General features: G+C 43.5%; 1 protein-coding gene across 6 annotated transcripts; it reads left to right on the top strand.

The window, feature by feature from the left end:
* Positions 1-99,342: 99,342 nt before the first annotated feature.
* Positions 99,343-566,380, top strand: DPF1 (double PHD fingers 1). Of its 6 annotated transcripts, none has more exons than XM_069208083.1 (11): positions 99,343-99,458; positions 230,753-230,913; positions 256,611-256,703; positions 347,070-347,197; positions 349,788-349,877; positions 358,362-358,440; positions 381,832-381,963; positions 455,625-455,744; positions 548,046-548,158; positions 552,722-552,803; positions 561,593-566,380. In XM_069208083.1, the coding sequence occupies exons 1-11, from the start codon at positions 99,427-99,429 to the stop codon at positions 561,661-561,663; spliced, it is 1,101 nt and encodes a 366-aa protein (XP_069064184.1). In that variant the 5' UTR covers positions 99,343-99,426; the 3' UTR covers positions 561,664-566,380. The 6 variants fall into 6 exon arrangements, with proteins under 6 accessions (XP_069064184.1, XP_069064183.1, XP_069064188.1 ...); XM_069208082.1 differs by having other exon boundaries at positions 256,611-256,718; XM_069208086.1 differs by lacking the exon at positions 99,343-99,458 and adding an exon at positions 214,043-214,572.
* Positions 566,381-576,716: the final 10,336 nt, after the last annotated feature.

Genomic DNA, 576,716 nt, shown 5'->3' with positions numbered 1-576,716 from the left:
CAACCAGGGACTGGTCAAGGTATCCATTCCCATAGCTCGCTAACAAAAACAGTGGAAGTTGCAAACAGATTTATAAAGGGAACTCCCAATCTCCTGCATATTTCCTGAATGATTAAGGGACTGTGGACAAAGTCCTGAGAGCTTGAAAAGATCATGCTGAGAGCCCGCCCAAGCTTTTAGGAACCGCTTGATGTAAGTTACTCAGAGATCTAGTAGATTGTGCTCAGCCCAGGTGCACATCTGCTGAACTATCTAATTCGGGGAAGTAGAGTCCACCCCAAAATGACGGTTCACATGGAAGTCACTTTATTGTTGCTTCAGACCACCAGAGCCCTCGAACTCATTAGATGTGTAAAAGCTTGTATTGCTCTCCAGACAGTAATTAATCCCTCCAGTTAGAGGACCTCTCCAGTTCTGATCCCTCCCAGAGAATCTGAGTTGTATGATTTGCCAGCACTGCTCCCCAATCCCTGGTGCTGGCGTCTGTTGTCAGGACCACCGGATTGGAGCAAGCAAAGGGCGTCCCTTTATTGAAGGCTGGGGGCCTTAACCACTATGCAAGACTCTTCACGTTTTAGGTTGTTATTGGAATTAAGTCCTCGTAATTCTTGTGTAGAGATAGCCAGTGATTCAGAATATGAAGCACCAATGGAGCCAAGTGTAGTCATGCCCATGAAATGATGCTCTGATTTGCTGCCAGTAAAGAAAGAAAAAGGAATGTGTATATCTCCTTATTTGGCAAACCTCTGGTCAGGTAATATTTCAGCAATAAAGAGAAATTACCATATTTCCCTGAACTCAAAGTTTCACTGCCTCTCTCTTGCTGAAGAACAACTGCTGTAAAAGGCTCCCAAGCTTGATCTTACTGAGCTCTGGAAGTAAGATCATCCCCTGGATTGTTCCAAATATTGCCCTATATATTTATTCCAACCTCTGCGTTGGGTTAAGGTGTGAGTTCTGCCAGTTTACCAGAAACCCAAAGTTCTGTAGAGTCTTGACTGGTAATGTTGTATCTCTCAATGACTGGCTCTGATGGGAGGATTGGAATAGAAGATCATCCAGATATGGATGGACTAATATACTGAGTATGGATAAGGCCCAAGACCAGAGCCAGGAATTTGGTAAAAATCCAGACAGCGGTTATTAGCCCAAAAGACGACACCTGAAAGTGCCATGGTGCCTCCTGACAGCACACCTGAGGAATCTCTGCTGGAACAGAACCATCGGGATATGCACATAGGCTTGCTGAAGGTCGATCTTTGTAAGAATATCCTCACGGGAGAACAGAGAAATGGCTTGATGTAAAGTGTTTATTTAAGAGGTGAACAGGGGAAATGTACTGGTTAAAAAATCTCAAATCTATAAACATTCTAAAATTGCCGAAGGCTAACTGCACAAGGAACACTCTGGAGTAGCATCCAAGACCTTGTCCACTCGGAGGACAGGAATGATGGCTTCAATGGCCAGTGGGAGAGAAATCCTGTCCCTCAGTGCCTTTTCCTTAATCTTGTCCTCGGGCCAAGGAGTCTGGACCAAATGTTTTTCAGGGAAATCTGAAAGAACCTTTATGATATGTTTTTGATAAGCAATCTGTTGAACCCACCTGTCTGTAACTGAGTCTTTCAATTTGTGATGAAACAACCAGAGACGACCTACTACTCTCTGGGCCTGGTCAGGAATTCTGTTTTAAGTTGCCTTCCTCACCTGGCTCCTGACAGGAGGAGCCAGATTAATTACAATTGGGTTTAAAACAACTTTTAATCTGTCAGAAGTTAGAAGTCAACTTTTAATCTGTGGTCGTCTTACTGGTCCAACCTCTTCCTGCTTCCTTCCCAGGCCTTCTGTTTGTGGCGGAATGGCTGAGTACACTTTTGGCTTTTACAGGATTTCCGCAAAATGTCTTAAAGCTTTTTGCCAAAGAGTTTGTTGCGTAAGAAGAGCATTCAGGCAGAAGGTTCTTTTGGGCTGCTTCCACAAACTACTTTCTGAGGTATAAATGGCATCTGGCAGCAATGGACGCTGCAGACGCCATCACTGAGGCTCTCAGTTTATCCATCATGGCATTCAAAGAGAATCAGGCTTCAATCTCCATTCTCCCCAACAGCTGAATGAAATGCTCGCCCACTTGAATACAACAGGATAGAGACTGAAAATCCTTGACAACAGACTAAGAGGCATATACTCCATAAATCTCTGCCCTTAATGCTAATTTTGAATTGCATGTGCTCTCTTCAGGGCACCTTCTTATCCACTGGATCTCATAAGACAAAATCCACAGTGAAAGGTAAGGCTTGCACACCAGATTTGCAAGAAGAGGGTTCACTACCAAAGACTGAGAGTTCAATATCTCCTCTGGTCAAAGGATAAAGCTGCTCATGAATCTAGGAACTGAGACTCGCTTCAGATCCTTCAGTTCATTTTTTAACAGACTCAGGTAGAATCCAAGCAACTAAAAAAAGAACAACTGAAAGAGTTGGTCTGTGAGGATGGCTGTTTTTTGCATAGAGCCAGTATGGAACACACCAATACTCTAGAGTAACATTTCTTTAGGGATCAGACTGGTCCTGAAAAAACTGAGTGACCAAGGGGCAATTTAAAAAAGCCATCTAAAACTTGTTGACCTTCACAGTAGCGGGGGAAATAATATTCTCCAGGCACACCATCTTCTGTTTTTAACGTAGCCCTAAGCCATCAAACGATTTAAAAAAGGGTCTTGGGGGATTTAGAAAAGGGCCTTAGAGGCTACTTTAAACTATAGAGCAGGATCCCAATACAAAAATAAAAATAATCCCTAATCACAAAAGGGTTAGGGTCGAGCCCATCAGGGGTATTTAAAAACCAGATGAGAACTCAATGATGAAACATGCCACATATATTTAATTTTCTATATGTGAGAGTCCTGTTCTAATAACAAAGCTTATATGCCCTGGGGGACAAAGTGTTGTGAGTACAGACCAAAAACATGCTGCATAGGGTGGTCGTTCTTCTTTCTTTCTTGTGGTTTACATTAATTGTCTGGGGAAGGCGGGACAACTTTCCATTACAGATACTTACATCTCTCTCTCTGATTAATTGCAAACAATTGATAAAGCCTGCATATGAATCTGGGAAATTAAACTCTATCTGGGCCCTTCCATTCTCTCATTAACAGACGCTAGATAGCAGGTATGGTTGGCACCTTAGGAAAAGAGGGCTTCTGAAATTCTCCGAACCACTCTCCATCCGTGCTAGGTTAGCCTTCATCGATAGGCAGTTGGAGATTCAAATATAGGTACAAAACAAGGGGCTTAAAATCCATCTTCAAGTTATATTGCCATCTGGATGTAGAATGGTCATCAGGAAACCCTGCCTCCTCTTCATCATTTTCTGGAGAAGCCCAGGAGGAGCAGGAGGATGGGGAAATATGTATAGGACAGACTAGTCTGAGGAGCAGGGAGAACTGTGGAGAAATGAAATGCTCTTGCACTGCCTATGCTTCAGACAGGGACTGCACCATTGCTTGTAAATCTTTATCAGAAATTGGAGGAGACCTAGAACTCTGCCTTCTGTTCCTGTAGTATCTATCAAAAGACGGAGAAACAGTACGCAACTTCTTAGTATATTTCCTCATGATAGCAGCAAGCAATCATCATTGAAAACAATAATAGTGAATGTGTTCTCTAAAATATCCCCCTGGTTCCATATGTTGTGGTTTCAAACCAATGCTTGTCCTAAAACCAAGAATCAGGCAAAAAACAGTCACCTAAAATCTCTTACTAAAGTGCGAACTCCTAGAGCCTCTGTAAGGTTAATGGGGAGGGACCTGCCCTAGAGAGTGACCACACCAATCCCACTCACTCTACTTGTGACTGCCAAGAGATGCCCTCCTCTAGGTAAGCTGCTGAGGTTTTTCGTAATAAAAATAGGGCTCTACTTTAAGGAAAATATGGCACCCATTGCAGGCGTCCATCTATCACCACGCAAGGGGCGCAAGGGCAACGCAAAACCTGTCAGATTTATCAAGCCAAGCAAGACCACCTTACTTGGTCCTGAGTGGCCTGATAAATCTGGAGAAATGCATGGCAGCATAAATCGCTGCCTTGTGTTACACTACCCTGAGGGAGGCGTTCCATGGGTGGAGCATGGGTGTTCCCACACATCCATCCATGGATTGTGGCACAATCCCAGATTTACCAGCACTAGTAAACCTGGGACTGCATGAAAAAAAATTACACCTTCCCATGGAGGCGCAACGAGGAGGAATAACTTTATTTCTCCTTGTTGTTTCCTCTTTCTGTGCATGCTGCATTCTACACTGCACTTAGGCCCTTATTTATACTTCTTTTGCTCTGCATTTGCGTCATTTTTTTAATGCAAACATTGTGCAAACTTACAAAATATAATTGTATTTTGTAAGTTTGCGCAGCTTTTGCGTCACAAAATGACGCAAATGCGGTGCTAAAAAGTATAAATATGGGCCTTGGAAAGAGGAAAATACCTCTGAGGATTGTTTCTGTGCAGGAAGGTGCCTCTTCCTGCACAAAAACAATCCTGCCTGCAACACAGGCACCCTTGCATATGCAAGGGTGCCTGCGTTGGCCCAAGGCAGCACATTCTGTGGAAAGGAAAGGACAGGAATGTGCTGTATCATGTTAAATACAGCGCAATCCGGCCCTTTTCATTTCACACAGCACAGCAAGGTGACTTGCTGTGCTACATGAAATAGTGATACATCTGCCACTTAATCTCTCTACTGACAAAAAGCATGAACCTGGCCGTGTGTGATGTAATCTGCTGCTCATGTAAAGCCCTTCCACACGCTTGGGTCTCGTTTGGACTATATGAAACTTTAAAAATAAGTTAGAGCTTTCAATCAACAGTTACTGCCCAGCTTAGAGTAGTGGTTCTTCCTGCTTTTCCAATAAAAGGGAGTGCATGCACTTTTAGGGAGAACGGCCATTATTTTAAACAGACATTAATGAACATTGCAGAAATAAACCAATTACTGCTTAACACATTTCTGGCACATGTTTGGGAACATTTCTAAGCTTGAGAAAATGGAAACGGCCACCCAGATCATTAAATAAGTGGGTGATCATACTAGGAAAAAAGATTGAGCGAGATTTGTAATCATACATCATGTTTAATCGTAAAATATGATGTTGAGTGGGACTGTAACAGCAGTCTGTACACTTAAGGGAAATCAATCAAGGAAATGTGTTTTTTCGAAAACAGTCTGCTGCACAGAGTGCTGTATAAGTAATCACACTCAAGAGCAATGACTCAGAAGTAGGAGGCAGTAGTTATAATTTGGACAAAAAATAAATTCAGGTGCAATGTAAAGAGAAGCCCTCTAACCACTATAAAAAGGGAGAGCTCCATGGGTTACCCATACACAAACAAAAGCAATTCAAACTCCTCAAGCACACTTTCAAAACACTTTATAGCAAAGGCCCAGAATACCTTAACAATCGCATCTGCTTTCACAAACCTTCCAGACATCTCTGCTCCTCGGGACTCCTACTTGCACACATCCCATGCATACGAAAAACCTGATGAAGCAGTCAAGCCTTCTACATCGCTCTTAAAGCACAGAACGACCTGCGGCTACATGTAAGAACCTCCTCCTCACTTCTTGAATTCCACAAGAAGCAAAGACCTGGCTTTTCGAGTAGTCCCACTCAGGGCCGGCTTTAGCGCTGGCGGCAACCTGTGCAACAGTCTTTTTTGGCGGCACCCCACCCCATGACCACCTCTTTGGATTCACTCACTACCACCCAGCAAATGTGCCTCTCATCTCTCCATAGCACCCTTTCACATACAATCATTTGTTTTAAAGCACTCCTAAAGGCTGGCTTTACTAATCCACTCAGCTATCCACATAAAATATATTTCTGTTTTTGCAGCAGACATATTAACCCTCTATGCTACTTTATGGTACGTCAAAGCTGCCTCTAGGCAAAACTCCCATCTCTCTCCCTAGCAGGAACACTAGTTACGAGAGGTTTCTTGACATTTTAATTGTGTCCTGAAGGCCGGACGCACAAGGAGCTTTTCAGCAGGTGCTTTTAAATCGCAAGTTTCGTAAGTCATTGATAAACACGGTGCCCCCTCAGGGCAGCACCCCCTAATCCAGGTGAGCACCTGGTGCGGCCGCACTGCTGGCACCACCCTAAAGCGGCTCTGGTCCCACTAGGCCCTAGGTTTGTCTAGGTTCACACCTACTAAGCACTAGTATACCAGGTAATAGGGCACTCTACAAATGTGCATAACATAACAGGAAGTGACATAATGGCCCACACTCCTCAAGCATATTTGGGCACCAGCTCTGAATCTATGAGTCAGGCCAACAGCCATTGATTCTGGGAAAATTGCGTAATCTCCCCGTGCTTGCAAATAAAATGGAATGTGCCCTGTGTAATGTAACTGGTACTCATTTACAACGCTCCAATACCTTCGGGTCGAGTTCACATTATATAGAACTTTAATAAAAAGTCAAAGCAGTTTACATATTTATGTGATCACATTTTTAGGAACTTTAATTTGCAGCTCCTCTTGTGGTATCGTTGTAGGTTAAAAGATTTTTAATAGACATGTGATCCTTTCCAGCCAATCCCATTATTCCATATGTCTGTAATCAAAAATATTTCTAACATCAAATGGCGAGCCAGCCTGTTTCCGCACTTCAAGACATACCTATCCGCAAATAATAGAGTAATTCTGAAACGAAAGTAAATGCAGAATGGTTATCACACAGCGGTGCACTCACGCTTGAAAATAGGTTGGCCCTAACCAGTGACCCAGAATATATAAATTCCCTGTGGAGCTTGGCCGAGTGGGCCGGCCCTATTCGGGGAAGCCTATGTGCTTCCGCCGGAGCCTGGAAACCCTTAAAGGGTGTCTAAAAATATCTCCTCAGCAAATCCCAAATGAGCACATCCATCACACGAAGCAAGACCCGCCATTGGAGAGTATCTGTTTGACGGATGGGAAATGCTCGGGGGCTCCCAGCCTCCTCCCCCAGCACCCTCTTACTGCAGCTCAAATCAAAGGAAGGGGGGCACACAGAGCACGTTGTCTATCCCATAGACACAAGTGTGTGAACAGGTGTAATGTCGCTGCGGTGCGATTCCATAACGTCTTATTCAATAGCACCCTATCTTTTCTGGAAGCGCCTGAGGACATCACTGGCACGGAATCACAAACTTCTAAACTAGAGTAAAATGAATACGAATGGTCCCTATTATGTCATTCACGGCACTCCGGGTATCGCCTCGTGGGCCCTTACACCACTTCACGGGTGGCCTTTGGTCGCATGCAGTCATAGACACTCAAGGTGTACTGGAATGGCGGGAGACGCGCTCCCTGATGGGCCTTAATGTCTAATTGAAGCCTGCTCGAGAGTGATAAAAAGCCATTTCTTCGGTGGAGTAATGCAGGATTGATATAGTGCAATTCTTAGGGACGCTCTTACTCACGCAGCACTTACTAGGATGGAGCCGCCACAGCGACTGATGAGCACACTTTTTTTTACACTTTTCAATTTATTCTGGGGATGCAGCTAGTTTGAGAATCAGGGTATTCAAAGTCTGCCAGCAGCCCAAAAGCACTTACTTTCTGCAGAGCTTGTCTCTAGAACAGGATCGCCAACCCTCACAGCAACTGATCTCCTGCTCCCCCACCCCCAAGGGAATATGTGGGCCTAGAACAAAAACTTACGAGGACTCTTCAGACTAAAGAAATAGCACCCGTATAGCTCATCCACTATGCCACTTTCTATGCAAAGAGACTATTCGCCAATATGCTTCCTCAATGTGTTTCATTTGTAAGTGCTGGTTTTACTTAGGAGCTAGCAGCTGGGTCTAACAACTCCTTTGCCTCGCTTCTCCTCATGCCTCCTTCACCCAACATTCTGCAATTCCTGTGCCTATCGCACTCGTGCAGATCAGTTGTCACCACTTTCCCCCTATCATGTGGTTTCCTACCTTTTTCTTCACAGTTTTGCTTCATTTTCTGCCTTTCTCTCTCTTGCTTGGGTCAAATTCTGATGATAAAAAATTTGTCCCAGGCGCCAAAAAAGGAAAGCCAGAAATTGCACAAATTAAGCAATAATCTAGTCAAGCCTTCAATAGATATTCCCCTTCAAACAACCGATATAGCCACATAGGCGTTAAATGTTCCATCCTCCAATGTTTCACCTCAGGACACCGAAGGAACACACCTCTTCCAGCATAACTATTAAAACACAAAAGAAACAAGCTTTGGCAAAGCCAGTAGGTTTCACCTATGACACAATTACTTGCTTTCTCAATGTTTGCTTTTTTTGGCATTGCATATACTTTATTATTAGCATATATTTATTGGCCAGTGGTCATCTAGGAATGGTGAATTTATAAGTATATAAAAAACTCAATATTCCCGCAGATGCTGCATACTTAAGAATTCAGAGGCTGACATAAGCATTCCAAGGTGCCCAGTAGGTAACATTACATGGCAGCTTTGCATAGCGTGATCGAGAGAAATCTAAACGTAACCGATTTCCGCAGAGTCCCAGAACGCCTTAAAAACTTCCAAAAGAAATACTTGACACAATTCAGGAAATGGCAGAAAACAATCGTGTTTTAAAAATAAATCATGATCTAATATTCGCAAACGAACTGCAAGAACAAACAAGCATTTGCAATGCAACGGGTCTCGCGTTTGCTCATGATGGAGCTGATAGCGTTGTAAACTCCTAACCCGACTTTTCACCTATCGGCAAAAGTGTATTTATGTACGTAACCCGAAAAAGTGCAATTAACTGTGTAAAGCGCTCGACTTCTGCCAAGCGAAACCACGCTAGTAAAACAGAGAAAAAGTAGTCCACGAGCCGGACAGAAAACAGCGAGCCTCGCATGTTTTCTGTACTTGGTCGCTGCGCTCGAGGAGGGCTAGCCACCGGAAAAGGCATGACGTGTACATGCCTTCGACTAATGAAAGCAAGCGGATTTTAATAGGCAAGCCCACGAACCAATGAAAAACACTCGCGTGATGTTGACAGGGCTCCGAACCCTTTTCTAATAACTAAAGCGTCTCGCTGCGATACGCATGCGCGAGCGCATGCACCGCAGGATCGACCCTAAAAAAACAACTGCCATGAATTAAAAAAGAAAGTCTCAAGAAGCAGCCTTCCTTTACACTGTGCATATTTTTGCTGATGTAATAACAATAGTGGCTGAACTGAAAAGTACAACTGACATGAGGAGTGTTATGCTGATATGAACAGTGAGAAGGGACTGCAATTTTAACCTGAAATCAAGGCTACGCTGGGCCTAACGGCCACAAGGGTCTTTCACTGTGTGATTTTGCCTATTAAACCACTTCACAGTGCCACCGAGTACTGGTCATTTGTTGTTTTTGAGAAAGCAATAGTTTGGTAAAGTGATACAAAAGCGCATGGCCTGCCGTTCACCCGAGCCCCCAGTAAGAGTGCCACACCCCGGATCTACATACACACACACACACACGCACACATAAATAATCTTAGAATGTACATATAATCATTAAACTACTTTATTACTTAAAAATGTAATCTTAAATTTACTTTAAAATGAAATAAAATTGAACATTTCAACTTTAATTAAAAAATAAACAATTTAAATTAATTAAACTAATTATACCAAAATGTAACACATATTAAAAAATCTAAAATATTGCTGTAGCTTGGATTATTTTAACTTATTCTTTAAAAAATATTATGCATAAATTAAATACAGGTATTTACATTTTTTAATACACATTTAATTTGCTGCAACGCTTTATCTTATTAGTTCTATGTGAATGATACATATTTTCAATTATTTAATATTTATATTTCATTTTAAAGTATTTGTAATTTTTTTTTAAAGAATAACAAACATAATTCATTTTTTTTTATTTCCCATATGGAGATAACCACCACGTTAGTAGAGCTCTCCTCCTACTTATGAGATGTTAGTAGTAGTAACTTTACACCCTCTTAGATGTCTCCATTCCCTGGTTCGTGGAGTTGGAGATATATAAGTCTACACTTAAGTGTAAATCTATACTGAGGAATGGTGAATAACACAAACATGTAGATTTGCACTGCAGTGCAAAAGGAAATTTTCACTTGTAAATTTCCCTTTGAGAATGGAGCCCTAAGTTGCTACAGCTAGATTCATGTGACCAGTACTGGAAAACAAATGCTACACCTGAAGTTATCAAAGACTTTCATATTCTCAAAACATTATGTGAAAGCATTCCATTCAAGGATTTAGGGCCCCATTACAAGTTTGGCGGTCATGTGTCTACAATGTTAGCGGTCAACCGCCAATAGGCTGGCAGAACAGACCGCCAAATTATGAGTTTGACGGTGGTGCACACAGAAGACCGCTAGCAGTTCGCTGGCACCGCCAGCCAGCACAGACCGCGGCGGTCATCTGGAGACAAAAACAGTCCGGTGGAGACCAAGTTTCTGCAGGACCTATTAGGAGGTTGCACACCGCCAATGTGACTGCCGCAGTCCAACCACCACGAAGCACCAGGCGGAAATGAACAGTATAAAAGAAGACACTCACCTACAGGAAGTCATATACATCCGGAGCCGCCATGGAACCAGAACCATCACGCTGCTCCTGCTCACCGAAAAACAACAGAATCATCGCTGACGAAGGCGACAACACACTCACCTGTTATATTGGTAAAATGTATAAGTTTGTACAGTTACATAACGTACCATAGGGAGGGCAGTGCAAATCGCTGCACTCGTACGTAACACCATAGTGACACACACACTCACATACTGCATCAAGGACACCCACATATACACATCACACACACTTCAGCCAGCACACACACACCACACATCAATACCACACATTTACGCACGGCAAACACAGCACAGGCCCAGGCGCACAGATTCCCACACAACATACAAACTCGTAACAACAACACAACAACTGCACAAATACAATAGCATGTCACACACTCACACCCAATACTGGCCAGGGACCGGACACACATACAACACACATGTACATCCATGTGCATTGGAACACACACAACACCATCGTTCACCCCAGCAAACGACACACACACTCAGCACATCAAACCTATTATGGCAAGCACAATACACGCAGACACAAACAGACAAAACACACAAAGCAACACATCACAACAACACCGGCACAGAAGCGATGGGAGCAGCAAAACCATATTTGGAAAGAGGCCATGCTGGGACACATCTCATGTGGAACAAGGCCCACAAAAATATGCCCACACGAACTGGCCCCATTCAGACTTCATGGACAACCAGAATACCAACAACAGACTTAATGCACAGGCACACATGGCACACATATGGGTGAAGGGCAAGGCTAAAAAGCATACATTACTCCAAACACCATACAAGACACCAGTCAGCTCTGAGGGACACACACCTAAATAGTCACAAGTGCACAAAAGTCAAGCACACTTGAACAACTCAGCACACTCCAGGTCTGCACTGAAATAACTCCATAACACACACCACATGTACACAAAAGCCACATCAGGGGACAAGGCATACACCATACAGGACCACATCACACATCACTACAACAAACACATATCACTACAAACACAACACAATACCATGACACCAACATGTCAGCTACATAGACATATTATCCCACAACACACACCATATCCCTGGGGGACAACAGCACTGCATACAACCTCGCATACTGCTAATAAATATATGAAGTAGCAAGCAGCACACACAACAAATCACTGGCACACAACCAATGTCAAACCTAGGAAAGGAAATGCAGTACAAAGATGTAATAAAAAAACAACTGATTGGATTTAATAAATAGCTTTAGAAAAATATATGAACGTTCAAGGCCTTTGGCTAGTCCATCATTATAAAACTAGTGTCACAAGGGCAGTAAATGGTGCCCCAACTTGGCTCCTCTAATATCTAACTAGTGTCACATGCCATGTAACCTCCATAGGTAGGGGCATCAAGGAGCAGGCAGGCATCTCAGGGAGCATTGGGGGTGAACGGGGGGGTGTTGGGCTTGGGAGGAGTGGTTTTTGGCTTTGGTTTGGGAGGGGGGACCTTCTTGGGAGGGATGGACCTCTTCTTGGCGGGGTGAGGGGAATGGGTGCTGTAAAGGGGGGTAGAGAAGGCCTTGGATGTGGAAGGGATAGCCTTGGGGAGGGATACAGATTTTTTGGGGGTTTCACCGGGGCGAGTAGGGAACGAAAAATGTTTTAGACACATGGGGAAGGTCATCAGAAGGGGCTTTGGGTGTGGAGGGTGAGGGAGTAGTTGTCTGACGTTTAGGTGTGGATGTCTTGCGTGCATGTGCCTTGGGCTGAGGGGGGGGTAAGTGCTGGGGGTTGCTGTGGTGAATGGATGGCTGTCTGTTGGGGTGGTGACTGCAACCACGGTGGATGCACTGCATGTAGGCGTGTCAGTGGTTGTGGTGTCTGCGGGTGTGGTGACTGGGATGGATGTCTGAGGGTCTGCTGGGGTGGTGTCTGTGGGTAGGATAGGTGTGGTAGCTGGATCACTGAAGTTTGGTGTGGTGTCTGCAGGTGTGTCAGTTGTTGTGTCTACGATGCTGGGAGTGGTGGTGGTGTCAGGGCAAGCCATGACTGTTGCTGTGTCTGCAGGTGGATGTTGTTTGTGTGCATGCTGGTGGTGTGTCTTGTGGTGCTTATGTTTGTCTCCACTTCCCTTGGATTTTGAGGTGGATGCATGCCAGTCTGTTTGTGTGCTTTGGCTGGGTCGGGGAAGGAGGGATTTGGACTAGGACAGGAACGTGGACGGGGGACCATAGACAAGGAGTGACTGGCTGCTGTCAGTGTGGAGGCCAGAGCCTGAAATTATCTCTGTAGGCCAGAGATTGCACCATGAATGCCCTCCAGGAACGCATTGCTCTGTTGGATCTGGCTTGCCAGTCCCTGGATGGCATTCACGATGGCCATCTGACCCACAGCTGTAGACCTCAGGAGGTCAATAGCCTCCTCACTGAGGGCAGCAGGGGGAGCAGGGGCTGGGGCAGAGGTGCCTGTGGCAAAGGAGACGCTCACCCTCTTGGATGAGTGGGTACGGCCAACTGGGTTGGGAGCTAGAGGGAGGGCGGGAATAGAACTGGGGGTGGAGGACAGAGATGGTACAGGAGTGGTTCCTGATGGGTCTGCCACCAGTAGGGAGAGGACTCTGGAGGAGTACTCAGATGAAGATGTTGCAGATCCGGACTCCCCTGAGACACTCCCCTCACCCTCCGGGCCACTGGGTCCCTCGTAGTCTGTTGTGTCGTGACTGGAGGTCTAGTGGCCAGAAGCTTCCCCACAGGGCTGTGCCCTGTCTCCTTCGCCCGCCTGTGCTGATGCTGAAAATAGATAGCGAAGTAGGGTCATAACATACACATGATAACATTTCCAACACAAATCAGTAAGAAATCACACACAATCATGTCAACTGACCCCCCGCAGGAAGTGCCAGCAAAATGCCAACATCATGTAACAACACTAAACAATGCATGTCCCTCAATTTTACAAGTGAAGCACACCAGCAAAGCAAGCTAACTCAAAAGTACAATACCAGGAATGAAGTTGACCTTTCAGACTGACCATACCATGACTAGGTGACTATTCCACAAAATATAGTTGCATACAGAATTTCTGGTGCATCTCTGGAATCGCACGCCATGGTGCGTTGTATCATAAATACAGTGCTACCATTTTAAGGGGTCTTGAACTGGTGCTAGAAATAGAAATCTGATGCACCAATGTTGATGAGCCAGTTTTTAGTAAATGAGGCCCTTAGTCCGTGTCAACCAGACTGGTTTTTGGCAAGGCTTTGGGACCACCACAAACATTTTAAGATTAGCAACAATTGCCGACAATTGCCATCCCTGGCTGACCTTCCTACATGAAAGTATACTGGTTTAATATCATGCAGGCTTTGCAGCGCCTTCATAGAAGATAGTGTTCATCTTGTCTGCATATGTTATCTTTTAAAGAACATACGCATAGCCCTGCTCTGCTACAGTGTTTGGGAGGCCTCGGTCAAAGTTTTTACCTTCTGACTTAGTTTTTTTCTTGATGATTTTCTTCACAGGGATGAAGTTATAAGTTGGATCTGACCCCCCTGGAGCCCTCTTCGGATAAGCATTGCAGGAGTTATTGATAGTTAATGATGCAATGGGTGTGGCAGGCTGCATACTAGGATGTGTGAAGTTACCTTCACTTTCACTTACTCTCTGCTAATCTGTGCAGGGTGAAAGAGGTGTTTTTGCAAAGTGGCTAGTGGTTAAGTTCCAATATTGTCTTTGTTGGTGTAGTCTGTCCCTGTAGAGTGCAATTTGTGTGTCGTTTGTGCCCTGCTTGCTGTTCATTTTATTAGTTTTGCCATTATACTGTTGGGTGTCTATAAAGTTTGGGGTTTAACATTTTAGGGATAGGTGAAGTGATTGTTAGGGAACGTATGTATGCCTGATTGTCAATGAGAACCAAAGTGTAATAAGTCAAACAAATGTCCTGTGGGACATATTTACCAACATTTATACTTGTTTGAAACTGTGCAAACTAAATTTGTAGCTTCACTTTTAAAGAAAAAGTAGAAGTGCTGGTGAATGAGTCCCACAGGATATTTGTTTGCCTTTTTTACGTCAGAGACCTTAGGTAGTATTTACCATCATGTCTGACTTAGTTTCAATGGTAGATATGCTCACTCAGTTTTAGGAATGTTTGATGGCTCTTCTTAGCTCCTTTTTCAGCACTAGGCACCCAGATTTAAGACCTTGTGGCCGGATAGGTAGTTGCCTCTTGGTGGCTTTTATAAAGTTGGAATTGATAGCAAACTTGATAAGAAGGAAGGGCAGGCTGCTAAATTGGTATCTTTGGAAAGCTTGTGTGGCTGCCAATGTTTCTTTTCAGATGCCAGCCAATCTCGGTAATGAGTGGTAAGACTATCTCAAGCACTTCAGTTTGGTAATACACATGAGGCCAGTTTCAGACGGGGCAGACACATGCATTTGAGGGTATAAACATAACTTCAAGTGCTGGTATGATTGCTGCTAATAGTGTGTAGTAGCAGTATTAGTGAGACTGTGTATTTCATTACATGCTGTAGAAGTATTAGTGAGAGAATAGTGTAATCTATTATTGATATTATTGATCTTCAGTTTGCTCTGAAATAGGCGTACCTGGGTGGTTGATCTTCCTGGATTCTTCTATTAATCATTCCCAAACCCAAGTACTTCTAAGTGATGACTAGTTCTTGACCTTTGTGATCCTTATGTTTTTTGGGATGTTCTGCCTGAGGCACTACTGCTAATATGTCATTTTCAACTGCCAGGAACTCATCCTCTTCGGGAGTAAAAAGCAAATTGGAGTTTAAATCACCAGTATCAATTATTTCCCATGTAGGATTTGTGAATTTTATTTCTCTCATCTTAGAGATTAATGTTTTGAATGTCGCTGATTTATTTTTATGGGCATATACAGAAATACTGGTCGCGAGAACTGCTTGTGACTCATAAGGAGCTTGATAATTTGTAGATTGGGTTGCAAAAGAGTTAATTGCTCTGAACTGACAGGCACCCCATTCTCGTGGAGAGGACAGCCCCAGCTGGGCCTCTGCGATCCTCCTAGCCCAGCGCCTCAGGTCCTCCCATCTCTTCCAACAGTGAGTGCTCCACCGGCTATGGATCCCCAAGTCTGCACCTTCTTTGCAATGGTATTCCAAATCCCCTTCTTCTGAAGGGTGTTGAGATCCATGGAGGCCAAAGACAAGATAGAAAATCATGTCCACAAGTCCCACACAAGAACAGGCAGAGTTAATTACAAGTCAGTCCAACAAGCCAATAACAACCTGTCTTGACCATCTTGTCCACCTATGGCATATAGCAGACATTGGATAGTGGGGCATTACTCCCAAAAAGGGTATCCATCGCAATCACCAGTTCACCAGCTCAGCCACTGCACTGACCAGTTCGTAGAGCAGTGTATTTTGTGTGACATGAGCAATCCACATTACATTGATCATGAACACCAGATAACATATCACACAAAATGGCAAGTGACAGCTACACCAAAGGCAAATATTGCATACATACATCTACAACCCCTGATGATCACAAGATGCATATGGTCTCCACAGGTCACAGCCAGGCTACAGACATGCCCATATTGCCATGACAAGATACAAGCTTAGTAGTGTGGCATGATCTTTTACGCTTCACATTCTGTTTATGGATACAGGGTGTGGCTACAGGCTCACACTGGCAGTGCAAAAACCATTCAATAACAGCCCAGATGGCAATCTTTACAGAAAGTGGCAATTGAAAAGGCAACTTTCTCTGCAGGCAAACCACACGAATCCACACATAATACTATGTCCCAAAAGGTTAGACGCACTACAATACTTCATGTATCCCATAGCCAATTGGCAAGGCCTGTCATTGTGCAGAGCTTAGAGCCATAGAGTGTCATTAGATAATTTCAGTACAAAATTACAACAATGCCAGATGTGGGCACAAATGTATGTGCAGATACATAAAGTACACAAGTATGGTGAGAAACCGGCAAACAACATGCATCAACACCTCCTGCTATCATGTTGGCACATACGACCACACATCAAGCACATCAGATGATGGGATCTACCTGATGATGGCTGTCATGACACCTCAGCTAACCAAGTGAAACAATCACAAGGTGGATTAGGGAACACTTATTGCACACTCTCCACAATGCCTCAGGACTAAACCTGTCATTTCACATGCCCACGGACTCAAACATTTAAGCACACAGATGGCACATACACGGCTTTATGGACACATTCTGACATATTGCCCATACAACTAGGCTAATTAAATCATAGCTCAGTAGAGATACAGAATCATATGTGCACATGGTGCTCTTACCTGCTCTTCTGGTGCATCACAGAGCTGTTCATACAGGGGTAGGACCTCCTCCACAAGCTTTTCCAGGTGAGAAGGCAGGGGCCCGATCACCTGTAGGACGTGGCATGATTGCTCCCAGAGCCAGTACTCAGCAGCTCAGGTCGAGAAGGTTTTGCTGGCAGCAATGTCAGGAGTCAAGTGAGAGAAGTAGCAGGAGATGGCAGTCACATACGCCACATACATGACCGTCACCACTGACAGACACTGCCGCTGGCCCAAGACTGCCACAGGCAGCAATGTAATCCAATGGCAATGTCTGTCACGGTACCATCCGCCTACCACCACGACGACTTCCGCCACACGTCGTTTCCTATTGCCAATGTTTTAGGTCAGGCACTAGCCATTTTAAAGCCTTTCAATGATCGTAAAAGTCAATGTTTGATGCCTCACAATGTGGGAAACATTTCTATGGCATAAACTGTGCTGGCATTGTCTGAAGATGTATACTTGTCCTGATTGAAGAATGATGTGGTCATGTTGTCCTATTAAGTTTCAGTAATCATTGGTGGCATAGTCACCACCCTCTTGGCCATCTGCAAATTTGTATTTTGGCCTTTCAATCACAGATATTGTTTGATGTTAGTATCACATAGCCTCGCTGACGTATCAGTTAATACATACATAGCTTAATTGAGGCAAGGGAGATGACATGTTACTAGTGTGCCACTCTTACCAATGGTGTGTGCTGTGTACCATGTTTTCCTTGTATCAAAAGTGACATATGTCACAGTTTTTATGTGACGTATGTCATGTCACTTACAAGGGCCACAATGAGTGATAGACATACCTTCTTATTTTCTCTTCCATAGTTACCCTGGAATAAGAAGGGTCAGACAACCTCTTGGGTACTGTCCACTAGTAGACCTGCTGACCTTAGAGAATAGACGTCATACAAATTTACCATCTGGATAGGTAGACAATCCAGGATCTCTGTCATCAGTTCTAGCCAGATCTGTTGTCTGCCATCAGTCATCCAAAAAGCATACCATCCATTTTTCAAGTCATGTCAGTACTGCACTTCCTGGCCATCGGATCCTTCCAAAATACAGTGGCCCTAAATGTTCAGTCTGGTACCAAAGGATGTACTCTCTGCAATGTTGAAAAACCTGGACAGCTACATCCGATTTCCACAACATGAAGATTTTGATCATCTGAAAGCAGTGTTCTATAGTTTGGCACACCTCCCACATGAAGTGGGAGCCATTGATGGTACACAGGTGGCCTTGGTTTCCCTACATTTCAGTGAGCAAGTCTATCAGACCAGGAAGAACTACCACTCCATAAATGTCCAAGTAGTTTGTTTGGGGGACCTCTACATTTCTCAAGTATGTGCATGGTACCCAGGTTCAGTCCATGATGCCTTCATCATGCGGAACAGCACTATCCCACAGCTGATGACACAACAGTACCCAGAGATGGCCTGGCTGGTTGGTTCGTTACATATGTCATGTGTGTTTGTATGATATGTCTCCTGACAAACGTGATGATGCCCTGGACTCATGTTTGCACACATGTCACAATTCCTTACAGGGGACTCTGCCTACCCAAACAGTACCTGTTTGTTGACACCAGTGAGGAACCCAACCACGCCAGGGGAATTCTGCTTCAAAGAGGCCCATGGAAGGGCAAGAAGTGTTGTGGAGCGGGATTTTGGGCTCCTAAAGTCAAGATTCTGCAGCATTGATAAGTCTGGTGGAGCCTTCCTCTACTCACCAGCTAAAGTGTGTCATATCATTGTGGCCTGCTGCATGCTCCACAACTTTGCCCTGGGATGACAGATCCCATACATCCCAGATGAGGGAGAGCTAGCAGTTCCACTGGGTGAGAATGCAGAAATGACAAGTGAGAATGACAGTGATGAGGATGAAGGTGGAGACATGCGGGCAGATCTCATCAATCAGAACTTCACTTGAGTGTAAGTATGTGATGTTCTGTAATTTCACTGACTGTGGGGTACTGTGGGGGTCTGGATTGGTTGAGAAAGGCCTCTGTGTGACCATCAGACAGGTCAATTGATGCTTTCCAGTATACATCTCAGATTGTCTGGCAAGTTTATACTTGGAATTGTGACTCTCATGAAGTTCTCCTTCGTTTGGGGCAGGCAAAATGGACAATCTGAGAAAGAACAATATGTGGGTCAGATTAGTCTAGCTCATGTAAGCCTTTACATGCCTAAACTCCTTATTTATCACTTTTTCCATCCAGGTCTCTTCACAATGCCATCCTCATGTGGAAATTTCTGGGTTGTGTCAATGGCAGGTGGCTGTAGCTGGTCAGACATTTGAAGTGGACATGGATTGATCCAGGTACTGTGTTACATATTGTTGGGCTGTATGAGTCCCATTCCAAGGCTGTCAGCACAGTGGGATGGTGGAGTTCTGTGCTACACAATAGACATGTTTGCCATTGATATGTGAGTCCAATGGTGTCATGTATGTGATTATGTGTCTTTGGCACATGTCAACCTGTGCAATCCATTCACTCAACCTTCACTTGTATTGACAATGATCCTGTTTGACCTGTATGTAGCAGTCATTGTGTTTCCTCATTGCAAGCCACTGTACATGTGTGTCAAGAGTGGCATAGGCGAGAGACATGCCTACAAATGTCTGACCATTGTAATTGGTAGGTTCTCTGACTAGGGACTGTTTTACTGTCCTCTGTCTGTATTATGGAGTATGATGACTTGGTAGGCATGGTATAGGTATGTGATAAGGGTTTAGCTGATGACAATTTCCACCCATAGGTTAGGCTATTCGGATAACACAGTCTGACATGTGCCTAACTTCAGTGGTCAGCGGGATGTTACTTACTGACAGCTAGGCGGATGCAAGAAATGTTCAGACATACTTGACTATGACAGTCCTGACATTTTGTCAGCCTAAGTGCTGCACATTGTAATAAATATAGATTGGTGATGGTCCACTTGTGTCATTGTGTTGGTAGTGAGCCCCTGCATGACACTACTGGTGACATGTCCCTCCTCACATTTCCTTCTTATGAGCTAATCATGAGCATGAAATATATACTTGTTTCTACTTCTCTCAAGGTGAAAAATGACTATCATACATAGTGTATTAGTTGTGTTTATTTTCATTTGCACAGGGGAATGTGATGAATGTGAGCAGAGAAATGATGTTCAAATAGTGAAGGGATCAGTCATGATGAATGTTATCATTTGAGTAGCAGCCACAACATTAGAAGTCCCAAGTCCAGTGTCCTATTATCCTGGAAAATAGGAAAGTTGGTAGAAAAGCCAACAAGGTGCATCTGAGGCACAAAAAAGGGATTCAATCATTTGGGGGTTACTTCCTGGCAGTGGTTGTTGTCTTGCCATCTGCACCTCCTGGTTGTTTGGGTGGACCTCCATGCATGCATGGGGGTTCTTCAGCTCTAGAGGCAGGGGTGTTTGAGGCATGTCCTTCCCCTGACAGGGGCCCCAATATTTTGAAGGAGCTGGTGTTACTTGGCCAATGGAAGGGGTCTGGTGTTGTGGACGTTTCCTGCTCAAGGCGGCGTTGATGTCTCTCAGCACCCCTGTTAGGGAGACCATGTGGGCATGTTGGGCCTCCCCCTGTTGCATGACTTCCTGGTGGTTGCTACTCTGCAGCTGCTTGATCTCCCCTAGTATGGCAGGTACCAGACCCATCATGCTTTGGGATTGTTGGTAGGCTCCCAAGACTTGGGAGGTGGTGTCCTGGCTAGAACTACCCCTAGCAGCCTCATGCCACTGGCCCACACCATCCTTCCCACGTACCCTACCCCCAAGTGCCTGCACCCTTGGCAAAGTTTGCCTACTGCCACTGGTGCCAGGTCCATCATTGTCCAGGTTTTCGAGTTGTGACTCTGGTACCTAGACCAGGGGAGGGTACATGATGGTTGTTACTGTCCTTTGAACACAGGTTGAGGGGGCAACTGGTTGCCTCAGATGTAGCAGCAGCAGGGCTGGGAGGAATGGATGTGGACAGGGTGAGGCTGAAAGTTGTCATCTGTTGTCATCTGATCAGGTTGCCCAGATGGGCCAGAGCCATCCCCAATGTCCGAACATCCAGGAGTGCTCTCCTCACTGAGTGCTTCAACTGGGGGGAACTGTCTGTCTCAGGAGTGTTTCCATGGTCTCAGTGGCAAGCAGACCCGTTGAAGATGAGAAAAGACATTTACAGTTTCTAATGTGACATGTAGAACCAATTTTAACTGGTATAAATGCTTTGAGCCATATACAGATTGACTTTATTTGATCCCCTTCTGTGACAGTGACACCTGCTTTCAATTATGAAGAGCTGACATTTGGGATACAGACAATTCCTTTTTAAGTCTCCTTGCTACAGGATGTCAGAATATCTTGGCACTTGGCTGTCTGTTCATTGACTCATATCTTGGCAGCAGTGTAGTATAATATGTTTCATGGTACCTTCCAATTGGCAACACCTCATTTTTGAGTTTACAGAGAGCTGAACAATATCAGATGCACACTGACCTGCCCATCAGATTTGGAGTAACCATTGTACCTGGCCATATGGGACAGGTTACACCAAGTACAGCACAATGCATATATGTGAGATCCCTCCCAGGTGAGTGGAGACCAATAGGTGATGGGAGGTAGGAGGGACAGAGTAGCAGAGGACACTGTTGTAGCTGTGTATAAGGGGTATGTCAGTGGCAGCTGTCCTTGGTATTCTTGTCAATAGGTGTCCTATGCCAACAGATTATACAATTGTTATCCCCCTAGGTGAGTATAGTTCTGTAGGTGATGGGAGGTGTTATGAACAGAGTAGCAGAAGACACAGTTGTAGCTGTGTGTTAGTTGTATTTTACTTACAGATGTCCATAACATTGTGTCATTTCACAAACTATACAGCGTGGCCCATTCAGGTGAGTATACTCTATTATATAGTTTACATGCAAGGCATTTTTCATTTTGGTACACTGATCTGATTTACTTAATGGTTGAACAGTGCCTGCTGGGTGTTCTAGTGCTGTAAGTCCCTGTACTACCCACACCATACGTGGATATTGTGCCCCCAGGTGAGCTTACTTCATATGTGTGTTTCTAGAAATGGGTATTCAGACAGTTAGACACAGGAATGGTGAGTTGGTAGGCTGTTGGTGGCAAAATGCGATCAGTGAACATGCATGACACTACATTTTGGTGGCATTATTGGTGTAGTGACTTACCTGACTCTACTCCACCAGGTATTCCTGTCAAGCCCTCAGGATGCAGAATGGCCACGACCTTCTCCTCCCATGATGTGAACTGTGGGGGAGGAAGTGGGGGACCACCGTGGGTTTTGAGAACCGCCAGCTGGTGTCTGGATGCCACGGATCACGCCTTCCGCCCCAAGGTCGTTCCACCTGTTCCTGATGTCGTCCCTTGTGCATGGATAGCTGCCTACAGAATTCACCATGTCGACTATTCTTTGCCACATTTCCATTTTCCTTGCAATTGTAGTCCGCTGGACTTCAGCTCCAAATAAGTGTGGCCCTATTCTCATAATTTCATCCACCCAGACTCTTAACTCGTCGTCTGTAAAACAGGGATTTTTTTTTGTGGTGACATGGTGGTGTTAGTCAATACAAAAATAGGGTGCTGTGGTGTAGGTGCTGTGTGGTGAGGGGATGACGGTTAGTAGATGATGTGGGGAGGTGTTATTTTATGTGGTGTGCGTGTTGTGCGGGTGTGGGATGCGTGCTATGTGAAAGATGGAAGGGGGCCTAAACTATAGTACTGTGACTCTGAATTTGGGCTCTGGCTTCTATGTGTGATGTTGTAGATGCAAAGGATTGTGGTGTGTGAAGGGATGTGTTTTATAGTGCAGTTTGTAAGTGTGTCGGGTATGTGGATGTGTATCAGCAGTGTGGAATTTGATTCATCCAATGGGGTGCTGTGTATTACTGTGGTCACTGACGACTACCACACTTCGTGCCGCCATTGGAAAAGCACCATGGAAGATCCACGATTCTGATTTGTGAGTCGCAATAGGTTCAGTGCTTGGTTGACAGGCTGGAGGAGCCGTGGTCAGACCGCCTCTTTCCCACCCTCCAGAGTCCTGGCTGTGTTACAATATCAACTGTCTTTTGGCAGTCTAGGCTGTGTAACTCGTAATAAGGTGGTCTGTATGACCACCAACATGGCAGTCTTTTGGCGGCCACCACCGCAGCGATCTGACAGTCAGACCGCCAAACTCGTATGATGCCTTTAGACTTTGATATTATGAATACTGTTTTTTTTATGAGTCATCCTTTTCCTAGGACATGAATTCTAACCTGCACACATTTTATAAAGAGTGGAGCTAAAAGGATACTTTGTATATTTAAAAAAAAAGTTCCTTAGTCACATTGGTACTAAAGAATTGACAAGGGTTGGAAAATGATTGCTGTTACAAGGAGAGAATCAATACTAATGTGTATTCCTTATGTTACAGCTTGGGGACTTGTTAAAATAACCTTTCACTGCAGGGGTGTTTGCAAAGCTCTATGTCTGATCTTTTTTTAAAATGTGGCATTAGTTTTTCAAGCATATGTACCTCTTTGGTCTCTGAGTTCACACATACAAATTACGCTGTTTTTGGCACATTCAAGGCTTTGTATTTATATCGGCCTGCATCGATATCTCATTGCCCCCCTGAAGATATATGAAAAATGTGAAGATATTTTTGTTGGTTTCAATTTATAAAACACTTGTGAATATTTTATTGCATTTTTCAAATGGACAAATATAAACCCCAGAATTCTATCAAATGAATTGATGTCCTCGATGTCCAAAGTCTCACAATACCAAATATGTGTGAGTTTCCTAGGGAATGTAGTCCGCACAATTATGTAATATTAATCTAGATCACAAAATTGTACCCGAATCACTGTTTATGGTGCATTGTTCACTTGATGACTGAAAACAAACTAATAACTACATGTAGGGTATTAAAACTACACATTTTATAATTGTGTGATACCTCAGTAATCCATAGTGGCAAACCAGACTTGCCTTGCCCTAAAAAGCAGGCAAGTACAACAAACTGAATATGGTGTTTGTTTGATTTTTAGCATTTTTTCCAAAAATATGGTAATTACCTCAAGTCTTCCTCGCACAGGAACATATCACTGCATAGCTTGTTGCTTACAATTGTAAAAATGGTTCCTCTGGGTCTCTTGAACACAAACGTGCCTGACACGTATGCATTTTCTATGGGAAACAGCCATATCAACACAGTCGTTGACAGGCATTGCTTTTACAACACAGCCGTTACAACGCTAGTGCCGTTACCACGCATAACTTTTACCACGCAGGAATTTACAGTGCATATGCCTTTACCATGCCTGCCTGTATAATGAATGGGATTTTTGTTGTAAAATGTAAATATTAAATAAATACATATATATTAGGGAAATTATTTTTATAAAGGGTTTATGGTGTGTCTTTGAGTTTGAAGAGTAATTTTATGGTTTAGGGTGGGAATAGGTTTATGTGTAGCAAGGGTAATTTTAGGGACTAGGGTGGGTATAGATTTTTGGGTGGAAAGGGTAATTTTAAGGTTTAGGGTGGATATGGGTTTTTGGGTGGCAAGGATATATATACATGAGGATATATATATATATATATGAGGATTTAGGGTGGGTATGGATTTTGAGTGGCAACGGTAATTTTAGGGTTTAGGGTGGGTATGGGTGTTTGGGTTGCAAGGGTGATTTTTGGTTTTAGGGTGGGTATGGGTGTTTGGGTGGCAAGGATAATTTTAGGATTTAGGGTGGGTATGGGTTGTTGGGTGGCAAGGGTAATTTTAGGCTTTAGGTTGGGTATGGGTTGTGGGGCTTCAAGGAGATATATATATATATATATATATATATATATATATAGACAGACACATGCACATTCCTATGTATTTATGCTTGTGTAAGTACATAAAAAAAACATTTATATACATATGTATTTTGTGTCCAAAAAGTAATTTACCGCACTCCAAAGTTCCTTTAGGCAGATTTATTGATAAGAATAGCAACCACCAACGCGTTTCAACTCCACTTGAGTCTTGCTCACGGTAAATTAGTTTTTTTCATACCACCCTTAAATAGTGTGATGTCATTGTTACCACCCCATTGCATTCTGGTTATGGTAGTTTGATATTATACAAAAGCATATATGAAAGTGAAATTTAAAAAATAAAATGAAAAATATCACTCAAATTAGAATCCTAAAGTTGAAAGAATGTATAATAAAAAATCAAATTACATTACAATAATTATTACTTCTATATAAATGAGACTTATAACCAGTGTTATTTTCTGTATTTTAAATATGTTGCCTCCATTTTTGCAATCGCAAAATTTTCATCATGAGAATGTTATACATATACCTACTTGCATATTTTTATGTATATGTATTTCTTTTTATATTCTTATCATTTTTCATTTTTTGAGGATAGGATTATCTCTGATCTTGTCTTACTCTATTATCAAACCATATATTGCTTATGATGTTATCTCATATCAATAGAAAAATATAAATCATTTCAGATCTTTCATTGCTGCTTATCACGTATTACAACAATTATTAATCATTAAATGTCGGCTAAGTGCCTTTACAGAATAAATTTCAACATCACCTCAACAAGGAAACTGATTATTTAGACATAATAACTATCAATCCTTCACATCAGATTCAATCATATCTGTTCTTACATTAAATTAAGTGTTATATTATCCATATCCCCCCAATTCAAACAATAATTTTATGCCATAATTATTATTTTCCAATTGATAGAAAACTTAGCAATTGCTCACAAATGATCCAATAATTTTTGATAATCATTCAGTTCAATATTGTTCTAATCCCCTCAATTATTCATTGTTGGTATAGTTGGTTCATTATAAATGTACAAAAAGTTCTTCACCCACGTTTAACCCAAATGGGATTTTTGTACGGAGTCGAATGATATACTTGCTTTCAAGTTGTCTCAACAATAATGTTCTATTTCCTCCACGTTCATTATTATTTACTTGTGCTAAACCAAAAAATTATATACTTTTTGGATATATATATATATATATATATATACACACAAATATATATGTATTCAAAAAAATTGTTTTTACCTACCTGTACATGTTTTTCAAAGCATACGCCTTTAAAATGTATGCCTTTACCCTTAAAATGTAACTATTTTACAGGTAAATCTCTTGCATATACATAGAAAGTGTTTATACTTACCTGTAAAATACTTATATTTACTGGTGAAACATTTACCACGCATACTCTGTACCATTCATGCTTTTACAATTACAATTAAATTTGTGTGTAAAGGTATGTGTGGTAAAGGTATAATTGTTGTTAAAACATGCTTGGTAAAGGTTATGCATGGTAATGGCATTCGCATTGTAACTGCTGCGATGTAAAGGAATGCTTTACAATGGAATGCATGGTTCCATCATACATTAATGGGGTTCAAGGGGCCTACAGGCAACAGGGTGGGTGAAGTGCATTTTGGAAACTTAGAAAGGAGCTACCAACAAAATCCTGGTGTATGGTATCTAGCTTTGGGTCACAGATATCACCCCCAGCTGTACGGAAACTCACTACAACTATGTATTTGAAATATCTACACATCCTAAGTTTTGGAACGATGAGTGCCAGCCCTTCTCACCCTGCTCTTCATACCAGGAAACCACACTGAACATGACATCTGTCCGAGTGTAACACTTTTTTCTGAAACACAGTAATTCCCATCGGTCTCATCGCTGAGGAACTATTCTCTGCAGAGACATGACCCCCAGCATTGTTGGCCTGGGCCTCCTGAGCATGAGGCTACCAGATATGTATGGTTTTTCCCAAGGGGTCACCCTAATTGACTGGCTGGAAATAGTATTGAACATTATGTTTTCAGATATTTCACTTTTTCACCAAAACATGGTAGATTTTTTCCTTCAGTCTCCATAACGTGGGTTCATCAGTCTTTCAAGGCTTAACACAAATCCATGTTCCCCTAGATCTGATGAGTGTGGTGTCATCAGATATAGTTAGGTTTTCCATGAAGTTGAAAGAGATCCTCATTCTAGACACCAGGGAATATTTTTGATATGGAAATATAATTATGGATGTCTTCAGTATTTGGCTGTAAGGGCACTGTAGCACCCAGGAGAACTTACCAACCCCAGAAATTTCCAAAAACTAGACAAACAGGGAAATCCAACCTGATGCGTTTTAAATGAATCCCTACATGTCTTATTACTCTGAATTCTCCCCAATCGTCAAAGTATGGTAAAAATAATCACAATCTCTTCCCTTTTCTGTGTCAAAATGCTCCAGAACTTCAAGCAACTGGCATAAGCCCTACCATCCAATGTTCCCAAACTTGACCCATTAAAAATGGTACGTGCCCTGTTTGGGGGCCATACTGCACAGGAAAGGAATATGTTAAAAACATTTTAAACACTGTTTGGCCTGTGCAGGGAATTGTGGGTCAGAAAAAGTGGCAGCACCCTCGCAAACTTCCAGAAATCCCCACAAGCAACATGACTCAGGATAACTCCAGCTATCTAGTGTTCAGAAACGTCTGGGGTTGATATGATTCCTTAGGTGCAGAATGACCCCATGGCCAGATGTGTGCTTTTGTGCAGAAGTGAGAGCATGGCGTTGTTTGGAGATTAAGGAAACATCCCAAAAGAGTCTGGGTTGCTGGCTGGGACACAGATATGTGTGTTTGTCTCTGCTCCAACAAGGGGATGGGAGCTGTTTGGATTTTTTTTAGGCTAAGAAAAAATCCGAACAGGAACCAGGCTCCTTACTGGAGTGCAGAAATGAATGTATCTGCAACTCAGTGAGGAGCAGGGTGCTGTTTGGATTTATTTTCTAAGGTTAAGAAAAAATCCAAACAGCACCTGGGCTCCTTTATCGGATGCAAGCATGTGTGTGCATCTCTGTCCCTGAACGAAGCCAGGCATATCTATTATTTCTGCGGCCTAGAAATAATCCATACTGTGTACAAATGCCTTGCTGACATGCAAACGTGTGTGTGTCTACACCCCAGCGAGGAGCCATGTACTGCTTGGATATTTACTGACACTAAGACAATACAATTTAAACAGAGGTGAGGCTCTTTGTTGGGGTGCAGACATTTGTGTATGCCTGCGCCACAGTGAGGAACAAGGCAAAGTTTAGACTTTCTTGTGAAGTGCAAAAAAATCCATGCAGGGTCGGAGCTTCTTACTGGCGTGCAGGCATGTGTTTATGCACCCCAGTGAAGAACAATCTCCTGTTTTTTTTTCTGAGGTTTGGAAAAAAATCCAAACAACAGCCAAGAACCTCAATGGGGCACAAATATATGTGTGTTTGTGTGTGTGTGTGTGCATGTGCGGGCGCCTGTGTTAAAGCAGGTGTCTTAATTAGAAATTATTAATGAATGTTTATGTATTTTAAATAACGAATTATGTAGAAAATGAATAACGCCGAGAAAAATAATGTACACGTTTGAAATTGTGACCACGGAGAATGACCACCATTGTTCACGAAATGTACTAATTGATGATACTAAATGGAATATTGAAAATGTATTAGATTAATGTGGTAATATGTCATATTAAGAGATATGAAGTATGTTCTAGCTATTAATTGTAGGCCTTGACTTAGCGAGTGTCTTGGCCTAGTTGCCAGGCCTCATACAGAAGCTGTATTTCTTAGCGGTTAAATGAAAATGCTGACAGAGTAAACTAACTGTGAAAAGTTCATTGTTTTATTAAAAATGCTTAGCAGAAGCTTTCCATGAGAACCAATTAACAGGAGACAATGTCCTTAAAATTGTAACAAGCGATGGGTAATGTGTGTGAGATGTATTTTCCCAGGACGTTAACAATGAAGACACTGACTGGAGACGAAGATGCAACAATTTGTTACCTGACGAGCCGGATGATGAGGACATCGTGAAGTGGACCAATCAACTTCGTGTGAAGAGCGAAATATTAGAATTCATAGAGTTGGTATAGAAATATTATTGGGTAGTGTATAAACATACAATTAATTGACCAATAGGAAATTAGAGGATAGTTTGGGTGACTTTGATATAACAACGCGACAGAGGGAAAAGCTTTCAGACTAGAGAGAGATTTTAGGCAGACCTTACCCCTTAGACTTTTGAGATGCGATATTTGAGAAGGAGAAGAGACTCAAGATTCTTTCATTGAGCTCATACTCTCTGACTGAGAGCCTGATCTGTTTCTGATCGATTGATGACCTGAGGACGAAGACTGATTCTGATTGCTGACCCATCCTGTGGATAGGTAGGTATGACAATGTGATTATAATGCATTTTTATGCCTTTTCTTTCTAAGTACCAACTTTGCTGTCTTGATAGTTCCTTAGCTAGATGTATTCCAAAAACTGTGTTCTAAATTGTTTGCATTAAGCCCCACATGCTGATGCTAATCTGGGTTAGTCTAGGCTATTCACAGGACGACTGACGATCTGCAGGGACAAATGGTTGACTATCTTGCTGAATTCTATGTATCATATATCACTATTGCAGTTGACTTTGCTATTGATCTGCACTGTTGCCTTAGAACGTGTTGTTATTCAAGCCTTGATTAGATTGCGTTTCTTTCATCGGTTTGGACAACCAGTATTGTTCTTATATGTGTTTTCATCTGATTTTGAGATTAATCTACATGACTTAAGCATTGTTATTATAAGGGAAATAAACTTACTAAACTTTACCAAAGGTGTGGTTATTAATGGCTGAAAGGTCATGGTGTGTGATAGTTACTGACTCCATTGATTATTGATTTGACTAATGATTATCAATTATTGTATATTGATTATTGTTTCTGTTCCGGAGCTATGGTAAGAACATCTTAAACGAGTCAAAAGGTTAATCGACCTATACGCGTCCCCTTGTAAGTTTACTTATTCAGGACTGACGCGCTAACAGTTATGGTAGCAGACTGATGGTTTGGTCTCTTTGGGAGCTTGCCATAGGTGTCTAGAACGGAGTGACAGGTATTAATAGTTGTGGTAAAAGACTGATGGACAGGTGTCCCTAGTTATGGTAATAGTTTGAGATTGATCTGTTTGAGAGTTCACTATTATTGAGATTTGGTTTTTGTTTTTCAAAGATGACATTTGTGGAGCAAATGATGTTCCCTTAAGACCAGAAATGACTTTCCCAGATCCTGGATCCTACTAGTGGTGTTGGGTATGTTCCTGTCGTTCTAGTGATAGAGTGAGAGAGATAGGTTGCGCTTGCACGGCTTATGTAAATTGCAGGTGAATTGTGACGTATGTGAGGATTTAGGGAGTTTGCATACTCCAGATGAAGTTTTAGTAGGAGTGTGCGTACTCCACAGTATGAGAGTAGGGAAGTCGTCGAACTTCACAGGTGTGTGGCGCTTGGTGCTCAAAAATTGTCCATATGGTTGTTGATGTACAGACCATGCGTGGTCTAAGACTCCGGAGTATATTGAAAAGTGTATGAGACACTTGGTTATATGTTGTAATCTGTCTGGTTTAGTAGGTTGAGCGGGCGTGGTCAACAAGTCAGTGTGTGAGTTAAAGTGGGCAAGAGAACATTTTGACTGAGATTTGGCGAGTCCTATGTGCACCAGGACAGAACCATTGATCAGATGAGAGTAAAATTTGCGGGTCGAATTTTGCTTGCGAATCTGGGAGACCGAGAAAGAGGAATAGCTGCATGCGCGAAAGGGCCATCAGTGAAAATCCGTAAGGTTTCTGAAGTGATTGTTTTACCTGTCCTGTAGTAAACCAGCAGATTTGTTCTTGTTTTTTGTTTTTTTATTAGTGCTTGCAATATTTTGCATTAGTTTTGTGTGAATTGGAGTTTAGGAGGACGAGCTGCAAAACTTTGTCAGCCTCAGTACGTGTGAGTGTGACGTCATTGGAGCCGCGCTGGGATAGTCCGGTAAGTGAGAAGGGTCGCGCACGGATTGGCAGCCGTCTGTGAGAGGCGATTGGTTGAAAACGTGGGTGAAAGGAATCTTTGGAGTAAAAGTAATTTCCTGATTTGGTTTTAAATAAACAAAAGTAGAAAAGATGAAGATTTTCAAGGCATTGAAGAGTGCCCTAAAGGGAGATACATACATTAGAGCGAGTGTAGGGGAGCCTACACCACCGGTGGGTACATCGGCTTACATTGTAATGGAGGAGAGAGGTGTCGCAGGGGTCTTTGGTTAAAACAATGGTGCAAGTTGACAGAGAAAAATGGGAGCTTAGCGTTTCCCGAGAATGGGATGTTTAATTTGAGATTTTTGGAGCAATTGCGGATGGTGCTATATGAATCGAAGCCTCTTCAGAGACCAGCACAGTCTGAGGCATTAGCAGTTTGGGAGCTGGTAGCTAGACAGCAACAGCAGTTGAAATTTGAGAAAAGAATGAGGATAGTAGAAAAGTCTTTAGCGAAGCGAGATAGGATTGGGAACAGAAGAAACGGAGAGCAGAGACTTTTCAGGGAGTTAAGTGGTTTCCAGCTATTACACAGGAGGATGAGGCGGAAGGTAAGAAAGCGACTAGAAAAACAAATAAAAGTCTGTCTGAGAGTAAGGAAGTTAGAAGTTCTTCCATAGTAGAGGAGGAATCAAATGCTGAGGATCTTGTTACGCAGATATTGAGAGACCGACCACCACTGTATGCAGTGCATGAGAATGGTCCGAGTACTAGTGTTGATCCAACGGCCCTGGCACAGGCGACTGGTACAGGGAGTCCGGTACACGTTAATACTAACCTGACACAAGGTGCGGTGCAAGGTAGTCCTAATGTGCTGACTACTCCAGTAGTTCAGACACAGATGCAGCCGCCACTGATACAGAGAATTTATCCTGATGTGCCTATTCTAGAGACAACTTTGAACTTAGTGGTGCCTACGGAGCAAGTAGTTCCAAGACCAATGCTGATCCAGACTGAGCTGAGTCCGATATTGTTGCCCCAGGTGCAGCCGCAGGGGATGCTGAGATTTACACCAATGACGGGGACGCAGTCAGACTTGACTCCGGTAATGAATCAGAGTATGGGAATTACTCTCCCGCAGAGTACAGGTGCCAGAGCAGCCCCAGATGCAATATCGCTGCTGACTACTGGTGGTCCAGCCGTACCATTATTTGCGCAAAAGAAACCAATCATGAGCGAACAAGGAGCAATGTCTCAAAGTTTAATGAGGAGGGGGCCAGGTGAACAAGTTCAGCTAGTCTCTTCCATGGGTCAGACCTTTGATGGATCAAGATCATTGTTAGACCTCAGTCCACTTGTTGCAGTTCTAGAAGCTATGAATGGACCAAATGCAGGTCAGAGCCCGAAGCTATTGACACCGCAAACTCCGAGTGCGGTGGTACAGCAGGTGCCACCGGTTCAAGCGAGTAACATTTTGTTACAGGGACTGACAGCTCAGCAGCTGACTGAATGGTTAGACAAGCTGAATACCTCACAGAATGCCTCTAAGGGTGAGTAGCAAATAAATTGTGTCAGGCTAAGCATGGAAGCGGGTGAATTAGTTGAAGGAACAATGGGGGTGAATAGATTAGAGTCCTACACAGAAGCAGAATTGAGGTACTTATGCCCAAGGATTACAAGAGCAGTGGGCAAGGTGCATCAGAGATTGGCAGATTTGGCAGAAAAACATGGCATAGAAATTGAGAAAACTAAGCATTTGAAGAGAAGTTACAGGTTAGATTTTGAGGCAAAGGATTTTGAACACATGAGGTCGGCTGGAATGAAAGTGCACCTTAAAGAATCACTGCAGATTGCTCAGGTTTGGGGAGCTTTAGACAAGTGGGAAGGCAGATGGGTAAAGAAAAGAGACAAGAAGAAAAGAGACTCTCTAGAAGTGGCTGAGAATGACAGGTTTGTGAAGCTCGTGAAGTGTTTGTGGAAGGGCTTGAACACCTTACTGGAGATAGTGGTTCAAGCTAACTTGTGGGTTGAGTATAAGATAGCGGTAGATTGGCTAACAAGTGAACCGGAGAGAGATAAGAGTACAGGTGCACCATCTCCCGAGGTAGTGAAATATTACTAAAAGGTGATTGAGTTTCTGAAGACAAGGATTTCGCCCAAAAAATATTGATTGGCAGAGGATTGATAGGACAGTGTAGGAAGTAAAGGAGTTGATACATGTGTACTATGAGAGATTGTTGAAGGTGTTCAAAGAGTACAGTAGCAAAGAAGCAATTGAGCTGAAGGACATGCTGCATTTTGTGTTCAGATTTGTGGAAGGATTGAGACCTGATATAGGTCAGATGATTAAGAGTCATTTGATTTGCGGGCAAACAAAGCCGATTGATGAGGTGTTGCAGTATGCGAAATACTGTAGTGATGAGAGTGAGTTGAAGCAGAAAAAGTTGAAAGAGAAGGCAATGGTGATACAGATTAAGGCAGCTCAAACGGGAGTGCAAGGAAATGTTGTGCAGCAGATACCACAGCAGCAAGGAAATGTCATGTTTCAGCCTCAGATGAGAGGTAGGGGTCATGGAGGCAATATGAATCGCGGTCCAGATTTGAATACTGTAGTGGTTCAGAATGATGTGTAGGGAATGAAGAAGAAGAAGCTATTGCCGTGTTATATTTGCGGAGCATGGGACACTGGGAGCAGAAGTGTCCGATGATGGTGCAGGAGGGTGTTGTTCAGCAAAGTAACAACATCAGTACATTTCAGAATGTGAGAGGACCAAGACTAAGGAGTCCTAATCCAAATTTCCAGAATAATGTGAATCAAGTGCAGCATTTTCAGCCCATGCAACAGGTGCAAATGCCCCGTGCACAAGTGTCACGGTTGCAGCCAATGCAGCAGCAGGTTCCCATGGTATCTAGACAGCCAATGCAGATACCTCAGGCCCCGAAGGAGCAGCAACAGATGATGCTTTCTCAACAGGTCACAGGTCAGAGACAAGACAGAAACAGTAACACAGTGCATCAATTCCCGTTACACAGTGAGGATTAAATAAATGGTGACTGGATGGGTGACAGTTCAGATGAGAAGCCATGCGTGCTTGCGACTTCTTTAGAGGTAGATCAGAGAGGACCCTATGTGAGGGGAAAGGTGATGGTCACAGAGTTTCATTCTTGGTGGACACAGGAGCTATACGGTCTACAGTGAGAAGTGCAGAGGTTACGAATTTTCCCCTTTCAGGAAGAACAGTTCAGGTTGTGGGGGTAGCGAATCAGTATTTGACAAATCCGATTACAGACCCAGTGCAAGTTGAGATTGGCAATTTCCATGGACTGCCCATGTTTGTGGTCTGTGATTCCAGTCTGGTGTCCTTACTGGGAAGGGACTTGTTGTGTAAGACAAAGTGTTTGATTACATGCTCAAATGATGGAATTGAGATTCAGACAAATAGCGATGATGAGGAGGACCCGGCTCCAGAAACTGAGTGCGAAACTACAAATGAGGAGTACCCCTTGATAGGGTTGTTCCTGATGCTCACAGTGAAAGAGCTCCATTCTGAATTGCAGGGAACAGTACAAGAGAACATGTGGGATTTGACAGGAAAAGAAGTGGATTTGATTAAGGGAGTAGAACCGATTAAGGTTACCTTAAAGCTGAATGCAGTTTTCCCTCAGCTTCTGCAGTAAAACATGACACAAGATGTCCTGATGAAAGTGGCTCAGATAATTGCAGATTTTGTGAAGCAGGGAGTATTAAAGGAAGTGTTGAGCAGCCCATGTAATTCTCCGATAATGGGTTTGAAGAAGCCATGTGGGAAAGTTCGAATTGTTCAGGATTTGAGAAAAATAAATGAGATTGTGGTCAAGTGTTGTCCCGTAGTGCCAATCCAGCTGTGATAATGTTTCAGATTCCATGTGATGCAGAGTGGTTCACAGTTGTTAATTTGTCACAAGCATTCTTTTCTGTGCCTCTTCATGAGGATAGTCAATTTCTCTTTTGTTTCAAATTCCTGGATCAAGTCTACTGCTGGTGTAGACTTCCTCAAGGGTACACGGAATCACATTCCTTGTTCAACCAGATCTTGAAAAATAATCTGGAGTCATTAGAGTTACCTTTTCAATCGACCTTGGTACAGTACATTGATGACTTATTGATTGCAACTAAGACAAGGGACGAGTGTAAGTATGACTCGATTGCCCTGTTGAACCATTTGGAAAAGTATGGTCATAAAGGCCCTCATTACAACCCTGGCGGTTGGTGTTAAAGCGGCGGTAATACCGCCAACAGGACGGCGCTAAAAAAAAAAGTCATCACGACCACGGTGGAAACCGCCAACACAGACAGCCACTTCAACACTCTGACTGCCACGGCGGTAGCAATAAATATTGCGGCAGTAACCGCCAACAGACAGGCGGAAGACAATGTACCGCCCACCCCATCACAACCCGCCAATCCACCAGCTTTTCCGGGGCGGTACCAATGCCATCAAAAGCACAGTGGAAAAAGGACTTGGAAGGGTAACCACTCACCGCTCGACACAAATGAAGAACCAGGACGCCATGGAGCCCGAGCTGCAGGTCCTGCCCATGCTGATCTACCTCCTCATCTACCAGGAATACGAAAGGCAGCGGCAACGACCATGGTGAGTACGGCACCTAGTGCACAGGGGAGGGGGGAGAAAAAGAGAGTGACACACACACGCAACACGCAACACCCACACCCCCACCCTCACCCACAACAACATACACACAAAAACATGCATCAACATTACATTTAGGCCCCACACATTGTCCATTCAAAATGTCTGTGGGCCACTGGGCCAAAAATCATGGGCCAAGCCCACACTTGACTCCTGCCTCAATACGAAGAGAACACTGCAGAGGCATCAGTTCGAAAACACACAGGCACCTCAGGGTGATGCGGAAGGGGAGGGCACCTCAGCCGGAAGATGGAATAACGCCACTGCTCCTCGAGGGGGCTCCATGCCCAGTGCTTGGTCCTGGGGAAAGCAAAGCCACAGTCTCTCACGTCTCTCAAGTGGATGGTTTGCCCACTGCTTGGTCCTCGGGAGTGCAAAGCCACAGTCTCTCAAGTGGGTGGTTTGCCCACTGCTTGGTTCTGGGGAGTGCAAAGCCAGTCTCTCTAGTGGGTGCCTTTCTCCACTGGTTCTGGAGGGGACTTTGTGCCCAGTGTGCTTCATCCTGCCAAGGATTGGGTGAGTGGATGCAGCCCCCAGTGTGCTTTATCCTGCCAAGGATTGGGTGAGTGGATGCATATCTCCACTGGTTCTGGAGGGGGCTTTTTGCCCAGTGTGCTTCATCCTGCCAAGGATTGTGTGAGTGGATGCCCTTCTCCACTGGTTCTGGAGGGGGCTTTGTGGCCAGTGTGCTTCATCCTGCCAAGGATTGGGTGAGTGGATGCATATCTCCAATGGTTCTGGAGGGGGCCTTGTGCTCAGTGATGCAACACTTGGGGTGTGGCAGTTCACAGTCCCTCACCTGGGTGTCTGAGGTCACGAAATTTGCAGGGACCAGGTTGCATGATAGTCCATGGAGACAGGGCTAGACTCCATCCTGCGGCGGGTAAGGCTGCATACTGGTTGTAGTGCCGGTTCTGGTGGGGGTGCTGCCAGTGGTGGTGGGATGCTCCAGCCCTTCTCCTGCAGCCTTGGACGGCTGCCCACTGTGGCTGCTGCTGCTGGTAGGGGTGCTACTGTCAGCGGTGCAGGTGGCAGTGCTTGCGGTGGTGATAGTGGCAGTGCAGGTGGCGGTGCTGGCCGTGGTGCAGGTGCCGGTGCTGCCAGTGGTGGGTGGAGGCCCCAGCCCTTCTCCTGCAGCCTCGGACAGCTGCCCACTGGGGCTGCTGCTGCTGACAGTAGTGGTGCTTGTGGCGATGCAGGTGGCGGTGCTTGTGGCGATGCGAGCAGCAGGGCTGCTGGCGGTGTTGGCCGCGGGGCAAGTTAACGGTGCTGCCTGTTGTGCTGGTAGCCACCAGTCCTTCACCTGCAGCCTCCAACGGCTGAAGTGCCTTGCCTAGTGTTTTCTGCCCCTTCCTCACCTTGGCAGATGGTGGTGTCACCTTGGGTCTGGCAGCTGGAATCTTTGAGGTGGCCGTGCTGGGTGGTTGGTGCTCCTTCCCCTTGCTGCATGCTGTCCCCCTCTTCACCTTGGCAGGTGGCGGAATGGTTTTGTCCTTGGGAGGTGTTGGTGGCACAGTGGCTGGGCTGACGGGTGCCCCCTTTGAGCGACTTGGTGGCTGAGGTGCTAGGCTGCATTCTGGACACCCAGGCCCAAGGGGAAGGACGGGGGGAGGGGTAGGGAAGAGGTCAATGCATGCCAGGAAAAGCTTCTTAGAGACACTGGGGCGGGGAGAGGGAGATGGTTTGGGAGTGGAGGAAGAGGGAGTGGTTGTAGGTGGTGTCTGTCTGCTGTGTTTAAGTGCATGTGCATGTGCTGGTTGCTGTTGTGAGGTGGATGGCTGTTGGGTGGGTGGGTGCTTGCGTTTGTGTACTTTGGGAGGAGGGGTCACAGACACACTGGGAGAGGACACAGGGGACATGTGCATGGATGTGGGGGGTGGTGACTGCCAGTGAGGGGTGTGTTGTGATGGGTGTGCTGGTGATGGAGGTAGTGGATGAGGATGTAGTGCATGCAGGTGTGAGTGGAGACGCTACTCGGAGGGAGGTGGACGACGAGGGGCAGAGGGACACAGCAGAGGCTGTGGATGTTGGTGTGTCTGCATGGGGATGGTGCTTGTGTGAGTGCCTGTGAGATGAAGTGTGGTGCTTGTGTTTGCCTCCTCCACTTTTGTGTGGTGATTTGGGTGAATGCTGGTCTGAAGGTGTGCTTGGGATAGACTGGGATTGAGGGGATTGGGACTGGGTAGAGGAAGTTGGAGGGGGAGGCTAGAGACAGGGACAAGGGCTGCCATCAGGGAGGAGGCCGGAGCCTGAAATGCTCTCTGTTGGGCAGCCACGCCAGAGTGAATGCCCTCCAGGTATGCATTTGTTTGTTGCAAATGCCTCTCGACACCCTGGATGGCATTCAGAATGGTTGACTGCCCAACAGTGAGGGATCTTAGGAGGTCAATAGCCTCCCCACTGAGGGCAGCCGGGCTGACTGGGGCAGCGCCTGAGGTGCCTGGGGCAAAGGAGATGCCCACCCTCCTGGCTGAGTGGGCATGGGAAACACACTGAGGGGCTGCTGGGAGGGTGGTGCTGGTAGGGGGGTGACGGCTGAACCTGTTGTTGTGGTGGGCACAGAGGTTTCTGCCAGGGAGCATCCATCGGAGGAGGAGTCGCTGTCTGTGGTGTCCCCTCCTGTCCCCCTCGTGGTGCTCCCCTCGCCCTCCATCCCACTGGTGCCCTCACTGTCGGTGGATTTGGCCTCCAGGCCCATGTGGAATGGAGCTCCCTCCGTTGCCGGTGCCTCTGCTCCTCCGCCAGATGATGCTAATGCACACAAGGACAGGGTGACAAAACAAAAAGGGGGGAGAGAGACAGAGGATACACTTGGTCAATACCAGCAACACCACCACCGTTGGCGTACACAACATACAGGGAGCAGCCCTATGCACTAGGCCATCCATCTAACAGGTGGATCCCTGTACTACTCACCCAAGAAGGTGTGCCAGGTTATCGTTGCATGTTGCATGTTGCACAACCTGGCCTTGAGATGCCAGGTGCCTTTTCTGCAGGGGGATGAGCCTGGAGATGGTCTTGTGGCAGTGGTGGAGCCTGTGGACAGTGAGGAAGAGGAGGCAGAGGAAGAAGAAGTAATATAATACAGCAGTACTTCCAGTGACACTTCCAGTGACACACAGGTAAGACACTGTAACTTCACTTTACATTTCAGTTTTCTGTTGGACATTGTACATGACAGCCTGATTTCCCTATGTCTATTGCCACTTACTGTACCCTTTGGCATCTCCATTTTCAGATCTCTGTGGCCCATTCTGGCTCCTGGTGTGTTTACTGCTGCCCACTAAAGGTCATTCCAATGAAAAGTTAACTGTATATATAACTTGCTATACTTTGAGAATGTTGTACTAATACATATTTGAATCATTTGCCAGACTCCAGATTTGTGTTTGTTCCAAGGATGTTTATTTAAGTGCTCATAAGTAGAGGGGGATGTGCAATGGGCTGGGGTGATGGTGGAGGAAAGTTCAGGGTAGAGTCCAGTCTATTTGTATTACAGGTGCATTGTCCAAGGGGGCATAGGAAGTGGAGAAATGGCAGATCAAGGAGGACAGGGTGACAGAGTGGGACATAAGGGTGACAATCAGGAGAGTCTTATTTCCTGGCAGGGGTCTTGGCTTCTGCCTGGATTGCAGGGACCGTTTGCAGGGTGGTTCTCCTTCTGCAGGGGGTGGGGTGCTGGTGGCCTGTTGGTCCTGTGGTGGGGCCTCCTGTCCACTAGCACCAGCGGAGGTGGAGGGCTGTTCTTCGTGTGGCTAGTGTCAGGGGCCCGTTGTTGTGTCACTGCCTCCCTCATGGTCTTGCCCATGTCAGCCAGGACCACTGCAATGGTGACCAGGATGGTGTAGATTTTTTTAGGTCATCCCTGATCCCCAGGTACTGTCCCTCCTGCAGCCGCTGGGTCTCCTGCAACTTGTACAGTATCTGGCCCATGGTCTCCTGGGAATGGTGGTATGCTCCCAGGATGTTGGTGAGCGCCTCCTGGAGTGTCGGTTCCCTGGGCCTGTCCTCCCCCTGTCGCACAGCAGTCCTCCCAGCTTCCATGTTGTCCTGTGCCTCTGTCCCCTGAACCGTGTGCCCACTGCCACTGACCCCAGGTCCCTGATTGTCCTGGGTTTGTGGTGTTGCTTGGGGTCCCTGTAGTTGTAGACACACTGTTGATTGACGTGTCCTGGGGACAGTGGCATGGGCCCGCTGGGTGGGTGCTGTGATGGTGTTTCCTGAGGGGGGAGGCTCTGTGGTGGGTTGGGACTGTGGCAGGGTAACCAACTGTCCGGAGGTCCCTGATGGGCCAGGTTGGTCATCCTGATCCACTCGTGCAGAGCTTCTGTCATCACTGTGGGCCTTTTCTGGGGGGGGACGGGATGTTGCTGGCAACTCCTCTCCAGTGACGTTGAGTAGGGGTCCTGTGGGGATGCAAATGCAGTGTTAATTTTTCTGCATGTGTCATCTTGTGCATTGGTATGTTTCCCACTATGGTTGTTTATTCCCAAGGCAGCTTTGGCTTGTGTGAGTTGTGCTTGGTTTGGCTAAGTGATTCTCCCTAGTGTGGATGCTGTGGTAATGGGTGTCCATGCAGGTCTGTGATGGGGGTCCATGGATTGGTGTTGCATGCAGGGCTTAGTATTGGGATGGGTGGGTTGTGATAGTGGGGTATATGTGAGGTGGTGGAGTGATGGGGTGAGTGTAGGGGTAGGAGTTTGTGATGGCATGCAGGTAGGGTGGGGGATATAGTAGTAAAGATTTGACTTACCAGAGTCCAGTTCTCCTGCTACTCCTGCAAAGCACCCAGGATGCGTCACTGCCAAGACTTGTTCCTCCCATGTTGTTAGTTGTGGGGGAGGAGATGGGGGTCCACCGCCAGCCCTCAGTACTGCTACCTGGTGTCTTGCAACCACGGAACGCACCTTCCCCCGTAGGTTGTTCCACCTCTTCTTGATGTCATCCCTTGTTCTTGGATGCTGTCCCACGGCATTGACCCTGTCCACGATTCTCCGCCATAGCTCCATCTTCCTAGCAATGGACGTCTGCTGCACCTGTGATCCGAATAGCTGTGGCTCTACCTGGATGATTTCATCCACCATGACCCTTAGCTCCTCCTCTGAAAACCTGGGGTGTCTTTGGGGTGCCATGGATGTGGTGTGAGTGATATGTGTGTGGGTGTGAGGGGTGCTGTGTTGGGGTGTGTGGTGTGAGGTGCATGGATGTTGTATGGGTGAGGGTGTTTCTTGGCTCTGTTTGAGTGGGTGCTCCTGGCTTCTCTCTCTCTCACTTGCCAACATTTTTGGGTCGTAAAGGGTTGTGGGTAATGTGGGTTTGTGCTTTATAGTGGTGTGTTAGTGTGTGGTGTGTGTCTGTGTGTCAGGTGTGTGTAGTTTGAATTGTCCAATGTGGTGTAGTTTTGTTAATGTGTGTGTATTTTGAGAGCGGCGGTGTGTACCGCCAATGGTTTACCGCTGTTGAAAGACCACTGCGGTGATTCGTGGGTCATGAATCTGTGGGAGTATTCCTGTTGGCGTAATGGTGTGGGTTTTGGTACCGCCAGTTTATCACTGACCTTTGATCTGGCAGTCTTGTGTGGGTGTCTGTATAGTGGTGGATTTTTCTGTGTGGGTCATAATACCCGTAGCGGAATACCACCGTGGTCACAGCGGCCATCAGGACGGCAGTAGGCGGCATTTAACGACAAGGTTGTAAAGAGGGCCAAAGTGTCTTCACTGAAAAGTGTCTTCACTGAAATTGCAGTACTGTCAGAAGTTAGTGAAGTATTTGGGTCACCAAATTGAGAAACACAGGGACACTAAGAGCAGCATATGTTGTATGCACAATTACCAGTACCTTAGAAGCTTCCTGGCTTTGGGGGGTTTATTCTGCTCAGGTAGCGGAACTGGTTGCCTTACTTGATCGTGCCATGTTTCTGCTCGATTGAGAGACACTATCTATACGAAATAGTCAATAGGGATTCAGAATAGTTCATGATTTTGGTCAATTGTGGTCGCCGAGGGGTTATCTGACCTCTACTGGATCACAAGTGAGAAATGGTGAGAGAATAAAGGAATTGTTATATGTAATTCAACTGCCTGAAGAAATTGCCGTGGTAAAATGCAGTGCACATCTAAAGTCGCAGGACTATGTGTCACTGGGAAATGGATATGCGGATCAAGTCACAAGGTTTTGCGCATTGAACTGTATCTTCTTCAAGGACAAGTGGGAATTGTTACCTGAAGAAGACACAACATGTACGAGTTTTGCATTAAGAGTGATTGACACCTTGGAGGAGTTAAAAGTCTTTACAGAGCAACGTTGACAAAGAGGAGAAACGTTCATGGAGTAAAATGAAATGTGTTAAAAAACAAGATGAATTGTGAGTATCTGAGGAGGGTCAATTGGTTTTGCCAAATAGCTTGTTCTCCCAAATGGCGAGGTACTATCATGGTCAGGCACACATTGGAATGGATGCCATGGTTAATCTGTTCAAAATTGATTGGTTTAACCCCAAGTTTAGACAAGCATCTTAAGCAGTTTGCCATTGCTGTGTCATTTGTCAGCAATTTAACGCGGGAAAAGGGACAGTGGTTAATTTGAGCCACTTTGGAAGAGCGGGATGTCCATTCAGCAGAATGCAATTGGTTTTTATTGAGATGCCTGCGTGTGGTGGTTTGAGATATGTGTTGGTGATTGTGTGCATCGTTAGTCACTAGATTGAGGCATACCCTACACGGAGAAATGATAGTCTCACAGTCGCGAAACGGCTGCTTAGGGAACTGATACCGCGCTTCGGATTTCCGATCTCTTTAGAATCAGATAGGGGAAGTCACTTCAATAATGAGGTGATTAAACTACTGTGTGCAGCATTGAACATCGAGCAGAAGTTCCATTGTAGTTATTGCCCTGAAGCATCAGGACTAGTGGAGCAGATGAATGGTACTTTGAAGTCAAGAATTGCCAAAATGTGTGCAGTTACGAATTTGAAATTGATGCATTGCCTTTGGTGTTGATGTCAATGAGAAACACACATGACAGGAAGACAGGATTGTCGCCCCATGAGATTCTCATGGGCAGAGCAATGAGGTTGCCAGCAGTTCAAGCAAATGCACTTGTTACCATTACCGATGATATGGTGTTGGATTACTGCAAGGGTCTGGTTGATGTAGTCCGCTCTTTCTCTCAGCAGGTGGAGGCCACCACACTGCCACCGATCCACGATACAACCTAAGAGCCGGAGACTGGGTTGTTGTCCGAAAGCATGTACGAAAGACGTGTTTGGAGACTCGTTGGAAGGGACCATATCAGGTGGCCCTAACGACTATGACAGCTCTGAAGTGTGCTGGGATCCCGAACTGGATTCACGCAAGTCATACAAAAAAAGTGGCAAATTCACTGGCTCATGTAGAAGTGTTGTTGAGAGTACCAACAACTGTGAGACAAATTACAGCATCGGAAAAGGAGCAAGGAGGAACTGAGGCTGAATCTGAGATTGTTGAAGACGGTTCAATCACTCCTGTGAGAGACGAGGGTGGAGACCTCCAGGAGGGTGCTGGGGAACCTATCTCAACTGAAACAGCAGGAGAGCCTAATGCAGAGGGGGCTCTCCCAGAGGCAGATGATTCCGAGAGACAAACAGAGCAATTGCCAGACCCAGAAGGGGAAGGAGTTGAGCTGGATCAAAATCAAGGTGGTCCGACTCCTCCTGAACTGGTTGCAGGTCTGTCAAGAGAAAACACCACAGAGAAAGAAAAGGATTTGAGTTCAGGTTCATTGAAAGGAGATAAGTGGCCGAAATTGCAAGTGGAGAAAAGGAAAGAGGTGGTTGTCGAACCAACGATAGAGGAAGAAGTAGATACTACGAGAAAAGAACTACTAAGTGAAGGAGAGATGAATGGTGATTGAAAGTTGAAAAGAAAGAGAATAGCAAGTCGAAGATACGCAGGTCCTGAATGGGCGTATGCAACTACAAACAAATGGCAACAAGAGTTTATGTCTTTTTGTTTTGATGGGTACGTTCCAAGTCTATATTTTGAGGTGAAATGAAAGAGATCAAGGAGCTGAACTTTTGAAACAATCTGAGAAACATTTTTGAGAAATAGACTGTCGAAAGTAACCAGAGAAGACATTGATAACCTGATTTGACTTTTTGAAACCTGATTTGACAAGCTGCTAACCAATGTTTGACAAGGAAGAACGGTTCCTGGAAGTGAAACTGAACTGTTGAAAGAAGAGTTGATTGTTTTTGAGTTTTGATTTTCGCTGCAAGTTTTTTTTCTAAAGTTACTTCTGCTTTCTGATGCTTTACAGATCATGGCTGATTTTGATAAGCAGGTTAGAGATGCTAGTTGCTGTAAATGTATGAGCATTGGTTTGGAAATTATGTGTGGGATTTTGTTTATAGTATTGATTGTAGGAATGTCTGTTCTTGATGCGAAAGGAGCCAACCATACTTCTGCTTATCAGACTACTACACTAATGGCTTTAGAGAGGTTTAACTTAGATGAGAAGTATTTGCATGATTATATTAATGCGCAAGGAGAACTTTCTTCTAACGTTTTCTATTGCTTGTTGAAAGAGAATGTTGAGACGATGGATGCGAAGGACTGTCTAGTGTGTACACAGATTCCTTCATCAGTCAAGGAAGGAGTCACCTATCATAGTCTTCCACTAACCTAGAGGATAAGTTGTAGTCTGTTACTAACAAGGTTCTATAACCAGGAGTATATTCTGTACTTCTACTCTAATCATGACCTCGTGTTTTCATTTGTTTCTATTATTAGGTACTTGAGTAGAGTAGCTAAGGATAATTACATAGTATTAGTTGGAGAATTCTTAGAACCTAAATTGACGTTTGGTACAGCCTATTTGCACAAGAACAACCTAACATGCTTGCTCACACCTTTAGAGAAGAGCTTATTAGATCACACTGATGACAGAAGAAAGGCACTAAAAGAGAAATTAGAGAAAGGCTTAGAGAAAAGGATTTACAAGAATGATTATGCTAATAGTTCAATTAAAACACAAGGGAAATTAGATTTAGATGGATTACACGTAGGGAAGCTTTGTATATATATAGTCCAAAGTCGCGCACTAACACTTTATTTGTGGTACGAATGAATGTAGGCATGTGTTTTTGTTTCAAGGGGAGTCGACCTGAATTCGATCAAGATTGGAAAGTTGTCTACTATTGTGGATAACATGCTGACAAATTTTTCAGGGGCTATACTCCTGATAGATCTTGAATTGGCTGCGGATAAAGCTATGACTATTCAAAATCGTCTTGCTTTAGACATTCTTTTAGCGAAGGATGGCGGAGGCTGTAAAATGATTAACTCTAGGCATTGTTGCTCATACATTATTAACAATAGTAAGGAGATAAGAGACTTACTTACTAATCTGACTACTGCAAGTAGTGATTTGAAGGAATTAAAAGAACCAGGTGTTTGGGAAAAGGTTGGCAAGGGGTTTGCTTCATGGGAAATTGGCTTAGTAGTATTTGGAATGAGGTACTATTGATAATATTACAGGGAATATTAATTGTAATGGGCTGTCTATTAGGAATATGGGGATTTTGCAAATTATGCAAAATAATAAACCTGAAGAGGTCTAAGAAGAATCAGAGGAGGGAAGAAAAGAAAAGAGAAATAATTTATAGGGAAAATCCAAGGTGAAGACAACATTTTGAATAAATAGAATTATAAAGTTGTGGTTGGTAATTAGTGTGATGACAAGTTTAGTCATCAGAGGAGGGATTGCTGAAGCAGGTGTCTTAATTAGAAATTATCAATGAATGTTTGTGTGTTTTGAATAATGAATTATGTAGAAAATGAATAACATAGAGAAAAATAATGTAAACGTTTGAAACGGTGACCTCGGAGAATGGCCACCAGTGTTTACGAAATGTACTAATTGATGATCAATACCAAATGGAATATTGAAAATGTACTAGATTAATGTGGTAATATGTCATAGTAAGAGATATGAAGTATGTTCTAGCTATTAATTTTAGGCCTTAACTTAGCGAGTGTCTTGGCCTAGTTGCCAGGCCTCATACAGAACCTGTATTTCTTAGCGGGTAAATGAAAATGCTGACATAGTAAACTAACTGTGAATTGTTCATTGTTTTATTAAAAATGCTTAGCAGAAGCTTTCCATGAGAACCAACTAACAGGAGACAATGTCCCTAAAATTGCAACAAGTGATGTGTAATGTGTGTGAGATGTATTTTCCCAGGACACGAACAATGAAGACACTGACTGGAGACGAAGATGCAACAATTTGTTACCTGATGAGCCGGATGATGAGGGCATAAAGTGGACCAATCAACTTCGTGTGAAGAACAAAATATTAGAATTCATAGATTTGGTATAGAAATATTATTGGGTAGTGTGTAAACGTACGATTAATTGACCAATAGGAAATTAGGGGATAGTTTGGGTGACTTTGATATAACAACACGACAGAGGGAAAAGATTTCTGACTAGAGAGAGATTATAGGTAGACCTTTCCCCGTTTTGAGATGCGATATTTGAGGAGAAGAGACTCGAGATTCTGTCATTGGGCTCATACTTTCTGACTCTGACTGAGAGCCTGATGTGTTGCTGATCGATTGATGACCTGAGGACGAAGACTGATTCTGCTTGCTGACTGATACTGTGAACAGGTAGATGAAAATGTGACTGTAATGCATTTTTATGCCTTTTCTTTCTAAGTACCAACTGCGCTGTCTTGATAGTTCCTTAGCTAGATGTTTTCCAGAAATTGTGTTCTAAATTGTTTTCATGAAGCCCCAGATGCTGATGCTAATCTGGGTTAGTTAAGGCTATTCACAGGACGACTGACGATCTGCAGGGACAAATGGTTGACGAGCTATCTTGCTGAATTCTATGTATCATATATCACTATTGCAGTTGACTTTGCACCGTTGCCTTAGCATGTGTTGTGATTCAAGCCTTGATTAGATTGTGTTTCTTTCGTTGTTTTGGACAACCAGTATTGTTCTTATATGTGTTTCATCTGATTTTGAGATTAATCTACATGAGTTTAGCATTATTAATATAAGGGAAATAAACTTACTAAACTTTACTAAAGGTGTGGTTATTAATGGTTGAAAGGTCACAGTGTGTGATAATTGCTGACTCCTTTGATTATTGATTTGACTAATGATTATCGAATATTGTGTATTGATTATTGTTTCTGTTCTGGAGCTGTGGTAAGAATGTCGTAAATGAGTCAAAAGGTTCATCAATCCTATAGGCGTCCCCTTGTAAGTTTACTTATTAAGGACCGACGCGCTAACACCTGCGTCCCACGAAGGAACCAGGCGCATGTTTATTTTTCTGAGGCCTAGAAAAAATCTGCACAGTTTTGGCTCCTGGCTGGCTGGTACACAGATGTCTGTGTCTGCACCCCAACAGGGATCAAGGTGCCATTTGGATTTTTACAGAAGCTAAGAAAAAAAATCCAGAAGCTCCTCACTGGGGTGCAGATAGATGCATGTCTTTGTTCCAGCAAGGAGCAAGACAAGAGCATGATTTTTCATGAGGCTAACAGAAAATTCAATCAGGGTGTGGGCTCCTTCCTTTGGCATATACATGTGTCCACACCTCAGCAAGGAACCAGCCACTGCTTGGGTTTTTTTCTGAGGCTCAGAAAAAAATCCAAACAGCATTCTGACTTCTCGATGGGGCATTAACGTATATCACTGAGTCCCAGCAAGGAGCAAGACTGTTTGGATTTTTATTATGGATAAAAAAGTCCAAATAGCATCCGGCTCGTTTCTGGGGCTCATCACTGTGTGACTGTGATGCCAAAAAAGTTGTCCGGCATTGTTTGAATTTTTTCCTACACTAACGAAAATCCAAATAGTGCTTGGCACCATGCCGGGGTACAGGCACACAGCTCCTCCATAGGCCAATTTTTCTCTTAGGGAGGGAAAGACAGTGAGATGAAGGAGAAGTCTGAAGCTGAATAATGACTAGGGGTTGAAATGGAAAGAACTGGGAACGATCCTAGCGCCTCCCATTCCAATCCTCACCTCTTAGTTTGTTTCTTCTGTTGGTGGGATGGTCGAGGTGGTGATGCAAGGAATAATAAATGATTCAAGACAGAAAAAATAGAGACTGCCAATGACTTCAAACTGATAAGAGTATTCTTTATGCCATCAGCGTAATATATTACAGAGCATCAAAGGGCTCTTGCGGGATGCCTTCCGTTATCGAGAGACATAATTTTTGATTCCTTGGGTGGAGGGTTCTAGTACTTTTTCTTCTATTCCTGATGAAGACCCTGTTTTAAGTCGTGTACATAGGCAGTCAAAACTCCGACAATAATTGAGATTTAGACGCCTTATAATATATTGCACAATGAGTATTATGAATAATCAGAACCTAGTGCTGACTAACATTTGAACATAACAGCTGAAACTCCTATTTTTTATGTTTCTGTGCATTGGTCTGTATTGGTTTTCACCCGTTCTTTCACAATACACTTGCAATGCATTGTTTTCTCACCTAGAGCACCTCAGTGATTGAATACATTGCATTTGAAGACATTATTACAATACACTGTTCTGTGAACGCTATTACAAAGTACAGAATGTTTTATTTTGACTATAGTGTGGTATAGTCATTTCCTTTTATTTAAGTTATTTACATATAATAAAAATGTCGACGCCCCTCCCCTCCCCACCCCTATTGCTACAAGTATCTAAGAACGCTGCGGCAATAATAATTGTTTTCAATATTGCAGTGGACCGACAATCAGGAAGCTGAGTTCAGAAAAGCAGGCAGTGCAGCTGAGTGATTGAGTTGAATTCAGCATTATTGCTTACTATGCACAAATCCAGCTGCCAGTGGAGGCTTGCCTGAGCCTCACCGTTATTATCATGGTGCTTCTGATAGGGGACCTCAAGATGTTCAACATTAATAGTTGATGCTGTCCTACTTTTCTTGGCTTTCTACAATTAATACTTTATAAGGTAAGCAAAACTACATATACCAGGATGCAAAGAATAATAGAAATGGGCGAGCTACTCATGCATTACGTAGAGAAACATGGGAGTTATGGTGAAGGAAAGCCACTGCTCTTCAGTGGTGGCTGGAAACTCAGAGAGGCTGGATGGGCAAATGGGTGGGGGTGGGAGCATTCACAGATGCAAGGCCACTAAGAAATAAAATAAAAAATAACTTACCTTCCTTGCTGCAGCCTGCACGACGACGCATACTCCTGCTACGGTCCTCTTCTGCTCTGCTCGAGGCTCCCGTCAATTCCCTTAACCAATCCTGGAGCTGCTCTCATGCTGCTTGGAGCAGGCTCTGGCAGCGCCCCTAAGAGCACTGGAGGCTTGTGCTTTCTCTAACCCAGTTGTCTAAGACAGCTGGGTTAAAGAGGTTTAAAATGCGCATGCCGTCGCAAGATAGCCTGCCAGAGAGACATGGGCACATTAACTTAAAATGTTCTGCCCATCAGTGTACTCTGCTGCTGGCAGTCAGCAGAGGCCCCGTCCTGACGCTCCGCTTGAGACGGGGTTATTGAAAAATAAAATAGTAATAAATGAACTTTATTACCATTTTATTTTTCATCTCTGTGGGAGATTTAGGTAGTGGGGCGAGGCTCCTCCGCCTTTAAGAACTTGGATAATCAGCCGTTTTGTGTTTTTTTGCAGTTGTTTAGTCCAAAAGTGTTAAAGCGGTTTACAACTGAAACATACTATATTACACATATTTTAGGCACAGCGAGATTAAGGCCCAGATTTACAAGGTGTCATACAACACAGCACGGCAACTCTGTGTGTCGTGAGAGAATGCAGAAAATGCCATATTTACTAAGATATTGTACTGTCCTGCTCTTGCCCTAGCACTGGTGCACAATCAGCTGCCTAGAACCACGCATACACCTTTGCACCGTAGTGTAAATGTGTCTGTATCATGTCTAGCATAGGTTTTATACTGGAAGGGAACCAGTACAAAATACTATGTTTAGACTAACTTTAAAACGTTTGCTATTTCGGATATGTACTGTACAGTGCAGCACAACTACAAAGTGGGAAAAGATAGGAGAAATAAAAACACATTTACTTTTAAATGCCATCTTCAATGCGGGGTATTTGTTGGCGCAAAACCCTGTATTCTTTAGTTAGTAGATACAGATTTGCGTTAAAAACCATGGATTGGTGCATGGGAGTGCCCATGCACCGTGCATGGAGCTTCCGCATGATGTAGAGTAACACAAAGCAGTACTCTGGTTGTGCAACTCTTCATTGGTTAACAGTGACTTCTATGGGAAACTGGGGTCAATGACGATCATCGCCGGCGGTGACGGTCATAACCACGGAGGACATGAAATCCATTTTGTTTAGCCCAGCTCACTTGACTCCCGGCACTCGGGCAAGAAAGACCTCCACTTTGTGTGCTGCTGTGTCCTGTATTTTGGAGCCACAATGGCGCGCACTGCAGGGGATAGGGCCCCAGCCTTCACTGCTGAGGAGCTGGATAAACTGGTGGAAGGGGTGTTACCCCTGTAAGGGCGGTTGTATGGGGCTTCAGAGAAACAGGTCAGTACAACGTTCATTACCTTGCATTTCAGGTGGTGTTTGATGGTGAAAGTGTGTGCACATTGTATTCCACACATACCTGCCATATCATTTGTGTACACAGTACCTCTGAAGTCAGATTTGTTTCATCCTGTCATGATTGACATGTAGGTGAGTATGTTTGTGGATTAAATTGATAGATATGTGAGTTAGACAGTTGAGAGGCATGGCAGGATGTTCAATCATGTGCCTAGGCTGAAGAGGTGAGGTAATAGGTGATGAGTTTGCTCATGGCTTCCAGGACTCTATTGTTCATAACTGTATTATGGGCTCTTGTTGTCACGACAGGAGCAATTAGGTATCTCGTTAGTATGTGTACTAGATGGGTAGATAATTAGCCTTTCCTCCCTTTCTTTCTCTCCCATCCTCCTTCTCTCTCCACCTTTGTCTATGTGCTTTAGCATCATCTGGCGAAGGAGGAAGGGCACTGGCAAGTGGGGAAGCTGCAGCCCACAGGACCCAAGAGGCTGGCACCAGCGGAGCGAGGGGAGCACCACGGGGAGACTGGAGCTACTATGACATCTTCTTCAGATTCCTCCTCTGATGGCGGCTCCCTGGTGGTGGCAGACCCATCTGGGACCACCCCAGCAACATCCTTGTCCGCCACTCCCCTTACCAGCACCACCCTCCCTTTAGCTTCCCACCCAGCTGCTCGTGCCCGCTCACCCAGGAGGGTGGGCATCTACATAGCCACAAGCACCTCTGCCCCTGCCCCAGTCAGCCCTGCTGCCCTCACTGAGGAGGCTATTGACCTCCTGAAGTCCATCTCTGTGGGAAGTCAACCATCGTGAATGCCATCCAGGGACTGGCATCTCAGATGCTGCAGTCAAATGCGTACCTGGAAGGCATTCACTGTGCCTTCGCTGGCCTACAGAGATCGTTTCAGGCTCTGGCCTCCTCGTTGATGGCAGCCAGTGTCCTTTCATCTTCCATCCCGCCGTTCCGAATTCACAACCCCTCTCCCTTCACCCATCCAGAGCACACCTACAGATCAGCACAAACCCACTACAACAGACAAGGTGCACAAAGAGAAACACTAGTATCACAAATGAACCCAGAAGCATGCACACACACAACACACACATCTGCATGCACAACAGACACTTCCCACACTGCTTCCCCCACCAACTCCTCCCTTACAGTTGCATCACCTCTCACACCGGCTCTCACTGCATCATCACACCCTGATCCTGCCACTATTCAGGTCATACCCTCAGTCACCACAACAGCAGACTCACAGACACCCACCCCACACACCACATCTGCACTCACTCACCATGACCAACTTCGCTACCACCTAGCGCACATCCACCTCACTTGCACACACCACCCCAACATTCACTCACACATCTTCTATTCCCTCTCCCTGCTTCTCTTCCCCCCTCCTCCCAACTGACACAAGCACACCCACTCACCCACCCAACATACACCCACCACACACATGCACACACCAGCATCCACATACAGCACATCACATGAGCATTCCCTCTACCTCCACTCCCATTCCTTTTTCATGAGACCGCCCCTGTGTTTCTAAAAATGTCTTCCTTGCCTCCCTTGACCTGTTCTCTACTCCTGTCCCAACTTGTGTTGCCCCTAAACCTCATGTCCCCTGCCCCTACCCAACCCTTCCACCTCCCATTCCTCCACTGCCCCCCTGGTGTTGCCCCTGCTCACCCACCCAGTAAGAAGTCCACCCCTCCCAGACCCAAAGTGCCCCCTCCCAAGCCCAAACAGAAACTCCTCCCTTCCAAACCTAAGCCTCCCCCTCCCCAGTGCCCCTACCCCGCTGAGGTGCCTGCCTGCCCCACTGATGCCCCTCTAACGTGGAGCCCTCTTTGCTGTTAGAAGTCAAGTTGGGGCTGTAACATGTGGACTATGTGCTTTGTGCAATTCTGCAAGTTGGACTTGTCATTTGGCACTTTTGGTATATAGTTCATTTTTTTAACTAATAATGTTTAAGAATACATCTGCCCACATTGCTGTGGTTGGCAAGTTAAGATACATGTCCTGGTTTCCTTCTACATGGTGGTGTGACATCTGTGTGCAACGGTGTGTGACGTTTGTGAATGGGTTGAGTCTGTGTTGTTGCATACACTGGGTAGATGACTTGTGCCATGCGCATGTTGTGATGTGTCTGAATGCTGGCTTGTAGAACTGTAGAGAAGTGTGGCACAATGGTTAGAGAGGCAGACCCTGATGCAGAGATCTGGCCCGGGACCAGGGTTCAATTCCCACCTCAGTGGTTCTTGGGCTCAATTTCCCTGGACAGGATATTTCTCGCCTCAGTGCCTAATCTAATTCATGGGTCTCACTCTGGGCAATAGCTTGCTATATCTCCACAACTGCCCCAACAGTGCTGGGATGCCTGGCTTCACCTTGGGGGTTGCCCAGGAGTGGGCTCTTCACAGGGAAAATCCAGGAGGGGTTCCACAGCGGTATGCGTTCAGCATACCTTAGGGTCAGAGTGTGCTTTACAAGTACGAATTTACATTACATTGTATGGGGTGGTGTGTGTGTATGGTGCTGCATCTGTGAGTTCCTTTGTATGTTAGTTGTACATGGCGTCTCACTTGTGTCATTTTTGGGTTGTCTGTTCAGTGAAATTGATTGTGTGTTGTTGCTACATACAGTTTTTTGTTTGTGTGGCTGTGTGGTATTTCTCAACGTGCCTGTCTATGACTGCGTTTAAGTGTTTGTGGTGTAGTTGTCATTGTGTGGTAATGGGGTGTTGAGTATGGATGTGTATAACTGTGTTGGTGGTGTTTGTGGGTGTCTGTTTGGCGTTGTGTGCGTAGTAGGTACTTGGCTTTTTTGTATTTTGTGTGTGTGCTTGTGTGTAGATGTGTGTGCTGGTACGGTACTTTAGTTTGCATGTGTGTGTGGCCTTTGCTGTTTGTGCAGGGTGTATGTGTTGTGTGTGGATGTGTATAACTGCCTTTCCCTCCAGTTTGTGCTAGGTGGGGGTACTTACGGTTGTCGTCTTCGTTGTTGTTGCTGGTCCTGAAGGTGTATGGCGAGATACAAGGCTGGGAAGACTTGCAGTTCGTTTGTCATGGCGGCTGTGGATGCGTCTGTGTACCTGGAGGTGACTGTTTCCACCAGGCTTTTTGTGGCGGTCGGACCGCCTCAGAAATCCTGGCGGTAAATTGGTTTCCGCCAGCCTGAAGATGGCTACCACCACCAGCGGTGGTCCGACCGCAGTGGCGGAACGGGTGGTAAGTTGGCTGTGTTACATTGGGTTCACCGCCGTAGTCGTAATATAGAGGTCTGCACCACCAGCCTGGTCTCACCCCACTGCTGGGGGGTGGTCTGGTTTCCACCAAACCCGTAATGAGGGTCTTAGGTGGTCATTCTGACCGCGGCGGTCATTCCAACTTTCCCGCTGGGCCGGCGGGCGACCGCCAAAAGGCCGTCCGCCGGCCCAGCGGGAAAGCCCCTGCAACGAGGAAGCCGGCTCCGAATGGAGCCGGTGGTGTTGCAGGGGTGCGACGGGTGCAGTGGCACCCGTCGCGATTTTCACTGTCTGCAAAGCAGACAGTGAAAATCTTTGTGGGGCCCTGTTAGGGGGCCCCTGCACTGCCCATGCCAGTGGCATGGGCAGTGCAGGGGCCCCCAGGGGCCCCACGGCACCCGTTCCCGCCATCCTGGTTCTGGCGGTGGACACCGCCAGAAACAGGCTGGCGGGAAGGGGGTCGGAATCCCCATGGCGGTGCTGCAAGCAGCGCCGCCATGGCGGATTCCCTGGGCCAGGGGAAAACCGTCAGGAAACCGCCGGTTCCCCTTTTCTGACCGCGGCTTTACCGCCGCGGTCAGAATAGCCCAGGAAGCACCGCCAGCCTGTTGGCAGTGCTTCCGCCGCCCTCCGCCATGGCGGTCATGGACCGCCAGGGTCGGAATGACCCCCTTAGTGTTGTGCGGGTACAAGCAGACACTTCCAGTGTTCACTTGTTTGTTTTGTGGCAGATGTGATGAGGCACTAACACACAAAAATGTTTAGTTAGGTCAGTGTATAACTTTCACACAGCATACATAACTATCCTTGCATCTTATACATCTTTCTGGCCCCAAGAGTATATGTATAGCAAGATATCACTATTGGTCCCCCCCAGGAATCCTGATTTCTGTTTTGGTGAATCCCTGACTCCTTGGTTGCAGGCTCACTCTGCTATCCCCACATCTAATGGCCTAACCCCACAAGTCACACACACACTTTGCCATGTTCCACGTGCACCTGGATCCACCATCCAACTGCTACGCTTCTTGATGATAGCCGACTGCATCTAAGGCCTCTCCTATACATCAGCACCCCAGGCCTTTGTTAAATAAAGTCGGCAGTTGCAGCAGCTCAATGGCAGGCCAGAGGTTGGTGACAAAAGGCTTGCACCTAGGACGGATCAATTATGTGGTGAAAAAGATAATTGACAAAAATACTGTGTCATTTACCACGATATATTGCTCCTATACTTATAATGACAAGTACCAACATAATGAAAAAATTATCGTTGGCACTAATATTGTTCAAATATATACAAAATATAGATTTTTTTAAACATAAATAGATTAAAGTAGTAAATGTTAAATATTTTAATATATAAATTTAATATAATGTAAATTAAATTAATTCCACTAATATTTAATATTATACATAAATATATAGTCACACAAATACACAAAAACATATATATGTGTATTTGTGTTTATATACATGTATATAGTGTAACATAATTAAAAAAATATTTATTTTTGATAATTTAAATTTATAATTAAAATATATATATATATATATTTACATAATGTAAAACAAATATTGTGTTTCATTATAATTTACATTTATTTATTGCTAGTAATATATATATTCTGATGTTGTAAAAATAAGATTTCATCTTTATGGTATCATAGATTCCAAGTGAACAGAACTGTGCAACAATGTAAAAAACCACCAACGCGTTTCGCTGTTCTCAACCTCTTGGTCACAGGTGAAAAGTGGTCCCCAAACCACTCATGAATCTTAAGGTGCGACTAAAATAAAGGAAGGGTTAGGTCAATGTAAATCACTCGCTTCTGTGTCGGCTATCTTACAGTGTGTTGTCTACCAATAGTACCCAAATAGCAATAAAATCATAATACCTTTACTGGCCCATTGTGAGGTAGAATGAACAACGTTCATAGTCAATATACTCAAATGTAAAAATTTAAGAATACACGTGATATTACATAAAACATAATACAGGTCTTTCAATATCAAATTGGGCCACTGTGGAGCCCAATATAAATAACTATGTTGCACATTCTTCCATAAAAATTAGATTGGAAAGACAGAATAATCTTGAAATCATATAACATTTAACCCAAGTGGGTTACTTAAAATGAATTCACATATAAATCATCCACATAAATCACTCTCGTATTTTACCATATGTAGTAATTCTCTACATTATGTATACAAAAAGCCCAGCAACCTCCCATCTATTTACGCCACATCCAGTTTTATAGATTGCCCAATTCCAAACAATAAATCCCAAGTCGGAAAGTTCTCAATAATAAAAAATATCTTAGCTCTGATGCTTAGTGTTCATTTGTTCCCAGGCCCTGTGTAAAAGAAAAAATATAAGGAAAATAAATATGTATTAAAACATGTTAAAAACCAGAAAACAGGAAAACCAAAGCAAGAAAAAGAGTAGAAATTTTCAAACATTAGTTGACTATCCTGACATAGCTTAGTGACTAAAAGCTCTACCCTAAGCACCTTCTAAACCCTCTGCAAAGCTGCATCTAATGTATATTGTTGGTAGTCCTCTCAGAATCTTTCTGTCATGGTTATACATTTTGCTTGAAAGACTTAATCTGTGCTGCAATTCATACATGCCTTTAAGATTCCCCCTAAGGAAAAATCCCTATTGAGGCCCTAGGATGACTACTATGTGACCCCATTAAAAAAAAAAATAGACAGTCCAACGGATGGAGTCCCCAGGGCCTGAGAGGGCTCGGAGAGGAGGACAGCTCGGTCCCCCTCCCCTTTATAAAACACACAGCTCTAAGGATGAGGCCCCTGGGGCCTAATAAGGTTAGAGGAGTTGGGCCACATGCCCCCTATCTTTTTTTATTATATTTAGCCTTGGGGTTGGAGTCCCCAGGGCCTAATAAGGCTTAGGGAGGAGGGCCACAGCCCCTCTCCCCTTTTAATTATGACATGGCACCAAGTAATGTGGTCCCCTGGGCCTATAAAGGCTCGGGGAGGGGGGACTGTGCACCCCCTCCATTTATTAATTACTCAGCCCCAAGGGATGGTGCCCTCGGGGTCCGATAAGGCTTGGGGAATAGGGCAGTGCAACCCTCTTCCCCTTTTAAACAGAAAACGGCCCTGGAATATAGGGTCCCTGAGGCCACTGAAGGCTGTAGGAGGGGGGCCACATGGCCCCTCACCCCTTTTTGATAAGTCTGGCTCCAGGGGATGGGATCCTAGGGCCTAATAAGACTCAGGAGGGGGTCGCCACAGCCCCCTCCCTTGTTTTTATTATATTTGGCCCTGCAATAAGGCCTCTGGGACTTAATAAGGCAAAGGGCGCGGACTGGACGCCCCCTCCTCTTAGATTTCGGCCCTGGGTATGGGGTCCCCTAGGCCCAAGAAGGCTTGGGGAGAAGGGCTGCACGTGCTCCTTCCATGTTTAGTTGTATTTGGCCCTGTAGAATAGGGTCCTGGGGGGCTTTTAAGGCTTGGAGAGGGAGGCCACAAGTGCTTCCCTCCCCTTTTTATTGGAACTGGCATAGAGGAATGGGGTTCCTGGGTCCAATGAAGGGTCGGGGAGGGACCTGCACGCAACCCTCCCCTTAATATATATGTTTTTGGCCCTAAGGTATGGGATCCCTGTGGCCCAAAGGCAATGCACGGTGTGGGGTTGGAAGCCTGCGGGAGGTTTGGCCGTAGGGCCTGGAGGCAGGCCTAGCTCTGTGGCCACTTCCAGCACATGGTCAAAGACTGTGCGCAGGGTGGGATTCGCTGCCTCTGGGTGGCTGCCTGCAGCCAACCCCCACCGCACATGACGAAAGGCCGTGCACAGCGTGGGGTTGGCTGCCTGGGAGGGTTCGCTGCCTCCGGGTGGATTGGCGACAGGGCCTGGCTTCCTTTTGGCAACAGCATGCTGTGCATGACCATAGGCGGCCAGGCCCTGAGGACAACCCCCTGGGGCCGTATGCGGCAGGGGTTGGTTTTACGTACAGTAATACAATATTGCTTTTATGCTAAAAAACTAAAACCTTAGAAATTCACTGAAAAAAATGATTACATTAATAGTACTGTGATAAAAATATCACTTTTTGTCTTATAAAAAAACCTTAGAAATTCACTAAAAAAACAAAGGTTAAAGTAACGTTATAGTGAGGTGAATATGTCAGTGACAACATTAATATTTTGAACTAAAAAAAAGTAATTGAAATTCACCAGTTATAGCTAGCAGATCTAACTATAACCTGCGCCCGGCCATGCAGTGCTTATGACCTCAAATATTACGTCACTCATTAAATGTTCTATGACGTCACTGATGACAACTCAAGTGACATTAATGTATTAAAAAAACTAAAAACAATTAATCACTTTACATAGTTATTATTTAATAATTATCAATTAATAAATAGTTGTTAATCAATTATTAATTAATTAACCTTCCACCCTATACCCCTACAAACCTAGCAGCCTTCAACTAAAATATAATAAAAATTATTACGTATTCCATATTTTACATAATTAACATTCAATCAAATAATGAATTAACAATTAGAAATTCATTGTTAATTCATTATTACTTAATCAACTTCCCACCCTCCACCTCTACAAATCTAACATCCCACAAATAACACATAAGAAAAATAAAAAAGTATTACATCATTTACATAATAAATATCAATAATCTGATTAAATAAAATGCATCACATATTTCTGAAATGATTATTACCTTATTAACTTTCAACCCTATTCCTCTACAAACTCAACAACCCATCAAAACACTGTAAATTACTATTACAAAATATATAAAAAATTCTAAATCGTGTAAAATTACATTCTAGATTTTTATAAATTGAATGACATTTTTATATAAACAATAGTAACACATAAAATGTATACATTACCTAAAACACATTTAAATAATTACGAAATTATATTTTTAACCACTATAATACTGAAAATACATTAATATTACTTAAAAGAATATTACCTAAAAATTATGTTCTTGTCAATGGTATTCTTGTATCAAGATATTTATGTATCACATTATTTTATTTTCGATATTTCTGTTTCCCTATATATACAACTTGATATTTTGCCAAACCACCCCCATTACAAGCATTTTGGGCTAATATTTTGACCAGCCCCTGCAGAGTTTGTCAGATGGTAACTCCCGGCCCTGGCAGCCTCATCTCAGTGTGGCTATCTTGGCAGCCGCACTCAGATGGCACATAATGAACACATGATTAAAGCTAAACACAAGAAAGACACTAACAATCGGGTGCCTACCTCTTCTCTTGCAAGAAATGCGAGAAGACCTTGGGAGGAAGACACAGTGGAGTACAGCAGAAAGCTAACGTCACTAAAATTGTATTTCTTGCTTGGCTGTATCAACTTCAAAAGGAGGCTCTTCAGGTAAAATGTGCAATGTACAACTCAGAAATACAAAATGGTTGCATGTTTACAATGCGTGTTAATGTGCAATAATGTAAAGGCCTTGGTAATACTTTAAGCAAGTATAAAAATGTTTTCACATATGTTAATACAGATATATATTTCGCGTCATACCTTACCACAAGACCTAGATATTAGTCTGTTTTTAAACTATCATTACCTGCTGCATGAATTAGGACTGAATTAGGTATAGATTTCAGAATAGGCTTCTTAGTAGTGCTGAGCCTTGGTTCACTAATCACTGAGAGTAGGGCTGGGTAAGAGAGGGGGATTAAGGATTGATTAAGGGCCTAGATAACATAATTCACCAGTTCTCAAATGTAAATTTTTCTCATAAGTACATAACTTACTATTTCACTAGATGCCTGGGTCACTAAGGTGAATTGGTTTCCTTTTGTGCCTAATGGTCTTAAAATTAAATGGAAATGATGTGAGAAGGGTCCAGGTGTGAAGGTTTAGGGTATGCTGAAATACATTTTTATTATTTTGCTATTTTTTAAGATATCAACGCTTCCTCTTGGTTTATATTCCAGACAAAAGGTTATGATAGGGGCTTACTCTGATCAATAGGAATGTTCTAGATGGGAACTTTGCAGCGCTTGATGTTCAGGGGTATTTATATTTAAATAGATCTTGCTTATTCCCAATGTGTTGCCTGAATGGAAGTCAACATTTTATTGAGCGTCAGTAAGTTTAGCAGTGGGTTTAGGTAATATCTAACTAAATGGTGCATCTGAAGTCAATAATGGAGATTCTTCACAGGTGGCTAAAGAAGAAGACCTAAAGTTACTCAACTAGGAACTGGAGGTTCAGGGCTATTGCTTGTTTTGTGATCGTCATTTACAACTATATCTGAAGTTGGAAGACTGGCTGACACCTGATTTGGATCCAGTGTTATAGACACAAAGGCGAGTGTGCCCTGATTGTGTCTCATGTTGAGTGCAAGTTATCATTCTTTCAACAAGGTAAGATTGTTTTGCTCCCTCTTGTCTGTGTTGGCAGATTTTTGTTTTCAGTCGTCATACAATTTATTTGAATTTAAGAATATTGAATAAACTTTAGTGATATATTTTTTTATTGTTCTTCTAATGATCTACCCTCCATTTCCTGCTCTGTTTGCTGTTTAATTTATTCAGATTTTCTTCTGCCGCCTCTAAAGAGCAGGGGCAAAGTTGATTTCAACTTGAGTTAAAAAACAGCTGTTTTCTTTACAATTTGAAGTCGACTTCAAATCATGAATGCCCTGATAGCCAGCAGAACCATGAACTTTGGCATTGTGCTATGTCTGATTTTTAGCTCTGATCGAATGTGGTGTGTCTGAGATGATTGGACATCCTTATTAGTAGGCTCATCGTCATCTAACCCATTTATTTTCTATTTCTCTATAAGATGTTGCAGTACAGATGTTAGGGTTGGGAGTGTTTTGATGATGGGAGAGCAGAAGCGGCTTGTTTCACATAGCTTCACTTTCCCATCAGGCCTATGAATCAAATCAAATCAAATCATTAACATTTATAAAGCGCGCTACTCACCCGTACGGGTCTCAAGGCGCTAGGGGGAAGGGGTTACTGCTGCTCGAAGAGCCAGGTCTTGAGAAGTCTCCGGAATGCGGAGTGGACCTGGGTGGTCCTGAGGATGGTGGGGAGGGTGTTCCAAGTCTTGGCCGCCAGGTAGGAGAAGGACCTCCCACCCGCTGTGGAGGGAACACTGTTCAAACGTTCTTTCTTTTTATCTTTTTCTAGGACAAACATTTCTAGGGAGTACTGCAAATCTACCTAAACTTTTAGTTTACCTGACTGGTGGTTCAAAGCTTTCACCGTTGCATCTAAGATATTAAGCAGAGTGTGTAATGTCGATTTGACCCTACCACCCAAAAACTGATGACTGCGATCACCAAGATGGTTCAGGCCCACCAGTTGCAACATAGATGATATGGAATTTGGGACTGGAGTGAAATGTCAGCAAGAGCAATAATTGCCAGAACTGAATCAGAAATAGGTTCCAGCCCACTTAGGAGGATAGTACAGTCATACAGTGTGGGTGGGTCACTGTTCTTAAACAGGCACTTGATTACAGAGGGTTGCAAGACCTCTATAAGAAATATATTCAATATCGCTTCAGATAAATTCATTTATAAAGTTGCTTGTTTGTGCTGATGGTAGTAGCTGAGTTTGAAATTGTTCCAATATATGTAGGGATCTAAGCCTCTTGGGCCACTGGAGTTTTTTGAAGTCTTTCATGAAATAGTCTATTGTATTCCTCATTGTTTCCAAAACCTTCCTTACTTTCCTTGAGCTGTCTTCGACAATTTCTTCATATTTAGAATCCCTCATAAACTCCCCTACCGTTGGTATTGTTACAGTTCCACAGTATGCTAAAATTAATTGCTTGCCTGCTAATAGCGTATGGGATATGATTTTCATGTTCCTTTTGTATAAGGAGTGTATCTGTTCTGATGGCTCCCCAAGCAAAATAACCTGTGTACACTCTAGTTGCTGGAATTCTATTGCTGCCTAAATCGTCTGTAACACAGTCTACTAGAAATGTCTTAACTGTGGGCAACACCAACGTATATGGGTCAGTGAGACAACTTCCCCACAATCACTTGTGTTCTCCACTAGAATTGCCCCATGATCCCTAACTTAGCAGGAGCATAACACCTTAGGTATAATATTTTCTACAGAGTTTCCTTCCCTGCCACATGGTCTGCAACTTTACTGACTCTGGTCTGGAAGCTGTCCCCCAATACAGGTCTAACCTTATGTTGAGTTATCTCTCCAAGGCTTTTTGGAATAGGATCCTATTCCCTTTTGAATTATTGATGAACTGCAATATTTTAGAAATTACATGCCCCTTCTCTTCAAAGGCAAGGAGATTTTTTTTAAAGGAAACTGATCATGTGGTGTTGTTTTCTTCACATGTGGCTCCAGAAACCACTGCTGCAGTTGATAATACCAAAACTGTTATTTTCCCTGCATTACATATTCCTTTCTGAGCTAGCCATGAGGTTTTATCTCTCCTGGCACACATATGTGCCTCAGATTTCTAGAATTCCCCAGCCACCACTGAAGGAAAGGCTGCAAATCCAAACCTGGAGTGAAAACATTATTTCCCCTTAATAGAGTGAACATAAAAATGCATGGGGTCGGGCTCCAGAGGGTTTTGTGTCCTAAGGGGACTGCCTAGAGGTATCCGCATCTTAGGGTATGATCTATCATGGACGATCTTTTGTCAGTTTCCATTACGGTCCAGTCTACTAGGTTCTGAGTGTGTGCAGCTTAATAGTAGTTTAGGAGGTTAGGCCTCCCTGTTTTACTCCAGTGGTGCACTGACCTTGGACACTTCTTTTTGTTTTGCTGTGACCACTATATTGAACACAGCGAGGATGCAACTTCTCTATGAATTTGTTTAATTAATTTGATGAATGTGTTAGACCTAATCATCTGCACCAAAAATATACATCTCAGCAACTACCTAACCGAGTAAGTAAAACTTATATTTAAACTAAAGTGCATGTAATGTTGTTTATAAACTTAGAGATGCAAAATAGCAAATAATTAATAAAACTGTTGCCAACTTCTATCTGTTTACAAAGACTTCCTAAAAGAAAACACTATGACTTGGAAAAGTGTTAAACTGCCAACAAAACAACTATCACAAACCAGCAAGAAGATAAAACAAATTAAGTATACATGAATTCATAAAAAATAAACATACCCAAATAGTGAGTAAAAATAAACTCAATGACCTCAACCTCCACAATCTACCAACAAATTAACATTTAAAATAAAAATAATGTTTTTAATTCAACAGAAAAGAAAGCACCTGCTCCGCATTAGAACATCTCTAACGAAAAAGCTGCAAAATACCACGAAACGTCTAAAAAGAAGATAAATAGAAGTGCACAAAATAGAAGTAGTTACATAATTTTACTTGTAAATAACAAATGTACAAACTTTAAAACATTGTACATTATTATACTGCTTTGAGATACAATGACACAGACAGCAAAATTGATATCATTGCAGAAACGAAGGCAGTTACTAAATCACGTGGACTACACCTACAGCCAAGAAAGTGCATCAACAGAAAATATAAATTGGAAATGTACCAAATATTATTTTTAATGCTTGCTATGGGAAGACCACTACAAAAGATAATGTTGAAATTCATGTCAGAGAGCACAACCACCCCCTAAATGTGACAGAAATAGAAATAAGGGAGGTATTAGGGGATTTAGAGAGGCAAGCACTATCTCCCAGGAACCCACAACCAAAATCCTTAATGACAGCCTGCCTAAAGTCCCAGAACACATCACAGGCCAACTACCACCTATACTCACTTTAAAATGTTCAATGCACAATCTAAAAGAACCACCAGTGATACTCCTCCTGCCCCTAGAAGGTACCAAGACATAGAAATACATGAATATTTAGTAATAACACAAAATGAGGAATCGTTCCTTTTATATGACTACCTAAACAATGGGAAATTAATCCTAATATTCTCTACAGCAAATAACTTACTAAAGTTAAGCCATTGTCAAACATGGATGATGGATGGGGCCTTCAAAGTGTGTCCTAAACTATTCACTCAGAGATACACCATACATGGTGAAAATCAAAACACAAATATCCTTTTTATATATATGCCCTACTACCAAATGAACAAAACAGCACTTACTACGAACTTTTAAACCACATTAAACATAAAACAAATGACTACTACTCACAAAAAGTAATCATAGACTTTGAACAAGACATCAAACTATTTTAAAAATGTACCTCAAACTGCCATGAAAGGCTACTACTATAATTTTAATCAAAGCATATGGAGACACCTTAAACAATCTGCACAAAATGCCTCATTAAGAGTTTGGCGGTCCATGGACCGCCATGGTAGCGATGGCGGTCCGACCACCGCAACTCTGGCGGTCAGACCACCTGATTACGAGTTTGGTGGTATGACCGCCAGGCGCCTGCCTGCAGTCCACCAGCACCGCCATAGTCACTGCAGTGGGGACTGCGCTGGGCAACGTTGGAGATCTCGGCATTGGGACCGCAGTGCCCATTACAACCTGCAGGACCGCCAATCTTTCAATGGCGATCCGACCACCTTGGAAAGCTTGTCAGTCAGGCAGGTAAAGACCCAAAACAGGGGGCCCCAGGAGGCACAGCTCCATGGTGGGTGCGGCGGCGACCCCGCGGAAATGCAGGGTTCGGGGTGCACTGTGTACCGCGCACGCGTGTTGCATTGGCACAGTCCGGCCGTCGTGCTGACAGGTAGGGATGCATGGCAGGCAGCATCTCCATTATACTGCCACCTGCCTCCCCTGTCAGTCACACCAGCCACGTGGGGAACTCATAATCTGGTGGCAATGAGGCCCTAAGTGTAGAATATTCTACAGACAATTTGTCTTTGAAATAAAAAATGATAGCACTAGACTATGACCCTGTCACATAGGTGGCTAACCACTACAATTTACTAATAGAAAGCCCTTTCTACCAACAAAGTGGAGACAAACTAAGCCTTCTAATTAATTATTTTAAAGACACTTGGGTTGATAGATTGCATTACTCCGGACACAGACACCAATTCTAATTTCAAATACCATAGTGGAATGTCTATGACAGCACCTCGGCACAGGAAGCCAAAAAACAACATAGTGGAATGTTGGCACAGTGACTTCCTTCAAACCACACTAAGCAGAATCCAACCTACACTCTATAAATTTATAGAAGCATTACAAAAAAGAGCACAGATACCAACAACTACGAATGGAGTAATCGTTTAGCCAAATTGCCCCGAAACTCAACAAACGAACCTTAAAGAATGAATGACAAGCTACATTGCAAAGTCGAAATCTTCATAAATAACAAAGGAGTAGATTACTTAGAAATATTTACCAAAAGCATATTATAAAATAAATAACCTACCAACTTTCCCAAAATCTATGACAAAAACTAAACCAACTTGACAAACGTTATTTTTATAAATCATAATCATGATCATAAATCACTATGGCGAAGGAGCGTCACCCCACTGGCTGAGCCAGAAGCAGAAAAATAAAACAATAGTTTACTATCATTTCATATTTCTACTTCTGGCACTGCCAGCAGTGCAGGGAGGGGTGGCGCTGGGCCACAGGAGGTGGGAACGGGGAGAAGGGGAGAGTGCCCCTAAGTGCGAATGTGTGTTTGGCCAGCTGTCCGAGGCTGGCCAAACACACATGCGCACTTGGGTTTCTACAGCCCGGCTGTGCTTAACGGCCGGCTGGAAAACTGCACAGACCCCAGTGCTGGGTCTGAGCAGCAGTCCCTGTCACTCAGACCTATCCTGTTGCTGATTTCATGCTATGTTTTTAATGAAAGCAGCACCAGGATTGCTGGGGAGTCTAAGCTGGTGTCGAAGCAGTGAAAGCTGGGACACCAGAAAAAGAGGATAACGAGGTGGCAGGAGGCGGCAGGGATGGAGGCAAGGTAAGCGCTTTAAAAAAAAAAAAATGTTTTACCTCATCTCTGTTCCCCCGCCCTTTAAGTTATGCAGCGGCAGCCGCTGAGGATAACATTTGTATGGTGGTGGAAAGTAGAGGGAGTGACCGGAATGCTAAGCCCAATAGGCCCAGTGTGTCTAACTTCAACCACAAAAACAATGTTCACCTGCCCAAATCCACCTATTTATGAACTCTCAATTGAAATTTACTCACCTGGGATGATAACATTTGTCAAGTGTGTCTGGTATAGAGAGCGACCTGACTGCAACTCCCAGGAGGCACTGTTTCAGTAACTCCAAATACCAGACCAGTGATCACTTGTCCGAATACCCTTGCCTGCTAACTCTCAACTGAAGTTTACTCAATTGGGAGTCACCAAGATACAGATCATGCTCAACTCTGAGATGTGTCTGGCCACCTAGCTCCACTTGACCATCTACGATTGAGGACAGGAAGGACACCTTACCCAGTATGCAAAAAATTATCCCAAAGGCTGCAAGATGCATAACCAGGATGGCAATGGCAGCAAAAACATTCACAATGCACTGACAACATGATGACTCCGGTCACATACACAACAAACTCCTGGGTCTGCCTGCATCACAATCAACTAGGCCTCAAAATTGCCAAAGACATATCTTGCATAGCCACTGTTTTGCCTGCACTGGTGGCAAGATGGCATTCTCAGGCCATCCTTCCAAAGTTTAATATTCTGCACATTTCAGCAGCTGCTTGACTTAAAGGGGATTGGCATGCTTCACAAATGTCAGACCAATACAACCAATATCATGGGTACTTGCCGCAAAAGGATTTATTGCAAATTAACTTTGTATGAGGTCTATGCTTAATGTAGCAATTAATTGTTGGAGGTAGATGTCACAATACAACCACTAACATTGTATCTTTCACATCAACAGGTCGAGCTGCCACTGGGCACACAAAGGCCACAGAATAGACTGCCACTACCCCCATGGGTGAAACCCTCAGTGAAGACAATCCTGGATGTCTGGACGTGGAGGATGGTTCTGGCCCATCTGGGCAACCTGGTCAGACACCACCAGTGAGTCTCACTGTGGCCACATCAAAACCTCCCAGGTCGGTTGCCTCTACATCAAAGGCAACCATTTGCCCCCCAACCTGTGTTCCGAGCACAGTGTCCACCATCTTGTGACCCCCCAGTCCTGGATCCTTAACTGCTGCATCACACGTCAAAAATGAGGACCCAGGACCCAGTGGCAAGGGCATAAGGCCATGGGGGTAGGGTGTGTGGGAGGGATGTGTGGGCCAGGGGGGTGAGGCCTCTGAGGCTGCTCCTGACCAGGACACCATTAGTCACATCTTGGGGGTCTATCAGGATCAGGGCATGATGGGACAGATCTTAACCAATCTCTGGGAAATCGAGGATGCTACAGAGGGACATGCACAGAGACATTGTGAGAACAGTGGGTGGCTCACAATACCAACATGGCCTCCCTAACGGGAGCGATGAGGGACATTAAGACCACCCTAAGCAGGGCTCTACCACATAACTCTATCCCTTCCTTTGGCTAATCAACACCAGGACCTTCTTCATCAGTGCCAGCCACTCAAGGGAGTCTCTGTCAGAGGAACAAGACCCAAACACCCCTGCCTCTGTAGCAGCAAACTCCCCCCACCACCACGCAAACACGGACATCAGGCGAAGAATCCAGGAGGTGTGGCTGACAAGACACCCGCCACTGCCAGCAACTGACCCCTTCCTAAAGGAACTCCTTTGTGTGCCACACATTCACTCTGTTGGCTGATTCTAAACTACCCACCAGTTTCAATGGGAGGAGTGCTCTGGACTTTGAACTCCCAATGGTATGGCATATACTCCAATGATTTCATTCACAATGACTGAACCCTTCACTTTATTATTTTTAGTTTTTACTACCAAAAGTTGATTTACTGCAGCAGAACTGTAATAAATTCACCCATCACAAACTCATTGTCTGCTTGCTTAATTTCAACATGCTATGTAGAGATGTAAGACCATGTGTACCATATGATGAAGACATGACTTACTTGTGCAAGGAGGGCTATGTCACAGGTACACTGTGTCCTGCTCAGGAGTATAACCATTAAGCACAAACGCATCAGTACAAGTGTCTGGTCACACCAAACAGTTTATTCCAGGGTACAGCACAGACCTTTGTGACATAAGAATGTGTGACTCCTACTGAGTCAAAGTACACATTACAGGGTATAGCCCCCGCCCACAGACCACAGAAGGGAGTGTTTTGTCAGACATTGTCCAGTAGAATAGTCAAACATTAAATTGGTCGATGTCGGCAGCTTAAGCCTTATCACATACCACACCAAAGTAATCTAACATTACATAATCCATGATACAGACAGCTGGCAGTACAACAATCCCTTATCACACGCCCATGATTATACAATGACTATGCATCTGGTTGTATGACACAAACATATGTTGTGGAACAGGCACTGTGGCCTACAATGATGAAACACATCTACAGCTACATACAGGTCATACAAGACTGGTGTTTAGCCAATGTGAAGGGTGGGGTGCCTTGCTCGCAATTGATGACTACATTTTTCATACCCACATGACACACATGATGCAATCGGCCTAACACAGCACACTAAACAAGTTCAATGTGCACTTCAGACCTTCCACCCAAACACGATTCAAGCTGCCTTGGCACAGGTCTCATACACTCCAAATCTGTGACCTACATTACCCGGAACAATCCATGTCCACTTTGTATGTCAGAACAGCAACAGATTCCTGCCAGTGTCACAACTCTGAAATGCCCACCTGAGGATGTCATGGCGAAGGTACCTGTACAAAGACAAAGCTAGGAGTATAGGCTTGAAAACATACATATTACACAAATCACATAGCAAGCATCTGGAAATGAAATTACATTGCAATGAGACTGACACAAACAAAGCAACATCATCAAGGTGGCGACATGTCAGAGGATGACTCTTCAAACAGCCTTTGACTGAATATTGCAGAGTATCCACCCCCAAGTTGTTACTAAATCTATCAACTCCACAAATTCAGTTCATTGTGCAATCACAGTCATTACATCACATGACTTACACTATTGAAAAGTAGCTCTTGATGAGATCTTCCCGCAAGTCAGCTCCTTCCTCTTCACCACAGTCATCCTCACATGGCATTTCTTGTGGCTCACCGGGTGGCAGTGGAGGCTCCCCCTTCTCTGGGATGCAGGTATATTCCTCTGCAGGGCAATGTTGTGGTTGGATAACTAATAGCAGACATAAGATCTGGCTTCAAATGACAACATAAGTTTACTATTGTTTACCTATTAAGACAGCACAGCAGGATGATGTGGCGCTCTTCTTTGGTCCGAAGGTCTGGCAGTGGACGGTAGACAGGAGGGTGTCACATCCTCCCTCATACATATGTATGACAAGACATGATTTCTAACATTAGTCATTGTGTCCACAGCAACATACATGATGCATGTCATTGATATCACATGACAAGGCATTGCTGAATTGGATAGACATGGCAATCAGTACACATCACAGCTGCAAATAACAGAAGGGTCACATGTGGTCACCATGGTTTTCCACGCATGTGGTCATAACATATTTATGGACCAAACTCAAAGATGTGCAACACAATTTCCCCTAAAAATATGACTGGATATCCCTGCTCCCAAAATGCTCATTGGTGGTGGTGGACTGTGCCCCGCTGTTAAATGCAATCTGTGCCCTTCAACATACTACAATGGTGTTTGAGTATTAAGACCTGCATGACAAGACAGGATAAGCCTGTTTGTGAGGTGAAAAATCCATTTTTGCAGGTGTGACGTAGATTATATCACCCAACACAGCATTTCAGGCCGCCAAAATGGCAGCTATCTGGCCTACTCCACTGGACCTTAGGAATCATCCGCAAATGCCGGCAGAAGTCCTCATGGCGGTTGCAACACATCTGCCCTTGCTAAATTGTTGTGTGGTAGGCACATCATGACTCACTCTGACCTTCAGGTTTCCACACACACCACATGCTAAGTTGCTGTTGGCTACATGATGTACTGTCATGCATGGAAGTGATGGGTGTGGAATGTCATACAGGTTCTGTCAGCTGGGCCTGCAGAAACCAGGGCTTGTTAAATGTATCTCCCCGTATTGGACTTAGTCTAGGCTGTGGGAGAGTCACTGTGGCTATGCAACTGTGGCACTGTGCCCACTTTATGTACCACTGCAGATCCTGTCATGTGGCCAACATGAGGCTCTGCTCGCAAAACCTGTCCTGAATGCCTCGGTACTTTGACTAGATTAGGAATGGGTATGGAGGTAAATCATTAATCTAATCCATATGTGCACTTAGCATCATTGTCAGTGAGTGTCTTACACTCATGACAGGTCTCTTACTCTCACAGCTCTGTTGTCACCTCCCCACAGGTCATATTTGTCCTGTACAGGCATATTGCCTAAATGACAGTCCCACAGTGCAGACTGCATGTTGATTCATGTGAGGCCATGATATGTGACTCAGTAGCTTCGTCACATAGCGGAAACTTTACAATGCATGCCTTTGTTTGTGGATGCCATCTCTGTAGGATGGACACATATGTCCAAAGGAGTGTTCTGTGGTACAGTTACATAGCACAGAACCCCACACTGAAGTGGCATGTATGTATGTATGTATTAAGTATTTATAGAGCGCGTTCCGGCCCAAGGGCATCGAAGCGCTAACTGAGTGAGGCGGGGTGACTAACCAAGAAACTCCCGAACTTATTGAGGAAACAGCCAAGTCTTGACCAATTTCCTAAAAGTTAGATAGTTATGTTCTTGCCGTATGTTCAATGGTAGAGAGTTCCAAATTTTTGCCGCAGCATTGGTAAATGCTCTGTCTCCCCACTTTACTTTCTTCGTGCGGGATATATGAATTTGGTGGGCATAGGCAGAGCGCAACAATCGCTTCGGCCTATGCCATTGCAGCTTTGTAGTTAGATCCGTAGGCCCAATCCCATGGACAGCCTTATGGGTGATGCAGAGAGCCTTAAAAGAGATCCGCTGGATTACCGGAAGCCAGTGTAAATCTTTAAGGCACTTCTTAACAGAGGCCACGCGAGGTAAATTTAATAGTAGCCTAACAGCAGTATTCTGCATCAACTGCATTTTGTGCAAAGATTGTTTGTCCAGATTGAGTAAAAGCGCATTTCCATAATCCAATCTGGAAATGACTAAAGCCAAAATGACAGTAGTTCTACAGGTTTGAGGAATAAAAGGAAATATTTTTTTTAATTTCTTCATAGTCCATAGACAGGTCTTAATTGTCAAGTTAACTTGAGGTTTAAATGACAATTGCTCATCAAATAATATTCCTAAATTTCTTGAGGTAGACCGTGGAACAGGAAGCGTCCCACATTCTTCAGGCCACCAGCTAGAAGACCAATGTATCCTTCCTATACCAAAACACAGAATCTCAGTTTTTTCACAGTTGAGTTTCAACCAGTTGGTCTTCATTCAATGATTCACTGCTGTCATGCAGGCGTTGAAGCGGCAAGCCACTTCTTCAAGATCTTTATCAATAGGGATAATAATTTGAGTATCGTCTGCATATGAAGTAGGAATAAAGCCAAAAGAGCGGACCAGATCTGCCAACGGAGCTACATACACGTTAAATAGTGTCGGGCTTAATGAGGAGCCCTGCGGAACCCCACACGGCAAGAGATAGGCAGGGGATCTAAAGTCACCACTGCTAACTGTGGCCCACCTGTCAGATAGAAAAGATTCAATCAATTTCAGAGCCTGGTCTCTAATACCTGCCTGATATAAGCGGTCTAACAGGATGTGGGGAGCAATGGTGTCAAAAGTTGCCGACAGGTCCAACAGCACCAAAAAAACTCCCTGCCCCCTATCCACCAATCTGCGTATGGTGTCTGAAGATGCAATGAGAGCTGATTCAGTGCTGTGGGACCTCCGAAAGCCATGTTGCGAGCTGTCTAAGCCCTTAGAAGCAGACAGGAAATCAACCAATTCTTTATTAAGATGTTTTTCTAATAGTTTGGCCACATAAGGAAGAAGGGCTATTGGGTGTAAGTTCGTCAGGTCATCGGGTTTACCAGCTGCCTTCTTTTTTAACGGAATGATAGTGGTTTCCTTCCATTCCCTAGGGTAAAAGCCCGTTACAAGCACTTCCTGAAAAATAGGGGCAAGCATAGAAACCACTAGTTCTGGTGCTAATTGGAGGATAGCAGGGGGGCAAGGATCCCTAGGGGAGCCAGATTTACCTTCCAAGAGCAGTTTACACAAAGCTTCCTGAGAGGGCATCTTGAACTTTGAGAGTAAAAATGGCTTGTCTGGCACCTCATTCATTGTCACCCCTGGGTACAGATTCTTAGTTAGCCCGTAGACCAAGTTAGCTGGATTCTTATCCACCCTAAAGCTAGAGTAAATATCAAGAACTTTACATTCAAAGAATTTGGCTACTTTATTACAAAAATCTTGAGAGTTTTCAACTTTAGGAGTGCCTAAGGGAGTGGTAAGAACATTAACGGTTCTGAACAACTCTCTAGAAGAGTTGACTGCTTCGCTAATTTTACGTGTAAAATAGTCTGATTTGGCTACCCGACAAGCTTCTTTGTAACTGTTTAGTGCGAGCTTAAGATCCACCCTCTCGGCTTCACCCCGGCTAAGTTTCCAGCAGCGTTCCTTCTGCCGGTATCTCCTCTGTAAAATTTTAAGGGTTTGAGAGTACCAAGGTTGATTGAGTTTCTTCCTGGTGCCGGAAGCAGAAATCCTCGCCGGCGCTAGCGTGTCCATAGCTTGACTAATGCCCCGATTAAATCTAGCAAGTGGTGACAGCATGGACACCTTTGGGTCATTCCAATTATGTATGAGAGTAACTTTCAATTGTTCTGCTTCAATATTTCTCCAGGCTCTTATCAGTTTTTTCTGGGGAATGGGTATTATGGGCTGCTGTCTAGCCAGAAATTTGAACATTAGGAGAGCATGATCCGTCCACTCTAACGGGGTCGTAGAAAGATACAGATCTTCCTCACGGTGGGTGAAAATCTCATCTAGGGTATGGCCAGCTCTATGAGTGGCCATCCCAACCTTTAGGACCCAATCCAGAATCTCCATAAGGTTGAGGAATTCCGCCACCAACAGATCACACGTATTATCAAAATGGATATTAAAATCTCCCAAAATGATTGCTTTAAGGGCCATAATTAAAGGTTCCAGGATAGAGGGCCATATCGAGAGGAACTTAGAAACGGGGCCGGGAGGCCGATAAATTAACAGGCCTTCTAAGATCAGGCATTTGTCAAGAAATAATTTAAAGATCATAGCTTCACAGACCTCTGGAACGTGACTAGCACTATTCCAGGTGCATGTGAACTTGGACCTGCAGATAATGGCCAGGCCTCCGCCTCTGCCCGTATTCCTATCCACCCTATAAAAAGAGAAGCCGGTTGGGGCTGCCTCAATGAAATCAGGATCCGAATCCGGCCTTGCCCATGTTTCTGTAAGGAAGAGACAGTCTATGTCGAGAGAGAGAATCAGATCATTGATTTCAAATTTATGTTTAGGGAGGGATCTAACATTTAAAAGAGCGAAAGAGCCCACCGCTCTACCGTCCCTTTCGATTCCACCCGCAGCATATTCACAATTATTCCCTCCTGCTCCCCAACTTCCCTGCGATGCCTGCTTACTCATCAAAGATGGTGTAGATACCATCCAGTTACACTGCGCACACCTCCAGGCGTAATCAGGCGCAATGTCAGGGATCCAGGTGTGGGTACACCGGGGGCCTGCCAGCTTCTTAAGGCATGAATCTGCATTTGTTAGTCCACATGTTCACTCATGGATAGGGAAACACTTTCTGTACCCACCATGTCAGCCCCTTCATTGTTACTCATGTAATGTTGGAGTTTGTACTCTGGCAGTTGCCTGTAGGAACTGCATGCAGTGAGTCATTCTCACAGAGTGTAAATGTGTTTGTCCATTCATGCCTAAGGAGTTTATTCTTCAGAAGCCATGTAGGTGTGTAGTGTTTGATTGTGGCTCACATCACAGTACAGGTTCCTAAAGCATGGGCTACCTGATGTTAGTAAGCTTGCTTAGTCTTTGTAGGCCCTCACCACGGTAGTGGGTTAGTCTGCAGATGGAAATATATATGTCTGTAGTCATGTCCATGTCTTGTGTGTGTCACACTTGGGGAGTATTGGCAAACAGAAAAGTCCTAGCTTGATATTACTGACATTTATGTAACTCAACCATTTGTGATGAAATGTGATTACGATCTTATGATCTGTCTTTTGCATCCATGCAGGTCAACGCAAATTGAAAAAAGCCATTGATGGAAGGTGTTGACCCTGGGAGTTCACAGCCGGTGGAGCCCTTACTGCAGGAAAAGGTGGGAGGCCCTGAGACGCTGGGCGAGGAAATTCGCTGCGGTCCAGCTAGGGATGTCCTTCCAAAGTGGGTGGGTTGCCCGTCGGACCATGACCCACCTAATGGCCCACATTCTGGTGGTGGCCTATCCGGAGCTTAGTGGGCATTTGAGGGCAGCACAGCAGCCACAAGGGGGGGAGTACAGGGCATATTCCTGCCTGTCACATTGGCAAGTGAATGTGTTAGACTCGGACAGCTCCCCCTGACAATTAAGGATGAGCCATGAGTCACACAGTAGATGAGTGATGATTTGTGTAGACATGTAGGGGGTGATTCTAACTTCGGCGGGCGGCGTAGGCCGCCCGCCGAAGTTCCCCCACCAAAATACCGCTCCGCGGTCGAAAGACCGCTGAGGGTATTTTGGGATTTGCCCTGGGCTGGCGGGCGGCCGCCAAAAGGCCGCCCGCCAGCCCAGGGCAAATCAACCTTCCCACTAAGATGCCGGCTCAGAATTGAGCCGGCGGAGTGGGAAGGTGCGACGGGTGCAGTTGCACCCGTCGCGTATTTCAGTGTCTGCTAGGCAGACACTGAAATACTTTGTGGGGCCCTCTTACGGGGCCCCTGCCGTGCCCATGCCATTGGCATGGGCACGGCAGGGACCCCCAGGGGCCCCGCGGCACCCCCTACCGCCATCCTGTTCCTGGCGGGCGAACCGCCAGGAACAGGATGGCGGTAGGGGGTGTCAGAATCCCCCATGGCGGCGCAGCAAGCTGCGCCGCCATGGGGGATTCTAAGGGCAGCGGTAAACCGGCGGGAGACCGCCGGTTTACCCTTTCTGACCGCGGCCAAACCGCCGCGGTCAGAATGCCCTGCGGGGCACCGCCGGTCTGTCGGCGGTGCTTCCGCCGACCCTGGCATGTGTTGTCTACTGAGGTGCCTTGCCTATTAGCACAGGGATCTAGGACACACCTGTGTACAATCAACAAACCACTTGCTCTCCAGGGACGACATATGGCATAGTACATTGACCAATCAAGTACTGTGTTTAAATTCTATGCAAAAGACCACTACACCTCAATGTTACAGTCCAAAGGTAAGTGATGGATCACTGTCCTCAGCCATGTGTCTGTGTAAATGTGTATATTGGTATCGGCCACCCAGAGGCTAGTTGCCTTCAGCGTATGATGGGTGCTGGTGCCTCAGTACAGTCTGTAATGTGAAGATAGCCATCATACATGTGACAGAGCCGCCTACATTGTACTTTGGGTGCAGCTATAGATCAATACTTTCCCTTTGTAAGTGGGGAATGTCCATTGACATGATTTCGGTGCCATCACTGTTGCCAACATTCCTTGTGCCTACATGTCAGCATATGTCCCTTTCTCTTTTAGAAAACATATGTAAGCTGCTGTTTCTTGTATAGTCTACCTGTGTTGATTTGATGATGTCTGTATTTCCTCACATATATGGTCATGGTCTGTGTGTGGAATAAGCTATTTACAATGGGAGTACATTTCATGTTGTGCCACATACAGGAGTGTGTCACTGACACATTCCCTCATGAGTCATAGCATGTAATTTGGCATGTACAACTGCAGTAGCAATGAGGGACATGACAGGTAGGCCTAGAGTTTTGAGCCACAAAGTGCATCACTATGCCATTGATGTGGCAAAGTGCACTGCGCACGTGTAATGGTAAGGTTTGTGACCTGACTGTTGGCATGCATCATGGACCGACTCGTAGTTATGTTGAAATCACATGTAATTGGGTACAAGCATTCATCCTGAGACAGAAATCTGGGTCTGCATGACCATAAGGGAGACTATGATGTAGCTTCCAACTGGGCAGCATCTTGATGGATGGTCTTCAACAAGTACTTGCAAATCTTTGGGCCTCACCAACATCCAAGGGACTAATGCTGTCTACTGATGCACTCAGAGTATATAATTGTAAGGGGTGCCAGACGTTAGTGGTGATTACCCCGGGCTTGCTGATTCATTGTGTTGTGGATTTTGGGGAGATCTTTCCCTTACATATTGCACATGATGTCTACAGTGTCCATTTCCATGCCACATGTGTGGGCTATCTGAGCAACATTAGTACTACCTCCATGACTCTAATGGGACAAATATCACTTGGTGAAGTATGCATTGTTGACATATTTCCAGTGTGACATCAGTATTTCCATGTCACCTTCACCAGGCTATTGTACGTTTGTCATCAACATGGCAGGATTTTGGAGCATCATTTATGATTGTTGGGTCATTATCTATGTGAGAAATAGATGTGTGCATCACCTTGTATGGGATCTGTGCAAATGCATTTGGCATTGGCATACCACTGTATGACAAAAGGTAACTGAGGTCTGCTGCATGGGGCAAAGCTTTGAGGGTGATGAGGTCTCCTACTTGTTGAATGGTTACTTTGATTTCACAACGTCAGCCATGCAATTGTAGTTGTCTGAGATCCTTAATTTACTGTAGGCAACTGTTGACAGTTCAGATGGCATGCGTGCATATGGTATGGCTCTTGTATGGACCACTTAGGTGGAGTTTGTTGCTCGGGCCTACTTGACATCATGGTAATGTTTGCTAATCAGAGCTGTTGCTCAAGTGTAACAATGGACATGTGATGACCCTACTTCTCTTTGTATCTGCAGCATCAGCACCGGCAAGAGAAGAAGACAGGGCACAGCCGAGTGGGGAAGCATCTGGCCATGGGACCTCAGGTCAAGGCACCATGGACATAGAGGGACCCAGTGGCCCAGAAGGCGAGGGGAGTGCCACAGGGAGATAGAAACATCCTCTTCATCATCAAATTCTTCCTCCAGTGGACACTCCCTAGTTGTGGCAGATCATCCCCCTGTACCATCTTTGTCCGCCACACTCTGTTCTATCACTGCCCTCCCTGTTGCTCCCCACTCAGTTGGCCGTGCCCACTAACCCAGAGGGTGGGTGTCTCCTTTGGTGCACACACTCCGCCCCAGCCCATGTTACCCTTGCTGCCCTCAGGGAGGAGGCTATCGACCTCCTGAGAAGTATCTCCGTGGGTCAGTCATCCATTGTAAATGCCATCCAGGGATTGGCAACTCAACTCCAGCAAACAAATGCATTTCTGAAAGGCATTCATGGTGCAGTTTCGGGCCTACAGACAGCTTTTCAGGCTCTGCCCTCCACACTGACGGCATTCAGTTACCCCCACCTTCCGTACACCCTCCACCTCCCTCTTCCCAATCCAAATCCCCTCTTCCCTACCTACCCAAAGTACAAAGATGCTCCGCACGTACCCACCGCAACACACAAGAGCAGCTCACACAGACAGAAGCACTTACAAAACACACCTGCACGCAAGCAAACAACAGGCACCCACAGACACATCAGTCACCACTTCCCCAGAAACCCCTACTACTCCCACCGTAAACACACACGACATCAAGCAAACCCACAGGCACCACCACAAGTCAATGACACACTCACCATACCCGCAGACACCACACCAAAAGACACACAGACATCCATCACATCCAGCATACCCGCAGACACCACCCCAACAGACACACACACACATCCACCACTCCATCCCCCAGCACCTCCACCTCCCAGCCCCCAAGACACACAAACACACTCCCTACTCACCCAAACAGCAGACATCACCCAAGCACAAGCATACCTGCCATAAGCACGCACCCACATCCACACCCACACAGCAGACAACCACTCCCTCGACCTCCAAATCCCCAACTCCAACCCTTTCTGCTGACCGTCCCCATGTACCTAAGAAAGGTTTTTATGTTTGACCTTGTCCTTTCCCCTGTTCCCTCCACCCCATCCCAAACCCAAAAGCCCCGACCCACCTCCCAACCCCTCCCTTCCATCTCCAAGTCCACTCCTACCCACCCTGCAAGCACCGATACACATCCCTCCAAGAAGCCCACCCCTTTCCAGAAGCAGTTCATCCCTCCCAAACTCAAGACCAAACCCACCCCTCCCAAATCCACCCCATCCAAAGATGATCCCTGAGGTGCCTGCCTGCCCACTTGATGCCCTTTTCTGTGGAGGTTCCCTGGTAGTTAGGAGTCAAGTGACTGCACCATGATGTGTCTGAGCCAAAGCATATGGACTGGCCAATGGCCCTTGACTTTACCAGAGTTACATTTAATAAACCCAAACAGTTGGATTTTTTTGGGTATACATTTATCCTGCATTTCCTTTTCTACCTTTATGTTGTTCCTGAATGACATGTGTAGTCTGCCTACAGTGGTGTGTGTTTCAGCCTGCTTGCTGATCCATTTGCTGTTGTTTGCAGTATCTGACTTTGTGGGTAGTGCTGGTGTCCCCCAAAACAAGAGTGTATGCTGACTGTATGGATATGTGGGTGTAAATGCAATGGTGGTGTCATGGCAGTGTATAATGTTTGGTGTGGTGAGTATTTCATCTTTTGTTGTCCAATGTGAGCATGTATGGTGTTAGACTTGACCCCTGATATGGATTATGGATTCATCTAATGTGTGGCAGCTTGTGTTTTGCTTGTGCACACATGGTGGGTGTTCAATTGTGCTGTCGTCCTTTGCATTTGTCTGTTCATGTGTCCATTAAGCTGTGTGTACCTTTCGGCAACTTCATGTAGAGGTATGTCCCATGCAGTTGGAGTTGTATGTGCTTTGCTGACTTGCACTTCCACATTGTGCAGACAGGCATGTCATTTGGGTCTATTATTATTTTGTCCCAGAGATCCCTGAAGGGCCAGTTCCTGAGCAAATGTTGTTTAAGGGGCATGTGCAAAGTGATATGTGTCCCAGTGCAGACTCCTTCACTGAGTGCTTCTGCTGGGCCCATCCCTATTGTGCAGATATTGTTTGCATAGTGAGCTTGAGATATTCTTCTCTCTGTCTATTGTGTATTTCATTGTCCTTCCATTGTATTGCAATGTGGGTGATGTGTGTGTCTATTGCAGGCCTGTTTACTTGGAGTGTTGTTTGTGTTCCATGCCACATCCATTCCTATGTGTGTTGAATGTGACGAAAGTCCATGGCATGTGAGGAATGTGTGTGAGTTGTATTTGTAGATGTGATGTTGGTGGTGTTGTGTGAGACAATGTTGTGTACACTTCACTGTCCCTGTGCCTCAGATGAGAAGAAGTGTGTTTTTGTGTAGGGTTGCAGTGCAGTATGAGTGACCTGCCTAAAGGAGGTGTATTGTGACTGTGCATGTGTCCTTCTTTGTGTCTCATTCCGACACGGGACACAATGACAAGTGTACTTGGTGCCCGTAGCTTGAACCCCAAACGATGTGGCTGAAGGTGCAACGATCTTTTGTTATGATTAATAACACAGGTAGGTGTGTGTACCTACAGTCAGTTGTGCCCACGGTGGCATGGATTTTGTACTCCATCAATGGTCATCAGCAGCAGCAGGACAAGTGTGATGGGCTCCATGGCAGCTCTGGACGCGTGAGGCTGCCTGCAGGTGAGTGTCTCCCTTTATACTCCCTGTTTCTGCCTGCTGAGAAGTGCTGGTTGGACATCCACAGTCACATTGGCATTGTGCAACCTCATAATGTGTCTAACGGTAACACAGGCTCCGCCGGCCTGTTTGTGCAGCCTCATGACCATGGTGGTCTGTGCTGCCTGGCGGAGCCAGCAGGACCACAGCAATCTTTGCTCCATAGGCCAGCATGACTGGTAATATGGGGGTCTGACCGCCAACCCGATTGCGGTTGGATTGCCAACGTCACCATGGCAGTACACGGACCGCCAAACTCATAATGAGGCCCTAGAATAATACAGTGATATATACATTATTTATATAAAATATGTAACCATCACCAACTAAAAAACTAAAAAACAAACTCAATCCACCACACACAAAATAATTATGACACATAAACCAAACAATTTCAAATAACAATTACATAATATTTACAGAAGAAATAAAATATAATTTTTCCCACCAAAAAGAAATGAAATAAATGAGACCTAGGCCCTCATCACGAGGCTGGTGATCTTAAGACTGCCAGCCTTGCGGTGGAGGTCAGGACCGCTGCTGCCCTGGCGGTCTGGCCGCCACATTAAGACCCTGGCGGTTAGACCACCAGGGTACCGTCAGTACTGCCAGGATACTGACAGCCTGGAGGTGGCAGAGATCACAATGAACCAGGGCAGCGCTGCCTGCAGGGCCGTCCTGCTGATTAGGACATCGTTCAGTCCTTTGAATTCCCAGGCAAGAGGAAGCAGGCAGCACTCCAATCTACACTAATTTGGGAACGGTGTTGGACACTAAAGGGGTACATTTACTATTCCCACTCCAATCTAAACCAATTTAGAGAAGGTGTTGAGCACTAAAAGGGTGTCATTTACTATTCCCACTCCAATCTAAAACTATTTGGGAAAGGTGTAAGACACTACAAAGATTTCATTTACAATTTCCACGCCAACCTATATCAATGTTGGGAAGGCGCACTCCAATTTAACCCGTTTTGGGGAAGTGTTGGCCACTAAAAGGGTGTCACTTACTATTCCCACTCCAATTTAACTATATTGGGAGAGGTGTTGGACACTGAAAAGGTGCAGTTCACTATTCCCACTCCAGTCCCAACATATTGGGGGAAGGTGTTGGACACTAAGGGAGGGTGACATTTACTATTTCCACTCCATTCTAAGCCTATTTGGAGAAGGTGTTGGATGCTAAAGAGGCGAGGTTTACTATTTCCACTGCAATCTAAAACATTGTATACAAGGTTGTACAAATTGAACATTTTATATGTGTAATCAATGCTCCATACTCGCACACAATTTGTAATTATAGAATACATGAGAATTAATCTAAAAAACACTAACCAAAACTACAAACCTGTATATTCATGCTTAAACATTATGATATAAAAATCTATTACTAATAATAATTAATAAATAATATATTTCTTTGCAAATTTAGTATTCCTAAAACTTAAACCATAAAATAACAAATAAAATCATAATCCAAAATTAACAATCAAAAAATAAACACATATATAAACTCAAATTGTAGATTATAAAAATAAAGATATATTTTTAATATGCAATTAAAACTTTAAAACAAAAAAGTTAAAATGTTTGTATTATTTAACTTTATTTTTCACAAACATTATAAAATGTACAAATTTGAGATAAACAATGTAATTATTATACTTTATTAAAACAGAATTGTATGTTTTCAATTTTTATATATTTTTTTATATTTAAAAAAATACATATAATAACATGAATATATTTTAATGACTTATAAATGCAAATCTATTAAAAAAATAGTAATGTGACGAATTAAATTTAAAAATTGTGAAATACAAATTTGCATATCATTAAAATAATTAACATTGTTTTTAGTTTCAATTATACACGTTTAAAAAAATCTCCCCACCCTTATCCCCTAAAAACCCAATATCCCGCTACTAAGAAAATTATAAAACCATTATTTATATGCATTAACACAACTAAAAATACAAATATCGACAACTTAATAACTAAAACATTTTTCCTAAAAACACAAATAAAAACATTACTCAACATAGTATCAAACACAATACAAATAAATTGCGTACTATTTAACACTTAAAAATATTACAGACAACAATATTTTCTACATCGATATTTTTATGACAATGTTAAATACAACACTTAAGACAATATTTTTACCTTTGATATTCTTGTTGACAATATTCTTGACACAATATTTTTGTATCAAAATATTTTTTTCCAATATTTGTCCAAACACCTCCAGGGAGATTAGAACTGTATTTCTACCATGCATGCTGCCACTATCTATGAGATCAAGGGCTTTCTTAGGGCCTGATTTTGCATTTGGTGCACGATACCCTTGGGTGGAGTGCCAAGTTAACGCTATAATTGACTCCAGCTGCGTAAACTTTCCTCCAACAGTCCAAGGGAATTCAGATCTTTGGAAGTAAGCCGTTATACATTCCACCCTATTTAGAAAGGGCTCCCATGGTGTTGGTGCCATTAGCTTTAGCTTTTCTGAAAACAAACTCCCATTTTGGGAGCTAATTTTTGGAAAAGCAAAATTTTAAAAGTTTAGTGTAAGCTAGGTATGAACTGCCACCCACAAGGTTCACAGCAGGGCCAGCAGTGAATTCTAAATTTGGCAGGCGGAGGAAAGTCAGGGTGGTAGAAATAAAGTCATTGGCTACCCTGACTACCTTTCAACTGTCAGCCAAACTCCACCCCTAGTGTTGTTGGCTTTATAGTTCCAGGTTAATAGGGCATTCAACAATTTTCAGTAATTTAGTTATCGCTATTGTAGGTAACGTTTTTAGGTGAGTATTAAATAGAGAGGCAAGCCTGGTAGAAGCACAGCTATACATGGATTTCTCTGGTCTCAGAATCAGTGATACTGTGGCTTCTGCCATCAAGGGGATCAACTTTTTCTCTGCTTTGATCTCCTGGTAACCATTCACCAATAGCAAATGTGCATTACATGACTTGGGCTTTGGAAGGACCTAAACCTGATGCTGCTTTTAATATATCTTCTTTCAGGACTGGCGTGAAGTGTTCCTTGTCTTCAGTGGAAATTTTGAGGCGCTTGGCACTCTCAAGATAGATTCTCAGTTGAGGAATGTCAGAGGGATCTCACTTGTATAGGGGTCTTTAGAAGTCTCGGAAGCTGTAAGATTTCTCAGTTTCAGTAGTGCACACCACACCCCACTTGTCCTTGATTTCCACTATGTGGCTTTTTGCCTGTCTTGCCCTAAGATGTTTAGCCAAAAGTGGGCTAGGCGTGCTGCCCAGTTCATAAGAGAGGTTATCTTGTTTTGACAGTAAATAATTCACCCTGCCTGTTTCAAGTACCTTAACCTGCACCCTTATATTTATCACATTACTCCATATTTTGTGAGACTGAGTGATCATATGCGCCTAGTCAGCCTTTTTCAATTGAGTTTGCCATTGCATTAGGAGAGCGACTCTTACTTTACTCTGGCAGGTTGCTTTGGTACTGAAAGTCACTCATAAATCTTCTTTCATGCATCCTACAGAGTACTTGCTCTAACTTCCCCATTGTCTTTTTCTGCCATTAGTCTTTGTGTTTTTAGTGATATTGCTTACAACTATGGGTATTTTATAAGGGCCTTGTTGAAACGCCAGAAAGATTCCTCTCTACTTGGTTTACTTCCTGGATGTCTGAGAGTAACAAGACGTTATGGCTGATGTGTGCATAGTTTTCATGTGCTTCTGAACAGTGGTAATATTCCATTCCCAGTGGCTGTTTGTGGCTCAAATGGTCAACTCAACTCACTTCCTCTAGATGGGCTTTACCAGGCACAAATATTGGCTCTGCACACCCGTATTTATTTTGCGTTTATCAACCTCTCCATTTATGACCATGTTTATGTACTTCCAAGACTATGAGGCCCTCAGTCTACTGCTTTAGTGTGTGTAATGATGGAATACAAATTGTGCTGTCCTTAATTAGGGGAGCAGAGCGCAGAAATTGTGAAGGGGCCCATTCTGTGAGTTCCTCGCATTGCTATCCATCAGCCACAGCTACCCTGTTTTATGATACTAACTCCCACCTTTTTCTTCCAAGAGCAAGAGGAGAATTGGTGGGGAAAAGTTTAAGATCTGAGGTGGGTGTGATCGGATTGCAGTAGGTGGGTTTCGTTCAGAAGCCCCACAGTTGTGTTTAGGAGTGCAAGCTCATGGAGTATACTGTGTCTTTTATGGGGTTATTTAACCCTCTTACATTATGTCTGTTGAGACATCAACATGGTCTAGACTGATGGAGATGCTATTGGTTCACCACTGTATGTGTTGGATATCCAGTAGTGGAGATTGTATGCTATATCTTCTGCCCTAAAGCAGCCTCCTCCCCACAACAGTAACAGGATTAAGATAGTAGAAATTTCCTGAAATACTTACACTATGCAGTTGTAGGAAATGTGACCTCTCTCACATCGTATCTCTCAACATACTCTTCTTATCTTTGAAATAGTATAGGCAAACAAGCTGTCTGTAGGAATTCCTGAGCCTGCACTCTTTGACAATGCTCTATGGGCTCTGTCAATTCAAATGAGGTAGCCGTTGGTCCTTTCTGATCGGGTGTCAGAGTTCTAGTGCATGGGCCTTAACAACCGTCCCCTTGGGTGCACTTTGTACTGGTTCTCTACATCTTCTTGTTTTTATTGCAACATTTTCATCTGCTTGTTCAGTATAATCAGAGAGCTCTGTAGTTTTCCAAGTGCAAGGTTAGTTCATGGTGGCTATATTTGAGTGAGCTAACATCTTGCCTGGTAAACTTGCATCATGTCAGCCTGGGCAGCCCTATTTTCAGTTTTGAACTCTTGGAGGAAATTTTCCATGAACAGTTTTGGGACAGTTTCCTACTATATGTGCTCAGCTCATCAGATTCATGGACTTCATCTTCACCATGCTTGACATGGCACTGATAAGAGTCTGATCTTTTGCTGGAACCATGCTGAAAAAGTCCAGAATGGTGTTTTCTAGTGTGTTCTTGCCTGCTTTTATGTAGAATCAGAAACCTGTACTTTTGGGTTGCGGGGTGAAAGAACTGAGCTGTGTGATACCAACTAACCACTTTTATGACTTTCAGAATGAGTAACCTCTGAATGCCGTCGCCAAATAATAGATTGTGCTTACTGTGGCAGAGGGGAGGTTGCCTAGATGCCCCAACAACCCCCTTCGCCTCGACCCTCCTAGGGCTTGTCGGGTACCTGATCACTCCATCAGGTGTTTGAAACTGAATTGATAGAGTTGCCTCATTGCTCTACAACAGTGTTTTTTTACCTTAAAAAAATAATAACACATCAATAAAGAGTATACGAATAAAGAAGCAAAACTGAATATTAAAAAGTTAAAAAAAAGTTCTGTAAATGAGAAGGAATTTGAAATTGGAGAATAAAAACTAAGGGCCAAATTACTAAAAAGTGGCTGAGACTGGAGCTGTGCTAAAATTTGCAGCGTTTGGGACACTTTAGAAATGCTGAGATGCGCCGTATTTCCTAAAATACGGTGCACCCCTGTGTTTCCCCTAGCACCAGGGCTAAATTTAGTTACCAGCACCAATGCAGGTATCCTTGCACCTTAGTGAAGCGTGTCTGCATTGAGGGGATTGATTTGTTATGTGCAGGAGGGTGTCCCTTCCTGCACATAAACAATCTACAATGGCGATTTGGCCCTTCTATATATATTCTATATTCAAATAGAAGTACTAAATCCTCATTTTTGAGTGATTGTTAATGTGCAGGAAGGGACACCTTCCTGCACATAAACACTCATGGCCTTCTGCTCGTTCTATGTTCTGGCAGAACACAGCACACATGGAAAAAGCAAAACCGAGGAGGAATAAAAGTATTCCTCCTCGTTGTACCATGCTAGTGCCACCCTTGGGATTGCGTTAGTTTTTGGAGCTGCCACAGATATATAGACTTCTTGCAAATCTGGGGCAGTGTCAAAAGCACTGGGTGTTGCCGTGAAACGTCAACAGGATGACGGAGGGGAGGGCATAAATAAGAGGGGAAAGGCGGGAAGAGTTTAGAGTAGGACAGAGTTATAGGAATAAAGGGCCAGATGTGGGTAAGTAACAAATTGCGACTTGCAATTTGCGAGTCATAGCGACTCGCAAATTGCAACTCGCAATCCGAGATGCAGAAAGGTGTCTCAGACACCTTCTGCGACTCGCTATGGGGTCGCAAAATCCCACCTCATGAATATTCATCAGGTGGGTCGCAGTTTGCGACCCCATAGCGAGTCTAGGCACTCAGGGGGATGGTGGCCTGCTGGAGACAGCAGACCACCATGTCCGTGACTGCTTTTTTAATAAAGCAGTTTTTTTTTTTCTCTTTGCAGCCCGTTTTCCTTAAAGGAAAATGAGCTGCAAAAAGAAAAAATTCCGAAACCATTTGGTTTCGTTTTTTTCAGAGTAGGCAGTGGTCCATAGGACCACTGCCTGCTCTGAAAAAATATTTTTCAGAGCACCCTTCCCTTTTGCAAATGAGTTACCATCCACTTCAAGTGGATGGTAACTGCGAGTTGGTTTGCGACCGCTTTCGCGGTCACAAAGCAACTCTACATCGCGATGTGGTCGCAAATAGGAAGGGAACACCCCTTCCTATTTGCGAGTCGGAATCACATTTTGCGAGTCGGTACCGACTCGCAAAATGTGATTCTGCATCGCGTTCAGCCTTTTGCGCCTCGCAAACTGTGTTTTTCGCCGTTTGCGAGGTGCAAAAGGCTTACTACATCTGGCCCAAAGATACTGCAAATGCCATACCACCTCCGGGTGTTTATTTCAAGCCGCGCGCCAGCTGCGCGACTTTACAATTGGCGACGAGAGTGGGCCTACCGTGAATGGTAGTGACACCACCCAACCCACACTGAGTGACAGCCCAGGGTCCCGCCCGACACAGACGCCCCGGCACAGCAAGACGGAATCCAGACGGCCGCCTACCTCGAGGAACCGATCGGCTGCCTCCCCAAGCCGCTGACCCACACTGCCGCAAGCTCTACACGGCGGCCTCATCGGGAGGGGCTGCGCGGACGACCAAACACCTGCGCTCATCCTCGGCAGCTGCCCCCGGTTGATATCGCGGCTCCGGTGGCACACTGACAATCGGCGCCGGACACGCCCAGAAGAATACTCTGCATAAGCACGCCCCGCCCCGGGCGTGCGCACGTGTACGGTGAGGAATTCCCCAGATGTAACCCAGCTCTCCGCTGCACGCGCTCTGCTGCACAGCCCTGCACACCACGCACATTCAGCACCCAGCACCCAGAGCCTGCACGCCAAAACAGGTGTGAGCATTTTTAAACAAATACTTCGCAAGTCTCCTCCTCTCCTCTTCAAGACAACAAAAGTAAGGAAGGAAGGACACAGTAACTTTTAAAAAAAGAACAATAAATAAAGCATATCTTATATCCTCAAGCCTGCACATACTGGAGGAACTGCAATAAATACCAAGCCTACACTCCTACTTCACCGCAACCAGGTGCCCCTCACAATGGCTGGCATACCACCGCTGGAACCTTTCACATCACAGGTGCACCCCCCACCCAAGCCGCGAGATGGAAAGTCTGGAAGGAGCGCCTCAAAACATATTTCGAACCCTAGATTGCCAACCAGAAAGGCGCAGACCCCTTCTTCTCCACATCGGTGGAGCAGACATCCACAAAGTGTTCAAGTCCGTAGCAGAAGCGCGGCCACGGACTTACGAAACCATAAAACCATAAAAGGGGCAATTACTGCGCATTTTGAGCCCTATGCAAACCCAGATTACGAGAGGCTCCTGCTACGCCAAGCCCGCCAAATAACTGACAAGTCCGTCTACGTCTTTTATGCCAGGCTGAAGGAATTAGCCAGCACCTGCACACTGCCCGACGAAGAGGACGAAATCAGGGCACAATTCATCCAAGAATGCTCGTCGTCAAAACTCCGAGAGCGCATCCTACAGCAACCAAACATGCCAATGAAAGACATCCTCACACTCGGACGATCTCAAGAACTGTCACAGGCTCGAGCGGCCCACATGGAACAAGCGCCAACAGCCCAGGTAAAAGCAGAGGCAGCCAACGCAGTGACGACAAACACACCGCAACAAAAAGGACACAACTACAAAGGGAGGCTAAGAGGCAGACCATGCAAGTGGTGCGGCGGCCCGGCACCACATCCGACCACCTGCCCAGCGTGGGGCAAAATGAGCAGCGCATGTGGGAAAGCCACCCATTTTGCGAAAGTCTGCAGATCCACACCAAAACCAGCGACCAACACCACAAGAAAGACTGTCAAAATGATCAAAACCACGCTAGACCCAGACTCAGACAGTGATATGGACAACGACCAACACACAGTCCACGTAATACACGCCACTGGGAGCCGACGCCTACCCACATGCCAAGTCTTGGTCCAAGGCTCTCCAATACCACACTTGTAGACACTGGTGCCACCATAAACCTAATGGCCATGGACATATACAGCAATCTACCAAAACCATTGCCGCCACTCCGACTCACAAACATACAGGTTTTTACATTCGATAACAGCCGACCCCTAGAAATAGCAGGGGCATTCACAATGGAAATCTCCCATGATGCCACCGGAAAAGCCACGAAAATTTACGTCTCCAAAGACGGCGCAGGATTCCTACTCGGCTGCCAAACTGCCCAAGACCTCGACCTCGTACATTTCGTATTTAGCATACATGTAAATGCACTCAGTGACCTAATGCAGGAATTCTAGACACTGTTTGAGGGCATCGGCTGCCTGAAGGGGCCCCCGCTACAGCTCCATATTGATGATTCGGTCACCTCCACAGTGCTCAAACATCGTCGAGTAGCGTTCCACCTGTGCCCCAAAGTTGAAGGCGAACTCAAAGTCCTGGAACAGGCAGGGATCATTGAAAGAGTCTCAGGCCCAACACCATGGGTATCTCTGATCGTGGTCGCAAGGAAACCCAAGCAACCTGATGCCGTCCGGATCTGCGTCGACATGCGCATGCCAAATCTGGCAATCAAAAGGGAGAGACACCTGACCCCAACAATAGATGATATCCTCAGTGAGTTAACAGGATCATATTGGTTCTCTAAAATGGACGTCCGGTCAGGATACCACCAGATCATGCTGCACCCCGAGTCACGGCCCATAACCACCTTTTCCACCCACAATGGTCTGTGGAGATACAAGAGACTCAACTTCGGCATCTCTAGCGCGGCGGAGGTTTTCCAACACATTATCAAAGAAGTCCTGCAAGGACTCCCGGGAGTCTTAAACGTGAGCGATGACATCCTGGTTCACGCCCCCACCGTCGAAACACACCTAAAGAGACTGCGAGCCGTATTCGCCAGACTACAAAAACGAGGACTAATGCTCCACCGGGATAAATGCGAATTCCTGAAACAACAAATCTGCTTCTTCGGGTATCATTTCTCCAAAAACGGGGTCGGACCTAACCCCCTAAAAGTCAGAGGCATCCAGGAAGCCCCAGCACCCACATCAGTGTCAGGAGTCTGGAGCTTTTTGGGCATGGTCACGTACTGCGGCCGTTTCATGAAAAACCTTGCAGACATCACAGGGCCCCTACGACAGCTCATGCAAGCAAACCGCCAATGGGCATGGGGTGTGGAGCAAGAGAATGCTATCCAAGCCACCAAAAGTGTACGTTCCGCCGACACCACACTAGCATTCTTTGACCCTCAACGCCACTCACAGCTAGTAGTCGACGCCAGCCCCACGGGCTTAGGAGCGGTGTTGGCACAGAAACAAGACTGTGGAGAGTGGGCCCCCATCGCTTTTGCCAGCCGCACGCTCACGCCAACAGAGAAGAGATACTCGCAAATTGAACGGGAAGCAATCGCCATCCACTGGGGGTGCCACCATTTCCATCTATACCTATACGGCAAGCCGTTCTCAGTGGTGACTGACCACAAGCCCCTACTACCCCTTTTCAAAGGCTCATCCTCAAAGCCACCGCCGAGGATTGAGAAATGGATCCTACAGCTCAAAGAATATGACTTCACACTTGAATACCAACCGGGCACGAAGAACCCTGCAGACTTCCTGTCCCGACACGCCCGCCTGGCCACACCCAAGAAGTGGAAGAAGCCCAAGAAACAGAAGAATATGTGAGGCTGGTGGTAGAGCGAGCCCGACCCCTCCCATACCGCTCAGTGAAGTGGTAACAGCAACCACCCTGGACGAATGTCTACAGATTGACATAGCAGCCACCCGGACAGGAGACTGGAGGCCGCTTCAACACCCAGACACCTTCCGCACACAAGAGGCCCAAGCCTGTTTACATGCACTATTCAACATACGCCATGAACTCTCGGTGAGCAAAGAGGGCTGCCTGTTGAGAGGGTTCCGCCTTGTAATTCCATCCAGCCTGACGGCCAGGACTGTGTCCCTCGCGCACACGGCACACTAGGGCAACGTCAAATCAAAGGCCCGCCTCAGGAACAAGGTGTGGTTCCCAGGCTTGGACAAGCTTGTGGAAGACACAGACAAAAGGTGCCTCGTTTGTCAAGCCAGTAGCAACCCAGACCCCCCGGCACCGGTCCTCACAGAGCAAGGACCCTCAGAACCATGGCAAATAATAAACGCAGACTTTGGGAATCTCCCTGACGGCTCATATATGATCATAGTAGTGGACGACTATTCACGCTATCCGGAAGTCGAGGTGGTGCACTCAACATCTGCCCACACAGTCATCCCCAAGTTCGAAAAGCTTATGGCCACCCATGGGTTCTTCGGAGAGGTACGCACAGACAATGGCCCTCCTTTCAACAGCCATGAATGGGCGTACTTCCTTGCATCCACAAACACCAAACATCGGCGCATCACACCCCGATGGCCACAAGCAAATGGAGAGGTGGAGAGATTCATTAAAACCCTGAACAAAGTCATCCACATTGCTGTGGCAGAAGCTGAGAACCCGGAAAGAGCGATATACGCCTTCCTAAGGGAGTACAGGGTCAGGCCTCACGCCACCACCGGAGCCACCCCCAGTCAACTCTGTTTCCGGAGAACAGTAACGGATGCCATCCCGCATCACCCATCCTGGGCAACACAAGCAACGCCGCCAGACAGGTCAGCAGCAAGGAGAGCCAGCACTAATGCACATGCTTCCAGGAAATGGAGATCCCGAGAGGTAACGGTGCAAATAGGTGATACTGTCCTGGTAAAAGTTTGCCACCCAGGAGGAAAGTTCCGCCTACCTTTTGAGACACGGCCGTGGACTGTGACCGCCGTGAAAGGCACCATGGTGACAGCCCGGTGAGGGCCAGAGACGGTAACCCGCAACGCAGCACTTTTCAAATGGTTGCCCCAAACTACACCCAGCGAAAACGACAAGAGCAACACAGATGAAAGGGCAGACTCAGATGTGGAACCCGCATGCCCAGAGTCCACAAGCGGAGAAGCGGGAAACACCTCAGAACACCATACAATTCGCCCAACAGCTGAACAAGCGCAAAACCAACCCGCAGGAGCAACGGCACCCAACCAGAGCGCAGAAGGGATCCTGGTGTCGGATCGGTCTGGGAGAGGGAGGTACATGTTGAGGCATAACCCAGGACCCTCTTAGCGATACGCAGACTATGTGTGTGACTGACTCTAGTAGGAGGACATCCAAAAGGAAAGGAAAGCACTCGGTTCTGCCAGAAGCCACAAAGACAATGGCAGCATCTCATTCTATTTTTGTTTTGGTTCGTTTTAAATGTATTCCTCTCTTACCCGTTGGGGAGGGATGTAATGTTGACGGCGGAACAGACCAACACCACTACGACGGAGTCGGAAGTGGTGGGAGAAAGAATACCCCCTTGCCAGAGGTGCGAGATGGATCGCACCAGGATGACAGAGGGGAGGGCATAAATAAGAGGGGAAAGGCAGGAAGAGTTTAGAGTAGGACAGAGTTATAGGAATAAAGATACTGCAAATGCCATACCGCCTCCGGGTGTTTATTTCAAGCCGCACGCCTGCTGCGTGACTTTACAACTACTATAACATTTTAGTGTTTCCACGAGAAAGGGACTTTCCAAGGAATCAAATGCCTCTTCAGCGTCAAGACCACCGCCGCCTTGAACTTGTGGGTTTAATGTGTGCAAGAAGGCGAACATAGTGCACAAGTTGAGTGATATAGATCTATGGGGGACAAACTACTTTGTACTAGGAAAACTATCTTCTCAATAAGAGGAGACAGTCGGTTTGCTATCACTTTAGCTATTTATTGCAAAACACCGAAACTGCTGGGAAGTGCCATCACAGACAGTTCAATCAGGAGACAGGAAATGACAGCAACAGCTTAACCAGGGAATGGTCCGATAATTTGTGGGGTATGCAGGTGGCGTCAACGGCCCAGGTTTCTAAGTCTGATGAGGAAAGCCAGTAATCAAGTCAGGGGGAGGACTCGAGGTGCGAGAAGTAAAACGTAAATTCTCTAAGAGACGGGTGGGCACATCTCCACACATCCCGCTGCACTAGCAGGCTCATGGTATTGTCCAATGCTTTAACCAACTGTGTGTGAGAAGAGTAGCGGGCACTCGTGCAGTCAATGTCAGAGTTCAAAACCTCATAGCAATGTGTCAGTCTTCGAATGTCCTAATATGAAAGAATACCTTGGATGAACTGAGGCGTATCCACGTTTGGTGCGTAAATGTTAATTAAAGCCAGCTTTGCATTTTCAAGTGTTCTTATCAAGACTATGAAGCGTCCATCTATGTCTACCGGTTGACACTGTAATCTAAAATCCATGTGGTTTCGAATCCCACTTCCAGGGCAAAATCATCTGTGTCACTATGGGATAAATGGGTCTCCTGTAATAGCATCAAACAGACATGATCAGGTGGTACACACCATGGTGCATGACAATGGTCATTGGCAAACAGTTGATGAGTAGAGGTACAAGTGTTTATTAAGCAGTTTGCAGGATCACATCAAGTGGTGACCTCAGCACCCCGCCTGGCAAGTGTAGATATTGAAACTCTTTTCCGACCATTCTTGGCCCCCATGAGTCATGTAATTGTGTTCCATGCAAGAGGCCTAGGTCCTGGATCAAGGTTGGGAATTGTCCGAGTGGGCTTCCTTCTCGGATCCGCCGTATGCTCGAGCAGTGTGAATTGTGTTGCAGATTCTCGCAGCCTTCTCCGCTGATGTGAAAAAGTGAGATCTCTCCTCCAGGTCTGCCCACGGCCATGTGGGATATAACTTGGCACAGCTTACATTCCATTTACGTAGTGTGTGTTTCACATCTATGAACCTCTGGTGCGCCTTTTGAATTGCCATTGTACTGTCTGGAAATATGGAGATCACCAAGCCCTGGTACTGCAAGACCCCTACTCCCTCACTAGCCTCAGGATGGGATCTCAGTCCAAGAATTCAGTATGCGTGCAATTACCGTCCTCAAAGCAGCCCGGGATTGGGGCCTGGGGCTGAGCAACGTAGGTGCTTGCTCAGTAAGAAACGTGGTGCACAAACTTTCCTGCCCAAATAGGTCAACCAGCAACTTCTCAACAAATAGGGCCATCTTACCAGTGTCTGTGGACTCCACCACACATGCGATGCAGGAGTTATTTCCTTAGACCCTGATTCCTCCTACTTTACCGCCTCTTCAACAGTCCACTTCTCCAGTCTAGCCAATTTGGTCTTGGTTTCCGTGAGGCCATCCTCCAGGTCAGAAATCCTTTTTTACGAGTCATGGATCCTGACCCAATGTTTGTCAAGCCACTCTGTCAGGTGGTCCGATCATGTCGTCACAGCATCTGTCTTGTCGTCAATAGACTGGAGACTGGTTCTGAGGTCCAGAATCAGGCTGGCTATAGAATCACTTGAGCTCGGGTTTTCCTGCATGGAATACTGGCCCCCATCATGCATAGGATCAGCGTAACAGGGGTTTATCCTGGCATCAAAGGACAGCTCCCCCTGCCTGGCATTACTTCCTCATAGTGGTAGCGGGGGAAAGACAGGGCCCAGCCCGGTCAGCCGTCCCCCATCCAGCACAAACAATTCAGCATCAGGAAGTCCCCACTCCACTAGTGCCAGTCAAGAGTCAAACTGCCAATGGACCATCTTCACAGACCAGCACCAAGAACTGAGGGCAGCGGATAGGAAGTCAGGGGTGTGGGGGACCATAATGGGTCTCAGTATGCCAACCTTGGTCCTCTGGCAACAGCACTCCCCCACACTGTAGTGTGCACCTGGGCGGGACGAGGTATGTAGAGGAGGGGGGGAGACGGGACACAGCAGGCTCAGTGCAGCTTCAGGCCACCGATGGGACCAAGCATGCTGTCATCAGCCACAATCCAGTCTCGCCTGGACTCCATCTGGCAGCGCACATCAGCGTGGAAAGGGCATCAGCCCTCACCCATCACAGCACGTGGGTAGGACAGCAGCCTTTGGCTCACTGGCAGCCCTTGTTGCGACCAGGCCTCCGAGGATGCTCCTCCCTTAGGCTGCAATCACCACCAGCAGCTGCCCTCTACTCAGCAGTTTGATCGGGCCCTCACAGGGTGCCACCCAGTCACTGGCCACTCTCTATCTCCATGTCTTCACAATGCCACCATGGTGGGGGCCCTGCAATCGCCTCCACTGAAGTGAGCTCGTGGAGTGCTCCGCATTAGGCTGTCATCTTAGTTGTCTGTGTAGCCAAGCTCCTGCACTGTGAAGATTCTTGGTGCTAACTCAAGCATCGGCCCTTTGGTCCTGGGCTGCAGTTTAACATCATCAATCAACAATACTTCAGTAACAGTAAAGACATTAGGTCCCACAAGAATGACAGAGAGTAGTAGATTTTCAAACCATGAAGGTTTATTAGCAGATTAACAAATTTACAAACTCAGATCATTCAAATCATTCGAAAATCATAGATCATCAAGTAAATGTTGTCAGTATAACTCAAAACGATTCAAAATATAGTGAATACAAAAAGACCTGGTTTAAAGTTGTCCTATGAAAATCGAGTTCATTTCAGTTTCTTCTGAAAGGAAATTCCCTAATGCTAAGAACTTGCAGCAATGGGGGTAAAGGGAGCAGAAGATGTCATTAAGTAAAGACTTTAAAGTCAGAATCAAATGAAAATTCAGTTAGGTAAATGACAAAGAATTAGCTCACTGTGAGCAAGAGCAAAGGAAAGTTAAGTCTCGAGATCCAGGAAAAAGGCATCTGCTCTAAAGAAAGTCAGAAAGCATATTTGAATTTAACTAGCTCAGCAATGCACAAGTAAAACATACAATTTTATGACAAGACTGGAGGCTCCTATTATGCGTTTCTTTTCTCACTTTAATAAATAGCAGCAGTCAAGAAACATACTACAATTCCCAGAAGGCCAGAGAACCAGAGCCAATGGGAATAAAAACGTAGTCCAACTACTGTTCACCAATCATATTACATACATATGCATTATGACATCACTTGACTGTGAACAGCCCTCTTTTCTTGCTGCTCGCAGTCAAGTTAAGTACCATTTTTCACTTGTCCATATGTATATTTGTGGTATTTAGACTTTATATATTTTATTGGTGTCAATATTTGCTGTTATTTATTTAAAGCGTGCCAAGCGCTGCTCTTGAGTGTTTAGTTTCCTTTTTCTTATTCAGTCGGCAAGTTGCCGCATCAGGTTGGCGCGCGGCGCCTCGAGCGCTTCATTTCCAACCGCCTAACGTTTTCTTTCATGGCCGTTGGTCCGAAGCGCCTGAGGCCTCGCTCGGTGTGCTGCGCGTTTGTCTTCTTTAGCGCACTCCCATTCCTTTATTATTGAACCAAATACCTAGTTTTCCGCTCACCTCGGAGCCTTCGGCAGCACGTCCTGCTGTGTCCTTCTCCCTCGCTCGAATAAGGCTGGGATTTCCTGATTTCTGTTCACCGGCGACGCCCATAGGCGGGGCCCTCAGCTCCTCTGTAGCTTTTCTTTGCCATTAACCCCATAATTGCCAGTTCCTTTTTTCTTTACTATGGAACCAGATAACTCCCCCTATTTATAAGATGCTGATGACATTAGGCAGGAGCTCTCTGCCTTTATAAAATCTTCTGTCCAACAGGCAGTAAATTCTTCCTTACAAAAAATTACAAAAAATTTAGAATTTTCATTCTCGGACATGATTTCAAGATCCATGTCGGCCCAGGCTGCGGGGGAATGCAGTCAGCGCCTGTCTCCTTCAAAAAATCCCCCAAAATAACGGAAAATGGCGCAAAAAGAGAAGTGAGGCTACCTCACATGTGGCAGAGGACGCGGTTCCTCAAAAGGCTCCCTCCAAGGAGTATAAAAATTTGGACATTGGGAAATCAAGTTTGAAACATAAATCCAAATCAAAAAATATTATTACCCCTTTGTTTATTTCGTCTATCCCTGACACGGACGATGATGTATCGAATCTGGACTCTGACTCCAATGTTTCGGACGTTGGGGACGACGTTTCTGTCTCCCCTCCTCCCCCAAAGAAATCTAAATTGACCTCTCTCCAGCCTTCCACCCCTATTTCCCTTCTTGACCCTGAAGGTTTCCCAATGTTTGACCCTTCAAATATCCTTCATCCCAATTCTACTGAGTGGGTTCCCGCTGATCACGTTGCCCAATATGTTTCCGCTAAAATCTACTGTCCATTAGACAAACAAACTAGGGCAAAATTAAAATCTGAATGTCCTATCCCACCACCTCTCGGTCACCCCTTCCATAGATCAGCCCCTCCTGACATTTTTTACTAAAATGGGCAAGGATCCACGCAAGGGAGTGGATAAGGCGTGGGCCTCCTGTCAAGATAAATTGCTGGATGTTTTGGGTCCCTTAACCCCTATTTTCAACATTGCAGAGGCAGCCAGGATTGATGGCTCGTTTATTGACCCTGAAGAACTCACCCTTTGGGTACAACGTACCTTTTGCCTTCTGGGTAACACGGATTCCGCACTCACCCACGAGAGACGAAAGGGTTTACTACTAAAGCTCGATCCGAAGTTGGTTAACCTGGCATTTGTCCAGCCCAACATCCACACTGATGCCGCACTATTTGGAGATTCTTTCATCAAAGATTTAAGTAAATATGTAGCAACCTTTACGTCATTGGATAAAGCTCAGCAATCGCTGAAAAATATGTTTTCCCAACGGGTTTTCTTTGCCGGCCGTTCCTACCCAAACCAAGGTTCCAGAGGATACCATAACGCCTCCTACCAGGAGTATAGGCCGCAGTTCTATCCTCAAAGAAGCAGAGGTTTCCGCTCCAGAGGCTTCAGGAACGCAAGATCTTGCTCAACCAAGTAAGTCTTTTATTTCCTTCTATTTCCATAGGTGGGCGTCTCTGTTTTTTCCTAACAAAATGGGAGGAAATCACGGCAGACCCCTGGGTTCTCAACACTATTCAAGGTTACTCCATAGAGCTCTATTCAACCCCAGTCCAAACCTTCTCCCCGCCTCTTCTTCGTTTTTGCTCAGACATGGCTCTCCTTATTTCTTCCAAAGTGCAGTCCATGTTGCAAAAACAGGCCATCTCTCCCACCTTTCCCGACCCATCAGGCTTCACCAGCTCCATTTTTCTGGTTCAGAAGAAGAACAAAAAGATGCGTCCTGTGATAAACCTCAAAGGTTTCAATCATTTCGTACTATATCATCACTTCAAAATGGAAACCATCCTCCATCTGAGAGACACCTTGCTTCAGCGGGACTGGATGGTCCAATTGGATCTTCAAGATGCGAATCTAGTCATTCCAATCCACCCCCATTTCATGAAGTTCCTCCGATTCCAGTGGGGAAACCAGTATTTTCATTTTACCTCTCTTCCCTTCGGGCTATCATCGGCTCCATGGTGTTTCACAAAGCTCATGAAACCAGTAGTAGCCTTTCTCAGGACTCAAGGGATCAGACTCATCATTTACCACAATTACATTTTATTAATGAGCCAATTTCCACATTCTCTCTTGACTCATCTATCCATAACGTGCTCCCTTCTCTCGGAGCTAGGTTTCATCATAAACAAGGAAAAATCCTTCCTAATACCTTCTCAATCTATACAATTCTTAGGTTTTCAGATAAATTCAGTTTCATCCACTCTCATGCTTCCCTTTGCAAAGATCAAAACCATAAAGTCGAAGATTCTTCAAATCTTACGCAGTTCTCAGATCTCTCTCAGAACGTTAGTGCGAATTGTAGGTCTCCTCTCTTCATCAATTCAGGCTATTTTCCTGGGTCCCCTGCACTACAGAGCCCTTCGGAGGTAAAAAATTTGGCATTTACGGAGAGGCCTCTCCTATTCAGATGTCATTCCCTTAGACGTAGACGCATGCACAGAACTCCAATGGTGGATAGACCATTTAGATGCTTGGAACGGAAGAACTATATTCGCATCAGCCCCAGATCTAATATTAGAATCAGATGCAAGCCGAACCGGCTGGGGGGCCCGGTGTGGACCAATCTCGACTGGAGGAACATGGTCGTCAGAGGAGTCCAAAACGCATATCAACTGTTTAGAGATGCTTGCCGGCTCCTTTGCGATCAAAAGCCTTGCAAAAAACAGAGTTCGTTGTGCCATCCTTCTCAGAATGGACAACATCTCTGCGGTTCGATATATCAATCATCTCGGAGGCACAAAATCCAAACCACTGGCGGAATTAGCCAAGGGCTTTTGAGAATATTGCCTTTTAAACCATATTTCGGTTCATGCAGAGTATCTTCCAGGATCTCTGAATTCAGTGGCAGATTGGCATTCTCGCCATCTTCGAGATTCAAGCGATTGGAAACTCCACGCTTTGATTTTTCAAAACCTTCAGAACATTTGGGGTCCACTAGTAATCGATCTTTTCGCATCCTGTCTCAATTCTCAGTTTCCCCAATTCTACAGTTGGCACCCAGATCCACTGGCTTTAGCTTCCGATGCCTTTTTACAGGACTGGTCTCTTACCCTCAATTACGCCTTTCCCCCTTTCCTCATGATCAGCAGGGTATTGGCTCATGTCAGACGCCAACAAGCCTCTCTAGTGCTCATAGCCCCCTTTTGGCAATCACAAGCTAGGTTTCCAACCCTTTTAGAGCTGTCAATAGATTTCCCAGTGTTGATTCCTTCCTTTCCGAATCTGCTGCTAGACCCCTTAGGCCATCCTCATTCTCTCATTCTGGACAATGTGTTGACATTCTCCACATGGAAAGTCTCGGGCAATCCCGTTTTTTCCCTTGCATTTCGACAGACGCTTCACAATACATCTCTCAGTCCTGGGCCCCAGGTACAAAGAAAGCTTATCAATCAGCCTGGTCTATTTGGCACAGCTGGTGTCTGGGAAAACACATTGATCCCGTTTCAGCAGATGTAATTTTTATAGTGAATTTTTTAGCGGCAGAAGCGAGTAAAGGTAAGGCTTTCCGCATGAACAGTTAAACTGAGGTGTACATTAACTATGGCTAACTAATCTGAACACACGATGGTAAACTATAACGTAAAAATCGCAATCTGAGTAAGTGTATAAAATGTGCTAATTATTACTTGCTACAGAGGGACGTGTAATTTGAGAAGCATGTGTGTTTGTAAAAAAAGCACCGCAAGCTTCTGAAGGCCCGACCTAGTGGCTTTACCAATGTTTATTTTGATTACATGATGGTGGCGAATCAGCTAAAGCCATCAGCTCTACGTTTGATCTTAATAAGATGATTTTGAAATAGAATGAGTTGAAACGGTATTCCAACATTAGTTACATTTGCAGTGAAGGACATTCTAAGGTGTGAGAACCCAGTATGACACATAACAATAGCTAGGCACAAATTAGAAAAATTCCCTTTTAAAAATTAGAATCTGTAATATTGTATATTCGAATGCTTCGTTATGCATTATATTAAAGCACTAGTCCTCTTAGCATGTTGATAAAGTACCAACACTTAGCTTCTGCGATTATAGGAAAAGCCGCTTACATCAGTGACCTACTGTTTGCGCCTCAAACAGAATCCTCACATCTGCGCTCTGAAGCGTGAATCCCAATCTGCCAGCACCTTTCAGTAGGCCGCTGACCTTACAGTAGAAGCCACTGGCCAATCAAGCCACGGGGGAGGGCGGCGCGTCGACCTGTCATCCCTTTGCATGTCGGGAATTGTTGTCCGACACTCCCTTCCAGTCACTTCAGTAATCCAGTCCGAGACTACAACATCCAGTATCAAGGAGTACAACTGCTCATCACAAGGATCAGTGATTGGCTACATGCTTCTCATCACGGTCCCTGATTGGCTAACTCTTCCTAGCGCTGCCCAGAGAATGAATGAAATTGTACAGTAGCTGTCGCTGGAGGTGAGAGCCCGGAATCTGCAGCTGAGTGTGTTATACTGTATCAAAATGGCCACAGCCGTCCAGAACCCTCTAAAATCGTGAGTACCTGCTGCTCTACCACTGTCGTACACAATGCATGCACTGCACAGGCCACTGCGCACACCGAACACAGTCCACCGCAAACACTGCACTCTGCATGCACTGCACAGGACTCTACATGCCCTGCAAACACTGCAAAGGGTAATGTCAGGGAGTCATGATATGCACTCCACTCGGGGAACTACGAAAACTGCAAATACTGCAAACAGAGTATGGTAGGGGTGGCCCTCATACACAGCACTGCTGGGGAGACGTTGGACTGTGCGATACGGCATTTACTGTAGACAGGACACACTGGAAAAATTACACTGTACCGGCATGGTAAACTGCACTGCTGCTCTCTATACAAAGTGGACCGTGCACACAGCATCTTATGTACGGCACAGGGGCACATTAGGCACATAATGTTTTGCATACTGGGGACACTAACCAGACCACTAGCAATTGAGACACTGCAAACAATGCATCCAGCATGTTAGGGACACTGCATGCAGCGCTGTCACTGCCCCCAGAACATAGAAAATAAATTACGTTTGGCAACGAAGCTCAGCAGCATCAAAGGCACATACGGTGTTTACTCTCCGCATAATGCACTTAATCCAGTACACGCGAGGCTCTGTAGGCACTAGGTCAAAAATTCCATAAAGTGTTCACAACGGTACCGTCTGTACACGGGGAAGAGACACTGCATGCGCTGCACATGGTACAGCACTGCACTGCACATAATTAGCTGAGTAGACAGCGCAGACGGCATGCACAGGGTATGTCTGGGGCATCCAGCGCACATCTCACAATGGCACTGCTCAGCACAGCTGCAACCAGCGCGCTGCTCGCCTACTCCTTCCTGCAGACAGAGCCGGTGTTCTTGGGAAGTGTTCATATATATTGTACATTGTATTAGCATATATATATATATATATATATATATATATATATATATATATAAGCAGGCTCAGCTCACATCTGGCATTTATATAGACATGCGCATTAGATGTATGGATGAAGTCTGTTTAGGAAGATTTTAGAACGTGTGTCTTTTGCATTGCCTGTCAAGGCGTTTACAGACATACTGATCAGTTTTCTGTGATCTGCCACTTCAAACCTAGTACTTACACTCCTCGGACCATGCATTCTGCTGGTAGTTGCACTGTAATTGTATCGGGCACAGAACATTTCACTTCTGACCTCAGATCCGTTACATAAGTGTCTTTTGTACATTTCAGAGTTTGGGAATTGCTCTTTTTGGCAACGTTTTATCACCGATGTCCTTTTTCTGCATTCGCCTTGCATTTCGCACCCGGGCTGTTTCCCGTCATGTACGTTTTTTTCAGCCATCGGAATTTTTTGGGACACAGGCAACGAACAATGGCTTTGTTTGTGCAGTGGCATTTTTTCTCAGTCTGCTGTCATTCATATCTCCGACTGTCTGCTTTTTTTTTGCTCTGTGTTCTCTTGGATAGATGTATGTAATTCTCTGACGACGAATGCTGCCATTAATAATGAAAGAGAGCGCATCTCCCGCTAACAAAAAAGCGTTGATGAAGAATGAAATGTATTCTTTAAACTACGTCCCTTTCTGGGATAAAACAACATTCGGTGCATTCCACCTGCCGTGCAGTTGCAGCGCTTAACATGTGGCTAATACCTGCTAATACCCAGAGCACAGCTATTTGCTTTTCTATGAAAGCTTGTCTTATCCTAGCGCGCTCATCTATAATCTAAAAGGAAGGTACACGACATGAAAAAAACCTGACCAATCGCACGCCAGTGTTTTGCATATCTAGGCCCGACACGCCCGCCTCTTTCTGCAGACACCTGCCCTTGTAGCTACTCGTGGGATATGAAGTTCTACTGGGCATCTTATAGTTTTTTTCTGATGAAGGTGCAGACGCCTGGTCTGTGATGTTGCTAAAAAGGTGAGGATGGTCTTATTTAACGTTCATAACGTGTTTGGAGCTGAGCTGATTTCCTAGCTTTATTTAGAGGAAATAGGCTGTTGGTCGTCTTCTTTCAGTGACTTAAGGACTGGAAAGGGACGTGTTTCTGAGGTTAGAGTTTGCAAACTTTTTGTAGGGGTGCTGGAGTGATTTTGGGGACGCCTGGGGCGAGCCTAGGCCTAGGGATGATGCACAGATGTAATGTGTGTGTGGTGGGTGCCTGATGAAACAAAACTTTTAGGAAGGTGATGGGCTGCACGATTGCTCCTTTTCAGTGTCACATTTTATATTTTAAAATAAGTTCAACAATATGTATACACTGCCCAAACGAGGAGGTATTCTGAGGCACTCGGACAGGGGTGAGGACATAACAAATAATCATGGACTGTTTAATGATGTTGATATGAGTTAATTTGTAAAAAGTAAGCACAAGGACCACCAGTTTATTTTAAAAGCCTCCGCCGGCACTGCCAAATACCAGAGTTGCTGAATACCAAATTAACCTAGTCTTGATTCCAGTTCATACCTCTTTCTACCACCACCATAAACTTACGTCCTTTAGATCTCACTCTTGCACGTTCCTTTTTATACCTCCTTTCTTCCCTAATCACTGTTACTCTATCTTTCTCATTCTTTTTCTCAATTTTCTGTCTTTTTCTTGCTCTCGGTCAAAGACTGATGATGAAAAATAAGTGCAGACCCAAAACATAAGTGTTGGTGTCTACCACATGCACCGGTTGCAACAAATTAAGCGTTGTCTGTTAATTATATGTGAGTTTCTTTAGAGGGCTTTGACAGTGTATTTTGGGATCCCTGTATGGTGTAAGTGTCAGAGCTATACTAGGTGCTATTTTGAGGTTCAGTGAGAGTCCCTTTGTGAAATATCCAAGGGCTGCTTATGTGGAGCTGCATGGAGGGGTCTCGTGGGGGTTGATGTGTAGGGGATGACATGCTGGTATGGAAGAGACACTGTAGAAGCCTGTTGGGGATCTATGTGAATGTATTCTAAGGGCTACCCAGATCTATGACAGTTTGTTTGGGACTCTGTGAGGGTCTTTTGGAAAGTATGTGAGGGCTTGTTGAGGGTTGTGCGAGGCCCTGTTAAGAGCAATATAGTGATTCAACCAACACTAACTTACAGCAAAACACATGTAAAGAGAACTCATACAACCAAAACAGCCCAGATATTTCATCCGATGGATACCAGGGTTTGCAAACATCCCCAGTACCTCAGTTAATACATTTACACGTATACCTACTGGGCAATGCACAAGTCAAATAATCAGTATAACACAAACATATCACGGGTAGCCCTTTATTGCACCCAGCACACTTACAAATCATCAAATTACCAACAATAAAACATACATTGTACTTATACTGCTGCTAACGCCCTCTCCTGTGTATGGGAATTCTCAAAACCAAGCCATGAAGATCCTGACTCCATTGACACTATGAAACCAGGAGTTCTGCACTACATAAATATGTAACGGAACATACCTTGTTTACTTTTTTGTTTGTTTTTTAATTATATTTTATTAACTTTTGTTATCTTACATCTGTTTACTCTCTCATTGCAACATTTTGTATTCATTGTACATTTCTCTCAAACAGTTTGTATTTACAATTCGTACTGCTTTTAATTCTCTACTCAGATCCTGAACCTCGTATGTTTCCTTAGTGCTTTCATCAATCCCTGACTCTGGTGTGATTATCATATTTACATTTTGCATTACATTACTCGCCGGCCTGTGTTGCCTTTTGGGATCCCGTAAGTCAGTGGTCAACTTAGTTCTGTTCTGACCCATAACTTGGATGAGATACTAACAATAAGGGAGAGAGAGTGAAAATGTAAAAAGGAGAGCAACGGAGTTGAGAGGGCAAAAGAACAAAAATTAAGGTAAATAGACCAACAAACTAATGGTCAACATAGCGGCATTGTGTGGGTGGGACTTATTACTGGTACCATAAGACGACACGGGAACATAGGAGCATGAGAGGAAGGGCCAAGCCCCGGGCGCCCCAGCGTGCAGATAGGCAGGCCTCCACCTACTTTATCCCTCCCCTCTATTGGTGGTGTATAAAGTTGCTATTCGCTCGCTTCTGTACTACCTCAGTCAGTGTATTTTGATTATGTAAGTATTCGTCTTCAGGCCCCCACTCGGGAACTTTCCCTTGTGTCAGCTTCATGGGGTGTGCTGCTCATCCCTTATTTCTACCACGGGTGCTGTTGCCCTCTTACATAGACCTTCCCAGTGTGAGACCAGATCTTCCCGTTCTGGGGCAATGGGGACCTGTCGGATTCCTCTTGCTTCTTCTGCCTTCAAAACCTGCAGTTCGGCCCTGGACCATTTCAAAACGTCACCTTTCCAGTCAGTCTGTGAGGGGCTGCTCAGGGCCTTCCAGCCCTTCGCGATTAATCTTTTATAGAGTGCCAGGGCTAAGTCAAGGAATCTCCCTCTCACCTTCCCTTGCAGCGCAGCCGCCCTAAGGCCCAGTAAGCACAGATCAGGTGTAGGCGATAATTCTATCCCTAGTAACTGGGCCAAAATGGCAATCGTCCCTCTCCAACCCGATTGAAGCTCCGGGCACCCCCACACCATATGGTCAAAGTCAGCATCTCCCCCCCGACATCTCGGGCACGTCCTCGGGGTCCCCCGTATATCCAAAACAGTCGGTGTGGCGTCAGATATGTCCTATGAAGGTAATTGTACTGAATGTACCTTAACCGTGTGTTACGCGAGACCACTCGGGGATAAGCCAGTGCTTTATTCCATTCTGAGTCAGTTAATTCCCTCCCTATCGTGTTTCCCCACCTTTCTCTCAAGGATCGTAGAGGGTCCAGCATGGCCTCCACCTGTGCCCGGTATATCCTGGCGACCGCATGGTGTTCCGACCCCGTTGTCAGCAGTAGGTGGAGCACCCCGTGCATGGCTGGCTCTGCGTTTATCGTATCCCAATGGCTTTTCAGGGTGTGTATTATCTTAGCGAAGAGTAAGAACTGACCCCGGGGGACCCCCTCCAACAGTATGTCAGCGAATCCCTTCAGTACCCCCTCCTCGAAGAGTCCTCCCACTGTCTCAATCCCCGCGCCAGTCCAGGGGCCCAACCCCAGTTCTTCCGAATCCTTCCCTCCGGGCCCCACTACCAGTGCCGCCAACGGCAATGCTGGAGAATATGGCTGGCCCACTCCCACTCTTTTTGTGCATTTTTTCCAGCATGCAAATGCGATCTTTACCATTGCGCTGTTCTCAGGAAGGGCTATCTTCCTGCCTGCCATATGTGCCACTATCCTTGCCGTACCTATTACTCCCTGTGCAGTACAACGGTCTAGGTGTCCCTTGCCCGCTTGCCAGCCGTCCACCCACTGTAGCTGGGCCGCTAGGTAGTATGCCTCGAAGTCAGGAGCGCCCAGGCCGCCCATATGGGTTGGTCTACAAAGGGTCGTCAAGGCCGTTCGTCTGCGTCCGTCGTCCCACACTAGTTCCCTGAGGAGAGTATTCAGGTCGCGAAACCATGTCGGTGGGATCAGTAGTGGTAGGTTGGCAAAGTAATAGAGGAGTCGGGGAAGCATAATCATTTTGGCCAGTGCTACTCTGGCCATTATTAAAAGTTTTAGTGAACGCCAAAACCCAACCGACGATCGTAGGGATCTAAGTACCTTACCTAGGTTGCCGTCTCTGAGATCGCTAATCTCGTGGAATATTTGGATACCCAGATACTTGAAGGTCCGTGGAGCCCAGCTCAAATCCAGTGGGCACTCCACCGGGCGCGTGGATCCCTGCCTCATGGGGAACACGTATGTCTTGCCGCGGTTAAGGCGTAGTCCCGAAACCTCCCCAAAGTCCTCCAACGCCTCCAAAGCCCAGGGAAGACCGTTAGCTCCGTCCCTGAGGTAGATCAGGATGTCATCCGCATACAGGGAGACAATATGCTCGTCCGGGCCCCATTCAATCCCCTTACCCACCCCCTCTTCCCGCAGCTGGGCCGCCAGGGGTTCAATCGCTAATGCAAACAGCAGCGGGGACAGAGGGCACCCCTGTCGGGTTCCACGAAACACTGGGTACGCGCCCGAGATTGTCCCGCCCGTCCTCACTCTAGCCGTTGGAGACGAGTACAGCAGGTCCACCCATTTAACCCATTTCTCCCCAAGGCCCATTTTTAACATAGCTGCCCTCAGGTAGTCCCACCTAATCGAATCAAAAGCCTTTTCGAAATCCACCGCTAGTAAGACCCCGGCAGGGGGCTTCAACTCATCGGGCATGTACATTATAGAGAAAAGCCGCCTGAGGTTCAGGGAGGTGCTGCGTCCAGGGATAAAACCATTCTGGTCAGGATGTATCAATGTGGTCATGAGGGGGAGCAGCCGGTTGGCCATAATCTTGCTAAGTATCTTATTTTTTAAGTTTAAGTATCTTAAAATCACTGTTTAGCATCGATAGAATCACCTTCCGCCTCCTCACCCACGCACACAAAGCCCTACACGACCAAGGCCCGAGCTACCTCAACAGCCGAGTCAACTTCTACGCTCCCACGCGCCACCTCCGATCAGCCAACCACGCCCTCGCCGCCGTCCCCCGCATCCGAAGAGCGACTACAGGAGGAAGGTCCTTCTCCTACCTGGCCGCCAAGAACTGGAACTCCCTCCCGACCGACCTGCGCCTGACCCAAGACCACCTCTCCTTCAGGAAGAAGCTGAAGACCTGGCTATTCGAGCAGTAGCGGCACCCCCCCCCCCCCAGCGCCTTGAGACCCTACGGGTATGTAGCGCGCTTTATAAGTGTCATTGATTGATTGATTGATTGATTGATAACGGGCGGTAGTCAGTCACTGATGCTTCCCTATTGTTGGTTTTGGGGAGTGGCACTACCAGTGCCTCACGCAGTGTGTTAGGTAGTTCTCCACAATTCCACGCCTCTGCGTACATATCCGCCAGCTCAGGAATCAGCAGGGTTTTATATTTTTTGTAGAAATCCATGGGGAGCCCGTCCGTACCGGGGGTCTTCCCAGGGGCCAGTTGTGTTATTGCCTCATCTATTTCTTCCCTAGTCACTGGCCCCCCCAGGCTGTCTCTGACCACCGGGTCTAGCACTGCTAGAGGGATCTGTATTAGGAAATCATCTAGAGACCGTGTCTCCAATTCTTTAGGTCTTCTGTACAGGTACGTATAATAATCCCTGAATGCGTCATTAATAGGGCCTGGGTTAAGTCTGCGGTTCCCCCCTCTGTCCGATACATTCGTGATAGCCTCATTTCCTCCGCTCGGACGCACCAGCCATGCCAAGAGCTTCCCCGATCTGCCCTCCTCTGATTGTAGAGACGCTAGGTATCTTTGCATGTCATGGCATCTAAGCCTTTCCTCAGTTTGGGAGTGTTCTCTGCGGGCGCGGTCGTATTGTTCATCACCTTGTGTTGTTGGGCCTTGTCTCAGTTCCCCTTCGTGTATAATCTTCTCTAGGGCGGTTAGCTGTCTCTCTAGTGTATGCCTCACTCCTGCTGATTGCCCAAGGCAGAAACCCCTTGTCACCACTTTAAGCGTCTCCCATTCCACGGCCCTAGAAGAGGTGGATCCCTTGTTAGTCTCAATGTGTTCTGTCAGGTGGCAACGGAGCGCTTCCCTGTATGCCTGGTCCTCCAGTGCCGCAGGGGCCAACTTCCAAGAAGGTATAGGGGGTCTGTCCTGTGGCACCCTCAGTGTTAACAGTAGTGGGTTGTGATCTGATATTGTGCAGGCCAGGTATTCAGAGTGGGTCACGCCTCGTGCCAGGCCTGCAGTGCAGACTACCCTATCAATTCTGGTGTGTACCCGATGGAGGCCTGAGTAAAATGAGTAGTCCCTAATATCCGGGTGTCGCATCCGCCAGACATCCACTAAACCCCAGGTGCTCATCCACTCCACCAGCCTTTGAGCTATCTTAATTGATGTCGCCCCTTGTAGCGGCGGGGTGGATCTATCCATATCTATGTCCAATACTGCGTTGAAGTCCCCGCCTATTAGTACTTCCCCAGTGCGTTGTCGGGTGAGGTGTCTTGATAGGCCTGTCATGAATGAAGTCTGGTCCTGATTAGGGGCATAGATGCAACCCAACACTAATGGGGTCCCATGCAGTTTCCCCTCCAATATCACGAACCTACCATCTTTGTCTATGTTGGAAGAATCAACCGTTAGGGGGACACCCGCTCTTATCCAAATTAGTACGCCTCTTGCATAGGCTGAACATTCTGTGGCGAACACCTGCCCCCTCCATCTACGCCTTAGTTTCTCACCCTCCCCCGGTGCCAGGTGGGTCTCCTGTAGCATTGCTATCTGCACTTTCCTTCTTTTAAGGAAGGACAGGATTCTGTGTCTTTTGGCCGGAGTGACGGCCGGACCTTCCAGGTTATGAAATTGTAGTCAGCCATTTTAATCCTGTACTCTGGTGAGAACGGGCCCGGTGCACCCGGGGCACCGGCCGAAGCCCCCACACGCCCGCACCCCCATAGTGTACTGACGTCACCACCCATCTTGCCGACTGAACTCGTAACTGTAAACCCCAACTCCCCATCCCCAGGGCGCCTCCGGAACTGCAGGTAGCCCAGCAAACTGTGCAACAGTGCAACTTGTTCAAAAACATAACTGTCCTATTCGCCAGCCAAATCTGCAGGCGAAAGTCAAGTCTAGGGGGGTGACCAGGTCCGGAGGGGCCACATGTTTACTCACGGTATACCAAGTTCCCAGGTGCTGCTACTGTTCTGGACTATCAGAGTTCGTCTGCCGTTTGAGGTGTCACTCTCGGGGCGCAGGCCAAGCTCCCCGATTCTCCGGCGGAGGACATCACTGTGTCGTCAGACTCCACCTCAGAGCCATCTTGGGGGGACGTCTCTCCACCCACTCGGGCCGCCGCCTCGAGGGCTGCCTTCCTGCCCGTTTCTCTTTGCGTTTGTGTTGGCGCTAGTTGAGGGCGATCCCTGGGTCTCTTCCCCCTCGGGGCTCGGCGGGGCCTTGCCGCACTGGATTTCCCACGGGCGGTTTGATCCGTGTGGGACCCGTGCCCTTCGAGCCACTCCCATGCCTCCTCTGGGGATTGGAAAAATGTGGATTTCCCATCCATAATCACTCTTAGTCGTGCTGGGAATAGCAACGAGTACTGCATCCCTTCGTCTCGCAAGGCTCTTTTTACCGCTAGAAATGAAGCTCGTTTGTTTTGGACTTCTAGTGTAAAGTCTGGGAACAGTGTCACTTCTCCGTTTGCCACTCTGAACGGGCCCGTCTCTCTGGCTTTCTGTAGAAGGATGTCCCTGTCTCTATAGTGTAGGAGTTTAGCGATTACCGCACGGGCGGCCTGCCAGGGGCAGGGGGCCTCGCCGGTACACGGTGCGCTCGTTCCAGTGCGTAGAAAGGAGTCAGCCATCCAGGTGCGACCACCGTGCTGAGCCACTTCTCCAGAAATTCCACCATGTTCGACCCCTCTGACCCCTCAGGAAGGCCCACCACTCGCACATTGTTCCTTCTGTTTCTTCCCTCTGCATCTTCAGCCCGTTGTTCGAGTCTTGTCACTCTGTCGGTCAGGGAAGCAACCTCAGCTGTCGTGTCTTTCTGTCTTGACGCGATGTCTGCCAGTGAAGCTTCTGTCGCTTTGACTCTGTCCACCAGCTTATGGTGTTCCGCCCTTAGGAGCCCCACCTCAATTGCCACTTGGTTGATGTCGTGCCGTAATGTCGACTTTGTGTCCTCTATTGCTCCCAGTATCTTGTCTAGGGTGTCTTGTACTTTGGTTTGTGACTGACTCTGTGCGTCCGCTTCTTCGCCCCCAGCAGGCGTCATGTGGTCCATGGCTCTGTACTTGTGGCGGCCCTTGGGGGGCATCAGACCGGCAGGGGGGTGTACCACGGTGGGCACGGCCAGCAGTCCGGTCTTCTTCGTGCGTTCTGCTATTGGTCTGTCCCTCCGTTTTGGTCTCCAAAGGTTTAGTTGCTGTTCGCAGATATCCCCAGATTGAGTTCCAAGCGCCCCGCCGGCTAGTTCCGGCGTCCAGTTGTGGAGACAGTGGGTTCCATGCCCGTCTACGGTTGCCGGTTGTCACCCCCTTCGATGGCGTGTCTCTTGCTCATTGCTCCTGCCTGGCGTATCCTTTTTTGCATGCAGGATCGGGCGCTCGCCTCAGCCTCCGTCCGACCGTCTCCCTGTGCAGGGCATTCGTCCGTTCCCCAGCGCTTCGTCCTTTGCCGTAGACTTGTTTAGGTTCGCGCACAGCGGCCCCATTCAGGGTTGGTGGTGCTCCCAGGCTTTCAGCCGCTTTCTTGGTTTCTCATTTTGAGCGGACGCTTTCCCCTGTTTTGTTGAGTGGGCCCCTTTCAAAGCGGAACTTTTGTGGCCCTAGCCCCCCTTCAGGAGACCTCTTAATTGGCCCCCACAGGAGTCGGGGTGCCGCAGGTTCAATATTGCTCTCCAAAGTTCTGATCGGGCCCAGTGCGCCCCGCTCCAATCGGGGCTGGAGGCCTATGACCGTGACTGTTTCCCTGCCTCCAGGTAGGCATTGTTCTTTGGGGTGGGGCCCCTCCGTGGCCTCCCGCCCTTGCCAGGCATCTCGGGGGTCCTTACCCCGGCTGTTGGGCCCAGGCGCGGCTGTCGCCACACACGGGCCGCCCAATCCGATCCCAGGGCGGCCCGCCGCTTCATGCTAGGCCGCGGTCCCCCAAAGGGGGGATGGGCCGCAAACCTCTTCCCGCGTCGGGCGGCCCGCCTCTGTCCCTCGCTCACCTCCGTCCCGCGGTGAAAGATCGATCGCGTCGGCAACTCGTCGGCAGTCCGCTGCTCGTGCTCCGGTGAGAAATAGCCCGGGCTAGCGCGTTTAATAGGATTTTTGGCGCCGGCCCCTCCGGAGCCCGAGAATTAGACGTGCGCCATGCTCGACACTTTGGCCACACCCCCCACATACCTTGTTTACTTGATGTTAAATATATGTATACCTCTGTATGTATCAACTAAGGTCTTGTTGGGGAGGCGAGTGTTACTTAGGTGCTGGATAAGGGTGTTTTAAGACTATGAGAGCATCTACAATGGTTTTATGGAGGCCTGATTCTCAGTGGGTGATATGAACACCCTTTGATGGCTGTAATAATTTCTCGCGAGATGTATGAGGATATATTGAGGTTTTGCAAGCTGCATGAGGATATGTTGAGGTGCTGTAAGTGTTTGTTATTGTTTTTTTTATGGTCATGGGGCAATATGTTTCGCCTACTGGGAGAGTGCGTTTTTGGTTATGTCAGGGTCTCAGGCTTAATAGATGAGTCTGCTGTTTTGTAGCAGTATGGAGCAATCAAAATCTAGTGGCGTCGATTAGCTCCTGGGTATGGTAAATGTGTGCTTTCCAGATGTGATTACAAAGTACTGCTATCAGGCCTTGCAGTAAGAGTCTCTGTGTTAGGTCAGCAATGAGCAGCTTGATGCTAAAGTCTCTTTGGTCAGTTTTTCTTCGCCAAAGTCAAGGTGGCTATCCATAAAGTAGAAATGCAATTTAAAGTAGGCCTCAGTCCTCAATCCAATCAATCAAGCAAGCACATTATGGTTGCTTTTTAAAACAACCTCCATATTGTTCTTTATCTCAGCAATAATTTAGTTATAATAAATAATAAACACAAGAAAAGATAATTAGACTATTTATTGATCATCTTCTCTGTATATTAAAACGTTTACCCCATCCAACGAATAGGGACTGCCATTTCGATAAGTTTCTTGGGGTATATATATATATATATATATATATATATATATATGTTTAGCCTACCATTCTAAGTCATTTCTTCCTGTGACTCAACAATGCAGCAAAATGGTCAATTGCTGAAATACATTCTGTCATTCCAAAGCTTTTCATGTTATTTATTATGAATGTAGTCACATAAAACGCACTCCTTTTGCCTCGCTGTTGAAAAAACAGTTTCATATATGCATTAGTAGAAACTGTACATTTACAATGCATCAAGAGTATTTTAGCTTCTGCAGCGGGGAGTTGCCCACGTTTCATAGTTGGTTTAAGAACGGTGTGTTGGATGTCTGTTGCTTTTTAGTAAAGTGTCCAGTGGCCTCGGTTATGTAGCCATTTCTGTGTCATTTGTTTGTGGTGCAGGGTCAATAGTCCAAAATATCATGGTGGGCTCTGAAATACCTACAAGAGTTTACATTGTGGGCACAACAGCCCTTGACTGGACCCAGTGGGTCTAATATCAGTCAGTACCCAGGAGTTGCTTTCCGCTTCTGCTCAAGTATCTCTATTTTGACCTGGATATGGAATGTTTTTTTTATTGGCTGTCATTCTGGACTGTGGCCGTGTTCGCTGTGTGTGTGTGCATGTACCTTTAGATTTGCACTGTATAGTCTTGAACACCAACATTTTGACCACCATTTCAATGTGAGTTGATGTAATATTTTTTATTGGTTTCATATGCCTAGGGCTAAAATGTCCAAGGCAGGACACAGAAAGCAGTACAAGCCCTTAACTTGTGCCAAGGTTGCAGGTGGTGGGCAAAGGCAGTCGACTTTAGGGATTAGGACTTATGTACACCATTGGTCTTTAACCCAAAGCTAGATAGCGAAAGGCAAAAAACGAAGACGGGAGAAGGGAATGACAAGATGGAAAATGAGGAATGTAGAAGAAACTGCAAGAGTACAACCATGAGAGATGAAACGTAGTGTGGTGGAAGAAAGTGGCACGAGGTGGAATCAACCGTCATATTTGGCAATCCCAGCATTCACCAACGCCGCAGCAGACTCCTAAGAAAAAATTTGGGCACATTTTTTTATTTTATTTATAAATTAAGGAAGCTAAAACTTGTAGGGTTGTACGCTTGTCTTTGACGTATGAACAGAATGTATAAAATTATAGTTATTTTTCATAAGTGGGCGCATCGGTATTGTGTCCGGATCATGCACCATCAAAGATATTGCAGTTGCAACCAGCAATGAACAGTAGATAGTGACGTGTCTATCAGAGCAGGACGTGACTTGCCCCACCGTGGTTTCGGGGCCTACAATTGAGAATTTTCCATGGGCTGCCTAGTTGGTGAGAAGAAAGCAATTTTGTTTTATCTCTGCCTCATGAATGCATAATTTAGCTTCATAGAATTTGTCATGATGCTGGACTGAAACTTCAATCTCACACTGTAATTGCTAGTACTGTAAATGAACTCCTATTGCAATGCAAATTACAGAGGCACTACCAAAGGTGCCGTGCTTTCATGTAGAGACAATGCCCCGATATCCACTAGGACAATATAGTATGCACACCGACACAGATAATCGTTTTTGCCCTTCACAAAGACCTGCTGCCAGAACATGGCGGGGAAGAGTCCATGAAGGCCAATGTTTCCAAGTTCAAGGGTGCTGCTCAAGGCAGATAGATGTCAGGAACTTGATACATAGAAATGATCCTGCGAGATTGCTTCTGGGGATTACTGCATCAGTCATCTGTGTGTAACCTGGGTAGCACTCTTTCGAATTCCAGTGTAGGCTGCGCTGCCTGTATCGCCTTGAAGAAAACAAAGCAAGTTCCATTGTGTTTGCTGATATCGAGATCTACTGTTTGCAGCAGTACAGACTGCAAGCCAATGAAAGCAGCTAAGTGCAACTGAGAAATTGTTGGTCTTCCGCTCCTGAGCCCTTAGACCGTTCACTTTTTATAAATGTTGTTACCCCGTATGAGATGATCCATCTTGAATATAAATATGTTATTATTTTTGGCTTAAAGTTGGATTAGTGGTGTATTTATCTCATTGAGGTAGCAATTTTCTGTAAGATTTTCTGTGCTAGATAAATCTTTTGCATTCTGACATCCACTTTCAGTGCAGTAGTCCCTAGGTGCTAGTTTATTTTGTGCATCATCCCAGTGCGCACATGTGGTGCTGTGGTTTGCATCAAGTAAGGATACAGCAACAATGTATATCATATATAGCATGAGTTTGGAGCAGGACTGCCTCTATGCACTTGGGCCTTAGGGCCTGTGAAATGGCTAAGGCTTGAAGGCCCCAGAGGCTAATGTCTTCTGTAGCAGTGGAAGATCCAAACACACCCTGGCGATGGCAGTTATGCCTTCTCAGTGGGTGAGTTAGAGCTGTGGCAGGTATTGTCAAAAAGTAAGCAGTCCAGGAAATTGCCCATTTCCATGCCCAGGAGAGAGTATTGGCCATTTGAGGGATGATGGAGAACTTGAATTTTCATTCAATAATCACATATTATGTTTTAGGTCTTTCCAAGTTCTGTTTAATGTTGTGTTTGTTTTTGAGGTTGCCTTATGCACATTGCCAAGACGATGGGTGAATATCTGCTCTACAAAGTAAATATAATGTAACATGCTAGCCTATTGTTCACTAGACCTATGAAAGGCCACAGGTCAGGTGCTCCCTGATGATCCTTGATGAACACACCGAACAGAGGGCCTGATTATGACTTCGTCACAAATGTGACGGATATCCCACCCACTGTTTTAAAAGTTCCATCGGATATAATGGAACTTGTAATACAGCGGGCGGGATATCCGTCACGTTTGTGACAGAGTAACCCATCCACTAAGGTCGTAATCAGGCCCATAGTTTCTTTTTGAGCAATAAGTAAGCAAATGCACACATTTAGATCTACTGTATGTGAGTACATTTGATGTAATGGTATGTGCAAGTATAACCTCTTTCCCCCATTTTTACGGTCCTGAAGCATTTTCAGAATCCTGCCACCGGTGGTTAATTTTAGCCAGAACTTGTTTTCCTCATCAGGCTTTCACCCAGAGCAAAAGAGAGAAAAATGCAAAGGGGGAAAGAAAAGGGAAGAAAAAGATGGAAAAGCCATGGCAAAGCAAGAAATTAGGGATGAAAAAGAACATGAACGTGAGATAAAGGTCTAGAGAGGGGTATTTGCTGGTGGACGTAAGAGGCATGAGATGGAATGAAAAGTAGGTCTTCCGCAATATTCAAAGCGACGACTGTCGATTTCTGAACAAAACTTTGAACTTCCGTATTAGTGATTCACTGGTCTCTTAAATGAACAATTGCTGTGCTGCATTCAGTTTGGGCCTCAGTCAGTCTATGGATCCCAAGTGTTACTCACTGCTTTTTAGATCTAATGTGACAGAACAGCTGTCTGAAATACCGGTTGTTACTAATTCTTTAAAATATACACAAGGAGGGCTTTAACACCACCCAGAGTAGTAGTACAGTCGCACCTCATGCCACTTACTGGCTGTTAGGTGAATCACTTGCTCCATATGGATTTTTTGCTCACATTGCAATACATGAGCGACGATTTTACATCTCAAAATTTCATTGACTCATCACACAATAATTTATCTCAGATGTGCATTCTATGCAGAGAGCAATCATATTATTTTGTTCTGTGCACAGGGCTTTTTTCAATATTTAAGTCTGAAATCAAAGTGCAGGCCAGGCCTATTGGCCAAGTCAGTATTTCTCATATAATGTTTAGCCGCTTAGTTCAGCAGTCTATTATAATCGTGTTGAAGCACCATCACTATTAACCTTTGATTTTAAGAAATGACAATAATCATTGTAATCATGGAATGGAACATAGAGCTGACTTATAAAAGGTAAGAAGTAGCGCCCTACATTTCAGGTTAGTACACCTCCCCTGAACATTAGGTATTGTGGTTCATAAGCAGGGCTCACTTAAGGATGATATGGGTCATGCTTAGAACAGGCAGCCATTTCCATCAGATTGCTGGTACTGTGGGTGCTGGGTGTTTTTATTATAAACGCTGGTGATACAATGCTATGAGAGACCCATAATCCCAGTTGAGGCAGCCTTTCTCTACAAAACTGGAGATCACAAGAAGCCATTTTCGTTGCCTGCATTGAGGCCTGTGGCATCCTTGCAATGCTACTGTAGGCCTCGTAACAGTACTCGAATCAGCAGATTGTGTGTCAATGCCCTTGATGTGTTACCAGGATCCCTGTAAATCTGGTAGGAAGGAGTTCGTAGATATTCTGTGTGGAACCCTGAGGTTCTACCGAGAAACTGAAAATTACCAGATGAATTAGTAATTCTGGGTTCCATTCGCATGCCAATTCCACCATTCCCCTATGGACTGGTTGCTGTTTTGAACATCCGAAATCTTTGGAGCAGACTATTCACGTCTTGTTATATCTGCCGACCTCATATTTGAGATGGGGATAGTAACGTGTGTATAGCTGTTATAAAACCATAGCCTAGGGTGATTCTATCTCAAAAAGACTTCATGTTCCTATTTTTCAAACAAATGCATTCTGGGAACTTTAGACTTGATTCACTTCAATTGATCCAATTGGGCTAAAGAAAGAGACGATAGGTCTGTTGATGATAGAAATTTAATTTTCATATGGACTGGAGACATGTATGTTTATAGCAGCAATACGAATAGCCTTTATTAAAATAAAAGGACTTATGTAAATTTAATGCAAACGGAACATTTTTTTTTATATATATTTTTTTAACAAGGTCTGTAGAGGAAACAATTCTGTATGACTGGCTGTAATTGATAGTCCAGGCTGTGCGGCTTTGATAACATTATACATACTTTAAAAAAGGCACAATTTTCACAGCCTCACTGAAGACTGCAAATTAACAATGTTAACGAAAAATGCTGCATCACAATTCAGCGCCAGTGCAGTGGGATCGACTGAAGTCATTTCCGTACGCACGTGATGCTGTAAAGCGCTCGATGTGAACAACAGCATGGGGAGCGAAGGCAAACAGGGAGCGCGCGGGCTGAGTGGCTCAGGTGCTCCCACTGCCACTCAGGATTCCGAGGCGCCGCGTGCGCTGGAGTGTTTACCCGAGCATCAGCACTCGCGAGAGCATTTTAAGTGTGCCATTTTGAAGGCGTCATTCCTTCACTATGGCTGGGTACTGACATAGGCACTCATCTGTTTTATTATTTTTAGGCCCAGTGCTTTATGAGGCAGGTTTTGGGGTTTCGGTAGAATTGCAGTGCGCGTGCCCCATGGTGCCAAGTTGCGCTGTGACAGCACGTTGCTTTTGCAGGATTACTTTAAGGTGACCTGTAAGGCGGCCACCATTCGTTAAAGAGTGAGTCGCCATCTATGGTTGTATGAGCAGAACCACTGAGGCCGCATGCCTGGAGCAGGTCATGAGATGCTGGGCATGGTGAAGCAAGGCAGAGGGAGACATTGGTACAACCCCCCCAAAAATAAAAAAGGTTCTGGTGCCCAAAGCCCTCCTCTTAAGCACGCGCTGCTGTAATTAAATGTGCGAACACAGAGTACTGAGGCAGCGTAATCCGGAAGCCATCTAGGGCCTCTCCCTGCCCCTTCATCTCACTCTTGCAGCTTTCTACGTTCTCTCTCTGTGACGCTTTTTCGTTTTTACCCTTCCTCTGTCTTTCCCATGTGTGTTTCTTTTGCAAATGCTTGAGGCAGAAGAATACTCGCCGGCCCTGAAAAATAAGTGTCGGTGCTCAGCACCGGAAACAACAAGCACAAATTAAGCACTGGTTGTACCCCTCAGAAAACAGAGAACAACTCCAAGCAAACATTGGCAGACTGAGTAGGTCTTTCTGGCTTCGGCAAAATGGTGCAATGGTTACATTTCCTGTATCTGTTCACTGCAACCATGTGCCACAAAAATAATTTTCAAAAAACACAGGAAAACATACAGCACATAAAAATGGGGGCCATCATAATCATTGCATTGAATTTTAATAGAGCCGTTTGGGTGCTTCTAAGCAGGCAGGATTTAAACCATTTTGGTTGTAATGCACATAACGGGAAATGTGATTCTCACTGGCACAATGAAAAGTATGCTATTATTATAAATTTAAACTAATGTCACTTAAACACACAGATGATCAATATAAATAATAGGAAAAGGGTAAAGAATAGAAAAAAAATGGAAAACAATTGGCCCAGCTGCTGATCTCAAGTGCACTTATTTTTAGGCAATTTTACACATGTGGTAAGAAAATGCAATAACTTGCAGTGAAAGAGAACTGTTGGCTGAAGTGGGCTTACCCACTAGCTAGTGCTTTATGCTGTGCTGCACAGAATCATAACGTGAATGACCATTAAACAGACCAGTGGTTGAAATGGACTGACCCAAAGCACCTTCATATATGTACATATGTATACATTTTGTATAGTTTTTTTTTATTACGCAAGTCGGGCAAAACAGCTAAAGGTGTCTTGGCGAGACCAAAAAAGTGGGTGAGGGGCTAATTTTTCTGGCCATTTGGATAATCATGTCAGTGTGTCTGTGGGAAGTGAGGTCCCAACTCGATCATACTCGTCACTTTAATGAGGATACTTTTATGTTCTTACCAATGCTGGGTACCAACTTTGTGTCGGATTGTGTGTAGTGAACAGTGTATGTTTCATTTATACACCAAAATGTTCGTATCTATTTTGTTTGGTACTCCAAGGCAACCGGGAATGTTTGGGGTGATGTACGAGCCCACATTTGAAAAATAATGTATGCATTTATAAACGTAGTAATATCTGCCTTAAGGAGTTAGAAATGTTCTGGGATAAAAGGTATATCAATCGATTTCAAAGGATAATTTCTAGAAAGTTCCTTCGTGCTTGCTTCTTGCCCTTGCCACAACACAAAATGTACTTCACAGTAAAGGCCAATATGGTTAGGGTATGGCTTGTGTTTTATGTGATTCTGTTAAAATGGGAGCAGGCGCAGCAGTTTGACTAAATTATCTCTTTTAGGGAAGGAGTAAGACAAATTTGAATATGGTGGGTCCTTTTCTGTAATGTGTGGTGAGCCAATCCACAAAGGATGGAATGGAACGCTACCAATCAATTCAAGCATGTCCACCTATTACTTTCTTTATTTGGTGCAACATTTTGATTTTAAGGTGGCTAAGGTATGTTTTAGAGAGGATATATTGTAGAACTTTGTAGTGCTTAATTGGCCCCGGTAGCATAGAGCAGTCTAGTGCAGCCCCTGCAGGTCAGGTGGGCCACCCAACACTTCAAGCCCCCAAAACCATTAGGGGGTCCCCATTCAGCCCAAGGCCAATGAATACATGTGAGAAATGGAAGACTGCACACAAATGTATTCAGACCTAAAAAACTGTGCCCCATGAGGACTACCTGGACGTACCTTGAGCACATCTCTCACACGGCTCTCTTTAGTTCTCACATACAGCTCACCATTCTATTCTGATACAGAAAGGTTTTTTGAAACACCTTTACGCCATAAGCCAGTGGTCTCCAAAATTTTAATGTCTTGCCCCCCCCAATTGAAAAATAAAAATCAATGGACCCCCCCACAGAATTTTTCACAATTATTTTATAAAGATGGCAATGTTTAAATATGTCTACACCTATTTAAACATTGTAGTTAAGTTCTGTTACCTTTTTAAAAATGCAATAACATGCTTCTGCTTAAAGTAAACGCCTGTTATCTGTATAATGCTGCTTTTGGTCAGAGTCTGGCGTCCCTCCCCCCCTGCCCCCGGATCACTTGAGGCCCCCCTAGGGGGGCCCACCCCCCAGTTTGAAGACTTCTGCCATAAGCTGACTCAGACAAGGTAGGGGCTTGTATATGAAGGAAAGCATATGTATATAGAACTAGGACTGAATGTTCCCAACTCTGGGACTTTACTATATCAGCAGTATGATATGGTGGAAAAATTGGGTTTTAGTGACAGTCAACCTCCAGTTTTACCAAACTCTTACAAATTGACTGGGCAGGGAACCAGTTAGCCTTTGTGTGTGTTTTTTTTTGGTGGTATGTTAATTTCAGAGAGAACACCCATACAGTAAGAACTACTCCTTATTCTGCGTAATTTGTAAAGAAAAAGAAGTATAGGAGTCTGAACTGGTGCTGACCAGTTGCACGTTAACATGGATGTTTTATTTTGATTTATATTCTGATGGAGGGGGAATTCTGTTGCAATGGTGATGTAGTTCCCTCCAGCAAACTTAGTGGCCCACCTGCCCGATTTAGATACAGTTGGATGTTAAGTTTGGCAACGGCGGTGACTACTCCATCCCGTGTAGCCAAACTTCTCCGATGGCCGACAGAGTAAGGGCCATCAGTAAATTTGCTAGATGTCTGTCTTCCCAAATAATATGGGTGCATATCTAGTCATTTTTTTACTGTCTGTCTCCATCAGGAGGGACACTAAGAAAGAAATAATGTTCCCTAGCCATGGGAGATCACTTTCTTATCAAGGGGGAATTTAAAAAAAAAATTTTTTTAAAGAAAGTTCAGTTTCAATTTTTTTTTTATAAAAAAAAGAAAATAGTTTGGTGCAAGGCTCTGTCATGTTGATGGAGCCTTGCACCAAACTGTTAAAATCACTGACAGGAAGTGCCATGAAGGTGGTTCCAGGCAATGCTTTATAAGTGACTGCCAGCTTGGCGGTCATTTTTTAATCTGGCAGGCAGTCCCTCCACCAGAGCAACAGAGTAATTTACTTATTCGCCCTGGTGGAACAATAGGCAAGCCGCCAGAACGTAAATCGGACCCTAAATCTGCATACATACGCAGTTTTACAGGTAAAATTATATATATAGTGTACAAATGATAATGTGTAACAAGTCACTTTCAACAAATATAATGTATCTATCACCAGGTAAAGTGTCTTGATTTGTTTTGACCCTATTAAAATCTTTTCTTCCATCATACTTCAGAATTCCACAAAATTGCTTCATTTATTCTTTCTTAGTTGTATTGTTGTGTGTTAGAAAACAAAATGACATCCTACAGCTATTCCTTTCACGTCCTGTAACCCAGCGAAATTTTCAACTATGTCACTTTTACAGAGGAAAGAAAAGTAAACACAAGCTTCCAAATAAGCAGCAATTTGTCAGAAGACACAGCCTGACAACTGACCTTTATCTTTCAACTCACAGCAAATGTGACAAGATAAACACAACATTTAAAGGCATATCTATCTATTGCTCATTCACCTTCTGAATCCAAGCATTGTTATTTTTACAGCTCCGCAGCACCCCCACACCGCTACTTTCACTGACAATGTGGCAGATTGTGACGCAGCTGCTATGTGCTGAGTCACTATTCAAATAAGACATCTGATAAATTATATCCTGATATCTGCCCGAACCCACGCCTTTAGAAAACAAAACACAGCCATGTGTCAGTCACCATATGATTCAATGCATTTTGGCAGAAAGCAATCTTTAGCTCATGGGGCGATGCCTCGTACCTGCACAGTTACTCTTCTTTAAGGTATCTTTGTCAAAGTCACACCAGCCAGTGCTCCTCAGGCTACAAAGATGCCCAGCACAGCGATCCACATCATGCAGGCCGTGCATTTTGGGTCTCGCTTGACCTCATCAGATACTCAGCCTGACTGCAATTCTGATATGTGTAGCTTCCTGTTCATGCATCCCTTTCTGTTGCTAAAGCATGATTTTTAGACAAGTGTGGAGGCAGACTTCACCGCTTGTTAAAGGTTGGAAGCTGCACAGTGAAGTTCATTACTGTTCAATTAGTGCGGTTGGCAGGCAACAGCGGTTAGAGTTGATTCTATGTCAGGACCGGAGGCTCCGATTATGCTTCTATTTCTTCACTTTAATTTCTACAGCAACCAATCAGAAAGTTAATACAGAAAAAAACTACAAATCCCAAGTGTATACACAACATGTGATAACTATAGAGGCAGTCCCCCATATAATGCTGATAACAATGAAACAACTCCTCTTTCTTTGCTGCTTCGCAGCCAGATAAATTCTTTCAATCTCTATGTTAATTCATGTCTTGTGTCTTTTTCTTTCTTACGATGTTGTTCTTGCGCTGTGCTCACATTTTTTTAGAGCATTCTGTGACTGGGAAGGGTTGTTGTACCTCCCGGACGCAGCCGCTCAGCTCGCATCCTGTTTTCGGTGGAGCGAGAGCAGAGGAGTGAGGACGTGCGGCGCTGCCGCACAGTCCTCTTTCTATTTTCACAGCTCCTAGGTTAGCGCGCATGCGCGGAGCCCCGTATTGCTGTGGAACACATTGAGATGCGTGTCTTCATCTCAGTCAGAGTTTTGAGCTGTGTTCTCCCCTTTCTACGCCCCAAGTGTGCTGTCCTTGGGGTTGTAATTATTTTGGCGCAGGCTGGGCCTGTTTAAGTTTGGGCAGAGCTCCTGCCACATCCTATCGGATATTTTACCCTGCATTCAGGGCTGGTATTCTGCCCCTTTGGCCTGCATCACCTGATGTTCTGCTCCTTTGGAGTTTTATTTTTGTATCCAGTCAGCATGGCTGCCTATGATGATCAGGGAGGTGATGAATATTTTGGGATGATCCTGCTGGATCTTTTGAACAAGATCTTGTCTATGCCTTAGATGCTGGTGTGCGTCATACAGTCAATCAAGCCCTGGCCCAGGCTATCAGGCCTATTAAACATCATTTCAATGGTTTCGTCGTGCAGCAGGAATGGGTGGCCCCCTCAGGGTCTCAGATGGTTAAGATCCCTCCCTGTCTGGCAGCTTGCAGGCCCTCAAGCAGGGTTAGAATTCGCATGCTGCCGACTTTGAGAGTCTTATCAGATCCCTGGCCAGGGATCATGACTATAATGCTTCTTCCACCCCGAAGACTAAGTCCAAGGAGGATTTAGTCTCCTCCTCGTCAGAGCATTCCTCAGACCAGGGGGATGATCCCCCCCTGAAAACGCAGGATAATCCTATCCCTGCCCCAAAAGTTCCTACTTTTGAACCGGAGGACATTGTTCATTCCCGATCTACCCCATGGTTGCCTCCGGCAGAAGTCGCAGACCAAGTGGAATCCCACTTTAGGCATGGGTTTGAGAAGGAGGTTCGCTCCAGAATACGCTCAGAATGTCCACAGCCAGACTTTCCCTCGAAAATGAGTGAGACCCCTGAACTGAATCCTACTCTAGTCACATATTTAAAAAAGTTTTCAAAGGACCCAAAGAAGGGGATGGATCGTGCCTGGTGTGGTTGCCAGAAATAATTTCGGGACGCGACTGGTCCCTTGGCCAACATTTTGGAGATGGGGTTTCAGGCCAAGGATTCTGGAAATTCCATTGACCCCGATGTTCTGGTGGGTTGGGCTCAAAGGACCCTGTGCTTTCTGGGGAACGCTAGTTGTGTGATTTCCAATGAATGTCGTTGCTCCATATTGATAAAAACGGATCCCAAGTTGGCCGGACCTTGTTCATCTGAGTCAGGTCCTTTGGCCCAGGGCTTGGTTTTTGGTTCTACTTTTCTAAAGGAGCTTTCTAAATTTGCAGCAACTTATGCAAATTTGGACAAGGCCCAAGGGTCTATCAAAAAGGTTTATCGCCCACATTTTCGTGGAGCAGGATGCTACAGAGGGAGTGCCTTCGGCTGATTCAGGCAGCAAGGCCCTCAGTGAGGATACTATTATGAGGGTAGAGGTGGTTCCCAAGATTATGATTTCATGCCCACCTTCTACCCTTCCCGTCCGAGAGCAGGTCGCTCCAGGTTCTGCAGAGGGAGATCTAGAGGCACCCAATCCTACTCCCAGGATCTACAGGTCAGACTAATTTTAAGCTCAGAGGTTGTTTTAAGGGGCAGGACAGGGTGTTTTCTGCAGGCATGGCGCAAGATCACTTGCAACGCTTGGGTCCTGGAGACCATTCAGGGCTTCAAGCTAGAATTTTATGAAACCCCATCTCAGTCATCCCCTCCCCATCCAACGTATTTTGCCGTTCAAGATCGCAAATTTCATTTCCACAGAAATCACATCACTTTTGCAAAAAGGCAATATTGTCGAGGGTTCAACTCATCCTATGGGGTTTCTCAGCTTAGTATTAATGGTGGACAAGAAAGGAGGTGCCTCCCGCCTTGTATTGAACCTCAAAGAGTTCAATGGATGCTTGGTTTATCACCATTTCAAGATGGAGGGCATCCACTTACTGAGGGATATTCTTCAGTAATGAGACTTGATGGTTTGTTTAGATTTAAAGGATGCTTATTTGACAATTCCTATTTTTCCTCCCCACTATTGATTCCTCCAGTTTCTGTGGGATGGCCTTTGTTACGAATACAAGGTTTTTCCTTTCGGTCTCTTCAGCCCCACGGTGCTTCTTGAAGGTGATGTGGCTTGTAGTGGAGTTCCTCTGTGCACGAGGGGTGCGTTTAATTATTTACCTCAATGACATTCTCATTATGGCTCAATGTCCCTGTTTAGTCCTCTCCTATCTGAAATGGTCCATTTCCCTTCTCCAGAGTCTGGGGTTTATGATCAACACCCAGAAGTCGGTCTTAATTCCATCTCAGTGTTTGGACTTTCTTGGCTTTATGGTAGACTCTACACTAGCTCAGTTGATCCTTCCCCCTCAGAAGATTCATCTGATCAAGAGAGAATTGAGGTTACTGTTGCCCAGACAGACTGTATCATTGAGGGCGTGGGCCTGCTCTCTTCCTCCATCCAAGTGATCTTTCCGGGTCCTCTACACTACAGGACTCTGCAGAGGTTGAAAATTTCTCATCTTCAGTGAGGTCTCTGATATGTGGACCAGGATCCCCTTCCGGAGGCGGCTCAGTCGGAGATGCGTTGATGGTTGGACCACAATGAGGCTTGGAATGGTAGGGCTATCTTTGGTTCCTCCCCGGAGATTGTGATAAAGTCTGATGCCTGTCTTTGGAGAGGGGGAGCTCGTTGCGGGTCAGTTTCCACAGGGGGTCGTTGGTCCAAAGCAGAGCTGAACCTCCATATCATTTGTCTGGAGCTCCAAGCCTGCTCGTTTGCAATCAAGAGCTTGTCCCCTCTCAAGACAAATTGTTGTATCCTTCTTCAAATAGACAATATCTTGGCAGTGAGATATGTCAACAAATAGGGCGGGACCAAGTCTTGTATTCTAGCGGAGATTGCCAAGGACTTTAGGCATTTCTGTCTACAACACTGGATTTCGGTAGTGGTGGAATATCTGCCGGGGAGCAGCAGTTCCCTGGCAGTTTGGCACCCTTGGTCACCTCGGGATTTCAGCAATTGGAGGCCTCATCCCAAGGTCTTACGAGTTCTCCACTCCCTGTGGGGTCCCTTCTCGAAAGATCTTTTTGCATCCCGCCCCAACCAGCAGATGAAGAGATTTTTCAGTTGGAAGCCAGATACGCAAGCGCTAGCGACAGACGCTTTTCTCCAGGACTGGTCTCTGGATCTGGGTTATGCGTTCCCTCCCTTCTTGATGATTTCTGTGGTTTTGGCTCAGATCCATCATCGGCAGGCAGATCTCATTCTGGTGATTCCTCTCTGGAGGTCCCAGATGTGGTTTCCGGTAGCTCTGTAATTGAGTTGCAAACACCCGCTGTTAAATCTGTTCAGACAGAACCTCCTTCTGCATCCTCTGGGCCTTCCTCTTCCTCTAATTCTTTCGGGAAGCTAGCCCTAGTGGCTTCACATCTTTCAGGAAAAGATGGAGTATCCTGGGCCTTTCGCAGGAGTCTTTCGCTTTCATTGCAGGATCCTGGTCTTCCAGCACCCACAAGAGATATGCTTCCGCTTGGAAACAATGGTGTTCTTGGTACAGTGCACAGAACGCTGATCCTTCTTCATCGGATTGCAGTCTGGTCATGAATTTTTTGTCCTCTCTAGCTTCGTCTGGGTTGGCTTATAGATCGGTTAATAATTATCGGTCAGCCATTTCGGCGGGTCTTTTTCCAAACAATGGTAAACCGGTGGGGGAGTTACCCATCGTTTGGAAGCTTTTGAAAGACATAAGGTTGGCTAACCCCCCTCATCCGCGTTATTCTACCCTTTGGGATGTGACTATAGTCTTGAGATTTTTAGAATCTTGGCCAGCTAATAGATTGCTTTCCAGGAAACAACTTTTGGCTAAGCTCACTATGTTGTTATGTTTAATCTCCTGCAAACGGGTTTATGATGTCAGGGCCTTAGATTTGGCAAGTAGGGTTTTCTCTCCTGAGGGAGTAACTTTTTCTATTTCCCGTTGTACCAAGTGCAATTTGAAATTGTTTTCCTATCCTAGTTTTGTGGACAATCCAAAATTGTCTGAGAGCTTATGAGGTAGGTACAGAAGAATTTTGTTCTGATATGGGGGTACAGTTTTTGATTTCATTGGTTAAACCTTATCATCCTGTTTCGTCCGCCACTCTGGCCAGATGGGTTTGTTTGCTCTTGGGTGAAGCGGGCATTGATATTTCTAAATTTGGCACCCATTCCACTAGAGGGACCTTTGCCTCAAAATCTTTTGCCCTGGGTTCCCGGTTGGAAAACATTTTAAGGACTGCAGATTGGTCACCTGAATCTATGTTCAAATTGGTTTATTATACACGTATTATGGATATTGCTTCTGTGGATGTGGGTCAGCTTTAAACAAGCATAATCAGAGCCTCCGGTCCAGACATAGAATAAAAAGAATTCTAGCATTCGCGTTAAGACTTTTTAAGTTCTATTAATGACATGGAGGCGAGGATTATCCCACCCGCACTGTTAAAGTATTTTTTGTTTATTAGTTGATTATTGTGATTACTGTTCCGTTACAACGGTTATTACTGTATGCTCAGTGCTTTTTTCGCTCCCTCTCACTGTCTATATGATTATTTTGTCCTGGTTCAGCTTTATAGCTTGTTTTTTATTTTCATCTCCTGGCACGTACTGAGGACAAATGGTTCTTGGGTGTTTCCAGTGCATTACTGCGGCGATTGAGATGGATGTAGGATTTTCGTTCTTCTTAGTTCTTCAAGTTGGTCTTAATGGTTGCTCTTCTACATTTCGTATGGTGTTATTTCTGCTTGTGTTTTATGGACTCGAGTAGACTTTTCCTGTGTGTTCGAGCAAAGAAAGAGGACTTGTTTCATTGCTATCAGCGTTATATGGGGGACTGCATCTATGGTTATCACGTGTTGGGTATACACTTGGGATTTTTAGTTTTTTCTGTTTCAACTTTCTAATTGCCTGCTGAAGAAATTAAAGTAAAGTGAAAGAAGCGTAATCCCCGCCTCCGTGTCCTTAGTAGAATTTTAAAATTCTTAACGTGAATGCTAGAAATTTTTATATTAGCCAATGGTGTGCTGAAGAGAGAGGTTTTTATCTTCTCGTCCCCCATGGGTCACGTGATCAGTTCTGCTTCTCTTTACTGGTGCTTGGTTGTGCAGACCCGGAAGCTGTATTTATTTGTAGACGAGGCTGGTGTGTGAAAGGTTAAAGTTTAGCAGTTGCTGAATTTCAAGTGTAATGTATCCCTGACTTAGTATGTATGATTGCGAGTTGCAGACAGAACTTAGACAATATCCCTCCACAGTGCTAAGCTTTTTCAAACTGCCAACCAGCAGATAAGCCAACAAACCCGATTCAGGGGGGCAATTCCGAATATTTTATTCCCCAAACGGCTTTTTTTTAAGCGTTACACCTGAAGTTGCCTGACTGCTTCACATAAAGTCTAAGGAGTAAATAGAGGCACACGTTTTTTTCTTTCAAAATCTCCCCTTTCTAATTTCAAAATGTTGGCACAATGCACCAGTGGTTTTCCACTCCTGTTGTGGTTGAGAGTGAATCTCAAACCCTGTGCACTGGAGACCAATTTAGAAAACTTTGAAATTGCATGCTAATACCTCATACTTGGCCAGATGTACATTCTAACATTGTGACCAGTATTGTTCTAGCCAGTAACGAACTTTAGGAACTGACCTACGTCCTAAAAGGTTAATTGCAATCCATCCTACCTCATGAATATTAATGAGTTAGGTTGCAAATTGTGCATCACAATGATTGAAGGCCATCAAAGGGGTCAAAAGACCACCTTTACTGTTTGCGCATTAAAGTAATGGAACCTTTTTTTTAATGCAGCCCAACTTCCTTAAAGGAAGCCTGCGGAGTTGAAAAAGAAAAGCTTAATTTTTATTTTTTAATGTTTGTTTGAGCGTTTGCTGTCGTCCAGTGGCATTTTTTCAGTGGCAAACCTGAATTGAAGACTTTGCAACTGAAACAATGCTTTGTACATCAGGCCTACTGTAATCCGGATAATCATTAGGAAGTGTAGCCTGAGGAGAACTGGTTAAAGCCGTGCTGTAAGAAAATCTCACTCAAACCTGTTTTTTGGCAAGTTGAACTAGGCCCTGCCATGCACTTCTTGTTGGTAGTCTTAGCTTAGACTCACAACAAGGGTGGCAGGTAACTGCCAGTTGTCTTTTGGGGAAATGACAGTAAAGGAAAAGGAAGTATATAGTACCCAAGAAGAAATGGATTGGGAGCTTTCAGGGAAGGCATAAGTTAGACCCCTACACCCACTCGTAGCTCTTCCAGCAGATTGCGCTGTTGAAGAGTCACATCTTGGATGTTTTTTAGAGAGGTGCTCGGAGCGTGGCTTAGTGACAAGTTAAGAATGAGATTTGCTCCCCGGGGTCCTCTTTCTGGGTAGGTGCATAGTAGTCGTAGTTTGACCTGCCCTATCTTCCTGTGATGTAGATGAGTTGGCTAAAAAGTATTTCTTGGTTGATTTGGATGAAAAGTGATTGTGTGTATTTTTGATAATTAGGGTGAGGGAGTCACACTGCTTCTAGGTACAGATTGGGGTTGCTTGGATAACAAAGATGCGCGGGCTAATTTTGATTTTTGGCTGCTAAAATACGCTTGCCTCTGATAAGCAGGCGCTGTCACTGACTGGTTGTTAAATTTTAGGCAGGACCACTGAAATTATGTGATTTTGGGCTGTGGCGCTTTTTTTGCATAAGTATAGATTTGCTGCTGTATTTGCCCTGTAATCCATCATCTAATGCGTAATCTATAGATTTTGACAAAAAAATCTGTTTCTAGCTCAAACGGTTCAAAAGTTACTAAAAACACAACAAATGTTTGTGTGCAGAGGAAGGCCCTCTGCAAAGAATGACTGGTCACCGTTCTGTTGTTTACTTCTATATTTGGGTGTTAAAGGTGTACTATGAGGTGCAACCAATACTCAGACAGTGTTAACAAGTAAAAAAAAGAAAAAATACTTAATACAATTACAGAATGTGCTGCATTATGCTGCATAATTTGCTTTTCTTGCCCCATAATTTACTGTACCTGTTTGAATGATTTGGCCCAAACCTGCAGTATAATTGTAGTGACATTGGTTTTAGGTATGGGTTACACGCATTAGTTGTTTTGCTACTGGTGGTGCAGTCCAGCACAAGTAAGGTTAATATGTGTGGGGTTGGCGTAGCTATGAGACTGTTATGAGTTTAATCACAATAATTTTGGGAAGGTTTTGGCCATGGGGCCTGATTTATGGACGAACATTTTAAAAGGAGGTATAGCTATAGGGCTTCTGTTCAGGCAAGGATTGTTCAGGTGTTTATAGTGAGAGTTGGAAAGGACTAACTTGATGTATAGGCAGATTAGTAGTTAGTCTGAAAGGTATTTGCCAGGCAATAATATGTGATAACCACCTGTTTCATTAAAGCAGCTTTTTTTAGCACTGAAGATGGTGTGGTACTTTGTGCAGCATCATCTCGCCTGATGGAGCGAAACAGAATCTTATGATATATGAAAGGAGAGAGTCTAAGATGACACGGCTTGGTAACTGTACAGGAGCGGCTTGTGGCAATTAGAAGTGGTGGGGATGTGCGCGGGGGAGGGGCCGGGGGGAATCAAAATAAAATTAAAAATTACAATTTAAAAAAAACACTTACCTCAATGCCGCATGCCGCTCCTGCTTCTTCTCGCTGCAGGTACAGGCTCCCAGCCTGCCCTGCAGCCAAGCCTCAAAGCAGCATCAAGAATGGCTGGGAGCACCCAGCCAGGGTGCTCCCAGGCAGACCGGGAGCTTGTGCAGGCTATCACAAGCTCATCAACTGTGTTGCTGGGCTGGAGAGAGCCTACATCGCATGTGTGTTTGGCCGGCCCAAGATGGCCGGTGAAACACACATGCGCTCTGAGGAGGGGCGGGTGGTGCTGTGCACTCCCCCCCACAGCTCGTCACCCCCGGTGACCTGTTGTTTCGTAAATGTTTTGCAGCTGTCACTGCTGGTGGCGGAGCAACGGTCCTCCGCCCTCATAGAGGAGCCGCCCCTGTAAATGTAAAACGCAGGTCCCATATTCTGTGGGCATGTGGATACCCACACAGACAATATCACTTCCTTTTGTTCATATGCTTGCTGAGAGGGCAAGAGGACGCTAACTGAAATAAAGGAAGGTAAACAAGTGTGAGTCTAGCTTTGAAAGACGTTCAACCGGGACATACCTCAGTTGTGTGGCATACTTTGTTTACCATAAGCGTTGCCTACAAATATGTGCCAACCCTTTCCAGGGCCCTTGTTATCTGTAGACAACTGGTCTGAGGTGAATGGCAGGCACTTCATTTGACTGTTATTGACAAGCAGGGAAAAGAGGAAGTGGGGTCTTTGCAGATAAGGGTAGCTAGACAACCCACCTCTGACATTCTTGTACTCACACAGCACCTCTTCTCTCCTGCCTTTCATGTGCAAATCTGAAGGCTGCTTAAAGTGCTGCCTAAAATTGGCATTGCCATCACATGTCCACCTATGTACATGTGAAATACATCCGTCTCTATACCAACTCAGTCACAGAATCCTTATCCATATATTCTCATGATACCACCCTAGGAAGTTTGGAAGCATATCTCCGGTGCTTAATTAGTGATGGTACTAAAAATCATTTTGGGGGATCGGGAATTTAAATACCACAATAGAAAGTATTATTAAGGCACTTAAGTAAGGCAATATTGATGGCTAGCACCCCCACTTTGAAAATTGCTTCGGGACATGCAGACAGGGCCTGTTTGTGGCTGATTGTGGTGAAAGACAAAATTGTGGATTTGTGGCTCGATATAGTGAATTACCAGCTGTCAGGCTTGTGGCTCGCTGTAGGTGTGAACATACAGGGTGGATTTGTGTCAAGGTACAAAGTATTGCAAACGGGGCCAGTTTTGTTGGTTAAATGGATTACAAACAAGGTCTGTATGTGTCTGTAAAGGATTATAATTACCTCAACAATTTCAGCATGGTGGGGACGAAACCAGTGTGAAGGGATGCACCACGTTGTGGAGCCATCTTTAAATACACATCTATTATTTTTTGCTTCTGAAAAACAAGTTTCTTTTTCTTAACATTTTGACTCTTTAAGAGTCCATGACGGGATCTTGTTCGGTAACTTCTTTGAGTACTAAAGAACAACGTCACGGCATGAAATGGCGACATCAGCGCATGTGCCCCTGTATTACTACAGATCGCTGCCTTCTGCTTCCCCTTCCTCAGCAACAACCCGTGACACGGTGAAGATTTGATAGGGAGTGCGCATTTTCAACATTTTGAGCGCACTGCTACTGCAGTGTTTCCTTTTCGGGGTAAAAGCCGCGTTACCGGACGGCAAATAAACCATATTTTAAAAATAGGATCAAAAAGGCAGTACTCTTTGTTTGAGGGCCTGGTGCTGCTCCGCGCATACAGGTTCTAGGCCGTTCACTGCAGGCAGATTAGGTATTTGGACATAAATCCCGGTGAACTTCGGTTCCCCTCCCCCACCCCATTTTCTTAAATATTATATTTATTATTCCTTCACCATGGCAACCCAATCGGATTGTGGCTGGCGGAATAAAAAGATTCAGAGATCAAGCCAGCCTGGGCCTCATGCTTCATTAAACCTCCGTTGATTGACGTGAATTTTGAAATGGGGAAGAGGGGGGTAGATAGGAGGGGGTCTTTGTTGGGGCTTGCCTGCATTTTACTGCACATGCTGTGACATAAGGCTGACAATAAGCAAAAAAGCAGGCATATGTTTAACCCCTCGAATTGCAACTTAGGGCCTGGTTTAGAGTTCGATGGTCCCGCTACTCCATCACAAACGTGACGGATAACTCGTCCGTCAATGGTAAAATCCCCTTATATCCTATGGGAATCATAATCTGGCGGATGGGATATTCGTCACAGTTGTGACGAAGTAGCCCGTCGGCCTAACTCTAAATCAGGCCCTTGGTCAGTGACCAAAGCTAATTTCCTGTCCCGCCAGTTAATTAGCTCAAGGGCCAAAGATCAGGCTGGAATTACAAAGACAGTGGTTCTTTCGGGTTTCTTAAGTCAAACAGTAATGGGTAATTTTTAGGAACGGCCAACAAGACCACTGTGCCGTAATGGGGTCTGTGTCACAACATAATTCCAAGATGAGTATATCAAAATAACAGTATTGAAACAAGGATCCCAAAACGAAGTTGTATGCATTAGATGAATGTATTGTGGTACCTTGTACTACTGCCATACAGCATGCTACGATAAATTAACACAATTTAAATTGGTAGTATGGGGGAGCACACAAATAGTAATAAAACAGTGGCTTCAAAATGTCATACGTTGAACGGTTCTTGGCATTCTAGACTGAATTTCTCCTAGTAATTATCATACATGCAATAGATAATTTTGTCGAAGTTTCGACCCTTTAGTCATTATCTTGTGTCAAGAACATTTGGGATTAGCAACCATTAAATATAGCATAAACTGATACTCTAATAAGGGGAAATAATAAAGTGTGGTTTTAAAGCTTAAATCATCGCGGCGTGTTCCAGGTCTGTGCCAGTACCTTAGATTTAAAAGAAGAGGACAGTGACCACTGTTAATACCCTATGAAAAGGGAAAGGTAGCACATAAATTAGTAGACAAAGATGAGTCTTTGATTAAATCTGAAGAACAGTGCATCGGCCAGGAGACAGAAGCATGTGTGAGTAAATCAGAAATGCCTTTCTTGTCATGATGCTTGAGCATTTGAAACACATTTTATGTACATTATTTTCACTCATCTTTCTTTAATATGATTATAGAAACAAAACACTTCAGATGCTCTAAGCCTGTTAAAACTTGGTCTTTTCCCCAAATTTGCTAACTCATTAAATCAGGCTTTCCTTCTTTTTTGGTGTAAAACACAGACCTTCCATTTTTGAGTCTCCTGTGCTGTGTTCAGAGGGAGGGGTACACAGATAAACAAGAAACTGTCTATCTTGCCAGGGTGTCTTCTTCCCAAAATAAATTAATCTGTAAATGCCAGGGGTTCTGTAGAGCCGATCTAGGCATTAATTGATGGAGTCACTTGAAGCTTACCAAAAGAGATTTTATTTTTGAGAAGTATTGGAAGGGTGTTCCAAGCTGAGCTGTGCAGCGCATGTTTTTAATGGACAGTTATAAAAAATATTTGCCCGAGGTATAATCTGCATACTTCTAAAATCTATGCTTTAGAAGCACTTTTTTATCCTTAACCTAAATTTATATGCACATTTCGAGAAATCCTAGAATATACTATGTGTAATGCACATTTAAAAGAATGACAATCATTCACAGTGTTTTCAAGGACCTTCTAGCACTAAAATACACATCAAACTTCCCTGCTGCACAACACAGTATTTAACTCTATGAGCCTCTGTTTGCACACATAGACATCTGTAGTGATCGCATTAACCAATAGCGGTTTCATGACACAAAAATAGTGCATTTCCCACTGATTAGTTCAACTTTCCTTTACTTTTCAGTTAATGTATGCGTAATTTTATATGTAGTTACTTAATAAGAAGAAAGGAAGATCAACAAATTAGTTAAATTTTTTTTTGTTCTTTTTAGCCACGCCTTTGATTCTGCCTCTGTGTTCACTGACTCAGTCCCTACTGCAGTGTCTATTCCCTTTTTTTAATGCACTTCACCCGCTGTAATGAATAGCTTAGAGTTCGGCAAGCCAACAAATTAACAAGCAGTGCCGAGCCCCAGCCAAGCTAGGAGTCTGGTTCAGATCTAAGAGCCATGCTCGAACCGAGCCCTGTTATGTTCGCTATGTAAATCATATAACAAACATCAGGTAAAATTGAATAAAGTCAATTCAAAATGTAAAAGAAGTGTATTTTTTAACATGAAGAATAGACATAAATAGGTCACAATATAGTCTATTAAATCAAATGCAGTAGGTTTTTGTTCAGGTGGTATTCGGAACTCGTGTATTTGAAAGTGATCTCATATGCATCAATGAAGAAAAAAAGAGTTTTGGTGACGTAAACTATTTGCCTAAAATCACAACAATTTAAGCATGGAGCCGCGATTTATCCTGGTTTCTAATTTAACTTTGTACAAATCAGCCAGGGAATGGGTATTTGTCTTTCTTTATGTTAAGGCTTTGGTTTGACTTCTTTGTGCATTTTTTTGCAGTTTTTATATTGCCTGGGCTCAACCCAACAGTATAGGAGCACTTTACATGGCCACCACTTACATCCATTGTTTATTGGCATGGGGAGATTAAGCAGTTTGCCCAGAAGCACAGGATGTTGAGCCAATGCCGAGACTCAAACCTGATTCCCCGGATCCAAAGTGGACAGCCCAGGAGCTAACACCACATCCTGAACAGATGGAAGGAGGCAAGCAGAAGCCACATGTAAGCTTGGCTTTTTATGGGCTTGAGGTTCCAACAGGACCTCAAGCTGAATTGGAGCCAAGCTTCAGGCTCCAGCTTTCAGTGGCTCGCCTACCTCTAGTGTAGCTATATAATGTCTAAAAAGCTAGTGACATGAGTATATGGAGTACTGTGTCCCCCCCCCCCTTCACTATGGACTTTTTTTTGTTTTTAGAAATTGTGTCAGATTAACCTGTGATCTATATTTATTTGAAATCTAGTAACACACCATCAACAAACAAATCCCCCAATTTTGAGAGGCCTGCAGCATACTAGTGACGTAATTGTCCTGATCGAGGCAGCCCTCTGTGAGTGTGGAGGCCTAGCAAGGAACTGCAGGAGTTTTGGGCTTCTTCATGTTAGTGAGTTTATGGGTTCTAATAAGGCAAGAGAAAGTTGTGCACAATAACCCTGGATGGCATTTGGGAGAATGGTCAGTAAGAAACAATGAGTAGCGTGGTAGGCCTTCCTTAAAGTCTTTATGAGTAAGCCTGTCTCATGCAGGGGGCGGCCAGCCAGCCAAACACCCATTGGAATTCTGCGGCTAAATAATAGCATGTTAAGTCCAGAAGGACTAATCCACCAGCAGTTACATGTAGCTTTAAACTGGAAAGAGCTACCCTGTGGCGCCCAGAACTCCAAATCGGATGTGGGACGTGTTGAGGGGTCTGAAGAAGGAACGAAGGGTAAGCGGGGAAGGTTTGCAAAATCATATCATGCAATGGATGGGGAGATACTCATGACAAGGTCCTCAACTGCATTAATTTTCGATTGAACAAGGGCATAATATGCTACTTGAATGTAGCAATCCCAGAGGCAATCACATCAAGACCGTAGTGAAAAAATTGTGTTGTGTAGAAAACAGTAAATAAATACACCGATAAAGTATTGTGATATGGCCTCTCCTTGGATTTGTCAATAAAACTGGCCTTTTGCCCTGAATTTTGACCCTTTGTCCTGCATTTCTTTCAGTCCTGTCGAGAATGTGCCTCCTTACTGGGTGGTCACCCTAGTTTCTCACTCACTGAAATCTCACAGGTTAATGTACTAAATGGCAAAACCATACCTTCTGCCAACTACAGCAAAGCATATGCTCATGTTCTTGCAAATAATTTTTCACAGCAGAGCTAAGTCTCCTTGCACCTTTTCCTGTCTGACGTTTTCCAGTCAGCATAATAGAGCAAGTCGACCTTATACGTCAGTCACATAGATGATGAAATACGTTTTTGATTGTTGAAAATCGTTGAGAAATCTCATTGGCAAACAGAAGTTACACAACTTCTGAAGCGCGAGATTAATCAGATAATTTCTGTGCTATTATTGAAGTTAAAAAAAGCGCTCCTGGTTTAAAAATTGCTTTCAGGTCAGCTGTTATTGCCTTGATTCTGGTCGGGGAGAAATTAATTGGTATAGTTACTGTTATTGGCATTTGCTTAGGGCCCAATCTAACAAGGATAAGGCGTCGCGGTGCTTTTGGTAATTCTTGGGTGCTTGGATATCTCGAAGGCACCCCCGAATCACTCCGTCTCAAAAATTATCACCATCATTGCGCGAAGGCGCCACACGGCCAGGCTGGCACTTTGTAAACCCAACATAATAAGCGTGTGTAGAAAGGCTCTGTAGACTTAAACGCCGGAAACAATGCCATCTCTGACCCATGTGTACCATCTCTCCAAGAAGCTTCGAGCCTGCCCCCACAAAATATAGGAATCCCCAATCCCATACCCCTTATTCGCGTTTTGCCGACCCCATCTTCTCTCTCGATACTTCAAATCCCCCACGTCTGTGATTATCTTCAAATGGTGCTTTGATCCCAGATCTGTGATTGGTGGAAAAGGTCCTCGCCGCCCAGTAGGCCCTTTGAATGCGGGACGCAGCGCATAAATTGGAACAAGCGTCTCCTCTGGGGCGCAGGTGCACTTCGCCTAACCCCTCCAAGTTCCCTTGATTAGGCACAGGCCCAACCATCATAGCGGCCTTGGTGCTCCAGCCAGCCTTCAAGGCACGGCAATTGACTCATTTATTTTTATATACGGTTATTACTGCTGTTACAGCAAAATGGCTTTTGTTTACTGAACCTGGCAATACACCATTTTTGTTTTACATTTCCAGCACTAGATTGTTCCTCGCAGCTACTTGAATTCTGCCTTCCCACACGCACGATCTGTATGACATTAAAGCAGGTCAATCAAATCATGGGGGGCATACCCAAAATGATGAACTCCGTATGTGATTGTTGAAGATCTATGAGGGATGCATGTCTTTGATGACAGACTCACGTTTTTAAGGGGACAGTACTTCCCAAAAATTAGATCACGTTGACTTTATCCTTGCACTTACTTGTTCTTCCTCGTGAAAAAGCTTTGCTCTTTTGTTCTGGTTTGAAAATCACTGATAGTGCGTCCTGTGAACTTTACACATTTGCAATAGAATGGTTGTCACATTTTCCTAACTTGCTTACTATTGAAATATCGTGAAAATAAAGAATGTTCTAATGGTTCATGGGGACAGTTAGGGTGATACTACCCCAATAGAGAGGTGTCAACCATTAAGGAAACCATGGGGCATATCTACAAGAAAGTGGCACATCATAAATGATGCGTTGATTTTCCTACAACCCCCTATCGGCACCTAACGACACTATGGTTGTGACGTATTTACAATACAGTGCACCTTGGCACTCGTTAGCACACTAGCGTCAAAATTTTTTATGCTGTTGTGGCGCTTTGCTACACTAGCGTCAAAAGTGCAGCAAAGCACAGGGAGGCCCATTGAATATAATGGTTGCATTATTTTAACGCCTGCTCTGAGCACACGGAAAAAAGATGATGTAAAAAATGGTGCAGTGAAATGTTGTAAATCTCAGTGGGTCATTTTGTCAGGCCTGAACGCCCCTCTTGCATACATTAAGCCTGACGCAGGCATAAAGTGGCGCAAGGGATTACAAAGTGAAATATGGTGCGGCAGAAAAGCCAGCTTAGTGCCGCCTTAGCGTAAAACAAAATGGCGCTATGGCAGCACTAATGTGGTGCAAGTGCTTGTAAATAAGCCCCAAAATCTGAACGCATTCACAAATTTGGGAACTTGGCCACGCAGAGCAAGAAACTCAAGTTAGGCTATCTATCTATCTATCTATCTATCTATCTATCTATCTATCTATCTATCTATCTCTCTCTAATTTATGTATTATTTAAGGTCTTAGAAAAAACTATATGAATTCACCAGCGTGACATAAATAAGAAATGCCTTTAAGCATGTGGCTGCCTACACACAAACAGATTTGTACATGCCACAATGCATGCATACATGCACAAACACACAGAGGTGCACGCAAAGGGGGTTGCGCACTTCACCTAACGCTGCATTTGAAGTCCTCCAATATCTGCGAATATGAATGCAGGCTGGCCCGCTCTCTGCAATGTTTCAAGTCTTTGAAAGACAGTTTTGGATTTAACGCCTCTGGGCCAGCAATGCAAACTCATTCTCATCTGGTGGCTTGCTCTCTGACCTGAGTCCTACGAGCTGCGCACATCATAAGTAACATTCATCACAGCTATCGGGTGCTAGCAGCCCCGGCCGCAGAGAGGCCAAGGTCTGAATGGTATAGATATGCAGTTATCCAGTGTCGATTATATGCATTCCGATACCCCTTTAAGGGTGGTGTTTGATGCTGAGGCTACTGTGCCCTGCTTTCAGTCTGACAGGTTTTGCTCAATCTAAACTGAAACATGTAGTTTTACAGCTGCCTCGTCACTACATGTCATTCAGAGATTGCTTGGCCAGGCTATATGTTTTTTTTTTTACCCAGCAACTCTTTGAATTCGGTGACTTATTGTTTTCTCATTATAAGTGTGGGCCTGCAATTTTTTTTGTTGCATTTTGTCAGATTACAAGACAAGTAAACAAATACATTTTTTAACAATCATACTATTTAACGAGCAAATACCATCTTGGAATGAACAATACAAGTAAGTTAAATATCAATACTGCATTTAATGAGGTAGCAAGAAACAAACTATGGGGAAAAGTCCACGGCATTGCCTTCGAGTGCCCCGGTATGGGTGTGTATATTTATCGCAACTAATAAATAACTATACCCTCGGAATCAGCATTTATTGAATGAGATCACATCTATTGCAAGTTTCCCGACGTAATGTCACATGTACATTTCAATTGAGAACCTGCCAGTATTTACCTGTGGAAAACTGAGGGGTCAGGAAACTCCGACCCACTTGTAACCGGGACAGCCGCGCAAACAGGAGAATTATACTCGCAACAGAGGCCGACAATGTGCAGAGTGCTCTTGGTTAACAAGCTGGGACCGGCAGGTGTCACTCATTACACAGACCCTTCGGCAACTACACACTCAAGCTGTGGTAGCGTCACAAAGAACCTGGCGTGGGTTGCAAGTCGCCGAAAGGACCAGGTTGATTTCTGCAGTTCTGTCAGATCCTGGAAGATGATTGACTGTTTTGCTGTCGAAGGCCAAATTCGAGAGATTCCTTGGGGTGGGGACTGCACGGTTGTAGGGGATGCAGTAAGACAAGAAAGGGCGGTTTCCTCACTGAAGCACTGCGTAGCGCAGCACTAGTGCGGTGGACTAAAAGTACGGCGGCAGCATTTAGTGACAGCAGCAGTCACAGGACAATGGCATGCAAGGGGTTAACCGAAACCGCGCAGAACAGCTCATCTAGTGGAATGTTGCAGGTGGGACAGCCAATCAGATTCCTCAGATTACAGTTCATAACTAACGTTACTGACTCGTCCTGTGATTAATACTTCAGTATCACCGTCGGAAATGGAATAAACGGGGCTTTCAGTGCGGATTTTGCAAAACTAATCACCCAAGATGGGATTATTGCCAAGTGGGATTACTTTAAGCATGAATTGTGATGTTAAGTTAGTTTTAGTACAGATGTACATAGGTGCATTCTTTTCACAACCTAATTCAGATAATCAACATACATGTAAATAGGCACATAGACTCGATAACGTATAGTCCCCCAGGTCAAGCTAGGCAACTGCACATCAGTGCTGACCAACTCAAAATACACGATTCCCTTAACTAACAGGGTTACAAGCCTATGTGGAACATGGTAATACTTAGCATATTGTACTCCGCTGCCATGCATGCGTAATTAATGTCATACAGTGTTTTCATGCGCAGTAGTTATAAATAAATACTCTCATTCTCGTGCACATTGGTCAACTTTCATTCTTCAGTAAAGGGCTTCCAGAACTGAATGTGTTTTTTCACATCACTTATGCTCCACCATGGTAATAACTCCAGGGCGCTGTAGTAATGTGTGGATCTGTTTTTATTACTTGGTCTAAATAACATGGTATTGAGCCACCTTTATTTTCACCTGCATCTATGCATAGATGAAGAGGGCTCCTTTGTAGACTTCTCTTTGCTTTTGCCTGGTTTCTGACAAAGGTTTGCTTCTGGGAGAGCCATTGAGGCAGGAACTCAGCAGTATCTAGTCTTTTCAGTTGCATTGGAGTTCCATTTATATAACACTTTATAGCACTGTATGTAGTTTTGTGTGATGCTGTATATGGTAATGTAAAACTATGTTATGGACTGTAAAGCATAGGATCTCAATGCTCTGTTATGGGATATTTATCCTGGTGGGTCGGAGCGCCCCTCCTTTATATCACACGGCCTGTTCTTAGTTGCGGCCAGCCTTTGATGATGGTGGATTGTAGGAGTGTTATTGTGGTCATGGAGGACCAAACGCATTTTGTGTGGCAGGACTCGGGTAATGTGGTGGTCCCTGGTTTTGGCTGGATTGGCAGTGATGCGGCTGGTGTTAAGAGTTCTGGCGTGGGGCCTTCATTGAATTAAGCTAACTCAGCCTTGTCTAACAGTGAGAAGTGCACTAGGCATTTGAATAGGAGTGTGGGGGAGATGTATTGGGAGAGCTTGGTTTATCTGATGAATAGGTTGGGGTCGATGTCGCTCCTAGATGCGCATTGCTTACAACTAGAATTCCTGCAAAATGTAACAATTATGTTTTATATTAACTACTTTTCTGTAAGAGTGACACATTCATCTATTTTGCAGTTTGATATTGGGCGGGGGGGGGGGCTGTAGTACAGTATATAGTGTTATGTCATGGATGTATCGTAAATCAGTGTCATGATTTGTAAAGCACTAGATTTCGATGTTGTGTTATGGAACACTTTCCCTGTCGGGTGTGGGTTGGCCACTGCTAAGTGACGCATTATTGTTCTACGTGAGTTGGTAGCAATCCTTGATGGTGGTGGAGCTGCTCCTTGTCTTGGGCTCTTGGTTATTCCAGAAGCGCGTCTTCGTTGTACTGGACTCAGCCAGGGGTGTCCATGCATCTTCCCACAGAGGATCTCAGAAGTACCCACACTTCTAAAACCTACTGTAGTTTCATATACATTACAGTCCATACCCATGACGAGGCGCCGAAGGGCTTGAGTGATGGGAAGGGAAGCATGCTACGCTGTAGAGGGGTGACTGGTTGCAGGAGTGTTGAGCTGCAGCGTGACATGTGGGAAGCAGTTTGGTGTCATGCATGACAGGCCAGGGGAGGAACGCTTACACTGACGACGCTCGATGTGTCCAGGCGTGTAGTGGAGCACTCAGGGGTGAAGGGTTGAATGCATGTGCTTTACATTCATTTATTGTTGGGTCTGGTTGGAATTGCGTTGTCTGCCTGGTTCTTGGCGGTGATCTCGGTGGGCAACACACGAGACCTGGGTGGAGATTTAATCGTACTGGAATGTGCAGCCCCCCCCCCCCCCCCCCCCCCCCCCCGGCCCCGTTGTATATTTCCACCTTGAGGACAAGGCCCCCTAGGTTTTCCCCCTCTCTATGCTGCGGTCGACAGTCCTATTTCAGCCTATGCATTATTCATGGCCATCCTCGGGCCCAGCTCTGATGAATGTAATTTTCTGATACTCTGATGAGGCCCGGCCACTTGAATTTATTACTCTGCAGATGAAAACGCACCGGCCTGCCTTCCACAACCCCCACTCCCTATAATACAAACGGATTCAAAATGAGAAAAGATAAAGATCTGGAAAAAAAGAACCGCAATTAAATCGAATCACGTGGACGAAGTGGATCATATTCTGGGGTGGGGAGGGATCGAGCGAGGCAGGGCAGCGGATGAGCTCGCCACGTGACTCGGAGGAACGTGCGCAGGGCCTGGCTAGGATCCAGCAGGGGGCCGCCTGTCGGCAGAGGGAGCCTTTCCAAGCGCCCATTCACTGCCGTGCAGGGAAAAAATCTATACGAATCCCAGTCCAGAATGGCTTGAAGAGTCCTTGTGTTTTTGAGGCCCAGAGTGAGCCCGGAGCGTTCCGTACAACTTAAAGATCATATTCAATTTCCTTAATGTGCTAGATGTTACCAGCAGTGCCCCTTATTCTGAGGTGGCACTAGGCTAGCGTCCTAGATAAACAGTGAAGTCACCTCCTGGGTGCCTGTGATTTCCAGTGACAGCTCCATTTGTAGAGGGCGAACCTCAGCACTCAGAGTCTCCCACCCCCAAGAAGTGTCAACCTCCACTGGTCCCTAATTCTCAAGATCAGAAGGGAAGAGCCATACACATTTAGAGAGTGGAATAGCCTAGATCAGTGATTACCCACCTTTAGACATCTGTGGACCCCAACTTTATCATTATTGTAATCTGGAGACCCCCTACTGAGTCATTACTGAAAGCTGGAGACCTGATCTGTTAATATTATTTAATTTTCTAAGCAGTCGCGGACCCCCCCCAGGGGTCCCAGTCCACAGGTTGGGAACCACTGGCTTAGAGTGGGGGTCTCGGATTCTGGAAGTGGTTGGTGGGGAATGCGTGCACTTGGACAGCAGGAACTTGACCTTGTTTGGGATATGATCATGCCAGGTGCTCGGGAAAGCCCTCGGGTCAGGACAGTGATGCTAGCCAATCAAATCTATTTTTCTGGAAAGGTCTAGCTGTTAAATTGTACGGCTGGGCAAAATTCGCATAATTTACTTTTGCATTATTAGCAAAGTGATGCAAAATTACTTATAAATATGTGAAAGGCAAGTCTGTCATTTAGCACTTTTTTAGTGTGAAATACGTCCTCACACCAGTTTTTGGCATTTTGCGCTAAAAAAGGGGCAAATAATCAATAACACACCGAAGAGTCTTTGGTAAAGTATTGCCCCACGAGCCTTGGCACTGAAGTGCACTTCCTATACAGCAGATAGGCATATGTGATCAGGCAAAATGCCATCAGCTGAAGTGAGTGGACTAATTGTTCCATCCTCTATGATGGGTGGAAGCAAAAAGTGAATGACAGATGAAACCATCAGAGAATGAGGATTGCTAACCCAAAGCTGCCCTAACTATGCACTTGAGAGCATTTTAAATCATAATCTTTTTGTATTACCTGATGCTGGCGAAACAGCTAATGCTGCCTCTAGGCCAGATTTAAAAAGAAGGGACCATGTGTTATTCTGAAGAAGATAGATATACTGGCTGCTGTGGCTGTTAGAGTTAAATTTATAGTCTTGTATCTCCTTAGCAAGAGTGTAGCTTCCTAATTAATGTATTTTGTGATAAATAGTTGGGACACAGTGCTTTTAGTTGGGTATGGTGGTGAGGTGTCCTTCGGATTTCACCAGGAATTTTTACACACAGACAAAACACACACACACTCTCTCCCTCTCTCTGTTTGGAAAGGCTTAAAAAATGTTGGTTATTTCACAAAAGAATGCACTTTCTCTCGGTACACCCACCAATACGCATTCCTCTTTCTTTCCACTGCCTCTTAAGCCCTCTTGTGCGCCTTGCTTGTTGTATAATGTATTTTAACATCCTGTGCCAGGGTGATTGTCGGGACCCTGAAGCTAACACCACCCCCAATCATATTGACCAAGCTACACTTCTGTTTCTTTGCTAGGTTCTTTACAATGTGCCCTCTTATCTGGCCCATATTGCAACTTGATATCAACCTTCAAAGACCTTTCGTTCCTTGACAGGTAGTCTTCTGACTGTCCCAAGAGTAGAATCCAAATAGAGTGGTCAAAAGCTGTCGTGCATAATGAGTTTCATGTTTCTGGAAAGTCCTGCCCTGGAATCTACGTAGAAGGTTCAAATTAAGCAAATTCAAGAAGTCCCTTAAATGATTTCTCTGTTTCTAATATCTTTGTTGTTAGACTTTTCATCCTTGGCATGGTCTCCCTTAACTTTTTGCCTCTGTTTTCCAGGTTGTTGATGTGTGCTGGACTCTGTTTTTGCTGTTTTTGTTACTCTGGGCACTTTACCACTGCTAACCAGTGCTAAAGTGCAAGTGTTCTTATACAAAATGTGTATGTAATTGGTTCATCCATGATTGGCATATTTGATTTACTAGTAAGTCCCTAGTACAGTGCATTAGAGGTGCCCAGGGCCTGTAAATCAAATGCTAGTAGTCGGCCTGCAGCACTGGTTGTGCCATCCACATTAGTAGCTCTGTAAACATGGATCAGACCTGCCACTGCAGTGTCTGTGTGTGCAGTTTTAAACTGTAAATTTGACTTGGCAGGTGTACCCACTTGCCAGGCCTAAACCTTCCCTTTTATTACATGTAAGGCACCCCCTAAGATAGGCCCTAGGTAGCCCCAAGGGCAGGGTGCAGTGTATGGTTAAGGTAGGACATATAGTAATGTGTTTTATATGTCCTGGCAGTGAAATTCTGCTAAATTCGTTTTTGCCTGTTGCAAGGCCTGTCCCTCTCATGGGGGCTACCTTTAAATATGATTAAAGTGTAGATTCCCTTTGGGAGCGGATAGACATGTGGAGTTTGGGGTCTCTGAGCTCACAATTTAAAAATACATCTTTTAGTAAAGTTGATTTTAAGATTCTGTGTTTGAAAATGCCACTTTTAGAAAGTGAGCATTTTCTTGCTTATACCATTCAGTTTGACAGTTGGGCTGGTTGCACCTCTCACTAGACAGTGACACAAAGGGAGATGGGGTGTAGCACGCATTTCCTGATGAGCCATCTGTGCTAAGAGGGAGGGGAAGAGTGGTCACTCACACCAGAAAGGGCTGTGCCTGCCCTCACACAATGCAGTCTCCAACACCCTGGAGTGTGTCTGGGGCCTGGCCTGGGCAAGGCAGACTTTACTTTGAAGTAAGCCTACTTCAAAGGGCAAAATGGGTATAAGAAGGGCACCCAAAACCACAGACTTTAGAACACTTCGGGAAACCAAGAGAAACCTCTCCCTGGAGAAGAGCTGAGGAAGAAGAGCTGCCCTGCCTATGACTGTGCTTTGTGGAGCTATCCTGCATTTGCTGCTTCTGCCTGTGCTAGAGGACAAAGACTGGACTTTGTGTTGCATTCCTTCTTGTGAAGAACTCCCCAAGGGCTTGATTTAGAGCTTGCCTCCTGTTGTTTGAAGTCTCAGGGACAGCAAAGACTTCTCTCTGCCAGCACCTGGACCCTTTGTTGAGACTCCTACTCTGCCAAGTGATGCCCATCCAGTTCCTGGGGCAGTGAAAGGAGAAGTTGTTTTTGATGCACACTCGCCTGTGCGGGGTTATTTTTGACGCACTGAGGTACATTTTCACGCTAACAGCGTTAGCGTTGTGTTTAAAATTACATTAAACTCTTTTTGCTTTTTACTTGATAACTTGACTTGTGTATTGTGGATTTTTGTCGTTTTGGTCTTGTTTTGTTTAGATAAATATTCTCTATTCTTCTAAACCTGTGTTGTGTCATTTTGTAGTGTTTTCATTAAGTTACTGTGTGTGTTGGTACAAATACCTTACACCTAGCACTCTGAAGTTAAGCCTGCTGCTCGTGACAAGCTACCAAGGGGGTGAGCTGGGTAGGTTGATTCTCTTTTACCCTGACTAGAGTGAGGGTCGTTGCTTGAACAGGGGGTAACCTGACTGCCAACCAAAGACCCCATTTCTAACACTCTTAATGTCTCTTGTGGGTAGGAAGAAAGCCATTAAGACTGTTTAGTACTTAGTGAGCTTAATACCAGTTTTCTTACTTGATCATGTATGAACTTTAAAAAAAGAAATAGTTATACGATTCTCCAGTGGTGATGTAACTAAAACTGAATATTACAAAATGAATAAATATGGTTCAGCTGTCAAAACAGGAGTCAGACCGAGACCTGAAGAAAGGATGACTTGCTAGTTCCTGGCCTTGATGCTAGCGTCAGGGTTCAAGAATTTCCGAACTAGAAGATGCTAGACATGCCTGTGCAACTGGACTCTGTCGATGTGCTCCCTATTATTTAGGTTTCTGCTTTACAGCTCTTCAACAACTTTTGAATTGCTGCCTGTAGAAAATTGGAATGCTATTTAGGGTAACTTAAATACCTAAATAGGGTAACTTAAATACCTAAATGTCAGGGTGAACCCTCAAATTTGCTATATTAACCTGAGCTCAACCCCTTGGTAGCTATCGTACAGAGCAGTCAGTCTTAATTTAGGGCAATGTGGAGCATATTTATGCAGTACTAAAACAGTAATAATTTCATGATGTAAAACAATAAAAAAAATCCCAAACTGACTTAGAGATATAGAGTAATATTTAATACTGAAAATGACAGCATGTAAGAAATTGAGAATTTAATTGAGAGAGGGTAGGAACCCACTTCAAGTAATAATTACAATTCCTGTCAGGGTGAGCCACAAACTTCTCTGAATAAACCTGTACTTAACTCTCTAGTAGCTTGGCACAAAAGCAACCAGGTCTAACTTAAAGGCAATGTGTAAAGAACTTATGCGGTACTCAAACCGAAATACAGTGAAAACACAACACCAGAGAAATCCCAAACCAGTTTTAAAAATAAAGAACATTTTAATAAAATAAATGACACAAAAATCAATAAAAATCAAACCAGTAGAACTGGACTTATGACTTGTTATCTGCATTGAAGCCGCCTATCAGGAGCTGCGTGATGCTGCGATGCGAGGCCCTGCAACATTCGACTCCATTGTGCAGGGAAAAGTACACTCTAGCTTCAGCCAAGGGTCCAGTTCCTTGAGAACAGCAGTTGGGGGGTAAGGACTCACTCCCAGAAAGGCCAGCAGAGGGGACCAGGTCAGGTCCTGTTGGGTCTAGTCACCTGGAAAGCAGGAAGGGCCTCTGGAAGCTTGTTGTGTCTACGGCTCATACAGGAAGTCAGTCAGATGACCCTTGAAGTTACACTTGGGGTCTTGGATCTGAGGCAAGCAGGTCCAGTCTTCCTTCATAAGACAGAAGGGCAGTCCTTTTTCTGAATCTTCTCAGATCCAGGAGTGTTCTCATTTCATGTTCTGAGCATGCCACTTTTACGCTCAGTGTAAGCCTGATGATGCGGAACACCCCTTTGTTTATCTCGAAAACTGGGCCCGTTCTTTCCCCTTCCTCTTAGTTTGGCTCCGGCCTTTCGAGGGAAAGAAAGGACAGGCAGTCCCAGGAGTTAGCTGCATTTTCCAGTGATAGGGTTAACATCCTCTGAAGTCAGGAAGGGGCTGTGAAAACCCTCAGGCCACCCTTGAAAGCTCAGGAAGGGACTCGGTACGCCCCCTGACCATCCTACACAGGAGAGGCACATCCTTCCCCCGGGGTTTTTTGTCCACTGGCTTGGAGGAATACACATCACACCCCAGGAGAGCCATTAACAGTTCAGGTGACCCTGGACACTGGTAGAAAGGCACTAGCAGCATTTAATTTAGAGCCCCTAATTACATTTAGTACCATGTACTAGGGACTTATAAGTAAATTAAATGTACCAATTGGGTGTACGCCAATTGTACCATGTATTGAAGGGGGAGCAAAAGCACTTTACCATTGGTTAGTAGGAGTAAGGAACACAGAGTCCTAAAACGGACAAAAATTGGTTCTACAAATAGAGTAGTAAAGGCAAAAATCTGGGGGAATACCACACAAACGTTGGTCATTCCCAACACTCCCCAATTACAAAATCCAATCAGGGGAACCTGTAATATGAGTTTTGGAAGAATATTCGGAAAATAGCATCTAAAAACCACAAAGAGTCGATGATAGTCTATGGTCGCAATAGACCAGGGCTTTGGAGCAGTTTCAGGCTGACTGCTATGGAGTGCGGTTAGGATACACCAGCCAAGTTCTTCATGGTCAAAGAAGTTTTTAAAGTCCTTACCACCACAGGAGTACACATGTAAAGGCTTAGGGCTCAGGGGAGACACTTAGATACTCACCGGGTGTCTGCAGAGGCCAACAGCAGGATCCAATCTAGGTCCAGTTGCCACTGGTCACTTGGTTACTTCCAGGAAAAGGCCTCTTGTTGCTTGTTTTATCACTGTAGCTTCAACTGGAGGTCTGCATTATGAGCCTTGAAGTCCATGTCTTTGTCCTGAGTACAATAGGAATGCAGCCCTTTCCCTCAAGGCTCTTCACAGGATGCAGACAGCATGTTTAGTCCTCTTCTGATCTTCCTCATGTCGAGGAGTATTCTGAAGTGGGTGCCGAGAAATGCCAGATTTATGCCTGGCATGTGGTAGAGGGTGAGAATGTCTCCTGGGCATGGCATAAGCAATAGATAAGTTCTCAGGCCAACCATACCCACATTGGGCAATTTCAAGATGGCGCAAGTCTTCAGTTTATTCAATGTGGGCCCTGAGGGCTGGGGGTGTTGGTTTTCTCAACTAAGGGTCTGAAAATCTGCATAATTTTTCTTAGGGGAACGGAAGGAGCTCAAGAAATTAATCTGTCTTTAAAAGCTTAACCATTTTGAAAACATTGGAAAAAAGCAGCTTACCATGGTAGGTAAAATACTTTTTTGCTTTCTTGGAGAACCCCTAGATAATAATCGGTTTTCCGTCTAAGTACATTCTGGTGGTCATTATGAGCTTAGCAGTCCTGCTCTACCACGCCGGCGGTGGCGGTAACACCGCCGACAGCATGGTGAGCAGGACCGCCAAATTATGATCACAGTGGTGGGACCACTGGGCTGAAGGTGTACCACCTTTGGCCCTGCGGTCCACCTTATACCACCGACGGTAACTCCGTCAGGAAATCCCTGGCGGAAAGGGTACTGGCGAAAGGAATTAACATTCCTGTTGCCAGTATGCAACTCCCCACCCCCGAAATAGCCACGGCCCCCCTCACACCTCCAAACCCCATAGATACCACCCACCTCTGAAACCCGTAATACCCCCACCCACATCCACGCATGCAACCACCACACACACACTCACACATCCACGCACACATATTCACACACATACACGCGTCCACAACACCCCCCGACCGCCCACTGACACACATTCACACAGATACATGCACACACACAAACACCCTCCCCTCCATTCACATACACTCACACCTCCATTCACGCACACAACACTCAACACCCCTCTACCCCTCCCACCCCTCCACTCCACTTATCAGCTTGCGGTCATCATCCGGGAGGGAACGGGGTCCATGGGGCCTGCTCCGCCGACACCGCCCGTCTCCACAAACCGCCACACTGATTACAAAGTTGTAATACGGCGGGTGGTGTTGTGATGACGTGGCGGCGCTAGCGGAGCAACCTCCACTAGACCGCCAGTATGGCTGCTGGCACATCTCCGCCCTATTTATGGCGGAAAGCTGCCAGGAGTCATAATGTGGTGGTCTCAAGACCGCCATCACTAGCGGTCTCCTGGCCGGCGTGACTTCGGCGGTCAACTTTTTTTGACCGCCGAAGTCCTAATGAGGGCCTGTATCTAAAACACAATCAACTAGACAAAACATTCAAAATGTAGTACCACTTTTTTAAATTTGTCATGAGAGCCCGTTTTTACAAATAATTACAAGTACCAACCATTCAAGCTTTGCTTTTGTTAAATATCAACTTAAACAATACCATTTAACTGTGTTCACCTCATTGTCAGCCAGGCGTCATTTTCTCTGCCACAAGTGCACGTAGGGTGGCGTTGCCTGTAGGTCTGTACTCAGGTGCAGCTCTGCATTGCTGGTGCTGTGATGAAGATGAGTATGCAGCTGCCATAAGGACCACATTAAAAGGAGATTGTGCATACGGGAGCCGATAGCTCATCCAAATTAGCACCTTTTTGCCTATACATGTATATATGTGGTACACACCATCAAAAATCACTATTTATTATCTGTAGTGGTAACTGTTCTCCTCCACCAATATGCCTCTATCTTCTACAATGGATTCCCTTTACTTTTAAACAGTTTTGCCAATTGATAGCAACATGGTTTATACTTAGGGTAGGTAGTACAAAGAGGCTATATACATCGCAAGAGAGAGTTGTCAATCCTTTAATATCGGGGGTGAGGGTTGAAGGATTACTTCTGCACCTGATATTTTGTTGATTTGGCAATGTTGAGAAATGAAGTGAAAAAGAAAGAAGTTAAGAAGGAGGTGGTGGAGATTAGAGACCCACAGAGAACAGAAAGAGAAGAGAATCAAGCTGCATTGTTGTCAATATGGAAAAGACAGCTACAGAACAGCCCAGAGGGAGGATGGAGATACATGGAGACAAGAGAAGGTGAAGGATAGTGGAAAAGAGATAGACCTAAACGGACAGAGTTGATCGCGTAGAGTTGTGGCAATTGTGGCTTGCTGTGCTGTGAAGGGGGGGGGGGGGGGGCGCGTGTGCGGGGTGAGGGGGTTGATGATACACATTGAATTATATTTTTTTAAATTTAAAACTTACCTTCCTCGCTTCGTCACTGCGCAGCCACTCCTTCTTCCTGACAGGAGGCACAGGCTCCCAGCCTGCCCTGCGGCCAATCCTGACACTGCTCAGAGCAGCGTTCAGATTGGCTGGGAGCGCCCAGCCAGGGCGCTCCCAGGGATTCTGGGAGTCTATGCCTGCTCTCTCTCTAGCCCAGCAACATGGTGCTGGGCTGGAGAGAGAACAGTGCGCATGTGTGTTTGGCCTGCCGAGATGACCGGCCAAACATTTATGCTCACTGAGGGGAGTGCACAGTGCACCCCACTCATCCCCGTCATCCCCAATGCCCCACCCCTTTCACAATGAAACAATAATAAACATGGTTTATTAGTGTTTCATTGTAAAATGTTTGCAGCAGCTGCTGCTGCCTGGGGGGACGAAGCTCCTCAGCCCAAGCGGAGGAGCTGCCCCTGCCTGTCGGTCCGTGGAGCTGCAACACAATTTCATTGAAATCCTCTTTATCACATAAGGCCAACGTTAAAAAGTGGCTTCAGGTTCTAGGGTAACTATTTGATTCCAACTGAATATCCAATTTAGCCCTTTTGTACACTTGACTTTCCAACTGTAGCGATAACAGGCAGTCAAGCCATCACCTACTTTTAAATTTGCCTTATCAAGTGTTTTTTGCCTATGGCCTTGGATAATGGTGCTCTATGAATAGATGTTTTGCTTCTTCCTTATTTAGTTATTGTTTAGCCAGTAAGACTCTATTTATGAGTTTTTCAAACACATGATCATATGTGACAGGAATAATGCTACACCTGTTACTAATGAAAACGTCTCCTCTCAAGGCTTCTTAGATACTTTTCTTAGGCCACATCTCTTCTAGAGAGTCGCTGCCTTTTCCAACCCACTAGTGAGATAGACAGACACATTGTCAAGCCCAGATTGGGGGAAAGAGAGAGGCATATAGAGAGAAGAGACAGTCAAGGAAGACCACAGTGAGGAGAAAGAGAGGGGATACCAGGGACCTTGGTACAGCAAGGCAAATGGAGATCAAAGCACCTAACACTCATCCTGTGTCTACTTTTTATTTTTGGGTGGGCGTGCACTACATTTTATTGATGTTCCGTTAGTGTGCCAGATAGTTCTGAATTAATGCACAAAGCTTAATCCTCCTCTCAGTGTGGAGAAACGTAAGGTGTCTGAGATCAGCTGTGGTCTCTGTGGTGGACAGACAGGGAGCACTGTTCCAACTCACATTAGCCCATCCTAAATCAAAGTAGAAATTAAACAGGGTGGGTCTGACTGTCTTCCGTTGGGATGCATTCAGGTGCTGTTTCACTTTGCTAAATTAGGCCAGTTTGCAGCTGGTTCTGGCATCTCAATTTGTATTAATCACATAACTTGAAGCTGCACATCTAAAGCCTAAAGACAGAAGCAATTTGCATCACCTTTCCAAACTTCTTGTCCTTCATCTGGCATTGAATAAAAGTATTCTTTAAAAAAAAAAAAATGAAAAACAAGCATTGGCAAAGCCAATCGATCCCGCACTGGCTGCCAGTTCTGTGACTTTGCCAATACTTGTTTTGTTTTGTCAGGGTTTTGCAAAACTGTATTGTTGTAGGAGCTAATGAGCCATTGAAACAAAAATGTCTGAAAGCAAAAACATTTTTGGTCTCAAAAATCAATCCCTGATACTGAAAAGAACTTTTTTTGTGTGTGGATATGATCCTTGTGAAAGAGCAGAATGCCATCACTCACAGTGAAGTTAGCCAATGACTGAAGTGACTGACCACTCCATGCTGTATGCAGTAGTGGGTGGAAGATACATGTGAATGACATAACAAGAAAGAAAGCCTGGACGAAAGAAAAGCACTGGACGAAAGCCCATATGTGTAGATATTATACAAAGAGAATTGTATTAAAGTCATAAACCACTCAGGGTATATTTTCAGTTCAAACTGTGTAAATGTTTGGCAAATGTAAGATTGCTTTCTAGTGGCTATTTTACACCTGAGCGTTGACGTTTCTTTGCAGTATTGTGACATTGTTCTACGAGGGCTTAATGGGTATCCAGTGAGCTCTTGCATTTCGTCTTTTTTTGTGTATGTCTTTCATACATTGAACTCCAGTGTGCAGCAGACTAGTCAGTACAAACCATCTTGCGTAGTTTTAGATGATGGTGTTTTTTTTAGATATCATGTCATGACTTTTTCTGATTTCTGCTGAGCATTTTCAGAGGTCCTCTTGGAATGGTATCACATGTGTGTACGTTGGATAGCAGAACCAGACATGTTTGGGTTTGACAGTAATGAGTCAAGCTGCCATGGGTGGTTGGCAGCTGCCACAAATTTGCAAGGTTTACACCATGAGGTGGTTTTGAGTTGCTTCACATCTAGCTGTTCATTAGCTATTTATTTACAATAGTTTTACAGCCATCGTGGGGACTTTCTGGTTACTGCTGAGAAGTTATTTCAGAGGTCCTATTGATGTGATTTCCTGTTGTCAGACAAGTTTGGGCTGTTCGACACTGTCATACATGATTGGGCTTCTTGATGGCCTTCTGACATTTCTTTGACAGAAAAACAGGTGTTTGGGTTATCTGACAGTGATGCGTCAGGTTTCGATTGTTTGACAGATGTCCCACATGTTTATGTTCAAGTTTGATTGCATCAAACATTTTTTGGTTGTTCTACAGGTTTCAGTCATGTTTGGATGAGACAGATGTCATAGTTGTGTCACTGGACAGTTCAATGCTTTGGGGCATTTTGCCAACTCACATTGATTTTTAAGAAGTTTACCAGCTGGCATATCAGTTTTGGGTTGTTTAAAGGCAATTACAATTGTTGTGGCTGTTTTTAGGTCTTGCCTGCATAGGAACATATGGTGCATGCGTTCTCGCTTGAGAGAGATATTGTTTACACAAAGGGGCTTGGAGCCCACTCATTGCTTAGCATTTGTTGGATTAATTGTCACTCTTATTTGCTGCCTTCTAAACTGGCTTCCCTTCCTCTTCTTTCTGCTGGAGCATTGCTTCAGCTTGGTTCTTGTCCTTCCGATGATGACTTTGTGATTGAGGTACTACTTTTATCTTTTATTTTTCCCTATTTTTCTTTCTAGACCTCTTGACATTTATAGCTATGCTTTACTATGTCAATCATTCTTCAAAGAACCTACTTTTCTCCCTTGAAATGGATGCTTATTGTGACAACAGATGCTATCTGCTTTTAAATGTATTTTCGCTAAGAAATGGACATGGTCACATTTACTATGTTTATGCAATAACATTTTTGGCAAATGTTATTTTTTTTCACAACCTAACAAGCATTGGCAAAGCCAATAGGTATCATCTTTGGGGCTACTGGCTCTTCCATTATCTTTTGTTCATACTGTACAGCATTGACTTTAACAACTTTGGCAATGATTTGTACCCATGCTTTTTAGCTGTACAGCATGGCTAAACATAATATTAATAAGACTAGGATGCATCTAGCACTAATGCAACTTAAAAACAAAAGTATATTAGCTCTGGCTGCATCATAGCACTTTATAAATGTGTTTTAGCCACACTGAAAAGCATCTGCGTTGCTGTACAGTATGGCTACAAAATATTCCCAAGGGCAGTGGTGGCTTTCATAGGCGAAACCTGTTGGCTTTGCCAAAGCTTGTTTAAAAATGGCAGTTATGTTTGTCTTTTTTTAGGTTGATCAGACTTCTTTTAGCTGGGCAGCGATCTTAAAAGCTTAGTTTGTTTCTTTTACTCACAGGCTTGACTGAAGTCTGAGTTGAGTGAAAACTGGCAGACACATTTGTTGAGATTGTTTGACAACTATCACTCAATCAATTTTTAGCTTATTGAATGCTATCTGATATTTCCTGAGTTCCATAGCTGTTGGGCATTTCAAGCCCTAAACACGTTTCGGTTGCTTGAAACCTGTCAAGCTTATTTTGACTGTTTTGTGGCTACCTGGTATGTTTAGATTGTTTGAAAGCCGAGACATATTTGGGGTATCTGAAAGTTGCCAGGCCTTTTTGGTTGTTTCATAGTTTAAAACACATTTAAGTTTCTTGTTAGTGTTCAGTCACATTTTAGCAGTGTGACCGTCATCAGACATATGTATAGGTGTTTGGCACCTGTCATTGATGTTTGGGTCATTACCTGCTGGGTACTATTTGTTCGGCAGCAGCATAGCTTATTTAGTTGGCTTGCAGTGGCACGGCACGGCTGTTTTTATTTGGTATCTCACAGGCATTTTTGATGTGACAACTCACAGGCTTACACGAGCTGTATGACATCAGCCAGAAATGCCTGAAATGTGTTATTGCTGTCAAACATGTTGCTGTTGCTTTGTCAGCTTGTTTGATTGACAGCTTCAAGTTTTGCCCGTGTATTTTTAATAGCTGCCAATCAGTTTCAGTGCCGTCTTTTATCTCTTAACACAAGCGTACCTAACTGGATAGTGATATAAACAACAGGCCGTTCTCATCAGCCCATGTTTCAGTGTCTCTTCCAGAACCTCCTCTCCAACTTCGATTTAAGGTCTTGTCTGTTTTTTATTTTCTTTAGAAATCACAAGTTTGTTCTTTCCTGTATATAAACAGTAACAGTTTTCTTATAGTGTCAAGGTCCTTTCAAACATTCTAGAGTGTTTTGGTAATTTCTTCTGGAGGTTGTTACATCTCCTGCGCTATAAAATGTAGCAGAGAAAGAATTACTTATTTAAAATGTAACATATGATCATTAATAATCAGAAAATGTTGTTCTGGCTTTATTCATTGCAAGGCAGCGTATAGAAGGTAAACACAGTCGTGGCTCGCTGCGCTCACAAGGGGCAGGTGGGATGTGTGGAAGGTGGAAACATTTAGTTAAAAATAAAAACGTACCTGTTCTGCCGCCGCACTGCTCCTCTTTCCCTCGTCACTGCAGGCAGGCACAGGCTCCCAGCCTGCCCTGCGGCCAATCCTGATGAAGCTCAGAGCGCGGGGTGACTAAACACCCATGTGCACTGAGGGGAGTACACAGTGCACTCCCCTCGGCCAGGCCACCACACAAGGCCCTGCCCCTTTCACAACGAAAGTATAATAAACACAGTTAACTATCCTTTCGTTGTAAAAGGTTTGCAGCTTCATCTGCTGGCGAGGGTGGTGGGGCCGACGCTCCTCCGTCCTAACGTAGGAGCCACTGCTGGGTAAACACCCTCACACGTTTGAGTTTGTAGAAGGCCATAAACATTTTCAAGACACATTCTCCCACTGCAGAAGTTCCAGGATTTGGTCTGAGTAAAACTGTACCCGGTGATGGACTGGGGAATGAACATCCCCATATTTGTGGTGGAAGGTAGAGGAAGGGCTAGAAGGAAAAACATATTTTCTAGGAGAGGAAAAGTGATTTGGTGCCAGTACAATATTTCCAGAAATGTATGCATGCCTAAATCTACCCACCTTATAGTTCACATTTACATTTACACTTGAAAAAATTACCTTGTATGGAAAGAACTTGAAATTAACAAAAGAATTCCAGAGCCACTCATAGGAAACTGAAACATTCGCAGCTTCCCGTGAGTACTGCTGAAATTATCTGATTTTCTAAAAAGTTAGACATTTTACACTAGTTGTGTTATGTAACCTATTGAAGTAAATTCCTCACTGTTTGTGAATTGGGCCCATAGTATGAGCATAATTTTACTCTCTAAACGAGGAATGCAGCTGAAAGTAATATTACCCAAGGTTATGGGGGAGGGAAAGACTACTACACGTGTTTTCAAGGATAAGGTGATAAGTTATGAGGGTGCTCCTAAACAATCAAAGGGAAGGATTGTTATGGAGATAACTGGGAACTTTCATAGGAAAGAACCCTTGTCATATTCTTATGTGATCTAATGTTATATTTTCATGTTGTTAAGTATGCTTATAGAGAGCCCCTACCGTTTATTTCAATTTTGGAAATCCGATAACTCACTCCTATGACGTAGCAACAGCTGATAACAAAACTCAAGGGTGCCCTCACACTTAGTTACTTTGCACCTAACCTTCAGCAAGTGAAGGTTAGACATATAGGTGACTTATACGTTACTTAAGTGCAGTGAAAATTGCTGTGAAATAACATGTGCGTTATTTCACGCAGGCTGCAATGGCAGTCCTGTGTAAGGGTTTGTCTGAGCTCCCTGTGGGTGGCAAAAGAAATGCTGCAGCTCATATGGATGTCATTGAACCCCAAAGCCCTGGGTACCTAGGTACCATATACTCTGGACTTATAAGGGGGGGTCAGTATGCCAATTGAAATTGGTAAATTAAGTCACTGGCTTACAGTGACAAATTTAAAAGCAGAGAGAGCATAAGTACTGAGGTTCTGATTAGCAGATCCTCAGTGACACAGTTAGGCACTACATAGGCATACACATTAGGCCACAAACTAAGAGCACTAGGGTCCTGGCTAGCAGGATCCCAGTGAGAGAGTAAAAACACGCTGACACACACTCACAAACAGGTCAAAAGTGGGGGTAGCTATGCTAGAAAGAGGCTACTTTCTCACAGCCCCCACGTTGACCTATGAGAGAGATAGACCTTGCAAAAGTGAAAACTGAATTTGGCTGTATTTCACTGGTAGGACATGTAAAACACATCAGTACATGTCCCCCCTTTAACATAAACTACAACTTGCCCATAGGGTTACCTAGGGCCTACCTTAGGGGTGCCTTACATGTCTAAAAAGGGAAGGTTTGGGCCTGGCAAGTGGGCACACTTGTCAGGTCGAATTGGCAGTGCAAGACTGCACACACAGACACAGCAGTGGCAGGTCTGACACATGCTTACAGGACTACTCATTTGGGTGGCACAATCAGTGCTGCGGGCCCAATAGTAGCATTTGATTTACACGCCCTGGGCACACATAGTGCACTTTACTAGGGACTTGTTAGTAAATCAAATATGCCAATCTTAGATAAACCAATCACCAGTACAATTTACATAGGCAGCACTTGCACTTTAGCACTGATCTGCAGTGGTAAAGTGCGCAGAGACAAGAAACCAGCAAATACAGAGTCCAGCATACCATAAACACAGGAGGTCAGAAGGCAAAAAGACAGGGGAAACATCCCAAAAGAAGCCAGGTCTAACATGGTTACTTATTTCTTTTTTAGCCAGCCTATTACTCTTGTCTCCCCTCCGTCATATCCTAAATGCACAGCGTAAACCTTTTCACAAAATGGATGCCATGCTTCATTTTTCAGCACACGCCGTAAGTTCAGTGGGGATATGTGGAATTCAAGATTGCAAGGTGCAGTAACCTATGTGGCCAAAAGAGGTCCCAAGGGAGAACCTAGGGACAGCCTGTGTTATTGCACCCTTCTCCTGCTTCGTGCTCATTAGAATGGTAAATGTTGCAGGTTTTAATCAGCCAGCATATTATAAGTGTAAAAGCGTTTACGAGCACATCAGAAACGCTGTATTTTTGTGTCCTGTGTCCAAGCTCTCAGAGGTAGCCTTGAGAAAACAATAGGGCCCTCCCCTCCTGTTGCTCACCATAGTCTTCTATGTGTCTAAATTGAGAACCTTGTATTCAGAGTACAAGGCCCAATCTTTATTTGTGAGGTAACTGAATATCGAAACCCGTGATTGTTTAAGACACCAGTATGACCACCATTGTAAAATGAGTGTGTGTAATAGTAATTGTCAGCAGGGTGACCAATTTATGTGGCAAGAAAAGTCCAGATATGCATATACAACGCGAGAGCTCTACCTCAAGCAAATGTGAGACCTATCCCATTACAAATGCTTGTTTTTATGTATGGCTCCCCCATTACTCCTGTGCCACTGGATCAGGGAAGAGAGGGAGAGTAACTCCTCTGCCACTGCCCCTGAAAGCAGGGGGAGATGATTTTTGGGACCAATGCATAAAAGTATAAATGATTAAAAAGTGAAAACAGGAACATTTTTCACCTTGGGTTCTGATCAACATCATACCTCGGGCTTTGCTCTCGTTGTCTCTTTAAAGTCTTACGAAATCCCTGATAAAAACATCTCTGTTATTCACTGCTATCCATCTAGAAACCTAATACTGCCTTATTATTATGACACCTTAATGTATCACTCATGTTAACCTAGGTGATGCTGAGTATTTGTATCAAAATTATGTAATGTACTAAACGTCGCTTATGTCACTTTAGATCATTGAAAGACTCACTTCATAAATTGAATCACTGGCAGGCCAGGGTAGCCTAAGTAAGTAAAACACATTTAAGCAAGATTCACAGAGGTGTGAGAAAAGAGATTGTCAACCTGTAAATAGATGAGGAATCAGTCCTGACTAAATGGACTGAATAGAACCTTACTGACATAGTGACCAGACAGAGAAAGAACGAACACAGACTTTCTTTTTTGCAACACCTCATTCCATTTTTATATTGTTAAATAAATATGAGTAAAGTTTTTATTTTAAACAGTAAAAAGAACTGAAAAATGCCTTAAATTCCAATATTTAGATGCTTTTCCTTCTATAGAAACGCCTTGAAAGCAATCGAAAAATTCATCACCGTAGTTAGTACTCTGGGACTGTGGTTCAGTTTATTAAATCCCCTGTGCTCTCCTTGCTCAATCTCGATTGGCTTCCTTCAGTCATAGAAATCAATTACAGTGGCAGATACATTACTTTTTTCTGACAATGCACGTTCCAAACAGCCCAGATTCGAAAATTGGTTTCAGAGAAACCAAATCTGAAGATGTGCTTTTTAACCTATTTTACATAAAATATTCAGGGCAGTATGCAGCCCTTATTTTTATATTTTCCCCTATTTCAGGTATAATTTGGGCATTTTTACAGTTTTTCTGACGAGGCCTAACTTAAATAAGTCAGTTTCACTGTGATTTTTAAATCAAAATGAATCAGCATTGACTGAAAGCCTTAAAGTACAGTGACCTGAGCTACATCACAACATTTGGGAAAGCCTAGAAGGAGAATTAGAAAAATATGTATGGCAAAATTATCTTCCTATTAACTTACATCTGTGTGAATGAAAATATATGTGGAAGAAAGCTAAAATGGTGACAGGTCTTGCAGAACAAAGCAGGACTTTCTCAACAAAATCGTGAATTTTGACATGTATGGCTGGGTAATCTATTACTCCTTCTCTCTTTTTATTCGGACTCGTGTGTTTTTATTTTCTCTATTTTAATTTCAGTTTTCATAAAAGCTACTTCAGCCAGAGGATGCTTCAACACACTTGGTGGAAGAAATGGATCTTCTGATGCTTGTGAAATTTCCTGCCTCTATCTTTGTGTTGAAGAGCTCAGTCAAAGAGTTCCAGAGGCTAGTGCTTTCAGAATGTTGGATCTTCCGCTAGCGTATTTCGGAAGTAGCTACATCATATAGACCGAGCTTAGGTGGATCGCCCAGTCTGGTTGGAAATGGAAAACAATTAAAAAAGTACCTGAGCCATTACTGTGCAAAGTTTTATGAATGTAGGCTGAGAGACTCTCAATCCTCTATTTGTCAGCAGCAAAGCCATATCACAGCAGTTAGATGTGATCATGGCTCTTAAGACCCAGAATGACCTTTGCAACACAGCTCTTGCTTTAGGTATCAGGAGAGGCTCGCAGCAAGCAGAAGGGGCGGGGCAGCGTGCGGGGGGGATTAAAATAAAATGTAAAATATTTTTAAAAAACACTTACCTTAACCCCGTGCGCCACTCCGCTCCGCTCCTCTGTCTCTGCCTCTGCAGGCACAGGCTTCCAGCCTGCCCTGTGGCCAATCGTGACGCTGCTCAGAGCAGCGTCAGGAGTGGCTGGGGGCCTGTGCAGGCTCTCTCCAGCCCTGCAACTGTGTTGATGGGCTGCAGAGAGCCTACTGCGCATGTGTGTTTGGCCAGCCCGAGATGGCTGGCCAAACTCACATGCGCTCTAAGGGGGAGTGGTGAGCACTCACTCTCACTGCTCGTCACCCACTTGGTCCCACCCACGTTTATTTTAGTTTTCTTTTAAAGGTTTTGCAGCTGCCGCCGCTGGCGGCAAATGAGTGGAGAGGGGGCAACGCTCCTCTGCCCTAATGAAGGAGCCACCCCTGATTGGTATTCAATCAAGGTATCCACATCAGAAATGTCTAGTTGGTTTTTGCAGTTGCATTTAACCACCATAAATAAGACCACAGGTACAAGAATATAAAAAAACTATGAAGAGTTACTCACACCTGATACAGAGAACTCAAGTAGTCCCATGTGAGTCATCTCAGCCTTATAATTTTCTTTTTGCTGCGTTTTGATCCGAAAAGCAAGCCTGCACATACTGGAATGGAAAGAATAAAACAATTTCTGATCAACTAATAAGAATTCCCTCAGCAATTCAAGCAGCTACATATTCCAGAAATCTATTCATTAAGATCAAACTTTGATTCACTCCATGTTTTGCTCTTATGTGTGCTCTCCCCGTGCTTGGCTATGTCTGCTATCCATGTATCTCAAACAAAGAGAGGGGTTACAGGGAATTATAGGGTCCAGCAGTTTTACTCCTATCAATCTAAATATTCAGATAAAAATGTGCTATTCCGAAGAATAAATTCAACCCTGATTCAGTGTTGTGTCTAAGTACAGGTCAGTCTACAAGGAAAGCATCCTTTTTTCAGATACACAAGCCTTCACCTACCAAGGTGGCATGCTTCATCATCGGACTGTTTTTATCGCTGGTTGGACGCTCAGCATCATAAACCAATAGTCTTCTTTTTTTGTTGACTTATAGCCAACTTTAATTTTTTCGCCCCAGTTTACCATCCTTTCTTTAATTAGGGCAAGGGCATTACCCGTTCAACAACTTCAACAAAAGATTTCTGGCAAAGAGCCCCCTTGTAGGGGCCCACTGGGCAATGCAGCACCTGCCCAGAGAGGAGCACGGTCCGATGATGAAGCATGCCACCTTGGTGGGTGAGGGCTTGTGTATCCGAAAAAGGATGCTCCTCCTTGTAGAATGACCTGTAGTTAGACACAATACTAAATTAGTGTTGAATTTATTATGCAGAACAGCTCATCTTTTTCTGTATATTGCGACCCATTTATACCTTCCAGTTTGTCTACGTAAATATAAATGTATGTTTGTATAGTACAACGATTTCCATTGTATATCAAATGTAAAGTGCTCTGGTGGCTCACTGATGAGGTCTGTGAACAAAACTGCAAATAAATTATAAAAATTAAATAAAGCACTACTGAGATCCGTTACCTACACGAAAGTACTTGAGAGATGTCACCTCATGTGGGACAATGCTGTTTCTTTATAAGCATACCAAATGTTCACTGAACCAATTCATATTGTTTTCCATTCCTATAGCTCTGTACACCATTTTTATGTGATAATACCACATTCCGCCTTTTGTGTGTACCTTAACTTGACAGAACTATTGTTTGAAAGTGTATTTTGTTGGGTGGGATTTTGTTTTGTGTGGTTAGTAGTGAGCTTCTTGCACGTTAGGATTTGCAGTGTTTTTGTGAGTTACTGTAAAAGTAAAAATATTTCCTTTCAGCACGTTCTTTGTAATGCTTTATAACTGTAGGTTTGCGTATCGAACCTCTTTAAATTTTTCTCCCGATTGGGGAGGGGCGGTCAAATGTCTACTGCTTGAGATGTTCCCTATATCATGTGTAATATTACTGATAAAGATAATGCTAATTTGTTTGGCACGTTGCCTTTGCTTCGTCAGTTTTAGCATTACAAAGGATGCCATCTTTGCTTACTCTATTGACCTTAGAAGAATGAAGACAGAGTCAACACTCTCGTTATTTTAACCCGTGACCTTCAGCAGGAAATGCTTACCTCGCTGAGTTGCTTTATTGCCCAACACAGTAAAGACCTCATAGTTTTCATTTCAGGCGCACCTCACAGCCTGACATGTCACAGAGAGGCTGTGGGGAGTCGGCCAAACTAAGGGGCTTCTCCTTTTATAGCAAGTGCGTATTAGAGCTGACAGGGTGTGAGGAGGGAGTTTCTCCCGCAGCCGTAAGCAATGTACATTTCTCTGGTGGCACATTGGACCCGAGGTGCCTGCCTCGCCTAGCAACAATTGGGGACAATATAACTGGTTAAAAGTCAAGGAGTGAATCTGGGTTTATGTAATTTATGGAAATTGTATGGTAATGTCAGCCCTGGTGATTTGTAATGAAGCACCTGCGTTTCCTTTAGGGTTTTAAGAAGATGTCTTAAAGTGCCCCAGCACTCTGCAGAGACACAGTAGACACACAAAGGCCTTGCCAAGGCATTTGCTAAGATAATGTTACTCGCTTTTTTCTGCTTAATTACGGCTTTCCAATGGGGTCAATTTTATTGTGTTACCAAAATAAATATAAACGTGCCTATTCCATTTCCCAAGCAGCCTCAATATATAATATGCTTGAACAAAGTCTCTAGGCTTGGTTTTGATTCTCTAGTCAACCACGCCTGTGACATTCGCTCGACGAGGTGTTGTGTATAGCCGGGGACACCGTGGGGGCGTACACTTGCTTTTCAGCGCGGTATTTATTTCATAGGGTTGTAGGCAGGCTGAAGTGGCGTTGTAGACTTTTTGGTGTGCAACAGCAGCAAGTAATGTAAGACTACAGTTTGCCTTTCTGTGGAAGTAAACATTGCAAATAAAAACGCAGCAACGAAAAAGTCATTGCGAGCACTTTCATCATGTGGCTTTCATGTTTCCCAGAACGAGTTTCTGTTGCCAGGGCAGCCACAGGATAGCGCGCACACTGATTTTAAGGACACGATGGAGGGAGAAGCCACTTCCGATTGTTTCACCTACATTCATTTCAGGGGAGATTTGTGGGGTTACACCATTCATTTTACAGCACGGGGTACATGGGGCGCCTGTAGGTTTACCATCTATTTGTTCTGTGTATTGTGGGGGAAAGGAGGCAGGCAGCCGCAGAGACTACGAGCTATTGTTTTAGAGACAGTTTGGGTTTCTGCAGGGAATAGCAGAGATTTTTTAGCGTGGACATTCCGTGGCCGGGAACAACAGGCCTTATTTTGTATTTTTTAGCTTCATATAGTGAGGTAGGACTGTCATTATTATCATTATCACTATATCACACAAATTGATGAATATTAGCCATACATTCAACACATTCTAAAGCAATTCATTACTGTTAAGCAATGCCCTCACCCTTTTTTGTGGCATACTTCATCAGAGGGCATGCTACCAAACACCAGATTGCACAGTTGGACGTAAAATGGGGAAGCTCTTTCTGAGAAATTAAGCTTCAGAACAGAAGGTTAAAACTGCCTTAAGAGATGTCAAATCTATTTGGCTTTATTTGCGGACTGTCTTTGACCTGGTTAAAATATACATAGATGGTTATTGGGCACGCATCACATTACCATATCTGGGGGTCAACATGTTTAACGCTCAGATGGGTCGACGGCCTTCATCAGGAATCACAGATCCCTATTGACACTAACTGTTGGATATTGCCCATCCCTAGATGTGTTAGTGTTATAAAGAAAAATAAAACAATTCACTTGAAATTTCCGACAATGGAGTAAAACTCTAATCTTCTTATTAGGTCATCTAAGCCCCGGGTAGGCACGTAGGCATTGCCTTGTAGTTAGGGACTTGTCAAGGGGCCTCTGCCGTTTTCCTCGAGTTGCAGCTACCCTTCAATGATCGTAATTCAATGATTCATTCAAATGCTTGAAAAATAACCTCTGTTATGTGCTCTCGACCCACACACCTAAAACAATGACATTTACTAAACACAACATTGGGGTCTGCCCAAATAACCCTGCAAGTCCTGGGCTGACATATACCAATCCAGATGATACATGCATGATATTAATACTAGTCTTCATGGATCTTATCTATGTAAACATGCGTTGTGTAGAAATACACAAAGGTGGATAACTTTCTCACATGTAGCAACCACGAAGGAGACATGGAATGATCTTGCTGCACGGTACTTGTAGACAGGGTGCTTTCAGTGTTCCATACACTCTTGCATAATTATTAATTCTGAGAGAGTGACGATTCTAACTAAAGAGGCTATGGTGCTTAACAACATTATATATATGACTTGTATGATGATTTGTATTTGACACATGAGTGGTTATCCTAGGATCCTAGGAGGAAAGGGACCGGCAGGAAAATCTGTGTGCTGTGGCATATATATATATATATATATATATATATATATATATATATATATATATATATATATATCCAACTAGTAGAAGTCGAGGTCCCACTTGTTTATATTATTTGTATTCTGCAATGTTCTATAGCCATGCAATGTTCCTAAGTTTTATGAGAAAAATTTCTGAGGCATTAGTCCAGCTCGTGGTTTAAAATAGTATTTTTATTCCAGCATCTTGTAAAGAATATGAGTAACAACTGAACCATGAAGGATGCTCAGCCAACACGTGTTTCGCTCTCTACGGTGTATCCACCAGGGCTTTCTCAAGGCATAAAAAATGTAATTCAAAATCAGCTTGTTACAATGTTCAATGTACTTAGTAAAATAGTAATCGATCCGTATCGTCGTTGCTTAATAGCATTCAGGCAGTTCAGTCTGTCGAGTCCTTGGCCGCCGCCATATTAAGGAGCTCGACCTCGACTTCTACTAGTTGGATTACTTCTTATTTGGGGGACTAGGGTCCAATCCCTTGGTTTGAGCTCCCACTACCACTCAATCAGACTATTGAACAGGCATTTCATACAGGAAGTAAAAACTGGACCTTTACTTGTTTCCATATATATAGATACATATATATATATATATATATATATATATATATATATATATATATATATATATATATATATATTTTATTTTAATAATATACTTGAGAATGTGGGAATGTGGGGCACTAGCATAATAAGTGCCACGTATTTGGTCTGAAGGAGTACGTGACCTTTTCTTTTCTTTGGTCCTGGGGAGGCCTACATTTAAAATGGCAAAACATGTCAACCTTTATAGTTTGGATGAGTCTTTGTGTACAAAACAGATTTAGGACTGATTAATTTTAAATGCAAGAAGTACGTAAATGGACAGAGGGCTCTTTGTCACAACCTCTGCTACTTTGGACTACCTCCAGGTGGATTATGAACTAAATTAGTTGACAAACAACCACACCCTTACAAACTTGCAACGAGGGACAAGGATAAACTCAACACATCTGTTATTTATTTATATATATATATATATATATATATATATATATATATATATATATATGTAAAAGTAATGTTGGTCAAGCGTCTGCCTGCCCAACCCCTATTGTGTGTGACACCAGGTCTTGCAGACAACCTTCACTGTATGTACAAAGACTGTTCATGGTGGGGGTTGGCCGCTTATGAAGGGATGGGTGCAGGCCCTTGCCATAGGCTAAGCATGTGTCAGACTCGTTCTACATATTAAGGAAGAGTGTGTGCAGTAGATGTTTGATGCTTGCAAAGGTTTGGGTGTAGGGTCCTGCTGGAACCTAGGCACCGACTCCAAGTCGTGATGCCAATAGGATGCAGGGTTTGGCCAGAGGCTATGAACGAGTGTTCATGAGCAATGTCAATTAATGTTGTCATTTAATGTGTCATGAGTAATGTAACATGTGAGGTGATAAGTAGAGCATGATGGCGGTGCAAGTTGTAGTTAGTTTACTAAACTATACCTTTAATATTTCCGTGGTTTTTTAAACACTAGCTAATGTCTCATTCCAGCAGTTAAGAATAATAACGTTACTTTAACCATCATTTTCTTTCACTGAGTTAGTGTTTTATTCTTAACATAAATCCTTAGCACCTCACCTTACTATAATGTAATCTTAATGGTTGAAAATTTCTGAATATATATATATATATATATATATATATATATATATATATATATATATATATATATGTATATATATATATATATATATATATATATATATATATACACACACACACACACACACACCAATATACCAAAATATCAAAATATTACTATTTTAAAATGAGGAAATTAGGGAGCTGTTAAGCAACGGAGAAGATTGGAGTACACAGATGTACAAAGCTGATCCTATACTTTTTTAAATATATGTTTATTGTGTTCAGCGTAATAGACAAGGCACCAGGAAAAGTACATTTGAACTTTATATCATACAAAAGTGACTAATTCCAATACAGTATCAAGGCGGTAAGTGTGGGCAATATCCAAGCCCAGAAAACTAAACATTGTACGTTAGTATCATCAAGCAACCATAGTACATCAATGAGAAACTAGCAGCAGCAGTAAGCAGATACTGAAAGCAGGCTTCCAGTAACAGGAGTTCTCACCCTCCACAGCTCTGATAACTATTGGAGTAGGGATGACTGGGCAAACGATCAATAAAGGACCGGGTGTAGGGGAAGGAGAGAAAAACCTCTCTTGTGAAGTTGTTGAGAGGGGTGGGACCACCAACCACTGCAGCAACTCCCAGCCCTTGGTCCTCACTGCCTCCCAAGTCATTTGCAAACATTCACTTGTTCAAACCTGTCTCAAGTGTCCGCCATCTAACCTTCCATCGCAGTGGGCTTAGTGTCCGAGCCCCGAGAGGTGGCTGGAGCATCGTCTGCTGGCATGTCCACTGCAGCCAAACCACCCAGCATCTCTTCCCACCAGTCTAAATCCTGCTTTGCATGTCCGTCAGTGCGTACCACATGAAATCTCCTCTCCTCTGCTATACCACATTCATGCAGATCTAGTATCCATTTCTGTGTCTCCTGTGCATGTGGCTGCATTCAGTGGATGGCCACCCGACGCTTAGCGAGCAACAGGCCCGGGAGAGAAAGGTGACATGTCAACTTGATCATGCGCCGGGGCACCTGGAGTACCCTTAGTAGACAATGGGCGATAGAGGATTCCAACTGCATATTCAGGATCTCCCTCAAAACCACCATCATCGGCTCCCAAAACCCCTGTAGTCCACCACGGTCCCGTGTCATATGAATGAAAGTTGATGAGGCAGTGGACCAAGGTCTGTTGATTCTCTGTAGCCACTGTGGCATCAGATAAGCGTTAATTAAATAATAAAACTGAGTTAGTTTGAGTCACACATTGCCTGCCACTTCCCTGACCTGGACAAGCGCTTGTCACCATGCACCATCGGAGAGCAGCTCGGGCAGAGCAGCTGTCCATCTTTCAAGAGCCCCTTACAAGTCAGTCTGAAGATCACCTTTGAGGGCCCTGTAAATCTGAGAGATCAATCCACAAGTCGACCCTGGGTCCAGTACCACCTGCAGTTTCTGGGTTTCCACTGGTTCCCCAAGGAAAGCAGTCCATGTTTCCTGGCACGTGCTAAACATCATCGAATACTGTAAAAACTAGCCGCAGTGAAGACCAAACAGGTCTTGTGCCTCTCAGATCGTAATGAAAGTCTCATTTAGGCAGAGGTCCCCAGCCATGAGGCAGCTTCCCTCAGACGTCCGCAACATATCCATCACAGACTGGATATCACGAAAGGGTTGCAGCCAGCAGAGGGACAGAAATCTAGCATAGGGTGCCTGGCGCAATACCCACATCACTGTATGTTCCCAGGCAACTGCCACCTGTCTGACAATAAAGGGCAGTGTAGGTGGAACTCCCGCCCCTCGCATAAGGCACTGCAGCAGATCCACAGCCGTCCCCAAGGGCCTGCTCATCATTCGGTCTATTGTTGCATCACTGTGCTGCATATTGCTGTTGGCTCACAAAATAATACAATTGAAGATCCGGTCAGCCCCAGACCCCCCAGCTCGGTATACAACTTGATAACGTCCAGTGTAACCCTGTAACACAAGTAGGCTATTCCATTTTGCGAATGTGGATCTTGGGAAGGACTACGGTGTAATCTGTAGCACTTATAAGCATCTGGGCAATAGACCCATTTTGCACAGTGCAACTCTGCTCCTGAGCAATAGGGGCAACTGTACTCAAAATTTGATTGATTCTTCGAGGCTCGTCATGACGCTACCCATATTAAGTCAGTAGTGGGTTTCTGTGGTGTTAGCCACCTGAACTTCCAAGTAGCAGAAATAATCCATGTCCCTACCAGAGCTAAGTCACTGGTAGGTCGGCCAGGAGTGCACACGTCAGTGCCACCAAGGTAAATAGTACTGCCTTCTCTTTATTAACCTGTAGACGAGATGCAGTGTTCAATTCAGTCATAATCCGCAGTAATTCTGCGATAGATGCCTCCCGTACGTGACATATATGTGTCATCTGCACAATGGAAATGATGTGGGTCACATCACCTACCTCAATACCCCATGACAGAACACCATGCAATCTAGTCGCAAGGACTTTCGCTAGTACCCTAGTGTCCACCCCTAACATCAAAAGTGGTCTGTACGGTCCAGAATCTAACAGATCTTTATAATTATTTGGGCCTCTTGCATAGTCTGAGGTAGCATTCATCGCTCCTGTGCCTCCATAAGCGTTTCCAGTGGACGGGACAGGAGTAACATTGAGTATGCCTGATAATACTCTAATGGAAGTCTGTCTGGAACTGGCCCCCTGCATCAAGCCATATCCTGAAGCGGTTTCTGGACCTTCTCCACCAGGAGATCTCTCTCCAGATTCCCCACCTGAGCAGCTGTGAGGTGAGGTAGCGCAAGTCCATCCAAGAAGCTAGTAGTCCCAACAACAAAACTACTCCCTATTGTCTGTAAAAAGATGCAAGCTGACCCTGCAGGAGGATATTGATGCTAAACTGTGCGCCTGCGATAGATCTGTTGCATTAGCAAAGAGATTACTTGGGACAGATGTTCTCTTTTAAGCAACCCTTCCAAGAGGTGTGCCACCTTGTCTCCTTCTCTATGAAGTAATTGACGGTGATCACACAATAACAGGTTGTCTAGTCTATCCCAGATTTCCCCCACTGACCTCTGTGCTGTAAACAGTGCCGTCTGTCTTTCACCCAGTGTGGGGGTATCGCACTGGAGGACTGCCATTTGCCGCTCCTAATCTGTTAGTTGTGCTTCAAGCCGGTGCCTGGTGCATACGTCACAAGATAGGCACTCCCCCTTCCATCGCCTGTTGTTCCATTGTGGACCAGTTGGTCTCAAAGTAACCAACAGTCACTGTAGTAAACTCTTTGCGGAGTTGTGTGTGTCACCAAGTGCCTGGGTCAGTCTCCACACCCTCCCAAGTCCAAAAGCATGGTCGTAGAGGAATCTGCCCAGTATCTGGATATCAGCTACCTCGGGGCAAGATCTACGACAGCAAGAGCCTATCAGGGCGGCTATATAGGGCATGAGTTGGGGCATAGCAAGTGTACTGTCTGGACTCCAGGTGAGCAATGCACCAAGCATCCAGACAACCCATGCACTCCATCACACCCCGTAGCGTGAACTCTTCGTCCCTTGTCTCGGGGAATGGCAATCCCTGTCCACCACACATTTGAAGTTTCCAGCCCACAACAAGGGGATCCCAACATAGGGGAGGAGCTCCTGCTCCAATGCAAGTCATAAGTCATCCTCATCTGTATTGGGTGCATACATGTTTAAGAAGCACACCTCTCGCTCATCCAAAGTGCCATGTAACAACAGGTATTTACCCACAATATCTGCCTTATAACTTAATCTCTGAATGATACATGAGGAGTGATCCATATTAACCCATCCCCCAAGGCATAATCAGAATAGGTAGCTGAGAACAACAACCCTTTCCATTTTCACTGCACCTTCTGAATCTCACTATCCATCAGATGTCTCTCCTGCAGCAGTGTGATCTGTATTCCCTGCTCCCAGAAATATATCTGTACCTTATACCTCTCGACATCGGAATTGAGCACTTCACATGTTCCATGTCACTACCTAAAGAAGGCAGCCATATTTGCGTGTGCTCAACCGTCACCCCCATACTCAACCTACTCCCAGCATTCTTTAAATCACTGCTGCTGGGTAACCAAACAGAATTATTCCCAAACACCTCCCTCTCTGCGCCCCCGGTTTAACACAATCAAACAACATGTGTCTCCCAAAATGACATAGCACGTTGGACCCCCTCAATAGAACCTTTCAACCCAACATATAGTTCAAACTCCTCCAGACCTCGCAATCTGCAGTCAACTCACAAGGTCAGCAACATCCGGATGGGAGAAGCTGCAACCAGTGACCTCAACTACGGTCGTGACCCCTGGTACAACCCAGTCCCACATACACACTCCACTTCACTCTTCCTAACACTTTCTCACAAATCGTACATACCACTGCATACCAGCACACTCCTCTATTTAAACAGACTCTCCTCTAACCAAACAATCAAAAGTAAAAACTGTTCCAGTGCCAGCCACAGAAGAAAAAACAAAAAAAAGAAGCAAAGAAAGGATGAAGAGAAAAAGTATAGACAAAGCAAGAAAAAGCAGGGGGAATAGCATAGAGATCCACTAACGCCCTTCACAGTGTGCCTCTACACTGTTGGCTATGCAAGACGATGCCACATGCAGCAGCACAGCAAGGTGCCTGAGATGTACTGCAGGAGAAGTATCTTGGCCCCCGCCAGGGTCCAGCGGCTTCTGATGGCCAGGCAGTCAACATACAGCAGCAGCTCTGGGCACATTTCTGTGGTATCCGGAGTCTCGCTAGATCCCAACAGCAGAGTTCCCAGACAGATTGTTTGCTCAGCCCCGTTACTTACCGGTCAGACAAGTCTGATGTTTCCTCCACTACCTCTGAGTGAACGTCTGCAGATGTCGCCGATGTGACTGCCTCCATCCAACGCTTTTGATTCCTTCTTCTCCAGACATTGTCGTTCCATGTCCAGAGTGCCCCCCGTCTGACCACTGCTCGCGTGCTCGAGCATGATTCCTTCCTTCGGCTACCATGTTGTTTCCCTGCTCCTCATCTGCAACAAGAGTCGTGCTACCAGCAAGAGGCCTCTCTACCACCATGTACTGGGATACAGGCATCTCCCCCGAATGTCTAGCCAATCCCACATTTCCTCAGATGTCACAAAAAAGTGAGAGTGTCCTTCATGAAGGACTTTCAACTAGGCAGGGAATAACAGCCTATACTTTAACCCCATGGCCCTCATCTTTTGTTTCACAACCACAAATGCTTACCACATTTGCTGCACATCCTGGGTATAATAACTGGTAGGTGGGGTTCCTGCACTGGTCTACTGCCTGCAGTATAATATCACTTTCCCTGTAAATAAGGATCTTGGTGATTATTGTTCTTGGTGGTCCCCCCGGAGGCAGCACCAAGGCCTTGTGTGCACGTTCCACCCCACAGAGAGGAGACAGCTTGGTCTCGGGTGATGCCTTCTGGATCCATTGTTCTAGAAAAAGTTCAGAAGCAGTGCCCGCCACTTCCTTGGGAAACCCACATACTGCAAATGACAGCATCAGGAGTGGCTCTCTTATCCTGCACGCGCATCTTGAGTCATTGTGTCTGGGTCACCAGGGTAGCGACTGGGGACTTAAGGGCCTGCACCTCCTTCTGGAGTTTCATTATATTTTGTTCCTTTTCCAGGGATCTCTCAGCCACCTTACGCAGGACTGCACACAACTAATTGACATCCAAGGATACCTAGCCTATCTTGTCCTGTACAATAGCGCTAGAGGTCTTAATCGCCAACCAGAATCTGTGCACCTGTAGGGCCCTGAGTGTCATCCAGTCCCCCTCCACCGCAGCAGGTGGGGCTTCAATTGTGGCCATGTATTGGTCAATTTACATCTGTTGAGCCCCCTGTATCTCTCTGTCTTTACCCATCGCTGGATCAGACCGGGGGATGTAGTGCCCCTCTCACAGTCAATTGCTCTGCAAGGTCTCCACTCCAGCCAAACGCCAACTGTGTTCCTGTATCACCACATCTTCGGAGATAGGTCTCCTACATCAACCACGGGGAAGGCAGCTCTCAAGTTCCAATTCTGTCTGGGGGTCAGTACAACAAAAGCCCCACCACCTACAATCCAGGAAGGACCCCATTAGTGTGCAGCAACACCGCTTGGTTCAGGTAGCCCAGATGCACCCCCCCAAGTAATTCAGATCCAACCCTTCTCCCTGGGAGGTGGGGAGGTGAGGGCAGAAATCACAATAATCTCTGTGGGTTTCGCAGCTTCCTCACTCCATTCTCGGAGCCCGAACTGTACTTCAGCAGTCTTTGGTAGCCCAGGAGGCTCCCATGAGCACCGATCACAGGTCCCGGTAATAGACTTCTCCAGGGCAGGCACACAACACAACACGGCCATGGCTGGCCACCGCCTCTGCAGCAGGGCCGGATTGTTCAGTCCTCTGTTGAAGGCCACCACTGCTGTCTTCGGCTGTCACACTCAGTTTGTGGTGTCAGCATCGCACTGCACCTCTCCTCTGCGGTTCAAGCTGCGATGACTGGGGGCCCTCTCACTTTTGCATTCACCCGGGGACACTCAGCTCGGCTGAAATCTGGACCGCTGGATCTTGGGAGCCGTTCAGCACTGGGTCAGTTCCTCCAAGGCAGACCCACTATATCACTTTGCCCCCTCCAGTGAGATCCCGATAGTTCTGCTCCCCCCACTTAGGAATGTCCTAACGACCTTGGGGGTTGAGGAGGGAGCAAGACTATAGCAATCGGTGAGATCAAAGGGCCGCCGCCTGTCCCCTCCTCATTGTCCAGGCCGCATCATCTTTGCCGCTCAGCAGCTCTCCCCCGTGGCTGGGATGAGAGTTTTCAAGGCCTGCACCCCGCCTGGTTAAGTTGTGCACTAGGCTGCCGCTCTCTGGGGTACAGGGACAGCGCTGCATTTGGCAGGCTCCAGTCAGCACTCACTCTGTTGTAACTGAACCCTACCACCCTCGGCCTCACCTCCACGACAGCCTCGCTGCCATCCGCCGCTCTCCAGGCCACTCAGAGTCCAGGACCTCGGCAGCGCTGCAGACGCCGAAACAAACTGAGGGGGTCCCCGTCAGCCTCAGGATGCTGCATACTGCACAGCAGCGAGATGCAGCAGGAGGATAAGTTTGCCGGACCTGGAGCTCTCGCTGAAAGCAGCTGGGCAGCCGTCTTGCCGCTCACTCACCCCCCAGCGGATTCTGTACTTATGTAAATGTCTCTCTCTTTAACTAGTTTTAGCCCATTTAAACATACATTTCGCCACAATTTATAAAAAACGCACACCTGCATCACATTTGTAATCCGCCGGTTTCATGCTTGCATTAACATCTCAAAGCTCATTTACTACAGCCTGCATCTCAGTAAAGGCTTTCAAATTAACAGCTCCTATTCCCACAAAATTAGGTTTAGGAGTGCCTCACTTGTGTCTTGAATATGAAATGCTAGAGCCATAATTGTTCATTAGTCTGTATAAAGACACTGCAGTTGATTACTAGGTAGTCAACTGAGAGGCTGCTGCTGGTTTTGGAGTACATGTTTTATTTTGCATGTCAGATTGTTTTACTGGAATAGAACAGAAAGCTATTTGAGAACTCATAGAAAATCTGTCCTACTTTTAGGCCTTCTAGAGCACTAACCATAATATTTATGACAAAAAGAAACCTCTTTTTTTCATCAATCTAGTGCAGTTTTATCTGTAGAAAATGCTGTCAGTTTTACTGCTTTCATTCCATCAATATGGCGTTCAAGTGAGCTCTTAAGCTGTGTATGATGTGGCACAAGTTATAATTGATTGGCAGTTTTCAGTGTTTTTTTTTTTTTTAACATTACTTCCTGTCTCATTTCAGCCCCTAACTGTAACAAAACTTTAGCCTTTGCTGTGTTCAGTGAATATATACATATTTATATGTGTGTTTGTATATTTCATTCTGCAAATATGACTTAGAAACAGTTTTACAGTGGGACTGGTATGAAGAACTTGGGTAGGTCTGTGTCAGTATGACTGTATGTTTCCTTTGGTATCCACTTTGACAGCTTTCTTGTGTTACGTTACAAAAAGTTCTAAGGCCTGATCCTGAAAGCTCAGATTCACATAGGACATCTAGCACTTCAGGAAATATCGTAGGGCCATGGCTTACAGGACTCCCTAATTCCGTACTTACACCTGGCCATCTTTTGGAAAAAAGCTAGAAGAATTTATAGGGACTTCTTGGCAATTCCCTCATCAGAGTTATAGTTTCTTGGGGAAAAACTCCTAGTCTCCACCAGGGTACCCCCCAGAGAAGTTCATATTTCAATCTAAGACTAAGGTTTTCTTAAAATAATTAAATTGGACTCCCTGGTAGACATTTTTCTGCCTATATTTTGCAGTTCATGGTTAATGAGCTTTCCCCAGTTTTGACAAATGTATTCCGTCTTTCCCAATCTGCTGCCATCCCTGCTACATGAAAAAAGGCTATAGTTACATCTTTTCTGAGGAAACCTTAAGCGGATCCCCCTCTCCTCTCTATTGCCGTTTTTTTCGTTACAACCTCTGTCTTCGAAAGGTCTAGAAAGGAGTGCACTCACATGTTTCCACCTATTTGCAAGAATACAATCGTCTTGATTTTTCAAAATCAGGCTTTAGGCATTTGATAGCTTAGAGTCAGCCCTGTCGACAGTGCCAGACGATCTTAGAAAAATCTCAGACAAGGGGTGAATCTAATGCCCTTGTCCTTTTAGATATCTTATCATCTTTTACCATGTATCACTCGGTGCTTATCTCTAGACCTGTTGATCTTGGGATATGCAGACAGGCTCTCAAATGGTGCTATACTTTCCTCAAAGGGAAAATTCTAATTGTTCCATATATTCTGTATCACTCAGCTCCTTTCTCTCTCCAGTGTGGTGTTCCACTAGGCCCTTCACTCTTGAATATGTTATTTGCTCAGTGGCCATGTTAGTCAGAGGTTCTGATTTCAACATTATTTATATGCAGATAACACACAATCATTGTGTTTATCTCTGAGGATCCTGAATCTAAAAAGTACATTTTTGTCAGTACATGTTAAAAGTGGCGTCATGGATGAATGAACACTGTTTCAAGCTTAAAGGAGACAAAACCGAGATGATTGTCTTTGGCAAAACTCTCCTATATGAAAACCCAAATAGTGGTCCTAGCTTCTTGGCAAGGAGGGATACTGGACTATTCAGAAAGGTAACTTCTGTTGTAGACATAGGTTTCCACACATAATTGTTAGTGTTGTAGTAAGGTGGGCCATTGAGGGACCATATTCCCTCAGTTATCCATGGCATAGAGGAGTGTCATTGACATATAAGATGACAGGGTTTATTAGTGAGATTCTGAATCAATTTTAAGTGATGCTTTTTTGGGAGTTTTCTGTCAGACACAAGATAGAAATTTCTTCTTAAGAGATACTTGGAGATCAGCCTAGTCTTAAGGAATTTCCTAAATCTTGAATGTTTGAAAATGGAATGCTTATCGAAGGAAAAACTGTGTCAGTGGAAATGAGCATGAATATGGCCACATCCTGTATGCACTACATCTGCTGTTTACCAGCAGGCCATGCTCTACACACCAGATGCCTTGTAAGAAGTAACGATTAAGTGAGTGATGAAACTATACGTGATCCCAACAGTAATGTCAGTAAATGCCATTTGTGATGACCAGAAAGTGGCAATCCTGAGTGCCCCTTCTTCTCCTTCAGCAATGCCAGTACATTTGTGGCACGGTCAGGGTGGTATCTAGACTCTGTGCTATATACCCCAGTTGCCACACCAGTCTATTTGATGTCCTTTGTGATGTCATCTGCGCCCAGTTTCCCTGCACTCAAATATCGCTGGACGCAGCCTGTAGCATGATCAGTGTGCTCCAACAGCAGTGTTGGTGCCTGCAGAGGATTGCAGACATGGCCCCACACACCCTTCGTAGGTGTCCAGTAGACTGTGAGCACAGGCCACAGCAGCACACTGTACCATGCATCCCCTGCCCCCAAGCCACGCCTTCACTTCTACCCAGTAGGCCCAACTGGGACTTCCACTGTTCCAGCTGTGTAGTGGGACATAGGGCCTACATACACAGGGAACACAAGGAATCCGTGAGGTAATACTCAGTGCCACATTCAACAGCAGAGACCAAACATAGGCTGCACGCATAAATCAATAATGACATTGGTAATATCTTATATGGCACATTGGTGATGTCATTTGGGATGTTACTATTAAATCATAAGCAGCGTATGATGTGGCTTAATTGAGTTTGATTCTTTCATACAGTGCGTAAAGAACCTCCATTGTATTTACCAAACCTTTTTTCATCTGATTTCATGGGTTTTGTATTGATATATGTGCACGGTAGGCACTGTACATAGTGGTTCTGTGGACAGGGCATACTGGAACCAATCAATTCATGTCAGTACTTCCATTAAGGCTGTGGTTGTGCATCTTGTTTAATAAGATCGTAATGTTGTTTAGACTCGTGTTATCGAGCTGTGTGTTTTAACACACGCTTTGTTTTCTTTCTGTATACGCTTAAAGAGGATTTTTCACTCAGTGGAGACTTGTTTGTGTAGAAAGTGTCTCATAAGATCTGTTAAACCTGATGTGTGCCATGGCTGCAGGCGCTGCACTGGCGACATTCACACTGTGACTTTACAAACTGCACGGACAATACATTAAGGTGGTATCTTGGGAGAGAGGATATCATGTGTCTGATTAAAGACGACGCCTAATATGAGTAAAACTCGTATTATTTGTGAGAATTACACATTATGCATGACATGCCTTTTGCCCATATTGAATCCTAGCGGAAAAGCAGGGATCTCCAAGGCATCTGTACGGTTTGTAACGCGACAATAATACCCACAAAAATAAATACTATACGCACTGAGCACATCTTTTTTGCTCTGCAGCCACATGTTTATAAAAGAGAGCAAATGCCCATCAGCATAAGACCAAGCCATATTTACAAAACAGTAGTTTGTTCATGTGCAATGAGAGCTCTCAGCTGAAGTGGTGGGATATAAGTAGTTACTGGATTGATATTGGCACCAATGGAGCTTGGTGTGGACAAGGGTGGAGGCCATGCAGCGTCTTAGTGTCAAAAGTTGACAAAAACAGTGAATGCAAAAAGCAAAAAAAAAAAAAACACAAAAAACTGTGCTCATTCTGCCTCCCTGCTGGAAAGTGATACTCTGCCTGCGGAGGTTTTTCAGCTCTGCTGAAAAGTGCAGGCATGTCCTTTTTCCAATATAATAAGTGCGGGTGCTCGGAGCCTTGAAATGCCAGCCCGTGTAATGCAGTGATGGGAAAACATGTGGTCTGGAATAGTGTTTTGGGCAGTCTGCCTGTGTATACATGACTTGGACGATTAGAACACTGCCTCTCTGAGTGGGCAGATGTGTATGATTTTCTAGAAAAAACATAAGCAATTCAAAATTGTTTTCAGTCCCCTAGTTCAGGTCAGAGTGTGCTAGAACCCGAACAGTGGCTGTGCACTCACTCACACATGCTCTTCCTTGAAATTGCAGTTAGCTTCTGAATACAAAAGTGTAACATTTTTATTGATGTTAATAACGTATATTTCAAATACATTGGGGGGGCAATACAATAGACTTCAAGTAAATAGTGTTGCTTGATGAAACTATTATACTTGTAGGAGAAACTATTTGTATACAGTTATTTGGATCAAAATGCTTATGATTATCGACAGAAAATAGTGGTTATTGGTCATCTGAGTCCGCAGACCCCCTAAATAGGCGCAGTGGGCCCTCAGACCACAGGTTAAGAACAGCTGATCTAGATGAACTTCTGAGCAGGGTTCGTGTGGATGGTAGGTGACGTTGCAAAACTGAGTATAAATGTTTGTCTATTGGATGTAACAGTCTAATTTGTAAGTACAAAATCAGCAGTGATTTTTTAGGTTGAAGTAATTCCGAGAAGGTTGTGTGTGTCTTAGTGACAGATTACTGCACATGAGCGGTCAATGAGATTTAGAAGTTAAATATATCAAATAAAGTATTTTGTTTTATAGAGGAAATATAGCATGTAAAGTATTAGTAAGATGCCATTAAAATGAAAGTGCTATTTTGTTATCACTGCATTACAAAAAAACATTGGCAAAGTCAATATATTTGCCTTGGGAAGCATGCATTTTTTAAAACATCTTTTTGCAAACATAGAGAATAGGCAAGGCAAAAAAAATCACAAACATATTTAAAAGTAAAAGGGTGTTCGAGCAGCCCAAGCACACCAACATTGGCAATGAAGTGCCCACCTTTTCAGACGACTTTGCACATGAGATCAAGCAAAATGCTAAACAGCCAGTAGATGAATTGGGCTGATCCATTGCCACATGCTACATGATATTGTGGGCAGGAGTAGTGTGAATGCCACTTGCATAGACTAATGGAGAAAGGGGACTGACTGGAAGCCCTGCTATGCATGTACTTATACATGTATTTCTATCATAAATGTTTTGGATAACATGAGGCTGATAAGGCGCTGTATCCAGGCCAGACCTACAGAGACACTTACAAAATGACAAAATGTGGGAGAGAAGGCCGTCCTAATCATAGTCACAGAGAATGATAAAAAGTAGAGATCCTTAACTTATTCGGTAAAAATACAAACATACAATGTTGTATCACTATGTAAGGAGTTGGCAGATAGGGGTTGCTAGTAAGAAAAAGTATGTAAGGTAAATAATCGTTTAAAAGTAAGTTACCGGCCAGGAAAATCATTGTAACTATTAGAAAGCAGTTAATTGCATGAATAGCCTCCATGGTGAGTTGCTTGAAAAATCATCACTGCAATAATTTAGAACACTGGTTCATTAGCAAACTGATGTTTCCTGCAGCACAGCAGGGTAGGCCATAATGCCCATGGGGTCCCTGCCAGCGGTACTGTTCTGTGAAAGGCATTAGACTGACTGGGAGTCAGCAGATCTCAGGCGGCTAGTCTGTAGTGCAGGAGACCTTTGACGAGGCCACCGCAAAATCAACAATGTAATACAAACACACCAGACTTGAGACTTAGCTCAAAAAGGTCCTAACGTTTTTGCCACAAACCCATAAATGTGTCCAGTTATGAAGAAGAACTGAAAGGGGTTGGAACCGCTTTTGAAATTGATTTAGAACAAGAAAAGTACCACACTTGGACGACAAATAATTGAACAGGGACAAAAGAAGAAACGACTTCAGAATTGGAATATATCAATATCAGGCTCAGATTCTGAACACTCACAAATTTGGAATGTAACTACAAAAAGAGGGACCCTGGGTGTGGATCATGAATATTGACCGCAAAACATCTATGTGACAAAATATTGAGTTCAAAATATGAAAAACAAATACTGACAGGTATGTAAATCTACATTGTTTACACCTAACTCACCATATATGTACCTATGTGGAACATATATGTTGAAGTTACGTAGATGTGGAGGTACAAATAGTAACTCTATTCTTCTCTTCACTTACCTTTCGATATTTTATCCCTCAATATTCTGTTCCTGGTATTCTTGTATCACAATATTCTGGTGGTTCATATTTAGTAGCACAATCATCACACAGCACCAAAATCGAAACTGGATCAGAAACATGTAAACATAAGCGGAACCTTTTTTATTGATTTTATTAATGCATATATAAAATTAATTGGGGAGGCAATACAATATACTTCAAGTAAATAGTATTGCTTGATGATATTATTACACTTGTAGGAGGAGCTATTTTTATACAGTTATTTGGTTCAGAATGCTTATTATTATTGACAGAAAAATAGTGGTTATTGGTCCTTTGAGTCCACAGACCCCCTAAATAGGCTCTGTGGAACCCTGGGGTCCCTTGGACCACAGGTTAAGAACTGCTGATCTAGATGAACTTAGTTGGATTTGTGTGGATGGTATGTGATGTTGCAAAACTGAGTGCAAATGCATGCCTATTGGATGCAAGAGTCTATTTTGTAGGTACAAAATCAGCAGTGATTTTCTAGGTTGAAGTACATCCGAGAAGGATGTATGTGTCTTAGTGACAGATTACTGCACATGAGCTGTCAATGAGATTCAGAAGTTAAAGATATCAAATGAATTATTTTGTTTTATACAGGATATATAGCAAGTAAAGAATTAGTAAGATGCCAGTGATACAAAAGTCACACCTTTCTTGAATTCTTGGTGAATATCTCGCTATACATCACAATTAGGTTGCCTCATAAACCTGTCGGAAGGTGGGGTGGGTAGAAAAGATGGAAAAGAGTGACTAGAAAAGAGGAAAGGGCCTGTAGATTAGGTTATCTTTCCTAAAACACAGGTATCTCTCCAGATTGAACAATAGTGCCTTCTTCCTAGCTCAGTCAATCATAGTGCCTTCTGCCTAGCTCAATCAATCAATTAGTTGGTATTTTTATACACAGCTAATCATCTGTGAGGGTATCGAGGTGCTAGGTTGGTTCAGTCTAAAAGCAAGGTCTTGAGTTTCTTCCTGAAGTCCGCCAGAGAGGGTAATGTTCGCAGTGGAGGGGGCAGGACGTTCTAAGACTTTGCTGCTAGGTAGGAGAATGAGAGGCCTCCGCTGTGGCTTCAGTGAATGAATGGGTGATGGTGGTGGATCAGAGGTTTTTGGAAGGTTGGTGAAAGTTCAATCGGTGATGTATACTGGCCCCTGGTTGTGGAGGGCTTTGAAGGTGTGTACCAGTAACTTGAATTAGCATCTTTTCTGGTCAAGGAGCCAGTGGAGGTTCCTGAGGTGTGGGTAGATGTGGGTCTGTTTGGGCAGGTTGAGGATGAGTCTGGCCACTGTGTTAGGTATCGTCTGTAGTGTCTTCATGAGTTTGGTGGTGGTTCCTGCATACAGTGTGTTGCCATAGTCCAGCCAGCTGGTGACTAGGGCTTGAGTGACAGTTTTCCGTATGCTGATAGGGAGTAATTTGAAGATTCTATGCAGCATCCGAAGAGTGTGGAAGCAGGTTAAGGAGACTGCGTTGATCTGCTGCTTCAAGGTGAGCTTGCTGTTCAGGATTATGCCGAAGTTGCGGGCATGGTCTGTTGTGTAGGCATGGGTCCAAGATTGTCTGGCCACCAGGTGTAGTTCCAAGGGGAAAGGTTGTTGACAAAGATCAGCACTTTGGTCTTGTTTGTGTTGCGTTTGAGGCAGATGGTCCTCATCCAGTCGTGGTGTTCTTCATGCAATTGTGGGAATTGGTTTTTGTGGTGTTGTGGTCTGCTGAGAGAGAGAGAAAGGATGACCTGTGTGTTGTCAACGTAGGATAAGATGTTCAAGTAGTTCTCAAAATTGCATGAAGAACTTCGCCGACTGGGTGATGTGGAAACCAGATTGGGAGGCGTTGAGTAGATTGCTTCTGTTCAGGTATCCTGTGAGCTCCTGGTTGATGACTTTCTTGAGGACTTTGGCATGGAAAAGGAGTAGCATGATGGGGTTATAGTTCTGGAATTTGCAGGTGTCTGTGGAGAGTTTCTTGAGGAAAGGTCTGACTTTCATGTGTTTCCAGGCATTATGGAATTTGGATGTGGTGATGGATGCGTTGAGGATGGTGGTAAGTTGGTCGCTGATGTTTTTGCCTCCAAGGTTATTGAGGTGGTGGGGAAAGTGGTTGGTGGGTGCCTCCTAGTGTATGGAGTTCATGATGGCTGTGGTGTTCTGAGTAGTGAGCTGTTCCCATGTGGTGAGTAATTGGTTATTAGTATCTTCTGTTGGGGCGAAGGTGATGTGGAGGACTGTGCGCTGTGGCTCGAAGTGCTTGTAGATGGAGGATATTTTGTTGTGATACTAGTCAGCTAGGGCATCGCAGACTTCCTGTGGGGGGGGGTGTTCTTGATGGCCTTAGGACAGGAGAACTCTCTGACGATGCTGAAGAGTCCCTTGGTCTGCTTGGTCCTTGCTTCAATGCAGTTTAGGTGTGTGGCCAACAGTTTGGGACGCAAAGGGAGTGGAGAGAAAAGTAGTTTAGAACACACAACAATTAATGCAGAACCACCACAGACAGGTTTTGTGTTGAATTCTGGTCAAGGGAATTTTTAATTGAGGTGACATATGGTTACATTTTCCATATTTTGTGTTGTCTTGATTCTTCAATCTGTGGACTTACAGATGAAAGGGAAACCATTGTAGGACGTCATATCTGAGAAGACCACAAGACTTGCATGTCTTCGACCATCGTTTCACGGTAGTCACAACCTAGTTGTCTTGTTTCTCTGTTTGACATGTGGTGTGGGGAGGCTAATGTGTTGCCCTGTCGCAGAGTTTCTGTCACTGATATCTATTGTCTTTTTGTGTCTGTATTGGAGAGGTTTATGTACTGTTGTTGGATGAATGTGTAAACTAGACTTGCTGGAGATTGAGTGATTGTCTCTGTACTTGATATTGGAGGGAATTATTTTTCTTTGTTATGTTATTTATAAGAAAGGGAGGCGTTTAGCATCCTGGGACCAGCCATTTCCAGTATGTTTTAACTGATGTCTGGAATGCTGAGAGGGAATGATGTAATAGAATGTTGGTGTGGTAGTGGAAACCAGGAGATAGGAGTAGTTAGAGAGAGGATGGAGACCAGACAGGACCTACCTGCAGTTGCTGTAACCTAAGGGCGTAGTGTAAAATAAAGAGCTTATATCCTACCTGATTGGCTTCAGGACCCCTGTCCTCGACTTAAACAGAAAGACTAATATTACAATAGAATCAGAAACATAACAGGCAAGGGTCAGAACAAAGCAAGGGCCGTGTCTCTACAAGACTCTTTTCCAGTTGTGTTCTACCTCATTTTTATGTACATGGAAAAATGCCAAGAAGCAGTCATAGTCCACAACCGAGGTAGGTGGAACCGAACCCCTAGCATATAATTTTTGAATGTCTTCTATATTGGCAAAAGCCGTATTTGGACAATGTATAACGAACGCATTAGATCTGTTATTTATTTAAAGAACTTTGTATGTGTGACCCATTCCCTAAGGGGTGTCAGAGTGCTCTACAGCAATACTCAAAAGCATAACGAACAATCAGCTGTGAAGGAGGCAGGTTACCTAAGGTTCACCTTTATCAAAGTTATGCTGCTGCTTGACCTGAGTAGGGAAGAGGTGCAATGGAGGCTCATTACAATACCAGATGCCTTCAGGGTCTTGGAAATTCATTCCATCTAGAATGTAATGTTTAGTATGAATGTTTTTGTGGGTACTTTGAGAAGTCTTCGTTTTTGGTGTTTTTTTTTTTTTAATCTTGTTATTGAATTATTTTTTTGTGCGAAAATGTGATTGTTTTAGAACATCATATTCGCTTCTGATTTCAAAGGGTGCCCAGACGAGTAGGTTTCGCAGAGACCTTGGCGTTGTAATGTTCCTTAGATGAAGTGAGCCCGGGTGTACCTGTAGGCCACCTGACTGTACTTTGTTAAGCAGTCGAGTTGGAATAATTGGGGAGAGCAGTGAGAAGCGCTGCTTTGTGCGATGTCAGACGCTCCTTCCCCACTGCCCGGTGGCATTGTTTGTCTGCTTGCAGCTGGTCCCACTTGACCTTGGCACGGTTAAGGGCTGTAAAACTAATCTGTTAAATGTTTATAATTCTTTGGATTAATTCTGTTTTGTTGTTGTTGGCCTGCCGCTTGTTCAGCACGCTGCGGATGCTATCTATGAGTCTCTACTGTTTGCGGGCCTGGGTGGAAGCCGTGCAAAGGCAGTGAGGGCGCCCCAGCCGAGTGCACCTTCAAAAAGCCAAGGGCACATTCTCCAACAGGGTCTTCCTGGGGGAGGGGTGCAAGGCAAAACGATGGGGCCGTCCTGCAGAATGTGGCGAGGGGCCCGAGTCTCCCATATCTAGCAGATATTCATTGGCCTTGGGCGGAATGGGAGCCCCTGAAGGGTTGGTGGCTTGCCTGCCCCGCAGGGGCTACAGGGGCCTGTGTTACGCCCCTGTCGTAAGGGTCAGTGTTAGATAATCCTCCACAAAAGACGGTCACTGTAAGAAACAACATCACCTGCCTGTTCACAGTAGTTATTTCTCCACATATTTGCAGGTTTTTGTAATTGCATAGAGTGAGGTTATGAAACATCGTTTTTATTCGGCGGATGCAAACGCCTACACACGAGTGCAGCTCTAAATAACTAGGGCAGAATATTACATAAATGCAAGAGGATTAGTATTTGCAGCGGAACCTTTTCCCTAATTGCACTGGCGCGGGGAGAAGAGCTGCAGAGATGGGTTGACCTCACTGGTTGAGAGGTTCATAGCCCCCAGTGCACTTCTCGCATCACGTTCACTCTGTGCAGTGCAGTGTTTGTGTGGTACCAGCACTGCCTAAGCAATGCATTGTCCACCTTTGTGTAAGATGGTAGATTGTTCAGGGGAATGCCACTGGTGACCAAGAGGAAAATAAAAGGCACATAGGATTCTTCATTTTTTACGCTATCGTTTTAAACATTTGGAAACTAAACTAAGCCACCTACAGATTCAAAATGCACATAGAAATACAAAATGTGTCCTGCTTTAAAAATCAGAAGTATATTTAAATATTACTATTTTTTTAATAAAAAGAATAAAGCAAGAAAAGAAACCCCAAAAAGTATAGCCCTCTCCTAAGAAACGGAAAGAGCTCACTTTGATGCAAAAACTTGTGGTATAAGCAGCAAACCCAACAAGCGCTACCCACGTTATAACCTATTTATATAGATTCATACATTTATGAAAAATAGTTCAAATGAATGTTACTGTTTTAAAAGCTATGAAAGAGATTTCAGTCATTTTGTGACTTGTCATAATTGACCACCCTTGCCTTTAGTACTGACCTAACAATAACTCCTTTAAATATTTGTCAAATCATGAATGACCTCAGTGGTGACATCAGTAGAGTTACACGAAACAGGGGACCACAGAGTAAAAGGTAAGACTAGAAACTACACCACAGAGCAGGGAGTGGTAGAAGGAGAGGGGTCGATGGGGTAGAGTATGGTGAGGGAAGAAGGAACATAGAAAAGGGACAGTAGGCATGGTACATGAAGAGTTGAAGGAGGAAGTCTGGATAAAGCAAAAGATAAAGCAGTAGGTAAGGGCTGACAAGAAGAAGGGCGAGATGAGAGGTTGCACAATGGAGCACAGGAGAACTGTGGAAGGTGAGATACTGTGATTGAAACCTCATAGACGAGGCACTGGAAATAGGAGTGGAGGAGACGAAGGAAAAAGGGACATGGGCCCGAAATACATTTTAAACTCGAAGGTTTAGATTGTCATTATATAAATACACTGAAAAATAAATAGGATGGACAGTTGGAAAGCGGGAAGGAAGTAAATGGCAGCAGATCAGAATGGACTTATACATACTGGGAGAAACATGGATGGCAAAGAGTAGAAGATGTAAAAATGAGAACAGAGCAAAATGAGAGATGATATAATGGGAGAAATAGAAAAGTGACATGAAAGGGAAGGGAGTAGAATAGGGAGGAAAAATTTAAAGATGCTCTCAGATGCCTTTCAGGCAATGCATAGTCTCCACATATCTTGAAAATGCCGGTCCATATTACAATTAAAACAATCTAATAACAAAAGTGCATGACGAACTGTTATAATCTATGCCTAATAAAATGTAATTGCGTTCTGTTTAGAAGGGGAATCATTTTAATCGAAATTTAAAGTAAATTCTCAAGCAGCATTTGCATTACAAACGTTTAATTAGTCAATAGCAGTAGTTGCCCTTATGCCATTTTACCTCAATGTTTGACTGTGGGGTGCACAGACGTGGGCATGTGTTGATTTCCAGAGGACTGGCTTCGATCCGTTTTTTGTTTAAAAAACTTTATGTTTCTGATGTTTTGATGCCAGTTTCGTTCTGTATCTAATAGATTTCATGATATGTATATTAAATGGGAGTAGACAATGGTGCAAACAGGAGAAACTGCACTGTTGCCTTCTCTGGTTGTCTAAGATAAGTATCATAAGTATCAATCACCTGGGTTTCTATGTTATGCAATGTATAATATTGATAGTGGACTGTGATATACTGCCATCATCTTGTGAGAGTAGCCACTAAGGCATCCGAAAAGTAACGCTTCTCCCACTGAAGGGTGGACCTAATTTATTTGATAACATGGGGTAGAAAAACCTTAGTCTATAGAGTTGAATGCACAAAAATGGTATTTACACTGTTACTCAGGAGATGTGGAGTGTTGACTTCTGAAAGGAAACAGAGATCTATATACACAACCTAATTGACAAACAATGCACAAATATGTGACCACTGGGGTTTAGCTATTCCCTATGATCCCATTACACCCCCATAACTCGTAAAGCTGATCACTCCACATGAGCAGTTACATTGGAACGGGTTGAGAGCATTTGTTTCTTTCCTTAATTCTGGTAGTGGATCATTGACCATTTCCTGTCTGTCTGTGTCCCCTGATGGCTGCAAGTGCTAGTTGTCTCTAACTTGTGTTTGACCATAAGCATCAGTTTGCCTCACTGGTTGAAGTCTATTCGCCAGTAGAAATGACTAGGGATTTCAAAAGTACTGTATCTCTAAGAATCCAATAGTATATGAGTTATGTTAGCCACAAGTCAAACCCATCTCTCAGAGGTCGTCGAGGTTTTCTCATGGAAAGGTTGTATGGTTGTGGTTGCAACTTCTCAAGTGCTTAAAAAGCCAGGACAGAGTCAGTCATGTTTTAGAGGTAGCTGCGAAAGGTTGTCGCAGAATCATGTCAGCTGGCCTCCAGAAGGCCTATAGTGGTGAGAAATGGTCAGGCACCTGCCAGCCACTCCCTTGCACGATGGACTCTTCCCTAGACTTTTGGACTTTCAGAAGCCTGGTCGGATACCGCTCTATATCCCTGTTGGCTTTGCTGTTTAATTAATTGGTTAAAATGTACTAAGACACTTCACAAGTCACTGACTTCCTTTTGGTCCAACAAAGTTGCATAATTTGCTAATATGGTGTTTCATGGTCACAATGTGTTGGAATTTATGTAATTGTTAAAGCTGAAAACACCCATATTTTGAAAAACTTAAGGCCTATGATTTACTTAAAGGGCATTTTGCTTCTGCTGATAAAAAAACTCAAGGGTTGAGTACAAATAAGGTACATTTGAAAGCTCAATGGATTAGCTACGTCCACTCCCTAATTTGTGCTACTAGAGGCAATGTGTCGACCTTTCAAACACGGTTCCCACATGGGGTCTATGGTTCTTACAGCCATACTTACAGAGAGGCAAAGGGAGAGGTGTGGAAATGGAAGCTCTGTGTCTGTCTGTCGCTCCCTAGGCCACCATTAGGTACCTCTGCCACGAGGCTGGTGGGAGGGTGTGTGGGCCCTTGGAAGGCTGCCTCCACCATCTGCAGTGAGGTATTGTGGCCTCCCTCTCCTGCCCTGTGCTGCTGGGTATAGGGAGGCGGAAATGACCCCTCGCACGACCAAGCAGCAGCACAAAAGTGTGAACATCTCCTACATTGACCCACTGGGAGCCTGCTCCGATCTTAGAGGTTGCACCCACAACCTGAAATCTGTGGTACAGAGAGGACCGCTGATTTTATGTCTAGTCAATCTTCAGCTAGAAAGAAAGTCAACAGGAGAGACGGTTATGATATTAGTTTTAACAAAGTACGAGTTTGCCTCAGTAATGGGACGAGTCCAAGAACTTCTTTTAAACACACCATCCAAGTGCTTATAGCTTTTGTGTGGTGTTGCCACGGCCCGATTTTAACCCATTTCTTTAAGGTGAAGGCCTCCTACACAGCTAGGTTGTGGGAGGATGCGTGGACAGTTTTTGAGCAGAGGCCTAAGGAACGAAGGGAGGGCCTACAAAAAGAGGACAACATTTGTTTGTTTTGTCCGTTCCAATATCACGCACGCTGTGACACTTCTGTATACAGGGTGGAGCGCCACATCTCCCTGCACAACCACACAACTCTCTTTCACTCCACAGTTTATCTTAGGTATGTTGAGTATGTGACGGGACTGAAAGAGTTGACAGTTTGATTGAGAGAATACTAGGCTGCACATTATGTAACTGTCTTTGTGTAGCTTTTCGGCCCAGTGCATGTAATTGTTTGCTACAGTGGTGAGCCTCAGATTTGAACTCATATGCACCTATCTGCAGCTACATCTCACAAACCACAGACGAAAACAAATCACAGCTCAGGTTTATAAAAATATTGTTCTGGTTGATTATCACCTTCGCTCGCGTAGTGTAGAAGACTGTGGGGGTCATTCTGACCCCGGCGGTCTGAGACCGCCGGGGCCAGGGTCGGCGGGAGCACCGCCGACAGACCGGCAGTGCCCCGCAGGGCATTCTGACCGCGGCGGTTCGGCCGCGGTCAGATGCGGGAAACCGGCGGTCTCCCGCCGGTTTCCCGCTGCCCTGCAGAATCCTCCCGCGCTCCGCCGCCATGGGGATTCTGACACCCCCTACCGCCATCCGGTTCCTGGCGGGTCTCCCGCCAGGAACAGGATGGCGGTAGGGGGTGCCGCGGGGCCCCTGGGGGCCCCTGCAGTGCCCATGCCAATGGCATGGGCACTGCAGGGGCCCCCGTAAGAGGGCCCCACAAAGTATTTCAGTGTCTGCTATGCAGACACTGAAATACGCGACGGGTGCCACTGCACCCGTCGCACCTTCCCACTACGCCGGCTCAATTCTGAGCCGGCGTCCTCGTGGGAAGGTTGATTTGCCCTGGGCTGGCTGGCGGCCTTTTGGCGGCCGCCCGCCAGCCCAGGGCAAATCCCAAAATACCCTCAGCGGTCTTTCGACCGCGGAGCGGTATTTTGGTGGGGGAACTTTGGCGGGCGGCCTCCGGCGCCCGCCGAAGTTAGAATCACCCCCTGTGTGTCCTGTGTCAATTTTAGGTAATTTAAGCGACACTTCCTGGGCAGAACACCGCTCAATGCGGTCTATCAACAAAAGAGTAGAGGAGTAATGGTACACATATTAGATTCAGATGGGAAAGAGAAAAAATGAAATATAAGAATCAGTAGACCAGACCCCAAGGCTTGGTTTGTTACATTATTATACGTTTTGAACCCATGCCCCCATTCTACCGGCAGATGGGTCGAAGGTGGAAACTTCTTGTTGCTGTGGACCTTGAGAAGAGGTTACCTGGCTGCTGAATTACTGTAACATAGTCCGAGGCAAGAAGAGCTTGACACCAAGAACTGGTTATGGTTGTCTATGTTTTAGATGTAACTTTCTGTTTGTAAAGCAGACTGACTGTATTTTGATCATGTGGGTGGGATTCAGTGATTCTTAACATTGGGTCCGTTGATCTCTGGGGGTGTCGACGGCGCCTACACTTGGGTCTGCAAATGTTTGGGAAATTAAATAATATTAGCAGATTAATGAAGTATATATCCATAAAAAAGTACAATTTAAAACATTAAAACACAGTAATTGTTAAGCAATTTGAAGTTAGAGGCTAAAATGACGTTGGTATCCTTAGCTTGATTTGTGTGTAGTGCACGTAGAGCAAACAGACTCTAGTACCAGCATTTGATGTCCTCAAATGAAGTACTGATAGATGTCATAAGAAAGAGAGCATGTTTTAGGAGCAAATAAGACAAAGTGATATGCTAGAATCTAGCATATTGCTCTGTTCTTTATAAATGAAATTAAAATGTTGAAAAACTTCAACCATCCCATTAAATGAAGTATTTCACACTTTGTGTATTTGATTCATATTTATTTTTTTATGTATTTTTGAATATTGTTTTCAGGTTCAAATATTAGAAATTGCTGAAGCCGGGGTTCCTGGCTTCCAGTAGTGATTCTTTGTGGGTCCACCTCAGCTCTGCAGTGATGGTCGAGGCTAGTGGTGTATTGGCAGCAACACTGCCTGTCAATTTTGGGATCAAATGGCTGTTATTGATTCTGGTGATGTTCATACAATGGGGTTTACAGCTGCTGGATTCGAGGGTGAGGTTGTCTGAATATTTTGGTATGGAGTTGTCTGAGGAGTGGGACTAATTGTTGGAGGTGGGAGTGTTATACATTAAGGATGGGGGCATGGATTTGGCGGAAATTGCCGCATGTCTATTAGGGAAGAGTGTGCTGTACTTTGTAAGATGTTTAAGCCTTTGCATTGGAAGTAGCATTGCTATACATTGGATCTTGTGGATATATTTGGGGAAATCCATCTTGCCTTTTTTCTTTGCTTTAGTTCTCAGTACAGTCCTTGTCGAGGTTGCTGACAGAGCTGAACTGATGATGCAAGCATGTGCTGTTAGGATTAAGAAAAGGTATTGTAGACTATGGCCTGGGCCTCATTTCATCTTGAGTTGCACGGACTCCCATGGTAGCAATAACATGCCTGAGACTGAGCAGGCAATCCAGGTCACACTCGATTAAGGATGCAAATTAAAAGCAAAAAAAAATCAGACATTAAGGGTTTCGCTATTTCAACATGTTGAGAGTGGGAGGACTATGTTGTAATGAAGATTGCAGAGTTTGTTGGCGTGCAAGACTTGATAGCCGGAGGCCCACAATCTGCTGCTAATGTTTAGCTTTCGCTGCCAATATCGCTGTTTTTGACAGGTAAAGGCATTATTGCATTTTCTTGTTGCAGTTTGGAGAAGATGGCGCAGACATGAAGCAATAACCGTGCTTGCAGACCTTTCTCATGGGTGGAACGCTCCAGGGAGAGTGCTAGCTGCTACTCTATCAGTGGGAGCTTGATTACTGTTTTATTTGCAATCACCTTTTTAGGCTCCCACCTGCTAGGCTTAAGATGGCATGTTTGAGCTCAGACACTGACTGACATTCTCAACGCCTTACAGTAAAGATAAAAAACAGACTGATATCATTTTTGGAGACATATTGAATCATCTCTGAGCACTCCGTCTGCCAACGGGGTTCTTCAGGGTCAGGGCAACCAGCGGCATCTAATAAATCATCTCTCTCTACTCATGAATGGCCACTGTACTGTTTCTTCTCTGAGGTTGGGCCGCTGAATGTCCATGGCCACTTAGAGATGACTCCCAGGACAGATTTCTAGCTAATTAAATGAATGAGACTGTAGGCATTCGTACGACGATATAAGTCCTAGGGATTCTTCAGCACACAATTGCATGCTTATATTACAGCTAGGTAGCCAAATATGGATCAGCACACTTCTAAATTCCATGGACAGTATGCACTTCCTAGACACTGGACAGCGGTTTAATGGTTAATAATTGTAATCGGTGCAAAATATCACTAATGAGCTCTCCACCTGTGATCTGTCTGGCCTGATGCTTTATGTTGAATCCCAGCATCAGACTCAGCCCATCGTTTTCATTGTCATTAAATTGAGCTACTACAATAGGGTATAAATTAAGGTATACGGTCCAGTGCCAAAGGCAATAACAGTTGTTGAATTCCTAGAGACTAAGTTATAGGCCCAAGCCGCAGGTTAGGGCCCATCACGTGGCTGAGTGCCTTTAACAGCAACTGGACCCCACATAATGTGACATTGGCAACTTCATTGACTTCTGAGATGCTCTCAACATTCCAATGTTCTTATAGTGCTTGTTACTTGTTAAAAACGGTGTTATGAAAAGGTATGCCAATTCGAAATGTCAGGGTTAACCGAAACATATTCAAGGGCTCATGTGAGTATGCTTTTGCTCAAACAGGACACTCAACCTCAAGTGGCTCATTTATCGGTGTTTTTTCTCCTCTGTCCCGGTGTGACCTTCAGTATCGGTTAGGAAAATGAATATAACATGTTGAATTGCATTTCCTGCTTCTCTGTCATGGTATTGTAGGTGATGGTGTTTGACCACAAAATGTCTTATAGTTTGTCCCACCACATATGCACAGATAGTGGGACTGGATACCAAATATGGGTGTGGTGTTGCTTCCCGCTGCTCACGTAAGCGTAGAAAGTTTCTATTCCTTGGTTATTGAAAGACTGGCTTACTTGGCATTCAGGCTAGTGGCAACCTCAAAGCTGCTACTGGCTGATGAAGGTCATTCACAGTAGAGTGATTAATCCCTCTAGGCGGTTTAGCAGGGATGAGGTGCAAGGAAACTGGTGAGTCAGCTTGCTTGCTGTCCCAACATTATTCCTTTGTGTTACAATGTATAATGGAACTGAGAGGCCTTTGCCCATTCTTCAGCTGTCAAATTCCAAACTCCCATTTATCATATCACGTTTTAGAAAGCAGAACTTTGCATAATGGTACTTGTGGGCCTGTTTTTCGAATAGGAGAACATACTTGCCAACCTCTTGAATAAAAAACGTGAGTGACGTCAGGTGTTTAAGATGTTAATCCTTTTAGCTAAATAGGGAATGATCACGAAAAATCGGATGACACCCGCAAAATGCGGGTCAGTTGACAGGTGTGGGGAAATAAAAAATACAAGTGCCAGAGAGCAGTGCGCTGTTGCTTAAGAAACTAACGAACATCAAATTCACATGGCATGAAACTTGGTGCATGCCTGTCACGCAAACCTTCGGGAGGTTGGCGCCATCTTTTCCATCATATTCATCCACCTGACAAACAAAATGCCTCCATACACTTCACTGGGGTCACCCTACAACACCCTTCAAAAACTGTTCACTTTCTATTCATTTATTGAGATTACCCTCTTAAACACCTGAAGTCAACCAAATTGGAGAGTAAACAGGTGCAAAGAGCAGAGTGTAGGGGCGGCAGAGTGGTGCAAGGTTGGGCTAGGGGTCAGGTCGACATATAAAACACATTAGGATCAGTGCGCGCGGACACCTTGATGCATCCAGGAACTGATGGGCGAGAGGAAGCAGTCTGCCGTTTCCTGTCGCGCCTCTCGCCTGCCCCCACTTGCAGGCCTCACTGTAACGGGGCGCACAGCTCTAACAGGGTATGTGCCAGGGCGCCAGGAGCTCGCGGCCTCCGAGGCCTGGGAGAGGGCCCTGTTAGATAAACACACTGCCATCACACAAGAGTGTAGCCGCGGAGGGCAGTAATATGATCAGCATCAGAGCACCAAGGGCCTGGCAGCGGCACAGCTCCAGGCCTTTTCTTCCCGATTAACCCTTCGGGTCCTCCTTGCTTTGTTCTGGCCTTGTGGTTGATTCTTCTTTTCTGTGTTCACCCTTCCCCCGAGGGTTTTACTGGAATATATTAGGAAGTGAATGAAGAAATTAGATTAAAGCGAAATATAATTCTTTAAACTAGGAAAAATGAACAATTCTACATCAGAGGATTTGCCAGTCACCATATTAAAAGGACACATTCGTCTTTTATGAAAAAAACTGCTGGGTCAGCACAATTCTGCAAAAAACAAAATTGATTCCAACATTTTTCTAAGTGGAGGTAATGATATATTTTTATAAACGTAAAACCATCTTTACATTCACTTCCCATAAAACGAGCTTTAATAACTCTCTACACCCAGCCACTTATATTGTGTGCACACAAATTTCAAGTCAGGTTGGTGTAAGTCGTATACAACCTGTCTTCACATTCGGACAGACGTAGCCATGTACCCATAAAGGGAAACGTAAAAGTAGAGAACAATAATGTATACAGAGACATCGGACCTGCACGAGCGAATTACACCTGACTTTGGACCACTTGAAATCTGTGCATTTGTGTTCCAAGGGTCTACTTGTTTCCTCCAGGCACCACATCCTCTTTTGTTTTTCCCATTACACCCGCTCGGCCCTCACAGTGTTATCTGGTGAGGACACATGCAGTGGGCTTTTCAAGGCAAATTTTGTCCACTTGTAAATTTTGGGGTAGCCAGGTCAGGGCCCCTAGCATCTCATTTGCAAAGAGAAACAGCATGTGTGTAGCTGATATGTAAACCTTGTCATAATGAAAAGCAAAGGGAAAGTGTACACTGGAAGTCACCAAAGAGAGGGGCAGGAAAGAAGTAAATCTTCAGATTCTTTTTGTATTGCTTCAGGGCTGTAAACTTTTTCTATATCCTAGGGGCATTTGTGGGGAAGGCACAGACTGTCTGCACAGTTGTTCTGATATGAGTCTAACTTCATTCAAATGCTCCATCTCATTTAATGAGTCTCCTTATCAGCCTTCACAGGTTGATGCCCATTTGAGGTCCTCTTTACTGCAGTAATTTTTAGGTTTTTTAATCAGACAGTGCATACACTTTTGTGAGACATTCTGTTACCTTAGAGTGGGCTTAGTGCCTGCCCATTACTTACCATTGGTTGACTTAATTGTCACTATCATTTGCCTGCTTCTTTTGGTCAGCTTCTGTATGCTTTCCCTCCTCATCTTGTGTTCATCCCTTCTCTGGAGCACGGATGCATTACTGTGCCCTTCCACTGCTTGATTATTTAAGCGCTACTTTTTTCTTATTGTTTAAGCACTGTATGAGAGTGCATGTATTTTCCAGCTGTCTCCCTCTGTGCTCATCCCCCACTTCTCTCTCACTCCCACCATCCATAGTCAGGGTGCTGTCCCAGCACCTTCTGACCACGGTTTGTTGTCCGTGGGTTTTCTTCAGCCCCTCTCTCCTGCCTTTTGTTTCCGTGTGTCTACCATAGCCCCTCCCGCACTTGGTTATCTGTGGGCCTGCTTAAGATCCTTCCACCCACTCCCCGTTGTTCGGGTGCTGCACATCTCCTCTCACCTGCACTCTATCCCCACCCTCATCCTTCTCTCCACCACTCTTCCCTGTTGCCTCATCCCCCAAGCCATTCTCCTGTCCTTCCCTCCTTCGTGCTGCCTCGTTCCCCCAACCCACTCCCCATTTGTTTTTTTTCTCCAACAAACAGATGAGTGGGTTGGGGGACAAACCAACTTGGAGTGAATGGAGGGGCGGGGGCTCCGGGGTGGGAGAGGATGGGTTAGAGGGAATAGGGGAACACTACTAAAACTAATAAAGTGCAGTTAACCCACGAATGTGACAACATACTACTTTTCAATTGTTATGTTCTTGATTTGCTTTCACTTTAGTGCGTAGATTAACATTGATGACAGAAGAGATTTGTAGGCTAACATTGTTCATGATCACATGGAGTGAGGTGGTCACCCTATTTCCAGATGGAGTTCAGTGGGGAGCATTGCTCCAAAAAACCTAAAGAGATGAGCCAAATGTTTGCAGCTGGAACAAAGTGGTGATTGCAAAGTCATGAGTTTGAATCCCAGAAAGGCCTACTCAGTCCTCCATCCTCCTGAGGGTGGGTAACTTAAGAACCATGAGTGGGTAATAGTAAAATGTGCTATTAACAGCGCTTAAAAACTGCAGCAGTGTAATATGAAGCACTATATAAAATCAAGGGCAACATGTATGTACATTAGAAATTGTGATTTCCTAATTGCAACTCCATGAAAATTGCAATTAGGAAATCGCAATTCCAAATGTACAGAACTCCATTAAGTTTCTCATGTGATTCCCAGGGGGTCACAAACAGATCTACCTCATGAATATTAAAGAGGTGGGTCGCAATTTGCGACCCATTGGGAATCGGAAAAATTACAGGAATGGTGACCTGCCGAGGTCAGCAGACCACTATATCTGTGAATGCTTTTAAATAAAGCAATCTTTTTTCTTTAAATGCATCCCATTGTCCTTAAAAAAGGAAAATGGAATGCGTTTAAAAAGAAAAACAATTACACGTTTAAGTTCCATTTTTGAAGAGTAGGCAATGGCCAGTGGGACCACTGCCTGCTCCTAAAAAATATTTTCCCAACCATTCGCATTCCTTTGAGGCCCCTTCCCTTTGCAAATGAGTTACTACCAACTTTTCATTGGCAGTAAATTGCAAATGTTTTGCGAACACATTTTGGTCGCAAAACATATCTATACATACCTTTCAGAGTCGGTTTAAGGAAGGAACAGCCTCAACACGCCACTTCCTAATTCTGAATGGCAAACCTAAACTGCGGTTTGGTGACAACTTTGGACACCCAAATTGCTTTTTTCCACTAGCAAACAGACCGATTCTGGGAATCAACCCATTTGTGACTGGAAAAAAGTTTTACACATGTGGCCCAAAGTTATTATTATTGAGAAAGAGCTACATGTTCATAGACACATTTACATTTTTGGATATTTGTCTAAATCCAATCACTGCGCCACAGACTGTTATTTTTGTATGGAGCCGAGGTGCTTCCTTAGAAGGTATCGAGGTATACTTTGCCTCTCTTCGCTTGAAAAGTAACATTCTTAAGTCGCAATAAACCGTTGTTGGTGACGTTCTTTAACTGATTTGTACACTCCTGCATTACGTGTTGCAGTTGTACAACTGAGTAACAATCGAGAGTTTAAAGTTTATCGCTCAGCACCAATAAAATTCCAATATACCGGTTCTCATTGTATGGAGGAAGTGTTGACAATGGCCGAGTGTCTAACGGAAAGGTGCTAATATTTGTTGGCTGTGGGCAAGGGTCCCTTCCAGAAAGGGTTTTCTGCAGTAGTGCGTAATAAACATTCAATATGCTGTACTGGAAAACAGTTTAAGTTTTCTCTGTGGTGATAAAGTTAACAAAAAAGGAAGAGCACAACACATGTTCAGTCAGTTCACATCCCATTTGGAAACCGAAACTCGTTTATATTTTTAATATGAAATGCACTTCTTATGATAGGTGCATCAGAATCAGTGACAATGCCTTTCATAGTCAATAAACTGCACTGGCTGGAGACCATTCCGTTTGGGAGCTGTATTTGCAACCTTCTCAGAGAATGTCATGGTAATTTCTAGGTGAATCACTCAGGTGTCTGCCCGTGTGTATGAAAGTGCCCCTTTTGACATGGTTACTCCCCCACTTTTTGCCTGATATTGATGCTGACTTGACTGGGAGTGTGCTAGGATCCCACTAACCAGGCCCCAGCACCAGTGTTCTTTCCCTAAAACTGTACCATTGTTTCCACAATTGGCACACCCCTGGCACACAGATAAGACCCTTGTAAAAGGTACCAGTGGTACCAAGGGCCCTGTGACCTGGGAGGGTCCCCAAGGGCTGCAGCATGTATTGTGTCACCCTAAGGGATCCCTCACCAAACACATGCACACTGCCATTGCAGCTTGTGTGTGCTGGTGGGGAGAAAAAAATATACCCTACAGTGTCAAACTCCATTCTTAGGCTTTGTAAGTGCAGTGTGGTTATATTAAGTACATAAGCTGGGAGTTTGTCATCACAAACTCCACAGCTCCATGATGGCTTCACTGGAGGTGGGGAGGTTTGGTATCAAACTTCTCAGCACAATAAACGCACACTGATGCCAGTGTTGGATTTATTGTACCACACACCCAGAGAGCATCTTAGAGACAGGTTTCTGACTTACTGGGGTGAGAGCCTTTGTGCTCTCTGAGGCAAGAAACAAAACCTGCTCTGGGTGGAGGTGCCTCACACCTCCCCCCTACAGGAACTGTAACACTTGGCGGTGAGCCTCAAAGGCTCAGGCCTCATGTTACAGTACCCCAGGGCACTCCAGCTAGTGGAGATGGCTGCCACCCGGACAAAGCCCCATTTTGGTGGCAAGTCCGCCGGAAAATTATGGTAAACATGGAGGAGTGACCCCTCCAGCCAGGACCACTCTGAAGGTGTCCAGAGATGAAGTGCCCCCCTCCCTGCAGAATCATTCATCTTGGTTTGGAGGGCAGGGACCGATAGGGTTAGGAGTGTGCCCCCATCCCCAATGGGAGTGGGCACAGGAAGGGTGTAGCCACCCTAAGGGACAGCAGCCATTGACTACTGCCTTCTGACCCCTGTAGCGGCCCTTAATCTAGCATTTAAGGGCTCCCCTGAACCTACCTCACCAGATTCCTGGTGATCTCAAGACAAGAAGAAGGACTGCTGAACAGAACCACCAGCAGTGAAGACTCCAGACGACAACTGACTTGGCCACAGCCCTACCGTCCTGTCTGCAGCTTCAAGGACTCTGCTACTAAAACGTGACGCATCCAGCAGGACCAGTGATCTCTCTTAACCCTCAGAGGACTGGCTGCCCACCAGAGGACCAAGAACTCCCGAAGACAGCGGCCCTGTGTAGAAGAAACCCTCCAAAAGGACTTCAAAGCTGCCCTGGATCGGCGAGTCCTGCCCTCTCAGCACCTGACGCCCACGGCCCATGTCCAGATAGCTGACTGATCCACAGCAGGTCCCCAGGGGATTCTGACCTTGCATCAACCCTGTGTTGAATACCCCCTGGCCAACACAAAGACGCTTGCAGCCGAAATCCAGAGGACCCCCACAACAACTACCCCCCCAGGACTGTTCTGAAAATTGCACTGTCAACTTTTAAAAGAGAAAAAAATGTCTTGCCTGTAAACCGTTTTCTTTGCCAAATCCAAACAAAGTGCTATTGATACATATGTTCGATACTTACTTGCAAATGTACTTACCTGCAATAAGATCCTTTTTTTTTTACAATGTACAGACCGGGACATCTTAAAGATTTCTGGGGCCCTGGGCCAAAAGTAATTTGGGGCTTTGAATTTATGATGCAATTTCCGATCTTTCATGCCCTCTTCGGCTAGGTCACTGACAGTGCACATAAACACTGTTTCAAATTCCAAGAATCTTTACATCAAATATTTAAGGATAGTGACGTGTGTTTTTAATATTATTATTATTCTGTATTACTATACAGCAGCATCTAGTCTTTGTGACCCCCCCCCCTTTTTTGATATATGATATCCTGTTTTGATCTCAAATAAACTTTGTGGATGAGATATGGTGTTGAAAACAAACATTTCCATGCAAAATGTCTCATAGATTCCCATCCATTACTCACATTACAAATAAACTAAAGGGAAACAATATTTAAAACAATCTTTTTAAGAACTATTCAGGGTTATCAGGGCAGGAGTTTCTGCAGATAAGAGCTGGCTCTATCAGGGGACCCCATGATAGGCTGGGACCCTTGGCCAGGACCCACTTTTCCCATGCTTTAACACATCTCAGCATACAGAAGATCGTTGCAGTAGATAGTGGTGTAACACAAAATGATGCCCCCAGCATAGTGTGGTGAGCGGGTTCCAGAGTCTTTCATATATCACATATATTTACAGACCTACGACTGAATGGAGGTGCCCTGATGGAAGGGGGGCCCACATGTTACACCCCTGATTGTAGAGGTGAGGTGTATTCTGAGTTTGTGCATTGGTGTTTCATCAGGTTGTTGTATACATGTTATTTAAGAGAAGACCAGCTCAGCTTGTGCTGTACAGAGACTTTAATTGTGTCCAGGTATCTTTTGTGATGTTGGCCGAATAACAGATTGATTAATTTCTGGACACAAGATACCAAATCTAATGCCGGAAATAATTCTAGTGAGTAGGTTTTGGCATTTATTTGAGCTTACTGTTATTAAATGCTGAACTATTGGTTATTATGGGTGTTAATTTGCTCATTCTCACCTGACACCAAATTCCATCATATACCTAGTGATGGGGTGTAACTCTTTTCAGGTGTCAGATATTCCTGGTCCAAATGGTATTATCCCCTAACTTCTGTCAGTGTTCTCCTTTAACTTTAAAAGGCATTTTTCCCCATAATCCTTTGCCTCATACTGCAATTAATATAAGTGGGAAAAGTGATTTACAGTTTGATGGAATCATTTAATGAGCCGTAGAAGAAGGGGGTGTTGTTGGTGTCTGATTGTGAATAGTCTTATCCCACCAGCACCGTTGCTCTCTTACTGATCAGTGCACGGCATTGGGCCACATTCTGGAATGCAGGGTTTAGTGCCTGTTGTGTTGCGCTGATGTATGATCCTCTGGCTTAATGACTGTCATAATATCCTAGTACAGAGCTATGTACCTAACCAATAAAGAACAAAGCTATGCGACTTAACAATATAAACGTAACATTTTAAGTGTTTTTTCGAAAATGAAAACGATGAGAGATAAAGCATAAGGAAAGTGGTGATGTCAGATAAGAAAAATCAACAGCCATCTCTCTAAATGGTGAAAAGGTGGAACATCTAATAGATTACTAGGGGCAGATTCGAGCATACAGGATGGTTGTCACCATGCAGACCCTCAAAGAAAGGCTCTGAACAATGCACAATTGTAGTCCCTTCTGCACAGGCAGCCAGTGTAACCTCTTTGGTGACAGGGAGATGCCTGTTCCCTCTTCAGGGGCTCTTAACAAGTGTTTGAGCAGCTTCCTTTTGAAAGTAACTAAGACCGGTTCTCAATTAACTCGTAAGTACCAAAGTAAATTGAGTTAGTGCGGACCAATTTAGAAAGAATCGGAGGACTGACAGCTTGAACTTGCTGGGCCTTTTTAAGATACAGGAGCGTGGTATAATATGCTTTTAGAGCAAGAAAACCCAGCCCAACGCTATTAGTCATTTGAAGGGATACTGACAGTGAAAGGTCAAACACAAAGTATTTAGCAGCATTGCGTGGTTGATGGTGTTGAATGCTGCTTACAGATCTAGTAGCTCCTGAGTGCCAATACTGCCTATAGAAAGGCATCCTAAAAGCTTCTAAAACACAGACCAAAACCGATTTGGGGATTATTTAGGATATATTAGGGCAGGGTGGCATAGAGGCCCACACATTAAGGCCCTCATTTGGACTTTGGTGGTCAATTTCACTGACTGCCAAAGCCCAACCCGACAGACGACTGCCAGTGCTGGCGGTCAGTAGACCCCCATATTACAAATGCTGGCTGCTTTCCGCCATTATTGAGGCGGAAAGCAGCCAGCAATCGTGCTGGCAGTTGGCGCTGCAGAGGCGGGTCCCTCGCCGGAACCCTCACGCCAGCAGGACCCCACCCACCGTACTAGAAGCCGTAATACGGCTTGCAGAGTCCTGCTGGTGTGGTGGTGGCGGCGAGGGAAGACCGCCAGGAACCATCCCCTCCCGGATGTCCCCTTCGACTGAGGTGGTAAGTGGGCGTGTGAAGGGCGTGGGTCTATGTGTTTGGGTACATGTGTGCATGTTTTCAGAGGGAGTGCTGAATGCATGCATGTATGCAAATGAATGTGAATGTATGCGTGTATGTGCTTGTGAATGGGGGTGTCTGTGTTGATGAATGTGAGTGAGTGGGTGTGTCTGAGTGCATGTATGTGTATGCTGAATGGGTGTATATGCATGTGTGCGTGAAGTGGTGTGGGTGTGTGTGTGTGAGTGTGAGGACGGGTGGGGTTGGATGTGTGCAGGTGCGGGGACATGTGTACAGGTGTGTGCCGGCGATAGGAATGTAGCTTCCTGTTGCCGGGTGCGTGACCACCAGAGTTTTCATGGCAGGATGACTGCCATGGAAAGTCTGGTGGTTTGCAGCCTTGTAATCTGGACGGCAGGCTCAGGCCTGCCTGCCGGGTTGGAGGTGCTCCTTGCCGGCCACGGCGGGGATTGTGGGAGGCTTGGCATATGCCAAGCCTCACAACTCTTAATGTGGCGGTCCTCACCGCTGGAGGGAGGGCCTAAGTGTAGTTTAGAAATTTGATTTTTTTAAAAAATACTTTAAAGAAATAGACATAAGACATACCAGACCTTAACTCCTCAACTATGAATTAATGTCGGCTCAAGCAGGGTAAATGTGGGGAGAGCTCAGGCTTTGACCAAGCGCAGGGAGCCCTAAAACTCCCCCAGATGTCCAGTTTCGGAATTTCGTGAGGTCACTCTCAAATGAGCGTGACCTCAATCTGTGAGACAGCAAAGTAAAGGGCTTTCATGTGAGCTACCAGTTTATGTGAGCTACCAGTTTACAGTCCTGTGGAAGATCTTTTAGTGTTGGCTTCCTCAAATAAGGTGAGGTACCTGCTTGGTCTAAAGTTAAGCTATGGGCACTGCTTGCATCAGCCACCTATTCAATCCTTTTCTTATGCTGCATAAGTCCTTGAATAATCATGTTTATTTAAACATGCAATCCTACTGCCAAAGTGCAAGAGTGGTCAAAGGTATTTTCTAATTGTGCGATGTCTGGAACGATGGCTGGAAATACTTTGTGTCCAGTGGCATGCTACTTAAATCTATGCTCAAAAGCAGAAAATACCTTGATAAGTGTAGAAAAATGGCTCCCTGTTGCAGTTACCCCCTCTTTTTGCCTGATATTGATGCTGACTTGACTGAGAAGTGTGCCGCTGAGGGTGTGTTTTGTGTGCCTGTGTTTATCCCCCGTGCTTTACAAAACCCCACTGGTCTGCTCCCCAAGGATGCAGGTACTTACCTGCTAGCAGACTGGAACTGGAGCACTACTGTTCTTCATAGGCGCCTGTGTGTTTTGGGCCCTCCTTTGACCTCTGCACCTGACCGGCCTTGTGTTGCTTGTGCAGTGACTTTGGGGTTGCCTTGAACCCCCAACGGTGGGCTGCCTATGCCCAGGAGACTGACTGTGTAAGTGCTTTACTTACCTGAGAAACCTAACCAAACTTACCTCCCCCAGGAACTGTTGATTTTTGCAATGTTCACTTTTAAAATAGTTTATTGCCATTTTAACCAAAACTGTGTGTACTACTGTTTTAAATCAAACTTCTATACTTACCTGTGTGAAGTACCTTGCATTTTATGTACTTACCTCAAATCTTGAATCTCGGGGTTCTAAAATAAATTAAGAAAATATATTTTTCTTTTCTATAGAAAACCTATTGGCCTGGAGTTAAGTCTTTGAGTGTGTTCCTCGTTTACTGCCTGTGTGTGTGTACAACAAATGCTTAACACTACCCTCTGATAAGCCTACTGCTCGACCACACTACCACAAAATAGAGCATTAGTATGATCTAATTTTGCTACTATCAACCTCTAAGGGGAACCCTTGGACTCTGTGCACACTATCTCTCACTTTGAGATTGTATATACAGAGCCAATTTCCTACAATAAGTGTTTCCAAATCAGAATGACATTGGGAAAAGTAGTATAGTGGCAACAAGTGGAGGCGGGGTAAATAGAGCAAAGGATCATGCCATGAAACCTAATAATAGAGTCATTGTAAGTGTGCCCCAGATCCAAGAGTTGGTTTCGGAAGTTTGAGAACCCCTTCATGACTATGTTATATTCTGGATAAACGAAACAAGAAGTAGTAGCGTTCAGTAATCTAGAGCTTGGTGGGCAACTCCCAAACAGGCAACATCAGGAGATGGCATCATCTTTTCTTTAACCTCTTAGCTTAGCTGCTGGCCCACTGCACACTGGTTACTGCCTAGGTGTTTTTATATCTTTCCCTAGCTTAGCTGGATCCCACAAATTACAGAAAATACAAGATTTACGCACTCCCTCCCGTTCTTTTAACGGTGAGGTTGAGTCCGCCCAGTTGGCATTGTCCTACTTGGGTGGGGCTAGGTGGTCAAATGATGAAGCATGAGACTATATAGTGTGTGAGACCACCTAGTCCGTAAAGGAAGCACCCCCCCCACCACCACTTCACAGCACTTACTCACCATTCATACACCCAGTGAGGTTAAGGAGCTCCAGGAAAATCTCCTTTGGGTATAGCTCCTCATTTTAAGTGAACCCCATACCTTTTTGTGTTTTTTGGCTTTACATGTAGGGAGATAGTATGGGTCGATTCCTTTAAATTTGTTTAGTTCCAATCTCCCTGACTCTCTATTTGTGTTATGATTGAATCAGAAAACCACATTTTTCAACACAATTTTGGCATTTTATTGGGACATACTTCATTTTTACTATTTTTGGTGCTTTCATCCTCCTTCCAGTTAGTGACAGGAATGGGTGTGAAACCAACACTGGATCCCGGAAAGCTAAGTATTTCTGAAAAGTAGACAAAATTCTGAATTCAGCAAGGGGTCATTTGTGTAGATCCTACAAGGTTTGCCTACAGAAAATAACAGCTGAAATAAAAAAAATATTGAAATTGAGCTGAAAAAAACAGCCATTTTTCTCAACGTTTTACTCTGTAACTTTTTCCTGCAATGTCAGATTTTTTAAAGCAATATACCCTTACGTGTGCTGGACTCTTCTGGTTGCGGGGATATATAGGGCTTGTAGGTTCATCAAGATCCCTAGGTACCCAGAGCCAATAAATGAGCTGCACCTCGCAATGGGTTTTCATTCTATACCGGGTATACAGCAATTCATTTCTTGAAATAAAAAGAGTGAAAAATAGGTATCAAGAAAATCTTTGTATTTCCAAAATGGGCATAAGATAAGGTATTGAGCAGCAGTGGTTATTTGCCCATCTCTGAATTCCGGGGTGCCCATACTAGCATGTGAATTACAGGCCATTTCTCAAATAGACGTCTTTTTTACACACTGTCTTACATTTGGAAGGAAAAAATGTAGAGAAAGACAAGGGACAATAACACTTGTTGTGCTATTCTGTGTTCCCCCCAGTCTCCCGATAAAAATGGTACCTCACTTGCGTGGGTAGGCCTAATGCTTGTGACAGGAAAGGCAACATGGACACATCACATTTTTACATTGAAATCTGATGTGTTTTTTGCAAAGTGCCTAGCTGTAGGTTTTGGCCTCTAGCTCAGCCGGCACCTCGGGAAACCTAGCAAACCTGCACAGTTTTGAAAACTAGACACCTAGGGGAATTCAAGATGGGGTGACTTGTGGGGGCTCTGATCAGGTTCTGTTACCCAGAATCCTTTGCAAACCTCAAAATGTAGCCAAAAAAACACTTTTTCCTCACATTTCGGTGACAGAAAGTTCTGGAATCTGAGAGGAGCCACTAATTTCCTTCCACCCAGCCTGCCCCCAAGCCTCCCGATAAAAATGATACCTCACTTGTGTGGGTAGGTCTAGTGCCCAAGACAGGAAATGCCCCAAAACACAACATGGACACATCACATTTTCACAAAGAAAACAGAGCTGTGTTTTGCAAAGTGCCTAGCTGTGGATTTTGGCCCCTACCTCAGCCGGCACCTAGGGAAACCTAGCAAACCTGCACAGTTTTGAAAACTAGACACCTAGGGGAATCCAAGATGGGGTGACTTGTGGGGCTCTGATCAGGTGCTGTTAACCAGAACCCTTTGCAAACCTCAAAATGTGGCCAAAAAAACACTTTTTCCTCACATTTCGGTGACAGAAAGTTCTGAAATCTGAGAGGAGCCACAAACTTCCACCCAGCGTTCCCAGAAGTCTCCCGATAAAAATGGTACCCCACTTGTGTGGGTAGGCCTAGTGCCCGCGACAGGAATAGATCACACAACAGTCAATGTTGGTACTTACATGAGGCAACTGTTGACCCTGGGGTGATCCATTCCTTATGCATGCACTAGGTATAGGCACTCAAGTGGGGTAGTTTTTTTATCAGGACAGGTGAGAAATCACTGGGTGGTAGGAATTTTGTGGATCGCAGCATATTCCCGTAGTTTGTGTGACAGAAATGCAAGAAAAATAGAGTTGTTATTCAACATTTCAGCTTTGCAGGGTATTCTGGGTAAGAAAACTTTGGGGAATCCACACAAGTCACACATCTGTGGACTCCCCCGGATGTCTAGTTTCCTGAAATGTTTGGGTTTAGTATGTTTCCCTATATAGCCGCCGAACCCAGGACCAAAAACACAGGTGCCTGTCTTACAAAACCAGTTTGTTTTGTGATAGATAATTTTGATGTCTCCACAATACAATTTGGGTAGTGGAATTTGGGGCTGAACTAAATTGGGGAGCTCCCAAGAGAGCACCCTCTCTGTCATTGCCCCGCATTCACCTGCTCTCTGGGTTGGGCTAACCCACTATTGCCCTGTTACACAGACTGTGCTTGCAGAGGGACAACAGGACTGCCTTCATCAAATCCCTCACAATTTACTGGAAGGAGTTATCCAATGGGACTCCTCCAACTGAAAAATCACTCCCAGAGTCTGCGCCATTGTCCTATTCCTCAGATGCTGTCTCAGTAACTACTGTCTCAGTCTCTAATCCTATGTCAGAGCTGTCCTCCATAACCCGAGTGACGTCAGCAGCAGTCATCCATCAAGATGCCATCTCTGCTATTGGCTAAACTGTTGCTCTAAAACACTAGCCTACATAGACAGTCACAAAATTGCTGGTGTGTGTGTGCGTGATACGTGCAACAATAGAGGCCACCTTACCTGCGCTTCTTCCCTCAATCAGCACGTTCTTTCAAGACACTCAAACACCTTGTCACATACCATTCGTCACAGTCCTTAGCACCTCCTGCGCCCAGTCCAACAATCATTATTGGTGCTCCCACTCCCATGTCCTCCTCCTCGGATTCCCTCCTTACCACCCAGCAAACGTGCTCTTCATCTCTCCATAGCCACCCCGCACATACATTTCATTTGTATTATAGCGCACGTAGTGGCTGACTTTACTAATGTACTCAGCTATTTACCTAAAATACTGATTTACTCTTTGCAGTAGGCATATAAACCTTCTGCGCTTCTTTATGGCGCTAAAACTGCCACTAGACAAAAGTCTGATCCTTTTGTAGCAGAAACATAATCACAAGACTTACTTGACTTTTTTATTGCTGCCTAAAAGCTACAGTTGAAATGGTCAGTTGAAGTATCTGCACTGCTTTGAAGACGCAAGCTGCAACTGCAAGACAACTGGTGGCAAATATATATATAAATATACATAAATATGATATATATATATATAATATATATATATAGATCACTTTTATATGTGGGTCTGGTTTTCCTGGGGGCCGATCGCAGCCCCAGGGAAACCACACATGCACTGACAAAAGTGATATATATATCCCAAACACGAAAAGCCCAGGCACCAGTCCATGTTAAAATCCAAGCATTTAATAGCATTTCTGAGCAGCAAGACAAAAAATCCTGACACGTTTCGGCAACAGCATGCCTTGCTGCTCAGAAATGCTATTAAATGCTTGGATTTTAACATGAACTGGTGCCTGGGCTTTTCGTGTTTGGGAGATATTTTCTGTGGGATGCTTCACCCCAGTAACCCAGGCCACCCTGCAGGGTCTGTGGCCCCTTACAGAGCAGGAGGTGACAATGATAGTTTTATGGAAGGGGCCCGACCCGCTCACCTTCATGCAAACAAGGCATTTATCTGAGAAATATATTGTGATGGAGGTGAGCAAGGGATAGGAGGGAGGCAGTGTGCCTCTCCTCTTACTTTTCATGTATTCCCTGTATTGCTGTTATCATGCTGGGCAGCAACTGTAAAAGCAAGTGGACTATCAAGTAATGGATACCTAATGCACATAAGAATATTTGTATGGTGAACTGAAGTGCCTGTGACGCTATTGAAGCTATATGGAAATTAAGCACTCCAGCTCAGGAAGTTATTTATACGGAACTGTGCATTATGGGAGTTGGAGTTTGGTTATTGAAGTCACATGACTGTGTATTTAAAAAGCACTGACTCACTCACACCTGCTCTTACTTACCTTTGAACAAGGCATGCTGTTGCCGAAATGCGTCAGGATTTTTTGTCTTGCTGCTCAGAAATGCTATTAAATGTTTGGATTTTAACATGGACTGGTGCCTGGGCTTTTCGTGTTTGGGAGATATTTTCTGTGGGATGCTTCGCCCCAGTAACCCAGGCCGCACTGCAGGGTCTGTGGCCCCTTATGGAGCAGGAGGTGACAATGATATATATATATATATATATATATATATATATATATATATGTATATATATATATAGATCTGTATTTTATTTTGGTAGTTGTAGGGTTTCCGTGGGGGCCAAAATGGCCCCGGGGAAACCCTACAACTACTAAAAAAAAGTATTGCCCCCACAGGGAGTCGCCCTGCCCACGGGCGACCCCCTGTCAATTTCTTTATTTTAAAAAAAGCCCCCCAGGGGGCACCAACCTTGAAATAAAAACATATGGCCCGGGGGGGGGGCGTTTTCTGAGGGCGGCCGACCCCCCCCAAGTGAAATCCCATGTGTCTAGTGGCATTTCCTGGCCATCGATCGCAGCACAGCTCCCTATGATCTGGGACCCTTTGAGGCCAGTAGGCCAAAGGAGAGTGCTCCTGAAGGGCCAGGAAACGCGTTCAGGAAGGCCTCGTATGAAAGGGGAGAGTCTCCCCTTTCATACGAGGCCTTCCCGAACGTGGGGAAGGACGTTTGGAGCCGTTTTCCCCATAGGAGCAGGAAGCGGCCCTATGGCCGCTTCCTGCTCCGATGGGGAAAACAACATTGTGACGAAAGGGGCGGGTGGGGAGCGTGGGGAGACACGGAAGAGCTTCCATGTCTCCCAGGAGTTTAAAAAAAAATTAAAATCTGAGATTTTCGAACCCCCTCCCTGGTGTCAGCCACTGGTCGTGACCCGCAACAGGGAGGTAGTGCGGGCGACGGCCAGTGGCCGATGCCCGCACTTAACTGGTTAAAGGTTGTTGTTTAGGTAGGGAAGTGGCATTATTTCACTTAGATTTTTTTCCTGTTGACAGCTGAAAACTAGAGCGTTTTGAGTTATTTTCCCATCAATACATTAAGAAACCCACCTCCCTGAGGGAGAGACAGTATCCTGTTAATAGAATGCAAAAGTGAGAAAAATATTTTAAGATGCTGATTGTCACAGGCAATATTCCTGAGGCTCAATGATGTAGAGGTGAAACTCGCGGGGGTTTTACAGACATTTAGAAGAATCTCAGTTTGCAGGCCTTGTTCTTCACTGACAAACTCACTTCATTATGTTGTGACCCTGCATAATTGAGATGGTCTCAAAAGAATCTACCTAAAAAATAAATAAATAAATAAATCAGACTTCTTCATTTTACTTCTGTTATAGAAACCTGGTTGCAGTTTTCATAGCAGTCCTTCGTAAGGTCACAGTATTACTCTATGTACTTAAGTGGATTGTGGCACTCCTAGCAGAAAAGATGCTAGATGCTAAATGCCAGAATTTCAACCCCGTGGCTAAAGTGCGCAGGTTTCAGAACTTATTAATACACTCCAATTGAAAATGAGGGCTATAGTGCCCATCCGCTTCTAGTGAAAAGATACCGAGAGATACATTTATCAGAATACAATCTGGCAACACTCAAATTTAAAATCCTTATGCTGGACAGGCATGATAATTATTTCCAGTGTTGTAAAATGGTTGAGCCTTGTACAAATCTCAATATTCAGTATCTGAGATTGGGAAGTTCAAAAGCTGTGGCCATTCAACCTAACCTGTTATATCATTTGGTCCACTGTTGAATCACTGAGTGCACGTAGAGAATATTTTTACTGTGTAATATTGGTTCAAACCTCTACTAAGCTGGAAATGGAAACAGTTTTGCATTATTTCGAATCAATGTAAATATTGACATATTACAGCAAAAATATTACAAAATATCTGCTTGGACTGTTTTGTAATTGCTCTGGAACCACATGCAACACATATGGAAAGTGCAGTGGCATGAGTATTACTGCAAAATGTCAGACAACGTCAGTGTTTTATTGCAGTTGGTATGTCATACAATATGATATGTCATTTCAGCTTTGCTTGAAGGGGTCTTCAGCAGGCTGTACAGAAAGTGTTAGTGTTTAACCCCATTCCATCTAAAAAATGACCCCTGAGATGACATAATGATGCTTGAATGCTCATCCAGGTTTTTTGCAACAGATTCAAACAAAACTTTAATGTCGAACCATATCAAGTATTTTAAGGGGAAAAGGCAAGGATTTTGCTTGTTATGGTAGTGAGGAAATGTGTTTTATTCTAGGGGAGAGACAAAGGTGAAGAAATGTTTGATCTATTATCTATGTAGCACCTGTAAATGGAAATGGTGTTGGGTATAAGATAATATTAGATGCTAGGTATTAGCCAGGTCTTCTGAATATTATTGGAAATAAGATGTGTGGGTATTTGGTCGTAAGAGGCGTTGTGTACTAATACTGACTGGTCATGTTCTTTCAACTTGGAATGTACGCCTATCCGAACTGGAGAATTACAGATACCTAAGACATATGGGTATTATAAAAAGAAGGGAGACACTGACCACAGTCCTCAAGTCATGCCTGTTCAGCGATTCAGAGAGTGTTTCGTTCTGAAGATCATTATGCCGGTATCCTGATTTAAAGTAAATAGTATTTTGCTGTGTGTAAGACCAGTGTTTTATAATCCTGCTAAATTCACACTTTATGTAATCTCAAAAGTGAGGATACCGATCATGGTAATTCTTACTTAATCTGGAGAATAGAGTATTATGCATATTTGTTATGCATATTTTGTAATAATATCAAACTCTCTCCTTGAAAAGACCTTTGTGCTCAGCACCTGTTGGGAAAGTTTCAGGATGGTCTAATATTCATAAAAAAGGTGAACTCCAGAATGTCACTAAACGTTTATGTCGTTCCTTTAAGATTCAATTTCGGCTGATAGAAAATACTATAAACTGCTACCGAGGGACAATAGTTTCTGAGACAGGCCAAGCAGATTACTGTATATACCGCTTTAAGGGGGCAGTTATGAACAATGTTAGACCAGGCATTGAACCTAATTTGGTAGAGCTGCACTCACTCAGTGTCTGACTGTACAAAAAATTACGCTCTTAACTCCAAAGACCCTGGATGCGAAAAGTTCACTGTATGTTTAGGTAAGGCTTGTTTTTCTAGAGCCATGGGCTTCTGTACTTCTGGATGCTAGACTTTTAAAAAGCTGCATGAGCTAGTTTTAGTGTTTTGTCAGAAATCTGCAATAAAGATGGCACCCAGCAGGTGCAGGAACATAAACAAGCTGTTTTATTAATAACAAGCTGATTTCGGTGTAAAACTTGTTTCTGACTTAAACCTGGACGAAAACAGAAGGAAAATCACTGGCTAAGGTGCAGATGTATTTCAGAAGGGAATGGCGAGATTTTCCCTTTGTATCATACGTTACATGCACTATAAATGAGGGCCTGATTCTGATTTTGACAGGGGGAATACTCCATCACAAACGTGATATATATCCTGTCTGCCGTATTACCATCCCATTGTATTTTATGGCGATCGTAATACAGCGGACGTGATATATATATCACATTGTCAGTATTCCATTGCTGGGATCTAAATCAGGCCCTATATTATTTTGGTGAATACATTTAAAAAGGCCATTAGTGAGCAGAACTCAAGTGGACCAAAGTGTTGCTAGCTCTGCCCAGAGAATTCAGCCTCATTGAAATTTGCCAAAGGATGTAAATATATTGACACATTTTTCAAAGTAGACTCAAGACTGTCAGGGCCCCATCCTAGTACTTGTATCATTTGATTTTGGTAATCATTATATGACCATGAAAGAAGAAAACTAGGAGTTTCGAAATATATTAGTATCATAGATCCCATGTTCTTGTTTGAAGACCAACTCGTTGTTTCAGCAAGATTAGATATCAGTGATTAATGCCTTGGAGTTGCACTAAACGGTCATGGTCTCGAGTGCAGAGGATGCCACCACTTCTGATAATCTGTGGTGTGCCTGTGGAAACCAATGCTTGGAATCGCACATATTCTGAAAATACAACTTATTTGCTCCAAATTTTTTATGCTGTCTACTGTTGTTGGACGGTGTGTTTATGAAGAAAACTGGCTTGATCAAGAATACATTAGTGAATACAACGCAATATGTGTAAAGCCAACCTTCCGAATGACATTTTATATAGGCATTAGCAAAGGTCCCTTTTAAACATGCTAGTAGTTTTGTGTGTTTTAGAAATTGTTGGCAACCTATCCCTAGTCCCTCATTTTGTGAAATCTGCATAATAGAAACCTTGAAAAAAACATAATTATCTTAGGTCAGGTCTTCAACTGGCTAAAAAATATTACAAACAAAGATTCTATAGCTGCCTGGATAATGTTAGTCGAGGATCCCTGCCAACAAAGCATATAATAGAAAGTTAGTCCTCCATAAAGAGTGGAAACAGGCATTAAAGTATTTAAATGTGGTTAAATCGATCAAAAGAAGGAAGCTACTAATTGAATTAAGGTTCTAATAGTTTCCTTTGGCAGGCATCGAGGTTCAGGGGCTGGGAAACAAAAAGCTCGGCTGTGTTGTATCTGTGCTTTTAATTATCAATCAGCATTTCTTATTCCTTTTGTTTGTGTCTCTTGAATGCTGGTCTGAAAGGTGGAAACATTGGTGGACTGTGTTAGAAACTGTTTGGCCACGTACACCTTTTAAAGGCATCTCTGCGAAAACCACTTTTTAAACAAGTATTTTGGATGCCAGGATTAATTATACCGCTTTAGTAAAATATTCTAAAGTCTGTGCAAACAAGCTGGCAATTAATGAAAGAAAATCTTTTCTTTAACTGTTTTCAAATCCAGCCTGCATTTGTACATTGGCAGAATGCAGCTTCTGTGAAAAACCAATGTTTATGTATTACTGGCCTGATGACTCAGTGAATTAACTCCTGGATTTTGTTATATGTCAGAATATTGCCTGACCTAAATATTGCATCCTAAACATCATTTACAAAAATATTATCCCTTTGGGTGTATATTTTCTATTGTTAACGTTAATGGTGTGATATGATAATTATGTCAGACAATATTGTAACAGTAATATTCTGGTGCACCCAATTCACTTTTGACATCAACAGAGAACTGAGAGTCACGTATTTTTAACCCTGGCAAGCCAGATTGAGCCTTCATTCCATTTATGGTTGGTAAATTGAGTACCAATAGTAAATTAGATATGTTACGCCTGCCACTTATTGTCCTGAGAAACTGAGTAAGTGACATATGAATGAAGTGCTATGGAAAAATCAAGTTATTCTTACCTTGGATGTCCTGTGTGCTTCTCATTTTGTTTAGTACTGAACTTGTATGAAGAACATTCTGTTCCTTTGGTTGGTAATTGCTTGCCTTGGAAATTCTCAGTGAGGTCTTGTGTTAATGCCCCTCAGCAGGACTTCTTCTAGACTATTTATGTGACCTCATTTTTCTTCAATAACCCTGTTGCTTGTAAAGCCTGTACTGGGGTCCAACTGTGGGCCGATTTCTCAGGTATAATTTATAACCAATTAAGGTTGGAAACTGAGTTAATGGAGGTCACAAAAAAATAGTGTTCCTTGGTGCAAGTTCCAGTCAACCAGTTACAAAAGGTTACTACTTTAGCTTGTGGGCTGGTTACAAGCCAGGTCCCAAACGTTCCTTAGTCTTTGCTTTCTTTTCTTTGAATCTCGGTAAACCAGTAGTTGCTTCAGAACAAACCAGAACCCATACTCACAGATCACCTCATTGCTAGGTTATGTTATTGACGTTTGTATAATACACTAGGCCTCATTTCGAGTAACCTGAAATGATATCCCTAGGAGGACCCACTCTCTGCAACTATGAGTTATCCACTGTTTCAGGACCTGGAATTCTAGGTCTGGGAACACAATACCTGGATTCCCATGTGTGGCTTTGCATCCATGAAAAGTGTGGTTCAGAAACAAGCAGGTTATGTGGGCAGAGGCACTTCCTGACCTCTGCCCAACCCTCCACTATGCACTATGAGGAAAGCAGTTAGTGACCCCAGTACTCCCTCTCCAACCGCTGACAAACACTACCTGACCTTACAGCTCCCTCACAGAGATAATTGCTAGTCTGACAAGTTATTTCCCATTTTTGCTGAGTTTAACTCAAAATCCATGTTATCTCCCAGGGAGATACAGGCCAGTATTATTAACACTGACTCATCCCAAACCTCTCTGACTACTATACTCTCCCAAACACTGTTTCCAAACTCTTCCCTCCTTTATCCAATTCATCTAACCAAGTGGCGCACGTCCACCACTCCCAATAACAATTCCAATCTTTACTTTACTAATCCACTTCAATTAATCCCTTCCTTTAAAAATACAGTAAATGCATGAGATCACAATGACTACTAATTTAACACACTTATCACTACTAATCCACAGAGAAAAAATAAAAACGCATTTTACTTATCTCATAACTCCTTACATCTTTTATCCTTTGGTTCCAGAGCAGAGTGCTACTTATCGGAAAGCAGTCTAATACCTTGTCACGGGTAGTAAGCACCATATAAATACAGTTTACAATTTCAATTACAATCGACCTCTGGCTCTTCCAGTTTTGTAGCAGTGCCCCAGTTTAAATCTTTTATGTGTTTTGCATCTGCACCATTGTAGTATAGGAGAGATCTTAAAAGCAGCTGTATTAAAAACAAAAACAAGGATCAAATTGAAGAAAGCAGGGAGTGTTTACTGATGTCAGAAGAAGCAAATGGAGAGGTCTGTGAGCATGATAATGATGTCACAGAAGACAAGTGGTGAGTGGTTAGTGATGTCACAGGAGACAAGCTGGGAGCATTGTATTGTTATATAAAAGACGTGCAGAAAGGGCACTCTTGTCAACAAAATCAAGTGTGAGTATGTACTGATGTCAAAATTAAGTACGCACGGATTATTTAATAGTATAAAAGAGATTAGGAAAGTTGACACTTGTGTCTTAATAGACAAGGGTAGAGCTGGTCACAGTAGCACAAGAGAGAATGGAGTACTGAGCAGCTGCGTCGCGTTAGAAGTAGTAATTAAGTGCATTTAGCATAAATGCAGCAACTGTTGCTACAAGAGGGGGCTCGAAGTTGGTAGAGATGTGAGGATGAATGATTATGAGCGACGTTCTTCAATACATTTTTTTTACTAAACTAGATTGCTGGCACGTATAGAAGGTCCACACACTCATGAAATGTGCCAAAACTAGGAACACTTTAGAGGGATGTCACTTAAAAGACTAAAGAGACTCATTTTGTTCACTGACTTGCACTAGATTAAGTGATATTTCAAGAAAGGGTAAAATACAGCAACAGGTACATTACACAAAATTGGAAGCCTCCCTTTTACAGTTGCGCGAATGGCATCTGTGTGGAATTTGTGAAAAAATGATTTTTGATTCCACTTCGAGCCTTATCCTTCCTCTACCTCCATTGTCGCGGGGTTTTTTCAACCATGGTCAATCCATTTGCCTCTGTTTTGTGTCGTTCTCATACTCCTCTCTTCATGTTCTGCCCTTCTCTCTCTTTCTTAAAATTTGACGATGAGAATAATGCCCGGTCCTCTGACACTGCACAAAACAAGCACTGGTGTTGACAGTCCCTCGCCTCCCTCGAGCCTGACTGCGGATTGCCGCCTACTCCTGTAGTGAACTCCGAAGCCAGCCCCGATAAGTTGGCTTGTTCGTCGCCTTGTCACATCCGCGCCACGTGCCCCGCCCGGGGTCCGCCGAGAGCCGCCCTCGAGCCGGCAGAGTGGGCCAGCCCCGCGCGCAGGGCCCGGGAGCGTGTCGCGGCTGCTCGGAGACAAGCGGGCCGCGGCCCTCTGCGCGCCATCTGCATAACAGGATAAAGTGGGCTTGACAAGAGCCAGGTTTCCATGTAATCGTCTGGCAGCAGACAAGGCCTTGGCGGGAACCCCCGCCGGCGGCTCCAAATGGGATTCTGTGGGGACCTCGGAGCGGGGAAAATTGAAGACACGTTGTGCGGCGGGTTAGAGAAACCCATCATTCAGGCGCGGCGCTCTTCACACCGAGGCGTTTAAAGGATAGTTAGACAATTCGCCCTGACAGCGTGAGAATTAACCCCGCGCAGTGCACCGGCCGCGCAGCCTGCACGCCGCCGCGCCGCCCGCAGGGCCTCGCTCATTTAGCAGCCAGTTCGGTTGTTTTAGAGACCACGTGGCCCTGTTGAAAGTGCTTGGATCCTTGAACGATGGAATTACTTCAGTTGGAACGAGGCATGGGCTGCGCAGAGAAGACTTTTTCGGAAACTTTTGAAACAACTAACTGGTGCCTTTCTGAGGTAAGTTGCGGGACGACTACCTTTTTTCCTGGGTACGCATCCTTCCCAGCTCACCCCTTAGTTCATCAGTGTATCGCGCAGGTGGTGCACATGCTTATTTCACAGTGTTAATAGGCATCAAGAAAATCGAATTTCTCCCATCGTAAACTAATGTGAAGGCTCACCGGTGCTCTCGTCTGCTTGAATACATTCTACATACAGACAGTGCTTCAAATGAAAATTGGGGCCGGACTGGTAACTAAAAGCTGCCCTGGCAAATTTTCAGACCCACCCCCAAGGGTGCATAGCGAGCGATCCTGACCAGTACAATGGGGCTTGGGAGGTTCTCCTCCAAAGAAAACATTTGGGAAAATGGGGAAAACGGTGCAGTCTGCAACACTTTTTCGTTATATATTCAGTTGTATTCGTTTTTAAAGCTTAGTAAATGATGACCTTACAGTGCACCAAGATAGGAAAGATTTATTGTTTTTATCAATGATTCTTTCACACTGTCAAACAATGCCTCTCATCTCTCCAGCTCTTCTCTCACATGTATTTCATTTGTTTTATAGCTCCTCTCTGTTAGAGCACTTTACATCACGCACACATACAGAGGCAATGAATCATACGCGTGTAAATCAGTGAGTAGAAAATGTTGACAAAGAGGACTCCAAGGTGTAGGATTCACATTTCATCCTTACTAGTAGGCATTTTTTAAGAGTGCTTGGCCTGGGAAGCATAAACCCAGAAGTCAGAACGTAACACAGTGGTTAGGGTTAACTGTACTAATAACAATTTATTTCTACCCAAACCCTTTTTAGCAAAATTAGGATATTAAAAAACGGGGTAAAAACATTACTTTATAACCTGTACCATGCAGTTTGTATGCATCTATATTTCACTGTGCTAGAAAATGATTGTAACTTATGAGCTGCACAGTAACAAAAGGACCTCTTTGACAAAAGCAGTATCCATGTGAGTTATGCACATAAAATACTGTTCTGTGATCTGCATATTGCACATTCTTTGCAGCAGGCATATTAACTTTCTGCGCTAACATAGATGAGTCAAAACTGCCACTATACAAAACCCCATCTCTCTCCAGCAGGTACATTAATCATCAGTTATCTTGGCACTTTTATTGTTGCCTGAAAACTGTTGGATATACAAGCAACTTTGCAGTGCTTTTAAAACTGCTGCACTGGTACAAAACTGACCCCAAGTAATAAAAGCACCCCCTCCCCCACACCCTTCCACTCTCCCCGGGAAGCTCCTAATGTCTGGGACAGCTAGTCTGGTCCTAATGAATACGCAGGTACTCACTATTTAGAGTACCTATTCCCCCCTGACAAGTGCTGGTACTCTCCCATTCAGTGTGTTGCAGCTGTGCTGAGAGGTGGAGGCACTCTGTCATTCAAATTAAAGCAGTGCTGGTACTCAGTACTGGACTGTGAATGCCAGTTTAAAGCACCACCTACAGTTCGTTGTATTCATACGACTGGACAAATACCACTCAATCCCACATGTCAGTGCCCTGTCAAGCTTTAATTGTGTATCACTCAACCCCAGGGCCAGGGCTTTAAGTGGGGTGGAAAATATGGGGTGGGGGGTCGTCTCTAAAAGGGATGTGGTCAGAGAAGCCTAACTGAATCCTTTCCATGAGGTGTGGCCGATGTAGTTAAGTGCTTCGCTTAAAACATGTATCATACAGCATGCCACCAGACTAGCATTTGAGTGCCTCTCTGAGCTTTCTGGTATTGCATCCAGATGCATCACACTATAACGAACATTTGCCTAAAAGAAGCCTGATCTATTGGGTTTGCAAAGTGCCTGGTTGCAGTATCTGATAAATGAGTAACATTGATAATGTTGTGAAAAATTAGACTTGAAAATGTTTCAACTCAAGAAAATATGACACTACATATTAAACATTACTCAGGTCTGTGGAAGATTAGTGGTCTGCAGAGTGACTCAGTCACATCTTTCAGGAATCCTTCATCTGCATATTTCACACCTCATTTCGTCTGGACCACCCTTTATTCCCTGTCTCCCTCTAAACATACTTCATTGCACCTCATTTACCACCCCGCGCGCATTCACCTGTAAGCAGCTCATTTTATTTTAGTAGTTGCAATTGTAAGTGGCAAATGTCACCATTGCTGTGTACGCTCTGCAGAGTTGCCAAGGACTGCACATGCATGTATTTTGAACACCTTTATGACCAACTGACATGCACTTGGAGAAATGTTGCACTGCCTTCAGCCTCGACTTGAGAGCACGTAGTCTTGGGCCGTTATAAACAACCACCCACAATCTAAACTCACACAGACACCCCCAGAAGATGCAGTTCACAGTACGCACTATAAATTAATATGCTGCATGAAAAATACAGGAAAACAGCTTACTGTAAAAAGCAAACACTCTAAGGGAAGTAAATTAAGTAAACCATGTGAAATGTAAACCAGAGCTACTTCACTGACGTGGATTGCTCAAATGGTTTTTACAGTCATAGTCAAGATAAAAAAATTGAGAAAAGGATCAGTGTTTTCCCTTTAAAGGACATCAATATAAAGCACTAGAGGGAACACTTTTTAAAGTCAATTTTTAATTGCTGCGAGGTCAGAGACCCGAAGGGACCCACCCAACATAAAGGACCCTAATGTGGTATCTTTATGTACCATTGTTCTTTTTGTCTCAGCTGACTCTCTCTGGCACACTTATAGTATCTAACACTTCGCACACTGTCTCCCTCTGCCGTCCCTGTGCTATCTGTCCACTCTTCACAGCCAGCCTCCCCACCCCAGTTGTCCGGTGCTCTCATTGCTTTCTCTCCTTGAGACCATGATCGCCTTCTTCTGCCCACCACCTCCCGCCATCCATCCGTCAAGATTGGCTTTTCCAATACTTGACTAATTGCAATGGTATAGCCAATATCATTGGGCGATTTCTGGTATAATTACCAAAAGATTATGCTAAAACAAACAAGTATTGGCAAAGCCAGTAGGTCAGCAGCAGCATATTAAAGGTGAAACCTATTGGCTCTGTTGGTGCTTGTTATGATAGTGAGATTGTAGTCTTATTCCATTGTAAAAGGTATTATTTTAATTAACCTAGAGGTTCTGCCCATCTTGGCTGCTAAGTTAAATGGTAGTGTTATACGGTTCCTACCGTGGCAAGAGGACTGCATATTAGGACTACAGAACCTTGGAAAGTGGGAGACTGAGTCCGTCAACACGGTCAGAAACTGTTGGCATTGTTTCTGGCTAGCTCACAATAGCTCATGTGAACCCCAAGCAAACCGGGGTGGAAGATGATTGTGGCAACCTGAGCATGACACTTCCCTCCCAGTGATGACTTGGAAACAGATTTTGCCCTTTTATAGTATTACTCATGCATGCCCAGGTGAGACACAAAGAGATGCAAAATAAGTTTTCAATACATTTATTGAAGCAATCCCAATCAAGCATAAAGCGAAAGAGCTGCGATAATTAGGCAAATGAAACAAAGCAAATTAATCCGCATTATAAACATGGTAAAGCAGATAAACAACTCAACCACGGTGAATGTGATTCTAGATGTTCTAGGTGGTCTAGAAGTTCCAACCTAACTCTAAAACTACACTCGAAAGCATAGCGAGTGTACCCTTCAGCCTGGCCTGATTTAAGGGATTAGCCCCAACCCCATATGAGAGGGTAGTGTCAGGTTTTGGCCTGCGATAGAGATGGCAATCCTTTTGGTGCCTGGTAGATTAGTGCCAGCTGACCAGCAAGTCAAACAGCATTCGTCGCAGGGCAGTCCTGTCTGGAATGTCCTCTGCCCCTCCGGGTCAGTGCATCACTTATATAATATAATAATCGTACTGTATTGGAAGCACGGTCATGATGTAATGATGTATGTATATGTTAGACTCTGAACGATCAACACAAACTAGCATATAATGTACAGTGTTCTTAGCGTTGGACAGAAAGTACTGATTACATGTAGTGCAAAACAATCAGCATGTTCTCTATATTTCCTAGAATAAAACGTAGCTGTTAAAATGTGTAAAGAGTCATTGATAAAAGCAGCATTACTATAAGTAAAATATAAAAATGTGAAATGAAATTAACTGAAACTAAAACAGGGGGAACCAACACGGAACCAAGAGGTCCTCACAACAGTAGCAGGGTTCCTGGCTGCTTCCAAGTGCTCTCCACCACCCTGCCGGCCCCCTCCCCCTCACCACAAGGGCTGCAGATGTGTGGAAATCTCAATTGTCTGGTGAGAGGACATGGAAGCATGACTCTTCAACCTGGTGCAATATAACACGCATGAAAGCAAAGTGATTAATGTTGTTATTTGGTATGGGCCTTTATACAGCACTTTGTATCCCCGATGAGGTAGTGATCACATCTGAAAGTTTGTTTTAGTCACCAGATTAACACTATTGGTGCGTTTGCATTATCTGCTGTCCAGCTTGAAATTGATGGTTCAGTGGACATTTTTCCATTCACTCTAATTTTTCAACTCTGCCCTAAACTGATAGTTTACATCCTAGGGTTATTTGGAGGTGGATTTGGGGGGCAGAGGGGTGCAACAGGTTTGCAGAGGTGGGAGCTAAAGTGAGCATCCTCATACTAATTTAGTCGAGTCTGAAGTGACCAATAACAACCATGCTTTGATCACACTTCACTCAAAAAGCTCATCACTGTCCTCACATTCATATCATCATCCTGTCCCACACACCAGTGGCCTCAGGTGGTGCAATGAAATTTAACTACACTCCCATATCACTGCATGCACATAACTGCCTTCATCCAGTTTCATTGGCTGCACCTCTTCGCTTCACTGAGAATTCCTCGTGTATTATCAACAAGTGCACACACATAAGCACATGCCTGGTCACCGAAAAGCTCAAGTTAACAGGACATGCTTGCATACTCAGAAACGCCACCTAGCTAATCCTGGAAATACAAAAAAATTAGAAAAACAAAACTCCTCGCCTTTAACCCGTCTCTGGAACATTCTGTTAGAAGGACGCCATCACTCCTGTCCTCAGTAAAGAAGGCACGATCCTGCTCTTCTGAGATAACCCTTCCAACTAACTTAACACTGACTGCTTAATTACAATTTTCCGAGCAGCAAATTGAGTTAACATATGCATTTAGTGGAATAAAACAGACTGCAGATGAACGAATAACTATTATCACCATTTTACTAGCTCACATTACAAATAAGACGAACTAATAATTACTACGACTATGTTGTTAAATCGCATTACAACCAAGATGAAGCAATACAAATGTTTCCCAATTTATCAAACGAATGGACGACTACCCCAACCTTTCTGTGGAAGGTCAGCGTCAGTATGCAGTCCTTGATTGTTTTATGTGTGTCTACTCAAAACTTCATGAAAGGTCTCTACATTATGGCCATATTGTTTGCAAAAGGAGCCGTGGAATGCACTACCATGCCTCATTTTTGTACACATTTCCTCAAGGGGAAAATAACCCTGCAAACCTCATGAGGGAGTCTAAGGATAGCTCACTTTGCTCAGTTGGTTAGTGTATTTCAGGGCATGGCTGAACGTGCGATTATTTAATTTATCTGGCTCCTCCCTTGCACACAGAATAGCGTCGGGACCTCCCATTACCCAGAGAACAGACAAAACCCAGCTTCTCTCCAAAATGACAGTGTTTAACCAAAGAAAGCAACGCAGATGTTCATTGCATTGTCTTCCGGACTCCTCAAGTGATGGCACATGTATTTGTGAGGCTCCTTGCATTACTGAACATGAGAACATGACTGAATGCCAGTGCTTAATTTGAGCCGGTGGGGGGCCACTGGCACATCTTTTTGAGGGCCAGCACTTATTTTACATCAGGCATCCACTGCGAGTTAAAGGCGCATGGGAAAGACGGAAAATTGTCACAAAAGGATAAAGCAGAAAGCTGCAAGAATGAGCTGAAGGGGCAAGGAGTGGCTGTAAATAGATTAGAGGCCCAAGATGGCTTTAGGGTTCCGCCGCCTCAGTATTCTGTGCTCGAAGTTTTAATTGCAGCAGCCGTGTGTCTCAGAGGAGAGCTTTGAGCACCAGCACCTATTTATTTACAAATTAAACACTGTTGAATGCAGAATCATGTAAATAAAGATGACTGCAGTGACCTAACTAAATGGCGGTGCTCCTAGAAGAGCAGTTTTTATTCACGAAGCTCTTGTGATGTGAAATTGGCCACTGTCATAACGTTAGCACATTAAAACAAAAAGCTTTGCGCTCTAGTGCACATGCACTGAATATTATTATGCATAATACGTCCCTCATACTAGTTTGTGCTGTATATGTTGTATAACTTTATCCGTAATTGGACATTTTTTTAAACATTGTACTGGGTATACAAAACCCTAGAACAAACTTCTCCACAGTTAAATACTTCTTCTGCCCCCCACGCCTTCTCGTCCTACTTAAAAAAAACATTTAAACAACACCTTGGTTACTTAACATTTGAGATTTTCTGGAAGGCTTTGCAGCAAGACATGGTGATCAGGGCCATGGACAGTTGTCCACTTTCGAATGCCTTACATCTTCTCTGCAGTTCTTCTTTTGGCCGCCTTTCTGTTGAGAAGTAAAGATATCACTGCTGTCCCACCCTCTGATAAGCTCTCTTTTCAAACAGAAGTATTCGAGGCAAACCTGCAAGGATCTTTTATTAAATGTAACGGACAGTTGACTTTCTTGCTCTCTGCATGTAACCGAACCAATAGAGATTTATCAAGTTATCTTTCCTTATACTGACATCGTGGGTGTTGACCGCTCCTTCCATGATCTGAATCAGCATTTTTGGTTGACAATTCTTCAGTGCACTGGCTGGGCCATTTTTGCTGGAATATTCGCAGGCTGCCCATTGTGTATGTTAAATGCCTGTGCTCAGCGTTTTCCGGAGTATGATTATACTTCTGGAACAAAGCCAAATTCCGAGAGTTTCTCTGCATTTTTTAGATTACAGATTTACTCTCCTACCAAAGTAGGCCGGAGGTCACAGATTTGAGAGGCCGCCATTGTGTACCGGTATACAGTGCTACCTCTGCGCTGGAGGATGCAGGCGCTGGGATTTACCCCCCTCTGACTTCGGCTCACATCAGGTACGAGGAAGGCAGAAAAGAGAGACAAAGCCAGAAAACAATGATAGTAAAAAGAGAAAGAAGGGGACAAAAACGCTGCAGAAGTGAGGTACAGGCAGGATGTGTGGGGTGGTGATCGAAAGAGGCAAATTATGCGGTGAAGATCCAGCAGCCCTACTCTGCGACAGCATTGGGGACGCGCTTCTAATAAAAAACTTTGGTCCGCTGCACACATTTATTATAATTATTATTCTTGTTATTTTAACCAATTAAGGACTCGGAATATATTATACCAAACACAAAAGCAGACTTAAAAGTACAACCTGCAGTAGGACACCTCAGATACTGAGCTACTGATGTACAAGGATCATTTTTGAAGAATGGAAACAAGCAAGAAGGCACAGCCTCACTATGCAACCCCTGGGAATGCAACTCACCATGTAACCAGGGACAGACTTTCATCACCACTTCCATGACTGATATACAACGAGCACAATTGCACAGACTTGCAAAAGAACACCTAGGATTAACATACACCAAGCATGAAGGCACAGATATCATGGGCCCAGAGAGAACAATTAGCATACCCGAAATATAAAGGCGTTGCTTGTAAGGGACATTTTAGGAGCAACATAGCCAGTAAGAAGGCACAGAAATAACAAAGAAACTCTAGGCATAGTACACGCCAAGATACAAGCGGATGTACGAGTGTTACTCTCTGGATGCTTCATGTGCTGGGAGGCACAGACTGCTGACAAAAAGTCAGACAGGTCTGGTGACGTGAGCTCATTTAGTGGTTGGCAAAACGCTCGGCCTCCACCAAAAAAAGTGACACAAAAAACACAGAAAGCGAGAAGGCTCATCTGGGTACCCCCTTACTGTACCAATGTGTCCCGTTCTCACAGACAAGCAGAGGGCTTGTTGGCGCACCCCATACTGCACACTTGTGGACCTATAGCAGCTCTCTCTGGCATCCTCCTATTGTGTGTGGGGACCTCACAATTGTTATCCATTTGAAGGCTTGTAATCCACATCTGCCTTAGTTATTGTGCATGTGAGTAGTCACCATTGTCCAGTTATTCGTTCATCTTCAGTACCACGTCCCGAAACAAAGACATGTTTCCTCTGTATTTTAAATGTAATCAGACGTGTTCATCCCAGTCTGACATAAAACACCTGTGTGCTGTTGTCACAGTATCCTAGCAAGCATATGTGTCTCATATTGAATTCAGTGGACTACAGTTACTAGATTGCTACACAAAGATAATGTTTGGCAGACTGAAGAAAGTTTATGGATGGTTATTAAAATTCAGGCCGGGGGTGGTTAAGTTTAGAGGAGGGCAAAGTATATGCCGAGGTGCTAACTGGGGAAGTGGGGGTGCAAGCGTTCCATCTGTGCATGCTGCAGATCTTCCATAGTGCCGTGCCCATGAACTATCAACTAGGTTGTATACATCAGACCTCTGCAAAAGCGGTTTTCTAAAACAAAAGAAACTCATTGGAAACTCTCTCCTTGGCGTGGAAAGAAGCCAGTTCTTAATTTCCAGAAGGTGGCCTTGAGAAGCAGGGAAGAGTTACGTTGGGGCTTGGATTGTTCTTCCAAAAGTTGCCAATGTTACAATCCAGCAGAGATGCATAGTTCCGTCTGAATGGCCAGAATCTTCCCGTGAAATTTTTGTATCAGCACTAGAGGACAACGCTGAGATCAGCTGAGGTCATGGGCACATCCTATCTACCTACTCTTTGGTAATAGTGTGATACCAGCAGCACACAGTGACGTTGTGCAGTACCAATAAAACGGCAATCTGCCTGACAAACCTACAGCAACGTTAAAGGCATACAAAAGTGACTGATAATGCAGATTTCCTCTCAGTACTTAATTTACCAGGCACCGGTGCTACCAAAGCAAGGGTTGTTGACTAATAAGTCTGTTTATAAACTGAAAAGTATAACGTCCCTGAGTTAATGCAGAAGGCACTATATAGGACCAATTTATTACAGATCCCTGCAGTTTGCTGTCATTGGAAATTCCAAATTTAAAAGGACGCAAACCAAGGCTACTGAGTCTTGATTCATTTCATGCCTCTCTGTTCCTCACCCTACACTTCCTGTCGTTTTATCTCACGCGTGTAGGTTATTTTTCATACCTGTATTTCCCTTTTTGGCACTGTAATGATGAAAAGTAATCCCTGCTCCCTCGGAATGAGTTCCTGTGCCCACTTCTTGCAAACAACCGAAAACAACACTGCTTCACCATGGGTGAGGTCAATTTCTGGATATTTTGGGTTGTATCACGATGCACACCTCACTTTCAACAAAGTACAGGCTGTGTGGCTGACAAATCCAATCTCTCTCTTCGTGCAAGCTCTTAAATCTTCTGCCTGTGGTAACTTACCCTATACGATCGTTATTTGCCTTTGTTTGGCGTTCCTCGCTGTGAGTCGATTCTAATCTAGAGGTAATCACTTTCTAAGTGTAATTTAATAGTAGTTTAATTTCCTATATTTTGTCCTTACAAGTGGGTTTTATACTTCAGCTCAGTGTTTTGTAAAAACACTCAGTCTTAGTATCTGGTTGTATTTCTGTCTTTGCCGAATGGACAAAATTGATGTATTATTTTTTGCCTTTCTCTCCTCTCCTGTTTTAATGTTCTCTCTTTTTATTACTAGCTTTCCCTCATTTTTTGTGTTCTCTATTCATTTTTAGATATTACCTACAGACAGCTTTTAAATATCTTGTGTTGAAGACCCATTGTGGAAAATACCAATTACATATAGTGGACATGGGCCAGGTCATTGGTTGGCATTTTTTCAACCTAGTTTGCTTTTTATTTAATAGTTTTCCTTCCCTTACATGTGTTTATCCCTCACCTGGATTATAGTTTTGAATTCTTCAACTGCTTACCTTTAGGAGGGCACTTGCACTATTCTTCGTGTGCTATGAGGGAGGGTTCAAGAATCCCCACCCATATCCCTGCCTTTTAGCACACCTCCATACAGCTTACCACTCCCTTGTATATCTGTTGCTTCCCCCGCTGCTCTCCATTGTGCTAAATTTTTTCTCTCTTCTATTAAGTGATCCCCGACTCTCCTTCCCCACCCGCTCCACTGTTGTTCCCCCGGCTCTTACTTATTTGTTTAATTTTTTGTTTTTTGAAGGGCACCACAGTTGCAATTTGAAGTCAGGGTGCTCCTTTCACAAAAAAAATGTTGGTGCATTTTATAAATATTTCTAATTCACCACTCAAAGATGGGTGTCCCAGCAATTCCAGAATATTTCTGGACTCAGGACATTCTGCCAGAGTGAAGAGCTGGATGCTTGAGGAGGACATGTCCCTCTGTCTGTTGCTTTGCTGTGCTGGCCTGCTGCTGGTACTTCTGCCCTGTGAGTGAAAGGACTGGACTTTACTTTCTACATCCTGCTTTCCAAGGTTCTCCAAGGGCTTGAACCAAGCTTGCCTCCTGTTAAGAAGTCTCAAGGACATCAAAGACTCCGTCTGCCAGCACCTGGGCTCACTTGCTGAGAGTCCTGACTTGCCAAGTAATGCCAAATCCAGTTCCAGGGCCCTTGGAAGTGAGTTATGGTGAAACCAAGCAGAAACCAAGTACATCGACTCCAGAGCAACTGCGGAGCCGGTGCTGCTGTCTGACTCCACGTTGTTCCCTGTACCAGAGCTGTGGTCCCCACTGAGTGCAATGACAGACGCAGCAGGCCTGATGCGGCCTCAGCGCCTCTGAAGTCCCGCCACAGCGTGAGTCCTGAATGCCGTGCCTCCAACGTCCGGGACACCCAACTCAGCCGCAGCACCTGTGGCCCCATGGTGTGATCGCGACACTGCGAAGTCTACGCCTCGTGTCTTGACCTGCTGGAGTCATCGACACCGCCAAATCATAAGGAACTAATGCCTCACCACCAACACCACACTACCTCCCCAGCAACCGTAAGGAACCAATTCCTTACTTCCCCTGCCTCGCACTAAGGAACCGACGCCTCAACTCTGTGCAACGTCTTTGCTTCCTCATCATTTTCAAAGGTACTGTGCCTGGGGTCTGTGACTAGGTGGCACTTCCTTGTGAGTGGTGTCAGACCGTTGGGAAAGACTCCGTCAATGACATGGTGACAGCCTCAGTTGGAGCTATTGTGTTTTTAAGCGCTATACTGAGGTTTAATCTTTGTGTAGGTTGGATTTTTGACATTTTGTTCTTGTTTTACTCAGATAAATATTGGCTATTTTTCTAAACTTTTTCTAAACTGGTGTGGAGCACTTTTCTGTTGTTTTCACTGTTGTGTTACTGTGTGTGTACAAATACTTTACACATTGCCTCTGAGATAAGCCTGAGTGCTTGTGCCAAGCTACCAAGGTGGTGAGCAGGGGTTATTTTAGCAGTGTGACTCCCTTACCTTGACTAAAGTGAGGGTCCCTACTTGGACAGGGTGCAAACCACTGCCAGCTAGAGACCCCATTTCTAACACTATGGTTACTGACTCATCGGCCTTCAGTGTCCCGTCAACAGCACGTATTCTTCACTCTTCTAATTTTTTCCAACCGCAGTAACCCTTCCTCACATCATCCACAATGCTATCTGGATCTATAATCTCCATTCGTTCCCACTTTCTTCCCCACTCCTTTTCTTTTTTCCCCTGTGTCTCCAACTCCTGTTTTCATCTCATTGCCTTCCATTACCTTGACCCCTAATACCCATCTCTGTTGCAGTCCATCCCACTTCGACACCTCTCACTTCCCGAGTAATGTTTCAGCTTTTTTCTTTTCTTTAATCTCTTGCACCTTTAATTCTTTCCTCTCTTATTTAATGTACTCTGACCACTTTCTACTCCAGCTGCCCCATCTTCAGTTCTACCTCCTTTTCCCCACCCTCTCTCTTTCCTCTATCTCCATCCATAGTTCCCCTTTCAATGTTCCCACCCACACCCTTACCCCCTCTACTGCCCACCCTTTTACTTTCAGGCTTCATTCTCCACTCTATGTTCCCCTCCAGCCCTTCTCTATCTTCTTTTAGTCAAACCTCCCCCGCCAACTCACTCCGCATCCCCTTATTTTTTAGTCGCTTGCTGCCATTCCTTCTTTCCACCAATTTCTCTGCCTCTCCATCACGTCCCAATTTCCATTTTTTTGGAGACACTGTCTCTGTCCTCTTTCCTTCGTTTCTTGCCCCTCTCTTTTCAGCCTCCTTATCTCAGAATGTCACCTCGTGAAAGGTGTTGCTTGAAAAAACACTAATTGGGCCAAACATGGGTTGATATGTTCCCCATCCCTCTCCCCCACCCATCGGATGCGACTTTCAACCATCCAATCAAATCTCTCTGCAGTTCCTGCTCCCAGAACAGAGCTTTAAAATTAATGCTTAGTTCCAGATGTAATTCATAAGGTGGGTGAATGAGAAACAGATGTTTCCAGTGTCTACCCCATTCCTCTCCTGTTGACTTTGTACCTTATATGTTTGCCTGCTTTCATTGCATAAAATTGTGGGGTTTAAAAGAGGTGGGTGAGCCAACAAATTAGCAAGGAGCCAAGTCAGAGCCGAGCCAAGGATCTGACTCGGATTTAGAGCCCACGCATGAACTGGGCCCTGAAAATATTTGCCAAGTAAATCATGGCGCATAATATGATAAAGATTCTTAAGAATTCAAAAAAGTAAATTTCGTTAACATGTGGAAGCTTTGACACTAATAGGGCACATTATAGCACTGCACTGAGAAGTATTTATTAAAAGAGATATTTTTGTACAACTGGAAGTCTGAACTCACATTGGAAGTGCTTTCATATGCAGTGAAGAACAACAAAGAGTTTGGTGAAGTAAAACATTTGCCTAAAATAACGGAATTTAAGGTGAGAAGCCACAATTTGTCCAGGTTTCCTTGATTCACTTTGTATAAACCAGCCAATAAATCGGTATCTATTTGTCTTGGCTTATGCTAAGGCTTTGTTTTTATTGCTATGTGCATTTTGTGCAGTTTTTAAAATAAGGCGCAAACTCAACCTTAGGTTTATTGGAATGCTTTTCACGACCACCAGTTACATCAAACAGCTCACATGCAATGTTTGTAGGCATGGGGAGGTTAAGTGATTTGCCCAGAATCACAGATGTTGAGCCGAAGCCGAGGCTCAAACCTGATTCCCCAGGTCCCCATGGCAACTCTGGCCATAAAGCCACATCCTTTGTGGTGGGAGGATGGCAGGAAGGTGCCACATGAAAGATCTTCTCGTTATGGGTGTGAGGTTACAACAGGACCTCAAGCTAAGCCAGAGCCAAGTTTCATGCTCGAGCCTGGCTCGAGCTTTCGAGGTTGCTCGTGTTTCTAATTAGAAAATCCATATTTCCAACAGACCTATGAAATTGTTTTCATATTTTCTGGAAATTCCATCATAGTGACAGCCCCAAAACCACATAGAAAAGTTTTACAACTGCCAATAGTTTAGACAAAATTCTATTTATGAAAAGTAAGCAGAACTTGAAGAATGCTGTTCCAGTAAGTGCCAGGTTTTGCTGCCCCTGCAGAGAATATTTTCAACGGCCCAGACCTTGCATGGACAGAATTTGTCATTAACAAAGCAAAGTATGCTTTGTGAAAAACTCTACATTCTTGATGACATCAAAACGAAAGCCGGAAACCACTATGGAGAACTTTGCCATTGCTAGTAGTTTAATCAGCATTCTGTTCTAAACAAGTCATGAGCATTCTAATTTTCATGTTTGCCTATTGTCAGGTGCACCTTGCAGAGAACAGCACCAGCCCCACCCTCCTTCTGCAGACAGATTCTGTACTAAAAACGGAAACGTTTTTTCTGTTTTAACAGTCATTCAGTTTTGATGTTCAATAAACTTTTCCCTGCACCTTTTGCAAGCTACCTTCCCCCCAAATAACCAGGCGAATACCAAAAACATAAAGGGCAAAGTGCGGCATGGTTGTATATTGCCATCTTGGGGTTCAGATGACATTACCTAACCACCTGCCTCGCAAAGTATATACAGAATCATAGAGGGGTAACAGTAAATTACGGGAATTTTTTTCACCAAGTGGTTCTTAGCGAAGCTTGAGTTGTCCATGATGTCACTCTGAACTTTGAGGTGAAAAACATCTCCATAATTCACTTTTTACCCATCTATACGTTTTTGTTATGTATGGCCCCCAAAATCATCTGCCCTTGCTTTCAACTGCCATGCAATTGCGCAGGAGTCATTGGGGCCATACATAACATGGCATCTCTTGAGTATCTGTGTCTCAAAGGCTTCAGAACTTACCTGTCATTCTTGACACAGGTCCCAGCACCTTCCGCCTTCTCCCTTGTGCAGCAGTGCTTTCTGCTTTCAGGCAAAGCAGACAAGGAGCGCTGTACAGACAGGAGCTCACGGAGGCCTGTCAGCCAGGCCAGGAGAGCCTTTATGACAACACAACAGTGACTAACTAGTTTAGGTATTAACTTTTGCTATGTCACAGCAGTGGATAATGAGATCAGAAACAAATAAATGATAGGGGCTCTCTACTATGGCCCATACGCCATAATATCATTAGAAACACTTGGTGGTAATATTGAGCTATACTACATGTATTATCTCTCTCTGTATATGCATACAACATTCTAAATGCAATTAAGACACATTGCTGGCTTTGCCAGTGCTCACTATAGCTTCTACTATCTCTGACTACAATGTCAGTCAATCAATTAATCAACTGTCTTATAATGAAGCCGGGACGTTTCAATTGCAATTAGGGTCCCCTATAAGCTCTGCCTCACTGGTAGTAGCTTGAACCATCGCTGAGAATAATCACTGCCTCTTATTTAACCAACAGTCTGTTCATGAAATCTGAACATTCTAGTTACATTCAGTACCATTGTTTGCCCTGTTTTTCTAACAGAGCTCTGATTTCTGTAGCTATACTGTGTTTTTGAAGAAGGTAAGGTTTATGTGGCTGATTTTTTAACTTTTTTTCTGTCCTGTTTACTTTATACCGTGAAGCAGTAACGTTTGCTTTCTGTTTCAATAAACCTTTTCCTTATTCAAAAAGGCACCTAAATAAATATGTAATACAAACCTAAATAATGAGTAACGGGTATTATTGCAACCTCTCGATCGCTCTTACCTAGCGTTAGGTAACTTTTAGGTTGCTCCAAAAGGACACATAACATAACATTAGATAAGACAACATCTCAGGGTCTGGTGACATTGACAAACTACACAGCCTTCGGGCTACTGGTTTATGATTTCCTCAGAAACCTTAGATTGCCATCTAGCTCCATATTACACAAAAGCCATATATTGCAGCTATGCAACCTCAAATTAAAATGAATCAGTTTTCATAAATGAGAGACAATATTTCTCTTACTGGCAAATTCAACACTGAAATTTCTCTAACAAGCTCAGCATTATACACATGGGCACATCTCTCTCACGCGCTCTCTCTCTCTCTCTCTCTCTCTCTTTTTCTTTGTCTCTCTCTGTCTCTTTCTTTCTCCCTCTGACAGAGATAGAGGAGAAGCAAACTAGCAAATATTAGCGAAGGTTTATCTCATATAAGGCGTGTTAGCAGTCCAACGTAGAGACACTACTATTCATGAGAAAAGAGGCACAGCAGTTGATAGTTCAACATTGATGGATGTGCAGTCCCACCAGCTCACCATTGCTTTTACACTCTCTGATCCAGGGTGGGCAGAGAAGCTCACTACAGTTGACAATATTGCCAAGACAGTTGATGGGTTTCCTGCAAAGAACCTGCATGTTATATTTGTAACGCAACCTTTCATTCTTCCCAGGTGGATTCAGTGTCTTTTGTGTCTTTATGTGTGTTGATAGTAGCGTTTGTTATCAACACATAGAATTCATAGAACGATGGCTATTATACAATTTCAGTTAGTATCTGTATTAGGTTGCTTTAGAGGAGTTGATGGATCTTGGGAATGTGCTGAAATATCAAATATTAAGTTGCTTCCATTGACTCACTTCTTTAGCACAGGACACTTGGGGCACGGAGCAGAAAGGTTTCCATAAAATTATAGCCACTTAAACCACCGAGAATTGTGCAGGGAAATTATGAAGGTAGAAATTAAGCTGGCTACATTCTCTTTTTCCTTATTCCCTCATAGGCTAGGAGAGGATTTCTACCGCGAAGCCATCGAACACTGTCGGAGTTACAATGCTCGCCTATGTGCTGAGCGGAGCATGCGCCTCCCCTTCCTCGACTCGCAAACCGGCGTGGCCCAAAACAACTGTTATATATGGATGGAGAAGACACATCGAGGACCAGGTGAGAAGCAGCTCTGGCGAAGTGGCTGTGTGGTTGGAGAGAGGTGGCTTTACAGTGGTTGAGAGAGACAGCGTGCGGCCAGGTGGAGGAGAGTGGAAAGGAGATATCTCTTGGGAAGTAGAGGAAATGAGGTGGGGGGTCAAGTGATGGGTGATTACTGAGGGAAAGTAGGAGAGGCGGAGCCAGGTGATCAGTAGCTCCATGGACAAGGGTGGTGGGGCTAGGTGAAAAGTGGTTAATTACTTTAGACAAGGGTAGAAGTGTATTTGGTGCATTTTGTTTGCTGTCTGCTAGGGCAAAGTGGAGTCAGTGTCACAGATCGATGGTTCTTTTCTGGTAGAACAGGTGAGGGGGCAGAGGGGATACATGGAAAGGGGCTCCTGCATAGGGATAAGGCACGATTGGTTTACGTAAAATGTTGTTTCTGTTTCAGAGGAGAGATGGAACAACAGGTGGTGCCAGCTGAGAGTTAAGCTCTGAGCTGGCAAATAGTGACCGTAGGTGGTTCTTGTTTTGAAGGATTGGAAAGGCAGCCGGGTAAAAGCTGGCATCAATTTAAGAGATACAAATAATTTGAAGCTAGGTGAAACACAGCCTTTGTTTGCCAGATAGGAAGATGTTTGGAGGGTAGTGGAAATGTGGCAAGAGAATGGAGGGATCCTTTCTGTAAGGGTAGGAGAGATTAGCCGAGAGCTGGGACAAAGATGAAGATTGCTTCCTTCTGGAGATGAAAGAATAGAATCAAATGAAAGATGCCCCCTACCTAGGAAGGGACGTACGAGATACAGTCAGCTTTCCAATGTGAACTTTATTTGGGTCAGTGGAGAACCCACGGGTATGTGGTGTCTATTTGGGGGAAATACGTGTGTTTCTTGGGATGTACCAGATAATGCTTGCAGCAAAGATTGCAGTGCATCATTTATAATGGATGGTTATGTGCCCCCTTTTCACAAGTAGACAACACTGTACAAATGCCATTTCCTCACAAAAGGTCAGACATATACCAGAAGAGTACTGCTTCTAGAAGCAGTTCACATCCTAGAGAGTACAGCTACCCTTGGTGTAAGACAGATGAAACAATACACTAGGTCTATGGTGAGAGAAGCAATGCCTCCTAGAAAAGAAGACATCTGAAGCAGCTTCCAGTCTCAGTCTGGGGGATGGTGTTGATTTCCATCTAGAAGAAGGTTGGATCTGCTGACTGCCTCTTTCTGCACCAAACACTCTTCTCTCTGTCCGTGGAGCAGGTGATAATTTCTCAGAGATGAGGTTTATAACAAGATTAGGGCAGGCAATTCAGTTGTGCTACTTCTCCTCTGCGCACTTGACTCTGGTTTACAGTAAACACACCCATATGGCCGAAAGGACAGCTTTGGCAACAAACTGACTTAAACTTGGATGCCATCTTATGATATATTAACCTATAAGTCACACAATCTTATAAAAAATGATAATTTCTCTAAAATCTGAAAATAATATTTCTATGTTACAGAGATTCCTTTGGCCAACCGGTGCTAATCTAAGTAGTCCATTGTATGCAGCCAGGTTTTGTGAAGGACTCCTGTTAGTAAGCACCACAATGGCCACATCCAATGTGGACAATAGAAACCAATAACCGCAGCTGTCCATATACATGTTAATGTGACACAACCAGAAAATCATTATTTTACCTATATTCTGCTGATCATTCTTGTCACTGTCACGTCATATAAAAGAAAAAAATAGTTTAGTTTAGTTGTTCGCGATAGCTCTGTTGACCATAAGCATCAAGTTTGGAGCTTCTATAAGAACTTCATCTACCAAGCAACTCATACCCTGTATGACATAACCCACACATGTATTTTACCAACCGGACATGCAAGCCCCGACTTGCAATAGCTAGATAAGACTAAGGAGCTCCACAGGGCAATTAATGTTCTAGGCAGATAACAACAACATGTGATTGCACAACAGTCACTAGGCATAAACTGAAAAATTGTATTCTTCCCTAAAAAGAGAGCACTGTAATATGTAACAATATCAAGCAAGAAAATATAGACCTGAAAATGTAGTGTAGAATAATGACCAGCAACAATATTCAATGTAGAATATTGACTAAGACTATATCATGAAGATAGTGTGTATAGGTAAGTATACATTTACTATAACTACACACCTATACACCTTGAAGGTGGTCACGGTCCATAGATTTAGAGTTGGGAATAGGAAATCTTCCAATAGCTATATATCCTTACCTTCATAATATAGTGTTGCTCCCTATCCTGTATTCACTATTGTTGTAGAGCAATATTCTGCGCTTAAGATTGTTGCAGGGTCTAAAGAATTGTGTTATAAGTTGAGGGATGTAAGCACCCACCTCAGATATTAATCACAGTCATTGTCAGGGTGAACCACTAAAGTCAATAAATACACATGAGTCAACTGCCTGGTAGCTATGACACAGAGCACACAGGCTTAACCTAATAAGGTTGTAATGTAGAACAATAAAAATACCACAATGGATTGAGTAAAGATTAACAAACAAAATGGCAAAAAGGCAATAAGTGGCACCGAAGATGTGAAGTTTTAAAGTTTGAAGCTTTAAGTTGAAATAGTGTCACCAAGAAGCAGAAAGTGCTAATGATACTTAAATGCCACAGTACAACAGGACCCAGGTGCAGTTTGATGCTGACCATTATGGGGTGCAGGCCTGATACACTAACTAGGTTCATCCTGGTCAAAGACTCTCAGGGTTGCAGGAAGAAACCAATGGGAGAGTACAGTCCAGGTCAATTTGCCACTGGTCAGCTGCGAAGTTGAAGTAAAAGGCCTCTTGTAGCTTGTTGTGTCCCTGTAGCTTTTACAGTAGGTCAGCTTTATGAACCTTGGACTCCACTTTGTTGTCCTGGTTACAAGAAGGAGAACAGATCAAGCCTTCTTAACTCTCATCTGGTCTTGGACAGCAAGTTCAGGCTTCTGATCTTCCATAGGTCCAGGAGTGTTCCGTAGTTGGTGGCTGGAGAAGCCACATTTATGCCTGCCACATGGTTTTGAGTGGGAATGACCCCTAGGGACCCACCACTGATTGGGTAAAAGGACCTGGGCTGATTCTTCCCACTTTGGGCATTTTCAAGCCTTCGGTCATACTAAACTTGGGGACTGAGGGCAGGAGGTTTGTCAGGAGGGTACCATGGTTATTCTAGTATCCTCCCACATTTAAGACTAAAATCCAGTTTTAGGCAGTCCCTGTATCCCCTACACACTCAGAGGCAGAAGTCTGGTAGAACAAATCTGAGTTTTCAGCAACTAGGCAGTAGATATACACAAAATGTTGTCTCATTTTTCTGTCCTCCTTCCAAGTGTGCACCATATGTTATATGTCAACCGGGCAGACCTGTCAAACAGGTTGTAACACTGTAATGTCAAAAAGTGGACCACTGTGATTGGGCCATGACTGGCTGATAGGACAAAAGAGCACCACCCACGTATCAGGTAACATTCGCCTGTGAATGGGGAACCCTATCTTAAGTGTGGCCCATGTAAACCTCAGCAGACCTGTAAAGCAGGATGTGCCATTCAAGCAGGATGTGATACTTTAATACCAAAAAAGATTCTCCCAGCCTTTCCTGCATATCCTCTCAGGTTCAGATGATGCATCTCTGGCCATTCAGTCAACCTGTTATTTGCTCTTGGGAGGCAATTCACAACCACTTAAATGCTAATTACAGGCTGTCAGAAGTGGAAGAGTAAAATGCATATTTAGCCTGTAGGGACTTCAGGCAGGGCAAAAATAACTTTCTAAAAGTTATTTTTCTGTGGTTTTTAGAAAATATCAGACTTCACCACTGAATTGATTTTTAATAACTATTAAAACTGGTTGATCTTTTTTCTAGCAGGTAAGATTCCTGAAATACAGTATTAGTATTTAATATTGCATTGAGTGCTTTAATAGGGAACAGTCTTCCCTGCTACAGTGAAAACAGGACACAGTATTAGTATTTAATATTGCATCTGTGTGCATTTCTGTAGCACCACCAACCCTGCTACAGTGAAAATAAGTTTTAGGGGCTGGTCACTGTAAGGAAATATTTACCACACTTTTACATGTTCTACTTTTAAATGCCATGCACTCTACCTTATGAGCAACAAACCCTAATTAGGGGTGATGTATAAATGTTTGAAACAAAGGGTAAGGCCTTTCAGAAGTGTTTATTTGAAGTGACAGCCTGCACAAACAGGCTATTGGTGGCAGGCTTGCAGTCATGTTTACATTGTCACTGTAGTGGGTGGCACAATGGGTGCTTCAGTCCACTTCTGACGTTAAACTTACAGGCCCTGGGTACACCTTGGTACCATGTACCATGGACGTATAGGTAAGTTAAGTACACCAATCGTGTATACCAGTTTCATTATGTTGAAAGGAGGAACACAACTCTTTACCACTGCTTAGAGAGGGTAAAGCGTTCAAGGTTCTATAGCCAGAAAAAATAGGGTTCAGCCAAAGGCACAACAAATCTGGGTTGACTATGTGGAAAGGGCAAAATTTCCAATGCAAGGCAAGACTTTGCAGGCCATATTGTGGTGAATAACACTGCTGCATAGAAGAGCAGTGACAGGGAAAAATATTGCAATGAATGGTGTATCCTTTTTTAGGTCAAGCGCGCAAGCACTCTGACGTGTTGTAATATCTGTGGGCTTTTAAACACGGCCACTGTACGCCTATCACTATCACTCATTCATGGGCTTGCCTTTCAAAACTAATTTGTTATTGGTAATAGCTTTAGGATTGCCCCTCCCTGTGTACCTTGTATCTAAGCAAACTACGAGAGTGACGTAACCTTCAGCTTGGGTCACAACATCTGCAACATCAAACAGCAAACAGACGAGCAGAACCCTAAAGTACAATTTTTGTGCATGTCCAAGTGTATCATTACATGCATCTGAGGAGTAAATGTGTGGCAGAGAACTGAATTCTGAAGCCCTTAAAACGACCATGAGGAAGGCCATAGACCATAAAATAGCAAACCTGCCAGGGATTCAAGGGCGGTGACTGCAAGAGGAGAGACATTGACCAGGGTACCTTCCATGTGCCACCACATGGAGCTAGAGGTTCCATTACCATAGTTAAAATTCGACTTACTGTGTTGTTTGTATCTTGATGGTATTGTAAACTTTAATAGGTTTGTAGCATTCGCAGGCTCTCCAAGTTTGCCTAGCAACAGCCATCTTTGTCACTTGTTTTCCCATGCAGCATCAACGTTTGATTTCTGCCAAAGCTCCTCCTGAGGATTTATCTCGCTCTCTGGTTGCGTAGATGTCAACTCACAGAGCTTTTTCTCACATTCAAAACAAACCAAGCTGTTAACAACAAACCCACGGATTGGAGGCAACACCTCACAATTCAGCCAATCACTGGCAGATCTAGTCAGTTGCTGGAGGGAATGCATTTCCCTCAGAATCTGTGCTGCACATACTGAACTCCTCACAAGCATTAATAAGTCCACAGCCTCTCAGAGATCCAAACACATTCAGCTGATCCAGTGCCTGACTAGCAGTCCGTTAGGATCCCATGGGCCTAATTAAAATTGATTCTGCTAATACCAATGGGGCTAGTGACAGGACCGACCCCACTGGGACTCCAGACTGTGGTTTGTCACCTGAACATCTTGGACAAAATCTCCCAGTGAAATGCGGAGGAAAAACATGCAGAAATTGAGGCAGAAACACTAATTTCTGCATGTTATTCGTTAAAAAATCTTGCTATCCCAGAATTACCAGAACTCTGGTAACAGTAACTCTGAGGGTGCATGAGGTTGGAATAACACAGATTATTCTGTACGATTTGTAATGAGGCATTGTGTTTCTTGATCGATAAAGAGGAGCAGTAGTAATACTCTGTAACACTTCTTTCATACACTCCACTCAAAGATAACATATTTTAGTCACCAGCACGTCAAGCTCCCTCAGATAAAATCAGTAAATATTCTAGTCTCTGATTCCAGTGACTACCAACAAGACACTTACTGCGTGCCCAGCAGCAGTTAGGGTGTCTGCCGCCAACAAGTGCATGACAGGGCTTATAAGGTGCCAAGTATTGCAGACGGTGCGCTGCAAGGCAAATTACAGGGCCCTGAGAGATGGATCACACTCTTGTGTCTTTTGAGTCCACACCGACAAGAAGCTAAAAGCAAAGTCACTGCTGAGACCTACCTCCTCCCGCATACCCCCAGAGTGGATGACCCGAACCTCGTGACCAAACCAATATCACCTACAACCTGCCTTTGTAGGAGCTTGGCCAGTACAGGGTATCATCTACTTCTGTTAAACTCTAGTGCTATGCTGCCTACAGAGATGGTTGCGTCCGCTGTGAGCTCAAGACCAGCCTAGTGCTGACCTGTCCTGACCTTGGACACGGAGGTTTCTGACCATTTCTCTAGAGACGAAATCACCTCGAATCGGCATTCTTGGTTCACCAAACAATAATGTAGCTGCTAGGCTTCCACGGCCATATAATATTCAAACTAAGCCGTTGCACTTTTGTTTTTTTAAAGTGGTTTTTAATGAGAGACAATTGTATCAAATGTTCCACTTTTCTTCAGTGTGCAAGGAGCACTCTGCTGAACCATAGGCAGGTCCACTGGACTTAAACTACTCTGCAGCGTTTTACACATAATTACAGATTTCATGTACCTTCTGCATAATTGGCAGATTTTAATAAAACAAATGTTCTAGCTCAAATGACTCAAGTTACTAAAGCCACCGCCACACATGTCGCCATGCAGTGGCCAGCATTACAAAGGCTAACTGAACACTTTCAGTGGCAAATTTCTGTAGTTAGGTATTAAATAGACACAACTGAAACGAAATCTTAGTAAAGTGATCAACTAAAGAAGTAGTGTTGTCAGGAACCATATCGCATTATGCTGCATAATTTGCCTTTTTGTGCCACGTAATTTACCTAACCCTGCCACATAATTTGATCCTCCCTACCACATAATTCTAGCGTCCCTAACTACAGGCATGACCGCTTTAGTTATGAGATTCTGTGACCACTGTATTGCCACACTTGCCACATCATCTACCATCTGTTTCGTGATTTGCGGAGTTTAACAGAAAATTATTTCTACTTTAAGTGGTTCAAACGTTTCGAAAAAGGTGATGCAGCAAAGTGACAGTCCCTTTCGCCTTTGCTGATTACCTGTATTTCGATGCTAAACCGGTACCGATATAACACTTTCCCGCACACAGTATTAATGTGTGTTAAAATGACAAAAAAGCGAATTGGCACAGGCCCACAATGTGCTGCGTCTGCCATCATACGTTTATTTGTTTTTGTGCCATTGTTTGATCAACACGGCTGCCTAATTTGTTCTTCTGTTGCAGCAAAACTCATGCGAACCTGCGTGCAGTGTCCCAGAACTAGTTGTTGCAAAACATACACCATCGAGGTACTATGTACTTGACCCTCCTAAACCACGGAAAGCCGTTCCAGACAGTGCCGCGTGCCCCATTCCAGTACCCGGATCTTGGAACACATTGTCCATCCAGATGTTCCACCAGAGCGCCGTCCTCTGTGCCCCGGCAGCGGTTGCGTGGCCTGCTGGTGGCTGTCAATTAGCACATCCTCCTCGTGTGGGGTGGCGCGCGGGCAGCTGCTGCCGGCTCGTGGGCTCCGCGCCGGAGGAGACAGGGAATTCTCGTCCGCTGTCGCCCGCGTCATGCAGGATACCTCACGAAAGATGGGACGCTCGAGGCGTGCCGCCTGCTGCCACGTGTCCTGTTCCGACGCCGGTTCATGTCTACTCTCTGAATGAAAATATTTACGAAGAGCGGAAAACCCACGTGCTCCTTTCTTAGTGCCCCGGAAGACACGCATTGCCCCAAACCACAGAGAGACGATGTCTTGCCCTAAATCATGCTGCGAGTCAGGGAAGAGAACAGGACCCAGCTGCAACCAGAAGCAGCATAACACCTGCCTTTTAAGCACAGGTGCAGAGTAGGCTTGAGTCCAACCTTATTGAGAACACCTTTGCCAACTCATTTTTAGGATTGTTATAATCTATTCTGTGGGCTTTAAGCACGCCCATCTCACGCCATCACTTCCATTTGTTCCCGGGCTTGCCTTTCAAAACTCCTATGATGTCGTTGGTAAATTATTTAGTTTGCCCCACCTTGAAGTACTTTTCTTACCGCCTTGGAGGCTGATCCTCTTACATGGATGCACGATCGGCGAGATACCTTAATGTGGCACACTGTTATTGGGGTCGAGCCTGCGTTGCATGCGCTCGCGCATGCGTATCGCAGCGAGACTCTTTTGTATTTAGAAAAGGGCTCGGAGCCCTGTCAACTTCACGTCAGTGTTCTTTATTGGTTCGTGGGCTTGCCTAATAAAATCTGCTTGCTTTCATTAGTTGAAGGCAAGCATACGTCATGCCTTTTCCGGTGGCTAGCCCTCCTCGAACGCAGCGACCAAGTACAGAAAACATGCGAGGCTCGCTGTTTTCCATCGGGCTCATGGACTTCTTTTTCTCTAATTTACGAGCGCGATCTTGCTTGGCAGAAGTCGAGCGCTTTACATAGTTAATTTCACTTTTTCGGGTTGTGTACATAAATGCACTTTTGCCTGATAGGTGAAAAGTTGGGTTAGGAGTTTACAACGCGATCAGCTCTAACATGAGCAAACGCGAGACCCATTGCATTGTAAATGCTTGTTTCTTTTGCCTCACCGCTTCGCTCATGACAGTTTGTTCTTTCTTCATCTTCCTTAGTTTTGAGCATCTGCTGTTTCTTTACAATGTCTTCGGGGGCTTTTTCATTTATTTTATTTTGCAGTTTTATATTGTGCAAACTTGACACAAAGGCATTGGAGTTGTTTTATATAAAACAAAGGTATTACAGCGCTTTACATGAGCACCAGTTACATTACATAACAACACATTCATTTTTTGTAGCAAGGGGCAATTAAGTTATTTGCACAGAATCACAGTATGTTGACCATGTTCCCCAGCTCCAAAGTTGGGAGCTCTGGCCCTTACGCCACACCGTCTCCCTTAGTGTTCTTTGTCTGGTGCCTGTCGGGGTAGTCTGGGAATAACTTGTTTTTTAATATAGCACTCGGTAATACAGGTTCTGCCATTATATAGCGCTGTAAAGCAGATGCCATTTTGGTGAAAAAGCTATGTCAGGATTGGAATCTGTGACATTCTCGTTCTCTCAAGACCTCTGCAATGGGTGCATTAACCAAATGACTTGAGTAGAGGTTAACACTAAGCGATTGCACGTACTCTTGATAACCTCTGGAGGGTCACCAACCAAGTACATAGGTTAGTTCTAGGCAAGAAGATGGCGAAAGGTGTTGTCTCCAAAATGGTGGAAAAGGAGTCGCGACTCCAGACCTAAGCACTTCACGGCCTCAACCTTGATAGTAAAAAATATCTAGCCTTTGGGCTTCTTCAAATAGAGTTCAGTTAGCGTGAACTCGACACAAAGGTATTGCGGCGCTTTACATGAGCACCGCTTACATTACACAAGAACACATTCATTTTTAGTAGCAAGGGAAGATTCATTGATTGGCCCAGAATCACAGGTTGTTCAGCCGGCGCCAAGACTGGATCCGTTTTCCCCAGCTCCAAGTTCGGCAGCTCTGGCCCTTACGCCACATCCTCTCCCCTAAGGTTCTATGTCTGGTGTGTGTTGGGGCAGTCTGGGAATAACTGCCATTTCATAGCGCTGCAAAGCATGTGCCATTCTTATCAAAATCACTATAATTAATTTGCAGTTAGCTGCCTTTTCTGTTATTCTCTTTGTATACAGTCAATGTTTTTAAAAGTTAGACTGGCATTGCCAATGTAGAGGAATAATTCCTTTAAAAGTTTACCACACAGAAATATATGGCTGCCCCTTTTCCTTGCTCCTAACTCTTTTGACCCCCTTATTCTCCGGATTAAATGTCACAAAGGTGCCTCTTTGTGTCTTGTTTGGTGCTATAAAAGTTTAGGTAAACACACTAGAAAGGGTTGCATCTCTAGGGTATCACGGTCAGTCTGTAGGAATGAGGCAAAAACCCTCCCAAAATGGCAGCCTTGTTGTTTCCTCTCTCCTGCAGCGACAGGCCTGGGAGGGTTGCTGTGGCACCTGGCATACATCCACTACACTCCAAACCAAAACACATAGGTAAAAGACATTGGGGGTTATTACAACTTTGGAGGAGGTGTTAATCCGTCCCAAAAGTGACGGTAAAGTGACGGATATACCACCAGCCGTATTACGAGTCCATTATATCCTATGGAACTCGTAATACGGCTGGTGGTATATCCGTCACATTTGGGACGGACTAACACCTCCTCCAAAGTTGTAATAACCCCCATTGTCATTTACAACGCCAATAGCTCTAACTCTCACAAATGCGAGACCTATTGCATTGGAAATACTTGCTTTTTCTTTTTTGTAGCTCTGCATTTGTGACAGACAGGAAAAACACCAAGGACCAGAATGTGAAGGGAATTCATGCATGAACTCCACAGCCCTGGTTGATGCTCCCTTCATTAGAGACAGCATGAGTTCAGTTTAAATGAGTACCTTATTTCACACCTTAAGCCAAACACAGGCCCCCTGGTGACCTTCACTCCACCGCCCTACCAACTCTAACCTCCAGCTCCCGCCACACCTCACCCATGTATACTTTCTACATCGCCTAAATAGGTCCTTATTAGGCCTTGCCCTGTGTTCACATTTCAGGCCTCAACTCTTTGCTGTTGCATCAGGTCTCAACTGCCCTGCTCTCTTATAAGGGTTTACCCCTTTGAGTCACTGGCCTGTGCAAAAAGTTCAGTTTCTAGGTTTTCCAGCCAGGGAGGTTTCCCGCTAGTCCCTCGAAAAGAAGGAGATATGAGCAGGTAAGTGGTATGCGTCACTTGATATGGCACTATCACCTTCACCGTTTAGTGATTATTTTTTAGTTTTCCTCTTTTTTACCTGCCTGGCATACAGTGCCTTGTGCTTACAACGTGCAACTCAACAGAAAATTAAAGGGAATGGAATGAAAGGGGAAAAACACAAGAAATGCCCTTAGAGGGAAACTCCCCCTTTGTGATAGGGGATTGTTTCCACTAAAGATTCCCCTACTTTGAGTTACTTTGGCATGCACTATGCCCGACAAATGGGAGTGAGTGAAAAAGTGATACCTGATTAATTAATTCTAATGGTACTAAATGCTATGGGTCCTCACCAGATCCCCATATAACAATCAGTTGTTATGGTAAAACGCAGATAGTTCAGGGTGGTTTTCTCTTGGTTGTATTTGGCAGCCTGCCACATGTTTTATAAGGTGATATTGTTTAATTGGGCAAACCTGAACTATCTATCTAGGGTCTAGGACAGCCGCTTTCTTTGGCTCAACAGTACTGGGTTTACACTTCACAGTCCTCAGGGTATGCTCTAGCAGCTCTAAGAAGTAGAGATTATCTGTTCCTATTATTAGGGATTCTAGAAGCATAGGTATTACTCCTACCTCAACTAGACAGCTCTGTCCCTTGTGATTTGTGAGAGTGAGACAGGCTATTGGGTATGTTTGGTATCCCCATGCACACAGCGGATGGGAACTTATGTCTTAAGGAGTACTTGTGAAGGGAAAACTAGCTGTTCCTTAATCATGGAATGCCCACACCCTGAATACAAGAGGGCATTCACCCATTTATGAATGACACACAAACGCATGTTATATACAGGTCCCTGAGCATATAACATGGAGCGAGGGGCATAACTGATATCCATAGGTTCATCTTCCTGCTTCCCTGTCTACTTTTACTAAATCGGGTGATATGGCTCCACTCCCTATGTTTGTGGTAGCATTGGGTCGTGGGGGCAATAACCTTGATGGGCTCCAATACACTCTTGATAGGGGGGCCTTTTCCCACTCTTCAGTAATAAGTGAGGGATGGGTTTACTATTCTTCTCCTAATTCAGAGGCATTGTGCGCAAATGTGCTCTGGAAAACATAGGGGCCATCTCCACTGCCTGCTCCACTGAAAGCCCTGCATGTTGTCTAAGCCATCTTTGACTTGGATAAGGCAGTGCTTCCAGATACTGCTTGAGATATATTTTGTTCATTATTTCCCCTTTTGTTGTTTCAGTCGGTTTAAGCCATCTGTCAGCGACATCCTTTAGATTGTAAAATGATGCCTTGGGTGTTTCTCCTGGGAAGCCCCTTTCCTTTTGAAACTTAACACCGTAGCTTTCATCATCCACCCCTAGATGATCCAGTACTACCTTTTTCATGTCCGCATATGCAGAGGTCCCCTCTGCATTGGCTGGCAGGCATTCTGTGCACCGCCAGTGAACGAGAGGAGGGTGGGCCGAGATAGAAAGGCCACTTCTCGGGTGACCAGGAACTGGCTTTGGCTGTGCACTCAAAATTAAGGGAGACCGCAATAGGGTCCTCCCTAGCGACATATTTTTAGAGCAGTATCATAGGACCATGGATTGCAATTCCTTTGCCTTAGGAGAGCCCCAAAATCAATCGTATGGTCTATATCTGCTTGAGCCACTCCAGCTTCCGCTGTCCCTCGCGTAACTGATGTAGGATGTTCTCCATCTGGTGTCAGGTGTGTTTTTATGCCCGCATTCTCCACCACTTGTGAGTCCCTGGTCTGTGCGGTTATAAGATATGACTCCAAAGGACCAGAAAGTTTTAGAGTGGTTGCTTTATTTGGGGAATGTACAAGTGCAGATAAGTACAGCCAATAGGAATCCTCTTCTTCATCCGTTTCTAGGTTTTCCAGCCGGAAAGGTTTCCTGCCAGTCCCTCGGAAAGAAGGAGATATAAGCAGTGGTATGCATTCACTTGATATGGCGCTGTCACCTTCACTGTTTAGTGATTTTTTAGTGCTCCTTTTTACCTGACCTACAGTGTGTAATGCTTACAATGTGCAAACTCAACTGAAAAAATAAAAGTTTAGAGGTATAAAGGAGAAAAAAACACAAGAAATGCCCTCAGAAGGAAACTCCCGCTTAGTGATAGGGGATAAGTTCCACTAGAGATTCCCCCCTCCTTCAAGTTACTTTGGTGTGCATAGAGAGCCCCACACAAAGGAAGGGCCTGGAGGGTATTGTGTGCTGGGAAGGTTTTAGAGTATTAGAAAATGGAAAAAAGGGAAGAGAGTGTGTATTCTCGCTTGGTGCTACTGTGGCTCTGGGGCTCTTGCCTCACCCCGCACCTGGTTACACACCTGCACAAGCCGCGCTACCCCGGGAACGTGGCTGGGACTTCAGGTCCTCTGGTGGGGTTCCCTCTCAGCCGCTCTCTCCCTCACTTAGCCAGCGACTAGTCTCCACCCTGCAGTGGATCTGCTCTTCTTCCTTGCTGCAGGCTCACATCACTACTGCGGACGTCCTTGCTTCCTGTGTATTCGGCTCACTTTGTTTGTCGGCTTTCTCTGCGTCTTCTTTCAGTCGGGGAATCCCTTGCGGCAACAGCTTATCCTTCTCAGGCGCAGCCTTTTCCATCATTGTCAAATGCTTTTCTCCGTCATTGAAGAAAACCCACGCCCCCAAGTCCACCTCCTGGGATCCAGATTTCTTAAAGGGTCTAGCTTGTGAAGAGAAAGGTGTTTTTGCAGGTATTCCAGCAACCCTATCACAACCTCCCTGCATACCCTAATCAGGCCTCCACGCACTGCTCCCTCATCAGTCCTTACACCCCTCCTGTTCCATCGCAAGGGCTCTCGTTATGAGTGAGGCCTCTTGTGAGTCAGGGTCTCACCTCCCTGCAACCCATGGTGCTCACATCATTCCATTTAGGACTCACATCCCAGCTCTCTCATTAGCCCTTGCTCTTGTGTCCCTATCAGGCCTTTCCTCACTCCTGCGTCTGACCTCCTTCTACGCCTTCAGCCCTCACTCACAACCTTACTCTTCCACACGCTCTCACTATTCTGTTCTTCCATCGGGCCTCACCTCCCTCTTGGCCTCTTAGGCCTCACTATGCTGCTGCTTCCTCCCTTCCCTCAGTCAGACCTCCTCTCCCTAGTCCCAGCCAAATCTCTCCTTCCTGTGTCACAGCCAAACAGGTGATATAAATACATTACAAAGGTTCCAACATAGTTGACAGGATGTATGTGCCGTTCCACAAGCTTCAGACATTTCTGAGCTGTTTTTAATCAACTTTTGACATTCGAACATTACTTGGACATTTAGGGACCCTTCCCCATTAATTCATTTATTTGTGCATTTTTGTTTCTTTCCCCTGTATTTTTAATGGCATTTTGGTATATTGTGGTTCAAATATAAAAAAGGTCAACATTTCCGGTAACACACATGTACAAGCATAAACAAAGGCTCTAGGTTGCGTGTTAGCCGCCAGCCTTTTGGTAATTCTTGTTTTTCTCATGGATTTTGCAAAATGTTATTGTTCGGGAATCTGCCAGGACCTCATACATCTAACTTAAACATTGGCTAAAGGCAAAAATGTTATTTTGGTCTCAAAAAGCACACATTGCCTTAGTGCTCCCTACCACTGAAGGAAACTACTTTGTGTGTTGATGTGCTCCTTGTGAAAGGATAGCAAGCCACAACTCATAGTGAAGTCAGACAATGGCTGACGTTAGCTGCCACATTGCCCCTTGATGCATGCAGGAGTGCATGGAAGAAAAACGTGAATGACAGAAACACAGACTAATGGGCAAAGACTGGCAGAAACCCCCTTTCAATAACTAGTTGTACAAAAATTTCAGTAAAATCAAAAGGTCTTGATTAACACAGACTTTAAAAAAACAAATGGTGTGGCTTTGGCTGCTAGACTCTTGCTTTTGAGAATGAAAGTGAGAAAGAAATGATGGAAGAAAAGCAGAAAATAGAAGAAGAGAAGAAAAAGGAAGGCAACAACAAAGAAGGAGGAAAGCAAGAAGGGAAGCGGGAGGAAGGAAAGAGAGACAGAAAAGGGGAAAGAAAGAACAGCTAGAAAGAAAGACAAAGGCAAGAAAGAAAAAATGAAAGAAAGAAAGCAAGAAAGAGGTAGGCAAGAAAGAAAGAGGAAAGAAGGAAGGAAAAAAGAGGACAGAAGGGAAGGACAAAAGAAAGAAAGAGGTAAGAAAGAAAGAAAGAAAGAAAGAAAGAAAGAAAGAAAGAAAGAGAAAGAAAGAAAGAAAGGGGAACAATAGATTGAAAAAGGAAAAAGAAAATAAGGAAAGGAAGGAAAGAAAATGGGAAGACAGAAAGAAAGGCAAACACAGAAAGAAATAAAGAAATAAAAAAGAATCGAATAAAAGAAAGAAGACTTGAGGAAAGAAGAAAGAAAGAAAAGGACACGAAAGAGAGGAAAGAAATAAAAGAAAATGAAAGAAATGGAAGAAGTAAAAGATAAAAGAAAGATGGGGAAGGCAAGAAAGAAAAAGAAAAGGAGGAGCGGGCAAGAAAGAAAAACAGAAGAACAAGGAAAGAAAGAAGAAACGAATGAAAGAAAGAAAAGGAAAAAGAAGGAAAGAAAGAGGAACGAAAAAAGGAAAGAAAGATGTACCATGGAAAGTAGGAAAGAAAGAAGGAATGAACAAAGAAAAAAGAAAGAAAGAAAAAGATAAGATAAGATAAGATAGAAAAAAAGGAAAGGAAGACGAAAGAATGAACAGAATAAAAAGGAAGGCAGGAAAGAAAAAGGAAAGACGAAAAGGGAGAAGGAAAGGGGAAAAAAGAAGAAAGCAAGAAAGCAAAAGGGAAGAAAGCGAAGGAAGAAAGCAAGAAAGAAAAAGGGAAGACAGAGAAAAAAGAAACATGAAATAAGGAAAGAAAGAAACCAAGAAGTAAGGAAAGAAAGGAATGAAAGGAAGAAGGAATGACGGACAGAATGGACTGTAAAGATAGAGCACTCATATGAACTTTTATTCAGAGTTCACCCGAGCTGCTGGCATGGTGTGAAAAAGCAGCAGTCAGATAAAGAAAGGCCACTTGAAAAAGAATTTACAACAGCATTGACAGGAGGCAGGAACTGATAAAGCTGGAATGTACCTGCGCTCCTATCTGATAGCAATTGCTCTGCCTTGACATCAGGCTCTACAAACAAAGGCAACACTAAAGTAATAATAAAGTAAAAACAAAAACACTGGCACTGAAGAAGACTACCTTGTGCACGGATGTGCTCCTTGTAAAAGGGCTAACCAGAGTCACTCAGAGTGAGGTGAGCTGACCCATTGGCCCATGCTGTATGTTGTAGTGGGTGGAAGTAAAATGTGAATCAGACAAGAACGGATCAATGGATGAAGAGAGGTGGCTGAAAGCCACTTTATGTCAGATTACTACACATAATTTTAGCCAAATCAAAAGGTCCTGGCTGATGCCAGATCTATTAAGGATGATGTCTTTAGCACATGTGCTGCCAAACACTGAATATTTTGCCTCTCCCTGCCTCTCCCTTTCTTTTCCACCCACCCATTCCTAAAGTAGCAGATTCATTCCACAACTCTACTTGGATTCCATTTTTGTTTATAGTTGCTGTGTTCAACCCTGGGGTTATATTATTTGTGCTACATAGCTTTATAGGTTGCCTTTCTCAATTTAAGGGAATTTTGCATGCGGTCTCTTTATGAAGAATGTTGTTCCGGTTTGTTTGACCTTTTTTTGTTATACTTTGTTTCACTTGTAGACACGAACAGGAATACATAATTGGATTGGGGAACTCTGTGGTGTTTAGGGGACCTTTTGCAATTACCGCATTTGCCGGTTGCAAGTTTGGCGGTGACACACTCCAACAGCGTGTGTTAGTCTTTTTCACTCTTTTTAGCTACATATACGGTTTTGAATCATATCTGTGGGCTTTCCCGTCACTGTGACAATATATTCCCATTTTATATTTTTGTCAATGGGAACTCTATTTTGTTGGTTTTGATGACATTTCTCCTTTATATATACTTCGTTAGGTTGATTTCTCTCAACAAATTGGGTATTACTTGGTTCTGTTAGTTCTTCTGTACCTCAGCATGGTTTCTTTTCTTCTCCTTCCCTTCAGGAATTGACTTATCATTGTCTTTTGGTTGTTATGGACTTTACTTGCTATCGCTACAGGAGTATTGACTTGTTTCCTACTAACCCTTTAGCTGTACTTATTTAGAGTAAGGTGAGTAGTTTGTTGCTCATCTACAAGTACCTCCTAATGGGATTCTTTCTTGCCACATTTGGTTTTGTTGTTTTAAGATTGTTTGGATACCGGACTGTTCTTACTTACAGGCATGATGTTGCTTTCATGATATAAACATTCTCTGATGTAGTAGGGTACTGAAATATTTTTACATTTACCTGTACACTTTTGGTTTCTAGGGACATTGCAATACATGTTGACAGCTACTTACACCATTAACCAATCACTTTATTAGATTAATCCCATCTACCTTGGTTTTGGTTCGCCTATCTACTGTTCATATGTTTTTACTCACTTGGTGCATTATGGGTCCGACCACATTTGCGTGCTTTTGACTTGTCTCTCTTCTTTTTCTCTATTCATATCATTCACTGGTCTTATTTTCTACCACAAACGAATCGCACATATGGACTACAATCTTGTTCTCCCCCCTTTTTTCATGTAGGGGTGATCAACCATCTGCCCCCTTTCTTCGCAAGACAAAAAATCAACACTATTTCTATACATATAGACTTTATGCTATCGTCCTCCACATTTATCTATAAGATTTTGTCATATAGGTATTTATGTAGTTTTACAGCCTTGAAAAAGTCACGAGTGTGACGAAACACGTGTTGGCTGTGGATTCCTACTCATCTTGCCATATTGATGTCTATACCACCAATAAATAAGATCTCACTACTACCGAACTCATCTGGATGACTTTGCTATTATGGAGTGCCTAGGAGTGCTGCGGTATTTCTAGGATCATAGCTTTATAGGTAGTTCTTGTCTGTAGCTATCTAGTATCTCTGGTGCCTAGAGGATTGTCTGGTGCACTATCACCCCAAAGTCAGGGCAGTGGCACACCTCCTTTACAATTGGTGCCTCGGTACTGAATGTTCTAGATTTATCTTCTTCCCTTCTCTTTCCTCATATAATGTATTCTTCTTGCCTACTCAGCTGCTTTTTGCTGTCTTGTAGTAACGTACTTGGATGGCTTGGCACAAACACTGCACTTCCAAACCCACAGGACCATGTGCATTTCACTGAAGGTATCAGTGACTTGAGTCCCGAGTAGTTAGGCCCTCATTACAAAATGCTACAATTAACGGGGGAGATGCTGAGGTAGAGTTTATGATTCTGTCCAGTAACCAATATCTGACTAGCATCATGCTTTTTCAGCCCAGAAGTTTGAGAATGAAATGCCAGAAATACACGGTCCGTTTTCTCATGGAGATCCTATTCTGAGACCTTTTCTGCATACATTTCCCATCTGCTTGCAGCAGGTGGGAACATGTTACTGTAAGAGTGGTTAATTTCACCAGGTGCATTCCCACTCCTGGTAAAGCTTGCAGTCAGATTGGGTGATACAGCCCCACGGATACTGCTCCAGCTGTCTCACAATTCCCAGATTATTTACCGGTACTCTTCATTACTTTGATTCTACCTGATTTGTCCCATTGCTTTTTTTGAGTGAAGGTGACAGACCACTCCATAGTCGCCACAATATCAAGCCGTTTTCTCTTTTTTTTTAGAGATCGAAAGCCCTTCCATAAACCCCTCTCTCAGCTCAACCCCTTCCTGTTTTTGTCAAGCCCTAAATGAAGGAGTAGGGTGGGTTGAGGGTGTGGTAAGTAATGGGACGTGTTAGTAAGAACTGGATTAATGAAGATTACTAGTAAATAATCTGGGCATCACCTACACTTCTTACATCCTCGTCCCATTCCTTACTATTTGTGGTATATCAAAGGTAAAACCTCTTCATCAGCACCAAAAAGACCCCTTAAAACTGTGCATTTTTAGGGAAGAAATGTATTGTCATTCACCCCCATATCCATCGTATCCATAGTTGTACTCTAATCACTTTCATGCACAATAATCACTTATTGTAACACAAAAAGCAAACATACAGGTATATGTCAACAGAAATCAAAAGAAATTTAGGATATGTAAGTGGACATTGATCCTACAATTAACTGAGAACCAAGACATAACTCACAACCCTGAGCGACATTACATCTGCTGTTTGACACAAAGGTTGAAGATGAGACCCAAGCTACAGCTCTCCATATGTCACAGATTGAAACACCTACCCACTCGGCCCATGAGGCTGCCATATCCCTAGTAGAATAGGCCTTTATTTCACCTGGTATATATTTACCTTCTGCCTGAAAGCTTGAGGAAAATAACTGTCTGAACCAATTTCTTTAATGTCAAAAAGATTATTATTTCCCTCTTTAAACTGGTCCAAAATTAACAAATAGACTGTCAGAGTTTCTGAACTCTGCTGATTTTTTTAGATATATCTAAGGGCTCTCACGACATCTAAAAGGTGTAACAAAGGTTTAAGTGATATCCCTTTCCGGGTGTAATGGATGGAGTATTATTTCCTGGTCCCTGTGGATGGTGAAATTGACTTTAGGCAAAACCTTGGACCCAAGGAAAGGACTTTCCTTGCGTTGAAAACTCTTAAATATGTGTAACAATGGACCAAATTATTTAGTTCCCCTAACCTCATCGCAGTAGTTTTGCAACCAAGTTGAATACATTTATGGTAAGAACATTTTCAGATACTTCTAAAGGCTCATAATGGTATTTCAAACAACTAATGCACATCTGAGACAACATATTCTCGCAGAGACATGCCACTGCAACCCCTCAACATCCCTAACTGTGCAAAAGGGCACAAACAAAAAAATAGGAAGGGGTTAGGGTGGGGGAGGGATTTATGGAAGGGCCTTTGACCTCTAATGAAAGAGAAAACAGCTTGATAGTGTTGGCATTAAGGTAGTGAGTGAGCACCTTCACTCAAATAGTAAGTAATGGGACAAGGGTGGAAGAAGAGGAGGAAATTAGGGGTTTATCGTCTTGGCTGTCTGTGTCTTCAGGAGAGTAATGATGCGGAGTCTCCACACTGTGAGTAACAAAGGATCATGGAACACAGACTTTGGGGACAGGTGTGCATGAAAAGTGAGATGCAAGCAATGAGCTTGATGTAATAAGAGTCTGTAAATTGCAGGCAGGGTTTGCAAACAGTGCTAACAAGTTTAGCAAATAAATACTATTCTCCTTAAATTTAAGTGAGTTGAAAGTGCCACCATGGAGAAGGTGTAATTCTGGTGCGTTACCCCCAAAGAGTTGACAGCAAAGCATACGGCGTCCGCCAAGTAACACTGTCATCTGAAGTTTTGACCTATCTCTCAAATTGAAAAAACCTGCGATACAAGATGCATCATGTTTTGTACCCTCATGAATCCGAAAATGTAATTGAAAAAATATGCATGTGATAGCAAACAGAAATCACAACCACGTTTAATGGAACAGTATCTATTCTCGTAGGTCAAATTGCAAGTGACTGGTGCAGACCCCGACCCGTGGCGCCTCTTGTATTCCTCCTCAGGTCGTGTTGATCGTTCCAATTCAGCTGAAAAGCGGTGAAACCAAGCTTAAGTTGTAAAAAAAATAGGTGCAGAAGCCTAAGTGGTATCTTTGGAGCATGCCGTAAGTGCTGCTGACTGCTGGGTGTGCCAAACGCCGAGGCTGCCTAGTTTTGGTTGACTTCACGCCTCTTTCTTCCACTCCTCTTCACAACCAGTCTCCTTATTTCACTCTTTTTATCCCTGGTTTCTCGATTTATCACTGTTTTCTTGTCCTCCCTGTTTCTTGATTTTCTGTCTTTTTCTCTCTCTCTCTTGCACCGGTTCAAATTAAGAGAATGAAAAACAAGCCCCGGTCCACAGAAGTCAGTACTGATGCCCACCACCTGCACCCACTGGCACAAGTTAAACACTTTGTAAGTCTGTGCTGGCGGTTGTCTCACGGGTCATCTGATGGGTGTGACATGATGATCTGAAACATTGTTGTGGCCCCAGAGCTGGGAGTGACATGCCCAGTGAAAATGTTTCTAGGGGTTCCAGATGCCGGTACTCTATGGTGAAATGTGCATTTTGATTGAGCACAGTGAAGTCAAACCAATACTTTATTCGGTTACAAAGAACCAACAAAGCACGTAAAATCACAATAAAAAAATTAAAGATAAAATATCGTACAAACATTGTAGAATTCCCTATTGTTTACGTGCAAGTTCAGCAGTATCTAATATCAAAGTTAATCATTAATAAACTGCGAGACTAATGGCAGGAGCTGTTAGGTCACAGGCCGTCAAATCTAGCAAAATGTGCTAGTAATCTCACATTCAAAGTGTAACAGACAAAAGATTTATGCTGACACCAATCGTCCATAAAGTGCAAAACTGTAAACAATATATGAATCAATCTCTCGTACAAATCCAAGAATAGAGTGGGCAAATACATAGAATCATCAAAAATTGGCTAAGGGTGTAATAACTCGGATTCAAGTTGTGGCATTCAGAAAACACGTATGCCTGCGCCAGACTGTCAGCAGATAACAACTAACTGCAAACAGAACTTAATCTGAGATGTCAGTTTTCAAGATCCTGTAAGCCACAAGATAAGAAGTTGTTCCAAAATTCAGTCAAGTAGGGTGAATCCATCCTCGCCCATGGTTATAATATGCCGGACTAAAAACACAGTGTCTGAGGCACTCTCACAACCAGGACATAGGTCAGAGACTGAAGTTGAATCATGCATTGAGCCGTGAGTAAAAGATCTCAATGGTAGGCATCCAAATCGGAAACGTGGATAAGACAGTAAAGGCATGATGTTATCCAGGTAGGGCTCAAAAAGGAGAGATTTTAATATCAAGGAATCGGCTAGTTAAATGCTCCATTGTTCTGGTAGCAAATGCCTGCTCATGGATATATGCGTAGTACTGGGATTTCACAATGTTAACATAAGGTTTACCACTTGTAGTGGGATCATCCCATAATCTTTTAACCCCAGCTTCTGGAACCTGTCATGAGAAAATGTAAGCCGGGGGACCTGTAGAGCATTAGGCATGTTGTCCAGTTACTATACAGAGTACCTATATTCCTATAATTCCTGAGTAGTCCACAGGCGAACCAATTGACCAAGCTATTAAACGGGAGTTGCTTAATGCCCAGATCATAGAAAGTGGTGGTAAAGGAGTGTTGATTGGGCAGGCTAGATGCTTTCCCGCAAAATATTTTTTAGCAGTGGCTAACTGGAAAGTTCAGCGCTCCGGGCTTTTGCAGGGTAAACTTCTAGGGCAGGGGACACCGAGTGAGAAAGAGTAGTTATATATGATCCCAGGATGGCCCTAGATCTATGCTGTATAAGGAGCGTGCTCTTGTTCAGTTGAAAGTCCCATCTGAACTTATCTGAAATTCCCACCCCATGTAATCAATACAGTTGACTCTCTCTAAGAGTGCTTCTCCCGCTTTCACACTATATGCTTTTGCAGCCCTTCTCCCAAACACCATACACTTAGTCTTTGTCATGTTTAGTTCCAAGCAACGGGACCTACAAAAGCCCATGAAGTTATTCAGTAGGACCTGGAAGTCTGTTGGTGTTTTAGATATTAAAGAGAGTCATCCGCAAAAAGCAGGATAGTGATCTTCTTGTTAATTAATGCAGGGGAATCATTCTGGCACTCCAGTAGTTGCTGCACAATTTCATTAATGTACATAGTAAACAAAGAAGGGGTGAGGACGTACCCAAGGTCTAATAAGGATCTGTCAGCTCCCTATTGCTACCCCACCACACCTGGGCATAGTTCTCGGTGTGCAGCTTAGCTGTTAAGGCAACCAAGTTTTCAGGAACACCCTGCTTTAGCAACATTCTCCGTAAATTGCAAGGTGCGACAATATCAAAGGCTGCCCTAAGTTTGACAGCAGCCACATACAGCTTTTGTTTCCATAGCAAAACGTATTTCAAACAGAGGATGGCTAATCGAAAGACTTGATCAGATGTGCTTGTGTTAGGGCGAAAACCCGCTTGAAGAGGAGACAGGACTTTTTTTCCTTCTGCCCAGTCAATTAGGAGGCTAATATGATGATATGGAATGACCTACCAACGCAAAATTCAAACAGTTCAAACTTTTTAGACAGAAACGTGCGTGGCTGTGAATTTATGTGTATAATATGCAAAAAAGAAATACAGAACTCTAGGTAGTTCCTAATATTTAGATGGAGAGCGGTCCCCCTACAGGGAGCATATCTACAACACAACCAAAACTCTCAATCTGACCTACCCAAGTATCTGTTTTTCTTGCAGACTTTTTTTTAATTTAAAATTTTCACAACATAAGCAGGACATTGACCACCAGCAATGGTATATAGGGGGTTATTACAACTTTGGAGGAGGTGTTAATCCGTCCCAAAAGTGACGGTAAAGTGACGGATATACCACCAGCCGTATTACGAGTTCCATAGGATATAATGGACTCGTAATACGGCTGGTGGTATATCCGTCACTTTACCAGCACTTTTGGGACGGATTAACACCTCCTCCAAAGTTGTAATAACCCCCATAATGTTAGAAACACGTATCTTACTTACACATCTCCCAAGCAAATAAGAATGAAAATGATCATGCACCTTGTGTTCCCCATGTCTATGGTACCTTGGATAGTATTTTCTGCAGCATGACGAATCAGGTAAAATCTATCTATCTTAAACAGATCTGCTGATATTTAGCAAGGCATCCTCTTACCCTATACCAGTGCTTTAAATGGAAAAATAGAAGTGCAGGTACTCTGTACCAGAGTACCTGCTTGTTTCTGAGAAGTGCCGGTACTCTCCAATTAAAAGTATTACTTTTTTCTTGAGAATTGCCGGTACTCTCCCTCGCAAAATACAAAAGTGCTGGTACTCAGTACCGGAGAGTACCGGCCCATTTAAAGCACTGCCTTGTACACCTCCTCTGTCGAAGAGCATCTGTCCTTCCCCTGCACCATTCATTCCCAGTTGGGAGGGTCGACGCGTCTCCGTTTCCTCCCAGTGTTGTAAGTCAGGTAGCCTAGCCAACCTGCGGATTTGTACTGCGTCCACCCTCCTAACCATCCATAATCTTCACCATTACAATTATTATATGTAGGGAAAAGGTGTGACCCACACCACACAACAACCTGCAAGTGTGTGGGAACAATATTTAGCAATGATCAGGCAACTGCAGATGATATGCAGGAAGGAATCCTCTGTGTTGTTGCGCTGCCACCATGGGGCTGAGAAGGATCTACCCATACTCCTCAGCCTGGAGGGATGAATGTACACATGATATAGGTACTTGAAGTGTATGTGTCCATGGCAAACGGAAATGGCCAACAATCTTGGGACCATTTTTGCTTCAGTCCACTCCGCTTTATTCAGGACTCCAAGATCACCCACCCACCTCTCCCTGAGGCTCAGTATCAGGTCAATGGAATGAGGAGCGAGCTGTAAATCCCAGATATGCCTTTTCTTTTAGTAGACTTTCTAAGCTTAGGATAAGCCCAACGCTGTTCATGCCAAGCTAGAAAAGTTACAAAGCCTTTTGCCATTTTTTATGTATGTCTTTTAGCATCGGCTAGCAAGTGCGATTCATGCTGAGGCAAAAAAGGGCAAAGGAATTTTTTGATTGCTGGCACAGGATTATTGCTTTGGATTCACAAAATACCATCAAGTCCAGCACAGAATATGTAAAGCAGCTCTTGGTACACATGTTCATCAGAGAAGCATAGCGTTTTCCAGACATAAAGGGGCATCCACCTTAAGTCCAAACCATACCCCTTCAAGCTTAGAGAGCATATGTTATGCAAAAGAGAAATAGGGAACTCTGAGTGGTTGCCAATATTTAGAAGGAGAGTAGCATTCCACCTTTTAATTTGTAGTTGATTCTTTCAGGCCTCTTTACCATGCATCATTACCTGCTCGAAGGTTCTTTCATGAGCCACAGCCCACTGCACACATAATGGTGGTAATACTTTTAATCTTAACTTTCCACATTTGCATATGTAGTGCATGTGAGTTTTTTCCTGTCACTGTACCGTTGTGCTAAGATTGACCTTTTTGCGACTATTTATAAATTTGCTCAGGAGTGCTAAAGGCTAGTGCGTATTTTGAAGAAATGTATCAAAATGCTAAGTTTCTAGATTGACAGAGAGATATAAAACATTTCATTGCTCTCTGTACAATGTAGCCTTGTAAAGAATATGCAACAACTAGGTACACACTCTGCTCCTGCACATTCTTTGCCTATGATGAAGTAGCGGGGGTCTAGTAGAGAGAGCAGTATCCAGTCATGCATCCCATATCATTGATTTTAAAGAGAAGCTTTGTCTATTTCATCTGCAATAAAACCATTTGATTTGGTCAAGTGATATGGATGGATGGTTGGATGCAATTTCTCTGATTACCTCAGTGAATAAAGGATGAACAGTTATTTGGTCATTCTATTGTCCCTCTTGTGCCCTTTTATGTAGCATACCACAAATTAAGGGCATTTGCAAATGGGCATTACTAAAGACATGTGGCTGTATGGGACATTCACTTATACATTTGCTTCCTCTCACCCATGAGTTTCTTGTGAACCTACCTGTGTGTTTCCTTTAGCTGCTAAACGTGTTACTGTGATCAACTTTCATGGCTCATTCATTGTCTGCTTTCCAAACATCTCCTTCATAACCTCAGGCTCCCTTTCCTTTGGTGCATCAGAGTCACAATGTCTTTCTCTTACTTGCTCCCATTGTACCACAGGCTCCTCTCCAGGGCAAATCTACACATACCCCGCTCGGTGCTGGAGGAAGAAAAGGCGGCTCAACATCTTGGAGGACCCTCGTCTGAGGCCCTGTGAGTTCAAGATCGGTAAGAAGATGGTGTGTGTCAGGTGGCTCAGGGCAGCTCCACTGAGCTGTAGATACCACTCAGAGCCATGACACTCAGACCCCTGTGTGAGCCTGAAGAGGACAGGGCCTTGGCAGACCTGATCCTTTTGGAAGTCCAGAGAGCCCATGGCTCCTGGCACATCTTACTCCAGTGGGAGTCTAGAGAGGACAGACATGGCACACATGTGACACTTACACACATCTTGAGATGCCATATTTTTGACAACCATGACCCGCATGGAAGCTTACAATGGCTAAAGACGAGGCATATATTTCAACCAAGGAGTTCAGGAGAGGAATAGAAGGATGATATATCTAAGGTGCAGCGGAAGGTCATTGAGGACAAAGGTAGTGTCCGTATGAACACCATGGAAGTCTAGAGAGGCTGGGGAGACAGCAGATACACATCTGGATGTCTAGAGAACGAAGGAGACTGATAAAAACACCACAATGTCTACAGATGGCTAGATAATCTTTGGCCTGATATATGTGACCACTCTAAAAATGTTGAGAATGCCAAAGCATGATGCCTCATGAAATTAAAGTAGTGTATAAAGTTTGCAAAACCTCTGGGAAGATAGAGGGAGGGCAGGGGTCGGAAGCATCTAAACTTCTTTGGAAGTCTAGAGGAGACACGTGACATGTGCCTAGGATCACGACGTTCATATATCTGTCATGTACCACTCGTGTGTGGGCATTTTGATATGCTTGCTGTCTAGTTGCCCAGTGCAGCAGAACTTAGCCTCTTGCCTAGTGTACAGAATTGGTAAGTGTGACCAGATTCCCCCATCTAAATACATTATGCAATCTGTTTACCTAAGGCTTCCTTGAAGGGTGTCCAGTGTTGGGCTGAGAGATTTTCAGGATACTCACAGGAGATGATTTTCTATACAAATAATCTAAATGGGAATCGTTTATATAGTCAGTGGGTATTCTGAAATTCCAGTTGGTCAGCTGCCTACATAGAGGCCCGATCCTCTTGCGTGCCCAGTTCTGGGAACACATAATTTGCCCTCCGTCTTCCACGTAGGAAACCCAGTTTCTCCTCGCTTTTGCCAGCATGCACGGTTTGGAACAAAGCAAGATAGGCTGTGGAACAAAGTGAATTTGCATTTGAACATTAAACCATCCGAATGTGTTTTTTAAACAGATTTGAACGCTTGATTTGTTATCTTTTGTTTGCAGTGCGTTCATTGTTTCGGTACATCTTGCATCGCTGATACTGCAGTCTGAAGAATTCTTCCATTGTGCAATGACGTGTTTCCAAAATGCCGTGGTATGCGGGCTTTGACAATATTTATGCGGATGTCAGTTTGTAAAGAAGGAGGTTGCAGCTTCGACATTTTATTGTGTTGTAGATGGGATCCTAACACTGACAAAGGTGCTTCGTTTTGTCTGCGTTTACAATAACTAGTGTTGCTATTTTCATGCTTTGCAAATAACATGTGCCACTGTTGCTCAGTTAAAAGGTGCTGAAATGCGGTGACCTTGAAACTGTCAAACCAAGCCTCTGCAGCCTCAGCACTGACGAGCCTCTTAGCGAGCACAATGTGGAGTGCGAGAGCATCCTCTGGGTGGGGCTCCGGCGCGTCACCAGGACTGTCCTCTGGACTTCAGATTGTGTCACGCGAGGCTTTGCACACACCGCCGTCCCTCTCCGGGAGACGTTCTCTTTTTAAAGTCATTTTCAGGATATGGGACTCAAACTTTTTACACAGATATACTTCGTCACTAAATTGAGCTCAAAATATCGGCCTGCAAAAATATCGAATCCACAAATGATTTTACAAATGAAGCAGTACCAGTGAGGTAGTGAGGGTGCAGTATCCATCCTCCATTGATGCTGGGGTTGCATTCCTATTGTGCCCCTCCCAGCTCACCACGGGCTGCAGGGGCTGTGTTACACCCTGCAACCCCTGTGCACCAGGGTCGAACACCCCACTTGGGAGCAGTAGAAGCCCGGGGAAACGCCCACAGCAGACTAAAGAGGAGAGAAGCACAGGGTGTAGCACAGGTTGGAAGGCACAAAAAGGAGGGACCACAACCCGTGAGATTCTTGCATCCCAGTATAACTTTCATTTGTTTAAAACAAATCCCCCTGGATTCCGCAGACCATGTCGCTGAATGACCCTTGTGAGCGAACATTGTTTCTGAGATAAGGCAGTAGTGGAGCCCTTGCATGCGGAAGGAGAGGTGCTTCTGTTAGGAATTTAAGGGCGGCCTTGCGTATTCCCCGTGGATTCTTCTGGCGCTTGAGAGCTGTATTTGTAATGAACAATGCTTTGGGGTCAGTGGAAAGGCACAACAGTCCAGGGCCACCGCGCTCATAGGAACTGCCTATTTCCCTGCCTGCTGCAACACAGCCCGCACCTTGTTCTTTGCTATTGTGCTGTTCCATTGGTTGATTATTTTGGGGCGGAATGGTTATTTATATTTATTTGTTTTCTCTTTCAGCGAACAAAACCAAACTTGATTGCTCGAATTAGTCTGCAACGGGCGCGTACTGAGGCGCTAGTTTTGCGCAGATCTTGTAATCTTGGCACATTTACTATCAAGGCATTTGCTCCCATCCCTTCTGTCATTATTGCACAAACTAAAAGAGTGGAGTTCCTTGGAAATCACTTTACCCGTCCATCATGTTACACAATCTACAACACTTGTCTCTTTTCACAACGTGTACAATGTTTTCTTTGTCAGACTAAAGCCAGACGTGTTAATTATTAAATTAAGGCTTGCTTGCTTGAGTTATGGACCAGAATTCTTATAGGGAGTGGTTCCAAGTTTGTGGGCCCTGTGAGAAATGGGTAAACCACTCCTCACAGAGCCCCCCGACTGTAGCAAAGACTCTCAACTTGTTTTTATCAGCGATTAGACCCTGTGTCGCATGACTAGCCAGCCAGAGAGCACTTCAGAAGTTTAACTAAACCACCCTGTTTCATTTGTTGCACTAGACAGCACAGTTTTGCCACTTCGTAGCCCTGCAAACACAGATGTTTCAGCGGTATTGAGTGTATTATCTGCAGCCACGCTACGGGTGAGCCTGCTCAACCTGAAGACAGAGGGGCGGACCATTACGAGTGCTCCGCAGTTTCCGGTGGTAATTCCGCACCATCGGAGTTCAGGATACATGGGTGCATCCGTAACTCCGGGAAGGGGAATTACATGTTGTACCTCGAGGATCCCCTGAGTAATGAGAAATTGACAGGGAAATAGGTATTCTGGGTCCGATTCCCCGATTACTTCTCATGCGATCCTGGTGTTCCCCCCTGAGAGTTGCGCCTTTTTTCATCAGCTGGAGTCCCTCGGCGAAACACGACAGATCCGCGGTGTTCTGTCGATCTCGAACATCTGTGGACTAGTGACTCCTCGTACTGCTCATCAGAATCACAGGGTTACTTGTTAACAGAGAGAAAGCTCTATTAACGTAACATCAGTCTTAGAAGGATGAACGGCTGACTTGGCCTTGCAGGGATTCGGAACCTTTGGCCTTCAGGACACCAGAGAGGCTAGAAGCAGCGAGCCATGACCTCACTGAGCTATCGCAGCTCTTCCGATACCTAGCACATCGTGACAAAGTAGCACTGCTTTCTGTCGAGGAGCAGCGGGGTCTCCCCTCGGCTTTTCATGTATGTCCCTTTCTCCTGTGACTCAGCAGGGCCAAAGGAGAGGCTGATAGAAGGAAGTATTTACTGAACAACCCAGCATTAAATGCTCATTACAGCCCTGCCACTGACGCAGTAAATCTACGCTACAGGACACTGGCAGTGTAAGCAGAAATCCTAGAAATGAGAGGGCACAGAGCAGCGAGAAGGCCTCTCCCTGGAGCGGCCCCTGTGCTGTGAAGACTGAAAATGTAGTTATTTATGTTCCACGTTGAGCCACGGGTCCAGTTGGCGAGGACCCTGCGCTGGTACATCTGGAGGCGTCGAAAGAGTGAGCGCATAGGGAATACCCCGCACATGGCCCTCGTTTGTAGGCAGCACTGCCCTTGGGCTCATCTTCACCCTCCAAACAAGCACAATGCCCCTTGCTGACTTGCATGGGGTCACTCACTGTGAAATTCTTTCTAAACACCCCCCACCACCCCCAAAAAATGTAATCTCTATTGATTCCAAAGGAATCTTATTCCACGCCCCCTCAGTCTCGCCCTCCTTACTGCTCGACGAGCATGGGATACAAGAGAAGAGGGTGGGAAGAAGAAGCAAGACAAGTAATGAGTTTTGGAGCTTTTCACACTTCTGTCAATGCCTAGAAGCACATTAGTGGATGAGTACCATGCTCTGCCGTAGGAGACATCATTCTTCGAAGAGTGATGAATTGCAGTGTGGTCTCTGTAGGGAGTGTTGTAGCGCCACTCATTGGTGGCCATAGCGTTGCAGAAAGAGGAGTGAGAGCTACAATGTATGCTTTTTTTGCACAGTTTATTATTGTGCCTGAATAAGCGGGTGTCGCTGGATCCTCCCAGAAGCAGCAACGAGGCGACCTACTGGCAAGCCCCAGGTACAGACAGCTGTGGAAAATGCTTAGTAGAGTTTGCCCTGGAGCAATACAAGAGCAGCCCACTGCACGCGCTGGTTACAGGCAGTCATGACAGATGCTCTATGTAATCCCCCCAGCATGACTGGAAAGTGGCCCACAGGCATGCACTATACAGACAGCCATGGCAAATGACCCTAAGATTGGAGTCCTTGGGAGAGTAAAACAATGGCATGCTCAGGAGAAACGTAGCAATAGCAAATGCTCTTTATTGACTCTTTAGGAGGGACAGGGGAGTGGCTGATGAACGTGCACTGCTTATCTGCAGCCCACTGTGGAATGATGGGCGAGTGACCAGAGGCAAGGAGTTGATGCAGGCTGCCATCATAAATGGTGTAGTCTTTACACAACGTATGAAAAGTAGCCAAAAGCCATACACAAAAGGAACAGAAACACAGCCATTGTAAATGCTCTTTCGGAACAACGCTGGAGTGACGGAAGAGCAAGTCACTAGAGTGCACTGGTTAGAGACAGTCATAGTAAAAGATGCATGGGGTCCACCCTAAAGCAACAAATAGTGATCAGGTACATGCACTGGCTACAGGTTGACATTGTAAATAGTGTGAAGAGTCTGTTGAAAAGTAATTTACAGCCTTGCATGGGAGAAATGCAGCCATTTTAGATGATCATTAGAGTCTACCCACGACCAGTGAAGGGGCAATCTGCAGGCATGCACTGGTTAGAGGCTGCCAGGGCCTCAGTGTCACAATCGTGTAGTCCATCAAGCAAAGGTTCCCAACCCGGGGTCCTCCTCTGCCCCCCCCAGGGTTCCATGACATATTCCCATGGGGTCCGCACTCCTGGGCCGGCAGAAAGTTCTTTCTCCAGCTGGGGCCAGTGACAGAAAAGTGTGTGTTTTTATATTATTTCCTTTGTGCAGCAGTTTTAAAAGCATTGCAAAGCCATGTTTGGGAAAAGATAAGAGCATCAAGATAACTCTGGTGATTAATGTACCTGCTGGAGAGAGGTGGAAGTTTTGTCTAGTGGCAGTTTTTACTCATCTAAGGTAGCGCAGATGGTTAATATGCCTGCTGCAAAGAACAGGAATCATGCAAAAAACCAAATTTTATGTGCATATCACAGTGGGTTACTGCTTTTGCTACATAGATTCTTTTGTTACTCAGCAGTAAATAAAGTACAATCTTAATCTAATCTATAAACTGCCATCACAGAGCTGCATGAAAACTGCATGGCACAAATTAGAAAGTTGTGTTTTTTCCCCAGTCTTTCATTTTCCTTATGCTGCTAAAAAGGATTGGATTGCGTAGAAATACATTTGTATTATTATAGTCAACGATAACTACTGTGTTATATTCTGAATCCTGAGTTTTTGATTCTCCAGATCAAGCACTCTTAGAAAATGCCTACCAGTGTGGATGACATGTGAATCCTACACCTTGTAGTTCCTGTAAAGTGCTCCGACATCCTACACTGGTATGAGAGGTGCTATAAAACAAATTAATTACATGTGACAGAGAAGATATGGAGAGTAGAGAGGCCCTTATGGTTTTACTTTCTTTCCCACCACATATTTATGTGAAAAAGGTTTCTTAGATCTTATGTACCTATTTTTTTTTTTAAAAAAGGCAGAAATTGCTTGGGAAATGTAGAATCTGACCTGAGGATTCAACTTTCCTAAATAAAACCACACATTGAAAAGTTAGTCGCAGAGATGCAGTGCCAAACTTCCCATTAAAATCTTTAGATTTTTGCATATTTTTTCAATATAAAATAATCATATCTTTAGTAATTCAAGTATTTGTTTGGTGTGTACTTGTTTATGTATTTTTTACAAATTAAATTAATATTTGAAATTTAAATCGTACGAATGGCTTGGGGGTCCCCCGCTTCCAGTAATGATTCAGTGGGGTCCTCAGAGGTCAAAAGGTTGAGAAAGACTGATCTAGACATAACAAGATAAACTTATGTGTTTAGTTTCATATCAAAGGGTTTATGGCCTCATGACCAGTTTGTACATATAACAGTCGCCTCTTCGTTATTGAAAATTAGCAGTGCATGTTAAGAAAAAGAGGGATGGAGTCAGAAAAAGACAGGAAGAAGAGATGAGGAAAAGATACATATAAGGAGAAAATTGCAAAAAAGCAAATAAGCAAAAAGGAGGTGGGTCAGCAAAGGGAGTGAGGCATAGGATGCGAGCAACTGCAGCAACAGCATTGTAATGGATGGAGTACTTGAATTAATTTCAGCCACTGGCAGTCACTCAGGCTGCATCCCAATCCATTATTTTTTGCCCATCATGCCACCTTAGTTTGGACCCAGCCATAAACAAATCAGCCTTGACCCTGCTCCTCATGAGGAAAGTCCAGCCTGAACTAACAAGCCAGGTCCTCCCTGAATGGGAATAGAATCAACCAAGGAACGTTGTCACCCTGATATGGGCGCATCAGCCAGGTATAACTTGATTCCAGTGGCACAGTGAGCTCAGGACCCACGTCTGGGCATAACCATTGCACTAAGGGTGTCATCTACAACAACAACAAGGTGATGGATGAAGGGCTTGAATTAATCTCAGTCCCTGGCAGTCGCTTGGGCAGCATCCCAAGCTATCTTTTTTTGCCCACCATGCCACCTAGTTTTGGACTCAACCATATGCAAATCAGCCTTGATCATGCTCGTCATTGGAACAGTTCAGCTTGAACTGCCAAGCCAGGTCCTCCCTGAACTGGAATACAAGCAACCTAGTACCATGTTTGCCCTGATAAGGACTCATCAGCCAGGTATAGCTTGATTCTAGTGGCACAAGGAGCACAGGACCAACGTCTGGTCATACCCGTCAAACCTAAAGCGTCAGCTGCAACAACAAGGTGATAAATGCATGCAAGGCAGCTACCCCCAAGATCAATTTTGTGGAAGAGAGTTTGAGCATCTGACTGATAAGATCTACTTCTTCTTGAACAACAGGAAGTGTTACATCTGTCAAATAGGGAATAGGACCAAATTCTCACTGGACACAGTGTGACAGAGTTTGGCATCAAAAGCCTTTTCCTTAGGGACTGAGTTGTTAGTGGAATTGGTATGTGTGAGATTGATAGTTTCCAGTGAGATTAGATTAAAATATAAAATGCGCCCTGGAGCGCCAAAAGAGTTGCATCGAAACACATTATTGTGGAATTTCAAACCAAACTGAAGTATTCTCCTGAGTCCTTGTTTCAAACTATCATCACCCAAAATGTTTATTGAGGATGTACTCCATTAAGCAATCACATAAAACATATTTAACATTGCATTTTAAAACATATATTAAAACCCATAAAACGAATACACATACAGCATCAATGATATATACATACTATTACTAGTACAACAATCCCTTCTTAAGTGCTACGTAGGTACTGAGAAATAGTGTATACAAAATAAATGATTCCTCAGAAGCCCATTCTCAGTACATAAAAGACAGGATAAGGCTTGCAGTGTTATTAAAATCTTTATACTATGTCATCCTTATTATCCAATAATAACAGAGTAATAATTAATTTAACGCCTGATACTAAGGTGCAATATGAGGAACCTGGGCGTACTGTAGAAGAAGGATACTCTAGTGTCCGATCTCAAAATCATTAAAGCAGTTATAGGAAGGTACACCTCAATTTGATGACAGATTGGGGCTATCCATATTTTATCAATTCCAGTAGTCTTAAGAAATAACACATTCCATAGGCTTAACTACAGTTTAACAGGCTGGGCATTTGTCTCTTGTTGGGTGTACTGTCATCCATTTACTACAGAAACAATTTAAAAGGAGGATTCTGTACCTCAGTTTTGTATACAGTTGTTTGGAAAGCAGGGGGTAACAGAAATCAGGAATGTCTCAAAGTCAGTTGTTGACTTGAAGTCTAAAAATATGTTAGTAAGAATTCCTTGTCTGAAGAAAATTCAATTCCAGCATCACACAACCAATGCTTCCCTTTTATTTGTTCTTTTGTAATGTACTCAGCTCCCTTGGAGTATTTGAAAGCATTTCCAATCCTAGATTTTGCAAATGTGATTGAACACATTTCAGACATGATAGTCTATAAAAACAATTGAATTTAATGACCTCCTTCAGAACCATTCTATAGGAAATTAATTCCTGGGTATTCCAGTTTGCCACCAATCTAGTAGCGGTCTGATGTTTACCCTCTGAGAAATACTTGTATTTCCCATGCCCACATTGAGGGGTACTGATGCAGTACTTTGGGGCAGATTTACCAAGGACCTAAGAAAACGATTTTCCGCTTTAGCCAACTTTGGCGCATTGGAGTGCACCCAGAGCTCTACGACATATATGTCTGCCCCAGTACTTAAGAGTTATATATCTGTAGTGCTGGAGAGATTGGTTTTGACAGGGTAGTTTCAAGGATTTTCAGTAGCCCAGAGGTATGTTGCTGCGTATAAGTAATCACTTATTTATCTGCAAATCCCAGGAAAATGTATCAGCTAGTTTCACTCACACATATTAAAAAAACCCTATCTCTCTGTAAAGCAACCCTGTTAAGTTACAGAGCACTCTGGGAGGTCCTGTGCAGATTGAATACCATTTACTTAGTCTTGGCAATATCAATTTCAACCCTCTCTTGTTTGCAAAATCCGCAAAAAGATCTAATAAGACCTAAAGGCCCAAGGGTGACTTGTAGATCAGAAGCATATCTTCTTCAAGCAGGAGGGTGTGAATCCCGTGACCCGGTAAACTCAGGGAATAATTGATAAGAAAACCCACAACATCATTTATGAATAACAGAAATAGAGTTGATGCCAGAACGCAAGCCTGCCTCACCCCTTTCTGTATGGGGATGCTTTCTGTCAGTTCACCTCTAGCCCCAACCTGACTTGGACGTAAGTTTGGTCATGCAGCCTTATTAGAATAGACAGGATATTTTCTGGTACTCCCATCTCTTTCAAAAGTAACCAGAGTTCATTCAGAAGGATCAAATCAAAAGCAAACCTAAGATCCACAAAGATAACATATAACTGTTCCTTTGTGATTAGGGCAGTTTTCTAGTAAATCAGCATGTTCCTAAATACCAGATCGATCATGCTGACTTTCTTCCTGAAGCCAGTTTATAGGTCTGAGGAAATGTCTTGCTCATCAATCCAGTCCTGAAGTTTTCTTAAAATATCTGCAGAAATTCTAATGTAAACTGCCTGTGAGGCGTATCAATCTATTATTACTAGGGCTATGCCTAGAACACTTTTTGTAAACAGGGATGATCAGTGCTTTAGCCCACGTGAAAGGTATTTTGGATCCATGCAGGATTGCTTTAGATGATGTGTTGCTATAAGGGCCCCAAGGTTGTAGCTCTGACAATAAAAGGTCTTCCAGGATTTTGTTGAGACACGGAGCCTTGTTAGGGATAATACCTTTGGTTGTTTGAATTGTCTCAGCTAAGGTCAATCCCAATGGTTTATTAGTCATTGACTACAAAGTAATTTTTATGGCTTCAGCATCATTGCATGATTAGCCAATAGAAGAGTGCAAGCCGGTAAAATGGTCAATCCAGATCTGAGGGTGAATAACACATTCAATGGCTGTCAGGTTGTATTGAATACCATGTGCCACTATGTGCCAGAACCTTCTAAAATCCTTTTTCTTAGCAGCCGCAGAGAGATCTAGCCACATGCATTCATCCCATTCCCTTTTCGTTCATATTATTTTCATATAGGCAGATCTTGCCCTTTTGAGAGAATTGCTATTCTTACTTCTGACAGTATCAATCAAAATACCCTACGTAACCCTGCACTCCTTATGGTACCAAGAAATTATTTTAGGAGGGGTGTGTAGCTTAATCTCCCTTGAAATTAGTTTTTTAAGGTCCAAAAAATGTCATCATAGACCCCAACAACATAGTTGCGTCAAGATTGTGTGAAAAGTACTTGCAGTGTCTTCTCTAACCCCATTGTCACTTATCTATACATGGAAGAAAAACTGTAAAGATACTATTGCACAAATCCCCAATTTATTACTCGTCTCTTGTTTGAAATTAAAGTATCACACCCAGACGGCTGAGTTGCGGAAGCTGAGTTGGGAAAATGTATGTTTTTCACAATCAATTTAAGGACATTGTGATTGCTATCTTGTTGTTCAGTTTTGGAAAAATGTAATATATCTTTCCAAAGCCATATATCTAACATGATGTAACTCAATCCTGTTGGTGTTGTTTGGTCTATTGTAAATATGTCCGCCAGTCAGGTTGGAGGGGGTGGCTCATAACAAGACCTAAGGCAGAGTGACACAGTTAGGGCATTTAACAGAATGGCAGTTTATGACCAATGCTTTATAGAGAGATTTTATAATTTCGGAGTAGAACACACTTCATCTTCATCATTGGTTCATAGGTCTTATTAAAGAGGTCGATCATTAAGATTATCAATGTATGTCTTCAGCTGGCGAATTGATTTGAACTGTTGACTTGTGCATCTAGAACAGTTGTAGGAAACCAAAGTCTAGTGCACCATCTGGGATAACTGTATTAAACCCCAGTGTGATGTACTGTGTATTTGTATGGAATTGAGTTGTGGCGAACCATGTGGAACAATCAAACCAAACAAAAGCTTGAAGGATAGTATTACATTGCTATATCATTCTAGGATTATATGACAAAGGCACAGTACACCATCTAAATTATTTTTTATGAAACCAAGCCTACTCCATCATAAAGATTCATTATATCATATAGAGGAGTGGTCTTTTTTTGGTCAAGGTCTGGTGGTTTGTGTCGAGCCTCTATATCAAACCTACATATGTCAACCCTCCAGTACTTTTATGAAATTGAGCCCTGGCCACCACCTGGAACCTTCAAATTACATTTAAGCCTGGTATGTAGACTTACATTGTCTTTTAACTTTATGGAGAAGTGAAAGATGCAATTGCATTCAATCAAACAAATTCTTATGATCCATCTGGAGTCGTCAGGTCAAACTAAACACTGGTGCAAGTCCTGCCACATTCAGACTCTTTATATCACTTGAGGCCTTAAGCGCCCGCTGGAGTCATTATTGAAACTGTGGCTTGAAGCACATCCGAGATCAGTTGTTAAAGGCCAATGCCTTCTACACTCTATGTAGTGTTTGTATAAACTGAGATTTGTTGAAAACCTGTAGACTGGGGATTGGTGCACAGTGTGGATCTGTTATATTAAACCAGGGTCTTGTCATTGTCTTGATTGCTTGTAAAAAGATGGGATCTGGGCTCCATCTTGCATATTTGTATCAAAATAATGTCTGGTGCCCTTTGTAGACTTATACAAACTGAGAAAGTGCGTGTTGACCGGAGTTGTCCCCCCAAGTGAAATTTTGTTAGGTACTGTGAACTTATCAAGATGGAGCTGCTGTTAGTTATTGTGGCTTTGGCCCAACCCTTTCCATATTAATGGTTGGCGTTCTAGGCAATCTGATTTGCTTGCTTCATATTTACAGGATTCAGTGACTTTCTTTCTTTCTGTGTTTGCCGCTGTTATGCAACATGTCTTCTTTGCCGTCCTTCTGATTGGATCACTTGTATCTGATCACATTCACATTAAAAGGGCTAATTCTTCTTTCAGCACTCCATAGGAGTGCACGTGCTTTCTTCCTTTCTCCCTCATGTGCTGCTTTTGCCACAATTACCCACCCCTGAAACCTCATGTGCTCTTTGTTGGCTCCTCCTAAGCTTTTGCTTCTCTCGGCCCTCGTTTTTTTTCTATTGCTTTTTTTGGGTTTTTCTCCTTACGCCTGCCTCAGGGTTCTGTATTGCTGTACTTCCTACTCCATGTTGCTTCCGCACAACTGCATTGTTTTCCCCCCATCTGCTCCTATACCTTCTTCTCTGGTTCAGTATTTTAAAACAATTTGCCAACTTTTATGAGCAGATGGGCCACTACCTTTCGTTTCTGTCCTGCCCCATTTTTTAAAAGCGCTTTCACACATAGCTAAATTTATTTTTTAATTTACCACTGCTAAATTTATTTTTTAATTTACCACTCCAAGTGGTGCCACCATCTTCAATTGCTAAATAAGAACAAATGAATAACACGGTGGTTGCAATGTGATGTATGCGTACTCATGGGTTGTGCTGCATGCACTCACATCATCATGTGGAGCTGCAATAGCTCCATGACACGTACATGCAGATCATGCACTATTTTTATACTATTTTGTTTTGCTAATGCCTTAAAGGATAGCCAAAAAGCATTTCTTTTTGCCTGTGCTGCACAGCATCGGCAAAGAGTATTGCCAAAGTCAATAGGTCAAAAAGGCCTGTATTCTTAGTGAAAATTGTGTATCAAAGCAAATACTGGTGGACTGTTCTGATTCATTTTACCAAACAAAGGTCCATTATACAGTCTTGAGTGGTTGTCTCATATTATGGTCTAGTTCACCAGGTGGTGTCCTGGTACCACAGTATGCGTTGTGCACTTTCTGGAGTCTTCAAAGCTTGAAGTATGCTTCACTTATAGAGTTAATGTATTAAGGGAGGTCTTACCTGCTCCCTGGAGCCCTGATATCAAACCAAGGCCTGGTGCACCACATGGAATTCTTATGTTGAACTTAGCCTAATGTATTGTCTACAGTCCTTGATTAAAAGTCAGTCTAGTGTACAGTCTCTAGTTATCGTGACTTGTGGCCTGTCCACCACTTGAGATGTATCAACCGAGGCCTAGTGCACCATTTGGAATTGTTGCATCAAACTGAGAGTTGGGACACAGCTTAGTAATAAATCAAGGTAGCATGTATCAGGTGATGGCTTTGTATCATCACAAGGTCTAATATGTACTCTAAACAGAATATCACTGAGATGCATGGTACACCTTTTGGAAATGCATCACAGCCAGGTGCCCCTGTATGCCTTCTTGAATCATTGTCTAAAACCAGTGCTCAGGCCACATGCTGAAGTCTTTTCAAATTGGGGAACCTGTGAAATTGTTGCGAGGCAGAAAACCTATTTACTGCTTGGAGTCCGGTGATCAAACAGTGATCTGGTGGAAAAGTTAGAGTTGTCATATAAAAAAACTGGAGTAGAGATTCAGGTGATATAAATTTTTTAACATACTCATTTTCTCTATATTTTCCATGCTCAGAACTTTTTTCAAGTTGCACCATTATCAACTAAAGAATTTTCTATCCTAATTGAGTAAACATTCTGGAAACCTTATAGTCCCTTGCCCAGTGTCTGGCCTGTTTCACCTTAAGGACACCATAAACCCACTATTTCTGAATATTCTTAATAGCTCTTTGAGGCGTCCGTAGGTACCCATAGAATTTAAGGTATATGTTGTTTGACCAGTCTTAAGAAGTCTTCTCTAAACTCAGATCACTAGGCCTACTTTTGTCAGTTTTTCCTTCTGGCTGCCAAATTACTTGAAAGAGCAGCAATGGAACAACTCTAGCAGTTTGTTGAAAGTAATGAACCTATTCCATCCTTTTCTGAGAGACTTTTGTTCGGGTGTGTGACAGATGCAGTAGTGACTACCATCCTAGGCAACAGTAGAGCAACTATGAATCTAGGAATTGTTGGGAACCTGTTTGAATCAGTTGGGGAATGTCAGCCCTGTGGACCACTACATTCTGATATGCTATCTTCATGATTTGTCCATTAGAGACAACATCTGAGCCTGGTGTTGGCATATCTATCTAATCAGTTAGAGCAAGTTCAGCTAGGTTAATTCACCTCCCCAGCTAACCCAGTCAAGAGACAGGGGAACAATGGGAGAAAGGGTAGAGCCCTGGAGTACACCTTGAGAGGGGTGGAGCTCTGGGGTACACCTCGAGAGCTGCACCTCAGGACCCCACCCCTTCTCCCCCACTGTTTAGCTTACATTTGTCACCTCTCGCACATGTGCTGCATGATTAAACCAGTCTTTCAGCGTGTGTGCAGATGATAGACATACTGTTGGATATAAGGAGCGAGTGCGGTGATCCTTCGACCCCCCCCTCCCCACTTTCTCGATCTTGAATATGGTGTGGTGGTAAAACATAACATCCTAAGTTGGAAAGCTAACATCTGCTCTATTATATAGACCCTTCTCCAGCCCCTTCCGAAGTAGTATATAAGCTTGGTATCTTAGTGGACTCAGGAACCACACTCAGGCTGCCTTCACTGGTTGAGACCCTACGATCCCTTGGGCTTTCTCACTAGATGCCTGAGCACCCACATAAACTGAGGATAGAGTACTAAGTCCCCAGCTGCACTTTTTACAGTCACAGCAGCAGTATGACTCACCCTCTTTAGACCTCTATCTGGTTTTGCACTTGTTATTTGCTTGGTTATAACTGGCGCTTGTCTTGCACTTGTAATGCTCTTAGAATACTTCTAGAATATTAATAAAAGAACAAATACTGTTACAGTACTAAGGCGCCAGGTTGTGCATGTGCTGTGCAAGTACCGGTACAGGTGCTGATTTAAATATCGAAATGCTGCATCCAATGCCACCAATGTCACCAACGCTGGTATTACCAATCCTGCCAGAGCAGCTGCTTTAACTTCTGTACTTTATATTATCAGAAGCTGCATTATTGCTGCAAGTGACTTGTGTAACTCATGTAGCTCTTTTTGCTGTCTTGGAGTTCTTAAATGCTTTGAGCTCCAACGCCGTACTATCATCCAAAAGCTGCACCCAGGCCAGCCGACCAACCTTAGCAAAACTCAGCATCCAAACCCCACTCCCCTGCCAACGTGCCACAGTGCACAGCCTGCTGCTCCCAAACGCTGCAACCATACCCCAACTCAACTCACCTACACAGCATGTGAGGAGGGTACCGCAGAAGGCCCAGCGGGTGGGAGAGCACAGTTCAGCACCAGCATAGGGCAATAGATAACAAGATGGAAGGCGAGAAAGACGTAAGAATGTCATGTTGATTGCGACACACACACCCGGGCTGCTTTCATGGTCCCTCCCTGCAGTCCTGCAGCTTTGCGGCTGTGACTGTGTTTATGGCTTGCAGAGTTACAGGTGAATGCCAAGCAAGCAGGCCGCCTCTCCTTGTGGTCGCCTCGTGCTCCTCAGTGTCGCCTCTGTGTGGCACTGTGTCCAGCATATCATGTGTCCAAAAAGCATGGTTATAAGCACCTTTTCCCATTCTCACCTTGACTTTCATAATTCTGTGCATGCTGACATACCAGGGAAGGTTTTATGAAGACAGCAGTTTATTCATAACTCCGCTGCTAGAGTCCTTTTTTAGGTCGAGCCTACTAGGCAGCGCAGCTGTCTGGTTGAAAAGAATTGCCAAGAATTTACAGTGAGTTTAAAACCCGCCCACTGTTTACTATTTATTGGCTTTGTTGGCCTTATTTCACTCTCATTGCTTGCTTCTTATTCAATGGATTGCCTTGTCCATCCCATATTTGTCTCCTCCCTGGAGCATAGCCTCTTGCCAGTGTTCTTCCACTGCTCACTTTTAAGGAACTTTTTTCTTTTTGCTTAACTCTTAATAAGGGTACATATGTTTTCCATTTGTCTCCCTGGGTGCTTCTTCACCCCCTGTCTCTACAGCTCCACATTGTTTTCTCTCATCCATTTGCTTCCCTATAGCAACTCCCTTTATTCTGTGTAGCTCTCTTTAGCAAATTATCTTCTTTCCCTCCTGTACGCTCTGTGTTGTTCTTGCACGCTTATGTTGTTTCCCAAATCCCCTGTGTGGCTGTCCCTCATGTGTTGATTTTCTCCTCCCAACACACATCAAGTGCTTCAGTTCTATATTTAAAAATTTTGTATATTTAAAAAAGCACTTTTATGCTACTAAATGTAAAACATTACTCACCAATCCCTTTTGGATCATTAAAAAAGGTACTTATCTCATTGGGTACGTGTACATGCATGGTGACTTATGCGTGCTTGCGTAATGATGCAACCAAATCCATACATTGTCACGCATGCACTTATACAAAATGATGCTCCTTTTTGTCTTCTTTCGTGAACTAAAGCTATTGGCTAAATCAGTAGGTCTCATAGGCGAGGCTTGTTGGCTTTGCCAATGCTTGTTGTACCGTGTCTCCTAGGGCTTTGTGTTGGTTACCTGTGCAGAAGGGAGTTGTCTTCAAAGTAGTTGTGGCAATACATCACCTATTCTAGCTTGGGCGCCCATCGTTTTTTGGCTTATTCACTTATTTATGCCTTCTATTTGTGGTTTCCTCCTAAATCTTAAAACACCTTTAATCTTATTTGTTTTTGATATACGCTGTTATCCCAGGGCTGTAATTACTGTCTGAGTTTTTCGGTACCACAAAGAGGTTGTCTGGTTAGAGTCTTTGCTGTGCTTTACAAATAGCCATGTACAATGGGATTGACATGGAAAATGTTAATATTGACCACTTATATAATGCATACCACATGCTACATTGTCTCCGGGAAGCCACGTAATAAAAATATATCCTAATATATTCTTGCCAATTCAGTGGGGTGTAACTCTCAGTTTAGGGCTTGATTTAGTGTCCTAAAGAGTACACACAGATCTCACCAAAGGCTGCTCAACTTCATTATTAATTTTATCTCTCCGAGTCAAAGAGACAGTTAAGACAAAAAAGATGGACATGGAAAAAAAAAAAATGGCAACTGTGAATGGGAGGTAGAAGGAAGATGAAAGAAGAAAACGAAAGAAGAGTGGAGCTCATAGAGGAGATTCAAGGGTATGTGGAGAAGAAGCAGAAAGCGCCTGTTTGTCATTTTTCATCAGGAGGCGTACCTGGCAGCCCTTATTATTTATTGACACCTTGCTTACCCATGCTACGGCTCTGCTCTTAGCTTGCTGGCAAGCAGTCACTCATTTGGAATGGCAGACACTAATCAGTTTGCTCTGGTGATAGGCATGAGATGCATTAATAATTGACAGCTGCAGGACTTTCTGTGGATGGCAGCCCTGGATCATGGCTAGCAAGGGACAGTGAATAGCAGCTTCACTAATTTTCTTAACCATTAATCTGCTAGACTACTTCAACAAAATGTGTCCGTTGTTGTTTGCTGTCTGCCAGAAGCAAAATATGTCCAGTCCATGCAGAAAGGCTTATGACTACCTGCCTGTAGCATCTCATCTTCTGGCTCAAGGTGAAGGCCTGACCTAATTTAACCCTCTCACTTTCCCAACAGTTCAGTGGAATGTGAAACAGATTTTGTGTATCGCATGCTCTATAATTTCTTGTTTCAGACCTTGTCTGCGGTTGTGAGTTTGCCACAGATGTGCCCTGGCACAGTGCTTAAAAGGGGGTGTGAAATAAGTCAAGGCTTTTTCCTGACCCTCGAATTTTGCTGACCAAAGCTAGGTCAAATCTGTGTATGCTTGGATTCTACCTTTGGGAGATACTGCATCAGGGGTGCTGCTTTCTAACACTCTGACTCACCCTTTGTGAACTATAGAAGAAGAACGCATTGCTTGGGGTCCTGCCAGACCCTTATGGTACAGGCTGCTTATAGGCCTTGAGCTAATCATGTTATCGGTACCACTTGGGGGTATGGGTTCTAACATGTTTTTTTGGCAAGGTATAGACACCTATAGATGGAAAATATGTGATAGCAAGTCATAACTCTTTGTCTTTTGTGAGTTAACACTCCACTCTTAAGATACCTTGATGTAAATGAATATGTTTTCATAATTTGTATTATTGTGAATTGTATTACTAAAAATCACAATTACAGTAAATGTGATTATATAAATTGATAATAGTTATAATAGTAATTATGATTATATTAAGTACACCAAGTAACATTGAGAACATTTTTATTAATTTCCTTTTCCAGAGCTGGTGGTGAATGACCCTGGAGCATCATGGAGAAGACTGAAATAAGCACATCCTGTCACTCTGATCCCCAGTGTATAATTTATTTATGGTCAAATGTCCAACACAGAGTTACGCTGAAAAGCCCGCAGGACTACTCTTCATGGAAAACTTTGTTAGAGGAAGCTTAAGTAAGGATTCACATTCCACTGTTAGATATTGCGAGAAATGTGGAAAACAGCACAGTTCCCCAAGTATTTTACCACAGGAAGTCCAGGAGCCTGTTTACTGTAAAGAGAGATTTACGGACTATTAAGCGAAAAGCTGAAGCGTTGGTGATGACGCTAGAACGAGTGAGTGCACAAGTAAATGCTTAAATAAAACATCATTAAAGTCAAATGAGTATGCTGAAGAATGTATATTTTGTGGAAAGATAAAATGCTTCAGAAAAACATCAGCGTGTGAGAAATTATTCAAGGCTACAGAGCTTGGAGTTGATAGAAAGCTTCGAGAGTGTGCAACCATTAATTGCGATTCACAGATCTTAGCAGTTTGTAGTAGGGACATAGTGGCTGCAGAAGCCCATTATCATGCATCTTGTTATAGGAACTATACAAGGGTTAAAGCAAAGGAGGAAGATCATGCATCTAACATTCAAACTGATGATCACTACAAAAATATGAGAGATGAAGCATATAATGAACTATTTCAATACATTAAAACCGTGATTATTCCTAACAAAGAGGTAATAAGTATGACAACTCTCACTGAAAGTCGTAAAACCCTCATGCTTTGCAGAGGAGTACAGGGAATAGACGAATCAACCACGAAGCATATTAAAAAAAAATTGGACTCCAAGTTCTGTGACAGCCTCCATATATTCCCAGACAACCAAGGAAAAATATTTGCCCAACCTAATAGTGTCATGCTACAGGATGTTGTAAGAGAAAACAAGAGTTTGAAAAGAGAATTATCAGTTTTAAACGTTAATGAACAGACATGAACAAGATCATTGATCAAACATCATCGCACATAAGAACAATGATAAAAACAATCTTGACAGCAACACCATGGCCATATCATCCATCAGACATTGATAAAGATCCATTTACAGTGCCTGATTATCTTAAACGCTTTCTATTAGGACTTCTGACTGTAGATTCAGAAAACACAAAGCCGCCCAAAAGGGTCACCTTACTTATGCAATCATTCAGTCAGGACATTATATATGCAGTCACAAACCCCCCAAGCAATTGTTGCTCTCATACGCTGTAAAATCGCTGACAGGCAATGCTGAAATCATTTGCAGTCTAAACAGACGTGGTAGTGGAATTTCATACTCACAACTGTAAGAAAATGATACCGCCTTATATCTTCATAAACTTGCTACTCCCTCAAATTAGTAAGTTGTTCTTCCAGCCGACACTCAGCTGCATGTCTTCACTAACTAAGCATGGGATAACATTTATAGGCTGGATGAGACTCTTACGGGTAAGGGGACAACTGATCAAGTCAACGGTATAGCTGTGGAACCCAAATTGGTTGGACCACAACCTTTTTAAGCTCTTCTCCCAAGCATTGAGAAACAGAAGCAAAGAAAATTGACCACCACATATACTGAAGAATTGTTCATGTATGTTTCTGTGAACGAGTTGGGCCTCAGCCATTGATGTCACGTACTGAATTCATGCTGGAACATGTTGCCCAATTGAAGCCTGCACACAATAAGCACATAATACGGGTTGTTACAAGACAAGAAGCGCACTTCGCACAGATAATACCAAGTTGGACAGGATTTAACATCAGTACAAGAGATCTAATTAATGTGTCACAGGATTCCGTTGGCTACTTGCCTACCAATAATGCCCCTGCAAGTGAGTTGACAACTTTTCCTGAAATTTTGAAACAGTCAGAGCTGATAAGGGAATCACTGCATTGGTGAAAATTGTAGTGGTCATGGATCAAGTTCTCCATGCAGAAGCAACTGAGATTGTGTGGAAGGATAAAGCAACGTACGACAAAATCATTCTTCGAATAGGTACCTTTCACACCATTTGCAATGTCATGTCCATTCTTGGGAATTGTTTTCAAGACGCTGGCCTTTGCGACCTCTGTATTGAAGCAGATATGACAGCAGAAGGATCCATATCATCAGTACTAGAAGGTCATATGTACAGTTGTGCAGTTCAAGTACACAAGTGCATGTATGAAGCTATGCTGAGACTGGCTTGGTTGGAGTTTATCCCCCGGGTGGAAAAGAATTAGAAGGAGAACATTTAGGTAGTCTACTGCTTCATTGAATATATTAATGACTTTGCAAAAGACCTAGCCACCAGAGATTAGACAACCTCATGCTGGATGCTGCCTTTGCTAAAATAAAACAGTTTTGGGATGTTTTCTTCGAACAATTTTGTTATGACAATGGAGATCTCTATTCATTTTGGATGTCATATGTGGATATTGTTGAAAGTGTCTTGCTGGCTCTGCTGCATGCTGCTCGAGAAGGAAATTGGCATTTCCATTTTACTGCCATATGATCTATGATCCCATGGTGTTTTGCGTATGACAAGAAGAACTACGCTATGTAGCTTCTTTTATACTTTGCCAAAATGACATTACTTGCAGTGAAACATCCAGAGATACACCACAACTTCATCAGCGGATGCTTTTCAGTTCAATTGTCAGATGTTAATCAGTTTGAACGAATTCCAGTCGATCAAATGATAGAGGTAGCAGTCAACAAAGACATACAGACTCCGGGTGGTAGGATCAACCTCAAGGTGGGTGCCGCGAAAAGGTATTATATGACTGCTGAACACAAAAGTGGCTTTTTGGGTCAGGTAAGGGAAATGGTTCATAACAACAGATCATATTTTACTCATGCAGACCTACATAAGACATGAATTGAAAAAGATGACAATACTTTTACAGGAGCTGTTAGTGAGGTTCAAAACTAAATAAACCCATTTGTTGGGCCACATGATCTCATTAGTCGCTCCGGGGCAAAAACAGGCATCTCAAGTCACAGTATCCATCAGAATAAAAGCATATGAAATGGGTGAACAGTGCTACATAGAATTCAAATTGAACAACTTGAGAATAATCCACCTATTAGGAAGTTTCATGACCCAATGAAATTGAACAAACTAAACCTTCACTAACATGTCCAAGAAGAAGGCAGTGAACAGCAATAGCAGGACAATCATCATGAAAGCAGACAAAGCACTATTTGGTCGAATCATTGTGTCAGCACAGAATCTGACCCTCAAATGGCGGATGTACTCTCCAGGACCTGGGACCGATGATGCTGAGTGCGGAAACCTTTCAAACACTCACCCCCAGTCACAGATCTGGATTTAATCCATTGTTCTTTTGCTCACCATGCCACCCCAGTTTGGACCCAGCTTTATGCAAGTCAGTCTTGACCCTGTTCCCCATCTGTAACTAGGGGTGAGTGTTTGAAAAGTTTCAGCACTCCGTCAATCATCCTTTTGTGTTGCTAAATCGCCCTAAGTGGCCTGGGTATGCCCAGGCATGGATCTCTTGCTCACTGTGCCACTGGATTCAATGTAGCCTAGTCGATTAGGAGTGATACCCCAAAACTGGTTCAAGGATGCTTGTTTCCGGTCCGGGGAGGACCTTGCCTGGCAGTTCCGGCTGAACTGTTCCCATGGGGAGCAGGGTCGAGACTTATTTGAATAAGGCTGGGTCCACTCTGGGGTGGTATGGTGAGCAAAGGAATGATGGATTTAACCCAGATCTGTGACTGGGGTTGAGTATTTGAAAAGTTTCAGCACTCTGTCCATCATCCTTTTGTGTAGCTAAAGTCACCCTAAGTGCCCATGTTATGCCCTGACATGGGTACCTTGCTTCCTGTGCCACTGGATTCAAGCTGGCCTGGCTGATGAGTGGTGATACTCCAAAACTGCTTCCAGAATGCTTGTGTCTGGTCCGGGCAGGACCTACAAGGCAGTTTGGGCTGGACTGTTCTCATGGGGAGCAGGGTAAGACTGATTTGCGTAAGGCTGGGTCCAAACTGTGGTGCCATAGTGAGCAAAAGAACAGTGGATTTAACCCAGGTCAGGGACTGGGGTGAATGTTTGAAAAGTTTCAGCACTTCATCCATCATCCTGTTGTGTAGCTATGATAGGTCTCCATACGTTTACCGGATGTGACACAGTAAGCACATTTTGGGGGAAATGTAAAAGTAAGTGCATTCAAAATTCTGTCAACAGACATACACAGGAAACATTATTGCAACTCGGAGACGAATGGGATCTCTCTGAAGAACTAATGGACAAATTGGAGCAATTCTCGAGCTCTTGCTGTATGCACCAAAATCTTCGGAATCACATGAATGACTTGATATACCACCTATTCTGCGCAGAGAAGCGTGAGAAAGACAGTCATCAACTTCCACCTTACAGGGACTGTCTGAAGAAACATGCGAATTATCAAGCTGCTATAACCAAGAGATGTCTTCTGAATGATCCATAGACACCTAGCCCAATTGGGAGAGGGCAGAAGTTGAAAAAACATGAGGGAGCAGAGCAACTGTTAGTGGGCTGGATGGAGGGCAAGCGAGCACCTCAGGCTGTCTTAGATCTACTAGCTTGCAACTGCATTAGGAACTGCAAACTGCCAACAAGTGTCTGATGTCTAAATGACCTCAAGTGCACTGACATGTGCAGACTTCCTGCCTGTGAAAATCAAACAGACGCAGAGAACGATGACACCTATTCAGAAGAAGAAGATGATGACGACGAATGTGGAAGATAAAATTGCGTTTATGTTAACTCATGACATATACTGCCTATGTAAGATGTGACAACTGTTATTATTTGAAATTATAAGTGAAAATGATGCATATAATCTATATCAATATATGAGGAATACAGTGAAGTTGTATTAATATTTTAAGGACTATATTGTTATTTTTACAATTAATAATCATAATTATTTAAAAATAATATTGAATTCAACCAATCTGGTGGAATTAGATTTAAGTTTCCTCATAATATGAAGAATGTGTATGCTATTTATAAAAAATATGAAAACCATTATTTTTTTCGGCTCTGGTTGCTAATCCAATAATATCAGACAAAAGGCAAAGAGTGATGACCTGCTATCGCGTATTTTCCATCTCTAGGCATCCATACCTTACAGAATAATCATGCTAGAACCCATCCCCCTGAGTGGTATCAATGGCCTAAATTTGCCTGCTAATTCCTCCCAGACAATGTACCACAACGTGTGACTTGTGTGAAGCAGACTCAGGTATCAAACACCTACGCAGGGAGATGCAAACAATGAGAGGGGAGCCACAGACACATTAATAGTAGATCACAGATGTGAGATGTAAGACGTAGACCCAGGACAGAGATGCCATACAAAGGGTAAGGAGTGCTCGTATCTGAAAACAAAGACACTAGTGGGATAAAAAAGCAGAACTAGGCGGCTCGCCGTTGCAGATGGCTGGGATTAGACAGGAGGGCTAAGATAACAGCAGAACAGAGAGGCTGTCCATAAGTGGACATGTCATAGATTTGTGATATAATGACACAGACTCACTGACGGTGGTTCACAGTCTGGCAAATACTGGCACAGGTGGACCACACTTGACCATGACATACCACTTCAAACATCACATAGTTACATCAACTTCATACCACAGTGGACAAAATCACACCATGAGATCACACCAGACCCTATAACGCAACATTAAACTGTCTAACACAACATAACACCACACTATTCCACACAGAAAAATAGCATACCCGACTTTTCCACACAAAGTTGTAAAACACTACACATCACAGAATAGCATCAGATCTTGACACACTGTTCAAGCCCCCATAATAACATAAAGCAGCATTATAGCACACAATACTAAATCTCACCATCCAGCACCACATTGCATGAAACATACCACACAACATCACACCATGTAAGGCCATAAAAAAATTATAGCGCCCAAAAAAACACCACGCCATATCATAAAATAATCTGCTACACGTAACTGTGGGAAACCACCTGCACAATCTAACTTTGGAGAATCAGCCTATCCAGTCGATCCTTTGCAAACCAGAAAATCCTACTCTTGGAAAGCACCCCACCACATTGAATTGAAACCTACATATGCTAATACTTTGACCCAGTGATTTGACTAACAGTTATTTAATGCTGACCATCACTTTGACTCAATGGCTTTACTGTTTCAGTTTCAGTCTTGGCAAGTAAGGCGCAAGAGCCATGAAGAAGAAATTGTGGGTTTGGAGGAATTTCTAAGTTGAGGTAGTGGTCAAGGTAGTGGTAATCAACGTTATGGGAGACAAGATGCCAGAGTTGCGCTTCTTAAAGAGACCACTCACTTGAATTGTAAAAGAGGTTGTTGCATTGAGCTGGTGTATGGTAAAACATTCCCACTTAACTATCAGAAATAGCTTCTTTCACTAACTGGTCTGAAATGGCCTTCTCTCTCCAATTGGTGTACCCAAGCATGTCCCATCAATTGGGTCTGCCCATATTGACTTGCCTGATACTTTATTCCCCGTTTCACAGATCTGAATCAGCGTAGTCAATATACCTGAACTAACACAGGTTCACACACAGCCAGTGCTATTCTGGCCGCACAATCTTGACACCTTACTTGTGAACAAAAAGAAAGGGAACAAGTCTTGATGCTCAGTCCAGATGATTCAGAAGATGTGCATGTAGGATGACATACCTTTATTACAGATCACTCTCTTGAACGACCACTATCTCCACAGCTCTAGTCAAGGCTTTGTTCCTCACCAAGTAGAACTAGCCGTGTGCTCCCTCCCATCTCATGCATTACCATATTCTCTCAGCCACTTTTGCCATTCCACAGCATCTCAGATGAAGGCCGTACTAACACTCTCACTCCAAGGCACCTTTCTCCTACAGTCATCACTATCCATCCTTCCTCAGTGACCATTTGACATCCCCAAACTGCCCAGAAGCAACACGCTGATCTCTCATCTCCAAGAATATCTGGACTCTCTGTCCATCCCCATACTTGTAATTTAGAGATTAAAAGTGAAAACATTGATCTTGGTGACGTCCTCAATAACAGTCTTTCTTTCGGTCTCTAACCTACTGCAGATCTCTTTTCCTATGTGTTGTTTTTAATAATCACCCAATGCAGTGCTCGGATCAAGGCTACATTTTTTGTTTCTTACGATCATTTCTCGCGTCATGCTATTGTCCAGTGTGGTACCTGTGAGAGAAGTAATAAACCTGCTATCCAGAAGAACTGAGCTATTGTTAGAAAGAAACAATATAAAGTTAGTTATATAGTTCATTGGGTTTAGTGCCTGCCGTAGATATTTGGATCATAGGTTTAAATATGAATAAAGCCATTTCACCACACCAGTTACTTCCAAAATAAATATTTATCATTGTGCAAAAGGAACAATGCAATAAAAGCAACTTACCATTTGCATGTGCTCCATAAAAACAATAAACCATCTCGCAGTGAACAAAACCTAGAGTCAGATATCATAGAAAAGGGGGCAAGGAGAGCGGAGTAGTGCACAAAATAGAAAATCGAAGTGATAACAGAGCCAACTATACTCCCCTCCAAATCCCAGCAAAATATGGGTTACTTTGGGGCCTGGTGGGGGGCATTGTAACTAGAACAATGAGCCGATTGGGCCTGGGTGAAACAAGAAAGTTCTGCCGTTCAGAACTAGTTTGAACTATCACTGGAAACCTAAGTAAACCCTCAAGATTTTGAGGTAGCATATCTCTCTTAATGCCTAGCAGTTTCTGTCTCCTTGCCAGGATGATTTACTTAGGAATTGGGATAATACGATTTTTACAGTCTCTGGTTGATAGGTCCCTCTTCCTGGCCTACAAACCCCCATAGGAGCCACTGTTCCTCACCCAAGGACTAGTATTCCTCAAAAACTAAAGCACGAGTGCCCAAAACATCATCTTCTTAAGGGGTGGAATCCGACAGCACTCTAATCCTATTAACTTTCACAGATATTTCCTGTTTTTCTACTTCCTGTTCATTTGTAGCAGTGATGTAATGTAACAGTCCTCAGGTCCTGAACTGAACGAATAGCATCTCTGTGCGATTCCAACCTGGCATCCAAAGCCTTCAGTCTCTGTTACATGCTTTTCCCTTGGATCTGCTTCATCACCTCTAGTGAATCTTCCATCGGTATAGCCTTCTGGTCAGTAGCATTCCGTGTAGACCTAATATTTGCAGGAAGTCATAATTTCCTAACTGAAAAAGTATAGCAAACAGTGGGTCTTCCACATTTACTGCATCTTCAGGGTGATGTTGTGCCGAGGTAGAGATTACAGATACAAATATATTTTTGGTTTCCTTTTAATTTATTTTTCTTGGAGGAATTGCAGGTTTGCAAAGGATCTTTTCCAGTCAAATAGTTGTTTTCATCCTATGAACATCTCAGTCAAAAATGTGCCTTTCAACCCACCTTAACCCAATGTAAACCGTGTCTTTCCAGCCACTCTCAATCCGTTCTAAACAGTGTTTCCGTTCAAGCTCAGCCCCTTCTAAACCACGTCCTTCACCTCATTCTCACCTAATCTAAAAATGTCTTTCAACCCAAGTTTATCTGAATCTAAGCAGTGTCTTTCAACCCATGCTCTGCCCAATCAAACCAGTGTCCTTCATCCCATGTTCAAAGCGATTTAAACAGTGTATTTGAACACTGCGTCTTTCAAGTCATTCTCACCCTCGTCTAGTGCATTTCAACCCATGATCAACCTGTCTAAAGGATGTCTTCAATCAAAGCTCAACCCATTCCAAACAGTGTCTTTTCAGCCTATGCTCAATCCAGTCAAACCTGTGTGAAAATTCTGAGAAGAGTCCTTCAAACCTCGTCGGATTGGCCTTTAGGGCAGTCGGGCAGTACCTGAAAGGCTGGTCCGGCAGGTCAGTGTCTGGGATGTATTTTGGTTGTTTGTTCGCCTGTTTTATTATGACAAGTCAAACTTTATTGGTTAGTTAATTAAAACCATAACAACGTAAAAATCATCAATAAGCAATAGTCTAAAATATAGTTCTTGGTAAGCACCTATATTTTGAAAGACAGAAATGTGAATCAATAGTAAATCAATACATTATTAAAGAGAATAAAAATTATGTAATCTAAAAAACTTAACTAACCAACTAAAACCTTTTGAAGCAAGAGCCTAAGGTGCTTGTGCAAAACACATAGTTAATTGAAACCATTACACAAGCCATAATATTCATTAATTACAGTACAATTTCATATCCAAACCTTACCCAGTATCAAACATTTAAAAAAAAAAATTGAGTACAAAATCTTATAATTGATACACTTTTTAAGACCCTAAATAAAATTCCATTACATTTTTATTGATACATATAAAAAATAATTAGTCAACACTTATTCACCTTAAAATAGCCCACTGTTAATTTGATTAATATAATAAAAGTCCTACCATACCAATATCTCATTGGCTAAGACCTTATTGACTAGCAATCGCTATATGCCGGCTCGCATCTTGTCAGTTAAAAATCTAATGACCAGAACTCAAGCTCTTTCCACACCGACTACTGATTTTAGCGTACTCCGAGCTTCCAGTTTTTTCGAGACCTGACTTAGAAACGTTACTAACCCAACATTCAATGAAGAATCAGAGGAATTAAAACAGTCGATCACAGTCTGCCTACAAGTACGTATAAGTCTCTGATTGAACAAGACCATGAGGTACCTTCTTTATTCTTGCCCTAAGCTTTGGCATATGCAAATCAGATGTAACAGACCACCTACTCCATTTCCACATAGAGAGCAAGATGACATTAATCCTGAGCTGGCCCTTTGTTAAAAATCTTACCTCCTGGAATTTGACCAAATCTGTGTTTAATAAATAGATCTTTTTCTTTTTTTGACCAACCCTTGTCCAGATACAACTGGCATTTTAGTATTTTAAATTCCTTGATTATAAACCACAAATAGGATTTACCAGCAAGGAGACTCTTATCCACAACCAGGGACTTTTTCTTTACCATACGATTAATCATTTTTTAAAAAGCGGTCACTGGCAAACTCTGATCCCATAATGAACGGGCACCTAGATCATCCAAGGACTGGTCAAATATAACCATGAGAAGGACCTTGGTTCCGTATTTAGCTCTTTCCAATGAGCTTTGCTTAACCCATTTTCGTTTGCAAGTTGCACGCTTTTCCAAAGTTTAAAATAGGCCCCCTGTCTTGCAATCACTTGATTCACATACCCGAACTCCAGTCTAATTTGGGCCTGAGATGCTTTCTTGGGAATGTGGAAAAGGGATCTAAAAACTTTCCCAATAATCCCATTCAGGGTGATTGCATCCCTACCCTTCAGGGCTTCGCTACTATAGGTAACACTTGGAATTAACTTGGCAGCTATCACTTGTAACTGGGGCTATATAACACTTTTAATAAGGAACGAAAAGCAAGCAACAAGGTATTTCCTTTTCGTACTAAATCCGTTATCTGGGGGGAAAATGAGCCCCTCTCATCTAATAGTACCCTCCAGTATCTATATAATTTGACTTGTTCAAGTTTTGAGCCTTGAAGGTACCACTTATATTTTTTTCTGTCTTTTGCTGCTTATTTCCATAATCTGTTTTCTTTCCATTTATAACAAAACCATTTTGTGCTGCAAAATCTGCCAATTTAGTTACCAAACGCTGTAATCCAATTTTCAAGTAATTTAAAAGGACAACATCAACAGCATAAAGCAGATTTGAGATGAAGAGATCCCCTATCTTTGGGGGGTGCACATTTACGCCATTTAATATATAGGACTGATCTGATAAATAAAAAATGAAAAGATAGGGCGCTAGGACGCAGCCTTGTTTAAGACCGCGTTCAGGCCCCACCTTCCTTGAGAGATAGGTACCCTCCCCAATTTTCACTCTAATCCACATATCAGAATACAGCATCTGCACTGCTTTTAATAATTTCGGCGGGATACCCAAGGAGTTTAATTTTGCCCACAGCAGGCTACGCTGTACCGAGTTGAAAGTGGATTTAAAATCCACAAAACATACATACAGAGGTTGTTTTTTTGTTTACATTTATCTATAATAGTTGTGAGGGATAGGATGTTTACTGCTGTTCCAGGCCCCTTTATAGATCCTGACTGATTGATCGGAAAAATATATTTTTTTAAGCAGCCCACATATGTAGATCTTCCAAGAGGGCGCCAGCATAGTATTTAGCCTCAGTGTCAGTTAAGGTGATTAAACAATAATTCTCAGGGTTGGAACGATCAGCTCCTTTAAAAATCGGGTGGATAATTGCACCTCTCAAGGAGCATTGGATAGTTTCAGGCTCCAATGCACTATTTTAGATCATGACCAGCCTCTCTGCCCAGAAGCCTGGGTTGGTTCTATATAAAGCATTTGGGATCCCATTCGGGCCTGGGGCCCCTTCCTGCCTGCTTCTATTAATACGTTTTGTTATCTGCGGGACGGAGAACATTTGATAATTATCATCTTTAGATCTATAACTGACTGAATTTTAATCCGATTGCAGCCCATGAGTCATTTATAGACTCCCTGTGCAAAGCGACTCTTCTTTAGTTTGTTTATCATGATTACAAACCTGTTTTGTGGTCCCCTGGGCAACATTTTACAGTTGATTTCTCTGATATTAAAATAAGCTTTGCCAACAGCAAGCTCAAATCCATGCAGATTCTATAATGTTCAAAATACCTGTACAGTGTGTCTTTAAAAGTTCAAAACTGCCCCAATCTGCAAACATGGGCCACTTTTTTAGCTATCTTATTCAATAATGGGGCCATATTTATTTTGGTGCCTGGGCCAGTTTTCTGCTCCAGTCCAACCCTGCTTCAAACCTTTATCTTTCAACCTATGGTCAACTCAATCTAAGCTGTTTCTTTCAACCCATTTTCAACCCATTCCACTCAGTGTATTTCAGTCGATGCTCAACCCAGTCTATGGTGTCTTTCTTCCACTCTCGACACACACTCAACCATTTTCAGCCAACCCTCAACCAAGTCTTAACAGTTCCTGTCAACTCTTCTAAACTGTGTCTCTTAACACTGTGGGCCAGATTTTGCCACAAATGTGACTCTTACGGGCCACTACCGTAGAGCCATATTTACAAGGTGGCGCAAACTAGTTTTGCGCCACCTTGTAAACCCTTTGCGCCACATCATGCATAATATAAGCATGTTGTATGCAAAGGGGGCGTTCCCTCAATAGAGAGGCGCTAAACATGATGCAATGAAATCTACAAGATTCCACTGCACCATTTCTAGCGTCATTTATAAACCAGACGTTAAAATGAGGCTCCAGGTGATTTTACTGGGCCTCTTAACACTATACTGATTAGCGTATTTTTTTATGCTAATCCAGTATAGCGTTACATTAGCATCAAATAAATGACGCTATTTCCCCTAACATGCGCCATGGTGCCCCGTATTGTAAATACGGCGCTACCATGGTGGCGTTATGGGACGCAAGGGGGGCACAATAATGCCACTTTCTTGTAAATATGGCCCTATGTCTTTCAACCCAATCTAAACAGTGTTCTTCAACGCATACACAACCCTTTCTCAACAGTATCTTTCAACCCCATCCAGTCTTTCAGTGTGAACTGCACATAAAATAGTAAGGGCCTCTTGCAACCCACGCTCAGCATCCCATATGGCATCCAAGCCCCTAATCTGACCAAGGGAGCCACGGAAACAAAAGACCAAAATGGCCCACATCTCCCTCCTGTATAGGTGAACTGTGTAGTAGTCGGAATTCCTTTTATAACCTGTTACCTGCTGGTGGGTGGTAAGGGGGGCTTGCAACGGGTGGGGCTAGCAGGTTTCAGTTGCTTGGATATGTATGGTGCAGACAGGTGAAATAAAGTGGAGGTGCGCAGAGCAAGAAAACAAACGTAAAAAGTGAAGGCGTCTACGTGACTTCAGAACCAAATGGTTTATACCACTTATAATTTTTTATGGTGGTCCAATTAAAGGTGTCCAGGCCTGAGGCGTTTGTCATTAAGAAAACTATAGAGAAACTGCCAGGGCTTTCACAAACCTGTGCTAAATTCGCCTTAACGGAACTAGAAATTCCCAAGACCGTCCAGAACTCTTCTTTTATAAAAGGCAGTAAATTAATTCGAGCTCCCATTTCTGTCTGGTTCGACCACTGCATGTCTGCTTAGGATTCCTATGCAGCTTTTTTCTTGTTTTTTTTCTCTTATTTTCCCCTATTATTATTATTCTTTCCTTCAATAAAAAAAAGCTGGTAACCATGGCAACTATCAAACCACATGGCAAGTCTGATTAATACCCTGCGCCTTTTGTACATTTGGAAATGTCTGAAGTGGAAATGTATTTTGTCAGTGTAACAATGAAATGCAGCTCCCTCCAGCTTCCTGTCCCCTCCCCCATGCACGGTCTGGGCCTCCGTCTGGCACACTGGGGGTAATGTATATGGAAATGCCTGCAGTGGCAGGCTATCTCCAAGAAGTCTGCTGACAAAAGTCTGTTTTTTATTATGTGAATGCCCAAAAACAACTAATTTAACACGTTATCAGCGTAGAAAATATGGCAGATGTTTGCAGGTGAAGAATAATAAATCTAATTTCCTATAAAAGCCTGCTATTATGTTTTCGTGGTTTATTCATGATTTCCCTGCTTTCTCTCTTTCCAAGAGGTATGAGACATATTTGAAAGGGAACACTTCGGCGCAGACGGTTTCCTCTCTGAATTCGTTTATCAGGCCCAAAAGGCACTCTTTGCAAAATCAAAATGGCGGGTTTTCTGTGTGCACTACTGTTTGTATCCCTGACCTGTGTACTTTAGGTTAGGTAATCATAAATATGGCAGATTTTGAACCACCATCTTGATGGAGGGTGTAAAACTCTAGATGACAATGTAGATTTTCCAAATAATTTATGATGGAAAGACTTAATTTTATTAAAGACACGGAGGCGAGTATTATGCTTACTTTTCCTGTTTTATTCACAATAGCATCTGCAGTCAAGAACAATAACCAATCCCATAAGTGTAGCAGAACAAGCTACCAATGGGAAACAAAGAGATAGAAAGGACCAATCAGAACGCAATACACCTAAAGATATACCAGGCTTGACTGCAAGCAGCCCTCTTTTCGTCTGCGAGAAAGTCATTAAAAGGATTTAAACAGTGGAAATATGCAAGCAAATATACAGGCAGCTAAAATTAGAGCAAACAGGTCTTGAAGCCGATCCAGAGAAAATGAAGGCGGATCCTTGATGGAGTGAAGAAGATGACGATCCAAAGGGAACGTTGGTTGAGAGAAAGTGAGCTTCGAGATGTTAGATGAACTCTGTGCTTTATCCAGAGGTAGTCGCTGGAGCGTTGGTAGAGACTAAAGGGAGAGATAGGAAAACAAAGATAGAGTAAATGCGGTGGGATAATACTCGCCTCCGTGTAATAAAATTAAGACTTTCCATCATAAATTATTTGGAAAACCTACATTTTATGACAAGACCGGAGGCTCCTATTATGCTTGTTTAAAGCATATCAATTAATACTGAAGATGCAGTATTAACAGGTTTACAATAAGAGGTCCGAAATGTAACATAATTTGACGAATCAGCTGATCTCAGAACGTCTTCTAAACAGGAACCTGCCCAGAAGGCTTTGGACGCTATAGCACCCCGAGCAGAATGGGCTCCAAATCTGGAGGCGTCAGTACCTGCAAGTGACATAATCCATTTGACCCAACGAGCTAAAGTGGGAGAAGAAACTGGCTTATAGGGTTTCCTGAAGGAAATTAAAAGTTGGGTGGCTGAAGACGTTCTGAGATCAATAGTCCTTTGTTCATACACTTTTAAACAATTACCCACACATAGCTTTGGATATTTGGGGAACAAAGGATAGAACACAGAAGAGATATTAGTTTTTGTACATCTGGAAACATTGAAAAGAACGCCTGTAGGGGTGAAGTGGCGAACAGAAAAATCTAGAGTTTTGACATCAGAAAGACGTCTAATAGAGACTAGGCATAGCAACATTGTTAACTTAGCAGAAAGCATTTTTTGTGACAACAAGTCATTATCTTGCCAAGATAGAAACATTTGTAGAACAAGGTTAACATCCCATAAAACAGTATATTTAGGAAGAGGAGGATTGGAAAATGTTACTCCCTTTAATAGTCGACAAATAATAGGATGTTCGGCTACAGGTTTATTGTTTATGAAGGGATGATGAAGGGAAATGGTTGACCGATACAGGTTGATAGTCCTGTAGGATTTACCAGAGCTAGCTTGGGAAGCAAGAAAGTTAGCTACTAAGCTTAGATCTGCTGAAAAGGGATCCCTAGATTTTCCCAGACACCAGCTGGACCAGATTGACTAGGCGGATTTGTAAGCTTTGGATGTACCTGGGGCCCAGGAGTTGTTAGTATAGGTTGAAGCTTCAATTTAAATTCCTTGATAAGAGGAAGAAGACCTGACATTTTCCAGGCTGATAGAAGGAGGCATTTGTTGAGGATCAGATCATGAGGAAGTCCTTGGGGATTGAGAAGAAGAGATGGGTAGGAGGGGAGAAGGATGGGGAAGTCTATTGATAACTGAAGTGGAGGAAACCAAACTTGGGACTGCCAAAATGGGACTATTAGCACTGTGGTGGCTTTCTGACGTCGTACTTGTGCGAGGACCCTGTTGATCATTATGAAAGAAGGGACTGCATAATTTGTTGAGTGAGACCAATCTTGAAGAAAAGCGTCGGTAGCTAGGGCCTGGGGATCCGGTCTCCAACTGAAGAATTGAGGGAGTTGCAAGTTGAGATGAGACGCAAAGAGATCTATTTGAAGGGGACCCAATTTGAGATGGATCAAATTGAAGACAGAAGAATGAAGCCTCCAATCGCTTGAATCGGAGAGATGACGCGAGTACCAATCTGCCACTGAGTTGAGAGAACCTGGCAAATATTCTACTTGAACTGAGATTTTTCTGTGAAGGCAGAATTCCCAGAAGCTTTTGGCTAATTCGACTAGAGGTTTGGATCTCTTACCGCCGAGATGGTTTATGTATTTGCCGGCAGAGAGGTTGTCCATACGGAGGAGTACTGAGCAATGAACTTTGTCCTTGATAAAGCTTCTGATTGCAAAGGAGCCTGCAAGCATCTCTTAACAGTTGATGTGCAATGAAGACTCCTGATCCATGTTCCTCCAGTCAATATTTGACCACACCTTGCGTCCCAACCTGTTAGACTTGCATCTGACTCTAACACAAGATCTGGGGCTGATGCAAAGATAGTCCTGCCGTTCCAGGCTTCCAGGTGATCTAGCCACCATTGAAGTGCTGTACAGGATTCATGATCGAGGAGGATGGAATCTGAATAAGCAAGACCCTTGCACAGATGCTGAATCTTAAATCTCTGGAGTGCTCAGTAATGATGGGGTCCTGGGAAGATCGTTTGAATCGAGGAGGAAAGAAGACCTACAATTCTTGCAAGAGACCTTAGGGAGAGAAAAGTCTGCCATAAGGAGAGGAGTATCTCTGATTTGATGGATTTTATTTTTGAGTCTGGGAGATGAAGAGTGCCTTGAACGGAATTCACTAGAAATCCTAGGAATTCCGTGGTTTGGGATGGATTGAGGACACATTTTTTGTTGTTGATTACGAAACATAGTTCTGAGAGGAGAGAAATGGTGTAAGATAGTTGAAAGCTAAGAGTGGACATGTTTTGATGCATAAGAAGGATGTCGTCTAGGTAAATTATTCATCTGAATCCTTGAGCTCTAAGATGAGCTACGACTGGTTTCCTTAACTTGGTGAAACACCAGGGAGCTGAAGAAAGAGCGAAAGGTAGGCAAGTGAATTGAAAGGTTTGGTGGAGCCATTGAAACTGAAGGAATTTCCTGTGGGAATGATGAATAGGTACTGTTAAATAAGCGTCTTGAAGGTCTAGACGGACCATCCAGTCGTTCAAGAGTGTAGAATCTCTGAGATGTAAAATTGTTTCCATTTTGAAATGGCGATAAAGAACTAATTGATTGAACTGTTTGAGATTTATAATTGGTCTGATTTTTCTGTTTTTCCTGACTACCAGAAATATGGGACTTATGAAACTTGAGTGATGAGGTTGGACAGGTTGAATGGCTCGCTTGTGGAGAAGGGCATGGATTTTGAAGGAGACAAGGGCTGCCATGTCTGTTGAGAATGTGAGAGAAAGAGGACGGGACAATTGAAAGGGGGTGTCGTAGAACTCTATTCGGTAACCTTTGACAGTGTTAAGAACCCAAGGGTCTGATGTAATCTCTTTCCACCTGTGGAGAAAATATTTTAGACGGCCCCCTATAGAAAGATGGCCAGAAAATTGGCTTGCATGTGGCAGTATAGGATTTGGAATTGCTCTGGTTCCTGCCCCTGAAGCCTCTGGATTGTTGGGGATAGAATTGCAGACAGAAGTCTTGTTGTTGTGAATTAAAGGAGCCTCTGTAGCCTTGATATTTGGCATACCGGCCAGTAGAGCGACCCCTTCCTCTACCGGCCCTTGCAAAAACCTGCGCATTAAAAACGTTTTTGAGTGATTGCTGCGCTTTATCTAAGGAAGCAAAGGTTGTGACATATCTGCTTAGTTCCTTAATAAAGGAATCTCCAAACAGAAGTCCATCTGCTTTGGGACCTGGATCCATAGCGGCAAGGTTTACCAGCTTAGGGTCCAATTTAAGAAGAAGTCCCTTTCGTCACCCGTGAGTCATGGCAGAGTTGGCGTTGCCAAGAAGACAGAAGGCTTGTTGAATCCAGAGTGACAGAGGGAGAGTTCTTCCGGATCTATAGAATCATTACTCAGTCTGGCGATTGTGAAAGGCAGGATGAAACAATATTTTCGATTTGGTTTGAAAGTTTAGACATAGAGGCAGAAACTGCCTTTGCCACTGAAGACTGAATAAATGTATTCAAATTATCTGAAAAAGCCTCTTCAGAATCATTGTTTCCTTCAAAAAATGAGGAAAAGTCCATCTTGTTGGTGAAACAGGAATAAACTGGTAGAAAAGGGGTTAAATTCGAAAAGGGAGGGTTTAGGAGGAGGTGTGTGTGACTCATAAAGTCTTTGACAAACAAAAACCTGTATTGTAGAAAAGCCACACCTCTAGGAGGTCTTCAGAAAAGGGCAGTAAGCTGGCAGAAGGACCGAAAGGAGCGAAGAGAAATCCGTGCGAAGTAAAAAGCTAAAAATAGCTTTTAAATACGGCGCACTTCGAATAATAGAGGACGCATTGAGTAGAAGCGCGACAGATGCGAGTCAGGAAAGGCGTCTACAATAGAACGTTGGAAGGAGGTAGAAGGACAGTAGCGCGGTAAGCGCGAGCAGAACTGTCACGTCGACCGATATAAACTAACGAAGGGGGGGGGGGAAGGCAGTGCTAAGCGGAATGCTGTGAACCAGGGAGAGCGCATGAACGCGCTGCAAAATTACAATATGATTAATACAGGAAAACACTGTAAATATTAACATTTTAGTAAAATAGAACACAAAAATATATACTTACCTTGACTGCACGCAGCAAGAAAAGAGGGCTGCTTGCAGTAAAGCCTGGTATATCTTTAGGTGTATTGCATTCTGATTGGTCCTTTCTGTATCTTTGTTTATCATTTGTAGCTTGTTCTGCTACACTTATGGGATTGGTTATTGTTCTTGACTGCAGCTGCTATTGTGAATAAAGCAGGAAAAGTAAGCATAATAGGAGCCTCCGGTCTTGTCATAAAATTTTGGTTTGCGAAGTTTGAATCACTTTCTAAATTACTTTCCTAGTTTTAACCATATACAACAACAAATTTTGCTGAACCTGAGCCCTAGCTTTAAATGTCAGCAGAACTGCTTTGGGAGTATTTTTTTTTGTTGGTTATAAAATGAGTATTGTTAGGAAACTAATGAAAACAACTTTAATTTATGTACAGGGAGACAGATCAGCTGCAGTGTTCCCTTTGGTAATTAACCATTGTATTATTGCCATTACGATTGTTACTCTGACTGTTGGCAGGTCCACGATAAAACAGTTGCTTTCTAATACTTCTGGAAGTGGAGTTACTTCTGTTTATTTCACCATTTATTATAGCAGTATCCATCTAATTTGAAAAGAAGAAGTCCTTGCCCGGATAAAGTTTCCACCGTAGCCTAAGTGTATTTATTTTAGAAGAGCTTGATAAATTAAGAATTAATTTATCAAATAATGAATTTATAATTTGAAATAAATTAATTTTTAAAATTGAATATTCGCACACGTGTAATCCTAATATAGCATGTTAATCCATGCCAATAAACATAATATATCTCCTCTCCCTAATATATTGATTTAATACAAATCACAATAATACATAATCTACCAAAAAATCAATTGTCCAAATTCCAGATACAGATAAGTTTATACATAATTTCAATTGTCCATGAAATCAGTGTCCATCTCAAAGTAATCCTTGTAAATTTAAGCATACAAAACAAAGTTCATTTCAAATTTCATCCTCTTGAATCATGTTCGTCCTGTTGTCCTAAAGTCTGTCAACACGTGTTTCATCCTGGGAGTACCCTTGGATTTCGTCAGGACCTCCTATAACAATAAGTATGTATATGCTATTGTAACAAACTAAATTAAAGCCTAATTTCATAACAAATAAATGTTAAATGTGATTATATACACATATCACAAACAAATATATGAAATGTGCGGTGGGAATCCATAATATTCAATCTTAATTGTGCCAATAAAAATATAACTAAAATATCCTAAATTACATGTGCTAAAGTTATTGAGTGAATGTTAGCATACCACCCTTATGTGCCATTCATTTACAAACCATCACCTCAGTGAACCCCTATTTGTTTTAATACCACTCTTAAATCTTGTGGTCTATAATATTGATTCACCTCCTACCTGAAAATATATATCCTTATTCTTATAAATAACTCTTATTTGGAGTATACTATCTGCTTTCAGGAACTCTGCCCGAGAAAGATTAATTGCAATTAAACACTGGAACCAATATAACTAAATCTAGCATATTCGTTGCATTAGACTAGTATTTCCAACTAAAGTGCGAATATTCAATTTTATATTGTGGTAACCTTGTGCTACTGTTTGGGGATATTGGAGGGTATAACCCCAGTATTTGGCACCGTGTGTTGTAATTAAATTGGTGATTTGGATTTGGGAAAGTAGGAGCGCTGTGACACTTTAGGTTTACCCCCACATTATTGTAAATTAATTTTTAAGGCTGTGCCATTTATGGGGTGATACATTTGTAAACGGTATGTACTTCTAAGACTGCCAAATCTTTGTTATCTTCAGTCAGAAATGCATCTAACAAGGCATGGGTTAACTCCCAGAGAGATGAAAAGAAACATGCCACAAATAGCAACTTGTCTTGTAAGTAGGAACATACCAACACACATAATTTAAGCATACTAGATAAGGCCGTTTTTGTAGCTCTAGTGCACAAATTGTGATGTTACCTGGCTGTAGACGGGGAAGACTCATAGATATTGATAAAGGTGTAGGACCAGATACATCCTTCCTTTTTTGACAAGTTTGATCATATATAAGTTTGATTGCTTCACAAGGTCTCTCTATAGTCCAGTTATCGAATGTGGTGTTGTGAAAGTGCTGTCACTAGAAACGAAAAGTGTATAGTATATAATGACACTCATGAAGCCAAATGTGTCCATCTTTATTTAGTTGACTATGCTTCTCACACTGGTATTTTGAACTTACCATATATTTTTGGATCTTGGCAAAGTCTTACATAGCAGAAACAATTTATCGACATCATGCAGCTAAAGGAGAAGCTATTGATGTTTCTGCAGTTATCCATACCGTTGATGTTTCTGCAGGTTTACAAACTATGTACGATGCACGTAGTATATTCATCAACTATAATTGTTTAAAGGCATTCCTAAAGTAATCTGGACCTAAAATGAAATTTTGAGGAATTTGTCTACAGAGTGTGTGTCCAGGTGTGCTTCGAAAGCTAAATATAGTACCTTGACATTAGAGTAAAGTTTTAGGATATCAATGCAGTGGAAGAGAAATCCTAGTCATTTTTTATTGTACTGAGTTTGATAATTATAAGTTGTACATATTTTTGATATGTCTGATTTTATTTGTCTTCCTCGGATGAGACTGGTGTGTATATCATCACTGAGTCAACAAACAGTACATGTGATGTTTTGCTGCCTTTTTTTATTTTTTATTTATTTTTTACCGACGGGTTTGTTTCAGCACCGGGAGCATTCAGTGTCAGTATCAGCATGACAAGGTGAGAATACCTACGTTAAGGAATTTAAAAAGTATAAGAGTAACTAAGCAACGATTATGTAACAAAAATAGGTGTTAAATTAAGTTACTAATTTACAATGGGGTAAAGTCAACATAGTTTGGGTCAAACTAAGTATAAACCATATTCATTAATCATAATAGTAGTAGTAGTAGTAAGTACAATAATAATAACCCATAACAATTTACAAATTACATGTTTCATTTCTTCATGGGCTATCCTTGACCAAGCTATTGCCCTGTCAATTATATTTTCTTTTTCTACCTGTGAAGTCACATCAGCATCATGTCAGATTGAAGTGACATCGTATTAGAGAATTAACATCAGTGGGAGGAAATGAAAGGCAATGTCAAGGAGTTGATAGATAAGTTTTTTTTTTTTTTAATCAAATTATATCTTAACTAAAATAACACTAATTAAAAGAAGTAAGCGCACCTGGTTCTTTTGAAATTACCTGGGAGGGAAGCTGTTCAGAATCCCTGTCTGAAGATAAAGGTTTTCAGTCCAATTAGTTCTGAAGGTTGATGTTTTGTGTGTGCAAGCTGCTCTCTCTGTCATTTTTTCTCTCAGCAGGAGGAGAATGAGACGAGTGTAGGAGACTGACCTTGTTCGCCTGATCGGGCGGTATGAGTCTCAAAAGGTATTCGAGAGGTGGTCATAGTTTTAAACTCAACTCTTCGCTTGACCAGCAGGCAGTAAAAGGATTTCAATGTGTGATGTGATCAGCTCTTCTCAGATCAGGGATACGGCCAGCGATGTATTTCTACATTATTCAAAGCTTGCCCACCATTTGTACTGAAATGCATCTTTGCAAATAATTGAAGTAGTCAGTTAGGGCCAGGCAACCTATAAGGACAGGGACAAAGCTGTGAAGAGTTATCAATAGAGGATGGAGTCCCACCTGGAAGGGGAAGGTGAATACACATGTTTTCTACCATATTTGATCCTGACTATACACTAAAGAGATCTGTCTGTCAGGAATTAAATGAGAGCAAAGTTCAAGCTACATAGCCCCTGGATTTTGGGGATGGTTAATAACAAAGACCACAAGTGCTGTGCGGCTTTTCAATCTTGATGCAACAGCTTCCAGAAATGGTTGTCTGAAAAATATCAGTGACAAACATATTGGCGATTAAATTATTGCCAGAAAATATTGTGCATACAAATATTGAACTTATATATTGGTATTTAAAGTAAAAAATATGAACATAAATATGGAAGACCACTAGTTCGTCAAACATTGAATCAGTGTATCAAAATGTAACTATTAATAGCTATAATAACTTTAAAAAATACATTATTTTTTACAAAAAATATTACATTAAAAATATATTTTAAAATATATACCTTACATACATAAATTAAAAACATGTGCTTTTGGGGTGTGTGGCCTAACTGTTGGGCAATATGGCTGCACACCTTTAGAGCTCCGTCTGTGAGCTGAAGAAAAATCTCACATCATCCTTTCAAAATCCTGCAGGCACTGCTTCTCCCTCTCCTTGAGTGGCCAGGGAGATGGCCGCATTGTTGCTTGACATTTTTGACTGTCGACGGCAAGCAGCGGAGGTCCCGGGAGTGAGGCAGCATGACTGTGACCTACATTAGAGAGAGATGCCAAGGCCTCTCCTAAAATAGACTGCCAGAACAGGCTGCAGAGTACCAGGTGAAAGAGATAAGCCTAGATGAGGGTGTTGTGGCCATTCCTGGCATCGGCGGGGAGTTTGAAATTTGCCCCCCTTCCCCTCGGCCTCCTCCCCATTAATGGGTAAATTGGCCCAGAGGGCACAAAACTGAGAACGGGCACACTTGCCTGTGGCGATTCATCTGAGCCTTTACAGGATGCATTGGGATATTGAACTGAGGAGCCCAGAGTCCTAGCTCGGGCTGACGAGCTTCGGGGGCCTGTAAACACAGCCCTGTGGCTCCATTTGCTGTGGACTTTGCCTTTAGTGGATATGAGAACCTTGGGGACCTGGTGTGGCTTGAGATGCTTGTTGAAGAGGAGCCTGAACCCAGGGGCCCTGTTGAAGGATGTGTCATCCTCTAGATACAGTAAGGAGAGTGGTGGTGGAGGGCTTTGGGGAGAAAAGGGGCAGGCCACAGGACACCAGGAGCCTATCGTAAGGGTCTTCCTTTATACACCCGATAGGTGGTGATGATTAACCTTCTCGCAGAGAGAGCCCCCCCCCCAGTAGACTTACAGGGGCCAGAGACCCTAGCTGACATATTTCATCCCACCCCTTAGATGCTTGATCATGACCAAGGGAGTGTGCAGTGGCAAACCCTTGCAGCAAATAAAGATGGATGGAGTGACCGGCGGAGCTACTGACTTTCTGAGACCTTGGGGAGGCAATCTGGGGACAGGACAGAGCCCTCGCATCCATACATAGCATACATGCAACATTGGAGCCTCTGGAGTCCAAACTAGATGCAGTGGGCGCGAAGGACATCCTACTTTGAGCTGACATGAGGAAGGTCGCTGAGGGAACCACCAAAACTGAAAAACACTATCCCAACTCCAAGATGAATCAATATCTCTGAGAAACAAAGTTGAGACCTTATACAGAAAAAGCGTGACCATCCAGAGAAGGTAGTAGAACAGCGAGGGTGGCTCCAGGTGCAATAATATCCAGCTAGTGGGGGTACCGGAAAGGGCAGGAAGGCCAAGTGTTGAACTGTTTCTAGAGGAGTTCATATTGCAGACTCTAAAACTCAAAAGACTGTCAACCTTTTTTTGTATGAAGAGTGCCCATTGAGTTCCTGTTTCCCCGCCGCACCCCAGAGCCCCACCAAGGACAAATATCACACGTATCTTCAATCACAGAGACAGGGACATGATCCTGCAGGCTGCACACACCGCTGGAAAACTGCAAGTCGCAAACACGATGATGCAGATCTATCCAGAATTCACCCTCAAGTTCCAATAGCAGAGGAAAAGTGCCTGGAAAGTAAAGGGTGAGCTGCGAGAGGTGACATATTTGGTGATGTACCCAGCGGGTGCTCCTTAAGGGCAAATCCTGGACCTTTAAAATCGCCAGAGGAGGCTTGGGACTAGCTTGAGGGCTGGAGACCGGTAGAAAAACAACAAGCTGGAAATTGTTTGACAGAACGACAAACAACTGGGCTAAGATCTGGAACACAAGGCCATACAGAAGCGAGGAATATGAGCACAATTGACTATCTGGACAATGGCAGATTTGTGGTACTTGATGCTCCCGATCCCAGGGAAGAGACAAGGCGACTCCAGAGAGAGGATCTTGGCGGCACTGACAATGGAGACCCAGGAGGACACGCATCTCCTTCTGTCTTCTCAGAGAGGGGCCCATAATGACCCTCCATAAGCTTGATAGGCTCTGCAGACTACCTGAACTGATGCCTGATCTGCCTGGTGCGGGGCACGCTCCCCCCTCCTGCCGCCCAACCCTCAGTCACATTCCTTGAGATTGTTGTGTGATGTGGTAAGTGGTGCTGGATGAAAAAACGTGTCTGTCATGTCTGATACGAAGGACTACTTTATGGTGTTACTTGTTTACGAGTAGGAGCTCTTGTTAACAATAACACAGATGTTGTGGTTTTTAGAGGGACAGGCACCCTGCAAATTGGGGTTGACTTGTAGTTTGAAGCCTGTGTTGCAGGTGAGCGGGATGGGGGCTGGTTGGGAGAAAAAATGTTTTACTGTTACCATGTCACTGGCACGCTACTGTATCAAAGACCGGGGCCAACCACAGGCACACTGTAGGGCTGGATGCCCCGAGAGAACTGGAATATAACCTTTAGTTCCCTGCAATGTCCTAACTTCCTGTATAGCAAAGGGGTCAGGTTGACCTTTATGTCTTGCAATGTGAATAGCCCTGAGAATCAAAATTAAGAAAGGGATTGTTATGCAATACTTGGGACATGACAGCCCAGACATTGTGATGCTAGCCATCTGAAAAGGACAGAGATAAGGATGCTAAACAGACAGGGCCATGCAGGCTTTATCTTGGACTCCAGTGGAGTAGGGGTTCAACCCTTTCACTGCACACAGAACCTGGGAAGTAAGGCAAGGGAAGTACATGGCTCAATTGGGCACTTGGAATTGGTGAACGTTAAACATATCTGCATTGTACGTCCCACCCACATGAAAAGCACAGACGCTGAGAGTCTTGGGGGAGGTGCTTCTGCAATTCCCTAATAGTATTCTTTTAATGAGAGGTGACTTTAATCACATTTCAAATGTGGAAATTGCCCACGATCCCTCAGGGTTCACGTATGCAAGGGTTCTCTGCCTTTATGAAGGCAATGGGATTGGGAGACATTTGAAGGACCCTTAACCCTGGGAGGAAAGTTCGCACACTATTATCTCCTTACCAAGCATGCCTCTATGACTTACTTCCGGGAATCAAAAATAATGGTGCAAGGGATATCAGATCATGCACACCAGTGGGTGGAGGTCCAGAGAACCTATGCAGAGACAGGGGGACGATGAAAGTTGGACCTGTGGTATCTAAACAACCAAAGCATCATGGATGGCATTCAGTAAAGTACCAAAATGTACTTCCAGGAAAATGTGGGTACGGTTGGGTTGTCGGCCACACTATGAGTGGTCTATAAGGCAGTCCCAGGGGTGTCAGGACATGTCCCTGATAGCAGGGCGGGGGGAGCAAGCAGGAAGGGGGTAGATAGGCCTGAATCAGAAATTCTAGAACTAGAGGCCGGTGAGGAGATACCAATGACACCCACATGCCGTAGCAAGCTTCAGCTTAAACAAGAGTATAAGGTGCTGGCTGAAAATATGGCCCCTTACATTGTTTTGACTACCCAAAGAAGTGTATATGAGGTGGGCGAGAAGGCCAAGAGACTACTGGTGTAACTGAACAGCAGAGAGCGGGAGAGAACTGGATCTATGAGCTTCAGACTGAGAAGGGGAAGGTGATAAAGGGGTGTGGACAAATTGCTGCATAATTTGCACAGTACTACCACACATTGTGTAGTTAATGTACAATGCTTCCTCCACAGATATAAGGGGTTTCTGGGGTACATTACTATGCTGGTTCACTTGTGTGAAGCAAGACAAGACATTGATGCAGTCATTAGCAAAGAGGAGTAGTTTAAACATTTAGTTGGTAGACTTGCTAAGTTCTCAAACTGGGACTTAATAGGCATCTCGTCCCTGGGGGATGCAAGTAGACATGAGGAGCTCATTACTTGGGAGGCCCTGCAGTCAGAATATAGGATGGCAACCAAGGGAATCTTTAATTTCCACCTAGTAAGGAATGCCTTACTGGTGCAGGTAGAGTGAGGCCAACCACTAGATGAGGCTTCTCCAGTAGAGGATAGACTATTGATGGAGCCACTCCCTAAAAGGCTATCTCCCCCAAGTAGAGAAAACTGATGAATAATTACCCAACCCCCTACTGAAACTGAAGGAGGCCTGGAGTCAGACATTGGAGAGCTAGAAGAAGAAAAATGGGAGTAGGCGATCCGATAGCCCAGTGAAGTGACAATTAGAATAAGATTTTATTTGATTCAGCTACATTTCCTCCATAGGTCTTTATATAGAAGAGTGCTACTGCACAGGTTAGACAGGGCTGCCACCGATAGCTGTGACAGAGGCTGTGGGTCCACGGGAGGGTTCCTACATATATTATGAGATTTTCTACACTTAGTAGACTTTGGGAAGGGGGGTCAGAGAGGGGCTCTGAGAAGGGGCTACCCTCTCAGTTGAGGTCCATCCAAAGAACGATTCTCTTGAACATATGAGGTAAGAAGACATTTGGAAAGCACCCCTGGCTATTATTTAGCCGGAGATTTGCACAAGGCCAAACAGAACATTGTATGCAGGTGGAGAGTGATTGATCCACCGAGTGTTGAGGAGCGGACATTTTATATGGACTGGTGCAGAGCTGCAGAAATACAAGTCTGTGAAGGCAAAGGGTGCCTCTGTAAGTGGTAGAACGTATAGGGCCTATGGGGAACGTATCGGGGCCTCTTGGATGGCCCTCTATGTGCAGGAGTAACATCCAGTTCAGGATAAAGTGTGTGGGTAGCATGTGCTTTGTTTGTGTGGGGGGGGTGCGTGGGGTTGGATGGGCCTAAGTATTGGGTTATCATAGGACTAGAATGTGATATTCTGTGAGACACATTGTGCTGGCATGGGTGTCTTTGGTTGCAATTGCTTGCAACAATAAAGTGTGTTTTACAAAAAAAACGTACTTTAAAATGATAGCTATAAAATTAATAAATATAATGTATACAAAATTACATTTAAACATAAATCAAATATAATAATAAAAGTTAATCATAATAGCAAAAACTAGATACTAAAAATAAAAGAAATGTAAGCAGTAACTGCACAGGAAAACAAACTAATAAAGATTGACCTCAAAATATTGAATACTAACAATACTTTATATTAAAACAAACGTGTAAAATTCAAACACAAAATAAAAACAACTTATAAATACCAAATAAAACATTAGTCTTTGAAGGGTACAATTCATTACCCTGACTCAGTAGGGAAAGAATTGGAATTTGGAGGGGTTCAGTTTAATTATTCCCACTCCAGTATAAGCAAAAATGGGGAAAGTGTTGAACTTTGGAGGGATCAGATTTGTTATTCCACAACAGTCTGAGCGACAGTAGGGAACATATTGGATTTTAGAGGGTTCAGGTTTACTATTCCCACTCCAACGTAAGCAAAAGTAGGAAAGGTCTTTGAATTTGGAGGGGTCAGATTTCCTCTTGCCATTCCAATCTGAGCAGCAGGGAAAATGTTGGGGTTTAGATGGGTCAAACTGACTATTTCCACTCCTGCGTGAGCAAAAGTAATGAAACTGTTGGAATTTGGAAGGGCCAGATTTACTATTTCCACTCCAATCTAAGCAGCAATATAGACATTTTTGGATTTTGAAGGGGTTATTTTACTAATCCCAATCAAATCTGAGCTACAGTAGGGAAAGTGCTGGACTTTGAGGAGGTCAGACTGATGTGCATATAGCTGGGTCCAACCTGAGGTGGCATTGCGTGCAAAATAATAATGGATTGGGGCGCTGTCCAAGTCATTACCAGTGGCTGAGATTAATTCAAGCATTACATCCATCACTTTTTTGTATCCTTATTGTGTTGCTCTAAAAGGGAATGGGTATGTCCAGAAGTCCCGTGCACACTATGTCAGTAGAGCCAATCTATACCCAGCTGATGAGCTCATAACTAGGACACAACCGGTCCTGGGTTGCTTGTGCTTTGGTTTAGGGAGGCCATGACTTGGCAGGTCAAGTTGGGCTGTTTCTACTGGAGCAGGGTCAAAACTGATTTGCATATAGCTGGATCCAAACAGGTCGCATGCTGTGCAAAATAATAATGGATTGGGATGCGACCTGAGTGATTACCAGTGGCTGAAATTAATTCAGGCATTTCAACCATCACTATTTTGTATCCAGGTTGATCACCAAAAGAAAGAACAGCATGCTGGAAGACACCAAAACCGTCACTGGGGGGTTCCACCAGCTCTAACTGATCCAGTACAAACATCTTCTCCCAAAGAATCTTTGCAAATTGGTAACTTACCTAAACGATTGTCCTTAGAGGAAAAAGATTTGAGAAGAAGAAATGGTTTGTGTATCTGTTGTGCAAAGGCAGGACACTGTGAGGAAATGCCTTCAGATGAAAGGAAACAAGATCACTCAACCTTAAGTAGCATACCAAGGTCGAGGCATTCCAGTTTCAAGAGCCTGCTGAAAGTAGAGCGCATGCTTTGAGCATAATTACTTTTGCCATTCTTTCCAGTTCAATGGGGTGTGGGGCATTACTAGGTTCAGGAGCGACAGGCTGTGTTATGGCTCTTCAAGTAGTTCATCTGCAAGATATTTTCCACAAGAAGACAAATCCTTAAGCTAATGAGAGACATGTATGGCACACCATTGACTTCAGGAAATGTATGTGAAGACACTTTGGAATTTCTATTAGCTAGTGATCTAGGGCATTGTGAAAAGTTTGCTCTGATTTAATTGATAACCCAATATTCATATTTTTGTGGCTAAATCTTGGTTATGGCAACACAATCCGACAGTTAACTGGAAAAAAAGTCACTTCACATTATTGTAAAATATATTGTTTTCCCAATGATTGGAGTTTGTCATTACATCCCTTATCAGAATGTTTCATATTGAACAGAATCAAAGGTGAAAATAAGATACCCAAAGCCAATGCAGAGTTTCAATCTGTGTACAGTGAGGAGGGTGGGTACTCCCTACTTCCTAATAGTTATTGCAACTGTGCATAGATTTATTTCCACATGCAATAATTCCACATGGTACATCCCCTAACCTTTAAGGAAGATGACCATTTACAAAATATATGGATGAGAACTTAGCAAAAGGTTTCATTAAGCATTAAACATTGCCTCCAGGAGCTCCAATATTTTCATCCTGAAATCCAGTGGAAAGCTAAGGCCATGGGTGCAGTATTGAGAATTGAATAACATCATAATGCAGCATTGTTACCCTTTGTTCTTGATTTAAAGCTTGCTAGTTTAGACCTGCGCTGCCAAGATTTTCACTAAACTAGATTAAAGCGGACTTTATAACCTTGTCAAGATTAAGTTGGGAGTAGAATGGAAAACTGCCATTAATACTGGATACGGTCACCTTAAGTATTTGGTCATGTTGTTTGGTCTATACAATCCCCTGCTTCTTTTCCAAATGAATTGAACAATATCTTAAGTTATTAGTCTAGTAATAGTCTTATGTTTTGGCCACTTCTGTTATTAGTCTAGTAATAGTCTTATGTTTTGGCCACTTCTGTCACGGTCAACATAGATGATATTCTAATGTTGTCTCGAGATCTGACTTTGTTGTCAAAATATACGAGAAATATTAATACGTCGCAACCCCATTCCTTATATGTAAAATTAGATAAATGTATTTTCAAAGTAAAATCAAAGACAGTTATCAATTTGGATCCTTAGAAAAGAAGCTGCATTGCCAGAATGGGCTAAATGGCATAATGTGAAGGAAATTCAGAGGCTCTTCGGACTGGCTAATTTTTATCAACAGTTCACCAAACCTTCTCTGCAGTGGATGTCCCTATTGTACGGCTGACCTGAAAACAACTCTCATTTCAGTGGAGCCAGCTCAGCAAGAAGCTTTTGATCAATCGAAATCTGCTTTCACTGTGGCTTCCATCTTCAGGCATGTTGATCACAATCTGTTCTTTATCATGGAAACTAATGATTTCTCCTTTGCCTTGAGTGTCATCCTGCCACAAAGAGAACTTTGACTGAAGCTGTGCATCCTGTAGCTTTCATGTCAAGAATCTTAACAGAGGAAGAGCAGAATTATACAATATATGATAAGGATTTATTGGCAATCAAAGACGTTTATGCTCACTGCGGCCATCGCCTAGATGGTAACTGTGTGGATGGATTATAAGAATTTAGGGTTCTTAAAGTTCATGATTTGTACCAATTCTTGGCATACTTGGAATGTTATTCTTCTCCAGATTTCAATATCAATCACAGATAGACCTGAAAAAAAGCATGGCAAGGCAGATTCTTCACATTATTTGAAGCTGAAAAAATAATCCGATAAAGGATCCTCATGTTTTGGCTTTACAAATCATCAACATCCCATCTTAGAAGGACTTTTGGCTCAGCTAAAAGGAGAACTCTCCTCTTGGGGTCCACAGCGTTGGATTTAGGAATAGTTCAATGATCACACCATAGTAGATGGATTATACTTTCAGAAAAAGAACAAATCATTCCTTCATCTGAATCACACAAAAAACTGCTATTCTGGTGTCATGGCACTCCCAGGACATCCAAGAGAAAGGAAGATTTACGGTTTAATTAAGAGACAGTTTGGTTGGCCCACTGTAAGATCAGGTGTGAGGAAATATGTCAAGCAGCGTTCTGTTTGTGCTCATATGAAGTCTTCCCATCAGAAAACTGGTTCCTTTATTCTACATATCCACTCCTGAACTACAGGAGAAAAAGATCTCAATAGAGTTTTACTACATATGCTCACTTTAGTCTTTTAAACAAGCTACCAATGGCATAACAACTAAGCATATTTTTGAAGGAAATGGTATGGCTGCAAAGGCTAACTTCAGAGATAATCATGGACAGAAGTACTCAGCCTATTTCCAAGTTTTGGAACACATTACTTCGTAGGTTGACAACAGTAAGCTACCAGTCTATCAGTCATCATCCCCAGATTCATGGTCATATGGAGTACATTAATAAGTCCGTTGAATTAGCAGAAACAATGGGTTTTGTGTCAACCAATAACAGAACTGGCTCATAAAAACTCTGCACTCTGGTTTAGGCCATTTTCTTTCTTTTGCTTCTTGGGCTCTCATCCTCAATTCGAAAATTTGCTTTCAAAGACTGATTTGACTGCTTTTAAAGTTTGCTTAGAGAAGGCATCAGTTTTGTTTTCTTCTTAATATTGTTATGTGGGTCGTGCTGTGTTGTCCTCCCTGTATCCTGACCCTGCTCCAATAGGGACACCAAAATCCATTTGTACCGTATTCAGGAATTTACCAGACCTGTTTTTAAGAAGGGAAAATGATTCATAACTTTCTAGGCTTTTAATATAGCCGCTCACCATTGAGGAGCTTCATGAGCGTGGGGGTGGATATCCAAGCATCATGAAGGCCACCGTCTGACACACCTCTGTGGGATATTGGGAGGGAGGGTGGTAGGGTAGGGACAGAGGAGCCTGATACAAAAAAGTGTTGAGTGTAAGCCCACTCTGAAAACAAAGACATGCACTCCCAAGGAATACTGAACAAGTAACAAACCACAAACAAATAGTTCCTTGTGGTCGACAGTGGAAGACTATATTCGACCAACCAATCAAAGGTAAAGGGTAAAAGACATATGTTCTAGGGAAGAGACAAACGTAGGGAGGAAAGCCAACCAATACGTAGGCAACTAAGATTGACAAAAAAGCTGTCTCATCGGGTGAGCATATTTTCAGGACCGAAAACCGAAAGGGCCACAGACACTGAAGTAGAACTAACTGTTGGCACCCACAATCTACACTGATAGCTCTCAAAATAGTACCCTCCGACACAGAAGAAGGACCTCACTGCCACATCTGACAACCCTATAAAAAGGCTAGAGATCCAAAAGATCAGCTTTCCAGGTGCTATGGTATTTTTGCATTTCAAAAGGTTTGGACTAGCCCAAGAAAGAGAGTGAAGATTTCAAATTGTCAAACATCACAAGTTAAAAGCATAGTGCGTTGTGTGATTTGTAGTCTTGTGTGTATATATATATTCATCAACATAGACAAGAAGTACCAGAAGGCAAGAAGTGAAAAGTAATTGATATAGGTATATGCCTAAATGTGTGTTTCTACATGAGCGAGCTGAAGGCAGTTGAATCGTGAATGATAATAGTAGGATTTTCCCACTTGGAATAATTAAAAAAAACATTGAGGTCCTTTTTCTAAGCTGGTATTTACAATTGTGCAAACCTCAAAATCCCTCAGCTGAAAACATTCCCTCCCCCATACGATGATGAGGCCCCCCCGGGGCAAGCTTGACCTTGTCTGACAGGTTCCTGTGACACTGATGCAGCCCTCTCTAATACCTGCTGTACTGTCTTAATGAGGCAGCAGGTGAATCTTTTAAGAATTCATCTTCTGTCTCCAGAGTGTGAACAGAGCTAGGGAAAATGTGAGAATCCAATAAACTGTATTTAATGTGTGCGCTCATGTTCAAGTAGCCCTGGTAGATGCTGCTTCAGTGAATAACAATCACCGGTTGGAGTATGCAAATTGAATCTATTGACCTGATACAGAATCTTTCTTTGAATCTTGCATGGATATGTAATAAGTTGTCTGAACCGTATGGAGAGACTCTGTTGACTCCTTTCAACTGTGCCTTTTTCTAAGAGACCTGGGCTCTCGAACCACTATGCTGGGCAGGTTTTGCCACTTGCTCAGTGTTTAGCACTTCCCTCTTCGTCTGGTCATCTGTCCGGGGGCCTTCCAATATGGTTTAAAATCTCACTCAATTGGGTTATCGAGTAGGTAATTATTGAGTCGCCTGATGTCATTGCATTATCTATAAGGGTCAGTAATGGGTCCGTAATTACTATTTATAACATCTGTAACAATAGTGTGGCCAATAATATGGTCTTTCCAACATTAAACATCTTAGATAATCACCGTCCTTGCCCTATAATCTCTAAATTCTTCTTGCCAGTGGTTTTAACACCATCTATGAGCCATTGGATTATATTACATTAGTCACTGAACCAGAAGACGAGACCCTGGCCATTCCAGAATTAAATGCTCCCCTCTAACTTCCTGCTCTTCCATGGCCACACAATTAGCTTTATTTACCATCACCCATAGGTGGCGTGATGTAGCAGCAGGTCAGTTTCTGATTTGGGAATGGCATGCAGGTTCTGCAGGGGTTCATCAAAGAGCAGAATTGATTATATAATGTTGACTCTAAATTTATGAAATTGTCTGGTAGATTTTTCAAGTAACCAACAGTTTAGAGAGTGACCACAATGCCCTGCATTTAATGTTGAAAGAGTTTTTTTTAATCCTATTGACTCACTCGGAGTATATGGGAATGCTATCAATGGGAATTCTAGGAGGGTCCTTAAGTGGCCAAAAATACTTTTTTGCCTTTCGTGGCTTGCATACATTTATGATCTTTTTGCTTCAGCCCTTTCACCATTTGAGCACGGTGATGTGCATGCAATTCCCATTGCAAACATTCATGGATATCTTTTTGATTCATTAAACCCTATTTTTGAGGTGGGAGTTAGTGAATCTAAAAGATATGCTCCCAAGTCGTTTCCTTGGTTCACTAAGAAATGTAGACATGCCAAAGCTCACTTGTTAACAGCTTTGTGATGCAAGAAGTTGCAAATGTATATTAGCATTGTGCAAAAAGAGCTGGGAGGATCAAAACTGGCAGAATTTGTTAGAGGCTTCCAAGAAGAAAGCAATGTCCTCATTTTGGCATATAATTGCCTACGCAGTTTGAAAGCTTGCACTCCGGCTACACATCACATCCAACAGCAGATATGGGTTCGGAAATTTACTAACCTCTATTCTACACTTTCCATTGACGAGATGCTTTGTAGCATAGATCAGTGTACTTTGGCTAGTAGTAGTCCTGTAGCATCTGGCCTGCAGTTCTTCTCCTCGAACGTACAAGAGAGGCAATAGTGTCCCTGAAGCCAGGGAAAGCTCCAGGCCTTGATCCTTGAGATTTGTACCAATCGGAGTTCGAGATCTGGGCCCCGTATATCAATATCTTGTCTAATGCAATTATGATGGGTGCCCCTTTCCCTGATTCTTGCAGAGGAGCTGTTATAATTCCAATTTACAAAAAGGGTGTAAGATCTGATCCTAGTAATAATAGGCCAGTTAGCCTAATTGACATTCTCCAAAAGGTGTTTTACCTCCAGGTCTGAGCTAAACTGCAAGAGTGGGCCATAGACCAAAATACCCTATCCCCATTTCAAACTGGATTCAGATCTAAAGTTGGAACAGTGGATCAGGTTTTTAGGTTTATATTGATTTTCTAGAAATATACTAAGATCCATCCTTCATCGACCCGAGAGCTGCATTCGATCTGGTTCCCAAGGATTGTGTCATGGAAGCTCTAAGGTTGATGGGGGCTCCCTCTTCCCTGGTAGGGATTCCAAAAAGTCTCAATGGGATGAATTATGCTCAAATTCGGTGGGGCAAGGACGGGGATCTAACGGAGAGGATTTGTGTTACTCGTGGGGTCAGTCAAGGATACGCCTTGGCCCCCACGCTTCTGTCTCTTGATGCATTTGAACATCTAAATGACTGCATTCATGATGCCCTGAAATTGGGCAGCATCTCTATCCCTAGGTTGTTGCTTGCCAACAACACCCTGCTTCTTTCAAGAACTCCAGTTGGAATCCAGAAATGTTTAAATACATTCCATGATTTTTGTAATTTAAGAGTCTTAGAGTTTATTGCGCAGAAAACAAAATGACGACCATAAGACCACATAGATCACTTCGAAAAAATCTAATACTTGGGGCCAAGGTATTGGTGGAAGTTATTCACTTTTATTATTTGGGCATACGACTTAGTAGTTCCCATTCATGGCCCCCGCACATTGAGAAGAGCAAGGCTGTTATATTACATAAATCAGCTGTTGTTGCAAAAATGCACTGGGCCACCTCCCAGAGAACTGTTTCTCCAGCCTAAGAAGTTCACAAGGTGGTTGTTCACTGAGCTGCTTTGTATGGGAACGAGGTCTGGGGCATGGCTCCATTAGCTTCTCTTGCAGCCGGAGAAAACCACTTTATACGATTGTTGCTCTGTCGGCCACAGAGTACTCCACTTGTTCCAGTATATTTTGATTTAGTGCTAAAATGGGTTGGCGACCTGGTAGCCTTGGACCTTTGCTTTATTAGGTTAGGAATTGGTCTACCCAGGACCGGTTCTAGGATCTTTGGGGCCCTGGACAGAAAGGGAATGTGTGAGGCCCCTCTAATTTGTATACAATGTGAAACCACAGTAAGTAACATCACATGAAGTGCCATTAGTTGCCTATTTGTAAAGCACCTTACCATGAAGCAGCTTTCCTGTTGTGGATATGAGTAAAACAATAAAACATAAACATTGACAGTAATAAAATAAGTATATATATTTTAACTTTTAAGTGGAAATACATTTCAATAAAGTGGCCTGTATAGGTCACTTCCGGTGATATAAGTCCTCCCTCCAAGTTAACATGTTAGCAAATGCTGGAGCCTTTCCAGCTCGGTTGTTCCCAGAGTCAGTGTTGGGTCATCAAACTGGGCTGGGCTGGGCTGCTCCAGGCTTTCCAGAAAGCAGTGTGCTTTACATCCCCTACCGATTAGCTTGCATGCCTGCACCAGTCTCTTGGCAAGCAAAAAAACTGGACATTTAGTATAGCTACAGGATGCAGAACAAATATCTAAAATGAAGAACAGCCTTGCACCCTGCTCTCTTCTTCGGTAGGCTTTAGAGCACTGGACCAAAGCTGCGAGATCCACGGGAAAGGAGGCCTCTCCTAGCCTTCCACTCGAAGCACTGGATCATGGCTGCGAGGCCCAGGAAAGATTGATGTAGCAATAGTACCATTGGCCCTAGTGAAGCAAGGTAAATGGACCTCTCTCTATCCCCCATCCCCTGGCTGGACAATAAATACATTCATAATTTAGATAAAATGGGCTCACATCACCGCTGGGCTCAAGCGTCATTGTACCTACTGCACTTTTGTTAGCTACACTCCAGAGAAGTGCCCATTCCCTGGATCTCATGGCCATGGTGTTGTGGTGCAGGCACCCTCTTCTTCCCTTTAGGTCTTGCAGCAGATTAACATGGCTGTGAGGCCCAGGTAAATGGAGCCTGTGGTGTATCAATGGTGCAATGAGCCATTGTGAAAGCGGGGTAAATTGTTCCTCCCTACTACCCTTTGGTCACTGACTAGATAGTAAAATACAGTCATAACTTGGGTGCATTGAATCCATAACACTACAAGCCATTGATCCCATTGCACTTGCTACACTATTAATATTGATACCTTTCAAAGGGGTCTCTTTCCCTGGGCATTGCCACCATGGACCAGTGCTGCAATCCCAGGGCAGCACTGCACTATGGCTGTAAGGCCCAGGGGAGATGGGCCTCCCTGGGCTTTGCAGTTCTGAATCATGGCACAGTAATGTAGCCATGGGCCATGATGCAAGTCAGTGATGCCGAACAGGAAAACTTGACTGTAATTTGGATGCATTGGCTTCCTAACATCCATGAACTCTGGTGCCACTGTACCTGCTGTACTACTGGTAGTTACACCCTTGAGAGGCCCTCCCATTGGCCTCACAGCCATGGCCCTGTGCTGCTAAGCTGATGGATGGGTGTGTCCTCCATTGAGTGTCTAACCATGCAGTCGAGGTAGAGTGAAGGGATGGACTCTCCCGGGTCTCACACCTCTGGAACATGGTTGTGAGGCCCATTAAAAAGGGGGGCAAGTAGTACAGCAATGGTGCCATGGGCCCTGTTGAAATAAAAGCATCTCCTCACCCTCATCCACTGGCTGCGCAGTAAAATAAAGCCATAATTTGGGAACATTGGGCACTTAGTAGTACCCATATGTCCAATGCCACTTCTCCGGATGCACTACTGATGGTTATGATAGTGCAGAGCTGTGAAACAATTATTTCACTTTGGCCCTGGGGTTGTGGCCACATGAGCCCCCTCCCTGCTCCTGGGCCTCTCCTTTATGATGTAGTGGTGAGAGTACTAAGGGAGAGAGCACCACTACCCACTAGCCTTGCAGCACTTAACCATGGCTATGAGGCCGTTGGGAAATGGGGCCTCCCCAAGTCCTTGCAGTGTTACACCAGGGCTACGAGGTGTAGGATACAGGCCTCCACTCCCCTAGGCCCCGCAACCATGATCTAGTGCTGTGAGGCCTAGGAGAGGGGACCAAGCATAAGGGAGCCTTTTCCTTGGACCTCGCAACAATGGTGTAGCCCTGAATCACCTCACTATGATCCAAAGCTGCAAGGCGCAGGGGAGGGTGGTCCCCTGCCCTAGGCCTCACATCCATGGTCTGGTGTGGCAAGGCCCAGAATAGGAGAGTCCCCGTCCCTGGGCCTCACAGTCATGGTCCCCAGCCACCGTTGTGAGGGCCAAGTATTATTACTTCACAGGACTGTTTGTACCTTGGCAACACCTGTGCATTTGAAGACACATTGCATGTGCAGAGGCATCAGAAGATGTTTGTTGGAGAACAGGGGAACTATGAGTCACAGAGGATTTTGGGGGTTTCATTCTAAATCCTCCCCTTAAAGCAAGCCATGTTAAAAGATAACTCAACTGGATATTAAGTTTATCGAGTTTGATTACTCTTCACACTATATTTGAATTCTAATCCCTTTACCCTTTCTTGGAGTGAGCCTTGACTACTCGCTATTGTAAGTTTTTCAGCAATATGTTTAGAAAATGATCTCTGGTATTCAAATGGGATGAAATAGTCTTGAGCTTTGAAACACCAGTGGTAAATATCAGTATCTACTACACATACTGTTGAGTAAGTACCCTCTGCCATAGGCCTGGCGCAGTGGGTACGTTTTAACTATGGCAGTAAAATATATGACCTCAGCTTTATGGTGGAAATAAGCACTGGAGCATATTTACCAGTGCCTTGCGTCATGCTTGCACTATGTACCATGGTACAGGCACAGTGCAAAGCTCAAAGTCATATTTATGCAGCCGAGCAACACCACTTTGCGTGTCTTTGAATAGCTTCATAAAAATGGAGTAATGCAACGCAGTGCAAATCGCTGCATTGCCTTACCCTGCACAAGGGAGGCATTTTATGGGGGTTGTGGTGGGTGTTCCCTCACAACTCCTATGTTTTTTTGATGCATTCCCAGATTTACGAGGACTTGTAAACCTGGTAAAGCGTCAAAATCTTACGCCACCACAGGGGAGACGTATCAAGGAGACTTTTAATGTATTTCTCCTTGTTTCTTCCTCTTTCTATGTGTGCTGCACTCTGCAGAAAACATAGAAAGAAGAAAACTCCTCTGGGGATTGTTTTTGTGGAGGAAGGGGTCCCTTCCAGCACACAAACAATACTACCTACAACACAGGCGCCCTCACACCATGGTGCAAGGGTGCCTATGTTGGTGCTAGGCTGCTGAAATGGCGCTGGTGCAGGGGGAAAGGACAAGAATGCACCATATTGGACAAATACAATGCATTCCTGCCTTTTCCCTGTGGCGTAGGGCAGCGCATCAAGGTAACTTGCTGCGCCTGCCTATTCCACCATTCCCATAAATACGCCCCACTGTGTTCTAAAACTGGACAGGGCCCATATTGGAGTGACAAGCCCTTGTAAGGGTCTGCCCCTCACCTTGCCATCAGACTCTAGCTGTCGTCTAGTGGACTAGTTGGAAATATGGAACTAGGAAACACAGCTTTTAATCCCAGTCTTCCCATTTGGCTAAATTATGTGTGCTCTTGGACAATCACTTTTTTTTTATTTACTGCTTTGCTCTCCTTTTTTGGCAAGATTAGAATATTTTGATTCAGTGTAAAAACTGCTAATGTGATTTTAAAAATGGACTGACTATTACCTTGAAGTAGAGAGAGGTGTCCAGTCAAATGGTATAGTCACCTAAAAGCAGTACAGTGGTAAATATATAGCCGTAGCACCAAGTAGCAGTGCACTGCACTCCTGGCTCAACTGATTTAACCAACTCTTTGATCCTGGGCAAATAGTACTGTCGCTGTGCCTTGACCATTGATCTGACTATATAACAACACTTTGAAACAGGCTTAATGTGAGAAATAGATACCATGTGCGTACTCTCTGGACAGGTCCTGAGCGTGAGTAGAGGAGGGGAGAGGATGTGGAGCTACGGCCAGAGCTGCCGATGTTCATGTCTCTGCGTTGCGACATCATCCTGTGATTTTGGGCAAACCGCTGGATATCCCTGTGCCTAACAAAGGAATATGCAGGTCCACTGGCATATGTAATTTTGAGACCGCAGCCAGCATTTTTTGCATAATTATGGGTGCTGCATTTGCTGCATAATCCATCATCTGCTGCATAATTTGCATATTTTAATTAAAAAAGTGTTTGTTTCTAGTTTAACAGATCAAATGTTACTAAAAATGTGGTAACACGTGTTGCTGTGCAGCGGCAGGCTCACAGCAAAGGTTGTCTCTTCACTTTTCAGTTGCATATTTCTGTATTTGTGTGTTAAACTAGCACTAATTAAGTGAATCCTTTGTCCAGACAGCATTAACATGTGTAGAAATGACAAAATAAGGAACTGATACTACCTCAAAATATGCTGCATAATTTTCATTTTCTTGCTGCATAATTTAGTAAACCCTGCTGCATAATTAGGTCCTCCTTTGCCTCATAATTCCAGTGGCCCTGGGACTATGTGATTGTACAAAGCAACCGGTTCTCATGTAAAGCACTCCAGTACCTTCAGATCGAGTCCAAGGCTGATGTGTTGGAACACCTCCCTGCCTGCCACTGCAACTGAAAAGTGACTTTTTCACAACTCATAAAGGGCTGCAATCCTGACTGTCACCTGTCCTTTGAAAGAGTTAAAAGTGCTGGGGGCGAAGCCCATGGGAGAAGGAGCCCGCCCCTGGGCCTCGAGCTGTGGTCTAGTGCTATGAGGCCCAGGGGAGGTGAGCCCCTCCCTGTTCCTCTTGGCGCTATACATGCCTGCGAGCTCAGGAGAGAGGCTCCCCTCCTGTGGGCCTTGCATTGTTGCACTATATGTGCAAGGCCCAGGACAGGAGGGAACACTGGTGCGATACCTCATGTGGGTAGGCTGATCGCAGGGACCTAGCAGCAGCCCATGCGTGGCGCCGCCCTGGGTCTACCCCTAAATTTGAAACTTATAGACAAGGTCTCTAAGAACTTGTTCGGTTGGATAAGAACCTTATTCTCTCATGCCTGTCCCACATAAAAAATTGTCTCCACACTTTGGGGCTGGATGCAATGTGAACTAACCCTTTCCCATTAATTTGTCAGAGAAAGGATTAGTGAAGGATAAGGTTTTGAGAGTACATAACAGTTGAATACGTGCGTCATTCTAAAAGTGACAGCCTGTCTGGCAGGTTTTTGGTTAATAAAAACTACTCCAATGTTTGAATCATATCTTGATGGGATTACCCCACACTGGGCTAAAACACAGCTGTAAATGGAATAAGGGACACCCTGACTTTAATTTTCTACCATATGCTCTAGCTGGGTGGAACTCATTGAACTTGTTCTGCTTAATTGCCCTTTGAATGCATGCTTCAGATCAAAATGGCTGAAACCCTACTCGTACACATTGATTCCGACGTACGCCTCCCGCCCTTCCTTAGTTCATATACGAGCTGAGTAGATTCCAACTTGCAGTGGGAGTGATTAGGAAACGTTTGGGCCTCCCGCTACAGTATATGACAGCTATTTTCATATGTGAGCCAACTGAGAGATTTGTAGTAGGCCTTGCCAGGGCTGGGAGTATGAAATATAGGGCCAGATGTAGCAAAGTTGGGAATTGCGACTTGCAATTTGCGAGTCGGAGCGACTCGCAAATTGCAAGTCGCAATTTCCAATGCAGAACGGTGTCTCAGACACCGTCTGCGACTCGCTATGGGGTCGCAATGACCCACCTCATTAATATTCATGAGGTGGGTCGCAAATTGCGGCCCCATAGCGAGTCTAGGCACTCGCAAACATGGAGGCCTGCTGTAGTCAGCAGACCTCCATGTTCGTGACTGCTTTTAAATAAAGCAGTTTTTTTTTTTAAGTGCAGCCCGTTTTCCTTAAAGGAAAACGAGCTGCACTTAAAAAAAAATCCGAAACCTTTAGTTTCGTTTTTTTTTTCAGGGCAGGTAGTGGTCCCTTGGACCACTACCTACCCTGAAAAAATATTTGTGGGTCCATTCACAAAGTGGAAGGGGTCCCATGGGGACCCCTTCCTATTTGCGAGTGGGTTACCATCCACTTGAAGTGGATGGTAACTGCGACACCATTTGCGACCGCATATGCGGTCGCAAATGGTATTGCATACCACTCCGAATCGCAAATAGGAAGGGAACACCCCTTCCTATTTGCGATTCTGAAATGCATATTGCGAGTCGGTACCGACTCGCAATATGCATTTCTGCATAGGGAAACGCGATTAGCGAGTCGCAAACGGCAATTTTTGCCGTTTGCGAGTCGCTATCCGTTTCCTGCATCTGGCCCATAGTCCTGATGTTTGCCCTTTTTGCTCGCTATGTACTGTCAGCTTTTTTTATCGCTGAATTACATTAATGTTTATTAAGTTCTGCAACCCCAATGTTAGCACAGATTCACTGTATTATATGTCACTTTGCACACTATTCTAGAATTTTTTATTTATTTATAGAAGGCATCTTAATCGAGCTTATTTTATTTACATTATCTGTAAGATTTGTACTTTGATTCTATCCGGTTGATCCAAGAATTCTTTGTAGACATGTTTGTTCATATATTGTTATAAGGAAAACGAGAGAGTAACGCCCAGCGCTAAGGCGGCCCACTAGAGGCTTATGGTGCTCGTGATGTTTTGAGTGGCTATATTTTCTGTGTTAAATTAACGGCAGTCTTGTAAATTAATTGGTTTTAGTGATTATTGATTGTAAATGGTGTGTTCTAACTGTTTTACATTGCTTTATGGTATTTTGATCGAAATAAAGTCTGTTTACTACTGCTACTTTCAGAACCACTTGTGTAAGTGCTCCAACACTGTATTTGCCCCTGGGTTCATGTGGCAGAGGGCTGCAGCATGCAGGGTGATGTAAATACCTCTGGTGCAGGATGAGGTAAGCACCCAGCACGAAGTTCTGCAGCTGCTTCTATACGATATTTGCTCTAGGGGGCGTCAGATAAAGGGGTTGTATTTGTATGTTGTTTTAAATGTCCCTGATGCAGAGTGAGACAAGGGCCAGGTACGGGTTTGCTTCAAATGCTCCTGTGCTATATTTACTAACCACCCCCCCCAGGGGTGGGGCCGGTACAGGTTATATGTTCAAGTATGCTCAGGAGGCTGCAGGTGGAGGTATATGCCTCTGTTTTAGACAGCGTATAGTTCTCCTGTTGTATGCTACTAAATTAAGGCCCTAATTTTGACACTGGCGGTAAAAAACGGCTACCACCACAGCAACTACCGCCAAAAGACCGTCGCCGGGGCTTCCAGCCATTTGCCGTATTATGACCACAGCCAGAATTCCGCCACAAGAATGGCAGAAATCCAGCTGTGACCATGCTGGCGGTAAGGTAGCGCTGCTGTCACCAGCAGCGTCACACCAGTAGACCACGTCCTGGCAGTGTTCTGCTGGCGGGCTCTGCTGGCGGTAGCAGCGCCCCGTCCCGTCTCCTGCCGGATGACCCCCTGACTACAGGTAAGTCGGGTTTCCGACAGGGGAGGAGGGTGGGGGGTGTTGTGTGTGAATGTGTGTGCGTGTTGTGTGATGAATGCATGTGTGCATGTATGGAGGTGTATGTTGTATATGAATGCGTGTCTGTGTGAAAGTGTGTGCGAATGTGTATGTGAATGGATGTATGCATGTTGGAATGGGTGTGTATATGCATGTGTGTGTGTGTGTGAAGGGGGCGTGAATGTAGGGGGTGATGGTGGGGTCTGGAGCGGTAGGGCGTGTGGGGGGGAAAACTGGAGTGGAATGGGCGGGAGCCCCTATCAGTGACAGGGAAGGAATTCCCTGTCATTGATATGGCCTACCGCCATGGTTTTCGTGGCGTTGCGAACACCACGAAACCCATGGCGGTAGGTGGGGTCATAATCCTGCAGGCGGTACAATGACAGCCGCCGGGCTGGAGATGGATATCTCCAGCCCGGCGGCAGTTACCGCCGTGGCGGTCAAAGTGGTACATTGGCGGGTTGGCTTCAGGCAACCCACCAATGTCATAATATGGTTGTAAGTACTGCCAGCCTGTTGGCAGTATTTACCGCCATATTACCACCTACCGCCGGGGTCGTGATGACCCCTTAAGTGTTGTTGATGCACCCAAAAGCCCCCTCCGATACATCAGTACGTGTGCCTTATTCAAGTTGAGGTGATTTCTTGTTGCAAGTTGAGTTAAGTACCCCCAGGTGCAGGTAGGGTTAAGTGCATTTGGTGCAGGTTGAGGTAAGTGAAGGTTGAGATATGTTCCTCCCACCCGGAACAGTTAGGAATACACAATGATGGTGTAGAATTTGCTTTAGTGTGTGGCTTGGGTGGGTTTTCAACATTGTAGTGTCTATGCAGACACTCCCCTTGTGTTTGCAATGCATCTGTGCATCCTGTCTTTTCGGACTAGAGTAGTTTGGCAGAAAACGCATGTAAACCCTATTCTGCTGTCAAACGTATCCTGGATCTGTCAAAAGCAGCATAATTCTGATATAGTGCATACGAATTTCAATATAAAAGTATTGCACAATGAAAATACCACTTTGCTCACTACTTGTTCCAGTGTTACATTGACAAACTGGTAGCTATATTGTCTCTCTGGTGTCTCTCCTGTGCCCCCATTCAGCGTTGTCCCTTTCTCTACTCAGACCAGGGTGATTGCTATGATTTGTATGGACCAATAGTAACCACTAACAAATAGACTATTGTCATTCTTCTCAAAGGAAGATACAAATGCAACAATTGCTACATTGCTACATTTAATAACATATTGTCCCTGCTGGATGAAAAAAACACAACATTTATACTTTAGTAGATTTCCCACTTTGTGCTTGGGGCTTCATAAAAGAGTTGAAACTATGGTTATTATAACATATGCTACTTATAGCACTCTTTCTTTGTAGGATATTGGCTATCAGCCACACATTTGGCTTTAAGGAATACTTAGGGCCAGATGTACCAAGGTAATCGTTTGTGAATACCAAATAGCACATTTTTGCAATTCGCTATTTGGAAATTGCTTACACCAATGTACAAATGTGCCTTTGACACATTTTGAGATTCCCAGTGCATTCCAAATCGACCTACCTCATAAATAATAATGAGGTAGAACTCGGTTTTGCAACCCATTGGGAATCGGAAAAATCACAGGGATGGTGTCCTGCTGGGGTCAGCAGACACCATGTCTGTGATTGCTTATAAATAAGCCAAATTGTTTTAATGGGTTGCATTTAAAAAAAAATGAAGAGTTGTCTTTTCGATTTTTAAGAGTAGGCAGTGGTCCGTGAGACCACTGCCTCCTCTTAAAAATGTTTTTACAAACATTCAAAAAGGGGAAGGGGTCCCTTGGGGAACCCTTCCAGTTTGCAAATGGGTTACCACCTACTTGAAGTAGGTGGAGAAATGTGAAGGTTTTGTGACCACATAACATTCATACCTACCACTGAGATTCGATATTAGGAAGGGACACCCTAAACATGCCCTTCCTAATACCGAATCGCAAACACAATTTGCGATTCGGTAATAGGTTACCGAATCAGAAATAGAGCTTTGTACTTTAAAAAACAAATGTTATGTTTGCTTCCAGGCTGATTCTGCAAATCGGCTGGTTTGCAACCACAAATACGCTTTATAAATGTAGCCCCTTTATCCTTTGTATGCTAGAACACTATTTGTTGCAAAGTTATTTCAAAGCAACTACCTTTAAACATGTTTGTTGTAATTGTATAGGGTTTGACCAATGTTTAAAATGCACAATTTATCACTCTATTTTCTTGTACTGGCTCTAAGGATAGCTCAACCCCATTTCTTGAAGTGATAGCCCCACCTCAATTACCTGACCTGTTTTGTTGCATTTTTTGTGCTTTTGTATTTGTAATAGTATTTATATAGCACATACTACTCCTAACAATGCATTGAAGCCCTCTACGACGAGTAGCACGCTACTCCTGAACCCAAGGTTAGTGGTTAATCTAGTAGTTACTCTGATTAGTAATGTGCTCTGAAGAACAATTGCATGCATACACTGCAGTTACTCTGTGATAGATTATAATAATACCAGTTAAATGTGATCATTAGTGGAGCTATGTGCTTTCAAGTGAATGATTAATGAAATAGATAGGGTGGCAGAGATTAGGTAACATTAGATTACAGGTTTAGGGTTTTAAAGATGAAAGGTTGTGATGTCCGAAATGAAGTAGCAGCCAATTGCAGAATTACATTAGCGAGATTAAGACAGACAGAAAGACATGAGTCTGAGAAGAGGCTATACTCAGAAACTGAAGGCATGCAAAGGATGGAAAGTAAGAAGAGGGGCACTGAAAAAAGAAAGGAGAGGAATCTAGTGGATGGTAACTCATTCGCAAACGGGAAGGGGTCCCCATGGGACCCCTTCCCCTTTGTGAATGCTCACAAGAATATTTTTTCAGAGCAGGCAGTGGTCCTATGGACCACTGCCTACTCTGAAAAAAAAACGAAACTAAAAGGTTTCAGTATTTTTTCTATTTGCAGCTCGTTTTCCTTTAAGGAAAACGGGCTGCAAAGAGAAAAAAAAAACTGCTTTATTGCAAAGCAGTCACGGACATGGAGGTCTGCTGACTCCAGCAGGCCACCATCCCCGTGAGTGCCTAGACTCGCTATGGGGTCGCAAACTGCGACCCCCCTCAGAAATATTTATGAGGTGGGTCTTTGCGACCCCATAGTGTGTCGCAGAAGGTGTCTGAAACACCTTTCTGCATTTCCTTTTGCGAGGTGCAAATTGCGAGTCCCTGGGACTCGCAATTTGCACCTCGCAAAAGGGAACCTACCTACATCTGGCCCTTAGTTCTTGAGCAGTTCCTGTGAGGTAGTGGACCTTCAAGTTCACTTGCATGTACTTCTCAGCATTAACACTAAATAACATACAGAATTATAGATAAGTGTCTGTGAATGACAGGGATGTTCCTCGCCAAGGGGTTCTCGGCAACATCAAACAGACAACAAGAGCAAAACTAGAGTTGTCTATGAAGCCACTCAGAACACCAAGATGAAAAAAACACCCTCTCACTCATAGTCACCCGTCTTTACGTTTAGGCTATGAATGGCCCCATCCTTTACATTTGAGGCTGCTGTTGGCAGCACTGCAGGAACAAAGGAATCAGTGGGGGAGCCATAAATATTATGGCTGCACCCGCCATGCATTAAAGCTAGTGTCCTGCCACCTATCCCCATCACACCTTTCCTCGCTTCTACCACTCAAATTTGAATAACATACCTGGCATATTGCTACCCCTCACACATCACTATGAGCATTATCTCTATACTCTTTTTCTAATATTAAAAAAATAAACATGCACCTAATATCCTGCTACCCACCACGAGCTGCCTTAGAATTTACCCATCACCCTCCACCTTATCTTTAAAAAAAAAAACTGGTGTCTTGCCACCCATAACAACCAGCCCCTTCCCTGCCCAAATATATAAAAAATATTATTTGGTCTTCTGCATCTACTCCCACTATCCTCTGTGCTTTCCTATTCCCCTTAACAGCAAAGAGGTGTCCTCTGTTCTCCAGTGAAACAGAGAGCCTGCACCACGTGTCAGGTTCTCATTGAGCCTGATCAGAGCAGTCAGCAATTGCCTGTGATGTCACAATGGGAAACAACTGTTCCCAAAGTTGTGACGTAGTAGCAGCGATTAACTGGATGTCAAATTAAAGAGGGGTTCTGAGTGACATCAAATATTCAACAAGAGGTCGAGTTATGTATGATGTCACTCAGTGCTTAATTTGTAAATAAAAATGTGCCGGTGCTCAAAGCCCTCCTCTTAAACATGCGACTGCTGCAATTAAATGTGAGAACAACGAATACTGAGGCAGCGTAATCCTGAAACCATCACGGGCGTCTAGAATCCATTTAAAGCCACTCCCTGCCCCTTCTGCTCACTCTTGAAGCTTTCTACTTTCTCCCTTTGTCACACTTTTTCGTTTTTCTCTTCATCCTCTTTCCCATATGTGTAAAAGACAGCAAATGCTTGAGGCCGAAGAATAAGCCCCGGCCCTCAAAAATAAGTGCCGGTGCTCAGCACCGGAAACAACAAGCACAAATTAAGCACTGATGTCACTCCAAGGTGAAAAACATCGGTTAATCACTTCTTACCTATGTATTGTCTTATGTTATGTATGGCCCCAAAAACATCTGCCCCTGTTTTCAATTGCAATACAGGGCCAAGGATACATAGGGAGGCATATATAACACTGCTTCTTCTCCCTGTCCTCAATGTAACAGAAATAAGCATTGTGCCTTTTTGGCCTATTGGCTTTGTCACTTCTGTTTGGACGGTGGGGCGCTGGAGTTGCATGTGCATGGGAGGAGCACATGATAGAGGAAAGGTGGCACACACGGAGACAGCAACACAGGGGTGAAGAGAAGAACACGAGGGAGAGAACAAAATGGAGAGCACAGGTGGATTGTTTGCAGTGGGAGAAGCACCAGAGAGAGGGAGCAACACAAAGCACGAGGATGAGGTAAGTTGCAGATGAGGAAAGCGTAAGAGAGAGCAAGCAACATGGAACACAAGAGCAGAGGGTGTTTACCAGAATGAGAGAAGCACTCGAGGGAGAGAGCAACACTAAGCACGGGGATGGAGGAGGATTGCTGGGGAAAGAAGCGTATGGGGGAAAGAGCAATATGGATCACAGTGTGGGTCACGGCAGAAAGCACATGAGAAAGACTGCAAAGCTAAGCACCGGCGTTTTGTGCGTGTGGGAAGCACAAGAGGGAAAAAGCAAAAAGGTGTAATGTACACGAGGGAGAGCAATACAGAGCAGGTGTGCGAGTGGTCTTCACGGGAGTAAGGCACACAAAGGAGAGAGCAAGATGGAGTGCAGAGCTGGGGGAAGAAGCATGGAAGGGAGAGAGCATAAAGAAGCGGATGGAGAAAGCACACATGATAAAGAGTAGCACACACACATGTGTATATATATATATATACATACATACATACATACATACATACACACACATATATCCATAGTACCATAATAAAAAATATGTTTACATTGTAGTAATATTTTTAATGGTTTACTACAAATATATATATATTCGTAACCAAGTCCCGGAATGAAGGTGCTCCACACAGCGGTCCTGGATGGGCTCCGAGAGGCCCTAATGTAGCCTTGAACACTCCCTTAAATACCAGGAGAACCAGGACACCTCCAATATGAAAATTCAATTTATTTCAGCACAGTGCTGAAATAAATTGAATTTTCATATTGGAGGTGTCCTGGTCCTCCTGGTATTTAAGGGAGTGTTCAAGGCTATATATATATATATATATATATATATATATATATATATATATACATCACACATATACATTCTTTTTAATAAATTTAAAATATTAAAACTATATAATGCAAAATAAACAGTTGTATTAGTTGTCACTATATATGTGTATTTGTGTGTATGTGTGTGTGTGTATATATATATATATATACTTATATATATATAAAACCATATATATGTGTTTATATATAAGTATATATTTATATATAGTATGTATTTCATACTAGTGTAATATATCAAATATATATTACACCAAATCTATGTATTTAAGTATTTAGCCGTTACTATGTTAAACTGTATTTTATGTTAAATCAGTATTTTTGTCTCTATATTTTTTGACGATATTAGTGTCAAAGCTATTTTTCCCAATATTTTTGTGCTTACCATTATAAGTATAGGAACTTGATATTGTGGTAAACAATATTTGTGACACAATATTTTTGTCAACGATATTGTTTATCAAATATTGTGTCAGTGATACCCATACCACATCAGTTTGGACTCAGCCATATGCAAATCAGTATAGTCGTGCTCCAATAGAACAGCTAAGCCCAAACTTCCAGGCCAGTTCCTCCCTGAACCAGAACACAAGCAACCCAAGACCGGGTTCGCCCTTGTAAAGGCTTATCAGTCAGGTATTGCTTGGTTCCAGTGGCACAGTGTGCACAGAACCCCTGTCCTACTCGGAGCACAGCAATGAAGTATACAAAAAAGTGATGGATGGAATGCTTGGATTTATCTTGTTCACTAATCATCAAGAAGACATTTTTCAACCACGCAGGTCTACTCTGAATTCAAGCAGGATGTCTTGGACAATAGCATTCTCATCATTCGATCTCTTGCACCACCATGAATTTCCTTTTTCCCCATTGGAACCTCTTTCACTTGCACTCCCCATTCACCAGCCCTACACATTCCCTTACACTGTGCCAGTCCTCAGTGGTTTGAAGAATGTGGGAATCTTTTCACCAATTTGCAGGGATTTTTTATGTGTATTAAATCCTCTATTTACTTGAAAACGTTTTTTCTAAGCAAACTTTGCCAGTAGCCAATGCTTGTGCTCCTCAGGCTCTGGATCAATAATGACAGTAGGCACGCAGCTTGGCTGAACTGGCTTCTAGATATGGTTGAAATCTGTCCCCAGCAAGCTTGAAGAAAGGGATATAAGTAAAAAATGACACAACTTCCCTGGGCAGCTTGGCTTATCCAAAGGAAGTGGCTACCGTGTGCTGTGGCAGGTCAAGTAAGACGAGGTGCGGTTGAAGGCCATGTCATGTTTTTCATGGGTAGTATAGTCGAATGCCAGTGCTCAGCTTCAGAAACGGAATAATTTTCCAGAAAAATATGGGTTAAATCCACTTTATGGTTTTCTACTAAAATTAAACAAAACACCCATTCTTATAAAACACCTTAAATATTCTCCTAAAATTAGTCTATTGAAAGTATATAATATTTACAATCTGAATCTTAAAAAAAACACTGAAATTCCTTAGTTACAGTTCGTCACACACCGATTACACCTCCAGTGCCTGTCCCGTGATCACACATGTGACATTACCGATGCCACTACACATGACTTTTTTACATCAATGATGGCATCATGAGAAAATTCATCAGTAGGGTAATGTATGACATCACAGAAGCTAACAAATATTTCACTTTGTAAATTGTGTTTTTTGACAATGGAAATGGTGCCCATTTCTTTGAAGCCTCTCCAAAAATATCTAGATGTTGAGAGTAGTACTGTTGCATTACTAATACATTCACTGTATTATGGTATATTAGTACAGGTTCAGATGCCTTCACTTACTATGTAATTTCTGCATGGCTGTCTAGTGACAAGTGATGTATGTGAATTAATGGAAAAAATGAAAACTGAGAAACCACATTAGAGGAAACCAAATCACAGAAATCCAGTTTTAAGAAAAGAACATTTTAAGAAAATACAAAAAAAATCGAAAATGAAAGGAAATAGTTGAAAGGAAAGATCATTTGAAGGAAAAATCCAAAATGACAATAAAATTAAGGTGGAGGGTTAGGGGAGTGAGGGATTTTTGGGTTCAGGGATGAGTGATATTTTTGGGGTGATGAGGGTTCTTAGGGGTTAGGAATGGGTGAATTTAGCAGGAGCAGCTGTCTCAAATCTTAAGGGGGGCAGGAGATGGGACAGGGGGGAATAAATAAAAAATGTAATATTTTTGTTTTAAACGTACCTTTCCCGACGCTGCCTGCCACCTCCCGGTCCTCTTCTGGTGGTGTCCCAGCAGGCCCTGGGACTCCAGCACAGCCTCCTCATGCAATCCTGGTGCTGCTCTCATGCTGTACATAGTATGAGAGCAGTGCCAGGATTGGTCTTAGCACCTTGGTCTGCCTCTCTGACACTGAGTTGGAGTCTGTGCAGTTTCTCAAACCCGCCTGTGTAACACAACTGGGTTGGAGAAACCTAAGTGCGCATGTCAGTTTGGCCGGCCTAAGATGGCTGGCCAAACTAACATTCACACTTAGTGCACTCTCTCCTCCTCCTCCCCATTGCCCAGCCCCGGCTCTCCCATCATATGCTGGCTCAGCTGAGTCTGCAGCTGGAAAATAAAATGAAATACTGTTTTATTTCTCAGCTTCTGGCTCTTAGCCTGCTAGGCGATGCTGCGGAGGAGCCACTGCTGCTTTTTAGGGTTCCAAGAAGGTGGAGTTTAGTGGTATTGGGATTTTTTAGGGATCTGGAATGGTTGGAGTTTGGAGTTGGTGAAGAGTGTTTAGGCTTGTTAGTGGAATTTAGAGGTGGTGACATCTTTTAGAGTTCAGGGGTGGGTGAGTGTAAGAGTGTGAAGGTGTTTTTAGGGTTTACTGATGGGCAGAGTTTAGGGGTGTAAAGGGTTTTTTATAGTTGAGTGGTGGCTAGAGTTTAGGGCTGGTAAAGGGTTTTTGGGGTTCAGTAATGTGTGGAAGTTGGGGTGGTGTGGGCTTCAAGGGTTAAGAGAAGGATGGAGTTTAAAGATAGAAAGGGGCTTTTAGAAATGGGGCTTCAGGTTGGCTAGAGTATACACCTATGCCAGACAGAACCCGCCACCATCGCAGGGTAAGTCAGATACACACCCTAAATTAACCTGTGCTCACCTTCTGGTGGCTTGGCTCAGAGCAGTCAGGCTTGACTTAAGAGGCAGTGTGTAAAGTATGTGTGCAATCCCCACACAGTAACCCAATGTAATCACCACAAAAAGGACTCAACACAGTGTTAAAAAAAATAGATTTTATGGGCTTGAAGAAGGTTAGAACGACAAGAATCCAATTGTCAGTACCAAAAATATACAGCTTGCGACGTTTGTCAGTATCAGAGTTTGTTCAGCACATGTGTTTGGGCAATGCGGGTCTGCGTTGCCCCAGGTAATTATGGTAATCCTCTGGATGCGCTCTCATCAATCGAGCGGTCAAGGGTGATGTCTGGTTCACCCTGGTAAAGTCTGGTTCTCCTCCCTGTGCCGCAGGAAGTAGTGCTGTTGCAGGCAGGTGGCAGGAAGGAAGAAATGGTTGAAGGGCTTTGTCGGGCGAGTTGGTTCCCAGACTCACCAGAACGGGTAAGTTGCTGGTGTAGCTGCCGAGAGCGGAAGCCTCACATTACACACAGAGGCGGCTTCCCTGTTGAAGGAAGCTCAAGCACACCCACACAGGCATTGAGAAGACTTGTTCCCCTGGGAGTTGCCTTACTTTGTGTCACTTGCAGGCTCGAAGGCATGGTGGTGGCCTTGATTGTAGTTGCGGGCTGCGTTGTCTACCTTAAAGTCCCATGGTGGTAGACATCCAGCCCAGTGATCCTCTCGGCCCTTCCGCTTGGGGGGAGGAGGGCAGTCTTGTCACTGGAAGTGGGAAAGCATCGACAAAGGGATTCCCTCAGAGAGCGAGGACTCTTTGAGAAGGGGAATCAGTAGCACAGCGGGTGATTACGCAGATCGGGTTTGAGTCTCCGTGGTCCATGGAGACAGCTGATCGCGATTGGGTGAACTTTGCTAAACGCAGTTCTTAGAAAAACAGGGCACACCAGCAAGGTCCTGGAGACAGTCTGGGATTGGGATCCTGTTATGCTGGCAGAGGCGAACAGGCAGCGGGGCAGCTCAGCAAAGCCTGGCAGCAGTTCTTGGGAGGAGTCAAACACATCATGGTGGCAGTCCTGACACAACAGCCTTTACTCCAGCAGAGTTTCTTCTTGGTCCAGAGGTGTACTACTGAGTGGGTCTAGAGACCCAGTATTTATACAAAAAAGTGCCTTTGAGGTGGGGGATAACTGCAAAAGAGTCCTTGTGAAGTGCACAAGTCCTCCTTTCAGGTCAGCCTCAGCTCCAGACTGTCAGTTCGGGGTAATCACCCCTTTGTAGGGACTCTAGCCACTGCCATTTGAAGTGTAAGTGTGAGCCCTTCCCAACCACCTCCCTATGAAGACCCATCAGAAGTATGCTGATTAATGTAAATGTGTCTGAGTAGCCTGTGTTGTGGGTGTCTGAAAGGGAATGCACAAGTGGAACTGTCACCTAACCTAAGCCAGTTGTTTTTTGGAGATAGGCAGTAGGCACACAGGGCAGAGAAATGTTCACTTTCTAAAAGTGGCATTTCTAAAATAGTAATAATTATTCCAGCCTTACCAGTAACAATGATTTATTATTACCATTCCAATGGTACTAAGCATGATGCAGTTGCTCCACTCAGATCAGGAATTACAGTTTGTCAGAGTCACCTGATCCTCTGGATCTGCGCACGTTCCCAACACGTCCACCACTGAACAGCTCCAAGACTCTGATAGATAAATCACAGAGGCTAAGAGAGTTCAAAAGGGGAAGAGGGGATTAGGAAGGGAAACAGCTGGGAAGGAGACCTGTAGCAAGAAAAAGGTTAGAACACACAATATGAAAATTATATCTCCTGAAATCAATACTAGACTATGATTCTAAGCTTAGTCATTCTGAAAACATGAACAATCTAAGAATTAAGTTTAAAATGACTAAGTTTCAAGATTGCCGGATACCTGTAAGGGAATCAAGATGGATTAAATGAAAACTTTCTTATTCAAGTACTTTCCTTTACATGAGAATCAGAAAAACGTTCTGACTAAATTTTAAACCAGTCATATAAATCCTTTTTTGAGAATACATACTAGGACCATACAATATTGCATCTAGACACTCAGATCTTCTGTGTACTCTTAAAATGTTTCAACACAAATTGCGCATATTGTAGATTTATATATATATATATATAGTAAACACCATAAAAGGATTGTGCTCCATGCATAACACAATATGGATTCAGGAAGAACAAATCACATAACTTGCCAACTCGAATATTACATGATAAATATCTTAGAATGGTGCCATACAATAAACAATATGAATTAAACTCGAGGAGAGAATCGTGTGTCTTGCCGATTCGTAAACCACGATGTAAATGCCAAGAAATAACAGCTCACAATGAATAACAAGATCAAAGTACTATGAAACGAATCGGACGTCTTTAGCCGATTCTTAAGCCACCATGCAAATGTCAAGAAAGGGTAGCACGCAATGAACAACAAAGTTAAAACACCATAAAGCGAATCGCGCGTCTTGACGATTCTTAAGCCACCATGTAAATGTCAAGAAATGGTAGCGCCCAATGAACAACAAAGTTAAAACATCATAAAAAGAATTGCGCGTCTTGCCGATTCTTAAGCCACCATGTAAATGTCAAGAAATGGTAGCGCGCAATAATTAACAAGATTAAATTATCATGAAACGAATCGCATGTCTTGCCGATTCGCAAGTCACCCTGCAAATGTCACAAACTCTCAAGCGCATATTTCACACGAGCAAAGTACTCTGTCAAATCATAAAAGAATTAAGCCCAAGAACATGAGAGTTCTCGATAACGGCGTCGGGAGGCCAGCCCAACCACCGTCTTGCCGCCCAGAGCAAGGATCTCCAAATGAAGAATGAAAGTCAGATGTCTGGAAGATCAAATAGGCCACCGGGACAGGAGCTCAGGAAGTAGCTGCTGCTCTGCACCGGCACCTCTGAATAGTGAGCACTTGGAGCTGGGCTGGCTCCTTTTTATAGAGTCTTGGCCCAGCCCACAACCACACCCAGACATGTTGCAGGGAAAGTCTCTAGAAGGCTCTGGAAAGGGACCACACCCCAACAAACTCTGAAAGCCTGCAGCAATACATTGCAAATGAACAACATTTGTAAGTACATTAAAAATAAGTCTTCAGGATTGAACTCTGCAATGCAAAAGGTTAAACAACAAAATATCAGCACAATGCATAAATTACGTTGTTTTGAGAGTGCTGGGTTTTTGCATTCTAGTCGCCAATAGAGCGCGCACTGCCCTGGTGTTGACAGTACTCCCCTCTACCAGACACGCTCTAGGGCCTGGTTTACCTGGATTAAGACGATGAAAGCGTCTCACAAGTACTGGAGCATGAACATCAGATGCGGAAACCCATGAGTTACTTTCAGGACCATAACCTTTCTATGAGATTAAGTACCATAGATTACACCCTCGTAGTTTAGAATCCAACACTTTTTTAACTTCATATTCTTCTTCTCCCTGTACTAGAACAGGAGCTGGATGAGGGTGGACCTTTTGGACTGCCCTTTTCAGTAGGGAAGTGTGGAACACTGGATGAATCCGTAAGGATCTGGGCAATTGTAGTTTATAGGTTACCAGATTGATTTGCCGAAGGACTGTGTAAGGACCTATAAATTTGGGATTAAACATGTGCTTCTTCTTGAAATCTATATGTTTTGTGGAAAGCCACACTCTGTCACCTGGTTGATATTGCGGTCCCTCACGATGTTTCTTGTCATAATGCCTGTAAGAGTCATTCATTTGTATGTAATTCCGACATCCAGTTGCCGACGGAACTGCAGCCCTACATCTGCATGAAAAGTCAGTGGGGATATTTGGTACTTGTGAGAGGGCCTGTTGCAGCTTTTCTTGTTTATATAAATGCGGTGAGGACATCTGGCTGCTGATAGTGGTATTACAGGTTCCAGTCTCCTTGTGATTCCTCGGGGCATGTAATGTCCTCAGTGGATTTATGCGTTTCTCCGACATGGTGTATATGCGGACGCTACTTGATGACTTGTCATTGATATTCTTATTATTTATGATGTCTTTTGCGAAGTCAAGTGCAATTAGGAGGGCTATTCATATCTACTGATGAATGTCAGTGTCTTTCGTCTTTTTTAATTATAATGACTTCTCACCTGTGCTTGGAATGTATTTGCGTCATTGTCAAAAGGGGGGCACTAATTGGTTGAAAAAGATCCAATCGATTAAAAATAAGCACTGGAAACAGAGACGCGTGGTGAATCCTGGGTAATGGAAACATCTTCACTTGGCAGAAGCGGCAGAAAAGCTGCGACAAGATATAGAGATTGGGTGCAATTGGAAGCACTTGTGCCACGGAATGAGCGATTGCAGCTGCTGGCCCCGGATTTCCAGACTGAAGTACACACACTCTGCCTAATGAATGAACACTCGAGGAATGTTCGCCTCTTCTCTTTATTTATTTGCTTCGTCGCCTTGCATTTTCTTTTCAGCCAGTCACTCCTGCCTTTTTAACCACTTGTTACGGCAGCTGTGCTAGTTTAACCTGCTGTAGTTGTCATAGCATGATACTCTCCTTTTGTTTTACATAAATGTTTTATTAATTTAACAGTTTGTTTAGGCCCTTGTGAAATTTGAATTGCTCTTGCAACATTAACAGAATTTGCGATTGTATGCAAAAAATATACCGACTTATTGAAACTATGCATTCGGCAGTTTACATTATATTTTGCTCGCGGGAGCTGGCTTGAGCGAATGATTTGTTGTCGTTCCCTACTCAATCCAGTCTTACTAGCAACTTGTGTAATAAAAAAAACCATGCAAGATTCTAGCAATCACATTTCGCACCATTATGTAATTTCAAGTAGTTCTTTCATTTTTTTTGTTTGAAACGTGCTATTTCACACGTCGTAGCACGATGAGTGAACCCTATGGAATAGCAGGGTTATTGTCATATTATGTTGTGTTTTTTTCTGGCTTCTGGTGATGAGTCTCACCCACGGTAGGAGCTATAAAATGCTGGCTCGCGTGCATGGATCCAAACTTTTTGCCACTGAGCCAGTGGCCTCAGAGTAAAATGTTGTAGGTGCCAATCCTTATTTTTAGAAACCGCATTTCACAGATGTTGCAACTATATGCAGACTGCGTTGCTGAATTTCAGACATCACCTGACCATCCCTCCCCTTGCTGTCCTCACCTCTCATTCCTTCGGGCCTCCTGCTGCGGATGCCTGTACTTATACTCTCATCCTATTCATTCTTCGGCTCCATGCGCTCACTCACCCCTGTGCATACTCTTGACCAAGGTGCCCCCTCTCTCTCACCTTCTCATATTCTCTCGCCCCATCCACTATCAGACCCCGTGTGCTCTGATAATGCGTCCACTGGGGCTTCCCTTTACCCGACACTCTCACGCATTCCCTAAATTCCCTACACATACTCGCTCACTCTTTAATTTTTATTTTAAATAGAGCTTCTCGTTTTACACAGGCTGGACAAAATATGACGCTTTAAAAATCAAGACCTTTCAAAATTAGATGGTAACTGGTCCTTGCGAGTGACGCTACGGCCTCTCTCTTCTGTTTTTTGTCCTGTTTTTATAGTTAAGGTTAGTTTCATGGCGCTGATCAGTTGCCTGCTTCAGAGTACAAAGAAAGTTATACGTGAGCGCCGAGAAGTGCCGGTACTGTCCCCTAGAAATGAAAGAAGTGGAGGTACTCAGTATCTAACAGTACCAGCCCATTTAAAGCACTGCATGTAAATATATACATTGGCGTTGAACAGCACAGCTAGCTAAGCGTTTGAATTTAAAAGGATAATAACACAACTCGCTATGTTTGAATGGGTGAAAAGTGTGAGGTATTCTGGGTCGAAGAGACAGGCGCTAAGGAGGTTTGATTCTTTTTCATTTCTTAGTGCCTAACCAGCAGACATTTGGCCTGCCGATGCAGGAGCTAGACTCCCACACGTGCAGGTCCCCTATTCTCCCCTGTAACTCCCACCTCCCGCTTCCCAGGTAAGGTGCCACTTCCTGAGGGGCCGCTGACTGCTTGGGAAAACGCAGGCTTCACTGCGGTTGGTGTGGCAGCAGAGCTTAATTTGAGGCGGTGGTGTCCAGCGCTGGGCACCAGCCCTTTTTGTCAACACAGGCTCTGATGACAGTCTCCCGCACGGTGGCGCCCTCTTTCAAATTTTGAGACGAGCAGACAAAAATGTTTAATAAGTAAAAATACATTAAAAATGAAGGCTATCTGTCATCAATGGCATTCTTCTAGCTTTGAGCGGCGCGGAGTACACGGATTTGTCACACTTGTAGGACAGCGATGGTTCTGAGTTATGTTGCTGCTGTCACTGGCAGCGCCGGCAGGCAGTGGGGGCTCGCCTCCAGCTAAGGACTGTGCGGCCGCCTTATGTCGACCCAGCAGAGAAGGACTGTTTTAGGGCATTTCAAATATCCTATTTCTCCAATACACTGTCGGCTGGTAGTGTTGACTTGTGCGTAATATGGAAAAGTGTGGTGCTCTTGATAGTGGTATCATAGATGTGTACGGAAAACAACTTTTCGAAGAAGCAATGCTGCTGGGCAGTTTTACATATTCCTTTTTTAAAAACCTGCTTTTTCAGGGAACAAATGAACACGTTTGACTGTATGTATTGCCAATATGCGAACCTACAGAGTTTTAGAAGGGCATTCCCATATCAGTGGTATACAAAACAGTGTTATTATGTTACTACTTTTTAAGCTCAGACGAGAACGTTTTAGTAAACTAATATATGTTTTTTAAATATACTCTTGTTTAAAAGGTGGGTGTAAAGGAGAACTAAAGGTGGCCAGAATTTACGTTGGTTTGATAACCTTTGATATTATTATATGTACTGTAAATGATAAAACCATATTGTACACGGATGATCTTAAATTGAGCTTCAGAGAGACGCGTGACGCAGGTTAGCGATGTCTCGGACTCCAGTTAAGATCCGACAAGCATTGACAGAGCAAGAAGCCCTCACCTCTGAAAAGTGTTACCCGACCTTTTGTTATTGCCAGTGCTTGCTGCTGATGCTGAAGGCCACATGGATGATCTTAAATGGAGAGGAAGACGCTCACTTCTCATCCAGATCACTTCTCATCTCTCTTGTGCGCAGATGCTGACATTGGTGGTGATTTGAGTGCTTTCTGATGGCAGATCTCTCTTCTCTCAACCTTTGAGTAAACGAACATGAATGTATTCACTGGCCGCTGCCTGCACTCTCTCTGTCATGTTACAGCCAGTTGTGGCGTCACATAAAATAGCTGTGCCTCATGGAACTATTCTCTCACCTTTGGTCTAGCAAGTGTTTTCACAAGCATTAACACAGCCAACAAAGCTGTCCCACCTGTAAGTATGGCTTGCAGGATTGCAGGACTAAGCATGTGCATATTCGACAAGGCCAGGATCTGGGGGTGCAGCTAAGGCATCAAGGCGGTGGTGTCAGTGTCAGCTGAGCCTGATCTCAGGGTAGAGGAAGTCTTTTGTCAGTGTATGCACTCATGGCCAAGCTTTACGCAGCACAGCTTTGCTTCAGATTTAGCAGCAACATATCAGTCAGTTTAAATATACATTGTGGTCGTGCTTGAGAAGTAGCACCACCCTTCAAGTTAGAATGATGTCAGAGGTCCACGTTTTAAACATTCCACCTATCCCATGCCACAAGCTCTTTCTTCAGACAGCAGAGCTGTCGCTCAAATAGCAAAGACCATCAAGTTCTTGCTTTAGACAGTAGTTCAGTTATCGCAAATACCATAGCTCCGTCTTCAGTGGCAGAACCAGGTCAGACATTTGACACAGACTCCGACTTCAAGTAACGTAGTCATTTTTCAGTTTACACAGGTGCTGTGGACAGTAGATCTACTCCTTAGGTTCACAGACCCAACGATCGATTTTGAGACAGCACAGTTATGCCTGTCTCCCATGGCCCAGGCTTCAGAGAGACACATGATGCAGGTTAGCGATGTCTCAGACTCCAATTAAGATCTGACAAGCATTGAAAGAGCAAGAAGCCCTCACCTCTGAAAAGTGTTGCCCGACCTTTTGTTATTGCCAGTACTTGCAGCTGATGCTGAAGAGCATCAGCAACAGCATAACAAATGCTTAACGTGGCTGGTTCTGAATAGCATTTGCAACAAGAAAAAAGGCAACATTGCCAACCCCAGTGTCATGACGTACGTGTCGTGCAGCCACCACCACACATGCATACATTTGGATTATGATGCTGCAGCATCCATTCCGTTTACTTTTACTTCACCACCCCAGGGTAGCAGACTTCTATCATGAGCAGTGAATTAAAAAAAATTATGCAAAAGTGCACAATCGAGAAAAGAGTGGCCCAGCAGCAGAGGGGAGTAGGGCTGGGTGGGAGAATAAAGGCTCAGCGCTGCCAAGCTTTGAGGATAAACTGAGCAGGTGGGAGTATGGGGAGACAGCTGAGCTAGATGGAGTAAATGAGTCATTAGATGAGCTGGGGAGGGGCCACATAAAGAGAGCAAAGTGGGGATGTGTGTGAGGAACGAAGCACACAGAGCAGAGAGCAAGAATACACATGAACTCTCTTGGAGTGCTGGAACTAAAGAACAGTAATTTCCTGAAGCCATCCTTGGAAGGATACAAGTCATTCAATCAAAAGGAAGATTAAAAAAGTTATGCTCCAGGTGAGGAACAAATACAAGCAGTATCGGTAAAGCCAGTGAATAAGGTGCAAGCAAATGAGTTTTACAGCAAATCCAAGGCCCACTGTAAGTAACTATATTGTACACAATAGGTCTTTCAATAACAGACCTATAAATGAGACCTTCTGTTGTAATGCAGCCTGAATCATGGAATAAATTATACAGTTTCTGTTCAATGTAGTACCTAAGTTAGTTAAAGAATAGAGCGGTAGAGACCAATTTGACTATAATCAAACAAAGCCTATATAGATGAAAAATACAAATTTTAAAATGTAAGTTGGACAAATTAATAAGAAAAACACAAGAACGGTTAAAACCTATTGGTTTAAATAAATAAAAGAAGAAAATGGTGGGCTTCATAGCAAATCCCTGTTAAGTAACTCAAGTTTGATTTTAAGGCAGAAGAAAGAGGTAAGGAGATAAATGTAAAGAAAGGCAGGGTATGGAGAGGTTGAAGGGGAAGAATGAGGATATCTTCAAAAAGTGCAGAAAAGAAGAGCACGGTGGGCTGGGTAATAAACGAGAGTAGGTGGTGATGACCCCTTAAAAAATAAGGAGGAAAGAGGTGTATAGAGAAAAAAGAAGTGGAAAGAACTATACAAAAAAGCACTATAAAAAAAGAGAAATGTCTCTGTGACAGGATTTGGGAAGGCAGGGGGAAAAACAAGTGAAAAAACAGAAAGAGCAAACCCATTGTTAGGAGTTTATGTCTTGAAATAGAAAATTTCGATAAACAGTGTAGGTGAAATGTTTTTCAGAACTGTTACTGTAGTAGTTACATTTTCCTGTGAAGTCATATGCAACCCACATGTACATTGTATAGCGGTAGATATCTCTGTTTTCAACATACTATGTGGTTATTTTGATATTTTGAGACAGAAATATGCAGTATGTTTCACAAAGGGCTAAAGATTTTATATTTTCTTTGGTACTGCACTGAGATTGCCCCCCTTCCCCACAGATTGCCTTCTTCGTTTGAAGTTTTTACTAGCTGGACTTAAAACTCTCTGTCTCCTTGTAAACAAGAGTGCAGTGACTTTGGCGAAACAGGAGTCGTACAAAAAATATCATAATAGCCCCTCACACTTTGCAGGGAGTGTGAATGTTTATGCTTGTGGTTTTATAGGGATTAAGCCATAACTTGGATATTCCACTTTTGGATGTTAAACAACTCCTTATTAGTAGTTCTATGACTAGGCAATGCTATGCAGTAATATACTGATCGTGGTTATCACTGCTAGTAAAAGTGGTCAGAAGTTTGCACAACAGAACAGGTAATAAACAAGAATATTTCTAGCATCGGACAGCTAGTTACAAACTAGTTAGCATTGATAGAAAAGATATCAATAATTTAACAGCTAAGGGCCATATGTACGAACACATTTTCCCATAGACATAGAATGGGTAAAACCCTTTGCTACATCTGGACCTAGGAACAGTAAAGGAATTTACTATTAGTAAGTGTAAGATAGGAGGAACAACTACACATAAGGAATTCATAATTCTTTCTAACAATAACATATATATATATATATATATATATCTCTTAAGATGGCTCCTTATACTGAACATTGTACTTCACTCCAGTAGTCCTTTGTTTGTGTTTTGCACCATGACAGGGTTATTTAAATCCGTCTTTGCTTTTGTTGTCACTCGTTCTAAAGACAAATGGGTCTTGGTTGGGTGCCCGTGTGTCATGCCAATAAAGAAGACTTGAACACGCTGTCCCGGAATGCGCGTGTATTCCCATTAGACTCTTGTAATAAAAACATTTTTAATAAAAAAAAACACATATAATTAGAGGGGCTTTGTGTGAGCCTTCTTCACCCATTTGTCTATCCAGCTATTATAAATCACATTTTACTTCCTCCCACTTCAATATGGTGCAACGGGTCAGAGCACTTTAGCCATTTCTTCTTTGCACTTTGGGTGACACCATTATGTTGTGGTCCGATGTTCACATTCGCATAAGAAGTGCACTACAGTGCCAGATCTGTTGGCCAACACTTTAGTTTGCCAATTCATTTTTCTTTATATTCATTATTCGTTTTTATTGTTTTCAGTCGACCTTGTATGTTCAAACTGGGTCTTCAGGTTGCAGTAATTCAAAACTACTAGCCCGAAAAGAATCACGTTTTCTCACTGTGTGCATTAAACTAAAGGATTCTATATCCGTTTTAACATTCGTACTTGCTAGAAAGCAATTTTACTTTTCTATTAAAATTGTAGGCACTAGTTATTTTTTTATTTAAATTTTTTATTGCAAGCATATTGCTGCCACGTTTGGGCAGCAGCATGTTTTTTTTCTCCTTTTTCTGCTTGTGGTATTTGATTACAATAAAAAACAAGCATTTACAGTGCAACGGGTCTCGCGTTTGCTCATGTTAGAGCTGATCGCGTTGTAAACTCCTATCCCGATTTTTCACCTATCGGCCAAAAGTGCATTTATGTACACAACCCGAAAAAGTGAAATTAACAATGTAAAGCACTCGACTTCTGCCAAGCGAGATCGCGCTCGTAAATTACAGAAAAAGTAGTCCACGAGCCCGATGGAAAACAGCGAGCCTTGCATGTTTTCTGTACTTGGTCGCTGCGCTCGAGGAGGGCTAGCCACCGGAAAAGGCATGACGTATGCATGCCTTCAACTAATGAAAGCAAGCAGATTTTATTAGGCAAGCCCGTGAACCAATAAAAAACACTGACGTGAAGTTGACAGGGCTCCAAGCCCTTTTCTAAATACAAAAGAGTCTCGCTGCGATACGCATGCGCGAGCGCATGCAACGCAGGCTCAACCCTAATAACTATTGTCCTAATTGCCAAGACCAGACCTGTTGGCTTTGCCAATGCCTATTACAGTTGCATTACATTTTAGCTATTCCTAATTTTTATGCACTTGAAGACTAAGGGTCTGATTTAGAGTTTGGCAGATGGGTACTCTGTCAAAAACATGACGGATATTCTGTCTGTCTTGTCACATTGCATTTGGATATAAAGCACTTGTAATTAGATGGGCAGGCTATCTGTCACTTTCAAATGGGGTTCTCACCTGTCAAACTCTAAATCAGGCCCTAAGTGATTTGCCTTAAAGCTAACAATTTCGAGTCAAGTGCAAAACCTGTGATTATAGTCCAAGTCTCCAGGTTCCAAGTCAGTAACTTATCCACTAGTCCATATCTTGTCCCACGTAAGGGTAGAAGGCAGGTTCTTCCTGGTCAAAACTGAGAAATGTAATCATTACTTACTACCAATTTACACGAAATGTTAATTTCAGCATAAAATTGCTGTTTTAGGTTTTGTGTGGTCCGTATTGCTGTACATGACCCTCTTGCTTTAGGTTTAACTACTGAGGTTGTCTATTTGGAAATGTAGTGATTCATTCATGTCCCCATATTCTTGTCTCTTTGTGCTAGATCATCAGCAATGATTTCCTTCCTTACAGCATTGTTCAGTGTTGTTTGTTTCCTCAGTGATGGGTGACTGATCTTTCTGACTCAATCCAGACGTTCGTCTGGTAGTGACTGGTGTAGCCCACCCTGCATTCTCCCTTTTACCTTGCTGGCTTAAAGTAAGGGCTGTTGAACTGGTGTTGACCAGTTTGTGATGTCTTAATAAGACCCCCTTATAGTCTCTTTGTTCATTGTCAAACACCCATAGTAATACATTTGCTTTGTTTTAGGTATTTGTTCTATGTGGACTGAGCTCCAGGACTAGCAAAGGGCTTTTCAATACCACTTTAATTTTTTCATTTTTCACTTTGTAGCAGATGTGTCAAAAACATGAGATTCATAACATAGAGCAGCACTGTGTTTTAGGCCTTTTTAAGAACATTTCCCAGAAACCAGAATGTGGTGGTTATAGCGATCTATAACTGGGGCGATCCTAGACACATTTCTAGTTTTATGGTACATATATTTACATTACAGTATACATATTTACAATTTAAGTTAGATGAAGAGAAAGTTAGGAGCATCATCTGATCTGTAGGTCATATGCTAGATCTACTGTTACCATGACGGCCCGGGTTTTCATGTGAGCAATTTACCCACTGAATCCCTGTTTGGGTGTGATATGCCTTATCATTTAGATGCTACGCATCCTAGATGTCATGCTGTGCAAAGCGCGCCTTTATGATCCCTGAGCCCACCCTTGCAATCTTTATCTGAAGTTGCATATGTAGGATGGGGCTATGTTATAGTCTTGTTCTGGCAGAGTTTGGAGAGGATTATCTTTGGCAGTGCACACAAGAATGTTAATTCTGCTAGTCTCTTCATCACTTGTACCTTATGCTCCAATGTGTGGATGTCCTCAGCCCCTGTGTGGATCCCCAGGTATTGGGAACAGCAGAAAGGGGGAAAGTGGCTCAATTCGTGAGTGTGAACACTTCATAGACCTTTCTGTGTAGAACATTTGTTTTTATACAAGTATTTGCCGCATACTTCAGTTAAGAGGCCAACCACTTTATTTTGCTTGTGCGTATAGGTGCGGATTGTCTCTTCTCCAGAGAACCGCACTGTTCACTCCTTGAAGTTCAATTTTACTTGTGAAGCCTAGGTTCCCAGTTTCTCCTGGATGGTGGAAAAAATTCAAAGTTTGTTGATATGTACTATGGTACGTTGCCTCTTGCTTGTTGTAGAGCCATTATTACGATAACCTTAGCTTCGTCACTGTTATTTGGTCAGCCTGCTACACCTGCATCTTTTCCATGGGCTGGCTACTTTCTTTAGCCTTTCTTTTCAGACTAGGTTTCTCTCTGAATCTATATTTTATTTCGATTTACTGTCTTTTCAAGGTTTTCAATATCTCACTCACTCACCTTTATTGTTTTAGTATTTCAGTTTTTTTGATGCGGTCATAGGTTTCTAGCTTCAGGATTCTTATATAAATGTTGTGCTCTTTTATGTTAAATTTGTTCGTCCAGCAGTTCTTTGTTTTTTGTTGGTGAAGCCACCAATGGGTTGCTCTAGGTGGGTGTTTGGGTATGTGCAGCAAGTGGGTTGGGCGTTCTTGACCTGAATCCAATTAAAAAGAAAACAACCCAACTTCATGCTAAGCGTTCTTGACCTGAAGCAGCTCTGTAAACCGCGGGTCCTAGAGGATGGTCTCCTCCATATGGACTCCTGGCCCGCCACTGAGGGCTTACCCTCCCCGCATTCCCAGAAGGCACCGCTGCCCCGCTCTAGCACTGAGCCTTGAATGTGCTTTTATTGTTAATTGCATCCATCAAGCCGTCCTTTATTGTCTTCGCGGTGCTAATAATGGAGGAGGGAGTCCTTCCTCCTTCAAATTAGAACGTCTGTCGTTTCCAAACAGCAGAGGGAAAGTGCCTGGCACTGGAGCAGGGAGGCGTATTCTCTCCAGAGCCAGCTGCTTCATGGTGAGGTGGAACTGCTAGGAACGGCTGAGTTGTCTCAGCCATAACCGGCTAGTGCTTGTGACATCCTAAGTTATTGCTGTATGCTGGGAGAAGGCAGCCGGCAAGGCCTCCAGAAAAGCAGGCTCCCCAATCTTTAGGGCTGAATGGACACTTAATCAATCAATACAAAAAGCATCTATACTCCCCCAAGAGTACACAGTCCCGTACATCCTTTACTGTTTAACAGTGGAATTGCACTTATTCTCGTAACACTGACCTACTATACTTTTCTATAAATGTTTAGCTTACTTTCTATACATCATATGGCAGATTGAGAGGTAAACTGAAAAAGGAAAAGCTATTGTGCAAGTTATAGGAATTATGGATCATTATCAGAGTAAAAATTAAAAAACGTGAACGCATAAGGTGGTTAGAGTGCAGCATAGAAGAAAAAACAAATAAAAGCAGGAAAAAGGTTGGTTTGTAGATACGACAAACGTAATGAAGGTTATATAAGGTGCCATGATATCTACATTAAAACAGCATTGAATAAATAAAATTGGAACCAAAACCTTCCTGAAATCTAACATATGCTTAGACTCACCAGTCGTGTATAGGTCTAAATGGTGCCTCTAAACAGAAACATAGACCCAGGATTTATTAGTTTTTTCGTTTTTCTAAAAATGACTTTATGTGCTTAAATTGATCCTCAGCAGTTTCCACATAACTGGGGTAAGCAATTCAGCTGAGTATCCCTAATACCTAGCTCACCAGCATCAGTGGTTTCAACAGGATCTCACTCACCGCTGTATTTGGTCGCATGGGCATCAGTTGAATCCCACTCATTCTGTGTAGCACTGATCTCAGAGGATTCCTTAGATTCTTAATGTACTGCTAGGTCTATCCTGTTTTTCGAATGAATTATAAATCTGAGCTTTGCACACCCAGTTCCAAATATGCATGAAGGCATATAAAGGCCATGCCCCTCCCCAAATATAAGCAAGACCCAGACCATTTTCTTTATTTCCCCCTGAGTTTGGTATGGAATCTACGTCTCGCTTTCTGGAATACAAAATAGTCTATGCCCCATATTTTTGCTGCCTTTCTTGAGGTTTTTTCCTGTTTGCTTCCTGTTCAGCACAGTGTTAAGGCCTCTCACAAGTTCCAGAGGTGGTTTGCAGCAGCTGACCCGCATACTTTCAGGATGTCATGTATAGAGAGCAATAGTGCTGTGACGGTCTCCTCTTACTGTGCACCACCAGGATACGGTCTTCAAAGAACTAATTGATGTGCATGCAAAGAAAAGGGGACTCTACTGCAGGATGCAGCATGTATGGATGGTAGCTTGAAAATCCTGGATACCTCTTCAGTCAGTAAAACAATGAGACAATCTTTCCAATTGGCTTCTCACTGCATTGTGGGTTTCACCATCATTGAAAATAAAACAGTGTCTCTCAGTAAGCCTTATGAAGGCTAAAACATCAGATGGCATCATTATCCTTGCAGTAGTGCCTGACGACTTGTTCTGGTTGGAGACAATTTTCAAGGCACAAGGGGGAGTGTTCATCACCAGAAACTGAAGATCAATCTGGTTGAGTTATAGCCTATCCATATATGGACATTGACACTGGCAATATCCTAAGTACAAGGTAATTTCTGCCTCTGGGGTGCTGTTTATTGAGATCAGACACTTATTCCTTCTGGGCCACCAGGTCTTAGAACAGGCATGACACCTACCAGTAAGCCACTCTATGAGTCTGCAATATCAAGGTTTCTGAGGTACAATTCCAGTACGTCCAAGGATGACAATGTCTTTCTCTCTGAGATACAGATGGCCAACAGTGCTGTTGACAGTACCATTGTGGCAACATGCTTTTGTCAACTCGAGAGCAGATCTAATTGCTACATCTCTGTAGTGGTTAAATGAGTCTAGGAGGAGTCCATGTTTTAAAAAAAATATATTTTATTTTTAACATTTTGTGAACTTAACAGACAGAAGTAACAAGTGCATAAGTGTATTATAAGCATACATCACTCCAAAAGAAATAATTACCAATATCAAAATGTATGAGTAAGGTCAGCGTAAACTGACCCAAGGACCCACAACACACCCAGAAGCAGGACACATGTCTTACAATGTTATTGGATCCGGAGTAGCCAGCAGATAATCACACCAGTACAGAGAGGTACCATAACCATCCCATACACTGACCCCTCAGCACATGACAAACAAACAGAAGCTTGTTACACAGGACTGAGAATGAGCAGGTAGGCTCGCAATGGTTCCCAGAAGTCTTTAGGCTAGGAGGAGTCTATGTTTATGCTCAGTCTTTGAACAATGGGTGCTGAGCAAAAGCTGGTAACAACCAGTAATCTCGTAGGCATCTTTGCCAGGACCAAAGAAACTGGGCTATGACATAGCAGCAGGCCTATTTGAATTGTATGAGTAATAGCAGAAGGCCAAAAATATTGACAAGGACTTGCCACTTGATGGGAAGGGAAGACCCTCTTTAAGCCCTCAAAGCATGGCAAAACAATGACTTCTGTCCAGTCAGTACCAAAGTGACCTCCAACCCCATTCCCAGCAAGTACATTTTAATGCACCACAAGTCTTAAGATAGTGCCTCTTTTGCCTCTGACTCAACCTCACGTGCAAATGAAGAGAAACCATGAAGAAGGCAGGTAGTCCCATTTGCCTATAAAGATGCCAGGCGTAAAACAATGACTACCCAGCCACTAAGTTGCAGGGTGTTCACACCACTAAAGTGCTAGTAAGATTTAATCTTTACTCCTTCGCTACCATTCCTGGAACCAGATCACTAGTTACTCCTGGGTGCTGTAATTAGTCGGGGACTTTATACTCTACACTTCCGTCGCCTCTCACTTCAAGGCCTCCAATACCTTAGCAGGAGTTGGAAAGACTCCTCCTACTAAGGCTTTTTCACGATGGCGGTCAGGACTACTGTTCCTCTTACATACTATAAACAAAAAGAGAAATTAGGTTTGTTCTGCTTAACCACCACCCCTACAGTTTTAAGATCACAAACAATGACTGGTTGTGCTTTTAAAACCTGCAGGACACATAGTTGTATATCTCCATGAGTACTATCATTACCATTGCAGGATGTTCGGCTTTTTCTCATGTGGCCTCAAAGAGAATTCACAAAAATACTAGGTGCCGCAGCTGCTGATCTTCTGCAGTGAAAGGCTGTTTGCTGCCCTTGCCAGGAATACTGCCTGGTGAGAGCAGCCTCAAGGAACTGGCTGCATTTAGCCTGAACCTAGCTCTTTGGATAATCTTTTATCTTGTGCTAACAGTAAGCGTACCAATGTGCTGTGTAATTGTGTCATGAAGATTCCAATTAATAACAGTGATTATTGTCGTGGGTCTGGTAACAATCTTTTCTGCATCAGAAAGAATGTCATTGAAGAGACCATGGATCACTTCCTGAAACGCAGCCTTAGGATGGTTTGGTTATTCAAGATTCTTCGACCTCTCTGTATAATGTTGATTCCCCTTGTCATGCTGTGAATGAACTCTCACAGCGTCATTTGGCCGTTCACTGGGATCCTTTTCTGGACAACAGGCGTAGCTGTTAGTTCAGAAAGTCCGTCTGTTGTAAGATCATTAAAGTTATGGCCGATGCACCGATGCCTAACAGTGCACACTTTTGTCAAACGTTAAAAGTTCTTAAGAAACTTGCTTGTTTTAGAATTTGGTTTTTCGAAAATACTTTTCTTCACCTTCTTTTAATATCTACAGCTTGACAAAATGAGTAATTTGAGGCACAGGAATAGGATAAATTTACCATGGACTTGTTGGGTTTCCTGTTTCCAGCCTCTTCCAGCCTGTTTCTCTGCCACCAGGGAAAGTTAACACACGTTTAAGCTTATTTTTGAAAGAACAAACTGGCGAAGGTTATGTACCCATGGAAGTACCTGTTGTGGCGGTGTGTACATCTTCACTTATGTGGTACTGGCCATGCAAAGGTCTGAATTATAACTATTTGAATAACAGTTCAGGTCTCACCACTAATTTTCAACGTACCCACAGGTACATCTGATACCCTATGGAGTAAGAGTAACACAGTCACCGAACATGTAATTTTATCCTTCTGGCGTTGAGTTTGCATATATTTGCACATAAAGTTGTGGCAGTGACCTTTTAAACAGAAATGGTTTCAGTTTAGTATCCATCTGCCTGTCAAGTGAATGGACCATATTGACTCAATGCTGATGCAAGCACTTGCCCCTTTTTTTACTTGAAAAATTGCAGCAAAGACGAGCAGAACTCCCTGATAAGCCCCAACGGATCTCCCCTTGTTTTGAATGTTCAGGGGGGTATTGCCACAAGTAATTGGGACGTCCAACCTCAAATACTAGAAACACCCAAATCATTTCCCAACTAATAATGAGTAAGAAAGGTAGGGCACACAGCCAAGGTACTGCAAAGATCCAAGCATTTGAAAACAGAATGAGCTGCGATTGGGTATTACAAAAAGATGGAAATTATCCTGGTGACTGGCACAGCCATGCCACTCTACACATTTGTCTGTTTGGAAACATTAGGCCAACACCACTTACTAGTTGAACAAAGCAGGAAAGGCAGATATTTTACTAGACTCTGGATTGCTTGACAAATGTGATAAATAGCTACTATTGCCAAGGCTAATCTAAAACATATAAGGAGCTCTGATCACATCTCCCACTCAGACACAGGATGCTTACCATAATGAGCAGTCAAGATCTGCCTGGGCTATTGAAATGGCCTTTAAGAGGAATACTCAAATCGATCAGTAAATGATAGGCTGTACAACACTTTATTACCTATAGATTAAAATAAGGCCCTAGCCGCTACACTCTCTTCCTGTGAAACCGGTAGCAGCAATTCAGGATGCCTCTCAGCATGGTTGTCAGTCATCTGTATTGCGCTTGAATTTTAGGTTTATGCAGATGGCACTCAGATATTGGCATGTTACAATTTCGTTCATGCTCATCCTCTTGGCAGGTGGCATTTGCAGGATACTGATTATTTAGAAATGTGCAAACTATCTGAAACTCAAACCCTCAAAATCGGTTGGTCCTTAACAAGAACGACAATCTTTGGTTAACCGATCTTTGTCTTGCTTTATGTGCATTCATTTTACTGTGTTGATGGTGAGGGACCTGGATTTTCCCTTGGACAAGGACCCTATGCTGGACTTCTTAAGTCAACGTCTTTTTTTATCCAACCCTACATTCGGCCATAATTTTTCCTGTTTTTGCCTTTCTGCAAAAGTTTATAGAGGTCAGTGTGGTTGTTTCTTCCTGAAAAGGGTAAATGTGGGATTTTGGTAAAGTACTCCAGTATGCAAAAAAACGTATTACACCTACATCATACAAGCCTCTGCTGCCCCAACTGTACCCTAGCCACCTTCTTTCCTTTCATTGCCCATCATTTGACTGCATTGTGCACATTCATTATCCCATGTGTTTATTTTGGTATGTTTCAATGTAATATATATTATACATAGAAAAAATATTGTAAAGCTGTGGTGACTTTTTGGTAGGAATATTTTGCATGGGTGATGTTTTGTGATGGAGTTTCAGGGTGCACAAAGCAGTTTTAAGTTATGGTTTAAAGTATAACCAAATGAGGGAACAGAAGAATGCAAGAGGTAGGTGAGCCTGACAGGCATCTATTGACCAGAGGAACAGAAGCTTTGGTTGGTGTTGTGGAAAGATGTTAATCTGCTCAGAGCCGCTGATTGGCTCTTCACCAGCGCAAAGGCATGCCATACCCACACATGACAACCAGTATTGGTCATGCCCTTAATTGCTCTTTTTCACCCCCAGAATTGAGCCAGCAGCCATGGCTACAGATTTATCATTGCCCCTGAACTCTTTGCCACATTCCCTTAACTGACAACACTTCTGTCACTCTTTCAATTTCTCCCTAGATTATGAGGTTCCCCTAAAGAAGGAGAGCGGGTTACCAGAGGGACCCGTTCTCGAAGCTCTTCTGTGTGCGGAGACTGGAGACAAGAAACTTGAACTCAAGGAAGAAGAGATCCCCATGGATTGCCAGGTAAATAGGTGACATTGTAACATTGGGAGGTTTTCAGGTGGAGCGGACGGGTGATTTGCTTGTTTTGCTATAGCTGCATTATACGATCACAGAGAAGGCCCACCAAGCCAAGCTAATGTTGCTGTTTCCTTGTTTCTCCCACACAGTGTGGTTTGAAACTTTAACCCCTCCCCCCCAATGTGTCTAGCAGTCTGCCTGCATTTGATGGTGGTTCGCTGTAATTACTGGTGCAGTAAGTGTCTTCTTGTAACACGATTACTGGCACACTGTCTTAGCAGGCCCCATTGCTAGCACAGTAGCTGTAGGATGTGAAGGGGCATGATAACTTACACAGTAAATTCCTGATTGGGTGTACGATCAGAAAATAGGGTTTCAAATATCTTCCAACAAAAATATCACATCCAGAATATCGACTATGACAATAATGTGATGGTATGAATATAGGTAAGTCTAGATTTACTATGCTTTACTCCACATTTATGTACCTTTAAAATCCCTATTTCAGTGTTCATAGATATATATCTCTAAAGCTTGTAGAGTCGTAGTTGGGAATATTTAATCTATACTTCAGTATATTTAACTTGAGGATATTGTGCTAGTCAATATTCTTCATGTGATATGTATATATTTGAACGTACAGGCACCTGATGTGACATGCTACCTGGCAAAATAGTTATGTGTTTGGGGGCATGATTATTGGTCTAACATCTATCATATGGGATATTCTTATGAATTAAATAGTTATCTGAATCCCACCAAGTAATTAAAGATGCAGGAATTTACAAGAAAAAATCATACTCAGCTGACAGTCTCCAGCTGATGTTACCCCAAAGGCAGCTCTCCAAAAGAGGAACATGTGCGGTATGCTGGGCTTTCATGTACGGTGTGCAAGTCACATACCGAGGATCAGGCATCCATCCAGGGAACGTATATGTCACGTTGTCATCAGCTTGATATAAGGACATGTCACACCTGGTGGATTAAAGGATCATAATACACTTTTTTCTCATTTGACTTGACTTGCCTGGAAGGACCTAATGATTTTACGTGTTACTCTTCTAAGTGTGTCTTAGTAGCCTTCCTAGGCCCTAATACGAGTCTGTGAAAATAGGATGGTGTTTACCAAACTCTGTAAACACCGGTAACCGGGGTGTATACCGGACACAATAAGTACCTCCTACTCCAAGTATCTGCAGGAAAAACTGCGACTCACATCAGGTGCCAGCATTTACTAATTCTGTACTATGTCATATTTTTCTCACACATTTTCATCGCTATTTTATATCAATATCTGTCAGGGGAAAATTACAAATGTATGTTATTTATTGCAACACTTGTAATTCTGATCCGTGCATGAAATACTGATTCTGCAGGTATGATAACATTCTCTCTTTTTAGGAATCAGGGCCTTAGAAAGGTTTGCTGAACTGTCGTGATAGAAAAATGTCCACTGAACTGTCGTGATAGAAAAATGTCCACCAAGTACACGGCTTTGTGCCAAAAAAATGTATTACAAGAATTGGTATAAGCGAGTGCTAGTGGATACGTGTGAGAACTGGACTCTGGGTAGTAGTTGATGACTGGGAGCTTTATGGGTAAAAAAATCAAATAACTTAAATGAGACTCAAATGTTTCCGTTTTTGTGCTATGTTAATGTGATATCTTGATAATTAGTGAACAGAACCAAAAACTAGAGCTGTATGTCAGACCTCTTTCAAAACTCAACATTCAGTCAACAGGCCAAAGAACGTCCGTGTCCAGCCAGAGCGTATTTAGTAAGGAAGATAATTTACTTTTAGTTTTTCAGCAGTACTAAGTACTGCACAGTTCAACTCATTATACAACGTTGCATCGCTCATGGTGCAGAATCAACTGATTTCTTTTGCTAGTCCCTCCAGGTGACCTCTTTCTGGTGGCCTACCCTGACCACCCCCCTCCTTACGGGAGTGAGGAAAAATCAGGCTCCGGTACAATCCCGGTTTTCCCTGCACACAGTTCATGATTGATCTCAAGCCTTACCCACTTTTTGTGCTGCGGGTTAATGATTGTCTGTTTCTCACTTTTTATGAACAGTTCTGATGGCTCCCCTGTGATCCAGTGGGTGGGGCCTGGAATGCATTGTTGGTCAACGTGTCTAGGGCAAAAGACAAGTACAGGACAAGACATAGTTAGGTCCAGGCCTAGGCCCCAAACTAAAAGTCAGAATACCAGTAGTATACTGTTGGGCATTCAGGGAAGGGGGACACACCCATACACTCTTCAGTGGACATTTCCTTCCCAAGACTGTACATAGAAAAATAGTTCATACATTGTCTAATATACTAATTTGTTTAAAAACACAGAGTACCCTTAAATACATAAATAGTGACTTCCTCTTTGAGCTGAAATTGAATCCTTAATGATAAACAGTAGCCAGAGCTTCCAACAAACAGATCCGTGCCCACCATTATGGAATACCTTGGCCTGGTATGGAAGGGGTAGGAGTATAGAAGGGATCAGAAGATAATACTAGTAGATACAAGAAAAAAGAAATAGAGTATTGCAAATAAAATGGTGCTACATTTGCCAAGTATTTGTCTTTATCTTTCAGAAACCACCAATAGGAGAACTTCCGCATGACCTAGAAATGGAAGATATGGAAGACGATACCCCTAAACGCAAAAACAGGGCAAAAGGAAAGGTAGGTATGGAAGGAATATGGAGAACAGAGCATGGTCTTCATGTTCTGCAAATACAAAAAACATTTTATTTGCTCCGTATCAAGTTACCAGATTTGTAACTCTTATTATGAAAAGGTAAATCTTTGCATTGCTGGAGAAACTAAAATATTTGAACTTGGAGGTCAAGTAATTTATGGGTTAGCCTGTTCCTTCACTGTGCTGTGTCCTAAATATGGACTTGACAACCATGAAGAATTTTTTCTGTGTCACAAAATCCTATGAAGGAGCTGTGGCCCAAGTGTGAGGTAATATTGTCTGTAAATGACACCGGTATTTTGGTTAGTGCCTAATCTGGGTGCAATTGACTTTCATTGGTGATATCATCCATCTGTGACACACTTCTACCCTATAACTAACCAATTGGAACTGTGCCTTATGGATTTATATGATCTGAATCGGTTTCCCTACACCAGATGTTCAAAATACTATTTTTGCCAGAGATATGCGTGACATTTGATCACACAATTGGTTGTGATCAGGTGACTTATGTGACACATACTTTTAAGTTCTATGCATTAAGCCCATAGCCCTTCAAGCACAGGCACATGTGCAGTACTGGAGCAGATTTCTAGAATGTCCAAAATATTTTTTTTTACTACCAGTGAGGGTCAACTGAAGATGAAGACCATTGTTGCAGCTCCAAAATTCTATTGTAAGCTGTGTCAGTGTCAAAATCTTAACAGTACATTGCTGTGCTAGATCAGAATTTGGGATCCGTGCTACCCATTGACCACGGAAAAACCAAGGCTGCAGCCCTGTGGTGGGAGATATCTTTATCTAAATGTTACCACTTCAGAGGGGAACGGTAGGGAAGGGCTCAGGAGGAGTCGCATGAAGACTTAGCTATTTTAGATGAACCAACCCTAACTGGTCTGAACTTACCTTTGCATTGGCTGGTGTCTCACAAAGGGAACAGAGAATTTCATAATGGCCATCATCAATTTCCTTCTAGTAAGCACCTTTGGCTGTTCAAAAGGCCTAGGCCACAACTTAATTCTCCATGGGATACAGAGACAGCTCCAGTCACACAGTAGCAGCAGCGTATCTGGTTGCCAAACAATGCTTATTGACACCCCACAACTTCTGTGAGCCACAAGTAATGCCAAATGGCTGGTCATTGGTTGCAGGGATACATTATGATACAATGTAGCATTCACAGGGACTGTACATCGAATGATCATAATACACCCAATAGTCTTCCTTCCACATGGCACAATTATAGCACATCATTTGCGCCAGCAGGGTAGCTGCCACCAGTGAACCGAAGTTAAGTGGAAACTAGGAGGAAGAGCAGCCATTGCTCAGGTCTCAGCATTTCTTCGGGTCATCACAGAGGGCAGGAAAACACACCCAACTCCTATATTAGCTCAATGGCTGATATCTGCACATATCTCTAAAGAACTTACAACAATCACAGAAACTCAGTCTCCTGCAGTAAGTGGTTTTAACTATCACAAACTATAAAATGCCCCAACTGAAAGGGGAATACCTGCCTGCTCAGTTCTACAACATAAAATCAGCATTACAAAGATCAACCTACTTCTAACACTGGTTATGCCAACATCTCATTTTGAGACAGGACCTCAAGAGATGGGGATGGGGGCAAATCCTCAATCCCTTAGTACAATCCCCAAACTGATGTATGGTTCTCGAGGATTGGCACACATATACTGGCCTTTCTTCAGACTATCCGGATGCTCTGGCAGTTGTCAGGAAATTCTTACAAGCACTCAAGACGAGCATGAGTCTCTTCCTTCCCCTTGTCTATTTCTGTACAGGGGATTATGCTTTCTCTGAAAATCCTCTTACTTTTTAGGTTTGTTGTCTTTTACATAGGAACAATTACAGTAACATCATTATTACTCAGGAGCAATTGGTCTTTCCGTGGAGGGCCAATAATGAAGCTGTAGATTCTGTTGTTTGAATTGCCTGTTTTTAGGTGAGCATTCACCACTTTTGTTTTAGTCATTTTCTTAACAAACGCAGGTTGCAAGTTAGATGCAAAGAAAAGCAAAGGAATTACCATCAAATACATAAAAGTGTTGAATTCAAATTGTGATATTGGGTAGTGAAAAGGCAGTCGGCAATGAATCCCTAGAATTAATTCAGTCCTTCTCCTCTGCCAAAGGAGAAAGTAACAATATAACATTAGCGTATATAAACGAAGTAGATAAAGTTAGTGGAAACTGGGAACTACACAGTGACTAAATGGGTTGAACTATTTTTGCATGTGATTCTACATAAAGCGATTTAGCACATCCCTTGTCTACCATGCCAAAATAACATCAGTCAAGAGAATATTCCTCCATACTTTGAATCAAACAACGACTTTGTGAGTAAGGATCTGCATCCAAACATCAAGGATGTCATAACTGGGGGAATGTCCACGAGAGGAAGTTTCAGTACGATTATCAAGTGGAAGATCTATTACAAGTTAGCAGATAGCTGAAGTGCAGCCTTTCCCAAATATTGGTCTCTAAAATGTATTCCCATCCCTAAAATCATGAATATTACAATCTCTTTTCCACAGTCGAAGAATTAGAGGTAAAGAAACAAGTATCAACCTAATATCACACATCTAATTAATCATCTCGTGTGATATGGACTTGGAAACGCTAACATGGCTGCACATCCTGATTGCAGTGTGTAACAGATGGTTACTGATGTTCCCATTAAAAATAACAGCAAATGACAGTTATTCATCCTTTCTTTCCAGTGCCGGCGGATGTCCATGAGTACAATATATTGCTCAGTGACTCAAAAAAATCTTCATTCTCTGTTTGCTCCTGTACCATGTTTTCTTAAAAAAGCAAGTTAATGAGCTTCACATCAAAACTCTAGGAACTTATTCCATAACTTGATACTGTATGGAGTCTAAAAATACTCTTGAGCGCTTTGATTCTTTTTCAGAGTGGCTGAAATGTATTTTGGCAGGTTCGGGTCCTTCATCACCCGAGGTCTCAAACACAAGTACTTAAATATATTTTTCTGATAATATTTGACATGCCATAACTGATAAAAAGTTATCAGTATATAAAGAATTGATGATCAACTATTTCATTTATGTATATTAACGAAAATGGTACTTTGGAGTGCTTTGCTGCTAAAAAATGTGCTCAGCAATTAGAAGAAAATATGGAAACATAAAAGTCTAAAGAAAATCAGCATTTGTGGTTTTGGACCACTGCTTCAGTCACAAAATCATAATCACAATCACAATCACACTATCCTGTCACTGAGCCACTTCCAATGAAAAGCACCATACAGATACTTAACATGGGATGTGCCTTAATATAAGATACATTTATCTCCATAAACGAATAAGGAAGGGAAAATATAGCATAATGAGAAGGCAGGAAGAAAAGGTAGGCGAGACAAGGGGAAAGGATTTAGTGAAATTGGGGAAAGACATGAGACAACACATGGAGGAATACCACATAACAAGAAGAAACTATCTAAGAAACAGCTTTAATCATCCCAAGTCTACCCACATAATCTAGAACATTTTCAAGCCAGGACATACACGTACAATTGCGTTTCAGTCGTGGATCTTCATTCAACAATAATTGCGCAAGAGTGTTTCTTCAATTCCTCCAGAAATTTATTTCACTGCTCCAACTTAGTGAAAGACATAAGACTTACCATCTTTAAAAATTTTGATATGTGGATTAAACCACAATTATGCCAAGAGCCCATGCCCATCATTTCTTAGCACATCTGTTCTATTTCTTTCCTCTGAGGCTGTGTTGCAGAGCTCAGATCCAGGAGAATGAGGATTTGCCTTACTTCCATTTGCAGATCTTGCTTCATATGTGCCGCCTGTCTCAGGATTGAGTCAAGAAGGTCCGGGTCATGCAGGACTACAGTGATCATACCCCTGCCACATGTTTCTCGGGAGTTAGAAACACTGGTTTGCTGCTTGGTGTGTCATTAACCATGGCACCACCTTCCTGATTGGGACAACAAGATGTTCTCCTAAAAATGATTTAATCACCTGCAAGGACTGCAGGGAACCTCAATACCAATATAGGGGCTATGCACCATAGTACCCCCCCCAAAGTTTCAACCCTACTGGTAAACACTAAACTACTCTAGTCACTCTATTCTTTAAGTCTATCTGTATTCCCAGTTCCTCATAATGTCTTATCTGTTCTTCTCTGTTAACCTGGAGTCCAATCTCATCATTGATGCCTTCATTCCATGTATCTTGTTCTCCACATGATCCATACTGGACTTAAACACCATAGTTGTCTCTTCCAGTGTATCCAGCTTGGACAGGATTTTGTATAGTGCCACAACCACACTCTTTCTCACCTCCTGTTGAGGCCTCAACCTGCTTTGTGTAAATTTGTCTTGCCAGTTTCTCAATTGAGGCACAAAGTCCTACCTCTCACATCTGTCTCCCTTTCCTGCCAGGGCTGTGGAACATCGGTGTGTCCCTTGCTGTCACACTGTGACAAGCGGCCCCCACGGGTTCCACAACTATTGTCGCACTCTCAGGGGTGTAACTTAATGCCTCTTTTCCTCACAAACCAAGGTTCGACAGGACTATCCTTGAGCACAGGTTTTGGTTTAGCTGTACACTCTGGTGTATTCAGGTGGCATCTCTATTGCTGCTGAGGAGTAACTAGTGTGACTGCAAGGAGCCTGTGCTTTCACCCTACTGTGCCCCTCAGAATAAACGTTATATATTAAACAGTGTTGTCTATCTACACATAAAAAGTCAGTGCCTTACTTGAAAATCTGATACATTGCTTGTATTTTTTAAAAGACTTTTGCACAACAAAAGAGTTCCATATTAGAAATGTATGATCGTGCTCATGCCTTTAGATGTGCCTCTTGTTGTGTCCATTCCTGGCCACCTATACTCACTTTGCAACCCCTGCTTGTTTTTCATAATCCCTAGTGCCTTCTTCAGAATCCGAATCCCCCTCACCATCTGAGTCAGTCCATAATCTTTCCATTGGAACTACCCATCAGTTCGCGTGGTTCTTCCTTACACCCCCCAAAATCAAAGGTTGTTCTTGCTTTCACCTGCTTCAGCTTTTCTGGGCTACCCAGCAGGCGCAAACTCCACTCCATCCACAAACTGTATCCTATTCCCTTTATAACCAGCATTACTCCTTGCTTGTTATTGACCTATATACATGAAAACGGATCCTGTTGTTCTTTATACACTTCCTTGCCCTAGGCCCATAAACTTCTGAAACCAGAAGCCTAGATTTGCAACCTGCAGTCAGAGCTTGCCTTATGGCATTGATGGTCACTTTCATCTTGGCACCCATTATGAACCAGCCTATCAATGGTTCTCCAGTATCCATGGCCTTCCTCCCTGAATGCTTTTGACACCCTCTTTCATTTCAAAGCAGTACCTCTTTAATTCCCTCGTCTTCGCATTCTTATCGGTAAAGTTCTAAAATGAGCATAATGGTCTGCATCGATGCAGAGGAGACTGATGGACCTCTGATGTCGGGTACTGGTACTCTCAAAATAATCTCAACCGATCCTTCTTGGGTTTCACTCCTCACATGATCTTGGGTTCCACATCACAATATTTGATACGTTGAGTTTCCACATGTCTAGCTAAGTAGTTAAACCTGTCATGCAAAATCTGAAGCGCGTCCCCAAATTTCAAATATTGCTGCTCCAGGGTGTCTCCATATACCAAGACATTGTTGTTAGGAAAGGTAGGACCCAGAAACGGTCTTTCATTATGTGCTTTAGAATCACTGCCGTCTCATGAACTGAAACACGTCCTCAGGGGTAACAAAATCTATGCAACTGTAGGAAAAATGTTTCAGTTTAACTGGGTGGCGGACTGGCACCAAGTCTAAGGAGATCATTTAAAGTGGCGCAGGGGGTAATAGGGCAAAATTGGGAACTATCCCGTCAGTTGTCCACGCTGATTTCCGCGGAATCATTTGGAAACAGAGCTCAGTTTCTAACAGAGAAGGCTCAGCTCTTGAAAAATCCTTTGTCAGAGACCTTCCTGCCGAAGGACTAACAGCTTTACAGAATTGAAGGGAGTACTGACATTAAAAAGAAATGGCCACAAACACTCCTAGCTCCTCAGAACTAATATTATTCTGTGCACAGAATTCAAAACCCTTTTGTAGGAGTTTGTTTCTGTAACAGAAAGAAAAGTAACAAAAGAAATAGTGACCAGGCCCATATGACATGTAGGCCTGGCCAGTACTACATTTTTGCCAATCCCCTGAGTTAGTGTGAGCTTTCCCTCAGAAATACAGGGTGACACCTTAGAGCAGTGTTGTCCAACCTTTTTATCGCCGCGGACCGGTAAATGTTTGATAATTTTTCCGTGGCCCGCTTGTCCCATTGTGTGACAAGCGGGCCACGGAAAAATTATCAAACATTTACCGCCCGCCACAGTGGGGCGGCTCGGTGCCGACTGATCCATGGACCGGCACCGGTCCGCGGCTCGGGGGTTGGGGAACACTGCCTTAGAGAACTTTAAAAAACGCAGCGCCTTCACCTCCTCAGTGACTTCTCAGTAGGTTCACTAGTGTCTACATCGGGTGTCGCCAACCAGTCGGTTGTGAGCTACCAGTAGCTCCCAGACCTCTTCAGAGTAGCTCATAGCCTGTAGTTCGTTTCTAAAGAAGCACAGGATCACATTTTCCTTTTTAAAGTGAAGGGAAGGCTGTGTTTATTTTACATTATTATGATCAGTCTGCCGATAGCAAGGCCTGATAAGGAGCAGTTCTGGAGTCAGATTTATGACCCAGGTCACAGAGGTGAAGAATTGAAGCACTAATGTAGTTAACTCTTAAATAAAATCCTTGTCAACTCAGTATTCCAAGTGAGAACAAAATAATGTTTCTCAATGCTTTTAAATCAGGGAAAATAAAAATGAAAAGTTATCTTATAATTAACTTTCATTTTAATTTCCTAAATTTGTGTTCACAGTGTGCATTTACAAACAGCAGGTGTCTCGCTCCCAATGGCCATTAGAACATTGTGCCATATTTATAACTGAAAATTCAGCCAGTGTTTAAATGGGATACATTTAAAGTTCAGAAAAATGTTCTACAGTATGAAGATTTTTTCACTTAAAATTTCTCCTATTTAAAAAAATGGTTGTATTTTTGTGTTATATATGTAATGGTGCCATATATGGCAAAAAGGTATGTCCTGTGCCACAAGTATATACAACACACATATATTAAATTCATATGCACACGAGCATACATGACAAAGACAACGCTCTCACTGACACATGGCAGCCCTGACATAGTGCCCTTAGTCAAAGTATTTTGTTTGGACCATAGTATCTGGCGTTATGGACATTAGGCTCAAAGTCAAGGAAGCTTGGCATTCGTCCATCTGGTAATAACACGTAAGTTATTTAGCTTTTGGTAGCTCACAATTTTCACAGACCAGAAGTAGCTCTCACTACAGAAAAGGTTGGAGACCCCTGATCTACATGCAACTCTGAGGCTCTCAGTACATGCCCTGGCCATTTTCATCTATGTGTGTCACTTGGAAAACAATCAGTTACCTCATTCTTCCTAAGGTTCCACAAGTCCACATTCTATTTTTGAGCAAACATCTGTAGCACAACAATATAAGCAAGCCACAACATCAAATCATTAGTTGATTGTTGAACCCAATATCTCTCAGTCGCAGGGCCGTTACAGATAGTCCAGTGGCACATTCTCTCTAAAATAGATGCATAAATTGGCAATTAGAGAGCGTACTTAATTTATGTCTCTCCATTGGAGACCAAATTGATTTGAGCCTTGTCTCAACCTCTCTTACACACTACTCCTAGCTCGCTCCCCCTTTAGCACCCAGTCATCTATCCTCTCAAAGTATTTGTTGTGCTTCATCCTTGCATTTTGGAAAAAAATATGTAGGAAATGTATCCTCTCAAAGCATTTGTCGTGCTTCATCCTTGCATTTTGGAAAAAAATATGTAGGAAATTGGCTGTGGGTAGTTTATGACACACAGGTTGGGGTTGAAGCTTTGGTTTTGTTTTTCTGTGGTTTTGTTTGTGGTTTTGTGTGTTGAAGTTATGATGATGCAACTTAAGAGTTTCAAAGTGACAGCGTTCTTTTGGAGTACCCTTTTCCATTCAGGCAGTTCCCGGTCAGTACAAATCCAGGAAATGCAAGGACTAAATATGCCAGAATGTCCATGAAGGTAGCTTTCCAGAGATTGTGTGGCATTATAAGAGGATTTTCGGGTGTTTTACTCATAATTGTATTACAGATTGATAGTGGGCCCTATTTGGAACAGTGACACACTTTGGATGGAGTTTGATTGAAAGAGTGATATGACTAGATGTCTTTGAGGGAGTTTAAGCTAGAATAAAATTATTATGTCCAGACACACCCTCGACAGTCTTTTAACCAAATTTTGCCAACAGCAGTGGCATTTCACCCCTTCTGAACTGTGTCCCTTTCTTCTTTCCACACTGCAGGCTTGTGGGATAGGGGGCATGAAGAAGAGGCAAGATCCAACGTCACTGGAGGATCGAGACAAACCATATGTCTGTGACAGTATGTATTCTGGATTAAAATGATCCCTTTTTGATTCCCTGCTTTTTTCCCTACCTGAAGTAAATTGAAGAGTCGCTGCCTAAAAGATAGGAAATGCATTGGAGATGAGGATTGTTAAACTTTGCAACTTATCAGTACTGTCAACTTAAAAAGGGTTTGAATGTCTTAACACTAGCTTTACACAATTACAGATCAGGATTTGAATTTAAAACATACATGCTTAATTAAATAATAAATAATAAAATATACTTTAGAGTCCCCTGTATGCTCAATGCAGGAACTAGGCCACCTAAAAGAATTTGTAAAAGATACAGGTACTGAGGGTAGGGGCCTTGAATTATCTTGCCTCCCCTCATATCTCCACCCTGGGTCTATTTCTGTCACTGATATATGTAAGGTGGTATCGAGCCACAAAGTCTGCAGCCTAGTGCCCGTAACTTGCAAGAATTTTGGTGCTAGGGCAGCCAGGTCATGCCCTGGCCAACTGGCTCCAACTATTGTGGCCACACCAAATGGTATCTATGCCAGATACTGATATCCCCAAAAACCATGTCAGCCCACTTCAGTTGCACCCGCCTGCAGCAGGGTGCTATTTGTTATGTCTTGCAGGTTGATGGAGACTTTATTGTGACAGTTCTCTGGATCAATCAGTAGATTTCTCACTGCCCTGGGTGCTGTATGTAGGTTAGCAAGCATCTCAAGTGCCAATAATATGGCTGCCTTGCAACATCTTCAGCTCTTTTTTGGACCGCAAATGGGGTTCTACCCCATCATTCCCCATCTTCTGAGTTTTAAGATTGCTTACCAGCTGCCAGACGTTTCCTTTTCTAGACATTTTTCTTTGTTCTTTGGTGTAGTAGACGGGTGACTTTCGTTCACCAAAAGCACTTAGTTAGTCCTGGTCGGTGTTCACTAACCTCCTGCCACTCTAACACTCCCACCCCCCAAGGTTGCTCTCTCCCAGCGATATAACAAGCCTAGGTTTCCCAGTGAAAACTGTTTGGTGTAGAGAAGTACAGGAAGGGGGTTGGTGACAGGACATGCCAGGAAGCCCTCCGAGTAGGGTATCAATCAGCTATCAGGACCCTAGTCCTAGCATCGGTTCCTATTAGGGGATAGAAACCCGCAAGCGACTGGGGGATGCTGCCTGGGACACGGGTCTGGATCTTTCAAACAATCAACCAGCGCCTCCCAGGCCCTGGCCACATCCAATGAGCCTCACCCTTGTCTAGCCTCTCTAAGCAGGACTTTGTTCTCGTAACTCGCTCACCTCCCAAGTTCCCTACACCTGATCGTGACCCGAGGTCCTTTAGCAGCCTTCCAGTTCCTCATAATTTCCTTCTTTCCCAGGATAAAGGCCGAGTCCTGGAACCTACTAATGACCTTGATGTTAGCTGTATGCGGGGCCAGCTTAACAGGCAGTGCTCAGGGGACGGGGGGACCTCTTTCTGTGTAATGTGTAATTGTTGCTGTCATTGCTCTACGGAGCAGGAAGTGCCTCTGGGGTAAGTCCAAATCTGAGCAAAAATCCTCAAAGGGGAGAAGTTCCACTGCTATGAACTCTCCCAATCATGTCACGCCTGCCCTGTGATCACCCAGTCATCCAAGCCCCACAATTCCCTCCGATATGGCAACATGTGCAGCATTTCCAAGGGCATGTCTGGTGAGTACAGGACCTGCGCACAAGTTTTCTGTAAACATCTGTTCCAACAGCATCTCAGTATGTGGAATTCAAGTAGTGTCCCCAGAAGGGGGCTCACCAGTCTCCAAGAGCACCCAGAATAGTTGTGGGAGTTCAGGGCTAAGTTGTCCTATCTCGCACCCAGGGGTCGACCTATGCACGAGTCACTGAGTGAGCACCTGAAGCTGTGCCTCAAAGTAATAGGCCTCAAATTCAGGGACTGCTAAACTCACAGAGTCCTGTAGTGCCATCAGTGCAACTTGCCTACATCCCGCACCCCACAGGAAGGCCACCATGAGCAAATCTAGTTCTTGGAATAAGGCTGAGGGATCCATACTAGTAAAGTCACAAAAAAACACAAGAGCCGGGGGAGTCTACCATTTTAAGAAGGGCAATACGCCCTACTACAAATAGGGGAAGCAATGTCCAGAAGTCAGTAGAAGCTTTAAGTGCATGGACTGCTCCCCCAACATCCCATCTAGTAAGTCGGCCGAGTCATGAAATATCTTAACGCCTAGATACTGCAGGCATTGGGGCTCCCATTCTAGTAGCGTTAGGCTATCGGTGGAGCACGATTTGCTAGCATCTGGAACAGCTTTGACTTCCACCAGTAAACTTTTAGTCCCAATTGTGACCTGAACGCCTTTAGCAGTCGTCTGGCTCCCATAAGATCTGTGATTGTGTCTCGGATGGAGATCAGGAAGTCATCTGCATAAAAGGCAATACATTGTTGCTTTCCCTCCACTATTAAGCCCTGGTATTGGTCTCCTGATATGGCACAACTGGCCAACACTGCATACAGAAAGTCCCACTCCAAGCTATCAAAGGCTTTCTCTATGTCTAGAGTAAAGATTGCTGCCTCCTCCCTGTCATAAGTATCTGCCTTAAATAGGGGCAAATGCCTCCTGAGGTAATTGCCGTATTACGACTAGGGATTAACCCTGCTGATCGGGGTGTACTATTTTCATCATATAGGGGAATAGTCTGGTTGCTAGAATCCTGCTAAGGATCTTGTAATCGATGTTTAACATCAACAAAGGCCTACATGCTGTGCAATCATGTGCATGCATTCAATGCTTTGGTAATGGCAGTATTGTTGCCTCACGGGTGGAGGGTGGGAGGTGGGCAGCGTCCTTAGCCGGCATATACAGATCCACCAATTTAGGAGTCAGTATGTCCCCATATTTGTTGTAGAACTAAAGAGGGAATCCGTCTGTTCCGTGTGTTTTCTTCCGGCCGTTCCCTTTAGGGCCCTCCTAAACTCATGTGGTGTAAAATCTCCCTCTAGTCCCTCAGCTTCCTCAGGGGAAAGAGCCGGGAGAGCTAAGAGGGCCAGAAATTTAGAGATGGCCTCCCCGGTGTGTTCAGAGGGGCTCGCATATAGACCAGCATAGTATTCCCTGTAGTGTTGGTTGACATCTGGCAGTATATCTAGTCTGGTCCTCTGTTTCATCTCAAGCTAGACTATGAGAAAGCCCCGCCTGGCAGGATTGGCCAGCCAAGCCAAAAGCATGCCAGTTCGATCCTGCTCTCCATGGGCCCTGACCATGTATTCCATGTAGTCATAATACCTGAGCCTCTCAACCTGCCCCGCCAGAAGCTCCTTGGTGTCAAGCAGCGTTTGTTGTAGGTCCGGGTGGCCTGGCCTACATGTCTCCACAACCCTTAGGTCTTCTTTTGCAGTTATAACTCCGGCTATCCGCATTCGCCTAACGCCCTCAGCTTCCGATATACATTTTTCTCAGATCACTGTTTTGAAAGCGTCCCACTCTACTTGTAGGGAGGATGCAGTGCCAGTGTTAACCTCAAAATATTGCTGTATGCATTCCCAAACAGCGTCTTGAAAGACCAGATCTTCTAAAGACGCCGTCTTCAGTCACAAGGTAGGAATACAAGGCCACAGGTGTTCCCAGCCCAATTGAAAGAGGATGTGGTCGAATATGGTTCTGACTAGATATTCTATCCCAGGTACCAACCCATGAACATCTGGGTTACAGAGGAAAGTATCTAACTGCATGTGTAATTGGTGGAGACTATGGGGGTGATTCTAACTTTGGCGGGCGGCGGAGGCCGCCCGCCAAAGTTCCGCCGGCAGAATACCGCTACGCGGTCAGAAGACCGCTGCGGTAATTCTGAGTTTCCCGCTGGGCTGGCGGGCGACCGCCAGCCCAGCGGGAAACCCCTTCCCACGAGGATGCCGGCTCCGAATGGAGCCGGCGGAGTGGGAAGGGTGCGACGGGTGCAGTTGCACCCGTCGCGATTTTCTTTGTCTGCTATGCAGACACTGAAAATCCTAGTGGGGCCCTGTTAGGGGGCCCCTGCAGTGCCCATGCTATTGGGATGGGCACTGCAGGGGCCCCCAGGGGCCCCACCACACCCGTTACCGCCAGCCAGGTTCTGGCGGTCAAAACCGCCAGAACCAGGCTGGCGGTAAGGGGGTCGGAATCCCCATGGCGGCGCTGCCTGCAGCGCCACCATGGAGGATTCCTCAGGGCAGCGGAAAACCGGCGGGACACCGCCGGTTTTCCGTTTCTGACCGCGGCTGTACCGCCGCGGTCAGAATGCCCTAGGATTCACCGCCAGCCTGTTGGCGGTGCATCCGCGGTCGTTGGGCCTGGCGGTAGTCTACCGCCAGGGTCAGAATGACCGCCTATATCCCCACACCACCACCATCTCTTTATACCTTTTTAATCCTATCCTTGAATCCTGGAATAAATATTGAATATGGATTTTATGTGAGATAGTTTTAATTATTGAGTGAGGTTCTCTATATGTATGTGGTCCCCGTTTGTCAGTCATGTTATTTGTTCCCCCTCCCTATTGCTCCATTCCTTACGTGGCTAGCGTGTGAATGTGTCAGCATAGCCCTGTGATGTAGCATGCCACTATTAGTGGGTGAGGGCAGTTGTTTCTAAACTAATATGCTGATTCTCTAGTTGGTGAGATCATCTTTGGGATTTATATGTTGATTTCTTGGCCTTTGTGTGTTATTGTCTCTCAAGATCACCATGTCAACTACCAGGGTGTTAATTTTCGTTTCCAGGATCTCCCTAGAGGCACTGATGGCTGGAAGGATATCATGGAGAGTGGAGCTCCCCGGGGCCCTTGGCTGAAAGGGGCAGCACTCTCATCCGGGAGTGCAGTGGATTCCCCCAGTGTTGGTCCCCCAGCAACCGCAACCCTCTTTTGGGTGGCCTTCCCCATGGTTCTTAGGTAGCAATAATGCATAAGCCAGGTATGATGTTTCACCCCCAATGCTGTTGTTCGGGTTAGGTACTTAGGAGATCAGTGATGCGAGGGGAGAGACCACCAATGCAGCAGGGGCCCACCAACCAAAGTAGGACTCAGGAGGCGCACTGCACCCGTGTTCATGATTATGTCCTCAGGTGTTCTCTTGAGTGCTCCAAGACCCTAAGTAGCCAGAATAACCATGTGCAGCTGGTTCACAGTTCAACATCAACACCCAGTAGTCTATGGTGGAGGTCAGAATAGCCTGTTGAGATGTTGCTGATGTGAGGGCAGTTGTGAGCAGATCCCAGGTATTATGAGAGCATTATGACAAGAGTGAGAGCACATTGCCCGTTCAGATACATAATTAGTCAATTGAGATGAGTCATTGGCATCTGTACTCCTCCCAAACCAGCATACACCTTAATGTCTATAAGTGGTGCGCCTGCTCCCGGCTCTATGGAAGAGGAAGCCCACACGGAGCACAGCTAGGCCTCACCACTCCCCTTCAGATGTCAGCTCTTGGCGTCTCCGCCACTTTGTTTCTAGTAATGGGGGAGCTCACGTTGTGTGAAATAGGTGGTATTCAGGCCTCTCTGAGTATGGCACCCAGCCACTAGGCCGCTTCAGTGCAGCCCTGTCCGGGGTACCCCTCAATGTCCAGGTGCAGGGGGCCCTGAGGCAGATTAGTCTTCCATGTGCACCTCAACAAGGTGGCCAAACATCTAGGCCACAGGCCACATCTCCACAGACCCGGGTCCACTTCCCTGTCTCTTGCCCCCGTGTGTAGGGGGCGAATAGTTCACTAAGTGTACGTCGCCCCAGGGCCCCTTTTTAGAGAAATGGCAGCTCACCTCACCTCTTCACATTTTATAACGCAGTGCCCCTCACTCCTTCCAACATTGCCAAGATCATCTCCGTGGTTGCCTCCTTAGCGCCCAGGTCTCCTTCAGGGGCCCAACACAGCGAGTGGCCGGATCCCCCAGGTCCTGCCTAGCACGCCCAGGTATCACAGCAATAAGTCAAGGCCGCAGGCCTCATTCCCCAGCTCTCTAGTTCTGGGTCCGCAGCATGGGCTCCCCACCAGCTCAAAACGGGGGCGGCCCGCTGAGATCCGACAAGAGCCGTGCTCCCTCTTGGGGCTCCTCCCGCACAGCAATGGCAGCTCATTTCAACCTCCGCCGGTCCTCAGCTGGCGCACCCCTCAGTTTCAATCGCTGCCTGAGCCGCCGCAGTGGTCGTCCCTGCAGGGTTCTGCTCCATGCCGAAGCTGCTACCAGGGGCGTAGGAGCCAATACATTTCTGGGGGGGACAGGGACAGCCTTGGGGACTTTCAATCAACCCTATACAAATCGCTCGTTGTTTACGAACTGCAGGCTCCGATAAATATACACAATCATATATATTGGAAGTGACATAGGGAGAAAGGAAGGCATGTTTTCACTGTCTGAAAGTATCTTTTATTGTTATTTACATTCACAAAGTAATTAGCTCAAATGTGAAAATAACATGTTGATTAACCTTGTATCTTCATGCACCAAGCAAATAAAGGTAGGAGGGTAAAAAGTAAGAACATACCCTTTGTGCCCCATACCCATCATGCCCTTTGCCTCATGCGAGTTGGAACCGCACTGGAGATATCAAAAGCGATTAGGTACAACAGTTGTAAACTGTGCTCGGAAACCATAGTTCTAATAACACTTCTACTCCTGTGTGTGATCTTGGGATGCTCAGCTCCACATCCGTTATAACTAGAAGCATTTCAACTGAAGAAGCTCTTGGAGTTACAGGCTATATAACATGGATTCTCTAATCTCTGTATAAATTGCAGTCACTCATTTATTTAGAAAAGGCTGTTTGTGATGCACCAAGTCACTGCGTATAAAGAAAAGGCATTCACTGATTATAAAGAAAATACATCAGAAAATGACTAGGATGGGGTTATTACAGTCGAGTTCTGACATTACAATGCCTTCTGCCACAGCTAGCAGCCAAGGTAAAAGGCAGATCGTGTCACTGAGCATAATTAATGCAGCTGTTTAATGCAAAAAATTGAATGTTGCTTTTCTTTCTTTGCTCTACTTTAATAGCTTGGAATGACAGAAGCTATGCACTAAGGTTTTAAGTGGTTTGTGGGAAAGCTGGTGGTGTGACTATGTATATGGGGTAAAATACCCCCTGCGTACATAAGGATATAGGATATTGCAAGTCACCTTGAAGTTCATACCTTATAAACAAGCTTTGGCAAAGCCAATAGGTCTCGCCTATGCAAGTTCTATTGCCTTTGCCAATGTGTTTTAGCCATGCTGTACACTAGTGAGACTACTATTCAGCATGGCTCAAAGTTAATGGCATAAAGGTGAATGATGTGTCATCGACTGGTGTGGTGTAGTGTCATGGAGTAAGTAGAGTGTCCTAGAATGGAGCAGTAAACTAACTTTAAAGGAACAGGGGTCCCTTGAATAAAATGCAACACCACTCCCATAAACAATGATTTTAAAGTAGTAGGCAAATGGAGTGTTTCATGCATTTATTCAATCAAAATATAAAAGATCAAATGTAGTGGGAAACCATCAACAGGGGAAATCGAGAAAGACTGGTATTCCGGCATTACACAAGTTATCTGGATGACCCAATGTCACCAATTACAAGAAAAATGTAAAAAGTAACCTACATAGTACAGTGGTTTGGAGGAGGCTGGCCTGGTTTGTAGTGGGTACCTCTGGTACTTACACCTTATACCACGCCCAGTTATCCCTTAGTGAAATGTAGGGAGTGTCTATAAGCCAGGCTCTCTAGGGGTAGCTGTAGCCAAGGCTTAGCTAGGAGACCTGCAAAGCTCACGCAATACCACTGTAGTCACACAGTACTCACACACATGAAACAAAATACTCAGTGTTACAAAAATAAAGATACTTTATTTTAGTGACACAAATACCAAAAATACCATAGAGATTATACTCCCTTAGGAGGTAAGTAATACACCAATTATATACACTAGTATGCAGCAATAGCAATAAAAACAGTTAGAAAACAGTGCAATTAGAGAAAATCACAATGGTTAGAAATGGGCCTAGGGGACACACAAACCATATACTAAGAAAGTGGAATGCGAATGTCGGTTTCCCACCTAAGCAAGTGTGGAGTATAGAGGGGCACTGGGATTATTAGAAAACACCAAAGGTAAGTAACAGAACCCACCTCAGAGCCCAGGAAAGCAAGAGTAAATCACAATAACTTTCCTAGAACACACAAGAACACGAGAAAGAAGATAATGCAAGAACCAGAAGATACTTCAAGACACAAAGGGTGGATTCCTGGACCTAAATACCTGTGGAAGAATGGGACTAAGTCCAAGAAGAACAAAAGAGTCCAGGGAGGACAGTAGCCCCTGCAAACCAGAATCAAGGTGCAAAAGAAGAACCACTGGCGAAGAACAACAGTCAGTACTGCACCCAAGAAGATGAATGCGGGTTCCTGGTAGGTGCAGATTATATCCCACACCGGATGGATGATTGCAGTCTGGTTTGCATTGCTGGATTCCGCCAACAAGCCTTGGCACACGCAAAGCTCACGGTTAGCGGAAAATGGCACTGCCCGGGACCAGGAGGGACCTGGTGGACTCTACCCAGGAGGAGGAGTCAGAGGGGGCTCTCAGCAACTCAGAGAGCCCACAGAAGACCAGCCAGCGCACACAGGAGTCCCCCCCAGCACAGGGCAAAGGAGTTGCAAAAGGAGGCCCATGCAGCACAAAAACAAAGGATTCCATGCCGCCAGAGAACCACTCAGGAAGCTGTGCATCGCAGGAAGGAGTGCTGAGGGCTGGAGCTACATTGTGGACAAAGAATTTCATAGAAGGATGCCAACAAGCCTTGGCAACTGAAAAACATATGGTGCACAGGGGTACTGTCTTGCGTGGGAAGGCAAGCTCTTACCTCCACCAAAGTTGGACAGTAGGACATCAGGACCATCAGGACCACTTCAGTCCACCACCCGTGATGCAGGATCCATGCAACTCTTCAGGAGAGGGGACCCACGCAGATGGTCGTCGTTGCAGAGAGGTGCCTGCTGAAGCAGGAGAGTGACTCCTTCACTCCAAGGGAGATTCATTCATTCTTCTGGTGCAGGCTGAAGACATGCTGTCTTCTGAGGATGCACGACCGGGAAACAGTTGCATTTGCTGGCAAGAGATGAAGATACAATGTTGTAGAAGTCGTCTTTGCTTCGTTGTTGCAGTTTGTGGAGTTCCTGGAGATGCAGTTTCTTCGGTGAGAAGGTGAAGTAAAGGATGCAAAGGATTCCTGCTGGAGTCTTGCAATCTGAATCTGAAGAACCTCCCAAAGGAGAGACCCTAAATAGCCCCGAAAGGGGGATTGGTCAGCTAAACATGTAAGCACCTATCAGGGGACGGCTCTGATACCACCTGCTGGCACTGGCCACTCAGATGCTCCCAGAGTTCGCTGCCAACTTGGAATCCAAGATGTGAAAACCCAGTGACCCTCTGGAGGAGCTCTGAGCACCACACCTGGGGTGGTGATGGACAGGGGAGTGGTCACTCCTCTTTCCATTGTCCAGTTTCATGCCAGAGCAAGGACTTGGGGTACCTGAACCGGTGTAGACTGGATTATGCAAGGAGGGCACCAAATGTGCCCTTCAAAGCCTTTCCAGTGGCCTGGGGAAGGACGCTACCCCTCCCAAGCCTGTAACACCTATTTCCAAAGGGAGAAAGTGTAACTCCCCTCTCCCAAAGGAAATCCTTTGTTCTGCCTTCCTGGGCTTGAGCTTCTCAAGCAACAGGAGGGCAGAAACCTGTCTGAGAGGTGACAGCAGCTGGGGCTGCCTGGAAAACCTCAGAAGGCTGGAATGGCAATACTGGGGGTCCTCTAAGGAGCCCCCAGAGTGCATGCAATCATACAACCAATTCTTAAAAAAGCCTTGGGGTATGATTCCAACATGTTTGATACCAAACATACCTATGTTCGGAGGTACCATTATGTAGCTGGGAATAGGTAGTGACCTATTTCCAGTACACATGTAAAATGGCATCCCCGCACTCATGAAGTCGGGGAAAATGGTCCTGGGGGTCGCGGGGCACCTCTGCTGGGGCAGGGGTGCACTCACACACAGGTACTTTGCACCCTGCCCTTAGGGCTGGAGGGACTGCTATAGGGGTGACTTATAAGTGACCTGGTGCAGTGTAACTGGCAGTGAAAGGGTGCATACACCTTTTCACGCAGGCTGCAATGGCAGTCCTGCAGAAGCCTTTGCATGGGCTCCCTATGGGTGGCAAAAGAAATGCTGCAGCCCATAGGGATCTCCTGGAACCCCAATGCCCTGGGTACCTACGTACCATATACTAGGGTCTTTTAAGGGGGCATCAGTATGCCAATTTTATGTGAAATACTGGATTACCAGTATGCAACAACCATAATATAAGGGAGAGAGCATGACTACTGGGGTCCTGATTAGCAGGATCCCAGTAGACACACTCAAACACACTGGCAAACAGGCCAAATGTGGGGGGTAACCAAGCTAGAAAGAGGCTACTTTCCTACAAGGTTAGCATCCACAATAATGATTTACAAGCTTTTATACACCGACTTTTACATGAATGACTCAAATAGTGAATCAAGAAGTCATTAGCTCATAGTACCTATGCTTATGCCAACTTATGTACAATATCACAAATTCAAGTCAAGGTACTTTGGCCAATGATATTTCAATCCCCTAGACAAGTATCAGTATCATCGTAAGCCTCCGTTAAGCTTGAGTTAAAAGGGTTACAGAGTGCTTGTAACCAAAACGGCAAAGATAAATCTGACCCACGTGTCATATGAGCGAGAAGGCAATCAATGGAGATCTGAATCTCTAATCAAACGCCAATGCCATAAAGTAGTAGTAGAATGGAGTAGTGTCACAGTGTAAGAGAGTGTCATAGAGTGAAGTGGCAGAGTGTCGTAGAGTGGAAAGGCATAAATAAGAGTGAACTGGAGTAGAGTGAAGTAAAGTAACGTGAACTGACACAGAGAAAGTTAGGTAGAGTGTTGTTGAGCATAGTACATTGTTGTATAGTGGATTGGCATAGAGGGTTGTGCAGTGGCGTTGAGTAGAGTATTGTAGATTGAAGTGGCATAGAGTGGTGTGGAGTGGCATAGAGTGGAGTAAAGTGGAATGGAGTGGCGTATAAGGAGTTGTGTAGGGAGTTACAGAGTGGAGAAAGTGTTAAAGTTTAATGGAATTGAGTGTCAGAGTCTAGTATGGAGTGTAATGTCAGAGTGAAGTGTCATAGAGTGGAGTTGGGTGATCTAGAGTGAAATGGCATAGAGTACAGTGATGCAAAGTAGATTGGTGTAGAGTGTAGTGGTATAGAGTGCATTGGTTTTGAGTAAAGTGGTGTAGAGTGCATTGGCGAATACTGCACTGGTTTAGCGTACAGTGCAGTAGTGTAGAGTGGTGAAGAGTAGAGGGGAGCAGAGTGGAGTGGCACAGCATACAGGGAGTGCAGAATTATTAGGCAAATGAGTATTTTAACCACATCATCCTCTTTATGCATGTTGTCTTACTCCAAGCTGTATAGGCTCGAAAGCCTACTACCAATTAAGCATATTAGGTGATGTGCATCTCTGTAATGAGAAGGGGTGTGGTCTAATGACATCAACACCCTATATCAGGTGTGCATAATTATTAGGCAACTTCCTTTCCTTTGGCAAAATGGGTCAAAAGAAGGACTTGACAGGCTCAGAAAAGTCAAAAATAGTGAGATATCTTGCAGAGGGATGCAGCACTCTTAAAATTGCAAAGCTTCTGAAGCGTGATCATCGAACAATCAAGCGTTTCATTCAAAATAGTCAACAGGGTCGCAAGAAGCGTGTGGAAAAACCAAGGCGCAAAATAACTGCCCATGAACTGAGAAAAGTCAAGCGTGCAGCTGCCACGATGCCACTTGCCACCAGTTTGGCCATATTTCAGAGCTGCAACATCACTGGAGTGCCCAAAAGCACAAGGTGTGCAATACTCAGAGACATGGCCAAGGTAAGAAAGGCTGAAAGACGACCACCACTGAACAAGACACACAAGCTGAAACGTCAAGACTGGGCCAAGAAATATCTCAAGACTGATTTTTCTAAGGTTTTATGGACTGATGAAATGAGAGTGAGTCTTGATGGGCCAGATGGATGGGCCCGTGGCTGGATTGGTAAAGGGCAGAGAGCTCCAGTCCGACTCAGACGCCAGCAAGGTGGAGGTGGAGTACTGGTTTGGGCTGGTATCATCAAAGATGAGCTTGTGGGGCCTTTTCGGGTTGAGGATGGAGTCAAGCTCAACTCCCAGTCCTACTGCCAGTTCCTGGAAGACACCTTCTTCAAGCAGTGGTACAGGAAGAAGTCTGCATCCTTCAAGAAAAACATGATTTTCATGCAGGACAATGCTCCATCACACGCGTCCAAGTACTCCACAGCGTGGCTGGCAAGAAAGGGTATAAAAGAAGGAAATCTAATGACATGGCCTCCTTGTTCACCTGATCTGAACCCCATTGAGAACCTGTGGTCCATCATCAAATGTGAGATTTACAAGGAGGGAAAACAGTACACCTCTCTGAACAGTGTCTGGGAGGCTGTGGTTGCTGCTGCACGCAATGTTGATGGTGAACAGATCAAAACACTGACAGAATCCATGGATGGCAGGCTTTTGAGTGTCCTTGCAAAGAAATGTGGCTATATTGGTCACTGATTTGTTTTTGTTTTGTTTTTGAATGTCAGAAATGTATATTTGTGAATGTTGAGATGTTATATTGGTTTCACTGGTAATAATAAATAATTGAACTGGGTATATATTTTTTTTTGTTGAGTTGCCTAATAATTATGCACAGTAATAGTCACCTGCACACACAGATATCCCCCTAACATAGCTAAAACTAAAAACAAACAAAAAAACTACTTCCAAAAATATTCAGCTTTGATATTAATGAGTTTTTTGGGTTCATTGAGAACATGGTTGTTGTTCAATAATAAAATTAATCCTCAAAAATACAACTTGCCTAATAATTCTGCACTCCCTGTAGATTGCAGTGGTTCAGAATGCTGTGTCATAGAGTGATCCGTTGCATGGTAGAGTGGAGTGGTGCAAGGTAGAGTAGACTGGTGTAGAGTGTAGTGGTGGAGTGCAGTGATGCAGAGTAGAGTGACATAGAGTGTAGTGGCATATAGTACATTGGTGTAGAGTGCAGTAGAGTGGCATATAGTTGAGCGGTGCAGAGTAGAGTGCTGTGGTGCAGAGTAGAGAGGACTATAGTTCAGTGGCAGAGTGCAGTGTTGCAGATTTGCAGAGTAGAGTGTGATAAAGGGCAGTGCTGTTGAGTAGAGTGGCATAGAATGCATTGGTGTAGAGTGCAGGGATGTAGAGTGATGCAGAGTAGAGAAGAGTGGCGTAGAGTACAGTGGTGCAGAGTAGAATAGAATTGCATAAAGTGCCGTGGCATAGAGTAGATTGCTGCAGAGTACAGTATAGTGGTGAAGGGTGGATTGTTGCAGAGTGGAGCATAGTGATGTAGAGTGCAGTAGCATAGAGCGGTACAGAGCAGATTAGAGTGGCGCAGGGTACATTGCAGTGGTGCAGGATAGATTAGACTGGCATAGCATAGAGTTGAGTTGCGTAGACTGCAGTGGCATGGAGGAGATGATTTGAAAGTAGAGTGAAGTGCCCTACAGTGGAGTGCTGTAGAGTAGATTTGAGTGCAGTGGTGCAGAAAAGAGTGCAGTGGGACAGAGTACAGTGGCATTGAGTGCAGTGTGCAGAGTAGAGTGGCGTGGAGTTCAGTGGCAGAGAGTGCAATGTTGCAGATTAGAGGGTCGCAGAGTACAGTGGTGTATTGTAGAGTGGCATAGAGTGCAGTGGCATAGAGTGCTGTGGCGCAGAGTACAGCGGCATTGAAAGCAGTGGAATAGAATGCTGTGGTGCAGAGTAGATTGGCATAGAGTGCAGTGGGATAGAGTGCATTGGTTTTGAGTAAAGTGGTGAAGAGTGCACTGGCAGAGTGCAGGGGTGTAGAGTACAATGGTTAGAGTAGAATAGCATAGATTGCAGTGGTGTGGTGTAGAGTGGAGTGGTACAGAATAGATTGCAGTGGCGTAGAGTAGCACAGAGTGGAGAAAAGTGGCATAGGGTGCAGTGGCATAGGGTAAATTGTTTCAGAGTAGAGTGAAGAAAATATAGAGAAAAGATAATATACTTCAATATGCTTAAGTATGTAACGATAACAACATAAATGATAACGCTAGGCATAATGGCCCAAAATGAAATATGGCTTCTCTCTGTTAGCCAAGCTGTAATCAAGCCCTTCATTACCTAGATAACAAAACATTAAACATAAAGTTAGAAAAATATACCCTTCTAATAGCTAAATTGTTATGTGAAAAGGTAAAATCTGGGCTCAGTCTCGACTTCACTGTTCCACCAACTGGTGTGATCTTAGGCAAATACAAATATTGTGTTTCGCAGAGTCTCCTTTGTAGCCTGCAGGTATCAGGCTGAGTGGGACTCTGTTTCCTCTATAGATCTTCCTTATTGTCCTGCAGCTCCTCTTGAAGGCATCCTGCAGTGCTTCTCTTCAAGGCGGCAGGTGATGCAGACAGTAATCATCCAAAACTCTTTTCTCCTCCTCGTGCCCTTTGTTCTTATGAGCACCCTTAATGCCCACAGCTGTGAACAGGACAAACAAAAGGGCAGAGGGCGAAGGGGGCCTCCTGACTCACCTTCATTCTGTTCCCATCAGATTGGAGGATGGTCCCTACAGGGCTATTATAAGTAGCGCTTTTGTGCGCTAATAGCCCTCTGAATAATAGATGTAAAAGGGGAAATTATTTTGTCCCCTTGTACCCCCCACCTTCGTCCCCCGTGTCCCCCACCCTCCAAAATCTGGGGGGATATATCCCCTTCGTCCCCCACACTTCCTACGCCCATGGCTGCTACACAGGGAGCGGTCCTGTTGCCTGGATCTGGATTTCCCTTCAGCTGGAGTGAGTCCAGCTGGATGCGCAAAGTAGGTTTTGGTGTCGCCTACTGACAGCCCATAATTTCTATCTTGGGAGAGGCTCCCGCGGCCGATTTCTTCAGGCACAGCAACTGCAAACTTGGTCGTAAATCAGCAAGTTGTGCCGCCTAGTGCACCCAGGTGTTAGGAGGGTGCAGAATGTGCCTCAGGAGCTCCCGGGTCAGAATATTGATTTAGGATGACACTGGATGGGGTTCACCAGGCAGAAGCTCCGGTGTTTACGTCCTACGCCATCGGCAACTGCCCATGTCCCCTCCCTGAAAAGTGGTTTTATGCTCTTTGCATCAGTGCTTAATTTGAAAAATAATAAGTGCGGGGCCCAAATATTTCTAAAAAGCCCAGTGGCTCTGCTGATGAAAGTTGGGGTTGCCAGTACCAAGGCTGTTTAATGGTTATTTCACCTCATGTCTCTTTCATCCACCAATGTACTCTCTTTGCCCGTATATCACACTCCTCTGGGTTCCTTTTTATCGTTGCTTTCTGCTTTACAATCTGCTTTTTTGTCTTTCTTTGCCCCTTTGCTGCTTTTATATCCCCTGTTCTGGTTAGAAGTCTGATGATTAAAAATAAGGCCTGGTCCCCAAAAAAGAGTGGGTGTGGCCCCGTCCTGCAACCAATGGCACAAATGAAGCACTGCTTCACTTCCAGTAGAGGCGGTCCCTCCTCTGGAGTAATTATCATGAAACAATGATCCATTACCCGAAGGAAACCCTTTCACTGCAGCTATTCCTGTTATCTGGGGTCAAGATATAATCTACTTGTGCTGCCCTCCAAGTTTATCAAAATCTACATTTAGTCTGAGAAAATAGCTTTAGTGCCCGGCTATACCTGTTGCTGCGGCTCAGGCCTATACCAAGGAAGAGGGCCTTTCACAACTACTATAGCTTGAGGCAGAAGGGCTATAAGGCTTTTGGTACATTCCACCCACTGAGAGTAGAATATTCTAAATATTTTAAATCAGAAAAGGAGAAACAGGAACAAAAGCATTAGAATGTTGGCGCAGAAGGCTTATACCAGCCACTTATAAGCCCAAAGCCACTCCATTAGCTTCAGTGGAGCTCCTACCATTCCAGTGTTCTAACGGGAGTTATTGGCGCCATTCAAGATATGTGTGAGCACTGCAGATCTGTATATGTTCTCTGGGGAACACCGGCATCTCCAAATGTTAATGCACACTCAGAGTTAATGGGACCTCTGTTAACTCTGGAGGTGTGGAATTACCACTCCCTCACCTGAGTCAAACGTAATGAAGGTTGATATTTGGTGACCAAATGCCCCACATGCCCCTCTACAATAAATTTCAAACACAATTCTATACAAGGCCCCTTGACTAATTTTACAAAACTTCATTGTGTTACAACATTCTCTACCTAGCAAATAGTTTTTACTTACGTACTGACTTTCAAAGATGAATCATTTAGGCCATAAGGCCCAGCCATGACGAATGCCAGAAAAAGCATTTAAATACACTGTGAAAAAATGTCATATAAGCCACCCGGTGAGTGGCTCTTAATTCACCTCTTAGCAGCAGTAATCAAGATGGAAAGCAAACATAGCAAAGCCATCGAGAAATGTGTACAACTCTCCTTATACAGAAGTAGCAACGACCCGACTCCAGTCACCACTGGCCGTACAAGCATTCCCCGTTCTGAAACATGTGGTGCAAAGACACCGTGGCAGGAAGGCCTGGATCCAGCTGTCTGGGGAATGAGTATGACACTATCAGAGGTCCTCTGCAAGCTATGGACAGGGCTAAAAGTGTCTTAGGATTGAAAGAGACTGAACATTCTGCATCCATCATATAGACCACATGAAGGTTGTGGGTAGCACAACAACAATAATTCCATTGCTGCCTTGGATTTAACTGCCTGCATAACACCCCTGCGCAGGCCTGTGCAGTATGGACTTTTCCTGGGAACAGTGCCTCATCAGTCGAGTACTGATTTCCATCAGCAGACCATTAAACCATGAGACTGTTGCTGACAGTGTGAAATGCTGGCGGACCTCTCTTAAGATTTAACATGCAGACGTGGAACAGTTGTCCACGGTTTAAGAGATGAACTGCTAGTGTCGCGTGGGCTCTCATTATTCTAAATGAGACTACTGGATTTCTAGGTAGCAGGATCTATAACGGTGTGGGGGACTGAGTCCGACCCACGTGTAAAGAACTCTGTCACCCTAAATCCGGTTTTTGCTCCGGCTAACTAGCAGTGCCTCATTTCTCCCATGTGGAAGGAATGATTTGGCAGCCGAGCGCATGACATCTTTGGAACTTCTCAGGGAAGTCGTGGTTACTCAGATCCAAACCAACTCTCTTATTTCCAATATGATCTCATATACAAATGACAAAGACAGTATAAGTTTTATATAATGTTTTAATAAAACGACTGTATTTTAGATATTAAGGCGTGAGCCGCAATAACCAGAACAATACAACACAGTAGGATTGAAATAGTCACCAGGAGAGTAAAACATAAAAACAAAGCTATCATATTGTCTAACAGTTTCTACTCTCCCTCTGCTTGTTCTATTTAGAGCACAGCATGTTAAGCTTCTAGCTTGCCTATTAGAATCACTGTGGAGACATCAGCCCTCATACCTGAGCAAAGACCTGTGATCTTGGTTCAGCATCTGCAACTAGGCAGTCAGCGTCTAGTTGTGGTTCCCTGGTCGGAATCTCCCTCTTGCGTGTATTGGGACAAGGAAGTGATTTTATAGCTAACGTGTCATCGTGATCACAAAATGTCCCTACGCAGGAATGCCAAGTCTAAACTCTTACCACGTCTATCGGCAACGTACCAGACTGTATCCTTGACTGAAGCACAGAGTAAATATGTTATGGAGAACTCCAGTGCTGAAGTAGGCAAAACAGTGTGATATGAATAAAAAAACAACACCGTAGAACTGGCTATTTGAAAAATAACAGTACGAAGCCTAATAAAAAGCATGTAGAGCAAAGTGCACAGAGGCTCTAAGCTGTCAGCAAATGAATAAAATATATTCAGGGCAAAGTGCACAAAGGCCTAAAGCCTGAAGCTAAAGCGCAATGAATACGTAAAACTAACCACACTACACTAGCAAGGCATGTAGTATTTCCCAATAGTCTGATGAAGCCCTTCTTGTTGTGGGGGCACTCTGAAGTCCATCTTTAAAGTGTCTTATTGCTCTTAACATGCATGCATACCTACATAAGGCCACACTACATCTTACGGCGTGCTAGTTGTGCACCCACCACAGTTACCAGTCCTTCACCAGGCATTGACTGGCGTGCTAGCCTGACCTGTTATTCTGTGAATGGTCTTATTTTTATGCTCTGGCCGCCATGCTTCGCACTTATGCCTCTGCAAGAGAACTTCAGTGTGTGCACTCCCTACGGCATACAGTTTGCAGCAGCTGATCATCACATGCCCTGTGCTGCATGAAAGGTTTGCACCATGGTCCTTTGTACTTCAGATGACGAGGGACTTCATCTTGAAGCACCACAAGGCACGAATAGGTAAGAATACCAATTGCCGTTTGCTGCACATTAGTTGCCTGGGCCTCAGATAATCAGAAAGCTCCTTTCTGTCCGACATCTTCATTCAACTTCTGAAGCAGAATCCATCAATCACATGTGCCAGTGGCACATAAAAAGGGCAGACAAGAGTAAACATTGTGCATGTCCTTATTTATTGTACGCGTTTTGCGTGCTGCAAACCGTAATAAATGTATTTCAGTGGTTTTACATGTTTGAGCCAGAACCACAACCAGCTGTTGTGTTTTAGTGCTCCACACCCCTGTGTCTCCTGCATACAGCCCTGTTACTTTTTAGGGTCGAGCCTGCGTCGCATGCGCTCGTGCATGCGTATCGCTAGCGAGACGCTTTAGGTATTAGAAAAGGGCTCGGAGCCCCGTCAACGTCACGTCAGTGTCTTTCATTGGCAAGTTGGCTTGCCTGTTAGGATCCGCTTCTTTTGATTAGTGGAAGGCACGCATACGTCATGCCTTTTCCGGTGGTTAGCCCTCCTCGAGCGCAGCGACCAAGTACCAAAAACATGCGAGGCTCGCTGGGTTTGTGGACTACTTTTTCTCTATTTTCGCAGCGCGATCTCGCTGGGCAGAAGTCGAGCGCTTCGCATACTATCGACCTTGTTACACAGTTAATTGCACTTTTGCGGATTACGTTCATAATTGCACTTTTGCTGATAGGTATTATTACGTGTGAACTGTAGCAGCGCGATTGCGCTGTTTTTTTCTTTTAATACAAGAAAAATCCGGCTGGGAGTTTACAACTGTGAACAGCTGTAACTCCGACAAATGCAAGACCCTCGTGCATTGCAAATGCTTGTCCTTTTGTGTGCATTCAGCCGACTCTGTCTTCCTAGTGTCATGGCTCTGCCCGCAAGCAACCCTCTACAATTCGGTGTCTTTCTGCGCGTCTGCATTGCTCTGCATGATACCCTGAGTCTGTGTGCCTGCCCCCATTCCGGCCCGAAGAGGTGTCTCGGTGGCGGCAGCCCTTTTGTCTCTCTCCACTCCTAAAGTGCCGTGCGAGTCTGAATACCGCTGACTGTATTTTCATACCATCGCGTTTGTTTGCTTCAGTAGCGTTTGTGTATAACTGCACCCGTGTGTCTTTCTGCTGTGCCGGGCCTGTCTTTAGTCACGTGTGCGCCTGGCTGTTCGCCTGTTATGACTGACTGCATAGGACGCTGCCTGTCTGCCTACACATTTGTGTCTCCCTGTAAGAAGCCCTTTGTCTGACTTTCTGACTCCTCTGACCTTCTGCATAAACCTATGTCATTCGGTTTCTTTGTAAGTCAGTGGCTCAGCACGCAGTCTGTCTATGTCCGTCTGTCTGAACGCAGCCGAATATATGCCCATCTCCTGCACTCGGTCTCCTTCGTTGCAGCGATAGTGTCTCCTAGTCTGGTGCCATGTATCTCTTGGTATAATGCCGGATGTCTACCTGCCTGCAGCTGTCCATGTTTTAGCTGAAGCCCTCGGTTTCTACGGTGAGCTCAGTGTACCTAAGGGTGTCACTTGTGTGGTTATGGGCGAGTGCTTTATAGCCCCTTGAAGCGCAGACTGAAGTGCCCTGTATGGCCCGGCAGGCAGTGATCGAGTTGTGCTGATGTGAAGCGGCCATGAATAGGAATAATAACTGCATCCACCTTACTCCCCCTCCCTCTTAACCTCCCCCGCCCTCTCAAGGAACCCTCCGAAATGTCTGGAGCTGTAATTATTTCACAGCAATGAATGTCTCCTTCGTCAGATGCACTGCTCTCTACTTCAGGGAGCCGGGTTGCCATGGAAATATGAAAATGTTAGGCCTATAGGCCAACGTAGGCTCTGTCTTTAAAGATATGCTGCTCAAACAGCCTTGTTCCAATATTTAGGCAATGGGTTGTCGGTGCTGCATGGCCTGATTTTCAGGCAAGCTGTTATTATTTGAGTCATTGGAAATGTTTCTTCCGGAGGAAGGAAATCACATGTCTTTGTTTCCTGATTAGGTCATGCGTGAATACTCATTTATTCAACATTTCCAAAGTCACTGGTTTTGTTTCACCTCTTTCACAGTAACATTAACCCAAAAAGAGCTCCTTCCTGTGTTCAGTGACCCTTGTTGCTTCATACTCGTAGCCGCTTGCTTCTCGTACACATCTTGCGTGTCCGCACAAAGGATTTTTTTAAAAAATGATTGCGGTTTTTATATAGCGCAGACTTGGCCCAAAGTCAACAGAGCACTTTATAGGAGAGTAAGAAGTAAGATTTGGTTAAAAAGAAAACAACCTATTACCACCAGAAAACCAAGAAGCAGGAAATTCATGTCAGCAGGGATGTTACAGGAGAAGAAGTGTATAGCTAACCATCATAGTAAATCCGCAGTAAGTAACCATGAGGAAGGACATGGAAGGACAGGCAAGTCAACCTTGGAGATGGTAGCAATGATCCTCAATTTGACTAAGTGTCTCAAGTAGGAGGATTGTGGGTTTCCTTTTAAATGTTGAGCAGACGAGGGTGTGTAAAGGAGGGAGTTCCAGAGCCTTGTAGCGCTAACGAAGAATCCCTAATTTATCCAGAGTTCTTGCCTAAAAGTTTGAGTTTTGAGCAGGTGGACTCAGCATTTCTTGATCCTCGTTGAGCTCCAGAGCCTTTCAGTTTTCCAGCTCAGCTAGACAGGAGGCCCCATGGATCATTGTCTACTCTTCCCATACTTGTCACCCTGGCTCCCAAAGGGGAGGTGTCCAAATAAAGAGGAACTCGTATCTTTGCATATATGGATCAATGGTTTACACCAGTGGTTCCTAACCTGTGGTCCGGGAACCCCTGGGGGCCCACAAAGCCTCCTCAGGGGGTCCAAGACTGCTTAGAAAATTAAATAATATTAACAGATTAATAAAGTGTATAAAAATATAGTGGCTAAATGTACAACTGAGAAATTTAAAATGTACTGTAAATGTCAAGGAATGTGAAATTAGTATCCTCAGATTGATTCGTGGGAGCATTGCAGGTGCATCAAACAGAATATAGTATGGACGATTTGTGGCTTATATTGAATTTAGAAAATCTCCAACGTTCCTTTTAAAAAAAAATTTTTAATGTTTTGTTTATATTTGTTTGCAAATTAAATAAAATGTGTTAGCATTTGTGTATGTGTTTGATAAAAAGGTGTTTCTATTTTTTATGTGTATTTTTGTGTGTTTCAAATCTTCAGCAGTGTTTAGGCTGGTGTCTCTGCTTCCAGTAATGACTCAGTAGTGGGTCCCTGGATTCCAATAATGATTCAGTGGCAGTCCCTGGGTTACAGTAATGACAGAGTAGGGGTCCACAAAAGTCAGAAGGTTGGGAACAACTGGTTTACACAATTCTGGGTGCAAACCATTGATACATTTGGTACCGATTCTCAGTTTAGAAAGAATGCCCAAAATACGCAACTTCCAAATTGTGCTTCAGTAATCATTCTATAACCTATTTTACGAGTTGGTAAAACTTTACTGACTCATTCCATGAGTTTAGTACATACGAAAAAGGGATTTTCTGGCTGCAAATTGCATGGTTTGCTGCCACAGCATCCTTAAGTACATCTGGCCCATGGTGTCCCATCGAACCAGACAGTATTCTAATAAGTGACAAAGACTGTCAGGAGGTGACACATCCTACATCAAAGTGATAACGGCTTTCCAGTGAGACAGAAGAGCTTACTGCGAGCCAAGTAGGACATGAGTCGGACACACTTGCACAGCACCTGATATCACTTTTGTGATCCACATTGTGTTACACTAGTAAACCTGGCATTCCCATGTGTGGCATAAACTCCAACAAATAACATGCCATTCCAATAAGTAATATAATCATCTAATGAGGGATTGGCTTTCGTTTTCCTGTGAACAATATATAAGAATTTTGAAATGTTGAAAGCTTCATAGAAGACAATGAAGTGGGTCAGGATTATAATGGCTGGTCTAAGCCTTCTACTCCAGTATTCTAATGTTTGTTTTTCAATTCCTCCCAATTTAATTTACAACATTCTACCCTCTGTAGGTTGAATGTTCTAATAGCCATATAGACCGTCTACTTCAGGCAGTACCACTTGTTAAAAGCCCTTTCCCTTGGGTTCAGGGCCTTTAACAACCAATATAGCCTTCAGCAGCGGGCTTTAAATCTGAAATACAACCTTCCAACAAGTGTATAGCCTACTAAAGAGAAAAGCATATTTTCAAAATCTCAATATTCTTCCACCTGTCCAGATACATTTCCATTAGCCATCTAACCTTCAAGACAGACATACTGCCTTCAAACCAGGTTCATAGGCATCGGAACAGCAAGATATAATTCACAGTAGCCAATTTGCATTCCAGTGAGCCAAATAACCTTCGAACATGAGGCATAAGCCTCTACTATGTGGCCCAGTTTTCCAGCAAATATAATCTCCTTACAACATGGAGTCTTTTGATAAGATAGATAGGCTTCCATTGAGTCATCTAACTTTCCAATGAGAAGTAAAACCTTCAAATGAGTTATATACCCTCCCAGCAAAAGATGTCTCTTTTCACTGAAAGTGATATTCTTCAAATAAGAAAGCACAGAAACTCCCTACAACACCTGAGATGTCCAGTACGGAAGTTATTGTGTTTTGATGGCCAAACCATCTCTCTGTTTGAGAGACAGTCTTCTCAGTGAGAGAATAATTCAGTGACTAAGACAGGACGTTTCAGTCTTGTATGCAATATGGCCGAGGCTGGTGATACCACCTCTCTCTCTATTACGGCTTGACAAAATGGGACTTTTTCTTATCTTGTGTCATGTTATTTATATATTTTTTTGTGGAACCTTTATCAGTTCCAGTTTCTTTACCATTGTATTGTGTGTCTGTCAAAACAGGACACAAACTGTGTCGTAGAGCGTACATTTTTCGAACATTCAAGATAATGTCAATGATTTTCCCTTCCAGTTTGTGGAAAGCGTTACAAAAACCGCCCTGGGCTCAGCTATCACTACACCCATACCCACCTGGCAGAGGAAGAAGGAGAGGAGAACTGTGAACGCCACGCTCTGCCCTTCCACCGGAAGAACAACCACAAGCGTAAGATCCGCTCTCTCTCTGCTTCTCTGGGGAAGGGATGCTGGGGGTCAGGAAGTCGGTGGGCCTAGACCAGAGTCCTCAAGCGCTCTGATGACAAACATGAAATGTATCTGAAAATGTGTCTTTTTTTCTCTGTCATATTTTCTGTCACCTTGAAACCTGAATTAAATTTTTTTTTTAAAAACTCTACTTCATAGAGGCTATTTACTTGTCACAAGAACAAAAAATGTATTCTTAAGGTTGTATACCAAACACACTGAGGGATGACCTTATATAATAGGTTTAAAATCACATTTTGTCAATGACACTGTAAAGACAAATAGAAATGTGTGAAGTATATTTCTACACATCCACAATTGCATGCTTCCATAATGAGTTAATAAGTATGACTGACGTGTGGTTTCCAACATTTATTTGAATTTTAATTCAGATTTGTAGAGGAATGTCTGTATGGCGAATCCATGGTGAGGAAAGGGCAGCAAGACATTCATTCACTAAAAAGAGAGGGGTACAGGAAGTGGCATCGCACACCCATTGATGTGCTAGTGACATCTTACCTTTGACCTCTTATCCCAGCATAAGCCCCTTGGTAGAATCCTATTTTCTACAGCCACCACGGGTAGGGTAAGAAGTGGAAATTACACCAGTGGCGGCCCGTCCTTTAGGGCGGAGGGGCCACGCCCCCCCCCCCACCCTTTGCCCCTCACGAAGAGTGTCTGTGAGGCTGAACAAAGGCCAGCCTGACAGACACTCTTCATTTTCAGCTCAGACAGACAGGAGTGAGCCATGTGCGATTTGCGCAGACTCCTGGCTGCCTGAGCTGAACTTTGCTGGGCTGAGGAGGTCACAGCTCCTATGGGCGTGACTCCTTGGCTCAGCAAAGGTGTCCCGAGGCCCTCATCTGGGTGATGAGGAAAACGTCACCCATTGACACTCGCCCTGGGCGCTTCAAGTTTAAGCCCTGAAGCGCCCAGGGCGAGTGTCAATCAGTGACACTTCATCACAGAGTGGGGTGGGGTCAGCAGTCTCACTGACCCCATCCCACTCTGTGACGAGGTTGGGACTGCTGCCTTCCCTCATTGGCTGACCTTACGTCAGCCAATGAGGGAAGGCAGCAGTCCCAACCCTCCTGGGACCTGGAGGCTGAAGGTAAGTGTGTGTGTTTGTGATGTTTTAAATTGAATGTTTGGTGCGCGCGTGCATGTTTGAGTGTTGTTAATGGATGTGCGTGCCTGTGTGTGTGATAGAATGTGTGTGTGTGATCTTTTAAAATTAATGTTTGGTGCGTGCATGCATGTTTGAGTCTTATCAGTGTTGTTAATGGATGTGCGTGCGTGTGTGTGTGAAAGAATGTGTGTGTGTGATCTTTTAAAATGAATGTTTGGTGCGTGCGTGCATGTTTGAATGTTATGAGTGTTAATGGCTGTGCGTGCGTGTGTGAAAGAATGAGTGTGTGTGATGTTTTAAACTGAATGTTGCGTGCGTGCATGTTTGAGTGTTATGAGTGTTGTTAATGGATGTGCGTGCGTGTGTGTGTGATAGAATGTGTGTGTATGATCTTTTAAAATTAATGTTTGGTGCGTGCGTGCATGTTTGAGTTTTATCAGTGTTGTTAATGGATGTGCGTGCGTGTGTGTGAAAGAATGTGTGTGTGTGATCTTTTAAAATGAATGTTTGGTGCGTGCGTGCATGTTTCAATGTTATGAGTGTTAATGGCTGTGCGTGCGTGTGTGAAAGAATGAGTCTGTGATGTTTTAAAATGAATGTTTGGTGCGTGCTGCATGTTTGAATGGTATGAGTGTTGTTGATGGATGTGCGTGCGTGTCTGTGTGTGAAAGAATGAGTATGTGTGTGTGTGTGCTTCCCGCCCGCCCCCCACTGAATTACACCCATGCTTGCTTTATGTTCCTGCTGCTTCGTTTTCATCCCTGCAGAGAGTGTTGGCAAGGGGAGTGCCAAAGGTACCAAGGGCCAAGATAGGGCAAGCAGTGGATGTGTAACAGTAGCTAGTCTTAATTCACGCCCATTAGTGCCAGGTGCCCTACCCTCTCTCTCTGCACTAGTCGTGGATTATAACGGTAGGCTTTGCTTCAGATAAAGGATGTATGAAAAAAGTCTGTTTATTTGTTTTGAAGAAGGGCAGCGAGTCCTGCAGCCGAGAAAATTAAAAAGAGGTTGCAAAAAATGCCTCCCCCCCATACGAAACTCCTTGTCTTCGCCAACTGGGCAGGGAAAAATACGATGTTCGGTTTTACAAAATCCTTAATAACAGTTCCCGGAAATCTGAAATACCTTTATGTGCTGCGATTGGTATTTAAACGCAATATGTGGGTGTGTCGGTTGATGCTCGACAAACCTTTGTGTCTGGTGGCGCTGTGGTAGTCACATGCAGTTGCCTTACTGTTGAACCAAACCTCATACACTTCAGGATCTGCACTCAGATCACTGGATAGCCCTTTTACAGCTAACCAGTATGAGTAAGAAGACACTGTCATTCGTATGCACAAGGCCATTGGAATTATAGGATTTTGTGAGGAAAGATTTTTCTGCATAATTATGGATTTGGCGAAGTTGGCACATAATCCAAGATCTGCTACATAATCTGCAGATTTTATTTTAAAAATGTTGTTTCTTGCTCAAACGGATCAGACGTTGCTATTAATACTGCAACATGTGTTTCTGCACATTAGAAGGCCCTTTGCAAAGGTTGTCTTACTAACTTTCTGTTGCTTATTGTTGTACTTGGGAGTCCAACTTGTACTAATGCCCAGATAGGGTTAATGTATAAAAATGAGAAAATAATGAGGTAATACTAACACAATGTGCTGTGTTACGCTGCATAAAGTGCCCTTTCTTGACCCATAATTTAGTGCTGAATAATATGGTCCTCCCCTGACACATAATTCCAGTGGCCCTGGTATAACACCATGCTTGCCTAGCAGATGGCAGCATATTATGGTATAAAAAATAAAAACTGATTAACAGTTGAAGGCACACATAACTTCCAGCCTTAAAAATGGACCCAGGAGAGCAGAAATTGTATGGTTCCTAGTACACCATATAAGGTGCCTTATATATTAACAGCCGTTGTCGGCTTAGGGGTGGTACAAACCCCATTACACCCTGCTTCTGTTACGTTTTAAATGGTGATCCAATCTCAGCAGAGAAAGAATCGCACAGTCATTTTCAGTTCGCAGGGGAAGCACACGTTATTCAAGGTAGCACATTAAAGATCCAGCATGAGTGTGAGAAGACCTCTCCAGCCTTATTGTCCCTTTTAATGTTCTTGACACAGTGCTCACTTTGTGAGAGCGACTGCGGCCAATAACATGGTTCGCTTTTTGTGTGCAGTCTTTCCCAAAGTGGAAAAACAGTACGCAAAGTTACTCACCCTGTGCCTCTGAGTCTGCCTGGCCTGTTTTCCAAAGGAACGATGCAAAACTGTGTTGTTGGGCTTGCGGAATGTTCAAGAAGTGGAATATCCTACAAAGGTGAGAAGGTGAGGCCTAAGAACTCTTTTATTGGCGGATAGGCCCTGGCACAGACACTGATCGGGAAAAGCGACGCTGCCCAAAACTCCACGCCTGAAGGGAGATACATAGGACGTTTGCTTTTCAGAGCCACTGGCCTGTTCTCATTGTCCTCTGGGAATAGCCAGCACCACTGAAGTGAACCTTCGTCCCCTCAGCCGCATTTCCCATCTCCCGTCTTCTTTTCTGCATTCATGAGGCTGGCCTACAACTTCCAAGCCTTTGTGTAAAGGCTTGTTTGTGAGAAGATGCCTTTTTGCCGATTTTCTCAAATTGCTGCACCTCATTTGAGAAGCGATTCCAGACAGACAGAAAAAATAAGATATCTGCATTGTCGAATGATTCAGTTGCTGTGGCAACCTGCCATCTCGCGCCAGCCTACATGAGAAATCTTATTGCAGGGTTTAATATTCCTACATCTGATATATCGTTTCAATTAGAGGGAGGTAGAGAGAGAGGGGGTTGGAAGGAGGAGGGAGAAGGGGGCTGATTAATGACTCTCCTCCCTGCTTTTTGTTATTCGACTCAGACACCAGAGAAAATAAGAAAACTGCATCATGATGCTGCAGAAGAAACAAAGAAGGCGCCAGCTGGGGTATCACCGCTGCCTCCCCGGGGTCCTGTTAGCCGTGAGATTGGGGGGTGCTATTCTTATTAGGGGATCACTTTCTGGTGACATTTCTTGCCCTCCCCCGACGTCACTCTGTGTTCAATCATGCGCTCCCAATTAGCAGCGAGAGTGACACCCGCGGTTAGACCAGAGCCAGCGTGACCGGGGTCCCATATTGTGCGGGCGGTGGGGAGTGAGGAGCCCTGGAAGGTGCAGTGGGTACCAGATACCTGCCCTGGCCCACCTGTGTGTCCAGTGCTGAGGTGCTAAGCAGTGGCCGGTGCTCTATTTGTGAAATAGTAATAATATTCCTTGTTCTTCATTGCCTCGTCAGGGGGTAGTAAGCACTATATAAATAAATGACAATTATTGCCAGGACCCAAAGTTTTTCTTAGGTACCTCCACCGGCACTAGTGAATGATCGGTTCGCTTAATACCAAGACAGTCCAGTCATGAGTACACCACATGTCCCTTTAATTTACAAACCTACACTTCCTGTCTCTTTCTCTCACTATCACTTTCTCCCGCCCCACACCCACCCCACACCTTCACACCACCACCATAGATGCTGAATGTAATAGGGGAAACAAACCCAGACTCCGCACCTTGCCACACACATACATTTGTCCAACCACGTTTCATTGCGAAAGCAGTGTTGCTGTGTTTTAAATATTTACATCTGACTTTGTGTTTGTATATATCTATAGTTAAATATACATATATGTATATACACATATATACAAAGTCAGATATACATATTTTAAGCATATATGTCTATATATTTATACTTTTGTAGGCGACCACTAGTTTTATCTAAGGCCCTCTAAATTTCACTTCCAGAAACACCACTAGAAGTTATGCACTGGGGCGGTGCAGCAACCCTCCTCCCTTAGTAAGCCAACACTTATTGAAGAATCTCCCTCATTGTGGATATCAGGGACCTGGCGTAGCCTCAGTTTTGCCTGTTCCATCCTCTGTTTTTTTTTATATACATTTAATTATTAGGTTTTTGAAAAGAAGCAATAAAACATTAATTTCATGTACAGCCTTCCAACACTGAAGCAGGGAGAGCATGGAAGACCACTCAGCGACTAACAATCTTGTGGAGGACAGCGATAGCAATCGGATATCACCTAATAAGCTTACATTTAGTTTAACATTACAGAAATTTAAGTAGTATTAAGATTACACATTAGTCATCTTGTTGAGAGTTGGAATCTGGTGTGTGGTCAAGGTCATAATAATTGATCCAGGTGCCCCATATTTTCTGTGTTCCGTCGTCTTTGGTCATGCTTGGTGACTCAGTTTCTACTGGGAAACCTTGGCTCACACACTAGAGTCTGACGACTTCCGCAGCATTCACAGACACTCCCGCCCGGTCCAAAACATTTGCATTCACAACAGCCCGCTATTTGCAGCCATTGCCGCTGATGTTGCATGCACTCAAGCACACTCCTCACTACGGTTCATCCTAGTCTCCCAGAGCTCGCATGTGTACTTACCGCTGCACCTTCGAATCCATAGCTCTTGCTTCCACTTCTTCCCTTCTCATGCTTATGCACATTAAAGGGCCTGATTCACAAAGGTAAACTTACTCTTTTGTGTAAGTTTACTTTTTTTGTTTTTCTAGCTATTCACAAACTACGAGTTAATAGAAAGTTTACAACTGCGGTGTGGAGAACTCCACACATAAGTTAGGACAGCCTATCTCTTTATTTGTGGAATCCTCTGCCGAGACTGCAGAGTCTCTGTAGTTATAAGCTTACAATTAACTTGCACAATGCAGCAAAACTGCCCCCAGTAACAAAACCACACCCACTGCAGTAAAACAGGCCTCACCCTTCCAGCCTCCCAGGCAACCGCCGATGCCTGCTACGGACAGTCCGACCCTGGGCAAAACCCCAGGAACCCGAGCCAGAAGGGTACTGCTGTAGTTCGTAATAAATTGTACCCCAGAGTAGTCAGCGTGGGAGCAGCAAAGTGATAAAATTAAGTCATTCCCACTCAGGCGCAGGTTGTATCTCGGTTGCAGGGGTAGCGAAGCAGCGGGTGAACAGCCTATGGTACCCTGGGAGCTGGAAGAGAGCAAGCAGACACGCCTTCCTCTTGTACCCAGTGCAAGAGCTGGCAGCGGCTACTCTGTGTGTCTATATAACACATTTTAACATATTTTGCTTGCGTTTCTGTCTGTTTTGTTTTCTTCCTTGAGCCAGCAACCTGCTCTGTGGCATAGGAAGGTTCACCCCAGACAGTCACACGATAGGGGGATTAGCAGAGCCTAAATGGGACATTAACTGGCTTGATTGGGGATCCGGGGCAGAGCTAAGCACAGCCCCAATTACAGCTGAATAAGATGTGCTTTGCCATCACACAGTATGCTTAACAACCCTGAATTGTCAGTGCAGCAAGCTAGGAGCCAAGGGAGGCAGAAAATTCCTTTACCTTCAGAGCCCTTCTGTAAACTTCGCCCAACTTCTAGAAGCAAGGCACCAGGGTGTACAAATAGAGCTATGAGAACTCCTCTTCAGTTCGCTGCTGAACCTGCGTAAGGACTCTCAGAGGACTGCCTGCTGCTGTGACCTGCTGTGCACTCTGCCAGACTGCTGCTTTACTTGGAAGGACTGCTTTGCTGCCTGGAGCCTGCTTGGAACTTTCATAGGCCCCCCCTTCTGTAGAGCCCTAGCTCACCACCTGCACCCAGGACTTCAAAAGTGACTCCAAAGGCTAGTTTAGCTGTTATCCTGTTCCAAGCCACAGGGACAGAACAGACTCCCACCATCTTAAACCTCCACCCGGATCCAGTCTGAGTGAGTCTTGCACCCCCAAGAGGTCGCCATCCACTCATGGAACATTTGTGTGTTGTGCTAAAGGTGTCAAGAAAGCCATTTTATAAAACTGAGGACATTCTATTTTGAACCTTAAACTTTAAAAAATCATAACTCCGGTTCTACCTTTTGGATTATGATGGTTTGATGTAAAATATTTATTAAAATTCTCTCTATTTTTCTAAATTGGTTTGCGATTTTTGTTGTGTTGTGTTTTCACAGTGTTGCTGTTTGTGTACTGCATTTGTACTTAACACATTAATTATAAGTTTAGTCTGACTGCTTGTTGTGCCAAGCTACACAGGGTTAAGCACAGGTTAAATTAGTGACTTTTTGTGGTTCACCCTGCTAGGGATCATGGCTGTTGCTTGACCAGGACTCACACCCCAGTCAGCCATCAACCCAATTTCTCTCAAGCGCAAATCCCTATAATGGGAAAACACCCACCCTTCTCAGCAGCAACCAGGAACTCTGGGATTGTGGGTACCTGCACTGTTCTATTTCCTTTTCAAACACTTCCTGTGAGCACTATAGTTTTTCCTCTTTGTGAAGAGTAGTGGTGGCAGTCCATTATAGGTTTTTCTTTAATTCAAAAAGAGGGAGCAGGAATGTAGCTGTGTGGTGCCACACTGCTCTACGCAAGCTCACTTGAGTGGCTGTCTCCTCTAGGATAAGCAATGTTGAGCTATGTTCTGTTTTGGTTGGGCAGGGTTGTATTTGTATTTTATGCATTACGTGCTATTATCCTAAAGATGGATTTGTCTTCTTTTCCTCTCATAGATATGTGATGTTCTCTAACAGCTAGTGATATAGAGCTAATTTTTATGTAATACATCATGTTTCTTATAGGTGATGGCTTGAGGGACTCTCTCGCCTGAAGCACTGTGGTGTTCTCAAACAGGCATTTATACAGTATCGCTTATGCAGTTTGTGATGTTCTGCTTCAGTGGATGTCTGAGCAGTCATGTGGTGATGAGCTTTGTACACTTCTACATTCAAACGTTATGTTTATCTTTTTTAAGGAACCTATAGTGTTTTTTTTGCAGAAAAAGTGCTTGAAGGGTTCTCTGCTTTAAGCTTTAGATGTTCTATTAGAAACAAGTGTTGTATAACTTGTATTGAATATGTTTCTTGCAGTATGTGATGTTGTGGTTCAGTAGTTGTCACCCCTGAGCCAGGTAGTTCTTCTTCTGAAAGAAAAAACGATAGTGTCTCAGGTACAATATGTCATGCCTTCATTCAGTTAAGGCTCTAAGTGGTTGTCTTGGTTGCGCCATGTGTTTTCTTATTACCAAGTAGTTTAGAGTGTTTTTTTGATTTTTCAGTGATTTGTGTTTGTGTGTAACACACTTGCACTGCAACTTTCGTGTGTATATATAATATTCTGTTATGCCTTATTTGACTCCTCTATTCTGCATGGCTGTCCAAGCTATATGACCACTGCCCTCTGCACAACCACCCAGTCCCCAAGCCCCATCACCCATCAGTCTTCTGAAGCGCTCACAGATATACCAGCAGAGGTTCTGTATGGCACAAAGATCAATATAAACTACAATAAATTATCATGGTATATTATGCATCGGTGAAGAAAGTAATCTAACTTTGCAAATATGAATCATTTACTGCTTCAAAAATTGATTGGTGTTCATGAGATCACACAGTAAAAGAATGAAAACATTGATATAATGTGTAAATTAAAAAGGCAATGGAACAACAGTAATTTCTTAGATGTACTGCATTTACATATTTGATACGATAGTGGACTGGAGGATCCAGGAGAGTTCCAATTGCCATGTTCTTCAATGGCGTTTCAACCCTTTGTGGTTAGTGAGTCATCATCAGGACTATGAGTATTTCTGAAGCAGGGAGCCATGTTTGAATTAATGAGGGCAGAACACATTTCCCGAAGAATTGTAAAGCCCAGAAGATGACTGAGCAAAATACTTTCAGGAGCAAAATGCTTAATTACTGAAGACAATACGTGAATTGAAACAAGCACCATAATGGTAGCTACAGGCATGGTCAGGCTGCTCACTTAACTAAACACATCCCTTAAATATACTGTTCACTAAAAGGCCCAGCAGAAGTCTGGACATGCCACCGTTAGACACTTCAGAAACAAACAAGGAAGAGTGTGATGCATCATACAAATTTACCTCAACCATATGGAATATAACTGGTTTTGAAGGCCTTCTACAAAAATACCGTTACCACAACAAAATGGAGTCTTTGAAAAAGCCGGTCCCACTCAGAATGAGAAAAATAATCTAGGGAATTAAATCCACCAACAAGTGGTTTCACCTGGTGATGCCAAATGCAAAAAAATCACCTTAAAACTTGAACTATCAACTTGAACGTGGGGAAACCTGGGGAGACCAACTATCACAAAAGTGGCAAGAGAACCAAACAAACCAGACGCATCACGATGTCCTCAATCAAATTAGAAATCTTTTTTTTAAACTGTCAGAAATTAAGGGACTCAGAAATCCTATAATCTGCCTTTACCACCACTACACTGTGGGAGCTTCTGATGTTGTTTGCCCAGAAAATTACAAAGGTAGTGACTTAATCCCCAAAAACCCATAGACTGCACTTTTCTCTCTCCCAGCAACACCTCATATGGAAACTACTTTTCAAGCGAGTCAGCAAATAATTATGCACAACACCTAAGGCACCGGTCCCCTTCTTCTGTCTGGCGTATTCTACCTTAATATCGACTCCAGAATAAAACGCTACCAGAATATCACAGCCAAAATATCAAGGAGCATAATATAAAGAAAGCAATTATATATTTGTAAGTATAGCTTAAGTTACTTAAATTCCTGGACATGTACCTTTACAGCAGGTGCATATGCATGAAGTTAAAAAGTATACCTATACTTTGCAATAGTAGCAGAATGTTTCTGGTGTCTATATTTTGACATGCAATCTCCCCTGTTGGGTCCATCTAAGTAATGGGCTGTGTCTGTCATTCTGGTCGGAGTAATGCAAGGCCTGTAACTGTGACAGTGGGCCTGTCCCCTTGGGAAAAGATTTCCTTGTTGCACTTAATTCTCGTCCCAAGTGACTTGTGGCTCACATCCTCAAGTAGCATCCCTCAGTGCTGACTTGCCTGGTGTAACTGTCTTACTGCCTATGTGAGGAATTGTGGGTCCTGGGCTAGCAGCTCCACTGTTAGCTGTTGTAGAACTCATGCCATAGGGGCAAGGCTGCTGGTTTCGGGTGACAGTCAATCCCACACTGTCTGGTAGCTGTCGGCCTAACCCTTTTAGCTAGCTAGCAGCACCTCGTTCAAACCTGGAAGTAAAGGTGATTTGTGGCTGCCTGATGTATGACACTCTATGACTCATCATGGAAGTCATGGTTGGCAGATCCTGCCCTTTTTTCTCATTAGCGCAGGCCTCACCCACACATAGGCAGACAAAGAGATGCAGGGCAGTTTTCAATAGATTCATTGAACGGACTGGAATCTCTGATAACATATATGAGCTGCAATTATTAGGAAAATCAAACATAGCACAATCAGAATTGTTACCATGAGTGAAAAGAAAATGAACAACCCCAGCATATTGGAATAAACATGTGTCTAAAAACTCCTTCTCACACTTCCTAGCATCTGTGCAAGAGCATGCCAGTGTTAGCTCTCTTCTTTGCCTGTACTTAGTCTATTGAAGGAACACCCGCTCTCATAGCTAAAAAGCAGGGGTCTGAGGTCAGCAATGTGGCAATGAAATGACATACAGCAAAGGATGAATCTTCTGGCTGGAATTACCTCTCTAACCTTCTTTGGCGTGTGTGTTGTTTTTTCAATAAAATGTATTGGTGTTTTGAGAAACAGGCCTAACATGTTCAAGTGTCTAAGTGTCGGGCTATCTGCGCACTCCTGTGGGCGGCAATTCTAGGTAAATCATCATGGACAGCTCTGTCTGCTCAATACGGAATGTCCCCGCAATTGTTGATGCTTAATGCTTTTGAGGTCTTGTGGTTGGCCCCCAGCCTTTTTCCCCATCAACTATGATTTCTCTCTCAAGGGATGGTGTCAGTTCCAGGTCCCCTATAGAGGGCTTCTCAGACAGAAGCTGTAGGAATCATCTAGGCGAGTGCCCAGAGCACCATAAACTCCTATGAATTATCAATTCTGAGTAAAATCATTTATGTACTCAAGGTTTTTAGAGAGAGCAAACCATACCTGGTACCAGAGTAGCTTCAACGACATAACCATATAAAACAGCAGGCATTTTGGTAGCATAAGGAAATACTAGCATTTCATGCACAGTTCATGCTAGTTACATTTTTTAGGTGGATGCAGTAATACAACATCTTGCAAAGGCCTATACATTCGATGCTTGTACATTTTATGTGCAAAAAAGGCCTTGAGGTATTTGCAAAAGCCTATTTTATCTCAACAACATGCTCTCTTCCCTTGGTTGTGGATTACAAGTTGACTGTACATCTTACCACCAGAAAGACATCCCTTGAGATAATAAATGAATGCATGCCTAATTGTTGCTTGTGTCCTGTGTTGATAAAGCTTACAAGAAAGTCAGAAGTCGATGGTGAAGAAATTGAGAGGAGTATGTAGCTTATAGATTGAAGTTTCGTGGAACACGTACATGTGTTGCTGGGAACCTGGAATACTGATGTCTCTCACAACTCACTAGGTAGCGACAACCCACCAACTTACACTGGATACCATAGGAGAAAAACACATCACTGAGTGGTAACAAGAGTAGGTACATCTGGATCGTCACAGTGAAGGAATCCTGCTTGTTCCTGCCCTCAGTTTGTTAGCAGAAGCAAGACTAGCCATAGCGTGAACAGATGCTGATGATGTGCCATTAGATTAAAAACAAAAAATAATCTGCGTTTTCTAGAACATTCTGAAAAAGTATGGCATTAGGTAGTTAATCCGAATTTGAAAGCAATATCGGGGATACAATAAAAAAAACACTATTTCTTTTTTACTAAGCACTGGATAAAAAGGGGACAGTTACCAAATGCAAATATTTGATTAGCATGAAAAATGCAAATAAATCTAATCAAGGCTCAGTGTAATTTCTGAGAAAGTGAGTCTGCAATCTTCAAAGTTCTGAAAATAAAGGATACAAAATTTAAGTTATGTTTCTGCCAGATCTTCACTTGGAGTGGACTTGGGCTAGAATGCTGGGGCAACCCACCTCATGCTGGTGAGTTTGTTAACAGAGAGACCATTTAAAACACACTTGGGAGCCCTTTGGCTGAGTTTTAAAAAAACAATGTTCCTTACTTGTGATCAAGAGCATAAGACAATGAGAAGTATCCTGAGATCTCTTAGTTTTACTAATGGGAAATGTCAATGAACAGGCTATATCCCTTTGAGGTTCCCTGCGAGAGATTTCCTTACCCATGTGTCAGCAAAGATGATAATAGCTTGCCAGTGCAAATTTGTAGACAAACCCTCACTCATTGAATGGGCACAGATGTAGTACTTGTTGGGAGTGGAGGATGTAACTGCAACAAGAGAATACATTTAACAAAAGCCTGAATGTATGGACACAATTCTGAGAATGTATTCTGAATTAGGATGACCCTTGTCAGAGGCCAGAAGTGTAGGAATATTGCTTTATAACATTGAGAAAGCCACCAAAATAAAAAGTCAAATATAGTTGAAGATCGGGTACTACTGTTGAACATATAATGGAGGAGAACACACATGCCAGCTTGGAACTATCACCGTTTTCGTGGTCATCATTTCAAGTGAAATATTGTGTTAGTGAATGGCACTTATTATATTTTGTATGTTAGAAACTTTCCATAAGTATGTGCATCATGTAACATTTAAGTTCACCAACAAAATGAATCTTCACTATTAATTATACATTATTGTTAGAAAGGTGATGTGATCCAGCATAGATCGTCAAGCTGATCGATCTTCCCGGTCTTCCCAGGTCAATGGATGAAAATAGGTCATTTGCAAAAGCAGACCTTCTTCTCAGCTACACTGGCTCTCGTAGTCTTTGTGCCCGTCCTTCTCAATAAACAGCAAGGAGTGTACTCTTCTCCCTAAGAAAAATATTAAAATCCTTGGCCTCAACTTTCACGCTGAAAGCGCCTATCTTTGCACCTGAGAGGAGAAAGTAAATGCCAACTTTGGCCACTCTTTTAAAAAATAATGCTCAGTTAATAGCTGTGTGCCCAGGATGAGGCCTGTGGAGGAGTATATGCCCAACAGGCGGATAACCGGTATGGGAACAACGGGAGGACTGGGGCAATATCGCTGTAGTGGCGGATCTCCATATAACTCCAGTTACATATGTTTCGTTTCAAGAGAACATCCTTATGAAGTACCACAGTATCGGTCTTTTACTGTTTGATTTTTTAATCGGAAAGGAACACAATTTAAAGTCTTTCCTACAGTGTCTTGGAAACGAGGAGAGTAAGACTGTCCTATCTAACTTAAACATTCTATGCAGTGTGATGTGTTACTCCTCCTTGGCACCAAATGACAATGGTGGTAGCAGGGATAGATAAGGTCCTGCATGGTGTAAAAGAATACCAGTCATTCTGGATTTGGACTCTTACAATTAGGATGACTCTGAGCAAACTAGCTCACAGGTATGAAAAAAGCTATCAGAGTCCCAAAGCTAGGAAAGGATTATATGAGTGAGCTGATTCAGAACATAATTCACTTCTCCTTTCAGGAATCTCCCAAATAGGTCCTTAAATATTAAATCAATAATAATAACAAAATTAATAATAATGATAGAAGTTCAAAGTTTTCTCCCATGGTACTGACAATTGCAGGGGATGCTGAAAAATAAGGTTACCCAGCTAAATTCCACCTCATTCTTCCATCACCCTACTCATACGGTCTTTTCATCTCACTCTTGTTTGTTCTTTCCATTCTTCCTTTCCCCCTTTGTCGCTGTTTTCCTATTATTCCCTTCCTCCCCCATTCTTCTTTTTCTGCCTTTTGCTCACTTGCCTGCCTTTCACTTTCTTATCTTGGTGATGAGAAATAAGTCCCAACCCCCTAAAAAAGAGTGTCTGTGCACACCATCGGTCACCTTCTGCGCACATTAACCACTGCACCAAACACATTTCTCAAAAAGGAAATGCCATGATCTCACATCAAGGACCAAAGTATAATATCACCAGCATGTCTAAGATATTCCTTTACACTTTCCTTCCTTTCAGTTCGACCCACCATACTCTTCTCTAGCTAATGAAGTCATTGTCTCACATAAGGATTCAGCGCAATACTGTACTAAGTTTCCCCAGAATTAAACTTTATTGGATGTCATCCCTGGATTCTTGCCATGCATTTGTTCATGTAAGCACATTGAAAGGGCGGAGGCTGCTTCTAACGCATTCAGCATCTCCATGGCCGGCATCAGACATCACCCTCCTACAGAATAAGATCTGACTTTATCCACATAATGGGCTTGATGGCAGAGTGCACAGAGGACATAGATAGTCTTCTAGTTTTCTCCCGAACTCAGTATCTGGCTTAAACTTGGTATTAATGTTTTCACCTGTCACCTAATACAGTAAACCTCGATGTTCTGATTGACGGCAAACTAATTACAAACAGCACAGTATAGTTTCCAAGTATTATAGAATTAGGGCTGCTTTGAAGAAGTTGTTACCAGGCTTCTCTCGCCATCTTGTCATGTCTCTGATTGCACATTACATTAATCAGGCTGCAGACCTCCCTTATGAGGTCTCCGCCTAGTACTCTAGAATTTGTGAGTGGTGTCAGCCGAACATGACCATGGTCATTTGCAGTGGGCTTTAGTTCTGCAAACTGTGAGGTCGGCGAGACTGGTGCACTGTTCTCTTTCTCTGTTCTATGCATTGTGCAGTAAACATATGCTCAATGACTAAAGTATACTCCTAGCAAATGACATAGATGTGATGCCCGCTGAATTTGAAGTTTCTCTCCACTTGGTTTCATACAGCTTATACTGAATTGTCTCTGAAGGGCCTATTTTCTGAGAGAGGATCACTGAGAGTGGTTCACTGAGGTACTCTCTGATAGGTTTTACAAACAGTACAATGTCAACGTTTGCTACATTTCTGAGAGTGGCCAACCTGACTGGTCGAAGGAGCGTTGCTCGGTGTGGATCCTGGGCATTGCCCCTTTGGATAGGGAATGGGTGGATGGCATGATCCTTTAATGGACCAGATGAAATTGCTGATGGATGGATGAATGTTGGGGTTGGTCCTCTCACTTAATATGATGCACCAGTATTAGGATGACTTCTTCCAGTACACATTGTGCCTGCACAGCACAGTACTTTTTAGCCAAGCCGCCAGAAGAAATTGCCTGAATGGTGAAAAAGCCAAAACCACAAGGAAGTGTGCAGAAATGTCTAGCTCACAGTCATCCACAGCCAGACGCCTACGGAAGGTGAATGCTGTATAAACCAAAGAAGGGAGAGAACCAAGGAATACAGCAATAAATACCTTGGAGACCTACAACAAAACCAAATAGGAGGGATAGGGGCGTCAATATTGGCAACGGTACAATGAAATTACTACAATAATAATTCAAAGAATTGTGAGGCAGAGTCTCTCTGAATTGTAGGTCTTCTATACCTTTCTTGGTGTCACATGACGGGAACATCCTGCCATAGGTAAATTGTCCGTCCTAGTTCGGGGCAGAGAGCAAATTAGAATTAGTGGAGTCGCTATCTTTCTTTGAGAATAGAGAGAAAAGACGTTCTGTCTCTTCTATACCAATTTAAGCTGCTCTTAACTTTGTATTCCTTCCTTTATTTCCCTATTTCAGAGTGTAGGGCCACGCAGCTCGTTGATCTGAAGAGCCATATAGGGAGAAGGCCAGCAATGTCCAAACGGTGCTAGGAACCCCCCGTGTAATGCCCCTGTGGTGGCTTCCCGGGTGCTGTGGTGAGTGAGGGCATTCAGTGTGGAGCAAGCAATGTTCTGAGCATCTTGTCGGCTGGTGCAGCTGCCCTGCCAAGAGCACAAGGGCTTCATTGCACCAAAGAAAGGATCCTGTCCAGAGGAGGAAGCAGGCGTGATGGAAACATTTTGGGAAGAGGTCGATCACAAAACCATGCCGTGTTTGAATAGCATTGAGGGTTTGATTAGTATCACCCCGGGCCTGGCTGCCTGCTCCTGTTATTCGTGTTGGTTAATTCATGTTTTGACACGTGTGTGCTCTGTAGGGTGTTACATGAATCTTTTCAGTGTTGTGACCTGGCGCCCCGAATAACTCCTGTCTGATATTGCAACGTTTTTTCTAGGATCCTGGCTGTGAGGCATTTTGTACCGCCTTATTAAAATGGCAAAATAAAGGATTAAAAAGAAACTGGCTCGAGAGTTCATGTTAGTCAACCTTTTCTCAGAAATATATTTGTGTGAAGCTGTGTTCGCGATTTGGCCCCAGCATATTTTCTTACATTTTTACTGGCTTCTCTTTTTCATTGTTATATGGATTGCATGCTAGAAAACTTACATGTTTCATTTGGTCTCTAGCTGTCTTTTACCCATGTCACCATTCCTTGCAAAAGGCTTCTGCTGTTGTTTTCCTGTTGATGAAAATGGCGCCATAACAGCGCTTTTTTAGCCGCTGTGATGGATCTTTCCCAATCTTGTTCAGTTACTGTTAACCTTTTAACTCTCAAATGTTCACTTTTACTCCCAAAGTCGACGAAGTAGTATTCAAAGCATGCCATACCATTAAAGGACAAAGCTATGCATGTGCAGTTCTTTGGGTATAGGGCTTTCATTTTGTATTTAAGAGAATGTAACTTAGATATCCTCAACGTGAACGAGCATGCGCAGGCTATATTATGCAATAAGGCACCACCAGAGCTTCTTCTGCATTGCTATTCATCTTTTGGTGGTTAGGAAAGAAGAGACAAACTTGTCATGTCTAGCGAGACAGTTTCATTAGGCCTGAGTAAATCTCATATGGCATAATTACACTTTCGAGTTGGGTCGTAGCATCCATGGTACTCTGTTGGATGACTTTCTCAGGTGGGAGGATGCTCAGTAAATGTTATCTCTCTTCCCACTCACGGTCAGCGGACTCCATAAATGTGGTTGTGGCACTGAATGAGCACACCTGATAAGACGAGGTCCTCAACGGAACATGCAACCTATATTTGTAAAGTGCATGCCAACCATCTATTTCTTAACATGGAATAACAGACATTTACTGTTACCTAACTCAGTGGTACCAATTTTTTAGCATTGAGAGGAGAGGAGAAGAGACTGAATGAACCCACCTGGAATTGAACCTGTTACCGTAGGGTTAAAAAAAAAGATGTCCGCAGTGGGTGCATCACTCTACTGAGCCATTAGAGCTGACTAAGCAATGGCTCGTGTTTGTGAGGTGACTATCCATACCTAACGATGAAGGGACACCCAATTAAGCAGTTTGCTGAAGTCATGACCTGGTGTTTGTGAGGTACTCTGACTAGATGAGCCCCCACATAGGACAAAAGGGCAACAACTGCCACCATCCAGTTCTAAAGAAAAGAGACATGCTCAACAGTTTATTTATGCCAGTGAGTGACCATCAGTGACGTCGAAGGAGCCAAGGGGCCCTACAGGGATGATGTGTTACGAGGTGGAATTGAATGTGGACAGAGCCACAATCTGGACCTGGTTTAATGTTCTGAAAGACAACAATGGGTAGCAAAGGAAAGTAGACGTCTAAGGCTTATGATTAACTCTTTAAAAGGGAAAGTTTTAAGTTGTTTTCCAGAAGAGCTGATGAATAAGACTAAGTGGAGCTTAATAGGCTGCACGTTCAAGGTTTGCAAAGCAGACCCCAAGAAACAGTGTTTAGAATCTCTAGTTTTCTAATCATAGGTCTTTTGTGAGGCAAAGAGTGCCAGAGCCTTTCAAGATGGCAGCCGTCTCAGCAAGCTATTCAGATAGACTGGGGTGAATGATGTTTATGTAAGGTGAGCTATTGTAAAGACACAGTTAGATTAAATAGGTTTGTTTTTAAACAAATAGCTACACGTTGCACCACTGTTAATAAAACAAGACAGGATGTCTGAACAGTCCAACTTTAACATCTTCAGGACGACTGTCTACAGGCACAAATCTGGAATTTAGGACCTGATTTAGATATTGGTGGATGGGTTTGTCCAACACAACGATGACGGATAGCCTTTCTGCCGAAATCTAAATCTCATTATTTCCTATGAGATTTAGATTTAGGCGGAGTGGACCTACGTCACTGTTGTGACAGAGTAACCCATTCGCCAGTATCTAAATCAGGCCCTTAGTCTTTTATCAGTCTTGAAAAATGAAGTTGTGATTTGACTTCTTTAACCATTCTTCAATATGTAGGTCAAGTTCAAGATTACTGTTGCCTGAAGGTAAACAATTTAGCAAAATACAGTGAAGGAGACACAATTAGATGCCAAAGGGAAAATAAACATTTTAATTAGGAGGTGCCAGAGCCGTGAGATTAGGAGTGAAGACATATTTTGGGAAGATCTGCTTGGTGCTCTGACACCTACGTGTGTACATTTTCGAGGTTCTCAGACACCTGGGTATGATTCTGGTCAAGAACTGTACAGCACATTGGTCAAATGTAGAAAACGAAAGTTACCTATTGAGGCACTGGTAGAGGGAGGATATCTATTCATCATCTCTGACAAGCTGAGCTAAGTTTTGTAAGGAGGATAACCAAATCAGTTCATGTCCATGTGTCCTTGTCAGGATATTTACCAGAGTTACAAAGTTGTCATTGTCAAAGACTGCTGACAAGTTAAGGCAGACGAGAAGACAGATCTCTCCATCGTCCAAGTTGGGTAGGACATAATCTGCAATTTGACTAGTGGTTGTGATCAATTTAGTAATCTGAAGGCAAAAGCATATTTTGCTAGACTTGGCCAAGAGAGAACAGAGTTAATGAGTCTACATTTATGTCATCTATGTTTATTTTTAACAAAGATGTGGCTAGGCTAGTTTACATGCTGCCTGGCAGCCCCTTGTTTCAGTGATGTGGTATAGATTTTGAGCCAAGGCAGACCCTATCTTGGGACACCTGTTTCCACTATGGAGAGTGGAATTGACAGTGCAGGGTAGCTGATGAGCTTCAGGGACTACATTTTGAAGTATTATACTTGACATAGGGTTTGGCAGAATAAGAATAGTGGTGGTTGTATTTCACCTGCAAATTGCAGAAGACGACCTGCTGCACCTTAACGGAATCTACAGAATTACACTTTGTAGGTTCAGAAGACACTGGCTCAGTCACACCATAATGTGTAGCACTGCTACTACTTTTATCATTTTGTAACTTGCTTGGTATGCTTCCTACACAGAAAATGCAGGTCCTCTGATTCTGGGAGGTGCTGTACATGATTTTATGTGTTGCTCACCACTAAAGATGGTGCCACCCAAAGTTCACAAGTGACTTCCATCCCCATGTCCAGGACATGTTGTTGGCAGCTGGGATTAACAAGCCTTTTTACCAGTAAAACTGTAGTCTACTTGACTTGAGCCCTTCATTAATTTCCTGCAGTGTTGCTGTGATTCTCTAAGTGCGTGTGTGCTATGATTGAGGTGAGGGTCTCCTAATCTATCGGTCGTCTCAGAATACTGGGTTACCATGATAGACAGCACAGTGACAGTGATAGTTGGCCTCCCATTTATATCCCTACCCTCCTGACCCTCTCTGCAGTCCCTGCTCAGGCCATTTCAGCCAGGCTGTGGAGTATGTGTGACTGATTCTAACAAAATACCCACTTACTCACAGATTTATACTGGTTCAGGCAGGTCATGCTGCGGTCTCGAAGGAAGAATCACCTAATTGAACAGAGACCAGAGGCAAAGCAGCTACAAAACCTGAACTAAGGAGACATTAAAAATGTTCATCTCTGCCCAATGTGGCCAGCTGTGTCCGAAGAGAACCAGACCGAACAAGGACACCGTAGCTGAAAACCAGTCTGTGTGATATCCACTAACCAAGAAGATATGCTATGATGCCTGCCATCACCAGCGGACCCGATATTTCATACCGCTTAGGGATGTTTATAGTTAAGTGATCAAACTCAGGTTTGAGCAAGTTGCATCCGAACCTGATTGGACCTTCAAATATTTCAGTGCGGCACCATTCTGATTACCTTGGTTAGATACAGCCAGCTGCTAATCTCTAAGAAAATAATCTGTCTCTCTGAGATGGTATATTTGTTCAACTTGATGTTCAGCAAAGGCTCTGTGCCCAGCCAGAGTAGGAGTGCACCAAAGACAGGAATATCGACTGTCCTCCTCATAGTGACAGGAGTGGACCTGAAGGACTCCCATGCCACCTCCATTTGTTTTGCTCATTACCTGCCCAAAGTGTCTCCTCGTGAGAAATGTGACTTAATGTGTTGAACCATTTGTGCCTCAACTAAACAATGTCAGATGCCTGTCTAAAACTGAGTGTAGGACTTTTGATACCAGATGAATAGAGCTTTTGCGCTCTGCCCTGTAGGCCAGATACTTTCTCCGCCGGTCCACTGCAAAACTTCTTAGTCAATCCAAGATGAGCTGTCCCTGAAGACGCAGGATTGTCCACATTGGTGTATTAAATATACCTTGCTATGTTTTTAAGAAAAGATAATTTTTTTGTTATGATACTAACATTTATGGTGAAATAAAGTCTTATACTTTCCATAAAGTTATATCACCGACTGGGTATTAGATTTATTGGCCATGATTGAAGTCTTAACAGTACTTGACCTTTCTGTTCCACATCGCATTTCATTGGTCAGCCTTAATGTTTCCTGCTGACTGGCTTCTATCAATCAAAGCCTAAAAAACGCATTCCAGAATCAATAATCCATAATTGTTACAAGGATGATCAGTTTCCCATTTGTTCCTTCAATCCTGGAAAACTGGTTTTCCACAGTAAATCAGCTGCCACTTTATAGCTTGTGTGTCATAGATTCCAAATGCATCATTTAGAGATAGCCTTAATTTTTTGGTAGTACCAGAGCTTTTTCATTCATCTCAGTGCCTTTGTAAAAAGTTTCACCTCAAGTTTGTTTACTTCCTGAAATAACGCCATCCCTGCTTTCAAAATAGTTAGGTCACTGCACTTACACCCCAGGGCCCTGTAAGACAGAAGTCTGCATTCATTTCTGTAATAAGAGCTACTTATGTTAAATGAACATCATCCTGAGCTACTACTAATATTATTGTTGTAAAAGCGATCACATCAGACAAGATTACATTAGAGGCTACCTCATACAAGACCACCAGTGATCACTTTGGCGCATCAGGTACCAGCAGTAATGTAAAAAAGGCCCTATCAATTTGGAATACCTTTACATAGGTAATACATAATAGCCATAGCTGCAGTACTCGTGGCACCAAGATAATATTAGTAATGTCACTCTAATGCCACATGATTTATCATTCAAGCATCAGCTTTAAATACATTTTGGAAATTAAGCCGTTTTTCTTCAAACGTGAGCTTATGAGTTCTGAAAGTATGTAAATTTACATCTGAAATACAGGCTTTTCAATTTTGGTATACATATACTAATTCAACAAATCAAACATTTCTAACTTAGGGCCTGATTTAGAGTTTGGCAGATGGGTTATTCCATCAGAAACATGACGGATATCCCGTCTGCTGTATTACAATCTCCATAGGCTATTATAGGTTCATAATACGGCGGATAGGATAACAGTCACGTTTGTGACAGAGTAACCCCCTCCGCCAAACTCTAAATCAGGCCCAAAGAAGGCTGGGAGGAGGAAGTCTGTTTAACGTCACTTCATATTTGCAATTTTCAGAAGTGGATGCAAATGACCTTATACACATCGTAATTGCTTTTCAGACTCGTAAAAACACCTTTGTGCATTATCAAAAGCTCTTTTGTGGTTTGAAGCCCTGTGATCTTGGGAAATGCTGGATTTGCAACCACAAGCAGTCTTTGTATATCTGTCCCCTAGTCCTTCGTTGATGAGTGGTGAGCTAGGACGTAAAAATCTTACTCTAACTTCTGCATTCATATTATCCAGTAACCTGACCAGTAAGGCGGGTCTGTGCAGTTTTTTAGGCCAAGTGAATATAGTAGTGTAATGGCCTGAGCTGCTGACTACGGAGTAGGGGTTCTTGGCGTCAGCTCAACATCTTATGATTCTGGGCAAATCACTTAATATCCCTGTGCTTACAATTCAGCGCCTTGAAATTTGCCATGCTTTACATATCCTGGATTTTTTTTAATTTTTTAGTAGTGCGTAGTATTGCAAATTGCTAGTTATCTGTAATTTTGGGTGTGTTGGCTTAAGTGGCTAGAGGTCATGGAGTACAGGCACACCTCCTTTTTATAAAAAAAAAACTTAAACCTATATTTTTTCAGCATAATCCTCCATTCATCTTCTCGTGTCTTAGGCTCAAGCACATGTACACCATCCTGTGAAACTTGCACTTAACAAATCATCTTTAACATAATTTTTTCTGAATCTAACTAAAATGCATCTTTTCCTTCCAAGTCTTAATACGGTTAAGGGTTCAATGAGATAAGTGTCAGGGGTAATGGTTAGACACTGCGGCTGAAAGCCTGATGCTGCATCGCATAAAGAGTCAGAAAGTTGTCTGCCACTTGCCTTTATTTCAATTTAGGTACTTTTATCATGATGGTGTGTACTGTGCAGTTGTTACCTGCTGTGTCATCCAGGTAACCTGCATATTCTGGAGCATTTCTGGCCTCAGTGTTCATACCAGACCTTTTATGCATGTCAGTTCGCCAAAATTCCAGGGATGGTGAAAGTGACATTATGCACTCTTTTCGTGTCAATGACATCGCAGAGTTTACCCATAGCTCCCCTCTTAGCCTCTCAACAGACTATCAGCAGCCGCAGAATGGTGTGACTTAGTTCAAGGAGAAGAAACTATGGAGAATAAAGTGTTCTCCCCATCTGTTGAATCAGCTACTGTCACAACCAATGAAAGATGTAACAAAGGTCAAGTCAAGGTAGTACCTGCCAACACTGGCGACCCCTGATTGACCCCCATACAGCCCTCATTCTCTTATACCAATGAGGCATCTGCTAGCCCCCTCGCCCCCCCTTCCCGGTTCCGTATGCATCTTAGTTGTAGCCGTGTGCGGCATTTCATCCTGAGAAAATGGCAACTGCAGGCCTGACGTAACCAGGCAACCAAGGAAAACACAACAGCTCATTTTTCTTTATTTGTCAACCTTCTGACACAGTAACCATGATTAAGGTCTGCTCATATGAACTGTCTGAGCAGTCGCATCTGCTTCGTCAGAGCTATGAACCTCAAGCGCTACTGGCACGTAATGCGTTTCTAGATCCAGAGATATACATATATTACATGATTGGTTGTTGCTGTGCCTCAAAATGCGGTGCAATTTAAACACATATTTCATAGGTGCCTACATAAAATAAATCCATTTCATGGCTCCTTGTGAAATATGGGCTCATCATCATAATGACAGCCCCAAACCACTCTAAAGAGCTTTACCACAAAACCTGGTTATTGTAATTCCAGCCGTTGCCTGTTGTTGACTGAATCATGAAGAGAACAACTTCAACCATCCCCATTGTACAGATACAATGTCTTTTTATAAAGCAAATGGTGTATTTTATACAATTCTACATTCTTAAGTAAATAATGATTCCTGATCATTTATCACAGACAGTCGAGTTCAGTATTTCACATGCTGTTTTCAACAAACATGTCCCTGTCACAACCGTGAAGCATTTATTTATAGTGTATTTGTGATGCCACAATGCCCTCTGCCATAGTGCCAGACAGTGTGAAAGGTGGGTCAGTCACCAGAGTTTCACTAGCTGCCGAAACATGTTAAAGGATAACTCATTATTCAGCTGTATTCTTAGCTGATCAGGACAGTCATAGGAGGATGTCTGTTTATTACACTGCCTTTGAATAAAACACAAACACGCGTGCATATCACAGCGCATTCTGAACTACAGCTGTATTCCAAAGTGACTGTCATGACACTGCTTATGCTTGCCAACAAACTTCAAACTGCATAATGGTATGCTTATTTTGACAAAAACGTCTGCTTGCTTATTTTAAATATTTTAAACCTCAGTATCTCTTTCATATGAATGAGAAATAGCATTATCAAGTATTACAAAGATTAAAATGCCCCACTTCCTCACATACAGGTCACCTTGGCTTCAGAATTCTTATGGAGACCATCTGACTTCAGCCTTGTTCATCTATGTGGCCATGACCATATGGGCTGGTCATTAACCTTTACTGACTAATGCCCTGTCGCCAGCTGATTTAAAAGCCTTGTGCCAATCCTCTGCTGGTATTGCACATCTCTGCTTTTGATCATCATTTTTGTTTGCAGTGTTTCTAACGCTGTCTTGAGTACTATATCATATGTGCTGCAGCCACAGGCACTTCTGCGTAACTCTTGTTAACAATGTGTAGAGCTGTTCCAAGGTTTCCTGCCCTGGACCTCTGAGACATCCTACTTTTGCAGCTTCTTACACCCATGTCTGTTCAGAGCTATGGAACTTCTAAGTGACTTGTAGTATCATTGTAACTTTGGATGGGTGTTACTTAACCCATGGACAGAGAGATGGTATGGTTTCAATTCGCCGTTCTTCCTGAATTCTGATATTCCTGATAAGGCATTCAAGTCATCAGTTTATTGGAACTACATAGTTGCAGTGTACAATTGTGTAACAAGCAGCAAACTGGATCAGTTCTTTTTGCCTTCGTAATTCATTGTAGTCGTAAGTAGCACGTGATCTGTGGGATCTGTCAGGCAAACTGGATTCTGCTTCAAGTGGATAAGAGTGGCACAACAACTCTTTCAAAATTTAGGAATGTTGCAGTAAGCCCCTTTCTCTGCATTCCTATCAGCTCGAATTGTATTTGCCTCAAAAAATGAAGGCCCTCAACTTGACTGTGAGTCGAATGCTTAATAGATCCTTCCAGCAGTAGGAAGTTGGTTTCCTCCTTCAACGGACACCTCATCCCTGCTAGGAAAAGAGCAGGGAAAGATTGAAGTGTCCATTGGTCATTGCTTGCTGTTGCCAATACATTGTGTAATTGCTGGGGGTGTTCACTAGTAGCTTCTGACCAGCTAATTGCAACGGCCTTCTGCTTGGTTACCCTATCCTTTGCAGCCCTGCCCACAGCCCTCAGACCAGAAGCTTCGTAACTATGCCAAGTAGTTTGGCTTCAATAAAAGCTTTGCAAGGAATGGGTGATAATTGTTACATCATTACGCCTAGTTGTCAAGCATGCCCCAGGGATGGTTACAGGCCAGTAAGGAACAATTATTGTTGTAGCCATCTAGTGGACAGAGATAATATAGCACTGGTTGAGGTCCTGGAGAGAGGGACCAAACCTTGTCGCAAGAGAATGACACCTAGTGGCTAGATATGGTGTAACAAGGATTGTAAGGGTTTGCTGTGTGTGAAAGCAGGGAGGCAGCCAGAGTTTTCAGAGAAGGAAACACTGCATCAGAGATGTCTGTTCCAGTCATAAGCCCCCAGTAAGAGATTAAGTTGTGTATCAGTGTCGCAACAATCTGTAGTGTTGGCACTTATCTTCTTGAAGAAAAGTAGCTGGGAGAGGACCAAACTTTCAGACTCCAGTCTTGTTTTTCTTGAAACATCAGTAGGCTTTGATGAAATTCTTGCAGTAGAATGACACTGAGGGCAGCATGTACATCTGTGCCTTGTGAGGAAGGAGTGCTGTCCTTACTGCAAACCTGAAATCCTCCGGCAACTTACATATTTAGGGTTTGTAAAAAAGAACATATTTGCTAAAGGCACTAGTATTAATCTTCTCTGCCTTAAACAGCAGCCAGGATGGCACGAGTTGGGTGTGTAACCAAAAAAAAAAAAAAACACCTTCCTAAATGGTTCCAGAACTCCCGGTATCCCTGGAGTAGATAATATCAGGGCATCAAGCCAAGGTCATAGCCAACCATAAATATAACAACATCATTTTATTTTACACTCATGGTGATATTCTTTTGATACTACATATATACATTTTAGCAACAATCTAAAACACCTGGGGAAAGCTGCAGAAATGCCTCAAAGAAAATAAAATAAATAAACAGATAATAAACCATTGACACATCTTCACTCACTCTAGTTAAAAACAGATGAGGCAACAAGACCAATGTCTAGAAACCATAGACCCCCTTCCCCAGTCCAAAATGTCCCAACTCCAAAGATCCCAACAAAATGTTTCCCATGAATTTTCAACAGTCGCACTGAAATGGAAATCCCCAACTTCTAGTGCATACACAGAAACATAAATTCATATAGTGATAGTTCTGTCTATCCACTCCATGATCCTTGTTTTATCATTATTGGAGACAAGTATCCAAGAGTCATGGATCAACAATCCTTATATGTTGGGGTAAATTCCATGCCAAAGAGAAAGGTTCCTGTAGCAATGGTTCCGGCACACTTTCGGTTTCAAGTGACCACAAGGTCACCCACCTTCCTCAGGGTACACAGCAGATAAAACGCTGGGCAGCCTCCGAGGGGAGGCTATAGTCCTCCTTCGCACAGTGCCTGTAATGTGAAATATTTTTATTGTGACCAATGGCTTGACCAGGACAAGAAAAGCAACAGAAAGAAAAAGAAAAAGAAACAACAAGAAAAAAGGGCCAAAGAAAAAGAACCCCCATCAACGGTGGCACCACTTAAGGAAGGGGATCCTCCAAAGTATTAATCGCCCTCCTCCTTCTTCCTATGCCTATAATGTAAAACGAGCATACACCCCGTGGGTTATTGTGTTCAAGGACTACTTTCATTAATATTTCCATGCATATAATGAAGTACCTCCATGCTGAACGGTGCGTGTCTGAACTGTAGGCAGATCGTTCTCTCTAATATATGTACCTGTCCAGCTAGAGAAGTAACTTCAGACCTACAGCAGTGCATCCCAAAGGCATGCGGAGAGCCAGGCTCCTCTATTCCCACATGTGAGGTCTAGTCCACCAAGCATGGGTTGTTCCCTTACTGATATGCACAGAAGATTTTGTGATCCCAAAGGGTCCACTACTTATTCTCCAATCCTGTCGCGAGTGGAGGCGTCCTTCCTACATGGGAGACACAAAAGAATACACAAAGGTATAAGGGCTGTACGGGACTATCTTCGAGACAAGAACTGCCTCATCTTGCTTAAATCTTTTCACGAGTTCCCATCAAGAGGCACCACATGTTGAATAATCACAGGGAATCCATAAGAACTCCAGTCCGACTCACCTGATTCTCACGGATATCGTCCTTCCTATCACCAGTCGCCCTCTGCCCCTCGCGAAAGGGATAAACATAGCAAAAGTTCATACCATAAGACACATACCTGTTAAAGTACCTGGAAACACGGGTGTAACCCGGAAAAGCTCCAAAAGTAGGACGGGACTTGACACGCCTCTGGAGCCGAATCCAGAGGCTGTCCTTTCTAAGAACCAAACTCGGGCGCCTTGTTGGAGTGCGTGCCCGAGCTCCATAGAAGAGAGGAACTGCCTCGACGTTCCCCTTCGCAGGCTACATCCTAACAAAAGAGCTCAGCGGGCCAGGCTGAACTCATCTGTGTTGGTCAAACATATCCTACCCCGGCGCTGGAATTTACAGATCTGATACCCAACGAGGTAGACAGCCTCAGGTCAGAACATCTAACCAACTAATCCAGTGGTTCCCAACCTTTTGACTTCTGTGGGCCCCCATTTTATCAATCCTGGAGCCCATGGACCCCCACTGAATCATTATTGGAACCCGGGGACCCCCACTAAGTCATTACTGATAGCTGGGACCTAATATTATTCAATTTTTTAAGCAGTCGCGGACTCACTGAGGAGGCTTCGCGGACCCCCAGGGGTCCCCGGCCCACAGGTTGGTAACCACTGAACTAATCTACAAGCATGTCCCACCCCTGTATCCCCAGACTGGGCAGATCATCCCAGGGAGAATATGAAATACCCGAGCTAATCAATAGCTGATAAGCATAAACATGCTAATAAGGGGGCAAAGAGGAGGTCTTACAGGAACGTATTTTCCCAGGGCTGCGTATACATTTGAAACTCATAAATCAACACAGCGAAACATGATGTTAGTGTGCCACATTGAAAACTTATAAACATCTTCCCTTCCAACACCAAAACATATTTTACATTCTTGTGGCTGAAGAGATGGGGGGCGCTTTTAAAAACAAACATTTTCCGAACCCGCAGATCAGGGCTTGGCATGTTGGTGTGAGGCTATCATTTTTTTACTGTTCAAGCAGATGCCACACTAATAACAAGCATTGGCAAAGCCAATATTTCTCGCTTATGGGCGACCTCCTGCTTTTGGCAATTGGGTGGAGTGGTGAATGGGAGAGTGAGTGTGGGTGGTGAATGGAATTGCAGGCGGGTGTGGTGAACAGGAGGGCAGGTTGTTGTTCAGTGGGAGGACTGTAATGTCATAAGAAACACTAACACAAAATAAAAGTGGGTGAGAAACAACTCAAAGAGGCAAAGGTTTAAAAATTGTGATTATTATGGCATACTATCTCCTTACATGAATAAGTGGCAGCTGTGAAGACTAAGAATAACGCAATCAATTTAACACAATTCAGTCTGCTTCCGGTTTAGGCTGTCATATAGGGTTGCATTTAATTGGGCCACAAGACAGTTTGCTTCCGACACAAGTTGCAATGCGCAGTTAGTTACATTTGAATTGGCCGTCTCTGGAGGCATAAATAGCCAGGAATCAAAAATAGTTAAAATTTCATTCGGTATGCGTCTGCACTAAAAGTTATTTAATGAGCTACAGGAACATTTGCATGTTACGGTGACAATTGCGCCGCACGGATTCAACCTCTTCCACTCACTTTACTATTTAATTGCAATTCACTGCTGCCGTGTAAGACATTAACGCTCGGAGAGATGTGTTTCCCTATATTAGGCATTGCGCCTCCGCGTTGTCCCCAGTATTTCTCCTGGAGAACATTACCTTATAAGCTCTTATCACTTTTTTGCATCTAACGCTTTTTTCAGGGGTCTTGCACAGCGGGTACCGCCTGGTTGGTTGTTGGTGGGTGATTGTGCGTGAGACAAACATCTATAAGGAGCACTGTATGTCGGAGACCATGACGAGCGATGGTGACATTGTTTCAAAAGCGACCCCCATCGATTCAGCCTTTACACAAGAGTGTAAAGTATGTTTTGGTGTTGAAAGGGAAGGGAAGATGTTTTTATGTTTTCAGTGTGGCACACTAACATCATGTTGGGCTGTGTTGATTCATGAGCAATGGTGGCATCCAACTTTCACTATACTAATGGGGAAGCTCGTCTGTGCAGCACTGGCAAGTCCTTGGTAGTGTAAGACACACGCTCTGCAGTGCAGCCACTGTACACCGCCGCCCTGCGTTACCCAGTGCCTCCAGGGTCTAAGGATGTGGATGCCGTCAGACCTCTTTGCAGCTGTCTAGGTACAAGTAGCGACAAGTCTCCATGTGATGACAAATCAAACCACCCAAAAGGCCCTTCCATACCAGTAGAGCAGCAGTCACAGGTGTGTCCCACCGGTGCAGGAGGAGTCGGGCAGCGCTCTCAACCGGCTGCAGCAGACCCGCGGGCATGCGCACATCCCTGGGAAATGGTACAATGTGTCAGTTCTGTGAATCCATAGCTCATGCTCCTGTGGCAGGGCTGGCTTTAGGGTTGGTGGCGCCCTGTGCGGGAATCTCTTTTGGCTCCCCCTCACGCCTCGCCCCTGTGCTTTACTTGTAAAAAATAAAAGTACAGGTGACCAAAATTATACTCTGAGGCCTCTGCCTTTTTCTATTACTAGCATGGGCCACTTCACCCAGTTGCACCGCCTGCTGCCTGTGTGGACTCTGTCTGAATTCAGGTGCAATGCCTGATCTGATTTGCAGAGAGTTAGGGAGCTTGTTTCCCCCCAGAAACTGTGATGCATCAGACAAACATTTGAAAATATGTTGTTCATTAATGCATTTTGTAGCAATAATTTCATTTACATTTGTGGAAAAGCCATAGACTCTGAAATGACTCACAGGAAACATTTCAGTACTTTTATTGTAAGAAAAGTACATGCAAACAGGTTAAATAAGTTAAACAAGATCAGAGAGAACCAAGTATTATGCTATTATGTAAAGTGGCTATAGATTGCACAGAGGTGCGTGAATTACCATTTTGTAGGCAGAGTAATAATATTTCACCTCCAAGAGACACATATTCCATAGGGAAAAGACTAACAAATTGGCCTAAAAAGACTTAAAGTGTGCAACTCACCTCAGACCTGATATCAACACAAAATTATTATACTAGAATTGAGACTCTGAAACACTTTGCCAATAAATCAGAAATCCTTAACTGGAGAACTCTTGTTATTACAAAATGAAGGCCCAAAAACCTTTGAGCAAATACACTTCAAGTCTGAAAGTAGCATAACCTTATTACGAGACCAGTCACACAGACTGCTCAATGGATGGACCGCAACTCTGACTTCAGTAACCCCTGTTATTCCTGCACCATGACCCCTGATAGATCTTGCAATGCACTTCATTTCTGTTTTGTAACACACTCTAGTGTGCCGGTTCTGGCTATGTCCAGCACAGTGAGAGACTGTATCTAGTTTACTTCATGCAGCAGTAACAAGAATCATAAAAAGAATGCCAACTGCTTGACAGCAGGTGAAACAGAATGTGAACAGTTCAAGCTGGCATTCACCTATTTCTAAGTCAAGGTCAATAAGTTTAGTCCGTGACGTTTCAAAAACTTCACAGCTGCCATTTACAACATAGTGTCTCAGCCCGATATTGAGGCTGAATTAGTCAATTTCTCACCGTGACAGCATCAGAAGTCTCTGTTAGGTGTTGTGTCAGGTGAACATACCCCTGCACATGTACAACATCAGACCCACCATTGCACCGTTAGCCATCCTTATCATGGGCTGGAAGGAAAGCCAGTCCGTTCTGTTGCAGATCAGAGCAAGCTAATCTGCCATGTTGGCCTGTGCCAGAAGCAGGAATAGGGTGGGACAGTTCTTACACATGTAACATTTTACATTGTTCAGGTTCAGCACATCCTGGCAGCCTGTGGAGGTGCACATCGTTGGGCTGTAGTGACAGATCCAGGAGCGCTAAGCCAATTTCCGCAAGCAGACAATGTTGTTATAGTCTGCTCGTAAATTAGGAAACTATATGTACATTGGTTTAATGTTAAGTTGTGGTCCAGGCTAGGCACATTGTGTTCTACTGATATCTCTACAACTCTTAACTCTTGTGAGGCCCAAAGATCTCTCTTGATGGTCCCCTGAGTCCAACTCAACTGTTTCCGTACTTGGACACAAACGAGGATAGGGCACATGACTACACCAAAGTGAAGCCACAGAAATGCACCAATCACATGACCATAGCAGCCAACACCTAGGCATATACCTCTCATATGTAGCCAAACCAGTTCAGCCTAAATGAAAAAAACAATGCTGTGACAGGTACAGTTCACTTTCCTTCTTTAACACTAAACCACAGACCATTCGTGACCACATCAGTACTGCTGAGAAATATATTAAATTCTTTTCACCTTGCCAATATATAGCCGTATTGATTTGCAATTTGCACAACTACACGCTCACTCTAATATTAAACTGCACAGTTGCCCTGCTGACCAACACTGAACTAATCACATTCAAACACGGTATAGGTACAAGAGTGTCATAGACAGCAAATTGCACAGCCAGTCAGATACAAGCTGCTCTTTTGTCTCACATATATTTCTATTACAAAATCTGTAGGCACACCTATTTATCATTGAATCGGCCCAGCATGCTTAATCTCAAACCTACGCATAAATAATGTTTTTGTATGGATATTCCCAATGCTCGTTCTCAAACACACAACCCTGCTACACTGTCATACACCTCCATGCTGTTGTTACAAGCTAACCTTAAAAAAACACTGTTTATATAACCAGCCGTCAAACTTCAGATCTTGCTTGCTGCCATTTACTATACACAACCAAAAATATGTCATTTTCTACTCCTGTTGTTACCCACACAGGGCACCGCATCTGTTCCCGCTAGATTCAACTGGAGGGTGGCGAGGCCAAGATAGGATGTGGCCAGGGCCTCTGAGAACCGCTCCAAGCCCAGAGTCCATAGTGAATGTAAACAGAAAACAGTGTGAACTGCTGTCAGATTTAAGACATGTTTTAAACAAAGGAACTTCAGGCAGACTAGACAAGCAGGGCAGGCAAGCACTCAGCATAAGTAGGGAAATGGGGCCAAAGCTGCCACATTCAAAGCAGAACAAATTCTAGGCACTGTTGCCACTCACATGCACTTTCAAGTCAGGATATGCATTGCATCTGGCACGTAGCCCCTCTCACCACGCTCAGCCACACCAATTTCAATTAATGAATAGGAAGAAATGCGTGACTGACGCACGATGGCTGGCCAGGCTGCACTGAAGATACCTTCACCACCAGTCGTTTGGCAAAGCCACTGAAGCAGAGTGTCCCATTGCCAAAAAATGTGTTGGGCTGCTGCACAAATAAAGTACAACACCCCCTCACAGGCCCCCAAGGGGAGAGGATAGAATTGGTGTATGCACTTTGAAATTAGCATAGTGGGGCTCCCAATGGTGCCTGTTTTCAGAGTACATGTGCAAATGGTGCCCCCAACTTGATGCCCGGTGCGGGTGGCACCGCCCACACTGCCCAAAAGCCAGCTCTGCCCTGTGGGAACTGAGCCAGGCAGTGCCTTTGGAGTCTCTGCACAGCTCTACTGAGTCGGGAGCCTGGTATTTGAAAGTCCAGAGCCCGGGCGACAAGTGCTGTGAGATTGAACAAAGCTGCACATTCTGTCCATGGCTTTTCAGGCAATAGACATAAATGTAGGACTACAAAAACGCACACAAAATGGAGGGGTGGTGGGATGGTTGAAATGGTGAATCTGGAGAGGGTCGTGGTACGAAGGAAATCCTTTTACTTTTATTGTGAAGAAACTAAATGAAAGCGGCCCCTCTACTGACATTCTGTATAAGGAGAAAAGAACAGGAATTATAGCCCTGTTTAGACAACTGAGGCCACTGAAAACATCAGGAGCTTGGTTGAGCGCTTGTGTCTCAGAGCCGCTGAATACATCAAGCGATGTGTGAAATGCTGTTAGAGAAAGAGAAAAGTAGTCCCTAAGCAGATGGTAATTTTTGGCCAAGTGGAAGGCTAAAAGTAATGTGGCACTGCTCCAGAGTAGTGAAAAACTTACAAAAAGGAGGGACAAATAAAACCGATTAACCACTAGGAAGCAATTATTTTTAAGGGGAATTGAAACAAACAAATGACAACACTTTAAGCCCACAAGAGAAGTAAACTAAAGTATACAAGAGGTCCTTTGCTTGCGTGTGACCTTAAAGTACAAAAAAATGCTACCACCAAACATGACAGTCATATACATGCAATAAAAATGAAAATTAAGGAAATATTAACTATCCCATGAAATGTCAATCAGCAGTGCTGGTGCTTCCTAGAAGGCAGGTGTAATTGAACCTGGTGTAAAAACACTTTTTTATTTTAGTGCACATTTCCGGAAAATATGATTCTCATGGGCACAAAGAAAATGTGCTATTGTTTTGAGACACTGCTACCCAAAGACACAGATTAAACACAGAAAGATGACTAAAACAATATAAAAAGGATGTAGATTAGAAAAGGAAAAAATATTTGCAGAGTATAGTATTGGGAAACCAGCACTCTCACTAAAATCTCCCAGATTATCTGTCTGCTATTGAGAAGTGCCCTGCAGTGCCCCATTAAAAGTAGTGGGCTACTGATGAGGAGTGCTGGTTCTCTCCCTTTTAAACTGAATAAGTGCTGTAACTTCTTGCCTAAGCCTACCAGCCATTTAAAGTACCCAAAGAAGCTAAAGAAAAACTTGGAGGCAAGGTGAGTACAATTAAATTAAAAAGTGTGTAGATCAGTGAATTTTTTAGCAGGATAGTGAAAGTTCAGTAATGTGGTAAGACGCTAGTACAGCGCAATGAAGTTCATAATTATGAAGTACAACCCAGTAGTGAGCAAAATGTGAGAATGCAGTGTCCCTTACACTGGAACATGGTCCGTTGTTTTACCTATCACAATGAGACCAGAAGCAGATTCTGTAACCTTTTGCTCTTCACCTGGGCTGTCCAGATCTCTCTGCCTCCTCACTACCTACTAAATCTAACCCCTAATTATGACAGTGGGATCTGAAAGAATGCAGTCAAGACAGAGAAGTAGAGATGGTTAGGGGCTAGGTGAGTCCAACCAGGAGGGATTATTTTTCAGATGACAAATGGATCACGGCATGGATTGTGACACAGAGTGGTTTGGGGACACAACAACGTGGTAATCCTAATGCAAAACACATCATAGAGCATTACAAAGAGACCACTTTAAACTACACCTCTAGGAACACACATAGCTTTATACTGATACACACCCAGCTGAGATCCGTAAAAGGATGCCAGCTGAGATCCATAAAAGGATGCCACATCTACATATTAATATAATTTTGAACACAAAGGGCCGATGCACGAAGGTAAATTTACATATGTAGATTTACTCATATGTAAGTCTACTGTTGCATTCAGGTACTTTTGACTGTTTCTGAGCGTAAGCATACATTTGCATGTCTCTATTCCCTGGAGGAGACTCTAACAGCAGGTTTTACAATTGTAAAGTTACTACTAGTATCTTTTTACACAAAGGTGGTGACTCTTTAAAAAAATAATTAAAACTATTTTTCCAGTATTGAATGTTTCATAGATTCACATGCTTGAATCACCCCCATAGTCGAGGTGGGAGTCCTGTAGTACCTTTAAATATATATAGCAGTAAGTGAACTACCATAGGCCTTAATGGCAATGGACAGTCACTGATATAGCCTATCAATGTTCTTTTCCTAAAAAGAATCAAACTTGAACTACAACTAATCAGGCCACAGCACCCTCTAGAACACTCCCAACAGAGGCTGATTCACTCAGATTTTCTACTGCATGTTGTGTCAAAGTTGTCTCCCTGATCTCTGCTCAGTTACTATTCTTTCTCAGTGAACTGACAGGATACATTTCTTTCAATAAGATCAGATTTTCACTGGACATTATGTTCCAACCAGCTAAAAAGGACTACAGAATCTGTGACACCTGTGGGAAGAAAATACTTCATATTGATGACTCACACAAGAGGTATATATATACTGTCTGCATCTGGATCATAAAATATGTAACACCTATACTCATAAGACTCTTAAAGACAGAGATGGGTGACTATTACTATGGCTGCAGAAGCAAAAAGCAATGGTGTGCCCTTCTTCTGATGAGAGCGAGGCCTCGTCTCAGGTCTCTCGATCTCTTAAAAGGACTAACCCTAAAGAGAAACTTTCCTCAGAACCTCCAAAGAAGGCACTTAAAAAATCCAAACACCTTTCACTGGAGCAACAGAAAGGCCAGAAAAGTTATGCATCATCAACAGAAAGTCATTCAAAGGGCTTAAAAAAGGTTCATTCAGTGCCTACGACTCCATCTGTGAAAAAAGCACCCCCAATAAGTGCTTCAGAGACTGTACCATCAACAACAAAAATAAAGAAATTCCCTCTAGAGTCTGACAAAAAAGCCTCATTGATGAGAGAACCTTCGATGACACACTCATCAACGATCTCGTCTACAATGACGACAACAGCCATGTCGACATTTACTACAACGGTGTCTCCTATGATTGTTACGTTGTCGGCGTTATCATCGACAACGATAATTTCAGCTAAAATATAGAGAAGAACACCATTGACAACGATTAAGTCAGTGACATTGGACTCGTCCGCTGGAGATCTGCCAAGGACACACCTGTTAACGACGCACCCGTTGACGACACACCCATCGTCGATGGATCAGTTGACAAGAGACTGGTTGACGAGAGGCCCTTTGAATGGATTTGTCGATGACACTATTGACATGCTCGTCGACTACTTTCTTAACGTTGGCTAGCGAATCATCAGCGAAGACTCGTGAAGAAACAACATTTTTGCCACTGCCTTTTGATAAAAGTGAAGAAGAACTCTTCAGTAATATTGCCTATACTTACTTCTCCAAGCAAGGTGCTACCATATCCTCCTCAAAACCTTTTAGATGACGATGATGATCGATATGCTCAGGATGAAGGCCATCTGGTGTGGGTAGCAGTCCATCTCAGCTTCATGTAAAATGGCAGGATCTGGATGACGATCAGTACCAAGATCACTACAACTCTGCAAGAGACCAAGTAGAACCCTCTCAATCTGAGTACTGCAATCAGGATACCTCCATAACTATGCCAATGTCCTTAGTAACACATTTTCAGAACATGTAGGAGGATTATTTAGAAGATGTCCACCCTCAGTTCCTGCAACACCGGTTACACAACCTTATAAGCTGGAAACAGTACCCAAGACACCTGTCTCAATCCAACCGAGAATTCCACCCATACCGAATGTTACTATCCCTTGGAGCCAACCACCACAAGATGACCCTCAAACTAGAGATGAGTAAAGAGAAAAGGGAAAGATAATGGATACTGAAGTACCTAATGAGTGGGACGTATACCTAATACCCACTCCATCACCACCTTTGCAGTGCCTGTAGATTCACCACCAGAGGATATAGGTGGATTCCATAATCTGTTGGAGAGAGCAGCTAATTTTTTGAGTTGTTCATTCTTACTAGGGAGACAGACTGCTTCCTCTGTGACTTTAAGGAGCTAACAAAAAAGTCATTGAGAGCCTTCAGATTGTGGATTTCATGTGGCAAGAAGGCCTAAAATCACTGAAGAATCCAGCCACAATACCTGCTCAAGTACCATGTTTGGAGAAAAAATATAAATCCCCAGAGGATTTTCCAACTTGTTTAATAGGCCATCCTAATCCAGATTCTGTGGTCTCTCAGGTGGCATAACGCCGCTCAAAAAATGCCTCCACACCAATATCTTCTCTAGATAGAGAGGGACGTCATCTCGACAACTCTGGCAAAAAATTCTCTACATGGCAGCTATGCCAGTTAAATCTGCGAATTTTTTGGCCATTCTAGGCAGGTAGGGTTGACAAATGTGGTCAGATATAGCTGCACACATCGACCACCTACCTGAAGTGGCTAAGCTGGAAGCAAGAAAAGCACTACAAGATGGGGAGCGGATAACAGCTGAAATAATTAATTGAGCCATCGACATCTCACTAACGGGATTCAGACAACTGGCAGGGGCCGCAGTTTTATGCAGGCAGGGTTGACTGAAATCCACCTCCTTTTGCCCAGAGATACAGAGCAAGATAATAGATATGTTATACAATGGGGAACCCCTCTTCGGTAAACATATGGATGAAGCTTTACAGTCTGTCAGGGCAAACACAGAGACACCAAGATCTCTGGGCACATTACAATATAGAAAACAGACCTTTTGAGGGGTTAGAGGTAGCAGAGTGTACTCCCTTCACAGAGGATACCAACCATATAGACAGCACTATCAAGCAGGTCAGACATCCTATCAACCGCAATATGGACAACAACAACAGCAGTATAGATTACCACCAACAGCAGCATATAAGCACCCCACAAGAGTAAAGCTTTCTACCCATGGCAGGGAAACAGGCAGAAAGCAATGTCCACACATTCCTACCAGCTACCTACCCCTCTCCCATAACCAAGATTGGAGGCCGCATATTGTACCACGTCCTACAGTGGTCAGCGATAACATCGGACAGGTGGGTACTAGATATAGTATCCAGAGGACACACTTTGAAATTCCTCCAGAAGCCTCGAAATACCCCTCCATCAGGACCACGTTTAAGGCAATTCCTCGAAGAAATATCTTTCATGCTACACAAAGGAGCATTGGAGATTGTTCCACCTCTTCAAAAAGGCAGAAGGGTTTTACTTCTGCTTTTTTTGGTGAAAAAACCTTCAGGAGATTGGCGTCCCATTCTAGATTTATGAACTTTAAACAAGTTTTTGAAAAACCAAACGTTTCATATGGTAACACTTCAGGATATTCTCCGCCTCTTAAATACTGGGGATCACATAACATCTCTAGATCTCTGAGATGCCTATTTTCATATCCCAATACATCAAAATCATCACAAATTTCTATTTTTCCAGGTAGCTGGTATACATATGCAATTCAAGGTCGTACCATTTGGACTAAAGTCAGCCCCCAGAATTTTTACCAAAATGCTGGCCCCAGTAGCAGCTCATCTGAGACAGCTAGGAATCCCGGTTTTCCCATACTTGGATGATTGGCTCATAAAAGTTTTAACACGCCATCAGGTGGTGCAACACACGTCCATTTGTCTTACAGTGTTCAAAAGTCTGGGCCTTACCATCAACTATCAAAAGTCGTATATCTATCCCACAACAAGGTTGAATTGCTTGGGAGGACTGCTGGCTACCACATAAAGTAGAGCATTTCCATCCCAGGAAAGACAGCGACAAACATGCCAGATGGTTCACAAGCTCTCTGTAAAAATGTATTTTCAGTACAGACCTACAAGTTATTCATGGGAATGGCTTCTTCATGCATTTCACTTGTACAGATTGCCGACTACGTATGTAGCCACTTCAAGAGGAGCTAGGCAAGTAATGGCTACACGTAAATGACTCCTTCGAAGATCAGATTCAGAACACATCAGAGATAAAAACTGCCATGTCATGGTGGAGAAAACCGTCAAATCTGTCCAAGGGCCTCTAATTTGTACAACAAATTCTGGATTTCATCATGACCACGATGCGTTACTCGAAGATTGGGGTGCCCACTTTCAGGATTTGCAAATAAGCGGAAACTGGACTCAAACAGACAAAAGCTTCACGTAAACCAGCTGGTGATAAAAGCAATCTAGCTCACACTCAGATCCTTCTTGCCAAAAATTCAGAAGTCAACAATCCTCATAAGAACGGACATCACCACAAGTATGTTCTACCTGGACAAACAGGGAGGAACGAAATCATTAGCGCTTACACATCAGTCCCAACGCATTTGGAATCAAGCCTTGGAAAATATAATTTCTCTGAAAGCAAAACATATGCCGGACCAGTCCAGCCTCCTAGTGGACTCATTAAGTAGAACGATCATCCCGGATCACAAGTGGAAACTGGACCACGAGATTCTCAACAAGCTTTTCCAAAGATGGGGCAGACCAAATCTAGATCTTTTTGCCACAAGCGAAAACAAGAAATTCCCATATTACGCAAGCTGGCATCCCCAAAAAGGGTTGTGGGGAATGCCTTTTTGATGAGATGGTCAGGAATGAATGCCTGTGCTTTCCCCCCGATTCCTATGATTCCCAGGGTGATCAGCAAGAGGAAAACAGAGGGATGCCGTTTCCTCCTCATAGCACCCAGATGGCCCAGAAAGTACTGGTTCACAGAACTCCTTCTGTACTCGGAACGGCCACATGTTCAACTCAGACAGACGCCAGCCTTGCTGACCATGAACCAGGGCCAAGTCAGACATCCAGACCCATCATCTCTACACTTAACGGCCTGGCTCCTGAATTCAATGAATTTTCCAGCTTAAACATTCCACCAGAATGCAGAGAGATACTAGCAAAAGCCAGGGCCGAAACTACCAATAGGGCCTATACGTTTAAATGGAAGCACTTCTGCTTGTGGTGTGTCACTTCAGGAACCCACCCTCTAACATCGCCACCGGAGCAGATACAGTTAGCAAAATCCAGACTTTCTTATTCATCAATAAGAGTGCATTTGGTGGGAGTTATAAGATTCCGTCATTCTTAAGATGGTCTTTCTTTATGGTCTTCCCGAATTGTAAAGCAATTCCTCAAAGGTCTTTTTAGAATCTTGCCTCTGGCTCGAAAACCTCCACCGTTTTGGCTCTTAAATATAGTGCTGGACAGCTCATAAAGCTACCATTTGAGCCTATTCACAAGTCACAATTGAAGTTCATTGGAAAACATCACTTTTACTAGCTCTCACATTAGCTAAGAAGGTGAGTGAAGTCCAAGCTTTTGCCGTCAAAGATCCTTTTCTTCAGTTTACACCAGACAGTGTTACACTTCGAATAAATCCTAAATATATACCAAAAGTTCCATCAGACTTCCATCGGAATGAACCAGTAATCTTGGAAAGCTTTTTCCAAATCTGCAAACAGCCGCAGAAAAGGTCCTACATTCGCTGGATGTGATGAGATGTCTAAAATTCTATCAGCAAAGAACCCATCAAATACGAAAAACAGAACAACTGCCCATAGCATATGGAGATGTGAAAAGGGTTGCACTGTATCATAAAAGACCATCACAAGATACAGTTTTGTCATTCTCAGGCTGGAAAGCCCTTACAGAGCAAAGTTAAAGCCCATTCCACCAGAGCTGCAGCCACACCCGCAGCTGTATTTGCTGGAGTGCCATACAACATATCTGCTGGGCAGTAACGTGGTCCAGTAGACACATGTTGATGAAACACTATTGCCTGGATGAAGCCTACAAAACTGATACAGCTGTTGGGCAACAGGTGTTAAGGCATCTATTCCACTAAGGTGAGCCTCTATTTTTCCCACCTTCCACTTAACCCCTTAGCTGCTGCCCCACCCCCAACCCCCCCCCCCCCACACACACACTGCTGAGCCCTTTTTTGGCTATTTGGGGTAGTTCGCACTTAGGCCTTCATAACTTTTTGTCCACATAAGCTACCCATTCCAAATTTGCATCCTTTTTTCCAACGTCCTAGGGATTCTAAAGGTACCCAGAGTTTGTGGGTTCCCCTGGAGGAGACCAAGAAATTAGCCAAAATACAGCAAAAAAGTTTTTTTTAATAAAGAAATTGGGAAAAAAGGGCTTCCTAAGAAGGCTTGTGGTTTTTCCCCTGAACACATCATCAACAAAGGGTTTGTGGTGCTAAAATCACCATCTTCCCAGCTTTCAGGAACAGGCAGACTTGAATCAGAAAAACACATTTTTCAACACAATTTTGGCATTTTACTGGAACATAACCCCTTTTTACTATTTTTTGTGCTTTCAGCCTCCTTTCAGTTAGTGACAGGAATGGGTGTGAAACCTATGCTGGATCCCAGAAAGCTAAACATTTCTGAAGAGTAGACAAAATTCTGAATTCGCCAGGGGATCATTTGTGTAGATCCTACAAGGATTTCCTACAGAAAATAACAGCTGAAATAAAAAAATATTGAAATTGAGCTGAAAAAACAGCTATTTATCTCCATGTTTTACTCTGTAACTTTTTCCTATGATGTCAGATTTTTTAAAGCAGTATACCGTTACGTCTGCTGGACTCTTCTGGTTGCGGGGATTTATAGGGCTTGTAGGTTCATCAAGAACCCTAGGTACCCAGAGCCAATAAAGGAGCTGCACCTTGCAATGGGTTTTCATTCTATACCGAGAATACAGCAATTCATTTGCTGAAATGTAAAGAGTGAAAAATAGGTATCAACAAAACCTTTGTATTCCCAAACTACAAAAAAAAAAAGTCATTGAGAGCCATTCAGATTGTGGATTTCATATGGCAGGAAGGCCTAAAATCACTGAAGAATCCAGCCACCACCATACCTGCTCAAGTACCACGTTTGGAGAAAAAATATAAATCACCAGAGGATTTTCCAACTTGTTTAATAGGCCATCCTAATCCAGATTCTGTGGTCTCTCAGGTGGCACAATGCCTCCACACCAATATCTTCTCCAGATAGAGAGGGACGTCATCTTGACAACGCTAGCAAAAAATTATCTACATGGCAGCTATGCCAGTTAAAGCTGCAAATTCTTTGGCCATTCTAGGCAGGTAGGTTTGACAAATGTGGTCAGATACAGCTGCACACATCGACCACCTACCTGAAGTGGCTAAACACTTGTTCTGCCGTTCTGTGTTCCCCAAGTCTCCCAATAAAAATGGTACCTCACTTGCATGGGTAGACCTAATGCCCGCGACAGTAAACGCAACATGGACACATCACATTTTTACATTGAAAACTGACGTGTTTTTGGGAAAGTGCCTAGCTGTGGATTTTGGGTTCTATCTCAGCCGCTACCTATGGAAACCTACCAAACCTGTGCATTTATGAAAACTAGGCACCTAGGGGAATCCAAGATGGGGTGACTTGTGGGGCTCTCACCAGGTTCTGTTACCCAGAACCCTTTGCAAACCGCAATATTTGGAAAAAGAAAATACTTTTTCCTTACATTCTGTGACAGAAACTTCTGGAATCTGAGAGGTACCACAAATTTCCTTCCACCCAGCGTTCCCCCAAGTCTCCCGATAAAAAAGGTCCCTCACTTTTGTGGGTAGGCCTAGTGCCCGCGACAGCAATAGATCACACAACGGTCAATGTTGGTCCTTACATGATGGCAACTGTTGACCCTGCGGTGATCCATTCCTGATGCAGCCTGTAGGTACAGGCACTCAAGTGGGGTAGTGTTTTTATCAGGACAGGTGGGGAAACACTGGGTGGTAGTAATTTTGTGGATCCCAGCATATTCCTGTAGTTTGTGTGACAGAAATGCAAGAAAAAATAGAGTTTTTATTCACCATTTCAGGTTTGCAGGGTATTCTGGGTAAGGAAACTTTGGGGAATCCACACAAGTAACACCTTTTTCAACACCCCCGGATGTCTAGTTTCCAGAAATGTCTGGGTTTAGTATGTTTCTCTATATGGCCGCCGAGCCCAGGACCAAAAACGTAGGTGCCTGCCTTACAAAACCAGTTTATTTTGTGATAGATAGTTTTGATGTCTCCACAGTATGATTTGGGCGGTGGAATTTGGGGCTGAACTAAATTGGGGAGCTCCCAAGAGAGCACTCTCTCTGTGCTTGCTGCCGCTATTGTCCTGTTACACAGACTGTGCTTGCGAAGGGACAGCAGGACTGTCCTCATCACCTCCCTCACAATCAATGGAAGAGGAGTTATTGAATGTGACTCCTCCGACTGAAAATTCACGCCCAGAGTCTGTGCCATTGTCCTCTCCCTCAGATGCTGTCTCCGTATCTGCTGTCTCAGTCTCTGACCCTGCGTCAGAGCTGTCCTCTATAACCCGAGTGAGGGCTTGAGTAGCAGTCATCCAACGAGATGCCATCTCTGCTACTGACTAATCTATTGCTATAAAACACTAGCCTATGTAGACAGTCACATATTTGCTGGTGGGTGTGCATGTGTGATACGTGCAACAGTTGAGGTCACCTTACCTTCGCTTCTTCCCTCAATCAGCACGTTCTTGCGTGAATTTTTTGTGAGTTTACGTGCTGTGCTTTACTTACTCCAAAATTGGATTGGGGAACATTTACTACTGTTTGGTTACCTTTAGGCTTGTAGTAACTTTGAAAGTGTAGTTTGTGAACAGCAACGGGCTTACTCTTTCTGGATGGATTTTTGTAGTGGCCTGTCCCTACTGCTTTAAATTGAAATATAAAAGTGCAGGCTCACTCTTTAGAATACTGGTTTACTCCTGTGAAGCTCCTGAGAAGTGGCAGTACTCTTCCATTACATGTATTGCAGCAGTGCTGAAAAGTGCAGGTACTCTACATTTAAATTTAAAGAAATGTAGATACTCAGTACCAGATAGTACTTAATTTGAAGCACTGCCTGACCCTCCCTAAACTTCTTCTTACATTTCACTAAACTGCTCACATTTTCCCCATTTTTTAGCTGATCCCCCTTTTCTCTCCCACGTTTACTACTAAAACATAGCCTTACAAGTGGAGATCTCTTCCACCTCGAAGAAGATGTATGTACATAAAAGATAGAAGAGACAGAGGACTCCACCCACGAGTTAGTGAATAGCATGTTGTAGTGTGAGTATTACTACTGTAGTAGTACTTTATGTACTACAAAATGCAGTTTGTTAATAGGCCCAGAGTCCTTCGTCTCTAGGCACAGTGCAGCAGACTTGTTTGTCAGAATATTGTTAGTGAAAACGTTCCTCAGGCAAAATTATTGTGTCGTAGACAGTGTTTCCGTCAGACAGTGTTCCTGGTTATCATACTCTGGTACCGCAACCTCTAGTGTTGGGTTTTTATGACCTGGGTGTTGTGTGTTAGCATGAAATGTTAGCATGAAATTTCGATTTGATATTGTGGAGACATTTCCTGAATTCTGTCAGAGGAATGTTTCTTTGGCGGTTGAGGAAGACAGTGGGTCAGATTTGTATGCTGGGGATTGGAGAATATGGGGGAAGCCAAAGGTCACAGCTTCATTTGCATTAAGGCTGCTTCCGGCCATTCATGTTTCCCGAATGAAAGATCCTTGGAAGTGAACTGGTGTTTGAGGTCTCAACCTTTCGGTAGATTTCTGTATCCCTACGTCATCAGCTTTGAGATAAAAGAGAGTACAGTAGTCTGTGAGGTCAGCCCATTGAACATGGAAAGGGTAAACAGCAGAGGGGAATACCACGGTTGAGGGGAACTATTTAAGTTTGACCCATTGCTCTTTCTTACTGAGGAAGGACTTTGACTGAGAGAGTAGGGGGCTGAGGTGCTGGCAGCCGAAGTTTGCATTTCTACTAGAGCAGTATAAGTAGAGGAACATTTTTTAAGCATGAGTGAGAATTAGGCATGGGTGATTTCTTCTTTTTAAGAGAGTAATCTTGAGTAAATTGTGACTATTGCGTTTCGGATGTTATTTGTCATATTCTGTTTTTTTCTTATCTGTCTCGCATAATTTGTGTATATGGAAGAAAGTGTCATGAATATGCCTGCCCAGTACATTAAGCAGGTACCTTCTATGATTTATGTGATATTCATATCTCTCACAAGTTGCGATATTACATGTGGAAAAAAATAGCATTTTTGTTGAGTGGGGTTGCCATTCTACTCAGTGAGTAGGCTGGTTTCCCAGAATACGATCCATTTCAAAGAATATTTGGAGTTATGAAATTACTACTCTAGACTGCAAAGTGGCGTTAGTGTCACCGAGCTAAAGGGGCTACTGCAGCTATTGTGTTGATTCTGATTGGACAGTCGTTCATATGAAGCGTGTAGGATGATACTGAACCTCTCAGAGAAGACAACCACTTCAGTCCTTGCTCATGATAGGACTACATCGCCAGGAAGTGGAAGTGATTCATTTTCCTGTTGGTAGACGGGTAGTATAAGGCACACACACGTTACTTCAAGCCCTCCCTCCATTTTATGGGTTGTCAGGTAAAGTCTAAAAAAAAGAATGTAGGAGAGAAGCAGTCCGGAAGCAACATGTGCCAATTTTTATCAGGAGTCTACTGTAGAATGTCTCTTAATGCCACAGCATGTTGATCCGCCATCGCACTATGGACACCGCTGAGGAAAGAAGACTCAAGAAAAACACACAATATAATTATGGGCTGCGCTCTCGCGTCGGAGATTCTGTTGGAGGAAAATCAAAATGTGAGGAAGTGTCTACAAAAGCCATGCAAACATTTATCTTCGAAAATATGTTTTCAGTTCAATATGAAAAAAATGTAAAAGCCAAAATAATTTCTGCATTATCTTCCACCCTCCCTTCAGTTAGGTGAGATCGCGAGCTGGCTAGCTGGCATTTCTGACGCACCGCCAGCTCATTGAGAGCGGCGGCAGACCGGCAGCCATCTTCCCCTTCCTTATTACGCCGTGACGAGACCGAGATTTCATATTTCTGCTGGCTACACTGACAGTCTGCTCTTGGGTTCATTTATTGCTCTTCGGACCCGTCTCTTTTTATTGTCTGCCAAATGGGGACAAGGAGGTTGGCTATCAATCATTCCGCGTGACTAATAAATCCTTGAGTACTCTGCCACAGATCCGGGGATGTTGACTGGCAGGCATTTCTGTTAACATCTCTATAGCTAATGGGGCCCGCTGACGTTCAGCAGCTAACATTAAACCACACCAAAGCAATGTACACTATAGAAAGAAATAGGGTGCAAGCTTAAAGGTGGGAAGCTCTTCATTTATAAAAACATAAATAAGTTCTTGGTCCTACAGTTGTTCTAAGGAGCCTGGCATTGCCTAATGCCGGGTTGCCAAATACCAAGACTGCCGAGTCTTGATCCCACCCCGTCTCTTTCTTCCGCCATTCTAAATTTCATCTCTTTATGTGACTCTTGCGAGTTATTTTTTCCAACCCTCGTTTCTCCATTGTTACTGTTTTCCCATCTTTCTCTTCCTCCTCCTTTCTTCTTTTTCTGTCCATCTCTTGCTTGCTCAAAATACGGTGATAAAAAATAAGTCCTGATTCTCCAAAACTCTGTGTTGGTGCCCACCACCCGAAAATCACCAACACAGAAAATCACCAACACAGATGAATTGGGCCCTGAAGGTAAACCCCAGGAACATTTGAAAGCATTTTAGGTCATAATATTTCCTCCTTAATGCTTTGATATATTTTTTTTACTTGAACTTATGTCTTTATTAGTCAACAATGACTTCTTGTGTTTAGTATTTCCATAAGTACAGGAATATTTAAGTGCAGTCACAGTAGGGCACAAAATGCTGTAGTTGAGATGTTATGAGGTAGAACCGAGGAGACATTTATATGTAAACCTAAACCAGTGTCATGTGGCTAGAAAGTTGTCACCCATTTTATTGTTCAGTCTTTTTATTTCGATTGACACATGGGCGTCTCACAACAAAAAAACATAATCGAACTACAGTTGTATACTCCTTACTCTCCTAATAGGATAATCTAAAATCCAGTGTCCAAAAGACTCCCTCATATCAGTATAATATGGTAAATTGCATTTGTTGACATTGAGAAAGTGAGCTCTTATATGTCCACCAGTGCAGGGGTATGAGGACGACGGAAAGAGGACAGCAATGAAATGAAAGTCTGTTAGAATGACATATGGTAGGTGTCCCCTGTACTCACTAAAGTCTTGCTCAGTCTCGCTGTTCTCCGCTAGAAGATTCACCTGGTTCCATCTGCCTTTGGCCAAGTTTCAACCCAGCAGTCACAACTATTTCACATTCAACAGTCAGCCTCTCTGCTTCCAGCTCCTCTGGATATTGCTATTCAGCTTTCTAAAAAACAAAACAAAAGGGTGTGGTGTCAGCTCTCGGTGAACCACTTTCAGTCTGGCCAGGTAGAAGAAAAACAGTCTCCAGTCCATTATCTTTTTACTTAATGTCTGTTTGGTTTTCTACCTTATCGGTGTTTTAGATCACAATTTGTGGAAAAACATGATTTTGAAGCCCTCAGAGTATATCTGTTTTTTGTGTGGATGTGCCCTAAAACGACTTTATTGAAAGTAATTTGTTCTTCAAGCTAGCATAACTGGTCCTTGTCTGCCAAAGGTGTGATCTTTTTGGCTTTTGGAATGAAGTGTACAGACTTACATTATCAGTCTCTGACAAAGAAGGCCCCAGTCAACTTCCAAGTCTTAAGGAGTTTTTCCCAAAGACTTGTTCAACGTCTCAGCACATTATCGAAAATGCTGTGTGAGACCCCACTTTTTTGGTTTTCCAATCATTCTACTTTGGACTCTGACCTCATTACAGGTCCAAAGTAACACTACAAAACTCTGTCATCTAAGTTTTTAATGCAGAAGTGCTAAAGGCTATGCTCTTCCCAAGTAAAGGAAAGTACAACATCATAGAGGACAACCATGTGCAGTTTCAAGAGCAGATGCAGCATTTCTTATGCCTATTTAGTAGATTCGTCTAACATAAAACTGTTGACTTAAACTAAAGTTTGGTTTGCATACAACGAGAGACAATAAAGGCTACATGCGTCCATTTTCGAATGTCACTATGGTTTCCTCCATTTTTTCTCAATGTCTTTATAGACTTTACCAGGGGATACACTTAAGATATTTTAGAAGAATTAGAACTGCAACCTTTACCCACAGTCTCTCCTACCCCCGCCCCAAAGAAAGTTGAAATTTCACTGAAACACCAGCGTACGTTATGTGAATCCGAGAATAGATTTAGGATCATGAATGAATGAAATGGCAATTATAGAGAGCATATTCACTAAAAATATTGCAGCACTAGGCCCAGGCTGGAGAATGTCAAGCTGTAATGTAACCAAGCTGGCACAAATGATAGCTCATCTCAGTCCCATGTAAGAAGGCCTAGCAGGAGAGTGTTGAGAAGCGTCCATGTGTTAGTGTATCTCTGTGGCACGAGGACTAAACACTTAATGATGAGTTTTTGGGGATGTGCCAGTAGTAGGCAAGGTAAGTGCTGTGAAGAACATCCTTTTGTAAGATGGGACTGGCAATGGATATTTTGATGTGGGTATTTTTTTGTTCTGTGTGAGAACTCCATTGTTATGGGCAAAGAGGCTATACATTTTGCTGAGTGGCATACCTTCAGGACTGATCTGAGGCAAGGTCAGTGTGAAGGGTCAACCCTCGTTAATGGGTACAGTAGTCGCCAACCGTCCCATAGTGACCCATTTTAAGCGCATCAAACGGATGGAGATGAAAGCTTGAGACTTTTGTAGAGTAAGCATCTTAGGGGCCCCTTTAGGAATGGCACACATTGGTGTGGTGCAGGTGGTAGAGAAGAGTTGGATCATCTAGCAGGGTTTGGATCGAAAGGGCTACTATCTTTCCTCTACAAAACCTTCCCTTTTTTTCTGAAAATACGCTTGAAACAACAGGCTCCCACATCAAGACACTAGACAGTATAGTCCCAGGGTAATAAGATATGAAAACAATGTATGAAGTATGAAGAAGCATTCAACATGTCAGGAAGGAGTAGAACAACAGTACATTTCTACTCTGACTTATGGCCTGATTTAGATCTTGGCGCAGGGGTTACTCCATCGCAATGGTGACAGATATCCCATCCGCCGAAATCTAACTACCATTGTTTTCTGTGGTATTTAGATTTCAGCGGATGGGGTATCCATCACCATTGCAACGGTGTAACCCCTCCGCTGAGATGTAAATCAGGCCTTTAGCCAGTAGTATAACCATGAAGGATCATGTGCAGGAAGAGCACACAAGTGTGTATAGGATGGGGTGCCCAGTGTTGTTCCACAAGTGGCTAAGCCTTGGCAAATTATTTGGGGGAATAACCACTTACTCTGCAAATGCTTGAATTTAAATCTATTGTCTGTAAATTTAACTCATGATGTCCTTAAAATGTGACACAGATAACCCCGCGTGGTTCACCTATGAACCATCCACTTTTAGTAAATCCAAATGTGAAGTTCTGGTGAGCTATCTCGACAGCAGATCCTGGTTTCAGGGTCTGATAGAAAATGCATAATTGTGCAGGTAAAATTGGAGGTCACAATCTTGCGCCGCAAAGGTAAGTGAAATAAATTTTACAGACAAAGCTCAGTGGGTCTTCTCAAGTGGCGTCTTAAGTTGTTTGTCATTTCACTGGTGACAAAAACCTTTAAATACGTGTGCAGAGCCATGCCTCTGCTGTTATACAGATACAGGATGTGCTGCCCTTGAAGCTGGACATCTTGTGACTGGAGAAAAGCTCATTTGTGTGGTTGTCGGCAGAGGACCTCAGCTTTGTTTATATCAAAAATCCTCTTCAACATTCCCTTAAATGTTTCCAACTTCATTCTACTGCAAGGACAAAGGCTCTTCGTTTTACCCTTCCTTACATCTTAGGTTATTTTCAAGAGCAGACAGGAGAAGGGGGATATGGAAAAGAGGGACCAGGAGAAGTGAATGGAGTAGAAAAATGGAGTGTGGAAGGAGCCTTACGGGCCGAATGGTCTTTCTCAAATCTTAATAATTAACCAGATGCATTGTAGGTAGTGTAGCCCTAGGCATCCGATCTGGTATGGAGTGTAGGAAGACGAAAAGTAATGGGTAACGGGTGCAGAAGAGGGCAAGAGGGAACAGGGGAGATCACAAGGCAGAAGAAAGAGGGAGAGACGAGGGCCCGTGAAAGGAGTCCGTGCATGACATGGGTACATATCTTGTTAAAATGGTCTTGAGATACTAGGGCAGGCCCAAAAGAACTTCTAAAAATTTGCCTCTTCCACTTCTGCACGTTGTCTACAGATAGATCTGTCGTGCAGATAGATCTGTCATGCAACCACTTCCTAAGAGATGTAATTACATGAGCACCTATAACTGAAGGAATTACAGGAAAGGAGATCTGGGGTCAGCTACTCATTTCCATTGGTGCTTGCAGCTATGAGAGAACAGTGAGAGGCACCAGGATTAGAGGAAGAGTCCGCTCAAGTTTCTAAAAGCTTGGCCCTAGCTCTTGCCTAAACTAGTGTGGCTGTGACTGGGCTTTTAGTAGTCAAGAAGGCCTCTTAGGTTGGTTGCCCTGCTAGATGCTTCATTGTGTTGTCTGATTTTAGCTAAGCAAGGACTGGAGCTCACATGTGAAGGACACAGAGCATGCAAGTCATTGAACCCTTGACTCCAAGGCTTCTAAGGCAGATGGTAGAATATAGATTTGCAGGACCTAACCCTTATGGCTATTGATCTCATAGCAAGCTAGAGAGAGAGCATTGCTTTGGAATTCAGAACAGCACTGTGCAAAATGTTTTATTAGCATGACAAGTCAGGGAGGATGTATTTCTGAAAGTATTCACTATTTAAAAAGCCATTTATTTTGACTTTTTTTTATCTTGCATTGCCTTTTCCCCGTAGTGCAGTCTGCATCTGTGAGTCCATGGAAGGTGCCTCATGCCTTTCCCAGTCGTGCACACGTTTCTGATGGACTAGGGGCACACCCAAAATTAATCTGCCTGACACTGGATAATGTTTACTCATACATCATCAGACTAAAGAGACACTAACAGTTGGCGGCAGCTAACATTTCACTAAGGAGTACATGCTGTTTTGTCTGTAATCCAAGAGAGGTCCATCAGCCCTGTCTGTGAAAACTTCCAGATATCATATGTGGTTCAATCACCTTTGCATGCATGTGGTGATGTGTAATATGGATGACACATATTGTGTTTGCACTCCCTGCGGTTGGAGGTGGATGTGCTGTGTGGACAGTGTCCTTCCCAAGGACATGATGATTTCACACAACCTGGATGTTCACCTCCATGTTGTCTTTGTGGAGGTGGAATCCTGCATAGAGCCTCTCCTTTCTGATAACTGTATCTCTTCTGGTGAAGGGGAGAATTGTAAACCTATATTCAGCTCCTGCCAGGCCTGAGCACTGCTGGAGAAAAACGATTCTGACAAAACCAGTACTTGGCAGTTATGCCTGCAGATCTGCCCAGAAATATGTTTGTCACGGCCTAGGATGTCTGGCCGGTCATTTGCCCTTCTCCCTGATACATATTCTTGAGGCCACTGTGGTCTGCTCCTTCGTCGTGCACTGTGAGCTATTTGGAAATCAGAAAGGGGGAGCTGTGGAAACCTACACTATCTCTTGGAATTTATGTTACAATGACCAGGTTGCGGTGGCCCCTGGAACACCTTTGGGCAGAAAGCCTAGGAATATGTGCCCAGCTCCATTTGGCCAAACGTAAGAGATTTAGAACATAGCACCTTCAGTTAGCCGTAACTTCCTACCAGTTCCCCTTGAATTGAATAAAAGCTAGTGCTCCATGCCCTGTTCCTTGTTTTTGTCTGGATGTCCAAAGAAATTCAACAGAACAAACTTGGGACAACTTTTGAATAGGAACAAGGCACCACATGCTGTTCTTCCCAGAAGCCAGGGGCCAACCCTAGGCTGGGGAAGATTCACATTGTACTGCCGTAGAGAAGAGTAAGGCACCCGACCCTGCAAATAAGCAACAAGTATGAGCTGTCTCAATTTGACCATAACCTGTTTCCAATTTGCATATGGGAAACAGTTGGTCAAGTGGGTACTCTGGTTCCACTGGGAGTCCTTTCCATCTGTAAATTAGAACTTGACTAGCAGTTCATGAGAAACTGGACTCAGTATTTAGTACCTCAGGTGTCCTACTGTGTTTGGCAAGGTTACCACCACTAGTTGTTCTCTGTGAACATTGCCTTTGGGGAGAGCTAGGAGTAAAACAGGTCTTTGCGATCAGTCGTGGCCTACATTACCTGGAACCTGAACATTGTTATTGAATCCAGTTCATTGAGCCAGTATCTATCCAGATTGCAAATCCCATTTCACTTACGGATCCATAAATATGATGGTTTAGATACTTTTTAAACATATATCAGCCACTTAAACTCTATCTTAGTGATGCTCCCCCTTTTTTTTTTTTTACCAAAGTCATCTGCTGGATTACTAGGACAAAAGGCAGACATATGGAGACTTTCTACATTTGCAATGTTCTCTCTGTCACCGTTTACATTAAAAAACACTGAAATAGTAAAATAACCTAAGGATTCTGAAAGGAGCTGACAACACATTATCAGAACACACATGCATACCAAACAGGATAACATTGTGCGTATGAGTCAGTGTTATTTCAGTTGTAGTGCTTTACAGAAAATCACTATCAAATGGTTACAGTTATATCCTGGCCGTAATGTTCCGGATTCTTCTGTTCATTTGATGATACTATGTTTCCTATTCATATGATTAATGTGTCGTTATGTCTGAGTTCCTTGTCTACTATTTCTGCCCGTTGGATACCTTAATGGCGTGACCTGGATAACCTTTGTGAGTCAGATGAACAAAGAAAGTAACTTGGCTGTGCAGGTGGAATGCATTAGTAACAAAGGGTCTGGGTCACCGTTGAAAATTGTGGTACCTACCACATACACAGCTCAGGGTCCAGAGATAAGGTCCCCAGCAATAATTTTCAAAGTGGATAAAATGTAGAGAAACTGGTACCCAAACGAAGGTTTGCAGTTAACCTTTCTAGTTTGTGTCCTATTAAGTGTTGCATTGTCCAGGAGTTATGCCTCTTCTGGGACCTTCTCTTAACTGATGCATGTTACCCGGCGTAGCAGACTCCCCTATTGTGCTCGGCCGCTTAGCATGCACAGCTGGTGCTCCATGCGCTCCTTGCCCTCTTTCACATAGCTTTCCAATCACCTAGTGTCCACTTGTCACTTCTCCTTTCCTTGATTTGTCCTCATTGGTCATTGAGCATGCTCTAGGCTGTTCTGCAACTAAATATTAATTGTTCCAGCGAAATTTATGACATTTCTAAATTTAGGAGTACACAAAATATGCTTAATTTCTTAAAATCTTACGTTGCTCAATTTGGTGTAACTTTTTTAAGCAAGTGTGCACCTCAGCTAAAAAGTCTTGTAATATACCAGCAGAAGACTGGTTTTCACAGAAATTGTCCTGTGTAGAAACATTTTTGCTCAAAGCTGTCGCCTGCAGGTGACTATTTCTGCAAGATGTGTGCTCACCTAAAAAAGTCACCACAGTAACCTCAGAAAACCTAATTTTGAAAGATGGTATTTACATTTTGTAGAATTTTGTGAAAAAAAAGTTTTGTAATTTTGCACACTCGTACCAGGACCAGGCTTCAGCGTTCTAATGTTTCTACCTATTACTTTTATGCAGATTAAACCGCATAACCCTAGTGACAGGGCACGTTGTGGGGCGAGTAGAGGGTGACCTTGGTGCCACAGTTCACATAAAGATTGCAGTACAAATATGAGTTCCTAAAAATATGACTTTCGGTTGTGTTTTTATCCCATAATGGTTCACATTCATTTGAGCTTGATCTCCTCTGATAGTGTTACTAGAGTACACTTAGTTTGATGCTGAATTAAAAAAGCTCTGCTGCTAAATTTTTATAATTGCCTCCAACGGATGAGTCTCCTGTTTTTACTGCATGACCTCCTTGGAGTGAAAGATAAGACCAAGTAGTTCCTAATGTTGCATTCTGATCCAGTTTGAGCAGGATAAAGTGCCAACATCTGAGCTAAACCAAAATAGGCTCAAATCACGCAAGGTAACAGATCTTTAAGAGAAATGTCCACAAGTGAAACCGGGCTAGTAATCTGGGAAATATAAGACCACGCAATAAAAGAAAAAGAAAAACTGTGTTTTTAGAATTAAAAAAAAGAACTTCTCAAGCATATAAGTAATTCTGAGCTACGGGGCCCCATCTCCAATCTTTGGAAACACCTCCCTATGCTGTGTGGGTCATGAAATTGTGTCAAAACCATACAGTAGTGAGATTTAAAAAAGGGTCTGCATTCCTTCCTGTGGCCTCCTTGCCTTAGGTACTCTCTGGATATCTCGTCTCTCTGTGTCCTTTCTACCCAGTAAGATAAACTGGACTCTGCCTGTTGTTTAGGCATTGGAACATATGACTGAGTATTTCATTAACGTTTAAAGCACAGAATTCATTGCTGCTGCTTTGGTTACCTTTGTGCTAATGCTTAACCTTTGCAACCTTTTCATGCCACGGCTTTGTGCACCTTGCATTCTTTTTCCACTCTCAGGTTCTGCCCATAGAACAAACGGTCACTCCCTGTGAATATAGAGCACCCATACTCTCTCTCATATGCCCTGTCATCAGCAGCCGTGGTGAGAGGAATGGGTACCATTCATGCAACATGGATCAGCATCAGTCTTTGGTACCAGCATTGGGTATACCTTCTGTCTATCCACTGGGGAGCTCCAATTATCATTCTGAGGTCTGTGGTATAGGGGTCCTTTGCAGTACTACATGTTTGATTCATATTCCTAAACTGAGAGCCAGCCAGTCCCAAAACTTCCCATCCGGGGTCACTTGAGACTCACAAGCTGACAATTGGACTCATAAGCTGACTATAGCATCATTTGCATTGGAGGGAGAATTCAAAATGCTAAGTACACAGGTTTCAAAAGCCACATTACTGAAAGCCGGTTTAATCGCCCGTGTGAGAGGAAACCCAATAACCCTAATTCAGAATAGATGATTGCATTTCGAGTTCCTAGTGAGTGAATGCGACATGCTTTTGTCACCATCCACTACTCTCCAGATCCCAAAGCATTGAGGAATCAAGGATACAAGGATAAATAAATAAAAATACAATTGGTGTGCAGGATGTTTTTTCCAATGGCTTTTTTGAGAATGGGTGGAATCATTACCAATGATCCATTACTGCTTTCGGTCATTAGTGCCGTCAAGAGGTCATGGCATTTTGAACCTGTGTCCTGAAAACTAGAAATGTAAATTCCTATTAGACTTTTCTTTGCTCCATGCCGACCTACATCCGACAGATGAGGAGCCATTCAGAAGACCCAGCTGCATACAAGCACTTTCCCTAGACAGTACATATGAGAACATTGACAGGGTTGTTTCTAGGGAACCGCGAGACACATCTTAAGGTCATCAGGCATCAAATGGGACACTATAGGACTGGACCTTGACTACTCTTGACAAGCTCAACTACGAACTTCTGCGCAAAAAACAGTCCTGGCAATAGGGGATCACAAGGCTCCCATTTCCAAGAATACCTGGGAAATAAAGGACTAACTGGGAGATAAAGGACCCCTTGGTAAAACCAGTTCCAGTAAATAATATTCTACTTCCTCATAGGAGGAAACTTTCTCACTACAAAACAAATATTAATTGAGCTCATTGATATGCCATGCCCACCTTTCTTGTGCAGCAGTGATAGAAACACCTTCGGAAAGGACATTTTGACACACACTTCCGTTATACGAAACAGGAACTTGTATGAGCCACTTGTCACCATGCCAGACATCTTTATCCTTCAAGGAAAGACAATTTCCTAGTCTCCACAAAATAGGTCTACTTGAATTTAGAGCACCAAGTGCTGGAATAATTTGAATCTCTGTATGTCCTGCAGCACTACTGTTTGAGCTGAGTAGAGAAAGGGTTCGAGCAGCTCTTAGCTTTTCTCTCCGTAGATAGGGAGGAGATATAGTGTGACGTGCAAGGATAGAAAATGTTTAAAAATTCCAGGTGCCCTCTGAGTAGGTGACTAATTCAGTGAAATTAGAAAGGTTTGCCCCATGAATATGTGATCAGCTACACCAACTACCAAAACTCAAACCTTGGAAAGCAGGAAATAAACATGATTTACTGCTTATTAAAACCACTGTTGACGCATGCACTATGCATCAGAATGAGCATTGCCAAAGACAAAGGTATTTGCTAAAAGATGGACAGTGAAAGCCAACCACTCTCTGTTATTTCCACAAAATGTCTAGTTAGCTGCAGGTATGCTGGGTCTTCTAGTGTTCTGAAGACTTCAGTCATGGCAGACTACGTCGGTCAGTGATATAAGTCAGCAAAGTCCAGAAAAGGATATTAGTTCCTCCCCAGTCAAGAATTCATATTATCTGCTTGACCGCACAGGGTTAGTGGTTATCCGTGGGACCAGTACAAATAGTACCCTTCATTTCCTATAAGCAACAGTATGAACACCAGGCCTTGCCTAATTGAAGCACACTGCTTGACAGCAGTCCTTTTCATACCTAGATATACAGCATATGCTTAGTGTTACAGCTAAACATGTAATCATGCATGCACATTTTGGGTTCACTATCACAATCTTTACAATGTGCCCTTGACACTATTTTCGTGAAAATTTGTTAGGGTAGTGGCCTTCCGACACTTTGTCAATCATAGAATTTGCTGCTTTGAGAACCAATGTTACTACGGCAGGTGAGTATCTTCTACAGTTGGAACCTAGAACTAAGGTCTGTTCCCCAAAACTTTCATCTCATTAGCATACATATCTACAGTGTCCAATTTCTTATTGCAAGTACCATGGTGGCAGGACCCATGTCTGAGGTAAGTTCTTTCCTAGCTGTATTTTAGGGTTTAATTCATAAGTCACAATGGTTGTTTTGGGGAGGGGCAATGCATGTATGCTGGACTCTGAGGTAGTATTTTTTATTTTGTTTGTTTGTTCTGCTGTCCTCTCAGACTTTTACAGAGAGATGAATTGGGTGCCTGACATGCAGCCGAGGTACACAGGTAAACAACTCTGTTATGGTGCTTTGATTTTATTTTGTTCACTTTGGGTATGGCTGGGGATTGAGGGGGGCAAGAGTAATTATTCATAAATGTCGTTCTAAAATGAGGCATGTAAAATAGACTCGGGGTTAGGAAGAGAGAGGCAGCCATGTGTGAGTGGATGAGATAAGCGCAAAGAGTGAGAAAACAGAAGGACAGGCCAAAACAGAGAGAACACCCCAAAAATAAGGGAAACTAAAAGGAGAGGAAAGTAGAAGCCCGTAAGTGAACAGGGATACCAGCCTTCAAACTCCAGAAGTGGGCATGGCTTGCATAATATGGCCGATAGTACGCCCTGAGGGTAACTATTTGGAAAGTATGTGAGTTGAGTTTTTAGTGGTGTGAGAAGAGAAAGGATAGGCGGCAGAGAAAAAGAGAATGTGAACTTTAAAAAAGTACCTTAGAAGCAGGCAGAAGTAAGGGCTAGAGAAAGAGAATGGCAGATAAGGATGTAAAGGGACAAGATACAGTGGAGGAAGGCACACACTGGGAGATACTGACAACAGGTTTGCACATTTGTGAAGAGAGAGGAAACCAGAAGAAAAACAGCAGAGTGAGAGGGCAGGTGGAAAGATGGCTGGTCATGTGAATGTGAGATCAGGGGAAGCACACACTGCTTGAGACTGGAAGCAAAGAGGGTGTAGGAAAGCTTGAGAAGTGTGGAGAAAAATTAAGTGAGAGTAATAATGTGGTCGCGAGAAGGAGATATATTAAAGTAGTAAAAGGGAGAGGAGATGGTAAAGATGAAAGGGATTTAAGAGAAGTGTTAATGCGAAAGAGAGAATGGGTTGGAGAGTGTTTGAGAGAGGGAGGGAAAAGAGAGAGGAATGAAGAAGCGCTTTTCTGGCACACAGATTTCAGTCATTCCTTCAAGTCCCTTATTCGTAGTTCATTAGGAACTTCTTTATTCCTCCCTCCCCTAATTAATGGTGGTGCAATAAAATGATAGTGTATGCAGATTATGCATATGCAGATTGGCAATATCTCTTTAATGCACTAAACAAATGCCCCATCGTAGCTTAAAGCAAGTGTGCACGCCCTCAGGGCCTGGAGAGAAAGGGGAGGGCTAATGGCCTCCCAGGATAAGCTGAAGTGGTCTTTGCAAGATGGTATGAGCCACACTGAGGCAAAGTGGGCAACTGGCACATCTGCCCTCCTTTTGTTTGTCGTCTGCAGACACCTTGAAAACATGAGTTTCCATTGAGCTTAAAATTGCATCTTATTTATAATCTTACCAAATTAAGAATATTAATATGTTGACATTTATTAGGCACGTGAGTTCATGGATTATAACTGAGATGCTGGATGACTCAGAGACCAATCAGCTCCCTCTAAAAGACATCTTTATCTTAGCTAAGCAGATAGGAGGTGTCTACTCTCCATTCCTTTCTCTCTCTATATAGGTGATATGTGGCACGCAAGGAAAGATTTGACAATATATGACGAGTGGCCATTATTACACAGTAAATTGTGATGAGCATGTCTTTTGCCAAATCCTTTTTAGGTGGGCTCTCTCACTGTTTTAACTGGATCTGTGGTCTGTATTGTGATACATACTGTAACAAGTGCAGGTCAAATGGGCTAACTTGAGCTGCAACACCTCACCTTCTAAGGTACCAACTGACCAACTCAATGAGCTGCCAAAGGAGGCACCGATATCCAACATACCCAGCTGAATTCCTGGATGTGGCATGTGATATCTGTACATATTAGTTAGTGGTGCCTTGATTTGCTTAGTTTATCAACACATTGGAACACCAACAGTTTTGAATAAAAACACCATACTCCTACCTTTTTAGGTCTTGCTTACAGAGAGCTTTTAGCTGTCTGTTGTTAAAAGGCCTATTGTAGAGTTACAGCGGGTTTATATCAGTCCACTCTTTACCATTCGTTTGGCTTCTTGTCACTTTCATGTTCGTGCTTCTTACTCAGTGGCTTTCATTGCTCCTTCGGTTTCTCACTCCCCTGAAGCACAGCTTCTTTACCATCCTTTTCATTGCATGACTTCAGGGGTGATTCAGGGAACTACTTATGTTAAGCACTCACTGAGTGAGCATGTGCATGTTGTTCTCTCATGCTCCTCTGCTGCTTCACCCCTCCCCCCACTACCTCCCCTACAAATAACACGTGCTCTGTGTTGCTTCCTCCTCTCTCAACCACAGGTCGTGTATGTTTTTCCCACCTCGGTTATTTTATTTATTCTCATCAAGTTTCTATGTTGCTCCCCAACACACTTGATTTTACTTATCAGGCATTAATTGTTCCCCACCCTTTTCCCCACAGCTCCCATAGCTCTTGCAATGTAATTTTTTGTTTAGGTTTTTGGAGGGCCCACCAGCAGCCACTCGCTGTGGCTGTTGCATTTTCAAAAAAGTACTTTTGCACACACATGTTTTTTTTACCTCTCCACATGGCATCCTCCATCTTAGGACAGTAAAATAGCAGGCACTCATGACTTGTGTGTTAATGCTGGGTGATGCATGCGTGTACATGATCATGTCAGGCTGAATAGAGGTTCATGGCTCGTATGCATGTGTATATGTCACCATGCCCTTTTCATATTCTTTTCGTTTTTTCCTTTTTTGATAACTCTGCAGAGCACCCACAAAAAGCATTGACAAGGCTAGTAGGTCGAACAGGTGAGGTCATCTTCGGCTAGTCTGTTGTGGCCCGTAAATTAATTTCCCTTTAGAGTCCATATGTTTTTGCTCTGATATCGCAAGGTTAGGGCCTTCCCTGTCCTAGTTCCAGTTTCACCATTCATGTTTGTATTTTTGCAGGTCTCCAGGCAAATATGCGGCCTGGCTTCGAAGTGGCGCCCAAGCGTTCCACTCTGTGAGTCAGTAAGGGTACCGTTCAAGTTCACGCCAAAAGAGTGTCTTTGACTCCCTAGGACCTAATGGGTTTGCTTAGTGAAAGTGGCAATGTTGAGCTCTGGGCCTTGGACACCGAGCCAACTAGATATAGGACACTGTACAGCTAGGGAGTGTCATGAAAGGGAAACCAAAACATGGATTTAGGCACTTTCCTTGTGTCCTGTGTCAAAAGCAGGGCATTTGGAATTATGCGATTGTTGGATGCAGTGTTTTCCCCATAATTATAGATTTGCCACATAATCCATTATCTGTTGCATAATCTGAAGATTTGAACAAAAAAAACCTTTGGTTTCTAGCTCAAACGGCTCAGAAGTTACTAAAATGTGGCGACAGGTGTTCGTGCACAGTGGAAGACCCTTTTCCAAGGTTTAGTGGTCTGGGTTCTGTTGTTTATTACTATATTTGGCTATTAAAACTGATACTAATGTGGTGCAACCAATACCCTGACAGTGTTAACGAGTGTTAAAATTAGAAAGTTATGAAGTAGTACCATCACAAAATGTGGTGCATTATGCTACACAATTTGCTGTATAATTTACTCAACCCTGTCCCATAATGTAGCCGCCCCCAGCTGCATAATTCCAGTGGCCCTGGGCAAAGGGTGTTATCCTATTAAACACAACCTGATATATTCTTTTCTCATTACTGAGCTTCTCAAACTGAATTCAAAGAATGGATGCTTTGAGAAAGCAGAATTTCTAGAAACTGGTCCACCTGGTAAGTGGCCACATGCCTTGGGCCTTACCACCCCCTAAGACAGTGATACATTGTCCCCACCGACCACAAGAGGGACTTCTGTTCAATGTAGGTGTTTCAGTGAATCACATTAGGTCATCACTAGTTGCTGCCTTATTCTGAGGGGCACTAGTAGAATCACTTCTCTTTTAGTCTTTGTTCCATACTTTTGAGTTGCAAATCCACCGTTTTCAGATACAGATGTCTAACATGGCTTGCTGGGTCCAGGTTATGCCCAATTATCTATGTTCCAAATCAAGCTTCATTTGTGTCTAATTTGGGATCATAGAAAAACCCACAGTCTTATGTGGATCCTAGCCTTCCAGACATACTTCTAACTCTAGATTGTTGGTGCATTCAGCGACAATCTCTTAGTCACCATACTCTTTGTCCTGCCACCAACAATATCTTGTATATTTTCCTTGTCAATCAGCTGATGGTATCCTACTCATCTGCAAGTGCATGTTAGTCATTAAGATGTGATTCCGACTGGAGCACTCTCTTCTATGCCAATAATCTAACACAGAGTCTAAACCACTGGCCAACGTGCTGACATACCTCTCACACAAATGAGCATTGCAAGTGAAATAGTAAATATTCTTTTACGGTATTTTGATTGTTTTTCCATACACTTCTTCTGAAGGGGCATGCAAAATATGCGTCCTTTGTACCTGAATGAACCTTATTGCTGCCTCTTTGGTGAGGCGCATTCGTGATAAACGTATCTGACAGAAAGCTAAAAGCATCAACAGCAGAAATTCTTATTCCCAAACTGGTCCACAAAGTTCTTTGAAAGACTGTTGGTTGATTCTGGTGACCCATCTGGTCAAGAGAATTCTTTGTTTTTGGTCATCTGGAATTAATGAATTGGAGCTCAATTTCTTCTTCTTCAACTGACCGCCTGCCTTAACAGGGGACATAAGCCAGAAACCTAACTGGGTTCTGGTGCATGGAACCTTACCTTGTGGCTGACAAATGCCTGAGCTAGCCATGGGATAACTGTGTTACCACCTACGTGACCAGAAGTACATCTAATGGATGCAAGAAACTCATGTCCAATGACTTTGCTCTGGAAATACGCATTACGCTTGCTCATTCTTTTGGGCTTTGTTTTGTTGTAGTTTTCACTTTTGAACATGTATGGATGGAATTTTGTAGTTGATGTCTGCAGCTCTGTTGAAGATGTTTTATCCTCTGTGAAATACATTAAAAAAAATGCAACTCGATTTGAAGATCAGACAGTTTCAGTTATTTTAGGGAATTATTTCGGATTTATATCTTTTACATTGTCAAACAATTGCTTTGGATGCTTTTTATTCACTGAACGCTCACCGCCCTCACCACTATCAATATCTGCCCCCTAAAAATGCATCCCCATGCATAAACTACACCCATCCCTGACCTCTAAACTTTACCAATCTTTGAACCCTAAAAGCCTTTTTGAGCCCTAAGCACTACCCATCCCTGAAAGATCCTCATATTTGAACATAAATCTGTACACAGCAAATTTACTAAATATGTACCTCAAAATTATGTTTGATAAACACCGAACAGGGTCTTGAGATTCTGACAATATATGATTATATCTACAACCAAAGAGTGTGGAGAGAAGGCCGAAAGGAGCTTGTTTTCAACTTTGGTCTTCTCTGCCTGGGAAAAAGCTTCCTTAAAGTATGCAATATATAGAGAGAATATTCCAGTGCCCAAGAAGGCCTTCAACTCTGTTGCAGCAGATGTAGACTCACGCAATGTTTTGATGCCACTCCTTTGTCAGCGTCATTGAAGAAGATTGATAATTTAAAGATAAATTCCAGCCTGGTGATTGTAGTTGAAAATATAAGTATAATGTGAATGTAAGTATAATGTGAATTTTGAGTTTGAAGGTCTTGCTTTGTTTCCACTGCAATAGCAGGAATAGATGCCTATCATGTTATTGTAAAGGAGAATTTGTTTATGATGAAGTGTGAAAGCATACAGAGTGGTCTTCAAAACACATCTGGGAAATTTGCTTTCAGATAAAATAAATGCTCTAAAAAAGATATAACGGTTTGTATGTGAAAATATCTACCACACAAATATTGACCTATATTAATACAGACTCCAAAATATTGGTTTGCACAATATCACTATTGAATGCATGGCGTTTGTATGTGATTTCATGAAAAACAATTTAATGGAATACCATTACTCAGAAATCATTTTACCTAAACGGTTCAATGGAAATTTTCAGGATGAATGGCATATACCAGTTATGAGAAGGTAGTTCTGACCATCTAATCTGCCTGGATTTTTTTGCTTTCGATTACCTGGTTTTTGACCTTTAACAATGGGGTAGCCTCATAACCTGGGACTGATGCAGAGTAAACCCATGGTAAAATGGACTGTGTGTGTTTACTGCAAGTGCCTACCTTTTAAGACAATACCGCTGTGACCCAGCAAGGAATTAGAGGCACCTGGCTCGTTACACATGGACACAGGTGTACACGTGTGCACATGTGTGAGGGCTGCGTGTGGGAGACTCCTGAAGTGTGCAGCCCAAGGACCTGGTGCAGAAGAGACCATACAGAGTGGCTAGTGACCTGGAATAGGTCTTATAATGTGGGTGTACATAGGAAGGGAGAGTCATTGTGCTCTGCTGTCTTGACTGTAGTGACACCCCATTACAATCCTATGGAAGTGCTGCCCTGGGGCACAACTCTGGTTCCTCAGGGGCTACAAACTCCGGAGTTGCACCAATGTACACTGTAACCTGTATGAAAAGTACACTGCTGTGGAGTAAAAAAAGCATATCTGTACAGCTAATGGGTGAGCCATAAATGACATGTTTCTGTGACTCAGCTCTGGATCAGAGCCCAGGCCTTTTGTGACCCTGCTGGGCTAAGTTAATTACTTTTCTCACCAGTGACAGGAACAAAGGCCTCTCCCATGAAAGAAAGCAATTAACAGTACTTAAGTCGGCCGTGAGTTGGGAGAAATGGCTCTGTATCAATCAGCCATCTGTCATCCTATGCCAGGGAATGGCCTACCCCATGCCACTCAGCAAGGGAGGGAGTTCAAACCTCTGGAGCTAAGCCGGAGAGAGGGCTCCTATGAAAATTTGCTGGGATAAGGTCCTGATCGCGGTGTCAGCGAGGGGTGCAGCTGAAACCCCCCAGAGCACATGTGGCAACGGACTCCTGGGGGACGCCATTTTGAGCTGTCCCAGAAGACTGTGAAGGGAGGATGGGATGGGGCGAAGAGGTGATGTGGTACAACAGGAAAGGCATGAGGAGCAGCCTTGCTGGACACTACAGCCCCCCACTTAAAAGTTCCTGTACAGGGGAGAGAGCTCTCTCTTGGAATGTGCTCTTGCTGAAGAACCCCAGGACCAAGGACTCTGACTCTGATTAACCCCAAGACTAGTGGGGGGAAAGGCAGGGCTCTGCAGCAGGATGTGAGAGGCCCATAGGGAGAGCTAAGTGGAAATCCGGCTCCGCAAGCCTGTGAACTAGCTCCCTGCCAAGTTTATCATCTTTTCATGCCACAAGGCCTGAGAAAAGTGCTCCAGGTGGCTGGGGCACGTCACCGGAGCAAAATGAGCAAAAGATCATTGAAATTGGCCCAACGGGCCGGGGATATCCTCATTCAAAGATTGGTGACCTTTGACCTTTCTTCAACCAGCAACAAAGTGCGTGGGGCTCCACTGCCAACCTCCAGCTTGCCTCCGGGGTGGGCCAAGGCTTGGAGGCTGCCCCAAAAAGTCAAGGAATGTGAGGAGCACCATCGCACTTCCGCCGCGAAGATGGCAAGTGTGGAGGAGTGCAGTTGCACTCCCTGCATTATGCGTAAGGGGGCCTGAGGAGACAAGCCAGCTGAAGGGGGGGGCACCATTGCTTACCTAAGCCTCAATTGTGAGGGGGTCCCGGACCCCATCCCGGTAACCTGTGCATCCACACATGTGAGGGCGGGTGAAGGTGAGCGTCTCTTTCCCCAGCAGCAACAGATAAGGGGCCCAGGACCCATCCCTGACCCCGAAAGCTCAGAGGATGCTGGGGGGAGTGCCACCACACTTACCCGTGTGGCCTACCTTCCCCACTCCCAGTGTCCATGTCTGGTGGAAGCAGAAGGCCGCTAGTCTAAAAGGGGGAAAACAGAAGAAAAAGCAAAGTGGCTCTCTGCAGCGCAGCGGGAGAGATGCTCATCAAGTATGAACGCTCCTGGAGGAGCGCCCTATAATGCCTTGCAAGGCACAACATTTTGCTCAGGGAAGTAGTTTGGTTCAGGCACATTGATGACCCCTGCAGAGCGGGGCCACCATCCGAAGTGTCATTAAATGCAGGGGAGCAGCAGGAGAAGCACAGCATCCCCCCAAGAAGGTTTTTCAGCATCCCCACCCTCAGTGTCTGGGAACTGGAAGAGGATCACCCCACAAGGGTATAGTTGTGTTTTTACGGTCCCCTAGGCTGAAGCTTTTACTCTGTAACAGAGGGGGATGTTTTCCTTGGCGGAAGAAATGCAGGATTCGCCAGGCTGTGGCCTGCAAATGGACCATGTGACTAAAACATATGGAAAGGCACCCTCTAGGGGTGAGAGATAGTAACTGCCAAGTCCTTTATGGACTGTGAAATGTGCAGTATGTTTATACTGAGTTGTTCCATATGACTGTGATTCAAGGTTAATGTGGTAAAACACTGTCAACACCCCTAGGTGTTCAGGTGATCAGGTGATGTAATTATGAAGGTGATGCCCTTTAGGAGCTGTGGTCAAAATTGTGTTTTTGAGGTTATAGTAATCTTGAGCACAGGCCGGCCAAACAAGCCTATAATATGTTTGCAAAATGCTTTATTTGAATAATGAGAGTGCCAACCACTCATGATCAAGTCAGAGATGCTTTATTGCCATAAGTAAGTGTTCTCACTCTAAGACATAAAAAAGATATTGCATATTTAAGATACGTAAATGTTGTGACATGTGGTTTAATGGTCTAGAGCCCCCTGTTGGAGAGATATAACTGATTACACAATGTCACCCAGAAGTATTTCTGTCAACTTTTGTGTTTATTTGTAAATTGCTGCAAAGTTTTACGTACTGTGTGTAGTAAATGTACTTTTTCCTTTTCCAAAAGAAAAAGCACAGACTAGACAGTCATTGAGTGTTGTTGTTGCGTACTTTTGAATGGTGATTACTAGTCCACACCACCTCCCTTGAGTAAGCCTGGGACTGCTCTGCATCTCTATCCTGACAGAGTCAAGTGCTGCAATAATGTGTTTGGTTCCCACTGGAGGGAAATGTGGACCCATTACTGGTGCAGGCCACACAACTAATGACCCATTTTCTATCACCATTTCATAGACACCAATTCACAGATTGTTTTTGTTTCCGAAATTGGCTTCTGTATACTTACTTTTTAAGGTTTAAATGAATGGGTGTAGGTCTATCTGAAGCATTTTTCTAAGGTATATTTTTCAGTTCAGGAGACATTATTTTTAATGTATATCTTCTACACTGTCAAACAATTACTTTCTATGATTTTAATTCACTGAACCCTCACCTCCCTAAACACCTTCCATCTCTGCTCCCTAAAAATGCCTCCCCATGAACAAACTACACTCATCTCTGACCCCTAAACCTCACTGATCCCTGAACCCTAAAAGCCCTTTCTATTCCCATATTTCACCCATCCCTGAACCCTTCAAAACCCCTCACCACATCTTAACTCCACTCAACTCTGACCCCTTAAATTCCACCAATCCCTGACCCTTTTAAGCTCTTTCTACTTCTAAATTCTAGCAATCTCATAACCAAACCCCCCTCAGTACCCCTAAACTCTACCCATTCCTGAACCCTAAAATCCACTTTCTATGCCTAGGCCCCACCCATCCCTGATCCCTTAAAACCCTGCACCACCCCTAAACTCTTATCCTCCCTCACCACCCCTGAAAAACACCCATTCATTACCTCTAAAACTCTTCACAACCCTAAACTCCCCCATCCATTAACCCCCAAACCCTTTCCACATATAAACTCTGCCTATCTCTAAACCTTTGAAATCCCACACCACCCTAAACTGCGCCCATTCCCAAAAACTAAAAACCCTCCACCGCCCCAAAACTTAACCCATCACTAAACCTTGAAAATATTTATCACCCCTAATCTTCACCCAAGTGTGTGATTTTGGATGTTTCCTTAAAATCATCTTTCCTTTAAAATGTTTCCTTTAATTTTTGATGTATTTGTATTTCCCTCAAATTGATTTTTCATGATTTGATTTCCTCCAATGTGGATTCTCCGATATCTCAAAATAAGGTACTTATGGAGGTATAGATTTACTAACGTAACTCTTCATCTACTTACCTTGATGATATTGTGCAAGCACATATCTTGGAGCATATATTGTTGCAGTTCAGTATTTTGGTACCACTTTATTTGGTTAAAAGCCTATTGAACCTGACCTCTTGTGACACGAAAGTGCCCATAGTTTCTGCTAGGAGCACCCAAAATCCTGTGATTCTGGAAAAAAAAGTCTCAAACATCTCTCTTTCTCAGTGGGTAGTGTGCTGTACACTAGGATGATACTCTATATGGTGGCTTCATCTTCATAGTTTATGATTAGGCATCCAAGGCCAATGCCTCTTTATTGCTTTTCTAAAATTCTAAAAACAGCTTTCTGTTGAGGTAATCTGCAAGATCAGCTAGGTGGGTAACACCCAATGCTTATAGAGGTAAATCAAGCATCTTCATTAGTTTTCCAAAAGCACAGTCATATTGATGTAATCTAAAATACAATGGGCTACAACCAATGCATGAGGAGTTATGGCTAAGGCATCTTTGTTTTCGAAAAGCACCTTTCTGTTCATGTAATCTGACAGACACAATCCTTATTCCGTTAAGGCTAAAGATTCTTCACTGTTTTACAAAAGCACGTTTAGGCTTCTGCGATGAAGGTCAGTACATCATAAATGGTTTTTCAAAAGCATGTTGCTAATGTGATAGTCTGTAAGATAGCCATGTGCATATGATGTATGACTTCTTTAGTAATAGTGAAGTGGAGAGGGCCTTAGTGGTTGTCAGTTCCAATTCCAATTCCAAAAATACCCACGTGCTTGATAATAATTACCAGCATATGGAAGAAGGGATCTGTAGCCCTTGGAAAATGAACACCTTTGCCACCAAAGTAAGTTCACACCCCTAATCTTGTATTTGAATTGCCTCCCTTTCGTATTTTCATGCTTACTTTTGCATGTCATTTTGCTAGAACTAGAGATAACAAACTGATGAAAGGGAAGATGGATGGGAGTGTTAAGGGCTTGGAAGGCTTGACTTGTGGTATAGTGATTGGTGGCACATGTTCAGGGAGGATTGGTGGACTAACAGTACAAAAATTACTTAGGTGAGTAATGTTCTTATTCCCACAATCTGTTTGGATATATTATGATAGATATACATGTGGCAAACAAGTGTTCATCTCAAAAAGAGGAAAAATACAAAACATCTCAAAACGGCCATTCCAGAAATGCCACCCTTAAATACCAAGTTCTTGTCACCACCAACTAAATCAGAAGAAACAAAAAAATATTTATTCAAACATAAGCTTGAAACTGTTCTGACCGCTCCTGCAAGTGAGATCATATGATATTCATGTATGTCTTCCATGATTCATTCATTCTATCAGAGGCATCCCGAGGTGAGCTATTTTCATTTCGTACAGATTATTGTGACATGTGGTTTGATACAAAGGTGGCCTTCTCAGGTCCCAAACTATTGACTGACTCTGCAAGGACCTTTGCCTCATTTTAGGTGATAAAATCAGGAGCACAGATGTCTGGCGATATGAGGCAGTGGATGATGATTGGTCCTGTGGACTGTTGATGTGTTGCATGTGTTATTGATACGGTGGGAGGGGTCGGTGTTAAAGTTGTGTAAGCTAGTTATGAAATAAAGGGCTACTGTTTCACTTTGATGTACTATTTATTTTTAGTGAGGCTAGTAATATGGTAGAATGGCTCATAATTGAGGAGTGGCTAAGTGTTGTGATATTTTAGAGCGTCTCCAGTGACATATACAGTGTCTTCTGCTTCTAGAGAAGGGCCTGGCAACATTATAGAGAAGTGGGAGGTAAAATAATAGAAATGGAGGGCTTTAGCAAAGAGATAGTACAGAAAGCAGTTGCTCTCTATTGGAAACACCTGCAGTCCTAATGATTATGGGATAGAACATCGAAAACCAATCAATGTGTCGAGGGACGCTTGTGATAAACGAGGCCTGACCTCAAGGCATGACCTCATCACTTGGAAATGTATTCATGTGATGAAAAACAGGTAAGACGGTAGGGAATTTGAGTAGTAGAAAATGGGCACCATACTAGAAGGATGAGATGGAGGACAAGCAGATGACAAAGGTAGGCAAGAGTATGAGAGTGTAGCACCTGTTCATATTTTAAAGGAGTTGCCAAATGAAATACAAAGGTAGAAATACAATTAAAATATTTATTGAAAGAGTATGAGTTTAGAAGACTGTCGAAGAAAAAAATATGGAAACGAATAATTAGAAAACGAACACAAAGTGGCAGACAGCTGGGTTTACAAGGTCAATATACAACATACGGAGTAAAATGAACAAAGACAGAGCTAGAGAGCGAAATAGAAAATTTAAAGGGATTGAAAAGCTTTGTGTAATGGGTTCAAAAAGAGGATGCCACAATAAACATGAATGTTAATCATATGAGGCAGGCAGATGCTTTGTAAAGCCGAACCCGACATGTGCATAGTGTGAAACTGTCTATGTAGAACTGTGCCAGATGTAAGTAATGCACAGTAGCCAAGGGTGGTAAATGATTGCTGGATTACTGAGAGAGACGTGGACATGAAATCAGAGATGGAAGAAAGCTTCATCAGACGAAGCAGTGACATATGCAAGACCCATGGAGGTCAGATCACAGGTCCTTGAGTCAGACGCCTGCGCCTCAAGAGTTATTTCAAAGGGGCAGTCCACCACAGAGAAATGAGGGGAAAGAAAGAGAAAACATGCATAGAAAGCAAAGTACCCCAAGGGTAAGGTGAAAACTTGAACCAAGAAGTTGGAGCTGAAACTAAGTTTGAATGGCTTGAAGCTCAGCCTGAAAGGCACACTGATAATCTTAATTTAGGTAACGTTGGGTGCAATTCTGAGTGAAAGGAAGAATATACTAATTTCAGACTTCAAGCCTTTGAATTTTGAGGATATAACAAGTTAATTCCAAGCTGCAGAGAGTTGAATTTAGGGATGAATGAGGGAACTGGTCGTTTATAGGGGACTGGGCACACAGCGAAATCTCCAGCCTGTTTTGAGACCTTAGTTTTGGTCAGAGAGATCATGTACCTTTACAGTATGCCCATATGATATTGCAAATAGCATCTCACATCACAAAAACAACCCATTCACTACCTCACTTTAACCACTACCTGTCACTGGTAGCAAAAGTAAGTAGATGTGGAATTAAGAATAGTAAATATGTGCATATCACAACAATGTAGTGGTACGGTGTGTAGTGAATATCGATATTAACATTGATATAGTGCTGCATAAACACAGGAATGGTTGGGTATCAAATGTGTTTCTGACTGTGATATATCACGTGCACAGTCCATATGTAGAAAAGTTGAATTCCTTTTGTCAGCTGAGTTGGTCTTTTGTTAGAATTTGAGCCTTGCTCAAGGACAGAAGGTATGCCTTTATGATACTCTGCTAACCTTTATCTGTTAACGGGGTACTGAAATTGTTCATGCTTATTGTTTTCAATGCCATCCTGTCTGATTTGCATTAAAGTGTGCCTCCATGTGCTACTTGAAATAGAGTGTACTCACGGTTCTTAATTGAATCAAGGTAGGTGTTGCCCTCCACATTCAAATCATCGTCTCTTCCCCACTTGTCTTCTCGTTGTGAACATTTGTTTTTAAATTTATCTACAGGACGTCAAGTACCATAATGCATTGGGTTGTGAGTGGATGGAAGCTGACTTTGCCCTCTCAAAAAGTATTCTCTGTGATTTGTTAATTCATTCCTCATGTTGATCTCAAACCTGCCATTTTGTTTGTTATTAACATAAATACTTTTGGTTGGGTGAGTCGTAGGGCCCCCGCAGCTTTTAGAAAAAGGCAGACAGGGGATTGCAGAAGTGATTTAAGGTGTCTTTGTTGATTGATCTGAAGCCAGAGTGGCCTCTTAAACCTCACATTTCCACAATCCACCTTAATGTCTCCCAGGGTGGATTCTCCTGCACTGCCACGTAGCGGTCTCAGTCGACCACTTTACTAATTAGTATCTCTCTAGGCATTATGATCCATCTCCCCAACATAGCTCTTTTAAATCACCACAGTCCACATAACTATTTCAGTCTCCTCAACACATCCACATCTCTCCAAGTTGTACAGTTACTTCTCTTCACAACGGCTCTTCCGGTGCTGCTGTAGTGCTTCATCATCTCATCAGGCAGTATAAATCAGCACCTCTCCCAGTGCCCCAAGTCCACTTCAGCATTTCTCCAAATGGTCCAACCTACTCACCGACACAGCTGTTGCAGCTCAGTGCGCTTTACTACCTCCCTAGACATTGGGATTTTCCTCTTTCACGCAGCTGTGCCAATACACTACAGTCCTCCTCAGCAACTCTCTGAGCATTATAGCTCACCGACACAGTTTTGTTATTGCACCATATAACCCCATCATCTCTGCAAGCATTGGAACTCAGCTCGTGTACACATCTTTGCCAGTGCATCCCAACATCTCCTCAAGCTGCCATTTTCTGCTCATCCACAACAACATGCTAGGGCAACATATTCCATTCCCATGGGTACTCTAATCCTGTTCCCCATTACAGGACTACCAATGCACCAGAGTTCACTCCAGTATCGCCACTCAAGAATAACAGATCAGATTTCCCACAGCACTCTTCCACCACAGTGCAGACCTACATTTCCCATGTTTCCAGATTTACCCTCCAGACACCTCTCCCCTGTCCCCATTCGGACGGTTTCACCTTCCTAAAATGCCTTCCATACACTTTAGTGTATACACTCTCAGAACCTTTCTCACTGTCCCAAAAATATGTCATCTCCACTGATTTCAACAGGCTCTCCTTCCAAAAACACTAAATCTCACCCTCTCATCTGAGACTCAAAAGATGACTATATAGTAATGAGGATGTAGCCAGGCTGGAAGAGGAGGCTGTTTCAGCTTTTCCTGTTTAGATACCAAAACACCCGTGGTGCTCTGCTTGAAAAAAAGCAAATCTCCTTATGTCGCAGTGGTGACCCGCAAAGACTCCATTTTACTCTTCAAGGCAAACCGAGCATCAGTGGTACTCACTTAGAACTCATAATGAATGTTACAACATGGAGGATTCCAGAGTCCAAAGTGCAATCTTTCCTGGGGCATGTCTGATTCACCGAACACTAAAATGTAGGATTGGCGACCATGCTACTCTAGCAGGTAAATTATATACCTTGGCAGGTGATTGACCCAAGTTTAGGATTAGGAGCAACCTGTTCCTAAAGCCTCTTGTAGCTAGCACAGCCCATCACACAGGCCTCGGGCAATAATATAATAAAAAAGTCAACCTTTAATTTTGTTAATATGTGCTCCATCGCATCATCGAGTCCATAACATCCTAACATGTCAAACTATTTAAGCTTTTCACTCCATTTAAATTCAACTGTCAGCGCCTTGAACCCGAATTTGGGCTTCCTAGAAGACATACAGATAACCTACAAAAGAGCATACCATGTATAAGAGCCTAGAATCGAGGATCCATCGAATGGCCGGCCATAATATGTATCTCTGTGACGTACACACATCACTATATAGACCAAATACCTACCTCCTCATTCCACACTTAGTAGACTTCTCCCAGTCATAGGTCATCATTTGATAAAGTAAGAACATTTATCTTCTTATAATTATTTGCTGCTTTCAAAGGATGAAATGCTAGATACACATCCAGAGTCCACAATCACCTCCTTTCAGCATATGCGACTTCCCCAGCTAGACACCACATAAGTTGTAATCACACCGAATTATCCCCCAAATTCCTTCAGAAGAGTGCATTGTGTCCCCCGCCGCTACTTATACAGAGTGTCCTACATTCAGAGGAGCTTGTCATCTCTATGAGTGTGATCTATTGGCTGACAGTGACCTTAGCACTTGCCATTTATTTGCAGGAAATAAAAATGTCCCCAATACTTCTAACCGACTGCACCCACTTAGGACTTCACAATGCTACCTCTTACAACACCATCAGACTTCAAAATAGGCATCTTTCCGGAGAACCTTACTTTGGGTGTGGCAACCAGTTGCATCACAAAATGAGAGTAAGATGTATCGAAATCGACAGGGTACATTTAATCGTCTTTTCTGTCCTTTCAGAGCTGCTCAAGCTACTACATGAACGGCATTTGGAAGAGCTTGCTTTTTGTCGCAAGGCCACCCCTTTCCATTGCCATAGGCTCCAGAGGGATTGAACAGTTAGGTACTAAGGGCCAGATGTACCAAAGGGTTTTCCCATTCTGTGTCAATGGGAAAATGTGTCGTACATATGGCCCTAAATGTTAGCACTGGTTGCTATTTTGTGAACTTCTTTCTAACGCATATTTCTATGCAAATAACAGTCTGGCCTATCCTGTGTATCCTATTCCTACCCTCTATGCAATAAACGTTAGTTGGCCTCCAGCACTAGGTTCGCTCTTAGTCAGTGGTAGCTTTCGTGTACCTGTGCATGACCTTTTCAAAAACCCTTGGCCATTTTGCCATCCCATCCCTGATGGAAGATGGATCAATTCATGTAAATGCATTGACCAGTAGATCATATCAGTAGTGAGTGCACTAACACAAAGTGATTAAACTAGGCATATCATTCACCGCCATCACACAGTCACTAAAATTCTTTGTAGCTTCTGGAATTTTGGGCAAACAAATTAACACTCTGAGCGATGCATTAACTTCAATACTAGGTTGATATGAAGAAGTCATATGACCTCGCTCTCCCACAGCTTCAGTGCCTGGAAGACATTTCAAGCTTCTCCATCCATTTTCGTTACTACTAATATGACATTGTCTACACCCACAAACCACCTGAGGAGAGTCCTTGCCAACTCGTATCTGTGAAGAGGGTTTGGGGGAAACCTAGTATGCACCTAATGCACGACAGCTAATGACAAATTTCGTAAAATGAAAAGAAAACAATTTGAGAGGTATTTAAAGTCACAAGAACTGTCATCTTCATCCAGTATATCACACCTCATTTATATCACCATGCAACATTCATTTCTGCTGGGGGGTGTTAACATTATTTAAAAGAAAGAAAACAAAACACTACCTCCAAAATCAAGTGTGCAATTTTATTGCTGTTTTACAGCTAAGAAAGCTCCAGATGGCACAGTCATTCCCAATGGGTATTGCGATTTCTGTCTAGGCGGCTCAAAGAAGACTGGCTGTCCAGAGGACCTCATCTCCTGCGCCGACTGTGGACGCTCTGGTAATACTACTCTCACTCGCCCTCCACTTGGAGGGTCTGAAGCGCCACTAGTAGGGAGCTCGCCAGAGCTGTTGGGCTGTGGGGAGGTGAGCCAGTGTAGTGGGTGTACCTCAGGTGTTCAGGGTGGGTAAACAGTATGGTGGGTGTGGGGGAGAGGCACGCATGTTAAGCCTCTGGAAGGGTCTGTGATGATTTGTGACGTTCTCTAGATCCCAATGCATTCTGGTACTTGCATTCCTGTTTTTATAAAGTCAGTCTTTATCCACCGGTGTCTCTTTCGGGTGAAAAGATACAGATCGAATCAGAAAAACTGTCCCTACACCCCATACTGGTTTAGTGTGCCAGAGGGTTGAAGCCTACAGTCTTGGGCCCTCAGAGGGTGGTCTCCTTTTAGACCCAGAGCAGTACATCCAAAATTATGAAGATGGGCGTTCTTGGAGTGGCATCGCTGGGTGTCTGTCACTCTTGCGGGATTATAGGTGTGTAATGGAGTCTCCCTTTCTTTAGTATAACTATCTTCTTTCTAGTATTTGTATGTGTCTTTTCTAATTGTTTTTTTTATGTCATTGATTTTTTGTAAGATGTAATGATGTTGGCTTTGAAAGTATGTTTTGTTTTTGCAAAAAAGAAATCACATAGAAGAATATGATGTTTGTCCAAGCCGTGGGGGGGTGTGTGGTCCTCTAAGCCCCCGTGTTAATGGTCCTGTCCAGTTAATTGCAACCTTGACCACTCGTTTTGCAATTGTCAGATATGGTGTGGAATGCATTGATTTGTGCATTTTGAGAAATCAAAAGGCCAGGAAATATCAGCTTGTCAGAAACTTACAGATGGACCCTTCGGATGGCAAAGCTGAGTCCATTTGAAATTTAAATTGACATACATTTAACTGAAGATAGTTTGCAGTACCACAGAAGGGGCCTGATAATTTTCTGATTGAAATTGTAGTAAGTTGAGGTTGGACTCATTAATGAGAGCCTCTCGTAGTATGAGCCAACCTATAAGCATTTTCCTAAATAGACTGTTTGGTCTAGCATTTCAAAATCTTCATGCTAATAGCTTTTTTATTTGAGCATTGCTATGCACAAACTGTATAGTCAGGCTTGTTGAAGCTCCTCAAAGCTTTGTGTTTTGCAGTCAGGCATCCACAAAGAGCAACTATTGAGTTAACAACCCAGTGCTCTAAAAAACATATATGAGATTTCCGAGTGAAGATGTAAATGTTGGCCTTTGAAGTTCCAGTTGGAAACCGTCTCATCAGACACTGTTGATTCTCTCTCAGAGAAGATCCAGAATGGCAGATGCCCTGCTTATATTGCTTGCAGCAACAGTCATACTCCTGACTTTACTGGAGGTATTGGCACTGCCAACACATTACTGCCTCAAAAGCTCCATCTCTAACGTAATACACTTGGCTAGCACTTGAGTAGCATAGTTCAATACCTTTCCATTGAAAAGCATGTTCGCTTTCTGCCTCATTCCATAACTCAGGTATTTGCAAATGCACCATACAGGCTTGACCAGTTTTGTCATATGATTAGCTGATGATAGTTTAGCACAGTAAGGTGGTGGTTGCTGAAAATATTATTGTGTGGGAAATATTGTTTGCTGGAAGAACTGATAACTTACACAAGTCCTCACCATCTATGTTTATAGAGTTTCGCAGGCTATTGCTATAAAACAATATTTCATTGCTTTGCTCATAAAAACTTCAACTGGCATCAGAATAGTGCCTCAAAAACACAAGCAAGATATCGTCACACACATATACAAAATAACAAGGGAAGGTTTAGACATCCTTGTCAACATCTACTGGTCATGGAACTATCCTGTTTGTCTTGGATCCTCTAAATAATTATCGCTATTCAACTACCTTCCAATCTGCAGACTTGCCACTTCCACTGCGACATCGAGTCCAGCCATTACGCAAACCAGTTATCTAGGAAACATTTTGGAGGCCTATTTTCTTCCAAGGACTGAGGTCATATCTGTGCCGCAATTGTACTCCGTGTTCCAAAACCATCGACTATAAAAAGGTCTGTGCTCGCCCAGCCACAGATTCTGGGATTTCAGCATAGCCCACAACTGCTGAACATTCTTTCCAGTTAAGATTGGCACTATCTGCTCCAAGCAGCGTCTGCCCCTTGTGCGAAGCCCATACCTGGCTCCTTTGAACTGGATCTTAATGAGCTACATTTTACATGCATGCTTCTGACACTCAGCAACATCTGATACTGCAGGACCACTCATGCAAAAACAGCAAGTTGGGTCCTGCATGGCACTAAAGAAGATTGGATGCACTAAAACAAACACTGCCCTTCGTGGACAGAGATGATTCTCCCTGTGGGCGTAATTGTCAGTTCTGGCCTTCCCTTTATAAGGCCATCAGGAGTAGGCCTCTTGTCACTTCAGGACCTACGGCCACAATCTGTTCCGAGCTTACCTTCATTCTCTATGACAAAAGCTTAACTTCAAACACCTTTTCACCTAGTACAGGGAACATTCCCCATTATGTGCCCCCCGCCCCCCACAGTGCAGCAGAACCGTAGCTCTTAATGACTATGCCATTCTTATAAAAAAGGCACTGAATACCGTTCAAAGTAACATTCTGATAGATATGCTGTTGCTGGAGAAATTCTAATGCCTTTATATTACTCAACTATTAAAATATCGAGGGTAAATTTACTGTAAGCATTGTCCTGATGGTGGCTCTCATAATATAATAAGAGACCGAAACGTCAATGTTTCTCTGCTGCTTGCCTCTGCGATAACAAGACAGGCTGTACCCCTCAATATGGACTGTGCTATTTAGGACTATGATGGGTTCCTCCTGTGTTGAGTGCTAGAAATTTTGTAACCTTACATATGTGATTGTATGTGTTATTTTTAATGTTAAATTGTAATGGCAGTAGAACATTTGTGTTTTCATGTACGCTCGGCTGTCAACCTTTTTTTTTGTCACTACCTTTTTGCATTGAATATACGTTTCGATAAGTGAATGCAATATTTATTAGACCTTAAGTGTAACCCATAGGTAATCCAGTGAATGATCTACTTGCAAGCTATTTATTATATTGTACGTTGGTAACAAAGCATGAAAGTGCACTGTTGCAGGGATCTTGGACTTTACAGCAGAAAAAACTGCGTACTAAGTAGGTACACTGTTTGAGACTTGCAAGGCATGCTTGCAATCAAAGGTTATTTTACCACTGCATGAGATAGGCAGCGTCCTCTAATGCTATATAATTGATAGTAAATTAACTTGCTTATACTCTTTCATTCCTAGTTTCATTTCAAATGCGTTCTTCGACAATGATGGGTTCTTTTGTACTTGCTTTTGATGTGGCCTTTCTTTATGTCTTCCTAAAAGCAGGTTTTAGCCAAGTGACCTTGTTTTTCTATCCGTGGAGTCTTTAGGGAACCTCCGACTTCCTCTTGTACTAGTTGTGTGAATAAAGATCCCCTTCTCCCAGAGCATTGTACATGATTTCGGGCCGCCTTCATCCTGTTGTTCTCGGGAATTGAAAGCATGCTAAGGGTCCAGGAGTGAAATGTCAAAAACTGAGAGTTCATGATATGCGAACTTGGAAGGAAGGTGAGAAAGAAAGGACCAGTGCTCTGAAAGGGGCGGGGCTCACCATAGCTGGGCCCTGTCATAGCCAAAAACGTGCACATTGAACTGGGACCGTCATTAACCCGCTCAAGAAAGAAAGCAACTCTACTTACCTGCCTGTCACGCGCTAGTGCTGTAAATCAATGTCACCAGAAGTCCCTTCTGTATCATTGGTATTAAATGACAGCTGGCTACTGTTGTTTGCCATTGGTGTTCGGTGATTATAGCATTACTTCATTCCAACTGAATAACTAATATATTGTCACTTTTAAAAATACATTGTAAAGTTGTTTTATTGCTTTTACCCGTGGATAAAGGTGCTATATAAACTGCTAAATAAAATATCCAGCTGATTTTTATTATGCTTTGTCTAGTGAGATCCCATTTAGGAATTCGTCTAACACAGGTTGTTATTTCACATTTAGGGCTTCATTACTAGTTTTGCGGTTGAAAAACCCAACTGCTAGACTGTGGTGAGGTGACCCCGTTGAGGTAGCTGTCTCCCCACCAGCCCTATCACAGCTTTCCCACTGGGCTGACAGGTGGGAACCAAGGTTCCAGTCCGTCAGCCCAGTGGGAAAGGTGCGGCAGCATTGTTCTTGGCTCATAGCAGTGCCAGCGGCAATGCTGCCGCACGCCGGGTGCGCCAGCACCCTCGAAATGCTCACTGTCTGCTGCACAGACGGTGCGCATTTTAAGGGTGCTGGGCAGGGGGACCCCTGTACTGTCCATGCCACGGGCAGTGCAGGGGCCCTCTGTGGCCCGTGCCCTTGTTCTCCGACAGCCTTTTTATGGCGGTCAGACCGCCATGAAAAGGCTGGCAGAGAAAAAATTTGTAATCTGCAGGGCGGCGCTGAGTTCAGCGCCGCCCTTGCTGATTACAACCAGGACCTCCATCAGCCCGCCAGGACCTTAGATCCTGGCGGAGACAGCGGTAGGTTGTGGGTCTGCCTGCCAACCTCGTAATGTGACGGCCGGACCGCCACAGCCGCGGCGGACTGACCGCCACCACGAGTCTGGTGTCCTAGGACCGCCAGACTCATAACCGGGCCCTTAGTCATTACACTGGCTTTGCCACGTTTAAAGGCTTCTCAAGCCACACTCATTCTAGGACTCTACCATTTTTTTAATCCCACTTAAAGCACTGAAAGTGCTTAAGTGAGCAAAGGAGAGTGAGATGGAGCCCATGTGAGTCAAAGGTGTTTTGAAACGCAGTGTTAAAATAAGACTATTATCTCTTTTTTATAAAACAGTTGAATGGGTCCAGGGAAGGAGGATCCCTATACAAATATGGTCTGTTGTCAGTCCAGTGGCCAGCGGAGGGCTGAGGTGGAAGTTCCTAGCGTTCAAATAAAAATGTAGATTCATTACAAGAATCACTCATCTCATTCCCTTAAGTTCAACTTCTCTTGTTTGGAGTCAGTCCAAACATTCAGGAAAATAATATAAAACCTGTTGAAAAAATAAAAAAGTGCAACAAAAAAACTGCCACTGTCTATTTTCCCCTTTACTGAATGTTTGGGAAGGTAAATTGGAATATATAAGGTCTCTGCTCCCCCTTGCACATACTTTTTCTAAATTATCATTTATCAAGGTCCTCTTTCTCTCATTTCTCCTGTATCATGATACTTAGGGGCAGATTTATGAAAAGTGGCCCTGCACCTAGTGCAGCACCACTTTTCTTGCACCTCATAGCGCCACCCTAACGCCACCATGGTAGCGCCGTATTTAAAATACAGCACACTATGGCAGTAGTTATGGTGACCAGCTACATCATTTGTGACGCTAGTCTGGCGCTTTACAGGTTAGTGTGAAAAAAAATTACGCAAATCCTGCAAAGCACCCAGAGGCCCATTGTATTCAGTTGAAGCCTCTGTTTAACACTTTCACTCAGCAGGCGTTGAAATATGCAGATTAAAATAGCACAAAGGAATCTTATAGATACCTTTGCACCATTATTAAGGCTGCCCCTAGTGCCGCAACACCCCCTTGAATACATAATGCCTGAGGCAGGCATAATGTGGCGCAAGAGGTTTCTAAGTGGCGCAATGCAAGCATTGCACCACTTGTAAATATGGCATGGCGTTTTTCCCCTTCCAACTACACATTATCGTAAAAAAAATTACGCTAATGTGGCATTGGAGCGGCGCAAGGCCAGCATAAATCTGGCCCTTAGTTCTCTCCTTTTATGTTTCCAAAATTTGTAGGAAACCCAAGATATCTGCATTGCTTCTGAAAAATTAAACCATTTGTAGTCCTTCTACCCTACCCTTGATGATTTGTCTCATTTCTACTAGTGTTCTGGGTGATAAAGAGGATATTTTGCAGAAATGGGTGAATGGTCCAGATTTCAGGTTCAGCTCATGAGTGAAAGGTTTCTTTTCTAGGTACATGCAGCCATACCAGAGCGTTAAAACCCATTTGAGTGCCATCGTAGGCACTACATTAGCAAAGTAGGAGAGGTCAGAGGCTATTACTTCTCTGAACAACTGAGAGAGGAAGGATTGGATTTTATTGCTGCTGCCTCATCTGCCTGATACACATATAGTCATTGAGCAATGGCACTTCATACAAAATATAAGTAAAATATGTTAGAATAAATATAATTCAAAAACAAGTTACAGAAACATCTTTTCTCTTAACCTAATAGCAGCATATAGAAAAAGATTGACAGAAAAACATACGAAGGGCTATTTAATAACTGCAAAAACAGACAAAAGCAAGTCTAGAAAAAAGTTATGGATTTGGTAGACTTGGGGTGCCGAGTCAAAATCATGGTTTTGACAAATTAGTAAAACGAGATATGTGCCGGGCTCCGAGGTTGAGATGATGCTGCACTATATAATTTCCCATTTGTTTTTATTATTATTATCAAGGTATTCTTTACTCTTCTTTGGCCCCCTTGTCCCTCTCACTAACGTACTCACTAAACAACATTACCTGTCACCCGCTACTTCCCCTGCACTGACATGCTGCTGTCACCACTGGGAGGGTTACACCACTCTGATCTCTTGAGTGAAACAACTAGCATATCCTTCAGGAATTGCTGTCAAGACGCCCACAAGAAAATTATCAGCTTTCCAGTTAAAAGCTCCTGTTTTTACCAGATGCATTCAGCACCTGGTAGAACGTAGATTTGGGTACGGTGTTATCCTCCAGGGAAACAACTCCACTTGGCTCATAATGAAGGCCATTGCTATCTATGGAATTTTTGACTTCCTAGTGTCTATTTTTTAATGGTTTTTTTGTCTTACGTTTACTGATCTTGAAAACATCCTAATAATTTTTAACTAATGTATCTCCCTCCATTGGGTTCGCACACTAATGAAATCAGTGCTCACTGCGGTCCGACTCTCTGGCCCATCTGTACTCTTTAACCCCCCACACACTGCTGTATTTGGCTGAGACTGGACCTTGCCTGACCATTTTGGTGAAATCTCACCTCTCTTGTTCCTCTGGGTGGTACAATTAAATATCCGTGGCAGTACCTGTACAGTTGCTGGGAGATAGAGATCATGTGTAATGGTGGATGGGAAGAAGATCTCTGTTGAGTGTTACCTCTGTGCGATAAGGGTAGACACAGAACATGTCCTCTTCTCTTGCTTTGTGGGATATCTGAAGAGGAAATCGAGTGGGGGCTGCTGACTGTAACAGGTTCCTCTCAATAAGGATAATTTGTAGATCAATTCACCCACTCACAGTTAGTCAACAAAACAATAACCCATTGGCCTTCATGTCCACTACCCCAATCCTAACATACCATCTTTAGGCTATAACCTAAATGGGCCTCCTATCCTTGGCGTATTAACCCATTCTCACTGGTGGGTCTGAAATGTCTCCTGTTGTTCTCTAAGTGTTTTTCTAAAGATTTTGAATTTGTTGTCCTAATGACAAATCCAGAACAAACCTGTCTTCAGAACAATGGCAGAGAACTGTGAGGGAATTTGGTAATTCTCTTTATAGCGCATCTGCCCATAAAGCACCTGGGTAAGTTTATCTGTGTTCCCATTTGGCCCCTTTTACTCTGTGACCTCCTCTGTCTTCCTCTTCAGAGTGTGATATACTTTTTACAATATAATTCTCAGCATCGTTGACCTACCCTGAGTTTCTTTTCAAGATACACTTTAATAGACAAAGTTACACATATCACATATTTGAGTGAATGCCTGCAGTCTTTCAATAGAGAATGTAAGCTACCTTCCTCTTATAGCACAACTATGAAGCTTTATTTCACTTTGTATTTACAATACAAATTACTATTCTGTGTGTATCTCACATCACCTCAAACCTTAATGCAGTTAAACATGATGTCAATTCCACACTTCACACTTAGATTTTGTGACTTCCATTGGCTTCCTTTGCCACTCAAAATTTAGCTCATCCTGTTTCTCATGTCCGACTAGCACATCGTGCAGTGTTATGAGTGCAGTATGCCATATGTTGTCTTCATACCCCTGACCCAGCTCAAAACCCATTCAACCTTGTTGGTGTTCCAAGATAGATGCCACAACAAGCTCAGCCCCAAGTCGTAAAAAACCAGGGACGGCTCCTCCGTTATTGAGGAGGAGCTTCGCACCCCCCCATCCCGCCCCGCCAGCAGCAGCAGCTGCAAAACCTTTACAGTAAAAACATAATAAACTCTGTTTATTATGTTTTTAGTATATAAAGGGCGGGCCAGGGGTGTGACAGGGACAGTGGGCATGTATGTTTGACCAGCGGTCTTGGGCCTGCCATACATACATACGCACAAAGCTCTCTCCAACCCAGCACTGCATTGCTGGGCTGGAGAGAGAGCAGGCAGAGGCTCCCACTGTGTGTCGGAGCGCCCTGGCGAGGCGCTCCGTCGAATCCTACCACTGCTGCGGTAGGATTGGATGCAGGGCAGGCTGGGAGCCTGTGCCCGCAATGCAAGGCAGAGCAGAGCAGAGCGGATGGGAGCAGCCCTCCACCTGCCATGCACCGGCCCTTTTCCCTCCCGCGAGCCACACCTGTAAAAAACACTAAAATATTGTGTGACTATGTCCACCTGTAATCAGCACAGGCCTTTATAGTTCTCTTTGATGTTTGATTTTTACCTGAAACTAGGGCAAACTGCAGACTGATGCTCCACCTACAGACTGAACCTGTAGAAATGTCATCCCATGTCAACATGCAGTCATCGAATGGCATACGACGCACCTTTAAATTCAGGAAGCAGACAACAACACTGCTAAGCCATTCTTCTCAATACTTAGAGGACTAGCAGCCAATGCATCTACCGCACATCACCATGACTGTATATTATAGGCCGTTTAAATATCCTTGTCATGCAATAGTTGTTGGTATCTTGGATGACTTTAATATCGTCCATTTCTGCAACATCCACTCTTGTCCCTCACCTGCCTCTCAATTGGGCAACAGCAGCTAACAGCAGGGATGGGGTGGACACGGACAAACCCTGTAGACATCTCTTATCATTCAAATTGGCACTTTGACTAGAGGCCCAGCATAAAAAAATCACATAAAACTGCACAAGTCGTGCAATTTTGCACCAACATGTGCACAGACAGACAAGTACACATGAACAGTGCACAACAGGTACACTGGAGGTTGTGAACAGTGCAGTTGTTGGTGATATATTATATCTATGAAAGCATGGTTCTTTGCCTCTTTCATGCTCCTTGGCTCTCAGTTGTAGCAATGAACACCAGTGAGATGAGATGGCCACTACATCAGATTTTCTCTTTAATATTTGCAGATCTGATGGGGCCTGGCTTAGGTAGTCATTTGCAAAGACAGTCCCTGGTTTTCAATGGATGTTCAAGGGCAGTGCTTTAAATGGGTATGTACTGTCAGGTCCTGAGTGCCTGCTCTTTGTTAATTTGAAAGGGAGAGTACCTTCACTTCTCAGCACTGCTGCAATACTTTTAAAGGCAGTGACCAGCACTTTTCAGAAGCAAACAGGTACTCTAAATCAAGGGTATAGTGAACCATTCTCTATACCAGCTTAAGCGGGGGTGCTACTGAGGCAGATTAATTTTGTTTTATAGCCCTTCTTAACATTTAACTTTGGCTCGAAAGTTATCGAAATCCACAAGTTAAAACTAATAAACTCAGCAACAATAAAATATTATAGCACAACTGTGGGGTAGGGACCAAAGAAATCATAAAAGGAGACTAAAACGCAACAGAGAGAAATACAAACTATTAAAATGACAAAGAAAAAAAAGTAAGAGGCCAATGGAGTGAAACAGTGCAAAGAAAAGCAAGCCAAACGCAAATTATAAAGGAAAGAAACCATGAAGGAAAAGGGGTACAAATGAACACATGAAATAATAAAAAAAAAGATGAAAAAGAAGGAAGAAAAGAAAGAATGAAGGGTTCAAAGGAGAAAAAGAAAGAACAAAAGATCAAAGTAAAAGGAAGAATGAAAGGAAAGAAAAGAAAGAAAGAAGGAAAGAATGAATGAAAATACAATGAAATAACGGACGAAATGTGAGATGAAAGGATGGGTGATTGAAAGAAGAGAACAAAATAATTAATGAAGGGAAGGAATACAAAAAAGAAAAGATGCAAAGAAGGTGTGTAAAAATATCAGGAGCAACATAAGAATAAACAGATATAAAGAAGAAAAGAAAGCTAGAAAGAATGACTGGTGGAATAGAAGAGTAGACAGAAGGAAAGAAAGAATTAAATACACATAAAATAAAAATATGATGAAAAGGAGAGAAAGAAGATGGAAAGGATGAATTAAAAAAATGGGTCAATACAAGTACATGTGTAGTTTTTGGGTAAATGCCTTTAAAATCATGTTTAAATATTCATCATTTTGCATTATTTTCTGGAAATTGTCTCCAGGGGTACAATCCTCATGACACTTCATTGGAAGGGTTGGGGATTACCCACTTTACTCACACATTTATTTCTATATATGGGGTATTTCTGGCTATTCCCTTGCACTAAATAGTGAGTACCTACGCTTCTATATTTCCATTTAAAGCACTGGTTCAAGGCAAACCGTTGGAAATGCAGCAACCTGGTTTTCAGAGAAGGTTGACTAATTAAAGGGATACTATTCTTGTGCACTACTGCAGAGTTAGTTTGTAACTCTTATGAGAAAGCGATTTAAATAACTGAGTTAATACTGCGTGTCAAACCCAGATTTCATTTCCCCTCAGGGCCTCTTTATAGAGCGTTGGGTGTGCTTGCAAACAATTCATTCTGTGCACCAGATTTGCGGCAGAACGGTATTCCTGCTTCTGTGGCGTGTTTCAGATTTTGGTTTTCAAAACCGGGTTCCCCTACGTATTGAGAGAGCTCTTTAAATACTGATAAACGAAGACTGTGCATATTTTCTGCTTCCTTTCCGTTCCACCAGATGGGCTGTGTTAACTAGCTTTCACATACAATCGCTGCAGATAAACAGCTGTGATTGAAAACGAAGCGTTTCCTAACTCCAGAACTTGCAGCCTCACACCCACGCTTTCTGCTCCACCCAACCCTGCTCTGAAATAACCCATTCGTATGCAAATACGCGGCTTTCTCATGCAAATCTACCCATTATATGTAAATGAGCAGAGTATAGATGCAGCCTGATCCTCTCGAGTGCTTGATGGGGAAGAGAGAGGGAAAGAAATACAGACAGAACGGGGGAAGTGAGTGAGTCGGTGGGCACATTAGTGCTGTTAGGGAATATGTTTAAGATTGAATATGCGGCTGATGTGTTGTCAGTGTTTAATTTGTAAAATCAAAAACATTAAATAAGAGCAATCTTGCACCCCTCCAAAGTAACAACAAGTCATACAAGGTATGTAAAAAAGGTTCCTTTAGTAAGTTGAGTATCTCTGCGTAGCTATCTCTCAGCCACCTCTAGGGTAATTGAAGTCACTGGAATGCTAGCTGAACAATGGAACCTAAAATGCAGGTTGCACTCCACTCCACATTCCTATACTAATGACATGACCAAGTCTCTTAAGCTCAGCATAAGCACAACATACAAGGACCCAAACTATTTCTTTGAAGTCTGCTTTCAGTGCCACCAGCTGCCTTGATTGCTTAATATCAACAGGACCTGGTTTTGCTTCAGCATCTGCTTCTTTCTACCCTATACACCCTGTCTTTTTCTTCGACCTCCATTTTCCTCAGTGGCGGTCAAGACCAATGTTATGATGGGGTTGGTTCATCCAGGAGTCTTCCCATCTGCCTGCGCTTCCCATTTCTTGAGGCCCTCACAGATGTCCTTTTGGGTACCTCAACCAAACCCAACACAGGAGCTCCTGTGAATAGTACAATCGCCCATTGTCACCGCCCTGCCCCAGGAGACCCACGTTTCCTCACACAACATCCCACCCCTGAGAGTTTGGTGGTCCAGGCTTCCACCTCCCATGTCAACCCTGGCACATTCCCTACTGCTCCGCCATTTAAGGAATCCAAGTGTCTGGAGACACTTGGGCAGAACTTTTCTTCCACCAGCCTGGCACTGTGGTCCATGAACACTGCATGCTTTTGTGGCTGCTACTCCCAAGCTCTGTGAGATATGGTTCCACAAGTGCTGCTTACGGTCCCAGGGGAGGCCTGGGCATGCACTCTCAAGCTGTAGCTGATGGTAGAGATGCAGCAAAGTTCACAACTCACTGTTGACTCGACACTACTGATTCACTGGGCAGAGAGGTTTCGTCAACAGTGGCTCGTAGGTGTCATGCTTGGCTTCGTACAACTGGCTTTTCGGGGGATGTCATGCCTTCTTTGATGCACATGCCCTTTGATGTCTCCTGTCTCTTCGGAGACAAAACAGACTCAGCGCTAGAGCGTTTTAAAAATAGTCGAGCCACAGCCCGATCCTTGGGCTTATCTTCCACCCCACACCATCGCCCATCTGCCTTTTACCCCCTTCATGGCTACAGAAGGGGCTTCCAACTCTGTCAGTAACCTCCCAGACACCGTGTCTCGCATGCTACACAGCCTCTGCTTGGCTCCGGGTGCGGTAGCCACAAACCTCGTGGATCAGGCAGACAGGGGTTGGGTCTGTCTACCACTCCCCTGGAGCCTGCAACCCTCCTAATCTGTCCTTATACCATCACAGGCATCCAGTTGACAGCAGCTTTCGCCATCACCTGCTTCACTGGCATTCCATAACATCAGACAGGGGGTTATGCAGGTAGTCCGAAGAGGCTACTCCCTCCCCTTTGTGACTATCCGTTCCCTCCCCCATGCCAGCATCTGAAGGCAAGCTGACCGAGGATCATCTTTCAATTCTCAGCAAGGAAGTTGGCCAAAGGAGCTATAAAGAGGGTCCTGACGCCAGAAGTCGGTCGCAGTTGTTATTCACGCTCCTTTTTGGTGCTGAAGGATGGAGGCCTTCATTCTATCCTAGACCTGCAATCCCCAAGCTACTTCCTCAGAAAGGAAAAATTCAAGATGCTCACATTGACTCAGGTTTTGTCTGCCCTGGACCCAGGAGACTGGATGGTAGCATTGCACTTGCAGGATGCATATTTACGCATCTCTATCCTACCTCTCCACAAGCGTTATCTACGGTTCACGGTCAGCCACAAACATTTCCATTTTGTTGTACTCCACTTTGGTCTGACCAGTGCCCCTCAGGTGTTCACCAAGGTGATGGTGTGGTTGCAGCTCACCTGCGGACATCAGGGGGTGTCAGTCTTCCACTATCTCAACGACTGGCTGCTGAAGGTGGGCTCACCCCAGGCAGTTGTTTCCCACCTCCAAACGACTGTAGACCTCTTGCATTCGCTGGGGTTCACTTTAAACATCTCAAAGTCACACCTAACTCCTTCTCAGGTGCTCCCTTTCATCTGGGCTGTTCTGGTCACTGTGCAGGTGAAGACTTATCCTCCTGTGAGTGGCAAGTCTAGGAAATTCAGGTTATGATACCGATGTTTCAGCCTCTATCCTGGGTTTCAGTGAGACAAGCTCTGAGAATGTTGGCACGTATGGCCTCCTGCATCCTGCTACTATCAAATGTACGTTGACATATGAGGGCTGTGCAGTGGGGCCTGAAGTTCTAATGGGCACAGCTTCAGGAAAATCTCTCTGACATGTTCCAGACTCTCAGAAGGAACTGCAAAAGATAAGTTGTGGTAGCGAAAGAACTGCAATTAGGTCAGCGGCAGATCCCTCTCCCTTCCTCAAATGGATCTGACAGTAGTGACAGATATGTCACTTCTGGGATTAGGTGGCCATTTGGGAGAGGCAGAGATCAAAGTACTCTGGTCCCTGGCAGAATCCAGACTCCTCGTGAATCTGTTGGAGTTGCAGGCGATCTGACTAGCATTGAAGGCCATCCTACCTTCGATCGAGGGGAGGCTGATGGAGGTGTTCACAGACAACACCAATGCTATGTGGTACTGCAACAAATCGAGCAGGGTGGGCTGTGGACACAGTGTCAAGAGGCTCTGCGTCTCTGGACTTGGCTAGAACATCAGGGCATTTCCCTGGTGGTTCAATACCTGGTGGGTTCTCTGAACACCAGGGCGGACGAACTCAGGTACTGTTGCTTAGCAGACCATGAATTCCGTCTCCATCCAGAGGTGGTGCAAGATCTCTTTCAGCAGTGGTGAGAGCCTTGGTTAGACCTATTAGCCTCCGTCGAGAACACACCGCAGTTTTGCACAATGGGGTTTCCAAGGTGGCTCTCGCTCTGCAATGCTTTTCGTCTACAGTGGAGCTCAGGCCTCCTGTATGCCTTTCCGCCCATAGCACTCCTGCCCAGAGTTCTTTTGAAGATCAAGAACAACCGGGCCCAAGTAATCCTTGTGGCACCTGATTGGGCACAGAGAGTCTACTATCCCAAGCTACTGGTCATGGCAATCAATCCCTCAATCAGGCTGCCCCTTCGAGGATCTTCCGTCGCAGCTGCAGGGGAGGGGGCTCTACCTGAACCTGTCCAGTCTTCCCCCTCTTGCATGGAGTTGGAGCGGCAGCAGTTGACAGCCTTTGACCCTCCTCCCGAAGTCTGCGATGTCATCTTGGCAACCAGGCTTTCTGCCGTTGGTAAACGATTGTGATGTGGTGTTCTGACAGAAATGTTGATCCGCTTTCTGCCCATCTTTCTCAGGTTCTTCTCTTCATTCTATCTCTTGCCCAGCAGAGCTTTGCTCTGGGCATTCTTAAAAGTTATATTTCTGCTATCTCTTTATTCCTCAGATTACCTGATCAACCCTCTCCTTTCAAATCTCCTATTGTACATAGGTTCTCGAATTGTTTAGTGAATCTTTTCCCCCCTTTTCCTTTTATCATGCCTCAGAGGGACTTGAATCCGGTTCTCACATTCTTAATGTGTGTTCCCTTTGAGTCGCTTCACAATTGCTCTATTGTCTTTCCTCACCATCAAAATGGCTTTCCTTGTGGCTATAACATCTGCCCGACGAGTTAGTGAGCTACAGGCCTTATCATCTAAGCCGTCCTATTTATCTATTCATCCTGACAAAGTTGTGCTTCGCATGATTGCCTCCTTTCTTTCAAAGGTGGTCACTCCCTCTTATGTAAGTCAATCCATCACCTTGCCTTCATTCTATGCTCCACCTCACCCTTCCAAGGATGAGGAGCGTCTCCATTGTCTGGAACGCAAACCAACATTGTTGTTCTACTTTGACTGCACATGTGAATTCCATGTGGGCGATCAACTCTTCGTGGGGTATGTCAGAGCTAAAAAGGGTCATGCAGTGCAAAAAAGAACTGGTTCCAGATGGGTCGTGCTCTGCATTAAGATCTGCTATGCATGGGCAGAGAAGCAACCTCCTGAGGGTTTGCACGCCCATTCCATTAGAGCCTAAGCCACGACCATTGCATTATCATGCAGAGTTCCAGTCCTGGATATCTGCCAGGTAGCAACGTGGGGTTCCCTGCACATGATTATCAAGCATTACTGCCTGGACCGCCAGGTCCGTCCTGACTGTCATTTTGCCCGTTTTGTGCTGCAGGGCTTCCTTGTTTGAAATTGGTCCACAGACCCACATCCAGAGATGGTATTGCTTAGGTATCCATTCTGAGGTAAGGAATCTGCAGCTTGAAGTCTCTATCAGATGGACAATTTACTTACCTTTGGTATGCCTTATCTGGTAGAGACTGTATCTAGCTGCAGATTCCTTATTGGCCCACCCATCCTTCCCACTCTGCGATCGAATTTCAAGGGACAGGGCTTATCCCTTTCAGTGCCCTAGTTTTCCACACCAGTGGTCAGTGTTTTTCATGGCTCCACATTTCTTGTGTAGAAAGTCATGAAAAGGAACTGACGTCAGAGCACCTGGGTGGCACCTATGCGACTTCTGGAATGGAGAGAGCGTGTGGAGCTGATCAACACCACCTACCGGCTGGCAGGGGTACTACTCACGAAAAATCCAGTCTGACTCCTGGAATAATTCTAAGGTAAGGAATCTGTAGCTAGAAGTCTAAGGCAAGAAATCTGCAGCTAGATATAGTCTCACTAGATAAGGTGTTACTGAAGGTAAGTAACTTTGCAAAGGTGCTTACTGTCCAAAACCATGCTACCCAGTCAACCAATAGTTAAGGTGTGCCAATCATAAAGGTATTCTAGGAGCTTCCATTCAGGAAAAGGTCATAGTTCCAGACCCTTTGCATATTTCACAAAATCCTCTATGGTCTTGCCTGACATTTTGCACTCCTATCAGCTTCTCAAGCACATACTGTCTGTATGCCTCACCAAGGTGGTTCAACTATCAGGAATGATCTACCTCTTTGCTTAAGTTTCAGGAAAAAATTAACCTCTTCTGCTTGCCTTACGGCTGACAGCATGCCAGGGGGCTAAGGCTTTGCGATTTACTTCCGTGTATCACCAGGCCATGCCCATAAGCCAGTGAATTGCCCAACACAGTTTACTGCCAATTGGACTACTATTAAAGGAATTCGAGCTCTCCAGTCTTAAGTTTGCATGACCCCATTCTACATTTACATGATTTGGTTCTGTGTGGGCATTCTGAAGCACATCTCACATACCAAAACAGCTGTCAGTCTCACATAAATGACCTTGGCCTGAGGAACAATTTGACCCTGCCATGCTATATGTATTTTGCCAGTCTTCTTTACCCCTAACTTCTTTAAGTTTACACCTATACCATATGTAATGCTTTAAGTTTGTTGGTTGAACTAAATTATAATATAATTTGATGTCGGAAGAAGACATTTGACACATGCTGCTTTTCCTAGTGTTCTTTGCGGTGGGCAGAATGGCGGCTTTTGTTTTGATTTTTTGCCTTTGTTTAATCTTAGTGGACTCTTCTTGACCGTTGCAGACACTTGGCTTTTCTTGATTAGTTATTCAAACAATAATTTGTGATTAGTATTGCAGTAGAATATTTCCTTCACAGGATTTCTGCTAGGACAGGGTTGATGAATCTTTTCACCCAGCATGTAAAGGTGTGGAGACACGAGCCATCAAAACTTGAACAATCAATTAAATTTGCAAGAGTACTCATTTAGCCACGTGAATGATACTCGAAGCTAAAAATAAAATTCAAGGGATTTTATAACAGATTAATGCTTAGAGTGACATAGATAATTCTCAAAACCAAAATATAAAAATACAGAATCATAATAGGTTGCCTTAACCTCCTAAAGAAGTTCAGACGGACTAACATCAAAAATACTAAACACTCAATGACAGAAACGCACAAAGAGCAAAGCAAAAATCTAAAAAGAAGGACATGTGCTGCCTGATCCTGTTAATCATTTAACTGTTCAAACCAGCAATTCCTAATAACCTAGACAAGAGGAAATCCTACAGTTTGGCAAATCCATTTACCATGTGCTGGGATAAACACATGTGGAAAAAGGGCAAAAAGCACAAAAAGGACAAAAAGAATTTGTAAAAAGGAAATCTGGGGTAACAGATTACTAACTAAAGTGATCAAAAGTATGTAAAGAAGGGAATGCGTCAGCATTTCAGAAGCTCGGTAAAGAGTCTTTTTCTTTGGGTCAGGGGAAAACCCTTTCTACGTCTCAGCAAGGCATTTAAAAGAGGCAATGGGTAGAGTGGGTTATGCCCCTCAGAGTCCAAGGGATTCAGCTCCTAAAGGGTAGGCGAGAAGACCTATTGCAATGGGGTCTGGAGGGGACTCTGCTTCAAATCCATTTGGTGAACGGTATATCAAAGTTCATGAGGCACGATGATTCATCCATCCATCACTCCAAATGATGCGAAAGGTGGAACTATTCAATGGCAAACAGTCATGCGAGTCAGACTGCTATATCAGTGAGAATTTTCAGGATTTTTATGTGAATTTTAAACATTTGTATTCATATGTATTCCACAGTTCCTGAATGTACAACTCTCAAGGTTTAGCTCACGAGACTCCTATGCATAAAACAATAGAATATGTATTCCAAAGCTAGCTATCTCATGAGAATGAAATCTGAAAGAAAAGCTCAAGTTAACAAGAATGACTAAACATTTTCTGCACAGTCATGAAGTAGGAGCTTGCAGGCCTCACTTAGGCTGATGCAATTGAATTAAAACAGCACATTCATTTGTGATTTTAATATACCTTTAACCTTCCAAACCAGAAATTCATTATTAATAAGCTACCAGACATATTCAGGTTACAGTAAATTAAAAACAAAAATACTCTGTTAACCCTTTGATGTAACTATAACACATTACTGCATCCTCTACATTTACGTGCTAGTTTTCATCATGAGTTATAACATAAAGGCAAAGTAATTCTTTAGACATAAAGTTAAAATGCTATACCACATGGGTTTCAACTGCTGACCTAGAGTGAATGCACGTTAATATGGCTTTTCAGTGCACCACTTTACAACTAAACTATTAGTACTTTGGTTAACATAATGCTTAGATTGTCATGCATAGATGATCAATGTGACATGAGGAACAATACTAAAGTTTCTGCTTTATTGGTAGTAAGCTTTGATAAGAAAAAGTAGACTGCTAGACCAAAAAGGTGTACCAGAATGAAGGAACCATTGCTATTCATATCTTATCCTGGAATTTGCTCATTGTAGATCATGGTGTGTGCTCAGAGTGGACACCGACATATGCTCAGTACAAATTCTGGTGTGTGCTGACAGCAGAAAATATTCTGTGCTTAGTGCAGACGCTTGTGTGAGCTCCTTGCAAATCCTGGTATTTTCTCGGCGGACATCCTGGTGTGTGCTCACTCTAGATCCTGGTGTGTGCTCTGTGCAAGTCCTGTTGAGTCTTCTGAGACCATGGTGTGTGTGTGTGTGTGTGTGCGTGTATGTGTGTGTACACGCTTGCAGATCCTAGCATGTGCTCAGTGCAGATTCTGGAGACTAATGAGTAGAGATCCTGGAGTGTGAAATATGAACATTTTGGTGTGTCCACGATACGTATCTTGGTGTGTGCTCAAGGCAGATCCTATTGTGAGTTGAATGCAGATTCTGGTGTGTGCTCAGGGCAGGCACTGTTGGGTGCCATTGGAGATCCTGTGTGTATGTGAAGTGTGAGAAAACAACAACTTGAGATTAAAATGCTCTTTGAGTCAGATGCAGGGCCTAATTGGGTTTTCCTTTTAAAGCAGTTCTTGTGAAACTCAAGGCCAACTCCTTTTTAAGAAGACAACCAACTCTGTTTTCCAATTATTTCGTTGTAGACGGTTTTACTGCTTATAGGATCAGGTTATATGAAATCAGGGTTTTATCTTACATAACAGTGTCTTCTACTCATTCATCTGTTCAAAATAGAATTTGAAGGTGGTTGGTACAAATATGTAAAATAAATCTTCAGGGTTGAGTAGAAAACTTGCAAGTGGGCAAAGATACAAATTAAACCATAAAGAATTGGAGAAAACAAAGTCCTTCGAGAATTCCGGCTGGCCAGGAGCATGGGTGAATGGGGGAGATAGAGTAAACTGTCTTCTGTCTGGTTGGAAAGTATCTAGCAAAATTAGGCAAAGCTCTCAGAGATTGCAAACGGCCTGTCTGGTTGTGGAAATTACTGCTTATTGCAAATATAAAAGATGGTGAAATTCACCATATTCCTGCTGTTGATACTTGAGGGTCTTTCTAGCACAGTAGAAATTAAATAATGATTTAAAATAGGTCAGGAAATAGACTGGTTCCGATTTATCAATTGAGCGTTCCCTTTTTATTGGTATTAGATCTATGTCTTGGTACTGGTAGTCTGGGGTCTGCTGAAGAGCCACAAAACCAGTGTTTATATAAAACCACAACAGCAAAGGGAATAAAAGCAATACAAAGTGGGCAGGTTAGATTGGATACTGCATGTGTTGAACAAAAGAAGATATAGAGTCTGCAGTATTAGAAACAGTGGCATTATCAACAGATGTTGCTGGTGACTGGCAAATGACATGATGAATAATGTCGCAGCACAGACTGATAAAAAAGCAGCAGTCATTTGAAATATGTCTATCAGAATCAGAAAGCCAGAAAATATATGTTTTTTCCTTCTTCGCAAATGTTATGCCATATCCTGGTCTTTTCAGACCAACAAGTTAGTTGCAGAAAGGTGACACCACGGTAGGTGCAGATGTTAACTGTGAGCACTCTTTTTTTATATTTTTTTAAATGGGCCAAACTATAACTCTGTGCTTTTCTGCTTTTCTTGCATTTCACTAATTCAGACCAGTGGCAGCACTAATTAATGTCAATAGGTAACTAGCTACTAACGTAGGATGACTGTGGAACCTGGTAGGTACAGAAGAAACGTCTCAACAGAGCTTGAATTTGCTGTGCAAGAGATTAACAAGAACACCCCAACATTTGTCTCTGTCCTGGTCTGACCATTCCATTCATGCTAGAATATCAAGTGACAACAGCTCTGGAAGCATTGATGGTGCGCAGACCCATTAGTGTACGTGTTAGCAGGTGCTGTAGGTCTGGTCTCAAATGGTACATGCACAGCTAACACCATCTTTACAATATCAGAACAGTGATGATGAGAGGTTTTGATAGTCGAACAGTGGAAGGTGAAGAAGGAATTTTGTATGTTATAGTCTCAGCTATCAGGTGAGCGTGGCGGGTGAGAGCAAGACATATTCATCGAAAAGGTTGCAGGAGAGTGACTCAAATCATGTAGACAGTCATGAACATCCAGAGATAAAACTGAATTTCAAGTAACAAAGGAGTGATACTCTAGAAATCTAAACATTCAATAAACAAAAACTCTATGCCAGTCCTTTTCTGGTCTGGGACCATGAGCCTAGAACCACACCCCCAGCAGTTAAAATAACCATCTTGGCCAAATGGATGAAATAATTAATCTTAAACACCCCACCATGGCGAATGTTCTCCAAAACGAAAAGTAGCAAATGATTATTTCGAAAAAGCTTCGCTAATTTATCAATCACAAGGATACCTATGATATTAAAATTCTTGCATAGAAGCCTTCCATTCTAATGTCAGTGTGGTTTTATTCTGTGAAGTATTTAGTCCCCATCCCTAATATGTTTACAGCTGTGTAACGTGCTCCACAGTAAAATGACCGGAAACTTTCTATTAATAACCCTCAAATAAACAAATAAATACATATCGCCAGGTGATCTGGATTTTGCCAGTTTGTTCAGTGCTTGCTGCATGATAAACAACTACATCAAATTAATTTAGAGCCTCGCTGAGCTTTAAAAGAAAGCCCCAAGTGAAACAAGGTTTCAGTAATGTAAACAATATGGGTTATTTGATTTAGCTCTGGAATAGTCACTAGTACATCAAAGTACCCATAACACATGAAAGTGAAGCTTCTTCAGCCATGGAACGGTCATGGCATCCACACTTCATGCTTAATGGCATGGAATTGCAATGCAGAAGCAAGTATGCAGAGCATTTTCTAGGTTGAAAAAAGGTCTACTTTTGAGAAATCAAGCCTCTTCAGTAATATGTTAAGGACAAGATATTGGAGTGGAAAAATCCTGCGGAGGCATTCCGTAGGCCCATTCTCTCTCACCAGAAGGAATGGTTCCGTCAGAGAGAGGAGATTGTGTTCGACCTACGTACACACCACCTAAGCCATACACCCCGAAAGTAAACTAAAAAGCCTCCGCAATGTTTGACATATGACATAAGCACCCAGTTGTCTGCCCTGACCTGACTATCGTGGCACATCACCCTCTGTGTGAAATGGGCTAATTGTGTTGCATGGAGCTCCCTCCATTTGGAAGAAATCTCTGCTTGCTGGCTGGACTACGTCCTTCCCAAGGTGCTCCCCATCACAAACTGCTGGCCTCCATAGTTACTACCACAGTGGATGCATCTGAAGAGGAGTCCCTTTGTTCAAAACCCAGTCCTTCAATCACCTTTGTAATGACTGATGAATATCCATAGTCAACAGAACTTTCTGCTCAAATAAATGAAAGCTGGGATAACCAAAGTATAGCAAGTGGTTTACAAGAGTATAAAAATGCAATCTGGCCCATGGAAGGATTATCAGGGTTGATACCTTCATCTCCTGAACCCTCAACTGCTCCCTCGATGATGGTGCTGTTAAGACCTGAAGGGAGGACAGGCATGAAGTCAGGCTCTGTTTCTGAGATAAATGCAGAAACATATTTCCTAACTCTGTTCAGAAATGGGCTCATATGAATTGGAGATCTTGAGTTGGTATGAGGTGAACTTCAAGTGGTTTATCAAAGGTAGCTGGCTATACCTGGCACCGTCGAGAATCTAAGAAAATAATGTTTATCCATATTTCTCCATTCATTTGTCTAGTACATTCCTAGTTGCAGAATAGAGAAGCAGACTCTCATGTTCTTTTTTGATATTAAAAGAATAAATCGTCTTCCTCTTGAATTGAACTAACTGGAAACACCATATTCTTGTGATTTTGTCGTATTTCCTTAATTCTGCCCCTTGAGCAAATCTGCCCTTAACTTTATCTTCCTCAGTGTCTCGAAGGTCAGTGTCAGGATTATCCAAGCACAGTCTCTTTTTTAGATGGAGGTGTATTCCTTGTTTTGAAGCCAATAGCAACTGCCATCTCAGTCATCTTTTGTATTGTTTTAAGGATTATTCCCCTGTGCCTTTCCTGAGGGATAACTCTATATTGTGTTTTTTTAGCTAAGATTTTTCTATGCTTCATACAGCTAGCGATCGACCAACAGCAACTCTCTTTGTGAAAATGCTAGTTGAAAGTAAAGAACACAGTAACATCTTTCTGGTTATATGCATTGCCTAGCAACACATCTTCAGGCCTCTGAATGGTGTTATTGCTATACTGCCGCCATAACAATGTCATTCGGAGATCACGCTACACAAATGTTCACCTTCACCGGCCCATGGCCATCCAGAAACCAAGTTAGAGTCTTTAATTGAGGCCACCAATGCACTGCTATAGTATGTGCTTTGACTATTTATGACTGCTGTGTCCCGATTGGGTCTATTAAAGCTGGACTTCCCACAGAGTCAGCAACATGAATAGCACAGGTTTGCTAAAGCATACCGTCAGGCTGTAGTTAATTATGCATTGTATTTTCACCACTTCCTTCCACTGCCTGACCCATGCCTGACCTTGCTTGGCAGAGTGATTGTGAGCACTAGCTCTTCATGTCTGCATTTAAAATGGCAACCACAGCATTGATGTGTGGAGTAGGTATGCTGCTGTTGTGTCGAAAGTAATCTTCTGTTCGCGTCTCGATGATTTCAGATGCCAGAGCTACTGCTCTTTTAGGCACTGCTCTGGTGAGCTATTCTACGTCTCCCAGCAGCTTCATAAACTGAAACAACATTCTAGATATTACTCTTGAAGCCCCCTGCCCCACTACCACCACCCCTCCCACCCCAACCTGTTATTAAGGGTCCTTTTAGCTGGATGAACTACCATTTTTTCCTGTCAGTTGTCCTTATCTGGCAGCCCCTTCTGCCACCCAGCCAAACCTGGCCGATGGCACCATGAACTGCCACAGCCCTAACAAATGCCATGTCTCGCCCCAAAGATACCATGGAATTTTGTTTTGGGGCCTATTCACGCCTCTTTTCCTGACTTTTGCTTTTTTTTTTACCGATGCCTGGTTTATTAAGGGCTCTAATCCGAGTTTAGTTGCAGCTATCCCACTCAGTTATAAAATCCTGAAAGTGGACACACCCACTAGGAAAGCAGGAGGCATTGCTATTGTGACCCACTTCGACATTTAAAACTCCATTTTGGAACTGAATCTGATACTCTTGAGCCTTCCACTCATCACCTGTATATTTATGCACAAGCTCTTGTTTACAGACAACACCCCCACCAAGGATACCAACAAAGTTTTAGTGGACGACCTCTCAGTGATGAAACACTCTAAAGAGTTAACAATCCTACCCATGATGCTAGTCACATACTTGACCTTATCATTACTAACATCAGTAATCTAAAGAGAGATATACTCCTCTTCCGGTTATTTCATGTGAGCATTCCATCATTCAGTTCGCTAGTCCCGTTTCATGTCTCTCCTCCTTCTGTTCCCCTTCTCAGCTACATTCTACATCTAGACTCCGGAAAAAGATTACTAATTCTTGTTGAGAGAAAGCTCTCAATAGTGCCTCACTTTTCTCTGACTTTGACATTTATACTAATGTTGAAAATGTCACCAACATAATCATAAAAGCCTTAGATTCCACTCGCCACTTGAGAGCCCTCACCACTAGCTGTAGATGGCATTCAGCTAAAAGGATTCACACAGGATCTCAGAGACTTTAAATGCCATTGCAATCATCTAGAGTGTGCATGGGGGCCCTTTCATAATCCTTCTGACAAGGGCGCCTACAAACCAGCCCTGGAGATGTATCACAGGCAGATTCTCTATTCCTGGCAGACCTCCTTAATCAGCTTCATCAAATCTAACAAATAATTCAGTCAGAGAACTGTACTCTATTGTCAAAGTATTCTGTTTGTTCTGATCTCTTAACCTTTTTCCTGGGCAAAATCAAGAACATCTATACCAATTCTGGCACCCTATCCCGAATGGATACACTCATGTTTCTTGAGTAACCTTCTACAGGCACCAATGGTTGATGCTTCCACAAGTTTACTCAGGTCGATTCCGTCCGGATCTGTTGGACTGTGCGTTCCATCATATCTGAATCTCCAGTAGGCCTTCGAGCCCATATTATTTTCTATGGTTTCTCTGAAGTCTTCTGTTCTACTCTAGCTGATCTTTTCAGTGGGTCAGCTATCTCTGCCATTATGCCGGGAATTTGGAAACATGCAGCTGTTCATTCTCTTGTCACAAAACCCACTATAGACCCCTATCCTTACTACGTTACCCAGCTAGAGTGTTAGCTAATCATTTCCCAACTCTCTCAATACCTTGACGCTAACTCTACAGGGAGTGCAGAATTATTAGGCAAGTTGTATTTTTGAGGATTAATATTATTATTGAACAACAACCATGTTCTCAATGAACCCAAAAAACTCATTAATATCAAAGCTGAATATTTTTGGAAGTAGTCTTTAGTTTGTTTTTAGTTTTAGCTATGTTAGGGGGATATCTGTGTGTGCAGGTGACTATTACTGTGCATAATTATTAGGCAACTTAACAAAAAAAATATATACCCATTTCAATTATTTATTATTACCAGTGAAACCAATATAACATCTCAACATTCACAAATATACATTTCTGACATTCAAAAACAAAACAAAAACAAATCAGTGACCAATATAGCCACCTTTCTTTGCAAGGACACTCAAAAGCCTGCCATCCATGGATTCTGTCAGTGTTTTGATCTGTTCACCATCAACATTGCGTGCAGCAGCAACCACAGCCTCCCAGACACTGTTCAGAGAGGTGTACTGTTTTCCCTCCTTGTAAATCTCACATTTGATGATGGACCACAGGTTCTCAATGGGGTTCAGATCAGGTGAACAAGGAGGCCATGTCATTAGATTTCCTTCTTTTATACCCTTTCTTGCCAGCCACGCTGTGGAGTACTTGGACGCGTGTGATGGAGCATTGTCCTGCATGAAAATCATGTTTTTCTTGAAGGATGCAGACTTCTTCCTGTACCACTGCTTAAAGAAGAAGTCTTCCAGGAACTGGCAGTAGGACTGGGAGTTGAGCTTGACTCCATCCTCAACCCGAAAAGGCCCCACAAGCTCATCTTCGATGATACCAGCCCAAACCAGTACTCCACCTCCACCTTGCTGGCGTCTGAGTCGGACTGGAGCTCTCTGCCCTTTACCAATCCAGCCACGGGCCCATCCATCTGGCCCATCAAGACTCACTCTCATTTCATCAGTCCATAAAACCTTAGAAAAATCAGTCTTGAGATATTTCTTGGCCCAGTCTTGACGTTTCAGCTTGTGTGTCTTGTTCAGTGGTGGTCGTCTTTCAGCCTTTCTTACCTTGGCCATGTCTCTGAGTATTGCACACCTTGTGCTTTTGGGCACTCCAGTGATGTTGCAGCTCTGAAATATGGCCAAACTGGTGGCAAGTGGCATCGTGGCAGCTGCACGCTTGACTTTTCTCAGTTCATGGGCAGTTATTTTGCGCCTTGGTTTTTCCACACGCTTCTTGCGACCCTGTTGACTATTTTGAATGAAACGCTTGATTGTTCGATGATCACGCTTCAGAAGCTTTGCAATTTTAAGAGTGCTGCATCCCTCTGCAAGATATCTCACTATTTTTGACTTTTCTGAGCCTGTCAAGTCCTTCTTTTGACCCATTTTGCCAAAGGAAAGGAAGTTGCCTAATAATTATGCACACCTGATATAGGGTGTTGATGTCATTAGACCACACCCCTTCTCATTACAGAGATGCACATCACCTAATATGCTTAATTGGCAGTAGGCTTTCGAGCCTATACAGCTTGGAGTAAGACAACATGCATAAAGAGGATGATGTGGTCAAAATATTAATTTGCCTAATAATTCTGCACTCCCTGTATTTTTGACAGTTTACAATCCGATTTCAGAGCGGTCCTTAGCAGTAAGATGGCGCTTCTAGCGGCCGCTGATGACATTCACCATCTTTAAATAGGGTACATCTGTAGCGCTGATCCTTCTAGACCTCATTGTTGCCTTCAATATGCCCTCCCGTGCTATTCTGCTCAGGTGCCTACATAATCTTGGCACCTGCTCCGAAATACTGCATTGGTTCAACTACCCCTTCCTGTAGAACAGAACCCAAACTGTCAGTCTACCTGCATTTTCTTCTGAGACCACCAGAAAAATCTGTCTCACCCTTTTCATTATCTATATCATCCCTCTGTCAGGGTTTATCAAATCTTTTGGTTTCAACATTGTCTATAATACCGATGACCCCCAGCTCAGTGATTCGTCACTGAAAACGTCTCAGAAACTAGGGCCCTTCATGTTTCCAGCTTCTCTCTGTAGAGTCTAGTGACCCTGGATACCTCTCCTCGAATAAACCTGGCACTTTCCAAATCAAAATAACAAATCATAACATTATAGTACAATTATAAAACAATACGATTATACGTTAAAATATATTATAACATATGTATTTACTTACCAACCAGATTAGGACCTTGTTAGTGCAATGGTGAAGAATTAGACAGAACCAAAAAAAGGAGGTAGGAACGACTTACTTCCTGCTTTATGTAACACAGGAGGAATTGCTCCAGAGGTAAGGACTGAGGGCAAGGAAGACAAACTAGGAGGGAATCGCAGGTTCATTGCAGACTCTGTTGTGTGTCAGTGGAGATTCGGGTAACTTATTGACCCAGCAGCATTGACAGTGGAGGTCTTGTTCGTAGCTTAGGTGCGCACGTTATGGGTGAGACTGAAAACCACATTTCACCTTAAGCAGTGCGTGCTGAGCTGGTGAAAATATTTTCATTTGTTTTGTTGTTTGTTTTATAGGAAGGGACAGCATATGTACACAGTTAAGACTCTTGAGTGGTTTAAAAAAATTTAAAATGAGTAGTTGCAGGGTTGGGACTTAGGGAAGGAGACCCAGTGACAGGGATTTTCTGTCTTAGAGACAGGGCTGACAACATGACTTATGTAAACGTACGTTATAAAAACGTGCTTTGTCTCCTTCGTTATTTGGATGTACAATGTAGTGCCCAGGGAACAAAGGCTTAAGGGCAGGCCTTGACGCTTTCTGGCACTTATTCCATCTCCCTCGCGTCGACCTCAGGCATGCGGTTGTCGGTATCATTTACTCATACCGCTGTCTCTGCAAGGGTTAGCTTTGAGTGCGAGGCTCTAGACAGCTTCCATGAGCTATGCAAAGGTGGCGGCCTTTGGCTGAGGACCAGCAGCGCATGAAAAGGCGGCGGAGGTAGCGGTGTGCTGCTTGTGTAAAGGACTCGACGCCCATGTACTACAGATGCTATCATGCGAGGAAAGCGCACACGAGTGGGCGGGAGGGGAAAGAGTACTTTTTTTCCTGGACTTAAGCCGCTTTCAGAGAGAGCTGGTTGATTTTCTGAAGAGCACTTCTCTCGGAGAGATCTGAGCAGACGGGCTCGCGTGATGAGCTTTTAAGCCTCGTTGTTACCTGGCAGCCCTAAGTCCTTTGGTGTTATAGAGAAGAAAGGGAAACAGCTGAGTGCAACGGGACGTTGTTCACTCGAGTCACTTTGCCGAATATTCTTGATCAGGGGCCCTCTACCAGACTCTCAGGAACAAACGGCATCTTGAGGACATTTGGGCATTGTTTTATGTACTTGATCTAGTGTGGACCTAGGTTTCAGGAGGAGCAGCACAGTATTTCACAAAGAGTTTGCTTGTACTGCTGGAAGTCATCTCACGGTAGACACGGTATAGAAAAGTGTTATGAGTGGGAAGGGTTTGAGAGTGTATAACATATTTAACATCATTGTGAACTCTCTGTTACAAAACGTCTAAGGAGATGGATTGGGTGGGACCCATTACTATATATTGTGCAAACTCGCTGACCAACTTGAGTCCAGTAGAGCACTCAGAGGCGACCAACTGGGTGGTTAAAAGAGCTTAACAAAAACCCAAAATAAATAAAACAACAAAAAGCACGATGTTATGGGTGCTGGATATTTAATTGGGCAGTAAAGTGTCGGAATCACATTTTACATAAAGTGATGTTTAAATGTTTTTATATAGAAAAATAGCATTCGCTATCAAGGACCACTGGGTGCAGACAGACCTAAATAGGATGGTGCACCTCTTATGGACTAATACTTGTGACGTTCGACCTCTAGTGTTTTATTTGTGTCTGTAGTCTGTGCCTGGAAGTGTTTATCTTTCCTTTTAGTAGAGTTTGTATTTCTTGCTCCCTTTGGTTGAAGTTACACAGGTTGCCCAGTGTTCTCCATCTGTTCTCTTTACCGCTGATTGCTGAGTTTTAGTTGTCAACGATTCCAAGCAAGTGTATAGAGATGACTTATGGGTCTTGTCTTTGTCATTGGGGTGTGTTTTACACGTTGACGACCTGACGTTCTTGATGATACTCTCACTGACAATGCCTGAATAAGCTGGGTGCGAGTGTCTTCTCGTGATCTGTGCCAAGAGGTCCTACCCATGTTCCCAAAAGGCTGGCATATTGATATTTCTCTTTCACTGCTCCAGTTGTAGCTGTCCAGAGTGGTGCAATTCATACTGAATTGTTAAGGACTATGGACGTACAATTTAATTTATGCGCAGAGATGGGTTTGCTAGGAATGAAGGGTGATCTGGTAATTAAGACATACAAAATTAGTCTGTACAACATGGGACTGATGATTGCTGTAGAGATATAGTCAGATATTAGGGCAGTGACGTTAATCCAGATATAATTACGTGACGAAAAGGGATAGACCAGTGTATGGCAATTTAAAAACTAATCTAAACAGCAAGTGGTTGACAAAAGAAATGGGATAAAATCTGCGAAGGGAGTTAAAACAAACAATGGAGTAGGAGCCACAGCCCGGGGCATAGCATCTCCCGGAAATCGATATGGTGATGAACGCACATAGGCTATTGTTTGGGGGCTTAGAGTGCTGTTTACCTTATAGACGTGATTTGCAGGCATCTCATCCATATTACTAGAACAAAATGTATGCTCACCATTTAATAGCTGTGACAGTGCTGCTGATCTGTTTAAACTTTCTTTAATTCTTTGCCCCAGTTTGGCCATGTCACGGGTTTTGGATTCATTGATAATGCCATAGAGAGTGGTAGAGACCAGAGGTTGCAAGCATTGCCCGTCTTTCTCATTCTCTCTCTCTCTCACACACACACACACACGTGCACGTGCGCACACATTCCCTCTCACATGCACAGCTTCTTTATGCATATTTACATTGTATGCATTTACAGTTTAGGGGACACAAACATTTTTCATCCACCGTTACCCAAGTGATGTCCAAGCCCCAAAAACCTTTCTGCAGTGCAAACTGCAACCGTAAAATCAAATTTACTTCACCACCAATTTCTATAAATATAATGCTTGTACCACCTTTAATGCGACATCAACTGCTTGATATACTCTGTGACACTTTTCTGTTTTTTGATACTGGACATGGCTGTGCTATGGAAAGTATAAGCCTGCAAGCTTCTCTTCCTTATCTTGCTCCTTCTTATGTACTGGAGAAAATGGGGGATAATTTCACATCTAAATAAAAATACATTGAGCGAGGAAAGTGGTGACCGTTTTCCCCTCTATTCTTATCACCACAACTTTGCTTACTCAGGAGTTACGACTCAAAGTATTTTATTGCCCGAATGCTGGCACCTTGTAAGCTTACCTTCTGGTTTTAGTTTTTTCACTCTCCCTTCCAAATCCCGCATGCCCAACCCACTCAAAGTACTTAAGCGATGGATGCAGCCCTCCATGTCTCCTGTTGTATCTTCCTTGAACCCCCTCAAGAAGGCAGGGTGTTCAAATGTGTTATTGTCTTTACTTGTGGATTAATAGACGGTTACTGAGGCATTTTACTAGAGTAATTAATTCAGAAAAGACCTCTGCAGCAACAGTGAGGGTTATAGTGTCAGTAAGATGCAGGAATAGCCATATGTACAGAAAACTCCAAAAATGTACTTGAGACTGACAAGACAAGCTTCCGGCTGTGCTAAAAATGATGCATAGATACACGTGATGCATGAAATAGGTGCTCGATGGCTGAAACTTGGGACAGAGGAGGTAATATGTGGTCTGAGGAGACTCTTGGTGGCAGGAGAAGGTAAGGGTCTTTAAGAAAACATCAAACTTTTCTTTATGTATATATATATATATATATATATATATATATATATATATATACAACAAATAGGACAATAGCAGTTGGTATGAATTATGGCTTCCAAGAAGTATGACAGCAAGTAGCATGTGCCTGATGCTGGACTGTGCGCTAGCCCATCCAGATCTTTCTTACCTAAAACACCTATTCATGTGTTTAAGGGAGAGAAGAAAAAAGTCATTTAGGTCTCCAGATAGCCAGATTTGAAAGGTCAAATTCACAGAACATGATAAATGCTGTCCTGGTTGACTTAATGTAGGGTCACAGAACTGGACCAAAGAAAGTAGCAGGACATTAGTCAAGACTATGAGTATGAAAAGGGAGAGACAATTAGGGATAATTACCCAGAACCAAGTGATCTAATGTGTCCAAACGCACATTGAGGATGTTCTGGATTATGTTGGAGTCGGTCTGTCATTCCCCTCAGTGGATCTAGAATCCAATGAAAAAGTTTGAACAGTTTGGGTATTATAAGCACTCATCTACCTCTCAAGCACCGCATCATAAGTTTATGAAGACTTCAATGCCAGATAATGGAAAAGCAAGGAGAAACACATCTTCCTGAAATTGCTATCCAGTCTGTGCACAGTAGAATAAAGGCCTTTCTGAAGTGGTTTTGGTGAATCCCTTGTGTCCCAGTGTAGCCCGAAGAGTGTCGATGGAAAATTAGGATAGCATGCAGTAGAGGATGAAAATGGCTGCCTTTAAAAAGGCATATGCTGGGTGGGTGTCCTGATATGTGTGTGTTGCCAGGTTTGTTAAGACATATTTGTGGGCCTGGACCTCTGCTAGACAGGACAAGGTTAAAAGTAGTGTTCTCCAGGAATTGGAGCAGTAGATATAGCCTGAATCTGATTAAACATTCAATTCAGTGTAACTTGCAGGACTGAAGGGTGACGCACATATGGCAATGTGACAAAGCATATGATGGAGTGAGCAGCAACTAGAAAATCAGTTTGTTACATACACACTGTCTTCTGATGAAGCATTTTTGGGCCAATGCTGGAAGATATGGATATGATGACTTGTTAATGGGAAGTAAACATACCCTTTGCAGGTCTGTGCCACAGCTGAGTCTGAAACATTTCAGGATCCTGTGCTCGTTTGTCAAATCAGTACAATTCTGCTGAAAAGTTTAGTAAAATCTGCAGAAAAAATGATGTAAACTCATGACCAACACCAGCATTAGTTAGAAAAGAACATCACACTGTACTCACTGGACTTATTTTCTACATTTGTCAAATTTTAGAAAACAAGATAATTGAAGTATGTAGGGTCTCTGTCCCTCATTTTTCTTCAGCCACCATTAGTCCTAATCGGAGGCTCTGTGTCTCTCTAAACATCCATTCCCTCATAATCTGTCATCTGTCCTTCTTTGTTTATTGGAAATAACGGGATTTAGATTTCGGCAGACGGGATATTCGTCCCTGTTATGACAGTGTAACCAGTCCGCCAATATCTATATCAGGCCCAAAGTGGTCTGCACACCTCAAAATTTCCAGTAAGCTATCCCTTAGCATATGTAACACGTAGCAGTGCAACTATGCTTGTGACTCAATTTTATAGAATTAGGAGTCTCTAAGTGATTGAGTGGACATGGTATGGTGCTACAGTATTACTAATCTGTGTTAAAATCTATCACAGTAGATCCGAATTTTTACACCTAGGAATGACTCCTTTCCTTCTGATGTTTCTACATGGTTTTGCTCTGCTTGAAAATCAAGACAAACACAGACATTTTGCAGGAACTTTTCCAAGTCCAAAAAATGCTGTAGAAAATTAAGAAAAAGTCCACAATTTCCAAAGAGCGACAAAATCTGGAGTGAACTAAGATATCTGCCTTTTGTATAGCATCACATGTGCCACAGATTTGATCTCTCACTACCCTTCGAAATTATTGATCCTGGAGTAAATTTATCAATGACTTCCTCATCTGCTACCAGCATGCCACATTTTCTTTCAATGTTAGGAAAAAAGCTAATCAGTCTGACAGTGCCATAGATGTTGCTGCAGATGTGCTGGTGGGTGTACAATTATGTTTTTCAAGATACCAGGAATTCTTCTAAGATCCAGGGCCTGAGTATTGGCCATTGTGTCTGTCATCTCTTCAATTTTGTCAAATGCCCACAGTTCACCTGAAATATCTCCATTTCACAGTTTACGATAAAAATTTAAATTGATCTTGCCACCTGTTGGGGTCATGATGGCACCACAGATGGTTATAGGCGATCACATCTTAGCTGGACTTTTCTGATATGATGGGGAGTTGTACTTGACCTGTACCTCTGTGACTAGTTTATCCATGCTCTTTCAATCAGGTTCATACCATGACTTTCAGAATGTATGTGCAGTGCAGATGTGGCATGCTGTCACAAGAAATTTGAAAAATGTTGCATGCGGTGCTGGTTAAATGATTAGGGTTTATCAGGGCAGCATTCCAGATGTGTGGAAGCAGTGTTCCTACCGTACACCAGGACCATGGTATTGCAGAATAGTTTGTGAGAATTGTAGCAAACCCAAGAGCTAACTGACCAAGTTTTGGATGAAATGTAGATATAGGTGTTGGAAATTGTTTGACCTGACAGCTCTTGGCGTGGTTTCCCCTGTCTTTTTGGCTTCTGATCTCCTGTTGTGATCCTGTGCTCAACTTTGTTTTTTCTGGCTTTAGGACTCTGTGCACTTTGCTTCTGCTGACCAGTGCTAAAGTGCAAGTGCTCTCCGTCTAAATTGAGTTGGTGTTTGGGTTGCTCCATGTTTGGCATATTTGATTTAATAGTAAGTCCCTAGTAAAGTGCACTAGAGGTGCCCAGGTCCTGTAAGTCAAATGTTACTAGTTGGCCTGCAGCACTGATTGTGCCGCCCACATGAGTAGTCCTGTGAACGTGTTTAAGACCTGCCACTGCAGTGTCTGTGTTTGCAGTTTTAAACTGCCCTGTCGACCTGGCAAGTGGACCCACTTGCCAGGTCCAGACATTCCCTTTTACTAAATATAAGTCACCCCTAAAATAGGCCAAAGGCAGCTCGATGGACAGGATGCAGTGTATCTAAAAGGTAGGACATATACTAGTGTGTTTTACATGTCCTGACAGTGAAATACTGCTAAATTCGTTTTCACAATTGCAAGGTCCATCTCTCCCATAGGTTAACATGGGGGTTGCCTTTAAATATCTTTTTTTTTTTTTTTAAATATATTTCTATTAATAGTTCGCTGTTTATTTTTCACAGTTACATTTATGGGAACATATAATTCACGTTATTCACTACATTTAGGAGGATACTTCACTTTGCATGCGTTCACAGGTGTCTCGAGTTGTGTTTTAGCTTACATCTAGGTCTATATCCGAATTCTGTTGTTTGTTAGCTCTTGGATTCTAGAGTTGTTTCCTTGAGTGTCTAGTTCCTTGTCCCTTTGTTACCCACTTGTTTTATATGCTCACATAACAGCTTCAACTTGAGCTTAACTATGTACACACTTAATGGCTTTTTGTGGGTGATTTTAGTGTTAGGTGGTGAGGGACGTTCCCTGAGGGGGCTATATCTGGAGGGATAGTCAACTATCGTATGTGTTTTCCTACTGCTTCTTGCGAGCGAGTGTACTCCATTCCGCTCTGTTCCTTGTGGCTTACTATGATCTGTCAGTGTACTCTGCTAGTTATTTCATTGTTGTTTTTTCCCACCCCCGCTGGTAGTATTACTGGGCGTAACCTTTATCTCCTTTCAGTATCTGTTTAGACTTCCGTTTCTGTTGGTACTGTATTGGGAGTTAATGGTTCTTCCCCTGTGTTATCCCAACCCATCATTAGTTCTTCCCAACCTGGGGACATAGGAGTCTGCCGGATACCCTTTGCTTCTTCAGTTTTTAAGACTTGCAACTCCGCCCCAGCCCACCTCTTGACGTCATTTTTCCATTCAGCAAGTGAGGGATGGTTAGCAGCCTTCCAACCCCTCATAATTAATCTTTTGTAGAGGGCCAGAGCGAGATTCAGGAAGCGACTCCTAATCTTCCCTAATTGGATATTCGTCTTTAGGCCCAACAGACAGACATCGGAGGCGAACGGCTGTTCCGTGTCATATAGCCTTGACATGCTCTCTAGCACTGCCCTCCAGCCCATTTGTAACACTGCGCATTTCCACATCATGTGGTCAAAGTCTGCCTCGCCCTCACCACATCTGGGGCATATCTTGGGGGTTCCCCCATATATGCGGAACAGTCGGTGAGGGGTAAGATACGTTCTATGCAGGTAGTTATATTGGATATATTGTAGTCGGGTATTACGCGAAATCCTCCGGGGGTAAGCCAGAGCTCTGTTCCAGTCTGCTTCAGACAGTACATGTCCGATCGTTTTCTCCCACCTCTCCCTGAGTGAGTGGAGGGGATCTAGTGCAGCTTCTATCTGGGCTCGATATATTTTCGTAATTAAGTGGGATTCTTCCCCCGAAGCCAGCAGGAGGTGTAACACCCTTGTGGATCCCGGGCTCTGCATTGATCGTATCCCAATGGCCTTTCAGAGTGTGCACTAGCCTTCTGTACATCAAAAATTTACCCTGAGGGTCCCCCTTCCCTACCAATTCGCCAAAGCTCTGTAGTATACCTTCCCTGAAGAGCTCCCCCACCGTCGACACTCCTGCATCCGTCCATGGGCCCAACCCCCGGCCCCCAGATCCGGTTCCCTTCGGCTCCACTAGCAACACCGGAATCGGTAGTGCAAGGGAGTAGGGTGGACCAACTCCAGTCCTACTCGTGCATCTTTTCCAGCACATCTTCGCGGTGTTAGTCATTAGGTTGTCTCCGAGGGGGGACAGCTTCTTCTCTATCATACGTGCTATTATTCGGTCTATGTCCATCGAACCGTGGGAGTTAATCAGGTCCAGCTGCCCCTTGCCCACCATCCAGCCGGCCACCCACCCCAGTTGGTATGCCAAGTAATATGCCTCAAAGTCAGGAGCCCCTAGTCCACCCGCTTGCATCGGTCTGCACATAGTAGACAATGCTGTGCGTCTACGACCCTTATCCCATATTAATTCCCGAAGCAGGGTGTTCAGTTCACGGAACCACGCAGGGGGGATCCATAACGGTAGGTTAGTAAAGAAGTAAAGGAGGCGGGGCAGCATCACCATCTTAGACAATGCCACTCTGGCCATTGTTGTTAGTTTCAACGACCGCCAAAACCCGACCGCGGCACGCAGAGACCGGAGCGCCCCACCCAGGTTGCCGTCCCGGAGGTCGGTCAGCTCATGAAATATTTGGATCCCTAGACATTTGAAAGTCCGCGGGGCCCAGTTCATATCTTTCGGACATGTTTCAGGGCGCTCGACGTTTGGTAGAATGGGGAAAACAAGTGTTTTGCCGCGGTTAAGATGGAGTCCCGACAGTACCCGGTAGCTCTCTAGAATCTTTAAAACCCACGGGAGGCCACTGGTTCCGTCTCTCAGGTACACCAGAATATCGTCCGCGTATTGGGAAATAATATGCTCGCTTGGACCCCAGTTAATTCCTCTACTGACTCCTTCCTGTCGCAGTTGGGCAGCCAGGGGTTCAATTGCCAGGGCAAATAGCAGCGGAGATAGAGGACATCCCTGTCTGGTTCCTCGATACACCGGGTATGTGCTGGATATCGTTCTACCCGTCTTCACCCTAGCTAGTGGGGAGGAGTACAGTAGGTCCACCCATTTCACCCAGCTTTCACCTAGTCCCATCTTTAGCATCACAGCCCTAAGGTAGTCCCACCTGATCGAGTCGAAGGCCTTTTCGAAGTCCACTGCTAATAAAACCCCTGTAGGAGGTTTCTCTGCCGTTGGCATGTGTAAGATGGCAAAGACCCGCCTCAGGTTCAGCGATGTGCTGCGACCAGGGACGAAACCATTCTGGTCTGCATGCACCAGTGTGGTCATTAGGGGGATCAGTGTGTTAGCCATGATCTTACTGAGGATCTTAAAGTCGCTATTCAGCATTGATAATGGGCGGAAGTCGGTCACTGGTGCTTCCCTGTTTTTTGTTTTAGGTAGCGGTATCACCAAAGCCTCACGTAATGTGCCCGGAAGCTCTCCTCGGAGTAATGCCTCCGCATATACCTCAACCAGTTGGGGCACCAACAATGTCCTATATTTTTTGTAAAAGTCTATTGGGAGGCCATCGGTACCAGGAGTCTTTCCGGGAGCCAACTGCAATATAGCCTCGCTTATCTCCTCCGCTGTTACAGGACCCCCTAGGCTATCCCTCCCCACTCGGTCCAAGGCTGGGAGAGCGATTCGCTGTAGGGAGTCTCGAAAGGCCTCCACCCCTAAATCGTGGGGTTTCCTATACAAGTGCATGTAATATCCCTTAAAAGCTTCGTTGATTGGGCCTGGACTACGCCTGCAAATTCCCTTTTTGTCTTGTACACTTGTGATGGGCTCTTCCCCTCCGCCTGGGCGTACTAGCCAAGCTAGGAGTCTTCCTGTTCTACCCTCCTCTGCCTGCACCGATGCCAGGTATTTTTGTGTGTCATGGCATCTAAGTTGTGCCTCGATCTGGGAATGTTCTCTACGGGCCCGTTTATATTCCTCATTCTCTTGGGTTCCAACATCTTGTCTCACTTCCCACTCGTGTATTTTCTTCTCTAAAGAGGTCAATTCCCTTTCAAGTGTGCGTTTTACCCCCACTGATTGACCCAGGCAGAATCCTCTCGTTACCACCTTCAGTGTTTCCCATTCTGTGGCTCTGGATGTGGCGGATCCTCTGTTAATTTTGATATGATCTGTCAAGTGGCAACGAAGGGCCTCTCTATATGATTGATCCTCCAACGCAGTGGGAGACAGTCTCCACAATGGAATTGGGGGTCTATCCTCTATAATACTCAGTGTGATCAGCAAGGGGTTGTGGTCTGATAGTGTGCGGCCAAGATACTCTGAGTGGGTTACATAACGTGCAAGGCCCGCAGTGCATGTCATTCTGTCAATTCTAGTGTGCAGCCGGTGGAGACCTGAATAATAAGAATAGTCACTGTCTTTTGGGTGTTGCTCCCGCCAGACATCCACTAGCCCCAAGGAGTCTAACCATTCGCAGTGCTTTTTGGCTATTCTAGTGGACCCTGCTCCCTGTAGTGGCGGGGTCGATCTGTCCATGTTGATGTCCAGTATTGCATTAAAGTCCCCTCCCACTATTAATTCTCCTGTGCTTTGGCGGGTGAGGTGGCTTGATAACTTGGTCAGGAAGGGAACTTGTCCTGATTGGGAGCATAAATACAACTCATAACAACTGAAATACCGTGTAGTCTCCCTTCTAGCACCACAAACCTGCCCTCTTGATCTATGTCAGTTGAGTCTATTATCAGTGGGACCCCAGCCCTGATCCATATCAGTGCTCCCCTCGCATATGCTGAATACTCTGTTGCAAACACCTGTCCCCTCCTTCTGCGTCTCAGTTTCTCAACCTCTCCAGCTATTAAGTGGGTCTCTTGTAGCATTGCCACCTGCACACCTCTTCTCTTCAAGTAGGAGAGGATTCTGTGTCTTTTGGCCGGAGTGCTCATCCCCCTGACATTCCATGTTAATAGATTATAGTTTGCCATATTAATAAATTAATTTGATAATAGTGTCCCTGGCGCCCCCAGAGTACCACTCTAGTCCCACCCATGTTCAAACCTTTGCTGTCATTGTGTATCGTCACCCATTTAGCCAAGTTAACTAATAACTGTAAAACCCAACTCCCCCACCCCAGGGCGCCTACCAACCTGCAGGCAGCCCAGAAAATCACGCAACAGCGCAACTTTTTTAAACATATAGCTACAGTTCTCACCAGGCTAGCTTAGACCAGCAAGTTACTGGTTCGGGGGCGGACAGGTCCGGAGGGGCCTCATATTCTTCTGTTGTGCCGCATCGCCAGGTCAGCTCGTGCACTGGTTATCCAAGCTCATCCGCGGTCCGCGGCGTCACCCTGGGAGCACGTGTCGAGCAGATCGAGTCTCCAGTCGAAGACATCACTGTACCGTCTGAATCCTCTCCCGAGCCCTCCGGGGGGGAGGTTCCACCACTAACTCGGGCCGCCGCCTCCAGAGCCGCCCTCTTATCTTTTTCCTTTTGCGTTTGTGTTGGCGCCAGCTTCGGTCGATTCCTGGGTTTACGCGCCCTTGGAGCCCGGCGAGCCCTGCCCGCAATCGTGTTCTCGCTACTGGTTCGCCCCACTTGGAGCCCTTGCTTCTCGAGCCATTCCCATGCTTCCTCCGGTGTTTGGAGGAAAGTGGTTTTCCCCTCCAGTATCACTCTCAGTCTGGCCGGATACAGCAATGAATATTGAATCCCTTCGTCTCGGAGGGCCCTTTTGACTGCTAGGAATGAGGTTCGCCTGTTCTGAACATCCAAAGTGTAGTCCGGGAATAGCGTCACCTCCCCATTCGCTACCTTAAACGGGCCCATCTCTCTGGCCTTCTGTATGAGAGTGTCTCTGTCTTTGTAGTGCAGTAATTTGGCAATTACCACACGAGGCGGCCTACCGGGGGCGAGAGGCCTCGACGGCATTCGGTGCGCTCGTTCCAGCGTGTAAAAGGGCGTTAGGCATCCAGGTGCCACAGTTGTACTAAACCAATTCTCCAAGTAGTCCACCATGTTAGCTCCCTCGACTCCCTCAGGAAGGCCCACCACGCGTACATTGTTCCTTCTGTTTCTACCCTCCGCGTCCTCAGCCCTTTGTTCTAGTCGTATTACTCTAGCAGCCAGGGAGGTCACCTCAGCCGCTAGATCCTTCTGTTTCGGTCCAACTATTGCCAATGTGGCTTCCGTTTCCTTGACCCTGTCCGCCAGTTTGTGGTGTTCTGCCCTTAGGAGGCCTACTTCAACTGCTACTTGGCTGATTTCGTGTTGAAGCGTCGTCTTTGTGTCTTCAATCGCCCCCAGTATTCTGTCAAGAGTTTCCTGTACGTTGGTTTGTGGGTGGGACTGTTCTTCCATTTCTTTTCGTGCTGGAGGGGGCGCCATGTCCGTGATTTTCTTCTTGTGCCGGGCCTTGGGGGGCATCAGCCAAGCTGCGTGGGAAGGATCGCACACCTAAGGCGCAGGCCCGCGTCTCTTCGCAGGCCCTCTTTCCTCTGTGATCTCGTGCCCTGGCAAGCGCAGACCCGATCTCGGTCCCCAGATGGGCATCGGGGAGGGACTGTTTGTCCACCCCTTCTGTCCTCTGCTGGGTTCTTCTTTTGGCTACTCCGGCAATCGCCCCCGGGGGGGGGCTCTAGCCTCGGGGTAAACCGTTCTCTCTCGTTAGGGCGGCGTCTATTTTCTTTATTATTTTCTTTTTCTTTTTGGGTCCTGCCACTCCTCTTTTTTTTAATGAGTTACCTTTTTTAATTTTACTTCTTTTTTTTTTCCCCTGTCTTCTTTTTCTCTGTAGAGTTCTTTCAATTTTTTTTTTGCGTAGTTTTACTTGCCCCCGGGGTAGTGTCTCGTTGGGGGGCCCCCTGCTGCTCACCGTCGTCTCCGTGCTCCCACGTGAGTGTCCTCAGAGCTCCTGTCCCCCGCTCGGCAAGATGGCGGTCCGTGCCCCCTCCTCCGGGGAGTTTCTAGTTCACGCCGCTCCACCCGAAGCCGGGCGCGGCCCAGTTCTGCCTCTTCTTCTTTCCCGGAGGGGGTTCCCGGCACCCGGTCTCCCACACCAGGGCTCCACCAGGTGGGACCGCCTCTCCAGCCCGTGCCGGTCGCGCTCTCTCGGCCGCGGAACTCGACCTCATCCGAGGCCCTGGCTCACCGTTGGGGGAAGGCCGCAAGCCCGCTCCGAGACCAGCGAGCCGAATCCGCTCCCCCGCACTTCCCAGATCCAAAACGGAGAATCCAGCCGCATCGAGGTTCCGCACTCCATTCAGCCGCAGTCTTTAGGCAGTGAGCCGCTCGGAGATGGCACGCTTACAGGTACAAATTAAAGCGGCCCCTCCGGAGCGGTGAGATTAAGCGTTCGCCATCTCCCGCAGTTGGCCACGCCCCGCCTTTAAATATCTGTTAACTGCAGTTTCCCACTGGGAGGAGATAGAGATATGGAGTTTCTGGTCTCTGAACTCACAATTTTAAAAATACATCTTTTGGTAAAGTTTGTTTTTAGATTGTCAGCTTGAAAATGCCACTTTTAGATTTTGGGCATTTTCTTGCTTAATCGTTCTATGCCTCTGCTTGGCAGCTGAATCCACGTCTGGGTCAGATTGACAGTTGGGCTGTTTGTGAATTCACTTTAGACAGTGACACAAAGGGAGCTGAGGTGTGTCCTCCTGCATATCCTGATGAGTCTTCCTGAACTAGAGTGCACATGAAAGGGCTCTGTCTGTCCCCTCACAATACAGTCTCCAACCCCCTAGAGCTGTGGCTGGGGCAGGGCAATGAAGAGGCATGGTCTTGTGCACTACAAAGACTTTCCTATGAAGTATGCCTATTTCAAAGGCAGAAATGAGTATAAGTAGTGTACCCAAAACTCCAAACTTTTAGATTACTTCTGGATCAAGTGGAACCTGTGCCAAGGAGAAGAGCTTGATGCTTGAGGAGGACCTGCCACTTTGCCTGTTGCTTTGTGGCCTGCTGCTGATTCTTCTGCTTTAGGGGAGAAAGGACTGGACTTTGCTTTCTGAAATCCTGCTTGTGAAGTTTCTCCAAGGGCTTGGACTATGCCTGCCCCCTTTTCTGAAGGCCATCAAAGACTTCATCTGCCAGCACTTCTGCTCTCTTGCTGAGACCCCTACACTGCCAAGTGGTCCCACACCCAGTCCTTGAGCCTTTGGAAGGAGAAGCTGGTGCACCCAAGGTGAAAATCCACGCACTGTAGCCGAGCAACCAAAAAATCAATGCAACGCTCTGCACTGCGGCTGAACAATCGACACAGTGCCAGTGATATCGGTGCATCGCCAGCTCAGTGCTGATTCACCGATGCTGTGCATTCAGATTTTCCGTGCATTGTCCCTGGGTGTCGAAATCTTTAACATCACCCGAGGCTGCTTGTCTGGAAATTGATGCATCCCTTCTCTGCGACGAAAGAATCGATGCATTGCTTACCCTGCAGAGAAAGAATTGACGCACGGGCCCACTTGCGAGTAAGGAATTGGCGCACCACTTGTTTTTCCGACGCACACTCGCCCCTGCGGCATTATTTTTAACGCATGCCTGGTACTTTGTGCTAAAAGAACGCATAAATTGATTCTTATGGATTAAGACTCCTTTTAATTTAAAATTTGATATCTTTACTTGTGGATGTTGGATTTTTGTCATTTTAGTCTTGTTTGATTTAGAAAAATATTGGCTGTTTTTCTAAACTAGTGTGGAGTCCTTTTGTGGTGTTTTCACTGTGTTACTCTGTGTGCCTGTACAAATTCTTTACACATTACATATGAGATAAAATTGACTGCTTGTGCCAAGCTACCAAGGGGTCAGCAGGGGTTATCTGAGCTGTGTATCTCCCTTATCCTGACTAGAGTGAGGACCCTACGTGGACAGGGTGTAAATTGACTGCCTAGAGACCCCATTTCTAACAGGAATTGTCTGGCTAGTACCTCCACCTATAACAGCTAACACAGTACCTGTTGTCATATTGAGTTGTAGAATCCCAGAATTTCCATCAGCTTGTGCCAGTATTTACACATTTATACTCCATTGGTGGCTGCAGCAATGAAACACGCTGTCAGACTGCACACTTTAGTTCAAAGGCCCATTACCTTTCATGACACTGGAAAATGCAGAAATCAACAATCGACATTCTGAAGAAGCCAGGAACGGTACCGCCCCACCTTCTTCATTTCTCAGATATCATCCGACTACAGAGTGCTACATATGATCATAAAACTCTTGATGGCCTTTGCAGAACATATGTTGAGGCAGCCAGGTTTGACATGTTGAGATAATGGAAACCTGAAGGCTTGTGTCAGAAGGTCACAGGTGCTAGCATAACCCATCTCTCAGATTATGCACAGGGTGGAATCCAACATTTATTGTTTTATGGTCTTCCATATCTGGGTTTTGGACATTGACTAAGTGTACAGCTCAGATGGGTCTTCTCAAGTCACATAAGCATTTGGTTTCCAAGAATATTTTTAAGGGCATACATTGGAGAACTGGCCACACTATTCTAGACCCATTACTTTTAGTTGGGAGATGAATGCCTTGATGCTGTTGTGCATCCTCTGTCCCATTTAAATTCTCCAAAGGTATCAACCAAAAGAGAGAAAAGATATCAGAGGGATTTCTTTTCATTTCCACTGCGGTTAGGAAGAATTCGGTCTCCTCTTCATCATTTGTTGACCAATGGCAGATCAACATGAGTGCTGAATGAGATTTCATTTCCTAGAGCACAATGTGGCACCTGCAACTATTACCCTAGAATTTGAAAGGCAAGGGCTCCAGAGTACCGATCTCTTGTACAAGGCAGCGAAAGAAGTGTAGCAGAAATGGTGGCAGTCCACTCTATGGGCTTTTGCACACTGTGGGTGTAGCTCCAAACTGGAAAGTATTTGATTATTTTGTCTAATCCTTGCTTGGAGACATTAGTTTAATTTGTTTACTCAAGGGTTTCCAGAACAGATTAACAGAGGCCGCATTGGTAATATGAATATGTAAGCCTGAATTGTACTATATAATGTCTACACTGTTCACAAGTAACTCCCACTGCACTCACTGGATTTATTTTCTACATTTGTAATTTTTTAGAAAATAAGATAATTGAAGTATGTGGGGGTTGCTGTCCCTTATTTTTCTTCAGCCACACTTTGTCCTAATGGGAGGGTCTATGTCTTCCTAAACATCCATCCCCTCATAATCTATCATCTGTCTTTCTTTGTCCTGATACTTTTGGCCTCTTTGAGATGTTGGTGAACGGGTTACTGCTTCACAACAGCGATGGATATCCTACCCGCTGAAATCTAAATCTTATTGGAAATAATGGGATTTAGATTGGAACGGTGTTACCCATCCGCCAATATGTAAATCAGGCCCTGAGTTGTCTGCACTATCACAAAGTTTTCAGTATGCTGCCTCTTAGCATATTTTACACATGCATGTGCTTGAAGACTCCATTTGTAGGGTTAGAAGTCACTAAGTGACTGAGTGGAATTGTCTGGTGCTGCAGGATTACTAATCGGAGCAGAGGCCACATTAACTGTCTACTAAACAGCAATCAGAGCTTTTCGGGCTAAATTGCCCTGTAGTTAACTAAAAAAAAATCAGTAGTTAATCTTCCCCCTTGCCCTCAGAGCTGGTTCCCCGATCTCCTCCCCTGGGATTTGCCATTCGTTTTAAAAGATGTGTCAGGTTAACCCTTACACTTCACCTTAATTGTTTGATTGATCTTTGGTAGACTTGACATATACTGTGTTTTTTTGGATGCCTTAACTTGCATATGGCACTTGAGAGAATTTAGGGTATTACTTTTGATTTCATCCGCAGCTCTGGGTTTCATTAGATTCTTTGATTTCGACACCAGGGTTTTCCTTTCCTCCTGTGGTTCTTCTAAGCATCCACCAGTGTGACACAGTTAATTTTGGTCTAGTCTGAAAAAAACCTCCACAGAACACTCTGAGTCTGTAAATTTGAGTTCCCATTTCGTATGATTCTTTCTTGTCTGTCAACTGTGCAAGGTAATTCAACAAGGGGATGTGGGATATGGCAGTAAGGGGGCTTCATCTGGCTGGCAATTGCAGAGCAGCAGGGCATCCCCTTTTATCGAGAAATGGCTGGTGAGACGTACAGAACTGTTGCTAAGGGAATGGGTGCAGGAGGCATTTAAAAGATGACTCCAGGTTATTGGACCTCAAAATGGGAGGTGCCAGTGTGGGTATTGGGGTGGGGTGTCAGAACAAACTGTAACCAAAATTTCTTCTTGTCTGGGAAACGGGCATACCTCATAACTAACTAATGTGAGGATGAAGAATGTACTCATCATAGTGGGAGTTACTTGTGAACAAAGTAGACATTACACAGTACAATTCAGGCTTATAGATTCATAGTACCAATATTTATGTTGCCATTTTATTGTATCACGAAATAAAATGATGGACGGAGCGTTTAAACCTTTCAAACACTCGCCCCCAGTCACAGATCTTGGTTTAATCCATTGCTGTTTTGCTTGCCACATCACCCCAATTCGGACCCAGCTATATGCTAATTAGTCTTGACCCTGCCCAAACTGCCAGGCCAGGTCCTATATCGAGATAGGAAACAAGCATCCTGGGACCAGTTTCAGGGTATCACCCTTCATCAGCCAGGCTAGCTTAAATCTGTTGGCATACCAAGTATAGGACCCACATCTGGGCATACCCTTCCCACTTGGAGTGACAATTGCAAAAATAACAGGTGATGGACGGAATGCAGAACAAATCAAACATCCACCACCAGTCACAGATCTGGGTTTAATCCATCCGTTTTTTTGTTGTTTTTTTTTGCCATGCCATTCCAGTTTAGACCCTGCCATAGGCAAATCAGTCATGATCCTGTTCCTCATAGGAACAGTCCAGCCCGAATTGCCAGGCCAGGTCCTCCCTGGGCTAGAAACAAGCATCCTGGGGCAGGTTTCAGGATATCACCCTTCATCAGTCAGGCTAGCTTGAAGCTGGTGGCATAGCTAGCACATGACCCGTGTCTGGGCATACTCTTCCCACTTGGGGTGACAAATGCAATAAATAACAGGTGATGGACGGAATGCAGAACAAATCAAACATTCACCCCAAGTCACAGATCTGGATTTAATCCATCAGTTTTTTTGCTTGCCATGACATTCCAGTTTGGACCCAGCCGTATGCAACTCAGTCTTGACCCTGTTCTCCATGGGAATTCTGATACCATAATCATCTTCCAAGCTCAAAGCAACAGAAAGACTATTTGATATCTTATCTCCTGAATTTTGTTATGAAAAGAGTGGGAAGTTGCTCGCACCACTCTTCTGACTGGGCCTTTCTTCTGTGGCAAGCCACGGGAGCGGCAAAGTCCTTTACAATCTTAAAGATTTGTCTCGGTTTATTTGCCGCCTTTTCTATCCTTCCTTCAAAGTACTTTTTTCTTTGTGGAATTTATGACGGTTAAATATTTATTCTCCATGCCCTTTTCACCCTTTTGCATAGTTTGTTCTCTTGTTTAAGGGCTTCACCCAACCAGGAATTAGAGATCTTTTTCCTGTTGGACACCCAATTAGGGAGAGGGGCAAGTGTCTCCACCAAGTTACACAGCCAACAATCATATACCGGTATGTCAGAATCAATGAAACCCAAAAGAGTCGGTATTTGTTTTGCAAAGCCAGCTGCAAACTGTGGAATTCTGGAATAAGGGCCTCTCAGACAAAATCATTTCTCAAATCTTGAATAAAAAGACAAATTTGCTATCCTCAAAATTGGATCTTGGCGATCTGAGTAAAAAAATCCCACGCTAAACATGGCCCTATATTAGAGGCAGCCCTGGCCATGAGAGCGGAAAAGGGCCTAGAGAGGACATTGTTTTGGGCTAACTTCACTAACAGACTTTGGTAAAACAGGCTTGGAAAAGGCCAGATCGATCATATCATCTCTGTGGGGCACTCTCAGAATCACTAATGCACATCATTTGCATTTGCCCTAAATTAACTGTCCTTGGAAAAATTTGGCTGGCGCCGATGTTTAAATGGTTGTCCATTTGATCTTGTACAGTTGCTGTGGAATGTTGTTTAAAGGACGATTCAGGAAGGCTAACTACCCCTTTACGAAATTCATGAAAATGGTTGCGAAGGGAATTAACTGCTCCGAAAAACAGCGTCTTTTAATCGAGCAGGGCCCACTAAATTACGCAACCATAGCCCTGATAGGTGGTGCTCACTAAACATGAGGATCAAAGACGATACCCTGGATTTTGTCGATCACTGTGTGGAGGTTGTCGTGTTACCATTTATGAAGTTTTTTTGTCCTTTATCTTGTATTTTAAGATGTATTTATTGATCTGTCGGTCATTGAAGGTTGTTAAGCACTTTTTGGCACATTTCTGTCTCTTACTCTTTAAGTTGAATTATATTGATTATTTTATAGTTGAAAGCACTTAAACACTTTACTGATGCCGATTCTTTTGATGGTGCACTGTATGCAGTATTTCGTGTTATATTTTAAGCATGAAATGATTTCAATATGGTTGTTTTATTCCTTAATGTATTCTATTAATTAATATGTTACAGAAATCTTTATTGCAGTTATGACATGTAGGGTTGCATCCTATGCTTTTTTGAAGTGGTCTTTTAAACTTTGCGACGATTTTCTTAATCCTGCAGTAAAGATATACTTACTTAATTACTAAGGGATGTCCCCTTCGGGTACATAGCTTGTCTGGGTTACCTGAGAAAGTTTATTTTAAGGCACACCACTACTGAAGTGAAGAGCGCATACTCCCTGGGCCTGTCTTTCAAGTGTATGACATTTGGCTAGTGGCATTTGCCTATTAATGGAACTTGAGTTTAAATAGTGGTATGTGTTCAGAAAAAATGGCACATTGTGCTTTGCCAAACAACATGCAGGCCACCTTCAGTCCCAATGAGTGTGGATGTTTTAAAGGGTTCTAGTAAGACTAGTGGAGAGAGAGAAATGGAAGTGATTTTAAAACGTGAATTATTGTAATGCTGCACAAACTAAGACTCTGGCTTAGCCCTACAAGGTTTGTTTTCCCACCCACAGGCGCCTGAATTTAGTTCAGTTAGTGACTAAGATTAATTCACAGATTCCAAACATCACTTTTTGTTTACATAAATATGTCACCCTAAGTGGAACGGGTCCGTCCAGAGGTGGGTCCTATGCGCACTTTGTCACTGGAACCAAGCTGTACTTGCTGATGAGCCCATGACAAGGGCGAAACCAGTCCTGGGTTGTTTGTGTTCTGGTTCAGGGAGAATATTGCTTGGCAGTTCGGGCTGGACCGTTCCCGTTAGAGCAGGGTCAAGGCTGATTTGCATATAGCTGGGTCCGAACTGAGGTGACATGTTGTGCAAAAGAACAAAGGATTGGGATGCGGTCCTGAGCAATTACCAGTAGCCGAAATTAATTCAAGTATTCCATCCATCACTTTTTGTATACATTGAATTTAGTTCAGAGCATCAACACTTGAATGTGAAAGTATAGGTTGTTGTAACCTTACACAACCTTACTCATTACATAGTTGATGCGAGGTACTTGCTTTCTGGGTTACTAACAGTCCGCAGTGGTACTTCAAATCCAGTGTCACTCTTCAGAATACCACACACATTTTGCGCTAAGAAAAAAGACACTTTACTTTAAAAGTGTTTAATTTCAACAATCTCACCCTGTTGCTTAGCACATGTAAAGTGACTGCAGAGAATATTATTAAAAGAGCACTGATGCATGTTATTAACAACAAGAATAATATGAATGCTTCTACCATAGTTGAAATGTCATTTGGCAGCCTAGCACCCTAAAGCTTACTTCTATGGGCTATACATGAAGCTGTAGTTATCAGTAGCCAGAGAGTGTTCCCTAAAAAAAAAACATCAGCCGAGCTCAACTCCTCTTCCATCAGACTTGGCTCGGGATCAGCTCTCATCGTAAGACTGGATGTGGCAATCTGGCGATCTCTGGCAGGATCTCTGGCAGTATCTTGTGAGAGAATCTGTATGAAAGATATCTCTCATCTAGTGGCCTCTTTATACTGTTGACCGCCAAACTTATCTTAAATGGGGAATTTCTGAGGAATTTCGGACATAACTTGTGTGCATCAACGTACTAGCCTTTGACGCATTAGCATAAGCAAATTTTGTAACAATATGTGAATTCAGACTACATTTCCAAACTATCTAATGAAGACCAAAGAAATAAAAGAAAAAATTCATAACAATATGATCCTGTTATGACTTAATTTAATGTTGTCCTCTGTGTCTAACCTTATTACGGCAGAACATAAGACTCAAATTCGCCCTGGGACATAAATGTATTTTTCATTGGAAAGTATAAGAAACAAACATCAGTTAAACAGGAGCTACCTGAACTTTGGCACCTTACCCTTTGCACATCCTGCGACATAGTTTAGCTTAGTGGGGACTGAATAGACAGAGACAAGGTCAATCAGTAACAATGGACCGACACCCTCGGACCACACAGCCCAAATACGCCATCAACCTGGAAAACACAGTACAGAACTTCAACGACTGGCTCACCAGCGCCACAGACTGAATCACTCCCGCTAAATCAGCCAAAGAAGACCCTCCAAAGAAGCCATCTGGTACACCCCGTATCTCAGCTCGTTGAATTCCAGGCGCAATCAACTTGAAAGAAGATGATGCACCAGTGGAAAAAAAATCAACAGCGCTACTTTCAAATCAGCCCTCTAAGACTACCAATCTGCACCACCGCCAACCAAACCAAGGAACTCTTCACCATCGCTACCTGTATCACAGGAGCTCTGCAACGCACTTGCTGACCATTTCCACAGCAAGAAAGCAGTCATCTATAAGAATTTAAATCCTCAAACCTCCAACCTCCTCAGTCTCCGATCAACTACCACTTGCGCACTGCTTGGTACCAACTCAGCTCTTCGAACACAGGTACCGTTATAAACTCCATCCACTCAGGAGCACACAACAACTCCTGTCTCCACTGACTCTTCAGCCTCAGAATTGATGGGATAAGCTGCCAACTCACCACCGTCATCAATGCCTCACTAACCATTGCCACCTTTCTGGACGCCTGGAAATACGCCAAGGTTAGACCCTTCCTCAAGAAACCCTCGGCAGACCCCAACAAACTCCTGATCTAGCATCCCTTCTCACTGCTCCAGTTCCCCACCAGAGTTCTGGAGAAGGCCATCAACCTCCAACTCACTGAACACCTGGAGAAAAACAACCTACTAGACCCCTCCCAATCAGGATTCAGAACCAACACAGCTCTGATCGCCGCAACAGATGATATCTGCACCCTACTCGACAGAGGAGAATCCACCGCTGTGATCCTGCTTGACCTCTCCCATGCCTATGACACTGTCTCCCACCACACACTCATCAATTGCCTGCGCCAGATTGGTATAACAGACAACACACTCAGGTGGATGGCATCCTTTGTCACAAGGCGCACCCAGAAAGCCTGCTTCCCTCCCTTCACAGCGCAAGCCAAGCATAACATCTGCAACATTCCCCAGGGCTAATCCCTCAGCCCAACATTGTTCAACATCTACCTGACACCACTTGCTACCATCATCAAATCGCACAACATCTACATCATCTCTTACGCCAACGACACACAGATTGTCCTATCACTGTCCATTGACCCAACCTCAATGAAGACTAACTTCCACAACTGCATGAAAAACGTCTTAACATGGATTAAGGACAACTGCCTAAAGCTCAACATAGACAAGACAGAAGTTCTCATCTTCGGCAAACACACCGCCCTCTGGAATGACTCCTGGTGGCCATCTGAACTCAGACCCGCCCCCACACTGAAAGACCACGTCCTCAACCTCACCATCATCCTAGACAGCAAGCTCTCCATGAAACATCTGGCCAACGCTGTTTCCTCAACCTGCTTCCACATGCTCCCCATGCTCCGCAAAATCTTCAAGTGGCTCCCTATCAACACCAGAAAGACAGTAATGCATGCCTTCATCACCAGCCAATGGACTACAGCAATGCACTCTATGCATGCACCACCACCGAACTCATGCAAAGGCTTCAATCGATCCAGAACGCAGCCGCCAGACTGATTCTCAACCAGCTCTATAGAACCACATCGTCCAGCACCTGAAAGACCTCCACTGGCTCCTGGTCCAGAAGAGGTGCCACTTCAAGCTCCTGACCCACACCTACAAAGCCCTCAATGCCCAAGGGCCCGCCTACTTGAACCACCGTCAGCACTTCCACCGTTCCCCAAGGAACCTCCGCTCCACACACCTAGCCCTTGCGCAGATCCCTTGCACATGCTGCTGCCACGCCGGAGGATGCTCCATCTAACTCAAAGACTGTAACATCCTTCCCATCCACCTCCGCACTTCCCCCTCGCTGACTGACTTCAGGAAGGGGCTCAATACCTTGCTCTTCAGATAAGAGGTACATCAAGCGCCTGGATACCCAAGCAGGTGACAAGCCACCCTATACAAATACCTCTTGATTGATTGACTGATGGAGACATAAAGAAGTGTCTGGGAATGTATGAAAATTGAGTCCTGACAAAAAGTTTTAGAAAACACCTAGGGCCAGATGTCTGAAGAACTGATTACAAAAATCTTGTGACAATTTGCAACGAGTAAAGAATTTTGTTACCTGTCGTATTTACTAAAAGGCCAATTTGTAAAATTCTGCTTTGCACTAGGTTCTAATCTGACCTAACTTATGAATATTAATGAGGTAGGTCACTAAATGACGTTCAATGACGTTCACACTCATCACATGGATGGTGGCCTGCTATGGTCAGCGACCACCATGTCTGTGGCCATGGAGTTTAGAGAACAGGATGGTATCCACCATTTGTCAAAGGTGCTGGGGGAGGTAGATTTCCGAGGGCTATCATGGTGCCTAAGGTGAGGAGGAGGTCTACTTGGAATGCAGTATTAGGGTCAGGTTCCACTGCTAGGAGGTTGGCGTGTAGTCTTAGGACTAGGGCCACAGGAAGTATAGATGTGAAATTAATCAGGGAGGCTATCATCATCTTCACCCTACTCCCCCTTCTCCACCAAGTTATGTTTTTCAGGGACCATGTATTAAGAAGGTCTTTGATTTTGGAGAGTGGTCTTTGTTCATTAAGTATAACGGGGTGTCTAATGTCAGAAGTAAACCATATGCCCAGATAGTTAATAGCTGTCCTTTGCCATTTTAAACCAAGTTCATCGATCACAGCAGAGGTACAATGAAGATTTAGTGGGAATACCCAGTTTTATCATTGTTTAAAGAATAGCCTGCTACTTGTGCATAGCCGTATATTTCTTTCATGATGATTAGTATAGCCTGAGAGGCATCTTCAGTAAATAACAGTACATCATCTGTGTAAGCAGCTAACACTTGCCTGCCTGCTGAGAAACTGATACCTGGAATCTCTGGATTGTCCCTAAAGATGGAGATTAGTAGCTCAAGGGCTAGTAGAAAGAGCACTGGTGATAGCGGGAAGCCTTGGCGAGTACTTTGAGAGAGGTTAAAGGGTTGTGATAAGTGGTCAGTAACGCTAATTTTAGCCGTTGGACCTGAGTAAAGAGCCATGATCATGCTTATGAAATCCTCTCCAAGGTGATATTTGTGTAATGTGGCATGTAAAAAAGACCAGGAGGCCTTGTCAAAGGCTTTTTCTGCATCCAGGGCTGCACTTGGTGAGAGGGATAATTTGTCTCTTTCTAAGAAATGGCAGAAACCCCTGATGTTGTCCACCGCGAGTCTGCTCTTCAAGAAATCTGTATGTGAGAATGGTATCAGTTGTTGATTGACTGATTCCAATCTACATGCAGCTATCTTTGCGTATATTTTACAGTTGAAGTTAATAGGGGGGCTGTCTGTAATTGTTGATGTTTAAGTGATCTTTCCCTTCGTTGGGTGAAACTACAATAGTGGCTTCATTTGCCGATCCGGTAATGAGGCCAGATGAGGCATTTGTTGGAAAACTGCATGAATGGGGTCAATCACTATGTTGGCAATGTTTTATAAAGATTTGCTCAGTAGCCATCTGGCCCGAGGCTTTCCCAGTATTGGGAGAGTGTATAGAAAGAGGAATTTCTTCCCTTGTGATGGGCTTATTAATGGCTAGAGAGTCTTGCTGCGAAATGTTAGGGAGGTTACAGAAGTCAAGGAATTCATTAATTTTGGTAATGGATGTGGGTTTATTGGAACTGTAGAGGTCAGTGTAGAACTGTTTGAAATTTTCAAGAATACCATTTGTAGATGTGATAACCCTGCCCTCTGGGCCTTTTATAGCCACAATGAAGGATTTGTTTATTGTCAATTGAAAGTGATTTGGTAGCGATTTCCCAGCTTTATTGTTATTGTAGAGCTGATTGCCTTAACCACATCAATCCATTTTTGGAATCTCTGGCTAAGGATTTGGTTATACTAGTATAGAGCTGTGCGCAGTTTGGGCAAGCGAGATGAGCCTTTTGAATGTCTAAGTTGATTACTTGGGTTTCAGTTGTCAAGTCTAATTCCTTAAAATGATTTGAGATCTCTTTATTTTTTAAGTGTGCTAAGTGAATCAGGGTCCCTCTTAATGTGGCTTTGAGAGCATCCCACCAAATGGTAGGAGATGAGTTGCTTGGGAGGCTGTCTTTAATGTTGTCTTTAAGAACATTTTTAATGGCCGACTCGATCTCAATTTTGTTTTTAGGATCATCTAAGAGGTCATTGTTCAGGCGCCATTGACGAAGCGTTCGGATGGGGTCATTGAGTGTTAGTTGGACTGAAACACATGCATGATTGGAGAACACTATTGGTTCCATTTTTGGGGAATGTGAGAGGTGAAGGAGAGATTTACTCACAATAATGTAGTCGACTTGGGAAAATGAGTGATGTGGTGTGAAATAGAAGGTGTAGTCCCTCCCAGTAGGGTTGTAAAGACGCCAGATGTTACTAGGCTGTTATTATCACACCAAATTCTCATCTGCTCATGGGATTTGTTACCATTGAATTTATGGGTAGATAGTCTGTTAAGGTTGCAGTCCAAAAGTAGGTTACAGTCCTCACCCAAGATCACACCTAAACTGTCCGGTGAGTCTGAGAGTTGTTTGTCAAGATCTTTCCAGAAATCAATGAGATTGTCATTTAGTGCGTAAATATTTACCACATAGAACTCTAAGTTGCTTTTTTTATCTTGGAGATAAGCCATCTGCCAGCTTGATCGTGGAAGTGTGAGATGAGGGAGAGATCTGATTTTTTTGAGTTCAGAGTTGCCACTTCGTTTTTTTTTCTCTAAAGCTGGTGAAAGGCCAATATCAGCAATCCAAGGGCTGTAGAAAATTGCTTGGTGCATACTTTTTAGATGGGCCTCTTGTGAAAAGATAATATTGCCCCTTTAATTTGATACAATAGTCAGCTACCACTCTACGTTTAACTGGCTGGTTAAGCCTCTTGGTGTTTAATGAGAGTATGTTTAGAGCAGAGAGTATGTTTAGAGAGTAGTTATGTTGGGATACCTGAATCATTTAAGGTTGTTGATGTATGTTTAGGGGGAAGACTATGGGAAAGATAAGCGCAATGTTTCAAGGAGGTGCTCAGAATGAATAATAATAGGAAAGAACGAGCAAATACTGACCTGAAGTCATGCATAGGGGAAGTGTGGGGCAAAATATTACCCAGTTAGCCTACAAGGAGGATAAAGCAAAAGGAGAGCCAGCGGAGTAATACAATTAAGGCAAAAATAAACGCAACAAACCCAAATCCTAAAAATCCACCACCCAACCCTCAGAATGTGTATAATACACATTCCCCAAAACTTTATTCTATGCGGTACACACTGGTTCACGAGCTGACCTGTCCCAAGCTGGCTGGGTAGCTACCCAGCCCTACAGGATAACTGGCTGGAGACGCCCACTGACAAGGAAATACTGTAACCATGGTATCGGGGTGCCCTTAAAGAGTGTAATTTGGGTCCTGATGCGGAATTGTTCAGGAATTAAGTGTCTGAGAAATAAGAAGCAGTCAGGTTATTAGCAACAGGACAACTCCATCATGGATAGGAGAAATCAGTATGAAATTGGGATTAATTAGTAAACATCAGGGGTATTTGGTTACAAGTAATGGCCTGCGGGAATGTGTATGACCAGGGAACTAATTATGAGAAAAGCCCATATTGGGACAGGAACTTGCATTACACAACCCGTAAGGGTGTATTAGAACCCGGAAATATCTTGAGAATGGGAGGGCTAATGGGGAGTAGCTGTGACTTAAATCTTTGAGTAACGATGGACCCATTGAAGGGAACCACTGTGGAAACCAGATCTCCGGAGAATGTGGTGAGGCACAGCAGGGAAAGCTGTGCGATAAAAGGATTTTTAACATATGGTATGTTTAGTGTCACATCTCTTCGGTATAAGGGGAATGACAATAATTAGCCTCTATAGCTTCAGAATAAGCATAGATACATAGATAGGCAACATATTTGAATATACATGAGGTATCAAACAATATAGTCATCCAACATATCAACTAGAGGGTACTATAGCCTTCCATGCTCTATTAGTAACAACACACACAGTCCCTTTAGTGATCAACACAATTAAGCATGCTTAGTAATCTTACGAAACCAGTGGAGTATCGCAGGCTCTTGGAGCATCACTGTGGAGCCTGCTTAGATCAGGTGGTTCAGTTGGTTTGGGCCGCATGTGATCAGACAGAGGAGTTATGTCAAATAGTAATGGCCCTGGTCAAAACAGAAAATTCCTTGCAAGCCAAAAGTTGTCTTATAGAGAAGTTTAATATTCAGCGTGACCTAACAATAGATTGTTGTCATCTAGGCAGGTGAATGTTAGATATTCATTGCAGCCGGGACAGAGGAGCCCAAGCATCTTTGCAGATCTGATGCATCCGTAAAGAACAGAGCTTTTCCATTTATAACGATCGTACATTTTAAAGGGCCTGCATACCCAAATGAGGTATTGTGGTCTTGAAGAGATTGGCAGAGAGCCAGAAATCATTCCTGGTTGTCACTGTGTCTTTGGGGTAATGATGAAAAATGTTGATTTTGGATCCACTCCAAACAACGTGTTGAACTTTCCTCATGTATGCAGCTATAAGTTCTGTGTGGCGATATCTTGATGGCCTGAAAATCATGGCTCTAGGTTGTGAGGCCTGGAAATTCAGTTGGGTTGTACCTATTGGCACATGATGAGCCCATTCAATTTCGAGCTCTCTGTCAAATTTGATACCCACGGTGTGGTGTAACCAAGCCTTCAGAAATTCAGCACATAAGTTGGCATCATCTTCTATCTTTTCTGGGAGCCCAAAAATGCTGAGATTACCTCTTCGGTTCTGGTCTTCCAGTTCCGAGATCTCTTTCATCAGGGTTCCAATCTTGGTGGTGGCTGCATCCATTCTTCTCATTTGTTGCAGAGTCCTCCAATGCACTGATCCTAGATTCTGCCTCAGTGATTCTTCCCACCATATTCTGACAGTCAATTCATAGAGCTTGAAGGTCATGGTGCATGGAATCTGTGTTTACCTTTGTCTCTTGTGCTAAATCGTGCAGCATGGAGCACCTGATTTTGCTCTAGATTTGATGGGGGATTCAGGTAGCGGAGGTTCCGCATTGGTTCAATTTAGAGAGGCTTTACTGTCCTTGTTGTCTTTAGGTTCTCTATATGGCAGCCATTGTGGTAACTGTACAACGTTCCCAGTTTATTTTAAAGTAGTGGTTCTGTATTCACTGTCTGAGGAGGCGAACGAGAACCTTTAATGATGCGGGGGTATACTGATCAATATTACTTTCCGCCAGAAAGTGTGGAGAAGAAGTCCTGGAAAAGACAGGATAGTTGTACCCAGTTTTGCAAGGCTATTATGATCTATCAGGCTGCAGTTGCAGAACTGAAGGACAGATCACATAAAGTACATGGTGAATAGCGCAGAGGGTGCAACATAAGTTAGAATCCGGTTCCAAAAATGTGTACATTCATCAGGTATATGATTAGCAGTTATTTTACATGAAAAGGCTGCCGGCACCATAGGGCCCAGGAGTTTATGGTGTTGGGGGCCTATAAACGCTCATCTGTTTATTGTTAGCATGTACTGCTCTGACCTTCAGTTATTATGAAACACCTGGCTGCACGTGAGCATGGGGAGCCACAAATGCTGGACATATGGTCAGAGAACTGCAAGTCTTACTGCTTGCGCAGTGGGCACTGAATATATCTCACGGAGATTGTATTTAGAACGTATGGCCGGTGAACCCGACGAAAGACATGCATCTATCTGAGGGGTAGTAGAGGATAATCTTTGGAGCATTTTGTGAGGATACGAATGAGATGAAGCCAGACATCAGTATTGAGTGCCACTTGAAGAAATGTGTCTCAAGTGTTTAATGGAGTAACTGCGCACTAGGTGCTGCATACTGCATTTCGGCCCTCAGTAGATGTCAATAGCTCTGTTGTGCAAGGCCACCGTGCACACAGTGACGCCTCTGATGCACCGGGGTGTGTTCGGCATACAAGCTGAATCAGGCTGTATTTCTGGTTTGGTGGTTTTAGGCTAATATGCCCATCGATGCTTGGTAGGGCTCTTGCAATAAAGCTTTGGCGTATATATTAGACAGCCTACATACAGTGCTTATTGGGAAGGCTTCACCATGGGAATTCTCATACCGCGTTTCATACCTCAATATTTTAGCTGTGGAAGGACGCCGAGAGCACCGCACTGAACAACGTGGCCAGGAGCCTCCATGTTGATTCTGAGGCCCCGGTGCAAAGTAAGGGGTTAACTTGATTGGGTGCGAAGTATGGGGTTAACCTGATTCAATCCATCGAGCACGTTTAGCGATATTCAGTGCATTGCACTCCTCAGAGTTTGCTGGATCTGTAGTGCGAAAGCTTCGGGCAATCAGGACCGAAGTGCTATGAATTGCAGGACCGGACGTGGAGCAGATGGTTTATGCGGTTTATGCCGCTATCTTGCTGTACATAATATACACTGTACATAATGGGCAGGGGGCGCAAGCTCAGACCGCGCACCTCCACTAGTGTAACCTGGTTGATGGTAATCCTACGAATACCACATTGTCACCGAGGCCCCAGATGTGGTTTTTGGAGCACACTGCCACTACGGTGTAGGGTAGTATCCTTGTCTAAAATGGAGATGCTACCTTGTTTACTTTACTGCTTTTATAATCTCCAAGTCCGAATTCCGAGATCTACTTCCCATGCCCAGCACTTAGGAAGCTTCATTTGGAACGAGGGTCGGTATCAGGTTACGCTCCGCAAACTGCAATTACCCGTCATTAATCGAGACTTAGGGGCTCCAGACTTTGAACATTATTATTTGGCAGGGCAACTGCAGTGGCCCAAGCCCTGGCTGGCAGGGCATCACACAGGGGAGCTGGGATTCCCTACCGCGGCCCAAGCACGCGGTGAGATCTAACAGACCTTCCTTCCACATGCACGACTCCCACATGGGGCAAATGGACTACTGTGGATAGCATTTGAGAGCTTTAACTATAGTCTATGACTCATGCCTAGAATGTCCTCCTACTCACCTGAAATCCCATTACGATCCATATCTTCATTTGGTAGCATGTTGGGTGAGACAGAACTGGGCACATGGAGTGAGGCAGGTATGGGCATGCTGGGTGCTTTATTCCAGTAAGGTGCGCTTATACCCTATGAACAGCTACAGGAGGAATGTGGGCTTCTGGCGGGGCATTTCATAGCACATAGATGCTTACTGGCAGAGCTGGAATGGATCTGGGTCATCACGGACACTGAGCATGATCAACACCCACTGATACATACACTGTACATAATGGGCAGAGGGCGCAAGCTCATTACGTGGTTTGCTTGAGCACTTGCACATACTGTACACAACCCGTTAACTGCAGTCCACAGAAAATGGGAAAGAAGTTTGAGCAGGGAGTTGTCCAGCAAAGAGTGGGAGAAAGCAACAGTGTACTATAAAAAAGGATCGCAGAAAGTTAAATTTTATTACATCCAATATAACATCTTGTATAGGGATTATCTCAGACCCGCTTTCCTCTCTCAGATGTTTGGGTCCTTTTCAAACTGTACTAGATGTCAACAGCCAAGGGCATATATAATACACATGTTCTGGGACTGCTCTGAAGCAACGGAGTTATGGACATCGGTATCCATTGCACTAGAGAAGTTGACTGGAAGGATAACTGCTGGGACTGTTCAGATGCTCGAAGGCAGCTAAGGCCACAAGCCGCTTCAGTTGATAGCCTGTAGGCTCATAACCATATATTGGAAAGCTCCAGTATTGCCTGGTGTAGCGCACTGGCGTTTGGCGATGCTGAAGTGGGGGCGGGCAGGGGCACTAATGCAGGAGGAAGCTCAAGTTCTGCATAAATACCCCATATGGGTGGACTGGGAGGTACTGTTTCTGGACTTACAAGCTTACCAGGAGGAGGTGGGCGATTAACAAAGCGCTTCCAGGATAGGGATGTAGTTGTAATTACATCCCTTGGTCAGGAGCATCTAAGACAACATTGCATCTTCACTCTTGTATTGATGGCGATTTTCTCTTTATCACGAGGTGAAATGAGGAATTCAAGAATCTTTTCATTAGCCCCAAAATCGATCTTGGGCTCAGTAGAATCTGGCAGCAAAGTCAGGTCACTTTTATTTCAGTTTGAGGGGATATACGCTTAATTAGAACCATGAGAAGGTTAGCACAATCCAGATTAAGGTTGAATCAGAGGAGGGAGCTTAACTGGTTGTCAACAATATTTTAACGCCATAAAAACAGTTTGAAAGGATTTTCCTCTTGCCCTGTTTGCTTTCAGAAAAGAATATCAGCACACTGTAATCATATAATTGTATTTTGTATATTTTATAAATATTCTGAGGAGCTAGTTGAGAGTTCTTTTTTTAAGCCAACCTTTGTTAAGGGTGTTACTTTGAAATACTAATAGGACTGAGATCAGAGATAAGCCATTTTTTTGATTTTGGTTATCAATGCTGCATATCGCCATTTTAAGGGAGCCAGCCATTCAAGGGCATTCAGAGGTGAACTAACTGACTAATGTAGGATCATTTTCTGGCAACGTTATATAAAACGATTCAGCTAGTTATTACATTCTATTTCCATAAGGCAGTATTTTTCACTGGTAATCTGTTTTGTACCATCTTAACAGTACTATGTCAGTGAATAATTAGAACTCACCCAGCTATCAGATCAAGCCAAACCAATGGCCAGAGGTCCGTCAAAGGACCCGGTCTAACATATGTTCATTTTCCTTTACTGTAAACTAGATCAGATGTTGGAAATCAAAGCCCTCCAAACCAGCAAGCTTTCACACAGTAGTTCAGCCATGTCATATAGGCCCTCATAATGTAATTGGTGGTAAAAACCACCTACCGCTGCGGTGATGGCCTCCAAAATACCGTCACCGCAGCTACCATCCGTCCGTCATACTATAATCACTGCCGGACTTCTGCCACAAGAAGGGCGGAAATCTGGCAGTAATCATCCTGGCGGATGGTGGTAAGCTGGAGCTGCTACCACCAGAATCACCACGCCAGTTGAACGCCGCCAGCCGTATCATGACCTGTGATACGGCCTGGTGGTATTCTGCTGGTGGGCACTGCTGGTGGTAGCAGGGCCCCTTCCCGTTCCTTGTTGGAAGACCACCTGGAAGAAGGTAAGTTGGGCTTCTGACAGGGGAGGGGGGTGGCGGGTATTGTGTGTGTACACATGTGGTTGTGTGCATGAATCGGAGAGTGTGTGCGTGAATGCGTCTGTGTGTTTAGTGTTGTTTGCGTAGGTGTATGTATGTGTGTGAATGCGTGTAAGAATGGTAAAGTGAGTGCGCGTCTGCATGTCAATGTGAATGTGTGTAAGAATGTGTGCGAGCATGACTGGATGTATGCATGTATGCCAGTGTTAGGTAGTGGTGTATGCGTGGTGTGTGTCTGCAGGTGTGTGCGTGTATGGGGGGAAGGGTGGAGGGTTAGAGGATCCGAAGGGGGGAGTTTGGGTTGAGAAGGTGTGGGGGTCATCAGATGGGTGTGGAGGGCGGCGGGGGAGCCGCCTACCGGTTACAGGGATGGAATTCCCTGTCACCATTAGGGCCTACTGCCATGGTTTTCGTGGCGTTCCTAACACCTCGAGAACCATGGTGGTAGTCAGGCTCAAAACGGCACCAGCGGTACTATGCAGGCCGCTGGGCTGGAGATTGACATCTCCGAACCGGCGGTTGCTACCGCCATGGCGGTCTGAGTGGAGAAGTGGTGGGTTGGCTGCAGCCAACCTGCCATTCTCATAATGTGGCGGTATGTACCGTCAGCCTGTTGGCGGTACTGCCACCACATTACCACTCATCGCCAGGATCATAATGACCCCCATAGTGTTTAGTGCCATAGCAAATACTAGATCTGTACGTTATTGTATTGCCAAGCTAACGTAATAAAAACACAAAAATATAAAATAAAAGAAGCAATTCTTGCAGAACATTTTATAAGAAGGCCAACGAAATAGTGCAAGTGGGTAACCACAGTACAATAACATTCTCAAAGCAATATAGAAACATAGAGAAAATATAAGGTGCAAAAAGAAACCAAGACCCTCAAAATGGGTTAAGGTGAACAAAAGACATGTGATTTTAAAGTTTTACATAAAACAGCACCTAGGAAAAGGTTAAACACTATGGAAAACCACCAGTTAGTGTGGACTGTGACTTTGGCACAATTGCTGGCTGACCACGATGGAGCAGAGTTCAGAAAAACCAAGCAAGTTGTACGGTGAAAGGTTTTACTTTCAGGCCTAGTCTCTAACTTCAAGGGAAGCTTCTTCTGCTCAGTCCTGCAGCCACTAGCCCCTTGGGGAAGGATTCTGGGCACCAGGTCTCTCTCCAGCCAGGTCCCCTCAGGAGCTAGTCCTGTTTGTTTTTGTGACCCTGAATCCTGGTAATCAGGAGGCCAGCTAATTGAACCTTGGAGAGCAGATCTAGTCCCTGGGTGGCAGCACTTTGCAGGAGTCCTTGAGTCCTTCTGAGAGTCATCTTACAGTAGGAGCCAGGATCTGGGTTCTTCTTCCAGCACTCGCTTCTTCAGATCAAGGCTTCCCAGGTCTCGGAATAGTTTTGAAGAGTTGGTGATGGATTTGCTAGATTTATCCTTTATACTAGCCAGTAATTGACTAAATTAAACGGCACGATCCTATCAATTTAATTGCAGCTCACACCTCCTTTTGAAGCACTTCCTGTTTGTCTTACTGTTTCAAGGTGGTGGGACCCAGCTACCACCAGGCAGGCCTTTCTGCAACTTTATGGCCACTCCCCTACCCGACAGGGTGAAACTGGGTTTTCCCTTCTACTGTGTCACTGTGACTGGAGCCTAACTGACTCGGAAGGTACAGTGGATGAATAGAAGAAGCCCCCCTTGGCATCACCAAGTCAAATTAGATAGTGGTAAAAAATGTCCTTTGTTCTGCAGTTTGTTCCTGTTTTCTCCCAGATAGTTAGTTCCTGTGATTTGTTCAGCAATTAACACCCAAAGACCTTTCCTAGGGCCAGGAGCAAACAGTGTCCTTCGAGCCAGAGTTGTTATATCTCTCAGCCAAATATGTGAATTCAGGCTTTTGAAGTGTGATAGATAGTACAACTGGTTTTTCCTCCATCTGTGACTTGGTATAGGCTGTTGAGGTGCCCCTCGGAATGAATAGGATAAGCCCTCCCAGGCAAGCTGCCTGTTGTTCTACCATTTGTTCCAGTCCACTCCCAGATAGCTTATCTCTGTTAAGTGGTCATCAGTTAACATCCATTGCCCTTGCTTGGGCTGAGAGACAAGAAATAATCCTTTGAGCCGGGTTTATTAAGTCTACCAACCTAGGATGTGTGTTCCAGCTCTGGTGTGATGATTGGCAGAAGTGATTTTAAGTCAGTTCTGGCTCAGGGTGCCTAAAGTACAATTTTACTAAGTTACTTTTCTGTTTGTATTATCAAAAATGTGGTTTCACCAATATGCAGAGTTTTTTTAAAAAATGAGCAGGAAAATAAAGATTTGAATCCCACGTAGGCTTTTTAGCAAAAGGTTTGGCCAGGTGTGCAAAGTGAGATGGCTTTCAGATTTAATTTCCCTGTGAGGGCACACTAACCCTAATTTTTAGTGTGCCCTATTTTATCCATTAGCACCCTACACTTACAATGCATATTTTTTTAGGTGACTTATAAATATATAAAAATAGCTTTTCATACATACAAAGGCATTTTTCACTATCATGTTTTACTGAAGTGCATTTAAATAGCAGCCCAGCCAGAAGACTGGTGCTCTTAGCAGACATAGATTTTTGCCATGAATGTAGGTGATGTGAATACGTACTCCTGTCCACACATGATATTTAACTCACCATGCCAAATATTCCTGTTCCCAAGGTGGAGATGCTGTATCGGCCCTGATTATAAATTGTGCAGAACAGAATTGCCACATGGAATTCCAATTTACATAATTATGAGTGGTCTGTGTTTCCACAGCAGGATTTTCTAACTACAAGGACACTGGACCTGAACATGTCAGCCTGAAGATCGAGGTGGTAACATCACAATGAAAAGGGCTGTATTGCTGCCTAGACCTTTATTCCCAGCAACCAGCAACCCTTTCTAAACGTGGGGGGGAGCATGTAAACCCCCCACAGACAACATCCTCCCATACCCTATTCCACCCTTCCACCATTCTCAGCACTGAACTCTTAGACCTACGTGGACCGGGAGGTAAAAGTCTGCATGAAATCACCAAGAATAGGAAATACCATGCAGAATGTAGAATTTCACCTGGTAATTCTTGGTCTGCAAGTATTCCTCATTACAATTGGTTTAGCTTGCAATTTCAGGAAATCTGTTTGGAGATTCCAGCTGTTATTGGTAATTCCAGCCATTCCATATCCTTGAATGGAATCCCTCAAGACTTGTACTCGTGGCTTAAAGAAGAACTCCATATGGGGTGGGAGTGTATGGAGACTCCTGACTCTCTATAGAAAAATGCATTTTCCAATGGTGAAAATGCTTTCTCTACGCTCAAGCTAAATCTGAAGGTAGTTACCCCAGCCCTTGGATGAAATAAATCATTGACCATTTCCATAACCATGACCATTTCCATGGTACAAGGGGTATGAAATAAGTTTAGGAATGCTCACACACCTATATCAGTGGCCATTCCCGAACTTCACGGACAAGCCACGCCTCGGAACGCACACTTCCCACCCCTTCAGTGTGATTTGCTACCAAAGATTTCCCTGTACTTGTGATGAAGAAATCTGCATTAGTAAATGCATAACATTCACCAGGAATTTGTGAATTTCTGGCAGGCATAAGAAAGGTACTTTCTTTTTAATCATATGTTTTCAACAAAATTTACCTTTGTGAACTGGCCCTTAGGTGGGGTAAAAATGTGCATTTGATTACACTTTTGTTCTTCAGGGCAGGGCCAACCCCCTGAGCCTGGCTATCTTTTTCTGCAACCCCGAATAGTTTTGTCCCCCTCCGATCCTCCCTCTAACACCACCCCAGGCCCCTTGTCCCGTCCCAACACATTGCCATAGATATGGCACCGATAGCCCTGATATTCTTGGTATCAGTCTCAAGGGAACAGAATCCACTGTCACTGACATTGTCAACATCTATGCCAGGGGGACAAGGTGGCCCAACCACTCTGTCATCTTGCATTCTCTAGAGACCCAATTGGGTGAAAGACCCTCCAAACATGCCATCATTGTAGCAGGGGACTTCAATACCACCTTCGAACCCCTCGGTCTGGACCACATGGGTGATTTCAGGGAAGAAGATAATATATGGCACATACCTAGGCTGGAGCTTCCCCCCATCAAAAAGTGGCACTTGGCTGCCCTGTAACTAAACACCCTGACCCTCGGCCATGGCCTGAGGACTGTAAATGGAAGAACCAAATCTGACAAGCATGCCGCCCACACGTTCAGTGGCACACAGGGGAACAGCCGCATCCATTATATACAGATGGACCTTAGATGCTGGCACTTGGTAGATGACAGGGTAGTCAGGACCCAACTGGACAGTGACCACAATCCACTCTGTCTTACTTTAGAGCCACCGTGGGGTAGAGCGCCCAATGCAACAACCACTGCCAAAGTAGCCAAGGTGGTCCAGGCTGAGAACAGCAGACGGCGACTTAGATGGAGCAAGGTGATCCTGTGAGACGACTTTCTCTCTTCCATCGATTTAGACCTGACACATTGCGTAGCATTGATATCCACGATGGGAGAAGACATGGGAAACAGTTCCTCTCTAATCGAAGTACACACCGAGATTGGAACAGCTACCATCTTTGCCAGTTGCCCACAACAATGGCAGTGTTCCTCACCGTGAGGGTGATAACTGGTATAATGGAGACTGCTGGATGGTACGAACAAATTTAATCAATGCAATCAAACAAAAGGATGTTGCCCGAGATAGGACTCTGCGGGATCTGCACAAGCAGACGTAGAACTAGGTCAGGAAGGACTGGGATGAGGAAAGATGGAGACTCTTGAAGGTTGCATGTGGACACAGGGATTGCAGATCCTTTTGGCATACAGTAAGCAAAAGAAACCAAAAGGGAGCCCCTGCAATTGGCAACAATATCCTGCCCTCAGACTGGTTCCAACACTTCAACTCTCTCTATAATGTTGAAAGCCAAGTCACAACCATCTCTGTCCTTCCACTTCCACCATAGCCGAATACCACCCATGGAGATGGTTTGCTCAACTTGGGAGATATCCGAGATGCAATTAACAATATGGTTTGTCTGAAATCCGCTGGCCCCCGATGGCATTCCTAGTGACCTTTTTCTTAACAACACCGATAAGTGGGTACATCCATCTCTTATTCAATGCAATTATTAGGGGAGCCCCCATTCCCGAATCCTGGAGGGGTGCAGAGGTAATACCCATTTACAAGAAAGGCGATAGGTCCCTACCTGCCAACTATAGGCTCATAAGCCTCATCGATACAGCGCAAAAGGTAATTTGCCATGCCCTACTATTGAAAATCCAAGATTGAATTTCTAAGAATAACATCCTATCACCATTCCAGGCTGGCTTCAGGTCTAAAACAAGCACCATAGATCAGGTGTTTAGGTTTCTGCTTTTGTATTAGAAGGTTGTAGTGATAGGGAAGGGGGGTGTCTACGTAGCCTTCATAGACCTTAAATCTGCATTCAATCTGGTCCCTAGAGGTAAACTTTGGGAGGTCCTCAATAAGATGGGTATGCCCCCAGGGCTCCTGACCACAACAACTCGACTACATGAGGCCAACTATGCAAAAATAAGCTGGCGAACCAGGGCGATCAGACCGATCTGATCAAAGTCCTCAGGGCCATTCGGCAGGGCTTTGTACTAGCTCCAACTCTCTTCTCCATCTATTTAAATCAGGCCATCCAACACCTCAACTTGCAGCCCTCAGATGCACCAGCCTAGGCAACAAAAAGATCGCAACCTTTTTATTTGCAGATGACATCCTGATAGTACCCAAAACCATGATGGGCCTCCAATCCTCGCTGAATCAATTTGACGATTTCTGCTCCAAGAGAGGCTTAGAAATAAACACCTCTAAAACCAAGTTCATGGTCATTAAACCTCACAGATCATATAGGGGGAACCTTTCCCTAGGTGGGTCTAAATTAGAAAAATTTAACACCTTCGAATACCTCGGAATTGAACTATCTGACACAATGTCTTGAAAAGCCAATATCAACTCTGCATCATTAAAATTTAGCCAGCTAGTGGATGTCGTTCTAAGGAAGCACCATGCATCAACTACACGACCAAAGCTGCTGCTCTCCAGATCTATAATATGAAGTCTGTTAGCGCAGCACTTTACGGGCCGAACTCTGGATCTTTGAGGATGCAAAGGAGCTTAACCGTTCTGAGAATATGTTTATGAGAAAGCTCACCTCCCTGCCCCCAAGCACCCCGCTTCTTCCTTTACACTTGGATCTGGCCCACAAACCACTAGCTGCAATAGCCAGTCTCAGACCATTGTTGTTTTGTAGGAGAATCATGGCAACTCCCGAACTTTCCTCCTATGCCAACGCGTTTAGGGAAGTTTGTTCCTTGGACACCTCCAATAAGAGCCAGTGGATCCATTCAGTTAAGACAGCCGTGATTGCCATTGTGATGGGAGACTCATGGAACTCTTCATACACAGGGCCACCACCGACCAAAGAAAGAGCGAAGTCCTGCTACTGGGAGTGGGTAACCCAGTCTATATCTTGCTCGCTCTCATTAGGGTGACTAACTATTGAGTTTCTGGACTTCAAGTCTACCTGGTTGCTGGAACCTTACCTGGACAGCATTCTTGATCCAACCGATAGGAAGCTCTATATGCAATTCAGATTCGGTTCCCTCCCTCTCAAAACCTTTACCAGCAGATGGCAGAATAAGGCCCCTAGTAACAAGTTATGCCCCTGCTACAACCTGCACCAGGAGTCAACTGCCCATTACCTCTTTGCATGCCCATTCTACGCTCCCCCTACAAAGGAAATGTGTGACGCCAACCTGCGAACGGCTTGGGACCCGAGTTCACACTGCAGCCATGAGAACTGTAAAATCAGACTCCAATCTGCCCATTGCCATTGCAGTTGCCAAATTTCTCTGAGGAATGTGGCTCATCAGCAGGAAATTGACTAATACTGCCTAACCCTATATCCCAACAGTCTTACATGTTCATTTCTGCATCATTACTGTATCCCGGTACTCTGTTTTGTCACACTTCTCTTTTATTGTACTGCATTTTGTGCATTATCATGTTTTATTTATTTTAGCCAAGTTGAATTTTATGAATTTTAAGTTATTATTTATTGTGGTGCAATGTGACTTTTATGGCATTGGATGCCAAAATAAAGTTTATGATGATAGGAGTACCCCTGGTACCATATACTAGAGACTTATAAGGTTGTAAAGTCTTTGCCAATTTGGGATTAGTAAGGGGAACATAACAGTTTTGGGTGAGAGCACAGGCACTTGGGGTCTGGTTAGCAGGCTCCAGTGCACTTTCAGAGCCCTAAACTCTCGGCTAGTAATCCAAAGGGGGGAAAAGTGGGGGGGAAACCTCCAAAAGGCCTATTTTCCTTCATCTTTGATGAGAGTTTATTATCCATTTAATCCCAAAACATTATTCCACAGAGTTTTGGGAGAGAGCGCATGCACTGTCAGTCTGGTTAGGAGGCTCCAGTGCCCCTTCAGAGACCTAAACTAGCATCTATTAATCCAAATGGGGGCAAAAGGTGTGGGTGGGGGAGCTCCAAAAAGCCTTTTTCCCCACATAATTCCAAAACATATTTCTGCAGTTGTTCACAGTGGGACAAAACACATAGCACAAAATAGCAAGTGCATTGTATTGCTCAGACTAACTAGAGTATATGATGGAAATCTTGACAGGGGTAAAGAAGACAGAAAATAGTGAAATTTAGGAAAGTAGGTAAGTCCTGAAGGGCAGCTATTTTTGCTAAATTAATATAAAATTATAAGGCCTTGATTACAATTTCTGGGCTAAATTCCGATCCTTGGGATCAGAATTTGTTGTTGTTTGATAATAAGTTCACCCTTGTAGTTTTCCCCTGACTGATTCCAGCAGATCAAAGTTGCTGAGATTAATGAGGTGGTGGGGGTGCTAAGGAAAGGCCACAAAAAAGGCACAATCTGCAGAATTTGGAATGTTAAATGAAGTTTCTGTATGTTATGTGTAATTTCCTAGATGCAACAAGACACATTTACTACACCTGGTATGTACCTCACCCCGGGGTAAAGGTATTTGCCTTGTGTGTGGTATGTACAATATCTTATTCCAAAAAAACCTATCCGTGACTGAACTTTTTCCTGCTGTGATTTAATTCAGGTGTAGTCAAGTTCCACACTGAAGGAGCAGCCCAAGTGAATGATTTCAAGGCAGAGGACTAGGGGACAGTGTGTTAAGCCCTGATCATGAGTGAACCATTACATTTCAATAAGTGCAGTAACGCAAGTTACAGCACATATCAGAATTCCAAGTTTTGTGACTATAACCACATCCTACATCGAACTAATTAAACTAACACACCTACGGCAGTGATTTTAAGAGAACAATTCAGGGCTGGAGGCAGTGTTCCTGACCTGGAGTGAACTTGTTACCCTACTCCTGGTAGCTTTCCCTAGGAAACCAGGCTTAATCTATTAAGTACATCAACTGAAAAAAGGCAAAACCATGCCTCATTGTGGCATAGCAGACTTGGAATAGGAGGTATTTACGGTAAATAGTAAAGAGTATTTTCTGTGCGCCTGGTTTACCAACGATGAGTCGTACTGGGGTGACAAGTTCATGAATGCTGTGTGTAGTTTCCCAAGTTGTGTCAGGCACGCATAGTGTGTCAAATATCAAGATTAACCCATAAAGATTTGTAAAGTTCAAAGAAAGATCTGCTCTTGGTAATGATTGCAAAAACATGAGACATTTTGATGCAAGGACATTCTACCAGGGATGGTGTATCCGTTAGGTTGTGGGGGCAATGCCCTACTAATATTTTGCCCCCTCTACTTCCCAATTAAATGTGAGTAAACCACTTACGTTTTAAAGAGTTTTACATTTGCCTGTGCGACCCGCGGCAGTTAGAGTTTGATGCTGGCCAGTTACATAATCGAGCACCTGAGGCTGGCCCTAAGCCAGTGCAGGCCTGGTGGGGATTAATTTGTTGTTTAACAATATAGTTGACAGACATGGTCCAAGTTAGTAGCCAGCACACCTTGGCCCAAGTGCGCATGTCGGGTTGGACGGCTGCCTTTCTCCGGCCAACCCGACATGCGCACTAAAGGCCTCTCAGAATCTCTTCACCTTCGCATTAGTGAGAGGGGGGTGACTCAAAGCCAGAGCCCCCAGTCTCAGTAATGAGCGGTGAGGTTGCCTGTCCTAGCCAATCCAGGCGCTGCTGTAACAGCAGGAGGAGCGTCTGGATTGGCTTAGAAAGAGGCAGTGGTTATTAGGGGCCACTGGGGCAGTGTGTGCACGTGAGGCAGCACAAGGCCTGAGGGTGGGAGGAGGCTGTGTCTCTCTCTCTCTGTCCCCTTTTCATTTGCCATGAAGATAGACCAGCGTTTTTGGCAGTTTGGTACAGCACACATATGAAAAGAGCTTCCAGTAGACAGTTATTTGTGAGTTGGTGGCCGTGCAAAATACACCGTGTCAAAACACAATACATGGAGTGTTTCATGCTACATTGCTGCTGTATTTTCTTTTTTTTAAATGTACAGTATAAACTGTTTGCACAGAACCAGATTCAGAGCACAGGCACTATCACCCATGGCATGACCGTATGAACACTAAACAAAGCATGTCGGCGTTGACATAAAGTCAAGACCCTTGACTATTTTGAAAATAATCTCCACATAAGTTAGTCAGTGCTGAGCACAAGTACTGAGAAAAGCAATACACCTGGCTCCATGTTTATTACAAATTTGTGTTGCGCATGAATGTTTTTTGTGAAGAGTTTGAGTTTCTGTAAGCTACGCAACGTAGGTCGACTTTTCCTTCTTTCAGAATGTAATACATTATATGGACGCACTAACTGCTCTATTCTACTTGGGATAACGTCACTAAAAACACCACACATTACATGTGAAATGTCACTCAGAAACACACAGAATGGAAAGGTCACATACTGAGAACGTGTCAGCTGTGCATGATGTGATACATCGTTTTGAAAACTTTAATTAAAATTGAAACTAGCATGGAGTCAAGATAGTGTGGCAGAAGGTTTCACGAATTGTCTCCTAGTCCTCCCCATACACTGGCTAATGACGTCTATTAACCCAAGGCGCTACAGGGTGTGTCCCTATTAGGTTTGATGTTCTGACTGCGGTCTTCATAGTGTTTGGTACCTTTTTTCTACCTCTGGCTTTTGTAACATGTTGCTCCAGGAGCTGCTGGACAAGTTCCAAATCAATGATTTGCAAATGTGCATGTAAGTAACCTGTGTACCAATCGTTTGGTGTGCGCGCTTTATTACTTTTTGGACATGTAGTTGTTACTGCAATGACATGGTTCATAATATGAGTGTTGTTTTTGTAGCTCCCCAGTGCTCTGGTTTGTTAGGCGCTACGCTGCAAGGTTTGAGTTAAACCTTTCTTTTCTCATAAAAATATCTGATGCTGTTCAACCCTCCCTGCTTTAACCTATTCCAGATACAGTGAGTGAGGCGTGAATTGGCATTTTAAATGGAACGTCTTCGATAATCTGTATGATAGAAGGAAAACTCTACTTGGATAGCACTTTAAAAAATAAAACAACCAGATTTTCGATGGAACCCTTCTGTTAAAAAATATGTGAATTTCCACCCTCGCTAATGTTTACAATGTACAACAGTTTTCCAACATTTTGAATACCCTCCAATTAACATTTGCATATCACTAGCTAGCACTGAGGTACTAGGGTTACAGAGAGAAGCCTCTCTTGCAAGTCTTATAAGAGAAAGTATTTTTGTGAATATCGTTATTCTGGAGCACTCCAGTGCAATAATGAAAGGAAAACTCTCACCATCAACCAATAGAGCCATTTACTGATATACTTGTACAGATGTTTGGTTGTCAGGACCTCGATCTGGTGATGATGTAGTGGACAAGCAAGGGGAGTTTATCGAGTTCCAGCAGGATCAAGAAGGCAGTGATGTGATCATATTTCTTCTTCTCACGAATGAGACGGAAAGTGCCTTATAGGGCACCCTACTGCCTTTTAATGTTAATTCCTTGCTGTCTCATTGTGTCCAGTCCGAGAAATCACAATAACTTCTATTCCCTTAGTAGATTTAATATATACAGGTATATCAATAAATTAATCTGTGAGGTACTTACTGCATTGTTACCTCAAAGTATGTTATGAAGTTGACTGGTTATACTGAATAAGCAGCTACCTGTCATTATCATATGAAATCTTTCTATTGATGTCATAACTACACTTTCACGATTGCTTTATTAACCTTCTTGCTTTCTCAAATTTGCTTGAAGATGCACCTTTTGCCCTTTTGTTTTCAAAAATGTTCCAGTGGGAGAACCCCTCGAACCCTCCTTATGGCAGTTGAGCCGGCTCGCTACACTCACTCGCCACAGGGCACTCATCCGGAAATGTTATGCCCCACCACATTTAAATGTCACCAGCCACCACTGCGTTCTGTATAAATCCTGATCTGTGCCAGATTGTCAAGATAATCAATGACTACATGAACAATTTCCATTTGGACTAATTGTATGTACATTTCTTTTATTGTAATATCCTGAGGACCTGAAAGCTACCCCTACAGGATTTTAAAGGAACCAGTGTTTAGCCTTACTCAAACAGCAGACTTGATCAGGAGTCCAGGTAGAATCGGTAAGACAAAAAGTCAGAAATATGCTCATTTAAGGAGTATTACTAAATGTGCTAGTTAACGAACATGATAGACAATTAGAAATACCAAAAAAACAAAGCTATCCTAAAATTCATCTGGTGTCATCAGGCTACCCCTTTCATTCTTACTCCCAGCACACTTTGACGCACTTGCTATACTCAGAAAGATAATGTTAAATCCCCTTTAGAAACTGGAATGGGAGCTAACTTTTTGAGCTGCCTGCAGTGCCGTTACTCTCCAGAGCTCAAACAGACTTAGGGCCTCATTATGACCCTGGCGGGCGGCGGAGGCCGCCCGCCAGGATGCCGCCCTCCAAAATACCGCGCCGCGGTCAAAAGACCGCGGCGGGTATTACAAGTTTTCCCCTGGGCTGGCGGGCGGTTGCTGAAAAACCGCCCGCCAGCCCAGGGGAAAACGACCTTCCCACGAGGATGCCGGCTCGTAATCGAGCCGGCGGAGTGGGAAGGTGCGACGGGTGCAGTGGCACCCGTCGCGTATTTCAGTGTCTGCAAGGCAGACACTGAAATACTTTGCGGGGCCCTCTTACGGGGGCCCCTGCCGTGCCCATGCCATTGGCATGGGCACGGCAGGGGCCCCCAGGGGCCCCGCGACCCCCCCCTACCGCCATCCTGTTCATGGCGGCTTTCCCGCAATGAACAGGATGGCGGTAGGGGGGGGTCAGAATCCTCATGGCTGCGGAGCGCGCTCCGCAGCCATGGAGGATTCACACGAGCAGCGGAAAGTCAGCGGGAGACCGCTGACTTTCCGCTTCTGACCGCGGCTGAACCGCCGCGGTCAGAATGCTCGTTGGAGCACCGCCAGCCTGTTGGCGGTGCTCCCGTGGTCGGTGGCCCTGGCGGCCACCGGCCGCCAGGGTCAGAATGACCCTCTTAATGTAGTAGCTCTCTGCACCAGCAGTAGTTTTCGAAATCCATATGGCCCAAAAATTGATCTATCTGTTCTTGCGGCCTATGTACTGCAAGGGATGTAGCACGTTTGAAACTTGAATGTAGCAATATGAACTGTGTAAGTAGTCAACAGGCAGCAGTATCATACTGACTATAAAGAGTAGAGCACCACCTCTCAAACCACTTACACAATATACTTGTACTAACCAGTGGTACTTGTTTTGCACATTGGGGTCACTTTATGATATACATATTAGAATAGAGGGATCTAGAAGCCTAGGAGCACTGAAGTTTCTACACTCAACAACTATATTTTATTTTTACCTGGCACAATATGTTTATGGAACTTGGACACAGTAAATCAAGATGACTAAGTGCAACTCAGTTAACAACCTGTTATTGCTGAGTTAAGTTATTCAGAACTTGAAGGAAGAAGGAGAAAATAAGTTATTACTTACAAACAAGTACCTTAGTGATGTCACGATTAGTTTAGGGTACAGAGTGATTATATCTTTATATGGAGCTATATACAAATCCAGACTCCTTTCAACAGGTTTGAAATAAGAGGCAAAAATTGTATTCATATTATTGGTTGCTGTATTATAGAGCTGACTTATCCTGGGGATGTCTTAAAGGTGCCTTGCGCGTGTTAGGGAAGGGGTGGTTACATAAAGGTCTCAGATAAAAACATTATCAATAACTGCATGTTTTGGTGAACGACTACTGCTTCAATAAATATTGAGCTGTGTTGAAGACCAAAGCCCCAACAATGGTATGTTATCAAGACTTTTATAATTCACATGAAATCTACATTGAACAATGAATTTGAAAAGGTGAGTAATGTTAATATGCCACAGATGAATTGGGGATGTTAAGATAAGAGGGTGGGATTTTGGGCAGCCCTCTTCCTCCGCTGACCTTTATGTGTTTGATAATGCTTGGAGGAGATGTTCATCAAGACCAGGACATTTTATGGATGGTTATATTGTCCCATTTGTGTTCCTGTTAGATTTTGCAGATGTAACATAAGTTGTAGTTTTGTAATGGAGAGCCACTGTGAATTTTAGATGTATTTACTTGGCTGATATGACATTTTAATAGCTGATTGTAAGAAATCTGCCTTAAGTGTATCATCAATTCATGTTTATCACCTTATTCTGGACCCTGTTTTTTTGCTGGGCTTAAAAATCTGCACCGTTACCTCCATGCCGCAAAGGAGTAAAGTGTATGTGCTCCTCTTTAAACATGGTCAAATTAGTTTAACTCTGATTGTAACATTTACCTTCTCTATAAGTCCCTAGTATATGGTGTAGAAAATGTGCCCAAGACCTAGACGTCTGACAGGTAGGATAAGTTGATTTCACATATTAAATTAGTAGCCGCTTAGCACACATTACTGCCAACAATGTAGTATGCATAATATTTTACGGTAGAATGTATGTGACATTAGAAATGACATGTTCCCCCAACAACTAGGCCCATAACAACTTTGTCACTGCTCAGGTTGTAACTGGATCCACCATTTCAGAATTGAATGTAAGGTGAGATGTAGAGGAAGCAGTCTTTTGTCCACCTGATAAGGTTCACACCAACCCTAGTGGGAGGAAAAGTGACCCCAAAACCGGTTTTGATTAGCCATAGAGGAAGGGTCTGCTCATTACCCTGGTCGCACCTATAAGTGGGCACCATGACTCTGCACGAGGATAGAAGAGTTTCCCTGTCTTGGATTTGGGGAATAAGGGGTACTGTGGGATTGGTTCAGTAGGGCATACAGGATCTGCTGCAAATGTGGGTAGGATTGCCCCTGGAAACCTTTACTCCTTTGGTTTGAGAAGAGCCAGGAGTCACTCTCATCCACTAGCTGACACCAGCAATAAATGTGGCACTTAAAGGCACCATCTTGAGAACAATAGCTGGACATGTGGAAGACAGAAAGAGGACTTGACTTGCTGTCTGTGCCCCTAGAGGAACCCTGAAGGACTGGACCTGTTCCCTCTTGTACCCAGGATAACGAATTGGACTTCAAGGGTCAGTTGACTGACCTCTTGTTTGGCTACAGGTACACAACAAGTTGCAAGAAGCCTTTTCCCTGAAGTACCCAGCTGACCAGTGGGAACTGGACCTGGGCCAGACTTTGCTGTTGGTCTCTGCCTCACAGCCAGAGAATTCAAAACTTTTTCTCTAGAGTTTCAGTGTGATCTGCTAGGAAACGTATCTGACCAACAGTTCCTCAGTGTCCTGAGCTGAGACCTCCGCATCTCTGAAAAAGTAACAAAGCCCCATTCTGTGTCATGACTTAAGCGATTAAGCTCCAGAGCTCCAGCTGGACCAACCAACTTCAGGCATTTGGCGTATGGTTCTGTGGCAGTGGCTACAATTTCAATAACATCACATTCAGGGAAGATTTTTCTTATCTCAAAAAGTGACACGTTCCCATTCTTCATTAGGATTTAGAAGAAATTTCTAAGTTTTCTTTAAAAACTGCAAAGTCCCTTTCTGAAGCTGGTCCTAGAATCAATGTTCGGATACAACACTTGCTGTACCTACTCTTTGTATGTGAGTGAACCCAGATCAGATCTTACACGTGCTGTGACTTTGTGTATGTGTGTGTGCGTGTTTGTGTGCACCCAAGGACACTTGTGCCCACCTGCGTCATGATGGAGCATGCACTGCAGCTGCTGCTAGTGCCTGCACTACTCGTTCTGTGTGTGAGCAGAACTTTCAGTGCTTGTTCCTCTGCTATAATTCTTAAGTATGTTGTGTCGTGTGTTTTCTATTTTTTCCCCAGTGTTATCTGTTTAGTGTGTGCACATACTATCACTGTCATTGGTGGACTTTTTCTCAGCCTGAATTCACATTGTTTACTCCGTGTAGTTAATCTGGCACGGGTGTAAATTAAGCTGACATTGCTGCTTTCTGTGTTGTACTTATTAGGTCTGGTTTGCCAGCGCTGCCGTCTGTTTACCTTTTCACACCAATTATTTAACATTTAAATATAGGAGGTTCCGGCTACCCCTACAATAGAATTACCCTCTCACCTCATGGTGTTCAGTGTCCGGTGCATCATTCCTCCTCCTTTGGACTGCTTGTATGTCACTGCATGAGGAAGTATTTTATATCTCAAATGTGCATCAAACTCATCATACACCCAATTCTTTATCTAAGAGTTGCAGTGCATACAAAAAACATTCCTATGTTTTTCACTTCAGGAGCTGATTTATTAAAACAAAGTTTAGTCAGGACTCAAAATAAAAGCCAGACCAGTTGACTTTGCTGTGTGTGTGTGTGTGTGCGTGCGCCCAGACCCCGCTGATCATTGTGTGGTGAGTGTCGAGGCCTCAACTGTTCACACCTGTGCGCTGCTTGCTCTTTAGATAAATGGGGACTTCAGCTTAAAGGCCTCTCAATTCGGCACTTTTCAAAAGTACCAATTAAATTCACATAAAAAAGAGGAGAGAAAGAAAATGTCAGGGCGGGTATGGGATGCCTTGGAGCAGGCATGGACAAGAGCCAATTTCAAGGACATGAGCTCTCTTGAGACAGTGCCTTTTAACCAGTGTGTTATTCTGTGTGCAACTTCCAGCTTCGTCCAAAGGAAATACAGTAGCAGTGTTTTATACATTACAAAGGCTGCTAGACGTTCAGGATGATTTTCAATTTCATATACAGCCAGTTTTCATTTTTTTTATAATGTGACAAGTACTTTAATTTTCCCAGGACAATTTTTTACTGTTTTACTGTGCTTGATTTTTCTATACACATTTAGAGACAAATTAATAAAAAGCGAGAAAATGAAATACTAACTATCCCTAATATTTAATTGCTGTAAAGTTTGAAATCAGATTGTTATAACGCAGCATGTTGTCATTTAAAAAATGTAATTCTGCATAATACAAACTATAAATTTATAAATTAAAATGTGTGACAAAACATGATATTTATCAAAATGTGAATGGTGTCATGCGATCACGGGATTTTAGAGTACGGTGCCGCAAGGTGTAGTTGAGTAGGTAACGTTTTCTACATAGTGAACTTTGCAAAGTGATTCACATTGCAGAATGAATAACACTCGGAAATATACCATTTGCGTCACATTGAAAGCACTGTTCTATGGTGTTGCAGGTCTTTTCAGTCTACCATCCAGCATAAACTAAAGCTGCTCAGACTGAGGAAAGTGTAGATTGCACTTGATGCCTCTCCCCCGTGATAAGTTAAGACTGGCTACCATTTTATGTAAAAAATGATGCCTGGTTTAGTGTTCAGTGGTAACCTGGCAACCCGAAAAAGGACTGGGAGCACCATCTGATTTCACATATGTTAATGAAGTATGAAAACTGGAGTATCTCCCGTCATCTGAATAAGAACGTTCACTCCCTTAAGAACCTATTTTTTACGCATTAAGGGCCTGATTTAGAGTTTGGCCGAGGGGTTACTTCCTCACAAATGTGGCTGATATCCTGTCAGCCGTATTAGAATCCCATAATAGCCTATGGATATTGTAATACGGCTGATGGGATATCCGTCACATTTGTGATGGAGTAACCAGCCGACCAAACTCTAAATCGGGTCCTAAGTCATTTTTGACCTTCATCCAGCTGCCATCAAGTACCAACAGTAGATACATTTAGCCTTGTGCCAACACACATACATTTGATTTTGTCATTTATAAAACAAAATTAAATCAGTCAACATTCAGGTCCTGATTACGACCTTGGCGGATGGCATTACTCTGTCCCAAAAGTGACGGATATCCCGTCCACCGTACTACAAGTTCCATAGGATATATTGGTCGTAATCAGGTCCTAAGTGTTGGGTGAAAATTCAGACGCAATCTTTGCTTCAACAACATTTGGAATTTTCTTTATGAGCGATAGCTTGAAGTAAATGCTTCCACTAAGAATTTATCAGTCTCTCAGGTCACTGGGGTTAAATTCTGACACCTTACAAAACTGTTAAGGTTCAATGGGGTCTTACTTGATAGCAAAAGGTAAGGTTTGATTTGGGTAGGGGATTTGAAAATGTCCTTATGTCATTTTAATGGTAAGCAGGTTTATGGTATCATAAATCAAAAAATTAAAATATGACACACTTTATGCATACTGTGTATGACGAGGCACTAAACACCCTTATATTGAAGTATGATTTAATTTTTACCAATGACTTAGTATATAGGGAGAACAGAAGTGTCACCAACTTTATGAGGAATTCCACAGGGAGGACAGGTGATTTTAATTTGATATCAGCTGAATATTCACCTCTTCTTTCTGATTTTAAAGTTGTCACTGATTGTGTAAGTGATCGTAATCCCCTTACCATATCACTGAATTTTCACATCAAAAATGGCTTAGAGAACACCTGCCATGAGATAGACTATTCCAAAAATTAAACGTCTAGGAATAAAATAGGCTAGGGTTGATCCAATGGCCTTTAATTGAGAGTTTGTTACTAAGAATGTAGACTCTATTTTAACTTGCTTATTTGAGGGAGCAGACTGTACACCATGCAAGCTGGGTTTAACATTTTTTGTAGGTCTATCTCAGACACCTTGACGTCAAATAGGGTTATTTCAGATATTCAGCCACATAGATGGTTTACTACAGCACATTCAGCCACCTATAGACAGCTCAAGGTTGACCTTAATACCCGCCCACGCCTAAATCAATATGTCAAAGCCGCAAGGTTGTTATATAAAATTTCTTTAGAGGAGAGAACAAATGAGATATGGAGTAAAGCCTGGGAAGACTTCCCAATCACGTCCAGGGCGAGGGACAATAACATGTCCTTGGAAAATGTTAATCATCCTTTCTTATCAGACCAAGATGTCCCAAAGGTTGAATCTCTGATTGCAGCAGATTAATTGGTGACTCATTATACAAAATTATACCATGTAATCTCCCAATCTAATAAGTGGTCTGAAGAGGATTGAAGAAAACCTAACGGTCTTTCCAATCCAATAGAAATTAGTGAAGTGGTTTTAGCTATTAAAAAGTGTGCTTTTGGAAAAGAGTCAGGCCCAAGTGGTGTCCCTGCTGATATTTTTAAATCTAATATTAATTTATGGCCTCCCCTGTTAACAAATTGTGATAATGAGTACTGTTATAGGCCCCATCCCAGGTTCTTGGAGGTCAGCAACTATTGTCCCCATTTTTAAAGAAGGAAACAGAGCATTACCATCACATTATATCCCAATATCACTGCTAGACTCTAGTGTCAAGATCCCGGGTCGCGTGCTTCTGTCCTGTCTGAAAACCCGGGCTGAAGAAAATAATATCTTAACTGAGGTACAATTTGGCTTTAGACCGGGAATTGGCACTGGGTATCAGTGTCTACATTTTTATCTTATATCAAGGAAATATGTTATATGCAAGGGGGGTGCTTTACATTTGGCTTTTATTGAGCCGACAAGTGTGTTCGATTTAGTACATCAGTCAGAGTAATGGGTTATAATGTAAAAAATGGGGGTTGAATCTGAACTTCTCAACCTTATCAGATGATTGCCTCAGGATTTTACAGCAAAAGTCTGCTTGGACCCTGTGGTAAAAATACATAGATCGACTCGACAAGGGTGTATCCTAGCCTTGTTCCGCTTCCTACTTTATAGAAACGGGAATACTAATAATTTAGTAGGCAAATGAAAGAATGTGCCCCAAATGGGAAGGCAGTTCATATCCATTTTTGCGTACGTGAATGATGCAGTGTTGATTGTTCGCACAGCAAATGGCCTACAGACCTTACTGGATTCCTTGTCGTTCTATATACAAGATTTGGATCTAAAAGTAATCTATTCAAAATCGTATATTATGACCTGTGGGGGACCAAATATGAAGACAACATGTTTTTTTATGTGGGAAACACATTTAGAGAACATAAAAAATGTTTACTATTTTGGGATTCTCTTTAGCCATCCTTTTGCTGGAATACTCTTTTAACCTCAAGATCACAAAAACTCAGAAGGAATACTGAGGCCATTTTTAGTTTTGCACATAGATTAAAACATAAACATACTAAGGAGATGATAAATTTATATAAAAGTAAATGTATTTCAGAAAGGTTATATGGTGTTGGCTTGTTTGGCTACAGTAATGCGGGAAGTCTCCAAGGTGCAGAAAATCGTTTTACCCACAATCTTCTCTAAGTCTCCAAAAGTCCTCTACTTGTATATGCCATGAGGAACTATGGTTACCATATTTGGAAGATTTGATTGGGTTTACCCCACTGATACTGTGGAATAACAGTTTGGGAAATCCAGACGCAGCTTTGGTCAGAACTTGGATCTCTGATTGAATTTTGATCGGATCCCTTGTCTCTCATACCTAAAGAAATCTTTTGAGATTTAAGGTCTTATAGATTTGTTCACTAATGCGCAAAAGATCACTCTCAATTGTAAAGAGATAGTGAAACAGCGTTACCTTGATCATTGCAGGGAGTCAAAGCAGGTGAGGGTTCAGGCTATGGAAACAATAGTGAGATTTTATCTGGGTCAACCCCAAAGAGCCTGGAACCATATTTATACTAGATCTTTAACCCTATCCACCGTTTTTACCTTACTCCTTTTGGATTAAGCTCAGTGCTCTTTAAGGTTGCTTTCCCTTTGCAAAGTGTTTAGCATCACGATTTTCCTCCTTGCCGCTGTAATAATGTTTCAAAACAAAGCACAAGTCATTTTGTATTGTTTTGCTCAATATTCTCAGCACATCAGTCTTCCTTCCTAGTACCTATCTTGCATAGTACAAACTTGAGACAATGTCAGGAAGGATTAGTGCTTTTGCAGCAACTTTGCAAAATAGACATCTGTCATGCGGTGCTAAATTTTGTTAGAATCTTACTTATAATTAGGAAACAATATGAAGCTTTGTAATTAGGAAACAATATGAAGAGTTATACATATGATCTTACTATGTTACTGTGCTTGCCCATGAAATTGATCATTCTTATTTTTGAAGACTGTCAGGAATAGCAATTTGTAACTTTTCAATATTTATGTTAATATTTTATACATTGTGTATTTATGACTTAATGGCTTCTGCTGAATAAAGATCTGAACTGGCTGATTGACTCTCCCGAGCACCTCAGAGAGGTTGAGGTCTGCACTTTGTCTTGACTATGCTAAAAGTTTTAGGCCCAGATTTAAGAGGGCACAGCGCCATCCTAACAACACATTAGAGTCATTTTTTTAATGCTAATGTGACATCAGATGGCCAGAAATGCAGCGCTATATCTAGAAAGTGGCGGTGTGCTTGCATTGTGCCACTTTGTAACCCCTTGCGCCACATTATGCCTGCACCAGGTATAATATAGGCAAGGGGGGCAATCCCTCGTTAGAGGGGGCTAAGAAAATGGTGGAAAGATTTTTGTTTGCGTCATTTTTATCTGCATTTTTAACGCCTGCTCAGAGCAGGTGTTAAAAGGAGGCTCCTATTGTTTACAGTGGGCCTCTGGGTTCTTTGCAGGATTAGCTTCAACATTTTTTACACTAATCCTGCAAAGCCCCGAACTAGCATAAACAATTATATAAAATACGGCGCACACATGGAAGCATTAGGGGGGCGCTAAGGGGCGCAGGAAAAGTGGCGACGCAGTAGGTGCAGTGTCACTTTTCATAAATATGCCCCTTATTCTTTTCTTTTGAGCCATTCATTTATAGATTTCTTGGAGTGTTTAAGACCATTATTCTAGCTCATAGGTACTCACAAACATTTTCCAGGGGCTAAAAAGTATGGTCTTAGGTGTGAATGAGGGGCCGCATTGATGCCAGCAAAGAGAGGGTGGAGGTAGGGAGAGAAAGGTGAACGTAGGGGGCACAAAGCCTGTACATGGTGCAGGCTGTGAGTCCTGAAGTTATTTAGAGGCTTTCATTCCATACTGCCCTCTAAATAAAGCCCCTAGTCTCTAGAACAGACATTGACTTGACAATACTGTGTTATGCTGTATCTGAGTTGCTATCCCTCCGCCTCTTCCAAGACCTTCCCAGATGCTTGGAAACACAGGACTGCCTTCCTGTTGCTGAAGAAGCCCTTGGTGGAAATTTCAATGTTCACCAGCTACAGGTCAATCTCCCCGCTACCATTCCCGGCCATGGTCTTAGAGAAAATTATGAACAGACGCCGTACCGAATACCTCAGGGACCACCAACTCCTCAACACTACTCAGTCTGGTTTCAGACTCAACCACAGCACAGAAACTTCCCTCATCGCTGCCATGAATTACATTCACATGACTCTGGACTGAGAATACATAAGGCCGCCTTCATCCTCCTGGACCACTCTGCAACATTTGACATGGCCCTATTCTCATCCAACACCTACACGACATTGGAATCCAAGGACATGCACCCTGATGGCTCCGCTCCTTTCTGACTGGTAGAAACCAATCACTTAGCATGGCATTGTACACCTCAGACACCTACAAACTAACCTGCAGAGTTCTGCAAGGATCCTCCCTGAGCCTGACTGTCCTCAAAGCATACATGATCCTTCTAGCAAGCATTATCCACTCTCATGACTTTAACGTCCTCGCCTATGCCGATGAAATGCAACTCATTCTCCCCCTCACAGACAAGACACAGAGTACCCAGAGTAAGTTCAATTGTCTAAAATTGAACACCGACAAGGCCAAAATCTTGTTTTGCAGGAAGGACACTACACGGTGGGACTCCACGTGGGGTCAGCAGACCTACAACAAACAACACCAAGAACATGACAACATGACTGTCCAAGACAATGCAGTCATAATTCCATACTCTGCAGATGCTGAGGAAGATTTTCAAATGCTCCCAATCAGCACCCAGAAAACCGTCATGCATACCTTTGGTCATATGCAAGCTAGACTACAAGAACACCTTCTATGCCTTGTTCAGCAGAAAAATCATCAGAAGGCTGCAGATCATTCAGAACACAGCAGCCAAAATCACTTTTATCCTCCTACTCTGCACTCACATCACACAACACCTAAAGGAGCTACAGTGGGTCTCCATACACAAACAAGCACAATTCAATACCTCAACAATCTCATCTGCTTTCACAAATATTCCAGACACTTCCACTCATCCGGACTTCTACTTGCACACATCCCACACATACAGAAAATCCAATCTGGCAGTTGAGCATCCTGCTATATCGCCCCTAAAGTGTGGAACAACATACCACTACACATAAGAGCCTCCTCCTAACTTATTGGATTCTGCAAGCAGCTGATGACCTGGCTGTAGGTTTGGCTAGGCTCACAACTGCTTAGCGCCAGGATCCCCTCGTGGGTGAAAGTGTGCTGTACAAATCTTCATAACATTACGTAACATTAAATCCAGTCTCACAGTACACTCACTAAAATGTAGTGTTGTGAGAAAGCTATGGATGCTGAAATAAGGAATCCGGCGCTGTGGTGTTGATGCTAGTGCTTCACCAAATTATTTGATGATGGTCAGACCATGTCCTGCTTATGCCTTTGTCCCAGTAGTTGCAATTCTGGGATAGTGATGGACAGGCCACTGAAGGCTTGATCCATATGCCATGGTCAGTTCAAGGTTCTCTTGGATTCTTGAGCCAAAACGAGCTGAGTCTTTATGTGGCTTCTGTCTGCCACCCACACTCTAATCTCTTTGCCAAGAATGAGAGACAAAACATTCATTTTTGATGTAAAGCAAGAGAGGGAAAGAGATACCCATCAAATGGCCGAATATCACAACATGGCACCAGAAAACCTAGGACCAATCCAGGCTCCCCCGCTTGGCCAAATTGTGTGATCCAAGGTAATTGTTGTATTTCACTTTGCTCCCTTTTTCTTCATTAACACTAATGTAAGAACCTTGAAGTACTTGAGTTCAAGATATGTGCTGTACAAAATTCTGCCTTGTGTTTGATGTGATAGAGTCCATTGTTGTTTTATGTATGACAACAACCTAGGGAAGAGAGAGATAGCACATGACAACTGACTGCCTCTTGGTTCACGAATGGGATTGTCTTTAGGGCAGGCAGCAAGACCAAGCTGACAATAGTTTCTGATTTTACATACAGTGAGTGGCATTTCTTAATGATCAAATAATCATATGCAGTTGTTTAGGGGGACTTGATTCTAATGTCCTTTTCTTTAAAGCAGTCATGTTTTTGAGATTTGTGAAACAGGTTAACAGGACATTTGTGGTATAACATGTTTATAGCCAATCATCATTAACTGATTGTCATCATGTACACATAAACTAAGAAAAGGAAATCAAAAGGAAAAAAGTTAAATCCCTCCCTCCCATCTCTAAAAAGAACTTTGTCTCCAACATTATAGTGCCTTTACCATTAACATTATGCCTTGAAAAGTTTATTCGTCACCTTGTTACAGATCCCAAAGCACTTGTTGATACACCAATTCATATCCCTCTTCACACCCCAGCACCACCTCAGTAAGAGAATAGGTGTATCACCCCCAGACCAGGGGGACAGTGTGCAGGGCAGATACTTACCACAAGGTATTGTAGGAAGGGGTCCTCATATCGTCTCATATTCAGCATAGTTCTTCTCCAGAGCCCATATCAGTTTCTCCATATCTAGATAATGCCTTATTTGTTGATGGCACTGCACCATAGGTGTCTGCTGTCTTCGCTTCCAGTTGACAGCAGTTGTTAGTTTAACCATTCTTAAGCAGTACAACATGAATGCTCTGTCTGCTTTAGTTTGTTGCTTGTGTGTTGACGAGCATAGCCCTAGCACCACGAAGCCCATGTCGCTGAGTAGAGGGTGACCTCATTTTGTTTTCAATGGCGCTAACTTTTCTGCCCAATATATTTCCCATTTTTTGACAGTCCCACTTAATACATTTAAAGTTATCCAGTTGGCCACAGTCTTGCCTTCAAATTCAGTTGCTCTACAGAAAAAAATGGTGCAGTTTAGGTCGATACATTTAATAGTCAAACATGACTTTAAAGTGAGATCCCTATGTGGCACCCACTTGTGCTTCTTGAAACAGAAACTACGGAGCTTCTGACTGGAGATATACATCATGTATTATGATTTATTGGCCTAAAATTTTTAATCCTGTCATGCTTTATTGTCCTGGTTATTGCAGTACATGCCTTATTATCTAAGATGCAGTTGCTTCATTAAAATCTTATTGAAACATATGCTGCCTCTGATTGTCCTTGTATATGTGAGACTAATGTAATTGAGAGAAACGGATGTGATCTGAGTGACCACGATTTCCCTGAGGAATCAATTGTGTCATGCACTCGGCTGCCCAATCATCCCTACCCTTGGGTGGAGATGAGGCACTGCTAGTTAGCCGGAGCATAACCCGTATTAGGCCGACAGGTGTCACCTGTAGTGGGTTAGACCCAGTCCCCCACAACGCAGGTGATTCTGCCGCTCAAATCCAGTGGTCTCATTAGAACAATGAGAGCTTACGCAACGCAGGCACTTCACTATCCCTAGGCCAAACCTTGTCAGTCACCTCTAAGGTGACCCTAAGCAATCTTGACACCACTACTGTCAGCATACCTTATGAAAGTAAGGCCTTTAACAAAAAATAAAATTGCAGTATTAAGGAGTACAATTCAATCCTACCACCTCCGTAACCGACCTCCTTATCTATTGACCTCCTGTCCCTTGACCAACATTTATACGAGCTCCCACAATTTCATGAGCCATTCATACATAAGGCTTTGAATTTCACAATTTCAGGCGTTCTGAACTGCTATTTTCATGAATTCTGTCTTGAACCATAGCTACTTAAGGCTTCACAATTCCCAATTTTAGGTGCTCTGAATTGCCATTTTGATGACCTTTATAATACTGACACCATCAGCTTAAACTTCTCTATGATGGTGCTTGGCCTTTTGCATCTAGTAAAACATGGTACTCAAAGAGCCAGTTATAATCATGCTGCTGCAGCACCTTCTGAAGTTGTAATCCTCTCCAAACTTGCCATAATGCCTATTCTAAATCATGTAAAACTAGCCACAGGGCAAAAATGAATCTGGAATATTTCACTAGCATTCTTAAACACAATAAGTGGGAGAGCAGTGCAGATATAGAGACCAGTGCTACTAAATTTAATCAGTGGATAAGCTTTGTTCTAGACTTTATTGTTTCTATGCATCTCAAAAGACCTAAAAGACCCAGGCCACCTGCTGCCTGGTTCTCAACCATTCTTTGTTCTGTTAAACAGGATTGCAAACATTTGGAAGTTGTATAGGGGAAAACCTATAAACTTAACTCAAAATCACAATACAGATTTGCAATTAGGCTATACAAAGACCATATAAAAACATACTAAAGCAGAATATTTTTATCCAAAATTGAAACATCACTGTAACCTAGGGCCTTATTACCAAAGACAGCCAGACTCGCGGTGGCGGTCAGACCACCGCACTCCAGGCGATCTGACTACCACATTACAATTCTGACGGTCAGACCGCCAGGGGACCGCTGTCACCGCAGGGAACATGGTTGCGGACAGGCTGACAGCAGTTGGACTCGTGGTCAGCCACTGCAGCGCTGAACCCTGCCTCTGTGCTAATCATGACTCCTGATTCCGCCAGCCTTTTTATGGCGGAAACCCGGCCATGGAAAGGCTGGTGGAAACACAGTGCTCAAGGCCACATGTGGCATGGGCAGTGCAGGGGTCCCCCTGCCCAGCACCGCCAGAAGTGCACTGTCTGGTTTGCAGACAGTGCACTTCTGATTGGTATTGACCTTAGCTCCCATAAGGGAGCAGAGACCAATACCGTAGGACTGTTCCCGCCGCCTGACCAGTGGGAACGTCTTTATACGATGTTCCTGCCGGTCAGTCCAGTGGGAACATCGTGATACGGCAGTGGATGGGGCAGCCTGGTTGATGGCCTCCTCATCCCAGGGAGAATAGAGGTCAGCTCGCCTGACCGCCAAACTCGTAATAAGACCCTTTGTCTGGAACTATTTTCTATAGTTCATTACATTACTGATTCTGTTATCTCACCAGCTCAATCATTTTGTAAAGAATGTTCCACCTTTTGTAGGAAATAAAATGATGAACATCTGTGCTATCTGTTTTAAATATTACAGCTTTAGTGAATCACTAACAGTTCTACCAGCTATTTACGGATCAGGATCTTCTTTATAGGAATTTATTTGTTAAACTAAATTAAAAGTGTCTCTCCACTGAATCTGTGTCCTCCAAAAATTTTCATATAGTCTTCCATCCGATCTGTCCCAGTCTTATTGTATTATACAACACTTCAGTTTTACCAATCCGACTGTTCCAGCCTCCTGGAAAAAACGATGTTCGTACTGTCCTACTGACGCTACTGTGTCGTCTGATTTTAGACCAATATAGCTGCTTCTCTCGCTGATTAAATTTCACAAGAAGGCAGTGAACTCCAGCTGTGTGCATATCTTGAGAATAGTAATCTTTTGTACACATCTCAGTCCGTCTTTAGACCTGCACATGACACCGAACCCGATTTGCTGGCTGTGAAAGATGATATCAAAGACATTCTGGGCCACTGAGAACCCGCTGCCGTTGTGTTACTAGATTTAGGCACAGCCTTTGGTCTCGTGTCTCACACTAGTTTACTGTCCAGGTTCACGAAGTTTGCTATAGGTACGAAAGCCCTGAATTTGGTTAAATCCTTTCTTATCACAGAAGCCAGACAATCATTTGCTCCCTTCTCCGGTCACAAGACTACTTTACAATGTGGAATGCCGCAGGGCTCTTTACTGGGCCCTACTTCATTTAATATTGGTGTGGTCCCATTCGCCAAACAGGTAAGTGGAGTAACCCGCATCTTATGCTGAAGATACACTGATCACCATCTCCATTAGCAAGGACTTTGCCAGCAGGCAGGCAAATCCCTGCATCTGTGTGACCAACGAAGCAGACTCGATAGATTTGAGTTGTCTAAAATTGAATGGTGAAAAGGCTAAGGTACTGGTCTATGACAATCCACATATGTTTTGATCTCCTAGTTATTGGCGTCCTGGAGTATTTTCCGTTCCTGTTCGCTCTGACAAATAACTGAGTATTTTGTTCATTAACAAATGTAACTTTGCTGCCTTCTTCACTAAAGCTGCTGCGTTGGACTTCCATAATCTACATCTGCTGAGAAAGATTCTTTACCTTGTACAATTATTATCTTGAAAGACGGTGGTGCAGGCACAGGTTTCTTCTCGTCGGGAGTATGCCAACTCCTTATTCCACAGCCTTCCGTGTCTCTCTGTCAATCGGTTGTAGATTATTCAGAACATGGTTACTAGGCTTCTACTGAATGTTCCAGCTCGTAAAAACCCTTAATAAATCATGTACTATCACTTCTTTGGCACTGTGTGTTGGAGGGGCTATTTATCATTCATCGAAAGCTCATTAACAAGGGTCCTCTTTACATCAGATATAGATTTCTAAGTATAATCCTTTCCCGTCCTTCCTATTCACCCCCATGCATCAACAGTGACGGAAATTTATCTGAGCAGACCAGGAGGGAAATCGTTTTCGTGTCTTTCAAGACCATTGAGTCTTCTCATTCTGTCCAACAAATTTCTGATCACTCACTTTTCAGGAAAAAATGAAAGAATGGCTATTCCAAAACCGAATCTCTTCTCTGAATTCTGAGTCCAGGACACCCTTGGGTATGTGGTGCACGTTCCAAATGTAAAATCATTACGTCAGTGTAATCTCTTTTGGGTCATTGTTAAGCTACATCAAGGTGTTTTGACTGTGGTGGAATCAAATGGACCCTTTGCAGAAGCAGTGGTGGAAAGTGCCAGGATTAGGACTGTAAGGCATCAGTAGCCAACTTCATCTTAGCGTCCATGGAGAGGTCTGTGTCAAGCCAGACTCCAAAGCAATTAGGTTTCATCTAGGTTGTTTCACAGACTTTGACGGTGGCCTGGTTAAAGTGGTGGTGCTTGTGTTTCTAGGATTTCATGAAAAATGGACAAGAAAAACTTCAGCCCACTATAGGTTGTATTGAGCTGAAGTCGCTTAATTTCATTCATTGATAAAGGTTCAGGGCTTTTGTTCAGTTTACTGTTACTGTTCAAGTGCTCAGGCAATCTGAAGTGCACCTGGCTGCCATCATTGCAGTAGAATATCCTGAGTTCATGTGGAATGAGTGTCCAGCAGGCCATGCTGAGGAGGACATGGGATGTGGAGGATTCATGAGCCACTTAACAGTGGACAGTAGTGGCAAGAAGGGAAAGAACAAAAACTCCATCTTTCTGTGAGAATGAAACCAGAATGTGCAATTGTTTTCAAGGTAATCTAGGGGGATGTCTTCCATCTTTTTCAAATTAAACTCTTCAAAGCACTGTTTTACTCAGTCCTGTGAAATTAGATCAGTGGACTTCCATTATGGCGCCTTACCACTTAGAACCCATTTTAGATTCTGGTTTTTGCCTTGAACATCAATCCCCCCGGGTGCCAGCAGCTGTTTCCTTCACATAAACGTCCAAAGATTTTATGTTGCTTATTTGTTTCGGTTTTTAAGTGTAAGTTGTGAAGTTTGGTTCTGTAGAGCCCAGAAGCTTTTGTTTCGGTGCGCTTACAAAGAAACCTCACATACACAAATACCACATTTCTCAGAATCAGATTGATGATGAGTAGGAAACTCCATGGAGTCTAACACTATTCTCATGGCCGTTCGTTTTCGAGAGCGCTACATATCAATACAAGCTGTCTTGCCTAGCGTGTGAAGTTCCATTTTACTGAAAACCTGGAAATGCAGGTACTAAAGTTATTAAATATGCAGTACGAAAGTTGGCATTATATGAGGAGGGTTTTAACATATCACTTTCCGTTGTTGTTGTATCAAAACACATACTGCATATAGTCACCTGTGAAGTAGTAGTCCCAAAGCCAACAAAAAAAGTCCTGCGACTAGACACATCTTACATGTTTACGTGTAAACCAAGAGAAACAATATGTGTTACGGCCCAATACCTGATCCCATCACAACTTTTAAACTGTCCTGAAAACTACACTCATTCTTCAATGAAGCTCCTATGTTGTTAAAGGAAATAAGTTATCTTTTCTCCCATGTTGTATCATATTAAAATGAGGAGTCAAATAATGAATGTAAACTTCCTACCAAAAATGTCTCATTACCAATTAGATTTTCCTTTTGCAGTCTTTCATATATGCCTCATGCATATTGTACACCATGTTCTTTCGATATTGTGGGAGCAAAACCATACAACAATATTTAGCCAGCCCCATATTTACCTCATTTGGTTCTCCCACTGTTTATTAAATCAGAGACAGTGTTAAACCTCAGTTTTTGGAGGCAGTGTGGTTTGGTGCTAAGGCACCTCCTCGAACTTGAAATTAGGAGGGTTATACAGCTCATTAAATGAATGAACCCCCACTACATGACTGAGTTCTAGTTCAATAAAAGTTAAAGAGTGTTCTTACAAAAATCGAAACTAAGTGATGCAGAGTAAATGTCATGAATGTTCTGAGTTTCAGAGTTTTACAGAGTATGCCAACATTCAGAAAAAATACCAATGAGTATCATTAGGAAATTGAGCAGCATCCCCAGTAGAATAGAAAAATCGTCTGACTCACTCCCAAAATCAAGGGTTTTTATACCTAATTCTTGCATACAATATTAGCACTATTGCAAACTCATTGTAGCGTGAGCAGTGGTATAATTTCTTAAGCAATTCAGAAAACAAGTCATTAGCGTAACACATAAGCATCATCCCAATTCTGAACAATTTTTCATCGCCCTCTATGCTAATGCCATCCGCGGATGTATGAACAAATATGAAACATTTAACAATAATACTTATTGTTAGAGCTGTGACGCAATGGATACTTGTTACACCATATGAGCTCAGTTTGACTGTGTACTGCAGAGCCTCTGAGAAGCAAATGTGCGCAGTGGGGGAAACAGGGACAGAGATGGCATCTGTCGTGTCTAAGATGTCGTTTTACACAGAAATGTGACATAACTAAAACACATTATTAACACACTTTTTTTTTAAAGACAATTACTTTATATCAGCCTGTAGATGTAAAATCATGTGTCAAAAGGAATAATAAACATTTTAAATAATGTGCAAAATCATAAATCTATAAATTACTTTATCAAGGTCTCGCCTACCAGTAAGCTATTGGGTTTCGACAGACCTATTTTGAACTTATAGTGTACTTACACATTGCCAGTGCTTGCCATTGGTAGCTTTATTGTCACTCTCATTTCCTTCCTTCTTATTTCATGGATTCCTCATCTTCTGTTTGTTGGATGGATTATAGCCTCTGTACAAATCTTTTGATTGTCTGACTTGTATACTTCCACTGCTCACTTTTCCGAAACAACTATTTTCTTTTTGGTTAATCACTCAACGATACTACAAGTGTTTTCCAGCTATGTCCCTTGTGTTCTTTGTTCCTGCCAAATACCCGCCTTGAGCTCAGTGTTGCTCCCTCCCTTGTGAGCTGCTCTCTCTCATGTGCGTCTCTCCACAAACTCTCACGCTCCCCCACCTGTGTAGATTTCTCTTTCCTGTGCTACCAGGGGCCGTTCCTTCGATATGGCGAAGGAGCGTCGCCCCACTGGATGAGTCAGAAGCAGAAAAATAACACAATAGTTTACTATCATTTTATTTTTCTGCTTCTGGCACAGTCACTAGCGCAAGGAGTGGTGGGGCTGGGCCATGGGTGGTGGGGAGAGTGCACCTAAGTGCGTATGTGAGTTTGGCCAGCTGTCCTAGGCTGACCAAACACACATGCGCACTTAGGTTTCTCCAGCCAGGCTGTGTTTAACAGCCGGGCTAGAGAAACTGCACAGACCCCAGGGATGTGTCTGAGTGACAGTCACTGTCGCTCAGACTAATCCTGGTGCTGCTTTCATGCTAGGTTTTACATGAAAGCAGCACCAGGATTGCAGGGGAGCCTCTCCTGGTGTCCTAGCAGTGAATGCTGGGACACCAGAAAGAAGAAGAGGAGCGCGAGGCGGCAGGGACGGAGGCAGGTTAAGTGTGCTTTTTTTATTTTTTATTTTTACCTTCTTTCAGTTACCCAATCCCTCCTACCCCCGGTCCCTCTCCTTAAGTTATGTGGTTGCCGAAAATGTGTGCTGCTCACTCTGATGTGATTCTCCCCTGCCAAACTTTCCTTTTTTCTGTTCCCTTCATCTTGTGCTTCTCCTTGCCCCAATTTTGCTCTCTAATTTTCGTGCAGCTTTTCTGTTCATTTTCCTGAGTGCCGTCTCCACCCACTCCTCCATTGTCCACCACTCGATGCCCTTTTTTATTCTTATTTTGTGTTTTTGCATTAAAAAAAAATATTTTTTTATTTACCGATTTGTGATCTTGGCTCAACAACTAAAAAAAGAAAAGAAAAAAAATTTCACCTGCGCCATTCTGCAGGCAAGCAAATGTGTGGTGATGCATGCGTGCACCTACAGGATGACATGAGCAACAGTGATTGTGTCATTGCAGTTTTTTATTCTTTCTTTTATTTTCTTTGTTTTTTTGCTAATGCCATGCAGCATCGGCAAAAAACAAAATGAAGAAAATGTTTCTGTGTGTCGATATTGCACAGCACCGGCAAACTACATTACCAAAGCCAATGGGTCCAAAGGCAAGACCTACTGGCTCTGTAAGTGCTTGTTTTGTTTTGCTGTGTTTTCCTTCTCTGTTACTTTGTGAATATGTTTGTTCAAATTCATTCTTAGATCAGGCAGATATTTTGGCTTCCTCCAAAGTGTAGTATATAGTTGTTCTCAGCTGACACTTTGAGATGCAGCAGTGGTAGTTTTCTTAGATGACACTTTCTCTGCTCTTGTGTTTTCCATTGTAGGTCACCCATCCTGTTTACAGTTTACAGTAAATATGACGGCGGCGGTACGAACCTACCGCTGGCAGTGCATCGAGTGCAAGTCCTGCAGTCTTTGTGGCACCTCAGAAAATGATGTGAGTTGAAACAGCATGCCAGGACATACTGAAAATGTAAAGTAAAGTTTCCAAGGGGAGGTGCTGTTCCGTGGTATAAACGACGCCTTATGTAATATGTTTTCTAGGTGTTGCCCTAAAGTATCTGTAGCAAAAGGTTATCTAAAGGTTTGCCTGATATGAAGCTTGCTGTAGTATTTCCTAACGTTTGAATGAGAAACACCAGTTGCACAGTAAAATGTTAATTGCCTGACCTAATCATTAGAGCTAATTTATTCTAGTCACCCAGTAGATGTTTAGAAAACAACACCTTATCCTTGGGAATCAAAGCCTACTTCCATTTTGTTTCCAAATCCCCACGAGTGGATCTAGCCTTTCCAAATGAAGGTTTGAACCAGTTACTCTTAAGCCCTGATTCCAAGTGAAAAGCTATATTCCAAACCAAGTTCAAACGCCTGTATTTTAGCAGAGTTCGGAATTTCGCAGCTTTCCCCGGACAGATTTGCTAGGTCAGACCTACTGAAATGTATTGATTGGAAAGTGATGGAAAAAAGGCAAAAACGTGGAATTGGTGAGTTAAAATAGTGATTTCACGTGTTACACGTCATTTCCAAGTGAACCTGAAATAGCCTATTTACTCTACAAGGAGTTGGCACTGGCCCAAATCTTCAAATAAAATATTATTGTCTACAAAGACTGTAAAATGGTTATGTTTATCAATTACTGTTGATGATTATGTTACAACACAAGCGAGGCAATGGTACCATCACTGCCTTCGGTAAGAAAAAATGATTAAAAAATGTAAGGGCCTGTATGATCGTGAATGCCAAGGGGCGTTGGGTTGGAAGAATCTTACACTTAGGGCACAGTACAATATCAATCAGTTTGCTAGAAACTATATCCTTAAAAGTGATGGCAAGCCCCCTAGTTCTTTTTTTCTGTGCTTTTGCTCATTATCTTGCAAACAGCAAGAAGCATATCCTGTTCTGTAAACAAATAGGGCCAGATGTACGAAGCATTTTTCAAGTTGCAAAGGGGCCGATTCGCAGAATCGGCCAGTTTGCGACTTGGAAAATATTTTTGGGGATGTACAAAGCCCAAACTGCAATATGGTATCTTGTTACCGAATCGCAGTTTGGGTTTTGCGATTCAGTATAACAAGGGCGTCCCTTCCTAATAAGGAATCCAAATGGTATGTTTGATTGTTTTGTGACCAGTTTCAAACTGGTGCTAACCCATTCGCAAACAGGAAGGGGTTCCCATGGGACCCCTTCCCCTTTGTGAATGGCAGCGAAAATATATTTTCAGAGCAGGCAGTGGTCCCATGGACCACTGCCTGCTCTGAAAAAAATGAAAAGAAAACTTTTCATTTTTGATTTTGAAATGCATCTCGTTTTCCTTTAAGGAAAACGGGCTGCATTAAAAAAAAAAAAAACTGCTTTATTTAAAATCAGTCACAGACATGGTGGTCTGCTGTCTCCAGCAGGCCACCATCCCTGTGAGGGCGGCCATTCCCAATGGGGTTGCAAATTGCGACCTACCTCATGAATATTCATGAAGTAGGTCGTTTGCGACCCCATTGGGAATCGCAGACAGTGTTAAGTACACTGTTGTACATCCGGTTTTGCGACACACATGTGCCCCATAATTCGGAAATTGCCCAAAAGTTGGCCGAACAACAGCACGACAGACATATCTAATCTATACTTTTAGGTAGGAGCGAGCCTGGATTAAGCATCCCTGATCATTTGTGGATGCCCTGTGGCTCATCTAAGTGACATTAATTACCCTGAGTAAGATTCACGAGTAGTAAAGAAGATTTGTGCCTTTAGAACTCTTTTTATCAAAGTTTTATTAAACTTATTAAAGATGTTCCTTACCACAGTTCAACAGAGCGTTAAATTAAACTAAGTAAGAGGGTGGAGATTTGTCAACCAACTTTGGTTTGTGAGGGTTCTAGCTGAGAGGAATCAATGAGCTAAGCATACAAATAAAAGTACTAAACTTTGCCCTGGCAAATCCCGTACCAGCAGCACCTTCCTGCAAGGACCGTCACAGGCAATTCTGCCTGCATCAGTCCATGATGGGAAGGTATGAGGTGTCACTTCGGCTTACCAGAGATGTACCTGCTCCGAGCATTCACATGTCTGCATTGTAACCAGCATCTGAGCATTGCAACGTCAACGGGGCAACTTGACATTCTTTTCTGAGAAGGCAATCTGCAAATGTTTCATTTAAAATGGCCCTGCATTGTTGGAACTACCAAACACAATGTCTCAGCAGGAACACTGTCATACTCTTTATTGTCTGTTTAATTTGGATTTTTTACAGATCAGTAAGATTGCTCAATTGTTAAATACTAATCAAAAGTCGGTTGGAACAAAATGTTTTATTTTCATTTTAAGACACAAGTGTCAAATACGAAGTTAATTTTTGTGATAAAATCTGCCTGCCTGCTGTTTGGGGTTACATTTTTACTATTTCTCATATGCGCTTTGTGGTGGGTCAGGGCAACTAGTGTTACTGTCAAGGTGCAATCCACAGTCCAGCAGATCGTTACAGTCCCAATGAATGACAATTCAGCAATGCATTGTGTGTGGAAGATTGAGTGAGGGTGATTCGTTTGGGGTGATAGGAGTTTTAGAGGTTAGGCGTGGGGCTGGATAGTGGAAAAGTATTATTGCTATTTTGGCAAGGACTGGCTAGGGCGCTGAAGGATCAGGGAAGGAATTTTCAGAGGAATGTGGTCCACTAGAGTTTACACAGTAGTTACATGTTTCTCAAGTTTTCCAGTTTCTAGAAAGGGAAATATAGGTTGGATCTTGGCCTTTAATTCATCCAGTTGTTTCTGTCCAACTGTGTATTTTTTTTAGAAGAGGGTTAATAAAACATTTCTTGAGCTCAAAAGGATTTTTTCACGACCTCCACATGATATCATCAAACAATAAGACCTGATTATGAATGCCCTGAAAAAGTCAGTGATATTTAGCACACCCAATTAAATCCAACATCTCAGTTTTCATAATTTATCGAATGCAATAAACTGCTTCTATTACAAGTTCCTGGAGAATAACATGCAGAGTTTGGAACTTACTGCATCAAAATTGGCATGTCACAACACTTCACCCCTGTTAAATGTCAGCAGGTATGACTTGCAGAAATTTAAGGAAGAGTGTAGACTTTATGGCACCTGCAAAATAACCCGCTGTGGTAAACTGTGCACAATTTGGAATTGTGACCCCTGTGCAGTCCCTTCATAGTCAGGAACTAAGTGGCTAAGGGTAAGAAGATCCATGTTGCCTTTAATGAAGGTATGTGAGCAGACATTCACTGGAGGAACAGAAGGATTCACATTATTGGCGTGTGCATGTGTTTATTGGGGAGAAGGAACTAAGAGCAGCGTTTTGGAGTAACAAAAGTGTTATCCACTGAGGGAAAAGATTGGTTTCCATGTTGCTTCTTATTTTGATGGATGTGTTTGTGAAGGTGTAGTTCATTACATGATCTTGCAGGGAACGCTGTTAGGGTCCGAGGAATGGTCTGAAAGGAGATTGTGTTTACTTTTAGATGTTTTGTTTAACTGTTGGGAGTTTAGCCGATAGAGAAATATATTTTTTCTGAAGTTCGGTTTTCTTATTGTAGGCTCTAAAGTTTGCATGCTTTTTTTCATCTCTCTTTGCACATCAGTTAATTGAGAATATTTAATCTGGAAGTTTGAAAATGTGCAGTCTCGGTGTGAAATATTGCTTTATGTAATGCTATGCGACATGGCTCATAGGACCCCATGAATAGTTGAAGGATCAGATAAGTACTAGTAATTCTTTCTTTTTTTTACAGCACAAGAGTAGGCGATTTGAGTTCATTACAGGCTCCTTTCTCAGGGTAGGGACACAGCTGTCTGAAAAAAGAACAAGATGGTCCGATCAAAATAAGTGTTATACAAAACATATACCCATTTTAGAAGAATGGAGTATCCACTGCAATTTTTATGGGTAAACTTCAGTGTTATCTCTGTTAAAATAATTTGTGATGTGCTAGAGTAAGTAAATAAGTACAAACAAAAACACAATGGCCCTCATTATGACCTCGGCGGTCTTTTCGCAAGACCGCCGAGGTACCGCCATGCTTAAGACCGCCAGATGTGGCGGTCTTCACCGCCATGGCGGTCGGAATGGTGACGTGGCGGATGACCGCGGCGGTAACCGCTGTGGTCATAATTCCATTTTTTTTTTCGCACGCCTGTTTGCGGTCTTACCGCCGCTTTACCACCAACCGCCAGGGTCGTAATGACCCCCATAGTCTTTATGTATTGAAAGGAATCAGACCAGTCACCACATATGATAAAAAGCAGAATACCTAACAATCTAAACAGGGAGTGAGAGAAGCAATTTATCTACCTTGCGGGAGCCAGATGCTTTGTTTAATTGGCTAGTATTGTTGGGTAAAGAATGAACAAAACCAATTGCCATAGAGCTAGATGAAATATATCAAGAGGCACTGAATAATTAGTTGAACATAGAATGGACAGGGATGGGCAACCAAAATAGGCAACTAATTCATGTTTTTGTTCTAATTCTTTGACAGGACCAATTGCTGTTCTGTGATGACTGCGACAGAGGATACCACATGTACTGCTTGAGCCCCCCAATGTCTGAACCCCCTGAAGGTAAGCTACACTACTTTCCGTGATGATCCTCCGAGGTCCTAGATTGAGGAACACACATAAATTATTCTGTTTAGTTGCAAACTGGAATCTTATCTCTTGATAATTGTTTATTCACAACAATTTAGTTTTGCATTACTTACTTAATGCCCATTACATCAGTCTACCAGACCTCTGTAGTGTCAGATGCCCTCAGTGAATATTTGGATCCGCCTCACCTCAGGAACTTATGTCTGGTCATTCGGGTGAGTGGAGCCTACTATTGGGATTGGTGGTCTGAGAGAATATATTTATTCAGTCAGGTTTTTATATATTCTTGTCCCACGAACAGGGTGGACCATCCCACAGGGTTGGATCTGACCATCTCTTGAAAGTAGAATACCCAACAAAATGGCTGCAATTGGTCTGCACTATGTGAAGGGGTGACACTACCACCCAAACTGTGACTCTGAAAATTCCATCAACTAAAACCATTGGCTCCCCTACAAGTGGGACCATGGCTTAAACTTGTTGCTACCTGTAAATTAAGCGGGGATAAGTTTGGTCGTCTATGGTTGACTATGTAAATACCCATAGTCTACCCAGGAGCATAAAATGAGGGTTGTCTCTATGGGGCCCAGGATTATCACCCATTTTTAGAGGATACCAAGCAGCATACCAGGCTAGTGAAGACTATGACTTTCATTTCCATTGGAAGACCACTCGTCCGATTTAGAAAACCCTGTTGGGGATCTATAAGCCTTCAGAACAACTGCTGGTACAGTGGTTGCTCTGAATACTGAAGAGCTTGCCAAGCAGATTACAACCTCACTTCACCAGATCATGTGGTCTCAAGTTTTGCTAAAGTGACTGCAAGAAAAAGCCAGCAGTACCCAAATGGATAAGCTAGAAAACAATCCGAAGGATTCCTTTGCCAAAGGTAGCATTTGCATTGGTGTCACAATTACATATTAATCACTAGGGAAAGTGTTAATTTAAGCAGATGTGACTGCCATAAGGATTTTGTTGTTGGAATGCATCTTATGAATGTAGGAAATGCTTCGTGGTTGTAGTAGACTGGAAGCTGGAGCTTACATTCACAGATTATTTCACTCTATTAACAAGTGTGCCAGTTTATTCCCACTCCTGCTCAAAGCCCTGTTTGTGTAGGGATAGGAATTATGTGTAGTGTGGAGTTCACCACACCCAGGAGCAATAAATATTAATCTCACTATTTTCACTAAATACATAACAACTGGTAAAGCCTGCCATGGAAATTATATGCAAAGCCTATATATGTCCAACTCCTGCTGTTGTCAGTTCTTTTATTTCTGCGCACCCAGACATGAATCCAGAGCACGTTGTGTTTCTTTAAGACTTCTTTAACCTCAAAAAATTACAGTTTGCAAGGGACTGTCACCTCCCAAGATGAAAGGTTTGGAAACCCTTAAGGATTGTTGCAAGCAAATGTTTGTGACAGTTCCTCATTAGGTTTGCCTGTGGAGCCTGGTGTTCAGCCAAGACTGTTAGGCCTGTAGTAACTGCGTGTGGATGAACCCAAAGGCAAAACCTTACTTCGACACAAAACTTTACGTTGCCATGCACCAGAAGACTCCTCATCAAGATCAGTCTAAATGTAAACATTGGTCTCAGTGCCGTTCTCCATTCAGAAATATCAGGAGTTGATCCTGAGGTTGTTCATTGTCACGCTGTAAATCTTCAGGTAAGTCAAGAAAAAATATTAAACGTTTGAGTGTGACTCGGTCCCTTCCCGCCACTCTCCTATTCCTGAGAAGGAGCAAGGGTGTCACCATTCTTTCCAATCTTGCTCCCTAAGCTAGTCAGCTTTAGAACCCATCCTTCAACTTGCCACAGCACAACCCGACTTTTCAGGGCTGTCCGCGACAGATAGGCAGATTCAAAAGTTCTGTAAGGCCGTGTTCTGATTCTTCAGATCCCTTCCGATTCCCACTGGTGAGCCTGCATGTCCCAAGAAGCTGAGAGACCCTCCACCTAGGCTGTACTGGTGGCTTCATCCTTGGTGCCAGTTGGACCCTCCAACACCCACGCTGGGCCGATATGCCTCCTGTAAGCATTTTGCGCCTGGCTCCACAGTCCACGCCTGTTCCAGAAGCATCGATGCTGACTCCTTTGCCACCAGAGGACATGGTGCGCATTGTGATATCTGACTCTAGTGGGTACGGCTGTGATCTTAATCAAGACTGTGCCCAGTTTTGATTGCCCAGTTTCAATTAAACCACAACCTGTGCTTGACATCCCACCTTACAAGGAAGGTGGGAGGAAGGCATTGCATTCCTTGTTTGGCACAGATTCTAACTCCAGTTATGATGCAGGTAATGACTTTGTCCCGTTCTACCATGAAGAGAATTGGTATGGCAGTCTTGAAAAGGCCAGAGGTCTTGACACCTCTCCGGAGTCAGGTCTTATCCCAACCCCAGTTCTTGTCACAGAACAGAATACTTCCTTTGCAGTAGTCATGCGGAGCGTGACCAACATACTCGTCCTCCAGCTTCTCACTTTGGTGGTTAAAACCAATATCTTGAACAAAGTTCTCCAGCTTGAGCAAACCTCTACTGAGCCCCAACTACCTTTTAATGAGGCATTCACTGATACTTCTGTGTGGGCCTGGGCCAAATTTTGCTATAACCCCCCTCCCCCCCCACGCCCCCACTAAATTGCCAAATTGCAAGATACCATCAACCTGCCCTGGGCCAACTTTCATTTTTGCCTCAGAACCTCTCTCCTGAGAGTTTAGTGGTGCAGGCATCTACTAGTCGGACATACCTACATACTTTACTGACTACTCCCACCATACAAAGTCCAAAAGAGTGGAGACCTTTGTGAGAAGGGTCTTTTTTTCTCAGTAATGCTCCTAGGATGTTCATGACAATGATGGCGGTGGCCACAGCACGCCTTCAGAGGTTGCCAGATCCAGCCTTTGTCACGTTCTGATCCCCTCCTTCCACTCTTGTTGGAATTGATAGGAGTTTTTCTTCAGTTCTTGTACGTCCTGGTCTATCCTAGGTAGGAGCGAACCTTTCCTATAGCCACGGTGCGGCTGACAATGAGAATGCCAAGGCAGACTGTGCCTCCCACAGAGGAAAAACCCAGAAGGGAAAAAAACCTAGAGAGAACAGGAACCCCAAGGAGGAAGGATCCAGAGAGACACCAAAAACCAGAGACCAGGAAGAAGACGCAGGAGCAAGCAGGAGAAGTGAACAGGAAATGCCAACTGGAACAGTTACAGCAGTCAGCAGGAGCGAGGACACACAAAAAGGCAAGGAGCAAGGAAAGAAGGATACCGGCCCCTTACACTAAAAAAGAGGAAGTGACAAAACTGGAATGAGAAAGATCGCCATCTTGGACAGGGAAGTACTCCATATGAAAAACCAGAGAAAACGCTATGGTGGATTGGGAAAAACAAAAACATCTCATAGCATGCTGGGTTCAATGTGCAAAGCACCCTGGGAGGAAGAAAGACAGAACATGGCACCAACAGCAGGACCAGGAATAACACAAAACACATGGCTCTGGTGATCCCAACAGTAAGAAAACACCATGACAAAAATGAGAGTCACTGCGGGTGCTCAGCAACCCACGGTGAATCTTTATTTAGAAATGTGTGGTTTGCTGAAGTTATCTGCGACGCCATTGTGGTCCGGAAAAAGGGTTGCAGGTCATCAGCGGACCCGAAGCGTAGTAGCCTTCCCCAACCTTTACGACTGGTTGTTGAAGGCGGCTTACCCCAGTAGGGCAGTCGTCAATCACCTCCAGACTATGGCAAACTTCCTATCCTCTTTGAGGTTCACTATCAAAGTGCCAGGATCACTCCTGACTCCTTAGATGCTTCTTTTCAGCAAAGCCATTCTAGACATGGTTTGGTTTTGTGCCTTTCCCCTCCAGAGAGGAGAGTCCATGGCATTGAGTCTGGATTACCAATCATCCAGCCTCTGTCCTGGATTTCAGTGAGGCTGACTCTGAGGCTGCTGGGATTGATGGCCTCCTTCCATCCTTTAAGTGGATGCTAGTACAGGTGCTTATACAACCATGTGGTATGACAGCAAACAGATCGTGGTGGGGTCACGGACCCTGTGCAAGAAGGCCCTGCGTCTCTGGAAATGGTTTCACCATTAATATATTTTCTTTTTGTTGAATCATCTGGCAGGATCCTTGATTACCAGGTTGGATGAACTCAGCCATTGACACTTAGAGGATCACGAATTGAAGTAGTACTCTGAGTTGGCCCAAGCTGTCTTCTGTGAATGAGGAAACCCATGGTTCTATCTATTCACCACCTCCAGACATGTGCAGTGTCAACAGTTCTGCGGGTTCTAGTTTCCAAGGAATCTCTTGCTAGGAGATGCATTCTTCCTTGGGTGGAACATGCGATTCCTGTAAGCCTTTCTGCCAATACTGCTTCTGCCTTGACTTCTAAAGAAGATCACGACCGACTGGCCCCAAGTGATTCTAGTGGCTCTGAATTGGGCATAGAACGTATGGTATCTAGAGCTTCTAGGCATGAGTATTTCTCTTCCAATCAGGCTGCCCATTTGGGAGGCTATGCTATTGCAGCAACGAGAAAGGGTTCTGCACCCGGACCTTTGCAAACTCCACCTTCATGCTTTGGGATTGAGCGGCGACAGCTGAACACTATCAGTCTTTCTCTGGAGGTGGTTGATGTCATCTTGGGAGCCAGGCATCCTTCAACAACAATTATATATGCCTGTCATTGGGACAGATTTGTGACTTGGTGCAGCATGTGACAGATAGACCCTCTCCAAGTAAAGTTATCTCACATTTTGGTGCTGGTTTGGTCCATCCCTTGGCAAGGCTTTGCTCTTGGCACAGTTGAAAGGTATCTTTCTGCTCTTTCAGATGTTTTGCCGTTGGCAGATCAGCCCTCATTATTTAAATCACTAGTTCTGATGTATTTTATGAGGACCTACAACATCTGTTTCCACCCTCTCCCAGTGTCATGCCACAGTGGGACCTTAACTTGGTCCTTACATCATTGATGTGTACTCCCTTTGAGCTCCCTTGCAGCTGTCCCTTCCAGCTTCTCACTCTCAAGGTGTTCCATGCTGCCATGACATCGGCGTGGCATGTAGGTGAGCTTCAAGCTCTTGTTGTCAACACACTGTACGCATCCCTCTTACCCAACAAACTGGTTTTGCAGACATCCTTTTTGCAAAAAGTTGTGATGCTTTTCCACATAGGTCAAACCATCACCCTGCTGGCATTCTAGGGTGCATTCTGTGCTGCACCTCACCCCTCAAAGGAGGAAGAGAGACTCTATCGCTGGGACCCCAGAGGAGCGCTAAGCTTTTACATCTATCATACAAGACAATACCGAGTGGATGATCAGCTCTTTGAGGGGTTTGCTTGATTGAAAAAATGTAAGGCCATGCAGAAACGGACCATCTTCGGCTTGATCGTGCTCTGCATTAAGATCTGCTAGGCATTTGCCAAGAAGCAGCATTGGGAAGGACTGCATGCTCATTTCACCAGGGCAAAAACTGGTACCAGTGTGTTGGCATGTGGAGTTTCTGTTTTGGATAACTATCAAACAGCTACGTGTGATTCACTCCATACATTCAAGAAGCACAACTGCCACGTTCCCCATGAGGGGTGTTTAGCCCACTCAATACTACAGGACTTTTTGGACTTTTTGGTTGGAGTCCATTCACAGACCCACCTAAAAAAGGTACTGGTTTGGCATATATTGAAAAGGTGAGGAATCTTTGGTTGTAAGTCCATATCAGAACGTGTTACTCACCTTTGGTCTCAATTTTTCTGGTACAGACTCTGTCTAAACGTAGAGTCCCCACCGACCCTCCTATCCTTCCCGTTCTGAGAATTGGACTCTATTTGTTAATAAGATCCTCAGTCTAGGAATTTACACACTGATCATAACCAGTTTGCTTTTGGGGCTCTATGCCTGTGAGACAGTTTTGAAAGAAACTGATTTCAGCACATGGGAGTGGCAACTCTGTAGGCTCCGAAAGACATTTCTGGAGTGGAGCGGTGGAGCTGCATGCTGCCATCTACCAACGAGCAGAGGTACTTTCCGGATCAAGTCTGACGCCTTCAGGTATATTACAAACTTGAGGAATTTGTGGTTAGATAGAATCTCTACCAGAAACAGCGTTACCGAAGGTAAGTAACATGCTCTTTTGGTTGACAGAATTCATCCTGTGATCCTTGAATTGCTTCTGAGGGATAGCAATGATTCTGATCCCAGTGTTAGCTGGGTCAGAATATTTCCATAGGAGAGATCTGTGTGTTTTATTTCCAAACATTTCCTTGTGACTGTTTTCTTCCTCCCTAGGCTCACCACATAGGATCTTTGATGTCAAATATAAGTTTATTAATCAACTGACTCATCTTTGTCAATATGTAGAAGCTGTGATGGCCATCACTGCACTGAGATACCTGTAACCTTCAGTCAAAGGCAGCCAGTTGAGTACACATTAATGCCCGGAAAGTTCCTCCTTCTGACCCTGATCGAGCTAGCGGAAAAGGAGAGCTAACCATATCTAGGTAGAAATCTATCCATCAGTGTCATCTCTCTCCCCGGATGATGTATGTTGGATACAACTGGACATTTAGATGGCTTAACCACAATGGCAATACTCCTCCTATCCACTAAGGCTTTGGGGATTAAAGCCTACATATACTAACATTTGAAATTGCGATGTCATGCGCACCACAATTAGGAAATTGTAATTTAAATTTATGAAACTCTTTTGCGTTTCATTTGCAATTCCCAGAGGGTCGCAAATAGACCTACCTCATGAATATTAATGAGGTACATCTTGCTTTGGGAATCACCAAATATCAGGGATAGTGGCCTGCTGGCGTCAGCAGACCTGGACCATGTCTGTGATTGCTTTTAAATAAGGCAATCTTTTTCTTAATGGAGTCCGTTTTTCTTCAAGGAAAACAGGCTGCATTTAAAAAGAAAAAATGAAATGTTTCTAATCTTCATTTTTTTAAGAGGAGGCAGTGGTCCCTATATCTCCAACAATTCTCAAAGGGGAATGGGTTACCACCAGTTTGCAATTTGTGGTATACTGTGAATGTTTTGTGCCTGCATTACAGTCGCAAAACATTCATACACACCTCTCTGATTTGGTCTTAGGAAGGGACACCCTCAACTTGCCCCTTCCGAATACAGAAACTCAAATTGAAATTCGATAACAAGTTCATGAGTTGCAAATGTGGGCTTTGTTCATCCAAAAAAGCATTTTTCCAGCAAACGGGCCAGTTCACAGAATCCGCCAGTTTACGACTGGAAGACAGCTTTGTACATGTGACCCTAAATGTCTTTTTCCTGTGTGCTCTCTCACTTTCTTACGCCTTCATAATCGGCTCTGAATCTAAAATGAAAAAAGCTTGTTTCTCAGCATGGACAAGTTGAAGCTATGCAAGGTTAATGGACTCCAGTAAAACACAAGATAGTCCTAAAATATGTCATCTTAAGAGATATTTGTACATCATAAAAAAGGATTTATCTGTTCATAAAACTCCACCACTCCATTTCTGAATGCTCCGAGCGCCGGGTACTATTTTACAGCCCAGCTTCCTTCTTTGCCTTCTTATTTATTTCTGGTAGTAGGCTAGGGTTAAGGGCAAGTGATTGACTGGTTTTCCCTACAAAGTGTGTGTCAGTGTGTGTGTGTACGTGCGTGTGTGCGCGCGCTCACGTATGTGCACACCCAAGCATAATACGAGCTTGGAAACCAAACTGAATTACGGATAGTGAGAACGATTTTACCTACTTAAAAGATGGAGAAACATTGGACTCGAGTAACTGCCGTGCTTTAGGAGAGACACTGGTGTTATTAACTTCCTTCCCCTCTAAGGGGTTAGTGATAGATTCCAGTAGAATCATACTCAACCTCTCTATTAAAAATAAATGAAAAGCTAGCCTGCAGATATACCCCTACTGTATGGCATACATTGTATAGCCTGACAATATCATTGCATCCATTACATTGGCCTGACCACTGAAGCGAAAAGTATAGGTAATAGTATAATAAGTAACAAAGTTAGGTAGATTATGTGTGAGTAAAAATAGTCACGCTATACTCACCATCACATCGTAGTAGTAATCGATTTACTTGATGTGATTTTACTGTAGGTCGTTAATATTTTACCTCAGTATACTATCATTCAACCTATTCTGGAAATACTGAATGTTTCCTTTAGGTCCTGTTTTAATTTAAGGAAGAAATTTAGTATTAAGTACAAATGTAGGCGTCGCTTTAAATAACACTATTTTCAGAAAAATAGATACATTAGAATAAGTGTCTGGTTCAGTTACCGCTCTTATAAAATGTTAAGTTTTATATACCTTCTTTTAGTAGGATGAGCTTTAAAAACGTTAAATAATAGGGTCAGAATTGAAGTGTTTTGGTGCTGAATCTGTGGCTCTATTTCAGAGGTATATTCAACTATCTGTTGCCCTGGCCACCCGTTTATCCTGGTACTAACTATTAGCTGTGTTTAAATTATGGTCAATGATCATTACTTTGCACCCAAATGTATTTGACTTTCTAATTTAAAGAAATGAACCCTCCACATTCTACACCTTCACGAGCAAGTTTTTTTCCCCAATAAACGTAATAACTTTACAGAGCAGGAACGTTTTTCATTTTTACAATTTATATACCAGAAAGTATTTCTGTCAAAACACTTTTCAGTTCTTACAGTCTTGAATTTAGTATCCAATATGTATATTTGCCTATTGTCCACTTGCACCTTTTTACTTTTTCACCTTTTTCCCACAGGGAGCTGGAGCTGTCATTTGTGCCTGCGACAACTGAAGGAAAAGGCTTCTGCCTACATCACCCTCACCTAGAAGACCTGTGCTTGGATTACGAAGCTACTGACAAAGAAAGCGTTCCGTCCATCGCATTACAGTCTAGAGCCTGAACATTCCAAGCACGAGACCCTGACATTGTAATCTGAGCACATGACCGCTTTCTTTATTTTGAGTAACAGCTGTTATAAATGTAATTTTACGGACATTTTATACATTGAATGGGTGAATTATGCCTATATTGTACCCTTCACCATTCACATGTATGTCCGTTTTGTTCGTAGCATACTCAGAGAAATGCTGAGAGATGCCCTACAGATTGAGTGTAATCTTATTTTCTGTTTCCAGATTACTCCAATGAACAGGGTCTATGCATTTTAATCTTTCTAAGATGCACTTGAAACGGCATTAACGTTTCACGTTTGGTGGAACATTAGCTAAAATTGGAGATGTGTGTACATATTAAAGAATCCCTACTTGGGGGGTCAATGAAGCTTAGTTTTGTTCCTAGCTCGACATTTCATTTCTTACCTGTGGATAGCTTGTCAGAATTTGGTTTACAAATAGAATCATTTTGACTTGATATAATCAACGGTTAGTTTGTTAGATTTAGCTGTTGGCCATTAGTATATTTAGCAAGACTACTTTTTTGTATATCAATAAGCTGTAAAGATGGATCATCCGATTATCCATAAAATGACAGTGTGGGGTTTCATGTCATTGGCCAGCTGACAGTTATTTGCAATAGCAGATAGAACAGAAGGATTCATTTAAACATTAGTCTCACTAAAAGCATTAAACGCGCTGTGGCCTCCTTGAAAGGGTAATCTGTGGGACAGTCATGTTAGAAGATTCCCTGAGGCCTACATTGGGCTTGAATGTTTGCATATTTTTGTCCCTTTGAGTGTGCTAATTGATGGCTCCTAAATGGTATAGACCAGTGGTTCCCAACCTGTGGTCCGGGGACTCCTGGCGGTCCACGAATCCTCCTCAGGGGGTCCATGACTGCTTAGAAAATTAAATAATATTAATATTGACAGATTAAGTCCCCAGCTTTCACTAATGACTGAGTGGGGGGGTCCCTGGATTCCAATATGGTTCAGTAGGGGTCCCCGGGTTCCAGTAATGATAAAGTGGGGGTCCACAGAAGTCGAAAGGTTGGGAACTACTGGTATAGACAAGTTTGTTGGCGACAAAAGCATTGTTTGCTTGGGGTGGGCTAGCTATCACTGGTACTTTAGTGACTTCCATTTTAGAAGACCACACTATCCATCAGTGTACAGTATAGAGACATTACTTTAGCTGAAATTTGTGGCCTAAAATGCACCCTGAGCTTTGCAAAATATGCCTTTACTGTGCTTGGGAGGTTCTTCATGCAAGAGGAATAAGAGTTCCATTAACATATGGCACTGCACCTTTTAACATGAGACAATACTGTTGATGTCACCAATCGTCATCATTAATTTTCCTTCCTAAACCTTCCCTGAAAATGCTAGGGTGGTGGAAAGCAGTTTAAGGGCCAAAGGTATTGTGTGTCAGCAAAGCTCGCTATGGGTGTAGGACGCAGTATGGAAAGACAGCGGAGGACAATGTCACAATCCTATAGCATCGTCCCCTCTCACCCATCGGAAATTCTTATCAGAGATTCACGCCATCAAAATTCTCCTAAAGCCAGTGTGAAACCATAAAATAATTTATCCATGGAGGCAATCAGTGTTACATGTAAATAAAGGGTCCATATATTTTCAATCTTCAGTTGAGAAACCTATTGGAGCTCAGCTTACATTTTCCGTGAAACAAAAGGCCACACCTATTTTTTTATCGCTACTCTAGCCTAAACCTGATGGCCATTATTCCATGTTAACATAATTTGTAATTTTATGAAATTATTTCAAGATTTGTCAGGACCGTTCAGGCATGTAATCATGTAACTCATGCTCTGGCAAGAGCAATCTCATTTAGTGTGTAGTCAGTACTGTGAAGTTGGGTGAAACAGCAAACTTTTTAGAAATTGATTTTTTCACATCTCGGATGGCGCTGAATTCTCACTATCTGCGCAAAAGTTCAGTAACTTCAGAAAAAAAACAAGTTAAGCCATAAGCAGCCTGTCCGCAACCGTTAGAAGTGAGATGGTGAGGTGGAAGGAGAAGACAATGCACTTCAACGTAGCTCTGAGCATGCTCGGCACAAAGCTTTATTCGCCAGTCACTGCTTGCAATTGTGTCTGAGTGTTTTGGAGAGGGTTCTGAAATAGCAACATGAGAGATGAATGTCTGTGTGTGTACGAGTGTGTGTTTGCTGCTGACATGCTGGTAGGAGATTAGCTTTAGTGGATAGTGGATTTCTCCTGCTGGATACGAGCAAAACGGTCTGTTCTGAGGTCAGCAATGGCCCCATTGGCACAAAATGCTCTGCTGTATGTACTTAACATTTCAGGCGTCAGCGAGCCAGACACTGGCACCCTGAAGCACTCATCTTGAGTTACAGTTGCTCCTCAAAATGGCCGAAAAGAAAAAACCAAGCATGTGTTTCTTTGTTATGGAGGACCATAAGAAAACTGGATACCTGAGATGTAAACCTCCTAAAATTCAGTTGTCTGAAAAAAATGTGCCGATAGCCCACTTTATGGTTTATCCGCCAATGTAATCACTGGCTGTTAATTGACCGAAACATTTTAAGAAGTCCAAAACTAGGTGCCTCTTATCAGGTCATTTTTCATAGCATAGTAGGGTGAACCCAATAGCATGTGTCTTATACTGAAGCCCTAATTATTCCACTTCCCAAAATCTCAAGCTGTTTAATATAAGCTTGTGTTTTATGTGGTTCATTGCTACTGGGGTTCTCTAGCTTTTAAGGCAGCCAGGACACGAACTTTATAACATTTCCCTTCGTGTAATGCACGTAATTTTCGTAAAAAAATTACACGCACTACGTATAATGCACTTCTCCAGTATCACAGGTGAAAACTGTATTCCGGGGCATACCTCGCTTACAGTAGATATGAGTATGAGAAATGAGGATGTTCGTTCTAGCAAAAAATATTGACTGTCACATCAGTTTTACAGGTCTCACAAGACATTTTCTATCCAAACCAGTCTCTTGCTAGAGAAAATTATGGGAAGAAGATAACAAGCATAAGAAATATTTATGAAATACATAAAATTCTATAATCGAGAATTTCGTGTGCTTACTCTTACGTAATGAAAATTTCAACAAGGCCTAATCTTCTTTGTTTCTCGACAGCCATACAAATTTCAAAAGAAAAATAATAGCCTCTAGAAAGCACCTAAAAATCTGGTTTTGCTCATGATTTTTCTCAGTTCTTGAGCTTTCAACGCCTGCTGTGTTTAGAAATTGAAACATTGCTTTGTAAAAGTCTCGTTTGTTGTTAAATCTGCAGAAGTTTAAATTCCTGGGTAGATCAGTCTACAGAAGACAAACGTTACACGAAGTGTAATGGCACTCTAAACCCCACTTCTTCAAAGTCACATATAATCACACCACAAAAGCTGCAATGATATAGTGAAAACATCATATCATGAGCATGAAAACTCATGCCAAGTAGATGAAAAACAGACATCAAAGAGTGTACTTGTCTGGAAGTGACGAAGCCTGGATGTGCTTTAATCACAGGGCATAGTTGTGCTATATGTTTGTAGCACAGAGATTTGCTTTGAAGCGAGGGAAACTGGGAATCATGAGCCTGGCCAGCATGTAGAAACGAAGTGGGCACTAGAGGACTTTCTAATTAAATGTTTCAGTTCTCTTCGACTTCCAGGCCATGCTTAATTTTGAGTTCAGATTACATATTTTTCTTTTTCTGATCCTGATCTTCTGACACTTGGTCAGATCTGCACATACCTTTTTAGTCACATTCGTTCGATGACTTCCAACCCATTGTTCTCCAGAGCTTCCACGTCGGATGAGGTCTGTGTCGGGCTGATTGTTCCATTGGAATGAGTGTCTAAGTTACTGTTCAAGTGACAAAAATGAATGTGTAACTCCCATCCTGTTTGTTCTCACCACTCTAGTATCAGACTCTGACCTGATATCTGGTGGTGTCCTGTACTAGGAAATGTACCCTGTAGCCAGCCACTCATTTTTCACTGAGCAGCATTGTCTGAATTAAGAGTGCACTTTTGACTTTAACATACATGCTACCAAATAGGAAAAGATAAGAGGGAGATTTAGAGAACACAATCGGGTGAGTTTATTCCCTCCATTAACTTGTTTTGGAAAGGAAGACGTGTTGAGCAGGAGAAAGCTTGAAAAGAGGCATTTTTTAAAATTATGTTTTTCCTACTCAAATTCAGAGTGTTTCAGCATTTATACACTAGCCACAGTACCATGGCACTTTGAAAATAGGATGTTCTACTCGTTTACTAGCAATTGACTAGTGGTGCTTGATGAAAGAGTGTGTATGTTGAATTCTTTATTACTTGCCTGGGTATACAGGGAGTGCAGAATTATTAAGCAAGTTGTATTTTTGAGGATTAATATTATTATTGAACAACCATGTTCTCAATGAACCCAAAAAACTCATTAATATCAAAGCTGAATATTTTTGGAAGTAGTTTTTAGTTTGTTTTTAGTTTTAGCTATGTTAGGGGGATATCTGTGTGTGCAGGTGACTATTACTGTGCATAATTATTAGGCAACTTAACAAAAAAAAATATATACCCATTTCAATTATTTATTATTACCAGTGAAACCAATATAACATCTCAACATTCACAAATATACATTTCTGACATTCAAAAACAAAACAAAAACAAATCAGTGACCAATATAGCCACCTTTCTTTGCAAGGACACTCAAAAGCCTGCCATCCATGGATTCTGTCAGTGTTTTGATCTGTTCACCATCAACATTGCGTGCAGCAGCAACCACAGCCTCCCAGACGCTGTTCAGAGAGGTGTACTGTTTTCCCTCCTTGTAAATCTCACATTTGATGATGGACCACAGGTTCTCAATGGGGTTCAGATCAGGTGAACAAGGAGGCCATGTCATTAGATTTCCTTCTTTTATACCCTTTCTTGCCAGCCACGCTGTGGAGTACTTGGACGCGTGTGATGGAGCATTGTCCTGCATGAAAACCATGTTTTTCTTGAAGGATGCAGACTTCTTCCTGTACCACTGCTTGAAGAAGGTGTCTTCCAGGAACTGGCAGTAGGACTGGGAGTTGAGCTTGACTCCATCCTCAACCCGAAAAGGCCCCACAAGCTCATCTTTGATGATACCAGCCCAAACCAGTACTCCACCTCCACCTTGCTGGCGTCTGAGTCGGACTGGAGCTCTCTGCCCTTTACCAATCCAGCCACGGGCCCATCCATCTGGCCCATCAAGACTCACTCTCATTTCATCAGTCCATAAAACCTTAGAAAAATCAGTCTTGAGATATTTCTTGGCCCAGTCTTGACGTTTCAGCTTGTGTGTCTTGTTCAGTGGTGGTCGTCTTTCAGCCTTTCTTACCTTGGCCATGTCTCTGAGTATTGCACACCTTGTGCTTTTGGGCACTCCAGTGATGTTGCAGCTCTGAAATATGGCCAAACTGGTGGCAAGTGGCATTGTGGCAGCTGCACGCTTGACTTTTCTCAGTTATTTTGCGCCTTGGTTTTTCCACACGCTTCTTGCGACCCTGTTGACTATTTTGAATGAAACGCTTGATTGTTCGATGATCACGCTTCAGAAGCTTTGCAATTTTAAGAGTGCTGCATCCCTCTGCAAGATATCTCACTATTTTTGACTTTTCTGAACCTGTCAAGTCCTTCTTTTGACCCATTTTGCCAAAGGAAAGGAAGTTGCCTAATAATTATGCACACCTGATATAGGGTGTTGATGTCATTAGACCACACCCCTTCTCATTACAGAGATGCACATCACCTAATATGCTTAATTGGTAGTAGGCTTTCGAGCCTATACAGCTTGGAGTAAGACAACATGCATAAAGAGGATGATGTGGTCAAAATACTAATTTGCCTAATAATTCTGCACTCCCTGTAGCTGAGGTCAGAACCCTGAAAAATGAATGCACGCTCTGTAAGCTATCCGGGCAGAGGCTTAAGTTTTATTTTTGTATTTTATTTTTTTGCTTTGCATGTTGTGAAGGAAATATTTGTTTCTCTTATCCTTGGAAAAATTGAAAAAAATGAAAAGAATTTAAGCACACTTATTGCGCAATAATGTATTTATAACACACCCTCAGTTTTTGTTTTCCAAATATGTAAAGTGAGTGTTTTAAAAAAAAGTGCACCAAACATGTCACTTGTAATTGTTTCTAGCTACTCACCTCACCCATCCATGATGACAGCCTCAGTCCCATATATAGTGAATTACAGTGGCACTCCTAAGTCTGGAGGTTTTGTGGTTTATATAGTGCCAGGCTGACTGAGGCTGACATATTCACTGGAAGGCAATCTTACTTATGGCTTGACTTTATATCAGAGAGAGACTTCAATGACATATCACTCTTTGTTGTAGGACTGTTAGAGCAACTACAATTTATGGTCCAGACCTCCCTCATCTCCTTCATTTTGTCTGTCATGCCAGGCGATACAAGGGTGGGAAATATAAGGAGTGGTCTGCCAATAGGAGTTTCACTTTATAGGTGGCAAGACTGCATCGAAAACTTTCCAGATGTCACTTTATTATAAATATTTGGGTATATAAGATGGCATACCATTTATAACAAACACTAGGCAAGAAAAACCTCTACACAGCTACAACTGACCACAGCAACCGGTGATGAGTCCGTTAGCAAGGCATTCTATGTCAGCTCTCTGTCCCAGCAGAACAGAATGTGCCTAGATAATGCAGGTCAACAAATATGCAGACATTTTTTGTGACAAGTGAGGGATGATGGCATTATACATTGGATGGTTGGCACCCCAGGCGAGTATATATATATATATATATATATATGTACATATATATATATATATATTTCCTTGGTTGGAAATGGAAAAAAGCAACGCTAAATGTATCCCCCTACCTTTTCCTACTTCCACACCGACCAACAGTAAATGTTCGGAAACAGTGATGGATGTAGGGTATTCCAACTTCTTTAGTTGCTTTAATTTAACTTACTTTCTTTTAGATATCGTGAAATATATTCCCTTACCTAACTTCTGTGCTGAAGCATAGATCTTGCATGTTGTGATGTAGCTTTCAAATTGGTGAAGCACGTTCTTGAAAAGAAAGGGGTCACCCTCTCGTGCTCTGCGGGAGGCATCCTTCTTCCCCAGTGCATGGCTGCTGAATAGATCTGCATTTTGTTCCGTAACACAGCCTGAGATGCACATCATGTGCAGTTTTATTATAAACTAAGGGTTCCTCTATTGAAGACCTTCACGGAATACATGTACCATTCTTGCAACTTACTGCAGTGAATTCGTTGCCCGGAGCTGTAATATGTTGCAGGCTTCAACTTTGTGTTTTGAGCATCTAATAACATCAGTTTTAGAAAAATCAATCAATGGGTGGATCCTCTGAAGATTTATAAGTCTGAAGAGCTACTGTACTTTTTCCACACCCAACACCCATGACATTAAAATGGGGAGAAAAGACAAAGGTGGAAACCTTTTGATAGACAACAACTCTGGACTATATTTCTGGGGGTTGGATTGGTTCCTTGCTTATTTGCCATTTAGGAAAAATTAAGGGGTCAATGCTAGAATACATCTTAGCCATTGGCAATCACTCGGGTCACATTCCAGTCCATCTTTTTTGTTCAATGTGCCACTCCTGACAAGAAGCAACCATATGCAAATCAGCCATAGCCTTGCTTCATTAGAACAGTGCAGGCAAAACTACAACCCCACACATTGATGGACTGTAATACTTGTCAAGCAACAGCTAGTAGCTGAGACTTAAAAACATTTTGCCCTTGAAGTGTTGCCCTTTAATTTGCTATTAAGATGTTTTAGATGGTGGTTTGTCATCTTACTGTGAGAGAGTTCCAATATATGTAAATGAACGAATGGACTCATTCTATTGTCCATCAGAAAGAATTTGGCTATTTTCCCTGACAGGAAGGTAACCTACGAAACCTAAAAGTAATTTTGTTATGGTTACTAAAGAAAAGGGAGTGTATCAGAACAGTTATCAGTCAAAAAAGACCTTCACACAAGGCTCTGAAGATAGGAAATTAAATAGATCCCTGCGGAGTGACAGGCACCAAATGGCATGGAAATCCAATGTAATATGGTCCCTGATCTAGGAAGAAGAAGTGTGCTAAAGCGACCAGTTTGAAGGATCAAAAGTTCCAAATTCCATGTCCAAAAACAGAGTGTGCACATAGATAGATATCCAGATTTTAACCCTTAACATCTTATTTCACTCTAATGCAACTGGGCACAACCATAGCTTGACTGTGGCCTTTCGCATACTTAACTTTTAATCCAATGTGAAACAACAATGTATGTAGACAGTGTACAGTTTACTGCATACAGAATTGACCTTGAGTATGCAAGTGGCTATGAGAAACGTCTGTTGGCCAGTTGCAGAGGTTGAGCCTTTGGTACTGTGCTGTACTTAATTTCATGCTCATTATGGTTTTGATACCATATCGCAGAGTAATGATGTAGGAACCCGTAACTTATAGCTTGGCTGATGCTATGGAGTGGTTATGCAGATGCTTCACAGCATTGAAAGGAGGTCACAATCTACGTAAAGAGAGTTCACAAGCAAACTACAATGAAAAAAAGAGTTATGCCGCAAATTCTGTTTCTGAAAGACAAGCACAGGGAAACAGAATTTAAAATAAAATCTTTTCAGTTGTTATTAACCCATATACTTTAAGTAGACTTATAAAAGTTGTTTATGATTCGTAAAAGTATTAAGATATTTCAGTACCATTAGATAACCATGTTCAGCTAAATCTCTACACACAAATTATTGCTCAATTGCTGCATTTTTAAAAATTCCACATCTAAAAGCAACCATTGCATCTAAAACTCTAAAAACACATATTAAAAATAACATATCAAAAGCAGTGGAAAATTATAAAATAGCTGTGAAAACAATACTAGTGAAAGATGTTATTACCTTTAATTACATTCTTTAATGCGATGTACAAACACATAACTTATGACATGAGATCAGTTGAAACCTCCAAACGTCTCAGGCTTGAGCCTTGTGGTTTCTTATCAGAACTCCTCAAAGGGTTTTGGTCACAAATACTGACAAATTACTGATGATGAGAAGTTCATTTTATGAGTACTAATACTATTTATTCCTCCTTCTTTTTCTTTGTCTGCCTTTATTTCAGTCTTCCTTGTTCTGGATCAAAGTCAGATGATGCTAAATAGCCCCCAAGAATGAGCCCCTTGTTAACAACTTGCAACTACTGGTATTAAGCACTGCTTTTACTTTAAGTGTACCAAGGAGTTTACTTACACTCCTAGACTAAAGATATTTTATGCAGGAAACATGCCTACCATGACGTCTGTGATTATCCACATTACCCAATTCAATGTGCATAACCCACTGCTTTTACAAAAAACGAAGTATGTACTACATAGGAATACATACTCACTCAAAGAGAGCCAACCCTGCTTCAATGGCCTTCCAAAACATGTTCACTTCCAAGAGATACAGAAGGTGGTAATGTCGATCAACTCACATATCTTGAGTAAATACTACTTGCAGGATGCAATTTAAGCAAAAACTCAGGCCCATATCTTTACTTTTTTAGCACTGCATTTGCGTAATTTTTTGACGCAAAAGCGGCACAAACTTAAAAAATACAATTGTATCTTGTGAGTGTGGACCAGTTTTGCATCAAGAAAATGATTCAAATGCGGCGCTAAAAAAGTATAAATATGGGCCTCAAATTGTTTAGGGAATCTTGCAAAGTACATTTGCATAATGTTTTGTTTGTCCCAAAGTTGCCACCATAATCATAAAATATTCTCCTTAGTTATCTCTTCGAATCTTAGTCAAAGCAGCACGCAAAAGTGATAAATTGTTCTCCACCAGTAATTGCGCTACTTGTTTGATAGACAGCCTTCCTTTAATAATTCCAATAGAATGTTTATGGCTTGGGTGTCATGATGCTGTGTTTATCAGTTAGCTACATTTGAATCTGTGGGGTGAGCACATGTAAGAAGAGAAGAATCAGGTATTTATTTACAGAGTGAATATTATGTTTGTCACCTAGAAGCATTCTATTTTTACTGTCTAATTCACTGATTCTGATCCTATCACAAGTTGGCAGAAGGGTTCTCTAGAGAAAAACACAGAGATGAGTTTCTGCAAAACTTAATGTAATAGAATTATAACAGATAAGTGACTCTGTACCGTTGAGTGTTTCTTCAAGTCATCCTGTGATTTTGTCCCTCCACTTATTTTTACTCATAATTAAACTTTTATGGTAAACACTCAATATTAAAATGGTGAAGACAATTTATTAGAAGTATTCCTCACTATAGTCTTAATACATGCAACCTATAGAGCTATGGTTGACTAATAAATTGAGTAGTTGCTTAGAAGCTAATACACAGAGGTATAATGTCTATTTTGCAAAATCACACACACCCCTTAAAATCATTCCAAAATAAAATTTAGCAGAAACACCATGTTAAAGCTATTGTTACAGCCCCCTTTCTCTGATCTTTAAATAATTTTTTGTTAGTAAGGGGTGTTATGTAATGCCAGGTGGGCAACTACAAGGGACCTCCTGCTCTGTAAATTAATCCCACCTAAAAAAGTGAGATTATGACAGCGATTACAAAGGTTCACCCATATACAGTTTACACAGTTTTAGTTAAAATAACATTATGAAAATTGCCTTCTGGTTAATATCCCTCAAGAAATGATTTAAGAGCTTTATAAACAAATAAAAGAAAGTCATAAAAAATCTCTGTAAAGTGAAATTAAGTTTTATTCCCTCAGATATAAAATTGTGCAAGACGTTTTTAAAATAAATAGGGGATATGTTTAGAAAATTACCTGCTACATTTCCCCCACATTTATCTCCCACCTGCTATGAAATTTAATTAGTACAGAACACCATCGTTATTTCCCTTATGTGCTATGCTGACAACTCTTATCACGAATTACAATACCTGCCACATTACAGCATCCTCCCTAATAGTATAACATCATTGCATGCTACAAAGCAAAGACAGTACTTACAAGGTAATATGCTAACATTTCATGATCTTTACATTTTATGTCTCTGCTATTAAAAATGCTTGTAACCACACTGTAATTGTTGTGTTATGTTGTGCAGCTCTCACTGCTGATTACAAAGGAGATTTTCTTTTATTTTTAATTCAACTGCTTGTTTTTCTACATAGACTTTTTCTACATATTGTTTCCAAAGACGTCTCTTTGCTTTCTTTTTAATTAAATATTACATTTCTAGTTTACTCTTTGTTTCTAAGTGAAATTACCATCGCAGACCTCTGGCATGCTTAGCATTGACTAGCATAGGCACACTTTTTGTTTCCTCATCATTCCATAATTTCCTCATCAATCAACTCTTCTCTAAGTTTTATCTTTGCTTCTGTGGTGTGCGGGATACTTTCCATTATGAGTTGGTGGGAAGAAGGTTTATCTGCTAAACCACAACTGATATATTTGTGCACACCTCACTTGCACGTCACAAGTCTACAGCATGCCTTTCACCTTGTAAATGTGTTCACATGATAAAGCTGACCATCTTGTAACATAAATGAGACAGATGTGTACATGTCATACTTTCATGCATTATCTTTTTAACAAGCCACTCTTTATCTACTATATGAACATCCCATTTCCTAAATGTATAATGTTTAGTTTTCAATGGGTTTTGACAGTAAGCTACTTATATCTTTATGTAATTGGTAGCATTTAATGTGATATAACTGCCCATGTCAGATATATAAAAACTAAAGTCAATGTGTGATGTCTTCAACATAACACAGAATAATTTAATTTGGGTATCCTCATGGTGGTCGACGTGCTTTGAGTCTGGGGGATAAACTCCACAGCTTTTTTAAAATCATTTAATTATTTTCAACTTTTAACATATTTCACAACTTTTACAGTGTTCGTGTTACAGTGTTAATATTATTATTTTAAAATAGGTTTAGAATGTATATGTATCTATACACTTGACTATATTTCCTGATGTGCCACTCCAAAATATTTTCAAATATTTTTGCAATGCTGAACAGATGACTAATATTTTTTCATTTCTCTGATGAATCTGTCAGAGCAGAATATTTTGCCTCATACAGTACAATTATATTTTGCCTTATACTATAAAGCCAACAATGTGTAGGCTTAGTAAGGAAATATAAAACTATTGTTCGCTCTGTGAGTACTTTAGGCTCACAAACAATAACTTTAGGTACTTTTGCTGACTCTGAGATAAAAATATATTTATAAAATCCAAGATTTGGGTGTATTATATTTCACAATTCATCATTTATTTCAGTACCTCCAATTACATCCAAGTAGCACTTTATGAATTTTGAAACCTATTGGAAATCATGAGACTAGCACACAAATCACACTATGTCATACAAAATATATATAATAATTTGTAATGTCTTCTTAATGTCAGGCGGTACATTGGATCACCTTATATGACCATACTGCATAGTTACCCATTATGTATCAACTATGTAAAATTAATATACATGTACATTGCTGCTTTATACTGATGTTTAACTTTAAACTCTGAAAGCTCCTACTTTAAATGCATGGATGTGCTGCTAGACTCTTTTGAGCAAATTAAAAACATGTAAATTAATTCTTAGCTTGGCATAAAATGAACTTGGAAATTGTAGTGCTTAATTTGTGCCTGTGTTTGCCGGTGCCCAGCACCTGCACTTATTTTTGAACACCAGGACTAGTTTATTAGAGTACACCACCTGATGGCACTCTCAGACTATTTTTTAGCAAAGTACATCAGTATAGTGGTTTTCAATTCAATGTACTAAAAATTGATAAAACAAAATCTTCCCAGGTCATCCACACAGCATGGGGTGACCTGGAATAGTCCAAAACCTCACACTGGATAGCAGTGGCAGGAGCTGTGGGTGGTGCCAGCTGTAAGTAGAATATCTTGGGCCCAGGCACTTATATTTTTACAAACTAAGCACTGGGTAATGGTGCGAGCTTTCTGGTTTTAATCTTTAGGTCAGTTTGCTTAGTGAGCGAATCTCATCAGATCTTCTGCCAAACGACTGGATCGGTTTAAGTAACAAATGAAAGAAAATCTTTCTTGCTCCCAACATAAGCATTTGAAGAAACTTTTCAGAATCTAGCCATAAAAGTTGAGTCCTCATTCCACTATTTTAAAGACATAACTGATGCAAAGTCTTTGGTGCCCAAAAACTTGGGGTGTGTTATAGAATACTGGTGCTCCCCAACTCCCTTTCCCTTTGATGAGCTATTCCATATGTTGTTTGTGATCCTATTTAAATAAAATAACAATTATTAAATCAATTTGCACAAATAAGTACTTGTTACTAAAAGGTGCTCAAAAAATCTTATTAAAAAAATGGAAGAAAATAAAGTGTTCATTGCGGTAATTTTTACCGCCACGAATTTGATATTTTGCCTGTATAGTTTAACTGTGTATATGGTGTATTTTTTGTTGCCTGCACTTATGTGTTTGATTATTGTGTATTAAAAAACACAAAGAAATCAGCTGGTTATCTGTTTCTTTGTCTCTTTAAATTCAAATCTGTGTCGATTTAAAACAAGGCCAAAAAAGTCAGGATTTGACGGTACATTGTGCATGCTCCTAATTTTGGAACATGTTCAGGGCGATCCCGCTTCTTATGCTGACTCAGCACTATTATAGTTTAATAGGGTATATACTAATTTAGCATTATAGCCCTCTGCCAGGGTCTATACCAGTCATTAAACCTCTCACAAATGCAGAGCCTTTAACTACTGATAAAGCCTGAGGCAGAAGAGGTACAAAGCTATTGGAGCATTCCTATGACCAAACTTAGGATGTTCTGAATAATAAAGGGAGAAACATGAAACAAACAGACTGTTGAAGCAAAGCAGTGGCAGAGGGGCAATATTTCACCATATTGCACCTCAACAGACAGTAACAGCTGTCAATTACCTGTCCAGCAGGACTCAGGCTCACAATGACTAAAGGGTTTAGTAACAGCTGTAATGGCTGTGAAGATGTGAGCAGTAAGGCTACGAAAATATTTTCTATGGGCATTCATAGTGTGATGGGACCTCAGCTTTACTTTTCCATGCAACCCTTCTCTTCAGGTGCTGCTGCTGAAAGAAAAGGTGCTACCCCCTTCCCTGCTATGGGATGATGGCTCCACCACTTGCTACAAACAACCCTAGTCAACCACTGGAATAGAGAAACATTTTTGTTTACTTTTGCTTTATTTCTATGGCTGATTATGCTTTCTCTCATAAAGGCATGAATGGAACCAGCATTTTGTGACAGGAAAGGAAGAGACTCTTTCCAGCACCTGAAGAGAAACAAGGGCTTTGCAGATAAGAAATACTGTGCTCCTTCAGTTCAGTGTTCAGGCTCTAGATTTTTTATGAGTTAAAGCAGCCATTGACCCAACAAACACAGGACTGAAGCAAACTGCAGGGCAGTTGGTGCAGAGTGACCTAATAAGGCGAGGTGAGGCCTACCCCAGGTGCGTCGCCCAGCGTTGCATACAGACACTGGTTATAGTTGTATGGCGAGTGGTCACGAAGGGTCACTCCATGTTTTATTTATACCTTCGGGCTATGCCCAGCCCTCTGATTTTGTGGTGGTTACAATATATTGTAGAGACTGGGTAGCACTCTACATCCCTCCCAACTTTTACTTATGTAAAACAATGGCTGTTTGTTCACAACCCTGTGATGTAACACGTGTGGTCTCTTAGTCTTAACTGGGTGCAGGACTTGCCCCGCATCATTCTTTGCCTGGATGGCAGGTGTTTTGCCACTTGGCTTGTGTGGGGCTATCGTTGCTGGATCCGATCTGACAGACACTGTACCCATGTCGGTGTCAAACGTATCCATCTCTGGCACATGGTTGTCACTTACTGCTTCCTAGCTGTTGTCTTGTTCGCTTTCCCCCGGCCCGATCCTCTTGAACCAGGATTCGTTTCTTGATACAG

Source organism: Pleurodeles waltl, chromosome 9 (assembly GCF_031143425.1).
Source record: "Pleurodeles waltl isolate 20211129_DDA chromosome 9, aPleWal1.hap1.20221129, whole genome shotgun sequence".
In the NCBI taxonomy this organism is placed as follows: domain Eukaryota; kingdom Metazoa; phylum Chordata; class Amphibia; order Caudata; family Salamandridae; genus Pleurodeles; species Pleurodeles waltl.
The sequence above is the reverse complement of the archived record's forward strand: the minus strand, read 5'-3'. Positions and strand labels throughout refer to the sequence as shown.

What these genes read in the sequence shown, in the direction of transcription:
- DPF1 (XM_069208082.1), top strand. Translation starts at nt 99,427, where the DNA reads ATGGCCACAGCCGTCCAGAACCCTCTAAAATC. An exon ending in GTCCAGAACCCTCTAAAATC is followed by an intron (nt 99,459 to 230,752) that starts GTGAGTACCTGC and finishes ATTCCCTCATAG; the next exon opens with GCTAGGAGAGGATTTCTACC. An exon ending in CCGGAAGAACAACCACAAGC is followed by an intron (nt 381,964 to 455,624) that starts GTAAGATCCGCT and finishes GCTGTTTTACAG; the next exon opens with CTAAGAAAGCTCCAGATGGC.